This window comes from Crinia signifera, chromosome 11 (genome assembly GCF_055691185.1).
Source record: "Crinia signifera chromosome 11, ASM5569118v1, whole genome shotgun sequence".
NCBI classification, from domain to species: Eukaryota; Metazoa; Chordata; class Amphibia; order Anura; family Myobatrachidae; genus Crinia; species Crinia signifera.
The window spans coordinates 33,610,524-34,187,239 of NC_139227.1; the positions used below are offsets into that span (position 1 = coordinate 33,610,524).

The 576,716-nt window shown below is 45.6% G+C and overlaps 1 protein-coding gene and 3 long non-coding RNA genes across 4 annotated transcripts; 2 read left to right on the forward strand and 2 right to left on the reverse strand.

Moving 5' to 3' along the window:
• Positions 1-94,642: 94,642 nt before the first annotated feature.
• LOC146045649 (uncharacterized) lies at positions 94,643-375,180 on the reverse strand. The gene is made up of 6 exons (XR_014465538.1): positions 374,793-375,180; positions 371,317-371,434; positions 305,061-305,222; positions 204,822-204,971; positions 103,097-103,634; positions 94,643-94,838 (listed from the first exon to the last, which is right to left on the reverse strand). It is a non-coding gene; the product is annotated as an uncharacterized LOC146045649 (long non-coding RNA).
• On the forward strand, positions 139,222-153,504 carry LOC146045301 (uncharacterized). Its single transcript, XR_014465408.1, has 3 exons — positions 139,222-139,388; positions 140,014-140,061; positions 153,258-153,504. It is a non-coding gene; the product is annotated as an uncharacterized LOC146045301 (long non-coding RNA).
• On the forward strand, positions 374,915-414,186 carry LOC146045650 (uncharacterized). Its single transcript, XR_014465539.1, has 3 exons — positions 374,915-375,125; positions 378,024-378,193; positions 414,016-414,186. It is a non-coding gene; the product is annotated as an uncharacterized LOC146045650 (long non-coding RNA).
• A 145,658-nt stretch (positions 414,187-559,844) lies between these two features.
• On the reverse strand, positions 559,845-561,797 carry FOXL1 (forkhead box L1). The gene has a single exon (XM_083164318.1). The coding sequence runs from the start codon at positions 561,677-561,679 to the stop codon at positions 560,369-560,371; it is 1,311 nt and encodes a 436-aa protein (XP_083020444.1). The 5' UTR covers positions 561,680-561,797; the 3' UTR covers positions 559,845-560,368.
• Positions 561,798-576,716: the final 14,919 nt, after the last annotated feature.

Consider the following 576,716-nt stretch of genomic DNA (forward strand, 5'->3'; position numbering starts at 1 on the left):
TAACGGATATTTGAATAAGGGATACGCAACCTGTATATGCATGTGGGTTACACCAGGAGAGAACAGTAGTATATGCATGAGTTACACGGGGAGAGAACAGTTATAGTAATTACTATTTAATTTTCTGCCACAATAATCTACCAGTAATATACCGCTATATACACCTTATTACCACAGTAACCTACCACTAATATACTGTACCAATATAATGAATACCAATACCAATGAAGCACTAATTGTGTAGCAGTAATGCAAAACAGAAGTTCATTTGTAGCCAACACCCATTAATTTTCCATCTTTGACAACTCAAAATGTTGGGAGCGGCATTGGCAGGGATTGGAAATGTGGGGATGCAAAGTACAACAATGACAGTATAGCCTTCCAATAGGTACTTCGGGAGCCGGGAAAATCTCCTACATAGAAGTGCCAATGATTAAAACTCCTTCACTAATCTTCCAGACAGAAACCAGTAACCGGTCCTCTCTGCGTGATTCACCAACTTCCCACCACTCTCCTAATCCTCATAAACGAGCCTAGTGACAACGCTGACATGTAACCTGATTTAATTCTCCGGATTTGGGGGAATTACAGACTGATGGCTAAAACCCGTCATAGCCCCAGAATAAATCTGCTAATTATAAGGGACATTTTTTCCCCCTCTAGAAAACGACTGGGTCCAGGCATAAAACAACACGGTAAACTGAAGAGATTAACACCACTTACTCCATCTGACCCATAATCCTTCAGGACTGGCAAATGTTTGATTGGCAGATCATATTTTATCACCTGCGCAAATTATCGGTGACAGATAAGCTTCCTGCACAGCTAAAGCCATTTTATTTCTCGCCCACTACGGCCATATTTAAAGTTCACTGGTTAAAGCTCAGGTTCCACGCGGCGCACTACGTTCCAGCCAGAAAACCCTTTTATGGATGTTGCCCATATTTATTATTTTATTACCAGTTATTTATAAAGCGCACACATATTCCGCAGCACTGTATAGAGAATATTTGAACATTCACACCAGTCCCTGCCCCAGTGGAGCTTACAATCTATATTCCCTACCACATGTACACGCGCACACATTCACAGTACGGTTAATTTTGCTGGGAGCCAAATACTCTACCAGTATATTTGTAAACTGGAGTACCCGGAGGAAACCCACGCAAGCACAGGGAGAATATACAAACTCTGCACAGTTAGGGCCATGGTGGGAATTGAACCCATGACCTCAGTGCCATTACACCGACCATACTGCCCCAAGTGACCAGATTTTACTTCTTATTTATTTTGCACCTCCTACAAGATAATAGATAGAATTTGATTGGTTGCTATGGGCAACATCCTATCGTCAATAGAACTCCCATCTTAGTAAATGTACCCCTCAGAGTCAGAAAACCTAATACGTGAATATTCCATGCTGACAGCCTGCTTTTCTCTCCTAATCGACACAAATGTTTTGCATTTCGTAAAAAATGTTTTTCTTTTATTTCCATTCTCCCCATAGTCCGGTTGTTGCTAGTCCTTAACCACATTGGGTAATTGTTAATTCTGACTGGCCCCGATCTGACCTGGAATGGCCGGGAGGGTCCCGGAGGGTGGGCAAATCTCCCGCATTGTAGCAACAGCCCCTGCTCCCTCCTTCTCCGCGGTAAAAATGTCTGAATTTTGCGGGTCCACGGGGAGGGGGCGGGGCTAAAATAACGCGAATCGCAGCATTTCGCTGCCTTTTAACTGCTCCCCCCCCATCCACGGCCCTGATAATTAATGCGGCTGGACGAGGCTTCGTTTTGGGGGCAGGGCAAGGCTGACGTCACCAAGCCCTGCCCCCAAAACGAAGCCTCGTCCAGCCCTGCTTTTCACTCCTCTCAGGGCTTCTCCCGGAGAGGAGTTTAAAAAAGTCGGCATGTATGGGTTACTGTGCAGGGCGATCGTCAAATTGCTGTACGTTTCCGGCAAATGGCATGAAGGTGCAACATTTCTGCCATGTTTTCTTTGGAGGTTGCCCACTTACTAATTATTTCACTGTTAGGCAGCTGGGTGCGGGCTGGCCAAATCTCACACCTTGCCCGAAAAAAATACGAAGAGAGATATCCTCTATAAAGTTTTCCTAAATTACCATTTCACAAGCTGGCCGAAACTACTAGGAAATCAGCAGTGTGCTTTATTCCTTTGTAATGTACATTGTGTAGCTGGAGGAGTATACCAGCCAAATAAAATAGTATACTGTATGCATCAGATAAATGCCCAAAGGAAATATACATAGTTGGTTTACAATTAGAACAAGCAATTAACAAAAAGATATTAAAGAGATTAAATTAACACAAGGAAGGTAACCAACAGAGGAACTTTGGTACCTCCATGTCATACGGCTAGAGAGATGTGCTACAAAGATTATATATCCAATTCCGTATAAGCTATAAACTGCTTCCCATAACTCTGGGAGGTCTCCACACACAAAACATGTACTGAGAGACCATTTTCCATAGGGATCAATGACTCTTAACTTTGGATATGTTCATATAAGACCTTAGTTGCAGCTTGGCAAAGGCAGGGGGGATGACTGCAACGTCAGATCTTCTTTCCTTCCACTCATTTCATTGCATTGCACAGTTAACAAAAAACAATTTCTAGAGGTTAAAAGTGATCCTTATTAAAAGAACAAACACGTGTACGTGTTACACTAATATAACGAGGGAGCATACATTAGTTTACTGTATGTCCTTTGTACCATCCACTCTTGTTGTTCAGTTGGAAGAAAACTACAGATCCTAGTCTGTCCACATGGCCTTCTACAAGACATGTTGGTGAGAAGATGAATGTCTAAACCAGAAGGAACAGATAATAGATACAATGGAAATCTCATAATCATCACTATCATAATCACCATCATCTCCATCATCATCCCCATCATAACTCTGACCATCATCATCCCCATCATAACTCTGACCATCATCAACACATCATACCCATCATTATCATAACCATTTATATGATCCCCATCAACATCATAATTACCATTATCCCTATCACAACTATCAGCATCAGCAACATCATCACTTTAATGATCTCCATTAACCCCCATCAATGTAATCATCATCATTAACATCAACACTATCAATGTAACCATTATCACCTCCATCAATATCAATATCCTGACTGTCATCAATATATAACCATAATCATCATAATACTCATCAAATCATCATCATTATCAGCATCATAACCCTCATCATCTCCATCAACAGAAACTGCTCTATCACTCCCATCAAGATAATCATCATCATTAATGTCATCACCATCAACATTATCATCATAACCAGAATGATTCCCATCAATATCATCATCATCATCACCAGTTACACCATAATCATCCTAACCATCATCATTACTATCAATTTCAATCTATCAATTTCTTCTTCATGATCACTATCAAAATCATCATTAACATCATCATTTTACTATTATTTACTACGGTTTATTTATGTGTTGATCTTTACTGTTACAATCCTCATTTCCATCATCATCATCTGCTATAAGATACCGTGCAATGGGCCTAATTCAGCATGGATCATTATTTAGAGAGTTCAAGAATTGAGTGATTATCGAACGTCTGCGCATGCGTAGTATACACATTGCGCATGTGCAAGGGGAAATAGCAACAGAAAATGCATATGGATCGTATAAGATAGTGTGCCGAGCGCAGCGCGGCACCGTTCCCGAAGCATTGCGAGCGATGCGAGGAGCTGCGGTTGACTTCCAACTGTGTCCATGTCGACTGTGCTGACATTCGGGTAAAAAAACTGTGAAAAAACCCATGTCGACCTCGCGACCTAACACATGTCGACCTAACGCATTTGTCGACCTAAACCCATGTCGATATTGTCCCATGTCGACCTAGACACCTGTCGACCTTCATCCATGTCGACCTAGAACCCTGTCGACCTTGCTGCCTGTCGACCCAATGGTGTCGACCTAATGACTGTCGACCTAAGTGTGGTCAATAATACGATCCACGCCCGTTTGGGGGTGGAAACCTGCCATTTTTCGGGTGTGTTAGATAAAACACAGGTGTGCCTAGGTGTTTTAAAGTTGGGTCTCTGACATCACCGCCGGCCTTGTTTAAAGTGTCCCAGTTTCAGATTAGTGGCAGCATCAGGCCTGAACAGATTTGCACAGATGGCGAAGTCTCTTTGATGTTCTGGGATTTGCATATAGATATGTGAGTGGATCCATTCGCAATTCATTTGTAAATGTGTTTGGGACAGTTACTGTATAAGCACTTATTTTCAAGAGCAGTAATTTTCGCGATAATGAAGATAGCGGTGATTTTGCGAACTGAAAATTTCGTGAACTACCTAAATAGAACTCCTTTTGCTTAAGGCATTTTAAGATACTTCCTTTTGCCCCTCACCTGCGATCTAAAAACAACCCACGGTGTTTATCAACTTTGACCTTGACTGAATGCACGCATTCCACTCCAAACAAGTGAGAGAGAACGTGTCATCAGTGCCGTAAAAAAATGTGGAAATACCTGTACAAGTTGACGGGCAACGGAGAGAAAATTTCTATAGGAGCTCCACTGCCGGTAGGACTTCCGGATGCAGGAAACGCTAAGTCCTTAGTTGAATCAAAATAAATAATATCCTCTAATACCGAGGTTTCTACTGCGTTGAAAGAAAAACGTGGAGCGAAACGTGAGTAGTATGCAGTATACGACGAAGTGCTGAGGTCCAAAATAGGCCGATATGCTACTATGGACGGAAATTCTGCAGCAGTGAAACATTTCACCTCTGAAATGGGAAGGCCGGTGAGTAAATCAACTGTTCGCAGCATAAAGAAACAGTACACTCAAGCATCGAAACAAGCTAAAGCCGATGTAACAACTTTACCGCACGGTAATCGCGGTCGCCCCTTAAAACTTGGTGATTTCGCCGCAAGTGTTCATATATATATACGTAAATTGTGGATTGCTGGTGGAAGAGTGAACCGCACTATTGTTATTGCAGCTGCAAAAGGAATTGTGAAATCACATGATCCATCTCTTCTAAACTCTTTCGATTTGAGCCCCAGTTGGGCCAGATTCCTGCTGGTAAGAATGAACTTTGTCCGTAGAAAGGGAACCAAAGCTGCACGAAAACTGCCCCCAGACTTCTCAGTGATCGACAAAAATGTTGTTCCCCCTGAGATGTTCGTTAACTTCAATCAAACAAACGTAAAGTTTGTGCCTACATCTGAATACACATTGGAAGAACATGGTTCAAAACAAGTGTCCATAATCGGAATGGAAGATAAAAGAGAGATGACTGTTTGTTAGCATGTTCCCTTTCTGGAAACCTACTTCCACCACAATTGTTGTACGCTGGAAAAAAACACACATTGTCATCCAAAGTATACATTTCCCGCGGACTGGCATGTGTGGCACACCGATTCGCACTGGAGCAATACTGACACAATGATTCGATACATCGAGAATATTCTTGTACCTTATTACGTCAAGCAGAAACAGCTTCTCGGCAGTGACGGAACTACCGCTGGTGCAGGGGGTGCAGCTGCTATGGGGCCTGGTGTCTGGGGGGGCACCCACCGCGGTCGCTGCTGCAGCCCCAGGAGCTTGAGACACCTCACAAGTGAGTGAGGTACCGGCGCAGCGTGCGGGACCATGCGCTGCCTGGCTGGGAGACCCGGCGTGGTCACATCACTGGGATGATTAGGGAGATCCGGTGCAGTGATTGAGCAGGAGGCACCTCGCCGGAGAGCTGGACACGCGTCTCTGACAAGATGGAGACTGGAGGCAGATTGAGCATCACTCACGAGACGCTGAGCAGGAGAATCGGTGAGAAGAATCCTTACCTGCCACTACCAGAGGTACACACGGGGAGGAGAGGGTATTAGGAGCCACAAAGTGTCTGTCAAACCCTGCTCTACCATCTCCACTCACCTCTACTCCCCTGGCATCCTGTACCCCCCCTCCCCACTTTCTCCTCCTCTTATCCTCTACCCACCCCACTCTTATACTCTACCCACCCCACTCTCATCCTCTACCCACCCCACTCTCTGGTCCTCTACCCACCCACTCTTATCCTCTACCGACCCCACTCTTATCCTCTACCGACCCCACTCTCATCCTCTACCCACCCCACTCTCATCCTTTACCCACCCCACTCTCATCCTTTACCCACCCCACTCTCATCCTCTACCCACCCCACTCTCTGGTCCTCTACCCACCCCACGCTCATCCTCTACCCACCCCAGTCTCTGGTCCTCTACCCACCCCACCCTCCTGTCCTCTACCCACCCCACTGTAATCCTCTACCTACCCCACTCTCTGGTCCTCTACCCACCCCACTCTCTCATCCTCTACCCGCCCCACTCTCTTATCCTCTACCCACCCCACTCTCTTATCCTCTACCCACCCCACTCTAATCCTCTACCCACCCCACTCTATGGTCCTCTACCCACCCCACTCTCTGGTCCTCTACCCCCCCCTCTCATCCTCTACCCACCCCACTCTCTGGTCCTCTACCCACCCCGCTCTCTGGTCCTCTACCCACCCCACTCTCTGGTCCTCTACTCCCCCCACTCTCATCCTCTACACCCCCCAATCTCATCTTTTACCCCCCCCTCTCCTCCTCTACCCCCCTCGCATCCTCTACCCCCCCACTCTCTCGTCCCCTACCCCCCCACTCTCTCGTCCTCTACACCACCCCCACTCTCATCCTCTACCGACCTTTCATTCTCTACCCCCACTCTCATCCTCTACCCCCCCCTTTCATTCTCTACTGCTCTACTCACGTCCTCTCCCCTCCCATTATCATAATTCCCCCCCTAATGGGCACTGTATTGACAATGGGGCAGGGGGCCCCTTTCAAGATTTTGCTATGGGGCCCACAGAGTAGTAGTTATGCCCCTGCTTCTCGGGCTAGTTCCAGAACAACCTGGTGTAGCATTGTTCGATGTTTTTTAGGCACACCAAGATACTCTTTTTCTGGCTGAACTAGAGAAGAGGAATATTATTCCAGTTTTTGTGCCCGTTTCCTGCACAGGAGAGTTTCAGCCTTTGGAATTAACTGTAAACGGCGAGTTCAAGCGTTTGCTCAAGAATGAGTTTATTGAGTGGTATTCTAATGAGCTTATGTGGACCTGCGAATATACTAAAATCGATTCACGCTTCTTGGCTTGTGCGCACATTTAATGGTGTTGAAGCTAAACATAACATCATTTTGAATGGCTTCAAAGAAGCTGGTATAAATATTGTAAGTGACAGCACTGTGACCCAGGTCGAACCCAGGTCTGCGCCGTTTACACTGAACCTTGGTCAGCCCTGCTTTTCCCTATGGATGACATTAAAAATGTCCATTTTAGGACTGACAAACTGCCATCCAACCTTCCCTCAATGATTTAAAATAAAAATTAAAAGACATGACTAATTTAGCATTGATAAAATGTTGCTTTGTTTATTTTGTAAAATATTTTTCAAAAAGTTTTATTCAGTGCTCAAGCACACATAGCGGTATAAATGTGCAGCATCTCCCATGTGCTCTCCCTAGCCCCTTCCCCTGCAGCAGCAGACCGAATCTCCCATGTGCTCCCCCCAGCACCCCCCCCCCAAAATAATAATAATATAGATGATACTGCATCCAATTATCCAATTATGATTTCTGTGTGCACTGCCCATATCCTTCCTGGCTGCTGTCTTTTGCTACTGCTGTCCAGCACTTCTGGTATCCTTTCGGCACTACCCAGATGTCCCAACCTGGGTTGGGACCATTTACACCGCCTACGACCCAGGTCCAACCAGTGTTCAACCCTGGTCAGGACCTGGGTAGGAGACAAGTGTTTTACTGGACCTTGTTTGGCCCCTTATACACCAACGCTCACCTGGGTCAACCTGGGTTATGCCTTGGTGTAAAACCGGAATGAATGAGCTGCATTCTATTACAGTACAGTAGTTGTATTATTGTTTTTATTCAAGAAATACTGTAGTTGTATAGTATTCAAGAAATAGTTGTAAGTATTCAAGAAATGTTTGTACTTATTTCTTATTTACAGTAAGTAACTGTAATCATTAGATTTTGGATACTGTAAGTGAAAAATTTCTGATTTTTATTATTAATTGTGGCGGGGGTGAAAAATATTTTGCGAGGCTTCAATTTTCACGATTACGGGGGGCTCGCGAAATTTAAAACCACGCGAAAATAAGTGCTTATACAGTACTCCGTCTCTCTGGGCAGCAGCTGTCTACTCACAGTCAACTGCAACTTCTCAGATTAGTGATCCATGTTGAATTAGGCATATGGCATATAAAAATAAAAAAATATATTAAGTGACGACACTCCTTACAAGTAGGTCTATGGAGTAAGATTGGGCAGCACAGACACAATTGGAAGATGAAGAGGAGGCATGTGCCAAGATATTGCCCTGGGACAGCTGGGGATCCAGCCCACAAGCTGATGATGTGCGATTTGGGGAGGCAGAAAGGATAAACCTTGGAGGCTGAATTACTTGACAATTTAATAGCAATTACTGAATGTTAGCTCCCTGTCTGCAGATGGCAGAGCCTGGATTAGAAAACCTAGGGTTGGCTAAGTAGATATTGATAATCTTGGATACGCAATTAAACCCATTTTTGTGATAAAGTTATACATTGTCTGGAGTTAGCAGCATGTTCCTAAGAGTGTACCTAGAGGTGTGTAGTAGGCTAATGCCCCTTTCAGACCCGTTATTTTGTCTTTTTTTACCGTTTTAAAATTGTAATTTGTGCAGTCTGAAGGGTGCAGAGTGAATTTACCGGTTCTATTGAACTGGTATTTCTAAACGGTAATAAAGCAGGGTCCTACCTGTTTCAGACCCGTTTTTTTCATCCACTGTTATCTATGGGTTAAAACGGGTTCAGTGTTGTGAAGGAACAAAAACTGCATTGATATACCGTTTAAGGACAAAAACTGCACTGAAATACCATTTAAAGACATGCGGTGTGAAAGGGGTTTTAGCTGGCAGACCCGTTTTTAGAAACGTTTTAAAATACCGGGTCAAAGCCAGTTTTGCGTTCTGAAAGCAGCATAACAGTAGGCTGCTAGTATGGCTGAACTAAAGCAGGAATTATCTCCAGGTAACTTGAGTAAGGTGAAATAGCCAAACAGTGCCTTGGTATTCGTATCATATATTAATTTTCCTGTAAATATTGAGCACACAGTTTGGGGCTAAAATATTCAGAACATGCAATTCTGCTGTATGTGAGAGGAACGGTTTAGTTTCAAGGCTGAGCAATAGAAGAGGCTGGCCCAGGATCGCCCACTCTGGCCTGACTCATCTTCCAATCTGTGCTGTCAGACTCCACTGTACCGGTTCCTGAGATGGCATCCTGCCACCACTCTCCTGCTGTGCGGGCTGGAGGAAATGCCGCTCAGTGGATACATCGGCTTTTTCCCTGCTGGACGTGGCATTGGCAGTAACGATATACTGTAGCTCTCCGTGAAAGACCTTTCCCTGCCCGTAGAATTATTCATTCAATAACATGTTACTGGTTAGAAAAACCATTTTTCCTCACATTCCATTTGCAGTGTTGAATCCAATACACACTTTAAGTGTCTCCCCCTTGTTGCTGAAAACATCCAATTCTAACAGTCAAGTTGACATTTTCCAGCACTTCATTAGAGGAGTGGAAAAAATTTAGACTTAAAATAAATGAATTTAGTAACAGCCATGAAGGAAACTCTGCCCAGTAGTTTCAGCTTATTAAGGGGTGATCTAGTACCTGTTCCACTTCTAGTCATTGGTAAGAAAGAAAAAAAACCCTGTTCATTGGTCCCCTCGGACGAGGAATTGTTGCCAAACATTGTAAGGTTCTGTTTGTTTAGTCCCCAGTTTCCATAAGCCTGGAACTGCTGTTCCATTTCTGCCGCTCTAACAAGACAGACCTGGCTTTCCCTCAACATTTCACCTTGTAAAGCCTTGGTCATGACTCGATCCGAGCTGCACATTAAAGGCTGCTCCGGACCCCCATTAACGGAGAAAAAAAAAAATGTAAGAAAATCCACAGCTCTGTTTAATTCTAGCAAGAAATAAAATCTGCTTCACAGCGTCCCTTAATCTCCCGTGCCAGTGACCCTCTTTACGAGGTGTTTTCGAGAGCCAGTGTAAATCCATCCTTTTCAAAGAGGTCAGTGTTCCTCAATAGGTCTGAGGTGTAGAGAACATTAGATCTTGTTGGAATGAAAGCCGAGCCAGGGCGCTCGCTGTTTATGTCTTAACAATCTTTTCCAGGCCGTTTCAAGTTATTTTTTAGAATATATGTCTTTTAAAAAAAATTTTAATCCTACTTCTCTTTTCTTTTGAAACGGTCAATTAAATTCTAGAGATGGTGGGATTCCAAAAGAAAACTTTACTGTACACAGATACTGATCTGACATAAGTGGGGATTTCAATAGTTTCCAAAAGCCTCTGTACCTTACGGTGTCAGTTTTAAGATACCTGACATTAGTACTTTAGTGTTATTTGGTTGGTGGAAGTTACATCATGCCAACCACTCCTACTGTATGTACAGAAAGTATACTGAAGGTGATATTCTGCGATAATTAGGAACCTAAGTCCCTATTAAAAAATGTTTAAAAATGCCATCATGGACAGGTACGTTTAAATATAGGCATGTGACGCCCGGCAGAGAGTATCCAGTTATTAAATGGTTTCTATGCACATCAAGACTATGGAGAGCAGCAGAAGTGTGTCTTTACTCACTGCATCATGCTGAAAAATGGCTGCTGAGGTACTTCCTGAATAACAGGACAGTGAGGGGTTACACGCTCCAGGAGCAAAAAAGGGGGTTTCAACTCTTCCACTATTGAGGTGTCGGATAGGAGGGGAACCTTTATCTGACACCTTTCCCATTGCACTCTTGACGAAAATGTATTTTTAACTAACTACAAACAAACACAAAGCTGTAGTTTAGGATGAGAATGGAAATGTGAATGGAGCAGTGGTAGTTCAGTGTTAGCCCATCAGACTTCAAAGTGATGCTGCACCTGTCGAACCATTTTCAAACTTTTCACGTGGATCTGCTCAGTGGCTTTCCTACTTCTGCTGACACCAAATGTTGCGAAAATGGGGTGTAACCTCATGAGTAGCGGCATGACCTTGCAGCCTGGACCTCCATTTTTCGGCACTCGGGGAGGTCCGTGAGATGCAGGCTACCCCAGGGTACCATGAACTAGGTGCTGCACGTGGCTCCTGTCAATGACAAGCGGTGGCACCTGGATGCTGCCCGTACTCCCCTTATGAGACCACTGGATCTGCTAAGCATGGTACAGATTGACGTTAATATGTCAACAGTACAGATAATATAGTGGTTATCATTACTGTCTCACAGCACCAACATCATGAGGTCAATTATCTGCCATGGTCAATGCATGTTCTATTGGGTCTTCGGCTTAACCACACACTTCAAAAACATATGGGCCCTTATTCTGGTCGGTGCGGATATATCCGCGTGCGTTCGGCCCGCCGATGTTTTGTGTCTGCGCATGTGCAGAGGCGTCTCTGCGCATGTGCGAGCGGGGCGTATGGCCAAATCCCGCATGATATGTGAACACTCCGAACAGGGGGTGGAGAGGGGCGTGAAGGGCTATTTGGGCTCATTACCATATGCATACGCCCCGCGTTTCATGGGCGTTCCCATGCAAACGCTGGGCGTACGTATGGTAATGCGGCCGTGACGTACGTGTAGGGGGCGGACATATGACATCGCCGGATGTCAGCTGCCCGCCCAGATCCCTGCTTTTGCACAGAAAAATGTCCGTGTGGTCTAAGGTTGCGGGAGCAGGTGGACCGCTCGGTCCTCCCCCATCGAATGATGGGGGAGGTTCCCTTAGATGGAGGAGGCGTATTCCGTGAAAAATACACGTGCGGTCCGTTCGGCCAGCTTCTTACCGCGTTCGGACGGAGTTGGTGATCCGTATGGAAGGCGGGGTTTCGCACGCACGGTCCTGGCCGCATAATCGGATCCGGCCGCACCGATCAGAATAAGGGCCATTGTTAGGTAAATTAGCGGCTGATAAAAGATGAAGCATCGTGTGTGTGTATGTGTGTGTTTATGTGATACAGTATACAGGTCGTAGGTGTCACTGGGGCAGGCACTGATGTGAATGACTGTGACTGAAGTATTCTCTGTAATGTGTTGCGTAAGATATGAGTGAAATACATAAATAACTGTTAAATAAGTGTAAATGCCAAAGACTATGAAGATGAGGTGTCCCCTGAAAGATGCTGGCCGGGCAGACAGAGTCTCCTGTGTATATAAAGTAGCAGTTATGAGACTTGTATATGAACGTTGCTAAATGATTAGCTTCAGAAAATGTCAGAATCATCTAGAAATCCTGGCTCGTCATTCCAACTTCCACCCTCTGTCTGTTCTGTAGGCACTTAAGGTCCAATTTGATCAAATTACGCTCCCAGCAGTCGGCTGACACAAGCTGTTTTCCCAGTATAAGCGAGCACCCCCCTCCTACCTCCCCTCCACCCTTCCAGCTCGCTGTGTTAGAGCAGGTTTCAATTTCTCCCATTTCCAGGTTAAATTTGTACCCTCCAAACTCAGAGATAAAGGTCAAGGTCAGGCGTGCGAAATTACTTGTTTTAAACAGGCCCAAATGTTTGACTATAAAAGTTTTCGTGTCCCATGGATGAATCGCTGATTATCATCTCGCCTGGCCAGCTGCAGGTGCACGTAATCACTGAGCCCTTCGAGCGGGGGCTTCTCTGAGTTTCGCACCTTCCAGGGCACAACCTAATGAATGGGACCTTATTGGAAATGTTATTTTTATGTACTTCACTGCAATAAGCCTCAGTAGTTGTAGGTTGGGCATAGCTTATAAACCAGCGTAATTACCCCAAGCCCTGCGGATCTTCGAGAGGAGGGAAAAGTTAATGGCATTTGTTTACTTTTCAAATTAATTAATTTTGGACATTTCCGTTCAGTAACGCAGAAAACCAGGAGCAGTTTGTTCTAACAAATATTCTATTTAGATTTCAGATTAGGTGCAGGGAAGTGAAAATCCCACATAAGGCGGAATTCTGGAATAAAACTGCAGAGAGAATACACATTGGAATTATTCTGTGTGTTCCAACAAGGGCTCTCTGTGTCCTTAAACCTTTAATATGTTTCTTCAGTAAATATTTTCTGTGCAAACTTCTTAAAACATGTTTTCTAGCAGAAAGTTCTCACACATCCATGTACAGTATGTGATAAAACTAAGGAATCGTCCTGCATCATATAAGCAGTGGCTGGCTGGGTGCCATGTGCCCCCCGGCTGCTTAATCGGGTGCCAGTCGGGATCCCGACAGTCATTTACCCGACGTCGGGATCCCGACTGTCAAATCACCGACAGCCGGGTGCCCGACGGCCACCCGCTATTTTCCCTCGTGGTGGTCCACGACCCCCATAGAGGGAGAATAGAATAGGTGGCTTGCATAGCGAGCCACCGTGCCCGCAGCGTGGCGAGCGCAGCGAGCCCGCAAGGGGCTTTTTTGCGCTCGCCATGCTGTCTGACTCCAGACAGTCGGGATCCCGACGTCGGGATAATGACTGTCGGGATCACATACCACACCCGCTTAATCAATGAGCGCCACGGGCCGCCTCAAATGCTAAAAAGGTGGTCCAGTGTATTTAGGGTGGCGGTCCCGGACTATACAATGTGTCTGCCTGTCCGGGAATTCTGTACCTGGCAGCCACAGCTTCCGTCCGCCCGCTTATTCACTATGACAGTGAAAGTGACACTGTCTGTGCTCCACTGGCTGCAGCACGTGCTGGGAGGAGGAGGAGGAGAGACAGTGTGTGTCATGTGCCCTCCCCTCCGACCCTCCTGCTCCAGCGGCGCTGTGTGAAGTGACGGCCACGGGTGAGAGAGACTAGTGGCACTAGAGCAGTTAGGCACCCCCACGTGTCCCCTGGCCGGTGGCGCCCAGGCCCCAGTGACTGGCCCAGGCTGTGGCCCCCGCCACCCCAGGCCAGGACGCAGAGCAGCCAGTGAAAGTTCCACACCCTCCGCTGTGTGCCCTTGCCAGCAGAGCCCAGGCCCCAGGACTCCAATGAAAGGGGACAGATTCAAAGGAGACTGTCATTCTGAGTCCTCACTTGCACCCTGACGCCCCTAGGAGCCGGCAGCGCAGCAAGGGGGGGAGGAGACTTGGTGGCATCCCATGATGCAACCCCAGACATTATAGCATGCAACCCCTGGCCTCAATCAAGAAACCCATAGCAACGAGCATGTAGGTAAGCGGCAGTTATGTGGACTAAAGTGTAATAGGTTTCAGCGTGTGGTATTATATGTAATGGGCATTACAGTGTGGCATAATGTATAATGGACATTACTGCCTCACAGTGCCGAGGTCATGGGTTTGATTCCCACCATGGACCTAACTGTGCGGAGTTTGTATATTCTCCCCGTGCCACCCCCCAAAAAAAAATATACTGGTAGGTTAATTCGCTTCCAACAAAATTAACCCTAGAAATCTGTGTGTGCGTGTACATATGGTAGGGAATATAGATGGTAAGCTCCACTGGGGCAGGGACTGATGTGAATGTTCAAATATTCTCAGTAAAGCGATGCTATCTAAGAAACTGGTAATAAATAAATAAATGGGTATTACGGTGTGTGGCATAAAGTGTAATGGACATTATGGCGTGTTGTATAATATGTAATGGGTGTGTGACTTGTAATAGGCATTATAGTGTATATTTTTGGTGCACACTGTCTTATTTTTCATTTACCTGGCTCTTACACTTTTATCCTGTCTCCTACATTAGCAAAAAAATTTGTTGTGCCCTGGCATAAAATGTAATGGGCATCACGGTAGCTGGCTTAACATGTAATGGGCACCACGGTGTGTGGCGTAATGTTTGATGGGAATCACAGTGTGTGGCATAACATCTAATGGGCATCGCAGTGTGTGGCATAATGTGTAATGGGCATCATGAGTGTGGCATAACGTGTAATGGGCATTATGGTGTACTGCCAGATAAAAATGTGCGATAAGCCTGTGAAAATTTCACAGGCCTGTGATTATCTGCAAATCCATTTACCATCGAATGATTTACCTAGTGTGTGCAGTCTGTGCGTAGCCCAGGACTTACTTTGCTGCTGCTATCGAAACAGTGGATTTGGGGCCGGAGCTGACATCACAGTCTGTGACTGTTACTTATGGGCCAGTGCTCTGGACTTGCCCCCCAGGCTAAAAATTGCCAGCCAGCCCCTGCATATAAGTGTTAGCGGATGAGTTATAGAAATAGAATAGAAGAATAGAATCAACTTTATTGGCCATGTATGCTTGCGCACAATAGGAATTGTTTGTGGATTACAGTGCAGCATCAAGCAGGGAGGAGGGGGGGGGGGTGTGTGAGAAATTACATACATTACATTAAGACATTGCATGCGGGGGACACATGCCCGTTGAGCTGCACAGCGCCTAGGCAGCCATCAGTGGCGCCACTGGTCGTTGCAGCAGCCAGGTGGTGAACAATATAAGCAGGGACAGTACAGTTATCACACTGGAACACCTACTCGCCAAGCTGCATAGTGCCTAGGCAGCCATCGGCGGATCCTACCGGCCTCTGGGTGTCATACAGGGACCCCCGTGGCCAATGTGTCTCCTGTCCAGGGGGAGGGGGGGGGGATTTGCTGAGTGTGCTGGGTCCTCCTCACCGAGTGCTGGGTCCTGCGTGTGTGTGTGTGTGGGGGGGGGGGGTGGGTGGGTGCTGCCGGGGGATGGTGCCGGGGATGCAGCGCTGCGCTCCTCCGGCCGGATGCCAATGCACTTGCCGCTTCCCGGCAGACACAGCAGCCTCCTCCTTCCTTCAGCCGGGTCTCTTCAGCAGCCTCCGCTCTCTCCTTCTGCCTCTCCTCTGCCATGCTACATGCCCTCTCCACCGCCACTCTGCACGCAACTTCAGAGGCCAGGGATGGTGGAGCTCCGTGGATGGGGAATCGGAGCTCCACGTGCATGCGACCATCCCCGGCCTCCACCGGAAATAAATGCAGGATAGAATTTATGTGAAATGAGTCACATGCACCCAGCTCACGTAGATGTCTCTAAACCAGGGCCCTAACTAGGGGTCCAGGGATGCTTCTGGCAGGTGCCCTATAGCATCTAGTAATCAGTAAATGGGTGTCACGCACATCAGTGGAGAATGATTAGAACGGGGTGGGGGGGTTGATGTGCTCCACCCTCCACCTGACAGTGGCTTCGTCACTTTTTTTTTGCGGCAGGTTCTTGTTGCCACAAAAGGTGTGGTGGTATGCAATAATTAGCCTGTGGAGCTTCCGGAGTTGGAGTAAGGGCCTCACAAGCCTGGAGCTGAAAATATTTACGGGCCTATTATAAAAAGTGGAGGAGGTGAGGCCAGAAGACATATAGAACCCATACACTATATGCCCCAGTGTCTTCCTAAACATATAAAAGTCCAAACATTGCAAAATACAGTATGTTGAATGGGAATGCAATTTTAGTACTTATGATTTATGGCCAAGCATGTAGCTCGCTGGTTCAGGACGAACTCAGTTTACCTACGGTCAAAATACCAAACACCATACTGTCAAAATACAGACATGTTCAAAATGCTGACATTCCCTATGACGACATGGTCAATGCAGCACATTTCAAATACAGACATTTGACATGTCGACAGGTCAAAATGACGACATGAGTTCTTACTTCACGATCCAAGTGGGCATAGACTTATAGTATAATAGTGTGCCAAGTGTAGCAAGGATACCGTGCCCGAATCATGGCGCAGAGAGCCATACGAGGGGACGTGGTACAATTATACGGTGTCCATGTCTTATATTTATATGAGTACTCTCGGGGATCTGATTTGTGTATATAAATGCAAGTGAAGCCATATGGCAAATGCAAAAGGTAGTTTATTAACCGCCTCGGTGGTATGTTCGGGCTGAGCTGCGCTGCCGAATGCTACGTATCTGGGCATACCACAATACGTAGGTATGCGCCAGTGAGTGGTGCCTCCAGCGGTGCACCACTGGCACACCACCTTCCAGCACAACAACCCCCCCCCCCCATCGCTCACCAGCAGGGCCGTAACTAGGGGGGGGCTGGGGGGGCACGCGCACCGGGCGCTGGAGGCAGGGGGCGCTGGAGGCAGGGGGACGCTGGTGTGACCAGCGGCAGCAGCGGGGAGCTAGCGCCGCAGCCGCTGCCACATCAAAGATGGCCGCCCGCCGCCGCCCCCTCGTCTCCCCGCTCCCCCGCTGGCTGCCCTGCTCCCGTCCCCTCACGTCTCCCCCGCTGTGTATGCGGGAGAGACGTGCTGCTGCGGTGCTGCATATGCTGCTGGACCGCTAGCCAATGGCCGCTCGCGGTCCAGCAGCCACCAGTTGATTGGCTGCTGGACCGCGAACGGCCATTGGCTAGCGGTCCAGCAGCGGGAGTTAGAAATGTTAAAATCATACAGCACAGCAGCAGCACGTCTCTCCCGCGAATACAGCGGGGGAGACGTGAGGGGACGGGCAGGCAGGCACAGGCACACTGACAAGCCTGCCTGCCTGTCTGCCTCCCGCAGGCGGGGGAGGGGGGGGTTCTATCCCCCTTGGCAACGAGCACACTGGCATTCTATCCCCCTTGGCAACGAGCACACTGGCACAGATCAATCCCCCTCGGCAACGAGCACACTGGCACAGATCAATCCCCCTCGGCAACGAGCACAGAGGCACAGATCAATCCCCCTTGGCAACGAGCACACTGGCACAGATCAATCCCCCTCGGCAACGAGCACACTGGCACAGATCAATCCCCCTCGGCAACGAGCACAGAGGCACAGATCAATCCCCCTCGGCAACGAGCACACTGGCACATATCTATCCCCCTTGGCAACGAGCAGAGGCACAGATCTATCCCCCTCGGCAACGAGCACAGAGGCACAGATCTATCCCCCTCGGCAACAAGCAAATTCAGTCCACCTTGGCATCGGCATGAAGCCCCTGGCATTGAGCATATAGGTAAGTGGCACTTATGTGTCAAATGTGTATGGTGTGTTATACAGTATGTCATGGGCATTGCGTCGTGTTATATAGTATGACATGGGCATTGCTTAGTGTTATAAAGTATGACATGGGCATTACGGAGTATTTATTTGTAATGGGCATTGCGGTGTTATATAGTATGTCATGGGCATTGCGTAGTGTTATATAGTATGTAATGGGCATTGCAGTGTTGTATAGTATGTAATGGGCATTACGGTGTGGCTGGGGGCATGGCTAGAGGCTCACAGAGCCCCCTCCCGAAAATTTCGGCGCGCCTCCGGCGCGCAGCATCACTAGGGTGGGGGGGGGGCACCAAAAGACTGCCTTGCCCCGGGCGCCGGAAACCCTAGTTTCGGCCCTGCTCACCAGTCAACCCCCATCCTTGGCACTCCTTGCAGCCGATCACTCCCCTCCGCCGCCGAGTCATCCCCACAGCCACCGCCAAGCCCTCCCCCGGAAATTCAGGGCCGCTCAGGAGCTCTGGGGCGTTTGTGTGCTTGGGCGCCTGAACACACGAGTGCCCAAACACCCGAGTGTGCCCGACCCACCCAAACTTTCCCTAGTGGCTGAGGCTGCTGCAGATGGTGGTCTGGGTAACCATTGTTTGGAATTCAAGGAGAGCAGCTAAACCACAGCCTTGGTGATAGGGAGCGGCACTCGAGGTAGCTTTCAACCTGCTGGGGTAAAGCAGAAAATGGAGATTCCGTTTACCTACAACCAGAGGAGGAGCAGCCAGTGGCTTCCTTAGGTTGGAGTGGCAGCTGGTGAGGGGAGTGGAGCTACAATTAAAAATTCATGGGTTTCTCAGCACCACCTCAATTCCAGAGCCCTACTACATCCATGCTTTATCACAGGAAAAAGGCATGGGACCCAATTACACTAAACCCTACCCCATCCCTAATATCCTAACCCCTAATGCAAACCACTAAGTCAGTCCTAATTCCCCATCCGAAATAACATAACCCAGTTCCCTAAACTATCTCTAACCCAAACTAACCCTACTGCTCTAATCACTAACCCTAATCCCCTTACCCCAGAGCAGACTGGATGGGCCATATGGTTCTTATCTGCCACCAAATTCTAGGTTACCATGCTAAGCATTGTGTCTTGTAGTGATTGGTGTTAGCACGTGTTTAGGATTGAATAGATTTATTACTTTAATGGTATCAGAATCACAGTATCTGCTGCTGGATTATAAATAGTGGCAATAACTAGACGAGGGGTGGTTGGGAAGTAAATGGAGAGGGGGTGGTAAAGTCAGATTCTTAAACTGGGGCATCCAGAGAATACGAGTTACCATCATGCCAAAATGATGCAACAACATCACAGTAAAGTCAGCACCGATGGCTGCACATGCCGAATGGGGCAATACTTGAAATGTTCTGTTGGCTGCCATCTAGTGGCCAATGGTGTGCGTTATACTTGAATTCCCCCCATAGAGGTGAGGATCAGTGTTAACCTTATATTATATAAGATACCCTATTAGCTGGTAGAATATATTGGACCCTTAGAATTATATTTCCACTCCAATCCGTGAGAACCCTTTAAAGGCATCCAAGATATACTCGCATAAGTAGCAATATTCTTTATTTCATGCCGGTTCATCCATCAATATAACCTACTTGCGGATTGATCCACTTAGGTACAGGCAAGGATATCTATAAAACCTGCCCTGTTGTGGTTGTTAATGCTGAAAGCTACAGATCAACCTATTCCAGACGGACCCTCCAACCAAACCACTGATTGGACCATCGTGTAATATTGCCTTTATAGGTCAGATGAGAAATGGAGATTTATGGGAATGAAATGGCATTATTCTGGCACCTGACTGTTTATGTAAAGGAATCCAGAAACAGGATCGGGGGAACGCTAAATGATACAAGGCTTCACATGAGCTAAATCTGGAATATATTTAAAAATGAAATTAGGTCATCATCGCACAATCTGCTTGCAAAGAGGAACGGTGCTGGCTTATATTCAGGGGTGTGACGCAAGCAGCAAATGAGAGCCCCCTTCCCACACTATACGCACCAATATAAGGTTGCTGGCGTAGGAGCTGGGGGCACTTTACCAGACACATTATGCAATCTCTCTTCCATTGATATTAGATCTACTAGTGGCACAGACATCTCCATCAATCGTCTTCAATTCGCTGCTGCCCTGTAATATGCATGTCTTTCATTATACATATAACACATAAGACAGAATATACACGCATGACCGGCGGTTGGAATGCCAGCGTTCAGAATACAGACACCTTAACCAGAAGGGGGGGAATCTGGGATGCCAGTGTTGGTATTGTGAACCCATCCCCATAGACGCTCCTAATCTTGTCCTGGGAGGTCCCAAAATTGTCACAGGTGTCTGGTGCAAATATCAGTCCAGGGTACAGAAAATAGTAAATGTATATAATATATGCACATCATTCCTGTATGCTGGGCATCACCGCTGGTAATAAAGAATATCGACACAGTCAACATGGAAACAGTTGGAAGTGCACTGCATCCCCTTGAATCTATTTTATTCTCCCACCATGCCCTAGTGGATGGTAGGGCATGATATACTGCCTGTCGGCACATGTTGGCTCAAAAAACAGTGAAAAACCCCATGTCGACCTTTTGACTGATGACCATCCCATGTCGACATAATGCTTGTGTCAACATAATGACCTGTCGACCTAGACCCATGTCGACCTTGAGCCATGTCGACCTTGCTGCCTGTTGACCTAGTGGTGTTGACCCAATGCTTGTCGACCTAGTTGATGTAGACCTAATGACCGTATCCCCACTCAGGACTATAAACTGCCAACTGCAGTGGTGCATGCAGGGGAGGGTTTCATTCTGAGTACCCAGTAACCCCCCGCCCCCCCCCCCCCCCCAGGAGTCTAAGGGCCCCTATTTCCATGGGTACAAGGATTTTAAAAATCGTCTCTTGGGAACCAGAGATATCTGACTTCAAAACAGTGGTCCCCATCCAAGCCTGTTAATTGCTATTCCCAGTCAGATATTTCAGGTTCTGTCTGACTTAAGAGGGTATATTCTAAAAGCTGGGACTCTCCCCCTTTGCTGGACACTAGAAGCTTATCTCTACTGTTCCCAGAACCAGAGATATCAGCCTTCCAGCAGCTGGTTACTGCTCCAGCTCCACACACCTGGTATGTAGTATTATATTCTTGTTGGCAGATTGCTCTGCCTCCTGAACTCTGATTCCCTAGTCCCCAGTACCATTTGGTAGGTGGGATTCTCTAGTTTTTAATTCCATTAAAATCTAAGAAATCTATTTCCGGAAACTGGAGATATCTGCCTGCAAGCAAGCTGTCCTCTCACCAGAAAATTATGAATAATAAGCCTACTCCACTATACACCCCTCCTCTGCATATTAAACATCCTCTACCACCCTGGAAGTTATGTATCAGGACCCCTTCATTCAGCCCAATGCCCCCTTCTCCCACCCCATCTCCCACCATCTGTGCAGTAAAGGGGTAATGAGTGGAAATTACTGATCACCCCGTGACAAAGTCCCAATCAGTGACAAAACATCACCACCACACCCCCCATTTCCCCATCATCATCAGCACCAACACCACACCCCCCATTTCCCCATCATCACCACCCTTTTTGTGCAATTATCCATAGGACATTCCCCCACTGGGTAGTGACAGGGTAAGCATTCTCCGCAAACAATTATGTAATATTTCGAATGAAGGATAAATAAATACATACATACTATGTAACCTACGATTAAACACATTTATTTCTCACAACAACTGCATTGTGCACTGAATAAAGGCTGTTAGCACTCTCCTGACAATGTTTAATGGTTATCATTATTACAAAGTGCAAAACACTCTTTTCATTGGTGAAGGGGGGGGGGGGGGGTGTGTTAAATAGCTGATTCCTGAGTGCTCCCCACATCTGGAAATAATCTGGAGCCCCCGTCCCTGCCATCCAGGGTTCACTATCTGTGGCGAAGCTTCTTGGGACTCTGCCAACCTCATTAGCACAATTTACTGAATGTGTAATTAGGGAATCTCGCTAAATCTGCTCTTTAAACCGTACATTCTCATGAGAGCTCCACAGGTTGTTTAAAAATTTGGGCCCCCTTCCCGATCTTTCCCAGCCAGTTTCCTGAGCTTGCTGACAGAACTGTCTGGCTGAGCCCTGGCTCGCATTCCAAGGAGTCTTTGCTCCAAGTCAGCTTCTCTGGGCCCAATTTCAAACAAACACAGACGGACCACCACAATCCTGCTCTCGACATGGGACTGGCACCACGTGCCTCCAACATATTAAACATAAATCAGTTGTGGCTAGCCCTGCCAGATGTGGGCGTGCGGATTATTGCCAGATTCGCAGACGATGTGCAGAGGTTTCAAGCTTAGGGATGCCAAAAATTGCAGTTTAAAAAAAAAAAAAAAAAAAAAAATATATATATATACCCTTTAATGTCACCCGCAAGAGGAGGAGGAGAGGTGGAAGTCACACAGGTCATGAAATTGGGGAATTTGAAGAATAAGATGTCGGTCATCGCTGTTATATAACAAGAGAGTCGTCATTGGATCAAACAAGATCATACAACTGCAAACAAGGTGTAACATGTATCATTTGCCTGACTAGGCAAGGGCATACTAGATTCCCAGGCGCTATATATCATATTTATCCAGAATTAGTGCCAATGATGAACCACTTTATGCCAACAAAACATAAAACAAACCAGCAAAAAATCTGTTACTCAGGGTTGGAATCCTAATAGAGGAAATCCTCTATTCCCACCTACCCAAAGCCATGATGGTATCTGGATGATATTAAGTCGAAAACATCAAAGTCAACAGTCAACGGGGACAAGATCATGAGTACTCTTTACCTAGAAGGGCGCCCACGATTTTGATCGTGGGCATCGTTAGTAAAAAAAAAATCGCGTCGGTCGCATCGCATGCGACCAAGAAATCGCATGCGATGCGACCGACGCGATGCCCGCGATTTCCCATAGGGAACAATGTTGAATGTCCCAATTGACCCGATTTTCCTGTTCAATGTCTCAATTGACCCGATTTTCCATAGGAAACAATGTTAAATGGCCCACAGAGGCCAAATAGGCACCCTGAAGTGTGAAATGGCCCCCACAATTGTTAACGCCACCCCACGATCAGCGTGAACCCGAAGCGTGGCGAGCGCAGCGAGCCCACGAGGGGCGGCAGTATGCGTCCTACGACCTTTTCATACCCACACTATCCATGGCATGGAGTTGAACACAGGGAACACAGACGCTGCCGCCGTGAAACTAAACAAGTACCTAAAGTAATGAACTCCTGTAAAATAACTGACAGAAATGGATGTGGGAGGATAAAAAAATGTTGTGTACCCCAAATCCTTGCAACAACAGCACTGTAACCCATTTCATAATGTAAAAGTGATTATAGAACTGAGCAGAAAGGAAAGCTGGGGATTAGGGCTACTGGTGACCCCCCAAAAACAAAGACGACACACGGCAGCCACCTCATGGGTGGGTTCGAGGAGCTGCTAATTGTTATTCAAATGTTGTCAGTTACATCCTACTCATTGATAACTTAATAATTGGGTCCGACTTGTCCTTTAGATTTGGGTGGGGTTTGTTGAAACTGAAATCTAAATTGCAGTGTAAGAATAAAACAGTCAGTCTTTACCCTGCACAGAAACAAAATAACTCACCCAAATCTAACTCTCTCAGCACATGTTACATATTCTCCATGTTCAGAGTGAGTTATGGTTCAGAGAGGCCCATGGTTCAGAAGAATACTTAAGGGTTACTGTGTACCACATATGACCTTTTGAGAAAGACACAAAAAGCAAGAAGGGAAAGAGCTGATCACTGCTGTGCGAATTGGAATTATCATTAGAAGGCGCATACATATGGGCCGCAATGCCCGCGCACTACTCCGTCCAGTGATGAAATCCAGCAACTTTTTGTGATTGCTTGACGTTCGCAAGGTATATGACAGGAAGCCGGCATTTGGGGTTGTTAACCGGCCGTTTCATGGGATATCAGGGAAAACGCCGGGAACGAATTTGGAAATTCAGGCAGTGCACATCTATACGTGAGGCAGGATTTCAGTCTGGCGGGGAGGCGTTTACCTGATCACTGGCTGCTGCAAATTAGCAGTCGTGCAATCAGATCCGAATCAGGCCCGTGACTTACTGCCCATGATGCAGTAAGTCACTGTATCACAGATAGTTATAAGCCACTGGTTCCCTGTGGCCACATAGTGAATACTGCAGCCAAGCAGTAACCACTTTGTCACTGACACCACACAGTCATCAGCCAATGAGTCACTGTGACCACACAGTCATTAGCCAATGGCTTACTACAACTACATAATAACCACTTTGTCACTGTATCAATAGCCACTGGGTCATTGTAGCCATTGGGACACTATAGCGGAGAAGACATACTGTATAAGTCTAAGAGAAGAAACCAGCGCCACCATGAGAGGTTCCGCGCCCCATACATCAATGGGGCATGGCAATGTATGTGAGAATACCAGCCCCCCTCACAGATACATGGCTACATCAACTTGCAGTATGGTAGCGCCTTTGAACAGGCCAAGAACACTGTCTCCCACCCCCCATCTATATTGTAAATGGGTGATGCAAGCTATAGGGTTACTGTGGCCAAACAAAGTGAAGCCACTGGGTCATTACCGTTACACAAAAATTTGCCAATGAATCACTTTTTATAGCCTCAAAGCATGAACACTGGAGTGCATTTTACCCAAAATAATGATAGCATAAATGCTTTCTAGGAGACAAAACTGGGGGGTGATTTTGAGCGCTAGGGGCACGTGTGCTGTGTGATGTACAGAATGCTGCCCTCTGGTTTAGGGTTGCCGCCCTTACAGAAAGCTTTAGCGAAGAAAAGAGAGCCAGTAGGCGCCTTCTGTACACTAAAAAATGTTTTAATCAACAATCAACATACAAGTAGCACAATTCACAAACACATAACATGTACCTATGCATGCATGCAAAAGAAATAAAAGCTAAAAAATAAAAAATTAAATAAAAATAAAGTAAAAAGTCTGCATCAGATAATTACCGAGTCCTGATTGGATGGTGTGGATGCCAGTAATTATAATCCCAACAAGGGTCCAGAGCTGTGCAAGATGTTAGTGTCCAGAGATGTAATACTGAACAGTTTGTAATCCAAGGTAAGTAGACCACTTGCTTAGCACTCTCTGTTGGATGCCCGATATTAGTTGGTGGCGTCCGTACTGTGGAATACAGCACTATCACCCGCGGGGTCGACACGTCAGTATTGTTGGTATTCAATGCTGGGTAGTTGTCACTCCAGCAGTCCCGATACTCGTGGATGCGAATAGACTGAATCCCCTGGTGTTACCTTCTCACTGTCATGAGCTTGCGCCCAGTATGCTGTGTCGGCGTTACCGCACTGGTCTCAGTGTACGCGGCCGGCAGTAGTAGAACACGCCGCAGTGTCTGAAGGTGCCTATCTCGGGGATCAGATCCTTGCTGGTAAACGTAGCCGGGGACCGGTAGTTAGAGGTCGGTCATGTGTCGCTGCTGTATCCCTTTGGGTGTCTGGCTGCAATGTCCACAATTGACTCCTCGTGAGGAGTCAATTGTGGACATTGCAGCCAGACACCCAAAGGGATACAGCAGCGACACATGACCGACCTCTAACTACCGGTCCCCGGCTACGTTTACCAGCAAGGATCTGATCCCCGAGATAGGCACCTTCAGACACTGCGGCGTGTTCTACTACTGCCGGCCGCGTACACTGAGGCCAGTGCGGTAACGCCGACACAGCATACTGGGCGCAAGCTCATGACAGTGAGAAGGTAACACAAGGGGATTCAGTCTATTCGCATCCACGAGTATCGGGACTGCTGGAGTGACAACTACCCAGCATTGAATACCAACAATACTGACGTGTCGACCCCGCGGGTGATAGTGCTGTATTCCACAGTACGGACGCCACCAACTAATATCGGGCATCCAACAGAGAGTGCTAAGCAAGTGGTCTACTTACCTTGGATTACAAACTGTTCAGTATTACATCTCTGGACACTAACATCTTGCACAGCTCTGGACCCTTGTTGGGATTATAATTACTGGCATCCACACCATCCAATCAGGACTCGGTAATTATCTGATGCAGACTTTTTACTTTATTTTTATTTTTATTTAATTTTTATTTTTTAGCTTTTATCTCTTTTGCATGCATGCATAGGTACATGTTATGGACTTGTATGTTGATTGTTGATTAAAACATTTTTTAGTGTACAGAAGGCGCCTACTGGCTCTCTTTTCTTCGATAAATGCTTTCTAAGCTGATTTTAATGAGCAAATGCATTAATGTCCTCCTTCAAAAGTTGTTGCAAAACAATAAGCGTGCCGCGGCAATTCTATTTCAGTGCAGTGTCCGCCGTGTAGCTGTAGGTGGTGCTGCTGTACCCTTGCCAACTTCCAAAGGTCATTAACCTTTCATCAGACAATAGACCCAATCAATACAAACCACCCACAATGGTCTGCTTCTGTTTTCACATTGATTGTACAATTGAATTGCCTTGAACTGAATACAACAATGTTACAAAGAGTCATTATTTAATCCATTATAGGGTATTAAAATTGGGAAATAAGTAAGAGAAAGGGGCAAAATGTTGTGCTAGAAATGATATTTTTGGGACAATGCCATTATAAGGTTCCATGTTCATTTCACTGGCTCATGGATTTTATTTTCTGAGGTGAGTTATTGGTGGAGGTTGGGGGGGAGGGGGGGGTGGTAGGGGTGTTGGAGTAAGTAAATACTGAAAATAATTCATACAATTTTTCCTCTCATTTTAGGCAGTATATGTTTCCACGGCCTCTTCTAAGTGTCTTCAGCTGTAGAGCGTGAATATAATTATTCTTTACATAGCGCCGTTGTTAGCTAAGGGCCTTGCAGAGCTATATTTTTGGCATAGAGATAGTTAACGGTTGGCTAATCTCAGCTCCGGGCAAACTCCGAGCTGTAAAGTTAGCAGATCTGGTTTTTGTGGCTTTGAACAGAACAGGGATTGTCTCAGCTAAACTCCTGTGTAACTGTAATTTACTCTCAGCTCACAAATGGTTCTAATCAACTGCTCAATGTGCAGACTGCCAGCAAGTCATTTACTTTCTACATTCTTTAAGGAATTACATGCAGCGTACATTGTGCCCCCCATCACACCTACCGCACAGACCTAATGAATGGATACTGTTCATGCACCAAATTCCTCTGCGCATTGTTAGGTCTGGTGGTGTATTGATCCATTGGTAATGATTATTATTTATCATCTAGATGACAGACGGGAGCAGTTTCCACATTTCATTCTGTGTACTGTTTACAGATCCTGCCTTACTGCAGATCTAACAAATTGAAAAATGAATAATAATTTCTGTTACATGTATTCTAGATTCTAGACTAGTATGCAGGAACTCCACGCACAGGAGAAGTACACTATTACATAATTGGACCTGTTAAATATTGTAATATGTGAGAGCACCTACTTGATTTTGGAGCCTCCTTTTTATGAGATTATTTTTTAGGTTTCTAGGCACCATAAGATGCTAAAAGTTAGGAACCCCCCCACAAGTGACCCCATTTTGCAAACTACACCCCTCAGGGAATTCATCTAGGGGTATAGTGTACATTTCAAACCCCCAGGGGTTTCACCAATTGTGGTACAACTGGGCAGTGAAAATGAAAAAATATTTTTTTTACACAAAAATGCAGTTCTGGCTCCAAATTTGTCATTTTCACAAGGAATGAAGGAGACAAAGCACCCCAAAATCTGTGCCCCAATTTCTCCCGAGTACGGCAATGCCTCACATGTGACCAAAAAATACCATTTGGGTGCATGGCAGGACTCAGAAGGGAAGGAGTGATTTTTGGATTTTGCAGCTCAGATTCTGGTGGAATGTTGGTGGGTGCTATGTCGCATTAGCAAGACCCCCGAAGCACCAATACAGTGGAACCCCCCCACAAGTGACCCCATTTTGCAAACTTCACCCCTCAGGGAATTCATCTAGGGGTATAGTGTACATTTCAAACCCCCAGGGGTTTCACCAATTTTGATACAACTGGGCTGTGCAAATGAAAAATTACATTTTTTACACAAAAATGCAGTTCTGGCTCCAAATATTTCATTTTCACAAGGAATGAAGGAGACAAAGCACCCCAAAATCTGTGCCCCAATTTCTCCCGAGTACGGCAATGCCTCACATGTGACCAAAAAATGCCATTTGGGTGCATGGCAGGACTCAGAAGGGAAGGAGTGATTTTTGGATTTTGCAGCTCAGATTCTGGTGGAATGTTGGTGGGTGCTATGTCGCATTAGCAAGACCCCCGAAGCACCAATACAGTGGAACCCCCCCACAAGTGACCCCATTTTGCAAACTACACCCCTCAGGGAATTCATCTAGGGGTATAGTGTACATTTCAAACCCCCAGGGGTTTCACCAATTTTGATACAACTGGGCTGTGCAAATGAAAAATTACATTTTTTACACAAAAATGCAGTTCTGGCTCAAAATTTTTCATTTTCACAAGGAATGAAGGAGACAAAGCACCCCAAAATCTGTGCCCCAATTCCTCCCGAGTACGGCAATGCCTCACATGTGACCAAAAAATACCATTTGGGTGCATGGCAGGACTCAGAAGGGAAGGAGTGATTTTTGGATTTTGCAGCTCAGATTCTGGTGGAATGTTGGTGGGTGCTATGTCGCATTAGCAAGACCCCCGAAGCACCAATACAGTGGAACCCCCCCTCAAGTGACCCCATTTTGCAAACTACACCCCTCAGGGAATTCATCTAGGGGTATAGTGTACATTTCAAACCCCCAGGGGTTTCACCAATTTTGATACAACTGGGCTGTGCAAATGAAAAATTACATTTTTTACACAAAAATGCAGTTCTGGCTCCAAATATTTCATTTTCACAAGGAATGAAGGAGACAAAGCACCCCAAAATCTGTGCCCCAATTTCTCCCGAGTATGGCAATGCCTCATATATGACCAAAAAATACCAGTTGGGTGCATGGCAGGACTCAGAAGGGAAGGAGTGATTTTTGGATTTTGCAGCTCAGATTCTGGTGGAATGAATGGTGGGTGCTATGTGGCATTAGCAAGACCCCCGAAGCACGGTGAAATGATGAACCTAATAATCCATAGATGTGTGGTATATTTTAAAACACTCCTTTATACATAGGCCGGGTTTGTCGGGGCAAGTTTCACAGTGGAAAATAGTATCCTTTCTTATTCCCTTTTTATAGCAAACTTTGCACCTTTTTTGTGTCCTGCCCTTTCTTGCAGTGGAGGGGATTTCGTTAGGAAAATGCTGCCCTGGTACAATACGGGGGCCAGTACTAGAAGTACTGGGGCCCTCTGCCTGCTGGTTCCCAAATATTAGGCCCTTTATGACTTCCTCTTGAAAGTGCATAAATGTCCCCCTCTGGCTGGTAGAACGGAATAGCACGTAAGCGTTATACAGTGCCATCTGGATTATATACACGGCCAGCTTCTTGTACCAGATTTTTGTTTTCCGCAGGGGACTGTACGGCTTCAGTACCTGATCTGAAAGATCCACTCCGCCCATGTACTTATTGTAATCTAGGATACAATTAGGTTTTGAGGTGTGGGTACTGGTACCTCGTACAGGGATGGAGGTGGTACTATCTCCATGAATTGTTGTCAGTATAAGGACATCCCTCTTGTCCTTATATTTGACCAACAACATATTTTCGGTGCATATTCCCCTGCTTTCACCCCTTCTCAGTAATTGGGCAATGTGCGTTTTTGGGAGGCCTCTTTGGTTCTTGCGCACAGTACCGCAAGCTGCTGTACCTCTTGAACCAAGGGCCTTAAACAGGGGGATGCTAGTGTAAAAGTTATCCACATAGAGGTGATAACCTTTATCCAGGAAGGGGTGCACTAAATCCCAGACAATTTTTCCACTAACACCTACGAGGGAGGGGGGCATTCTGGCGGTTCAATTCTTGAATCCTTCCCTTCATATACCCTAAACCTGTGGGTGTACCCTGAGGTGCTTTCACACAGTTTATTCATTTTTATGCCATACCTTGCCCTCTTACTGGGAAGGTACTGGCGGAATTTAACCCTTCCTTTAAAATGTATAAGGGATTCGTCGATACAAATAAATTTTTCAGGGATGTACATCTCTGCAAATTTGGCACTGAAATGATCAATGACCGGCCTGACTTTGAATAGCCGGTCAAAGGTGGGATCATCTCTGGGTGGGCACTGTGCATTATCGGTGTAATGTAAAAATTTAAGGATTGTCTCAAAACGAGTCCGAGTCATGGCCATACGGTAAAATGGGGTGCTGTACAGAACATCTGTACTCCAATATTGCCTAATTTCTGGCTTTTTTACTATGCCCATATGTAACACCAGACCCCAAAACGTCATCATCTCTACTGCATCTACAGGGGTCCACCTAGCAAATGATGACGTGGGGTTTTGAGCAATAAACTGCTGGGCATATAAATTACTTTGGTCCACCATTAAATTTATAAAATCATCAGAGAAAAATAATTTGAAAAAGTCAATTTCTCTGAGACCTGTTGAATCAAATTGGATTCCTGGGATGGCCAAAAACTCAGGAACCTGGGGCTCAAAATTGTCTGGTGGTGGGGTCCATACGGGATCAATCATTTGGGGGGGGGTCTCAGCTGCTCTACGGGGGCGTCTTTGAGGGGGTCCCTCATCACTAGAGGAGGAAGAGGAGCTTAAGACGAATCCTTCAAATTCCCCGCTTGCATCACTGGCTGTGTCAGAGTCAGAGGCAAGCATGGCATATGCCTCCTCCGCTGAATACATTCTTCTGGATGACTGGGATGACATTTGGGATGCCATTTTTATTTTTGTGTTTCTGTAAGTGTAATGTTTCAACACGTGTATAGTGTAGGGGGGGTACAAACTTTATTTCAACACGGGGGGTATGTAGTGTGTAGTGTGTATGTAGTGCAGAAAAAAAAAATACTTTATACAGGAATTTGATCCCAATAAAAAAATAAAAAAAATGAAGGGGTTAAAAAAAAAAAAAAGGTCCTGCGCCAAAAATTGAGCACAGATGTTGGTCAGTAACGTCCGTCACTAAACAGCGCTCAAAGGCAACAGGACACCCACAAAAGCAACGTGGGTGTAAAAACAATTAAAAAAAAAAAAATACCACAGCACTCTCCAAAAAAAAAACTATTTAAAAAAACTGCAGAAAAAAAATTATATCAACCCTGTGCCAAAAATGCTGTTCAGTGATGTACGTCACTGATCAGCGGCCACAGGACACCCACAAAAGCAACGTGGGTGTAATAAACCACAGCACTCTCCAAAAAAAAAAAACAATTTAAAAAAACTGCAGAAAAAAAATTATATCAACCCTGTGCCAAAAATGCTGTTCAGTGATGTACGTCACTGATCAGCGGCCACAGGACACCCACAAAAGCAACGTGGGTGTAATAAACCACAGCACTCTCCAAAAAAAAAAAAAAAATTAAAAAAACTGCAGAAAAAAAATGATATCAACCCTGTGCCAAAAATGCTGTTCAGTGATGTACGTCACTGATCAGCGGCCACAGGACACCCACAAAAGCACCCACAAAAGCAACGTGGGTGTAAAACAAAAACCCCACTGCAATCCCAAAAAAAAAAAAAAACTGCAGATCAGTGATGCAGTGATGCGACACTGATTAGCAGTGAGGGGCAGCAGGCAGACAACTGTGGGTGCAACCTGACAGGGTATATATAAAAAAAACCCTGGACCCCCAAAAAGTTGCTGATCAGTTAATTAATTTAAACCAGGGTTGCCGACCCTCCCGGAATTTCCGGGAGTCTCCCGAAAATCGGGTCCCCCCTCCCGGCCCCCGGAAGGGTGGGCAACCCTCCCGGATTCAGGGGGCACCCCCGCTGTCCCCCGGATCACGGCATTAAAATGCCGCAATCCTCGGGTCTCAGAGGAGGGGGCGGAGCTAAAACGACACAATCGCGTCATTTTAGCCCCGCCCCCTCCACGGAGATCTGTAAATTTACTGTTTTATCATCATGGGGGCGGGGCTTAGTGATGTCACGCTTAAGCCCCGCCCCCCGAGCGGCTGCTGAAGACTCTCCTCTCCGGGCTTCTCCCGGAGAGGAGAATAACAAAGTCGGCAACCCTGATTTAAACTGATCAGCACAAAAGGGGGGGCAGCAGTCAGTTGCACAGGCAGCACAACCTTTGGTGCAACTGACAGGTATATATATATAAAAAAAAAAACCAAAAAGTTGCTGATCAGCACAGATATACTGATCAGCACAAAAGGGGTGCAGCAGACACAAAATATAGCACTCTCTATCACTATCTCTCACGATCTGTGACACTATGACACTGCAGCAGCAGGACACAGGAAGTCACAAGATCCAGGAAGCATCCAGCTGCTGGCAGCACGCTACCAGCGGTGATCAGCGGTGATCAGGTAAGTATCAGGCAAGGTTCAGGTATGTATAGCACGACAGAGTGGCCGGTGACCGCTCTGCACGCAATTCCAGACCGGAATGACGTCTGCAGCGCAGTCACCGTTAGTTTAAATGACGCGCCTTGGCTGTGATTGGTCCATCGGTCCGACGGACCAATCACAGCCTTGGGGGCAGGTGGGGTGAGGTGTGGTCATCACCGGTGACCCCCTCATGCCCCCTCACACCCGGCGGTGAATGACACCTGTGTTACCGAGCGTCTGATTCGCCGGTAACACAGGAAAACGCTGCGACTGGCTGTTCACATTGAACAGACAATCACAGCGATCGCCGACGGGGGGGAGGCATCGCCACCCCCCCTGGGCATGCAGGGACATGTCTGCTGTCAGGGACAGCAGACATGTTTAAACTGTCACCGCGTCTATAGACGCGGGGACAGTTTAAAGTCATGACGTATATATACGTCATGTGTCGGGAAGTACATCCCGGCCATGACGTATATATACGTCAAATGTCGGGAAGGGGTTAATTGATTTAGGATAATTGATTTTGGCCCGACTCAGCCACCCAACCAGCGCAGAGCAACCTGACAGATACCCAAGGGTTTCGCTATATGATAATCAGAGAAGACATATGTGAGTGTTCCCTGCTATATTATATTTTACACAGCGAGCCTTAGGAAAGATCACCTGATGCCTGGGACAGTCACCTGTTCCGTAGTTCCTCCAACAAACACCTGGAAGGGCTGGGATCAGACCACAGTCCTATAACCAAGCCCATTAGTACAGACCGTCGGGAATGTCTGCGGACAGTATAGATGATCTTCGGTGGCTCTGCGCATTCCATAATGCCGGCTGCAGACTTCTCCCAGGAAATATCAAAGCGAACATTATTTTCAGAAGTATCTTCATTTTTACACACAGGAAGGATAAGAACCCTCAGTGTAGGATGAAACAGATATTGCCGGAAATGACCTGCACCCCCACTTCCTGCAATATAAACACCTACCTACATTCCGTACTAAGAAGATATAGTACTCAGATTTATTATATATAAATAATAGTAAAAAAAACATATCACATTTCTCTGTCCTCTGATTAAATGGAACATGGGTAAAACCTACACCTTGTAAGGGGTAAATTTACAAAGATATGAGTTCTGTTGAAGATGGTATGTTGCCTATAGCAACCAAACAGATTCTATCTATTATCTTCTAGAAGGTGCTAATAAATAAGAAGAATCTGATTGGTTGCTATGGGCAACATACCAGCTGCAACAGAACTCCTATCTTAGTAACTTTACCCCTAATACCACTTTCACACTGCCTAAACGGTTTAAAAACTGGTATTTTGAAACGGTATTTAAAATGCCTTCACATTGCAGTAGATTACCGTCATAAATACCATTTAAATACCATTCACATCAGTCAACCCGTTTAATCCCCTGAACACGTTTCAAGGTAGCCAGCCTATCACAGTTCTGTAGTCTGTTGCTTTTACTAAATACAGTTTCAGAGCCATTCTCACTGCATAAAAAACGGCTTTGAAATGTGTAGGACACTGCTTTTTTTTTACGTTTTGAAATACCGGTTAACTTTAAATGAACTCTGGTGCTTTCCCACTGCAGCCTTAAACGTTTTAAAATGGGGAAAAAAAACGGAAATATACCGTTTAACAAGTGCAGTGTGAAAGCGGTATAAGTGACATTCTAATAAAGGAATTTTATTTATTTATTTACAGTTTCTCATATAGTGCAGAATATTCCATTGCACTTTACAACTGGAAACAACAGTGAGAAGAGAAATAGGGTAGAAACAAACCGACATAGAGGTAGGAGGGCCCTGCTCTAAAGCTTTCACTCTATAGGGATAATAGGACAGGGTAGCCAACTCTCCAAGAAAGCTGTCTGTTTCCCGTGAGGGGGGGGGGGGGTGGGGGGTGGGGTGGTGTGGGTCAAATGAAGCAAATTGCGTCATTTAGCCCCGCCCACCACAGTGCAATGCTCCTTCGGTGGCCCGACCCGTTTTCGTCCCATCAGTGGCCCTACCCCCCTGCTACTCTGAACTGTTTGTCCTCTCGTGGAGAATGTAGACTGAAAGTAGGCAACCCTGTACTAGGAGGGATACGTAAGGATAGGATTCCATAGCAGTCCCACCAGATTACAAGACAGCCCTGACGGGATGTAATAAATGAACTATAGAACAGGGTGCGCAGGCTCGCTGACACGTAGTCCTGAAACAGGACAAATATGCAATAAATAGAAATTAGAGTTATTATTCCATAAGTATTGCTCTTACTTCAAGGAATGTCCCAAAAATCCAATTACACAAATACATGCGAGCCACAGCTGGCGCTGCGATTGTGTTGTGATTAATATAATGCCCAACTATATATTCTCCATAAGCCAGCATAGGCAAACTGATACACTTAGGGGTCAAGGAGCTTCATATCACCCTCACTGATATATTTACGAATTTAAGGTGGTGTTCAATTTAAGTGTAAAGCACATTGTACTTTACAGTTAAAGTGATTGCCGCTTTAAATCTGCACCTAAAAGCTTATAAAAGGCACCACCTTATAAATACAGCACTTATGGTGGGGCCTACATAAGTAGCGATCCCTGGGCATTTTTTTCTAAGCGATCGCTTAGAAAATGTCACTACACACGGGACATTTGAGATCAGGGGCACATTGTTGACACATCCCCCCCCCCCTTGCGCGCGCCCCTGTGCACAGCTGCAAATACATTTGCAGCCGTGCACACTTGGGAAAGCAATCCCCAATCACTCACCATTTAATGACTTTCCCCCTGTAAGCGATCACCTTGGGGAGATGGAGGCCTGCGTTTTTAGATGGCACTCCCAGAAAACGCTGGAGTGCCACCTACAACCACCTCCGGCTGTCAATTACCTTGCGAGCAGCAAATGATGACTATCCATCGCTGACTTGGTTTGCACGGATGGCTTGCACATGCGCACCTTGTGCATGCGTGTCGTTTGATAATCGCTCGGGCTGGGAATTCGCAGCAAATCCCGTCGGAAGCCGCTCATCAATGAATGATTTTTACACTGAGCACCAGTCATCTTAGCGCTGGAATTACTTGGTGGCTATGATTAGAACTAGCATATCAGGGCTTCTATTGATGTCATGCACCGTCACCGAACGGGCTTTCTCACGCCGGCTTTGTCGCGCCTGAATGGCCGGATACCATCCCCACATCCTGTCAATCACCTTGCAAACAGAAATATTTGCAGGACTTGATTGCAGCCAGACATCGCGCATGCACATTGCAGCTCATACACATGCGCAGTTCATCGATAATCACCCACAGTGCACAGTGCTCTAATCTGTCTCTCCCCAGGCCACCACATTATGCACTACACCTCTGCCTTCACAATATTCATGGTGGGGGAAGCGATTACACTTGCTCCCTCCACCCTGTACCAGCCACTGGTTCGTGGCGCACAGTTCCTCTATGTGCTGCAAACACGGCCATGCGACTTTTTGTGTAGGGGTGTTTGACAACGCCACCACAATAAGGCCATGCATCCCTAAATACCTGGGCCTGGCCTTGCTATCTACGGCCCTGTTGGCTGCAGGGCCCACTTACCTATTTCTGCAATAGGCCATACAGTATGAGCAAATTTGCGTCATTCTGATGCGTATATTTCTGGATGGTATCTATGTGATGTCATGGTCATTGTCTGTGGATGACACCACTGCTGGGCAGACTGGATGCTTTTCTCTGCAATGATTAGACGTGTTCCGTGTGCAGAGATCCGCTGATGTCCTGCTGGGTGGCTTTGAGTGACACTTGCTCTATTCGTCATGTCAAAAAAAGGAGTGAAGGGTTTAACATCTGAAGTGACCTCTCTCAGGGCTAATGGGTCTAGAGCCAGGTAAAGGGTGTAACCGAAACTGCTTGTTTGGAGCAGTCCAGCAATGGCAGTGCCCTTGGGAACTGATCCCAAAACTATGTGGATTTAAGATGTTTGTGAGGATAGGGGGGGGAGGCGATAGCACTCACCTGGTGTGGTCCAAATATGGCGATGGCTGGAAAAGAATGTGGGAATCTCAGGGACGAGGATGCCTGAGATGTGAACTGGTCACAATGTAAGAGACATTACTGAGGTTACTTAATACTAACAGCACTCAGGGAACATTGTATATGTCACTCTCATACAAGTCCCTGCACTATAACCCACTCACACTGCTTATGTCACTCTCATACAAGTCCCTGCACTATAACCCACTCACACTGCTTATGTCACTCTCATATAAGTCCCTGCACTATAACCCACTCACACTGCTTCTGTCACTCTCATACAAGTCCCTGCACTATAACCCACTCACACTGCTTCTGTCACTCTCATACAAGTCCCTGCACTATAACCCACTCACACTGCTTCTGTCACTCTCATACAAGTCCCTGCACTATAACCCACTCACACTACTTCTGTCACTCTCATACAAGTCCCTGCACTATAACCCACTCACACTGCTTCTGTCACTCTCATACAAGTCCCTGCACTATAACCCACTCACACTGCTTCTGTCACTCTCATACAAGTCCCTGCACTATAACCCACTCACACTGCTTCTGTCACTCTCATACAAGTCCCTGTACTATAACCCACTCACACTGCTTCTGTCACTCTCATACAAGTCCCTGCACTATAACCCACTCACACTGCTTCTGTCACTCTCATACAAGTTCCTACACTATAAGCCCACTCACACTGCTGATGTCACTCTCATACAAGTCCCTGCACTATAACCCACTCACACTGCTTCTGTCACTCTCATACAAGTCCCTGCACTATAACCCACTCACACTGCTTCTGTCACTCTCATACAAGTTCCTGCACTATAACCCACTCACACTGCTTATGTCACTCTCATACAAGTTCCTGCACTATAACCCACTCACACTGCTTCTGTCACTCTCATACAAGTCCCTGCACTATGACCCACTCACACTGCTTCTGTCACTCTCATACAAGTTCCTGCACTATAACCCACTCACACTGCTTCTGTCACTCTCATACAAGTCCCTGCACTATAACCCACTCACACTGCTTCTGTCACTCTCATACAAGTCCCTGCACTATAACCCACTCACACTGCTTCTGTCACTCTCATACAAGTCCCTGCACTATAACCCACTCACACTGCTTCTGTCACTCTCATACAAGTCCCTGCACTATGACCCACTCACACTGCTTCTGTCACTCTCATACAAGTTCCTGCACTATAACCCACTCACACTGCTTCTGTCACTCTCATACAAGTCCCTGCACTATAAACCACTCACACTGCTTCTGTCACTCTCATACAAGTCCCTGCACTATAACCCACTGACACTGCTTCTGTCACTCTCATACAAGTCCCTGCACTATAACCCACTCACACTGCTTCTGTCACTCTCATACAAGTTCCTGCACTATAAGCCCACTTACACTGCTTCTGTCACTCTCATACAAGTCCCTGCAGTATAACCCACTCACACTGCTTCTGTCACTCTCATACAAGTTCCTGCACTATAAGCCCACTCACACTGCTTCTGTCACTCTCATACAAGTCCCTGCACTATGACCCACTCACACTGCTTCTGTCACTCTCATACAAGTTCCTGCACTATAACCCACTCACACTGCTTCTGTCACTCTCATACAAGTTCCTGCACTATAACCCACTCACACTGCTTCTGTCACTCTCATAAAAGTTCCTGCACTATAACCCACTCACACGGCTTCTGTCACTCTCATACAAGTTCCTGCACTATAACCCACTCACACTGCTTCTGTCACTCTCATACAAGTTCCTGCTCTATAACCCACTCACACTGCTTCTGTCACTCTCATACAAGTCCCTGCACTATGACCCACTCACACTGCTTCTGTCACTCTCATACAAGTTCCTGCACTATAACCCACTCACACTGCTTCTGTCACTCTCATACAAGTCCCTGCACTATGACCCACTCACACTGCTTCTGTCACTCTCATATAAGTCCCTGCACTATAACCCACTCACACTGCTTCTGTCACTCTCATACAAGTCCCTGCACTATAACCCACTCACACTGCTTCTGTCACTCTCATACAAGTCCCTGCACTATGACCCACTCACACTGCTTCTGTCACTCTCATACAAGTTCCTGCACTATAACCCACTCACACTGCTTCTGTCACTCTCATACAAGTCCCTGCACTATGACCCACTAACACTGCTTCTGTCACTCTCATACAAGTCCCTGCACTATAACCCACTCACACTGCTTATGTCACTCTCATACAAGTCCCTGCACTATAACCCACTCACACTGCTTCTGTCACTCTCATACAAGTTCCTGCACTATAACCCACTCACACTGCTTCTGTCACTCTCATACAAGTCCCTGCACTATAACCCACTCACACTGCTTCTGTCACTCTCATACAAGTCCCTGCACTATAACCCACTCACACTGCTTCTGTCACTCTCATACAAGTCCCTGCACTATAACCCACTCACACTACTTCTGTCACTCTCATACAAGTCCCTGCACTATAACCCACTCACACTGCTTCTGTCACTCTCATACAAGTCCCTGCACTATAACCCACTCACACTGCTTCTGTCACTCTCATACAAGTCCCTGCACTATAACCCACTCACACTGCTTCTGTCACTCTCATACAAGTCCCTGTACTATAACCCACTCACACTGCTTCTGTCACTCTCATACAAGTCCCTGCACTATAACCCACTCACACTGCTTCTGTCACTCTCATACAAGTTCCTACACTATAAGCCCACTCACACTGCTGATGTCACTCTCATACAAGTCCCTGCACTATAACCCACTCACACTGCTTCTGTCACTCTCATACAAGTCCCTGCACTATAACCCACTCACACTGCTTCTGTCACTCTCATACAAGTTCCTGCACTATAACCCACTCACACTGCTTATGTCACTCTCATACAAGTTCCTGCACTATAACCCACTCACACTGCTTCTGTCACTCTCATACAAGTCCCTGCACTATGACCCACTCACACTGCTTCTGTCACTCTCATACAAGTTCCTGCACTATAACCCACTCACACTGCTTCTGTCACTCTCATACAAGTCCCTGCACTATAACCCACTCACACTGCTTCTGTCACTCTCATACAAGTCCCTGCACTATAACCCACTCACACTGCTTCTGTCACTCTCATACAAGTCCCTGCACTATAACCCACTCACACTGCTTCTGTCACTCTCATACAAGTCCCTGCACTATGACCCACTCACACTGCTTCTGTCACTCTCATACAAGTTCCTGCACTATAACCCACTCACACTGCTTCTGTCACTCTCATACAAGTCCCTGCACTATAACCCACTCACACTGCTTATGTCACTCTCATACAAGTCCCTGCACTATAACCCACTCACACTGCTTATGTCACTCTCATACAAGTCCCTGCACTATAACCCACTCACACTGCTTATGTCACTCTCATACAAGTCCCTGCACTATAACCCACTCACACTGCTTATGTCACTCTCATACAAGTCCCTGCACTATAACCCACTCACACTGCTTCTGTCACTCTCATACAAGTTCCTGCACTATAACCCACTCACACTGCTTCTGTCACTGTCATACAAGTCCCTGCACTATAACCCACTCACACTGCTTATGTCACTCTCATACAAGTTCCTGCACTATAACCCACTCACACTGCTTCTGTCACTCTCATACAAGTCCCTGCACTATAAGCCCACTCACACTGCTTATGTCACTCTCATACAAGTCCCTGCACTATAACCCACTCACACTGTTTCTGTCACTCTCATACAAGTCCCTGCACTATAACCCACTCACACTGCTTCTGTCACTCTCATACAAGTCCCTGCACTATAACCCACTCACACTGCTTATGTCACTCTCATACAAGTCCCTGCACTATAAGCCCACTCACACTGCTTATGTCACTCTCATACAAGTCCCTGCACTATAACCCACTCACACTGTTTCTGTCACTCTCATACAAGTCCCTGCACTATAACCCACTCACACTGCTTCTGTCACTCTCATACAAGTCCCTGCACTATAACCCACTCACACTGCTTCTGTCACTCTCATACAAGTCCCTGCACTATAAGCCCACTCACACTGCTTCAGTCACTCTCATACAAGTCCCTGCACTATAACCCACTCACACTGCTTCTGTCACTCTCATACAAGTTCCTGCACTAACCCACTCACACTGCTTCTGTCACTCTCATACAAGTCCCTGCACTATAACCCACTCACACTGCTTCTGTCACTCTCATACAAGTCCCTGCACTATAACCCACTCACACTGCTTCTGTCACTCTCATATAAGTCCCTGCACTATAACCCACTCACACTGCTTCTGTCACTCTCATATAAGTCCCTGCACTATGACCCTTATTCTGTTGACTCGCAAGGCTGCAGATTTCGCAGCCTTGTGAGTCCCCCAGATACCACCCTCCCCCCATCGCATGGCTGCAAATGGATGATTTGTATACTCACACTGCGCTCATTGGGTTGGGTTGATAGATCTACAGGGGATACAGTCACTAGGTCTAAAAGCATTAGGTCGACACCACTAGGTTGACATGCATGAAGGTCAACATGGGTTAGGTCGACAGGGTCATCATGTCGACACAAGCATTATGTCGACATGGGGAAGGTAGACAAGCAAAATGCAGACACTTTTTTTCATGTCAACATTTTGTCCTTGTCGACCTTTTGACCCTGCACAGAGGAAAATGTATGTTCTATATAGATGGGTATGGGTCATTGGGGTCGACCAACTTAGGCACATGCATTGGCTGCAATCAGAATGTCAACATACATACCATACAACACCCCAATTTATAATACTGAAAACAATACCATTCATATAATAATCTTCAATCATGTGCATAATACATTCTGCCCAGTTACTGGGACCATTACTGGTTGCAAATTACCTTGGAGCTGTCACCTTTCCCAAGAGTCCAGGTTTAATATATTTATTCCTGGGATATTGTTTTGTTGCAGACCGGAGGAGAATCTCAGCATCTGTTCTTATTCTGTATCACAATAATTAAAAGGAACATTTACAAGCTCTCAGACCACAATACCACCAGTGAGCAGGACATGATGGGGACAGTAGTGCCTCAACAAGATAGCATGGTGCGTAAAATTATTCCCGTTTGATAAAATTATCACTGGGAGTGAAAAGGGGTGGGGCGGGGGTGGAGCCACATAAGTGGCTACCTGTTTGGGGGCGTGGCCAGAGCGATAGCGCTGTTTAAGCCAGGCCCCCCGACATGCAATGCCGTTTTTATGGCATTTCACTGCAGTGGGCAGGGCTCAAATGGCGCAATTTCATCATTTGAGCCGCAGAGCAAATCCTGCTACATTAACGTCTGGGAGTCTGAAGACAACAGCAAGAAGAAATGCTGATTAAACAGGATTTTAAAATGTGAAATGAGAACCAGGGAGATAATAGTGTTTAGCTCAACAACAAAGCTATTTCCCTGTCCTTTTGCCTCTGGCTGTAGCTGCTCACTGTTATTACGGGAAGATATGTATCCCGCAATAATAAATATTGCACTGGAGGCTGTTATCTGTACTGTATGGGCCTGGTAGTAATTAGAAGCACATGGACCGGCCTTGCAGATTCTCCCAGCCTCCCCCTGACCCAGCTCCGAGTGCAGCCTCCAAGCCAACCAGTCCATGCTCTGAGCGTGCTGGGGGTCAGGGAGCAGCTGCATTGGGTGGGTAGTATGAGACAATACATACTCTATGTTTTCCCTGGGAATTCATTTCAACGTGAACTTTTGATTTTATTACATATTTGCTCACAAGGAGCCGAAAGTTCCCCCCTGTCCCCCCCCCCAACTTTCCTCCCCTAGAACCAATAACATTGTGTCATGCTTCATCTCGCTTCAAAAACCTTATGGAAACTTGTCATTTTCTTTGATGTTCTTTTACTATCTTCCTTGGAAATTCCCATTATTTTCCATCCCAGCGAGCACAATATTAATCCTGTCAATGTCTTTAGTATGCAGAGACGTGATAAGGCCTCTGCTATGGGGAGTTAATGTACAGCGGTCTCAAAGTTGAATGAAATCAAAGCCAGATAAAAAACATAATTTAACCTTGTGATTTATGAATCTGATTTTGCCGAATAAAACAGCAGTACTCCCATGTTTGAGAGATTCTTTGCACTGGCCACTAGAAGCGCTATGGATTTTATTTCCCCGCATCTCAGCTTCATATATGGAGGCATTCAAAGGTGAAGTGATGAGAGATTCAGAAAGTGAGAGATCTGGTAAGAAATCTCCAGTTTTTTTCAAGCGAAAGTCTTTTAAACTTCAAAATCAAACTGGTTTTGCAGTGTACTGTAAATGATTGCCGCTTTAAAAAAAACTGGAGGTTTCTTACAAAATTTCTCCCAAATCTTCTACCATATTTTCCCTTTAATAGCCCTGAGTTCTTAAGGAATATATACAAAATGAATATATACAAAACAGGAAAAGCGCCCCACAGTTAGGGAATGATTCTTACGTTTCAAATTATGTCACAAGTCCACAAACAAATCTTAAAAATGTCCTCTCCATGAGGGACATGTAATAAATACAAAGAAACAAAAAACACAATGGGCAGTATTCAATGAGAAAAATTCTCTGTGTTTTATGGAGAATTTTTGCTTTTTTCGCCTTGGATGGAGCATTTTGCTCTCCAAAAGTGAACCACCCTATTCAATGTGAAATATTCGCCGTCTTTCCAAGTGATTTTCGCCGTCTCTCTCCATGTAGAAATTCTCCATCTTTTGATGGAGAGCTGGAATGTGAACTTTTAATCTAAAAGGGTTTTTTTTTTAATTTTGGTGTCAAAAAATCAGGTTTTTTTTTCTGTGAAGGGGCATGTTATTTTTATTCATGTGCTTATAGCACATGAATATATATTTAATTAAAAAAATTTTTTTTTTTTAAAACAACTTTTTATTAAGTCAAAGCATCATTCCATAACAAAATACATTGCTGAGCATTCAGGCATTTGATACAGGTATAAAATGTTCAAGTACATGAGGTAGGATTGAGTTACATTTTAGACATAAATTGCCATATTATTAACATATGTGTACAGGATGTCTATCCTAACGAAAGAGGGGAATCTTTTATTCTAGGATTAGCGGAGGATCGTTAAGTAACATTTGTTCTTCGTACCAACGGGTATTCTGGAAACATTGACGAAGGGTTTGTTTAGTTGACATGGGTAATGTTTCCATATAACTGTTCCATGTAGCGAAAAACTGTTTGGTACGTGAGTCTTTTTGGAGGGAGGCCTCCAACCAATCCATGTGAAAAATAAAAAATAGTTTATCTTTAAATTTTTTTTTTATTTTTACACAGTGCAGCCAGCAGTGGGCCGGAGCGCTCGAGCCGCTCATTAGATATTCATATATTCACTGCACCCGATCGTTAATATGCACGTTCGGGTGCAGCGAATACTGGGTCCCCCGCTGGCTATAGGGGGGGGGGCAGCCTGTGCTGCCTGGGTCCCGGGGGGGCCCCCTACCCTCCACATATGTTCTGGGGCATCCAGGGAGACTTTAATCTCCCTGGATGCCACCGTCCCACGGCTCCCTGTCAGCTCCCTGCCGCGGACGCTCGTCCGCTGCAGGGGTTAAGACTCGCCGCGAGTGGCGGCGAGTCTTAAATACATTGAATAGTGGGAGCAGGAGGCTCCGGAACACGGAGAGTGCATGGCGAGAGAAAAAATCTCTCGCCATGCATGGAGAATTTTCTTCATTGAATACTGCCCAATGTGTAGTCCTGTTTAAGTAAAATCAAAGTGGTATTCTGGTTGGATGAAATGTTGTTCTCTCTCTCCTCTTCCCCTGTGAGGTTAATTATTTAAGATTCACCACGTGTCACAAAAAGTTAGCGTACATGTATGCTTACATGCAAGAGGAAGGTACAAAGCACATCAAGGTATCTTTTATGTTTTCTTCCTTGTATGCTTACATTCATATATGTGGGGATCCTCACATCAAGGTTTCTTTAGTCAGAGGCATATTCTCAATGATGGTCCAAAAAGTTTTATTAGTAAAAATACTTGCAGTTTTTTTTAAAAAAATTCCAAAAAATTATATATCAGATCTTAAGAATTCACATATGACCCTTCCCTGGGAGAACTACAGATGTTACTTAGCCTGGGAATGCTCACCAGTTTCGATGGTCACAAGTAAAAACACAGTCTGAATATATAAGTACTGGCAACACCGCCCAACGTGTTTCGATCTTCTGGTCCTTTTCAAGGTCTTCAAGGAGCCACCGTGCCCGCAAGGGGCTTAGTTGCGCTCACCGTGCTGTCTGGGTCCAGCGAGTCGGGATCCCGACGTCGGGCTAATGACTGTCGGGATCCCGACTGTCGGACCCCTGTACCACACCCGTATTTATAACATGTCCCTCGTGGAGAGGAAATTTTGAAGATTTGTTTGTAGACTTGTGACATCATTTGAAACGTAAGAATCACTCCCTAACTGTGGGGCGCTTTTCCTGTTTTGTATATATTCCTTATGTCCATTTGCATCCCAGAAAGATAACCGCTGGGTAGGAAACTGCAGCCCCTTTCAGTGCCATTTTATTGTAATTTTTGTATTTTAGCCCATACTACAGGACAGCAGAATGTAACTAGACAGTCTTTGGGCAAACGTGGTTCTGTGTTGTCCACCACACAGTTTGGTTTGCATGTAATACACTTCTCGTTACCCATATATCATATTACACACTTCTCGTTAACCATACTGTATATCATATTATGCACTTCTCGTTACCCATATATCATATTACACACTTTTCGTTACCCATATATCATATTACACACTTTTCGTTACCCATATATCATATTACACACTTCTCGTTACCCATATATCATATTACACACTTACCCATATATCATATTACGCACTTCTCGTTACCCATATATCATATTACACACTTCTCATTACCCATACATCATATTACGCACTCCTCATTATCCATATATAATATTACACACTTCTCGTTACCCATATATAATATTACACACTTCCCGTTACCCATATATCATATTATGCACTTCTCGTTACCCATATATCATATTATGCACTTCCCGTTACCCATATATCATATTACACACTTCTCGTTACCCATACATCATATTACGCACTTGTCGTTACCCATATATCATATTACGCACTTCTCGTTACCCATATATCATATTACACACTTCTCGTTACCCATATATCGTATTACGCACTTCTCGTTATCCATATATCATATTACGCACTTCTCGTTACCCATATATCATATTACACGCTTCTCGTTACCCATACAGCATATTACGCACTTCTTGTTACCCACACAGCATATTATGCACTTCTTGTTACCCATATATCATATTACACATTTCTTGTTATCCATACAGTATATCATATTATGCGTTTCTCGTTACCCATATATCATATAACGCACCTCTCGTTACCCATATATCATATTATGCACTTCTCGTTACCCATATATCATATGAAGCACTTCTCGTTACCCATACTGCATATCATATGAACCACTTCTCTTTACTCATATATCAAATTACACACTTCTTGTTACCCATACTGCATATCATATGAAGCACTTCTTGTTACCCGTACTGTATATAATATTACACACTTCTTGTTACCCGTACTGTATATAATATTACACACTTCTTGTTACCTGCACTGTATATGGATTACTTCCTTATATGGCTTATCTCACACACCGTAACCTTTGCAGTGTGCCAAAAAATGGCTGTCTCGCCCAGTACGTCTGTTGGTGGGATGAGAAATGTATGGATCTTATGGTTATGTAATGGTTATGTCCCCATTTTGTGTAATTTGTTTTAGGGTCCTCTGTTTCACCCAGGCTCACAAAATGGCTTCTGGTACCTTTCAGGGGTGGCAAATGCAGCCCGTGAAAGTTATTACCGAAACTGGCTGCACCAACCCTGCATTATGTTTATTGTGCTCATTATGTTCTATCGGATTCTTGCGGGATCTGGATTCTATATAAGACGCACGCACGCCCCGTCACCTTCACTCCATTATAGGAGAGGGAAGAGGGTGGTTGGGATCTGTGTTCCATGCTATGTGCTCCGTGCCCTGTACTGTGATTTATTTGGTGACTGATTTTTTATTTTGTTGTAGACTAGTTGCTGCAGTGCTCACATGCAGATGCTGCAGTGCTGCTGACTGTACACTCAGTGTACAGGGGCTGCAGTGTCCATAATACAAGGGGCTGTGTCCAGTGTGTCAGGGGCTGTGTCCAGTGTACAGGGTCTGTGTCCACTGTCCAGGAGCTGTGTCCAGTGTCCAGGGGCTGTGTCCAGTGTCCAGGGGCTGTGTACATTGTCCAGGGACTGTGTCCAGGGTGACAGGCTGTATCCAGTGTCCAGTGTAATGGGCTGTGTCCAGTGTGAGGGCATATATATCTAGTGTCCAGTGTGACGGACTATATTCAGAGTCCAGTGTAACGGGCTGTGTCCAGTGTCCAGTGTGACGGACTATATCCATTGTCCAGTGTGACGGACTATATCCATTGTCCAGTGTGACGGCATATATCCATTGGCCAGTGTGACGGCATATATCCATTGGCCAGTGTGACGGCATATATCCATTGGCCAGTGTGACGGCATATATCTAGTGTCCAGTGTGAGGGCATATATATCTAGTGTCCAGTGTGACGGACTATATCCAGTGTCCAGTGTAACGGGCTGTGTCCAGTGTAAAGTAAGAGAAATAAATAAAAGTAATAAATAAAATAAAAACACATTATTAAACTGCCACCCTGTCTGCCCCTGCAGTGCCTCTCTGCTTCCAAGATGTGCCAGGTTGGAAGTGTAAGGTCCACATGTATGTGATGCCCACTGCTGTCGCTTAGCTCAGTCATCCAGCTACCTCTGTATAACCCTTTGGCCCAACTACAGTAAATTAAAACAATTTTGTGATCTGTGAAGTGATCAAAATTGACTAGAAATGAGTGGAAACTAATGTTATTGAGGTCATTAATACTTTAGGGGCAAAAACAGGCCTAAATTCTGTTATTTTAGCCATTTTTAGCATTTTTTCATAACAAATCCAGATCCAAAACCAAAACATGCAAGGGTGGTTTTGCCAAAACCAATCCAGATCCAAAACCAAAACCCGAAAAAGTGGCCGCCGCACATCTCTAGTATTATCTGAATGTTTTTGGCAGTTTTCCAGCATTTCAAAGCAAATGGTGAACTGTTATTTGCTCACCCATTACCTGGACTTTGTTCCAACCAGCCACATCGGACAATCGATCTGTAGATGTATGGCCAGCTTTATACTTATATACAGTACTATTTTTCTGGAAAAATAGATCCAGGAACTCCAGGTCTGGGGGCAGATAATATATATAATAGAGAGAGGGAGGGAGAGATAGATGTATATCTTGTATTTAGAAACAAAGGCACTCACAGGTGACTTTAAAATAAAACTTATCTTATGGAAAGTACATTTTTAGTTCCTGACAATGTCATATTTAATTACAGGTTCCGGAACTGAGTTCCTGCTGAAAAATAGCACTGGTTGTATAGGCCTCAGCCTGTATCCTACAACACAACGTTGCAAACATTTGGACAGAGTAACACTAAAACCACAAGTAAATGTTAAATAAAATTCTGATTGTTATCATTGCTAATTCCCGTGACGATACCACCCCCGGTAGGCATGAAAGAGAGATCTGTGCTACATACATAATGTCCACAATACAAAAACGAGGTTTTTTTAAATGACGATGTTAGATGACCTTGAAGTGGCTGCGAAGGTGCGTGTAGGGGGCTGTTCCCTGTTTTGCAGGTGGCATAGATTGAAATGATGAAGGGTGTAGTTGTAACAAGGTCAACAGATGGACTTGGAAATTACGTACTTCTTTTTCCATCTTGTACCTTTCCAGTTTGATCTGTAATCCCTCAAAAATACATTCTCAGGGCAGCTACGATTCCTGAGGCGACGGCATGAGCCGATGATTGCAGTGCGCTGGCAGGTGGATTTGTTCAAGAAGAAATATTTCCGAGGTGATACCTCAGTGCTATGAGGCGTCAATGCTGACTACTGTAGTACGCCCACCGTGCTGTTTCTCCTGGTCGCTCACTGCTACATTGAGTGAGGTGGGAAAGCTTAATACCCTGAAAGTGAAGATGGAAGTCCACCATATATGGTGGCAGGGTTGGACTGGCCCACAGGGGGACAGGGAATACCCCCACCTTGTCCTATAGGGATCTGGATACACTTTTATTACACATTATACATGTTACCCTATACTGCCCAGGACTATGGTGTATTTACTACAATGCATGTCTGTTATTGATCTGGTACATTGGGCGGGATGCACTAAGATTCGCCTCCCCTCTCTGCCGCACATCACCGGCTACCGCATAGATAATTGTGACATATGCACTAACATATGCGATAATTAATGCAAAACACAGCTCTTGCGTTAAGAACTGCCCTTTGATCTCCCCTTCTGCTATAAACCATCCCGTGAACATTTGTGTGACCGGCCACTGCAATTATGACATATGTCCAGCAGATAATACAGGTGCAGTTTGCTAGCGCAGAGCGACAAACATTACGCAGGTCACATTTTTACAGGATAACAGCTCTCCATGAATGAGGCTGGGTACACGTGAGCAGTTTACACTGTACGGATAATATCAGCCTCCAATATGAGACAGCTTATGGCCTGCAGATAATGATTACAGGGAATTCTTATCTGGACCAAGGAGACAAGAGCTTCCTGCACTTCCTATAGACACCACTTTGTTCCCACTCCAAGTGGTGCGTCTGGTCAGCTCTCTGGCTGCACTGCCTGGGACAGGTCTCCCCAGAATGGACAGCTGATACTATGAAGGCCACACGGTGTCCAGTGACTGCAGCGGTCCTCTGTCCCTCTCTCTGCAAGCCCTGCACTCTGTATCGGAGGAAGTCACAATCTCATTTCTCACCCAGCCAAAGTTTCCTCTTCCTGTTGCACTTATCACTGGGCTTCTTCTGTCTGGCGTGCGCTTCCTCTGCTGCCTAAGCCGCTCCGGCGGTTGATAGGTCCTGTAGAGCCACATCTCTCATCCTGCACAATTACTTCCTCATCCTGAGTGTTTTGGAGACTGACGTCTAGTGAGATTGTGACCCAGTTTCCTATGTCTCGAAGGAGGCCGGTTGCAGCCTGACATTTCACTGCAATTTATTGGGCCAGTCGGTGGTGCCAGGACTGTAATGAGTCACTAGGGTCACATTGTGGGATGAAATCTTGGGTTTTGTCATCTAATATGAACACAGATCAAATACTGTTTATTATTAAAGAGCATATTGTAGTGATTAATGCTGTTTTCTCTCCCACAGGCTTTGATCTTTATCACCATTCAGTTATCTATTATTGACAGTTTGTGCCGCAGTGTCCTGAAGAGTATGTGCAATAGGTTTCTCTTTCCCAGTACATGTAACATCTGTCACTGCGGCGGTATCAGAGCTGGTTTCCCGCACCTAGCTCATCTCTAACTCACCCTCTGGGGCCTACTTATCGCAGTCCACATACATAATGCAGTTGTGTTGAGACTTTATTGTGTACGCTGCATGCTTATGCTTGAATGTTCCATGTTTGTCTAGCAGAGATACGGGCGCCGATAACAGCCTACCCCGCCAAAGGACTGGCTTACACTATCATTTACTTCTGGGTTCATATCTGGCCATCCTTAGGGCCAGATGTAGCAAGTTTCATAAAGTGATAAAGTGGAGAGTGATAAACAACCAGTAAAATATGTCCTTGTGAGCAAGAGGGTACTAATTTCTGAGGCCTGGGCTTTCTGCAGGGGCCTCAGGTAATAGGCAAATTACACCCAGGGCAGGCTCCACCACTAGGCAGGACTAGGCATTTGCCTAGGGCGCCGGCCGCTGGAGGGCGGTACTGAGCCGCCGAGGTACCATAGAGAGGTACCCGAAAGCAGGGAGCGGGGAGCAGGTGAGTGTAAGATCCTCCCTCTCCCCTCCCCCATCCCGCCCGTGGCGTGAATCAACGCTGCTCCCCTCACGCCGCCCACTCCGCGCTGGGGGGATATCAGCGAGGCACCCCATGCGCTCCGGGGGGTTGTATCGCCTGCCGCAGTATCGCCCGCACACCCCCCCCCCCCCCGATGCTGCAGTATCGTCCGCACCCTGCGGGGGTTTTGCCTGGGGCGGGCAGGAGGCTTGCACCGGCCCTGATTACACCCCAATGTGCAGATACAGTATTCTTTTTAGTAGGCGTGGCCATGCCTCCAATGATTAGCCACGCCCCTTATATTAGTTGAGTCCAGTCCTACGTCCCTGCCATTAAGCCACAAGCCAGAGTAGTCTTACATATCAAAAGGGGTGTGACCATGTGTCCAGTGATTAGGCCACGCCCCCTATATTAGTTGGACCCAGCCTCCCTCCCTACGCACCTGCCTGTGAGCCACAAGTAGTCTTAAGATGTTATAGGGATCATGAGAAATCATGTCACAGATTATTTATTTTAACTTTTTATTTAAACAAAAATAGGTGAGTGAGGGGACATCGGTGCTGAATGTATTACCTGTCACTTTGTACGTTTGTTTGTTGGCTTTTTGAAAAATAGCACTATAAACCAAATAAAAGATCACCTGGAACATGTAAACCAAGACTATAACCGCTACCAAGGACATGTAAAATATCATTTTACTTTGGGATCTGACCCGCTACACAGAAATGACCCCCTAATGCCCCTTCTCCTCTCTCGTATATTGCAATTACATAAACAAACACAAAATAATGTATGCTGCACAGGACACCCCAATTTTGCACCCCACAGATGCTGCCACCTTTCCCATAATTCCCTGAGCTGACGCGTTCCGCCATAGATACTTTACATCATGGAAAATATAATCATTCGAGATAAATGAGCGTTTTCTGTGTTTGTTTTTACAAGGCCTCAGTCCCCACTTCTGCAAAAGGCAATTCCTTTTATTTACATTCCAATCCACAACCGTACCTGGGATTTACAGCCCACTCGTGTTGGTCCCCAGAGATATTAAGTCTTTAAGACCAGTTACTTGAGGTAGACTGGGAACAAATGGCTGCTGTACCAGTTATACCAGTGGTGTCAGTAATGTGCTGGAATGGAAGCACATCAGGATATTGGCTGCAGGACGGACAGGCTGATCATTTGTGGCTTTATTGTTACAGTATGTTAATGTGTGAATGTTGTTACTTCCTTCATGTTGAGCGTTCCTGCAGCAGATCACCGACATCTACAGAGATTTTATCATTTATCGCTGCAGAATATAGGGTTAGACTTGGCCTTTGCAATGGGGAGACCTATTTAACAAGAATCAAGAAATAGTGGTACTTATGTATTAGCCCGGCGCCCCTTACGTACTTTGCATAGTGGTGTATTGAGAATACCAATACACCACTATGCTGGCTATGTAAACTACGTAATTTACGTAACTGGAGCTGTGCTAATACATAATGCATCATATACCCACTATCCACGTCATACCCCCATTATCCATGTGGGCGTGGAGTTAATTTTAAGTGTGGCGAGTGCAGCGAGGGGATGCGGATATGCTTCCGCTCGCCACGCTTCAGGCTCGCTGCGCTCGCCACACTTAATAAAATTGACTCCACGCCCACGTGGATAATGGGTGCATCATACTTACCCCTCAACGATGTCCCCGGCGTCTCCGGCACTCGGCTCCACTCACTTCCAGCCACCATGACAGTCCTCCCCGGTGGGCACAATGCGCGCAATTTGCATAGTGCTGCTGGGGGAAAACATGTGATGCTCCCGCAGCGGCCGCCTCGCCTCACTGCCAGCTCTATCCCCTCTCCGCCCGCCGCTCCAGCACTGGCCACCCGCTGCCTGGACGAAGTAGCACACCCCACGGCCGCCGGGCACGAAGTAAGTGCTGGCTCCCCCCCGAGCCCGCTGCCCGCACGATGTAGCCACATATTAGCCGGGCGCCCGGCTAGGCTACACTGACAACATAGCCTACATTGTCAGCGTAGCGTAGCCGGGCGCCCGGCTAAAGTACCGAAATAGTTGTGCCGTTGGGCCTGATTCAGACTTACTTGACGCTGCGAGCAGGGGGAAATCATTTGAATGTGAATGATTTTTTCCCTGTGTGCACGGCTGTGAACTTGTTTGCAGCCGAGCACAGGGGTGCAAGGGGGGGGGGGGGGAGTGCCCAGCGAGCAGGTATGAATCAGGCCTGCTATCCCTAACTCTGGATATCGATAACAGATGCATATACATGTGGTAGGGGCAGGGACTGGTATGAATGCCCAAATATTCTCTGTAAAGTGCTGCGGAATATATGTGCGCTATATAAATAACTGCCAATAAATAACATGGACTTACATATGAGAAGTAGTAGACAGATTTAAGTCCTAATAAAGAGGTGCGCGCATTTCCTTATGCAGCAGATTTGAAGACATATGCTAATGCTGTAGTCGCTGGGATTTGTATTGAGATGTCCACTGATGGCACTTAAATTCCGCACACAAAAATGCACCATCAGTTTGATATCAACCAATAAAAGTATTGTAACTGTCTACACGGACGCAGACACAGACATGCCCACAAAAAATTGTCAGAACGCACCTGTGCTTCACTCACTCGCCCCGATACCTCCTTATCTGTGCCTGGCAATCTAAGATGGAGTGGGTGCGTTGCCACTCTAATGCATGCACGGTCCAAAACAATCATTCAGAACCACAACATCGGCATTGTGTCTGCATCAGAATCAGGCAATGATAGCTGTGTTAACCTCAGAATCAGCCACCGATAGCTGTGTTAACCTCAGAATTAGGCAGTGATAGTTGCGTCCACCTCAGAATCAGGCAATGGTACTGTAGATGCGTTCACCTCAGAATCAGGCAATGGTACTGTAGATGCGTTCACCTCAGAATCAGGCAAATATAGTTGGTCCACCTTAGCATCAGGCAATGATAGTTGCATCCACCTTTGAATCAGGCAATGGTAGTTGCACCCACCTTAGAACCAGGCAATGGTAGTTGCTTCCACCTCAGAATCAGGCAAATATAGTTGGTCCACCTTAGCATCAGGCAATGATAGTTGCATCCACCTTTGAATCAGGCAATGGTAGTTGCACCCACCTTAGAACCAGGCAATGGTAGTTGCTTCCACCTCAGAATCAGGCAATGGAAGTTGCATCCACCTTAGAATCAGGCAACGGTAGTTGCACCCACCTCAGAATCAGACAATGGTAGTTGCACCCACCTTAGAATCAGGCAATGTAGGTGTAGATGAACACAAATAAAAATAAATTCTGAAGCAGGAAGGGGATACGGTCGCTAGGTCGCCAATATGATGGTTGACATACATTAGGTTTACCACTAAAGGTCGACAGGGCTTAGTCAATCGATCAACATGGTATGAAGTTCGACACACGCATTGGGTTGACAAGGCGAAGATCGACATGAGTTTTTCATGACGTGTGTCGACAGGCCATAATTCATACCCTAACATCCACTAGGGCATGGAGGGAGAATATAATAGCGTTCCCGAAGCGTGGTGAGCACAGCGAGGCATGTGAGGGGACACGGCACACTGATACGTTGTCAATGCTGACTTGCATCGAAAGCGACACTCATGTCGACCTTTTGAGTGTCAACATATTGCTTGTGTCGACCTTCTGAACCTGTCGACCTTACCCATGTGGACCTATTACACATGTTGGCCTAAGCCATGTCGACCTTTAGTGGTATGTCGACCTTCATACAGTTGACCGTATGACCCATATCCGCTGGAAGCAGAGAAGTGCACTAATGTGAGGTTGTGCGAATGCCGCCATTATCTGCAGGATTAGCCTTATGGCTATGTACAATCTCTCTGTTATCTTCCTGTCTGTGACCTGGCATGAACAGGTCACGTATGGAGAACATGCATTTTGCATCGTATTTGAAATGTCACATTTTGTAGGACTTATAGACTAGTACTAGAGCTGGGGGAATTCATTTAGAATGAATACTCCTGAACACCTCATCTCCACGTCCTGCAAATTCTAAACAGAGGAAGGTGTTGTGTGCTGTAACAGCACCACGGACTTCAGAGAGAATACTACTAGACCCACGGGAACGTCATTGCATATGTACGCACATATATATGTGCACTGCCAGTGTGATTACTCATCTCAGGGAGGGTTTTTCTAAGCGGCGGGGTGGAATTTGCCCCACGCTGTGAGAACACGGGGTAGAACAGAAGTTCACAATGGGGGAATCAGATGGCGGGGAAGAGAAATAGACAAATCTTTGCTTCCTCTGGCGTTGGGTGTATGATTTCAGTTTGCTGCTGGGAAATTATTAGACCACCAAAAAGCAACTTGACCTCGGCCAAAAATGAAGCATCACCTCGACATAACCCCACCATGGTACTGGCACTGGATAGAGACAGATTTATAAGCGGCCAGAGAGGAACCATTGGGGACACTGAACATACAGTGTGCCATATAGCATAGGATCCCCCTTCCCCATACACACACACTCTCACACACACACAAACACGTCTGCTGACAGAAGAGAATTATATGGCCTTTGTCTGTCAGGTAAAAATCATGGCTGCAAATGGGACACGTTCAATAGGTCAACATTGGGAAGGTCGTCAGTTAAAAGGTCAACATGTACCGACAGGTGGTATTTCATGCTCTACCATCCTCTAGGGCATGGTTCTTCAAACTGCGGCCCTCCAGATGTTGTGAAACTACAAATCCCAGCATGCCTTGCCACAGTTTTGCTATAAGGGAGTGTTAAAACTGTGGCAAGGCATGCTGGGATTTGTAGTTTCATAACATCTGGAGGGCCACAGTTTGAAGACCCATGCTCTAGGACATGGAAGGAGAACACAATAGTGTCCCAAGCATAGTGGGGCACCACGCCCGAAGCATGGCGACTGCAGACAGCCCTGCGAGAGGACGCGGTACACCGACATTTGGGACAATGTCGACATTTGGGACAATTTTTCTTTTTTAAAACCTATGTTGACTTTTGACTGTCGCCCTTTCCAAAGTCGACCTAATGCTTGTGTCGACCTTTGACCCTGTTGACCTTAGGCATGTCGACCTTCAGTGGTCGACCCAACTAATGTCGACCTTAATTTGGTCGATCCAATGACCCATACCCCATGTAAATATGGCTGTGGTGGACAGGATCAGGTGCAAATATCAGATGGTGACATACAGTACTCTAGTACTAGCAAAACACTTGCGATTGGCTGTTGGCGAATGCTCCGCTTGGCGCTGACTCTGATTGGTGCTATATTCATATCAGACGTAGATTATGTCATTTATGAGCATGTTCCAGATGCTTCTTTAATTCCACATACATGAAGCGGGAACTGTGTCTACTATATTACATCATATATAATTTAATTGACACATTTAATTGATGCCTCATAGCAAAAATGTTTGCAGTATAAAATAAATGGAAAATAAATTACCATATGGTTAATTATAGAGATGATACCCCAAAGCAGCTGCTGGAAAGGAGTAGTCAGCTCCTTCAATACCAAAAGTACAAAAAAAGCAGAAATAGCAATTATGGGGGAAATTTACTAATATGAAAATCCTAGTTTTTCGTATTAGTATTTTTCCTACGACTGCATACGACTGTTTCAGTCGTATGCAAAGTCGTGTTCCGGAGGGGAATGTACAAATCAGTCAGATACGACTGCTTTGTAACCCTCTGATGGTGTAACCATTCGTATTAGCTGGCCCAAATATACGGCCGCTAATACGAATTCGTACAGGCAGTATCAGTCAGATCCGTGCAGGCTGCAGAGTGTAAAAAAAAAATAGAGAAATAAATAAATAATAAAAAAAAAAACAGCGTGGGGTCCCGCCCACAGCTGTAACCAGCACCAGGCTGAAAGAGCCGGGGCCGGCAATTAAAAATCAGGGAACCCGACAAATAGGGGTTCCCCGATTTTTAACAACCAGCCCCAGGCTCCAGGTCCGGGGCTGGTTCCCAAAATACGGGGGACAAAATGACTAGGGGTCCCCCGTATTTTAAGAACCAGCCAGCAGGTTATAATATAAGGTCCCGCGGCCAAAACATTAACCCCCTGACCGGTCAGCCTGGCCAGGGGCCCTGGGGGAGTGGGGACCCCCCCAATAAAGGCCCCCCCCTCCCTCCAGGACTTACCTAACCAGGCTGAAGCCTGGTGCTGTCACTGGGCTGTGGTCACCGGGCTGATGGTGGTGTAAAAAAAATAGATGAAAAAATTATTGTTTAAAACTGTGGAACTATGAGTCCCAGCAAGCCTCCCCCGCAAGCTGGGACTTGGAGAACCACAAGTCCCAGCCTGCAGGGCATTAAAGGGCCCGCTGGGTCTTGTCGTTCCACAGTTAAAAAAATAGTTAAATAAACACACACTGACACATGAGAAAAATAAAACTTTAATACATCCATTACACACATACTGATACTTATCTTTCTTGATCCCGTAGGTAGCCCTCTGTCCTGGTGTCCTGTGTCGTCCTCCAGGTCCATGTCGGCGGTCTGTGTCGTCCTCCAGGTCCATGGCGGTGTCCGGGTCCGAAGAAATCCATGTTGGAGCTGTGGAAGGAAATCCTACTCACCTGGTCCTGTGCTGAAGATGTCTTCTCTTGGTCCGACGTAGTCCAGGTAATCTTCAAGCTGTCGCCGGTCCCCGCACTGTCCACATCGCACTGAGGAGAGATGCAGAGATATTTCATACTCGGCGCCTATTCTTGACTTTCTTGGCTCCTGATTGGCCGCTAGGCGGCCAATGGAATCATTCTGAGGAGAGGCGCCGAGTATGAAATATCTCTGCATCTCTCCTCAGTGCGATGCGGACAGTGCGGAGACCGGCGACAGCTTGAAGATTACCTGGACTACGTCGGACCAAGAGAAGACATCTTCAGCACAGGACCAGGTGAGTAGGATTTCCTTCCACAGCTCCAACATGGATTTCTTCGGACCCGGACACCGCCGTGGACCTGTAGGACGACACGGACCACCGACATGGACCTGGAGGACGACACAGGACACCAGGACAGAGGGCTACCTACAGGATCAAAATAGGTAAGTATCAGTGTGTGTGTAATGGATGTATTAAACTTTTATTATCATTGTGTCAGTGTGTGTTTATCAGGGCCGGTGCTAGGGGGTTCGGCACCCTCCTGCAAACTATAAATTTGCGCCCACCCAAACTTTACAAAGGGAGGGTGTGGCCATACAATAATGCTCCCACTCCAAATGACACCACACAGTAGCACAATCTTATTCACCAGTGCCGTAACTAGCCATTTTGGTGCCATGTGTGTAAAAACAGGGACAGTGCGTGCCGAAGGCGCGTGCAAAATTGTAGAAGCAAGGCTTCATGGGGAATTGGCGTGGTCACATAAAAGTACCAATAACACCATAATCCCCATAACACATTATAGTAACGACACACAGTAATGCACATTATTCGTAATGCCACACATCATTATGCCCCTTGCACAATATGCAGAACACCATAATGCCCATTACACATTATGCCACACACTGTAATTCCCCTTACATAATATGCCATGCACTATGATGCCCATATGACATTGACACACATTATGCTACACATAATGCCCCGAGTACTCCTGCATATGCCCACATTTGTAGCGTTGCTTATTCATAACACCCACAGCAGTTGCGAAAAGTAGTTGCTCTGCTTACAAGTAGTGCCCACACCAGTTGCCGACATTAGTAGCGCTGCCCACAGCAGTTGCCGACATTAGTAGTGCTGCCTCTACACGTGCCTACACCAGTTGCCGATGTCAGTAGCGCTGCCTATATACGTGCCCACACCAGCTGCCGACATTAGCAGCGCTGCCTATATATACGTGCCCACACCAGTTGCCGACATTAGTAGCGCAGCCTACACATGTGCCCACACCAGTTGCAGACATTAGCAGCACTGCCTATATACGTGCCCACACCAGTTGCCGACATTAGTAGCGCTGCCTACACATGTGCCCACACCAGTTGCCGACATTAGTAGCACTGCCTACACACGTGCCCACATCAGTTGCTGACATTAGTAGTACTGCCTACACATGTGCCCACACCAGTTGCTGACATTAGTAGCGCTGCCTACACACTGTTAATGGCTATTAAATATGACCAGAGAGACAATAAGTGAAAAGCGCAGGTTACGTAATAAGTCCGCAACCTGCGTACCCTTTATACCTAACTACGTGCGAACAAAACGTAGCGCAGCGTAGCGTACCTTTGATTGTATATTGTACACCAAGAACCAATACCTTAATAAGAGATTCCTTCGCAGTAATTTGTCTCTAATCTGCGAATATACCCTTATGGACAGTGTCCGTAATATACCTTTATCGCTAAATGCGAATAACAGACACAAACCACAGTATAGCAGTAAGGAGATAAGAACTCCATAAAAAGGTTGTATTTAAGTCCCTAATGGACAAAAGGGGGTTACAGGAATAGAAAATACAGGTTTAACAAGTGATACAATATGCTAACAATGAATACTAAACAGGCTCTGCTAAGGGGAAATAATACAGATACAAGACACAACCAGCCAACTATACAATATGTATAAATACCGTTAATGCAACCGTTACCCGTTCTCATCAAATATGCGAAGCGCAGTCCGGTCAGAGCTCACTATCGTTCAGGGATGAACTATAGTCCGGTGGTAAGTCAGGGAAAAGTAGATGTGCCGAAGAGACTTTGGCTGCTCTGGGTCGCCTATCTTATAGGGTCAGAAAGGGGAGGTCAAAGGCCGTTCTCATTGGTCAGAGATCATATGTCAGGTCCACTGTGATTGGGGGTTAGACGCTGCACCTGGTCTGAATAGGTGCAGGGGAGTGAACTTTAAGAGTCCTTTGTTTGATGGTTTCGGCGTCAGCAGGGATAAGAACTGGTTTCATCTAGTTTCCTTTGTTACCTACTTTCAACAGAAACTGTCTCTGGAATATGGATTATGTCCATAACTGTCGAGCCGTGTATATTGTGAAATATTCGCAATGACCGGAATACTACGCATAAGAAACGGAACGGAACGGTACTAAACATGATACAGACAGATGTATGCAGGGCTAACTAAGCTATGTGTGGCGTTCTAAACCTTTAACTATATTTTATTTAGTGTCAGTATGTTATTATGAATTTATGTGTGATAGTATGGCTACTCTTCTGGTCCACTTTGTCACACATACTCGGGTATGGAAACTTTATTTGCGCAACTCTGGGAACCAAAATGGCGGCCATACTATCCTAAAATGGCGTGTGTGTAACTCGACTTCCATAGTCCACCCTTTAACAGTAAATATAAAACTGTTACATTAAAAAAACATTTTACACGACAATACAGAAATTCATAATCCTAACAAAGAAATTGGGATCCATGAAATAAACATATAAGGGGAGTAAACCATCTGCTCTTGGCCGATCCAGGATCACGGATAAACGATGGGCCGCATTTATCGAACAATCTACTCAGGGTCACGAAGGATAATGTACAGTTTTGGGATAAAAATAAAAACAGGGGTGGTTACAACATATACACGTTTTTCAGATATGGCATCCTTTGGTAGGTATTGTTTGTGACAACAGACCCTTGAACTCTTTGTTGTCTCTCTTTTTGGTATGCTTTTAAGTATGATGGTATTATCACTATCAAACATCCGGTCCTGGGTAATGTGTCAAGTTTATAGATTCTACCTTGACCCAAACTGGGATGGGTAACACACTCTCAGAACTCTGTATCGTCCGTCCAATGCCTGGCAGCAGTGCGGCGGCGGTATCCTTGATTTTGAAGATAACGGATAGTGGGGGGAAGACAAGAATAGGACCCACAACAATAGAGAAAACTGAGAAAGGAAAAATTTTGTTAGTGATCCTTCCAACCTGTTACCAGTGGGGTGTGTCACAGTCCCTTTTGTAGCTTGTACAGGTTGCTTGACCTTAGCTGCTCTCCAGTCCTCCCGAAATGGTGCCTCTTAGCGATTTCTTTCTTTCGCCCTCGAGTGTAAGGACCTTTTGGTTTTCTGTTCCTTTGGCAGTAGGACGAACGTACCCGAATCTCTCTCTCTGCGACTTTGTTATTGAGGTAGTGCTGGTCAACAAGATTTGGGGTGGTTCTTTCCAAAGGTCTATCAAGCAACCTGTATATGGCAAAGCAGGGGAAACAACAACATCTCCTGGTTCATGGTTATGACAGTTCACAACAGGTGTCAACAAAGTCCTTTTGCTGCAGTTTTCCAGGTGTGGATACATCACTTGCATTTGTGGTCTAGGATCTCCTTGTGGGATTACCATAACCTGTGGCTGCCCGCCAAGCAATGTTTCGATGGGGACCAATGAGGTGGAGTTCTGAGAGTGATTTTACTACTACAAAAAGAGATTATGGGGTGTACCATCAGTCCCTGAAGGTTCACATATGACTTAAACCTTTCATATATATATTTGCATACTCAAGGGTGCTTCTGGGCTGCCATATCTATACACACAAACGTCAACATATATATATATAAAAAAATAAATAAATAACTTAAATGCTTCTAGAGTGGACTGTACAAAGCCAATTTTGTATTACCTGCAGAGGATCCTGCTGGAGGAGGGATGTGGAGATGGCTCTGTGGGAACAGCCGTTGCAGCTTCTTTCCCCCAGACAAGTAAGGCATGATCCTGTCGTCTTACCTGTCTGTGGGCACACTATAATTTCGGACTAATTTTTTTTCACCTACCTTCCCTGTCAAGACAAGTCAGGCCATGGGCTATCTCTGTCCTGACAGTTTGGCATGTTCTCAGAGTCACTGGTTTTCCTTGTCCATCTTTCTATTCCTGTCCACATCCCTTCTCCTTCCAGACTGCTTCTCCTGCAGGGGACACAAATCTTGTATTTCTATGTGAATATACTGACATTTACAGGGGGAACACAAACATTATCCGCAGAGCGCATGGCTCACCCAGCTGCCTTGCCAGCATGTTCATTATCAAGTGACACTGAATCCTCATCGAAGATGTGGGCTTTACACTTGATAACAGCCACTCTGTCCGGCAGTATGTGTGACTGTCAGAAATCTTTTAAACTTACAACGCTTGCGCCACTGGAGTGCCAGCTACTGAAACAAAACATCTGAGGCGCCATAGGGCCTAAGATCTTCTGTATTACCCCAACAAACATACTTGGAGTCGGCATGAATATTGGCTGTTTTTCTCTCTCAGCTCGCAGTACTACTAATGAGACTGCTGTTGCTGAGTGAGACGTCCAATGGGTTCAGCCTCTACTATGCCTTTTCCATCTATTACGGTATAGCCAGTGTACAATTTTTCCCTCTCGGTGTTGTGGAAAGAACGAGGGAGAGAAAAAAATGAATTACCTCTTCCAATGGGTTGTTACCACCCTTTGGGGGCATGCTCTGATTCGAACATGTCATGCAATCATATTCGTCTCGGCTCCCACTAAATTCCACCATTCCAGCAACCTCAGCACCAATCCACCCTTTGTGCCTTGGCGGGCACACCTGGTAAGAGTGTTGCTGGGTTTACAATATTACCCATTTTACTGGTAACATCAATGCAAGTTCCCATTTAGTGAACTTGGCTGATGAATATTTTTCACATGTTTAGGCAGAATTTTAGGAGTGTCCAGACTATATGAGGAGCATAAACAGTTAAAACACACCCCAACACCACATTCTCAGTTTTGTATACCGGTAGTGCTATGGCAACTACACTGTGTAGACAAGTATGAAGTGCTTAAGTAATAGGGTTTAATTGTACACTGCAGTACGACATTGGTCAGGCTGGCATCGCCAGGTTTCTTACGTCACTATATCTGTCGCCCCCTCAGCAGGTCTAATATTCTAAATCACATGGTCCCTTGTGTCAGTTTTACCCATGGCAAAAGGCTGTAATCAGGCCTGTTTCTTCTTCTTTACTATCCACATTTGTCTGTGAAGACATGGGTTTTGCGATTGTACCTATTTATATGTAAATGCGTTTTACAACCCTTTTCATTCTTTGTATAAGGGGAATGCTTTGTGCATTACTTGGACTGCTTTTCACAAGATGGTGGCTGTGGTTGCCCTGGGTAACATTAGGAGCAATGCTTAAAGTTACTGGGACTTTGTTCAAGATTTACTGAAAAATATATTGTGACTACTCGCTTTATGGGGTATCGCATATTCACAATGGGTATTTTTCTCTGCTGGGAGTGCGACAGATTTTTCGAACTATTTTTCTATGATTTGTGGGTTTATGGTTACTAATGTGTCCCAGATTTCCCTCCCCCTCCCCCCCTTGTTCAGGCGCAACCGCAATCCGTCCTGAGATACCTTATGTCCTGCCTCAGGAGGTTGTCTATCGCCAACTGCTGGTGCTGTGGATGAGGAAAGGACATAACAATAGATCATTAACCCATTGTATTGGTATTTACCCATTTGTGGGCCGTAAGGACAGTGTGCGATCTTGCAAGACCCGGGGGAGGGGCTTGGTGGCTTTCTGAGGTTTCTGGAACAGAAAAGTAGGGAAAGGAGAAAAAAAAATTGGAAAAAGAGAGAGAAAAACTCAAAAAGGGTAGAAAATATTAATGACAGTAATGTGTACATTTATTTTCAACCGAAAATTTTTCTTTTATTTTGATGACACCAGGATTTAGCACTATGGGGGAATTGGCTCTCAACTATTTGGTTCTTACCCTTTTCAACTCCTGTTCTGATTTGTAAGCCCTCCCTTTCTTTCTGTTTCCCAGTGTGGTTGTGACTATGGGCTGTGTCTAGGGGTATTTAGCTAAAAGTTCTCTTTTGGGAACCTTGTTATTTCACTGGGTATTTTTCCAGCTCAACCTCAGATTTCGAATGGTGAGGCTGTACTTTGGGGCGCTATACTTTCTGTTTTTAACAGGGTTTCTATTGAAGCTATGGTTGCCATTGATCCTGTGTCCTTCCCATCTTTAGTTCAAAGGGAACTTGGTATTTGTGCTGTAGTTTTTAGCTACCTTAGATGGATTTGACTCTATAACAGTGGAATACAACATTAGCCTCTGAGGACTGTCCAGCATATCTTGCACTTCTTGTGTAAGATTTCTAGGAGTGTCCAGAAATACCCCATCAGGGGTGCAATAGATGACACATCCCATTTTACATAGTAAATCTCTACCCAGGAGGTTAGTCGGGCTGCTGCAGCCAACAGAAAAGAGTGTTTGGTATGCAGAGGCCCGCTTGTAACATCTGCTGGTTTCGTCAGTGGGTAATGCTGTATTTTTCCTGTTACCCCAATTGCTGCTACTAATTGCTTGGCACAACCTAGACCAGGAGGGAATGTTGTTAACGGGTTTGATACAAAAAGAACTTTATATTTAAACTATTCCACTTACCCATATCTGAGGCTCCTCCCTCAGATATTGTCTTATGTTACCTGGATGTGGGGTGTATGTGTGTCCTACTCCCTGTTTGCATATATGTGTCATGCTTAGGGCGGCGTTGGCTACTAGGTGGGGCTATGGCTATGTGTTCAGACCTACCTGTCTTCTCCCATTGTGTCTCTCAGTTATTTACATATGTGTTATGTTTTCTATGGTTACTTACCCTGCAATGTCTGGCTCTGTGTCCATTGTTTCCACATTTGAAACATACTATTTGGTTTTGTCTTTCTGTCATAAATCGTTTGTCCAGATCAACAGCAGATTTCTTTAAAGTGTGTATTGACATCTGTCTGCAGTTTCTATGTTGGTTCTCAGATTTTCCCTAAGACCTTGTATCAGCACAGAGACAATCCCTCCCTTAAGATGTATGTTGTCCCTGGGGCTGGGGATACCAGAGTGTTTTGGCAACACCTGTAAAGCACGGTTGAAATATCCGCTGGTGGACTCACCATCTTTCTGTGTGATGGTGAACCCTAGGGTATTTTCAACTGTCGCTGGGAAATATACACCCAATTGTATATTTATTAGGGGTATATTTTCCTGGTTGCCCTGTTCAGTTAAAATCTTATCGCCCTCCACACCACTGTCTCGAATGAACTTCTGGACATCTATGTGTGAAGGGAGGCAAGCTCTCAACATGTATCGCCAATCCTTATTGGTGGGCTCATCTGAATTTCCTCGCTCCCTTACAAATTTCTGACACTTTGCCAGATCTTTGCTGGGATCAGGGAAATTTTTGATGATTGAATGACGTTCCAATCGTGTCCATGTATTGTGCATGTCACTATCCTTTACAGGCATTACCTCATCCCCGCCTCCCCGTCCACAAGGAGGTTCCACTGTGTGCAGAGGGTGGATCTGTATCCCCCCTGCACCATTGGACAACATCCCAGGAGCAACTATCTCTGTGCTGTGTTGTGTGTACTTACCTGTGTCTCCAATCGTGTTCCTGGCATCAGCCATCTCCTCGACCAGAACGGCAGCAGCAGCTTGGGCTGTCTCAGCCTCTCTCTCCTTTCCGCTAGCTTCGCAAGGGATGGCTGATGTCAGGAATCTCCCTTGTGGATCTGTATCTTGCTTATAGGGGGTAAAAACAGGGTACAAGTTAGCAATGGATACATTATTACTCATGTCGTTCTTATGAGTCATTAACCCCTTTCGGCACATATGGGGGCGGGGGAGCTGATTCTATTGTGGCAGCGGTTGTAACGGTTGCATTTTTATTGTGGCTGATTGCGTCAAGTATTGCCAGATCTCTGGTTCCCCATTGTTCCTGTCCTTCCTTCTGCCACAATTTAAGAATATCTATATGCTTCACTCTCTCCTTACGACTGGAGAGTAGGCATATTTCATCTTTTACTGCTGATAAGATTTCTGGATCGAAGCTACCAACACTGGGAAATTCTAACTTGCTGCCTTGTGTCATTTTTCTCCATTTATTTTGGTAAACAACTGCGAGTTCACCGTGCTTACAGCACATCATAAAAGCAGCCGATCCTTTTGGCCGGCTTGCTTCCTCCCTAACATGCACGTTATCACAGCGTGACCCGTTATTACCCATAATTACAGGAATAAACGTTCACAGCTTAATAGATATCGGTGGGTTATTACTTATCTGAGAGCTCCCCAAACACTCACTTCTACAGCTTCCTAGAACATCCCACAGTCAAGCAGGTGCGAAGGATACGAGGTACGATACTCAATCACCAAGTCTTTCAACTAGCAGCGAACTTCTAGCCAACTTGCTTGGTGCGGCACAATTTTTCCAGGGTATAACAAACTTGTTTTCCTATACCCCCAAAAATTGGATTTCTAAAGTAGCTAATCGGAAACAAGTGCGTTCCGATGTATCTTCTTGTACCCTCCTAGCGGAATCAATTCCACTGAAGGGGCAGTTCCTATGGGCACGTCGTCACGTGAACCCGGTCCTAACTGGACTGTCCTACACTGGCTACACTGCGCTTGAGTCGTGTCGTCACACACCCGTTCGCCTCAGTTATTTTTCACACTGGGCGCTGGTTACACCTTGGTCTTATGCATATATTTGAAATATTTCTGTACAGAAAATCTTCCCAGGCTGGTAGCTTGTCACTAGATACTTATGCAGGTATAAATCCCTTATAATACGCTATAGGAATCTATTAAAATAATGCTTGAGTTGCTTGCTTAATGAGAAAATGAACAAAAAGAAAAAAAACTTATTTTCTCTTTATTTAATCACCACCTTATCCACAGTATATTGCTATACTGTTTAAATAAAGCTAGTGGTTCAATACTGTTCACCTTTGAGTTCCTATGTGTGCTGCATGTGCAGTACCAATGAACAGCCACGTGTGTACATGCGCTGTTCACAGGCCGCCGATGAATCGGCCACCCATGTGTTCTATAGTATATTTGCAAGGTTGCACTCGGGTTTCGCTATACGCAGTAATTGCGCCTAAATGTGGAATAAATCCCTTAACTCCGTCCGAAAATTACGTATCAAGATGCGAAATAAATCCCGCACTTAATCCGTAAATCTCGTACAAAGATGCGAAAATTTCCCGATATGGGCACGTGCGCGCGCACCTTGCGTAATACACAATAGACGCTTTACGTTACTGCAAAAAGGCCCAGGGCTTGTCGCCACGTGGCGGAGTCCCTGGTTTTGCAGTAACTAACAATAAACAATTATAGTTTTGCACAGAGGGGATCCTCTATGTACTATAATAAACACAGACTCCACGTGTGCGAACCTTATCGCACGTGGTACATATACTGTAATGAACAAGCAACTCAAGACACTATACCCCGTTAAACTACTTGTGGCAGGCAGAAGTACAGTTTACTAAACACTTAATATATGCTTTAAACACGTGGCTTTCACTTATTGTGCTCCGGGTTCAACGCTAGCACTTCCCGAACCCCGCACCGCCGCGGACCCGGCCTATCCAGCAATGGATAATACTTCCACCCTTTTGCTGGTATAGGTCGGGTCGCACGCCTGGTACTAAGTTCTGGAATGTGGAGCGGACGGACGCGCCCCCAATTGTTAATGGCTATTAAATATGACCAGAGAGACAATAAGTGAAAAGCGCAGGTTACGTAATAAGTCTGCAACCTGCGTACCCTTTATACCTAACTACGTGCGAACAAAACGTAGCGCAGCGTAGCGTACCTTTGATTGTATATTGTACACCAAGAACCAATACCTTAATAAGAGATTCCTTCGCAGTAATTTGTCTCTAATCTGCGAATATACCCTTATGGACAGTGTCCGTAATATACCTTTATCGCTAAATGCGAATAACAGACACAAACCACAGTATAGAAGTAAGGAGATAAGAACTCCATAAAAAGGTTGTATTTAAGTCCCTTATAGACAAAAGGGGGTTACAGGAATAGAAAATACAGGTTTAACAAGTGATACAATATGCTAACAATGAATACTAAACAGGCTCTGCTAAGGGGAAATAATACAGATACAAGACACAACCAGCCAACTATACAATATGTATAAATACCGTTAATGCAACCGTTACCCGTTCTCATCAAATATGCGAAGCGCAGTCCGGTCAGAGCTCACTATCGTTCAGGGATGAACTATAGTCCGGTGGTAAGTCAGGGAAAAGTAGATGTGCCGAAGAGACTTTGGCTGCTCTGGGTCGCCTATCTTATAGGGTCAGAAAGGGGAGGTCAAAGGCCGTTCTCATTGGTCAGAGATCATATGTCAGGTCCACTGTGATTGGGGGTTAGACGCTGCACCTGGTCTGAATAGGTGCAGGGGAGTGAACTTTAAGAGTCCTTTGTTTGATGGTTTCGGCGTCAGCAGGGATAAGAACTGGTTTCATCTAGTTTCCTTTGTTACCTACTTTCAACAGAAACTGTCTCTGGAATATGGATTATGTCCATAACTGTCGAGCCGTGTATATTGTGAAATATTCGCAATGACCGGAATACTACGCATAAGAAACGGAATGGAACGGTACTAAACATGATACAGACAGATGTATGCAGGGCTAACTAAGCTATGTGTGGCGTTCTAAACCTTTAACTATATTTTATTTAGTGTCAGTATGTTATTATGAATTTATGTGTGATAGTATGGCTACTCTTCTGGTCCACTTTGTCACACATACTCGGGTATGGAAACTTTATTTGCGCAACTCTGGGAACCAAAATGGCGGCCATACTATCCTAAAATGGCGTGTGTGTAACTTGACTTCCATAACACGGGCCCACATCAGTTGCTGACATTAGTAGTGCTGCCTACACATGTGCCCACACCAGTTGCTGACATTAGTAGCGCTGCCTACACACGTGCCCACATCAGTTGCCGACATTAGTACACTCACACTTTACAATGGTGGCACTGGCAGCTCATCCTGTCCTGTTTCCTGTTGTCTTCAGGCAGTCTTGCTCCCTTGTAGCTCCACCCCTTCTGGTCCATGTAGCCACGCCCCCTCCGTCCATGTAGCTCCGCCCCCTGCCGATGACCAGCGGATAATGAGCCAGGAGGGATCTCTGTGCCTCCGACGCTGCTGCCTGTGATGAAGTGTGACAGGCGCAGCAGCAGCCGGCAGGCATGGAGGACAGCAGAGGATGTACAGCAGGGAGGGCGCCTCTCCTGCCCGGCGCCTACCTGCTTTGCATTCTCTGCTGAGTGGGTAGCGCCGGCCCTGGTGTTTATTGTACTATTTTTATTACTGAGGAACTTTAATGCCCCGCAGGCTGGGACTTGTGGTTCTCCAAGTCCCAGCTTGCGGGGGAGGCTTGCTGGGACTCATAGTTCCACAGTTTTAAACAATAGATTTTCATCTATTCTTTTACACTGAAATCAGCCTGGTGGCCACAGCCCAGGGTCACCGGGGACAGCACCAGGCTTCAGCCTGGTCAGGTAAGTCCTGGAGGGGGGGGGGGACACCCCTTTATTGGGGGAGTCCCCACTCCCCCAGGGCCCCTGGCCAGGCTGACTGGTCGGTAGGGTTAATGTTTTGGCCGCGGGACCTTATATAATAAGTGTCCCCCGGCTGTGACATTACCCTGCTGGCTGGTTGTGCCTGGGGCTGGTTCTTAAAATACGGGGGACCCCTAGTCATTTTGTCCCCCGTATTTTGGGAACCAGCCCCAATATTTCTTTATTTTTCTATTTTTTTTTACACTAAAGCCTGCACAGATCTGACTGATCCGTGCAGGCTAAAGCCAAATACGACAGGAACATCAAGGTGTATTTTCCTGTCGTATTTTGGTGCCTGTTTTACACCAATTAGCAGCCGTATTATCAATACGGCTGCTCAGTAAATCAGGAACCACCATTCTTTTGAATGGTGATTCCTGTCGTATCCTATCAATGGTGCAGACATTCGTATTTGTAAATACAAATACGAATGTGCCATCTTTAGGAATACGAAGTGTTGTATTTTCGGTATAGTAAATCCCGAAAATACAAATGTTTAAAAAATAGGTGTATTTCTGCCTACGAATACACCTATTTTTTACGAATCCATATTAGTAAATTTCCCCCATATGTCTAACCGAGTGAATCAATTAAAAATTTCTATATAATAAATAAAATAAAAATAACAATAAAACAGCAGAAATCAAGATAAAGAACGACCATGTGCACAGGTGTATATAACCCGTTAGGTGCACCAAAGCAGTAGTCCCATGTGGCGGAGTCCAATTTGGGTGGTATATCCTGGGTGCCACTAGAGCAGTGGTTCCCAACCCTGGTCCTCAAGTGCACGTTTTCCAGGTCACCCATCAGGTGCACTCATTATTCAGGCACATTTGAAAAGATCCACAGGTGGAGCTAATTATAGCACTTGTGATTCTGTGTGGAGACCTGGAAAACATGCACTGTTGGGGGTACTTGAGGACCAGGGCTGGGAACCACTGCACTAGAGGTATAATCCTGTGGTGAATTACCAAGGCCAGGAACCTCACCGGAATGCGACTGTTGTATCCAGGTAAAGCAAGTTCAGGGCCCAACAAACACTGGGACGTGGTGGGAAGTGAGCAGGTAGTGGAGTCCAAGTCTAAAAGCACCGGTCTGGGTTGCATAAAATAAATGGTTTCAAACTTTTGTACAAATAGGACATAAACCCCTGTGACATACACCTGCACTACGCAGAACGCTTCTTCTGGTGTTAGCAACCGGACAGAAACATACAGTTCATGCAGAGATATGCAATCAATCAAAATAATCTGTAAATTACTGTTCACTAATATCGTAGCCAACTCTACATCATTCCCAGTATGATGCGGTATAGTGATGTTCTCACCAAATTGCTGAATTGTGATCTATATAAACAAATCTATATATACTGATTTAAATAAAGCTCTGTGTGTGGTTATCTGGAGAGTGGTCTCTGTATACCTGCTCATATGAACTGATCTCAGCTGTCTGATAGGGTTTATACTGCCCAATCACCGGAGCTGCAGTACTTATGTGCCATGGTGCTGCTCCAATCAATTTGGAGGTGGAAACAAAGTAGAGTGTTTAAAATGAAGGCATTCCCAAATTAATGTATTTATTTCGTACCATCCCCATGCCTTTCCCTAAAACCCTGTGTAACAAATTCAACCGCCTAATATCTAAGTATATTTGGGGTGGGGCTAGACCGAGAATAGCTAGGTCAACGCTGACTGCAGCCAAAAATATGGGGGGGAGTAGCATACCCGGACTTGGAGAAATATCACTCGGCATGTATGCTTAGCCAAGTCAGGGACTGGTTTTCCCAGGATGCTCCCAAACCGTGGGTATCCATAGAGCAAAATGCTGTACTTCCCTTCTCCCTATCAGACCTACCCTGGTTGCCCAATACTCTGGCTATCGGGGGAGTAAAGAGATGTAGGGCAATCCAAACGACCTTTCCGGCTTGGCATAGCCTGATTTCCTGTACGAAGGACATGGTATTGCCTGCTCCGCAGCTGTCCCTCCACGCAATAGCCCTCACTATTCAGGACCTACAGTTCAATGCATGGCAGGATTTGGGCCTTCAGAATATACAGGATGTCCTCTTAGATGGGGGTGTGGCCCCCTTCTCCTACCTCCAATCTAAACACCAAATCCCGAGACAGGACTTTTATAAGTACCTTCAGCTACAGAATTGGTTACAGAAGTACTTGCCAAAAACTGCAGCACAGATTGGTCTCCCTAAAATTTTAACTTTTCTCCTCACGTCTCAATCTACAAAATGGAACATCTCTAGGTGGTATCAGCACCTACTTAGCGTAGTGCAGAAAGTGAAGTTTCCCGCACAGGTTAAATGGGAAAAAGACCTCCCCAATACTTTCAACGAAGGGATTTGGGAAGCTATCTTCCAGACATGTTTTAAGCTCTCTAGATGTATAAATCATTCAGAAATGTATTATAAATTAATACACAGATTATATTATACCCCGGAGCAGTTACATAAAATATGGCCTGATGTTTCATCTGGCTGCTGGAGGAACTGTGGTATGGTAGAAGATATCTTACATGTTTTTTGGCTCTGCCCAGCAATTCAACCGCTATGAAGCGAGGTATTCTCACTCATCTCAAAGGTATTGGGAGTAGATATTCCAATGGACCCTCTTCTGGCTCTATTTCATTACCTCCCCAACGAAATGGCCGGAGGAGACAAATACCTCCTGGGCCATATCCTGATAGCCACAAAAGCCTCCATAGCCCAGTTGTGGAAATCAGCAGAAATCCCTAATATATTAGCGATTGAAAACAAAGTACATAAACACTTTGTCTTTGAAACATCGGATGGCAATGGATCCACACTGGCCTCCTCTATGCATACGAGGTGGCTTAAATGGCCCATATATAGGGAAAACTCAGGCCGCCCCAGTACACAATATAGTTCGGTCAATCTATCTTCCCTTAGATCTCCTAGCTCGAGCTCATGTACCTCTGCAACGTAATTGATCTTCCTACTACTATGTAGTGCATTATTAAATTTATGATGTTGCATTGTATACCTGATGTATTCCCATCCCCAAACCCTCCCCATCCAGTCTTTCTTCTTTTTGTACCCTCCAATACACCCCCCCCCCCCCCCCCCCTTCTAACAGCTTTCATATGTGGTTAATATTACCATATGTTGTTACCTTATTAAAAAAAAAACTCTCAATAAAAATTTAATAAGAAAAAAATAAAAAATGAAGGCATGCCACCAACATATTAGGGGTGTGACGAAGCCAGTGTCGCTAGTAATGGATGTAGCATCGCTAGCATTGGCAGCTGAATATTAGGGTTAGGCTGTGGGTGTGGGGGAGGTAAAGGTTGGGTGGCTGCAGGTTCAGGTGGTTATGGTTAGGCACTGGGGTGGTAGGCTGTGGAGAGGTGGTGATGGTTAAGGTTAGGCTGAAGGGTGCAGGTGGTTTGGGTTAGGCACTAGGAGCAGGGTTAGGCTATGGGGGTTGGTGGTGCAGGGGGTTAGGTTAAGACACTAGGGGGAGGGTTAAGTGGTGGGGGAGGGGTTGTGGAGGTTAAGCACTAAGGGGAGGATTAGGGTTAGGCTACGGGAAAGTGGTGGTGGTAAAGGTTAGGCTACAAGAAGGGGTGCAGGTGGTTAGGGTTAGGCACTTGGGCGAGGGTTAGGGTTAAGTGGTGGGGGAGGGGTTGTGGTGGATAAGGATAGGCACGAAGGGGACGATTAGGGTTAGGCTATGGGGAAGAAGTGGTGATGGCTAAGGTTAGGCTACAAGAGGGGGTGCAGGTGGTTATGGTTAGGCACTGGGGGAGGGGGAGGCTGTGAAGAGGTGGTGATGGTTAATGTTAGGCTGCGGGGGGGTGCAGGTGGTTATGGATAGGCACTGGGGGGGGGGGGGGGGTAGGCTGTGAAGAGGTGGTGATGGTTAATGTTAGGCTGCGGGGGGGGTGCAGGTGGTTTGGGTTAGGTACTAGGAGGAGGGTTAGGCAGGGGGTTAGGTTAAGGCACTAAGGGGAGGGTTGAGTGGTGGGGGATGGGTTGTGGAGGTTAAGGTTAGGCACTAAGGGGAGGATTAGGGTTAGGCTATGGGGAAGAAGTGGTGATGGCTAAGGTTAAGCTACAAGAGGGGGTGCAGGTGGTTATGGTTAGGCACTGGGGGAGGGGGAGGCTGTGAAGAGGTGGTGATGGTTAATGTTAGGCTGCTGAGAGGGGGGGTGCAGATGGTTTGGGTTAGGCACTAGGAGGAGGGTTAGGCAGGGGGTTAGGTTAAGGCACTAGGGGGAGGGTTAAGTGGTGGGGGAGGGGTTGTGGAGGTTAAGGTTAGGCACTAAGGGGAAGATTAGGGTTAGGCTATGGGGAAGGGGTGGTGGTGGTTAGGGTTAGAGTTCAACAGGGGTTTGGCCTTCAGTATCCTGCTGTCAGGATTTTGCACCCAACCCTTTGTTATATATTACTTAATATAATTTATTGTACAATATTTGTTGCTTTTTTTCTTTATTAAAGAAAAGAACAACAGATATTGCACAATAAATGGGGGGGTGATTCAGAACGTCTTGTTGCTGGACGCATTCACTCCGCCATATGATGTTAGGGGTTTGCACATGTGAGCCAACGCTTTTGGCGAGTTCCACACTCACCAGGGCGTCCGCTCCAGAATGGGAGGGCAGGGGGCGGCGCACCGCTCAGCATTTCATGGGTGTGCCCACAAAAACGGTGGGTGCACCCATAGAAACACTGGGTGTTCCCCTGTCTGTCGTTGCTTGGGGCTTGGCGGCTGACATCACATGATGTCAGCACCCACACCGAATTCGGCTATCTGCGGCCAGAATAAAAGTCTTGATTGACTTTTATTAGTAAAGGAGTGACTGCGCCCAGGAAGAAGAGCACCCTGATGCTCAAAACGCGTCGGCAGTGACTGGTATCCACAATATCCATCAGGACCAACCCAGTGCTAAGGTATTTGGAGCCCAGAGCAGGGTGCACATTCCGGACTGCATCCTGCCACTCTTTTCCATCCTTGCTGGCTCCATATACCCTTAGGGGTAAGAAGAAATTCACACGTACTTGTGTTTTATGTGTTCATACACTGCATTGTATTTTATATGTTTTTTAACATTTTGTACCATTAAACCCTGTTATATTTTAACTTTGGCGCCCAGTACGATTATCACACCCACTCTACTAGTATTCCATAATCTAAAGGTCTGAGGGTGACCTTAGTGATAATCATCAGGCAGCCGAAGGAGGCGCGCAGGACCGAGTACCCCCAACAAACCACAACCAATATGAAGCAGGTGTGCCTTGGTGCATTGTCAGCTTCCAATTGGTGGCAATGATCCCGAACACTTTCTGGATCATGGCTAACGTCTCCATAGCCGATTTTCCGAGTCCCACACAGACTTTAATGGCATATCGATGTTCGATAGAAAATTGCATTTTTACGCTTCAACCGAGCCTAGGGACAGGGGTCCACTAAAACCACGATACGAACCGCACGGAGGCTCGTAGGCGACTGACACTCGGTGCGTGTTGAAGCTGACCTTAGTTGAACCCGCAGGGAGCATGCACCCTGCGATGTACAGCTGCGTCCGAAAAAAATAGGTCTTTACTTTTTTATACAAACCCTACATAGTATATGCTCCTATCATATAATCTTTCGCTACGTTCCACTACATGCAGCATACATTATAGTACTGCATTCTCCGCTCGCTTATTTGTAATAAGGAATTGCTTTTATTGGTGAGATACATTGCACTGTTTATACACGGTCTGCCAAACGTCTTTAAGCATAATATCATTACATTTGGGGTCCAATTGGGACACTTAACTCAAACTTAATTAAAATCGAGCTGAGGTTTGTTTTAGGGTCTTGCGCTTATAAAGCTGATTTGTCGTTTTAGTGGGAAGCTGCCAGGCGGGAGATGGGACGCAGCCGAAACGGGATACTTTTACTGCAAAATATTCACAGTTTACAAGTATGGTTTATTTTCCACTTGATTTACTATAAATGTTTGGTAAACGATATGCACAGAGCTTGTTCTGCTCACAGACAAACTTGTTTCTTTACCTATTTTCAATTACAGTAGTAACAAGAGTATAAGGAACTGCTATCGACATTCCTGGCTATGGTAAAATGAAATAACTGCGAAAAACTAATAACTGCGGGCTTTATTCTAGTTCACTCTTTCTGACAAAATCCTTCTTAGAGAGAATTAGATTTGTGTGAGCTATTTTGTTTCTGTGCAGGGTAAATACTAACTGCTTTATTTTTACACTGCAATATAGATCTCACTTTGAAGTAAAACCCCACCCAAATTAAATTCTCTCTGCACATGTTACATCTGCCCCACCTGCAGTGCACATGGTTTTTGTCCATCTAAGAAGGATTTTGTCAGAAAGAGTGAACTAGAATAACCCCCTGTGTGACAATTATCATATAGTTATTATGAGGGATTCAGTATGAAATCCCGGCGGTCAGAATCCCAATGGTCGAAATACCGTTGTCGGAATCCCGACCGCCAAAATACCGACAAGGGGGTCCGTGGAACTCCCCCCACCCTTGCGGGCTCGCTGCCTCGCTACGCTCTGCACACTATTTTATTCTCCCTCTATGGGTGTCGTGGACACCCATAGAGGGAGAAAGAGCTGGCATTGCGGCGGTCGGGATTGCGGCGTCGGTATTTCGACCTTAAGGATTCCGGCCGCCGGGATTTTGACCGCATCCCATTATGAGTACTAATTACTTAATATCACATATGTAAATATACATGAATGAGGCTCTATAAGAAAACTCTGGTTCATGTATCATCTATATATATGTCTAGTGTCCGTGTGTCTAGGAAACACTGCCATCTGTTGGCAGGAAGTAAAACTACTTCCGAGTGAAACCACTTTGCTTTCACACAAGCACAAAACACAGAAGGCAGCAGACTAGCTTTCAAAGCTTTTGCTGTATAGAGTATATGGGGGGGGGGGGGGGGGGGGGACAGTAACCTCCACCTAAATGGAACCTCTTATTTCCTACCATCAACATGAAACATGAATCTCGCTGCGCTGCACAGACGGGAAGGTTCTGCTCTTGGGTAATGGTCAGGTCCTGGCTCTGCTCCTGAAAATGCCGACTTTTTCCAGACAGGAAATATGAATGAAAATAGCAGCAATTATTTCTGTGAGTAAGTCAGCTTTGAAAACGCATCAGTGTTCTTGTGTACGAAGCGTCAGGTACTTCCGCGTGTGCGCATACTGTATATATACAATATATATTACATAGCAGTCTTATTACATGTGTTTGAAGAATCCATGTCGTTAATGCACCGACGCACTCTTAACATTTTGGCTGTTGCAGAAGATAAGAAAGACGGAACCAAACAGGAGATATGGCAGCTAGGACACAGAACTGGATCCCAACACAGCACCTTCTCTTGACCATTCAATCAGCTTCTATAAACATGAAATGGCAGTTGTCTGTCTGCTTAGGATGTGCTGTGCCTGATGCGGGTGCAATGAATGTGGTTGCATCGATATATGCATCGTTATATCTGTGTGCAACTGAGTCTCGGAATCTGTACACAAAGTTTTACGGTGTAGAAGCCGCAGCTTTTATCCAATAAGTTCTGTTCCCCCTACACACATTCCGTCACACATAAAATATACAAGAGACGTATATTAATTTAACCATTTTTCCAAAAACTGCACTGAAATGTGAAAAGTATTTTTTTCCCCAAAAAACTTTCTTTTATTGAAGCGTAAAGATATATATATATATATATTGAATATAAGCGTTCAATACAGACATTCCTTGTACAAAATTAAAAAGTCAATGGTGAAAAGTATTTTTACTAATGTATTTAAATACAGGTCGAGTATCCCGTATCCGAGTATCCGTTATCCAAATTATTCCGAAATACGGACATTCCAGAAAGTGAAAAAAAAATTTTTTTTTGCTAAAAACTCACTGGGGACATTTGTAACAGCATCACTGGGGACATGATATGTAACTGGCACTATATATGTGCAAGACAATGATTGCTTGGCATTCAAATTCAGTGCTGAGATAGTACACACATTTTGTTTCACGTTTTGAAACCTTGTTTTTTGAACAATTAAAATATATTTGTGTGTATTTTATGTGGTAATAAAATATATTTGTGTGTATATTATGTGTTTATACAGCATACATGCAAGATACTTCAAAATACATCATTGAAATATTAAAATATTCTGAAATACGGAATAATCCGTTATCCAAAATTCTCCTGGTCCCGAGCATTTTGGATACGGGATACTCAACCTGTATTTAATTTGTTACATACATACATATATATATATATATATATATACTGTATATACAGCACGTAGTAGGTCCGGCACTCACGCTTTATAAGAGAAATGCTGCGGTGCCTTCCTGGGAAACAAGGAAGGGCTTGCTCCAATATAGGTGTGTGAAGGAGGCGGCACTCGTCAGTCTTCTTTCAAGATAGTAAAAAAGCCTTTATTATCTGACGGCGTTTCGGAACTTAATCCGTATTCATGGACATACAAGTGCACAATTATTTAAAATGGCATTAAATAACAGACAAAAATCCCGCCCCCATTAACGTGACCAGGCAACACCTGGGCTTACCGGTATCCGGACACTGTAGCTGTCAACGCCGAGAAGCAGGTTCCCCGTCTCACTGCGCACCAGGATGACGTCACACGCAATACCAGCGTGATAGCGTCTCCCGGCTTCAGCGTGTAAGGTACTTGCCTTACTTCTGATCAGCTGACCCGCTTCACGCTGCTTTGCCCTGTAACCTGGCGTCACCGCTATAGTTGCTTTTTTACTATCTTGAAAGAAGACTGACGAGTGCCGCCTCCTTCACACACCTATATACTGTATATATATATATATATATATATATACACTGTATATATATATATGTAACATGTAATATGTATGTGTATATATATATATATATATATATATATATATATGTGTGTGTGTGTGTGAACCCCGGCACTCAATCCACCATCTATGGTACCTGGCTCCGGTGCCCTCCAAGAGGTGTTTTGGCTGCTTCAATCATAATAGATGAGGAAAGGCAGCACTTGGAGACTTTAGCGTAATTTTTAGCGTAAAGGTGCAAATTTAATCGACATTTCCCCATTAAAAATAGAACACCCACCCCCCAAATGGAAAAAAGATTATCAGCATTAGCAAGCCCCCTCCCTAGTGGTAATAGATCCCAGGGCCCCCTGTCCCCACTGTTTAGTTTCACCACCCTATATTTATAATAGGATTATGTAAATCCTTAGTATATACCTGAACGCTTTTGGTGATTGTTGTATTTTTGGATGACACGTCTGACCACAGGATGCAGATGTGTGATTATTCACACAGCAACAAGTCCCTCACAGAGATTGTTTTTAAGCCAGTTAGACCCCAGTATTAGACCGGGCAACAGCCAGGTCCCTGGTTATCTGATCAGCCATTCCCATTCCATAGAGTGGAGAGGAAGTGCTGGCTCCAGATCATTGCCCAACACACCTCCCGTCTTCCGCTGTAATAAGATCTGATTACACCTGCTACATCACTTTTCCTGGGACCGAAACACAACCAACAAACACACTTTATAAAATTATGTTTTTCTACCAAATTGCTTAATTACATGGCCAAAATCATAAAACGTACATTTGCAAAAATTAGGTTTAAAAAGAAAATAGAAAAAAAGGGTCTGTTTATTAATGGTCATTTACCCTATATGGCGCTAACATATTCAGCTGTGATGTATGTTGACACTTTAATAAGTATTAAGCTGATAATAACAGCACCACAGGTATCATTTTAAAGTCGTTTTCTATTTAAGATATAACGGGGGAAATTTTCTAAAATGTGTATTCTACTTTACATGTGATGTTGCTATGGGAAACCAATCAGATCCTGTCTACTATCTTCTAAAGGGTGCTAAAAAAAAAAGAAGACGATTCTTATTGGTTGCCCATAGCAACATCACAGATGAAGTAGAATACACATCTTAGTAAATTTTCCCCAATGTCATTGTTTTATTAGACTGTGAGCAGGAATCGGCGCACCCAGCTTCTGATTCAGGTCCCGACACTCTTGCGGGAGGAATCGGACTGATTTTCGGTACTTTGCATATGTATCAGACCCATACTAAGCATGTACACTACAGGTCCTGCATCGTCAGACACAGTACGGCTGCGGACGTCAAGTGATTAAAAAACTGCACTCATTTTGGGGGTGGTGACAGCAGCACAAAACCGAGGCGTGGTCCCCCCATCTCGTGGGACTGCCATGGTCAAGATGGATCGGTCTTCTGACTGAGATTTCCTGGCCTCTTCCAAGGAGCTGGAGCTGGTCAGCCTGCTTGACCACAATGGGTCTCGTAGCTATCCGACCCTTGTACTAAACCCATTTTCATCTCAATTAGGGCCATAAAAGGTATTAGTATTAGGTATTAGTCGGTTATTAACCTGAGTCATGTGAGGCAATAATGATAACCACTGTGTCACCGTGCAGCCTTTTTCAACACAATACTTCATAATCTGGTTTCCTAAGTGCAAAAACAACTGTTCTCCATGTTGGAGATGCTGAAATTGTTTCAACATACTTTACCAAATGAACTGTAAATTTCAAAAGCTTTGTAATACGTTCTATTGTGTTTGAGCTGCATTGAGTATAGATGATTTAATTTGTTGCATTTTCCACAAGGTTACAACTTGGAAAAATAAAAAATTAAAAAAATTCTGTAAGACATTACCATTTCATCTCGAACGTGGAAACTTTTATAGTTTATTTTAATGTCTTTTATTTCAACTTATTAAAAACTTAAAATTCCCATCTGAAACAGAACTCCCATCTTAGTAAATTTCCCACAATCTCAAAATACAGGCCGTGACCTTCTGACCACAGTAGTCAAACCTGACTGAAGTCCCAAAAAATCACAATTAGACCAAGAGCAATTTTGAGTGCCTTAAATCTGCTCAATTCAACCAATTAAGGAATATGGGCCAACAAGGGAGTTATATTAACCCCAAGGTGTGTTTTTTGCAGTAGTTTAGGAGGTAATCAATAAAAGGGCAAACATTTCATGTACAGTGACAAACCATCTTCTATGCTTCACTTTGCCCACGTGCAGCGAGATTTCCCTGGTGGGACCCAATGGCGAATTTAGGTGTCAGGCCACCCATAGGCACAACATGGACCCCCCCTCCCGCGATCCCCCCCTCTCCCACGATTCGCACCCCCCACCCCTCCGTGACCCGCGAGGAGGGGGATGCCGTGCCGCCACTAGCAGGTGCCGTACGTGCCTCACATGCCTAGTGGGAAATCCGGCCCTGGTAGGACCCCAACACATTTTGCATTATTTGCGAAATGCGCTTCGTAAAATTTTCCCAATGTTTCGGAAAGCCCATATAACTATGGGACGAAAATCTGCTGCATCATACGTCTGCTGTAATTTTCCCTTTCAGCGGCCACAAAACCCCTTTCTCTCCTGACAAGCAGCGGGCACAATAGCCTTTGTTGTCCGTCTGAAATGTCAGAAAAGACCTGACATTAAACTTGGGAAGGAAAAACCTAATTACAGTAAAAGTTCCTGGTAACATTGTCGCTGCTGTGTGAGGAATGGATGCAGTTGTGTTATTACAAGATCCTGAATGGGATAAAACAATTCACATTGTCTGGAATCAGAGCCAGCTCCCTGCATCATATTATCCCACAAGTTCCCTTCCTGAGGGGAACGCGCCGGACGGCATTCCTTTCTGCCAATAAAGAGTTAATGGTAATGAGGCCAATTGGGGCATTTATTGCTTGTGAAAGTTGTAAAGCCGTCACACCGATTTATCGTAAACACTCATGTAGTATATTTACAGTTGCCAGCATTATTTTTGTAGTAAGTGAAACCAGAAGCAGATCATCCCATACAATGAATTGCATCTGTTCCCCAGTTTGCCCTTATCAGCCGTGGAGGCGAGTTTTTTAACACATAGTTTTCCTTTAAGCCCGGCTCAATCAATTGAGTTTTATAGAGCTGTGTCTGGGTTTTATTCTTTACAGCTAAGGAGAAAAATAAAATAACTAAAGTGATAACTTTTATTGGTCCACTAAGAGAATTTCAATCACAATGCAGGAAGAGAACAAGCAACATGGGAATAGCTATGTAATACTGTTTAAAAAGCAAGAAGGGCTAACTAAAAGGCAGGATCGTAATGTCTTACCCTGCCATAGCTGTTCTGCCCAATTCCTTTCCCTCTACAAAGTTCGCACAAAACTTACATGTGTTCTCCTTCTATACTCAAGCAACCTATTGACCCCCAAACCAATCAAGCGCTTTTCCAATTACTATCGGCTGGACTAATATACAATCAGAAAACTGTAACCTACAACATGTGGACGACACAATTTTAGGATAGATCTTATTAGCTGTTTTTTTTTTTTTTTTTATTAGATTGCAAGCTCTACTGGCACAGGCATGGACTGATGCACCTGACAACATGTTCTGTAAGGCATTGCTTGATATGCTGACTATGGGGTTTGTGTCGGCCTGATCGGACTGGTGCTAATTATTGGATCCCTGCGATCATGTGATCACTACCCTGCCAGAGTAAAAGCCTGTCCTGTGTAAGGCGGGATATGGTCGCTAGGTCGACAGCATGAAAGTCAACATAAATTAGGTCGACTACTTAAGATCAACAGTGCTTAGGTTGACAAATTAAATAGGTCGACAGAGACAGAAGGTCAACACAAGCATTAAGTCGGCGATGGGAAGGTCGACAGTCAAAAGGCCAATAACTGATACGATGTCCATGCCGACACAGACACAGGGAAAAAACTTGAAAAACTCATGTTGAACTTCTGATTGTCTAACTTCCTAGTGTCGACCTAATGCTTGTGTCGACCTTCCGACTCTTTCAACTTTAGGCCAGTCGACCTATTTCATGTGTCAACCTCAGCCCTGTCAACCTTTAGTGGTCGACCCAATGTATGTCGGACCTTCATACTGTCGACCCTATAACCCATACCCATGCAAGGCTGCGAAAGGCCTGCGGAAATATCGCAGCTCTGTGATTGGTTGCAAGTCCCTTTGTGGCTCACTCACCAGCGAATGATCTTCCACTGAGTTACCCGTGGCCGTGATAGAATCAGCCTGACGTCCCAGACCCTCCATGAACACACCAGGGCACACCTGCATTTTCCCTGACACTCCCAGAAACCCGCCGGTTACCACCCCACAAACGCCGGCTTCCTGTCCATCAACTTGCAAATGGGTAGCCATTAAATAAAGACGCTGGATTTACAGCAGGACGGCCTCGCGCATGTAATGCATGCGTGCTATGATCCGTGCGCATGCGCAATCCTTTGATAATCACACACGCTGCGAATTCGCAGCCCTGCGATCAGGTCCGTATAACCCCCAATTATAAATCAAGGCAGATAATCTGGATTTGTTTTTCACGAATACGTTTTTCGTTTCTGCACCGTATTATTCAGCCGGCGTCTGTAGTACAGGCTAAAATAACTCTGTAACCTAATTAGTTCTACGCAGTATATAGCAGATGTTTCTAAATTCCAATATGAGTATAAAAGTGGCCATAAAAAAGTTACTCCTGAAAGTCTCCAAACTTGTAACATAAGTCTGTGAAATCGTCACCATGCCATGTCCCAGAGTCCTGCTCTGCAGCATAATCGCTGTTTCCATTGTGCTCTGTTTCTCTGCAGAACATTTAACAAGACAGAAAGCAGCTGTTCTCCATCAAGATCCACCTGATCCAGCGCACGGTGTAACACGTCGCCGACTCTTACATCACCCTTTATATAACTTCCCAGAACGCCAGCAACATTCCAGCATGGACGTCAGGCACTTCTCATCCATTAAATGAAAAGTGGTTCCAATATGTAACAGGGCCGCTGTACTAACACAACCGCCTACCTGTTATCATTGGGTCTACTCCCTGGTAGACGCCTCTAAAAGTCCCGTAATCGGTTGGAAACCGGGAAACCATCTTTGTGGATGTATCCTTCCAGGAGGTGAAGGGAAGACATACACGCTGTGACTAAGACTTGTCCACTTCATACTCGGCGGCTTATGTGCCCTGTATCTCACACAGTTCTGCATTCCAGTCAGGGGCAGATTATCAATTGGGTAAATGGAGTTGCAGCTCCAGGCCTCCTCATACAAATAGGCCCATCACCATACCAGCATGATGATCACCAGACACACAACCACCTGGCCACATGGTTGGCCATAAATCATAAGTATTAAGATTGCATTCCTATTTCACACATTTATGCAATTTTGAACTGTTATATGTTTAGGGAGACACTGTGGCTTATAGTGTATGGGTTATACAAGGGAGGACAATCCCGGGACATTTCTTCAACCCCAGGCTCTAATAGCAGGTCCATCGCGCAACACGTGCTACATTCCAATATGGAAAAAAAATAACAAAACTAACCCTAAAAATTATAGACCGGTCAGCCTTACATCCATTGTGGGGAAAATATTAGAAGGAATATTAAGAAATAGTATCCAAAATTTCAGGAAAAGGTGACAAGTAAGGCTCAGCATGGGTTGGTCAAAAATAGATAATGTCAGACTAATGTAGCTTTTATGATGAAGTCAGTAGGAAGTGGACTTAGAGAAATCTGTTGATGTAATACTTTTTGATTTTGCTAAAGCTTTTTAAATGGTGCCTCATAAAAGGTTATTAATAAAACTAGGTAATTTAGGGTTAGGAGATAAAATTTGTAATTGGATTAGAAACTGGTTGCACAGAGAGTGGTGGTAAATGGCATACATTCCAGCTGGGGTAAGGTCCAAAGTGGAGTCCCACAAGGTTCAATATTGGGACCCACCTTGTTTAATATATTCATTGATGATATAGTTAATGACATAGTGAGTAAGAGTGCAATATTTGAGGACGACACAAAATTGAGTAAGGGAATTGACTCAGTAGAGGATGTGGACACACTACAAAGTGACTTAATTCAACTGGAAAGGTGGAAAATGGGGTTTAATGTTAAAATATGTGAAGTTATTCATTATGTGAACAAAAACAAACAAGCTTCTTATAGGCTAAATTTAGTTATTATAGGTAATTCTACAGTGAAGAGGACTTGGGGGTCATCATAGATAATAAATTGAGTAATAGTGCACACTGCTCAAGTGCAGCAGCAAAAGCAGACGGGACACTGGCATGCATTAAAAGGGGAATGGATTCAAGGGATGCCAATGTGATAGTGCCTCTTTACAAGGCATTGGTGAGACCACACTTGAAATACTGTGTTCAGTTCTGGGCACCACACCTTAAAAAGGACATAAATGAATTGGAACAGGTACAGAGAAGGGCAACTAAGCTAGTAAAAGGTCTCGAATCACTAGAATACAAAGATAGGTTAAACAGGCTGAATATGTTTTCACAGGAGAAACGAAGGATGAGAGGAGATATGATTAGTATGTTCAAATACAGTATTGGGAATCATTTGGAACTGGGAGATGATTTGTTCACTAACAGGCCTACACTTAGGACACGCGGGCATGTACTGAGGTTTGAGGAAAAGAAATTCCATACTGAATTCAGAAGAGGATTCTTCGACATTCGAGCTGTAAAATTATGGAACTCATTCCCGGTGGGGGTGATTACAGCAACTACTGTTAATGAATTTAAATCAAACTAGATACATTTTTGGCTGCTAAGGGAATCCTATAGATATGACTTACTCAAGTCAGTTGTTACAAGTCAGTAGTTACAAGTTAGATACAGTAGGTTGAACTCGAGGGACTAAGGTCTTTTTTTCAACCTTAATTACTATGTTACATATACAGATAATATGCAGGCTCCCAACGTGCTGAAGAAGCAATCCTATGAAATATTGCTGGCTAACTACTGGGCCAGCATTGTGATGGTGAAGCCCACACACTTAGTGATGCCAGCGCCAATGTTAAGTATCATTGGTCCTTACTGGTTGCTTGGTGATCCTGAATTGGCCCCAACATACATTACTGTGTTTCAGGAAATGCTTCTTACCCACACGTTGGAGTCAGTTCTGATCAGACCAGCGCCTTGAACAATTGTCTTCGTCCTGAGAGTATCCCAGAGGCTGATTCCAAGGCTCCAGGTTACCTGTCTTCAAAGAAGCTTATCCTGCTGCCTTGCCTGGTTTATTACCACCTGCTATTGTTACTGCTAATAACATCTCCAGCATCCTGAGTACATTCAGCTACCAGAGAGCAGCACAGGACCCTCAACTCCCAGGCCAACCCAGACCCTCAGCTCCCAGGCTTACTCATAACCCTCACCTCCCAGGCTGACCTTGACCTTCGGCTCCCAGGCTGACACGGTCCTTCGGCTCCCAGGCAGATCCTGACTCTCAACTCCCAGGCTGACCCTGACATTTAGCTCCCAGACTGACCCTGACCATCGGCTCTCATGTTGACCCAGACCCACAGCTTCCAGGCTGATCCTTGACCATTGGCTACCAGGCCGACCCAAACCCTCAATTCCCAGGCTGACCCTGACCCTCAGCTCCCAGGCTGACCCTGACCATCAGCTCCCAGGCCGACCCAGACCCTCAGCTCTGAGGCTGACCCATACCCTCAGCTCCCAGGCTGACTCATGACCCACATCTCCCAGGCTGCTCCCTGACCATCGGCTCCCAGGCCAACCCAGACCCTCAGCTCCCAGGCTGACTCATGACCCTCAGCTCCCTGGCTGACTCATGACCCTTGGCTCCCAGGCTGACCCGGACCTTCGGCTCCCACGCTGACCCAGACCCTCAGCTACCAGGCTGACCTTGACCCTCGGCTCCCAGGTCAACGCAGTCCATTGGCTCCCAGGCTGACACAGTCCCTTGGCTCTCGGGCCGACACAGTCCATTGGCTCCCAGGCCGACCCGGACTCTCAGCTCACAGGCTGACCCTGACATTAGCTCCCAGGCTGACCCTGACTAATGGCTCCCAGGCTGACACAGTCCATCGGCTCCCAGGCCGACACAGTCCTTAGACTCCCAGGCCGACACAGCCCATCGACTCCCAGGCTGACATAGTCCATCAGCTCCCAGGCCGACACAGACCATCATTCTCCCAGATCGATGCAGACCATCGTCTCCCAAGCCAACACAATCCATCAGTTCCCAAGCCGACTGTGATCTCTACTGACCTATCAGTACGTATCCCTCAGTAGTGGCACAGTTAGTTGTGGAACTCTGACAGAGAGCTGTGACCTGTCTACTGATCGCAGTGAAGTCCATACTCCCTTGCAGGGGTCCCTGGTGAAAACCAGTGGTGGTGTTAGACGCCACGCCTCTGATCAGAGTCATGTGAACTCCCCAACAAGCTATGTCCACAGTGCCCCAGTGTCGTATGAGCTGTAGATATCTCAAAGCCCCAGTGTTCCAGTACCCAGAAACCTCCACTGGCTCAATGCTATCACAGTCAGGGCCACCAGTTGCATACCTCCCAACTTTGGGGGTGTGGCCTAGTGGAAAGCGGTGCGACCTATACTCACAAGGTCACGCCCCGTTTTCACGGCTGTGGGGGCATGAATAGACACCGTATGCAGGCGCACAGTGTCTATTCACGGGTGACAGGGGGGGGGGGACTCCCAACTGCCCCCCCGCGGGACACTGTTGGCCCCAAATAACAGGAAGTTCCTGCAGAAAGAGGGACAGTTGGGAGGTATGCAGTTACCCGAGCCCTGACACTGAGCTCAAGCTCTGACTATTGCCATCAATATAGTGTGTGTTTAAACAATTCTGAGATAATTTCAATGACTCTGTCCAGGTTACCGCAGTTAGGAAATGAGAGCAGAAGCAGGAAAACGCCAAAACATTATTTTATTTCATTTTCTGCAGCCTCTTAGCGGCTCTGTGTAATACTGAACATGGCACTGGCTTCGCGTCATCTAGACAGCTATGGTGTTCGGGGAACGTTAATGTTGCCCTTACAAAACAACATCAATCTTTTTCAGACTGTTTATAAACCTGCAAACCCTCAACCATTCCCAAGGTGTATACAGGATCCCTAACATAACGCCTGTCCGCAGATCCCCAGTTATAGCGTCTGTCGTGAGGTCACTGGACAAACACTGGGAGCTTTTTCTCAGTTTGATTTGCCGGAGTGAAATTCTGGAGAATCTCAACAAACATTCAGAGCAGAGTGTTTCATGCGTCGTGCGTGTAATCTGAGAAATTAGCTCTGCGGAATATATATTATGGGAGCAGATTCCTATCAGGGAAATAGAGCATGTTCTCCTAAAAGCTTTTTGGGTTTATGTAAAAACACACGTCTATAGGGCTGAGCCGGTGCTTCCAGCAAAGGGGGGAATGGAAAAATGATTTCCGGACACAGATGTCCATGAACTAACTCTATTACGTGCAGACGCACATTCTGTACACAGAGTTCTGCTCCATCTGTCCTACTGCAGGTATAAGACAATAACAGGGCTATGACAGCCACCCATTATATGTACATTGGGACGTCTTCTGTTTCTTCTATTTATCATCTTTTTATTATAATAGTAGATTTTTGCCTTCAGAGTGTTTCTGTATAGATTGCACCTTCTCCACTAAAATTATTTTCTAGGATCAAATCTGCCTTTCACCACATTCTATCTGCACTACACCACACTCCATCAGCACTGTAGCACTCCATGTGTACATAGCTCTATCTCCATTAAATCTCACTCCATCTGCACTACACCTGTATTAAACCTCCCTCCATCTGCACTACACCTTTATTATTCCATCTGTATTACATCTCACTCCATCTGCACTACACCTGTATTACTCCATCTGCATTACATCTCACTCCATCTGTACTACACCTGTATTATTCCATCTGCATTACATCTCACTCCATCTGTACTACACCTGTATTACTCCATCTGCATTACACCTCACTCCATCTGCACTACACCTGTATTACTCCATCTGCATTACATCTCACTCCATCTGCACTACACCTGTATTACTCCATCTGCATTACATCTCACTCCATCTGCACTACACCTGTATTACTCCATCTGCATTACATCTCACTCCATCTGTACTACACCTGTATTACTCCATCTGCATTACATCTCACTCCATCTGCACTACACCTTTATTATTCCATCTGTATTACATCTCACTCCATCTGCACTACACCTGTATTACTCCATCTGCATTACATCTCACTCCATCTGCACTACACCTGTATTACTCCATCTGCATTACATCTCACTCCATCTGCACTACACCTGTATTACTCCATCTGCATTACATCTCACTCCATCTGTACTACACCTGTATTACTCCATCTGCATTAGATCTCACTCCATCTGCACTACACCTGTATTACTCCATCTGCATTACATCTCACTCCATCTGCACTACACCTGTATTACTCCATCTGCATTACATCTCACTCCATCTGTACTACACCTGTATTACTCCATCTGCATTACATCTCACTCCATCTGCACTACACCTGTATTACTCTATCTGCCTTACATCTCACCCCATCTGCACTACACCCGTATTACTCCATCTGAATTACATCTCACTCCATCTGTACTACACCTGTATTACTCCATCTGCATTACATCTCACTCCATCTGCACTACACCTGTATTATTCCATCTGTATCACATCTCACTCCATCTGTACTACACCTGTATTACTCCATCTGCATTACATCTCACTCCATCTGTACTACACCTGTATTAAACCTCCCTCCATCTGCACTACACCTGTATTACTCCATCTGTATTACATCTCACTCCATCTGCACTACACCTGTATTACTCCATCTGCATTCCATCTCCCTCCATCTGCACTACACCTGTATTATTCCATCTGTCATGCACCTCCCTCCATCTGTACTACACCTGTATTAATCCATCTGCATTGCACCTCCCTCCATCTGCACTACTCCTGTATTACTCCATCAGCATTACACCTCCCTCCATCTGCACTACACCTGTATTACTTCATCTGTCATGCACCTCCCTCCATCTGCACTGCACCCTTGAACTAATACATCCGAGTCAGACCTGAGAACTCTGGGGCCGCCATCTGATAATGGCATCACTCTCTGGTGCTCCTATACACCTGTCAACATTTCTCCCTCTCCCTCCGTTGATACTCCTGTTCTATCCCTCTGTTTCCTTTCCTACCCCGACTAATCCTCTCTCCCTTTCCGCTTGGTTATTTCTCCTCCTCCCAACTTCTCTCCCCCCCAACTCCTGATCACTACCCCCCTCCTGTACTAGGTTCTTTGCCTCTCTTCCCATTCACTTGTTATGATAACTTAATTCCTCCAATTCTCTCTCATTGAATGCCCTCTCCAGTTCCCTCATGCCCCATCTCCAGTTCCCTGACACACACCCTGTTCAGTTTCCTTACGCCGCCTATCCATTTCACTCTCACCCCCTGTCCAGCTCCCTCAAAGCTCTTTTCCAGTTCACTCACACCCAGTGTTCCCTCTAAGCTGTGCGCATGTGCGCGCGCACACAACTCGACAAGCGTGCGCACAGACATTACAACACAGCGCACAAAGCAGCAGTGGTCCCTTTTTGCAGTTGTGGACTCAATTAATGTGTTTTTCACCCAATAACTACATTGTCTGCTATGTTTTGAATGTTTAAATGTTTGATATCATTTTGAAGTAAAGTTAACACAAATGCTGAACATCATTTTCCAGTTATATATAATTGACGCACAAGAATTAAAATTTCCATTCAAAGTTGCACAGCCAAAATCTTTTGCCGCACACAGCCTTCGTAAAATTAAAGGGAACATTGCTCACACCCCCTCTCCCTTCCCTCACATACCCTCTTCAGTACCTTCTCACCCCCTCTCCTGTCCCCTCATACCCCATCTCATATTCCATCACACCCTCTGCCCAGCACCATGTAACCCCCTCTCCTGTTCCATCACGCTCGCTCTCCTGTTCCTTCACACACCCCTGTCCAGTTCCTTCACACCTCCTCTCACCCCTCTCCTGTTTCTTCATACCCACTCTTTTGTCCCCTCTCACCCCGACTCCCAGAACTAGATATCACCCATCCTCGCTGACCTCATGGAACACTTCAGTTCTGGGAATAAATAACAGCAGTCCCCTCACATTGCTTATAAAGTGCAAATATGCCTTGGACCCTGGGCAGTGTGCCTCTGCTAGACGGGCCTTCAGTGACTAATAAGCAACCACAATACTTTGCATATATATTGAAAAATAAAAGGGCGATGAGTAACAGACAGAAATAATTCCAATAACATTATTTCCTTCAAGTACATTAATGCTAACATACATTCAAGTCCATTTATACTGTAGCTGAGCTTCCACCAATGTTATTAGACATCTATAAAAATACAATAGGATGTCAAAACTTATTTTGTATTCTTTCTTAATTGTATATAAATATTGTGCATCATTTTGGAACAAAAATAACTGACAACCCAAAGAGTATAATTGTGACATTTTCTCGTAGCTGTCCCGAAAAGTGGGGGACGCGCTTAAAGGTACATTTACTAAAGCTACTAAATATGAAAAGAGGTGATGTTGTCTATCCATAGCAACCAAGCAGATTCTGTCTATCATTACTCAATTGCACCCTAGAAAATGATTGACAGAATCATATTGGTTACTATGGGCAACATCACCCCTTCATTTTTGGAAGCTTTAGTAAATGGACCCCTCCGTGTGCACAATGTGTTGTAGGTTGTTTGCTCCCTCTGGACAACAAATGACCTTTATTGCACAGGAGATGGTGAGGCCAAACTGACCGCACACGTGAGCTCTGGGGCAGGGGGGAGACGAGGTCACGGCAGAGTTTGATGGACAGGTCTCGGGATTCCCTTGTTACCACAAACACCAACTTCTCCGTTTTATTGTTTGTGTTTAGTCTCTGTTCCTCTTAATCCCATAGGGTCCTACATGTAGGAGGTATGCGGTCCCTGGGTCAACAATGTCTAGGTCAATCACTAATTTCAACAGTGGCTAGGTCAACGACTAAACATGGTCGACATACCCTAGGTCGACATTGACAGAAGGTCGACGTGGACATGGGCAACATGAAAAAGGTCAACATGAGTTTCGCAGAGCGTGCCATGCAAAGGGAAGCGGGCCACTTATACGGTGGCCATGTCGACATATGTCAACATAGGCACTAAAAAAGTGTCCTTATTCATGTCAACCATGTCCATGTCGTCCTAAAGCTTGTGTGGACCGTCTGTCGAGATCGACCTACTGTAGGGTATGTCAACCATTCTGAGGTGTCGATCATCTATTCCGTAACCCATGTAGGAGTCAGGAAGGCGCATGGTCAGCGCACATAACCGAAAAGTCTTATTGTTATTACCTGTACATATATGTGTACAGTATATAGTTATTTCAAAAACCCGCAGGTTACTGCCCCCAAACGCCGGCTTCCTGTGAGTAAAATTCCGGCTACATTGCATTTACGATGGATATGCAGTTTCCACGTCATGAACGTGCAATGCGAACGGTACGCATGCGCAATTGTTCAATAAGCCCTCCTTTTGTGAGTTATCAAATTAGCGATCTATGCCGAACTAGGCCCAGAGAGTGAAAATGGCTGGGATATTAGAAGGTTGGACTTGTACAGAATTAATCAGAGTTTTCCTTTCTTTGGGCTTAATCCACTTTAAATGTTCCATATTGATTTGCTCTCTTAGTCGTACATCAACACACACTCCTCATTCCAAGGCTGCTGGGAAATCAGGGGTTTTGCTTTTTAATTTGCAATGTACATAAATAGCTTTTTTAGTGCAACAAACTATTTTACACATGTTTATTCCAATTTGCCAGAATGAAAGGAATTTGGCTTGTAAGGAAGATAGCTGGAGGGACTGGAGGAATGAGAAATGCTCCGCAATAAGCAAAGCTGTGCAGTTCTGTTTGTTCTGGCGCTCTGCCTCTGTATTTATATGAACTTGCAGCCGCTTTTCACTGCGAGGGGCTGCCCCCAGAGACGGCAGATCTGGCTGCATTTCTGTGAGTGCTGTCACATAACCTCTTTGTGTAGTTTGACAGTACATCGGCCATGTGAAAGAAATGCAGTCGCCCATTAACGGTTCAAAAATGCGCCTCGTTTGTAAAGGCACGCGGACATTTTTTTTTCCTCGCGGCAGAAAGACAGATGTGTTTTTTCTTCAAAACACAGGCAATAAAGAGGAAAAAAAAACACAAAATAACATTTTTGAGTTTACCTCTATATTTATTAAACGCAGCGGCGAACTGGGCTTACATTGCACTAGTTCTTAGGTAGATTCAAGCCTTACAAATGTGTGGTCCATGATGCTCTGCTGCACCAACCCTTGCCCCCCCCCAAAAAAAAGAAAGCACAAAGATATTGCAAATTTCCTGCAAAGCTCTATGGGGCGAGGGTCAAAATGGGGTGCACGCAAGGTAACTAACTAAGTAAGTTTAATTTATATAGTGCACTTTCTCCAACAGGACTCAAGGCGCTTGGTGATGGATTTTATTTTTTAATGCATATAATTGAGGAACAAAAAAAAAATTAGATAATAAGGCTCATGAATCTACCTATCTCTCTATCTATCAATCAATCAATCAAAATAATTCAGCAAATGCCAGGCTCTCCCTGATCGCCACATCACACTGGATGCCCGCACAAGCCATAATCATAAAACTTCCAGCACTCCAGGGGACCTGAATAAAGTGTTGCATAATATAGAGCACTGAAACGTTGCTAAACATCTTTTGGGCATTGTAAATATATATATACGGTAGTATAATGCAGCATTCCAGAGGACTAATACAGCACGCCAACAAGTGACTCCATGTATATATTACACAACACCACACAGGGGTTCTGCACTTATTATATGAACGGTAATAAACATTAGAGTTTTCGTTCATATAGTGAACAATGCATTTAAGCCTGCAGACCCCAACAAGGGACCTTGCACAGGTTCTTATGCTGGCCATACATCAGAAAGATCGATCTTAAGATCGATTGCGCTCATGATTGTGTCCAATTTCTCTTCAAATCCCCGGCAGTCCTTGGTGGTTTTTGGACACACAATGTGCACACAATCTGCATACAATCCATCTAAGGGGGGGTACACACCAGAAAGATTAGGGCTCAATTCCATCAATCTGGATCCAATTCCGACCGATTGGATGCAGATTGTATGTAGATTGGGCATGTTTAGGTCCAATTCCGATCCGATTCCAATCCGATGCGCGTCCCCGCTGTCGTTTGGTCGTTTTACAGATCCTACCTGCTGCAGTGAGGATCTGTAAAAGATCCATTCAACTGGATACAGACTCAGATCGGATTGGGATCAGATTGGATGCAGATCGTTAGCAGATTGTGTGCACCCAACAGATTGTGCGAGCATCACACAATCTGCTAACAATCTACTTACAATCAGGATCGTTCTGGTGTGTACCAGGCCTTACAATCAATTGAGATTGTATGATTGAGTACAATATCTTTCTGATGTATGGCCACCTTTACTCTATTTCTCAAAAATATTACCATTAAATAGCTGTCAGATAAATGGGGTCCTTGTCGGGGGCTGCAGGCATAATCAATACATGAGCTAAAAATCCACTGCTTGTTAGCAGTTAATTAGTTAATATAGTGAGGGAAGAGCCTCTGTGATTTATTTTTAAACAATGTGGTCACATTCCATGTTGCACCCCAAATCTAATGGTGCCCATGCAAGTGCCGATGCTGCCGTTGCGATGTGTGTTTTAAGTTGCGCGCTCCCGTGGCATCTCATCGCACAGTACAAAAAGTATGTGCTGTACATACTTTTTGTACTGTCTTTTTATCGCATCGCATTGCATGCACATGGCATGCATAACGCATGAAATGCAATGCTATTTTAGCACGAAACGCATATCGGAATCGGCACGTGTATGGGCACCTTAAGAATGGTGAGTGCTGTGGATTAGTCCTCTCTCTCTCTCTCTCTCTCTCTCTCTCTCTCTATATATATATATATATATATATACACACACACACGTATTCGCATTTCACATGACTTTACAAAAAAACACCCAATTCAATATATTTGTAACCCATTTTTTATGTGAACAAAATTGTGTAACATTTTAAACCTTTAATCGCTAAGAAATGAATATAATCCACTATTTATATAAGAGTAAAGCACTCCTGCCTATACATCATACTATAACCCACATGCATGTATTTGTATAATAAGGCAGCAAATGTCTCAAGTACTTTGGAAATTGTGTTTATCTTATGCATAAATCTTTGTAATTATATCCTTAGTATTGTTCGAGAAACACGCTCAACTATTAAAGTATTCACATTTCCAACCTAATGATTATATGATATTTATTTAATCTGAGTCAATGTTGGGCGAGTCAAATAAATTCTCCCAATAAAAAAAATAAACAGGAGCCGGTGCGCACAGATGAATCAGTTGAGAGTAATTCATATTCCAATAGGCTAAATATACACAGCAGTATCAGTGTTAATCGGGAATATCTGATACATCATACAGGTCAATGTCCACCGCCAGATACAGCTTAGCTTTCCAAGCACTGCAGTGGTAGCATTGTGTGTGGGGTGAGGGTGGGGAAGAGTTTGGGGGATTTAATCGGTTAATTGGCATCTAACGCAATGGGCTCTGGTGTGTGCCAATTTATGTGCGTAGGCTGGGAAGATTTAATTGTAAGCTCACTAGGATAGTATATGAGCACCTACTGCTAATATAACCAATAAAAGTAACCTATTGTAAAACAAATGCCAGACAAATGGGCCATTTAATGTCCTTAAAGAACACATAAACCAACCTTCATTGTAGGAAACAGGATTGCAGTCCCCTGAATACTTCTAGTAAGAGAGTTATTTGAGTCTCATGTTCCAGAGGTGGATGACTGTATAAACTGCATGTGGGGGCTAGTCTCTAGAAAAAATGCATTTTGGATTGTTGATAAAATACATTTCATACCAATAATAAAAACAACAGCAATAATAATTGAATCACTTTTGTCCTGACAATGGGCAGTATTCAATGAGGATAATTCGCCCTGTTTCACGGTGAATTTGTGCTATTTTCGAGTTGGAAGGTGATTTTTTGGGTCAGAAAGCGAATCACCCTATTCAACGTGCATTTCTCGACGTCTTTATAAGTGATTTTCGCCGTCCCTCACCGTGTAGCAAATTGCCATCTTTTCATGGTGAAGTGGAAAGTGAACTTTTAAAATAAAATTGTTGTTTTTTTACATTTGGTGTAAAAAAATCAGGAATTTTATTCTGAGAAGGGGCATGCTATTTTTATTCATGTGCTTATAGCATACACAGAGCAGCCAGCAGGGGGCCGGAGCCAAGACGCTCATTAGATATTCATATATTCACTGCACCCGAACATTACATATGCACGATCGGGTGCAGTGAATACCTTGTCCCCTGTTGGCTCTCCCGGGGGGCACCCTGTGCTGCCAGGCTCCCGGGGAGCCCACCTCCCCCCCACATACGTTCTGGGGCAGGCAGGAAGACTTCCATCTCCCTGCCTGCCACCGTCCTCAGGCTCCCTGCCGCGTCCTCCGCAGGGGTTCACACTCGCCGTCAGGGGCAGCAAGCCCCTGCGACGTTGAATAGGGGGGACAGCGAGGCAGTGGCGAGTGTGCAGCGAATCCTAAACAGGATTCGCTGCATGCCTTCAATATTCTCATTGAATACGGCCCAATGTGTTGTTTTGGGAACAGTAGTACAAAAACTATGAAGAGGGATTTCGGTCTCCAGCAATAAATGGTCGGGGTGACATTGTGCATTTTAACAAGTTCTACATTGTGGTTACTCGTAGGAGGATTGTCTATCCACCCGACTCTCTCAGAAAGCAAAATGTACAGTTTTTTTGAGCATAGGAGAACATCAAGAAGGAAAATATTGTTTTACAAAATAAACAATGCCAAGCCTCAAAGATGCCAGAAGAAAATACAGATTGCATTAATTGTCAATAAAATGCAGAAATCTTATACCCCTTTCACATTGCAAACCTGGATCGGACCTGGGATCCCCGGATCCGTCGCGGTCTGTCGTTTTCAGATCAAACGTGGGTCACCCATTATACAAAGGGTGACCCAGGTTAACCCGGGTCGAAATGCCAGGTTGGTTATCCCGGGTTACTAAGTGTGACGCGTTCACACCGCACCCCGACTCGGGTCGACCAGGCAGAAACCTGATTTCGACCTGGGTTATTTGGTGTGAAAGGGGTATTAACAGCTGTAATAACTTACTGTAATAGCTCTTCTTCTAAGATTGGTCTTAATTCTAAACAGAAGGCACCATGCATAGTAGTGCAACTTGGAAGAAGCGGTCTGAGAAAGTGCCGTTCTTAACACAAGTATTGTGAGACTAAGGGGGAAATTTACTAAGAATATGAATACGATTTTTCGTATTCGTATTCTTAATACGAATGAATACGACTGCATACGGCTGTTTTAGCCATATGCAAATTCGTATTCCGGAGGGGAATTTACAAAGCAGTCAAATATGACTGCTTTGTAATCCCCAATGTCGTAACCATTCGTATTAGAGGCCGTATATACGGTCGCTAATATGAATTCGTATAGGCAGTCTGCACGGATCAGTCAGATCCATGCAGGCTGCAGTGTGTAAAAAAAAAAAGGAAAATAAATAAATCAATTTAAAAACACGGCATGGGGTCTCTCCCCCACGGGCATAACCAGCACCAGGCTGAAAGAGCCGTGGCTGGTTTTAAAAAAATCAGAAAATGGGCTTGCTGGAAATCTTAGTTCCACAACAAAACCAATAGTTAAATAAAAGCACACTGACACATAATAAAAATAAAACTTTATTACACACAGAGCCCATACATACTGATACCTATCTTGAGCCCATAGGTCAGGGGTGGGGAACCTCAGGCACGGGGGCCGTATGCGGCCCCATTAGTCGTTCTGAGTGGCCCACCCACCCGCCTGGTGGCTTTGCCAGGAGACAAGTACAGGGAAATTCTTGCGAGATGTCGGTAGTTCTCACGAGATTCCTCTTAATCAGCAGCAGCCGGAGACTGTCAGTCCTATTCAGCGGCAGCCACCGGAGCATGGGACGGCTGCAGCAGGACAATTTGTAAGAGAAATTTTTACATACAGTATGGCCCCCGAAGTATTTTTTCCCCATACAAATGGCACTTGGCACAAAAAAGGTTCCCCACCCCTGCCGTAGGGAGCCCTCGGTCCTGGTTCGGTGTCCTGGTCCGGGGTCAACTAAAGTAACAAAAGCAGTTGCATAAAGAGATCTGCAACCTACTGTATAGATTGTGAGCTTACGATCAGGGCTCTCCTATTTCTATATCGGTTTGTTACTACCCAGTTTATCACTGCTTTCTATTGTAAAGCGCAACGGAATATGCTGCGCTATGTAAGGAATAAGTAAATAAACCATAGTTGCCGACATTTTTGCTGCCCTCTCTGGGAGAGGGCAGCAAGCTAACTGAAGCAGGGGGCGGGGCCATTGCCGGGAGGGGGAAAGGGGCGGTCTGGGGGCGGAGGCACGGATGAGCTGCACTATTGGGGGTGTGTCTAGTATGATCGCGTCATTTTAGCCCCGCCCCCACAGTGCAATGCCTGTATTTCAGTCATGTACTGGGGGGGGGGGGGGGCTAAAATGATGCCATCACGTCATTTGACCCGTGGACCATCTCCCGCTTGTTCGCGATGAAGGGAATTGCGGGAGGGTTGCCCCCCTTTCCGGCGGGCCGGGAGGGGGACCCGATTTCCGGGACCCTCCCAGCCATTCCGGGTGGGGAGGCAACCCTGAAATAAACAAATATAAAGACGGACGGTTTAGGTGATACCAACTTATAAATATAGTTGCTGACATCATTCAATTTTCAGCATAAACCTCAATTATTGACTGTGTTCAATAAAAAAATAAAGCAAAAGTTTCTTGTTCACTTTTTATTCATCGTTACAGTTTTTACCTTTTATTTATATAGTCACCAACATATTACGCAGTGTTATACAGAGAGGACTTTTTCATGCTACTTTCAGTGACCAGTTTGATCATGTATGTTGATGTTACTTGGAGGCTGTAGGCCACACACTGATGACATTGGGAGATGTAGCTTGGTGGCTGTAGACCATGCGCTCTGATGACACCTGGAGATGCAGCTTGATGTCTGTAGACCATGTGCGCTGATGACACCGAGAGACGTAGCTTGGTGGCTGTAGAACATGTGCATTGATGACAACAGGAGATGCAGCTTGGTGGCTGTAGACCATGCGCTCTGATGACACCAGGAGATGCAGCTTCATGTCTGTAGACCATGTGTGCTGATGACACCAGGAGATGCAGCTTGTTGGCTTTAGACCATGTGTGCTGATGACACCGGGAGACGCAGCTTGGTGGCTGTAGACCACGTGCGCTAATGACATTGGGAGACGTAGCTTGGTGGCTGAAGGCCATATGAGCTGATGACACCGGGAGACACAGCTTGGTGGCTGTAGACCATGTGCACTGATGACACCAGGAGATGCAGCTTGGTGGCTGTAGAACATGTGCATTGATAACAATAGGAGACACAGCTTGGTGGCTGTAGAACATGTGCACTGATGACACCGGGAGATGCAGCTTGGTGGCTGTAGAACATGTGCGCTGATGACACCAGGAGATGTAGCTTGGTGGCTGTAGAACATGTGCATTGATGACAACGGGAGATGCAGCTTGGTGGCTGTAGAACATGTGCGTTGACGACACCAGGAGATGCAGCTTGGTGGCTGTAGAACATGTGTGCTGATGACACCGGGAGATGGAGCTTGGTGGCTGTAGGCCAGATGCACATCATTGAGAAAACCTTATAATATTCTGCAGAGCCTAATGAGGTTTTACGACTTGTCAGAAGACCACAAATATCATTCAGAACCTAACTTCCAGTCCCCTTCTCCCCTCATGTCAACATGACTGAGTAGCAACAATTGTAAGAAGATACTAAAGTGCCCTAGGAGAGTTCTACCTGGCTGACATGTCCAGTAAAGCCACTTAATACTGGGAGGGCGGGCAGTGAGGAATATAGAAGAAAGCAGAATTTCGAGAGACGAGGAATAAGGAAAAAATAAGTAAAGAAATGAAGACCCAACGTCACAAATATTGGTAGGACTGTGTTGCCACCTATCTGTAGCTGATACCAAGGTGGATCCTCACGTGTTGCTGTTGTCAGTGCACTGCCACCTGCTGTCTGAAGCTCGTACTGCGGCGATACTCACTTGCTACTATTGTCAGTGACGGCAGTGTACTGTCTCCTGTTGTCTATAGCTGGTACTACGGCGATCCTCATGTTTTGCTGTTGTTTGTGTACTGCCACCTGTTTTCTGTAGCTGGTACTGCAGCGATACTCACGTGTTGCTGTTGTCATTGCTGGAAGTGAACTGCCACCTGTTGTCTGTAGCTGGTACTGCAGTGATGCCATACAGTACATCTTGCTGTTGTCCATGTTGGAAGTTCACTGCATCCTGTTGTCTGCAGCTGGTACTGTGGTCAATTCTCATGTGTTGCTGTCCTATTTTGTGTTGAGAATTGCTTTTTTCACATATTTCCAATGAAGATATTTCAGAAAGAATGACCCCTATGTCAGGTAAGGAGAATGAAGACACGTACATGGCCCAGAAAACACTATGGGGTTTATTTATGTGAGTTCTATTGAAGAAATTCTATTTATTATCTTCTAGAACAGGGACGCGGAACCTTTGGTCCTCCAGCTGTTGTTGAACTACACATCCCAGCATGCCCCGCAACAATTTTATCATGGCTAAATAGAAAAACTGTAGCAGGACATGCTGGAATGTGTAGTTCAACAACAACTGGAGGGCCAAAGGTTCCATATCCCTGTTCTAGAAGGTGCTAACTAAATAAGTATATTATGATTGGTTGCCCATAGCAACATCCCATCTGCGTAAAGACACCTCTAATAGTTTGTAAATTAGTGCACCCTGGTATTAGGGGTCCTGTGAACTCCATATAAAGACATTCTGGACCTTATTCAGGTTGTGCATGTGCCGGGTGCCGCGAACTTCGCAGAACTGCGTGGCAATCAGAATAACCTCCTTTGTGCAAAGTGTGCAAAGGAAGGCAGACGATAAAAACAAGTTTCAATCTGCAAAGAAAAAAAAGGGGGACTTTTTAACCCCTATTCAAACCAGAGACCCTAATTACATAGGTACAATGCATATATAATATCAACAATGCCGAGTTCTCTTTAGAAAAATCAGGCAGGAATTTTATCCATGAAAATTGTGGCCCTGCTATATTTTTGCATTCTGCTACATCTCCGCTTCGGAATCCTACATGTTCCCCACCATAATATTGCATCACACAAGCTTGCTGATGGGTCGCTTGGCTGTAAGTAGAAATCTTGCGTTGTACACAGCTTTGTGAGATGAGCTATGTTTTTCCCCATTCCCTCAATAGCCTGGGACTTATACCAGCAAAATGAATGTACTGTGTAATCCTTAAAGCATGCATCGTGGTCTCTTTCCAACATTTACAAATACATGTATCCCCCTGTGTCCCGGGAATGGGGAAAACACTGCTGACACTGCCAGAACAGCCAAGGTGGTCCTAGCAATTTGGGGCTTGTGACACTGGTGCAAACCTGTGTTTTTCTTCCATAGTGAAGGTGTCAGATATCCTGGTAGTGATGCAGGAACTGGCCCACAGCTGCTGGAGATGTGAAAAGGCCTTTTATGGTTCAGTGGCTTGTGCTGGGCTCGGGTCAGCCTCATACAGGAAGATCTCTTTGTAATTCCTGTTTGCAGAGGAGATGAGCATTGATGGAATGACTTTAAAAAAATCCACAAGTGGGGATTATCGGCCGCCAGTGGATTTTACAGGGATGCATCACTGAAATTTCCAACAACACTGGAAATGGTTTATGCATTAACATCAGGCCAATATCATGACTAATCGAGTGGTTCCGAAATGACTAATAGCATAAAGTAAAATTAAAATCTGATCTGTGCACAAAAGTATTAAAGGATTTGCAACATGCTTAAGAGGGGAATTCCATCACTGTACAAGTACAGCATCCCTGCTGGTCCATGTGCTGTACAGGGAATGTTTAGTCGCTGAAATCAGTCCCTTCGGAGATTTCGGACTTAAGGAAATATACAACATGGCCCTTTTAGACACGATTTTGACCCATCGGGCTGATAAATCGTTTGATAAATCGTTTTTTTTATCCCCGTGGGGGACTGATGGTGTGCCTTGGCAATTTTAAAGTTTTGTCCAGCGTGCCGCGAGCTGAAAAAGGTTGAAAATCACTGCAATAGAGAAATGATCGAATCGGATTGGATGCTATGGGAAACATGACCTTTGTTTCCATTTTTAGCACCTTTAATAAATTTACCCCTAAGTTTTAAACCCCATGGAGACACACAACATCATCTACCAGCGAGTGTTTTGAGTGTGGGTGCTACACAAAAGCAGACCTTTGTCTCATCGATCAGTTTGTGGTTCCAGCTGAATAATGTCATCATCTGTATACATTGTATTATAATCGTTCTGCATTCAGAGTATGTTCCCTAGTTGATGATTCTGTCCCCTCCCCCAAATCTTTGCACATAAGCTAACTACAGTAGGTCGGTGGATTAACTGTAGGTGATGCCGGCAAGACCCCACCAGTGAGAGCCTGTACATGCTGCACTCACAGTAGCCCTGAGGTTGGGGGAGATTTGAAAATATGGAACTAAGGCCCTAATTCAGTAAGAGTCGGTAAACAAGGAAGATTCACTGTTTAGCGAGCCCCCTAATGCCGCCCGCTGGGCAAGCGAATGCCCGTCCCCCCGCCGTGCGAACATTCCCACGGCAATGTGTAATGACGTTTAGCATAAACGGCCATTCACATGGGAGCACAGGGGCCAAACAAATTGTGAATCAGGCCCTAAATGACTATTTTAGGCGCAGTTGGTGGGATATGAGGTGCCTTTGGTTTCTTCATCTCCAGCAAGTTAATCTGAGCTAATCAAATATGCCCCAGTGTTTGTTTACTCAATACTGAATTATGTCCTAAACATACAGTATAGTAAATAAAAGTGATGACATTCAGATGGTAAGGGACCTATTTCTCATACCTGTTTGATCACGGAAAAGAGGTAACGCAAGCAATCCTTGTGCTATTGACTATTTAAGGCCTAGACAACCTGTGGCCCTCCAGCTGTTGTGGAACTACAAATCTCAGCATGCCCTGCCACCGCATTGCTATAAGGGAATGCTAAACCTATTGCACGGCATGCTGGGACATGTCACAACATCTGGAGAGTCACAGTTTGGCCAGGCCTGGACGGGAAATTATTGGAGCCACTGTCTTGGAAAGTGAAGATGCATAACTAATAACTAGCCCTGAACATTCACTGGAGATTGTACATTCTCGGATCTCTGCAGCATGATAAATAGGACCTTAAATGAGGACACTGTGTAAGGGAGTTGGCCGAGTGAGACATAGCAGATGTGTATTGGAACTGCAGAGGTGAGTGAGTTTCTGACTCCTAAAGCTGCATCCATATAAACAAAACACTGGGGACTATTCTGGATCACACGTAGTCCCCATTAAAACGCTCGGCGCTTCCATGAACAGAATCGCTACCAGAAATAGTGTGATCCAACAGGGTGCTACCAGACAGGGGTGACCAATATCAGGTTTTTTCCTCCCGGTGTAAGCTATAAAGCCACACTGACCTTGATATTGGTCCCTATATTTCTATAAAGGTATCTTTACTTTAGTCTTGTTCCTTCCAATCATATAGGATGACACTGACCTTAGGGACAAGCCCTACTTTCATGTAAAGGTATCTTTATTTTCAATAATCCTCCCCTGGATACATGGACAGGTTAATGCCTGCCGGTGGCTGCTGGCTGACATCACATGACTTTGTCCCGGCGGCCGCGCATATAAGTCAGTCTGAACTGACTTGTATTTGCGAAGGCAGGAGAAATCATCCAATGGTTGGTGACCATCAAATGATTTTCCCTGCAGCAGCGGCATACTAGGGGATGTGTCTTTGTCCCCTCGCATGGTTGTGCGGGGAAACGCGGGCAGGCATTCGTGCAGGTGGGGTTATATGGCTGGCTAAGCAGCGAATTTTCACTGCATAGCGAGTCTATTAGAATCACCCCCATTGTCTGCAGTGTAGTCTCCCTTGCACTCACCAATCTATCAGTAGCTCTTTATCCTCACTTCATCCTCGCTATTCAGCGTTGAACTTTTGCTTTTCAACAGCCCCGATCAGTGTAATCATGTCCATGCCTGCTCGTATGACACTTGTATGGATTAGTTCATATACTTGTCATACGTGTCAAAATATCTTCTTAGAAGTAATCACAAAGTTTTTTATTATTGGAATCATATCTCACCATGCCAGCTATGCCTGACAAGTCCTGTGCGATCCCCACTAGTGACAGGCAGGGAGAACTCGGGCTGTTTACCCAGGATTCTGTCTTTCCAGCAACAGAATGACATCAATCAAATCAGGACTTTTCTTCTCCAGTGCACAATCAGAGGGAATTAATTGGCTTGTACGCGAAGGTGCCAAAATTCCACATCGCTGCTGCACAGTCGTTTCTCTTATTCCGTGTACAATTGGGTATTGGCCAAACCTCCAAGACACGTCTTCATGTTGTGTTCTCGGTCAGGCTGCGAACACAACCAGAATAGGTTCCTAATGCTGTTACTGCATTTTGTGGAGATCTATATGAATCAGATAAAAAGAGTTCAGGTTAAACAAGCGTTATCGTAATTTTTTTTAAACTTAATAGGCGAAAAAGATATAAAAACACAATTTAAATAAAATGATTATTATTATTAGGATCTTAAAGTACCTGAGAGTGTGTATGTTTTCCAGTATTTTAGCTATGGCAGTGGTAAGGTGCCCACACACAAATAGATTTATTGTACAATCCAATCTGTTATACAATATCCCTTAAAATTCAGAACACGCCTGACCAAACAATATCATGCATATACACACACAGAATGATTGAGTAGATGATCAGAGGGTTAGATGGGTCGTTTAACGACTGCAAATCATATAGCACATTGTTCAACGACCGGCGGGTGCACACATTGGATCGTGATCATGCCCACAAACAAAGGGTAAAATGTAACAGGGGCAGAGAATCAGAAAGTGAGAGATTTAGTAAAAAATCTCCAGTTTTTTTTAAAAGCGGCAATCATTTACACTGCAAAATCAAACTGGTTTTGTAGTGTAAATGATTGGCGCTTTAATAAAACTGGCGATTTCTTACTAAATATCTCACTTTCTGATTCTCTTCCCCTATTACATTTCACCCAAAAGGTTTTAAACTAATTGGTTGTTCCGATCAGTTGGAAAACAGCCATATCGTTTACATTTTTTTACTGTGTGTGGGCAGCTTTAAGCAGATTTATGACTAGAATCAAAGATTTGGGAAGAAGATATACCCTCTGGATTTATGTGTCATAGATGAAAGATTAAGGGGAACATTATTTTTTATTTATTACCAGTTATTTATATAGCGCACACATATTCCACAGCACTTTTTAAAGAATACTTGAATATTCACATCAGTCTCTGCCCCAGAGGAACTTACAATCTGTTCAGTGGCGTAACAATGGTACCGCAGACCCCGCAGTGGCTTGGAGGAGCTAGCACCAGCGGGGTCTGTGGGGCGCTCTGCTTAATTATCCCACTAGCTGCTTTGCGCTGCAGGATCGGAGAGGGTCCCGGGTAGGGTTACCATCTGTCCGGGAAAATTGCTCACTGATTCTCCTCTGCCTGTGTCACCCGGCCGCAGCGCTGATAGTGACGCTGCGGCTGAGAGCGAGACACACAGCGGTAAGAGATGCAGGAGGAGAACGGAGCGGGTACTGGCGCCCAGAGGAGCGTGGACGGGTTTCGGTGAGGCAGGGATGGGTGAGGAGAAGGAGCCAGGGAGTGAGGGCCAGAGCAGAGGTGTCAGTGAGGAGAGACACTGATACAGCAGCACGGGTGGGAATCTTGGCACTCAGCATTACAGGACCCATCCACCTCTATAGTCACCCTCTGTCTCCTTCTCACCCCTGCCTCTCCAGTCACCAACTGTCTCTCTGTCACCCCTGCCTCTATAGTCACCCACTCACATCCTGTCACCCTTGCCTCTACAGTCACCCACTGTCCCCTATCACCCCTGCCTCTACAGTTACCCACTGTCTCCCTGTAACCACTGCCTCTACAGTCACTCACTGTCTCCCTGTCACCCCTGCCTCTACAGTCACCCACTGTCTCCCTGTCACCCCTGCCTCTACAGTCACCCACTGTCTCCCTGTCACCTTTGCCTCTACAGTCACCCACTGTCTCCCTGTCACCCCTGCCTCTACAGTCACTCACTGCCTCCCCGTCCCCCCTGCCTCTACTGTCATCCACTGTCTCCCTGTCACCTCTGCCTCTACAGGCACCCACTATCTCCCTGTCACCACTGCCTCTATAGTCACTCATTGTCTCCCTGTCACCCCTGCCTCTACAGTCACCCACTGTCTCCCTGTCACACCTGCCTCTACAGTCACCCAGTCTCCCTGTCACCCTTGCCTCTACAGTCACCCACTGTCTCCCTGTCACCCCTGCCTCTACAGTCACTCACTGTCTCCCTGTCACCACTGCCTCTACAGTCAACCACTGTCTCCCTGTCACCCTTGCCTCTAGAGTCACCCACTGTCTCCCTGTCACCCCTGCCTCTACAGTCACTCACTGTCTCCCTGTCACCACTGCATCTACAGTCACTCACTGTCTTCCCATCACCCCTGCCTCTATAGTTACCTACTCTCGTCCTGTCACCCCTGCCTCTACAGTCACCCACTGTCTCCCTGTCACCATTGCCTCTACAGTCACCCACTGTCTCCCTGTCACCCCTGCCTCTATAGTCACCCACTGTCTCCCTGTCACCCCTGCCTCTACAGTCACTCACTGTCTCCCTGTCACCCCTGCCTCTACAGTCACTCACTGTCTCCCTGTCACCCCTGCCTCTACAGTCATCCACTGTCTCCCTGTCACACCTGCCTCTACAGTCACCCAGTCTCCCTGTCACCCTTGCCTCTACAGTCACCCACTGTCTCCCTGTCACCCCTGCCTCTATAGTCACCCACTGTCTCCCTGTCACCCCTGCCTCTACAGTCACTCACTGTCTCCCTGTCACCCCTGCCTCTACAGTCACTCACTATCTCCCTGTCACCTCTGCCTCTATAGTTACCTACTCTCATATCTGTCACCCCTGCCTTTACAGTCACTCACTGTCTCCCTGTCATCCCTGCCTCTACAGTCACCCACTGTCTCCCTGTCATCCCTGCCTCTACAGTCACTCACTGTCTCCCTGTCACCCCTGCCTCTAGTCACCCACTGTCTCCCTGTCATCCCTGCCTCTACAGTCACTCACTGTCTCCCTGTCACCCCTGCCTCTACAGTCACTCACTGTCTCCCTGTCACCACTGCTTCTACAGTCACCCACTGTCTCCCTGTCACCCTTGCCTCTACAGTCACTCACTGTCTCCCTGTCACCCCTGCCTCTACAGTCACTCACTGTCTCCCTGTCACCACTGCTTCTACAGTCACTCACTGTCTCCCTGTCACCCCTGCCTCTATAGTTACCTACTATCATCCTGTCACCCCTGCCTCTACAGTCACTCACTGTCTCCCTGTCACCCCTGCCTCTACAGTCACCAACTGTCTCCCTGTCACCCCTGCCTCTACAGTCACCCACTGTCTCCCTGTCACCCCTGCCTCTACAGTCACTCACTGTCTCCCTGTCACCCCTGTATCTACAGTCACCCACGGTCTCCCTGTCACCCCTGCCTCTACAGTTATCCACTGTCTCCCTGTCACCCCTGCCTCTACAGTCACTCACTGTCTCCCTGTCACCTCTGCCTCTATAGTCACTCACTGTCTCCCTGTCACCCCTGCCGCTAGGTCACCTACTGTTATCCTGTCACCTATTTTTTTCATGATTAATGTATGGGGGGGGGGGGGGCACCATAAACTTTTTCGCAGGGGGGCACAAAGTTTCTAGTTAAAATGTCATGGCATTAAGGAGCTGATTGGATGGAGCACCAATTACTGTATCATAGTAATACATTTAAGAACTGATTGGCTAATACTTTATTTCTTTCCACTTTCTCTCCAAGCTTTGATACATACATTATTCACATTGATCTTAATAGTGACAATTAGTGGACAAGACCACAATACAGATGTTTCCATATACATCTAGCCTCAATATGCTCCATATATTGCGAGATACCTGGCGCGAGTTAGCTGCCAGGTTTGGTGCAACTCTGCTAAAGTCCAGCATCTTTTTTGCCTAAAGTCTAAATAGGTCATTGTTCACCAAACTGGTACTTGCAAATCTCCAAAATTGGCAAGATGTGGATCAACCTCCCCTAAATATGGTATGACAGAACTTCTTTGTTCTAATGCAACAACTCTGAATGGTTTAATGGCCCATGGCGATATGCCCAGTGTGTATGCTAACCAATATTGGGGAAAATCAATCGCTGAAAGCCTTTCGCCCATTTTTGCAACTTTCCCGGGGATGGACAATTTTCCATAGCGGGACGCTATGGAAAGCCGTCCAGTCTGTCGCTTATCTGCTGGTATTACCAGTAGATGAGCAGCTAGGCCAGCGATGATGTAGGAACGCGCATCACCGTTGCCCCATACACAATTAGCTGCTGAAAGCAGCTCAAATGAGTAAAGTCGCCCAATGTGTATGGGCCTTAAGGCATATAACAGCACCAAACCGGGTTGGGCAGCTCTGTTCCCAGAATTAGAATCTACAGCAATCTGTGCCTATCTGAAAGCCTAGAATGAACGCCACTGGTTGAAATAGGGCCTTGTAGGACTATGTTCCTGGCATGTGTTCATACTCTTGGTTCCTCTTCCATAGGAAAGGACATAGAAGGCTGCTAAGTCTTGGATTCTCCAGAAGACATAGACCCCGTAGGGGGTGCAAGTAATAAGACTACAACTCATCTGACGCCGGAATCAGTGCCACAGTCTCTAACGTGTTGATCCCACCAGGCATAATAGCAGGAAATGAATAATTGCCAATCACCCAGAGTAAACATCGCTAAGTCGTTACACTTGACAGCTAAATCGATTCTCATGAAAGCTGATGCCTGTACATTAATGGCTTACTGTATCATTACCATACCTAATGTATGTAAATGACAGGTATACTGCGAGGGATCAATTAATTCTGGATTTATAATTATCGTATTGTTTGTGCAATTCTAACATAGACTCCCTATCATCAACTTAATAATTATTTTGCGCGGCCAATATCGCCTATGAAATGAGCATGGCACATCTTCCAAGCCCGTTGGTAATTGTGTGGCAGGATTAAAGATGCTCAGCAAATCACACCAACAGTCCTATTGTGTCAGGAGTTCTATCCCCCCCCCCCCCCACACACACACCCATCATCACTGGGGAAGAAGTTCCCTTAAGCGATGCCTGACTTCTACTTGGCTTCACCTTGGTAACATATCAGAAAAGTGTCAGATTTAGAAGCGGTTTGTTGCCAGCATTGGGGATAAGTGTATAAGAATAATACATGCTACATGACGGTTACAATGTGTATTATTCTCACAGCCAGGTGTATATTCCCTTCTTCTGCTTTCCAATGTGTAATGAAGCAGTCAAGTGGAAACGTCTTTTTCAGCTTTCGCTTTTATGCTACAAAAATAGTTTTTCCTGTATCCAAACCACAATGCGCTCATGTAACTCTTTGGGAAAGTTCATGCTCGGTCGTATCTGAAGCACGGTGCTATTACTAGAAGGTATGTGTAATAGGTAAAATACATTATTATTATTTTTTTTTATTTTTATTTTTTGAAATATCTGTTATGGCAGACTTTGCTGGCAGGGCTGTTTCCCATACACATTTGAAAGAACTGCTTCCCACAAATGTTCAACATTTTCTCCCAAAATATAAATAAAATAATAATAATTTTATTTATATAGCACTATTTCTCCAATCAGACTCCAGGCGCAGTACAGAAACTATGACCTCAATAACAACTTTTAGCTTTGCATGATATTCAAGACCATGGGGATACTAAAGTGTGCGGGAGCCATCTTGAGTCATCATTTGCACAGATTATTCATTCCACCCATGAAGGATCCAGGTGGAGAAGCCCTTTTAGGTGCACTCCATGGGTTTACACTAAGCAGAGTAGGCAATGCACACAAGTGGTCATATGGTGTAAGGTCTGAGATTGCCAGGAGTATGGAATGCAGTCTGATCTCTGCCTTTTTTTTAAAAGTGGCAATAATTTACAAGTTGCTTTGTAAATGATTGCTGCTTTAAAAAAACCGTCTGAGATTGACCATTCCACACTTTCAGCGAACTTGGACCCTATTAGATATGCCCCATGGAGAGATATTAAAATGCTTGGGTGCAGTGGAGACTCCAGAGAAGGGGCTGTAGCACAGTTCAAATTTAAAATAAGGGAGAAACACCAACTGTCACTTCAAACTGACTGACTGGCAGTTGGTGTAGTACCCCCAATTGAATTATGAATTGTGCTGCAGCGCCCCCCCCCCCCCCCCCATACCCCTGAAATCGCCACTGCCACACAAGGCAGCCATTGTTGGGTGCACTACATTGGTTACAATGTGCGAATATAAAGTTCATGGAACTAAAAATATAATGATACATTACAACCCTCTGTCTGGCCAGTTAGCTCGTAGTCCACAAAGGGCTACTGTGTTCTTCAGATGGGAGTTTTGAGGGTAGATGCAAATACCTGTATACTATGATGAGAAATTGGCCCCTTTGTTAGTTAAACATTATTATCATCTTTTTTTTTTTGTTCAAAATTGTTTTTATTCCATCATATGAGGTGCAGTAACAAATTTTATCAGTGAATAACATTATATAATGCATACATTTTAAATTTTTCTTTCCATAAAGTCAACAATGAGTACGTCTATGAAGATAACACTTGTAAATAATAAATAAAGGATTTAAGTATTTATGAAATGTCAACAATAATAAATGTATGCGCCCAGTAAATGAAGATGTGGCGACTTATTGCTCAATTAGTAAATAATAATAGGCCTGTGCCTTTAAGGCTCTATATAGAATAAATGCTGGTGATGGGAATATAAACGGATCTGGACCAGGGTGTAAGAATTTAATATAAAAATATATATAGAATATAGGTAAAAATATTTAAATTTATTACAGAATAATAGGATGAAATATAGTAAAAACAATACAGACGGATTTACAATAAAAATTTCTAAGATAATATTCAGAGAAAAGGAGGTGGACAAAAATTAGGATGAACAACAAGAAAGTGCTTATATTTTAGATGACGCTGGAGGGCTAGAGTCTCCAAACGCATTTCGTCCTTCTGACTTTATCAAGGGGTGCAAGTAGACTGAAGCTGGACCTGTATTTATACCCATCTAGCTAGTGCTTCAATTATGACATCACTTCCTGTTGCAGTTTTTTGACTAGCAATAAGTGGGGTTATTATATATAAATAGGCTTAAAGGATTGTGCAGTTTCATAGTTATATCTACTGGTCATGAATACAAAAAACAAACCATAATCGTATATTAAACTAAGTTTGATGTGTGCGGTACTTCCGCCACACATCCGGTGTCCGAGCGGCGCTAGTGCGCATGCGCCCGTTTTTAATCTGTCCAGCGGCGCTAGCGTTCATTCGCCTGCTTCTTGTTGTGTAGACTGATGCAGACGTCTGCTCAGTTTCTCTCTGCGTGGTGTCTTCAATCAGGGGAACATATTATAATGATGGGATCTTTCTCCATTGCGGCGGCCATTTTTTAGGAGGTGAAGGGTCCATTATAGGTTGAGCAGCAGTGGTGGCCATTTTGTGTAAGGTATTTTCGTGTTAACACATAGAAAAAACAGAGAAGTGTACACGTAAATGATCTTATGCGGCTAGTAAATCTGTAAATCAGAAGCAATATTATTAAATCCATTATATAGTATAATATTTAGCAATTCTTAGACCAAGTTAGGAAGAGTAATAGAACTTATTATGTTTTACTGAAAAGAAGAAATAGTGCTGTAGTGGCCGTTTACCGTGTTACGTGCCTATGTTCTAGGTAATGGATACATAATCAATATGATAAAGTGCTAGTGGATTTTATTAAAAATGGATACATATTGTATAAGATATAAAGTGCAAGTGCTAGTTTTTGAGAAATGAGAGCTTATACTATAATATAAATGTATAATAAAACTTAAACCATGATGTGGCCGTGTGTTTTTTTTTTTTAGTTGTTTATTGTAACATGAAGAGAAAAGATTCAGATAATCTATCCATATGTATACCATATCATTCAAAATCAATGAGACAGAAAGAAAAAGGGGAAAAATTAAAATAAACTACAGAAAATAGAGGAGGGGGAGGTCACGCGTGTCCGGAAAGACTTCCCCACATTACTGTTGAGCAATTGGTGGGTCCTGCAGAAGCAGTCTGGTCTCATACTAGAGAGTGGTGTGGAAGCATTTATGGATTTGTCTTTTAGTTTCCGCCGGTAATGTGTCTATATAACTTTCCCACACCTCGACAAAAAGTTTTGTATTGTTTTCCTTATGAAGGGTTGTTTCGGTCCATTCTAGTTTGAATATTTTAAATAATTTTTCTTTAAACATAAAGAGTGAGGGAAGTGTGGCAGATATCCACTGTTGTAATATACAAACATTATTATCTTTTATATGATAGATGAGCCAGGATCTGTGGGTAAGGGGTTAGTATATGCCTGTTGCATAAAACAACATCTCATCTGTAGACAGAACTTAGCGCAGCTTTACAAATAGAGCATAAAACAAGAACTATCCATAGCCAATGCATTTGATGTTATCAATAATGCTTTTTTAAAATCAATTGTCTTATTTAATATGGATTTGGCAATAATATACACATATACAGTAATTGTAGTTCCGTGGACAAGTACCACAATTTCAAACATCTGAGGTCCCGGCTCGAATAAAGAAAGTTTCACCCTCAGGAGAGGCTCTGGGGTCTACACTGGTGGTGAGACCATGGACTACTCAGCCAGATGAAAAATCCATGTAAGAAATTATATCTCTAAGTAGAAGTATGAGGAATGGTTGGTAAATTATCCAGAGAACCACCAGGTGCCCTGTATGTAGGGTCAGGAAGGAACTTTTACCCACCACCGTGATATATTGACAGCTGCGCCACTGGTAGATTTGTTCAGTTTCTTCTGCATCAACGCAATGAAAATACAAAGGATATGGACTCTGAACAACTGTCTGTTCTCATGCTTGGCAATTAGGAGACTTTCTTAGAGCAGCATGTACTGTAGATATATCTGTGTAAATAGGTTGCAAGTCTGTCCACATGCGCATAGAACACTTAGCCTTTATACAAACACCCAACTGCCACCCAATACCTTGCAAAGTTGTGTATACAACAGGTACTGGGCATGCTCAGCACTGTAAATAGCGAAATATGACAAAATAACCAATTTGCACTTCCGAATCATCCCTTGAGGGGTATATTTAATAAAGCTTCTCAAAAGGAAGAGAGTTGGTGTTGCCCACAGCAGCCCATCAGATTCTGTCTATCATTTTCTGAAATGAGAGCAGTGGTTTTCAACCTTTTTCAACTCGTTACACTACCCAATTTTTTTTTTTAAATTGCCACATGGAAAAACTCACTGGCCCTCACAGGAAAAAAAAAAAAAACATTGGCCCCATATGAAAAATACAATCAGACTGGTCCCCACAGGAAACAAAAATAAAATACATTTGTCCTTATTTGAAAACAAGAGACCAGTGAATAACAGTTCACTGTGTTGGTGGCTGTAACTAGTGTGGTCATCTCTAGTTCTCGTAGCACACTTGAGAACAGCTGAAGGCTTACTAATTTGACACGGCCCAGTATCTGATTGGTTGCTATTGATCAATCATCTACGAGCTTCCATGCGGTTCGTATCATGGTTTTAGTGGACCCCTGTCCCTAGGCTCCGTTTAAGCCTAAAAATGCAATGTCTTATCGAACAGCGATACGCCATTTTATTTCTGTGCGGGACTTGGAAAATCAGCTATGGAGACGTTAGCCCTGATCCAGAAAGTGTTTGGGATCATTGTGGCCAATTGGAAGCTGCATCATGACAACGCACAAAGCCACACCAGCTTTGTAGTCAATGACTATCTGGCCCAAAACGGCATAGCAACGCTTCCCCAGTCCACCTACAGTCCTGGCCCCGGCAGACGGTTTCCTGTTCCCCCGAGTAAAGACTGCCCTCAAAGGACACTGCCATGGGACCGTAGCAGAGGTCAAAGTGTCTTTGACTCGCTGCTTGAAGGATGTTCCGGAAAAGGACCATAGACAACTCATCCTATTTTGAAGAATTTTAATTGTTTATAGCAATATCTTAATAAATATTTTTCCCAAATTTGGTCATATTACTTGTTATTCAAACCGTGAACATCCTTTTCTTTGTGTTATTTGTGAATTTAAGATTATGGAATCTGCGTTAGGTAAAGGAGCGCAGGAGATACTGTAAGTGCGCTTCTGTCTTATTCATTTTAACTCCTTCATCTCCACCCCCAATCGCACTGTGTTTTGGGTGGTTATACTTTATGGCCTATTATTCAGGATTTACATACTGGACAATGACCGGGTTCTGTGCGCCGGCATCTTGCTTTTCAGGGAGGTCCTGAATGTATGTTATTGTACTGTGACCTGCGGGATTCCTGGACAGGAGAATTATTCTCCTGCACATTTCTGCGGAGCAGATGCATTGGGCTGGAGAAGTCCCTGAGCGAGCTGTAGCCAGGAAGGAGGAAGAGTAGAGATCTGGCTGGGGCTGGGCAGACAATGGCTCCTTCTTACACAGTGTTTATGGGCCTCGCACACCTGCACCTCTGTGGGCAATGCTGCGGGTACCTGATAGCAACACTCAGATAATCTCATTATAACCATCTTATTCCAATCAGGCTCACGTTGGCCAATGTTTACTTAGGAAAATGCAGGAGACTGACTTTTATTCACTACAGATGAATCCACAATGGCCAGAGCATCGAGAGACAGTGAAAAAATACACGCAGGCCTCTCTGAGATTTCTATATATTGTGTTCTGCTATAGCAGAAAGTTGTGTCCTGTGGCTTCCCAGCTGCTGTGGATAGACTAGTCCCAATATGTGCGGCAGAGTCTCTTTGCTTCACAGGAAAAACAATCTATGAGCTGGTTCAGTGTCATTGATATAGATACCTGCAATTCAATAAATCCCGTACTTTACTGTATCAGATCTGTAGATGGTGACCAGCGCAGAACGTGCTCGGCTCTCTCCAGGGAGGAGTCGCATTATTTCCTGCATCTGGTGGCAGAGTGGCACGAATGTGCAAGCAATGAGATGCCCGCTTTCTGCATCTCTGCACGCTGTAACAGCGAAGGTGATTCTTGATACGCCACCCTTTGTGTACCCTCAAAATCTGAACTACTAGCATTACGACTGGCGCAGTATCTCTGTCTGGCATGGGCGTTGCGGCAAAAGCTGAGAATACGGCTGCTTCCACTGACACATCCATGCAGCGACGGACTGGGATGCCGAATCGGCCCTGGCATTTGCACACGCACACTTGCACCGCACATGCGCGCACTCATTCTCCCGGCTCGCAGAGAGGGGAAAAGCTGCGTGTGATTCCCCCCTCTCTCCTGGACCTCAGAGACGCACAGAGAGAGACACTCAACCCGCCGCGAGTCCAGCGGCTCTCTCTGTGCACCGATCAAGAGGCTCCCTCCACCTTGCAAGAAGAGTCCCACCCTGCATCCCTGGCACTCCCATAGCATGCCCATGGAACTCCCATAACATGCCCACAGGATAGGCTTTCTTTGTCTCAGTCCAGTTCACCGCCCAGGATTCAGACTATTTTGCCATTTTATGTGATACCGCCGCAGGGTTTGCTCATGCGCATAAGCAAATAATCCCTCAACTATGTAAGCACTGGCATAAGGGATTATTGGCAGCAATAGGAATAATAGGCACTTTGTGATGTTCTTGTGGGAAACAAATGCTGCTCCACCAGTTTATAACTGACCTTTGATGTCATATATAAGTGGTGCAAATATTTGTATTTGTGTTACAGGGTTTATGAGTGTCAGGGAAACCGCAGGCGTGGCCAGGCATTTGAGGGGAATGCATGTGATGTCAGATTTGAAATAGGCCCACAGATGCAAGAAACATTGACTCTCTGAGTACCTTCGGGAGCCGCAGTGCTGGTGCCATGTTTTAGGCATAGGACATTGCAGTCGCACACCGCTACATGCCTAGAAACATGCTAAACATGCCTGCTGCTTGCAGACACTCCTCGCTACCTCCCCAAACAGCCTCTGTCTAACAATCAATCTGCGGCTTTGCCACTGATTGCTCACTGTGTACAAGCGCACTGCGGCTGCAGCACTTTCGCAGTCTACCGATAACTACTCTGCAACACCATCAGTATCGTGACCACATCAGAATCAAGCCATGGGTACCTTAATACAGCATTACCCATGCAGTACAGTAAATAAAGTATTTCTGCCCTAATCTCTTCATTGCTTCCAGCACCCTAGAGTATCAGAATATTTCCACGGCACCCCTAGGCCCCAAAATTTCTATATAAAATTAAGTAGATTGTGTTTATATGTGCTTCTTAGGTTCAGTTATGTGGTAAAGGGCAGGATTTGCATCTGATTGTACATATTTTATGATTGGCAGCCACCAGCACTGGTTTTGTCCATAAATAATTGATAATACATCATTTTTATTGGTTCTGGACCACCAACCCGTGGCACCCCTGCAAGTGTCCCGAGGCACCCCAGGGAGCCACGGCACACAGTTTGCCACTGCCCTAGACTAAAGAAGTGTATAAACCAGCATGCAACATTGTCTTAGCATTCTTTATTTCTTCCTCTGCGTATAAAAAGGCGGCTGTAAATTCTTTCCATATTATGTGGGTCTGAGTGAGACATTTGTCCTCCCAGGCTAATAACAGCAGGGGTGGGAGAAAAGGGCTATGGAGTGCCGGCCAATTTTATCTGACATAAGTGGTAACTGATTAGTGCGAGGAGCAGGGTCTGCACCAGTAGAATCAGGCTCCCTGTGATACTGGGGTAATGGTCTCGCTGACACCATAACCTGATGAGTAGTGACACGCCTCCATCCACCCAGGCTGCGGCTTTCATGGAGCTAAATTTAGTTAGCTTCCAATTAGTTAGTTTCCAATTAGATATAATTGGAAATATCATAGAGAATCGTCATGCTGCACAGCAGGTGGGGCAGATGTAACATGTGCAGAGAGACTTAAGGTGGGTACACAATACACGATTTGTACGACAATGGTATAATTACCGATATTATTGTGCCTATCGTTCAGTGTGTAACCACTAATATATCATTAACTCTGCGCATTTCCGCCAATTGTTAACGATAAATCTAAACATACAGTCCAATCTGATGATATGGTCAGTGACTGCATGTTTGGCCCAGATCCCGGTGATGTCACTGGAAGATATAGTTAACAATAACGTTCAGTGTTATACCCGCAAATTGTTCATTTTGCAACACTCCTGATATCATAAAATATATGGACGGTGCTGCATATATGGTTGATTTGCTTGAATGCAAATTTGCACCCTTGCGAGTCAACCAGAACCCTCCCTGCGAATGGTGGTATGGGGCATACCACCCTTCCCCTTTGCACTCCGGGTTCGTTTGCCGGCATGCGAAAGCAGGCCAGGGGAGACCTCCCACATCTTTCAATGGTCGCCGAACATCGAAAGATGTGGTGCGTGCACGCGCATATCAAAAGTGACTCTCAGGTCACTCACATATGTGTACACATTTGGCAGGAAATGGGCGGGCAGCTGGGCGTTCCCATGGGGGGTACCCTGGTCTGCCTCCCCACGCCCTCGCCCACAATGTTGGATGCGTGCACCCGGTGAACAGTATGTTCGCCATGACCGCATGCACCAGGCGTATGCACATGGGCAGAAATGCAGCTGTGCATGCGCATACCCCAAACATCGGTCCCCATGCGGACGAACGCCTGCTGTGAATGGACCTGAATAAGATCCATAGTATAGTCTGTACGGGGCATTAGAGTTGGGCGGGGTGTGTTCTAACTGAAATCGAAATTGCAGTGTAAAAATAAAGCAGTCAGTATTTACACTGCACAGAAAAAATATACCCCAACTACATGTAAATCTCTGCACATCTTGCATCAGACCCCCTGCAGTGCAGAATGGTTTTGCCTAGCTGTGCTGCTGACAAAGCTGAATCCGGACCTGTGCGAATGTGTGCACTGCGGAGCCAGCATTCCCCGCACCATGCTGAGGCAGCGCACCTCTCTGCTGCTACAAGTCCCAGCATGCACTGAACCATCCTGCTGGGATTTATGGTTCTGCAACATCTGGAGAGAGCCGGAGTATGTAATATACGTAGTGTATGCTGATATTTGTAGTTCAGGAAAAAAGGACAGCAAATAGTTACCTATTTTAGCACGTACACTGTATATTCTGCTCTGAGGGTTTGTGGGCATATGGAAACAGAACCGCATAATTGTGTAATCTGTGGGTAATAATTATGTAATCAAAGGGGGAAATTTACTAAAGGAAATTTGTAAAAAATAGGTGTATTTGTATTTAGAAATACACTTATTTTTGACATTTACTATCCCGAAAATACGGCAATTTGTATTCGTATTGATAGCACATCAATACGACTACGAATTGCCGTATTTTCGGGATAGTAAATGTCAAAAATAAGTGTATTTCTAAATACAAATACACCTATTTTTTTACAAATTTCCTTTAGTAAATTTCCCCATGACTTTGTATGTCAATGTCTAATCTGGTAGCCTAGTATTTACATGTTATTTCTACCAACAGGTTACGTAAATTTTATCGACATCATAAAGCTGACAAAACAGCGTGACCATGTTGACATTCATTGTGTCGACACTGATGCAACTCTGAAAATTAAATTGTTACCAAAACATTCTTGGTAGTCCAGAGTGCTGATATTTTACATATTGGACCTTATTCAGGTCCGTTCGCTGGCATGCGAATTCTCATGCAAGCTCGATGCTTTCCAAATGCGTAAGCGACCTGAGAGTTACTTTTGATATGCGTGCATGCACCACATCTTTCGATGGTTGGCGACCATCAAAAGATGTAGGAGTTTCCCCCTGGCCTGCAAATGGATGTTTAAGTAAAACCTGCAAGCCTGGCGAACAAGCACAGCGTGCGATTGGGGGGGGGGGGGCAGCCACCCCAGCATTCGCAGGGCGGCGTCAGGTGGGTTCCCGAGGCTGCATATATGCAGCCTTGCGAGTCAACCAGAATAAGGTCCATATTCCTTTCACCATTGCAGCAACATTGAGATAATGACTGCTTACCCTAAGTATGGCACTACAGGAACCACGTGGTGGCTTATTATAAATAAAAGAAAATAATACTTGTAGTATATTATTTGGCATACTTGTATAAATTTATTATTAGGACTGACAATGCGAATAGATATGGGATGCAGTCAATTTACCGACAGTCAAAATACAGTTGGTCAAAATACGGACAACCACTGGCAGATAGTCACAATACCGGCACGTTCAAAATGCTGTCATTTATTATGCCAACATGGTCAAAATGCTGACACAGCCAAAATGCCTACCTTTAAAATGTCAACATGTCAAAAAGTGAATGTCAGGAAATTATACTGAACCAATAGATACATTGGGCTATGAGGATGGTGAGCTGGAATGCGCAAATGTGTGGCTAAACCCGACCATAATAAGCGCTATATACGCAAAAAAATAATAATAATAATTGAATATCATCCTACGATCACCCATCATTTTAGACTGGAAATCAAACACGATATAACAATTGAATACCCCCATTGTATCCAGAATAAGAAAATTTGCAATGTGAAGACTGTCATTTATGCACATGTACAGCCGCTGTGTGCCAGTGGCCATGGTGAATAGATTACTCGCCGGGTGTTCACACACAACAGTGGGGGTGGGGGTTATGGTGGGGAAAGGGATGCACCCATAGGAACGCTCAGTATTCCCATGAAAACGCTGGGTGTTCTCATGGTGATTGCTCGATGACGCGGGTGTGGGCAGCTGACATCAGCGGATGTCAGCTGCCCGTCAGCTTCAAGCGCAGGGTGCGGATCTGAGATAGATCTGTGAACGCTTGCAAAATCATTCGATGGTCATCAAAACATCAATTTTCGTGCCTGCGGGGTATCGCAGCATGCAGGGGGGGGGGGGGGGGAGGCAGGCGGAGTTTGGTGGACTCACAAGCAGTGCTTAAAGTGGTCCTGGGGAGGTGGTGGAACTCACCTTTGCTGCCATTCGCGCCCCCCCCCAACAATATATGTCACAGCCAGGATGGGTGCTAGGGTGTTAGCGCCACCCTACAAGCTTTACATTTCTGGTCTATCATACACACACCCATGAATAGAATCATGTGGGGCACATAATGCCACCCCTAATTGAAATTATGGTGAAAAGTGGCAAACAAGCCCAAAAAAAGTAAGAACCATAACAATGCGCGCCGTAGGCGCGCTGAAAAATTTAGGGCATGGCTTTCTGGAACATGGGGATTATGCACACCGTAATAGCCATTACATACTGCACATCTACATTACACCGCCTACATAACACTGCACGTCCGAGTCTCCCACATCACGCTGCCCATCCCCATTCCCTACATCATGCTGCACATTCCTGTACCCTACATCACGCTGCACATCCCTGTACCCTACATCACACTGCAAGTCTATGTACTCTACATCTCACCGCCTACATAACACTGCATGTCCCTGTCACCTACAGTACATCACGCCACACATCTCCAACCCCATGCATCACGCAATACATCTCCATCCCCTAAATCACACTGCACAACCCCACACCATGCTGCAAGGTTCCGTTCCCTACATCATGCCGCATGTCACATACCCTGCATCACACCCCAACATGACATCATTTGCAGAATAAGGACATCATATACAACATTGGCACATGTGTTAAAGTGACAGAATTATAAAACCAATGATGTCATGGCCAGCACAGGGCCCCTCACCTTGATCTTTTTCCTGCTCTCTCCGCTGCTTTGGCCTGCACTGATCTGGACATACTGCTGCTCCCCCAGGCCCCACATCATTGAGATAACAGCTGTGCAGTCAGTAGTACACAGTGTACACAGCCTCAGGCTCTGTGACCATTACCATTTTGTTGGTGAGTTAGTGTACTGTACACTAACTCACCAACAAAATGGTAATGGTCACAGAGCCTGAGGCTGGAGCAGGAGGTGGAGGAGAAGCAGACTGAGTGCGCACTGCGCAGTAAAATGGTAAATGGCGCCGAGGCCAGAGAAAAGGCCCGCCAACGCCAACCCCCCCCCCTCCGCGTCCCCCACCCACCTCCCCACAGAAGCCAGAAGAACAGACTTACTTGTTGGGGGTAATATAGTTGAACTTGTCCAACTTGTCTGATGTGATTCCTGGCGGGGGCTACTACTAGCGAAGGCAGCGTGTGGTAAGCGCTGGACTCGAGGCTGCACAGCGTCCACTCCGCTCTAGCTTGCTGCCGTGACAGCCTGCGCATAAGCGCAGGTCCCTCCTCTGTCCCCCCTTGGTGGCCAATCCGAACAGCAGGAGGGGGAGGCAGTCAGGTCAGTCCCCGCCCGGCGCTGTGTACCGCTCGGCGCTCATAGTCACAGCCGCCTGTCACTCAATAGAGTCTCTATTGTGACAGGCGGCTGTGACTGTGAGCGCCAAGCGGGGCACATAGACACAGAGTCACGGCAGCCGCAGCAGTAGCACCCACATCGGCTTGTCCCCGCGCATTGAGAGATCCATATGGATTCTCGGCAGGGCGGCAGCAGCAGCAGGCTGGGTGGGCGAAGGAGGCGGAACTGAGTTCCGGCTTCAATTTGAACTGCCGGAACTCAGTTCCGGTGCGTTCCGGCCCACTTTAACCCCTGCTCACAAGGCTGCAAAATGTATAGCATTGCGAGTCAACCAGAAAAAGGGCATAGGCCAGTTTGGCTCCTAGACTTGCAGTCATTAGAGATACAAGTGTTCTAGAGGCGATATTTGCGTTAATAACATGTGCAAGGGAGCAGTCTAGGGAGTTGGTGCTGGATGACTGACAGCTGTATGAGGAGTATAGTTTTACTGAAGGAGGAGGATTAGTACGAGGGATTAAATGCAGCAACAAATCAAGTGGTTTAGTGATGAGAGATTAGTGGAGGAATGCTACCCTCACCAATACCCCCCAACAACAGAAATATACTAGGGGAAGGCTGTCAGACATCTACATGATAACTGTAGGTCACAGGGAGTCTCAATACCAGAACCACCACTACTCCCAGGAGCCTCACCCCTGGAAGATAACCTGCCCAGGAGTCAGTTTATCAAACTGCTATTGTATTTCGCCCTTTGGACGCCCTCTATAGCTGATTTGTAATCTGGGGCATATTAACTTGTAACTAAGGGGCAGATTTATTAAACGTGGAGAAGAGATAAACTGGAGATAAAGCGGAGAAAAGGTAAAAGGAGATAAAGCACAGCCAATCAACTCCCAACTGTCTTTTTCAAACACAGCTGATTGGCTGGTGCTTTATCTCCTCTTACCTTTTCTCCGCTTTATCTCCAGTTTATCTCTTCTCCAAGCTTAATAAATCTGCCCCTAAGTTTTTAAAGGTGGATGTCAAGCTATTATCTTCTTGAAGGTGCTAGATAAAAGAATTAAAGTAGAATCTGATTGGATGCTAGGTGCAAGATCTCAGGTAGCATGCAAATCCAAGTTCGGCTGCAATGGGGGACATATTTTTAAAGGGGCAATCACTTACAAGGCAAAACCATGTCTTGGAAATGATTGCTCCTTTGAAAAATAGTCTTGGCATCCCGTACGGCCGAAGGAACTCGGACTTCATTAAAGCTAACCCCATCTCTTCTAAAAACCAACACATTAGTAAATATGCCTCTAAGAACCACTTGATAAAACAAGGGTTAAGACTTGCCGAAACTCAGAACTCACTCATCAGCAATATATAGAATAGGATTCCGGTATTAGGGAATGACTGTACCCTTTCAGTCTCATTATAATAGTCTGTAGGGAACGACCAGGTACTGAAGCTCGGCATTGCAACGGCTTTACGGTTCAGTAATATTGTACTATTTCTGCATTGTTTTTAAGGTATATGCATCCAATGGGAACAATTTGAACTTTGGCTATTAACCATTTTCACACATATAATCATAAAAGGAATAAGTGCAGTTTATGAGCTCTGTTCACACTGAGCCCAATTAAACCTACTGTTTCCAGTCAGTTCCGATGCTGGGACAAAGCGTTCTCCTCTCTGATGAGATTTGAGAGCAGGATAATTTGTCAGTAATAATAAGTGAACACAAACAGGATATACCGCAGCGCATGAGGCTTAATTCAAAACAAATGCTCTCTATATTGAGGACGTGGTGCTTGGTTCAGCCTGTAGATACCGCGGCGTGGCACGTAGAGGGTCGGGGGGGGGGGGGTACTGATGGGGGGTAAACTTTCACTATCAAACCAGCTCATTTCCAGCAAATGATGCAAATTGTAAAACAAGAGTTTCCTTTATTTGGAAACTGCCAAATACTGTGGACAGGCCCTTGGTGTGATTGTCATCTCCAGACCACCCAGCAGCAAAGAGGCCGGCCCGCTGTCTTATATTTCTTTTGGGAGATGAAAGTCCCTCAAGAAATTATGAAGATGATGTTCGTATAATGGGTCAGATGTTAGACGATCCCTCTAAAAACGATCCGCGGACTAATAACATTTTCTACTGAATTCCTGTACAGAGCTGGAACACGTTTTACTGGATGTTACATACAATAAGATCATTTTATTCAGTTTAGTTTCTTTTCTCGCAGCCATCTTTCTGTTCCGCTTTTACACTGGCGACCTCTGTATGTTTTTCACTAGTATTCGGAAACATTTTCTTTGGTGTTACACATTGGTGATAGTGATATAATTGGCGGAACTGCCAGTGATCCTGTTTTTATCTCAACTGTTTCGCAGAAATAACCATTATAATGGGAATAAGCAAATATCTCCCACTTGTAACCCAAACCATTGTTTTGGCAACTTTCTGCGTATCTGGCAAACTGTGGGATTTACTAAAGGCAAAACTGCTCATCGAACTGCATCAACCAAAACTAACAGATCGAAAACAATAAACAGTCCTAGCAGTTATATGGAAATCATCCCGTTTGCTAAGCAGACGTTTGGTGACCTCTGCAGCAGACAGATGGTCATTAGTAAAAACACAGGACACGGATCAGATCGGGCCAGGTATCTCGTTAATGTATTGGACTCTATAGCAAGGGAGGTACCAGTTTTAGGGACTATATAAAAACCGGACCCGGACAAGGCCCGGACCGGAAATCAAAATCTGCAGTCTGGAGCTTGTAGTGTCCGGTCCAGGGGGTGTCCCGTCCTGGGGGTGTCTTGTCCGGGGGATGCCTGGGATAGCTTTCACCAGGAACATGGGGAAGGGGAGATTACAGGCTCCCCGTGTGGTCCGGACCGTTACGGTTTTTGCTACATGCCCAGAACATACAGGGAAGCTCCCCCTCCTCCTCTACCTGGTGACAGATGTCACGTCAAGCCCCCCCCCCCCCCCCCACCTTCCATCCCGGACAGGACACCACTGGACCGGACACTACAAGCTCCGGACTGCAGATTTTGATGTCCGGTCTGGCGGTCTGGGGTCTTGTCTGGGTCCCGTTTTTACCCATCAGCATGGGTGGATGATTGGAACTTTCCAACACTCGATCTGTACAGCTGTATAAAGTACTCCCTGATAGAGGGCCAGATGCACTAAGCTTTAAAAGTGATAAAATAGAGAGTGATAAACAAACAACCAATCAGCTCCGGTATGCCATTTTTCAAACACAGTCCATGACATGGCAGGTAGGAGCTGATTGGCTGGCTGTTTATCACTCTCCATTTGATCACTTTTGAAGCTTAGTGCATCTGGCCCAGAGACTGATAAGGGTAATGTGACATATTACACTTAAGGCCCCCATACACTATGAGATTTATCTGATCTGTAAAATTGCATCTGATTTCCCTTGAACTACCCTGGCAGCTTCCCAGGAGGCCTACATACAATTTGAGACTTGATGTGCCATTTTTTACATCCAATTTGTGTCAGATAAATCACATGTGATTTATCACATGTGATTAATCACGTGATTTGCATGCAAATTGGATGTGCCATGAGATTTATCTGATGGGATGGCCCTAGGGAGTGGCCTGAGCAGTGCTATACCTTGCAGGTAATATGCTGCCTATACATATGTGAGATATTGCATGCAATCATTCGATTCCGGCCACATCTGGCCGATAAATCGAATGATTGCATGCATTTTGAAGGGGACATTCGACGCGATGCGCAGGCACGCCGTTGAATGACGCATCGATAAATATTATGTGCAGCACATAATATCTATCAAATTGCATAAGCAATCGCCTGTGGTTTTTAACCACAGGCGATTGCTCAAATGCAATCAGCGTGGGGACTGGAGCGGGGACTGGAGCTGGTGGTGGCGGCGGACAGGAGCGCTGGTGGGGACCGGCGGTGGCGGAGGACAGGAGCGCTTGCGGGGAGCTCTTCACACCGTCGTAAGGGGCTTCGCGTCTGCCCCTTCCTGTGACGCCGGCTGCTGTTACTACACTGGGGGTTGGACTGGAGGAGGTCCACAGCGCCGGAGAGGAGGTACTCGGACTAGTTCTATAGATATATCGGATCTGAAACATCGTGGGTGCTAGAAAGCGCCCATGATGCCTCAGATTCCGATATATCTTATGTTCAGCAGGTCCGACCACCTGATCCAATCTGATGAGCACGGGAACGCGCATCAGATTGGATCAGATGTCACAAACATGCGATTTTGGCCCTATTTCACCCGATTTATCGGCCAAAAGTGCCGAAATCAGGTGAAATCGGCCCAAAATCGCATAGTGTATGGGGGCCTTTAGAACCCTAGCAGCAGTATAATGCACCCTCAGGCACATGCGTATATAGAGGGCAGTGGGGTCAACGCTGGGACCAGGAAGCTGAGCTGTTTGACCAGAGAACGAATCTCTGATGGAGCTGCACCCCGCAAGCCAAATACTATTCATGTTCCTCGCCTTGTGCCCTTCAAAGTGGCACCACTTACATACGTCTAGTTACATATATATATATCCCTACAGACACCATAATGGCACAAGATTGGGCACCTTGTAGACAGACAGATAATCAAGCACTGCCACACACTGGGCTAGCCCCCTAGCTCTCAGAGCAGGGGGCTTGGGATGAGTCCTTGGACATCTGTCCTCATCATCTTGATAGAGAATCAGTGTGGGGGAAAGGCAGAGGGTGTTATAAAGGAAATGTGTGGCCTGTAACCCTTGCAGGATGTGGTAGTGCTGATAATATATTAGATATGGGAGACTCTGGGGGACAATTACTACTCTCAGCATGGGAATCATAGGGCAGGATCAGAGTGGAGAGTTCTCCTAGATATGGATCATTAATACAGAGGTATTTGCTGGTTCTCCCAGGTACTTAGTGCCTATAAATTCTGTCTGGCTGTACTATATTACCACCACCACCACTAATAACCCTGGTAAAAGCCCACTAATGGCTGTGCACAGCGCTGCCTGTCTATCTGTGTCTATCTGTTAATGTCATTTTGGTCTTACACCTATCTGTGAAACAGTTATACATTGTTTTGCTATATCATTATTACATATCACATAGCATTATTGTTTTCTGTATACCCCATTTACTATGTGTATAATCAGTTTTAGACTCTTTAATTAAGCATTCCATATGTGATCCCCATCAGGGCCACTGTCAGCTGACACTGCATCACAATGGCTGCTTCTGGGAATAGATTCAACATTAACACCAATTTAGCGGCCTGGATGTCTAGCTATTGGCAAAAGCAAGCTTTGAAGGGGTGGAGGGTTAGTATATAGTGTAAAGCATCTGGTTTTCCTTTTCTTGCTTCTCTCCCTAATAGAAGTATATTTAATAAACAAAATATTTCTAAGTACTACATACTGTATATGTCCCTTTGCAGATGCTCACCCACCATACTGTACTTAGATGCATACACACAAACACACGCCCGCATAGATGCAGCAGCTAGAAGGTTACGGACGGGGATGGGTGCTTATTGTCATTGGTCCAAAATGTTGCAAGGGGGCGGGGCTCAAACCGTGGGACATGGCAAGTGGCTCAGAGTCAGAAAAAATGTTGTTCCTTTAGGGGAGGGGGGTTCAGGGTACTTCGACCTCCTCCCACCCCTGGGTGCGCCACTGCTATCAGCTAGCTATGTATCCATCTCAAAATATAAATAAAATATATAAAGTAAATACATATTCCTTACCTATCTGGCTATATAATATCTATCAATATATGGGGGCAATTTACTAAGATGAGAGTTCTATTACACATGGGAGTTGCTATGGGCAACCAATCAGAATCTACTTCTTATTGATTAAGCACCTTCTAGAATATAATAGATGATGCCCTAACATCTGCCGCTCCACTTTGCCTCCCTCTGCCAGCGTGCGGGTTTTCCTGCATACCAAAATGCTGCAAAAACCCAGATAACAGGGTTTTTACCGCAGTTTTCCTTTGGTACATCCTGCCCAGTATCTGATTGGTTGCCCATAGCAATATCCCATCTGGAATAGAACTGCTTTCTTTGTAAATTTCCCCCTATCTGTCTCTATGTCCTGTTACAGGATAGTAACATGACAATCGTTGGCCTCGACATATCATTTTGTAAATGTCTAGTGTAAGAAAAGCACATGTACACATGGGGAGGTGCCCACCCTCCACGCTGACGGTATTCTAACTGCTGGCATCCCCACCATTGATCACGTATGGTGCAGTGTAATGTGAGTGTGAGGATTTATGTATAATGGAATGATGCTACACAGGAAATAGAGGCCACCAGCAGTGATACAAACACCTTATCTGCTGTCACTTCTGTTTTCCTCTTTTTGCCAGGAAACTGATTGGATGTGATTAGAACACATAGGAACTTAGGAATGTAAAGGAAGAATTACTGCAGGAGATAATGGTGGGTGTCCAAACGCTACCTTACAGCTCCCATAATCATACTGGCGCTATCTGACGCTGAACGGCATCCGTACACTCAGCATAATCACTTGTGGGGAACATTGCCCTCGGCATCCAAATACATGACGCGGAAGAGACGGTTTTGGTCCGATTGCTGCTAGAGAAAACTGGCTGCAAATAATACTAAGCTGTTTAATTGAAAAAGTATTCTTGGACGTTTCTAACATAGGGGGTTATTCAGATCTGATCATATGGCCGTCAATTCACAGCAGTCAGCGTTCCGGTAGATGACAACCCACCAGAGTAAAGCCCTGTCTTGTGAATTAATGTGTTCGCTGTACGAATAGATGTGTATGGCTACAAATCTATTCTCAGCCATGCGTATACGTTCAAAACCATTAATAAGCCACCCGCTATCAAATGACTGGGAATCGGTCATCGCAGGCTCAGAGTGGCGACTTACTCGGCGGATATGATGAAAACAGGCATATCCGGCCCGGAGCTGACGTCACACACCCTCGCCTAAAACGCTTGCATTTTCCCGGTCACTCCTAGCGTGTTTTCTGGCACATCTATCGTTTTTCTTGGCACTCCCATGAAACGTCCGATTATTACACCCAGCTGCTTCGATCCTGTACATCACCTTGTGTATGGCCAGTGATCAACAAAAGTAGCGGTAGTGCGATCAGATATGAATTACCCACATACAACTGCAGAAAGTAATATAAGTCCCTATAAGCCGTATAATACTAGTAGGATTTCCTCCTAACTATAGTCAGGGTTGACTCTGCTCCCGGAATGGTCAGGAGGGTCCCGGAAATCGGGTACCCATCCTGGACCCCTGTAAAATGGGGGCAAGCCTCCCGCAATGTGGCCAATCTCCCGTGACCCCCCCCCTTGCAGGGAGGGGGGGTCCGTGGGAGCAAATGATGCAAATCGCGTCTTTGTAACCCTGCCCCACACTACGCAAAGCCTGAAATACCGGCATTGCACTGCGGGGGGAGTGGCCATGAGGATGAGATCGTGCTGACCACACTCCCACTCTGGATGATCTGCCGGCTGCCCCACCCATTTTCTGCCTCATCAGCAGCCCCGCCCCGACATCACTGAACAACCCTGACTATAGTCTATGTGTACTGTATTACAATGAGACATCTACAAACATTACCAGTAGGTGCAAACATTCTACAGAAGCACAACAGTCAATAAACAATCCGCTTCCTGTCTAGGGCATGTCAGACAACGGAAGCAAAGTCTGATGTTCTCATGGAAATTATACACCTACATACAACTGTAATAAATGATCCACATTGAGATGAGAACTTAATCAAGCTCTGCAGGCCATGTTTTATGGGTTTCCCCTGTGTACACCTGATGGAGGCTTGAGCAGTGTTACCTAAGGTTTCACCTGGATTTGCAAACAGCTGTGACGATGTCAGATTGGGTCCATGCTGCAACCACAACTGCTCTTAGGGCCTAATCAGCATGCATTGTTCATCTGGGAAGTTGCAGTTGACTGCGAGCAGCGAACCGACATCCAGACAGAAAAATAAAACACCCCATACAAATTTGCAAATGTATCGTACATCGCTATCCAATCACAAATCCATATGTAAATCCTGGAACATCGAAGAGTCTTTGCCATCTGTGAAAATGTGAGTAGGTCTGAGGCTGCCTCTAATCTGCGACTAAAATGGGATGGAACTGGTCATTGCTGACATCAGAGACCTTCCGCAAAAACGCCTGGGAACGCCATGTTCCCACCCCCACACGCCAACTTCCTGTCGCCCAAACTGTGGCTCCATTGTGTTTACGATCCGTTCGCATTTTCAGTTGCTAATTCCATTTGTGCATGGTGCGCATATGCAGTCGTTCGATAATCGCTCAATTTGAGAATTTTCTAATTAGTGATCCATGCTGAATTAGGCTCATTGGGGCAGATGTATTAAGCCTTAACAAGAGATAAATGCAAGGGTGATAAGGAGAGATAAACGTCCGGCCAATCAGCTCCTTACTGACTTTTTTCAAACACAGGCTGTAACATGGCAGTTAAGATGTGATTGGCTGGACGTTTATCTCTACTTATCACCTTTGCATTTATCTCTTGTTAAAGCTTAATACATCTGTCCCATTATGTGCAAAGTGTGATAGGAGAGGTCTAGAAGTCACCCATGTGGAAAAAGGGAAACCTGAATTTCATTCTGCACATGCATCCTTCTGAATTTTGCGGCAAAATTTGCACGCTAAACCAAACCTCACAAATTGCTGTTTATTTGCAAAATGATATTATTATATTACAATACATATATATAATTATACTACAATATATTAAAATAAGTTTATTCTGCAAATGGGCAAATCTCAGAATTCGGCAAACTGATTTGCCCATTGATGGACATCATAGTGAAAGTATTATTCGTAGTTCCAGCATGCATTCAGTACTAGGGTGAGGTATACACTGATGACCAGAGAGCTCAAACCTGAGTACAAATAAATAAAAGATATGCAAATATTGAAATAAATAGAATTATACAGAAGTGAGTGGGACAGGAGGAGTTGCTTTGTTGCTGTAATTAGTGTCTGTTGTTGTTGGAGTGCCACAGTAGTAAATTATGACATAGAGGGATGATCAGGTTACCTAAACAGAAATGCCCAATTACCAACAATTATCTTCTCCACTAAAAGCTATTGTATTATCTGCTGCGTTCGCTCTTCCCTGTGAGCTATCCAGCGATCAGAACACTGGACAATACCCAGGAAACTCTTCTGCTCACTCTTAGCCACAACACGTTCCCCAATCCCTGCCTAAACACAGGGATTACATCCATAATGTGAGTTTTACACATAATTAGGGCTTATCAACCACCATAATGATGGCTAAGGCTTGTGTTTATTTACACTGATAACTCCGCTAATTGTAGCAAGTGCCCTTGTGGCTTCTGATTGGTTGATAAATACAAATAGATAAGGCCAGAGGCTTGTGTTGTGCTGCACTTGTACAATTCTGCGGAAACCCGGCAATGTTTCTCCTGCGTGCATAACACATCAGGGTGTCAGTACTACGGTGTGCATAACGGAACGCAAGCCTTTTTCAACCCTAGGCAGCATTAATAGTGTGCATGAAGTGTAATGGTTAGCATTACTGACTAACAGCACTGAGGTCATGGGTTTGATTGCCACCATGGCCCTAACTGTGCGGAGATTGTATATTCTCAACGTGCTTGCGTGGGTTTCTTCTGGGTACTCCAGTTTCCTCCCACAATCCAAAAATGTACTGGTAGGTCAAATGGCTCCCAACAAAAATTAACCCTACAATGTCTGTGTGTGCGTGTACATGTGGTAGAGAATATAGATTGTAAGCTCCAATGGGGCAGGGACTGATGTGTACGTTCAAATATTCTCTGCAAAGCACTGCGGAATATGTATGCGCTATATAAGATTATGTTAATAAATAAATAATAATAAATGCAGGCATTCAATTTCTAATTAAACTGCTTTGGTAGTAGTGTAGAATAAGGGATCAATGATCCCGGTGGCTGCATGTCTATGCTATCCAGAAGTGCAGTAGCACAGGGTTCAGTAGGATTTCTCGACAGTCATGATGCCGGCAGTTGATATCCCGACACCGGCATCCCGAACGCTGACAACATCAACAGAGGCTCGGAAGGTAAGACCCCCCCCCTCCTCTAACCCTCCCCTCTTAGTGTCTAAACCCCCACCCAGGGTGCTCCTAATCCTAACCTCGCCTCCACGCAGTCTAACCCGAACTGCCCCCTCCAGTAGCCTAACCCCCCGAGTATGTGCCTAAACCTAACTCTAGGGCGAATGATGTCAGCATCCACCCCAAAATCGCATCTATAAGTGCAGCTGACCCAGAAGTCACTCAGCGGCTACGAGCACCTGGCACATCCGTTGACAGCCCTGAACAGGGAATCGGACGGTGAGGAGGCATGCACTGGGCTGGGAGGTGTTAACTTGCCACTGGGCTCCGCCCACACATAGCCCAGTGAGCAGTCCTGAATCGTGCCTTTAGGCACAATCCTCAATGATATATCATAATGGAATGCAAATATTCCAAACTATGAAAATCCACAAATCGAAAAACTTAAACATTCTAAATATGGCACTTTCAACCTGTAGAGTCTAGTGACCCGTTAAAAATTGTATTTCCTGTCCATTAAAGAACAGAGAAGATAATGATGTCACAGTTGCAGGACTCAGCGCACTTTACAGGCCTAGAGCACCAGGAGCAGCAATATGCAGAGCGCTGGACCTGTTAGGGAAGAGCAAACTGAAGGCACTTTATTCCCAAACCCTACTTCTTTCCCGGGTGTGTGGTGAAGAATGTTTTTGGAGGTCAGTCGCATGATAGATATAGTGTTCCTTTATTGGATTTGATAGCATTTCAATTTATACAGAGATGAATCCAGACACGATATAAAAGTCTGATATCCTGGGATCTCAGACTTTCATATCGTGCAGACCTACTGTGCATGCCGCCGGCAGCCGCAGCGAAGAGCGTTCTCCGTCTAGCATCTCCAGCAGACAACAGGTTAAAAGGCCAAAGTGTCTGCAACCATCTCGATACTCCCAAAATGTGTTTTTACTTTTGCAGGGTGTTAGGTTACACGACTTGCTCTCATTTACTGTATATGACTTTGCACACCATTCTGCCAGATACATTTTCCAACAATTTTTTCCTGCGGTTTATTAGGTTAATAAAACGTGGCGTTCCGGAGCGCCGCGCACCTTAGAGGTATCATTATTCTGCATGTCCATATACCAGGCTGCTAATAAAGAGGCTCACAGGCCTCCTCTCAGACAGTTCTCTCTTCTTCCTCTATAATGATGCATCTTGCCTTTCCTGGGACATGCGCATTCTTCATATTATCTGTCCTCGGTTATTCACACTCACCCCTTAATGTCCCAAACCACGAGCACGTTACCCCCTCCCCGCTTTCTTGCTTTATTAAATAAGGCCCTGAAATCAACACAGCAAACAGAATATTAACTGCACCTAATTACCACATTATAAAAGAGGGTGAGCTGCATTTGAGGGATTTTATTGGCCACATTAAAGTGTCACTGCAGTTATAAAGTCACTTTGTGTGAGACGATTTTATGAGCCCTTGAAGTCGCAGAGGCTCCGCTTTCCCGTGTAAATGCCCTGGTGTGTTCGCCTTCCCTATAAACTCCAGCTCTGGCAGGAAAAAGTTCTCTCGGTGTGCGAAGTAAGGGGGGGGGGGGGGATATTATATTGCTGATCATGTGAAATCAAGGCGCAGTCACGATTTATCTCCCATGTGTCTTAACAAACCACAATACTGTCATGGCTGGAGAGATAATATCGCGAATATTGTTATTGTGTTTTCTTATGTCTTCTTGTAGAAAGATTCCGCACATTAAAGTTGTTTCTAACATATCTACTTGTGAGCTTTACATTTCAGACAGCATTTATTTATTGGAAGATAAAACGGAATACAGTCGTTAGGTCAACAGCACTAAAGTCGACATGCATTGGGTTGACTGCTGTAGGTCGACATGCATCAATGTCGACGTGGGGTTAGGTTGGCAGGGTCATTATGTTGACATGGGCTAGGTCAACATGGGGTTTTTAATTTTCTTTTGAGCCGTCATGTGCCGACAGGAGGTATTTCATGACCTACCATCCACTGGGGCGTGGTACACTTTTATAGTGTCCATGTCGACTGTGTTGATATTTGAGGGGAAAAGAAGAAAAAAAACATGTCGACCTAGCCCGTTTCGACCTAATAACCCTGTCATCCTAACCCCATATCAACCTTCAGACATGTCGACCTTTGTGCTGTGGACCCTATGACCCCGACCCAGATAAAATGATAAGAACACTGGACTCTTACATCTCCCCCTGTCTGCAGTACAGGACTAATGTTACATTACTGAGATTACAACCCAGAATGTGATCATCTCATAGAAAATCATCAGTGATGTCAAGATAATACCATAGTCGGCTATAAGGTGTCCATTTACTCAAGCTTTTAAAAATGAAATGAGGTGATATCCTATTATGTCTTTTCTGTATTGCATCCTTAAAAATAATAGACAGAATCTGATTGGTTGGTAAAATTTCTGCTAAAAGTCTGACTGGGTTTTACCTACTGCAACCCAACACTAGGGTTTAGTTCTCAGTAACCTGACATTGTTGATGAGATAGAGAATTCTGATTGGCTCTGGTCCATACCGTCACATTTGGATGTTACCTTTGCACTGATGGCTTCTTTCAGTCTGTAATTCTGTGATTATGTTAATGTTGGTAATACAATCTGGACCTAAATTAAATGGAATGTGGCAATCCTTATTAGTCCAGAACCAACTCATTTTATTTATTTTTTAACAGTTTCTTATATAGCCCATACATATTACGCAGCGGTTTACAGAGTATAGTTGAACATTCACATCAGTCCCTGCCCCAGTGGAGCTTACAATCTATATTCCCTACCACATGTACACACAGACATTCTAGGGTTAATTTTTGTTGGAAGCCAATTGACCTACCAGTATATTTTTGGATTGTGGGAGGACACCAGAGTACTCGGAGGAAACCCACGCAAGCACGGGGAGAATATACAAACTCCGCACAGTTAGGGCCATGGTGGAAATTGAACCCATGACCTTAACGCTGTGAGGCAGTAATGCTAACCATTACACCATCCATGATGCCCTAAATATAATCAGGTGTGTAATAAATGTGCTTATTATTTACTTATTACCAGATTCTAATACAGCACAGCAGGTTCTGTTGCGCCTTACAATTAAAAATAGGGATAAAACAAACTGGGTGAAAATTAATAGGATGAGAGATTCAGAAAGTGAGATATTTGGTAAGAAATCTCCAGGTTTTTTTTAAAGCGGCAATCATTTACACTGCAAATTATGCAGTGTAAATGATTGCTTCTTTAAAAAACTGGAGATTTCTTACCAAATATCTCACTTTCTGAATCTCTCATTGTATTAAATTTCAGCCACTGGGTACAGAAAGAGAAATGGCAGAGGGCCCTGCTCACAATCTTACAATCTATAGGGGTATAACATATTCATAAATTACCTCTGAACTATGCAAATCATCGCACATACAACATGTTATGTAATCAAATGATAGAAGTGCACTTATTTATACAAAGTATCGGGGGAAGGGGGGTTGGAGGAGGGTCTCAATAGCCAAAATATTACCCAATCCATAGTTCAATAATAATCAGTCTCCAATCACAAAGTGTTCCCATGGCACCCTGGGGTGCTTTGGTTGATCCAGGAACAATTTATGAATAATCCTTAGGTAAAATCCTGTCCCTTACTACAAAACTGACCCTAATGATGACATATAAGCAAAATTTTCCTTATTTAATATTTCTGTCAAAATTTCTCAAATAAAACATAGGGGTGTCGTTAAATTTTTATTTTATTTTTCCGAGATATGATTCAAAAAAGTTTGGGAACTCCCGGACTACTTAGTAAAAGCTATGTTTTAATAAACATTAATTTTTCTGCCGATTAGTGCTCCTGATAACTACTTCCCTTCTTCTTGTCTCAAGAACAGCGTAACAACAAGGTAACACAGTGGCGCTGTGGTCAGCATTGAATGGTTTTGATTAAACCAGGGACCAATTTGTGTGGAGATTGGATGTCCCCCTTATGTTTGTGTAGGTTTCATAAGGAAACATCACAAAAAAACATAGAGGTGGGCAATCATGCTTCTGTCAATGAGCCTGGTGTGTCCGTGGGTCCATGCAGTAGATTGCAAGCTCAACAAGGTCAGAGATGGATGTGAATGACTGTCTTGTTATCTGTGAGGCGCCACCGTATATATGTGCACTATATAAATAACCGGTAATAAGTTTCAGAGATCTTCGTATTGAAGGCCAACTTAATGCTTACTTGAGATTCTTCGTGAACTGTGATCATATGAGACACAACTGTTGGGTTGAGAAGTCAGAAACATTTGACCTCTGCGCAGAGTATGGAAGGAAAGGTTCCTTCATCCCACAAATGCGCTTTGAGGTCTGTACGGGGGGTGCCGAGGCAGTGATGTGTTATAAGCGATGCCGACTCTGAGAGAGGTGCGACCTTTCCTGGGAGTCTACTGTCCTAATAACAAACCAAGCTTGTTATGAAACTCATGCATCGGCGTGAGGGCATGGCTTCCCAACGAGTACAGCTCTATATGAGGTTATAATAGCAGCCTTAATCTCCCATTCCCTATTTATCCAGCCAGCTCATCCATGGTGCATAGGAATCCAGCCAATTTGCAAGTGAACATTCTTTATTCGAGAATAAATGTTGAGCTATGTTGTATAAACAGTACCCTGACGTACGCTGTAATAACTTACCAGAAACACCTTCCGACCTGGGGCATGTCTGGCATTTCATTCCGAGCGTGAACTCTATACTTAAATCATTGTTAAACTGTCCGGTGAAATAATTAAAGGTGTTGTCCGTTGCAGAGATGCGGCCGCCGGCTACTGCTGGGGAACACATATACGCATGCCCTCACCGGTCCAAAGGACTTGGAGCCCCACAGCAACTGCAGAGCTATGGAAAGAAATGAGCAAAACCCGCAGTGTCCGTCCACTGTGCTCTGTGATATTGTTGGGGTACAAACATATTTAGGGGAATTCTATTTGGCACAAAAATGCGAGAAATGTGGTATAAACTTAAAATATAGCACAAATTGAATTAATTTTATTGTTCACTGATAAATGAACAGTAAAAAAATAAATACAAAAAAAACACATTTTATTACAACAGATCAGTTGCAAAATGATACCAGAGGATTCTCATTAGGTTTGTATATGATTACATCATGATCTTATATAACCACCCTGAGCAGTTATAGCACAATGTAAGGGTGGGGGGGGGGGGGGTAATCAGGAGCCTGGAATTATACCCCAGAGACCGACCATATAACAGCTGCTCAACTGCTATATATACCAGGTCACCTAGGGATACATATATATGTGTGCGGAATTCGTGTTACTTATAATCTATCTATCTACTCTGTCTATCTATATATAGAAATAGATATACTGTATGTATTTTATATTAATTCTCACTGATCTCAGTTATTTTGCTATACCATTGCATAGCATCAATGAGTTTTGTAATCCCCCCTTATTATGTGTAAAATAATTTGACACCCTACAAATAAACATTCATTATGTGTCCCCCCAAACACACTGCTACTGCATACACACTGTGTGTTTTAAGCTTCCAATTTTGACTATATAGTCAAATCGGAAGAAACAATCAAAATTGATAAAGGTTGAGTATCCCTTATCGAGATATCCGTTATATATTCTGAAAACCATAGTTTCCAAAATGTACTTTTTTTGTTGTTGTTGCTAAAAGCACTTATGGGGACATCTGTAATTGGCACTACTGGGGACATAATATATAACTGGCACTACTGGGGACATGATATGTAACTGGCACCACTGGGGACATGATCTGTAACTGGCACTACTGGGGACATAATATATTACTGGCAGTACTGGGGACATGATATGTAACTGGCACCACTGGGGACATGATCTGTAACTGGCACTACTGGGGACATGATATGTAATTGTCACTACTAGGGACATCTGTAACCAGCACTACAGGTGACAATAATAAATAATAATATGTAACCGGCACTACTGGGGACATCAGTAACTGGCACTACTGGGGACATGATATATAACTGGCACTACTGGGGACATGATATGTAACTGGCACTACTGGGGACATAATATATTACTGGCACTACTGGGGATATGATATGTAACTGGAACTAATGGGGACATGATATGTAACTGACACTATTGGGGACATGATCTGTAACTGGCACTTCTGGGGACATCTGTAACCAGCACTACTGGTGACAATAATAAATAATAATATGTAACTGGCACTACTAGGGACATGTGTAAATGGCAATACTGGGGACATGATATGTAACTAGCACTACTGGGGACATCTATAAGTGGCACTACTGGGGACATGATATGTAACTAGCACTACTGGGGACATGAAATGTAACTGGCTCTAAATATATATGTGAGAAAATGATTGCTAAGTGTTCAAATTCAGTGCCCGAGATCGTACACAAACTTTGTTTTATGTTTTGAAACCTTGATTCATGCACAAATAAAATATATTTTTATGTATTTCATGTATAATGTGTTAAGACAACATATATGCTAGCTACCTTATGATACCTCATTGAAATATTCCGAAATACAAAATAATTACCCAAAATGCTTCTGGTCCCGAGCATTTTGAATAAGGAATATAGATTGTAAGCTGCACTGGGGCAGGGACTGATGTGAATGTTCAAATATTCTCTGTAAAGTGTGGCGGAATATGGGTCGCTATATAAATAACTGGTAATAAATAAATAAATTAGGGAAACTCAACCTGTAGAAGTATTTCTGTGCAATGACCTCTGATTATGCTTTAGCAATTTAGGAAAATGGCTAGACTTCTTGTAATGAGAGGTGCTACCGTGCTGAGATTTTTAGTTACATGCAAAAAACTAAAAAAAAAAGGGAGTGGTGGTTTGGGCTGGACTGATTTGCGACTCAGACCTGAACCCCGCAGTGTTAGTGACCCTCTTGATATAAGTGACCTCAATGTTGGGGGCAGGTTCATATTTTTGGCCAAATATATGCTACAACTTCTTATATTTATTTATGTATTTATTAACAGTTTCTTATATAGCGCACACATATTCTGCTGCGCTTTACAGAGAATATTTGAACATGCACATCAGTCCCTGCGCCAGTGGAGTTTACAATCTATATTCCCTACCACATATACATGCACACACATTCACTCTTGGATTAATTTTTGTTAGAAGCCAAATAATCTACCAGTATATTTTTGGATTGTGGGAGGAAACCGGAGTACCCGGAGGAAACCCACGCAAGTACGGGGAGAATATACAAACTCTGCACAGTTAGGACCATGGTGGGTATTGAACCCATGACCTCAGCGCATTAAACCACATTAAACAATCCGTACTGCCCATATATGATAATTAAATATAAAAATGAGCAGAATATTACATTTTTGTTTGACCCATAATATTATCATAACAGTGCACGTGATCAGCAGAAACACACGGATGACGCACATGAACCTTCATGTGTAAAGCGCCGAACTACACGCCTGGGGTACGTGTCCATGAAGCAAGAGAGAGAGAGAGAGAGAGAGAGAGAGAGGCAAGTAACGCAGAGTTCTGGAAGCTGCATTAGGGAGGCATAGGCGTACTTCTGTTATTACCATTCTGGGCAATTAACCTTGGCTCAGTTAATTCAATGATTAATGTTAATTAAATGATGTAATTAGTTTGCATTAGCTCAATTAATTAGATGATCCCAGGTTCATTTAACCAGAAAGTCCATAGGCAATACAGAAGAGGGCACATTTCACCCAAATTACGTTGGTCTAGGCTGATGTTTACGTAATAACGTCCCAAAATGTCTAAAGGGGAAAGAACCGATATAAGGGATTATCATGTATGCGACATTACTACCAAACAAATGCAACTATTTATATTACTGTATTCTTGGAACCAAAATAACAACACATTTCTGGAAAAAATACACCGATTTGTTAATAAAGCTACAAAACAGAATGATTTCATGCTGATCCAGTTTCAAACCTTGTTATTGTCTTTGTCTGACATCTACTTAGTTATTGCCTCAACCCCTTTACGATGAAAAAAGATTGTGAGCTCCAATGGGGAGGGAAACAGAGAAACAATTGCTTGACTATAAAAATACAAATTATAGAGCAATACTGTGCATGTGATCGCTACAGATACCAAGCGTTTCTTGCCTGCCAGATAGAGGGGGATGGGATATATTTTCCTAGCAAAGTGTGAAAGTTTTCTTTTTATATTGCTCTAACAACCATACTGTTTACAATGTCAATAATAAATCTGAGAAATAAAAAAAAAAGCACAACCGATAATGAATCTGGAAATACAAAAACACAACATCCAGTTTTTTTTTCTCCCTTCTGTATTATTTAATATCTAGAACGAAACCTCCCTATAAAAAAGTCACATTTATAGAGGAACTGCTTTTCTCAAAGAGATTTTGCTCAGTTCTCGTCTGCTGCAGAAGGAAAATAAAGAGACTTCAAATGTGTCTGTTTGTTGTGTTTATCTAAGAGTGGTTTTGACAAATTCCTCTCTTTAATTTCTGATTCTGCAAAACACATTTCCCTACGAACCCAGAGGGCAACAGACGCGGGGAGAGGAGAGGCGAGTCCTGCAGACTGTAAGTACTGACACGCTTATTCCTTCTCCCTCACTAATTCATTTATCTCAGCATTGTTCCGATACATCTATCCAAAACATATATCCATCTGTCATATATATATATATATATATATATATATATATATATACACACACACAACACACACACACACACACTGTATATGGTCTTTATTATAATGTGTTTAATTATTATTTTAAATTATGAAAGTAATTTGTTCCCATTGTCTTTATATTTTTTTCACATATTTATTTATTTACAGTTTCTTATATAGTGCAGCAGATTCCGTTGCGCTTTACAATAGTAGACAGTGATAAAACAAACATATGCAGCTTTATTTAATTTTTCTTGCAACACATTCATTTTCTATGTATCCATGATAGATAAGACATAACGCTTTACAATGATTTTAATATTTTCCGCTAAACAAAACAAAAGATAAGAAGTTTGTGTGCGGTAAAAACTCCCTCTGCTGAAGTATAAAACTTTCTATACAGTTATACACATGCCACAAGGAGAAATGCCCACTGCGCTAGATGTACTGCGCTAGATGTACTGTGTATGTATTGTGCATGCAGCAATAATTTGTTTGTATTTCAATAGTATTTCAATTTTCTTTTGACAGTTAAAGAAGACATGGGGGATTTACAGCAACAGCATGTCAGGAATTAAGGTTTGCTGTCTTTTTTGCCTTTCCTATTCTAAGACATTATAAAAATGCCACTTTGTACTGTATTAATGCAGAAACAGGATTTGTCATAATAGAAAAAGAGAATTTAAATCAACTGAGATTAGTAAGCAGGACAAAACGTAACTAGTTATATTTAGTACACATGGGGAAGATTTATTTATCAAAGTAATAGCAAACACATCTTATCTATATAGCCACCTATAAGCGCTTCCCAATGATGTATGTAGGAGGTCCCAACATATTTCTATTAAGTAAATGAGTTTATTAAATCAACCTTAAATTCTCAATAATTGTATTGTTTGATAATATTATATATATTATAGACAGTATAGCATTATCCAATATAGATCAATATACAACATGAATAATAAAACAATATGTAATAAAACAAATGTTTCATCTTAATTTAAATTTTGGGTCAGTAATGAGTATTAAAACACACACATTTCTAAAATGAGTCTAGAACTGGTTTTGAACAAAAGGCAATAAAATGTTAAATATATTACAATTTGCAGCAATATATATATATATATATATATATATACACACACACACACACACACACACACACGTGCGCACGCGTACATATATATATATTTATATATAAATAAACGGTTTCTCACTCTTTTTAATCCACACGCACTAAATTTAACTTTAATTTGTTTTCCTGCGTGCTCAATACACTTTTCAGAAGAATAGGTACTTTTTTATGGAGTAGTAGAGCTTGTAAAAATCTGTGGTTTGTAAATGGAATAAAATACTATTTATTGGCTAACTACAATGTTAAAATAAAAGGATCAATAGGAGACACTTATACAACATTCACCTAGTCAGAAATAATGGTGTATATTCTGTTTATGCAGCCCAATTAGAGTGCAAAACCAAGATATATCTGCAAATATTATTATTATTAGTAGTAGTATTAATATATTATCATAGTCAAAAAAATCATATAAGATAGAAATGAATCTATCAATCATAATTTTACTGTTTTCAAATTGACCAGTTTATTTTATAATTGCGATATACAATTTTCTGGTGGGGGCTGCCGTACTTAACAGCTCCACAATGTAAGGCAAAGAGCCTTGACTTAACCTACCCAGCACTGTGGATGTTCTCTGCCCTTTTAGATTGGAAATTTGGCTCCTTATAAGGATAATTAACCACCAAGAGAAAGGTACCTTAGAGGGCAAATTATTACATAAATGGAAACAAACTACAGCCTTACTTTTAATACTGCTTTAAAGTAACTGTCAGAATGTGACACATATTTACTATTCTTGGATGCTGACTTGGGGAGTCAGTGAATATTAGCTACATTTCTGTGCCCTTTGTGTCCAGGAGATGGCACTCAAGTTACTGGGGTTGCGAATAAATGCCGCTCTCTGTGCAGGGTCTGCTGTCTGGGCAGAAGAGGAATTATTTTATGTATCACCGAAAACTATTTTGTAATGCTAATTGCTATTTAACGAAATAAATAAATACCTTATGTAAATAAAATAAAAAGGGTAAATTAGCTTATTCACTACATTTCAGAACTTCCATACAAACAGAATGTCATTTTAATCACTAAATATGAATTCAAATGTCGAAAAGGAAATCTGACCCAAATCAAAACATATACATCACATCCATCACTTATATTAGAGGAGCTGTCTGTATGCTTATATTAAAATGTATTTTTTTACACTTTAAAAAGGTATATGTGTATTACTGTGTGCTTTTGTGTGAAGTGTAAGGGTGAATCGTTATTTTTAGTTACTATATTGAGCATTATTAATTGCTCAACGCAGTGGAATAATCACACTGCCTACATCACACATATTATTACCCCAGTTACTTTACAAATTCCAGACACCAATACAAAATTACCAGCCACACCGTATGAATGCCATTGTCATCCACACCGGTCACAATGTGCAAACCTAGTTACACAGCAGTGACGTCAAACTAGTTCATAGTTGCCTACCCTCCTGCATTCTGCAGGAGACTCCCAGAAATAGCAGCAATCTCCCTCTCTCCCTGATTAGTCTAGCAATCTCCCTTATTTCACCTAACCCACATTATGTAGCTGTTTTTTGGGGAAAAAAGGAACAAGATACATTTACATTGAATTATCAGCGCCATTTCCCAGCGTTGGCGATAAAACACAATGATCCCTATGGCTACATGCATGTCTTGTATCCATTTATGTGGAACCGCATATCCCTTACACGTACCAGTGACTTTTCTTTACCAAGTATAGCAGCTCTTACTAACTGCTTTGGGGCTCATCTACATTTGGATATGTCATTTTAAAAGATTCCTCTCAAATGTATTAAAATATTATAACGCTTCAACGTAATGAAAAACAAAGCCCTATTAAAAGGGATAGAGAGATTGAAGAGGAAAGAAGAAAGATGCAATACCCAAAAAAATATATATATATAAAACGTCAATAAAATGATTGACAATGTTTAAGCTCTTTTGGAGACAAAGTGCAAAAGTGCTGTATCAAGCCTTGAGTAAACTTGTATGCGTTTACAAGAACTACCTTTCCCTTACTACTGTATGTAGCCGGGAACTTGCTTGTAGCGGCTCCCTCTCCGTGCCGGAGTCCAGTGCAGCGACTTCCGGTTGTGGGGATCATGTTTCCGGCTGCTGTTCTCCGATGGCTTGTGCTTCCGGGCATTGATGTCAGTCTCCTCCCACGTGCCACGTGGTCCAAGTACAGGCTATAGGGATGGGGATATTCCCACGCCATCTTTTTTTAATTATTTATTAATTTTTTTTTTTTTTTACACTGAAGCCTGCATGGATCTAACTGATCTGTGCAAGCTAAAACCAAATACGCCTGGAAAATGAGTTGTATTTTCATGGCAATTAGTGGCCGTATATTGCATGTGGCCGCTTAGTAAATTAGGAATCACCATTCGACTGAATGGTGATTCCTATTTGTATTCTTCCGATGGCGTATACATTCGTATTCGTAAATATGAATTTTTGTGCCTTGAATATGAACTGCCGTATTTTCAGCATAGTAAATGCCCAAAATATGTGTCGTATTTGCAGACGACTGCCTACAAATACGCCTGAAATAGGCTTATTTTTGTTAGTAAATTTCCCCCATAGTTTGTTATATCAAATATTGAAATATCCCAAAAAAAATCACAACATTTATACTCAATATGGCTGTGAACGACATAGTTCACAGACTGCTAAATTATCTCTGCAGCCCAGATGATGCTGATATCTGCAAGACATATTGTAGCATCTGCATGTGTGTCTGAGCGACCCACACACTGGCTGCGGGAACCGCTGACAAAGATATCACAGTAGACGGGCAAATTTAAATATCAGTTGTGATGTCTGGCCCGACATATGGAACAGCTAATTGGGTAAGTGTGTATTGCTACCTTATTGGCCGCTCTGTCAGCGGACGGCAGATGAACCTTCTCACCTTCTCATTGTGTACAACATTTCTAAAACAGAATTAATTATATTCTCACCAGCCAAGAGTAGTTACCAACCTAATATCTCTATCACTGTTGAGAACACAACAATTAATCCTACTCCACAAGCTCGCTGCCTAGGGGTCATCCCCGATTCTGAACTGTCCTTCATTTCTCATAATTAAATCTGTCTCTAAATCATGTTACATGAATCTAAAAAACATATCCAAAATTCGGCCATACCTTACACAAGACACTGCAAAAACTCTAATCCATGCCCTCATTGACTATTGCAATAGCCTCCTTACCAGTCTTCCTAAGAAAATATTCTCACCACTACAATCCATTTTGAATGCAGCTGCGAGGCTGATCTAACTGCCTAGACGTTCATTTTCTGCTGATCCGCTGTCAGTCCCTCCATTGGTTGCCTGTATATTACCGCATGCAATATAAAATACTTCTACTTACATACAAATCCATTACTCTGACTACACAGACTTATATCATTTTGCTTATCTCAAAATATATCCCCACCCGACCTCTCCACTCTGCACAAGATCTGCGTCTCTCGTCCACACTCATTACTTGCTCCCATTTACACTTGCAGGATTTTTGTCGGGCAGCTCCCACCCTATGGAATGCCCTTCCACGCACACTAAGACTCACCTCTAGACTCCAAAGTTTCAAGCATTCCCTGAAAACTCACCTCTTCAGGCAAGCCTATCATATTCCGGAACCCCCACACAACCTCCAGTAGCATTTATATCTAATTGCATCCCATCAATGTCTTGTAATTTGTTGGGACTGCCATGCTATGGAATTCTATCCTTATGTATCACTCCTATTATCCCTATAGATTGTAAACTTGCGAGCAGGGTTCTCCTACCTCCATGTCAGTTTGTATCTACCCAGTTTGTTTAATCACTGTTATTTCCAATTGTAAAGCGCAACGGAATATGCAACGGAAACTGTAAATAAATAAATAGTGTACCCAGCCTAAAACATTTACTGACAGTTGGTGGCCTACAGTTACATGAGTGGTGCGTATAACAGAAGGTAACGGAATGACAGCCAGGTGGAGTCAGTTACAGTTGTCACTTCATTTTTAACTTAAAAACACACTTCAGATCAGTACAAGCAAAGAAAACGCAGCCATATATCGGAAACAACAAAAGGAACGTATGTGTAATCTCAGCTCTTTTTAAAAAAGGAATTCCATTTTCTCTTTCCTTTGATTTAATGACTTGTACTGACAGTCTTGCAACTTGTACATTAATATATAGCTTCACTTGTATGTTGCGATCATCCTGGGCTCTATATTATTAAGGCTGCGTTGATTCTGTTATTGTTCAAATAAATTGTATTGATATTGAGGGAGTATATCTGTCACTGGCACAGGACCAACAAGGACCAAAGAAATCCTACTCATCAATCGTGTTGTATTTTTTAGAGAAGGAGCAGGTCTGCTTCAGCAATACTGCTGTATAGTGGCCCTTATTCAGATATGATCGCAGTACAAATTTGTTCTCAAAATGGGCAAAACCATGTGCACTGCAGGTGGGGCAGATGTAACATGTGCAGGGAGAGTTAGATTTGTGTGTTTTATTGTTTCTGTGCAGGGTAAATACTGGCTGCATTATTTTTACACTGCAATTTAGATTTCAGTTTCAACACACCCCACCCAAATCTAATGGTGTGTACACACGGTAGATATGCCGTGCTATCCGAGTCCCGATGCGATCAGAACGCATCGGGACTTGCATGGCACGGCATGCATGGGCACAATTTTGACTATATAGTGCAGATCTGCACTATATAGTCTTGGCTGCCCTCTCTATTTGACCGCCGACTTTCACTCACACAGGAGCGCGCATCTGCAGCGCATCGGGGTCGCAAGCCCTAAAAAAGCATGCAATCTGCATGCGATATGGCTTCCGATGTTCACTATATCGGCAACATCGGAAGCCATATCGCACCGTGTTAACTCTCTCTGCATGTGTTATATCTGCCCCACCTGCAGAGCACATGGTTTTGCCCTTTTGAGAACAAATTTGTACTGCAATCAGATCTGAATAAGGGCCGATGAGTGCAGAGCTGAGCTGTGACATACTCACGGGAAACTACTGATCCAGAAGCCAAGGCAAGATTTATACTCACACTAATACCACAAATAAATTGTGCACAATTTCCTAATGAAGGAATTTCACCTCCATGGGGAGCCCTTTCATTTCCTCACCCAAAACCAGGCTTGGACTGGTGACATATACATTCCACAATCAAACAAATCTGAATAATCTTTTTGCTTTTTCGCAAATGCTACCTGGAGGGCCAGAGATGTTTAAACTTCACATCTAGAAAAAAAAAAAGGGGGGGGGGGGGGAATGTAAACTCCAAAAAACTCCAAACACTCCACCCCCAGCCATTCTGTGGCAGGGTGTGGCGGGGTCGTCAGTAGCGGTTTTAATTTCACACATTTCCTTGACTTGAAATAATCCAGATGCATCTAGTAGGCAGTGTACAGGTCTGAGGCACCGAGCCCGTGGTGAGGAATGAGCCTCAATTACCCGTGATTAAAGTATAGTTCTTAAAGGTCATCCCTATTCATAAGGTGCAGAGTTATTTATCTCTCTCTCTCTCTATATTTATATATATATATATATATATATATATATATATATATACAGTGGTCAAAGTGGGGCGGTATGGGACGGTATGTCATACCGTCACCTTTCCTCCACAGACCCAGAAATGCCTTTTTTTAACACTAATCAGTTTTCAGGGGCTATCTGTACTGCAGGAGGCAGGGGATTGGCCATCCTGCTTAACTGACAAGCCTCTGATGAGAGTGTCCCCTCCCCTCCCGGCTCTCACGTGTGTGTGCTCTGTGCTGCCTGTCTGCGGTCTTCGTCGTCCGTGGCATGAGTCGTGTGGTGGCTCTCCAGTCCACCTCTGGGCTTGTCCCCCGCCTGGTGGATGATACCCCGGCTGCTGCTGGATTGCCAGTAAGTTCCCTGCCGCCAGCCAGCCAGCTGCTCCCCTCTCCCTGCACTCGCCATTTAGTAAGTTCCCTGCCGCCGCCCAGTCAGCCAGCCAGCCGCTCCCCTCTCCCCCTCTCTGCACTTGCCATGCAGAAAGTTCGCTACCGCTGCCCAGCAAGCCGCTCCCCCTCCCTGTACTCGCCATGCAGTAAGTTCCCTGCCACCGCCAAGCCAGCTGCTCCCCCTGCCCTGGACTTCAATTTACTTTATCCCTCCTGCCCTGGATTTACTTTATAAAGCCGCCGCCTGACCCCATAAACCAGCATAGCAGGCAGTGTGCTGGTATGCACTACACAGCATTGTGCCTGCCACCACTACCACCGTTCGCTCTGCCACACCCAGCCCCTCCTGCTGTGGTCCCTGCTCTGTTCCCGCTTCTTTATCCGCCCGCACCTGCCTGAAGCGATGCTGCCAAGTTAGTGATGGTACCGCTGCAGCCTTAACTTCCATGTCACTGACTCTGCCATCCTCTATCCATTCCATCCTACTCGCTCCTCACCTTCCCTGCTGTAGTTCACTCTCTCTGTCTGTCTCTCTCCCTCTCGGTCTCTCTCTCTCCCTCTCTGTCTCTCTCTGTGTCTCTGTCTCTCTCTGTGTTTCTGTCTCCCTCTGTCTCTCCCTCTCTGTCTCTCTCTCTCCCTGTCTCTCTCTCTCTCTGTCTCTCTCCCTCTCTGTCTCTCTCTGTGTCTCTGTCTCTCTCTGTGTCTCTGTCTCTCTCTGTGTTTCTGTCTCCCTCTGTCTCTCTCTCTCTCCGTCTCTCTCCCTCTGTCTCTCTCCCTCTCTGTCTGTCTCCGTGTCTCTCCCTCTCTCCCTCTGTCTCTCTCCCTCTGTGTATCTTTCTCTCTGTATCTGTCTGTCTCTCTCCCTCTGTCTCTCCCTCTGTCACCCCCTTCTTCCTGTCCTTTCTGTCTCCCACTATTCCTCCTCCTCCACCCCGCTCCCACTATTCCTCCTCCTCTCCCACTATAAATAATTTTTTGCAGTGATGGACTGATATCCTAATTTTTGGTAATCTGGATATGTGGTACACTGCACTTGACCGCTCCCCTTTGATGGACCGCACCCCTTTTATTGACCACGCCCCCTTTTCTGGCGCGCGCACGCCTTCGCATAAATCATACCTTTAATTTTCCATACCCCCACTTTAAAATTGCCACTTCAAGCACTGTATATATATATATATATATATATATATATATATAGACATAGAAACAAGATAGAGGTGCTCTGTTTCTTTCAATTTTCCTTTCAGTCCCTCTGTTAACAGCGAGGTACTATAGGGATGCTGCTCCACACAAAAGCCACCATGGGCTCCTGAATCCAGCAGGTTACAATGTATCTAAAATAATAGATGTGGGTGCTCCAAATAGTGCAATTACCACTTATATAAAACAAATATTTATTTAAAACATGAACAGACCAACGGATAGGATCACATACCACATGAAGCGGCTCACAATTGCCACAAGTTTAACAACATAGAACGGTGCGCAGCACCTTGCCAGTGTAAGAGCAGTTACACTCACTCTCCTCAGCTTCACGATCACAGCTAGGCCACGCACCTACGCGTTTCGTCACAAAGGACTTCGTCAGAGGGCTGGCCTAGCATTGCTCAGTTACCTCTCTAATACCCGACTGACAGGTGAATCTCCTTTCTTAATCACCGTCAATTCGCAAGCAAGTGATAGTTTCACTATAAACCTATGTGACACCGTAATCTCCCGTAGCAAAATAATCATTTACATCGGACAATCTGTAACAGCTGTACGGACCACATACTTATAAAAATACCAAACAAAACATTACTGTAAAATACAATATGATTACATAAAATACTATATTGCTACATTTATTTAAAAAAAATCATGTATACTATGTAGTTATGTATATATGTATGTGTGTGTGTATATATTTATAACTGTGTATATTTATTTTTAGATAGCAAGCAATAAATCACAACACAGCATAAAACCTAAACAAAAAACTCAGCAATGGCTTGGGGAACGTTATGATTTGTCCTGCAGGATGTAGCGCAAGCGCAGGAAGTCATGTGCGTACCTGAGACGGGAAATAAGGACCCATCTACCAATAGCACAGTAGTTCAGAAAAAGATCCATTAAGCATATCGACATTGCAATTGGGAAGAAAGCAAAGAAAAAGAGTGACCCAGCCCCTACATCCCCTTCTGCGTGCATGGAGGAGGCAAAGCCCGCAGCAGTAGCCAGCACCCGGGTAAGGGGGGGAGGGGGAGCCACTGATGTGCAGTGAAGTGGGGCCATGGATGTTGGTGCATCCTGCCCATAGACTGATAGGAATGCTGGTCACAGGTACATAAGGACACACGTCTGGTAACATAGCGCTCAGCTCTGCCGCTTGGTAGCATGTAGTGAGCTATGGCGTATATATGCAGATTAACAGCTGCTGATGTATTACAAAGATCACACACCATTACAGTGGTTCCTTGTGCATAATGGAGAGACAGCACTTTAGCACTGGATGCCTTTACCTGAGCAGCATAAAAGACAGCGACCGGCTGATCCGGCAAAGACTCAGTTTCAGGCTTTCAGTATAAGTGCCCAGTATTATTCATAGGTTTGGTATTTCAGATTTCTAGTGAACTCTAAGGAATAAATAAGTCAAATACCTTTTATAGAGATATTGTATGTGTCTTGAGGTATTGTACAACCTTGACAAACTGAGAATTAAATGTAAAAGCAGAACCATAGGTTGTCTACAGTATAAGGGATTAGAAAGCTGGCAATGGGGACCCAACATGGATAAAGTCACAAAGTCTTGCCTACTTCTTGTAGAGGCTTAAGACCGGCCTGGTTTGGCTGCCACACCTAATTACATACAGTCTATCTATCTACAGCCTATCTCTGATAGGTAAGACACTTCCTGGCCTACTCACACTCATAGCTTACTGGCCTGGCTTCTCAGCAAGGGTGCCAGATGACCTCCCGACAGTGGGAATCCTGACTGTCGACACGCAATATCCCACTCCTCAGAAATATATACGTAGTCACACAGACTGGTGGTTTCTCCTGCCTCCTGCAGGTTTAGACACTGACTCCCACTAGATTCCTGACACGCTGGGCTCTTGGACTGCCACTGGCAAGGACTGGAATGCTCAATTTGTGCTACTATAGACACTCTTATACCACTTGGTGCATATTGGTCACTCCATTGAAACTTACACCAGTCCTAGGGTAGGTGCATGTTCTTCATCCTCCAATGAATGCCTACAATGAATGCAATTGTGTCTGGAAACACTACAGATACACTCCCAAAAGGCGAAAACACCTCCATGTATCTGAATAGCCACCCCCCTTTCCCCGCCCAGCAGATTTCCAGTACACATCTGACACTGCGTGTCTTAACCCCAGGAAAACCCACCATTGAAGCTGCAGACACTACCATTTGCAGGTAGTGCTCTGCAGCTAGTAGCAGCCACTGGGGAAAGTTTGGGGCTGCTCAGGGGGGGTGTCGGGGAGTGATCTGCCACGGCAGCGAGGGATCGTGGTATGCCCAGAAATTTTCCGGGACTGCCCACTGCAGCAGAGCCCGGAAAATTTCAGGGCATATCACCAAAACGGTTAATCACAAAAGTGCCTCTGTACCTATAACACATGAGCCATAGGCCTTTTAAGGGATTTTCGTACAAATTGGTGAACTCTGTGTACATCAGCTCTACACGTGACGCAGTCCCTGTGCATCTAATCAGGTTACCTGCTGGTTACATTGAGCCTGGCTATGATTTCACAGGTTACTGATTGTTATCCTCTTCCTTATGGGGCATACACACTAGGAAATTTTAGGGCATTTTCTAAGCGACCTAATTGGATCGCTTAGAATATGCCCCTACATTGCTCCGTGTCACTGGAGAACACTGGCCCTGACAGACCGCTCAGTACACATCGCTGACACAAACCACTGCCACCCTGATGATTGCTTCAGTGTCCTGTCCCCTGGTGCAACTATCCATATTAACCATGTACTTGTCCTAAACTGTCTTGTAATGTAAGTTGTTATGTGTTTTTGATTATAACTATGCTCTGTAAAGCGCTGCGGAATCTGTGTGCGCTATATAAGAAACTGTTAATAAATAATAATAGCTGGGTGCTGAGCATTTTAACATCACTCAGAATGCTCAGCAAATCTCCCCATGTGTAGGCCACTTTAGCTACAATAGTACCAAGGAAACACTCAGGGGCGGATGTAATGACTCCAGATGCCCCTATAGCCGCCGAACTCGGGCGGAATTACATCCGCCCCCCCCTCCCCAGTGGTGTCAGGTTGTTTCCATGTGCACAAATAAAAGAGTTGCAGACAGTGTGTTTCTAGGTTTTTCTTGACATTTTCAAGTGTTAAGGCTTTTTTCCCACATAATGTTTTTGAGGAGTCACCCATTAGGTGGTTGCCTAGGACAGAATACAAGAATATGATATACAGGGAACCTGGAAGTTTGAGAGCAGTTAAGGTTGGCGCCTACTTTTCACCTGCCCTCTTATAAAGCAAGATGATGGATGCAGCGAGATAACCTCTCCGTCTCTACCACAAAGGTTAAGCGGTAATATACACACAGCCAGACTGTATACATTCTCTCATCCTAACAGCTGCACTGGGGAAAAGTCATTAGATCCCAGATGATCAGCATCCACGAAAGAGGGACACGGAGACTTAATCATGCCTGACTGCATGTGGCCCTTCCAGGCTTCCCTGTGGCCAGTATCCTATACAGTATATTATGTCTGTGCCATTATTGTTATTGTGGCCTTGCTCATCTTGCAGATTTTCTGTGTGTTGCTTTCTGTCCGTCCACCACTAAGTGATGCCAGAGACAGAGGCCAAGGGTCAATCAACTGCCTGATGTATTTCAATGAGGCATTGAATGCTGCAGTGTACCGTGATTCATACATTGCAGCATTCCTAATTATTCCCAGGTGGCCCCAGCCTCTTGGCACTACATGAGGGCCAAATTCCCGCAGGACATGAATCACATTGCGGAGCTGATCTGGGGTCTGTTTCAGTTCAATGTAGACTGAAATATGACTGTGAATTGTGAGTTTCATTGCCAATAAAATAATATAAGAGGGTTTGGGGTCTAATTACTAAAGGGCATTTAAGTCCCTATTAGTGTAATATTTGTTTTTGTTGTATATCACGGCTCCAACACTGACAACCGAATCAGCGCAACAACAACCAGTGTCACACAGTCAAACGGAATCCTTGGAGTAGTGTGAGAGCAATTGTCATATGGGCTTAACGATGCAGAGGACATATTATTATTAGTAATAGCAGTTTCTTATATAGCGCACACATATTCCGCAGCGCATTACAGAGAATAATTGAACATTTACATCAGTCCCTGCCCCAGTGGAGCTTACAATCTATGTTCCCTACCACATGTACACGCACACACAGACATTCTATGGTTAATTTGTTGGCAGTATATTTTTGGAATGTGGGAGGAAACCGGAGTACCCAGAGGAAACCCACGCAAGTACAGGGAGAATATACAAACTCCACACAGTTAGGGCCATGGTGGGAATCAAACCCACAACCTCAGCGCTGTGAGGCAGTAATGTTCACCATGCACGCTAAGATATTTTTCCATCGCCTGCTTCTCTCTCTGGTATCTATTAATCCTGCAGTAATACTGTATTTTCTAGCAGTGCTCATATAACATTTTTTTGCAATCACAAACATTGCAGAAAAGGAGGTTCTCAGCCTGGGGTACTAGAGACATCTGAGGTACTCATGGACCCCAAATTGTCCCTTTCACTTCTTAATAGGGGTCGTAAGATGATGTGGCAGCGCTTGATTGGAGCATCCGTCAATGTCGCTGCTTTTGGGAGTGGCTTAACGCAGCCCTGGGGCTAAAGAAAGGCATGCGTTCCGTTATGCACACCCTAGTACTGACACCCTGATGTGTTCTACACGCAAGAGAAATGATTTCTGCAGAATTGTACAAGTGCAGCACAACACAAGCCTCTGACCTTATCTATTTGTATTCCAGCAACCAATCAGAAGCCACAAGGGTACTTCCTACAATTAGCGGAGTTATCAGTGTAAATAAACACATGCCTTAGCTATCATTATGGTGGTTGATAAGCCCTAATTATGTGTAAAACGCACATTATGGATGTAATCCCTGTGTTTAGGCAGGGATTGGGGAACGTGTTGTGGCTGCGAGTGAGCATGAGGACATATTATTATTGACAGTTTCTTATATAGCGCACACATATTCCGCAGCCCTTTGCAGATAATAATTGAACATTCACATCAGTCCCTGCCCCAGTGGAGCTTACAATCTATATTCCCAACCACCTGTACATGCACACACAGACATTCTAGGGTTAATTTGTTCAGAGCCAATTAGCCTACCAGTATATTTCTGGATTGTGGGAGGAAACTGGAGTACCTGGAGGAAACCCACGCAAGCACAGGGAGAATATACAAACTCTGCACAGGCCATGGTGGGGATCGAACCCATGACCTCAGTGCTGTGAGGCAGTAATGCTAACCATTACACAATCCGTACTGCCCATATTCACATAATATGCCACAGCAGGTAATATGGGGACGCCGCCCCCTATTTGTTAGTGTATTTATTTAAGTGATCCTTTCCCTCCTTACTGTCTTACAAGTACACTCACATTCCCATCCTCACATCTCCTCTTTTAACCCCTTATTTCTTCTCTCTTAGAAGGTCCACAGTCGCAACCTTCAACAAGGGTGTATTCTTCATAGACAAACTTGGTGATGCGCCCCCAGATCCTGGAGCCTTAGGCAGTTGCCCAATAACAGAGCAAGCTCTATCTACTGTACGTCAAATTATTTAACCTATTTTAATATACTAACGTGGTATGTCCTGTATCGGTCATGAGCAGTAACAGTATAATGGACGCGATCCCCAGCGGCTTCCAATAACAGCGATGGATAGAGGACAGGCCACGAGGTAATGAAAGGAGATCATGGGAGTATAGCTGGGAGAGGATCGGCTGTATTATATTTCTATAATATATTATAAAACTGTTATTAAAGGCATATTCCCTTCCTATCATTGTATACATCCAGTATCCTGAAAGTTAAAAATCATAATAAAAAATAAATAAAAAGCACCATAGAAACAACAGTCTGTGCCTGGTAAGAGGACACAGATTTTTCCTTTAGCTGTGTAACCTTTGCTAACCCCAACTGCTGCCAAGGGTCGATGGCAAAAGCATACCCTAGACCCAAGTGCTTTTATATTTTTTGTACTGTTGTACTGATATTTTAGTTGAGGGTAACTTGATTTTTTGATAGACCAGATACAATTTTATATTGTTTTTTTTATTTTTTGGCACAGATATATTTTTTTTATGATGTGCTTTTACTTTTATAAATTTATTATTGATGTAAAATCCAGGAAAATGTCTAAAGATGGTGAGAGTCAAATTAATAAATGGTGTCTACATTGTCTTATTAGTACCGAGGTGTTATTATTTGGCTGAGACCCCCCACAAGATAGTCATCAACATGCTGCAAAACGCAAATGACCAATATTCTACAACACAGCAGCGATCACTGGACTGTTAGTAACAGAATACTAACATTCTGCCGATACCACAGTCTACAATGTTTGTGTCCAGAAGACAATTTTTATTTTGTTTTCAGGGTTTCTATTTTAGCTGTTTATCGATTTACATATATTTTTATTATTATCATCATTATTTGCATCAAAATTATTTGCATTCATTATTATAATTATTTTCCACTATATAAAAAAATAATCTTTTAGCTATATTATTGTTATTTTCACATTGTAAAACCAAATTATTTACATATATTATTATTTTTTATTACTCATTATATAAAAAATAATTTTTTACCTATATATTATTTATTCACAATGTAAAACAGAATTATTTAGCATTTGTTTTAAATAAAAACAATGAAAATTTAATGTCTAAAAAATAGATATAAAAATACACCCAAATGATCTATATCAGTTTAGCTACTACACAGTTGTTGAAAAATTGATTATTTTGCATTTTATTTTAATTCCAAAATCAACTGTTGTGGCATTCAGCGCCAACGTTATATATTACAGCATTAGCGTAGTGGTTTATAAATATTTAACTAATTTTATGGGAATTTTTGTAAATATTTCAGGAGAGAAAACCAGCTTTTCCCCTCACCCTAAATGGAATATTATAGGAAGCCGGCTGTCTCCCTGTTGTGGTAATGTCTGCAAAAGAAAAATAAAAAAAGCCATGAATTTTCTACATCTGCTTCTACTGGGCAACATAAGTGACACAGACACAAATCAATGGACGTAGCTTATGCTACTAAGCAGGTAATATTTCACGTGAAGTGAGAGGCCTGAACCCCACACAGTGCTTTCCTGAAAGACAGTGACCCAGACGAATACAGTTCACGCATATATATTGTACAGGTGGATTCAGACATTAGGAGGTTACACCCAAGGACTCGTTAAATTGCTTGTGTTAAAGGGAAAAGCATCTGGTGACCATTTGGTAACTTAAATTGTAATTGCACCATTTGGCCCAGGAATTAGAGAAACTCACTGACTTGAACCGTGACATAGACATGGCTCTGAGAAGGAGGAGGTGTCTTCAAAAAAATAGATGGGACTCAACTTTTCCAGGGGCAAGAGGATGCATAGAGTCAGTTCTGGGTAACGTACAGTATAACACTCTGGGAACATGTGGATAGAAATTATGTAGGGAGAGCGCACTGGAGGCAAAAGCTAGACAGTGACTTCATCCTGGTGACAAATGCAAAGTCAGAAAATGTTTGACATATAGAGGGAGTGGGGGGTCTCGAACAAGAGACCTATTTTAGATTAGAGACTACTTTATAATGATTATATCTTTACACTGTGGTTTAAAGCTGAGCTAGAACCTCTAATGTGCTCAACCCAACCCGAATCTAGCTGCATACTGCAAATGTGCCCCTACCTGCAGTACAGCATGTAACATTGCAATTTCCAGCTGGATTACTCTGAATTATTTTGGGGAAAATGCTTTAAAAAAGGTTTCATTTGGCCACCTTCACCCCTCACTAATGCTGTCCAATAAATGTCCCTCCTGTACCCTTCTAGGCAAAGTGGTCTATACAGATCAAAAAGCAATAAAGGAAGATGAAAGTAACAAAAACAAAATTATTGGTCAACAAAATCCATAAAAGTAATAAAGTATTATTTCTTATAGACATTTAAATGAACTGGCCGGGTAGAGCGTTTCCTAGGGGTTATAATGATACCTATTAATATGAATCCCTTCATATTACCAATTAATCAGCAATATGTACTAATTTAACATAACAACATATTAGTATTATAAGTTTTTCCATAATTTGCTATATATTTCTTTATATACTGTACCTACTTCTTTTTCATTGCAAATTTTATAATATTAACGCTCTTGCTATGTTGGATGTTATAAATTAATCATGATTTGATGATTGACAGGCATACAGACAGGCATACATTTCATTAAATAGAAAAAATATATTTATAGTAAAAAGAAAAGGAAATGGTTTTTTTTTTTAATATATTAATGGAAATTTGACTATTTCTACATTTTAGTTACTATATAAATGTTGTTAATTTTCCAGATCTGTCAGGCAATTGGATCTTAGACCAAGACAAATCTAAATGAGCCGTATCCAATTCCGACACATTGTGGACTGCGAGGAGATTTCCGACGGCACTATATTTCCAGGACTGTGAACCCGGCATTCATGGTTACTATTTTCACGTCCCTAGGTGATGAGCCTAACTCCTCAGGGGCCTCCCTGTCCCCGACCCTCAGAGGTTGGCTCTCATTATTTACAGCTTCACAATCAAAATATATTATTTACCATTATATGTGGGGAGGGGTTAAAGCGGAAATTATGTACAGGGCTTGATTTTGTCTTGCATATTATTGCTGCTTTAAAAAAACATGCAAGTTTGGGTGACATCCCACACCGCCAGCGAGCTCGGACTGTATAGCATCCTGACGTTTTTTAGTAAACTACAATCATTCATTAGCATTCATGGCCTAACTGGTAGCATAAAAGCGTACAATGTCCAGTTCTGCACATCAAACCTATGCTACCCATACACTTGTGAGATATTGCATGCAATCAATCGATTTTGACCTGATCTGTACAATGAATCGAATGAATGCATGCATATTTTAGGGACCATTCAAAAAATTCTGCTGCCGCTCTGACCCCCCTAGCGCTACGCTACTCCGCCACCCTCTGCCTGACCTCTTCCAGCACACGATGTGTCATTGCAAGATGGCATGCGATATCAGGTGCTGAAAGGGGGCACTTTTTGCAGCATAAGATACAATCAGTTGCGATGGACATCGCACTTCGAATCCGATCGTGTAAGTGGGTAGCATTAGTGACACCATGCATGTTAATGAAGAGCGGAACAGTGATAGTTGTCTTCATTAACATGACTGCCAGTGTGTTCAGGTGATCTGGGCTGACGGGGATGCCACTCTATGTATTCGATATAAGATGTACTGTATAATGTATCCCATCAGAAGTCACTCCGGGACGAAACGCGTAGGGTTTTCAGGAAAACACTAGTTGAAAGTGGCATCAAACACCGGACTAATTGTGATGTGAATATTTGTGTGAACACCAATTGTTTTTACATTGTTGTACAAAATAAATGTTTATATATTGTTTTACCATCGTGCATATACTTTGGGTAAAACCTCTACCTAGCGCACCTCTATACCTTTTCTTTTATATATACTAGTAAGCCTGCTCGAAACAAAAGCTTCGAAAGCTAGTCTGCTACCTTCTGTGTTTGTGCATGTGTGAGAAAGAGATGTAGTTTCACAAGCTGCCAAAATATGGCAGTGTTAAGGAGGGGATACGGTCACTAGGTCGACACCGCTAGGTCGAAATGCATGAAGGTCAACATGACGGAAGGTCGACATGACTAAAGGTTGACATGGGTTAGGTTGACAGGGTCATTAGGTCGACCTGAGCATTAGGTTGACATGGAATTTTTCACTTTTTTTGTAAACCGACATGTGCCCACAGTCGGTATTTCATGCCCTACCATCCACTAGGGCGTGGTGGGACAATAGAATAGTGTGCCGAGCGCAGCGAGGCGCCGTGCCCGAAGCATGGTGAGCGCAGTGGTGGTGCTACGTTTCAGTGTCCATGTCCACTGTGCCAACATTCGGGTAAAAAAAGTGAAAATCTCCATTTAGTCCATTTGACGGTTGACCTTCTCCATGTCGACCTAATGATTGTGTCAACCTACGGTCATGTCGACCTTCAGTCATATCGACCTTGCTGTATGTCGACCTAGTTGGTGTTTATCCAATGATCCATACCCGATTTGGAGACTCATGGACACTAGACATACATATAGTTGAGATATATATATATATATATATATATATATACACAGTTGTGTTCTCCTTAAATAAATCAGCTACAGAATTACTGTATAAATAGATCGACTCGTGAAGCTGTCATCACATGTATACATTTATGTTCATGTCTAAGCCGTGTTGCTGACATGTCACCGCTGCGATGATGATGAGTGTGTGTTTGAACAAACATTTCACCTATACGTCTGTTATCTCTGGTAGATAGAGGACAGTTCATATGTGCCAATGATGTTTCCGGGTCAGACCCTTCCATGGCAATAAAACAAGGTTTTTCCTCTGTCATCACGCTCCAGCTTGCCGTGGGCCGGGACAGTAACACTTTGGGAAAGGCATGATCATGGAACCCCAGCCAGATGCAGAGCCAGCGGTCAGTCTGCAGGCTTCCCTAAAACACCACATTCAGGGGACTGATTGGCCATTTACATTCCATTTGCTGCAGAATGACGGCTTTGACTGTGGGAATTTCGCAAAAAAACCAAATCGTGCCAAAAGTGTAAATAAATAAGTGCTAAGAATTTTGGGGATGCAGCCATCCGATGTCACAGCCTGGAGATGTGCCCAAAATATTTTTTCCCCCCTCAACGTTAATGAATTCTTCAAATATGATTTATTTATTTAATTTAGTAACAGTAAAGTAATGTGTTTGTTAACATGATCTGCAAGGCTTCGTTCTCATCGGTATTGTCAAACTACTGTATGGGATGCACCAAGGAGCATTTTATATACAAGTAAAGGCCCCCATACATCGAGTCGATTTGGTCTGATTGTGACCAATTGGCCCGTTAAATGGGACCAAATCGCCTCTTCCTGACATGCCGTCGGGTCCGATGCGCGGTCCTGTGCGCATCGGACCCGACCAGGTGGTCGGACCACCCGTTCCTCCAGGCGGCGAGGCAGGTGGGAAGCAGGGACGCATGCGATCCATCACAACGGATCGCATGTGTCCCTGCCGCCGGGAAGGTCCCGGCGGATCGCACTCTGTCGGGTGTCCGTATACTGCTGCGAGACGTTGCAGGCAGCATATGGGCACCTTTACAGTGCGGCTCTTATTTCCCATTGTAATGCGCTCCCCTGGTCATGGCAGCGACTAGTATAAAGTAGTAACTTCACCCCCTGCTCCCACAATCAAATCACCAGCGAGTGTTCCGTACATAAGCAAATTACTGGTGAACGTGTGTAAGAGTATGGACGTCAGGCTTAATTCAGCATGGATCACTGATTAGTGAATGCGCAAATCAAGTGATTATTGAATGATGATGTATACGTACCATGTGCGAGGGGATTTAGCTACAGTAAATGCATATGAATATTAATCGCAACCCAAGTGTAGCAATTCTCAGCAGCCACATCAATAATTATTTAACTTTTAGAGAGATCATTGCCATAACTCAATCAGCCTCCAGAGAAACCCAATGGGATATTATTTTGCTGACAAATTATAAATGAAATATACAGTAGCAATTCAATACTGGGCTAAACCCGGACCACTGACAGTAAAGCAGGCAGAACTGGCAACTTGAGAGTACAGGTGTCTGCAGCCTGGCTAGAACACAAATGGAAAACTCTACTTGGAGATAAGTATCAGTGATATCGCATTAATGGCCACTCCAAGATTAGACACGGAACGTCTTTACAGAAACCAAAAAAGCACGTGTCACGTGGAATAATGATGGGTGTAGTTCCAGTTGATAGATCTACTGTGTCTAGATAGAACAAAAAGGTCAACATGCAGTAGATTGACATGAAAAAGGTAGACACATGACAAGGTGGACGTGAGTGTTTTTTTTATGGGTTGTTTTTTTAAACTGGCTTGTTCTTACTTCACCATCCATGTCGAAATAGATGGAGAATATACTTGGGAGTCCATGTTGACAATATTGACACCCTCCAAAAAATGTGAAACACTCATACCTATCTTTTTAATGCCGACCTTTTGAACCTGTTGACCTCTTGCATTAACAGACTCATAGCCGCAGACATAGGAGGCCATAGTCCTATAGATTGTAAGCTTGCGTGCTTCTTCCTCTATGTCGGTTTGTTTCTACTCAGTTTTTTTAATCACTGTTGTTTCCAATTGTAACGCGGAAAACGGAATATGCTGCGCTATATATGAAACTGTAAAATAAATAAAAATAATAGCCAGACATGGGAACTGCATCTGCTATATTCAAATTTCAATGGCGCTCGTGAAAATTTCAATAGTGCTTGTGCAAATTTCAATGGTGCTTGTGCAAATTGAAGTGGAACTTGCCCATCTCGGAGTCAGGTCTTTGGCAGTGCAGCTCTGCTGTGATTAAGCACAAAGATTACATAGATTGTTCAAGAATTAAATTGTGCTTTGCTTTCACTTCCCAACGCGCCGGCTCATTCAGCCGATGTTATGTGTAGTTGGAGCCAATTGCATTTCTAACAGGCTTCAGTCTTAAAATATTTGGATAAAAACACACATATTTATTAAAGGATCTCACATTCTAAAATTACAGCTACTTAGTAGCCAATATTTGCAGGAATGCAACTGGTGGGTGGGTATAGATTGCAGTGGAGACAAGCTTCGGGTGTCTGATGAGGGGAGACGGGGCAGGATCAGCTCTTAGTTGCTGCAGTATAGAAGGAGAAAATATTTAACCCATCTCATGCATTGTGCCTTCTCAGCAGCAGGACTTTACTACATTAGTACTGCAGGGATTAAATCATGAGGATAGTGAATATTTCTGGTCGACATTTACATGTGGACAGAAGGTAAAAGGCAGATGTCACCACTAAAGTGACCCAGTCACCTCTTACAATAATGTCCTGGGCTGGCATGTAGGGAAGCCAATCCCAGAGCATTTTTTAAATCTTGGAATTTGGCATTGAAAAATGCTCAATCCCGGGATTGGCTTCCCTAATTAAAAAAAAGGGACCCGGCTGCACCGCATATTTACATGCAGATAGGAGTGGCTGGCAGCTGTGCTGGCGGGTGGCTGTGGGGCTGGCGGAGTGTCTGGGAGCAGGGCCGGGGAGACTTGCTGAGGCATGTCCGGTGGGTGGGTGACTGAAGCAGGTCCGGGGAGCAACGCAGTGAGGCTGTGGGCAAGTGGAGTGTCTGTTCGGCCTGAGCAGCGTGACCTCTTATTGTCATGCTGTGCAGAGCAGCAGAACGGGCATCGGGAACAGCCGGGCAGCAAATTAGACTGCGCATGCGCAGTCTAATCCTGAAATCCCAGGATTGGAAACTCCAATCTTGGGGTTGAAATCCTTGCATTTTTGGGGCCAAATCACAAAATTCAATAATCCAATCCTGGGAATGATATCCCGGCGTTTTTGGAGCCAAATCCCGATACCGGGATTGGCAACCCTACTGGCATGCAAACAAACGCTTTATAGTTCTAGCTCTTAGTAAACTAATCACCTGCAGGAATATCGGCTAGGTCCATAAAATGTCATCCCTCATTGTGAGATAGGGTGATAGGTGCATTGGATGGCCAATTTTATTGACAACACAAAAAAGTAGCAGCGTAGAAACAAGAAAAACAGTGACAGCACAAGATAAAGTAGGACAGGTATAGTCAAGAAGAGGTACCAGAGAGACAGTTGTAGACACAGGAGAGAAGGAGAGGTCAGAGAAGGGCAAAATAGATCTGAGTATCATGGGCATACAGATTATAATTGAAGCTAAAAGAGCGAATGAGCTTGCCTAAAGAGGATGTACAGAAAGAGACCAGTAAAGTTCCAAGAACAGAACCTTGTGGGACACCTACTGTTAGTGGAAGTAGGGGGGAGGTGAAGTCATTGGAGTAGACACAGAAGGAACGGTCGGAGAGGTAGGAAGTCATGATAGCAAAAATTACCTAGGCAGGGCATCGCCTTGATTCTGGGGGAACGCACCATTAATCTGGATTACTAGGCAATTATGTGTCAACTTTTTTGTGTCTACCATCTGCATGTTGAACTTTTGATCCTATCAACCCAAGTCCATGTTAACCATTTAATTGCAGACTTTTTTTGTCCCTGTAAACTATCCAGTCCTAGGACCTAGGGACTATTTTCTGTGTATTGGCAATCTGTGTACCATCTCACAGGCCACAAAACCTTCTTGCATTAACGTGATGCTTCCCCGCTTGCTCTTGCAAAAAATAGAAATCACAATATTTATTCTGATTGGCCAATTAGCTTGACAGACTGGAGGAAGACCTGGATTGGATGTGAGCTGATCGTGTGACACTTACCTCCATATCCAGGTACATCAGACCATCTTCCTAATTTTGCCACCATTGATAAATACTGGTGGTTTCCATCCACTTTAAGGTGGTTTAAGCTAAAACGATTAACCTGAGCAAGATTCTTCTGCGGGAAATTGTGATCTTGGCCCTAACAGGAGTTCATAACTTTGTGGTTGGCCTGAATTTTTCTACTCGGAAAAAAAAAAAATGAGACTGAATAACATGATTTAATAAGAGGCCAGATGAATGTAAGTTATATTCTCCTTCTCCATGTTAAAAGGCCACCAAATTGTGACTGGCTCACATCTCACTCAGATATTACAATGCAGCACATATTAAAATACAGGTCAGGTGGGTAAAGGCGCATATTACTTACTGTTTATAATTCAGGCTGTACGGGAACACACAGAGCTGCCTCTACTCGGTGCTCAGCCAAGTTTAACAGCGTTCTGGCTCATGGACCGACTTTGTTATAGTAGGAGAAAAATAACATTTTTGAAAAATTCATGACACAAATTAGGGGCCATTAACCCCTTGCAACGCCGCCAGATTGAATAATGGCAAAGAAAAGATTATATAGAACTAATGCACCGATAATACCATGGACCTCATTTTCCAAGTGCACTGGATGTGCAACCACAAAGCTCATGAGAACTAATGCACCGATAATACCATGGACCTCATTTTCCAAGTGCACTGGATGTGCAACCACAAAGCTCATGAGAAAAGTGTAACACCTACCGCCTACTCTGTGGAGGTAGGTTCCTATATACATATAATGAAATGCTCAAGAACCCAATGCCTGGAAATGCCTTAGTGTAACTTCATATGACTGCTGCACCTCGAGGCAGCGAAGGGGTTAATAAAAGCTAAACGCCTACTGCAGGCTGCAGCTCCAATTTTTTAATTTAAGAAGCGATCTCTCAAACATGGCACATTTGGCAAGCCGGAGGTTCTTGCCAAGCCTTTCGCTTCACCTCGGCTTCTCCCCTGCACTGAGTCAGCTCTCCCTCTCTCCAGAACGTCTTTGGGAACCCTATATTTTTTTCATATCCAGAGATTGCTGAAGCCTACGAATGTTAATTTTGGTCAGCTCTAAATGAGGCTGCATTTGCCGCGGCAGGTGCTGGCAATTTGCAAGTAAAGAGTTTTGTACACGCTCCTGTTATTCAATCCGTTTTGTTGTACCCTGTACAAAAACCCCAGTCAGTAAATCCTGATTTATGATATTTCACAGATTTCCTGTTACTTTACACGGCTAAAATCCCGAAACCCACCCTTTCCATTCAGTCAGCAGCTGTTCCACCCAAACCTAGCTGCTTTCCAATCCAATTTGCTGGCCCACCTCTCCTGCATGCAGACACTCGACTAACACCTCTGTCAATCCAAATATATTTGTCCCTGTGCGGCCTTGTAAAATCCGTTATTTGAAGGAAAATGTAAATCTTATTTTAAGAATTAATTGATTTTCCCACTAGATACACCTAATCCACATAGGAATAACAGCAATTCTTAATACATACAACACTCACAGATACCTAGACCTGTGAGTGTGATCATTCAGCCTAATGATGTTTGTCTGCTACATGGGAGTCAAGTCGTCTAATCCAGGCTGATAACAGTAACTCAACAGGGGTCATTAAGGTCCGTATACAAACGTGTATAAGGGTGCTACATGTCAACATATGCACGGATGTACCTGGCTTCTATGGATAAGATGAGTGGTTTGAGGCATAGGATGACAGTCCACAAGGCTGCGGCTCTGACCTATGTAAGGAAATGGGGGGGGGGGGGGGGGGGGTGTCATTCTGATCTACCCGCATTAATGCGAGTTCGGCCTTGACCCAATGTTAATCGGAATGCGCATGGCATATTATGCGCATGTGCAGCTCCCCATTGCAAATGGCTTCAGAGACTTGCGTTTCCATGACTACATCAGCCGCCCGCCCAGTCTTCATTCCAGCGGCCACAGATAAAAGTCAGTTTCAACTGGCTTTTATTTGCGACGCCAGTTGATGGCCGGCGACCATCAAATGATTTCTCCTGCTGCGGAGACATGTGAGGGGATGTGTTTTTCGGGAAATGGCTGTGGCGCGCGGGGGGGGAAGGGGGGGGGGGGGGGTTCGAAAGGTCGCTTGACCAGGGGGCGTCTCTGGTGCTCGGTAAGCGGCTATGCTCGCTGCTTACCGAGCCCACCAGAATGACCCCCGGAAAGTGTTTATTGGTGACCTGCAGATTAGTCACGTCAATACGCCTACTTCTCATACCCATATTCCTAAAAATAATATTGGGCCTCATTCAGAGAGCAGCTATAATTTTAATGGGCATAACCATAATGGGTGCATGATTTGGGGGCCCCATACCACATACCCTGCACCCAAAGACTATAACTTTTACAGCGCCATGTACCAAATGATTTATGAATGCGCAGAAGACTCTAGCACAGTCACGGGGCCTGCATGGAGACTGCTGATGAGCCCCCTACTGTTTTTGGAGGTTTTTTTTTTTTTTTAAATGATGCAACTTGCCCCTGAGCAAACAAACTACAGGCTATATATGCGGGAAACACAAAAAACACAACAAAGCGACTTTTTGAAAGGAATCAGATGATCATCTGATTACTTTGAAAAAGCCACTGATAGCGCAGAGCAGGCGGGGAAACGCGTCAGGGAGGGTGGATCTGTGCAATATTAATGTCCCACCCCTGAACAACCAAATTTCATGTTAAGATATAGGAATGGGAGCGCTAAATGTGTGGGAAAAGGATGCTTGTGCTTTGCTTGTTAGAAAGTTGTTAAAACAAAAATGTCATTTGATAATGTTTACACTATTTTGAGTGATGGTGGTTGGTGGGGGAGCGGAGTTACGGTAGCAGTTGTTGAGGAACACGCTAGGATAGCGGCCTACTCTTTCCTAGTGTGTTCCTCAACAATTGCTACCGTAACTCCGCTCCGCCACCAACCACCATTACTCAAAAGATTGTAAACATTACCAAATGAAATTTTTGTTTTAACAACTTTCTTTTAACAGGCAAAGCACAAGCATCCTTTTCCCACACATTAACGCTCCCATTCCTATATCTTAACTATCCCACTATACGGAGCAGCTTAGAACAGGGCAACTGCACATAACCTACCCCAAACCAAATTTCATGGACAGAATCCGGCCAAGATGTCCAAATCAGAATGGGGCGGACATACACAAAGATGCAGAGACACACGTCTGTGTGTGCGCTGTATGTAGAATCTCACCATTTGCGTCCGTGCAGAGATCTGTCCCAGTCAGAATCAGCCTCTTTAGTAGGATCTGCATTGATAGCAAAGTCACTGTTTGTAGGCGGAAGTGTAACAAAGTAGGCAGAAGTGGTAGCCAGGTCCAGGGGGTGCTGGCACAGCATTTGCCTGTGTATGCATCTTCTCTTCCCACCAGCTCGGCCTGTTCAGCAGTTACAGGAAACGTCTCAGATCTGCCTGATGCCACACGGGGCTGTACGCAGTTTCCAAGAACAAATCAACAACAAAATATTTTTAAAAAACTTAAATGTGCGCAAGCCAGCTCCAACACTGATGTCTTTTGTTCATTTTTTTTTTAGTTCAAGAAACGATTTATCACACCAGACCAGGGGCTAGTTTTACTAAAGCTTCTAAAGATGAAAAAGAATGGCATAAGGCTTGATACATATTTGTGTACAAATATAATTTATAGGGGTCTGCATAGGCACAAGACCCGTTCTGCACATGTACAAAACTGGTCATGCTCTCAGCCTTTCGGACAGAGTGCGAATGACATGCTGCATCATGGAGATGGGAGGAAGGGGGGAGCAGGGATCCCATTCTGCAAGCCGATTCCGGGGTCCAGGGTGTGCGTTGCCCTACACAGACTTCCTGGAGCCCAGCATCCATTTCTAATGGCCAGCCTTATACCATCCTGGTGATCCGAGGCTGATTCCTCAGGCGCAGCACTTGATTCCTGGCTAATGCTAACATGAAGGGGTAGATGGGAGTTCTACTGAAGATTTGATGTTGCCTATAGCAACCAATCAGATTCTACTTCTTTTTTATTTAGCACCTTTTATAATATAATAGAAACATCCCATCTTCAATAAAACTCCCAGTTTAGTCAATTTACTCCAAGGCATCTACCTCCTACAGACGCCTCTTGCTGCATTTGAATTTTAATTAGACAGAATTGCAAGCTGCTTCCTTATGGTGGTCCAATTACATACAAACATAGATCGGGCCCATCGCCTAATAGCAACCAGATTCTGCCTTTCATTTCTCTAGTGCATCTTAAAAATGAATAGAATGGGATCGTATGGCCAACAACACGAATTTTCATTTTGAGAAGCTTCAGTATATCTACACTCAAATATCCAAAGATGGCCGCTTCCCGTATCTTCAGTCTCTGTCAACCAATTTTGCTGATATACTGTAAGTACCAGATATTTACACTGGGCCTAATTCGGCTTAGCGAGCAGATAATAATAATAATTTTATTTATATAGCGCTCTTTTTCCAATAGGAATCAAGGCGCTTAACAGATAGAATGAATGTAATACAGTACAGACAAGAGCAAATGTGTAATCTCAAAGCAAAATGGAGCAGTATTTATGCGGCTCTAGTAATTGGAAATAATGCACACATGTGAATGTACAAAAGCAATCTGCTAAACCATCTTGCAAAACTCATAAAATAATAATAATTTGAAAAGAAGGCAGCCAAACATACATGATTTTAATAAAAAGAATAAATAATGACAAATATATATAGAATAAAAAAAAAAACACACACCTGTGTGTCAGTGGTTTATTAAGTTTTAGAGACAAGGGGTGAGATTTAATAGGACAAGAGATTCAGAAAGTGAGAGATTTGGTGAGAAATCTCCAGTTTTTTTAAAGCGGCAATCATTTACACTGCAAAACCAGGTTTGATTTTGCAGTGTAAATGATTGCCGCTTTAAAAAAAACTGGAGATTTCTCACCAAGGGCCTTATTCTGGTTGGAGCGGCCGGGCCGTACGCGCACGTCCCGGGGTTTTTAATGATCTGCGCATGCGTACATTCGCTAATGCGCAGGCGCGACCACTCCACAACGCTTACGGACGGGTCTCTACGTGCCAAAAAACCTGTACGCGAGTGTACGGGCATTGGGGGCGGCATAGGGGCGTGATGAGGGGAGCGGCCGAAATAATGAGGGAAAATGGGCGTAAATATGGGCGTACACGGGGGTGTGCACCAAAAATGAGCGGTGCTACTACCGCACGATCGACTAAAGCACCGTTCATTTCGGACACAAAACAGGCGGCCGCCAACCGCCATCTCAAACCACCCCTACAGATACCGCATGCCAGCGTGCGCCTGGGTTAGCTAATTTACGCGGATTACTACCAAACACATACACCTGAATGTAATAAGCAATGCTGCAGTCTATTAAGTCAAAACCATGATTTCACTACCTGCAAGCCACACACATCACTCTAACACATTGGAAGCTTATCTTTCTATACTTCTCTACATTTAAAGGTTTGTTTAATTTAAGGTAAGAATCTTTGTAAGACCTGCTTATATATATGCTAAGGTAGGTATTTGTTAAACAGTTATACACATTCACTACGTGCTTTCATAGACTTTACACAGTAGCACACTCAATCGACACAAGTCGACATGTGTCGACGTGTTCACTCTAATACAAACATAGGTTTTGTATTTATGATACAATAACATAAACCACATCTAACACCTACAAAGGATGTTTCAGCAATGTTTTAATCCCATGGCCACTATTTTGCACATTAATTAATTCAATCAATTAATTAATTTTCATAATTATAGTTGAAAGGCAAGATTTGCAGGTCCATATATGTGAAGGGTATGTCAGCGTACACGGACGTACGCTCACTCTCACGAGCGGTGACATAAGCTGACTTTTCGATTGAAAACTATAGGGACCCGTCCGTGCAAGCTGGCGTACGCTCAGATAGCCGCAAGAAGTCGGTGGGAAGACGGACGAGAGACGTCCGTAAACGGTGGTGTACGCTCAATTGTACGCCAGTTGTCGGAGTGTAAGGGCTGGCCCGTCCGTGTACGTTGGCGTACGCACATTTGTACGCCACTCCCCTTCGGCGTTGTTTCTGGCCGTACGTATGCGGCTGAGTTGTGGGTGGACTTAACCCCAACGGCCGCGTGCGGATAGCGTACGTTATTAGCGAACGTACGCACGTTTGGCCGCTCCGATCAGAATAAGGCCCAATATCTCTCACTTTCTGAATCTCTCATCCTATTAAATCTCACCCAGAATGTCCGATCACGTGACTAGGAAGTAAAGAAGGCTAAATAAAATAAATATTTTCAATGTGTTCTATAGGCCTACTTATAAAGTGCTCTCAGGGTGCCCCGATCTCAATCCGCGGCACAAAACATTAAATGCAGTGCCGAAGGCGTTCCACGTTTCCCGGCAATTAGCAGACAACGAATTCTTATGTCATCATCTGGTGCCGGAGACAGAGCCGAGGGCGTTCTCTGTCTCCCGGCAACGGGTAAACATTAGGCCTCATGTCATAATGTAGTGCCGGAGACAATCCCCGGCATTAGTCTGAAGTCTCTTCTCAGGAGACGCTTATCATATTGCAAAGATACGAATCAATTGGTCACGTGGTCGGACTTCTATAGATAGCATATACAGAGAATCATACTCATATTGAAATATATTTTCAATAATTCGGAGTGTGAAGTAAATCCTTAGCAAATCTTTAGTCATTCAATATATATATACATGTGCTGTTTTCAGCATAGGCTAAGCTACGCTGTCAGCGTAGCCCAACGGCTGCCTAGTGTACTTAGTATAGTGACTCCACAGCAGCCCAACGGCTGCCTAGCGTAGTGACTACGTGGCAGCCCGGCTCTGTCCCCGGCGTCCATGGCAAGCCTAGTGAGCGCCTCTCACACAGTGCCGGTAACCGCCAGATCCCCTGCGCTGGAGAGTGGATCATGTGGGTGCCGGTGGAGAGCTGTCAGGTCTCAGACGCTCCTGCGTCTCAGTAGTTATTTCGTCAGGGTACAGCAACGCTGCCTGTGCCCGAAGCATGGTGAGCGCATACCCCCACTATCCGCGTCAGCGTGTAGTTGATTTTATAAAGTGTGGTGAGCCACTGAGCCCGAAGCGTGGCGAGCGCAGCCTACGTCACGGCTGTAAACAGCATGGTGGCTGGGGGGGGGGGGGGTGCGGCTCTAGAGTGGTGCGCCAGTGGTGCACACCTGGACACCACTGGCGTGCACCTATTCCACTTTAGTGGTATGCCAAGAAATTTTCCGGGACAGCCCGCTGCGGCTTTTTCCGGGCATACCACCCAAGGGGTCTGCAACATACATCTCAAAAGTGGATTGGTAATATTTTTCCAGTTGGATTATTGTACTCTCATATTCATTTATAGCTATCTGCATTTTAATTTAGATGTTGTAGTACCTACAATCAAATTGAGATGCACACTGTGGCATATTTTTTTAGAATAAATGTTTAATATGTTTTTGATTAAAAATAATTTGTTTTTATTAACCGTCTTGCAAGTTCTTCAGCCAGCGCTGACACATATTCTTTTTGTTTTGCACCTATCATAAGAACTCTGTTTTACCAGGATTCAGTCTCAGTCAACTGGCACTTATACATTCCTGGAGCTCAGCTAGACAGCCATTTTGGGTTGTTATTGGGTTTTCAGCGCCCAGAGCAAAGGACAGGTACAGTTGTGTATCATATGCATAGCAGTGGTAGACAAGGTCATGGCGCCTAATTATTTCACCCAGTGGCAGCATGTACACTGCAAAAAGCATGGGGGATAATATAGAACCTTGTGGGACACCGTATGGCAGTGGCACGGATGAAGATGAGTATACTTCAAATTACACTCTCTGTGACCTGCCAGCGAATGTGAAACTCCCCGAAGCTGTTCACTCCCGTGGTATCACCACCCGCAGGGGCGGATTGGGGACTAAAAGTGGCCCTGGAATATTTCTGGAAGTGGCCTTATGTGGGCGGCAACAATTCAATAATGGGCGGAGCCAACATAATAGTAGGCGGGATTACCACTTCACTACACTTTGATACATTGTTGACATGCAATCAATAGTGTCTAAAGCATCAATAGTGTCTGAATATCAGATTCATCAATATTAACTTGTGTTTGTTGGTGAGACTGTAAAATGTGAATGGACCCATAGTTGTCTGGCCCTAACCCCTGACTTTACACACTCTCAACTTCAGGCTGTTGATTCTGTATGCTGATACTGGACATTGCCTCTCTCTGAAAAGAGCCATAAAATACTACATACAGTACACAAACCAGGTTCACATCACTGTTATGCCCAGTACACGTTACAGCACATGCCGTTATGCCCAGTACACGTTACAGCACACGCCGTTATGCCCAGTACACGTTACAGCACACGCCATTATGCCCAGTACAAGTTACAGCACACGCCGTTATGCCCAGTACACATTACAGAAGACACCGTTATGCCCAGTACACATTACAGCACACACCGTTATGCCCAGTACACATTACAGCACACACCGTTATGCCCAGTACACATTACAGCACACACCGTTATGCCCAGTACACAATACAGCACACGCCGTTATGCCCAGTACACGTTACAGCACACACCGTTATGCCCAGTACACGTTACAGCACACGCCATTATGCCCAGTACAAGTTACAGCACACGCCGTTATGCCCAGTACAAGTTACAGCACACACCGTTATGCCCAGTACACATTACAGCACACGCCGTTATGCCCAGTACACATTACAGCACACAATGTTATGCCCAGTACACATTACAGCACACAATGTTATGCCCAGTACACATTACAGCACACAATGTTATGCCCAGTACACATTATAGCACACGCTGTTATGCCCAGTACACGTTACAGCAGACGCCGTTATGCCCAGTACACATTACAGCACACGCCGTTATGCCCAGTACACATTATAGCACACACCGTTATGCCCAGTACACATTACAGCAGACACCGTTATGCCCAGTACACGTTACAACACACTCTGTAATGCCCAGTATATGTTATAGCACACACCATTATGCCCAGAACACATTACAGCACACGCCGTTATGCCCAGTACACATTACAGAAGACACCGTTATGCCCAGTACACAATACAGCACATGCCGTTATGCCGTTACAGAACACGCCGTTATGCCCAGTACACGTTACAGCACATGCCGTTATGCCCAGTACACAATACAACAGACGCTGTTATGCCCAGTACACATTACAGCACACGCCATTATGCCCAGTACATGTTACAGCACACGCCATTATGCCCAGTACACATTACAGCACACGCCATTATGCCTAGTACACATGAGAGCACACGCCGTTATGCCCAGTACACATTACAGCAGACACCGTTATGCCCAGTACACATTACAGCACATGCCGTTACAGCACACGCCGTTATGCCCAGTACACATTACAGCACACGCCGTTATGCCCAGTACACAATACAACAGACGCTGTTATGCCCAGTACACATTACAGCACACACCGTTATGCCCAGTACACATTAAAGCAGGTTACAGGGTAATGCCCATGGTGTGTGCCTACTATATATAAGTATACCAGGAAATTACGCATCCTGCCTGTGTGCAATAATAATAACCTGAAAGGCAACACCCCAGAGGCATAACTAGAACTTTATGGCCCAGTCTTTGTCACTACAATGCCACTTAGCGGGACAGAGAGAAAAGGGAGATCGAGATAGATACAGTAGATGAAGAGGGTTTTCATTGAAAAATAGGGAATGTCCATTGCACAGTTTTGGAAACAACCTATGCCTCCCCCGGTAGACCTTATTAAATCTAAGATTACCTATAATTACACTATGGAAACCATATTCTGCCAGTATTCCCAATCCCACTCCTCATTGCTTAAGAAATGGTCTGATTGGCAGGAGTTCCTCTCTGGAGGCTCCTGACACACCCCACAGGTGCAGTTGTGATTCCCCATGTTTTCCACAGGTTTTTGGCCTGATCATTCTACTGTTTATTGTTTACTGCCTATTCTATTGTACAATTTTGAACAATTTTGCAAGTCCCTCCTATTATTGAAGATATGCTTGGACCGTTATTCTATTCATATCTGTATTTATATATTATTATATGTACCCTGTGCCCCCCTCCCCTTTCTTTTATTTCTGTACCCCCCTTCCTTTTCCTTTGAAAACCTAATAAAAACTATTCTGTAAAAAAAAAAAAAAGAAAAATAGGGAATGAGGGAGAGAAAGTGAAATAGACGAGCAAGAGAGAGGGAGAAGCATTAATGGGGCTTAAGGACAGACAGATATGTGAGAGGTCACAGAGAGAAAGCCAGATGTGATGGGGCACAGAAAGAGGGACGGACGCGATGGGCCGCAAAGAGATGGATGGGAGGAGAGAGAGGATGGGAGGGGCCAGAGAGAGAGTGATGGGAGGGGCCAGAGAGAGAGAGAGATGGATGGGATGGGGCATAGATGGATGCACAGGCAGGACCCTCTCACCTGATTAATTTTTCAGTGACCTCTTCCTCAGCAGCAGAGAGAAGATGCGCACCAGCAGTAGCCCTCCTGAGTTTCTCCCACACAGCCTAGCCACTGGCTCCAGCTACGGCCTCCAAGCCCCCATGAGCAGGTTGCAGCTCTATTTGGCGCCATATTTATACCTCTTGAAGGGCATATATTGCAGGGCTACAGACAGAGATGCTGGGCTGGCTGATGAGGAGGCGGTGCTTATATCGTTCTGGGGCGGGGCTTACTTTGACCAGGGGGTGGAGCTTCAGGCGACCCCAGACGGAGGGGGAAGACTGTGACCGTGCCGAAGGAGTGTTGTAAGGGGCGGAGTCTAACTTGGTCCGGACTGTCTCAGTGTCGCACAAAGCGGCGCAGCGCTGCCCCCTCCTCTTCAGGGGCTGCATACAGTAGCAGCCATCAGGGCACGTTGCTGCTGATTGGGGAATCACTCATTTTTTTTATTTTACATATAATGCGATCACCATGGCACTATTCATTATTCTTGCCATGGTCCCTGGTGAGGAGGCTGGAGGAGAAGAGGCAGGCAGTGCAGTGGACAGCGGGCGGGAGGAGGCGGGGCCACTCTCTCTGACGGCGGCCACCCACCAATGACATGCAGAGGAGGCAGGGACTGGGCAAGCCTCCTGCCGCTGAGCAGCCCCGGCCTCAGCTCAGCCCCAGCCCAGCCTGTCACCGTCTGTGTGGCTATGCGCATGTGCAACGTTCGGCGGCGGCAGCGGCCACTGTAGTGTTGGCCACCCGGGAAAGTTCCCGGTAGATATAATGGCCAATCCGCCCCTGACCACCCGCATGTGCAAGCGCATCAGAACGGGGGGGAATTCGACCCCTTCCCAGTGCGTCTGTATTAGGCCCATAGTTTGTATAATTATGCATCTACACTTAAATAAAACATTGACAATGTAATGAGGTTTTTGGTTCTTTCTCCGGACTCGTAAAAGTGATCCACAATCCGGAGGGCATGTTTTACAGTTAAGAAATCCCATTTGAATACGGTGCAATAAGCAAATGCTTAAACAATCTGCTCTTCCATCAGACTATAAAAAAGTCAAATGATTGCATAATATTTCTCCAACACTCTGCACTTAACCTCTGGCGCGGCAGAGATAAAGCAGGTTGTCCGCGTTACCTGCCACATCTCAGAAAGACAAATGCTGATATTATAAATCCTTTGTTAGTGCTGTAACATCAGCAAGAGATAAAAGTGATGAGTTTGGCGAGATGCTTCCATTGTGTACATAAAGGGAAGATTGGAGGCTTCAGAGTCTTCAGTTTTATAAACAGTCTTTAAACACCCAGTACTAGAGCGGCGCAATATGATCTTTTATTACATGTACTTAGCAATTGTATTTACAGCCAAGCCTTTCATTAAACATCATTGTGATACATACTAAAAGCACGTCTGTGTTGTTACTTAACGGAAGATCTGTCATCTTTATGGCAAGGTAAATTATACAGGATAAAATGTGTCTGACATCAGATCCAAATGAACATTCTAGCTTGCAGGAACGATAATGGTCATGTTACAGCAATCTGTTTATCTGTGACTTCAGTAAGCTGAAAAAGTAGAGTGAATGTGTCGTTATGCGAATGATTCAGCCAATGGCCTTCCTATAGAGACCCCCACAGCTCTAATTTACCGATGTGCGCAAAAAGACGCCTCATCGGATGCACGTAGAGCAGCCCAGGTGTTGGTGACAGCGCAAATGTGTCTTTGGAAACCGTGTCTTTGGAAACAGTCAACGGGAATGACATGCCTGCAACTGGCCAGCCGTCCTTGGTACCTTGCTCATTCTTGATACGCCGATATTGTAAGGCATGAAGCCAATTCAAGGCATATGTAGTGCAACTACTGTATATAGCTAAATGAATGATAAATTATTATTATCCACCATCTACCCCATATTACCATAATACACCATGTATGTGAAAGGGTCATATTGTATCTTACAACATATTGACCATTACAAGTACAAATGGTACAGACCATGATGCATACCCAATTGGGGAGGACTTAGGAGATCCTTACTGAGTGACTTACTGTAGGGGCAATAGTGTGTACCTGTGTCATAAAAAAAATACATTTCCATTCACAGGAAGAAATTACTTAAATGAGTCAAAGGGTGAAGATGCCAAAATGACCTTGGGGTGTGTGTATGTTTGGTGTGCGGCCGTATCGCTACACGGGGGGGGGGGGGGGTGCTCCTGTACCTGCTCCAGGTCCAGGAGCATGCACACCAGGCTCCACTCAAGAGTCCGGCGCCCCCAGGCAAATGCCTAAAGCTGCCAAGTGGTGGCGCCGGCCCTGGGTGAGGATCAGCACTCATCCTACAAATTATTCCAGCTGCACAATTCACACAGTGACTCACAGAAAACACACAGCTCGGAAAGGGCCTGATTCATGTTTATATATAAAGCAAAAAAAAAAGTTACTTAGTGCCCAGAACAATCCATGTTGCCAAGGGGAGAAAATATATTTATATTAGTTCTGTGCAGGGTAAATACTGGTGGCTTTTGCATGTAGCCCACAAAGATTAGACAGCTTTATTTTTAGACTGCAGTTTAGATTTCAGTGAGATCAGGCCCTCGTACACTGCAGTGATCTCTCCCCTCAGAAAAGTCACCGGCAATCTCCCCTTGAAGGTCCCGGGTGGCAGGATCGCATGGTCCTATTGCATGTGATATATTGCATGCGATCCCAGCCAAGCCTGCCTGGCTCAGAAGCAATTCCAGGGATTTATTTTACAGCCGAGCAACTTGCAAGCTCTGGTCCAATGCATTTCCAATGCGCATCACACCGAACCTGCTGTCATTCACCTGCAAATTGGGCTCTTTACTTGCGACTGATAGCCACAATCGCTGGAAAAGAGCCCAAATTGCAGGTGAATTACCTAGTGTATGTCTGCACATGTTACATCTGCCCCATCTGCAGTGCAGCATGGTTTTGCCCAGTTTTGACAAACATGAATTAGGCCCAATGTCAGCTCATTTAAGACAAATAAACAAGGATGAATCTAACTGCAGAAGACGCAGAGTGTAAATGAAGTGCGGGATGGTCCTAGGGTGCTAGTCGGTTGGACTTTGAAGTGAGTTCTCACTTCTGACACGGAGCCCATTACTATCGCCCGGGGATTAATATCCAGCATCCTGGATATTAATCTCTTAATCGCCAGGCAGGGCCAGTGTTCTCTCACCGGAGAACACTGGCCCTGACATATCGCTCAGCACACATGCTGGAACATCGCTGACATATCACTGTATGCTGAGCGCTCTTACTGAGCGTTCTGAGCAATCAAGCATCGCTCAGAACACTCAGCAACTCGCTATGTGTGTAAGCCCCAGAACAGTAATAATTGTAATTGATATTGAAATAATAAAGTTGAGCTTCTAAGCTTATTCTTTAATTGGTCCTGTGAAGGGTTACAGGCTGTAACCAGTTTACCAGTAACGTAAACCATAGGTCCTCACTACTTATATTTAAGCTGTAATGTGTATTGAACTGTGGCGCTCTTTATTTGTACTCTATTTTTGTTATTTATTCAATGTAATACTGTTTTGTCTCCCTGTACTGTTCCTTTGTACGGCGCAGCGAAACACTTGCGGCGCCTTATAAATAAAATTATAATAATAATAATAATAATAGGAGACACTAGGAAGGTCATTCTCTGGTAAGTATATGGATATTGCATTAACAATTTTCAATGGTACTTCATTATAAAAATATTTAAAGATTCATAGAACATTGAACTACCAGGACAATTGGATTATACATTCAGGACAACAGCAACTTGACAAACAGCAAAAAACTGTTTATCCATAAGTGCTGAGCCCCTGAGATGTCCTAATACCCTGGTTCTCAGGGCGAGGGCCTGTCTGCTCCAGTATAATAATAATGCTCCTATATTTAGCATTAGCTGTGGATGTAGACTGCACTGGTCTTGTCATCTATCTCTCTATGCAATTAGGGCCTGCCACACACTGGAGTCAATGCCTATCAATTGTGAGGATTAATTATGCCTAATATGAAATCCAGATGTGAAGCGTTACATACAAAACCACAGGGACGGCCATCTTGCTATTTTTTTTTCTTCTTGCTGTTGACTCGTTTCAAATCTCATCGCCCACCCAGAAAAGAAAAATGGACAGAGGAAGAAGGAAAATATCTGCTGTAAATCATTTCCCATGAAAATGAATAGACAGAGGGCCAAATGCAGGAACGTGTACAAAAACCTCAGGTCTATGAGGCCTACCATTGGTTGTCATGGTAACAAGGCCTAATAGAGCCCACTCACCATCCGTCACAGAACCAGCCCAGCTCGTAATGTCAAATATTACAGCAAACCGCGCCTGGGTTTATTGCACAAAGGGAAAAAAGTACGTCTCCATGGAAAAACGAGCCCGTGGCAAGAGATTTTTCACCTACAACTCTAACGTGAAAGGAATCTTTTAAAATAAACAAGACCAGAGGGACCTGCAGACATAACACTGGTTTGTTAGTTGTCTAATTGTTTCCTGGGGTCTGGCAATCCTCACACCTCTACACAACAAGTGCACAGAGCCATTATCTTCCTCAATAACATCAAAAGATCAGAACAGCAATTTCAGCGGACAAAGAGGTGGCAACTCAGTGACCCGGGGTTCAGGCCTAGATATAGTTGCCAGGTTTTTTTTTTTCTCTCTTTTCTCCTAAACCGTTGCCATTTGGTACGCAGGGGAAGTGTTAAAAAGCAATTTATCATTAAACCTGGTATAATGCATTTATTCAAAACTTTCCAAGTATATCTTGGCACGCCCGCCATCCAGTTACAGCAGTATCGGTTTCTCCAAGTACGTCACGTAAAGTGTAGTGCGCCCTGTGCCAGCAGCCATTTTAATTAATTTTACAGCCGGTTGGGTCAGCTGACAGCTCTCCAGCTGGATGCGCATAACAACAAAATGCTTGTTCAACTCGCACCCCAAACCCCCATGAGCTTTACTTCATTTATTTGGTATTTATTTTATTAAGATTTTATACGTTTGAGAGTTTAATTTAAGGCTGCAATAAGAACATGTAGATTAGCGTTGATCAGCCAGCAACACTACAGAAAATGTCCATGATATAAACAACAAGGGGTAAATTTACTTAGTAATAATAATAATGACTCTGAACTGTCCTTTCTTCCCCACATTCAATCTTTCTCCAAATCATGTTACATGCATCTAAAAAACATATCCAAAATACGACCCTCTCTCACACAAGACACTACTAAATCTCTTATCCATGCATTCATTATATCCCGCATTGATTATTGCAATAGTCTCCTAACTGGTCTTCCCAAGACCTGACTCTCCCCACTGCAATCCATTTTAAATGCTGCTGCTTGGCTGATCTTCCTTGCAAGACACTCATCGCCTGCTGATCCGCTCTGCCAGTCCCTCCATTGATTGCCTGTATATTACCGTATTCAATATAAAACACTTCTACTCACATATAAAGTTATTAACCATACTGCACCAGCGTATATCTCTTTACTTATCACAAAATATCTCCCATCTCGACCACTCTTCTCTGCACATGATCTGCGTCTCTCTTCTGCAGAATCACTATTACAGGACTTTCATCTGGCTGCTCCCACCCTATGGAATGCCCTTCCACGCACAATAAGACTTTCCGCTAGCCTCCAAACTTTCAAGCGTTCCCTGAAAATTCACCTCTTCAGGCAAGCCTATCATATTTAAGTTCTACACGCATAACCCTCTGAGGCACTTATGTATTATATAGCTTCCCTTCTGGACTTGTAACTTGGTGGGACTGCTATGCTATTACTGATGCCTGTCCTTGTGTTTCCCTCCTATGTCCCTATAGATTGTAAGCTTGCAGCAGGGCTCTCCTACCTCCAAGTCTGTCTGTCATTACCCAGTTTGTTTTTTCACTGTCTACTATTGTAAAGCGCAACGGAGTCTGCTGCGCTATATAAGAAACTGTAAATAAATAAATAAATAAATTTATATAGCACTTTTCTCCTAATAGGACTCAAAGTGCTTGCATTAGCCTTTTACAGCACAAAATACAAAACAAACTTAACAACTTAACAAGGGACATTAGTGAAATGCTTGGGTGAACAGGAAAGTCTTGAGTCTATTTTTGAATGTTTCCAGAGTGGAAGCTTCTCGCAGTGAGCAGGGAAGTGAGTTCCATAGAGTTGGAGCCACAGCGATGAAAGCTCGACCCCCAGATGAATTCAGGGAAATTCTGGGTACTGTTAGTAGTCCTTCATCAACCGATCGCAGTAATTGAGTGGGACTATAAGGGATCAGAAGCTGCTGCAGGTACCTTGGGCCCTGGTCATGTAGAGCTTTAAAAGTCAGTAAGCCAATCTTGAAAATTATTCGCCACCTTATAGGCAGCCAGTGAAGGGAGTACAGAATGTTGCTGGAGCGGGGCTGATTGGTTAATAGCCTGGCAGCTGTATTTTGTACCATCTGCAAGCAGTGCAATTCTTTTGCTGGAAGACCAAGGTAGAGCGCATTGCAGTAGTCAAGGCGTGATGATACAAATGCATGTTTAGGCAGATTTTCTGAGGCAATTAAGTGCTTGATTCTGGCTATATTCCTTAGAATCTTAGATGATAGAATGAGGATTTAATTGTGGCTGATACCTGATGTTTAAGTGTCAAGCCACTATCCAGGACAACACCAAGATTCCGCACATGTTCCGTATGTTGAAGTTCTGCACCCCCAAGCATAAGTGCTGTTCTGCAGTCTTGTCCTGTGACCTATAATAAGCACCTCTGTTTTATCAGGGTTCAGTCGCAGCCAACTGGCACTCATCCATTCCTGTAGCTCAGCTAGACAGCTATTTAGGGTTGGTATTGGGTTCTCAGTATCTGGAGCAAAGGACAGGTATAGTTGTGTATCATCTGCACAGCAGAGTTAAACTAGGCCATGACGTATGATTATTTCACCCTGTCGTAGCATGTAAACAGCAAAAAGCTTGGAAGATAATATGGAACCCTGCAGGACACCACATGGAAGTGGCACTGGTGATCATGAATACACTCCAGATGAAACTCTCTGTGACCTACCAGTGACAAATGATTTGAACCAGCTAAGAACTGTGCCATCCTTAAGCTTCTAAAAATGAAAAGTGGTGATGTGGCCTATAGCAACCATTAAGATTATGGGCGGTATTCAATCTGTGCCGCTATTTCCGTCGCCTATTCAATGCTGCCATTTCCGAAAGCATGCTGCCATTTCCGAAAGCATCGAAGGCTTACAGATTCTTTTTTTTTTTTTTTTTAAAGTCGAATCTGAATTGCCGGAAATGGCCTCTAATTGCCGAAATTGCGGCCGATTCTGTCAATTTAGCATCCGTTTCCAACAAAACGCAGTCATTGCAACACTCGACAGTCGGAGCATTGAATACCGACTGTTGAGTTACAGTCGGAACGGGTCGAAAACGGATGTGAACGTTCCGACAGCCAGATTCGGGTCTCAATACCCCCCATGTCTATCATTACTCTATTGCATCCTAGAAAATGGGAGACAGAATCTGATTGGTTGGTAAGGGCACCACTTCTTTTCATTTTTAGAAGCTTTAGTAAATTTATCCAAAGACGTTATGGGCCAAACACATGCGCAAGGCCGCCCTGCGATAAAATCCTGCCATTCGCTATGTGTTTGACAAATGTTTGGCATTTGTAGGTGATAACCGGACGTTTTCTGGGAGTGTCAAGGAAAACGCAGTAGAGCCCAGGTGTCTGAGGGGAAGTCATGTGATGTCAGTTCCGGCCCCCATCAGCCTGATTCTATCGCAGCGAATGAGTAAGTCCTGGGCTACGCAAAGACTGTCACACACCGGTAAGCGGCTTGCGAATGGATTTGCAACTAATCGCAGACCTGTGATATTTTTGCCGGCTGTGCTAAGCAATTTGCAGGCTTTTACAAGGCGGGGATAGCGCAGGGCTCCGAAAATTAGCAGCCGAGCAATCAGTTTTTATGCAGGCCCTCTGCAGGGTAACAAACTTGCCCAAGTATAATTTGCCGTTGCAATGCCACACTTCAGTAGACGGACAAGGTGGTCACATTTAATGGGGTTATTCCTTATTTTGTGGCACATGTTGTTAATGAAATAAACTCTAAGGAGAGTTCAAGGGAGCAACGCGAGGTCACCAAGTGTCATCATGTGTTTCAGATTTAGAATGACCGCTGTCCCTCACAACTGCCGCTGCTCCCCAGCCCAAGCCTCTCCTTTCCCTGAGTCAATTAGGATTCTCCATGTGTCACACACATTCCTGGGATTATTCATGTCACCTCCTCCGCTGCTGCCCGGGGGCAGCTCAGCTAGAGGTGATGTGCAAAATGCGGCTCATTATCCAGCCGACAACAGATTATACATGTAACAAACAGCACAGCGTGAATCCGCGCGTGTTCAAAATCCAATTTTACATTTGCCGGAATAAAAGCGATCAGCTGATGCTGATTTGGGGGCATATGCATAATAAAAAAAGTAAAACCAGAAAATAGCATATTTACACCCAAATGCCGAGCTGCACGGGGCATTCAGACACTCACTGTTGAGTCAGGGTAACGTCACTTATACCGAACCTGGTTCTGAGCACACAGAAAGATTCAGATGTGTTCTGATATGGAACATATTGTATTCACTATTCGGAATGATTTAAAGCAAAATCCCCCTGTAATACAATAATACAACAGGTATAATGGGAGTTTTCCAGACATGATTGCACGACTGCTTGTTGTACGCATGCGAGAGGCCATCCTGCGATAAAATCCCAATACTTTTTTATCGGCCCAAGTTGATTTACAGGAAGCCGGCGATTGAGAGGGTGGGGTTGGCCATTTTCTGGGAGTGTCAGTGAAAATGCAGATGCACCCAGGCGTTTGACGGAAAGATGTGTGATGTCACCTCCGGCTCCGATCAGCCTGTTTCTATAGCAACCGCGGAGAAGTTCCTGAGCTACATACAAACTGCACACAGTGGCATAAACATTCGATGGGGAGCGGCTTGCTTGTGGATTTGCAGCTAATCGCAGGACGGCGATACAGTATTTTCGCAAGCTTTGCACAGGGCGGGATTTCACTCTGGCTGAGTGGCAATTAACTGATCGCTGGGCTCTGCAAATCAGAAGCCCAGAGATCAGGTCTGAATAACCACTAATCAATAGACAGATTAGAATGACCCCCCCCCCCTCCCCCCCTCAGCACCAGTATTTTCAGCAGCTGCCTAGTGTTTTTGTTCCAGTCTTTGAATATTATACGTAGTGCACCTAGAAGGATATTAACACCTCTGTGCATATTTTTATTATATTTATAACTATGCTACAAGGATTTCGTAGTGTCATACAAAGGGAAATACTGAATACAGAAATACTGTATAATACAGTATATATTATCTATGTGACAGATGCATATCTCAAAAGCTAGGGCCAATTAAAAAATTAGCACGTGATATTTATGAGCAGGAGCACAAAATGATTTGAAATCGAATCTCTTAAATGCTTGGTAACTGACTCAAGTGTAATATATTAATCTATAATTCCCCACCATGAGCATCCATTCAGGCATTTTTACAGGAGATGGATTATGCACGTCCATGGATGCTCTCTGACCAGAACGACAAGGAGAGGGGGAACTAGCCAATGAAAGCGGAGCAACAGCAGAACTGGACGAAGTAATGACATCCTTCTGCAAGGATTCTTTTACTAACCATCCTTCATAACATTATGGCAGCTTCAAATAAACTTTGTGGAACAATTTATTTTATTAACATTTATATAGTGCACACATAATACGTTAGAGCAGAACTCATTTTGGGTACAATTAATTACTTTAATATCGAACAACCGTGCTCCTGATGGGATGCAGGGTGTGTGGTGCACATGGACCAGGATTTCCATATCACACACACGTACTCATAGGTAATGCTTAGTAATATGTCCATCAATGATGCCTGAATCAATGGGAAAATGGAGCAGGTGCCATTTTCTCGGAGACGCGAATGCACTGACAGCCAATAACAGGGAAAATGGGGCAGGGGTCATGTTTCAGCTCATGTGCATTAGAATTAGGGGAAGCCCCCTCCTCTGTTACTCCACCATTACCATTCATGCCTCTTTACCGAGACATATTGTACAGTACATCTTTGTGCTAATTAGTCATGGAACAATAAAACCATATTTGGCAGTACAGACGGTGTTATGGTTAGCATAACTGCCTCACAGCACTGAGGTCATGGGTCCGGTCCCCACCATGGCCCTAACTGTGCAGAGTTTGTATATGCTCCTTGTGCTTACGTGGGTTTCCTCCCACAATCCAAAAATATCCAGGTAGGTTAATTGGCTTCCAACCAAAAAAATAAATATAACCCTAGACTGTCTCTGTGTGTGTGTACATGTGGTAGGGAATATACATTGTAAGCTTCACTGGGGCAGGGACTGATGTGAATGTTCAAATATTCTCTGTAAAGCGCTGCGGAATATGTGTGCGCTATATAAGAAACTGTTAATAAATAAATAATAAATAAATATTTCCGAAAGGGACTAAAAGAAGGATTTCACAACTTAATGCAGCGGAATCCTCTGTATTCAATTCTTTTATCGTACAGGTGAAAGTTCAGCAGTAGATCTTTTCTCAAATCGCATCTGTCACTTTTAAAAGATTTATTTTAAAATATGGATAAAAAATGCTACAAAACACTACAAAGATGTCCATGCCAATAACCGTTAGTATGGCTGGTGGTCCAAAGATATTAGGTAAATGCCAGTGACACCATGGGGGAAATTTACTAAGATGTGTATTCTACTTCACATGTGATGTTGCTCTCGGCAACCAATCAGATCCTGTCTACTATCTTCTAGAGCAGGCATGTCCAAACTATGGCCCTCCAGCTGTTGTAAAACTACACATCCCAGCGTGCCTTGCCATAGCATTTATTTAGCATTCCCCAAAAGGAAAACTGTGGCAATGCATGATGGGACTTGTAGCTGGAGGACCAAACTTTGGACATGCCTGTTCTAGAGGGTGCTTAATAAATAAGAAGTAGATTCTGATTGGTTGCCAATAGCAACATCACATGTGAAGTAGAATACACATCTTAGTAAATTTCCCCCCATATGATCACTTTTCCCATTGGATGATTAAACCTATTTACATGATTTTACTAGAAAGTAAAAGATTTTTTTGAAGGAAGTATATATATGAAGAATAATGAATTATATACTCATGGAACGGAGGGCTGTAAGATTTGATCTATATTGTAAAAATGAACAATCCGGGTGGAATCTTCCCATAATTCACCTTGTGGTTAAAACAGATGGTACTGTACAGTTGTGTAACTTATCATTTTTACATTTATGCTTGTTGCCAGGGGTTTCTTGCTCGTTGTCAGGGGCTTCTTGTTCGTTGTCAGGGGTTTCATGCTCACAGGCCCCACCAGTGTTCCCGGAATCCCAGAATTTATGGGTAAAGCACTGTGTTGACAGATGCTAGAGGTCCAGTCTGGGCCGGTGCTAGGGTGTCCGGTGCCCTCCTGCAAACCATAAATTTTGCGCCATTTCACATTGCCATTGCAACAAGCTGCTGCCCGATTGTGGGAGTGTATGCAACATGCGATCCTATGGAGGATCTCGGGTGCATGTACGTGTATGCATACACCATCTCAGTGCTGTGTCCGCAAATGCTGCAGGCACTAAAGGTGCCCATACACGCTGCGAGAATCGCATACGTTATGGGCTAGATCGCTTCGCACGGCATGCACGCAATGTGTGTGTGATGCGAACCGAAAGCAGTAAAAAAAAGTATGTGCAGCACTTGTGACTGAGGGGGAAAGGAGGGGAGAGAAGGAGGAGATGGAAGAAGAGGGGATGAGATAGAGGGGGCAGAGTGTTGAGGACTGGCAGCGGCACTGGCACAGCACACTGAGAAGAGGGAAGGAAGGGGAGGCGGCGCTACTGCCTGTTTGTCATTTAATTGACAGCTGACAGGCGCAGGGAGCAATGGGTAGGGGGCGGATCAGGACATGACATGTCATCCAGGCATTCACAGACAGCGCTACATGCCTCAGCGCAAGTGTCCGTGAGGAAGAGGGGGCAGGTCGCAGGAGGAGGACAGTGTGTGCGCGGTGCAGGGAGCTGCTCAGCCTCTCCATACTGCCACCCGCTGTCAGATAGGCGCTGCGGGCGGCGTGCAGGAGGCAGTGACAGTGACAGTGAGGGCTGAGGCAGCTTTAGCAGAGCATGGAGGGAGACGGCGCCTTTTCAGCATGGCGCCTTCCTACTTTGCAGGAGCTGCTGAGTGGGTAGCGCCGGCCCTGGGTCCAGTCGACCTTTATCATCTGTTTCCTCCTAATTGACGGCCATTTTAGAAGGGACATTTTCATGCAAGACCTTATGGAATCTGCATAAGACAGGAACCGGCAACCCACAGGCCACAAGGAGGGTATTGCTCCGCCACAGGCGCTGTACAGATTGTAAGCTTTTGAGCAAAGCCCTTCCACCGCTCTGTCTGTTAATACCAAACAGTGAAGTGGTAGGAGTGAGGCACTTTGGCCCTTATTCTAATCTGTTCGGATCAATGTTTAGCTTATGCGCATACGCAGGGGCCTTTCTGTGCATGTGTGTTCGCCGGGTGCACGCACCCAAGACTGCGGCAAGGCGCGTGGGCGGATAGTCTCACCCATGAAACACTGGGCATTCCCATAGTGATTGGCCCCTGATGTGGGTGCCGAGGGTGGACAGGTGACATCACCAGATGTCAGCTGCCTGCCAACTTCCTGCGGAATGTCCATGCATATCTAAGGTTACCTGAGAGTAACCTTAGATATGTGTGGACCTTACACATCATTCGATGGTCATCAATGATGTGGGTGTTCCCCCCACAGCCTGCAAATCAATGTCTATGTTAAACATCCATTGGCAGCCTGTGCGAGGGGGGCAGGCTTACCGGCATTCGGCAGGCAGCCTTGCGAATCAACCAGAATAACCCCCTTTGTCCGGAGCATGACAAAGCTATCCATACAACCCCGGTCATCATTACAAGCAAAGCAACCCAATTGGTAGATGTTGCTAGTGATGTCTGTGGCAGAATGAAGCTTGGCCCTGCCCCCCCTATCGCTGTCGGCATTGGCTAGCATATGTGTACTTGCCGATGCCAGGTTCTGTTGCCCTTGATGTTGTGCTTAACACATATCATCTAGTGCAGTGGTAGCCAACCCTAGCCCTCGAGAGCTACCAACAGTTCACATTTTCCAGACAACCTAGCTGCTGCACAGCTGCACTCATTAATCACTGACACATTTCAAAAGATCCACAGGGGGAGCTAATTAGCTCACTTGTGATTCTGTGAGGAGACCTGCAAAACATGCACTGTTGGTAGCTCTCGAGGACTAGGGTTGGCTACCCCAGATCTAGTGTGTACCCGACATTAAGGGAAAAGCATTATAATTTATAGGTATGCAACGTCAGACTCTAACAACTTGTTTGTCAGTCCATTGTTTGTCAGTACACTTGAAATGTAATGTAGACAGCATCCCGGTGGTCAGGATGCAAGTGGGGCTGTGGTGTTCCGAGCCGACAGTTCCGACATCGGAATCCAAACCACTGGTACTCTGACAGGAGGACGAGTGCAAAGAATTTCCTTGCAGGCTCCGTGGTTTGCCATAGGTTCTATTCTCCCATGGACCCCCACAAGGGAGAATAGCCCCTGTCAGTCAGGAACCAGACTGTCAGGCATTTGAACAGTAGGGATTCCGGTGTCTGTATATTGACAGTTGGGATCCCAACTCTCGGGCCTTCATCCAGCATCTTCGGGCGGTCTGTCTAAAGAGAGCTGTCATTCCAGCCAATGAGTATGCGGATGGGATAGGTTCAGGCAAGGGATGGGAGAAGAGGGGGTACTTTTAAGTACTAGTGGGGTTAGGGTCAGGCTGAGGGACAGAGGGGTTAGGCTTAGGCATCGGGGTGCAGGGGTTAGGTTTAGGTACTAGAAAGGAGGGTTAGGGTCAGTTTGTGGGGGGATGGGAGGGGGGAGTGTTAGGTTCTAAGAAGGTGTGGGGTAAATATACTTACCTAATCCCTTTTGGGATGCTGCTGTTGGCATATTGACGACTGGTTATCGGTATGTATCCCATGCTTGCCTACCCTCCCAGAATGGCCGGGAGGGTCCTGCAAATCGGGTCCCCCTGCCGGCCCCCCAGGAAGGTGGGCAAGTCTCCTGCATTTTCGCCATAGCCCCTGCTCCCCCTCTCCCTGCGGTCTAAAACTACGAATTCTGCGGGTCCGCGGAGAGGGGGCGGGGCTAAAATGACGCGATTTGCGTCATTTTAGCCCCTCCCCATCCAGGGACCCGCAAATTGATGCGGCAGCCTGTCATGGGGGTGGGGCTTGTGACATCAGCCACGCCCGCCCCCAAACGAAGCCTCTTCCCACCCATCTCTCCGGGCTTGTCGGCAGGTATGATGTATCCCCTTGAATCAACCCCAAAAACATGGCGGAGGCTTATTTCATTGAGAATTGCATGTGATACAGCCAATTCAGACTAGAAAGCAAGTACAGTAAATCAGGGCCAGTACTTTGGCCACATATGGTAAAGTCCTGCAGGTGTGTACACAAATAGCGCACAATGTCCGTGGGTACACTGCCTTCCTGAGCACGGATCATTACATACAGAACATCTCGTCCAAGCAGGAAACAGCTAATAGCAATGCATGAAAAAGTAATTCCTTGTGCTGAAGATAGTTCTGGCTGCTAGGGTTCTGTGCACCCAAAATCTATTCCCTGAAATGTCTACAATAAAGTCTGAGATTTCAATGTTCCTATTTCACTTTTCATCTAAGCTAGTAGATCCTTAGACTGCTGCCAGCGGGGCAACCAAACACACAGAGCGCTAAAAAAAGCACATTTTCCTTACAAACCAGCCCATCTCCTCTGAGGCAAATGACCTTGACATACTTGTTTCCGCAAAAGGTGCACAGTCATAAATATGTGTAATAAAATAAACACAATATTGAATTAGTTACAGTGCGGAGAATATGTTCCATGCTCTTGGCTGATGAAAATATGCCTTAGGAGAGTGCTGCCAAATACTAAATTTGGAAGAACTTTCATATATACAAGATGTGTTACAATGTGTCAGCTGTATGCCCCAGTGGGCATCGCTTTACCGTCTCCCAGAGCAACAACCCCCGCACAGTGAGCGCCGATGTAAAGCCAATCCGTAGAGCTACAGGCGCCAAGCAGGCATGTACAGTGCAGATCAAAGAGGGGGAACGTCTCTATCTTAAAACATAAAAAGTAAAGAAGGGAAATGTAAACCCACTTTTGGCACGCTTGTAGTCTCCTATGTAACGGAGATGCTCTGTACATAGTAGTGTATGAACCAAGAAATCAGGCAGTTGTATGAAGTGTGTAACACACTATACTTTGGTTTGTCAGCATCTGGACCCACATAAGCAGACATTTTCACACTGTCGAAAATGGATTTCATTTGTCCTTGTGTGTGTGTTTAATTACGGCTGTCCTCCAAGTGAAATTGAAAAGAATAACAAAGCAGAACATGTATTTTTTTTATATTGTACTAAAGTAATTAAGGCTGGAGAGCTAGAAGCAATACACGTGTATGATGACACCGCAGACATGGAAGAAAAAGCAATTCCTTAGCCAAAGAGAAAATGACCATACTTTTGCATTCCCCAGGGATTATTTACTAAATGGGAGTTCTACTGAAATGGGATGTTGCTATAGGCATCCAATCAGATACTGTCTAACATCTTCTAGAAAGTGCAAAATAAATAAGAAGCTGATTGGTTGCTATGGGCAACAGCCCATCTCCAATAGAACTCCCATCTTAGTAAATTAACCTCCCCATGTCTAGTTCTTCTATGCACACTGGGAAGTCATAGTATAATGCGTGAGTAAACAGGAAAGTCTTGAGTTTGGTTCATAACCATGGAGGCCTCTCGCACTGTGCAGGGGAGAGAGTTCCATAGATGGAAAATATAACAAACTATGCCAGCTACCTTTGTACAGCACTCATGTATACAGATCTGTCCCCATACTTACCATCAAAGGATTTCTCCTCCTTCCTGCGCTCGCAACCGCCGTATGACACAGGAGTCACTCAGCAGCTGCATGTATTTTCGAGAAATCAGGATGGTCAGGGGAATGCCTACAGTTTTGGTGGGCACACCCATGAAGCACCGGGGGAAACACCCCAGAACGTCAGCTGCCTGTCAGTCAGGCTACGAGAGCCTTGGCAAAGAAAAAGATGCTGAAGGTGCCCGCAGCTGAAACTTGCACATACGCATTAGAGACAATGCACATTTGTAGACCCGCATCATTGAAAGAGGGGCTAAATCTGCACAAAATATCATGCCACTTTGGCTACACACGATAATATCCCCCCCCCCCCCAAAAAAACAGATCCCTGTTGTATGTCCATGTCACATGCCCATGTCACACAGAGAACCCGCCACCATGTAGCTTCCATCAATGGGCCAGATGTATGAAACCTGCCAAAGAGATACAGTAAACTGGAGATAAAGTGGAAGGAGATAATGCACCAGCCAATCAGCTGTGTTTGAAATATGACATTTGGGAGTTGATTGGCTAGTGTGATATCTCCTTCACCTTTATCTCTTCACCAGGCTTAATACATCTGCCCCAATGTGTGTCTGCAGGAGTATTTATGTTTCCTGGTGCTGTTCAAGCCCAGTGTTGGGAGGTATGCCCAGGTTAAATATATAAACACTCACTGCCATTATTTTCATCCTACGTCTATTCTCCCAGCACCTGCACAGAGCCGTCTCACTATGGTGTCTACAGGGGATGTAGACCAAGGTCTGGCAGATAGTATGTATAAAGCAGCACAGAACCCATCGATGTATTCACCCCAGGTTTCCTCTCTGCCCTCCAGCCCCCTCCTTGCCTTACCCTCCCCTATGTCTGGCCTCAGAAATGCTGCCTGTGCTGAAATAGTCAACTTTTCCCAGGAGCAGAGTAATAACGTTAATGGAAGGGAGGACGGGGAAAAGGAAATGTTTCACTAACATGGAGAATTTCTGGCCTGCGTTCTCTCTGAGGCCCGTTTGTGAGGGGGTTGGGGGGTGCGGGAGGAAACTGGTGGATTGGTGAAATGTGAGCCTCTTGCAGCTGCAAAACTTGTAAGAAATACTATATTGAAGAATCCAGTAATGTGCTGGGATGTGGATTATTTTTATATATCTGAAAGAGTTAATGCAGCACAATGATGAACATCAAAGGTATATTAGTGGATCCTCTTTTCTTGGTCACTTCCTGTCTATTCGCACTTGTGCCGTCAATACAAAGGCCCCACCTACCGTTGTCACATTGCTCATTTGAAAAAACGGACAAAGAATGGGGTTGACTGTATGTTAGATACAGGTGTTGATGCGATTTGTAGAGCTACAATCGCTGGAGAAACCAGATCAGAATCAGCTTTATTGGCCAGGTATACTGAACTAGCGTATATTAGGAATTTGATTTTAATTCAGCCGTTTAGGTAACAGCCGTTTAGGTAAACAGTAACAGTGACAGTACAGATATACATAACACATACAGGTATATGCTCGATGTGCCCTGGGGATTGTAGACGCAGGGAACACCTCCCCGCTGAGCTGCACAGTGCCTAGGCAGTCAACAGCGGCACCACTGGTCATTGCAACAGCCAGGTAGGTAACAGTTAAGCAGAGAAAGTACAGTTGCGAGACAGGGGAGACACATATGGCTGAGTGGCACAGTTCCTAGGCAGCCATTTGCGGCGCCATCTTGATTATGCTGCTCAAAGGCAGCAGTAAAAATAATAATTTTATTTATATAGCACTTTTCTTCCATAGCTGGCACACCTTGCCAGCTTGTTACAGGCAGGGTGTGCAACCAGCGATGGTACAGCATACAGGCTTTGCATACAGTAACGGTGGAGGCACAAATCATGGTAAAGAAACAGTAAACAAAAAGTAATACATAGCTTTCATCAGCTTAGAGGCTGAGAGAGATGGTAATTGGTGAAAAATAAAATGATGCAATGAATGGGTGTAAGTCCAACTCAACTCAAACTCATGCTTCAGATGACATGCTTATTTTGATGCAGGCTAAGATGGCAGGCAAGCCTTTGAGCAGGCTTCCAAATATTTCCAATTTTAAAGGAAAGTTTGGGTCAGCTGGGACAAGTGTGTGTGTGTGTGTGTGTGTGTGTGTGTGTGTGAGGGGGGGGGGGGTGTTTAAACAAATTGCTCAACAAGCTAATTAATGGTGGGGTAGGTTGCAAGCTCCCAGTAACAAAACAATTTACAATGCAGACTTTAAATGAAAAGCATCAGATGTTCAAATTGGAATTCATGTACCTGTAAAATAGCAGGTGAGATGGTTTTAATACTTTTCTCCAATCAAACTCATGCATCAGATGGCATGCTTATGATGCAGGCTTAAATGGCAGGCAAGCCAGTTCTAGGGCCGTATCCTAGTCCAGCAGCAGACGGAGGTGGGGATGGGCTGTGTTAGTGCAACCTTGTTCTATCAATTCTTGATGTGTAAACAAACTCTGTGGCCCCATACGTTTGATGGTAGCGACCACCGAATGAATTTTCCTCTGTGCGGCGACGGCATGCAAGCGGATGTGTAAGCTTATACATCCACTCGCATGCTAGTGGTGGTGGTGGGGGGGGCAAGTGCTTTTGGCGAGGCGGTGTTTACCTGCAAATATATACAGCCTAACAAGCAGGTCTGAATCAGGACCCCAAGACAACTGTATCTGTGCTCCCTAGCCCACCGCACACAAGAGCAGCTGCATCACCTCTTTCAGCCCTTACACCAGCTTCATCATTGGAGCAGGAGATGTGACACTAAATGGATTTCTACATGCGCACAGCTCAGCATAGGACACAGAGCACGCCCACTGCAAGTTTGTTCTGCACTGTCACTTATAATATAATATGTAACATATATTGTGATTGGCAGCGATACTCAGTATTAGTGACATCCAAAGAGTGATTATTGCAAATTGCTTAATAGTTAAATAAAGTATTACTTTTTTTCTCCCCATAGTTCAGGCACATGCAGGGAGAAGTGTTGTGAAAATGTAGCTGGCAGTTCTGGGCGATTCCATGGAGGTTTCTGTGCGCTGACATGGAGGTGTCTTGCAATCAGTTTGTCCATCTTTCCGGTGCATTATCGGAATGGTGGTGAAATTGGTGGTATACACTGTGGCTCAGCCACTAAGATACAGGGCCATACACTGAAGGAGAAACTGCACATGCCACAGAGCCTCCAACTGTACTGGTTTAGCCAATACAGTACCATTTTTTAATGGTCTGCACCTGCTAAAAACCCGTTTGTACTGGATTTAAGCCGCAGCACTTGACAGGCGGCTTCTCCCCCTTCTCCAAGTGTGATCAGCAGACGATGAACATCTTGCTACATGTACACAACTCCAGCAGAGGCCACCCTGCGCTCCATGTCAATATTACTGCTGTACAGTCATCTGGAAGCCCTCAGTCCCTTTGAAGTTATGGTTTGTGTCATCTACTGTGTAATAACCATCATCATCATCATCATCAATGGGTGCTACCTTCACTGTAGGAGCCACTGTTGGATCTGGGCAAATTTGGCCACACCCCCTGTACCTGTGGACATGCAACATTCCTCACTTTGTACCAATTTTTATGTATGAGATGTTGCAGGTTATAATGCCATACTTGCAGGTTTTGTTGGTGCAACCAATGATGGCATTCAAAAATATAAAAATCAGTATTACAGATTGTATGGACACGGACAGTGGTCGTCTCAGTCCTTAAACATTAGGACGCACAGAGAAATAGTTCATAGTGGCGTTTGCTTTAAGCCGCAGATGAGTAACCGCCAAGGGTATGTTACAGACCAGAAATCCATCACATCATCTACACCAGCATCACATCATCTACACCAGTGGTTCCCAAACTTTTGTGAATCAGCCGAGTATCAGATTTTTTTCACGGCACCCCTAGGGCAAATGTTTCTCATTGATAAAATCAGTAAATATTAAATTAAGTAAATTGTGTTTATATCTCCTCCTCAGTGCCAGTTACAGTATGTGGTAATGAACATTGCTTATTACATTGGTCATAAATAATTTTTCCATGGACCACCAATCCAGGGCACCCCTGCAAGTCCCCCAAGGCACCCCAGGGTGCCGCGGCACACAGTTTGGGAACCACTGATCTGCACCCTTTTTAAGACCAATGATGACTCCTATTGTCCTTATCATTAACAGTTGGGGAGCTTTATCCTATATATGATTCTCCTGGCATTGATAACTTAGAGGTGCTAAAATCAACTTATTCCTTCATTTTAGTCTGACCGGGGAGTAGCTGAGAACAGGAGAACATAAAAATAAAAATCCCTGAGAAATCAGCACTGAAGAGCAGAATGTATCATTGTGCTCATTTATGTTACCTTCTCCGTGCCTTTCCCAGAGGACACACATGTAAGTCCTGTCCCGGTAATACAATTCTTCCCGTATCTCATTCATATTCACAGCGCATACCCTAGATCTCAGTCACCAAGACGCTTGCATGAAAGGATATTTCTATCACAGAATAATTATCAGCAGCAGACGCCGTGTTCCTTTGAACGGAGGTGTGTGGAGGCGCTGTCCGTGTAATTTAGACATTTCTCCTCTTGGCTCCATTTCAAACCAAGTCTCTGCCCCCCTACAGATCTTGGGACTTTTAATTTTCATTTATTCGTTCGTTTGATACTTTCCCTTGTTGGTCTGCATCCATTACTAACAGCCAAAGTGCACACATCAGCAGGGACCTTGGTTCCCTCGTACTTGCTGAATAAAGCTCTATTATTGTCTCAGTTCTTTACTCCTTCTATAAGTTGCAGGTTTATGCTGGGAAGATGAAGATATGTGTGATTTGTGTATTTCCATTACTTCTTTGCTGATGAGGAAAATGATAGCAGAGAGATGATTATATGCACCGAATGGGAAGGTTCCATGCCATACACATGGATGCATAGTGCTCCACCATCATTGGAGCCACTGATCACCAATGGCTGGACCAAGAACCAGACTATTGGTTCTTAGCCTAGTACAAAATACTGCAGTCACCATGTTCTTACAATACTAGGTAGTCCAGTGATGTCACATAGTACAACACTAGCTCAGGGGTCCTCAAACTATTTTGATCTGGGACCCCATCAGACAATAAAAATAATGACAGGACCCCAGTAAGTCATAGTTGCCGATTTTTTGGATGCCCTCTGCAGCAGGGGGGTGGGGCCATCGCCGGGAGGAAAAAAGGGTTGGTTCAGGGGCAGAGCCACAGACAGACTGACATATTGGGGGCGTGTCTAGAGTGATCATGTCTTTTTAGCCCCATCTCCGCCATGCAATGCCGGTATTTCAGCGATCACATTATTTGACCCGCGGACCCCCCGCCAAAGAGGCGGTTTGCGGGAGATGGAGGGCAATGTGGGAGGGTCTAAAATTCAACAGATTGTTCAGACTCCTTGAATCACTGAGTGAGATTAGAAAAGTCATCAGCCTGATGGTCAACAACATGGAGTCGCGACCCCAAGCTAAGAAGGTCGGGACCCATTTTGGGGTCAGGACCCACAGTTTGAGAACCTCTGCACTAGCTCAATGAAGAATTAGTTCTAAAAATGATCTGTTTTCACATTACAGGTATGCCCCGATTCCATCAGATTACGTTGAGGTCACTGGTTCCTAGTGAGTGCATAGACTGCATTCTCAGTGATGTCACTGGCTCCTAGTGACTGAATAGGCTGCATTCTCACTGATGTCACTGGCTCCTAGTGACTGAATAGGCTGCATTCTCACTGATGTCACTGGCTCCTAGTATGTGGCAGGGCTGCATTTTCAGTGAAATCACTGGCTCCTAGTGACTGAATAGGCTGCATTCTCACTGATGTCACTGGCTCCTAGTGACTGAATAGGCTGCATTCTCACTGATGTCACTGGCTCCTAGTGACTGAATAGGCTGCATTCTCACTGATGTCACTGGCTCCTAATGAATACCTACTGTAGGTTACATTCTCAGTGATGTCATTGTCTCCAAGGGAATGCATAGGCAGTATTTACAGTGATCTCACTGGCTTCTAGTGAATGGATAGGCTAAATCTCAGTGATGTCACTGCCTCCTAGTTAATGGATAGGTTGCATTCTCAGTGATGTCACTGGCTCCTAGTGAATAGATAGGCTGCATTCTCCATGATATCACTGGCTCTTAGTGAATGGGTAGGGAGAAACACAATTTAAAAAAGATAATGAAGCTGAGGCAGCTGAACAAAACCATTCCTGAACTCTAAAGGTCCATACACACTGGGCGACTATGCCCAGTGTGTATGGACAACGATGATAGCGTTCATCGCTGGGGGAAAGCCGCTCAGTGCATACACACTGAGTAGCTTTCCCCCTGCCTGGCGCTGACGGAGGGGGTGAGGATGGCATTCCATAGCAAAGCGCTATGCAAAGCCATCCTGAAAGCCGCTCATCTGCTGGTATAACCAGAAGATGATAGGCTTTCCCGGCGATGTTGAGGGAGCGCGCAGCAGCGCTCATTGCCGGGCCATACACACTGGGCAGCTTTGAGCTGAAAGCCGCTCAAACCTGCTGTTTTGAGCGACTTTCAGCTCAACGTCGCCCAGTCTGTATATGGGCCTTAAGGATCAGTCAATATAGATGTGTGCCTATTTTACCCAGATAACCTGCTTATGCAGTCGCTGTGGCAAATTAATGCCCAGGTTTGGTCAAATAACAATAGTACAAAAATTGATGTCTGTAAACCATTCAGCATTTTCTCAATTACTTTCATCTTACCGCCATCTAGAGAGATGGTAATCACAGCACAAGCAATGCGGAGATAGATGTACGTAAATGTGACTCCTGACCAGCATGGAAGTGGACATTAAAGTGACAATAATGAGGCTATTTGGGAGTAAATACAAACTTGTCTCCGGATGGTTTTTATGTCCCCGCTGAATGATTACTGCTGGACCGACTTCTCCCTGTAATTCGCTTAATCTCTCAGCACATTCTATTTTTAAACAATTATTTCCCCCCTGAGGGTCTCTTTTATTGCCAGAAAATGTTTGCTCTGTGGCACAATGACAGCTTACAGAATGGAGTATTTTCCGGCTTAATAAAAATACAACTGGCCGAGACATTACTCCCTTTTTTTTTTTCTAAGTTCCTGGTTTGCGTTGTGGGATCTTTGCATTTTGCACAAAGACTGGTGACAGTTTTATCTTACTGTATTGGGTCAGAAAAGATGAGAATGGTAATGGAAAGATTGCTAGAGATGTCTTATATTGATTTAATCACCCCTGAAATCTGTTCCGGTTGCCCATTACTCTTACAATGACAATAGATATACAGCAGCGGCTAATCGAGAAAGAAACCTTCGTCCGTGTCTCCTTCTCTCTAGTCCTCAGAGTAATAGACTCCTGGCACTAGAGTCCGTAGAAGGACCCTAACGCTGTTCCAGAGTGTAGTGTTTAGGTCTCTGGGAAAATGGCCACTGCAGCCTTTTCCCAGTGATTTACATACACCAGGAAAATGGCCACAGTGCTACTTTCCCAGGTATTGAAAAAATGGTCGCAGGGTGTGTGGGGCACACACTGCACCCATTATATATATATGCAAGTTATACCCAGGATGTCACTGATAAGCAAGACCACATACCAAAATGCAGATAAATCAATTGGCATTTATCTAACAACAAAAGTACTGTTCACTTTTTAAGGGCTCTTGTACTGGAAGCGGTACATCTGTCAGAACAGACTTAGGTCTACAGTCATTAGGTCGACAGGGTTAAAGGTCAACATGGGTCAAGGTCGACACGACTTAAGGTCGACATGGGTTCAGGTCGACAGTCATTAGGTCGACATGCGGTTTCACTTTTTTTGCCGAATGTCGACACAGTCGACATGGACATAGTTGGAGTTGCACCGCAGCCACTCGCTTCACTCGCGATGCATCGGGCACGGTGCCTCGCTACGCTCAGCACACTATTTTATTCTCCCACCAGGCCCTAGTGGATGGTAGGGCATGAAATACCGCCTGTCGGCACATGTCGGCTCAAAAAACAGTGAAAAACTCATGTCGACCTAATGACTGTTGACCTAAACCCATGTCGACCTTGGCCCATGTTGACCTTAAGTCATGTCGACCTTGACCCATGTCGACCTTTAACCCTGTCGACCATGGGGCCAGTCGACCTAAGTCTGATCTGACAGATGAACGCTTCCCCTTGTACTGTACCCCTGAGAGCAAAGGAGGATTCATGTTGTTTGTACATCTAACCCAGTGTTATCTATTGTCCTCTGACCACATACACGCTAACTTTTTACCTTTAAAAAAAACGGGTACAAACATCTGAGGGAGATGTAGCTTATCCTGACTCTGCGAGATTTCATTCGGCATGTATAATGACACAGGCCTGGGGCTGGTTTTCGCAGGACAAAGTTAAACCATGGGAAGCTGCTGTGGGTCCTGTTAGCTCTCCCTGATCTGATTTGGTTGCCTCCACCTGCTATTCCCCCTAAAATTATTAGTTGTAGAGCAATTCAGACGACATTATCGACTTGGCTTAGATTGATTTTGAGTGACAGTTAAATAACGATTCCCTCGGGGACCATCAAAAGATTTTGCTTCTGTGCGAATGGATGGTTATGCTAAACATGCATTTGCAATGTGGCGGGGATGTTCGCACAGTGGCGGTGGGCGGGCATTCGCTCACCTGGAAGGCGGCGTTAGATGGCTCGCTAAGCAGCGAAATAACGCTGCTTAGCAAGTCAACGTGAATCAGGCCCTTTATTTCATGCCTCTCAGCTATCACCCGTCCGTTTGCCAGGGTCTGCGCATGCGCAAATATGCGCTTGCGCAGACCAATCAACATCGGAACGGGGCTTTAGGGTATGATCTCCTGGATGAGGATGTGAACTCTTGGATAAGGGTGTATGCTCCTGGATTACACCATGACCTCCTGGACTGGGGTGTGATCTTCAGGATTAGGTTGTGAAACCCTCAATAAGGACCCCTGGACCTCCTAGGTAAGGATGCAAACTCCTGGATTAGGGGATAACCTATATTAGGATGTGATCTCCAGAATTAGTGTGTGATCTGATGGATTGGGGGGTGACCCTCTTGATTTTGGTGTGAAGTCCTAGATTAGGGGTGCATTAGGGTGTGACCTCATGGACGACCTCTAGGATTAAGCTGTGACCTCTTGATTAGGGGGTGTCTCCTCCTGTATCCGTCATGATTGGGGCACAACCTCCTGGATGACCAATAGGATTAGGCTGTGATCTCTCAGTGCAGGGTTGGTTGAGAGCGTTTATTGACCGATTTACATCTTATTCTGAGATGCCAAATACATGTCACTGCTTCTTTGAGGCTAGTGACCCGAGATAGAAAGCCGGCATCTTCTTGTTACCGTCATTGTTGCACATCATAAATAATCACAAAAGGAGAAAGATCACTGTGACCAATACTATGAGTAGGTAGTGGGGAAGGTAGGGGTTCTCACCATTAATGCCCCTGCAATTAAAACACACAACCGTCTTTGGTTGTCAGTCAGGGCTGAACATATTGCATTGGTCACTGTCTGACAGGTTCTCCCTTGCTAGAGATTAACTTCCCTGGCTCCTAATACGATAACAAGACATTTTCTGGTGGTCTTAACAGTAGACCCATAAAACAGAACCACCCGAGGGGGCAATTATCCTGCACAACCCAGCCACTGTTCACAATGAGAAAGCTAAATCATTGACAGGAATGCGTACAAACCTTCCTGCAATACCTGTGGTGCAGATGCTCACGAACAGTAAATATCCCTGTCCCCAAATCGATTGCAAATGACTGTGTGAACTCTGGGTGCTCTATCATGCCAGGGAGGGGTGACGGCAGCAGTGCGGCTGATTGCAGAATGGAATTTGGGAAGTCAGCTCTGGTTAATCTACAACTGATTGGGATAATTTTATCCTTGCTGAGCACAAAATTGGTGCAAGCAAGTTACAGTTATGAATAGAATCTACTGTAACAAGTTCCCTCTAAGTGACTGCAGCCATCGCCCGCGGTGGTCAAATTACAGTTCGGTTTCATTAGCGCAGCTATTTCCCCCGCCGAATGTGTTCTAGAAAGCGATATCTCCCAATTATAAATTATTACACTCAGCGTCGCCCACACCTAGTCTGGCCGGTGCTGTCTGATTCATTAGGAACGGAGAGACAGGTAAAGACCATCCAACATTGCTTTAAAAGGAGGACTAAAGTGTTTGGGGTTAGCAGCACGTGCATGAAATGCTAAGTTACTAAGCCACAGAACACGAGGTTAATAGCATCCACATGCTTCCACTGCTTAATACGTCCCTTATGGGATGCTTATCAAAGACGCTATAGAGAGAAAGCCACATACCAGAAACTCAAGTTTAAAGAGAATTCTTACCTTAAAAAACATACACTCAGAGACTTACCATTCACTCTCGTAGATAAGTAGTTCCTTCCACAGTACAATATTACGTTTCACAGTCCCCCAGCACAGGGGAACCTACAGAATGAGACCTCTATATGAGGAAGGCATTGCATGCAGTTATTAAGCTACCAAAGCAAAACTAGTCTTTGCTCCAGAACTTGTGGTTGTATAATAAATTGCAGGGTGGGAGACTATGATCATTTCAAGTGGGCAGAATGGCGCAGTCAGATGTTTTTGTAGGGTGTCCAGACTTGGAGGGGGGGGGGGGGGGGGGTCAGGTGATGGTGGTTTGCTAGTGCAGAAATCTTCAGGTTATTAATCAGACGTTGCAGGTGTAACTATCAGCAAGACAAGAACATTCAGGGTCCTGATTTGTAGCGCACAGTGGTTCCGATGTGATTGGAGTTTGCTATCCCTGATCACGCTGTGTAGCGATGCAGCAGAAGGTTTGTTTTACAAGCAGGTGACTCCTGCTTTGGTACTGGTCCCACCTGTGTCCTAGGACCCAGCATCGGATCACTCACTCACCATCGGGCGGCTTCCAGCAGCCATCGGGACGTGTAACCCTCCCATTGCAGAACCAGATGGTTTCCCACCATCGATGTCAGTTTTGTTTTTCATTTTCCCCCAAGGTGCCGGGACATGGAGCATAGCTCCCCCCCCCCCCCCCCCCATATTTTGATTAGGCCACAGTCCAATTAATCAGAGAAAATGGATGACCATCGATATGTAAAAACATTGATGGTCATCCATTAAATAGTAATACACTATTGATGGACAGTTGCACTTTTGTCATCGATGGCAAAGGCAACGATGGTCATCCCTACGATGCAGTGGTCAGGAAATCTGCATGCAACCACGGAGGTCCCTGGCTGTTTCCCAGCCCATAACTGGCGTCTTGGTTTGAAAAAACAGAGACTGCAGCTGCTTTCTCCCCACAAATTGTATCAGACGGTCAATCATTGACAGTCTGATGCGGGACTGTTGCTATAAAAATCGATACTTTGTTGTATGAAAAGAATCTCTGCGATTGAAACAGCAGATTGTATAAGCAATAGGGCAAAAAAAGTGCCGTGCGTTGTCTCGGAGGTGGCTAGGAATGTACGCAACGATGTGCCATTCAGTGGCAATGTCATTTGAGGGCTGCAGATATATCGACGCAAGCAAATGCGTTCTCTGCGACTAGAGGCATGAGCCAGAAGGTGAAACTGCCATAGGGTAACGAGCAATGGTGCGCCGATAATGGTCTCTTGGCACAATATATCATTTGATGTTAGAGGGTATGTGGCACCAACAAGGATTTGAATGAACCAGTCTTGCTGGTGTTTGACCTGAATAACTGCTAGTGGGTGCCCACGGAATGCAGTATTTGTCCTGCATTTCCCCCAAAAAAGTACTAATATTGCTTCGCGGTAATTCTCAGGGCTATACGCGACTACTTGTCTGAGCCGGCATAAATTCTTACTTCTGGATTCGCTTATTCTCTATCTTATCCAAGGGGCGTGGGAAAAAATATAAAAGCAAAATTTTCCTCTCTGTAATAGATCTAGTTAACCGATGACACCTCACTGCTACCTGAATCTAACCTATAGTAATTAAGGTGAGAACCACAAAACACAATCCATATAACCCCTGCACAGAGCCCAATGTGCTATTTAAATCCCTCCATGTGGCTTAATGTGGACGAGTTTCACCTCTCCTGGCTGAACTTTTGTTTCCCCCTTGGGGACGTCTTTCTAAGCTCAGGGGTTAGATTTCCTCACACGGATTAAGTGTTAGATTCTTGTCAACAAGGTGGTCGGTGTCACCGGGGTTTAGGTGCCCGATGGAGGGAAAATCCGCCCATCTGCAGCCAGATTTCCATCCAAGATAATCCCAGCCATGGACGTTCCTGGGACTGGTGGTTACGAGTCCCTACAGAGACCACTCTTTGACCTTTTGTCTTTGGTAATAATAAAAATTAAATCATAATTTCTAAAGCTATCTTGACACTGAAGCCTGAATTAAATTAAATAGGGTTATGGGGGCTCTATTTTATCTGCATGTCCTTAAAGTTCACACGGTCGCATGGGAATCTTTGGGCGGTCCCAGGCATACTACGAGACGGGTAATATGGATCTCATTGCCAGGAGACATGGTACTGATTAGCCTGACCTTTAACTGGTCCCTTATAGGAACCAGACGTCCCTTTCTAAATCTGTGAAAGGTGAGTCAGAGGCTTCTGTATTGCGGCTGGCTAATGTTATTTGGATATTAAACTTGCAGGTAGGGCTGATTAAAACATGGGACCCTTGGAGAAAATGAAGGTGTCCCCCTCCCCTATCCACAGGGTGTTTGTATTGTGCCCCTGTGTGCTTTACTGCACAAACTTTGGATGCCAGATAGTCACAATGGGGACAATCGAATTAGGTGTGAGTTGGGTCTTGCACGCCGTTTTGACAGTGAATTTGCGCTGTTTATATTTTATATCCAGTTCCAAACTCATACTGAATTTTTAGATGACATTTGCATTTTTATGCACACCCAAATGACTAGGTGAACAGGTAGGTCCTGTGTGGATGTTTGTGACTGATCTAATGTGACCACGTCAGACAGGTACTAGTAACCCTCTATATGCTCCTGGTTTATCTGTTATTATGATTGACCTGCCCACAGCCGTCGTCTTGCTGCCTCCACTTTGTATCAGCCACCGGGAATCAGCGCGGTTCACCACCCTTCTGCCCGCTAGCTTCCCAGGACCACTGTGACTGCTCAATTTCTAGCAGTCCCTTTCGGATGCCAGGTGAGTACAGCAGCAGCATCCCGGGGCCTAAACCCACATACGACTGCCCCAGACAACTGCCCTCTGCCGCAATTTTACCTTTGACCCAGTGAATTCTCACAAGCATTAGGAGTTACTATGGGACTGCACTTGGGGCCTGATTCAGAGTTATTCGCTGCTGTGTGAATTTGCGAACCCATTAATTATTGAATGACTGCGCATACATTAAAATCTTAGCATGCATGCGCAAGGCCAAACAGCAACAGAAATAGATATGCTATGGATCAAAAACCCGATGCGGACGAATCTTAGCTCACAGGAAGCCAGCGTTTGGCGGTGGTAACCGGATGTTTTCTGGGAGTGGCAGGAAAAGCGCAGGCGTGTCCAAGTGAGGTTCTGTTACGTCAGCGGCGGCATGCTGGATATTAATCGCTGGGCGATAGCGACGTGCAGAGCCGCGCATTGCTATCGCTATGGCCCTACACACGGAGCGATTTCAGGGCATATTCTAAGAGATCTAGTGAGATCACTTAGAAAATGCCCTGAAATCGCCCTGTGTGTCGGCCCCATAAGTGTCACCTAAAAATGGAATGGGTACTTGTTTCCTAGCATGGCGCCCGTCGGGTCCCATCGCATACCATAACTTAAGGTATGCGATGGGACCCGATCAGACCAGACGGACCCGATTTTCGGGGTTTAAAGACGTTCCCATACAATTTTAAAATCGGTCGCATCGCATGCCATTACAATGGCATGCGATGCGACATGACCGACCCAATTTTACATTGTACAGCCACCCTGATGGCAGATTACAATGTAAAATGCCCCCCCCCCCCCGACCTGATTTTTAATTGTATACCCACCATGATGGTTAATTAGTATGTCAAATGCCCCCCCATTATTAGCGCCATGCCACGATCAACGCCAACCCGAAGTGTGCCAGCCCGCAAGGGGCGGTGGTACGCGTCCTCCGACCTTTTCATACCCCCACTACCCACGTCGGCGTGGAGTTGATTTTATAGTGTGGCGAGTGCAGCGAGCCCCGCGAGGGGACGCGGAATACATGTTAAGTAATGCTTGCTGTGCTCGCCACTCTTCGGGCTCGGTGGCTCGATGCGCTCGCCACACTATATAAAATCAACTCCACGCCGACGTGGATAGTGGGGGTATGAAAAGGTCAGAGGACGCGTACCGCCGGCGCTCGCCACGCTTCGGGTTGGCGTTGATCGTGGGTGGCTATACAATTAAAAATCTGGTCAAATCGATCGCATACGATCTGGTCGCATGCGATGTGACCGATTCTACACACCCGATGCCATACAATTTACATCGGTGGCGCCGTGCTAGGAAACAAGTACCATGAATAACATTTGCCCTTCACCCAAACCCTGACCTTGTTTGCTAATGACTGTAAACAAACTAAGTGCAACGAAGCAATCATACAGTCTCCTATAGAAACCAACTATTGATTTTGTAAAGATAAAATAAAATATTCTATATGTCAAAACTGGGGATAAAAAGAGAAACAAATGTTAGGGATGTAATAACGTGTACTGTACAGGTACACAGCCTGGGAGTAGTCCTAGTAGGTGGCAGTCTCTGTGGGAGCAGGGGAGGAAGCAAACATTCACTGGCAATCAGGCTTAGAATAATTAAGCTTTGTTTATCTTCCAGCAGAGCCCTGACATCAGCATACCTTATCACACCTAATTGAAATGCTTATTTTGGCCCTTTGAGTTGTTATCAGGAGGTGAAGTTTTAAGGATTAACATGTGGACATGGTGACACAAGGCGGCCATGATCAAGCACCTTTTAATTACAAGATGTGACTACAGCCAGAGGGGGCAGTTTCTTAATGACAATCTGTTCCGCTGATTGGGAATCCAATTCTCCGTCAGCAAACTCAGATGATTTCTCAGGCGTTCAGCAAAATACTATAAGTTAACAATACCTGTGTGACCGATTATCATGGGTTGCAATAGAAAAATCGAGATTGTCCAAAGAGTGTCTTACCTCATAATTCTTTATGACTATTGCAGTATATTCAAGTTGAACACTTATAGGGCATACAGACGCTTCAATGCGGCGACTGATTCGATATAGACAGCCGCTGGGACACGGCAGGTGCCGGCATTGATGAGGAGGGAGGGACGGACAGCACAAGGACGGTGCACGGGGATAGGATATACATAGAGCAGCATGGAACTGCCTGTGATCTTCCAGATCGAAGCAGAAATAGACTTGTCTGCTTTCGATCCCGGTGCTGCGGGGACGTGCATCGCGATCGGATCTGGATTGAAGGCAGTTAACACTGTTCGATTTAGATTAGATATCGATTAGATTTTGCTTCTAGAAGCAAAATTAAATCTAAAATGCGTCCAAATCGTATCTTGTATATGCTCCATTATATTTAATTGTTTCTACTGTATACATTTATTACGTTATTTATATAGCGCACACATATTCCGCAGCGCTTTACTGAGAATATTTGAACATTCACATCAGTCCCTGCCCCAGTGGAGCTTACAATCTATATTCCCTACCACATGTACACGCACACACAGACAATCTAGGGTTAATTTTTTTAGGAGACAATTAACCTACCTGTATATTTTTGTGGGATTGTGGGAGGAAACCGGAGTACCCGGAGGAAACCCAAGCAAACATCCAGGAGAACATGCAAACTCTGCACAGTTATTGCCATGGTGGTAAAGGAACACCGACCTTGGTGCTGTAAGGCAGTAATGCTAACCAATACACCGTTCATGCTGCCCTATATATTATCCATTATGCAAGATACTATTAAAAGACAAAGAAACTGACCTGCTTTTACCACAGCTGAGATGCGACGAACGATGCAAGAGAGCTTGTGATAGTACGATAGTGTGTATACACTGTATGATGCAGAGGATTTATCATTGCGATTCGTCTCCAAACTCCAAATCGTCCAAAATATCTTTAGACCCTATCGACCTAAAGATAGACAACCGTGAAGAGTCCAATTAGGGTTTGATCCTGTTCCTAATGCTACATGTGCAAAGGTCTAGGGAACATTCCAGACAATGTCTTATGGTGTGTACACACGGTGAGATTCCTTTTGCTATTTGACTAATGGTGTGTACACACAGTACAATCCAGCATGAGATTTTGACTATATAGTCAAAATTGCATGCAGATCACACAGGTTTTGCGCTCCAGGGACAGCACTAATCGAAACCCAGGTAGACAGGGCAGAAATGACTATATAGTGGAAATCTAATGCAGATTGCATGAGTTGTATGTAAATAGCACATAAATTGATTGCATAGCAAGTCGAATAGCAAAGGAATCTCACCGTGTGTACACACCATAAGATTCGATTGCTGTGCCATCTTTGCTAACTCATATGCTATTTACATACAATTCATACTATCTACATTCAGTCTGCACTTTATAGTCATTGCTGCACTGTCTATTTGTCTTCTCGATTTCAGCTGAACGAGAGTGCGCAATGGCATTGAATCGGGATAGAAAGCTTAAAAATATATCCTATCTCCATTTGATGTATACGCGATCCCGATTCGATTTTGACTACATAGTCAAAATCGAATGTCAAATTGTACCATGAATACACACCATTAGACCACAAGTTCTCAAACTCGGTCCTCAGGACCCCACTCAGGTCATGTTTTCCAGGTCACGTGTGGATTTTAAAATGTGGCAATTGGTTATACACAGTGCTACTCCCGGTGATCTGGAAAATGTGGCCTGCATGGGGTCTTGAAGACTGTAGTTTGAGTACCACTGCTATAAACACTTTAGTAAATGAATAACCATACAAACCATTATTTAATGTAACCCATACTTTGTTTCCATGTGGCAGTAATTTGTCAGTTAGGTATTCAAAACCTAACTGACAAATAGTAACATTGATGCATGTTTGAGTTTTCAACAGGCACTTTCAGGCAGAAGTACTACGGTACTTTGTGAATCAGCGGTTGCCATGCAGTTATCCCAACACTGCAGAGACACCAGATGGAATGTTAGGGTGAACATTGTTCCAGCCCCTAAAAAATGGCTGCCTCCACTGTGTATAAGTGACAGGTACACTATAAACCCAATAGGGAACATGCTTTTTAACTAAAACCAAATGCATATAAAAGTAATACAATATGTTTTAGGCAGGAGGGATGATGAGGCCAGTGATCCTTAACACCTAGAGACATTCTGAACATCTTGGCGCTAGAACAAAGGCAGCTGAGCTGAGGGACCTCCGTATGTGCTGGACAGTTGCTGGCAGATAAGACGCTTCCCTCTCGCATGCGTGTAAATCACCTCTAGCAGCCGGCTGCACTCTCAGTTTCCCATTTGGCAAGAGCAGAATCCACCCATCCAGCAGCTAAATCGCTTTCCCAGAGCCCAGGGCTGATTTACTTTTCATATGTGCACTGTGATTTATTATTACCAATATTATAACAAACATTTATTTTTTCTGCCCATAATAACTGGACCAATAAACTCGCACTTTGCTTCCATTAGTGCCGATACTTTCACACAGCCGATGTGAATGAAACAAGATCTGTTTGAACAGGGAGATTACTAGAATATTACAAGTTGGCGCTCTCGTGTCAGCTCTCACCTCCCTCTGTATCGTTTCATTCCTACTTACTTACATTAATCTAACAGGTTGCATTATGTTCTACAGTTTCCATGGTGTCCGTAAAAAAAGAGGAGGAAGCGCAACGTGGCAGTAATTCGTCATTAAAGGATCATTTCCCTTCATTAAATGCTTTAGATGACAATGTCCTGTGAGGGAGGAGGACGCAGAAGTGTGTTTGCGAGCAAACACGAATATTATAAAGTGTGACTTTGTGCCTGATTCAGACCTGCTCACTGGGCTGCGAGTGTTCAGAGCCCAGCGAGCAGGTAGGCGCTGCCACAACTAACACATGCCCCCCCCATGCACTTCCCCGCCCCTGTGTACAGCTGCAAATGCGTACTCTGACATGCACACTGTGGGAAATTCATTCACTATCAAATTATTTTGATCAGCGGCCCTCCCTACTGATGGTCAGGGAACACCTGCGGTTTCTGGGGAATGCCCAGATAACTCTGGCGGCTCACCACTGAACGCCCACAGGGTGTCAATCACACTGGTGAACAGCTCCCGCAAAACGTAAGGTGCACATGCACAGTAGTTTTCGGGAATTTGCAGCCCATTCAAACAGGTCTGAATGGCCCCTTAGTACAGTCGGACCAGCAAGTAGCCAAGGAGAACAATGCAGTAATGGAGTAGGGAAGGGTTCAGGAGCACACAGAGTATCCAGACAATAAGTCGACACTAAATGGTCGTCATCGACAAAAGGTTGACACAAGCAAAAGGTCAATTTTGGTGATGGTCTTCACATGAAAAGGTTGTCATGAGGCTTTTTCACACTTTACCATCCATGTGGACTGTGATTAGGAACAGTAAAGAGTCCGCAGCATGGTGAGGGAACGCGGCACACTAATGAGGAGTCCACTTGATGAATTCTACAAACTGGCACCAAAAACAAATCACGAAAACCTCATGTCAACCTTTTCATGTGTTGACTATTTCCACATCAACTTTTTGCTTGCGTTGATTTTTGCCTATGTTGACTTTGGGCATTTTACCTGTTCGTGTTGACCTATTGACTGTCGATCCTTTACCATAACCGACTAATAAACCATAACAGATCAAACTGTTGTCAATAGAGTGTTGGGAATGAAGAGATCACTCATGCAGGAGTGTTACATTATGTGGTGCGGAATTGGGATGGGGGATACAGTACGTGGTGTGGAATTGGGATGGGGTTACAATACGTGATGTAGAATTAAGATGGAGATACATTACGTGGTATGGAATTAGGATGGGGGCTACATTACCTGGTATGGAATTGGGATGGAGAATACAATATTTGGCATGGAATTGGGATGGGTGATACAATATTTGGGGAGGAATTGGGATGGGGAATACAATATTTGGTATGGAATTGGGATGGGGGATACAATATGTGGTGTGGAATTGGGATGGGCTCTACATTATGTGGCATGAACTTGGGATGTGTGATACAATACGTGGTGTGGAATTGGGATGGGGGCTACATTATGTGGCATGGACTTGGGATGCGTGATGCAATATTTGGTGTGGAATTAGGATGGCTGATACAATATTTGGTGTGGAAAAGGGCCGGAGGATACAATATTTGGAGTAGAATTGAGATGGGTAAATAATATTTATTGTGAAATCATTAGACCACCATTGTGTACTCTTATACCTGTATGTCACCCACTGCTCAATGATTACATCAATCCTATATAATTTGTGGTGTTTTCATATAACAGACTAGAGTATCCTTTACCCTGGTATTTACCGGAGTGTGAAAACAGCGTTATGTCTACCCAGTGCTAGAGGCGAGCGATAGGCTGGAGATATCTCAGTAAGCACTGTTTTGGCACATACAGTAAGTCTTTGTCAGATAATATTGGATAAGCTCTACACACCCTCCCTCTGTACTGCTTTAGCCGGAACGGTACCATCTTATATGGTCTGTACTGGCAAACATTGCTTTGTACCAGGTGCAGTATCCCCAGATAACTATAGAAGCGCTGCTGGGACACGCCCCCTTTCCCCATGTCCACACCCCCTTTCCCTCACCCGTACCAGTTTTTGGTTCTCAAAGGTTGAGGGTATGTGCTCTGCAGCAACTGACCAGTGCAAACAGCCTGCTGGTATCCAGATAATCAAATCTAGGGAAATTTGTACAAACAGGTGCATAGTATTGTGGTAACCAAGTAATTTTTGCACTTTGTAAATGACCACCACAGTTTTCTACAAGAGTAATAAAACAGCTGGAAGTATTACAATGCCTGCGTGATATCCTAGCTTTCAATCCATTTCCCCTGCGATCTCCAGGAGCAGACTCAGCACCTGAGATGCTGCAGAACGTGAGACACTGAGAAGCTGCTTTTAACTGGTGGGAAAGTGCAAATTCTACCTGAACGAGCCTTAAAAACGCTCTGGCTTGTTTGGAAAATGGGGTTAGCAAAACACTGCAGGAGCTTTACCGGCAAATCGCCTGCAAGCCAGAGGATCTGACTTTCAGATCTATTTCCACGTTTTTCAGAAAGAACGGCCCTCACTCTCTCCATCAAGCCAAGGAGGCAGAGCTGCAGCTGCGGGCTGGCTGCCCAGACACAGAGAAAATCAAATAAATATGAGCTGGGTTAAGAATTCTCTTTATTGAGAGCACCTGCTTCCATTTTATATGAAAGTTTCCTTAGTTACACCAAGCACTACTAGAAACACAAGAGAGAGCCACGCTTCGGATACAGGCGATGGATAGGAGCATGCAGCTTGCGAGCCAAAGTCACATGTCAGAGGCCGAGGAGAGATCTGGAGAACCAATTCTGTAACTCTATAAACATGCTGTAAAGTGTATGAATAAAGGTTGAGTCTCAGGGCGTCTGGGTTTTACCTCTAACAGATTACAGACTATGACATCACAGCAGAGAATCCTGGAGCGTTTCCAGTAGATGACAGAGCAGTGACAGCGCGCTTCCTGGGGGTATACCTGTCGGTTTATAGCATTGGAGATTTTGCCCAGATCAACCAATCAGATTCTACTTATTCATGCAGCAGAAACAAGCTATTTTTTATCTGGCTCAGAGATAGATTATTATATTTTAGATAATAATGTCCTGTAGTATTCCCCTTTAATGTGTAGTATATGCACATGGGTGGTTACAGAACATACTTATCTACTTTTGAAAGTTCCATGCCTGGAGAAGTTCAGAGAGGAGAAGAATATGTGCCCTTTGGGGGCGTGAACCAGGCTGTGATATCATTAAGCCCCACCCCATCACAGCAAAATTCTGCAATTTGCAGGTCCATAGTGAAGGGGCGGGGCTAACTGATGCAAATTTGCATCTTTTAAATATGCTCCCTTCGTTTGTACTACGTTTTAAGATATTATCTCCCCATTCTGCCTGCTTTAATAGGGAGGAAAATCGAATCTTCTGGTGGTGTGGTGGACAACACAAAAATTTGGGAGTCCTTGCAACTTCCGGAACAATAAGCAAGTACTGTATGTTACAGAGTTGCTGTCATATGTTGTCCTGCCTGGAATTAAAGGATCTGCACTGATAGCATTTATGTTGGCTGCTTTGAGGATCCAACACAAGCCACAAGCTACTACCCCAACTATGGGGCTAGTTAAAATACTGTGCATATGCAGGAACTGTTCTGCATATGTGTAGGACTGATCCTGTGCTTGCATTGTATTTTTTCGTGTTGCAACAGCTTTCTGGAAGTGGCCAGGCCAGGGACTGTGCCGCAAGGCCAAGCTTCCTTGGCCTTGCAAATCAACCTGCAACAAGCAGTCTGAGTAGAGTTAGATTTACTCAGGCTGGCTGTTGAATAGGGGCATCACGACCATTGTTTCTCTTCCCTAGCAATAGTAAATTCAGGCAAGGGGTGTTATGCAGACAACGGGAGGTATGCAGGCAGAGGGTGGTATGCAGACAGCAGGTGGTATGAACATAGGGAGTCGTATGCAGACAGCAGGTGGTATTTAGCCTGGAGGTGGTATTCAGGCAGGGGATGGAATTCAGACAGGGGATTGTGCAGGAAGGAGGCAATATGCAGGCAGGAGGTGGTATGCAGGCAGGAGGTTGTATGCAGGCAGGAGGTGGTATGCAGGCAGGAGGTTGTATGCTTGCAGGAGGTGGTACGTAGGCAGGAGGTGGTATACTCCGGAAGCCCGCAGCAGGGACGGAAGGGCTGAATTGTTTAGCGTTGCTAAAACAGCCTAGCGTGAAGACGCATGTATGGCGTTAATAGTGTGACCGTGAATGGGATACATGCAGGACCCACATACCGCAATGGGTTGCCATTATATATTATTGGTCTTCCCCAATACAGACTCTCGCCACTACAGTCCATCATGAATGCAGCTGCGAAGCTAATCTTCCTAGCCAGACATTCATCGTCTGCAAAGCTACTCTGTCAGTCACTTCATTGGTTACCTGTATTCTACCGTATTCAATACAAAATCCTTTTACTTACACACAAAGCCATAAACCAAACTACGCCAACATACATCGCTTCTCTTATCTTAACCCCTTCCCGACATTTGACGTACATTTACGTCATGGCCGGGAGGTACTTCCCGACACATGGCATAAATGTACGTCATGAGTTTAAACTGTCACTGCGTCTCGAGACGCAGTGACAGAGGGACGATGTCTGCTGTCCCTGACAGCAGACATGTCCCTGCATGCCCAGGGGGGGCTGCGATGCCGCCCCCCCGTCGGCGATCGCTGTGATTGGCTGTTCAGTGTGAACAGCCATTCACAGCGTTTTCCTGTGTTACCAGCGAATCGGACGCTCGGTAACACAGGTGTCAATCACCGCCGGGCGTCAGGGGGCATGAGGGGGTCATCGGTGACGATGACACCTCACCCCACCCTCACCCCACCTGCCCCCAAGGCTGTGATTGGTCCGTGGGACCCACGGACCAATTACAGCCAAGGCGCGACATTTAAACTGACGGTGACTGCGCTGCAGACGCCATTCCGGTCTGGAATAGCGTGCAGAACGGTCACCGTGCCTGCCTGCCGTGAATACCGACCTGATCCTTGCTAATACTTACCTGATCCTTGCAAATACCTTACCTGATCACCTTATCACTGCTTGTAGCGTGCTGGACGCTTCCTGGATCTGACTTCCTGAGACTTCCTGCTGCTGCTGCAGTGTGATAGAGAGATAGAGAGATAGAGAGAGAGATAGAGAGAGATAGAGAGAGATAGAGAGATAGTGACAGAGAGAGCTATATTTTGTGTCTGCTACCCCCCCTTTTTGGGGGTGCAGGGGTTTTCTATATATAAATAACTGTCAGTGCTGCTGCTGCAGTGTCATACAGTGATAGATAGTGATAGATAGTGATAGATAGTGAGAGGTAGAGAGATAGAGAGATTTGTGTCTGCTACCCCCCCTTTTTGGGGGTGCAGGGGTTTTATTTTATATATATAACTGTCAGTGCTGCTGCTGCAGTGTCATAGAGTGATAGATAGTGATAGATAGTGAGAGATAGAGAGATAGAGAGAGATAGTGACAGAGAGTGATAGAGAGTGTATATTTTGTGTCTGCTACCCCCCCTTTTTGGGGGTGCAGTTTTTTTTATACATATAACTGTCAGTGCTGCTGCTGCAGTGTCCTAGAGTGATAGATAGTGAGAGATAGTGAGAGATAGAGAGATAGAGAGAGATAGTGACAGAGAGTGATAGAGAGTGTATATTTTGTGTCTGCTACCCCCCCTTTTGTGCTGATCAGTATATCTGTGCTGATCAGCAACTTTTTGGGGGCGCAGAGTTTTTTTTTTTATATATATACCTGTCAGTTGCTGCCAGTTGCACTGTCAGTTGCACCAAAGGTTGTGCACCTGCTGTCCCTCACTGGTAATCAGTGTCGCATCACTGATCACCTTTTTTTTTTTTTGTGAGTGCTGTGGGGTCTTTTTTTAATTTTTTTTTTACACACACTGATTTTGTGGGTGTCCTGTGGCCACTGTGCGCCGATCAGTGACGTACATCACTGATCAGCTTTTTCGGCACAGGGTTGATCTATTTTTTATTTTTTTTTGATCAGATTCCTGTTGCCTTTGAGCGCTGTTCAGTGACAGACGTTACTGACCAACATCTGTGCTCAATTTTTGGCGCAGGACCTTTTTTTTTTTTTTTAACCCCTTCAATTTTTTATTTTTAACCCCTTCATTTTTTTTTTTTTTTATTGGTATAAAGTATTTTTTTTTTCTGCACCACATACACACTACACACTACATACCCCCCGGATTGAAATAAAGTTTGTACCCCCCCTACACTATACACGTGTTGAAACATTTCACTACCAGTAACACAAAAATAAAAATGGCATCCCAAATGTCCTCCCAAATGTCCTCCCAAATGTCCTCCCAGTCATCCAGGAGAATGTATTCAGTGGAGGAGGCATATGCCATGCTTGCCTCTGACTCTGACACAGGCAGTGATGCAAGCGGGGAATTTGAAGGATTTGTCTTAAGCTCCTCTTCCTCCTCTGGTGATGAGGGACCCCCTCAAAGACGCCCCCGTAGATCAGCTGAGATTCCCCCCCCAATAATTGATCTAGTATGGACCCCACCACCAGACAATTTTGAGCCCCAGGTTCCTGAGTTTTTGGCCATGCCAGGAATCCAATTTGATTCCACAGGTCTCAGAGAAATTGACTTTTTCAAATTATTTTTCTCTGATGATTTTATAAATTTAATGGTGGACCAAACTAATTTATATGCCCAGCAGTTTATTGCTCAAAACCCCACGTCATCATTTGCTAGGTGGACCCCTGTAGATGCAGTAGAGATGATGACGTTTTGGGGTCTGGTGTTTCATATGGGCATAGTAAAAAAGCCAGAAATTAGGCAATATTGGAGTACAGATGTTCTGTACAGTACTCCATTTTACCGTATGGCCATGCCCCGGACTCGATTTGAGACAATTCTTAAATTTATACATTACACCGATAATGCACAGTGCCCACCCAGAGATGATCCCACCTTTGACCGGCTATTCAAAGTCAGGCCGGTCATTGATCATTTCAGTGCCAAATTTGAAGAGGTGTACATCCCTGAAAAATTTATTTGTATCGACGAGTCCCTTATACATTTTAAAGGAAGGGTTAAATTCCGCCAGTACCTTCCCAGTAAGAGGGCAAGGTATGGCATAAAAATGTATAAACTGTGTGAAAGCACCTCAGGGTACACCCACAGGTTTAGGGTTTATGAAGGGAAGGATTCAAGAATTCAACCGCCAGAATGCCCCCCCTCCCTCGTAGGTGTTAGTGGGAAAATTGTCTGGGATTTAGTGCACCCCTTCCTGGATAAAGGTTATCACCTCTATGTGGATAACTTTTACACTAGCATCCCCCTGTTTAAGGCCCTTGGTTCAAGAGGTACAGCAGCTTGCGGTACTGTGCGCAAGAACCAAAGAGGCCTCCCAAAAACGCACATTGCCCAAGTAATGAGAAGGGGTGAAAGCAGGGGAATATGCAACGAAAATATGTTGTTGGTCAAATATAAGGACAAGAGGGATGTCCTTATACTGACAACAATTCACGGAGACAGTACCACCTCCGTCCCTGTACGAGGTACCAGTACCCACACCTCAAAACCTAATTGTATCCTGGATTACAATAGGTACATGGGCGGAGTGGATCTTTCAGATCAGGTACTGAAGCCGTACAGTGCCCTGCGGAAAACAAAAATCTGGTACAAGAAGGTGGCCGTGTATATCATCCAGATGGCACTGTATAACGCTTACGTGCTATTCCGTTCTACCGGCCAGAGGGGGACATTTATGCACTTTCAAGAGGAAGTCATAAAGGGCCTAATATTTGGGAACCAGCAGGCAGAGGGCCCCAGTACTTCTAGTACTGGCCCCCGTATTGTACCAGGGCAGCATTTTCCTGATGAAATCCCCTCCACTGGAAAAAAGGGCAGGACACAAAAAAGGTGCAAAGTTTGCTATAAAAAGGGAATAAGAAAGCAAACTATTTTCCAGTGTGACACTTGCCCCGACAAACCCGGCCTATGTATAAAGGAGTGTTTTAAAATATACCACACATCTATGGAATATTAGGTTCATAATTTCACCGTGCTTCGGGGGTCTTGCTAATGCCACATAGCACCCACCATTCATTCCACCAGAATCTGAGCCGCAAAATCCAAAAATCACTCCTTCCCTTCTGAGTCCTGCCATGCACCCAACTGGTATTTTTTGGTCACATGTGAGGCATTGCCATACTCGGGAGAAATTGGGGCACAGATTTTGGGGTGCTTTGTCTCCTTCATTCCTTGTGAAAATGAAAAATTTTGAGCCAGAACTGCATTTTTGTGTAAAAAAATGTAATTTTTCATGTTCACTGCCCAGTTTTATCAAAATTGGTGAAACCCCTGGGGGTTTGAAATGTACACTATACCCCTAGATGAATTCCCTGAGGGGTGTAGTTTGCAAAATGGGGTCACTTGTGGGGGGGTTCCACTGTATTGGTGCTTTGGGGGTCTTGCTAATGCGACATAGCACCCACCATCATTCCACCAGAATTTGTGCTGCAAAATCCAAATATCACTCCTTCCCTTCTGAGTCCTGCCACTTTTTGGTCACACATGAGGCATTGCCGTACTCGGGAGAAATTGGGGCACAGATTTTGGGGTGCTTTGTCTCCTTCATTCCTTCTGAAAATGAAAAATTTTGAGCCAGAACTGCATTTTTGTGTAAAAAAATGTAATTTTTCATTTTCACTGCCCACTTGTATCAAAATTGGTGAAACCCCTGGGGGTTTGAAATGTACACTATACCCCTAGATGAATTCCCTGAGGGGTGTAGTTTGCAAAATGGGGTGACTTGTGGGGGGGTTCCACTGTATTGGTGCAACATAGCACCCACCATTCATTCCACCAGAATCTGAGCTGCAAAATCCAAAAATCACTCCTTCCCTTCTGAGTACTGCCATGCACCCAACTGGTATTTTTTGGTCACATGTGAGGCATTGCCGTACTCGGGAGAAATTGGGGCACAGATTTTGGGGTGCTTTTTCTCCTTCATACCTTCTGAAAATGAAAAATTTTGAGCCAGAACTGCATTTTTGTGTAAAAAATGTAATTTTTCATTTTCACTGCCCACTTGTATCAAAATTGGTGAAACCCCTGGGGGTTTTAAATGTACACTATACCCCTAGATGAATTCCCTGAGGGGTGTAGTTTGCAAAATGGGGTCACTTGTGGGGGGGTTCCACTGTATTGGTGCTTGGGGGGTCTTGCTAATGCGACATAGCACCCACCAAAATTCCACCAGAATCTGAGCTGCAAAATCCAAAAATCACTCCTTCCCTTTTGAGTCCTGCCATGCACCCAACTGGTATTTTTTGGTCACATGTGAGGCATTGCCGTACTCGGGAGAAATTGGGGCACAGATTTTGGGGTGCTTTTTCTCCTTCATACCTTCTGAAAATGAAAAATTTTGAGCCAGAACTGCATTTTTGTGTAAAAAATGTAATTTTTCATGTTCACTGCCCACTTGTATCAAAATTGGTGAAACCCCTGGGGGTTTGAAATGTACACTATACCCCTAGATGAATTCCCTGAGGGGTGTAGTTTTCAAAATGGGGTGACTTGTGGGGGGGTTCCACTGTATTGGTGCTTGGGGGGTCTTGCTAATGCGACATAGCACCCACCAAAATTCCACCAGAATCTGAGCTGCAAAATCCAAAAATCACTCCTTCCGTTCTGAGTCCTGCCATGCACCCAACTGGTATTTTTTGGTCACATGTGAGGCATTGCCGTACTCGGGAGAAATTGGGGCACAGATTTTGGGGTGCTTTTTCTCCTTCATACCTTCTGAAAATGAAAAATTTTGAGCCAGAACTGCATTTTTGTGTAAAAAAATGTAATTTTTCATTTTCACTGCCCACTTGTATCAAAATTGGTGAAACCCCTGGGGGTTTGAAATGTACACTATACCCCTAGATGAATTCCCTGAGGGGTGTACTTTGCAAAATGGGGTGACTTGTGGGGGGGTTCCACTGTATTGGTGCAACATAGCACCCACCATTCATTCCACCAAAATCTGTGCTGCAAAATCCAAAAATCACTCCTTCCGTTCTGAGTCCTGCCATGCACCCAACTGGTATTTTTTGGTCACATGTGAGGCATTTCCGTACTCGGGAGAAATTGGGGCACAGATTTTGGGGTGCTTTTTCTCCTTCATACCTTCTGAAAATGAAAAATTTTGAGCCAGAACTGCATTTTTGTGTAAAAAAATGTAATTTTTCATTTTCACTGCCCACTTGTATCAAAATTGGTGAAACCCCTGGGGGTTTGAAATGTACACTATACCCCTAGATGAATTCCCTGAGGGGTGTAGTTTTCAAAATGGGGTGACTTGTGGGGGGGTTCCACTGTATTGGTGCTTGGGGGGTCTTGCTAATGCGACATAGCACCCACCAAAATTCCACCAGAATCTGAGCTGCAAAATCCAAAAATCACTCCTTCCGTTCTGAGTCCTGCCATGCACCCAACTGGTATTTTTTGGTCACATGTGAGGCATTGCCGTACTCGGGAGAAATTGGGGCACAGATTTTGGGGTGCTTTTTCTCCTTCATACCTTCTGAAAATGAAAAATTTCGAGCCAGAACTGCATTTTTGTGTAAAAAATGTAATTTTTCATTTTCACTGCCCACTTGTATCAAAATTGGTGAAACCCCTGGGGGTTTGAAATGTACACTATACCCCTAGATGAATTCCCTGAGGGGTGTAGTTTTCAAAATGGGGTGACTTGTGGGGGGGTTCCACTGTATTGGTGCTTGGGGGGTCTTGCTAATGCGACATAGCACCCACCAAAATTCCACCAGAATCTGAGCCGCAAAATCCAAAAATCACTCCTTCCGTTCTGAGTCCTGCCATGCACCCAACTGGTATTTTTTGGTCACATGTGAGGCATTTCCGTACTCGGGAGAAATTGGGGCACATATTTTGGGGTGCTTTTTCTCCTTCATACCTTCTGAAAATGAAATATTTTGAGCCAGAACTGCATTTTTGTGTAAAAAAATGTAATTTTTCATTTTCACTGCCCACTTGTATCAAAATTGGTGAAACCCCTGGGGGTTTGAAATGTACACTATACCCCTAGATGAATTCCCTGAGGGGTGTACTTTGCAAAATGGGGTGACTTGTGGGGGCTTCCACTGTATTGGTGCAACATAGCACCCACCATTCATTCCACCAGAATCTGTGCTGCAAAATCCAAAAATCACTCCTTCCCTTCTGAGTCCTGCCATGCACCCAACTGGTATTTTTTGGTCACATGTGAGGCATTGCCGTACTCGGGAGAAATTGGGGCACAGATTTTGGGGTGCTTTTTCTCCTTCATACCTTCTGAAAATGAAAAATTTTGAGCCAGAACTGCATTTTTGTGTAAAAAAATGTAATTTTTCATTTTCACTGCCCACTTGTATCAAAATTGGTGAAACCCCTGGGGGTTTGAAATGTACACTATACCCCTAGATGAATTCCCTGAGGGGTGTACTTTGCAAAATGGGGTCACTTGTGGGGGGGTTCCACTGTATTGGTGCTTTGGGGGTCTTGCTAATGCGACATAGCACCCACCAAAATTCCACCAGAATCTGAGCTGCAAAATCCAAAAATCACTCCTTCCCTTCTGAGTCCTGCCATGCACCCAACTGGTATTTTTTGGTCACATGTGAGGCATTGCCGTACTCGGGAGAAATTGGGGCACAGATTTTGGGGTGCTTTGTCTCCTTCATACCTTCTGAAAATGACAAATTAGGAGCCAGAACTGTATTTTTGTGTAAAAAAAATAATTTTTCATTTTCACTGCCCAGTTGTACCACAATTGGTGAAACCCCTGGGGGTTTGAAATGTACACTATACCCCTAGATGAATTCCCTGAGGGGTGTAGTTTGCAAAATGGGGTCACTTGTGGGGGGGTTCCTAACTTTTAGCATCTTATGGTGCCTAGAAACCTACATGGTGCCTAAAAAATAATCTCATAAAAAGGAGGCTCCAAAATCAAGTAGGTGCTCCTTCTATTATGAAGCCTGTGGTTTGGTCACCGTGCACACTAGGGCCACATATAGGATATTTATGAAAACAAAAGAATTGGGGGAATCAATTTTCAGTCACATTTCTCTAGTAAAATGTACTGTGTTCCTTAGAAAAATGTATTAAAATTGCAAATCTGCAAAAAAAAAGAAATTTTGAAATTTCACCTACACTTTGTTTTAATTCCTGTGAAACACCTAAAGGGTTAACAAACTTCCAAAATGCTGTTTTGAATACTGTGAGGGGTGCAGTTTTTGAAATGGCATCATTTATGGGGGTGTCTCACATACAAGTCCCTCAAAGTCACATCAGAACTGAACTGGTCCCTAAAAAAATCAGTGTTTGAAATTTTCTTGAAAATTTGAGAATTTGCTATTCATATTGTAAGCCTCCTAGTGTCCCAAAAAATTAAAAGGAAGTTGAAATAATGATGTCAACATAAAGTAGACATATGGTCTATGTTAGTTATTCACTATTTTGAGTGGTAAGATTATTTGTCTCACAAGCAGAAAATTTAACATTTTGCAAATCGCTAAATTTTCCATTTTTTCACGATATTTTGGTATTTTTCACAAAAAAACACAGACTGTATCGACCCAAATTTACCACTAATTTGAAGTACAATGTGTCACGAAAAAACAATCTCAAAATCACTGGGATAAGTAAAAGCAAAAAAAAGTTATCCCCACTTAAGTGAGACATGTCAGATTTGAAAAAAAGGGCTCTGTCAGGAACGCAAAAACTGGCTCTGTCAGGAAGGGGTTAAAATATCTTCCAACCCGACCTCCACGCTCTTCACAAGATCTACGTCTCATCCACACTCATTACTCGCTCCCTTTCCCGATTGCAGGACTTTCTTCGGGTTGCAACCACTCTGTGGAATGCTCAATAACGGAGATGAGAGATTCAGAAAGCGAGAGATTTTGTAAGAAATCTCCAGGTTGTTTTTTTTAAAGCGGCAATCATTTATACTTCAAAACAAATTTATTTTGCAGTGTAAATGATTGTCGCTTTTAAAAAAAGCCCTGGAGATTGCTTACCAAATCTGACACTTTCTGAATCTCTCATCCTATTACATTTCACCCCAGGAACCTTTACATTCTGGTGGACTTTATGCAATAAAGAATACCTATCCTTGTGTATCAATGCCTCTTTCCCTATAGATTGTAAGCTTCCCTTTGACTGTAAATACCCATGTTTGTTGTATCACTGTCTCCTATTGTAAAGCGCAACGGAATATGCTGCACTATATAAGAAACTGTTAATAAATAAAAAAAAAAAATATTAGGCCCCCATATTTCACATTTTTTACAGTGAATGTATATCTAGTGTTAAAACTAGAAAGAGGATGTAAAAGTACTTTGTCACTTATAAGACACCTGGTGGGTTTGGCGCATCCAGTGTGTAATTGTTTCTAGATGACATTTACTTATGTTACGGACATGCCCTGTGATGGGTAAGTGATCTGTGCACACACTAATCTAGGCTAAGCCGTGTGGCTAGACAGACGTCCCATGCAGCGTATCACTAACAGCGTAACCCTGCACCATGATCAGATCCCTATGTGGCACGATGCAGGTGATCGGCCTCCAATCAGATAATATGATGGTTCTACCAGATGAGTCAGCTTTCTGCAATGAGACTGTCCACACAGCCTCATAAAGCTTCACTGAGAGCCTGCGTATTATAATGCTGCTGCATCCCAACAGGGACATATCACGGGTATCGTGATCTGCGCATACTTGCCTACTTTTGAAAACTAGTTTCAGGGAGATTGTTGTAGTAGAATTTTGCACAGTGCTCCATTGAGGGGGAGGCGTGTCATGCTTGTCCCAAAGGGGCGTGTCTAGTTCCATATATGGAGAAATTGTGACAAGAGATTGTGAACGTGGCACCTAGAAGCGTGGGTGCGTACTGCTACATCTGAGAGGAATCTTTTAAAATTACTTAGATCCAAATGTAGATGAGCCCCAAAGCAGTTAGTAAGAGCTACTGTACTTGGTAAAGTGCTGGGAAATGGTGCTGATGATTCAATGTACTGTAAATGTATTTATCTCTCATTCCTTTTTCCCCCAAAAATGTAACATTGTAATGTGGGCTAGGTGACATGAGGGAGAATGCTAGACTAATGAGGGAGAGAGGGAGATTGCTGCTATTTCAGGGAGTCTCCTGCAGAATGCAGGAGGGTAGGCAGCTATGGATCTGCGCCATCCAACGAAACTACCAAACTCACAATCTGCTGTTCTTATCGACCATAAGAATCAGCATTTACCATTGACATTTCACCCCAGAGAACCACTAAACCTAAAAATGGTTTTTAATACAAAAGCTGCTGTCAAAATACAGTGGGCCAGATGCACTAAGCTTCGAAAGTGCTTGGGCTTGAAACAGCCCTTGATGAAGCAACCCATTACACCCCATGTAGGCCTAGATGCCAACTGTTGCACTCCAAAACAACAAGACAACTACGAAATCAGTCATGTAAAGTAGAACGCCAATGGCGTAAATCTTGTAGTATGACTGATTTCCTCACATATAAGACTAGCTACCACTCCTACTGCAATGCTTTGGACTCTGCCAAACAAACATACTACCGGTCTCTCATCTCTTCTCATGCCACCAACCCTAAGTGACTTTTTAACACATTTAAGTCTCTTCTGTACTCTCCCCCACCGGCTACCATCAGTGCACAAGAACTTGCCTCCTACTTTAAGGACAAGATTGATAACATCCGAGATGAAATGGTATGCTCCATAACCTCTAACCCTCTTTCTTCCCAACCTGAACCCTCTGGCACTTTCTCTTCATTTGAGCCCACAAATGAAAAGGAAGTATCCACACTCTTCTTATCCTCCTACTCTACTACCTTGCCTCTTGATCCTATACCTGCACAAGTCATTAAAAATCTATCTCCTGTGCTATTTCAACCTTAACTAAAATCTGCAATCTCTCTCTAGCTACTGGTACTTTTCCTTCTCTGCTCAAACATGCAGTGATTACACCCATTCTGAAAAAAAAACACAATTCTGACCCTAACTCTCTCTCTAACTATCGTCCTATCTCTCAGCTCCCATGCCTCTCCAAGCTGCTGGAGAGACTTTTCTACTCTCCCTCACAAACTTTCGTAACTCTCACACCCTATTAGACCGGCTTCAGTCAGGCTTTCGCTCTCAACATTCCGCTGAGACAGCACTGACTAAAGTGGTGAATGATCTGGTAACTGCTAAGTCTAAAGGCCATTACTCACTACTTATTCTTCTAGATCTTTCTGCTGCATTTGACACTGTGGATCACACTCTTCTCTTACAAACACTACACTCCCTAGGTCTTAATGATACAGCCCTTTCATGGTTCACATCTTACCTATCTGAACGCTCTTTCAGTGTTTGCTTCTCTGACTCTACTTCCTCTTCATTACCTCTGTCAGTCGGAGTTCCGCAAGGCTCCGTCTTAGGTCCTCTGCTTTTTCTCAATCTATACTTCCTCTCTTGGCAAACTAATCAGCTCTTTCGGATTTCAGTATCACTTTTATGCGGATGATACTCAAATCTATCTATCAACCCCAGAGTTGTCACCAGTGGTTTTGGGCCGAGTCTCGGAATGTCTCTCTGTCATCTCAACTCGGATGTCTTCTCGCCAACTCAAACTCAATATTTCCAAAACAGAATTACTTATATTCCTGCCAACTAAGAACAGTGACCATCCTGACATCTCCATCGCTGTTGACAACTCGACAATCTACCCTACCCCACAAAGCTTGTTGCTTAGGGGTCATCCTGGACTCTGAACTGTCCTTTCTTCCCCACATTCAATCTGTCTCCAAATCATGTTACATGCATCTAAATAACATATCCAAAATACGACCCTATCTCACACAAGACACTACCAAATCTCTTATCCATGCACTCATTATATCCCGCATTGATTATTGCAATAGTCTCCTAACTGGTCTTCCCAAGAACAGACTCTCACCACTGCAATCCATTTTAAATGCTTGAAATGCTGCTGCTAGGCTGATCTTCCTTGCAAGACGCTCAGGGTGACATTCTATGGTATGCGATTTGCGTTTTTTGGCGTTAATTAGTCCAAAAAACGGAGATATCGCATTTTACCTTCAAAACGCATATTTAATAGGATGCGCTAAGGGACTGAAATCGCATATTATGTGCGTTAAGGTATGCTGACTAAAAGTGCGAGATTAATTCGCATTTTTATCGCATCCAGATGTTTTCGTACAGAGAAGTATACAAGTCGCTTATTTAATGCAATGCGCATTTGCACATCGCACTTTTTAGGTGTCTAATTAGCGCAGCTATTTCAGACCAGGTTCTGTTTGGCGAAATAGCCAGAATCCTGCACAGATCGCTATGTTCTATGCAGGGTTCTGCTGTAAAAATTAAAACAAAGGGTTAAAATAAAAAAAAAACGAGCGCGGGGTCCCCCGCCAGAGCATAACCAGCCCCGGGCTCACTGAGCCGGTGCTGGTGACATAAAATCAGGGTCCCCGACAAATAGGGGTCCCCTTGATTTCATGAAACCAGCACCAGGCTCAAGGTCCGGCGCTGGTTCCCAAAATACGGGGGACAAAATGACTAGGGGTCCCCCGTATTTTAAGAACCAGCACCGGACACAACCAGCCAGCAGGGTAATGCCACAGCCGGGGGAAACTTATTATATAAGCTCCCGCGGCCAAAGCATTAACCCCCTGGCTGGTCAGCATGGGCAGGGGTCCTGGGGAAGTGGGGACCCCCCCAAATGAAGGGGTCCCCCCCCTCCAGGACTTACCAGCCCATGCTGATAGTCCGGGGCTGTCCCCGATGCCCCTGGGCGGTGGGCATCGGGCTGATGGCTTGTGTAAAAAAAAAGAATAAAAACTATTGTTTTTTACTGGCGAACTATGAGTCCCAGCAAGCCTACCCCGCATGCTGGGACTTGGAGAACCACAAGTCCCAGCATGCGGGGCATTAAAGGGCCCGCTGGCACTTGTAGTTCTGCAGTACAAAAATAGTTAACAAAAACACACTGACACACTGTAAAATAAAAGTTTAATACACACAAAACACACACACACTGATACTTACCTACCTTGAGCCCGTAGGTCGGTCCCTGGATCCTGGGTCCGGGCTCCGGGGCTCCAGGGCAGAAGAGTCCGGTTTCGGGGCCTTGGTCCTGGTTCCGGGGCTGGTCCTGGGGTTCCGGGGCTCCAGAATCCGGGATCCGAGGTAGTCCCCAGGGGTACCTAAGGAAGGAAATCCAACTCACCTGGTCCCCGGCGACGACCTCGGCATCCTCTCCGGTGACAGCGCTGCTCCCATGTGGTACCCGGCTCGCAGGACTTTGACAGGCGCAGAGATGTTTCCTCCTCGCCGTCTCAAGACAGAATGATTTCTGGCCATTCAGGAGCCGAGAAAGTCGGCTCCTGATTGGCCAAAAATCATTCTGAATACAGACGCCGAGGAAGTAACATCTCTGCGCATCTAGAGCAGAGATGTTACTTCCTAGGCGTCTGTATTCAGAATGATTTTTGGCCAATCAGGAGCCGACTTCCTCGGCTCCTGATTGGCCAGAAATCATTCTGTCTTGAGACGCCGAGGAGGAAACATCTCTGCGCCTGTCAAAGTCCTGCGAGCCGGGTACCACATGGGAGCAGCGCTGTCACCGGAGAGGATGCCGAGGTCGTCGCCGGGGACCAGGTGAGTTGGATTTCCTTCCTTAGGTACCCCTGGGGACTACCTCGGATCCCGGACCCCGGATTCTGCAGCCCAGGAGCCCCGGAACCCCAGGACCAGCCCCGGAACCAGGACCAAGGCCCCGGAACCGGACTCTTCTGCCCTGGAGCCCGGACCCAGGATCCAGGGACCGACCTACGGGCTCAAGGTAGGTAAGTATCAGTGTGTGTGTGTTTTGTGTGTATTAAACTTTTATTTTACAGTGTGTCAGTGTGTTTTTGTTAACTATTTTTTGCACTGCAGAACTACAAGTGCCAGCGGGCCCTTTAATGCCCCGCATGCTGGGACTTGTGGTTCTCCAAGTCCCAGCATGCGGGGTAGGCTTGCTGGGACTCATAGTTCGCCAGTAAAAAACAATAGTTTTTATTCTTTTTTTTACACAAGCCATCAGCCCGATGCCCACCGCCCAGGGGCATCGGGGACAGCCCCGGACTATCAGCATGGGCTGGTAAGTCCTGGAGGGGGGGGACCCCTTCATTTGGGGGGGTCCCCACTTCCCCAGGACCCCTGCCCATGCTGACCAGCCAGGGGGTTAATGCTTTGGCCGCGGGAGCTTATATAATAAGTTTCCCCCGGCTGTGGCATTACCCTGCTGGCTGGTTGTGTCCGGTGCTGGTTCTTAAAATACGGGGGACCCCTAGTCATTTTGTCCCCCATATTTTGGGAACCAGCGCCGGACCTTGAGCCTGGTGCTGGTTTCATGAAATCAAGGGGACCCCTATTTGTCGGGGACCCTGATTTTATGTCACCAGCACCGGCTCAGTGAGCCCGGGGCTGGTTATGCTCTGGCGGGGGACCCCGCGCTCGTTTTTTTATTTTTTATTTGCGCTTTCCTGAAAACGTGCGATTTTCAGACATGAAAATCGCACATTTTCAGGACTAAAGACAGCGCACCAATTCGCCGCAAATCGCACCACTTCGCACTTTTCAGCCTCAAAAACGCATCACATTAAATATGCGAATTTTGACAGAAAAGTGCGATTTTCAAAAGTGCGATTTGCGGCGATGTGGTGCGCAAATAAAACATGCGCATTTATGTCAACGCATAGAATGTCACCCTCATTGTCTGCCGATCTGCTCTGCCAGTCCCTTCATTGGTTGCCTGTATCTTACCGTATTCAATATAAAACACTTCTACTTGCATATAAACCAATTAACCATACTGCACCAGCATATATCTCTTTACTTATCACAAAATATCTCCCATCTCGACCACTCCGCTCTGCACAAGATCTGCGTCTCTCTTCTGCACGGATCACTAGCTCCTATTCACTATTACAGGACTTTCATCGGGCTGCTCCCATCCTATGGAATGCCTTTCCACGCACAATAAAACTCTCCACTAGTTTTCAAACTTTCAAGTGTTCCCTGAAAACTCACCTCTTCAGGCAAGCCTATCATATTTAAGTTCTACACGCATAACCCTCTGAGGCACTTATGTATTATATAGCTTCCCTTCTGGAATTGTAACTTGGTGGGACTGCTATGCTATTACTGGTGCCTGTCCTTGTGTTTCCCTCCTATATCCCTATAGATTGTAAGCCTGCAGCAGGGCCCTCCAACCTCCAAGTCTGTCTGTTGTTACCCAGTTTGTTTTATCACTGTCTTCTATTGTAAAGAACAACGGAATCTGCTACGCTATATAAGAAACTGTAAAATGAATAAATAAATAAAAGTGATAAAATGGATAGTGATAAACAAACAACCAATCAGCTCCTGCCTGACATTTTCCAAACACAGTCTGTGACATGGCAGTTAAGTGCTGATTGGTTGGTTGTTTATCACTTTTGAAGTTTAGTGCATCTGACCCAGTATTTGTAAAATAGTCAGGAGCTCAGAACAACAATGATCGATGGGAAAAGTGCCACAGATTTTCATTTGAAAAAAGAAAAAGTTCTCATTAATATAAATATGGTTTATACCATTCATGGCCAAACTGTGGCCTTCCAACTGTTGTGCAACTACACATCCCAGCATGCCTTGCCATAGTTTTAGCCTTTTCTGACAGCAAAACTGTGGCAAAGCATGATGGGACTTGTAGTTTCACAATAGCTGGAGGGCTATAGTTTGGCCATGTCAGGTTTATATGTTTGGCCATGTCAGGTTTATACATTTAGATACATTTAGGGCAGTATTCAATGACAATACTCGGCATGTGCAGCGAATCCTGTTTAGGAGGGCTGGAGCGAATTCATGTTCCGGAGGGCTGGAGCCTTCGGTGCCAGCCCTCGATGTCACCGTATTCAATGCCGCAGGGGCTCGCTGCCCCTGAGGGCGATTCTTAACAGCCGGGGGATGGCGGCAGACAGGGAAGTCTCCCTGCCTGACCCAGAATGTATGTGGGGGGGAGGAGGGCTCCCCGGGACCCAGGCAGCACAAGCTGCCCCCCAGGAGAGCTAGCAGGGGATGCAGGTAGGGAGCCACTTGCACTGCTCCCGATCGTGCATATGTAATGATCGGGAGCAGTGAATATTGGGGCAGTACGGATGGTGTAATGGTTAGCATTATTGCCTCACAGCACTTAGGTCATGGGTTCAATTGCGACCATGGCTCTAACTGTGCGGAGTTTGTATATTCTCCCCGTACTTGTGTGGGTTTACTCCGGTTTCCTCCCACAATCCAAAAATATACTGGTAGGCTAATTGGCTCCCAACAAAATAAACCCTAGAATGTCTGTGTGTGCATGTACATGTGGTAGGGAATATATAGATTGTAAGCTCCCCTGGGGCAGGGACTGATGTGAATGTTCAAATATTCTCTGTAAAGCGCTGCGGAATATGTGTGCTCTATATAAGAAACTGTTAATAAATAAATATATGAATATCTAATGAGCGACTCTCGGACCCCTGCTGGCTGTTATGTGTAAAAAAATAAAATAATTATTTTAATTAAATATATATTCATGTGCTGTAAGCACATGAATAAAAATAGCATATGCCCCTTCACATAATAACATTCCTTAATTTTTGACACCAAATAAAAAAAAAAAAAAAATGTATTTTAAAGTTCACATTCCAGTTCACCAAAAAAGATGGCGATTGCTACACGGTGACACACAGCGAAAATCACTTAGAAAGCAATTCGCCATCTGATCATTGAATACACTCACAACAAATCACATTGAAAAATCCATTGAAAAACCACAGAGAATTGTGGAGACTATCAGACGGTGAATTGTCCGTCATTCACTTTTCGCCGTCGGCGAATATTGCACATTGAATAGGGTGATTCACTTTTTCAGTAAAAAGATTCACCTTAGAGCATGAAAATAGCACACATTCGCTGTAGAACATGGCGAATCAGCCTCATTGAATACTGCCCTTAGAGAATTTCTCAACCACAATCCTCAAGGAACACCAAGAGTATTAGGGGGCGATTTTTCCGCATGTCAAAATTGCATATTTTTGCCGCACATTTGCATGTTTAATGAGATGCAAATTCGCGGCAAAAAAGTGCAATATGGTGCGATTTTTTGTCATGAAAATGTGTGAAATTGAGAACGTGTGCGATTTTTTTTTTTTTTATGAAAAATGGAGACGCTTTCAACCGATCAGGGACAGCGCTATAGAAGCTGTTAGCAGCACCAGAGGAAGCCGGCTCACCCCACTGTCAGTGCGGGGTGAGCTGGCTGTGGAGGAGGGAGGCAGCGCTGGACCCTGGTTGGGTAAGTATGTTGGTGTAAAAGTGAGGTGTGTGTGTAATAAAGTTGTACTTTTCTGTGTGTGTGTTTTATTTTAACATTCTTTTTACATGTGGACTACAAGTCCCAGCCCATTAATGCCCCGCATGCTGGCACTTGTGGTTCGCCAAGTCCCAGCATGCGGGGGAGGCATGCTGGCACTTGTAGTTCACCTGTATAAAGCAATGTTATGTATGAATGATTTAACCCTATCAGGCCGGCGTCCAAAGCCCACAGACGTCGGTGACAACCCCAGGCTTCAGCCCTGGATGTGTGAAGCCTGGGGGGGACACACCCCTTTATTGGGGGAGTCCCCACTCCCCCAGGTACCCCGTCCAAGGCTGACCAGCCGGGGGACCTTATGTAAAAAGTGTCCCCTGGTTGTGGCATGTCACCGCGGGCTGTTGGAGCCCAGTGCTGGTTTCAAAATACGGGGGACCCCCAGATATTTTGTCCCCTGTATTTTTGGAACCAGGATCGGTCCAAGAGTCTGGGGCTGGTTTCAGAAATACGGGGGACCCCTACGCTTTTTGTCCCCTGTATTTTTGGAACCAGGTCCGGCTCAATGAGCTCGGGGCTGGTTATGCTCAGGAGGGGGACCCCACGGCATTTGTTATTTTTACTTTTACACATTTTTAAAGCATCTCAGTGATCTGTGAATGGTTCTGGTTCTGCCTGTTAGAACCTGGTCTAATTTTTTGGCGATTTTTGGTAACGTTTACTAAAAATCGCACCCTATTACATGTGCGATTTGTATACTTTATAATGGGAAAACATCTGGATGCGAATTGAAGTGTGACTAAAAATCGCCACTTCAAAATGTGCGATTTCGCGACATAAAGTTTGCTTTTTTACTGCGGATCACACGCTATTACATGTGCGATTTTCGGAAAACATGCGATATTGGCACATGTCTACAAATTCGCTCCCTAATACATTTCGCCCCAGGTTGTATGGTTATCCAGGCTTAGGCACTGGTGACTTATTTTGAACCTCAGTCAGCTTTATTATACCATCTGTGCATAAGCCATAAAACCTGGACTATTGGTGTCCCTGGAGGACCGCAGTTGATGAGGACTGGTCTATTGGATGTTTGAGAAATGTTGCTACAGAGAAGCAATATCTCATTGCTGTGGTGTCCATTGCTTCCAAATTAATGCAGCTGAATGCACAATACAGATAGGGGAAGTGGTCTCCAACCAGTAGCTCACGAGTTAACGGTAGGTTGTGGTCATAATTTGGGTAGCTCTTCTAGCTGCAGAATAGCTGAGTCAACTAATACCCCTTTCACACTTGCAAGCCGGGTCGCAAGCTGCGTTCACACTGGCCACCCAACCCGGAATGAAGTGGGTGGCGTAATCTGGAGGCTTGGCCGGGGCGGCGCTGGGAGATGTCAGCACCTCCCAGCGGCAAATTTTCACTGCAGTGAACGGGATCTGGGTCACGCTGACCCGGAATACCCGTTCACACTCACCGCATCCCATGTCGATTCCGGAATCTATTATTATTTATTTAGCACCTTCTAGAAGATAATAGAATTTATTTATTTATTTTATTTATTAACAGTTTCTTATATAGCGCACACATATTCCACAGCGCTGTACAGAGTATAGTTGAACATTCACATCAGTCCCTGCCCCAGTGGAGCTTACAATCTATGTTCCCTACCACATGTACACACACACAGACATTCTAGGGTTAATTTTGTTGGGAGCCAATTAACCTACCAGTATATTTTTGGATTGTGGGAGGAAACCGGAGTACTCGGGAGGAAACCCACGCAAGTACGGGGAGAATATACAAACTCCGCACAGTTAGAGCCATGGTAGGAATCGAACCCATGACCTCAGCGCTGTGAGGCAGCAATGCTAACCACTACACCATCCGTACTGCCCTGATGGATGATAGATAATCAGATAATAGAATCTGATTGGTTGTCCATAGCAACATGCCATCATTAATAGAACTCCTGCCTTAGTAAGTAAACCCCAGAGGGAGCTAAATGTGTTCTGTTCCTTATGTATGAAGCATGATTGGAGCTGCAGGATGAAGTTGTGTAATTCCACAATTATGTTACTCTCAATTGCGGAGATCCCTGGCTGGTGCCCTAAAATATCACAGTAAATCTCCCCGGAGCAGGGAAATGTTTTACAACTGCGGGATAATTAATAACTTGAGTTTTCAGCCATTCTGAGAGCAGTATCACATGGTTGCATCTTGTATTCATGCAAGTGAAGCAATTTCTTTAGTAATCCTGTTTGTCTAACATAACAAATGACTTTGCTTTAATGAATATTATTACTATGATGTGTATAATAATTCCCCAGGATAGTACAACATTGTATGAATAGCAAAAACCTCATTGTCCCAAGTTTCCTAGTTTAGATTAATTGCCAAAAATGACGATTAAGGTTTCATTTCTCTGCATTAAGACAATCTATAAATCTTCCACCACATTACAGACTTTACAGAGCTGAGCCAAGAGTTCAGATTCCTTAATACATGGAAAGAGATATATTATCTGGAATTGGGCCCTGGCTATATAGTGCATGTCCATCTTGCCCCCAGAGCATACATCAATGTCTTGTACAACTTTCCTACAGCAATGGGAAGATATGTGCTCTATAATACATTGGGCAGTTGGTCCTGGAAAATGTCATGCATGCATCTAGCAAATCAACCCCACAAACGAACCAAACTGACATGAGAGGTCATTTGGGAAGTGGAGAAGCACCTGCAGTCCCAGCGTGCCTATCGAATGGCGCAAATGTGCCCCGGATTTGGGACAGGTCTGGTACTAAAGTAATTTGGTGGCTTGGAATTTGGCTTTCTATGTAACATTAAAACATTTGCCCAAAGCTTCTCTATAGGGTTTTAGCACCGATTCTGCTGCAGCAAGAACTGATCTGACCTGTGGGTCATTAAGTGTTGTTATTCGTTCTGTTACTGGCCCGAAATTACTCTCTAATGTTCCGGCCTAGGGAGAAATATACGAGGAAAGCCAACAAGAAACAAAAGCTGATATACAATGACGAATACACTTTGCACCGTTTTATTGGATTGCAAATGCTGAAGATTTAATCAATTCCTTTTTTGTGCATGGATTAAGCTACAAAAATAGAGGTATAGGGGACCCAGTGGAGACAGAGGCCAATGCAATGGTGATAGCTCCTATATTGGGGTATGGGTAAAAACCGGACCCGGACAAACGTCATTCCGGGTCCGGTCCGGTTTTTACCCATACCCCAGGGGGTGTCCTGTTCGGGGGAAGGCTGCCTATGACAGCTGTCACCAGGGAGAGGAGGAGGGGGAGAACAAAGCCTCCCTGGTCCGGGCATGTAGCAAAAACCAAAACGGTCCGGACCACACGGGGAGGCTGGAATCTCTATTTCCCCATGTCCCTGGTGAAAGCTATCACAGGCATTCCCCCGGACAAGACATTCCCTGGACGGGACATTCTCGCTCCAGAATGTAGAGTTTGATGTCCGGTCTGGTGTTCCGGAGTCATGTCCTTGTCTGGCTTTTACTTTGTCATGTCCGCAGGATAACATGCAACTCTGCAGAAGACTCCCCCTACACATAGTCTAGGTCTCCCAGCATTCATCACTGTCAGTGCCCAAGTCCACCACCTCTTACCCTGGTGCAAAATTCCAGAAACCAGGCACAATCACAAAATCATCTCCCCCAGCGCGCCGTCTCTGAACATCCCTTTATGAGAACATCAATTTTATAGACAGCTGGCGGTGAGGCTCTAGAACAAGCACAGTGCTAGCACACGCAGGGTACAGTCCCAAACTACATTAATACAATAATTAATACACTGCATCATAGGTCACATAGGAAACTGCATTGACGTCTCTATGTCCCTCTTTCTGTGGCCTGCTGTGCAGATGAGACCAATCTCTGCAAGTATATATTTGCCGCTTATAAAATGCGTATAATGTTTATGCATTGTGATGGTAAGTAAGTGCACTGTGCTTTTTATAGGTCCATATAATAAAGTGCATTGGAAAATGTATATAAAACCTGTTTATAGATGTGCACAAGAAAGAGAGTCATTTTACAGCACATCCTAATGGTACACGTGGCGCGGTCAGACAGAACACATCTGTATATGTGAGCACAGGTGTTACATGTATGTTCTGGGCAATACCTTATCCGCAGACGCTAGCTGATTGTTCTCATATGCTTAACCTCAGATATTTATCTAAATGGTTGACAGTAGCCATGACGATGTTCATAAGGTTGACACCAGAATGTCAACATGGTTTAAAATGTTGATGATTACAGTCAGGTGCCGCTGGTAAGGTTTTGGCTAGGCTGGGGTGCGAGGGGGTTAGTGTAGGGTTAGACACTAGGGGGAGGGGAGATATTCGTACTCTCCAAAAAATGCAGGAGCACAGCTGTTCTCATATGGATGCGTCACATCATTGCTATGGTTACCCATAGCAACATCTGGGGTGACATTTAATGAGATGTGAAAAATTAGATTTGTTCAATTTTTTCGTCAAAAAACCCCCCGAAATCGCACGTTTCTCCAAAATACGGGGGACAAAAAGCGTAGGGGTCCCCCGGATTTCTGAAACCAGCCCCGGACTCTTGGACCGGTCCTGGTTCCATAAATACCGGTCCTGGTTCCAAGGCTGACCAGCCACGGTGCTCATGGCACGGCCAGGGGACTTTATGTAAAAAGTGTCCCCCGGCTGTGCGGGATGTTGAAACCCGGTGCTGGTTGTCCCCCGTATTTTTGGAACCAGGACAGGTCCAAGAGTCCGGGGTTGGTTTCAGAAATACGGGGGACCCCTGCGCTTTTTGTCTCCCGTATTTTTGGAACCAGGTCCAGCTCAATGAGCCCGGGGCTGGTTATGCTCATGTGGGTGGACCTCACGACATTTTGTTTTTCATTTTTTTTTAACACAAAATTGCACATTTCCTCAAATTCGCACATTATCGCACTTTTTTGCCCTAAACACGCAGCTCATTAAATATGCAAATAAGCAGAAAAAAAAGTGCGATAATGGGATTTAGAAAAGTGACTAAAAATCTCATTCCATTAAATGTCCCCCCGATGTGAAGTAGAACTCCTGTCTTATTAAAGTTCCCCCTTTATCCTCTATATATCTCACTATTGTAGAAGATGGATCTCATAGAACACAACTGCAGAGGTTGCATAGTGGGGGCTATTCTGGTTGATTCGCAAGGCTGCAAATTCACAAGTCCAGCAGACCCTGCCCGGTGAATGGCGCCCCCCCACCACCACGGGTTCGCCCTCAATGGAGAAGGTTCCCGCATAACTAAACTGACTCTCAGGTTACTTAGATATGCATGCACCCTCGGGAGGAAGTCGGTGGGCAGCTGACATCCGGTGATGTCAATTGCACACCCCTCCCCCCCCCCGGGCAATTTGCATGGGAACGCCCAGCGTTCTCGGGGAACACCCATGAAACTCTCTTCCCCCAGCCACCCCCCCCCCCCACTGGCTCTCCACGCTGGTTACCCTACAGGAAGATGGCTTGTTGAGGCCTTCAAGATGGCGCCTCAAATGGCTGCCAAGGAACTGTGCACTCAGCTATGTAACCCCGTGTCTTTGCTCTACTGTTACCTACCTGGCTGCTGCAGCGTCCACTGGCACCGCTGATGGCTGCCTAGGCGCTGTGCAGCTTGGCGGGTATGTGTTCCTGCTGTGATAACTGTACTGTCCCTGCATATATTGTTACCTATCTGGCTCCTGCAATGACCAGTGCCACCGCTGATGGCTGCCTAGGCGCTGTGCAGCTCGGCGGGCATGTGTTCCCTGCTTGTAATGTCTTAATGTAATGTATGCAATGTCCCCCCCCCCCCCCTCATCCCTGCTTGATGCTGCACTGTAATCCACAAAAAATTCCTAGTGTGCGCAAGCACATATGGCCAATAAAGTTGATTCTGAAACGTTGGGGGCATTCCCATGGGGAAATCACCAGGCCTGCCACCACACGTCCCCCATCCGCATGCACCCTGCGTCTGCATATGTGCAGAAATGCATCTGCGCACACACCAATTTTCCCATTTTCCGAACGAACCTGAATAAGGTCCAGTGCCCGTACTGTGTTGCTGCAGTACTTATTACCCATAAGCAGCAGCAGCATGTTGAAATTTGTATGGGCACCAGGTTTGCTGCTAATCAGATCCAGCCTCACACAAGATTCACTTGTTCCCAGAATGACAGGCAGATGTGATCAGATCTCCTGACACCTGGTGACGCCTGCGGATAGGGGATTCCTAAGTATCTCATTGTGGAAGGCTGAGATGAAAGTTTCCCAGCGGGTGCCGAGCTGGGGATTAATAAAGCCCAGTAATCCGAAGGCCAGATGTAGGAGGCATTACCCTGTTAATTGACTCTTCATTGCTCTTGTCAGTGCAGCACTTATCAGGCAGCCCGGCTGATTCATGACAGCAGCAGCAGCCAGACCTCCCATGGAATGCAGACCCCTGATGCAGACACAGAGCTGCACAAATGCTCCTCCTGCTCTGAACAACATGAAAGAAAGGAAAATGTTACTTTTAGGGTTTGAAGAAAGAATCCCCGACATCTATAGCCGATCGCTCATCCCCAGGGAGATAGCGCTATAGAGGGTGAAGTAAGAATAAATGTGACCCTTCAATCCAGCTTGTATGCATACCTCCCCAACAGTCCTGATTCCCGCGGGAACATCCAGGTTTTCGGGGACGTTCCCACGTCCCTCACGCCGCCGGCAGTGTCCCGCAGTTGTTGGGAGTCCCCCCTGTCAGTTACTCAGCAGCGCTATGTAGATGCTCTGCGCATGTGCACAGCGCGTATTACCACAGCCAGGGGAGCTGGGGCCATGACTAGAGGCTCACAGAGCCTCTGTGCCATGCCACCGCAGCGGCAAAAGGGGTGTGGCCTCACCTGAAAGATGCAATCATAGGCCTTGCCCCCTTTCTGGCAAGCCACGCCCCCTAATTTTGGGCGTGCACCTTTGGCGCGCGTCTGTGTCCCTCTTTCCGACTTCTACAAGTTGGGAGGTATGTTGTATGTACAGTAAGGTTTATATTTACTATACTTGTATATACTGTACACACCATATTGTATCATACATGTTCCAGCCGCTATCCCTCCTGTTATGTCTTTCTAGGGGTATATTTCATAAAGATTGATTTTAAAAGCAATTTAGATAATACAACATTGACGCCTTATTTCAGGGTCTAAGTTGCATATTTACTAACCATTGATTTTAGAATTATCCTCAAAGTCAGCTGATTTGTAGCTGTTGTCGGTTGTTAGGTTTGTAGGTTTCATTCAAAACTGGTTGCACATAGACCTCAAACTAAATATAATTCAAACAAAAACTGACGACCACTTCCTACTTGTTTCCTATTGGACAAAATATACCAAAAATCATCTTAAAACACAAAACCAAACTTATGTAATAATTCCCCACACAGATCAGCCACGACCAGGAAATTAATAAAAAGAATATGGTCTGACTGCGCTTAACCCCTTCCCGACATTTGACGTACATTTACGTCATGGTCGGGAAGCACTTCCCGACACATGGCGTAAATGTACGTCATGGATTTAAACTGTCACCGCGTCTATAGACGCGGTGACAGTTTCAACATGTCTGCTGTCCCTGACAGCAGACATGTCCGTGCATGCCCAGGGGGGGCTGCGATGCCGCCCCCCAGTCGGCGATCGCTGTGATTGGCTGTTCAGTGTGAACAGCCATTCACAGCGTTTTCCTGTGTCACCGGCGAATAACGTTCGCCGGTGACACGGGATCAGAGGTGATTGGTGCTGTAAAGTACAGCACCAATCACCGCGGGGTGTAAGGGTGACACTGGTGTCACCCCACCTCACCCCGCCCGCCCCCAAAGGCCGTGATTGGTCCGTCGGACCGACGGACCAATCACAGCCAAGGAGGGGGATTTAAACTAACGGTGACTGCACTGCAGACGCCATTCCGGTCTGGAATAGCGTGCAGTGCGGTCACCGTACCCCCCTGCCGCCATACTGACCAGAACCTTGCTCCATACTTGCTCCATACTTACCTGATCGCTGCTTCATCACTGCTTCCTGGATCCTGTTGCTACTTGTGCCTTCCTGTGAAATTGTGCTGCTGCAGTGTACTAGCTAGATAGAGAGATAGATAGAGAGATAGAGAGAGATAGAGAGAGATAGAGAGATAGAGAGAGATAGAGAGAGATAGAGAGAGATAGAGAGAGATAGAGAGAGAGATAGTGTCAGAGAGTGCTATATTTTGTGCTGCTGCAGTGTGATATAGTTATAGATAGAGAGAGAGAGATAGAGAGAGAGAGATAGATAGAGAGGCCTAGTGACAGAGTGCTATATTTTGTGCTGCTGCAGTGTGATAGTTATAGAGAGATAGAGAGAGATAGAGAGAGAGAGATAGAGAGAGATAGTGACAGATTGTGCTATATATTTTTTATATAACTGACTGCTGCCCCCTCCTTTTGTGCTGATCAGTATAAATTAACTGATCAGCAACTTTTTGGGGGCGCAGGTTTTTTTTTATATATAGATATACCTGTCAGTGCTGCTGCTGCAGTGTCATAGAGTGATAGATAGTGAGAGATAGAGAGAGATAGTGACAGAGAGTGATAGAGAGTGCTAAATTTTGTGTCTGCTGCCCCCGCCTTTTGTGCTGATCACTATATCTGAGGTGATCAGCAACTTTTTTGGGGGTACAGAGGTTTTTTTTTTTTTATATATATACCTGTCAGTTGCACCAAAGGTTGTGCACCTGCTGCACCTCACTGGTAATCAGTGTCGCATCACTGATCACCTTTTTTTTTTGTGTGTGTGCTGTGGGGTCTTTTTTTAATTTTTTTTTTACACACACTGTGATTTTGTGGGTGTCCTGTGGCCGCTGTGCGCTGATCAGTGACGTACATCACTGATCATCTTTTTCGGCACAGGGTTGATCTATTTTTTTTTTTTTTTGATCAAATTCCTGTTGCCTTTGAGCGCTGTTCAGTGACAGACGTTACTGACCAACATCTGTGCTCAATTTTTGGCGCAGGACCTTTTTTTTTTTTTTTAACCCCTTAAATTTTTTATTTTTAACCCCTTCATTTTTTTTTTTTTTATTGGTATAAAGTATTTTTTTTTTTTCTGCACTACATACACACTACACACTACATACCCCCCGGATTGAAATAAAGTTTGTACCCCCCCCTACACTATACACGTGTTGAAACATTTCACTACCAGTAACACAAAAATAAAAATGGCATCCCAAATGTCCTCCCAAATGTCCTCCCAAATGTCCTCCCAGTCATCCAGGAGAATGTATTCAGTGGAGGAGGCATATGCCATGCTTGCTTCTGACTCTGACACAGCCAGTGATGCAAGCGGGGAATTTGAAGGATTTGCCTTAAGCTCCTCTTCCTCCTCTGGTGATGAGGGACCCCCTCAAAGACGCCCCCGTAGAGCAGCTGAGACCCCCCCCCCAATAATTGATCTCGTATGGACCCCACCACCAGACAATTTTGAGCCCCAGGTTCCTGAGTTTTTGGCCATGCCAGGAATCCAATTTGATTCCACAGGTCTCAGAGAAATTGACTTTTTCAAATTATTTTTCTCTGATGATTTTATAAATTTAATGGTGGACCAAACTAATTTATATGCCCAGCAGTTTATTGCTCAAAACCCCACGTCATCATTTGCTAGGTGGACCCCTGTAGATGCAGTAGAGATGATGACGTTTTGGGGTCTGGTGTTTCATATGGGCATAGTAAAAAAGCCAGAAATTAGGCAATATTGGAGTACAGATGTTCTGTACAGTACTCCATTTTACCGTATGGCCATGACCCGGACTCGATTTGAGACAATTCTTAAATTTATACATTACACCGATAATGCACAGTGCCCACCCAGAGATGATCCCACCTTTGACCGGCTATTCAAAGTCAGGCCGGTCATTGATCATTTCAGTGCCAAATTTAAAGAGGTGTACATCCCTGAAAAATTTATTTGTATCGACGAGTCCCTTATACATTTTAAAGGAAGGGTTAAATTCCGCCAGTACCTTCCCAGTAAGAGGGCAAGGTATGGCATAAAAATGTATAAACTGTGTGAAAGCACCTCAGGGTACACCCACAGGTTTAGGGTTTATGAAGGGAAGGATTCAAGAATTGAACCGCCAGAATGCCCCCCCTCCCTCGTAGGTGTTAGTGGGAAAATTGTCTGGGATTTAGTGCACCCCTTCCTGGATAAAGGTTATCACCTCTATGTGGATAACTTTTACACCAGCATCCCCCTGTTTAAGGCCCTTGGTTCAAGAGGTACAGCAGCTTGCGGTACTGTGCGCAAGAACCAAAGAGGCCTCCCAAAAACGCACATTGCCCAAGTAATGAGAAGGGGTGAAAGCAGGGGAATATGCAACGAAAATATGTTGTTGGTCAAATATAAGGACAAGAGGGATGTCCTTATACTGACAACAATTCACGGAGACAGTACCACCTCCATCCCTGTACGAGGTACCAGTACCCACACCTCCAAACCTAATTGTATCCTGGATTACAATAGGTACATGGGCGGAGTTGATCTTTCAGATCAGGTACTGAAGCCGTACAGTGCCCTGCGGAAAACAAAAATCTGGTACAAGAAGGTGGCCGTGTATATCATCCAGATGGCACTGTATAACGCTTACGTGCTATTCCGTTCTACCGGCCAGAGGGGGACATTTATGCACTTTCAAGAGGAAGTCATAAAGGGCCTAATATTTGGGAACCAGCAGGCAGAGGGCCCCAGTACTTCTAGTACTGGTCCCCGTATTGTACCAGGGCAGCATTTTCCTGATGAAATCCCCTCCACTGGAAAAAAGGGCAGGACACAAAAAAGGTGCAAAGTTTGCTATAAAAAGGGAATAAGAAAGCAAACTATTTTCCAGTGTGACACTTGCCCCGACAAACCCGGCCTATGTATAAAGGAGTGTTTTAAAATATACCACACATCTATGGAATATTAGGTTCATAATTTCACCGTGCTTCGGGGGTCTTGCTAATGCCACATAGCACCCACCATTCATTCCACCAGAATCTGAGCCGCAAAATCCAAAAATCACTCCTTCCCTTCTGAGTCCTGCCATGCACCCAACTGGTATTTTTTGGTCACATGTGAGGCATTGCCGTACTTGGGAGAAATTGGGGCACAGATTTTGGGGTGCTTTTTCTCCTTCATTCCTTGTGAAAATGAAAAATTTTGAGCCAGAACTGCATTTTTGTGTAAAAAAATGTAATTTTTCATGTTCACTGCCCACTTGTATCAAAATTGGTGAAACCCCTGGGGGTTTGAAATGTACACTATACCCCTAGATGAATTCCCTGAGGGGTGTAGTTTGCAAAATGGGGTGACTTGTGGGGGGGTTCCACTGTATTGGTGCAACATAGCACCCACCATTCATTCCACCAAAATCTGTGCTGCAAAATCCAAAAATCACTCCTTCCCTTCTGAGTCCTGCCATGCACCCAACTGGTACTTTTTGGTCACATGTGAGGCATTGCCGTACTTGGGAGAAATTGGGGCACATATTTTGGGGTGCTTTGTCTCCTTCATACCTTGTGAAAATTAAAAATTTTGAGCCAGAACTGCATTTTTGTGTAAAAAAATGTAATTTTTCATGTTCACTGCCCACTTGTATCAAAATTGGTGAAACCCCTGGGGGTTTGAAATGTACACTATACCCCTAGATGAATTCCCTGAGGGGTGTAGTTTGCAAAATGGGGTCACTTGTGGGGGGGTTCCACTGTATTGGTGCTTTGGGGGTCTTGCTAATGCGACATAGCACCCACCATCATTCCACCAGAATTTGTGCTGCAAAATCCAAATATCACTCCTTCCCTTCTGAGTCCTGCCACTTTTTGGTCACACATGAGGCATTGCCGTACTCGGGAGAAATTGGGGCACAGATTTTGGGGTGCTTTGTCTCCTTCATACCTTCTGAAAATGAAAAATTTTGAGCCAGAACTGCATTTTTGTGTAAAAAAATGTAATTTTTCATTTTCACTGCCCACTTGTATCAAAATTGGTGAAACCCCTGGGGGTTTGAAATGTACACTATACCCCTAGATGAATTCCCTGAGGGGTGTACTTTGCAAAATGGGGTGACTTGTGGGGGGGTTCCACTGTATTGGTGCAACATAGCACCCACCATTCATTCCACCAAAATCTGTGCTGCAAAATCCAAAAATCACTCCTTCCCTTCTGAGTCCTGCCATGCACCCAACTGGTACTTTTTGGTCACATGTGAGGCATTGCCGTACTTGGGAGAAATTGGGGCACATATTTTGGGGTGCTTTGTCTCCTTCATACCTTGTGAAAATTAAAAATTTTGAGCCAGAACTGCATTTTTGTGTAAAAAAATGTAATTTTTCATGTTCACTGCCCACTTGTATCAAAATTGGTGAAACCCCTGGGGGTTTGAAATGTACACTATACCCCTAGATGAATTCCCTGAGGGGTGTAGTTTGCAAAATGGGGTCACTTGTGGGGGGGTTCCACTGTCTTGGTGCTTGGGGGGTCTTGCTAATGCGACATAGCACCCACCAAAATTCCACCAGAATCTGAGCTGTAAAATCCAAAAATCACTCCTTCCCTTCTGAGTCCTGCCATGCACCCAACTGGTATTTTTTGGTCACATGTGAGGCATTGCCGTACTCGGGAGAAATTGGGGCACAGATTTTGGGGTGCTTTTTCTCCTTCATTCCTTGTGAAAATGAAAAATTTTGAGCCAGAACTGCATTTTTGTGTAAAAAAATGTAATTTTTCATGTTCACTGCCCACTTGTATCAAAATTGGTGAAACCCCTGGGGGTTTGAAATGTACACTATACCCCTAGATGAATTCCCTGAGGGGTGTCGTTTGCAAAATGGGGTCACTTGTGGGGGGGTTCCACTGTATTGGTGCTTGGGGGGTCTTGCTAATGCGACATAGCACCCACCAAAATACCACCAGAATCTGAGCTGCAAAATCCAAAAATCACTCCTTCCCTTCTGAGTCCTGCCATGCACCCAACTGGTATTTTTTGGTCACATGTGAGGCATTGCCGTACTCGGGAGAAATTGGGGCACAGATTTTGGGGTGCTTTTTCTCCTTCATTCCTTGTGAAAATGAAAAATATTGAGCCAGAACTGCATTTTTGTGTAAAAAAATGTAATTTTTTCATGTTCACTGCCCACTTGTATCAAAATTGGTGAAACCCCTGGGGGTTTGAAATGTACACTATACCCCTAGATGAATTCCCTGAGGGGTGTAGTTTGCAAAATGGGGTCACTTGTGGGGGGGTTCCACTGTATTGGTGCAACATAGCACCCACCATTCATTCCACCAAAATCTGTGCTGCAAAATCCAAAAATCACTCCTTCCCTTCTGAGTCCTGCCATGCACCCAACTGGTACTTTTTGGTCACATGTGAGGCATTGCCGTACTCGGGAGAAATTGGGGCACAGATTTTGGGGTGCTTTTTCTCCTTCATACCTTCTGAAAATGAAAAATTTTGAGCCAGAACTGCATTTTTGTGTAAAAAAATGTAATTTTTCATTTTCACTGCCCACTTGTATCAAAATTGGTGAAACCCCTGGGGGTTTGAAATGTACACTATACCCCTAGATGAATTCCCTGAGGGGTGTAGTTTGCAAAATGGGGTCACTTGTGGGGGGGTTCCACTGTCTTGGTGCTTGGGGGGTCTTGCTAATGCGACAAAGCACCCACCAAAATTCCACCAGAATCTGAGCTGCAAAATCCAAAAATCACTCCTTCCCTTCTGAGTCCTGCCATGCACCCAACTGGTATTTTTTGGTCACATGTGAGGCATTGCCGTACTCGGGAGAAATTGGGGCACAGATTTTGGGGTGCTTTTTCTCCTTCATTCCTTGTGAAAATGAAAAATTTTGAGCCAGAACTGCATTTTTGTGTAAAAAAAATGTAATTTTTCATGTTCACTGCCCACTTGTATCAAAATTGGTGAAACCCCTGGGGGTTTGAAATGTACACTATACCCCTAGATGAATTCCCTGAGGGGTGTAGTTTGCAAAATGGGGTCACTTGTGGGGGGGTTCCACTGTATTGGTGCTTGGGGGGTCTTGCTAATGCGACATAGCACCCACCAAAATTCCACCAGAATCTGAGCTGCAAAATCCAAAAATCACTCCTTCCCTTCTGAGTCCTGTCATGCACCCAACTGGTATTTTTTGGTCACATGTGAGGCATTGCCGTACTCGGGAGAAATTGGGGCACAGATTTTGGGGTGCTTTTTCTCCTTCATTCCTTGTGAAAATGAAAAATATTGAGCCAGAACTGCATTTTTGTGTAAAAAAATGTAATTTTTCATGTTCACTGCCCACTTGTATCAAAATTGGTGAAACCCCTGGGGGTTTGAAATGTACACTATACCCCTAGATGAATTCCCTGAGGGGTGTAGTTTGCAAAATGGGGTGACTTGTGGGGGGGTTCCACTGTATTGGTGCAACATAGCACCCACCATTCATTCCACCAAAATCTGTGCTGCAAAATCCAAAAATCACTCCTTCCCTTCTGAGTCCTGCCATGCACCCAACTGGTACTTTTTGGTCACATGTGAGGCATTGCCGTACTCGGGAGAAATTGGGGCACAGATTTTGGGGTGCTTTTTCTCCTTCATACCTTCTGAAAATGAAAAATTTTGAGCCAGAACTGCATTTTTGTGTAAAAAAATTTAATTTTTCATTTTCACTGCCCACTTGTATCAAAATTGGTGAAACCCCTGGGGGCTTAAAATGTACACTATACCCCTAGATGAATTCCCTGAGGGGTGTAGTTTGCAAAATGGGGTCACTTGTGGGGGGGTTCCACTGTATTGGTGCTTGGGGGGTCTTGCTAATGCGACATAGCACCCACCAAAATTCCACCAGAATCTGAGCTGCAAAATCCAAAAATCACTCCTTCCCTTCTGAGTCCTGCCATGCACCCAACTGGTATTTTTTGGTCACATGTGAGGCATTGCCGTACTCGGTAGAAATTGGGGCACAGATTTTGGGGGGCTTTGTCTCCTTCATTCCTTGTGAAAATGAAAAATTTTGAGCCAGAACTGCATTTTTGTGTAAAAAATTTAATTTTTCATTTTCACTGCCCAGTTGGACCACAATTGGTGAAACCCCTGGGGGTTTGAAATGTACACTATACCCCTAGATGAATTCCCTGAGGGGTGTAGTTTGCAAAATGGGGTCACTTGTGGGGGGGTTCCTAAATTTTAGCATCTTATGGTGCCTAGAAACCTACATGGTGCCTAAAAAATAATCTCATAAAAAGGAGGCTCCAAAATCAAGTAGGTGCTCCTTCTATTATGAAGCCTGTGGTTTGGTCAACGTGCACACTAGGGCCACATATAGGATATTTATGAAAACAAAAGATTTGGGGGAATCAATTTTTAGTCACATTTCTCTAGTAAAATGTACTGTGTTCCTTAGAAAAATGTATTAAAATTGCAAATCTGCAAAAAAAATGAAATTTTGAAATTTCACCTACACTTTGTTTTAATTCCTGTGAAACACCTAAAGGGTTAACAAACTTCCAAAATGCTGTTTTGAATACTGTGAGGGGTGCAGTTTTTGAAATGGCATCATTTATGGGGGTGTCTCACATACAAGTCCCTCAAAGTCACATCAGAACTGAACTGGTCCCTAAAAAAATCAGTGTTTGAAATTTTCTTGAAAATTTGAGAATTTGCTATTCATATTGTAAGCCTCCTAGTGTCCAAAAAAATTAAAAGGAAGTTGAAATAATGATGGAAACATAAAGTAGACATATGGTCTATGTTAGTTATTAACTATTTTGAGTGGTAAGATTATTTGTCTCACAAGCAGAAAATTTAACATTTTGCAAATCGCTAAATTTTCCATTTTTTCACGATATTTTGGTATTTTTCACAAAAAAACACAGACTGTATCGACCCAAATTTACCACTAATTTGAAGTACAATGTGTCACGAAAAAACAATCTCAAAATCACTGGGATAAGTAAAAGCAAAAAAAAGTTATCCCCACTTAAGTGAGACATGTCAGATTTGAAAAAAATGGCTCTGTCAGGAACGCAAAAACTAGCTCTGTCAGGAAGGGGTTAAATAATTGCTATAATTTATTTCTACATAAATTACAAAAAACTGTGATAGTAACCTTCATATAATTCAGTAAGATTTATTCAAACATAATATATATATATATATATATATATATATATATGATAAAAAAAAAAGATGTATTTGTAGCATTGATAAAAATATCATGAAAAAACATAAAAATATAAAAAATGTTCAGAAAAAAATGTGACTGAAAAAGTCCATACGGTGCCGTATTGAAATGCCCAGCTGGGTTTGTGAAGAAATTATAGCCTGATGAGTCAGTTCCTATTGTGCCTCATAGATAGGGGACCTGGATAGAAGAAAGGTTTTGCAGCTTCATGGCTTTATGGAGGATGCTAACCTCCTGCTGACATTTGGAGCCAATTGAGGTAGTAATAAGTGGTATGGTTTCCCAGGTGGGAGTGCAACTAACAGGTCTGGAGGCTGGTCCGGTCTCTCAGGGTAATCAAACAGCTGTAGGTAGGGTTTGGCATGATCAGTCAGAGTGCAGGGTCCACCAACGCGTTTCGCTCTGTGTAGAGCTTTTTCAAAGGTGTACATATTTTTGCTACTAGGGGGTTTTTATATACCCCTATCCATAGATTAGGGGGGCAGTTACTTAGCCCATTAGTTAATCAATTGACGTAAAAAAATTTTTTTAAAGTAGTTCAAAATAATACCTATCATGAGCAGGAGACAGGGAGACATTCATAATATACTTATTTTTATAAAACCATTTGCACAAGGATAGTTTTATTAGTAAGAATCCCCAATTATCTGAAATGTTGTTTCTGGATATCCGGAAGAGACGCGTTTCCGGTATTTGGAACACACAGCACTTCCGGTATCCATAGCACTGGGCAACAATCTTTCTACCCAGTGCTAATATTGAAAGTATTCCGGCGGCCATTTTAGCTGCATTGTTGGAGGACCTGATTAAAGTCCTGAGATCGGTTTATATAGTCAGTGCGGCTGCCATCTTTTTGGTGGGGATACAGGCACTAATAGTGCTATTGTTTAACGACAAATAAAGACATGAAAGCAATATGAATATAGATAGTTTAACAATCCATTATGAAATTAGTACTATTGCTAATGTTTCTATGGTTGTGCAGATACAGAAATATATAACAATAGTAATTTTAATTGGTAATAGTTTTATTATTTTATTGAAAAGATAGAATCTTTATTATCTAGAGTTCCGCTTTCATTTTTGCGAACACCCTTTGACACCTATTTACTATCACCTCCCCAAAATACACAAAACCCTCACATCGCCCCCTGGGTGACCGATAATTTAAGGCATTAATTCACTTTCATCCAATCTTTCATGTTATGTAGACACCTATCTACAACCACGTGTTACCACCCCCAGGTCCCACATCAAAGACACTATACACTTTTTACAGTTGATCAAAAAAATCGAATGGAAAGATACTTATTCATTTTTAACTTTGGATGTCAAAAGCCTTTATTCAAATATCCCTCATGATAAGGGTACGGAAGTTATAGCCAAAAGACTATTAGCTGACGGGGACCTGGGGGAGAGACACCAAAAATTCCTTACTTACACTTTTTTTCTTCAGACAATGGGAACGGCCATGGGGACCAGATTTGCGACAAGGTATGCAAACCTATGTGGCACACACACCAATTATTAAAAAATATAGAAAACAATAATTTATAATATATATATATATATGTAACTAATATAAATATAATCAATCAATATGCAAGCATAGAACCCCCCCGGGGGTTGACTAATTAAATTGCAAGCCCAGGCACATTAAATTAAGTCCATGGACAGTGCTGTATATTATAAAAAATTGTTCTCCAGGGGGATAAACAAAAAGTTCCTCTTCATAGGTTCCCAGTTGACTATACAATTTATTTATTTATTTACAGTGTCTTATATAGCGCAGCAGATTCCGTTGCGCTTTACAATAGTAGACAGTGATAAAACAAACTGGGTAACAGACAGACTTGGAGGTTACTTTAACGATTGCCATATTTTATTTAAGCAGTCTATATGAGTAGGCAGGATAGGCGTATCAATTTAGAATACACAGGGATTTTTTTGATCGCATCCATGCATGAGGTGCAACTGCGCTGTAATAGAATGTTCCCACATGAGCAAAGTTCAGTAAAATTAACAACCAGCCAAAATACAACAGCTTTTTTTAAATGGACGTTAGAAATGCCCCATTATCTGGCACCTGTAGGAACACTATCAAGGCCATAGAAGAAGTCTGCTCCTTGATGTGTGTGGTATGGGACTGGGAATTCTGGGCATAACAAGCGTGACACGGAGATCACTGTATGTTACACTCACGCTCAAATTCCATCTGAGAAATGTGCAAAATTCTGCAGAATGGCACAAATATTCTGTGGTACCGCTATAAAAAACAAAACGTTAAATATGTGTAAGAAATATCTCCAAACGGCAAATGCAGAATTACATTTATATACTTTTCCAAGTGTCACGCACTGCAGAGTAAGGTAGTATTTCATTCAATTAAAATATATAAATGATGAATCCCATGCGGATCAAATCACATGGCCATATAGGGTTCTGTGTAAGCTATTACAAAAGGTAACAGACAAAATTGGAAACAGGACAATGACTTCTTAAACCCTACGTCTTGCTTGTGCTGTAAATATGTCCTGTCATCAATCACCTGAAATGCCATCAATCTTCCACTTTCCTGGTCCTATTCCAGCCAGAGCTCCCGGCTCCCTTACAGCCCTGACCCGCGCTAATCTTCCCGTGTTGACACTCATTGTTGCTCACTCAGATAGCGATGACAGCGCAGAGCTGCAGACGTAATGCAGCAGGCAGATGCCGCTATGGGCTCCAGCACAGAGTTTCATAGGACACAGGATTATTTTCCCACTCAAAGACCATGAGACGCATTTCTTCAATGCTCTGCCAAAAAGCTGTTACCACAAACTTCTGTCAACCCCATTCGCTCTTCTCTGTCCATCTAATACAAGGACATTGTCGCGTACCATTTCCCCGGCCAGCAACACCTTGTTATGATTTTACGGTTCATCACATTTGCCCATCTGGGGCCAGGCAGTTAGGAACCTACTAATGCCAACAGACTAGGGCCCTCATTCAGCTTCCCTCGCTCCCCTGCATGTTCGCACAGGGGAGTGATGTTCCGCAACTGGGCATGTGCATAAACATTTATTCACCAAACGATCGCACACAGCAGTGCACGCTGGGCGTTCCCATGAAAATTCGCCTGTGACGCGGGTGCGGGCGGACGGACAGCTGACGTCAGTGGTTGTTAGCTGCCCGCCCTTCTCCGGTACAGGGAGCCCGCAGATCTAAGACACCAGAGAGGTGTCTTAGATCTGCGAGCGCTGTGGAAATAATTTGATGGTCAGCGACCATTGAATGATTTTGCCCGCAGGCAGCGGGCGGACCTTCGTTGGGGGCAGCTGGGCAGTTGCGGGTCAACCAGAATAACCCCCTAGAAGTATAATGACTGAAAAGTGAAGAAAAATGTATATTCACACAAGTCCTGGACCCAACACATCACTCATTGGTAACATATGCACCTGAGTTACTTCAAGCTAACATCATTATTATGTACTTACATCCGCCCTATATTACGTCAAAATTAAACACCTCCAACAGGAGCTTACGTGCTGCTCTGCATGGCCACATTGCCCTACTGAGTCGGCCCCTCAGGTCTTAAGTTCTGATAACTGTACAATGTGTGTGGGACCTGTACAGCTTCGTTAACCCACACGATACATGAGGTAGTGTGCATTGTTAATTATATTGAATATTCACACTGGACGATATTTCGGTAACAACACAGTATATATAGTCTAGTGTGGGGCTGAAAGGCCCGTACACACTGGGCGACTTTGAGCTGAAAGTCGCTCAAAACAACAGGTTTTAGTGGTTTTCAGTTCAAAGCCACCCAGTGTGTATGCCCGGGACGATGAGCAGTGAGTGCTGCTGCGCGCTCCCGCAACATCGCCGGGAAAGCCGCTCATCTGCTGGTTATACCAGCAGATGAACGGCTTTCAGGACGGCTTTGCATAGCGCTGCGCTATGCAACGCCGTCCTCCCCCCCTCTGTTGGTGCCGGGCAGGGGGAAAGCCGCTCAGTGTGTATGCACTGAGCTGCTTTCCCCGCACATCATCGCTGTCCATACACACTGGGCATAGTCGCCCAGTGTGTATGGACCTTAAGTCTTTAATGTACCATCTAAAGCAGCGGTTCTCAAACTGTGGGTCCTGACCCCAAAGTGGGTCCTGACCTTCTCAGTCAGTGATTCAAGGAGTCTGAACAATCTGTTGAGTTGTCTTTTATTTTAGACTCCTCCCATCATTTTGTGTCTCAACAATACTGCCATGTATGTGCTGTCTGCTGACTACACATGTGATGTGATGATCTTCTGTAGTAACTTGCTGGGGTCCTGTAATTATTTTTGTTGTCTGATGGGGTCCCAGAGCAAATAGTTTGAGGACCCCTGTTCTAAAGGATTCCTAAGATACATTGTCCTTTTATCTGACATCCACTTGTATCTGGTTAATAAATGATGCCCTGCAGAAGGTATTATATACTGTACATGCTGCACAGACAGTCAGTCTGTTCTCAGCAAGAGGCCAGAGCACAGCCCGACTGATGACAGCTGTTCACCTGCACTGTCTGCATTCCTCAATGTGCAACTGTCAGCTGCAGTCCAGCTTCTCTTTCTGACCTTAGGGGTCTCATGGATGAATTCCCACCCAATACCCATATTTCACACTTTACTGTGACATGTTATACAGGGGAGATCCCTGTGACAGGCAGGGAAACTCCTTTCAGCATTGTCTCACAGCCCTGTACTGCTCTGGGTGCGAATTGATGCTCCATGTGGGAGACGCTGGGGATTGTGGTACTTCCCCTTGCCCTCCCCAATATTGTTCCCATATGTCAATGTCATGGGCAGCAGTAATGAGACACAACTGTGCACAAAATGAATCATTCTTCGAGTAAATTTTGCCATTGACATATTCTATGGCCATTATGCTACAGGAAGTCCATCACCCTAAACACTATACTATTATTCAGATTCTCCTGTAATAACCCCATAAACTTGTCAGAGATCAGCCCGCCTACTCCACATAGTTATATATATATATATATATACACACACACATTATTACACGTGCAGAGTTGCATACAGTAGTTTAGGGGCCTACACATGGGGCGACAATGCTGAGGGAGTTGATCGCATAGCAAGATCGCTCAGTACACAGCGCGGCACAGCAATGTGTTAGCACTGAGCGATCTGTCAGGGCCAGTGTTTTCCGATGAGACGCCGCTCCATCTGTAGGTCTTTGTTCATAAATTCTATTTCTGTTCATACAGAGCAAGTTATCCCCCTGGGAGTCCTATTTAAGATGGGATGTTGCCCATAGCAACCAATCAGAATCTACTTCTTATTTTAGTAGTTTATTAGTGACTTCTACAAGATAATAGATAGTTCCACCATCAGCTCTAGATGTGCGCCATGCAGCGCAAGTTCCACCCTCAGCTCCAGATGTGCAAAATACACTACAAGCTCCACCCCTATCTCCAGATGTGTCATACACAGCAAGCTCCACCCCCAGTTGTGTGTCATACACAGCAAGCTCCACCCTTAGTTCAGATGTGTCATACACAGCAAGCTCCACCCATAGTTCAGATGTGTATCATGCACAGCAAGCACCACCCTCAGCTCCAGATGGCCACCATACAGAGCAAGCACCACCCTCAGCTCCAGATGGCCACCATACAGAGCAAGTACCACCCTCAGATGTGCACCATACACATCAATACAATAAAAAGTTTTATTTCCATAAAATCCGTTGTATGTGTTGTATTGTTTTGCTTGACAGGCCTCACACATGGACAGGGTTTTACTACTGTATGTACTGTAATGTTCTTCCATTTGATTAGTGAGGTCTGGTGGGATATAATGGATTATATGGTATTAGATATAATTTGTTCCTGTCTTGACAATCCCCTAGTATCATAGGATAATCTCTTAAACGGTAGTGGGAAGAGGTTTCTGCCCCTCAACATCCTCTCAGTGACATAACTTGAGTTATACACATTACCACACACAAAAAGGGAGCTGTGACACTTCACCCCATATACACATATTCTCTCAGAAACACACACACACAATATAATGTGATAGGGGACAGTTGTCAGCAGCCGACGTCACAGTTTTTCGGCAGTGCACGTCCTGGGTGATGTACATGACGGACAGCACGCAAGTCTGACGCAAAGTGTTCAAGACTGAGGGTGTGCTGGCGGACGCACCTGCTGGCTATTGGCTGCGGATGGCGCGATCTCCGACACGTCTTACGAGCTGCCGGCACCGGCCTCAGCTGAAATTCATGCTGGGATGCTGGCTGGGAATTGGAAGCAGCTGCAGTACATTGGAGCTGCTATTTAGGCCAGTCAGGTTGGACGCACAGATGCTGGTGATAGTTCTCTGTTAGCCTTGTCTCTCTGTCCCTCAGTTTCTCAGGCATTCTTTGGTGTACCTGTCCTGTTCCAGTCTCTGTGGCCTGGTGGCATCCAGTACTCCATTCTCTACCTGCAAAGCTAAGTTCCAGTGGTAATCCCTTGATTGCTCCTTCTGGGTAATTTAGCTCATAATCTTTAGTTGCTTACTCCATCAGTATTACATTGTTGCATTTGTATTATCTATTGCTTTTACCATCAGTATTGCATTGTTGCATTTGTTTTATCCGTTGCTTATTCCATCAGTATTGCATTGTTGCATTTGTTTTATCCGTTGCTTATTATTATTATTGCTTATCCGTTGCGTAACCCTGCCTGTTTCTGTGCACTACTACTCCAATTACTCTCTAGTGGCCTCCTGTCTATTGTTACGTGAATCTCTACTGTCCGGAGAGTAAGTCCAGGCGGCATCTTAAGTACCAGTGTGCCATCTGCACTATGGAAGAAGGGGCGGCAGTTTTTGGTGAAGACCATCTACTAGAGTGGCTCTAAAGGTTCACTAAATAGTCAAGTTCACTAAATAGTACAGGAGTTCCCTAACAGCTGTGACACCTCCCCACATTATCTTCGGGACTTAACACAGGGACACCACATGTACCACAAACTATAATGCAATAGGGGTTGTAACACTATTGCACATACATCCTCTCAGGGACGTATTACGGGGACACCACAAGTACCACACACACACTATAATATGATAGGGGCTATGACACTTCCCCTCATACACACATCCACCCAGCGACTTAACACAGAGGGGTATATTCAATGCCTTTAGGTGAGCTATGATGGCGAGCAGTACCGATAGCTCGCAGTCATAGCTCGCGGGTCAGTATTCAACTGACCCCCATTCACTCGCCATTTCCACCTCGCTGGTTCTTGTCAGCGAGGTGGAAACGACGAGTGCGAACGTCACAAAAGCGAGGCTCGCTGCATTTGTGACAAACAACACCGTTCTGAGGAATCCTCGCCATCCTCTGACAAGGAGAATTTTCCCGGAACATTGCATACGGCGAGCGGCCGGCGAGGGGGGTTGGACGGTGCGGATGGCTTTCCCTCGCCAAAAAAGCCATCCTAGACATACAAACCCCCTCTCCGCCGCTTGCTGGGACCATTGAATACCGCCCAGAGACAGCATATGTAACACAAACATTATAAAGAAGATGCACATAAAATAAGAAAACCTGTATTTACCCCCGTATGAAGAGGATTACACATTGCAAGGTACATGCAGGTGGGTGACAGTATCCCGACATTAGATGCGGATACTGATGCCGGGATCCCTACTGCTGGCATCCCAGTTTGTGGGCGGGTTAGCATTAGACTGGGCTAGGGGGGGGGGGAGTAAGGCTTAGGCACTAGCAGGGGACTTAGGGTTAGGCAGTGGTGTATGAAGGTGGTACTAGCAGGAAGGGTAAGGGAGCGGAGGAGAGTGGATTAGGGTAGGGCAGAAGTATACTTAACAGCCCCCTGTCCGGATTCCCTGCATTCCCCACCACAGTCATCCATATATAATACAGTGGCACAGTTCTCACTCTGCATCAGCTCATTAGATATTTGCATTATTACTTTAAAAAATGTGATGAAAACAAAAGATACAGAATCAAAGTGCGGCATTCCTATAAAGTATTATAACAATATTGTTTTATTACCTGGTAGCAGCTGAATCAATTTGTGTAAAGTCAGCAAATCAGGGGAATATGTGAAAATAATCATCAAGGGAACATCAATATGACCAATGTCTGGACCGACATCAGACGTGAAGAATAACAGAGAGTCTGGGTAACGAGTGTTCTCAGGAAATTTAGGACCTGTGTCAGTAAGGAAAGCATTGAGCAGCATCTCACTATCATCTATTTACTTTCACTGCTTTTCCACCTTATCAGCTTCCTCCAACTTTGTTTGAATCGGGGGTCTGGCCCCCTACCTGGCGGTCAGTACAGACGGGAATCAGGGCTGCACAGGATGCTCACAGCCGTTTCAAACACTTCCTATCCAGTCCCTTTTAATTTGAATGTCTGGCTGATTCCGTCCTGGGGAAAAATGTCCTGCGTTCCCAGGAGACACGTGCGGCCATAAAATAATAATAACAAGGCAATAAATTCTGAGCTTTGATACAGAGTGAGTCGAATAACACGTTTCCAGCTGTGTCGCTTACTGCATAAAGATTCCACTTGAATCTTACACCTCTGAAGGGCCTTCAAGTGCTTCGCACACTCCACCCGGGCCTGGCCAGATAGAGGCCATCCCATCGGTCAGGATGCCGGTGTTCGGTATGCCGCCATCACGAATGCCCACACAACACTGGTGCAGGAACAACGAATATATCAGTATTCCAAAGCTAGAATGCCGACACCTGGGATTCCGGGATGCAGGGATATATAAGCGCCAGGATATTGAGGGGTTAGGTTTATTTTATTTATTTATTAACAGTTTCTTATATAGCGCAGCATATTCCGTTGCGCTTTACAATAGCAGACAGTGAAACAACAAAACAGGGTATTTACAGACAGTCAAAATGTAGGAGGGCCCTGCTCGCAAGCTTACAATCTATAGGGAAATAGGCATTGATACATAAGTATAGATACTGTATTCTTTATTGCATCTATTCCACCAGAACGCAAGGTTCTATGACTGGTTCTGGAATTTGATAAGCTTCTGGAATTTGATAAGTTTAGGCACTAGTTGGGGGACTCAGGGTACCCCCATTAGTGCCTAGTGGGGAGGGTTAGGGTTAGGCTGTGGGGTAGGGGGGATTACGTTTAGGCACCAACGGGGGGGGGGCAGTAAATTTACGCAACTACAATGGGGGTTAGGTTTAGGCTGCGGGCAGGGGTTACGTTTAGGCGGTGTGGTGGTTAGGTACTAGTGGGGAGGGTTAGGTGCAGGCTGCAGAGGGGGGGGGGGGGGTAGGGTTAGGCTGAAGAAGGGAGTGTTAGGGTTGTAGGGAGAGGGTTAGGGTGCCATCTGAAGACCTGTCTGCATTTTCTTTATCAGGATGCTGGGGCTGGTAATGTATCATGACCACCTGCATTCTAAACGCCAGGATAGCGTATGTATCCCTGAGGTGGTAAGAACCTTGGCCTGCACACCCTAATTCCAAAAATAATTGCAGGTGTTATCATGCTAAACTTGTAGGTCCAATAAACACTGCTCATCAGAATAACTGTAACAACTCAGTGGCCTCATCTGTAAGGTGCAAGTCCAGGGGACAGGATCCCCAACTCAGAACGGGCCACCCGCTCCAGGGAACCACATTAGCGAGCGGTTAAAGGGGTAATAAGTATAAGCATTAGCTGTGTTTTATTTATTTATTAACAGTTTCTTGTTTAGACACAAATTCCGCAGCGCTTTACAGAGAATATTAAAACATTCACATCAGTCCCTGCCGCAGTGGAGCTTACAATCTATATTCCCTACCACATATACACACACACACATTCATCCTAGGGTTAATTTTTGTTAGGAGCCAATAAACCTACCAGTATATTTTTGGAATGTGGGAGGAAACCGAAGTACCCGGAGGAAACCCACGCAAGTACGGGGAGAATATACAAACTCCGCACACTCGAACCCATGACCTCAGTGCTGTGGGGCAGTAATGCTAACCATTACACCAGCCATACTGTCCTAGTTAAAATTGTTACATGGGTGAGAGGTTAAAACGTGTACGTTAATAAGTGTTAATATCGGTAGAAAAATAATCAAATGCTAAAAAAGGACTGCGATAAGTATTACAGTGTGATGCAGAATAGATGTAGAATCATCACTCAATGGGCCTTATTCAGATCTGAGCTCCGTACAAATTTGTTTGGAAAATGGGCAAAACCATGTGCACTGCAGGTGGGGCAGATGTAACATGTATAGAGAGTTAGATTTGGGTGTGGTGTGTTGACACTGAAATCTAAATTGCAGTGTAAAAATAATGCAGCCAGTATTTACCCTGCACAGATACAAAATAACTCACTCCAAATCTAACTCTCTCTCTATACATGTTACATCTGCCCCACCTGCAGTGCACATGGTTTTGCCCATTTTCCAAACAAATTTGTACTGAGCTCAGATCTAAATAAGGTCCAAAGCGCCTTGAGTCGTGTTGGAGAAAGTGCGCTATATAAATTGAACTTACTTACTCTAGTACTACTAAAGCTGCACTTTAAGAAAACATCACCCAAATACAAGACTGGAGGACAGAGACTAAGAAATTGCTCTGCATATCTCCCATAAAGTAAACTACTCATCCAGAGACCACTGCTAACAGCTTTGCCAAGTATTCAACCTGCCCAATCTATTTCCAGCTTATTAGATATCATCAACACAAGATATGAAATAATAACTCCAACGATGTAGGAAGTAACCAGAGGCATATGGAGAAAGGGCGTTATATAAATTAAACTTACTTACTCAATTTCCAGCGAGGGATTCAGCAACCCACGATCAATAGATAGATAGATTAGATAGATATTTGAATATAAATATATTTATTTTTTATATTAATGGTTTTGTATTAAGGGCATGAATCTTGTGTGTAAGCATGCAACTGGGTAAATTCATGCTGCACTGAAGGTGAGCAGATGTAACGTGCAGAGACAGTAAAGGCTGGGTGATTTTAAGCTGAAAGCAGCTAACTTTTGGTGTTTAGAGATGCTTTCAGCTCAATACCGCCCAGTATGGACGGCCCAGCGGTGTGCTGGTATTACCAGCAAATGAGCAATAGGATGAATGGCTTTCCATAGCGTCCTGTTATGGAAAGTCACCCCCCCCCTGGGAAAATCGCTGGCCGGGGGAAAATCATATACGTACACACTGAGCAGTTTTGGATGAACTTGGCTGCCTGGGAGAAGGTATGGCTCCAGAGATTGGGCCAGAGAGGGCCTAGCTTTGACCACAGGCCTCCCTATCTATCCCAGCCTCATGGACTCCCCCCCCCCTGCATGTACTGTCCACGCTGCCTCTCCCTACAGGAGGATGGCCTGGTGAGGCCTTCAAGATGGCTCCGCAAATAGCTGCCTAGGAGCTGGGCACTCAGCAAAATATATCCTATCCTAATAGATTCTATTCTATTAAACAGTGGCAGTACAGATATACATAACACATACAGGTATATGCTAGATGTACCCTGGGGGTTATAGATGCAGGGAGCATGTTTTCGCTGAGATGCACAGCCCCTAGGCAGCCATCAGCGGCGCCTCTGGCCATTGCAACAGCCAGGTAGGTGACAATAAGCAGAGACAGTACGATTATCACACAGGGAACAAATATTCGCTGAGCTGTAAAGCGCCTAGGCGGCCATCAGCGGCGCCACTGGTCATTGCAGCATCCAGGTAGGTAACAATATAAAAAGACTGTCATAAATATGGCGCACCTGAAGAAAATAAGGACCAGTAATAAAATGTAACTTTTGTTCTTTATATTTCTAAAAACTGTGACATATAAAACACATGTAAGGGTAAGACAAGGTAAGTATATTAAAAAGGATAATAATCCTAATGTAGTGGACCCCAAATGTCCGTGTGTCCCTTTATTAATTATCAGATTGGGTCAATGGTCTTATCATATGTTCTACAGTGTGTATCCACTCATATGTATCTGGGCAGATCGACAGATTGATCAGATAGTTTTTTCGGTACTTGTGTATTATCAGGGCGCCCACGATTTCCATCGTAGGGCATTGTACGAGCAAAAAAACGGTCATATCGCATCGCATGCGACGTGATTGGACCCGATTTTTAATTGTACAGCCACTCTGATGGCTGATCCCTATGTTAAATGCCCCCCCAGACCCGATTTTTAATTGTACACCCACCCTGATGGGTGATTACTATGTTAACTGCCCCCCCCCCCACCCAATTGTTAATGCCACCCCACTATCAACACCAACCCGAAGCGTTGCAAGCGCAGTGAGCCCGTGAGGGGCGGCGGTACGTGTCCTCCGACCTTTTCATACCCCCACTATCCACGTCGGCGTGGAGTTGATCTTATATAGTGTGGCAAGCGCAGCAAGCCACCGTGCCCGAAGCGTGGCGAGCGGCCGCGGAATACATGTGAAGTAATGCGTGTCCGCTCGCCACGCTTCGGGCTCGTATTCCACGTCCCCTCGCCACGCTTCGGGCTCGGTGGCTCGCTGCGCTTGCCACACTATATAACATCAACTCCACGCCGATGTGGATAGTGGGGGTATGAAAAGGTCGGAGGAGGCGTACCGCCACCGCTCGCCACACTTCGGGTTGGCGTTGATACTGGGGTGGCGATAACATTGGGGGGCATTTCACATAGTAATTACCCATCAGGGTGGGTGTACAATGAAAAATCAGGTCTGGGGAGGCATTTAACATAGGACTCTATGGGAAAGCGCGTCGCCTCGCATCGTATGCCATTGTAATGGCATACGATGCGACGAGATGAAAAAATTGTATAGCCGGGTCTGAAAAGCCTGAAATCGTGCCCATCGTGTCAAATCGGGTCCCATCGTATACCTTAATTAGTGGTATACGATGCGAGGCGATGGGCGCCGTGATAATACACAAGTACCGTTTTTTCTTAATGTATCACTCGTAAATTGATTACTATCTGCTGTTATATTCACCTCTGAGCAGAATCGTTGCTAATGTGGAATGTACCCCTAACGTGATCGGCCGTATTAACGTGCCGGGGGTGCCACACTTAGCTTCCTGCTGCCGTATAGAGGGAGAGTTGGTGTGTCACCGCACTGACAGGCGCCGGGGTCTGTGGGGAGATCGCGGTCAGTCACCCCACGATTTCCACACCAACAGACCTGCATCATGTGTCACAGAGAAGAGAGAGCAGGCTGCCCGTTACACGTGCACCACTGCGATATCAGCACGGTGTGTGTGTGTGTACCGCGCTACCTCTATATGGCAGCAGAAAGCTAAGTGTGGCACCCCAGGCACGTTAATACGGCCGATCACATTAGGGGTACAATCAATATACGAGTGATATATAAAGAAAAACTATCTGATCAATCTGTCGATCTGCCCAGATACATATGAGTGGATACACATTGTAGAACATATAATAAGACGCATTGACCGAATCGGATAATTAATAAAGGGACACACTGACATTTGGGGTCGACTACGTTAGGATTATTATCCTTTTTAATACACTTACCTTGTCTTACCCTTACATGTGTTTTATACTGTTGCAGTTTTTAGAAATATAAAGAATAAAAGTTAAATTTTATTACTGATCCTTATTTTCTTCAGGTGCGCCATATTTAAGACAATCTCTTCTCTATTCAATAAATACGGTTTATTCATTGTCTAATGGCAGCACACCCCACAATTAATATTATTTGACTGTTCATAATAAAGGGGTTCTCAGATCACATTATTATAAAACTTTTCCAGTGCGACTGGCAAAAGAACAGATTCCTACCTGTTAATATGCTTTCCTCTACTCCACCATGGCAGCTACCAATGGGTTAAGTCCTGCAGGGTAGTATTCTGGAAAGGAAACAAAGAGAACACCTGGCCCTACATAAGCCCCTCCCTTCTAGGCCTCAGTGTCTTGTTAAACAGCTTATAATACAAATACATATGGGAAGGGAACTATGCTGCCATGGTGGAGTAGAGGAAAGCATATTAACAGGTAGGAATCTGTTCTTTCCTCTACCTCCCCATGGCAGCTACCAATGGGTTATACCCAAGCAGTAATATAATGGGAGGGATATAATATAATGATAATAATAATAGGTTACTTCACCTTGTTCTCTTATGAATAATAATTCATACATACATACATACATACAACTGCGCTCAGAACCTGTCTGCCAAACTTCGCATCAGCTGAAGAAGTTACGTCCACTCTGTAGTGCTTCGCAAATGTATGCACTGATGACCAGCATGCAGCTTTGCAGAGTTCTTCGATAGATGCCCTCTCTTTTTCTGCCCAGGAGGCTGGCACTGCTCTTGTAGAGTGGGCTTTGATACCTACTGGAGGTTGTTGACCTAATTTATACGCTTCCACTATACATGTTTTTATCCATCTGGAGATGGTCCTTTTGCCAGCTCCTTGACCTTTATTCTTTCCCTCAGTTATAACAAAGAGTCTATCAGAATTCCTAGAGGACAAAGTTCTGTCAAGGTAAATTTTCAGTGCTCTACCACGTCCAATTTATGCAATCTTTCTTCTTTACTGTTGGTCGGATTTGCGCATAAAGATGGCAACGCAATCTCTTGATTTATGTGGAAGGTTGATACTACCTTAGGTAGAAATTGGGGATTAGTTCTTAATACCACCTTATCTTTAAAGAAATTAATGAACGGTTGCTTTGCCCACAGCGCCTGTAATTCAAACACCCTCCTGGTCGATGTGATGGCCACTAAGAAGACAACTTTAATAATCAACCATTTCATTGATGTTTCTTCCAATGGTTTGAATGGGCTTTCTACTAATGTATTCAACACTAAATTGAGGTCCCATGGGGAGACCGGGGAATGAAAGGCCGGCCTGATCCTCCTGGCTGCTTGCACGAATCTCTGAATATATTTATCTTCTACCAATTTAGTATCTAGCATGGCGGAAAGTGCTGATATCTGTACTTTGATAGAACTCGTAGAAAGGTTTCTATCTAGCCCTGTCTAAAGAAAGTCTAGCATCGTAGCAGTCTCAGATACCATTCTTTTTGCCCGTTTACAGAAAATCACATATTTCCTCCAGACTTGATGGTATGTTCTTGAAGTAGATCTCTTTCTGGCTTTAAGCAATGTTTCAATCACCTTACTTGAAAAAACCTCTGTCTTTTAAGTGTCCGGACCTTAGTAGCCACGCCGTCAGCTTCCAATCTTCCGGCTGTGCTCGCCACAGATTGTTCTGACCTATTAGTCTGTCGTAATTGGATATCGTCCAAGGCTCGTCTATTGCCATCATTCACGAGCTTCATAAACCATGGCCTTCTTGGCCAGCATGGAATAACTGCAATCACTGTAGCCTTCTCTTCCTTTATCTTCCCGAGAAGCCTGGCTATTATCGGAAACGGCGGGAATACGTACACAAGCTCCGCGTTCCACTCTGCTGTTAGAGCAACCAGTTGCTCTGCGCCTTGATCCCAATGTCTGGAGAAGAATATTTGACCTTTGCATTCTTTGCCGTGGCCATTAGGTCTATCTGTGGCATGCCCCACATGCTCACCAGGGTATGGACTGCCTCTGTTGACATCTCCCATTCTCCTGGTAATATCTCATGCCTGCTTAGGCTGTCTGCTTGCAGATTCTGGCTTCCGGCCACAAATACTGCCGATAGACTGTCTACTCTGTGTTCTGCCCACTCGATTACTTTCGCCACTTCTGTCATAAGGGTAGGCTTCTTGTGCCCCCCTGTTTGTTCACGTATGCCACCACTGTCTGGTTGTCGGACCTCCCTACGACATCTTTTCCTAGCAGGTGATCCTGAAGGTGGGTACACGACATCAGAACTGCTCTTATCTCTCTGAGGTTTGAATGACTTCTGCTCATTTTCCGGGTCCAGACCCCCTGAACCATGTGGTGTCCGCATACTGCTCCCCATCCAGTCTGGCTGGCGTTGGTTGTTACTACTACTTGACTGGATACTAGGAATTTTTCTTCCTTGATTCAGTCTTTCCTCTTGAGCCCACCAGTCGAGATCTTGAGGTGCACCTTTTGATAAATTTGATTGTCTGACTCTTGTTTCTCCCATCTCCGTTCCATTGGGTCAGGAAACAATTTTGTAACATCCTCATGTGGAATCGCCCCCATGTTACTGCCTCTAGTGCTGCTGACAGCAGCCCTATCACCATCATGCAGCCCTATCACCATCATGCACGTTCCTGAAGACATTACCTTCTTGTTTTTTTAGGCTTAGGACCCCTTTTCTTCATTTCTTTTGTCTTTCCTCCGTCAGTTTTATTTTTTGTTAACTGAGTATCTATGACCACTCCTAAGCGACCAACACGATCAGTACTTTCGTGAATGTCCAAGGAGAGGTGGACAGGCCAAAGGGCAGGGTGACAAACTCATATGTAACATTTTTTTTTTTTTTTTTTTTTAAATTCTGAACCTTAAAAATTTATGGTGACCTGGAAATATGGGTATGTGCCGATACGCACCCTGTAGGTCTATTGTAGTCAGAAAAAACCCAGGTATGATGTCGGGAAGGATCGTCCTCAGTGACTCCATTTTGAATTTCTTTATCTGGACTTATGAATTTAATCTTCTCAGATCCAGAATTGTCCGGAATCCGCCGGATGCCCCTTCTACTACACAGAACCTTGAGAGCCACCCTTCCTCTTCTTGATCCTTCTGTACCCCACTACTACTTTTTGTGCAATCATTTTCTCCAAGCTGGCGAATAATGCTGCCTTCTCTGTCTGGTTTTGAGGGACAGTAGAATCGATCTGCCACGTTCCTGGGTATCTTGCAAACTCTATTTTGTACCCTGATGTCAGAATTTCCCGACTTGTCTTTGACAGAACGGGACCAGACCTGACTGTACTGTATAGTCTGCCCCCGACTGCCTGTTCGGCATCATTGGTAGTTCTGTTTAGAGGAGAACCTCCCTTTCTGGCCCCTTTGGCCACGAAAAAAGCTTCTGTTGGCAGACCAGGACCTCCTGAAGCTTCTCCCCGGCCTGTAAGCCCTTGCTTCTTTAAAGTCCGGCGCTGAATAACGGAACGATCTGTTGAACGTGCCTCTTCCTGCCATGTCCTGTGGTAGCTAGACCGATTTTCCTCCAGAAATCTTTGTAATTATATCGTCTAGTTTGCTACCAACAGTACTTCCCCTGGAATGGCAGGGAGATCAGCTTCTGTTAGATTGCGTGTCAGCTGCCCACGGCTTGAGCCATAAGGCTCTCCTAGTCACCGCTGTAGTCGCCATGGATCTGGCTGCTAATTTGATGACATCTAGGGAGGCATCACACAGAAACTCAACTGCGATCTGTATATTTGCATACTTTGACAAGTTCTGATCTCTTGATACCGTCTAATGTGTCAGACTCTAGGTCTCGACACCAAGACCTTAGCACCCTGGCGATCACCGCTATGGCTGCTGATGTCTTCATAAAGTCCCCCGAGGTAACATGTTTTTTTTTTTTTTTTTAATTTTTATTATTATTTATTTTATTTTATTTAATTTTTTTTTTTTTTTTTTTTATTAGGCCAACCTCTATTTTTCTCTCCATCGCATCCTTAAAGAGGTTAGCATCCTCCAATGGAAGGGTGTTTTTTTTTTTTTTTTTAAATTTGATTTTAATTTTTTTTTTTTAAGTTATTTTTTTTTTTATTATTTAATTTATTTAATTTAATAAAAAAAAAATTTTCAATTTTTTTTTTTTTTTTTTGGAGATTCTGGCTATGGCCGCATCTACCTTAGGGCATCCTACCACTCATGGACCTGATCCGCTGCAAAGGGATACATCTTTGAAACCTTAAGTGGAATTCCCACCTTTTTATCCGGGTGTTTCCACTCTTCCTCTACTATCTCTTTAAGGATTTTAGATAGGGGAAACACCTTAGCCCTTTTTTCTTATCCCTGAAGAGAAGATCCTGTAATTTTCCTTCCTCCTTGGAATACTCTATATTCAGGGACTTACGTATGAGTTCCAGCAAGTTTTCCACCAAGACTGGATTAAAATCTGATTCATCCTTATCTTGGTTAATTTCACCTTCTTCTAAGTCTGCCTCCTTTACTGAAGGTTCCTCAGAGTCTGCAGAATGTCTTATAATATTGCTCTGCTCCTCCTTTTAGATGATATTTTAGTTATATCCTCTTTAGTAACAAACGTGTCAGCTATTGCTGCTTCAAGCATAGTTACTAGTTCTGACATATTCTGGGTTCCACCCTGCTGAATGTCACAGGTGGTTCCAATGCATTTGTCTGGGAGCAGTTAATCACACATAGTGCATTTAGCAGCATGGTGTTTCTAAACAATAAAAACAGTCACCACTGTTATCCATTTGCAATCCTTTAAAATCACTCTAATATTTCTATTCCTTATTCCTGGCTTACCCTGATTTCCTTTGCTGCTTTTTATCTTCCTCCATTATGGCTGCTATCTGCTTTAACAGCTTTCAGCTATAAGCATTAATAATCACAATTAGTATTGCAAGCCATAAGACTTTGCTCCAGCATTCACTGCAAGGAGTCTTACCCGGTCTGCTGAGTCTGTTAGTCTTAGAATCCACCAGTCTCTTGTGCATTTGTCTGGGCCCTTTTACTGGTGCTGCCTTCCGGACTCTGGAAACCCAGATAGTTCTGCCTTCCAGTGCCCCATTCAAAGCACGCGCCGCCGGCATCCTGGCTACCTTGTGCCTGGAGATCCCAGCGTCTAGTTCCACGCTGCTTGGATGCCTCCAGGCTACTCAGCAGACCCCAGGTACCCCTTACTGCTCTGGGCAGCGGAGACCCGTTCGTTTTTCTCTCCGGCCTCAACCCCATCTACTCCAGGTAGTGGAGAGGGCAGCAGCTCAGGGTAAGCCATGCTCCTACTACCCTGGAAAGGAAAAAAAGACACTGAGGCCTAGAAGGGAGGGGCTTATGTAGGGCCAGGTGTTCTCTTTGTTTCCTTTCCAGAATACTACCCTGCAGGACTTAACCCATTGGTAGCTGCCATGGGGAGGTAGAGGAAACCCTGTTTTGAGGTAACAATATAAGCAGAGACAGTACAGTTATAGATTGCTGTGCAATGTACGAGACAGGGGAGACATGGGTTACATATGGCTGAGTGCACAGTTCCTAGGCAGCCCTTTGCGGCGCCATCTTGATCATACTGACAGCAGCAGAGGGGCTCAAAATGGCCATCTTCCCTACAGCACACAACAAGATGGATCCTAGGCTGTAGGGGGGGCAGTGTGTCTGGGGGGTGGTGGTGGTAGTCAGAAAGAGTAAGTGAGGCTGTGAGCCCGGGGGCCAGGAGTTGGAGCTTGGGCCCTCCCTGAGCTGGAGTCCACCGTTTCTGGCCCGATGCAGGAGCCATACCTCCTCTACCGGGGGCTTCCTCCGCTGCCTCGCAAAGCACGCTGGGTGTTTGCGGCCTAGGGGGTCCTGCTGTCCTGGAAGCAGGAGAAGAGGTGGAAGGAGGGGGGAGCTGTACCATGCTGCTGGGGGCTTGGCTGCGGCCTGCGCCGGGGGGCCCATCCTCTTCCCTCCACCATCTTACCCCTCCTCTGCCTGCAATCCTCCGGGCTGATAGGGCGCAGCCACGTCCTGCGCCAGGAGCCTCCTCCGTCCTCCTGAATTCACTGCCTGCCGCCTGCCGTGCGATCATCCTCAGCCCCCACCGGGAGTATAGAACTAGGAAATATTTAGCAGAATATTCTGTACTGCAGGGTACACAGAAATAAAACCTTAAACATATAAACTGGTAATAAATAAATAATAAACATTGCTCCAAAACAAGATAACTGGATATTTTTAATTTCTTTATCATAGCTACAGTATATAAATTGTATAACAACCAAAGCTTGGATTTTAGAGAATACCAGGATCTTCAGGGAAGAGCCTGGCGAGAAGCCCCCAGCCCCACATTCCCTGCTAAATAGCTATTAAAAGGTGGCATTTCTGTTATGTAACCAAGTGCAATTCTCCACATCAACAGCTGGTCACTGACCCTGTCAGATTGCAATAACCTGGGCCTTGCCGCTGACCTTTGGCTTTGGTTTAATTCTTTAACCCGAGGAGGAATGGCAGGACACTGAGACTAGGAAAACAGAGAATATATATGACTTGCTGTAACAATTACCGAGTGCCAGAATCTGGATAGAAATTCAGAAGCTGGTGCTATGAACTTGTGGTACGGAATAGACATAAAAAATTCTTATTGCAGATATGAAGATTTAACGATCATATTTTAGGGGGAGAACGTGTGATAGGTTGCCAGCCCATCCCTTTATTAAGGGACACATTGGGGTTTATTTACGAAGATGGGAATTCTATTGAAAATGGGATGTTGCTATGGGCAACCAATCAGATTCTTTCTATTATCTTCTAGGTGTCAGGCCCCGGGGAAGTGTCCGGTCAGCAGAAAGGTCTGCTGTGGCCTTTCACTCCCCGGGCGCCTGTCATCCTGCCCCGATGTCAGACTCACCGGCGCTGCTGCTGCAGGAGCCGGCGACGTCGGGACGCACTCCGGCGGCGAAGGGGTGCCGCCGTCGCTCCAAGGCAGCATCACGCCCGGTTGCCTAGCAACCGAGGACGCTGTGCTCGCTCCCCGACGGAAGTGCTGGGGTTGCCCAGCAGCAGGAGACGCCGGGGAGAAGCATTGTGCGTCTCCTGCTTCTCGCAGCGGCGGGCGGCGCTGTCACGCTGTCCCAGCTGCTGTTATCAACAGCAGCATGCTGATTGGTCCAGGCTCCTTTTTAAGGGAGCTGGGCCAGTCCATTATCGCCGGTTATAGCTTTTGCTACAGGCTGGTCACCGGTTCCGTGCCTTATTCTGTTTGGCCCGCTGCCAGTGCTTTCCTTTGTTCTGCTGCTGGTTCCAGGACATTCCCATCTGCTCCCTTGTAAGTGCCCCTGTTGGGGTCTTTATTTTGTATCGTTATTTGCCGCCCAGTTGGGCCTTTTTCCCTTGGTTCTTTATCTGCTTATTACCTTGCCCATCTTTTCATTGTATGCTGGATTTGTGCGACGGAGTCGCGATTGTTGGCGACTAGGTCGCTGGCGCTTACTGGCGTTAGGCAGGCTTGGCTAGTTGCCATTTATTGTTTTTCTTTAGTTAGGACGTTAGCTAGTTTTCACCTCTTGACTGTACCTTGGGGGGGTCCCGACTCTTTGTCCCACATAACACCTGGCTGTACCGGAGTCTGAGCGGGCCTAACCAGCTCACCCAAACGTTGCGGCTACAGGCGAAGCCTAGTTCACCGCAAGAGTCGGTTACCCAACCCAGGGGGTCAATAGAGAGAGTGTAGGACCGCCGTGGCTGTCCTAAACAGCAGTCACGGCTGCGGGTTAACACCCAAAACCTAACATTATAACCGGCCATACACAAAAAAAAAAAAAAAAAAAAAAAAAAAAACATTTCTTCGTGCTTTGGTGGTCAGTCAGTGTGGGTGTTACCTTAGGATTTGTGCTGGTGTTCATTGGCTTCCGTTAATATGAATCCCACTTTGCCAACTTCTCCACAGGCCTTTGCTAATCAGATTCAGGGGATAACCCAGATGGTGCAGGAGTTATCCTTACGTGTTAAATCACAGGAAGATGCTTCTCGAGGGGCATCTGCTCCCTTCCCTGAACCTAAGATGAACCTTCCCGACCGTTTTAGCGGGAATCGTAAAGATTTTTTTAATTTTCGCGAAAGCTGCAAGCTTTATTTCCAGCTGAGGCCACACTCCTCAGGGTCTGAAAGACAGCAGGTGGGACTTATCATTTCCCTACTTCAAGGAGATCCTCAGACGTGGGCCTTTGGTCTAAAACCTGAGGACCCAGCTCTCCGCTCTGTTGACGCCTTTTTTAAATCCCTAGGACTGTTATATGATGATCCAGACAGGGAGGCATCCGCAGAGAGTCATTTACGTGCTCTAAAGCAGGGGAGAAATCCCGCAGAGACGTATTGTACTGAATTTCGTCGCTGGTCAAACGACTGCGGATGGAATGACCCCGCTCTTCGGAGCCAGTTCCGTCAAGGGCTTTCCGAGGCAATTAAGGATAGCCTTATCCAGTATCCGGTTCCGGAGACCCTGGATAAATTAATGGAACTTTCCATTAGAATTGATAGGCGTCTCAGAGAGCGGCGATCTGAAAGAGGATCAATCCTCCGGCCAACAACGGTCGGGTATGTTCCGTCTGAAGATGACGATGAGCCCATGCAAATGGGAGCCTTCCGTATCTCTCCTGACGAGAGGGTCCGGAGACTTAGTTCTGGACTTTGTCTCTATTGCGGCACCAAGGGTCATGTATTGCGCAATTGCCCCAATAAGTCGGGAAATGCGCGGACCAAGTGAAGTTAGAGGGGGTTCATCTTGGTCTGCAGCTTATCTCCCCTCATAATGCGCTATTAGTACCCACTGATATTCATTTTCATGAGAGTTCTATTTCCGTCTCGGCCTTCATCGATAGCGGGGCCGCCGGGAATTTTCTCGATTTCTCCTTTGCTAAGAAGTTGGGGATACCTCACGTCAACTTAGACCAGATTCTCATCACGCGGGGTTTAGACGGGAGTCCTCTTACTAATGGTACCATTATGTATCAGACTCCTCCTCTGCGTTTAACTGTTGGGATCTTCCATGAGGAAACTATCTCCTTTTATCTCACTTCTTGTGCCACGGTGCCTCTAGTTTTAGGCCATCCATGGTTAAAGGCACATAATCCTCATATTGATTGGCGATTAGGGGAGATCGTTCGTTGGGGAACTCAGTGTCCAGGTCGCTGTATGACTAATCCCGTACTGCTGGCTACAGCTGTAATTGATGGGATCCCGGCTTGGTGCTCGGATTTTTCTGATGTGTTTTCCAAGGGGAAGGCGGAGGCATTACCGCCACATCGCCCTTATGACTGCGTCATTGAACTTCTCCCTGGGGCACAGCTTCCCAAGGCTCGCATGTATTCTCTCTCGGGTCCCGAGACTCACGCCATGGATGAATACATTAGAGAAAACCTAGCTAAGGGTTTTATTAGGCCCTCTAAGTCCCCGTTAAGCGCGGGGTTCTTTTTTGTTTCGAAAAAGGACGGGTCGCTCCGACCCTGCATTGATTACAGGGCACTGAATAAGATTTCAGTTAAAAACACCTATCCTTTGCCCTTGATCTCGGTTTTGTTTGACCAACTTCGCACAGCTAAGATTTTCACCAAGATAGATTTGCGCGGAGCATACAATCTTGTGCGCATTCGGGCTGGGGATGAATGGAAGACTGCCTTTAGTACCCTCACAGGGCATTATGAATATCTAGTCATGCCCTTTGGCCTATCGAATGCGCCCGCAGTCTTCCAGGACCTAATAAATGACGTGCTTCGAGACTTCTTGGGAAAATTTGTTGTCGTCTATCTAGACGACATTTTGATTTATTCCGGTTCCGTAGACGAGCACAGAACTCAAGTACGTCAAGTACTCCAGAAACTTCGCGAAAATTCTCTTTTCGCTAAAATTGAGAAGTGCGAATTTGAAGTGCCTGAAGTATCCTTTTTAGGGTACATTATTTCTGCAAATGGATTTCGCATGGATCCTAAAAAACTGCAGGCAGTCATGGATTGGGTCCGGCCAACCAACTTAAAGGCCATCCAAAGGTTTCTGGGGTTCGCTAACTACTATAGACGTTTCATTAATTCTTTTTCCGTGCTGGTTGCGCCTATTGTCGCTCTCACGAGGAAAGGGGAGGATCCGTCTAAGTGGACGGAGGCTGCTGAGCATGCGTTCACCACTCTTAAACATGCGTTTGCCTCAGCCCCAATCCTGAGACATCCAGACCCAGAACGGCCTTTTGTTGTTGAAGTTGACGCCTCAGAGGTGGGGGCAGGAGCGGTATTGTCTCAGCAAGATCCAGGTTCCTCGTCCTTATGTCCCTGTGCCTTCATGTCACGAAAATTCTCGTCGGCTGAGGCCAATTACGACGTTGGCAATCGAGAACTTTTAGCCATAAAATGGGCCTTGGAAGAATGGAGGCATTGGCTGGAGGGGGCCCGCCATCAGATTCTGATAATCACGGATCACAAAAACTTGCAGTACCTAGAATCTGCTAAGCGCCTTAATGCTCGACAGGCCCGATGGGCCTTGTTTTTCACACGTTTTAATTTTATCATTTCCTTCAGACCCGGCTCAAAAAATATCTGTGCGGACGCCCTCTCCCGCAATTTTCTCCCTACTCAGGAGGCTAAGGAACTCCCCTTACCCATCCTGTCGGAGACACAAATCCATGCCGGATTAACACAAACCATATTGGAACAGCTCCGGCACTCCCAGGAGCAGGCTCCCAGTGCCACTCCTACTGGGCGTTTGTACGTTCCGGCGAGGTTCCGCAAAGAGATCTTAGCCGAGTTCCATGACAGTAGTATTGCAGGACATCCAGGTGTCAAAAAGACGTTTAAACTCCTCAATCGGAGTGTGTGGTGGCCGGACATGGCTACCGATACCAGAGAATTTGTCCTCTCTTGCCCGGACTGTGCTCGGTACAAGACCGCTAGAGATAGGCCTATAGGACCACTCTTGCCGCTGGCTATCCCTTCCAAACCCTGGACGCATATTGCCATGGATTTTGTGGTAGATTTACCCGAGTCCTCTGGTTTCCGAGCTATCTGGGTTGTAATCGACAGGTTCAGTAAAATGGCCCATTTTGTTCCTGTGCCCCAGTTACCATCAGCGGAGGGGTTGGCGGAATTGTTCTTACGCCATATTTTTAGATTGCATGGTTTACCTCAGGACATCGTGTCAGATCGCGGTCCGCAATTTGTGGCCCGATTCTGGAGGAAGTTCTGTGCTGCTTTAAGGATCAAATGCAGTCTAACATCCGCTTATCACCCGGAGTCAAATGGGCAAACAGAAAGACTAAACCAGTCCCTTAAACAATACTTACGCTGTTTTGTGTCCAAGGCGCATCATGATTGGTCTGAATTTTTGCCCATAGCAGAGTTTGCGTATAATAACGCACATCACTCCTCCACCAAAGTATCCCCGTTTTTTGCGGTGTATGGTTTCCATCCCAGAGCTAATGCCTTGGGTCCAGAGGAGCCAATAATTCATTCAGGAATTACCTCTCGTCTAAGAAATATCTGGAGAGGAGTACGCTCGGCGCTTCAGTCAGTGGCTCAACAGGAGAAGAGATTTGCTGACCGTTCAAGACGGCCTTGTAATTTCAGGGTGGGTGAGAAAGTCTGGCTTTCCACTCGCAATATTAGGATTCGCCAACCTTCACACAAATTTGGTCCTAGATTTATTGGGCCATTTCTTATCACCAAAAGGGTCAACCCAGTGGCCTTCCGCTTGCAGATTCCTAAGTCTCTTAAAATCTCCAATACCTTCCATGCCTCTCTTTTAAAACCCGTTTTTTTGTCAAAGAAGTTTCCTAGGAGGTTAACACAAAAGAAAGCGGCAGTGAAGGTTCGTGATCAGCAAGAATTTGTGGTGGAAAAAATCCTTGATTCCAAGGTAGCACGGGGATCTCTTCAATTCCTCGTGCACTGGAAAGGGTACGGACCTGAGGAAAGATCCTGGGTCTGGGAGAAGGATTTACATGCTCCCAGACTGAAAAAAGATTTTTTCCGGAAATTTCCTCATAAGCCCGGTAGTAAGGGGTTGTTAACCTCTCCTCAAGGGGGGGGTAATGTCAGGCCCCGGGGAAGTGTCCGGTCAGCAGAAAGGTCTGCTGTGGCCTTTCACTCCCCGGGCGCCTGTCATCCTGCCCCGATGTCAGACTCACCGGCGCTGCTGCTGCAGGAGCCGGCGACGTCGGGACGCACTCCGGCGGCGAAGGGGTGCCGCCGTCGCTCCAAGGCAGCATCACGCCCGGTTGCCTAGCAACCGAGGACGCTGTGCTCGCTCCCCGACGGAAGTGCTGGGGTTGCCCAGCAGCAGGAGACGCCGGGGAGAAGCATTGTGCGTCTCCTGCTTCTCGCAGCGGCGGGCGGCGCTGTCACGCTGTCCCAGCTGCTGTTATCAACAGCAGCATGCTGATTGGTCCAGGCTCCTTTTTAAGGGAGCTGGGCCAGTCCATTATCGCCGGTTATAGCTTTTGCTACAGGCTGGTCACCGGTTCCGTGCCTTATTCTGTTTGGCCCGCTGCCAGTGCTTTCCTTTGTTCTGCTGCTGGTTCCAGGACATTCCCATCTGCTCCCTTGTAAGTGCCCCTGTTGGGGTCTTTATTTTGTATCGTTATTTGCCGCCCAGTTGGGCCTTTTTCCCTTGGTTCTTTATCTGCTTATTACCTTGCCCATCTTTTCATTGTATGCTGGATTTGTGCGACGGAGTCGCGATTGTTGGCGACTAGGTCGCTGGCGCTTACTGGCGTTAGGCAGGCTTGGCTAGTTGCCATTTATTGTTTTTCTTTAGTTAGGACGTTAGCTAGTTTTCACCTCTTGACTGTACCTTGGGGGGGTCCCGACTCTTTGTCCCACATAACACCTGGCTGTACCGGAGTCTGAGCGGGCCTAACCAGCTCACCCAAACGTTGCGGCTACAGGCGAAGCCTAGTTCACCGCAAGAGTCGGTTACCCAACCCAGGGGGTCAATAGAGAGAGTGTAGGACCGCCGTGGCTGTCCTAAACAGCAGTCACGGCTGCGGGTTAACACCCAAAACCTAACACTAGGAAGTGCTAAATAAATAATTAGTAAATTTGCTGCATATCACTTAAGCTGGCTGAGAAAACAATTAGGTGATTTTTCCAAATGATATGCGCGATATCAATAGTTAATGAACATCCCTGGGTGTCACTCTTGACTCCTCCGTCTCCTTTGCACCTCACATCCAAGCTCTGGTGCAATCCTGTCGGTTCCAGATACGCAACATTGCTCACAGCAGGCCATTTCTCTCCCAGAGTGCAACTAAGCTGATCATCCACTCACTGGTCATCTCACAGCTCGACTAATGCAATGTTCTCCTCACTCGCTCCCATCTCACTTCCCTCCAATCTGTCCTCAACTCTGCAACCAGGCTTATCTTCCTCTCCACTTCTGCCTCTCCCCGTCAACAAAATCTGCACTGGCTCCCATTCATTGCAGTATCCTCTTCATACTCCTCACCCTGAAATACAGGGCCATCTCTAATTCCACTGCTCCATATATCTCCAACCTCCTCTCCATTCGTACTCCCTCTCGCCCTCTCCCTCTAGAGACGACAGCCGATGACTGTCGCCTCTACTCTTCCCTGGTCACTGCTTCCTATGCTCGAATTCAAGATTTTTTCTGTAATGCTCCCTCGCTCCATTAGACTCTCCCCTACCTTGAAAAGCTTCAAGGTGCACTGTAAACCCACCTATTCATCAAAGCGTACCTTCTACTGCATTACCTAGTCCTGAGGCTGGTCCTTCAACCCCTGACTCATGCCTTGACCATCGCTGCTTTGCTTACATCCTGCCATCAGGCCACCTCATGTCATCTGTCTGTCGCCCTTCCCCACTACATTATTAGCTCCTCAGAGCAGGGCTCTCTTCCCTCTTGTTATAATAGCCCTTTTCTCCACACATTTCACTTACAGCTCTCTCCTACTCAGGGACCATCTTTGCCCACATACTTTCCTGCTGGTAAAGGCTTATCTCTATCTATGGCCAGCAGCCCCGAGTAGTACAGATTACTCCCTCGCATCTAAGCTGTAATGTGTCTTGAATTGTAACTTGACTTGTTATTTATCTACTGTATTGTTAAGTTCTGTCTCCCTGTACTGTCCTATTGTATGCCCTTTGTACGGCGCTGTGAAACACTTGTGGCTCCTTATAAATAAAAAGTAACAATAATGTTTCCATGCATATTGGTACTGTGTATGCACTATATTATTAATAATGCGCTCTCCCGCAGGTCGTCGAAGACACCCCCTCTGTTGTCTGTACATACAGTCAAATCCTCACTATCAGGTCAAAGACAGCTATACTCCTGAATGTGGACACTGTACAATATCTTTAATGATATCGGTCAGTGTGTAAGCACTATATAGTCTGTCCAGCAGTCACAGGCGATTCAAGGGGAACTCAAATCATCATCATATCGTTCATGGACCATATCGTCTACTGTTTACCCAGCTTTACACAGATTCTGTGGCTGCCTGACTTCAAGCCTCCATATACCCTGGTTTTAATCAGTCACATAACCTGTGAAATTCATATATGTACTCCTTATTAACAGGATGATCAGGCCACCCTACATAGGTCACACAAAGAGCAGCTAGAGGCAACAATGCAAAATAGGTTTCTTTCAAGGGAACGCAGCGTCAGCCATTTTACAAACCTCCTTCTTGCACGCACTCAGCCTGCCAGAGGCCTCTGACTTATCTTTCTCAGGATCAAGATTTATTTATTTCTGCATAGAGCTGACCTTCCAAAAACTCTCGTAGTATTGTGGTTGTGAGATCCAGGGAATTTCTGGCAGGGGAACGTGCCTCCCTCACAGTTCCTGTGCATTGTCAATTCAGGAAATTCCTCGGGTCGTGTTGGCAGCGCAGGACCAGCCAATAGAAGCCATTGTTTTGTGTCTCCATCTCACCACAACGTGCCGTCAGTGCAGGGCTAACGGGCCAGAAATCAAAATGTTTTGCATTTGGCATGGGGATTGGCTCAGCGGTTTGTAAATGAGATCCAATGACTTCTCTGCCCGAGGGTGGAACTTAGAAATGCCACTGACTGGTACTGTTTAGCAAACATTATTCCTTGCATTGGAAAGCAAGCCAGGGACTGGCGGATGACCCCATGACACAGGGCATTGTATGGCAGTTACAAGGAAGGATAAAAATAAATTAGTGGCTCATTTGGGGGTCTGCGGAGTAAAATGCCAATAGGGGCTAATAGTGGATCTGTTTCCATAATTAAAGATTTGCGGAACGCTGAACAAAAAACTTTTTGAGTGAAGAAAATTCTACAGGGATCTATTACCCACTCCTGTCTTAGGAACCATTGTGTTTTACTGCAAAGACCAATGATATACTGTATACGGGGCGAGATCTTGCTGCCCCAGATCACTTTGCAATATGTGATCCTAACGGCTAGACGTATCTCTATGCAGAACAGGAGCTCTGAAAGGGGCCCGTTTCTGTGATCTGTTCTGTCGGGGGGCCTGTGCATGCGCGATCAGCCCTGATCCACGGCTGACCTAGAGAATATCCCATAGGATACAGTGTGCTACTGACATTTTGAGAAGGTGGTAGCCTCGGGGCCAGTATCTGGAATTTTGGATATTGGTAAATCTGGCAGCCGATGGGGGGGGGGGGGGGGGGGGGGATGTATCTAGAAGCCTATGGGGGGATGCGGCTGCATACGGGACTGGTGAGATCGCAGCAGTTATCGGAGATGCAAGAAGTGGTCTCTTCTACGTACTTTAGGGAAATACTTAATATTTGCTGCTAACCCCTAACAGTCCTGTTGACGGATCAGGGAAATTAAACATGGAAAAATCCAGATCCTGGTAGGTGTCGGAACTTTTTATATGGTTAACCTTCCTAGGATGTTCGGGTCTTTTATGACCCATATCAAATGGCCAAGTCTAATCCTAGGAAGGTTAAAATCCTCCATCGGATCCCCAAACATTGCTCACTGCTGATTGGTGCATCTGGGTCAGAGTATTAAGTCCGCAGGTGTATGGGCCAATACCCCTTGGCTCTAATCACAAAAATCAGAGGGCATCACTAGCAGTTGGTGAGGAACCTTTTGCAACCACAAATGGTACATCCAAAATGACTTTTATGGAGCTAGCGGTAGCAGTGCATGGTGGGTAATTTAATGCCCCCAGTACCTCTTTATATAAGACAGCAGACAACTGTCTGCAGACAATTCCAGCCCTTCCACTGTGGTGGAAGGATCACATCTGAGAAGACTGTTTAACTGCATTGTGAGGTTTAAATTCCCATGTTTTACAGCCTGGATATTAGATCCCTGATAGGGGAACACACCTCAGGATTTATGGGTCCCACAAGATGGGAGACTTGGTCCACAGCAAAGTTCAGCAAGACAGGCAGTGTCAAAGGTTATCTGTTGTTAGTCATTATAGGATTGCCAGTCAGACCCTTCCCCATCCTACACCCACCTCATGGTTTATCTGCAGAAATCATTAGGGTCTTCTCTTTCCCTCTCAGAGGAGCCCAGGATCTTCTTAGCAGGAGGATCAAGTTACTGACCTCTCGGAGAACTGAGGTGTCCATGGGATATTTGGCCCAATAAGGGGCACTCTGAGGAAACCTGGAGGAGTTGTAGAAAGATTGATAAAATATAGCTGTGTGTGTGTCTTGTTAGGGAGTTGCTGTGTGATTACTGAGCACCCTGTCATCTCTGGAGGGCAGCCTGTCTGCAGGAGGTAAATCTGAGTAGTGCTGAGAGATGGATCTAGGTATATGTCCCTGCTAGAAGTTCTCCCTCTCTCCTCAATATCATCCTATACCAGTCACTAGTGTGGAGATGTTCCCAGATCAGTGTGACCACTGGGGGCTTGCAGTCATGTATAAAAAGAGAATGTGCACCACCTGTGCATTTTCCAGTGTACATGCTGCAGAACCAAGTGTACTGTAGGCAAGTCAGGGCTGATTCTGAATTGGGAATAAAGCAAAAAAAAAGCATGTAACTTTGCATCTGGCAAAACATGTTGCACAAGTATTTACCCTGCATGCACAATAATACATATATTCAGGAACAGGATCACTCCACATATCAAGCGCTCAAACTGTAACATTGGTTACATAGGTTGTATATATTCAGGCTTGCCTACCATCCCGGAATGGCCGGGAGGCTCCCGAAAATCTGGTCCCCCTCCCAGACTCCCGGGAAGGTGGGCAAGACGTTTGCATCTACAAAAACAAAAATGATTCCCGCACCAGTCTCTTATGTTCGTGGGACAATCCGATCTCCTCTAATGTAAATATTTTGTGGGGAAATTTCCCTTATTTTTTTCTATGAGGAGGTGCTACCTACTACTTAAGCAAAGACACACATTTGTAACAAGAAAAGTAAGTATAATGTAGGTGCACTGACAGTCACAATATCTATTTTTAAGATTTAACTTTTATTTTTATTGATTAAAAAAGGTGAAATATTAAAATATATGAAAGAAATAAAGAAATAAATATTTCTTTCATATATTTTAATATTTCACCTTTTTTAATGAATACAAATAAAAGTTAAATCTTAAAATAGATATTTTGACTGTCAGTGCACCTACATTATACTTACTTTTCTTGTCACAAATGTAAAGGCCCATACACACTTGACGATTTTCAGCTGAAAATCGGTCAAAACAGCCGTTTTGAGCGATTTTCGTGCCGAAAATCGCCCAGTGTGTATGCCCCGGAGATTGCTGACTAGCGATGATGCGCGCTCCCGCATCATCGCTAGGAAAGTGGTTCATCTGCTGGTTTTACCAGCAGATGTGGCGATGATGGATGGTTTTTCATCCATCATCGCCATGTGTGTACGCCTGCCGGGCTGAAAGATTAACCACTTTCAGCCCGGCGGACCGCCCCCCGCCCCCTCACCCCCTCGCCTGTCTGTACTCACCCTGTGCTCCTTCTGGTCCGCCGGCTGGATGCTGCTGCTGCTGCAGAGCCCTGCTCCCCAGCCAGGCTAGCCCCGCCCCCAGCCTTGCTAACTACGGAGCAGACAGCACTGCTCCCTGCAAACACCCTGCTGGCCACCAATGTTTATATTATTCTGCCCACTGCCACCAATGAATTCATTAAATGCACCAATATAATATATATATAATATATATATTTATATATATATATATATATATATATTTTTATATATATATATATATATTTATTTATATATATATATTATATATATATAAATATAATATACATATATATATATAAATATAATAAATATATATATATATTATATAATATATTATAATATATTGTTGGTGCATTTAAATGAATACATTGGTGGCAGTGGGCATATAAAAATATAAACATTGGTGGCCAGCTGTGTGCGTCATTATCTGCTGGGGATGGTGTAGGGCACGGGGCGCCCCAGGAGGGGGGGAGGCGGTTGGTTGGCGCTTACCCACTCCACTGGGGGGGGTTATGCGGCCAGCGCGGTGCTCCACGGGGGAATTATGCGGCCGAGTCGCTCCAGGGGCACAAGGGGGGGGGGGGGGGGGGGGGGGAGATGCGCACCCCGTCTAGTACATGCATGCCATTTAAATAAATACATACTTGGGCAGTTTTCATGTAAGTAAATATACATTTGTGGCAGTGGGCATATAAATATATAAACATTGGTGGGCAGTGTTGGCGCTAACGTATACATTGCTGGTCTGTGCCAGCAATGCATAAATTAGTGCCAACACTGCCCACCAATGTTTATATATTTATATGCCCACTGCCACCAATGCACTGTATATATGGAACCCTTGGAATTCAAACCCAGCCCATTTATAATGAAAGATTTTCAGCAAAGTCTTTCACCTCCTGAAAATCTCTTGCTCTTTAGGGAAAATAGCTCAGTGTGTACGCATTACTTTGGGGAAAGATATATCTATCAAAGATTTTGGCAAAGTCTTTTGAAATGAAAATCTTTAAGTGTGTATGGGCCTTAAGTCCTTTGCATCGGTCACGCTGCCCCCACTTCCCCTCTGCACTAAATACTGATTTATTTATTGTTGCGGGTCGCGGCGTGGGGCGGGACTAAAACGTTGTGAATCGCGTCATTTTAGCTCCTCACCCAATCTGCGGACCCACAAATTGCCTCATCTGCCTGCCATGGGGGCGGGGCTTGGTGATATCAGCCTCGTCCCACCCCCCCCAGAATCTGGTCTCCTCTCCAGGCTTTTCCCAGAGAGGAGAAATAAAAAGTAAATAGGTATGCATATATCTGCCCCCACACAGTGCAACGTGGTCTGGCCAGGTGTAAAGTTACTTTGGTACTTGTGTAATATCTGGGCGCCCGATTTTTTCATTGTATTGCATCGCATCGCATGCAATATAGTGGCATACAATTCATGCGATGTGATTTTTCATTGTAAAGACCCGATTTTTAATTGTATAGTCCCCCATGGGTGATTTCATACCCCCACTATCCAACTACGCATGGAGTTGATTTTCTATAGTGTGGCGAGCGCAGCGAGCCACCGAGCCCAAAGCGTGGCGAGCGCAGTGATCTCCGCGAGGGGACGCAGAATACATGTAAAGTAATCCGCGTCCGCTCGCCACGCTTCGGGCTCGGTGGCTCGTTGCGCTCGCCACACTATATAAAATCAACTCCATGCGTAGTTGGATAGTGGGAGTATGAAATCACCCATGGGTGACTATACAATTAAAAATCGGGTCTTTACAATGAAAAATCGCATCGCATGCCTTAAGTAGTGGAATGCGATGAAAAAATCGGGCGCCCAGATAATAGACAAGTACCGTTACTTTTTTTTCTTTCTTTTTGCTTCGCTTTCACCTCAGACCCATTTCAGCGCATCTGAGGGGGCTGTAACTGGACCACAAAATGGGTATCATTTGCAGAATATATGCCCTGATAGTGCCTTAAGTCCTATTGGAGAAAGAGCACTATACAGATAAAATTATTAGTATTATTAATATTATAATGATGATCATATTAAACCAACCATATGGAGGGAGGTTCGTTTATTTTCTGATATATAACTCATATCAGAAAATAAATGTGCGTACACGCTATGCGATACGCTCCTTGGCCTACACCATTAATGATATGATAGTCAGACTCTAAATTGGTTGCTATGGGCAAAATCACCTCATTTTTAGAAGCTTTAGTAAATTTGCCCCCTGTACTGTGTTCCACTAGCTGAAGCCAACTCCCAACATGTAGGCTTATTTAAAATGAGTACAGGGTACACCGTGCACAAAGGCCTCTGGTGCCACCCTCTAGACCCAGAGCTTGCTGCCAGCAATTATGTCCCCATTCCTACATGGCGTCAGCTTCAGTGAAATTTTCGGATAGATGGTGATACCCACTGTGCCAGATCCTGGTGTGCCCATCTTCCCATTGATGGCGCTGCGTACCTGCCAGCACCAGGTAGGCTGTGGGGAAAGGGGCCCCCTTAAAAATGAATAAGCCCTTGCCTCATCGTCTCATTTATTCCACAAGCCTTTTGCATTGTTTTGCTTATCTCTACAAGTGGGAATACAATCAACTCTCCTTTAATATTTATTACCTAATTGAATTGCGCTCATAAAAAGACTGAGAACATCTTGTGTAAATACTGGATGTACTTAGTCAAGACCCCTTGTATAGAGATTTATCACTTCAGCCTCATATTGTTTATAGCAGGATTTAAACCTTTTAAATGTGTTAGTTCCCAGTGGGATTAGTCCTCGGAACAATCCCTTATCATTGTAACCCAAGCTTAGGCAATACTAATAATAATAACCTTAAAGAGTTTACGCCTTCACATTACTTTCATTTTTGTTGGCTCCTACACGTCATTCTGCAACTTTTACAAAGACATTGCCTTTCCTTTCTGGATTTTCCAATAGTGTTTATATCATCAGACAGAGTTGTTTATTTCCGTTATCTGGAATACCAAACAAATCTGACCTGCAATGTACACTGGGGGTCATCCAGGTGAGAACATTGGTGTAAAGTACAAAATTGCATGCAGGCGAAGGACCTGTTCTCCGTGTGTACGAATGGGTCCAGCGGCATAGTACACAGGACGGCATTAAACCATACTTGCCTACCCTCCCAGAATGGCCCGGGAGGCTGCCGAAAAGGTGGGCAAGTCTCCCGCATGTCCCCCAGAGCACCGCTCCCTCCCCCGTAGCGGCTGAAATAAATGATGAAATTTGCGGGTCCGTGGGAGGGACTGAAATGCAGCAAATTCCGTCATTTCGCCTCATTTTAGAACTGCTCCCCTGCCCGTAGAAACCCACGAATCGTGGTGTTTGCGTGGATTGGGAGTGGGGCTTTGAGTAGTCAGCCTTGTCCTCACCCCCTGACCAGGAGATTTGGCTGTCCTCTCCAGGCTTCTCCCAGAGAGGCATATTCAAAAGTCGGCAAGTATGCAATAAACTGATGCAGTTTCAGGTGGTGGGGAGGGGCGATGATGGGTCTCTGTTTGGAAAAATGGTGAAGAGTTGCCCTGCTGTTTAGGGCGTGGGAAGAAGCAAGGGAATATCTGTTATAGTAGATGTTATGTGCAGCTTGCTCGGTATGTCATAAACAAGCAAGGGAAATTCTCATTATCAATTCTTCTTAGTAGGGGTTGAGTACCCCTAAATAAACAGCAGCATATTAGACGTGACTGTGAATCAGCGCTCAATCAATTGTTGTTTGGTCTATTACTAATGTCATAAACAATGCCATGTTTAATGAGCAGAGCCATACATGGTACCATATCTAATTAGCAGAGCCATTATATATGACCAAATCTCTTGACTAATATTCAGTGCATAGATTATTCTAGAACCCTCTAGTCTACACAATAGAAAACTACCTTAGAAAAAAACAATATACTATACAGAGAGTATTGTCATGACACTGTACCAAAGAACAATGCGGACTAGTGACTACTTATATATGAGAGGTGGGGTTACATTGCAGTTCTCCCAAATCTCTGGTGGTGTTACATTGCAGCTCTCCCAAATATCTGGTGGTGTTACATTGCAGTCTTCCCAAATCTCTGGTGGTGTTACATTGCAGTCCTCCCAAATCTCTGGTGGTGTTACATTGCAGTCCTCCCAAATCTCTGGTGGTGTTACATTGCAGTCCTCCAAAATCTCTGGTGGTGTTACATTGCAGTCTTCCCAAAAAGATGGTGCTTTTACTTTACAGTCCTCCCAAATATATGGTGGTGTTACATTGCAGTCCTCCCAAATCTCTGGTGGTATTATATTGCAGTCTTCCCAAAAATATGGTGGTGTTACATTACAGTCCTCCCAAATCTCTGGTGGTGTTACATTGCAGTCCTCCCAAATCTCTGGTGGTGTTACATTGCAGTCCTCCCAAATCTCTGGTGGTGTTACATTGCAGTGCTCCCAAATCTCTGGTGGTGTTACATTGCACCATCAGTCCTCCCAAATCTCTGGTGCTGTTACATTGCAGTCCTCCCAAATCTCTGGTGGTGTTATAGTGCGGTCTTCCCAAATATATGTGGTGTTGCATTACAGTGCTCCCAAATCTCTGGTGGTGTTACAATGCAGTCCTCCCATCTGGTGCTGTAACAGTGCAGTCTTCCCAAATCTCTGGTTGTGTTACAGTACAGTCCTCCCAAATCTGTGGTGGTGCATGAACTAATTACTCCTTCTGCAGTTTGTTCTGAGGTTAACAAAAAGTTACAGTAGATACAGGCTGATCATATAAAGGAATATATAGGGAACACAGGCGATTTGTAGATATTTCAAGAACGCTATCAGGCATACACACACAGTGATTTTTGCTTTATTCTAAGCAATCTGACTAGATTGCTTAAATTGTCCCATGTGTGTATTAGTTGGATAATTGCAGAAAAATAACAGCACCGCAGGTCTGCAAATAAGTCTTTGTAAGCTTGTCTCACTGTAGAATAATTTTAAATGTAACTTTATTAGTTTGTTTTTATCGACCATTTTAATATATTTTATATATTATTATTTTATATTCTCTTTTGCATCATTTAGTTTTGCTTTACATTTTTTTGTATAGCACTCACATCTGGATCTGTATGTAATCATGCCCGAGAAGGTCCGCGGTGTGGGGTCCTGTCCAAAATTCTATTTTTTTTTTAAAGCAGCAATCATTTGCAAGGCAAAAAAATCCATGTTCAGTCCGGAACCCGCACCTTTGACCAAGGCGGGCATCTATTATGTAATGCCTACTAAATATGTTCAGAAACTTAACAATATTACTGGAAATCATAGATTGTATTTATTCTATACCCATAAAATATTGTATTTAGTATCAAACCAAGGGACAACACATATCTGTTGCAAGCCAACCATTTGCCACAGCAGCTGCAGCCCCATAGATTTCTATGGGGATGTGATGATGCCAGATCGGCCAAGCTTCAGAATAAGAAGCATTCCCGAGCTTGGACCCTGCAGCTAATGCCATGTGAAGATGTCGTTCCCAAATTTTTTTGGTACTTGTTTAGTTTCACAGAGGCAGCTCGCCACGCTTCGGGCTCGGTGGCTCACTGCGCTCGCCACACTATATATTCTCAACTCCACGCCGACGTGGATAGTAGGGGAATGAAAAGGTCGGAGGACGCGCACCGCCGCCGCTCGCCACGCTTCGGGTTCACGTCAATTGTGGGGTGACGACGGGGCCATATATAATGTGAAATGGGTCATATTGGCCCATTTCACATTTTTTACTATGTGAGATGGACTTAATCAAGTCAATCTCATCTTGTGCCATTATAATGGCACAAGACCGACGCGATGCTCCCGATTTCAATGTTAAAAAATATTTTAACATTGAAGCCTATGGCAAAATCGGGGGGCATCGCGTCGGTCGCGTCGGGTCCAATGTTAATGGTCCCGACCAACGCGATGCCCGCGATTTTCCCTTTAACGGCAAAATGGACCTGATTTCAAAGGAAATCGGGTCCATCGCGGCCATCGTGTACCTTAACTTAAAGGTACACGATGGCCGCGATTGTGGCCGTTCTAGGAAACAAGTACCCATTTTCTTTCCACATCACATAATTAGCTGGCAGAGGGTTCCTTTTGTACCTTTCACAGCAATAGGTGTAGTGCATGCACTGTCAGCAGACAGTACAAGTCCCGCTACTACTCTGAACACATTGCAGGGACGGGAGCCTCATTCCCTGCAATTATTGCTAAATTGACCCCAGTATGGACTAATGCTTCCTATTCCTGCCTCTCAGCACTGAGGTCATGGCTTTATTCCCACCATGGCCCTAACTGTGCAGAGTTTGTATATTCTCCCCGTACTTGCGTGGGTTTCCTCTGCTCCAGTTTCCTCCCACAGCCCCAAAAATATACTGGTAGGTTAATTGGCTCCACACAAAGTTAACCCTAGAATGTCTGAGTGTGCATGTACATGTGGTAGGGAATATAGATTGTAAGCTCCACTGGGGCAGGGACTGATGTGAATGTTCAAATATTCTCTGTACAGCGCTGCAGAATATGTGTGCGCTTTATAAATAACTGGTAATATTTGCTTTAAGGTAAGTCATATTACATTATGTAATAAGTGACATAACTACAACTACAACAGTGAGGCTACATTGAGATTGACCATTGATTTCTTTGTATTTGAATACAGATCTAAAATATTTTTAGCTGCCGTATATAAAATGTGAATATTGATATACTGTAACCACAATAGTATAATACAGTAATATAAGAGTCCTAGTGAAGGCTCAATGCCGCCTCACCTCAGAGTTTGCTACTAATCCAAGCCTGATCTCTTGCTCACTGGTGTATGACCCCCCCCCCCCCTTTGCAACCCCATACTTACAGTCTTCATTGATTATAACTGATTGGTCACCGTGTTGGGATAGTAAGTGGTGGAGTATCTTTAGAACAGGATCCTGCACATGCTGCTTCTGGTGGGTAATTAGCACTGATGCAACAGCTACTGTATCGCGGAGCAAACGTATTTTATAAGCAGTGGCCCTCCAATGATAGAGCATCACAGAGACGTTTAAAGTCACCCTGTTAACCTGCAGTGTTATTGGTTGTTCTTTCAGCGAGGGAAAGGTTAATTGGCGTCAAAGGACAACCTATAGAGGTCACTGGGAATGTATTCAGGCAGACACAGAATACCCAGCACTAGGGTTCTCACCTGTGTAATCCAAGCTGGGCAGAGCTGTGGGTTATCCTGTTACAAAATTAAGATTTATATGGACCCATCGAGTCAGGCAGCATTTTACGGTGTACATGGCGCCAGGCTTTTCTCTTCACCTATCTGTAACATTCACTTGCAGCCCTTTTATCATCGCTGACACCAGTCCATCTGTTCCCAGTCATTCAGGGCGAGGGGCATCCAATTTCACTGCACAGGAGCTCTGGCCGCAGACAGGAGCCATTACTGCAGCTCTCTTTAAAGTGATATAAGTCCATGTAATCGCTCATTTACCAGCTTGGAGCGATCGTCTATTCCCATTTGTCCGTTTCCCACCATTCTGTTTCCTCCGCGAGTCGTTATTAGTGTAACTTGGACATGATCTGTTTCAACATTAAAATATTCAAGAGCTACAAAGCATCATGCAACATGGGGTCTCCTGTAACATTGGCGCTTCTGAGATGCTCTGAGATCTGTAACATGGTTAGCATTACTGCCTCACAGCGCTGAAGTCATGGGTTCGATTCCCACCATGGCCCTAACTGTGCGGAGTTTGTATATTCCCCCCGTACTTGCGTGGGTTTCCTCCGGATACTCCGGTTTCCTCCCATAATCCAAAAATATACTGGTAGGTTATTTGGCTCCTAACAAAATTAACCCTAGAAGGAATATGTGTGCGCTATGTAAGAAACTGTTAATAAATAAAATAATAATAGTGTATTTCTATTTCACAGATACAAAGAAAAGTCATTCACGGTGTACAAGAGGTTTGGAGCAGCCAGTCTGACCGCACAGGAATGGGTTTTATAAATGGACAAAATCGCAGATGAAGGGCAAAGGAACCTGTCGCCAGGAAAGCCGGTGGCCACTGTATTGGTGCCATTTCCACCCAGAGTCACACACAGATATACATAAAGGCCATTGGGTTGCGCTGCTCAGACAGGGTGGTTCTGACTCATACTAAGAGACAGGGAAAAGAGAAACGGGCTCCCAGAGCATTCATTTACATTTATAGAGAAATAAAGTTCATATAAACTGTACTCTCTATATTCCGCTCTCATACGATTAGGCTATAAGCTGTAATTTCCTGTAAGGGAAAACTGAATTGACCTTGGTTTGGCGCCAATGAAATGCGGATGGGATCTTAACTCCGATGGGCGGCAATCTACCTAGAGTAAAATAACCTCTCTTCACAGACCTGGTCATCCGTCATCTTCCTCTACCAATATTTTGGGCGTCAGGGCCAAATGAAGACGGATAGGAGCTTGTGAAGCAATGACGAAAATAGCTACACATAGCAAGGCCAGACGCAATGCATCATGGCCCACGGCCCTCCTTCATTAATAACCGCTGACATCCATCACTTTAGTCCTTGAGAATTAATGGGCCAAAGAAAAAAAACTGAAGCATCTGCAAGCTGGAGATTGGATCCTGGGACACAATATATTCTGTAATATCAAAATAATAATAATAACAATAATAATTATTTCATTTATAGAGCGCTCTTTCTCCAAGGCACTTTGCAGCCACCAACATCAACGCACACAATATAGTAAATTTAAGTAATCCATCAAAAGACATGCCACACACAGACATAAAAAGGAAACCTTGAGCATACAATAAGCATAATGCAGGATTGATGGAAGGATTTTGGGTAATAAACTCCACAGCAGGTTGTGTATATCACCCTCACAAGGCACCAGGTGGCTCACTGCATAGGATAACCCTAAGGGCCCCATTTATCAATGATCACATTTACAATGCGATCAGGGCGGAATATTACCACCCAGGATCACATTGTAAAATGCGATCCTATCACCTGCATGTACCATCCTGCCTGCGATGTGCTAAGCTGGAAGCCGGGGGACTGCACATGCAAGGTTAGTGCTGACCCCGCTGATCGCACTGCCCCGGCAGCAGTGTGATCATAGCACATAGACTACAATGGGCTACCGCCATCTCTGAATGGTGGTAGCCCAGGGGTGAAAAACTCTGTGTTGATACATCGGGCAGCTTTGCATCCCCCATAGAAATCTATGGGGGATGCGGCCGGCGGCGATGCAGGAGGGATTGCAGCAGGGATCGGAGATTCCTGATGCGATCCCTCCTGATACATTAAGGGGTGATACTTAATATTTGCGGCCAACCCCCGAAAACTGATGTTTTGGGGGATTTAGCTGCAAATATTGATTGATAAATGGGCCCCGATGTGTCCTAAAGCTCAGAGTAGGGTGCCACCAAAACTGTCAGGTCCATGTACTTTTATCCCACACGCAAGGGTACCAGATAAGGCAGTCATGGTGGGCGCACTACAAAGGTAATACAAGGGCCTAATACATACAGTATATGGGAAAACTTACACTCTAGCATGGGAAGCAGTGATCAGGGTGGAGGAGGGCCGACTGTTGTCTCTCCTCCACCCTGATCACTGCTTCCCATGCTAGAGTACAGGACTTTGCCTGTGCTGCACCCCTTCAGTGGAACGCACTCCCATGATGATTCTATTGGCCGCCTAGCGGCCAATTAGGAGCCGAGTTTGGCGGCCAATAGAATCATTCAGAGGAGAGACGCTGAAGATAGAGCATCAGCCTCTCTCCGACTAGTTCGTCAGACGGGTACCAGCGGGAGTAGTCGGAGAAGACCTGACGTGGTGCAGAAGACCTGGACTACGTCGGATCAAGAGGACAGAGCTTTGCCTGAGGATCTTGATGAGTAGGATTTTCTTCCATAGGTCCCCCTATGGATTTCTTCGAATCCTGGACCCCAGACTCTTCAGCCCTAGAGCCCCAGACCCCGGACTCTACAGCCCTGTGACCAACCTACGGGCTCAAGATAGGTAAGTATCAGTACGTGTGGTCTTTGGATGTATTAAAGTTTTATTTTTAATGGGTGTCAGTGTGTTCATTTAACTCAATTTATTTTACTGTGGGACTACAAGTGCCAGCGGGCCCTTTAATGCCCCGCTTGCTGGGGCTCATAGTTCCACGGTATAAGAGAATAGTTTTTCATCTATTTTTTACACAAAATCAGCTCGATGCCCACAGCCCAGGGGCATCGAGGACAGCCCCGGGCTTCAGCATGGGCAGGTAAGTTCTGGAGGGGGCCTTCTTTGGGGGGGGGGGGTCGCCACTCCCCCAGGACCCCTGCCCATGCTGACCGGTCAGGGGGATGAATGCTTTGGCCGGGGGGACTTGTATAAAAAGTCTCCCCCCGGCTGTGGCATTACCCTGCTGTCTGGTTGGGCCCCATGCTGGTTCTAGAAATACGGGGGACCCCTAGTCATTTTGTCCCCCGTATTTTGGGAACCAGGACCGGCCCTTGAGCCTGATGTTGGTTCTATAAAATCCAGGGGACCCCTATTTGGTTTGCCCCGTGATTTTATGAAACCAGGACCGGCTCTTTGAGCCCAGGGCTGGTTATGCTCAGGAGGGGGGATCCCACGACGGTTTTTTTTTTTTCAAATTTTTTCTTTAACTCTATTTTAACAACAGAAACATGCAGAGATCACAATGATCTGTGCATGTCTCTGACCAATTCGCACATCAGAAACTGGTCTGAAAAAAGTGCGATTTATAGACACCTCAAAAGTTCGATTTCTGTTTGCGCATCCCATTAAATATGCGTTTTGTACACTTTTCTGGGCGAAAACATCTGGATGCGATAAAAGTGCAAATTTTTCCCGCACATTGAGAAAGTGCGAGTTTTTGGAAAAAATGCGATAACACCATTTTGTTTCCTAATTATCGCAAAAAAACAAAAAAAATCGGACTCTCTATTAAATGTCAGCCCAAATCTCTCACTTTCTGAATCTCTCGTCCTATTAAATTTCACCTTAAATGTAGTAGTAGAAGGGGAAAATTGGGACATTATTTTGATGAAATTAAAAATGTCCTTCTCATGGGAGCAGTACGGGTGGGTATGAGAATGTGGGGAGCATACTGATGTCTGATAGCAATGTCCCTGCTGAGCCAGGTCCTGGTGTTCTTCCCCCACAGCCCAGGAGAAGTTCTGATGGTGTCAGCCAGAGTGGTAGTAGGCCTGGTCCTGGTGTTCTCATGGTGGGGGAGGAGAGGCGGACAAAAGAGCAGTGAAAGGATGTTCCACGCCAATGCAATACAATTTTCTATGTTGACAATAGCAGTATTTTAGCCGCGGCAATAAAAAAAGTGCATGCCGGAACACAGAAATCGTCCCGAGGTGTGCCGTGCAAGTGTAAATGTCTATCGTCACACTACTGTAAAACAGGTACTTGACACATTTGGTGCCTTTCTTCTACAACATTAATAGGTCTACCCTCACATATACCTTACTTTAATACTGATAATTATCAGACATATGAACATGTTACATGTGTCATATTTGTCTGTTAATCTTATATAACATGTCAGTGCAAAACATGTTCCACTAAAAGTACAAGATTAAGCCAACTCTGAGCTGGTGCAAAGCCGATGTTCATTAGTGCATTGGCAATGGCTGCGTTCCATCCGAATACTCGGAAACATCTTGCGCCTTCGCCACCATATTACATGATTATATGAAAAATATTTTGCTTTGCTAAATGATATCTTACTTCTGCATTGCTACGCAGTATAAAAACTGCCTGTTGCATGATGCAAGGAACATCTTCGCTCTGACCAAAGTTTCAACATTTCTCACCCTTACAGATGCTGCCATCTTGGCCCGCAAACAAAATTTTGCTGTAAAAATGGGCGCACTGGTACAAAACACGCTGTGTGACATCACAATATGCTGTTTGCACTGCGCTTTTTCTCCCTTTAAAACAACAAGCATTTCTTGAAATGGAAAAGCGGTGAGAATTTCTGTAGGGAGGTCATGTGCGTTCCCGGACTACAGGGAATATCTGCAGTTACATTACAAGTTCGGATCTGTATGGAGAGGGTTAATGTGCTGCTCTGTAAAAGATACGTGGAATGGATGTCACGTGGACCCTTTTATTTTTATCGGAGAGGAATTTATTAAACATTCGCTCTCTGCAGTCCTCATAAAACTTCTGATCTCTCTATCACGCCCCTGGGTTGGGCGGTAGAAATAATTTATGGGACCCACCATGCTAGGGCTTAGTGCCCTCCTTTATTTTTCTATACAATTGCAATTTTCCCTTATAAAGCATCAGGAGGAGACAGTAAAAATGTGACAAATGAAATTCTTTTAAACGCCAAGTCGAGGAGGAGACATCAAGAGTCTCTTAAGTCGCTCTTTAAAAGATTCCATAATCGTGACACATTGTAGCCCAAGATGAGAAACTTTATGTTTCATGTGAAGCAATTTACACTGAGTTATTGCTCCACAAACCGCAAGGCTTATATTAAATCACATCAATGCCCTCTCTGTGACTCTGATCAGATTACATGGCAGCTCCCCCTTTCTTCCGAGCCGTGGAACTGCAGGGCCCGATCAACAGGACGCAACATCAAATGACTAAACTGGCCGTGACCTGGACCAAAGCAAATAGAATTTGTGTTTTTGATAGCTGCTTGAGAAACATCTGGGTTACATTTAGAAATGAGGGCTCTTCAAATAGCTCGCTGCTTTCCTAAGTCTCACAAAATAAGATAAATTCACAATTCAGAGCTGGCGGAGGTCCCAAAGAAGATGAAGGCGTTGGATTGGTTGAAATCGAATAAGCAACCCCCCCACCTATTTCCCATGATAATTTGTAATGTGAGACCTTAGGTCCCTTCTTAATAAGCTCTGATACAATGGAGAATTCTGTGTATAACTGTGGAAAACAGACACATATCGTGTACTGACACTACCTGGGTTACAGTGGGCCTGATACAGAACTCATCGCTGATGGGCAAAGTGTGTGTGACTCTGATCCTTCCACGACTTACAAGTGAGGCTGTCCGTGGGCGGAGCTGATGTCACAGACTTTCCCTGAAAATGCCTGGACACGCCTGCGTTATTTCCGGAAACTCCCAGGAAACGTCCGGTAACCACACAGAAACGCTGGCTTCCTGTCAATCAAATTGTGAGGGGGATTGCTGGAAAACGAATCATTTATTTTTATCGCTTTTTTGGGCCCGCACATGTGCTCAACAATTTGTACGCCTGCGCAGTCATTTCGATAATCGATTGGCTTGCAGCGTCACACAACAGCGATCAGGACAGAATCAGGTGATGTTTATGTAGGTTCTGCAAGGAGAAAGACGCATAAAGATCATCAGTCCCTTTTTAGGCGGCTTGTCTGTCCTTTTCTTGTAATGTGGATTTCGCATGGGGAAGTTTGCATACAATAAAAATGTTATATCTCTAGTGTTCTGGATGTCACAGGCTTAAAGGAAAACTGTGCCGAGTTTTTTTTTTTTATTAACAGTTATTTTTTAAATGTTATTTATTTCCATGAAATAATTATGAACCACCTGTGCCCCGTGTTAGGTAATTCCGCCAAAGTGATGATCAAAGAGTCGGTTTTGTTTAGTCTTTTCAGATTTGAGTCGTTTGGAGGAAGGTAAATTGACAATGAAATCCACACATGCGCACTGCACTGGCTCTTTAGCGATGAACGAATCATAAAGCAACAAATCTGGAGCAATAAAAAGATGCAACATATTAAATTACATCTTTCTTTTTTTTTTTTATAAGAATCAAAGTCTCGGAAGTAACAGGAAAATTTGACCGATTCAGACCCGATTGCACACTCGGTCAATAATTGATGCATTGTGCATGCATATGGGCCGCAATGCTCAAATACTGCTACTTCTCTCCTTCACTTGCCCTCACAAAGTTATTGACAGGAAGCTGGCGCCTGGGGGTGGTAAGGGGCTAAAAAAAACTGCAGGCGTGACAGAAAAAAACGATAGGCATGTCTAGGAAGATGCAGGCGTGCCCAAGTGTTTTAGGGGAGGGTTTGTGATGTCAGCTCCAGGCCGGATACAGCTGTTTTCATTGCAGTCGCTGAGTAAGTCCCTGGCTACTTCTAGCTTGGGATGACTGGTGTCCAGCGGAAAAAATCTTTCGATAGTGAGCCACTATCGATGGAATTTGGTCATTTTTAGCTCGGCTGCGAATTCATCGCTAGGCGTACACATTTATTCGCACAGTGTACATATCAACTTGCAATGCAGGATTTCACTATAGCGGGGGGGCCTCTTCCTGCGCTGAGCCTCTTCACATTTGCTCAGCAGTGATCAGGTCTGAATCAGGCATAATATTTCCTAGTGGTTTAGAGGGATGCGATTGCTTTAGGAGAGATAGACAGAGATTACCTGGAACATGCAGTAACTTGGGAGGTCGGCCAGGCAGGATACATCTGGATTTATTGGATAAATCTAAACTCAATAATGTTATTAGTAGGAAGAACAGGATAAATTATACATCAAAAACTATTGTACATGACCAGGGCCGTAACTAGGGGGGGGGGGCTTGGGGGTCTCGCGCACCGGGCGCTGGAGGGTGGTGGCGCTAGTGTGGTGTCCCAGCAGCGTGGTCCCTGGGATGAGCAGCGGGGGTCCGGGGACTGGTGGGTTAATGCCAGGTCCTAGCGGGGTCCCGGGGACTGGTGGGTTAACTCCGGCTCCTAGCGCTGCTGGACGGTGGGCGGGAAGCAGGTTTTGAAAAGACTTGCCGGATGCTGATTGGCTGAATTCAGCCAATCAGCGTCCGGCAAGTCTTTTTAAAGTCATCAGCGCTTCCCTCCGCTAGGAGACGGAGTGAGTGAAGGCTGCCGCTACACCAGTCCCTGGACCCATGGACGCTACACACAGGTATGTTGGCAGCGGGGGTCCAGGGACTGGTGTAGCGGCAGCTTTCACATACACAGCCGCTCACTATTTGCCTGGCGGCTTTCACATACACAGTCGCTATTTGCCTGGCGGTGGGAAGCGCTGATGATTTTGAAAAGACTAGCCAATCAGCGTCCGGCAAGTCTTTTCAAAATCTGCTTCCCGCCCACCGCCCGGCAGCGCTAGGAGCCGGAGTTAACCTTTTCCAGTCCCCGGACCCCCGCTGCCTGACCCCAAGGCAGTGATTTTTTTTTTTTGGGGGGGGGGGGGACCAAATGACTGCCGACCCGGGCGCCGAAACACCTAGTTTCGGCCCTGACATGACAGAGAAACATATTTGATGCTTTTTGGTTTCTAGTTGATAGGATCATCCATCCTCCCTAGAACTGAGTTTATATATAATATATAGCTATGATATAATGCACTAAACCATGATATAATGCGAAGAGACTTCTACATAATCATGCTGTTCTTCACATGCCCATTAGGTTTCTAGCAGTGTCAGGATCATGATTCATTTCGGCTGAGGAAAATTTCCTGAAGACATAATTCCAGAGGTGACTTTTTAGGGGCTTTTGAGAGAACAGCTCCAATTTCACAGTGGCCAACTTGCAGCGTCTCAGGGCGCCATAACGTTAGGGATCAGATAAGCACTTTATTGACAGCCTCATCTGTTCTGTAGCCAAGTCTTAAAGGTGCCCACACACGGTGCGATATGTGCGGTGTGCCTTTTGTACTAGATCGCGTCTCATCTACAGATGCATCTCAGCCACCACCGGTGCTCACCAGATTGCCCCCGCTGGCGAGATGGCGCTCTATCTGACTGGGACACGCAAGTGTTCCACATGCACAGGCGTCCCAGTTACCGGGCGGCGGGGAGGTGGGGCGAGCATCGGGGACTGGCGGCGAGGAGCTCCATTTAAAGGGGACGCGCATGCGTCTCGTGCACGCGCGTCCCCTTCCGGCGGCTGGCAATCCGACCGACAGCCCCTGTATAGAAGAGAGCACCTCCGTCTGTAGTTCAAATTATAATGCATACCCCAAAATAGCGTGAGATTGGCACTAGACATGATGCGATCCAGTACAAAAAGAACTCCCTGCACATGGTTTTTGGGAGCAAGCATCACAACCCATATAGAAAAACGGTGCAATTTGAGCTACATACGATGCGGTTTCAACCTTTTAGTGGGACCATTGCATCGTGTACGGCCACCATTATAACAGTAGCCCAGCAAAGTCAAGGGAATTAGTTCAACTAACAAATATAAATATTAGATAATAGACAAATTGATTTAGCTAATTCTTAACACAATATAAGCTCACTTTTACTGTCTCAGTCATCTGGGAATCACAGACAACCAAAGAAGAACCAGAACCGACTGGACGAGGATGAATATAGAAATACGGCATTTTTTTAGATGACATTCCGTTTAGATGACATTCATTGTTACACAAATATTAGCAATAAAGAAATCTCTCAATTATTGAAAGGTCTACGACAAAGGTATATACAATGGGTGGGTATACGAGCAGTAGGTCTAAAATGTCTAGGTCAACAGCCAATAGGTTGACACCATATGGCAGGCATTCCCAACCACGGTCCTCAAGGATATCCCAGGCTTCAGCACAGATGGATTAATCAGAATCACACAGGTACTAATTAAGTCACCTGTGCTCAAGCCTGGATATCACTAAAACCTGTACTGTTGGTGTGCCTTGAGGACCGTGGTTGGGAATGCCTGCCATATGCTGACACAAGAAAAAACGGTCGACATGAAAATGGTCGACACATGAAAAGGTTGACATGGGTTTTTTCTCTTCTGAATTTTTTAATACTTTACTATACACGTGGATAACGGCTAAAAACAGTAAAGGGGGCCCACCGTTAGTGGTGCACTAATTGGGGGTCCACATGCGCAGGAGTTCACATAGAGAAACTGAAAAATAAATGTCGACCTTTTTATGTGTCATCCTATTCCATGCCAACCTTTTGCTTGGGTCAAGCTTTTGTCACCATCGACAGTGCGCATGTCAATCCTTTGGTGTTAATCTAGACATTGTCGACCTACTGTAACATACCACAACCCAATAGGAGCTAACAGAATATAAATAACAGAAAACTTAACCACAAAAGTGTAAGTTTACTAAGATGGGAGTTGTATTGAAGATGGGATGTTGCCCATAGCAACCAATCAGAATCCATCTATTATCTTGTAGGAGGGGTTTAAAAAAGTAGAATCTGATTGGTTGCTATAGGCAACATCCGATCTCTAGAAATTGTCCTGTAATCCTCAGTAAAGAATGCTTGGAATAAAATGAGTGACAACGTTGTCCATCTGGTATATGTACTCCGCCACGGTGTAGGGAAGGAACTTGGTACTAAAAATGAATTTTTCAGCCCAAATAGACCCAAACCAAATTGTGGCTATATTAGCGGGATCCAGAGGATGGGTCGGCAATGACTAGGTCAACAGTCAAGGGATTGACACCATGGCCCTTATTCTGGTTGGTGCGGTAATATCCGCGTGCGTTCGGTCCGCCGATGTTTTGTGTCTGCGCATGTGCGAGCGGGGCGTACGGCCAAATCACGCATGAAATGTGAACACTCCGAATAGGGGGTGGAGAGGGGCGTGAAGGGCTATTTGGGCTCATTACCATATGCATTTGCCCCGCGTTTCATGGGCGTTCCCATGCAAACGCTGGGCGTACGCATGGTAATGCGGCCGTGACGCACGTGTAGGGGGCGGACATATGACATCGCCGGATGTCAGCTGCCCGCGCAGATCCCTGCTTTTGCACGGAAAAATGTCCGTGTGGTCTGAGGTTGCGGGAGCTGGTGGAGCACTCGGTCCTGCATTCGATGGTCTGCGACCATCGAATGATGGGGGAGGTTCCCTGAGATGGAGGAGGCGTATTCCATGAAAAATACACGTGCGGTCCGTTCGGCCAGCTTCTTACCGCGTACGGACGGAGTGAGCGATCCGTACGGAAGGCGGGGTTTCGCACGCACGGTCCTGGCCGCATATTCGGATCCGGCCGCACCGATCAGAATAAGGGCCCATATGGTGAAAAAGCATATGGTCGACATCGTCAAAAGGTCGACGACGGAAGACAGCTCAGAATCTATCTCCCTGCAGAACTGAACTAGTTATTCACACTGGCTTCTGCTCTGACCCCCACGGTATAGATCCAAAATGAAACTGCAATTTTTGAAGGCTGGCAATCTTTAGAGAACATATTAAGGGGTTATTCTGGTTGACTCGCAAGGCTGCCCGATTAATGCCAGACTGCCCGCCCGCCCACCTCGCAGTGCGGGTTCGCCAGCATTGGCAGCGAATGGACGTTTAACATAAACATCCATTCTCAGGCTTTGGGGACCCACCCCCATCATTCGATGGTCGACGACCATCGAATGATGGCAAAGGGCCGAAGCATGGTGAGTGCAGCGAGCCATGCGAGGGGACGTAGTACACTTAAACTGTGTCCATGTCGACTGTCTGGCGCTGATGTCTCAAAGCTTGATAAGAAAATCTCTGCTATTTACAGGCATTGCTGAAAGCTATAGAGTTAAATCTGGATGTCACATAACCCTGTAATACTACGCCCCCCCCCCTCCATGGCCACATTCAGTGAAATAATGTTGATTAACGGTGTGCTGGAGCGCATAAGTCACACTGTACCCTGACCTCCCACTAATTACACAGCAGGCAGTTTTCATGGATTATTAATTAATCAGGAATTAATTGAGCCCCTCTCAGACGGTGCTAGCACTAATATTTTTGATATAAGAAAGGACCTTTAATTAAAACAAATAAGAAACCATTTAGCAGACACATAAATCACATAAATTCTTTGTTATTGTTACTAAATTAGATGAGTGTTGACTTTGATGCAGGGCGGGGGGGAAAGTGACAGGAACGGGGTCACAGGGGGATCAGTACTGAAAGGCGTTCTCAGCTGTGAAATGAGCGACCACCTTAAAAAGTTGGCTCATAAAATTGCACAATTATACATGAAAGTTGGAATTCTTCTGCTTGTTTTAGCAGCGGGACACTGAGGATAATAGCTGGTGGCCAGAACGGAGCAGAACATGAACTAAGCTCTCTCTGTCCATACATATTATTAATAAACTATCAAAGAGTGATATGTTTTCCTTTATATATATATATATATATATATATATATATATATATATATATATACATACACACACACACACACTTTACATAGGTCTAAGACTAGACCAGGCCGGCACTCTGGAGACTCACACCATAAGAAAAGAGACTACGCCGTGTTGACCGCAGCCGACATGTTTTAGTCTCTTTTCTTATGGTGAGTCTCCAGAGTGCCGGCCTGGTCTAGTCTTAGACCTATGTGAAGTATATTATATGGATGGCAAGGTCACCTGGAGCTGCTGTTATTAATCCAGAGTGTCGGACCCCACGGTATCTATATATATCTTTCCACTGCGCTATACAATTGGACACAAAGATAAAACTGGGTAATAACAAACAGTAATAGAGGTAGGAGGGCGTGCCCTCATCTGCTCGGGATGGACGGATGAAGTCACATGATGTCAGTGCCCACACTCAATTCGCCCATCTCCGTTCAAATAAAAAAAGTAAGTCCTAAACTCCTGGCTTATCTTTTACAGCGAACAGAGGAAACCATCGATTTATTTTTCCTCTATGCGGGTGCAATGGAGCAGATGTATAAGTGTAAACATCTGATTGCAGCATAGCGATGGGATTCAGGCTATGGTGGGCGGGCGATCGAGGGGGCTCACTATGGAGCGAATATACGCAGCCTAATAAGGTGTAAATTGGGGCATATATTCCCTACCACATGTACACGCACACACAGACAATCTAGGCTGCTAGAAAACCCTAACATTCTAGGAAACTAACACAAGCATGGGAGAATATACAAACTCCACACAGTTAAGGCCATTAGATCAATGGCACTCTGGGGTGCCTCAGGACATTTGTAGGGGTGCCCTGGGTTGGTGGTCAAGGACTTATTCAAATTATTTATGGTCAATGTAACTGCTATCTGTAATCAAAGCTGGTGGCCACCAATCATAACATTTGTGGACAAGAGAGCGAATCTGGTCCCTCACCACATTTCTGACCCTAAGGAAATCTAAACACAATTTAATTATTTTATTAAATTTTTTCTGAATTTCTCAAAAAGAAAATTTTTTTTTCCTAGGGGTGTCTTAAAAAAAACTTCATTCTGTAGGGTGCTGTGATTCCAAAAAGTTTGGGAACCACTTTATTAAACATAGCTATACACTGCACTTGCATGTATAAAGCAAGACATTAATATCAAGGTCTTTGTTATAAAAGTAGAAATGTCAATAGTATATCTATCTCTTTATCAAATAAAAGTCTGCTCACATCTATGGGGTGAATTCAGGTGGTGTGCATGAAATTTGCACACCCGTTTCATTAGTGCAATACTGAAAACTATAGTATTCTTAGCGATACAAACTCAGCTTCTTGTGTACATTATTTACAATTTAAAATAAATGCTTACAACTAGATGTTTGGGTCCTGAGTGAGCCACCTCTGCATTGTATACACATATACACAGTCAGTCGCTATACTGTAGGACGCCATTCTTACCTTACAGAATTACAGACTGTTGTTTCATTAGTGGATATCTTGTTGTACAGTATGTGACTATATGGAATTTGCTGCACTATACAAGAAACTGTTAATTAATTAATAAAATAAATTATACATTTTATATTACGCAAGTAAACACTATTGTGGTACTCAAAATGTTATTTATTTATTAGCAGTTTCTTATATAGCGCACACATATTCCGCAGCGCTTTACAGAGAATATTTGAACATTCACATCAGTCCCTGCCCCAGTGGAGCTTACAATCTATATTCCCTACCACATGTACACGCACACAGACATTCTAGGGTTAATTTTGTTGGAAGCCAATTAGCCTACCAGTATATTTTGGATTGTGGGAGGAAACCGGAGTACCCGGAGGAAACCCATGCAAGCACAGGGAGAATATACAAACTCCGCACAGTTAGAGCCATGGTGGGGATCGAACCTGTGACCTCAGCAACCTATGACCTCAGCGCTGTGAGGCAGTAATGATAACCATTACACCATCCATGCTGCCCACTACTGTCCATCACACCAGATGAGTTTTTATTTCATGACTTTGTTTTTTGGTGGGGATTTTGCCAATCCCTACTGGTGGCTGCTGAGGAAACACATCAGATCCACGATCTTCACGGGAAGGGGACGCTCATTACGCTACATGCCTTCTTTCCAGCACTAGCGGTGCAGTACAATGGACTGTATGCACCTCGCACGGGTAGTACAAGGGAATTATGCACCTTGCACCGATAGTACGAAGGAATTACACTATGTATATACTGAGCTACAGATTCACGGCTCAGTTTATGGTCATGTAATATGGCACAGATTTACACCAGGACATGTAAATTTCCAGAAAACACTCCTAATAAAGGACCAAAAACCCTATTGCAATGCCCTCTGAATAATGAACACATGTGCGTATAATAATAATAATTATTATTTTATTTACACAGTGCGTTTCTTTAAAAGGGCTCAAAGTGCTTTACAGATTCCATATACACAATACAGAGGATTATATTTGCAGAATATATACAAACAATGCACATAATATTGAGGCGAGGCAGCTGTTTTTGGGTCAGAAATTCCAAAACTTAATTATCCTTCCCAGGAAGGGCAGCCATCTTGGGCACACTGCATGGGCTACCCTGGGCAGAGTAAGCTATTATTGGACGAGATGACATGTAAAACTTGAGCCACAGAATGTTAAAGCAAGATACAGGTTCCTGACAGTATAATCAGAACCATGCAAGGCTCATCCAACTCACAAGAACACCAGCTGAAGCAGCCGCCTCTGGGGCGCACTAAGTATGTTATTGTGCGAGATTAGCAATACACGGATAGACACAAAAAGGTAACATGGGAAATTATTAACAATGAATGCATTGGGAAGCACCTATATATGTACAGACCTACCATACATGCACCCCGAACTGTGCTGCAGTTACACACAGTACTTGGGGCCTTATTCTAGTTCACTCTTTCTGACAAAATCCTTCTTAGATGGACAAAACCATGTGCACTGCAGGTGGGGCAGATGTAACTTGTGCAGAAAGAATTAGATTTGGGTGGGGTTTTACTTCAAAGTGAGATCTATTTTGCAGTGTAAAAATAAAGCAGTCAGTATTTACCCTGCAGAGAAACAAAATAACTCACCCAAATCTAATTATCTCTGCACATGTTACATCTGCCCCACCTGCAGTGCACATGGTTTTGTCCATCTACCGTGTTTCCCCGATAATAAGACACTGTCTTATTTTTTTTTTTCACTCAAAAAAGACCATAGGTCTTATTTTCGGGGGAGGGCTTATTTAAAACATGCCCCACTGCTCCATTAAAACAGTTAGTGACTGGGACCAGGTATCTCCCTTTTATGAACTTCTCAGTAAGAAAGACCCAGACAAGTCCTGCCTTCCCATGAGCCATGTATAAACCCCCCCCCCCTGAAGCCATGTATAAACCTTATTGTGCAGGGACTCCTCTCCGACTCCGTCTGTATGCGTTGAGCTGAGCGGCTCCCGTTCCCATGGATGCATTGCGGTTGGCGCGGCGTGACGTCACGCCGCGCCAACCGCAATGCATCCCTGGGAACGGGAGCCGCGGTGTTGCAGGCGAGGTGAGAGGAGGTGAGCGGAGGGCAGCGGAGGGCAGCGGAGGTCAGCGGGGCTGAGCGGGGGCTACAGTTAAAAAAAAAAAAAAAAAACATGGGAAATTTGATAGGGCTTAATTTCGGGGGAGGGCTTATTTTGGACCAGCGTCCAAAATCTGGGGTAGGGCTTATTATCGGGGTAGGGCTAATTATCGGGGAAACACGGTAAGAAGAATTTTGTCAGAAAGAGTGAACTAAAATAAGGCCCTAGATGTGTGAGCTCAGCATGTAATAAGCACTGAATTGCTCATTAGGAACCTCTTTGGAGGAGTAAACAGGACATGACACGAAAAGCACTTACAGTACCACCTCGGCTCAAGCAAAACAGTGAAATCCCCATTAAAATCTACACCCTCCGGAACAGCCGAAGCTTCTGGAATTTGCTTATACTGCATTTGCATTAATGCATTCTATAGTTTATTGTTAAAGTGAAGAAAGAAGCCGGCGTAACCGGCCAAATCATCGCCCTGAAACATAAGGGCACGCCCCCTGGAACCGTTTCCTAGTATTTTTGAAGTGTCCACTTAGAAGAAAAAAAAAGGGATTGTTCCTTATTCCAATCAGCGCTTGGCCTGTCTTGCTAGGCGTCTGTAGCTAGTCATATGGAATGGATTAAGCTTCTCTCTCTCTCACACTGCGTCTACTTGGGTGTTCCGCATCCAGCATTTCTATGCTAGGGTCTTGGTTTTGCTTTTCTTAACGGCAGGAAATGCCCCCTCTTAGACCACATGTGAAACTGTATGGGAACACGGGGAGGGACCTGAGGGAGACGCGCTGGATAAAAAAAAAGCCCCTATCAAGCCTGGAAGACTGTGGGTGGACAGGGAGTGAGAGATAGTGGTACTGTTGCAGCCGTATAACTTTATGGGCTTTAGATCTTAGATGGCAGGCGGAATTGTCGTGGGAGATTGGCTGGGAAATTAGCCTGTCCTTCATTCTACTGCTTCACATATTTCACAGACCCGCATCCCTTCCAGTGTGTGAGGCGTTACAGCTGCTGCTGCTCCGGTTCTCCCAATTTCCTGCTGCCCTCAATAGGAAATAGCCAGTAAATATTTAATGATGAATACAGCACAATTAACAAGGACAGGCACTCCTTAACCACACAAACAAGCATCGCCGATGCCAAGACTGACCATGACGCAAACATTAATAAAGGTCATGGCTTGGAATGGGTTCCTTGGTAATAAAAAAAATAAAAAACAGAATGAGAATATTCATTGCTGTAGTGAGTCAAATGGGGATTGTGGTGGAGGGGTCTGGATTATACACAAGCCAATATAAGGCTTTGTCTAGGGTCTGGAATTGAGAGGGGATTAGAAATACAGACACAAGTCATCTTAGGTCTGTATCCGGGGCCTGGCATGGAGATCCTCTGGACATTTAGGTATGGGCACAATAGTCGCTCCAGCTATGCCGCAATGCAAAGCTGAGTGTGGCTACATCTGTGGATCTATGTCCAGAGTGCTGGATATAATACACAAGGCAGCCTAGGTCTGTATCTGGGGTCTGACACTTATAAGAATATAGAGGTGCTCTATATAATGCACAAAGCAACCTAGTTCCTTATCTGAGGTCTGGTACTGATAGAGAATATACAGGCTCTGGGCATAATACACAAGGCAGCCTAGGTCTGTGTCCGGGGCCTGGTACTGACACGCAATATAGAGGTACTGGGCATAATACACAAGGCAGCCTAGGTCTGTGTCCGGGGCCTGGCACTGACACAGAATATAGAGGTACTGGGCATAATACACAAGGCAGACTAGGTCTGTGTCCGGGGCCTGGCACTGACACACAATATAGAGGTACTGGGTATAATACACAAGGCAGACTAGGTCTGTGTCCGGGGCCTGGCACTGACACAGAATACAGAGGTACTGGGCATAATACACAAGGCAGCCTAGGTCTGTGTCCGGGGCCTGGCACTGACACAGAATATAGAGGTACTGGGTATAATACACAAGGCAGCCTAGGTCTGTGTCCGGGGCCTGGCACTGACACACAATATAGAGGTACTGGGCATAATACTCAAGGCAGCCTAGGTCTGTGTCCGGGGCCTGGCACTGACACACAATATAGAGGTAATGGGCATAATACACAAGGCAGCCTAGGTCTGTGTCCAGTGCCTGGCAATGACACAGAATACAGAGGTACTGGGTATAATACACAAGGCAGCCTAGGTCTGTATCCGGGGTCTGGCACTGACACGGAATATAGAGGTGCTGGGTATAATACACAAGGCAGCCTAGGTCTGTATCCGGGGCCTGGCACTGACACAGAATATAGAGGTGCTGGGTATAATACACAAGGCAGCCTAGGTCTGTGTCCGGGGCCTGGCACTGACACAGAATATAGAGGTGCTGGGTATAATACACAAGGCAGCCTAGGTCTGTCTCCGGGGCCTGGCACTGACACAGAAAACAGAGGTACTGGGTATAATACACAAGGCAGCCTAGGTCTGTGTCCGAGGCCTGGCACTGACACAGAATATAGAGGTACTGGGTATAATACACAAGGCAGCCTAGGTCTGTGTCCGGGGCCTGGCACTGACACAGAATATAGAGGTACTGGGTATAATACACAAGGCAGCCTAGGTCTGTGTCCGGGGCCAGGCACTGACACACAATATAGAGGTACTGGGCATAATACTCAAGGCAGCCTAGGTCTGTGTCCGGGGCCTGGCACTGACACACAATATAGAGGTAATGGGCATAATACACAAGGCAGCCTAGGTCTGTGTCCAGTGCCTGGCAATGACACAGAATACAGAGGTACTGGGTATAATACACAAGGCAGCCTAGGTCTGTATCCGGGGTCTGGCACTGACACGGAATATAGAGGTGCTGGGTATAATACACAAGGCAGCCTAGGTCTGTATCCGGGGCCTGGCACTGACACAGAATATAGAGGTGCTGGGTATAATACACAAGGCAGCCTAGGTCTGTGTCCGGGGCCTGGCACTGACACAGAATATAGAGGTGCTGGGTATAATACACAAGGCAGCCTAGGTCTGTCTCCGGGGCCTGGCACTGACACAGAAAACAGAGGTACTGGGTATAATACACAAGGCAGCCTAGGTCTGTGTCCGAGGCCTGGCACTGACACAGAATACAGAGGTACTGGGTATAATACACAAGGCAGCCTAGGTCTGTGTCCGAGGCCTGGCACTGACACAGAATATAGAGGTACTGGGTATAATACACAAGGCAGCCTAGGTCTGTGTCCGAGGCCTGGCACTGACACAGAATATAGAGGTACTGGGTATAATACACAAGGCAGCCTAGGTCTGTGTCCGGGGCCTGGCACTGACACAGAATATAGAGGTACTGGGTATAATACACAAGGCAGCCTAGGTCTGTGTCCGGGGCCTGGCACTGACACAGAATATAGAGGTACTACTGGGTATAATACACAAGGCAGCCTAGGTCTGTGTCCGGGGCCTGGCACTGACATAGAATACAGAGGTACTGGGTATAATACACAAGGCAGCCTAGGTCTGTGCCCAGGCCTGGCACTAACACAGAATACAGAGGTACTGTGTACATTACACAAGGCAGACTAGGTCTGTGTCTGAGGCCGGGCACTGACACAGAATATAGAGGTACTGGCTATAATACACAAGGCAGCCTAGGTCTGTGTCCGAGGCCTGGCACTGACACAGAATATAGAGGTACTACTGGGTATAATACACAAGGCAGCCTAGGTCTGTGTCCGGGGCCTGGCACTGACATAGAATACAGAGGTACTGGGTATAATACACAAGGCAGCCTAGGTCTGTGCCCAGGCCTGGCACTAACACAGAATACAGAGGTACTGTGTACATTACACAAGGCAGCCTAGGTCTGTGTCCGGGGCCTGGCACTGACACAGAATATAGAGGTACTGGGTATAATACACAAGGCAGCCTAGGTCTGTGTCCGAGGCCTGGCACTGACACAGAATATAGAGGTACTGGGTATAATACACAAGGCAGCCTAGGTCTGTGTCCGGGGCCTGGCACTGACACAGAATATAGAGGTACTTGGTATAATACACAAGGCAGCCTAGGTCTGTGCCCAGGCCTGGCACTAACACAGAATACAGAGGTACTGTGTACATTACACAAGGCAGACTAGGTCTGTGTCTGAGGCCGGGCACTGACACAGAATATAGAGGTACTACTGGGTATAATACACAAGGCAGCCTAGGTCTGTGTCCGAGGCCTGGCACTGACACAGAATATAGAGGTACTACTGGGTATAATACACAAGGCAGCCTAGGTCTGTGTCCGGGGCCTGGCACTGACACAGAATATAGAGGTACTGGGTATAATACACAAGGCAGCCTAGGTCTGTGTCCGAGGCCTGGCACTGACACAGAATATAGAGGTACTGGGTATAATACACAAGGCAGCCTAGGTCTGTGTCCGGGGCCTGGCACTGACACAGAATATAGAGGTACTGGGTATAATACACAAGGCAGCCTAGGTCTGTCTCCGGGGCCTGGCACTGACACAGAATATAGAGGTACTACTGGGTATAATACACAAGGCAGCCTAGGTCTGTGTCCGGGGCCTGGCACTGACGTAGAATACAGAGGTACTGGGTATAATACACAAGGCAGCCTAGGTCTGTGCCCAGGCCTGGCACTAACACAGAATACAGAGGTACTGTGTACATTACACAAGGCAGACTAGGTCTGTGTCTGAGGCCGGGCACTGACACAGAATACAGAGATACGGGGTATATAACACACGGCACCCTAGGTCTGTGTCCGGGGCCTGGCACTGACACAGAATACAGAGGTACTGGGTATAACACACAAGGCAGCCTAGGTCTGTGTCCGGGGCCAGGCACTGACACAGAATATAGAGGTACTGAGTATAATACACAAGGCAGCCTAGGTCTGTGTCCGGGGCCTGGCACTGACACAGAATACAGAGGTACTGGGTATAACACACAAGGCAGACTAGGTCTGTGTCCGGGGCCAGGCACTGACACAGAATACAGAGGTACTGGGTATAATACACAAGGCAGCCTAGGTCTGTGTTTCATTCATTATATGATGTAAAGTTGCCTTCCTGTGCAGAGGTTCCAAAGCTGTGCATGTTGTTACCATGGGATGTCAAACGGCACATGGGTGCCTCAGGTTAGTGGTCCAGGACACAATCAAATTATTTATGGTCAGTATGATGTGCTGGCAACTGGCAATCAGAAAATATTTTATCCCACATTGATTATTGTAATAGTCTCCTAACTGGTCTTCCCAAGACTCTCGCCACTGCAATCCATTCTAATTGCTGCTGCTAGGCTGATCTTCCTTGCAAGACATTCATCATCTGCTGATCCGCTCTGCTAGTCCCTCCATTGGTTGCCTGTATCTTACTGTATTCAATATAAAACACTTGCATATAAAGCTATTAACCATACGCACACGCATATATCTCTTAACTTATCACAAAATATCTCCCATCTCAACCACTCCGCTCTGCACAAGATCTGCGTCTCTCTACTGCAAGGATCACCAGCTCCTATTCACTATTACAAGACTCTCCGCTAGCCTCCAAACTTTCAAGTGTTCCCTGAAAACTCACCTCTTCAGGCAAGCCTATCATATTTAGGTTCTACACGCATAACCCTCTGAGTTATTATATAGCTTCCCTTCTGGACCTACAAGCTATGCTATTACTGGTGCCTGTCCTTGTGTTTCCCTCCTTTGTCCCTATAGATTGTAAGCTTGCAGCAGGGCCCTCTTACCTCCAAGTCTGTCCATTGTTACCCAGTTTGTTTTATCACTGTCTACATTGTAAAGTGCAACGGAATCTGCTGCACTATATAAGAAACCAAATAAATAAATAAATAAATATGTGTACAAACAAAAGCACCACCCTGGCTATCATCACATAACTGACCCTAAAGCTAGGTATATACTGTATGATTATTTTGACAGCAATCAGGACGATTTTTCAACCAGAATGTGGCCTCGATATCTATACCACACACTTTTTAAAAATTTTCTTGCTAGCAAGACAATTTCTTAAGGAAAATCAGGTTTGCCCACACACTACCAGATTTTCCCACCCGGACACTTATTTCTCAGCTAAGTAAATAACGCCTTGTGTTTCCATCTTGCTCCTACTGTAGCTTAGACACCTATTAGAATCATATCCGAAAAATATAAAAAGTAAAAATAATGATGGGGGCTTGTACACCTTCCAAAAATCACTGTCATCTTATGATTCAATATGCCCAGTTTGCGCATAAACATGTACACGTATGCACAATTTCATGTCCAGGTGTCACCTTGTAGGACTCATTCCACTAAAATAGAAATGGTTATTCTGAATCCAGAGGACAACAAAGTCCCTGAAAGTGTTTGGCTTAATCCAGACACACACACACACACACACGGAAATGCAATTTTGTTGTGTGTCCTTCTAGTCTCAAATTCAGTTACACACTCTTTGTAAATTCTGCAGATTAGACCAGAGGAAGATCAGATAACATTTTAGATCATATGAATGCAGGCATATAAATAATTGTCATCACTGTATATTATTCTACCTACCGTATAACTTATTGTGCCAACACGTCAAAGTGATTATTCTAAAACAATCTTTGTTGAGGTCGCCAGGGAAGCTGGGAACGCCGGCCCTGATCCAACATATGGTATGCCGTCATTGCCTCCGCTGGGGGAAACACATGGAGGCCTGACGAATCAAGGCAGGAGCTACAAACATGAAAGGAAACACGTTAATTGCTTTTTCCCAACACATCCTTACCTGCTTCATACACAAAGAGACACCCACAAATTTGAACATTTACACGTCACACCCTAGTTTCACTCTGCCTATCCCACAGAGACTGTACAGTAGATGGGATGATAGGAAATGGGATGGGTACATTGGAGACTTCTAACTTTTGAAGTTTGGGTATGGGGCAGCAGAGTTGGCATAGTGGTTAGCTCTGAGGGGTTGAGTTTAATTCCTGGTCATCTGTGTAGAGTATTTGCATGGGTTCCCCCCACATTAACCCCTATATTTTGCAGCTCACACCATTGGGAGTAGTGCACAGCACACATTTACAGATGTGTCCACATATATCTAGCCTGCTAATGTGTGAAACAGCCCTTTTTATTCACGCCATGCTATGACTCGGTAGTCACGGGCATCTTTTGTGTGTTTTTTTCCCCATTAAAATGCACCTTATTCGCAAATTGATGCAAATAAGACACACAAGCTGCTTACACTGATTAAAATGATATGTGGCTATATAAATAAATATATTCAGTGTGTGACCGTGGCTGTATCTGCCTGAGAAATGCTACGCTACAGTATTTTCCAAGAAACATAATGTACCATTTTGTATTCAGATATAGCCACGGTCGCACGCAGTATATATTCATGTCACATATTTTTATCAGCAGAAGCTGCTAGTGTGTCTAATTCATATCTCTTTGCAAATAAGATTAATTTTAATGGACAAAAGATGCATAAAAAGATGCTGAGCGCTGCTGAATCATACAGAAAATGCTGCATGTATCATACAGGCAAGCAGGGCAGATGCCTGGGGTAGGACATGAAGCGGTACAGAAAGGGCTTTGTGTTATAGTCTTATTTATTTCTATCCATCATCAGGTGCCTATACTACCCAGAAAGAATAATACATAAATGGTTTAGGACAGTGACACTCCAGCTGTTGTTGAACTACACATCAAAGCATGCCCTGCATCAGTTTTAGCATAGCCAAATAGTAAACCTGTAGCAGGGCAAGCTGGGATGTGTAGTTCAACAACAGCTCGAGTGTCAGGGATAGCTATCACTGGGTTAGGACAACGGTTCCCAACCCATTTTCTCAACCTTTTGACTGTTGACCTAATGCTTGTGTCACCTTTCCAACCCTATCAACCTATTTCACGTGTCGGCCTTCGGTGGTCGACCCAATGCATGTCGACCGTCTATTTGTCAACCTAACGACTGCATACGATTTTCTCCTGTACATCTTAATTAGGCTTTTGATTTATGAGTGCCCCTCCTCCCAATTTTAAATATCCACAGTACTTACGATTGGAGTAGAAGTGAGCTGTATTCATGTCCTTATCATATATATGTCTAGTGTCTGATTGTGTCATCAAAACACTGCCATCTGTTGGCAGCGAGTAAAACTACATCTCTTTCTATCTCACACATGCACAAACACAGTGGCAATCACAAGGTAGTAAACTAGCTTTTGAAGCATATGCTTCGAGCGGGCTTACTAGTATTAATAGCAGAGTAGTGTGTGGTCAGGAATCGGACCCCTCTGTGTGTGGCCGCTGGCTGTGTACTGTCTCCGGGGTTCCCACTAACGCCTGTAGGATTAATGCCGCTGCTTCCTCCACCAGTGTCAGCATAGGGCAGATGTAGGGTGACCAACTCATCCCTTTAATTCGGGACACATATTAATTACACAGGTTCTGTGGCAGTTTAAAACCAGGTGAAATGGAGTTTTGAGGTGTGGCAGTTAAAAACCAGGTGAAAGCCAGCCACAGAACCTGTGTAATTAATATGTGTCCCGGATTAAAGGGATGAGTTGGTCACCCTAGGCAGATGATCCCTGATGTCTGAGGGCAGCACAGGCAGCTCCCCGTGGGTTGCTGGTTGGACAAAAAGCACAAGGAGGCGCAGATGAAGCTGCAGAAAGAAATGGAAGTGATGCAACGTGGTTCATATCCACGGCAACGGGAGACGTCTCACTCTTCTACCTCCTTTACCAATAATATTTTCAAGTTCACCCAAAACGGTCTACATGTCCCCAAGTTGGGAACCACTGGTTTAGGATATAAGGGTGCATATTATATAATAATTTGGAGTGTAATTACAGAGTATACCTACATAATAAAGACCTGAAAGGAGACTAGCCTGACCAGCGAGCACCCGGCCCAGCTCCCCGCATGTGAATGATGGTATGTGGTCCTGTATTAGTACCGGGGAGCAGGTTGCATGGCCCTGGTATGTGCAGGTTGCAGTTCCAACATCTGGCTATTGGTATTGTACGAGTGCAGGAGTGCAGTGTCTGCTCAGCATTGTATCCCAGCTCCACCTAATGCTTCCCAGATGTTCAGGACACTGGCTGATTTCTCTCATTACTAAATGTATCACACAGGAGAAAGATTCAGGTTTACTTTAGCATGTAATATTATGAGCTGGAGACAAGACCCTTCCAGAGAGAGCGGCTTAACAAACAAATGAAAGTTCTTCCGCGCTGCCATAAGGAATGTCCTGCTGTGTGTGTTTGGAGCAGATGTATTTTCTCATCGTCCCTCGCCCTGGGGTAACTGGGGAGCTGCCACAATCTTGTCATCTCTCTGATTGACAGCCAGAGGACCTCTTCCCTGAAGACGCATCTGCAGCTGCGCAGAGTTCCCGAAACACAACCCAGGATCAAAGCAGCCTGGAAACCCGCGTGCGTGATCTTTAACATGCGCAAAGTACACATGTTTCGCTGCAAGACATAAAAGTATCGGTGCGCAATAATGCCCAGGGCTACCCAATTCCTGCTTCGCCATCAGTACCCCCCACCGGGTAGTGTGCACATACCGCTTGTTTATTTAAATAATCATTTGAGCTTTTACTTATAATTGACTTTCCCACGTACCGCCAAGTAATTCTTCCATGATACAGTAAATGGTGTAGGGCAGAGGCTGGCAGGGCTTACTATTCCTTTACCAGCAGTTATTTATATATAGCGCACACATATTCTGCAATGCTACCTATGTCAGACAGTCTCATCAGTCCCGGCCCCAGTGGACTGATGAGACAGCCATGCTATACACATAGAAAAAAGAAGAAATAGGAACCCTGCGCTTCCTATTGGGGTATGATAAACAGTTCTTGTTCCCCGAGTAGGGTTCTTCAATTTATTTCACCTCAAAAAGAAGATAGAGAAAATCTTATGGTGCAGATTTTCCTTAGATGTTCAATACACATATGTCATAAAAAAGGGGGTGAGGGTACTCGTACTGTATACAGGCCTCTCCTTTAGGCCAAGAATTTAGGCGTAGACCGGGGGTCACTTAATAAATCAGAAATTTTTCCAATGATCCAGTCCTTTCCCAGTTTCCTCAGAGATACATAAGGGAAACACTCATAGCGTAATTAACCACACACTTTATTTATATAAAAACACACAGTATATATAAAAAACAAACAAAGCCTGGTACCGTATCTGGCCGTTCACCAAAGGTCGGTTATGGAGCGTATGGGGGGGGGGTCAGATGTAACAACCCGGGTGGACCCCTGCATAGATTCTCCAGAAGCAGATCCCAGTGTTAGGTTTCCAGACAGGTTCCCAGGTGCCTCAAAAACACCAACGCGTTTCGACTGCAAAGTCTTCCTTTTTCTGATGCTATACACCAGTGTTTTTCAACCACTGTGCCGTGGCACATTAGTGTGCCTTGAGGTGTTCTCAAACGTGCCCCCAGATCTAGAGATGCCCAAACCAGTTTACAGCCACCACCAGTTTAACTGTTATTTACTGGTCTCTTCTTTTCATGTAAAGGGCCAATGTATTTTATTTTGTTACCTGTGGGGACCAGTGTGATTGTTTTTTATATGGTTATATGGGTTGTTGTTTTTCCTGTGGGGGCCAATGTGTTTTGCCCTGTGGGATCTCATGGTGTGCCTTGACAATTAAAAAATCTTATTTAGTGTGCCGCAAGCTAAAAAGGTTGAAAATTACTGCTACACACACACACTGGGTGTATCTTGATTGTCAGAAGCCAAGGGCCTAAACCAGACTTGTATATAAACCCGATTGTTCACTTACAAATCGGATATTCAGTGGTCTGCATAGAATCGATCTTGCAATACCACTCGCAGCCCCTGTCAGGGTCGGAGCTGGCAAGGCAACCAAAATAGGGGTGCGTCACTCCCGTTATATAGCTGTGCCTTCCTGGACCCTGGCTTCTGGATCTGTCAGCCAGCCTCATTAAGCATCAGCTTGTGAAATGAAACCATCGCAAATAGTGACTGATGGTTATGATTATTATTATGATTATCGGATTTCTATATGGCACCAATAGGGGCAGCAGCACCCACGAGAATACATAAATGAGCTAAAACAACAACTTACAGTCCAAGGCGATAAGTATATGGAAAATAAACACAGTTGCAACAGGGGACAGGACACTGCAATAAATATTAGGGTGGCAGAGACCAAAGGGTTTGGGGGCCAATAAAAGGAATATATATATTCTAAGAGAAAAAGCACACTGGACTAAAGGAAACCACCAATGAGTTTTTGCAGTATGAAAGGAACCAGAACCCAGACAAGCACAGGGAGAACATAGAACCTACAGACACCTACGACCCTGATTGGAATCCAACCCATTGGTGCTTGCATATGGCAGTGCTAATCACTGTGCTGCTCCTATAGGAATTTAATTATTGTATTTATTTATAGTTACTTATATAGCACAGCATATTCCCAATTGGAAACAACAGTGATTAAATAAACTGGGTAGATACAAACTGACATGGAGGTAGGAGGGCCCTGCTCGCAAGCTTAAAATCTATCGAATTTGCTGTTTGTCAACAACGGCAGTGCTTCAGGCTTAAAGTATAAAGAGGGTTGTTGCACATTTACTTGCAGTATGAGGCACATTTTGTAAGACAGTTTAAACTAGATACATAGGGCCGGAATTACACCTGATTGCATGGGTGCTAATTTTCGGAGCCCAGTGATCAGGTATTCGCTGTCCCACCAGAGAGAAATCGCGCCTCGTGCAAGCCTGCAAATTGCTGAGCACGGCTTGCAAAAATATCACCATATCATATCACCATTGCATAATTTTCCTACTGTGTGCAGTCTGGGCGGAACCCAGGACTTACTCGGTGGCTGCCATAGAAACAGGTTAATTGGGTCTGGAGCTGACATCACACGACTTCCCCTAAAATGCATGGGCACACCTGTGTTTTTCCTGGCACTCCCAGATAACGTCCAGTTACCGCCCCAAACACCGGCTTCCTGTCGGTTACGTTGCTAACTGCCAGCAATTAAAGAAAAAAGTAGTAGACTTTTATTACAGAACCGGAAGGGGGGGGGGGGCGCACTGGTGTGGGGGTCCAAAATATCATTTCGGACCCGTTCACACTACATAAATAACGGGTCTGAACCATGTAGGATCCTTCATTTTAACTGTTTTGAATTACCAGTTCTCTTGAACCGGTATTTTAAAACTGGCGCTTTCACAATAACCGTTTTTAAATGGTTTAAAATCTGCAAAATACCGGGTTATGGCTGCGATGTGAAAGGGGTATAGAATGGGAGTTCAATACCACAATCAGATTCTATTATCTTCTAGAACAGGGGTGGGGAACCTTTTTTGTGCAAAGGGCCGTTTGTATGGGTAAAAAATCCTTCGGGGGCCATTTGTAAAAATTTCTCTGACAAATTGTCCTACTGCAGCCGCCCCACGCTCCAGGGGCTGCCGCTAAATAGGATTGACAGTCTCCGACTGCTGTTGATAAAGAGGAATCTCACGAGAACTACTGACCTCTTGCGAGAATTCCCCTGTACTGTCCAGGCAAAGACACCGGACGGGCCACTCAGATCGGCTACGGGGGCCGCATACGGCCCCCGGGCCTGAGGTTCCCCACCCCTGTTCTAGAAGGTGCCAACCACATAAGTAGATTCCAATTGGTTGCCTATAGCAATATCCCATATGAAATCGAACTCCTGATTTTCGGTAGAAGTGGGAATGTCACACTTACCCCCGGCCTTGTCAGGCAGCCAATAGTACATTCTCAATTTGTAGAAACAACTTTGCTATAGGGCGGAACAATCAATAAATGATTGTAATGATTCTACCGAAGGCTATATAGGAGCTAAGCTCAATCATCGTCATATTGGAAGATACATTGATTTTTTTCCAAATGTAAAACGATTTGGCGTTCCGTAACCGGACAGATGATAGAAAAATGGACACATGGGCTCCCCTGGGCCTTATTCATCACAACCCAGGCTGTGAGCATGGTATAATTCTGAGCTTAGGTTTCAGACACACAAACCTGTGTGGCCACTGACCCCCCTGCCTCTCACGGGATTGCAGGACCACCAACCCATTCATCCACCTGGCAATGACGGCAGCTCTGACAGGAGAATGAGATCCACTTAACGCAAACTGTCTGCCCCATGAACAGTGCGGCTCTCTGGTTCTGACTCAGAGCAATGGGGAATTATTCAGAAAACACAAATGAGCTATATACAGAATATGTAGATGAAGACTGCCCCGGACATATATTATATGCATACAGTATATCACAATCCACCCCAGCCATATTACACCCTCCACCCATCGCCATTGAGTTTAAAAGCACCATCTACTAGTCCACTAATCGATTAGCAAATCTGTCAGTTTGAAGGTGAAAACTGCAAACGAAACCGGGTTAAAAAAATTCCACAAACGCGCACAAAGATGCGATTAGAAATCAGAACATTTTTCAAAACATTCTGCATAACAGGCACTTGATTCCACACTTGGGTACATAATTCTCCCAGCAGAATGTGACCTCACCACAGAGAAGTAGTAATGGACACAGGCGCCGCGGCCGCAGCTTCATATATAGATAATAGATTGCGCAGAGATTGTGTAATTACAATTGTGCAACTCTTGGCGCTGGAGTCCCTGCTCTGCTGTAAAGTTGAACTAATATTCCATCAGACAGTTTCTATTTAATATATGCAGATTGAATGATAAGAAATGACATTGAATGACACAAGAAAAACAAAGTGGAAAACAGCGCAAAGTTATGTATGATGGATATATAAGTTGTTCCCTTTTATTTTCTGTACACATCATATAGCGTAAAAAAGGGGTTTATTTTAACCAAAACAACACATATAATTATTTATTAACAGTTTCTTATATAGCGCATACATATTCCGCAGCGTTTATAGTTGATCATTCACATCAGTATATAAAAACACTAAAATGATACTAAATAAATTCCTGCTTCTCCCTAGATATTACTTAAATCCTTTCTGAATCTGTTCTGAGATTATTAATTGGAACAGAGGTTAAGCTACCAAATGACTCTGTATTTAAAAAATATATTTCTTTTTTATATCCATAATGTGCAATATCAGTTATTGTTTAAAAAACAAACCAAAAAAAAAATCAAAACCTAAACCGTGTACCTGAATATCTATTCTAGAACCCACCCATAGGAAAAATCGTCAACATTCATTGGAATTATTTTAAGTTTGGTACAGAAAAGGCCAGGAGCTACAGAACCCAAGAGGTACAATACCTCCTAAATGTAGGAACCTAACCTATAAAATATCTAAAACAAAACAGTTCTAACAACATTTTTTTTCGTGTGGAAGACGCTTATAGGGGGTTAGCGGGTTGTGAATTGATTAATGTCCTTCACATGCCAAGCCGCAGGCTACCAGCTGGTAATAGATGTCTGGTCAAAGATGTGTCAATAGGAGAGGACACCCAATAGACGCCATTGAATTTTACGTCCCCAAGTTACCAGAGATATAATGTTCCCTATACATTACCTTCCAACCTTGACTGTAAACAGATCTGACTCGATTAGTCACGCATTTCAAAGAACTTTAGCATTCAAAAATATCGTGATTATTTTCAGGCCGTATTCCGTCTCATTAACAGCTGACTTTTCGTGCTACAAATGACTTGAATTCTTTGTGAAAAACCACCCCGGCCATAATAACTGCATGTATGCACCTAAATCGATGTGGCCTTTGTACTAGCTAACCTGGGCTCAAGTGCAGCCGACTAGGAAATATTTGTTGGGTTTTCAGTTCAGCTATAAATAGAAGAGAAAGTTTATGGATGCTGGTTAATAACAGCAAGTCCGAACTGTCCATCGCTGGCCACCCCCCAGCTACTTTCTCTTTTATTCAATTATCCTCAAGCTCAGGAAGATGATAGCGACTACTGAATGGAACTGTATATATAGATGCTGCTGCCGGGCACTTTCCTGAAAACGGGTCATTGTAAACAATGCACTTGGTCAATACTAGAAATAAGCATTTTAGTTATCATTTCTTTATGGAAAAAAGGTGAGCATAAGAGTGTAAGGCAGGCATGTCAAACGCAAAAGTGGCATAAAGTGCAGTGTAATACTGTAGGTCTGTGCTTGTTAATAAATAAATAAGTGCCAAATTATTTTTCTTATATACATCAGTAGGGTTTCTCACATATGACTCCTTGCTTACCTCTTCAAGGGAAGATTATGTAACAAGTGTTGCTGTACAGCTTAATAAGATTTATTGTGGTGATAAAAGTCTGGGATACATATGATATCCTGGCGGTCAGGATGCTTAGTCAAAAGACCGAACAGGGCATCCCAATACAGAGAATCCAGACAGGGGCTCTGATAGTAACCTAACCCTCATTCCCTACCACCCTCTAACCTGTCCTTTCAGCAGCCTAACCCAAAACCCCCCCTCTTCGCAACCTGATCCTATCCCTCCCTACTAGAGCCTAAACCTAACCCCAGTGCCTAAACTTAACCCCCGCCCGCAGCCTAACCCCCCAAAAAACCCTTACACACATGCACAGTCTAAAGCTGGCCATACACAGCTGCGATGCCACTGGGAGGGGGTCAGAGGTTGCATGGGACCGCTCATATGACCAGAAACCATGTCATACAAATTGCTGTAGTGTAACCTGAACACCCCCCCCCCCCCCCCCCGGGCCTAAAACAGAGGTTCCCAAACTGTGTGCAGTGGCACCCTGGGGTGCCTTGGGACACTTGCAGGGGTGCCTTAGATTGGTGATCCAGGATCAATTCAAGTTATTTATAGTCAATTTATTATGCAAATCGAGAGATTGTGGCTGCCAATTTTGTCACTCACCACATAACTGAATCCTGGGATGACATATAAACATAATTTAGCTAAGTGAATATTTTTCTAAATTTCTCAATTAGAAACGTTTGGCCTAGCAGCACCGTGGGGAAAAAAAAGCTGATACTATAGGGCTCAATGATTCCAAAAAGTTTCGGAACCATTCCCTGACGCACACTACCTCGCCAATATACTTGCCTAATGGGATGCTGGTTGCTGGTATTCTGGCTTTTTGAAGTTCCGTTGCCGTTGTTCTGTGGGCAATCTCGATGCCAGAGTCGGTATATTGACCACTGACATCCTGACCGCCGGAAAGCTGATCGCATGCAAAGTCTGATCACAGGACATATTGATAAATGTACCATGCAAGTCTTTTTATAATAAAACAGTTTTGGGTGCTTATTTCTAATAAAATAAGGGTGTTTATTTTTTTTGTACAATCCTATATAATAAAATGCTATCAGCTTAATGGGGAAAATTAAGTGTTTTTATCGCCGACAGCCACTGGATGGTGCCCAGCGGATCAAGTCAAGAGTTGTTCTATCAGGCGCACACAGATGCAGCTGACATTACTGTTATGTTGTACTGTCGTTATGGCAGGCTGGTAACTATTATACAGTTTGTATAATAGATAAGTGTAAAATACATGATTTCCCCCAGCACACTGAATGAGATCAGTAACCAGACATAAATACTACATAAATATAGAATTCAGAGATCTTGGTTAGATAGATTTTTGCAAATATATGAATAAGCCCCCAAGCCATCGTCCATAATAGGAAGGTGTCCTAGGGGAGTGTGGATTATTAGGTCGACAATCAATAGGTCGACCACTATATTGTTGACAGGCAATTAATCGACACATGAAAAGGGTCAACACTGTCTAGTTCAAGAATGACCAAAGGTCAACATGTAAATGGTAGACAAGATTTGGTACTTATGTAGTATCTGGGCTGCCGATTTTTTGATTGTATGCCTTAAGTTAAGGCATACAATCAGATGCGATGCGATGACCCGATTTTTCCATAGGAATCAATGTTAAAATTGACTGAGTCCATTTTAACATGGAATTCAATGGGAAAAAGGGGTCCTTTTCATACCCCTACTATCCAAGTGGGCATGGAGTTGGATATAAACCTGTGGCGAGCGTAGCGAGCCACCGAGCCCGAAGCGTGGCGAGCGAAGCGAGCCCCGCGAGGGGACGGTATTCTGTGGGGCAGATGCGATGCGATGTACCCGATTTAGAAATCGGCAGCCCAGATACTACATAAGTACCCAAGATTTTTATTGCATTTTTGTGAGTTGACATATGCACTGAATTCGTGAACCAAATCCCCTTGCATGGCTCACTGCTTTGGGCACACTATTATAATCTCCCTCTATGCCCACTTCAAACGTGAAGTAAGAACAAGTAAAAAAAAAAATCATGAAAAACTTTTCCTGCGTCAACCATTGACACGTTGACCTTTTGGCTGTGCCGACCTTGTGTCAAAGTCGACCTTTTTCATGTTTCGATCTATTACCTATTAGCCAATAATGGTCTACCTATTGACTGTCGACCTATTGGACGGATACCATCCTAGGGGCCACTATAAAGAACCCGATCAGTTCCTTGACCCAGAGGCTGTACATCCAGGGATGCCCCTCCTGGAGGTGGGGTGTGTTTGTGTGTGTGGGGGGTGAGGGGGGGGGGTGTGGAATACTCTGTGCAATGACTATTCTTATTATAACAGTAATTATTATTATATTATTATTATTATTATTATTAAATTACAAAATATATAAATAACAACAAAATGTAAATTTGAGGTTGATCCCCGCAGTGTGGCCAGTATTCAATTGCTCAGGATTCACCATTTTTTTTTACAGCGAATCGGGCTGTTTTCACTCTCTGTGGTGAATCTTCTTTACTGAAAATCTTATTCACCCTATTCAATGTTCTCTGTTCGCCGAAAGCGTTTCATGGTCGCTGTGAGTGTATTCAATGCTCAGATGGCGAATTGCTTTAAACGTGATTTTCGCTGTGTGTCACCATTTAGCAATCGCCATCTTTTTAACTGGAATGTAATCTTTTAAAATAAAGATGTTTTTTTTTTTAATTTGGTGTAAAAAAAATCAGTATTTTTTTTCTGTGAAGGGGCATGCTATTTTTATTCATGTGCTTGCTGCACATTAATATATATTAAATTTTTTTTTTTTACACATATGCCAGCAGGGGGCGGGGAGCCGCTCATTAAAATTCAGTGCACACTGCATATTTAATGAGCGGGGTGCTCATTACATATGAATGAGCGGGACCAGCACAGCAGCTCCCTCCACTGCATCCTCTGCCAGCTCTCCCAGGGGGCAGCTTCTGCTGTCCGTGTCCCCGGGAGCCCTCCTTCTCCCACAAGAGTGTCAGGCGCAGGCAGGGAGGCTTCCATCTCCCTGCCTGCCTGCCGTCCCCCAGCTCCCTGCTTCGTTCGCCGCAGGCATTAAAAATCGCCGTCAGGGGCAGCGGCGTTGAATAGGGTGAGAGGGAGGGCTGGCAGCGAATGCTCCAGCCCTCCGGAACGCGGCGAATGTGCAGCGAATCCTAACCAGGATTCGCTGCACATGCCGAAAAAAGTCATTGAATACTGCCCAATGAATGAATTATCCTGTACTGTTATATTTTACGTATGAAAATGTTGAATATAAATTGAAATCTTATTTTGTATTCACAGTATTTGCCTGTATTTGAAACATTTTATTATGTTATGTCTACTATACTGTTTGCTGCATTACACATGTAAATGTTGTAATATGTTAATCAACATATGGGTTAAATTTACTAAAGCTTCTAAAAATGAAAAGTGATGTTGCCCATAGCAACCAATTAAATTCTATAATTTCTCTATTGCATCCTAAAAAATTATAGATAGAGGTTTGGTTGCTATGGGCAACATCAACTCTTTTCATTTTTAGAAGCTTTAGTAAATTTACCTCATAGAACAGATCTTATTGGTAACTCTGTCCCAGGTGCCAGCAAGGTGATGAAACTACTGGAGTAGGGAGGGGTATGAGGCTGAGGAAGGGCACTCACAGACCACGGGTGGAGGGGTATGTAGAATTTATCAGGCTTGGAAAAGGAATGCTGACACTTATAGTTGTATCTATAAAGCCGCACGTTGCCTGCCTCTGTTGTAACTTTATATTGCGGATTGCAGGGAACTCAGAACTTGTTTTATATTTGTTCTTATTTCTTTATATTGTCAAGCTGTTATGATTAATATTATGCATAAGAACACAAGTGCCCCAGTTAGGTTATGTGCCGAAGGTAAACAAAGAGGTCAGTTACTCCACTGCACACACGCACATAAAAGGCTTCTCATCAGTGTGACGGGCGTGCTATACCCTATCCAGGCCCTGCTAATTAGGCCCAGTGTGCTTTATGTCCGGGCGGAGGGACCGACATAAAACGCCAGCGCTGTGCATTCCGTCTCATGAAACATGCTGAGCTGGGGAAATCTTGGCTGGAGAGATGAATTTGCGGGCAGAGAGGAAGGCGGAAACGCACAGAAGAAAGACAGGAGCACAAAAAGGACCTTTCACCGGGATCATTTCTCCAGACAACCGCAGCTGAGGAGGAAGGAACAACGCACCAATCACTGGTAACCCTTTCCCTGCCGGAGGGAAATCAGTGTACAGTGGCTGTTTCTGTACAGAGCAAATCAATGCTGTATATACACTATATGGGAACATGGGCGCAACCCAATTCTGACGTGGAATGCATAATGCCACACAAATATAACAGCTCCAAGATGAACAAATAATCGATTGAATTGGACATCCACATAGGACATCACTCATTCAGTGCTTCCAGGAACCTCTTCAGTTCTTACATCCGAGGTGGCCGGCTGCTGCTCCGCCATGTTGGTTTTAGGCTGGGAACGGCAGTGCTGCTGAGTGGCAAAGAGTCATAGAGACTGCAAGCAACTATGGGGGACTGGTGCCAATGTGTGGGTGCACCAACCCACCCATAACACACACATACAGCACATGTGCTGCTCTATGTACCCAGCACCGACCTCAGCACTTATGCAGCTGACACTACCTCGCTGCTGGCTGTCATGACTGCACGCCACTCATAGTGAGTGTCACTGTGTCCGCCCGTGTCAGAGGCTTTTGTCATCCCTGAAATTCTGCTGCCTGAGATGGGGTTGGTTATGTTATAAATGATAGAGTGACTCTAGGACGACAGTCATTAGGTGGACCACTAATGGTCGACAGTGGGTAGGTCGACACCTTTAAATGGTCGACATTGACCTACTGTCGACACAAGCAAAAGGACAACATAGACATGGTCGACACACGGATTTCATGTTTTTGCCATCTAAGTCGCCATGGACACCGTATAAGTGTACTGTGTCTCCTGGCATGGCTCGCTCCGCTTGCCTTGCTTCGGGCACGGTGCCTCCCTGCGCTTGGCATAGTTGTCTATTCTCCCTCTATGTCCACTTGGATGGTAAAGAATGAACCAAGTCGGTCTAAACAAAAAAAAAAAGAAAAACATGAAAACCGTGTGTCGACCATTTCTGTGTCGAACATGCATATGTCGACCTTTAGTAGGTCAACCATTTAAAGGCATTGACATACCCACTGTCGACCATTAGTGGTTGACCTAATGACTGTTGACCTAGAGTCAATCTGTCTTGAGTGAGGATACCGATGAGGTTCCCACTTGGGAATGACCCTGGGCCACAAGTGAGAGCAGAGAAGTTTGATGTTTCAGTCACATAAGAAAGAAATACCAAACTGGGTACTTATGTAGTATCTGGGCTGCCGATTTTTTGATTGTATGCCTTAAGTTAAGGCATACAATCAGATGCGATGCGATGCGATATCGCATCGCATCGCATACGATGCGATGCGATGACCCGATTTTTCCATAGGATTCAATGTTAAAATGGACTGAGTCCATTTTAACATGGAATTCAATGGGAAAAAGGGGTCCTTTTCATACCCCTACTATCCAAGTGGGCATGGAGTTGGATATAAACCTGTGGCGAGCGTAGCGAGCCACCGAGCCCGAAGCGTGGCGAGCGAAGCGAGCCCCGCGAGGGGACGGTATTCTGTGTCCCCTCGCGGGGCTCGCTACGCTCGCCACGCTTCGGGCTCGGTGGCTCGCTACGCTCGCCACAGGTTTATATCCAACTCCATGCCCACTTGGATAGTAGGGGTATGAAAAGGACCCCTTTTTCCCATTGAATTCCATGTTAAAATGGACTCAGTCCATTTTAACATTGAATCCTATGGAAAAATCGGGTCCATCGCATCGCATCGCATCGCATGCGATTTGGTCGGGTGCGATGCGATGCGATGGACCCGATTTCAAAATCGGCAGCCCAGTTACTACATAAGTACCCCAAACTGTAAGCAAGTCTACAGCAGCCCCTTACTTACCCAAAAACTCATAGAATCACACGAAGTCACTTTGTAAGAGGTGCAGCATGACAGACTACAAGCCTGAAGATCATGCTCTAATTATGTGAACCCTACTACACTGTATGGGAAATATTTGATATGTGTTTCTGATGGTATGCCTCTTGCATACCTCCCAACTTTTGCAGTTGGGAGGTCGGGACGTTCGCGTGGCCTCGCGGATGACGCGAACTCCGGCCACGCCCCGTTTTCGCCGCTGAATAGATGCTGTGCGCATGCGCACAGCGTCTATTCTTGCCAGGCTGGGGGGCTCCCAACTGTCCCCCCCACCGCGCGACAATGGCGGCCCCGGGCGGGACATATCTTGATGATCTTAGATCTGTGACCCCTATCTTGGAACTGTTGGGAGCATTCAGAAAGTTGGATCTCCCTTGTAGATGGATCAGAATTATTGCGCATTACTCGTAGGAACTGCGAAATGGGTAAATTTGACTTCAATGCTCCCAACGGTTCCATGATAGAGGGTACAGCTCTAAGATCATCAAGAGATGTCTCACCAGAGCCAGATAGAAATTCACACACCAATCGATGGTCCCTAAAAATCTGTTGACCTGGCCACGGATGATCATGAACATCCAGAGTGATACAAATTTTAAAAACTCACAGCGGATAATCAAAGAACAATGGCCGCTTATCACTTCTGATCAAGCCTTCAAGAAGATGGGAACTACACCACCTCTATTGAGTATCTCTAGAGGGCGGAATCTGCAGGACCATTTACTTTGACCTAACATGAAACCTGCCAAAGAAAATAAAGATATGTGGCTATCCAAGAAAAAATGGCTGTTATAAATTCTTGGGGTGTGCCACATGTCGAGCACTCATTACTGGCTCCTACTTCTGCCACCCTCACAATGGAACTAAGATCTATCTCAAACATCGGCTCTACGGTCAACTCGACCATGTGATTTACTACCTCATATGCCCCTGCGGTCTAATGTATGTGGGGAAGACTGAAAGGACGCTGAGAGAGAGGATAAATCAACATTGGTCTTTGATCCGACTGGCATACTCAACTGGAGATACGGCGAAGCCTGTAGCAGCACACTTTGTCAAAGAGAGACATCAGCTTGCTACTCTACGCTACATGGCATTTGATTGGATCACACCTCCCAAAAAAGTGGTGATAGGGGGATTATGTTCCCTCAAAAGAAAAGCCCTATGGATCCATCGATTGGATACTGTATGTCCAAGGGGCTTGAATGAAAAAACACATATGAATAGCTTTCTATGATAAGCTTTTATCTTTTAGAGTAATATTTGATATAACAACATAGAAGCTGTAGAGGTGCTACCCAGGACTTGATTTTGGGACCGTGTGGTCCATTGGGTCCTCCAGACCAGTAGCTTTCCTGGGTGGGGTAATCTTGTGGACCGACGGTCTGTTTTTAATAGTGTTATATGTTGTTCGTCTTAGGTTTAATATATTAAGTACTTAATGTGAGCCTTGGATAGTATAGTGTCCAGTAAGTGTCCTGTAAATTTTCTATCAAATTGACTCATGCCTAATTAATTGTAATTTTTGTAAAAAACAGCTCAAATTGACTCATGCCTAATTAATTGTAATTTTTGTAAAAAACAGCATAATGTAGGACTTCCTCTACTATGATGTCCATTAGGGTAGAGTGGATTAATAATTATACTGAGGCTAACTACTACCATCAATGTTCTAGTCATATTGCCCATATTATGGATATATGGCCAAGGGTATCTTCTATAAATGGCTGTGCGTTCCAAGCTACGGCGATGGAACGCATACAGTCTGAATAGCCAAACTTCCGGTTTCGGCGTCTCTACCAACGAACTAGGCGCTTCATGCGCTAGCTGAGACGGCAGCTATAGCCGGATATCCGATCCTGAGTTCCGCTGTTGCGTTCCAGGAATGTGGAACGCACGCCGCTTCACATTGGTATAGTACCACTAGCAGAGCAGTGCAGCTGTTATAAAAGGTGGGTACAGGTTAGACTCTATACTTACATGCTGAGGTGGTGTTTAAATTTTAAGTATGACTTGTAGAAAATACATTTATGGATACTTACGGTATTAATTAGGACCCTGGATGGACACTTCCTGGTACTATGGTATTTAAGGTGTACAGCTGATTGATGTGATAGATGTGATACCTCCGCCTCCCCCCTCTGTCTATCTCTTCACTGGCTCCCCATTCCTTTCCGAGTTCTCTTTAAACTCCTCACCACCACCTACAAGGCTCTCTCCTCCTCCACAGCTCCCTACCTCTCTTCACTGATCTCTATCCACACTCCCTCCCGTCCTCTTCGCTCCATCGCTGACCTCTCACCTAATCACCTCCTCCCACTCCCGTGTCCAAGATTTCTCTCGCACTGCCCCCCTGCACTGGAACAACCTCCTGCCACCCATCAGGCTATCTGATTCCCTTACCTCCTTCAAGCGCTCCCTCAAAACCCACTTTTTTCGACTAGCCTATCCCTCCTCCTAACCTCTTTTGATCCTCCTATCCTGCCTCCGTTCCCCTCCGTTCCTACTTATCCTATTGTATTTCGTTCGTCCACCCACCTATTTTTAGTATGTTAACTCTTATGAGCAGGGTCCTCCTTCCTCACGTACTCACCCTACCTCATTACCTCACCTGTGCTCCTGTCCTGCTCTTCCCTTCCTCTACTTCATCTTCAGTCTCCTTGACAATGTTGACACCTACTTCTGAACTGATGCTGATTTTAGTTCTACCAGCTATACCCCTATTCATACTGTATTTTTCAATACACCCTGTACGTTACCTTGTAATTTGTTTTTTTTGTTTGCTATGTACGGCGCAGCGGACACTTTGCGGCGCCTTATAAATAAACGTACTACTACTACTAGATCTTCTGATGCTGTGAACCATCTAAAGCTTGGTCCTGACAAAGGGCCCGGCATGGCTTGAGACGTTGACAATGTGCTGTAAACACAATCTCTCTATCTATCTATCTATCTATCTATATGTATATACACACACATACATACATATTCACACTCACAGTTTTATTCAAAGCATGAACAAAAATATTACACACACGGCCCGACAGCCGTTTTAACTGCACATTGAAGTTTTCCTCATATATAGAGTGGGACAAAAAAGTATTTGGACAGCCACCGATTGTGCAAGTTGACCCACTTAAAAAGATAAGAGAGGTCTGTAATTTCCATCATAGGTACACTTCTACTGTGAGACAGAATGTGGGAAAATACAGGAAATCACATTGTATGATTTTTAAACAATTTATTTGTATATTCTTGCAGAAAATAAATATTTGAACACCTACCAACCAGCAAGATTTCTGTCTCTCACAGACCTATTACTACTTCTTTAAGAAGCTCCACTATCCTCCACGTGTTATCTGTATTAATGCACCTGTTTGAACTGGTTATCTGTATAAAAGACACCACACCCTCAAACAGTCAAACTGCAACCTCTTCACTATGGCCAAGACCAGAGAGCTGTCTAAGAACACCAGGGACAAAAGAACAACAGGGATGAAATTGTAGAGCTGCACAAGGCTGGGATGAGCAACTCGACAATATGCAAGCAGCTTGGTGAGAAGAGATCACCTGTTGGCGCAATTATAAAAAAATGGAAGAAATACAAGATCACTGACAATGTCCCTTGACCTGGGGCTCCATGCAACATCTCACCTTGTAGGGTATCAATGATCATGAGAATGGTGAGGAATCAGCCCAGAACTACACGGGGTAACCTTGTTAATGACCTCAAGAGAGCTGGGGCCACATTCACAAAGGTTACCATTAATAACACACTATGTTGTCATGGATTCAAATCCTGCAGCGCCGAAAAGGTCCCCCTGCCTAAGCCAGCACATGTCCAGGCCCATCTAAAGTTTGCCAGTGACCATCTGGATGATCCAGAGGAGGATTGGGAGAATGTCATGTGGTCAGATGAGAGCAAAATAGAACTTTTTGGTATAAACTCCAATCGCCGTGTTTGGAGGGAGAAGAATGATGAGTGGCATCCCAAAAACACCATACCCACTGTGAAGTATGGGGGTGGAAACATACTTTGGGGCTGCTTTTCTGCAAAAGGGGACAGGACGACTGATCCGTATTAAGGAGAGGATGATTGGGGCCATGTATTGTGAGATTTTGTCCCAAAACCTCCTTCCCTCAGTAAGAGCATTGAAGATGGAACGTGGCTGGGTCTTCCAGCATGACAATGACCCCAAACACAATGCTTGAGCAACAAAGGGGTGGCTCCGTAAGAAGCATTTCAAGGGTTGGAGTTGCCTAGCCAGTCTCCAGACCTCAACCCAATCGAAAATCTGTGGAGGGAGTTGAAAGTCTGTGTTGCCCGGCGACAGCCTCAAAACATGACAGACCTAGAGGAGAGCTGCATGGAACAGTGGGCCAAAATACCTGCTAAAGTGTGTGCAAACCCGGTCAAGAACTACAGGAAACATTTGACCTCTGTAATTGTCAACCCAGGTTATATTTACAAAGTATTGAGTTTAACTTTTTGATTGTCCAAATATTTATTTTCCACAAGAATATACAAAGAAATTGTTTTTCCCCCCACATTCTGTCTCTCACATTAGAAGTGCACCTATGATGGAAATGACAGACCTCTCTCATCTTTTTAAGTGGGTCAACTTGCACAATTGGTGGCTGTCCAAATACTTTTTTGCCCCACTGTACATATGTTTTTTGGGTACTCTTTACCTAGAACGGCGCCCATCGGGGTGATCGCGGGATCGCGGGCAGTACATAAACGGCCGCGACGCGATGCCCGCGATCACCGCGATTTTCCCATAGGGAACAATGTTAAAAAGTCAGATTGACCGCGATTTTGCATTCAATGCCTCAATGCCCGCGATTTTACCATAGGAATCAATGTTAAATGGGCTACAGAGCCCAAATAGGCTCAATTAACCCTTAAATGTCACCCCAATTTTTTGACGCCACCCCACGATCCACGCCAACCCGAAGCGTGGCGAGCGCAGCGAGCCCGCGAGGGGCGGCGGTACGCGTCCTCCGACCTTTTCATGCCCTACTATCCACGTCGGCGTGGAGTTGAGAATAGAATAGTGTGGCTAGCGCAGCGAGCCACCGAGCCCGAAGCGTGGCGAGCGCAGCGAGCCCCGCGAGGGGACGCGGATACCTTCACAGTTATACGCGTCCCCTCGCGGACTTCACAGGTGTCCGTGGCGACGCCGACACCTGTGAAGCCCGCGAAGGGACGCGTTTACCTGTGAAGGTATCCGCGTCCCCTCGCGGGGCTCGCTGCGCTCGCCACGCTTCGGGCTCGGTGGCTCGCTGCGCTCGCCACACTATTCTATTCTCAACTCCACGCCGACGTGGATAGTAGGGCATGAAAAGGTCGGAGGATGCGTACCGCCGCCCCTCGCGGGCTCGCTGCGCTCGCCACGCTTCGGGTTGGCGTGGATCGTGGGGTGGCGTAAAAAATTTGGGGTGACATTTAAGGGTTAATTGGGTCTATTTGGGCTCTGTAGCCCATTTAACATTGATTCCTATGGGAAAATCGCGGGCATTGAGGCATTTTACATTAAAATCGCGATCAATTAGGCTTTTTAACATTGTTCCCTATGGGAAAATCGCGGTCATCGCGGGTACACGATTTTGATGTACCCGCGATTTACCCGCGATGCCCGCGATGACCGCGATTTTTTACCCCCGACGCCCGCGATTCTGATCGCGGGCGCCGTTCTAGGTAAAGAGTACCGTTTTTTGTCTTTTATATACATACATATCTATCTTTACAAAAATATACATTTATTATTATATGTATTAATGTAATACTAGCAGCCGTGTTTGTTTAATTGATTACAAGCTAACCATAACTAATACAGTTACAATGTATCATTTGTAAAAACAGGTTTGGCTCACGGTCACATTTTTTAATTTTCAATTTCTTAAAGAGGTTCCTTAGCACAACAAGCTTCTTTAGCCCCCTTCTGTCAGACGTGTGTTATTAGTCATAGAGCGTATCAAGGTAAATATTTGAGTTCTCTTGTGAATTTCTGTCCCTTCAAAGCCGGTTTATTTTCCTTGTCAGCAGACAGGGATTTCAGTGTTTGGAGAAGGTTTTGGTGCTGAGAGCGATGGCAGAGCAATGATTTATCCTATGTCTTCTTACAGGATCTCCCAACATCACCGGTCCCTGGGACATGACGATAACATTTTATAAGCTCAGCTGTGGGATGTTCCCTGACATATTTGGATGGCGCCAGGAGTTGATCTTCCCTCCCACCAAATAGTCTGCGAAGGTCGTCATGAAAATAAAAATATCGTCATGAAAATAAAAATATAGTATGTCCTTATTCTAGTTCACTCTTTCTGACAAACTCCTTCTTAGATGGACAAAACCATGTGCACTGTAGGGGGGACAGATGTAAAATGTGCAGAGAGAATTAGATTTGGGTGGGGTTCTACTTCAAAGTGAGATCTATATTGCAGTGTAAAAATAAAGCAGCCAGTATTTACCCTGCACAGAAACAAAATAACTCACCCAAATCTAATTCTCTCTGCACATTTTACATCTGCCCCCCTGCAGTGCACATGGTTTTGTCCATCTAAGAAGGATTTTGTCAGAAAGAGTGAACTAGAATAAGGCCCATAGAGTGCAAACAAAACAAGATATATGCTGCCATTGAAGAATGTGGTGGGGATTGTATCTAAAGTGGCCCACACATGGAGCGATGTGGGGAGATGAGCTTCCTCGGCGATGCTAGTACGCTCAAAATGCTCAGCACACCAATATGCTGCTGCTGAGCGATCTGTCAGGGCCAGTGTTCTCCATGAGAACAACGGCCCTGACCCCGGCAATTAACTAGATTTATCCAGCATGCTGAATATTATTCCCTGTGCGATGGTGACGAGCAGGGAATAATATATTGCTATGGCCCCTACACACGGAGCAATTTAGGGGTGTTTTCAAAGTGATCTAGTAAAATCGCTTAGAAAATGCCCAGGGTACGCTACGTGTGTAAGCCCCCATAACAAACAGTGATACGAAGGGTGAATTCAATTACCTGCAGTACATTACTGTGGGTGAAATAGGATGGTGACCTCAGGCACTATTCAATTCCAGATGCTTTTTTACTTGAGTCCCTTGTTAACACCAATTAACTTAGGGAGTTATTACGGTTGATTCGCAAGGCTGTGAATTCGCAGACTGGCAAGTCTACCAAACCCCACCCAGCGGATGCCGGAAAGCCTGCGGCCCCCTCGCAGTGTGTGTTCACACGCAGGGGCTGCAAATGGATGTTTAACATACACATCCATTCGCAGCCTGCGGATGAACACCCACATCATTCGATGGACGCCAACCATCGAATGATGTGGAACGTGCACGCATATCTAAGTGACTCTCAGGTCAGATTTGCATGCACCCTCAGGAGGAAGTGGGTGGGCAGCTGACATCTGGTGAGGAGTCTATTTGTCTTCTGTCTGTCTCGTACCACTACAAACCTATACAGAGCCTATTTAGATTTCCATTACAGCTATACATGAAGATTCCCTGTTTGACAGAGCTGTCTGTTCCTGAGCACCGCATATTCGGCCTTATTCAGCCCTGATCACTATGTTTCTACTTTCCGAAGCCCGGCGTTCAGTCAGCCGCTGCGCCACCAGAGTGAAATCCCACCCCTGTGCATGGCTGCGAATGCCATCGCAGCGTCTGAAAAATTGCAAATCCATTAGCAATCACACCACCATCGAAGGTGCGATGATCCATGGCGGATAGGGGCCTGCACTGAGTCCCATCTGCATTATTCCCGAACACTCCAAGGAAATTGCGGGGTGCATCCTCCAAATGCCGTCCGCCTGTCATTCAGCCTGCAGTCGGTGGCTTTCATCACATGACGGCCATTATGATCCATGCACATGCGCAGTGTATAGGATAATGGCTTGGGCTGCGAATTCGGAGCCAAACGATCGGGTCTGAATCAGGCCCATTGCCATGACTAAGGATTTGCAAGACACAGGAAAGTAATATCTGCAGCAGGCGTGAGTTGCAACTAATTCTATATGCATGCCATTCGCAAGGTGATTGGCAGGAATGAGGTGTCTGGGGGTGGAAACCGGCGATTTAGTGGGAGTGCTAATAAAAAGCATAGGCATGCCTAGGAAAACGCTGGGAGTGTCCAGGAAAACGCTAGGCGTTCCTGAGTATTTTATGGGAGGGTTTGTGATGTCAGCTCCAGCCTGGATATGCCTTTTTCTATGGCACTACTGAGTAAGTCCTGGGCTACGCGGCGCCTGCGATGAGTTGTGGCCAGTGTAAACAATTATTGGATGATGAGCCTGTTACGATGGGTTTTGGACATATTCGCACGGCTGTGAATGGATGTGTAGCCGTGCACATTGATTTGCAAGGCAAATCATTTATTGGGCAACATAAGCTCCCATCTAGGACCCAGTGGGCACTGTGGGGTATGGATTGCCCTAATGTGTTCCTTGTACCCATTACACATTTTAAAGGAAAATCAATTCCTTCCTGGTGCTACTTTTATATAGCAAAATGGTAACCTCACCTCAGCTTGCTGCGTGTTGGGTAACATCACCGGAAGTAGCCGCGATCCGAGGTGCTCAAGGGGCGGCGGCTATCTGATCGCAGGGCTCTGCAAATCAACAGAGAAGCGATCAGATCTGAATAACCCCCATAAGCTGAGTATGTTGGTGAATTGTGCCAAATAATATCAGACTGAAAGGAAGCTAAATTCTAATGTAGTGTTAGAAAACGTAAACAAACTAACACGTGAATAGCTACCAAACAAATCTGTTGTTTGGATTGAACAAAATCGGTTTCCTGCAGTGTGCAAAGGCTGTCAGTATAATGAGCTGTCGTCACTGCGGCCCTTCATCAATGATTTCGCAGTGTGTCTTCCAGAGATGGCACTCCAACATGGGAGGGGAACAAGAGCTGAGATAACCTCCAGGGAGCACAGTATGAGATTTGTGTTTTCTGGACCATGCACAAATGACATGAGTATGACTGAAGCTCAGGAGAGCGCTGCCTCAGTGTACGCTAGTGTGAGAAAGGGACACGCTTGTACTGTGCAGTATCCTGTATATTTAGCACAGACATATCTAACTGCATTGCCTTAGATCTCACCCTGTTTTTTTAAAAATTACGGGATTTTCCCAAGGAACCAATCTATCTTTTCCCAGATCATCTCAGTGTGTCTACTTGCCAGCTAGACTTGGGCTCTCATGCTTTTCTGTGTTTGAAGAAAGTGACGTAATCTTTGACACTGTGTGGAAGGGAAAGAGGCACAGGAGAGGCCTGGAAACTTTAAATCTTTATAGAAGGGGGGGGGGGCACTAGTCTTACAGCAAGCTGTGCTAGCTGCACAACAGAATTAATTGACCCATCGCCTCTAATCTCCCTGCCTATGTCCAAATGTACAAATACAGGGCCTGATGAAGTTGCAGATGCGCCCATGGAAATAATGGTTTACATTCACCTGTATCGAGAGCTGCACACATCTGCGCAGCGGCACCACCGCCCGCCATCCGCTTGGGAAGGCAGCCGTTGTCATTATCAGTGTGCATTCAGCCAACATTCCGCAGTATGGCTCTTCCTATAGATATACTCCGTCCTCAGGAAATGTACAGATGGCAGAGGGCATTGATAACAGACTACTGGAGAGTGCGTTGTTAACAATATAGTGCATACAAACTAGACAATATACACATCGTTACTGATGTCGTCTAGCGTGAGCGCCATCCAAAATCGCAAAAAACGCACCTCAATGCAACACATTTGCATAATGTGCGTGGCAAATATCATAGGAGTTTCGCTGTAAATAAAACAGGGATGAGAGGAGATCTTTGGGTTTTTTGTTTATTTCTCCCCTCTGATTATTTTTCTATAAGCTTGGTAAGGGTATTTAAGGGGATCCAAGTCACAGTCTATACACCCCAACCTGTAAATCTGGTCTGCTAGAGAGTTGACGGCTCTACAGAAGTGCAAATCCCCCACCAGTCTTGTTGCCACTTTCTAGCCGAGCCAGTACAGCAGGAAGGCACCGGGCCGGAGAGGCGTTCTCCCCACTCTGCTATGCTACCTGGGCATAACCCTTCGAAAGTCGGTATTCTGACAGTCGATTCTATGACATGGGAATCCCGACTGTCAGGAGCCTGGGAGGGGGGCGGATGCATTTAAGCCCCTAGTGTCCTCGCTGCACTCGCCACCTATTCCATTCTCCCTCTATGAAGGTCATGGACTCCCACGAGGGAAAACAGCCCATGTCAAGATTCTGACAGTCGGGATTTGAGGTTGGAAAAATGACTGTCGGAATCTCGACTTTCGGTGAGTCATCCAGCACTCTGCCGCTGGGCCTGTCAAGTTTTATAAATGCCAGCGGAGCCGGCATTGTGAAATTTGTAGCGAAGATCTTCATTCTACATTCCTCCCTCTATCTCTGCGCCTCCCCGCTGCACCCCCTACACACTAGTCAGATTATCTTGATAGCTGAGGACCAAGGGCCCAGAAGAACTAGAAGCAGGAGACGAGCGGCTGCTATACAATCCCTGGTAAGGTCTGGCGCAGGGGTTCCAAACGTTTTCCAGGTCACCTGTAGATTTTTAAAATGCAACAGTTGGTGAAACACCGTGAAGCCTTCGCTCAGACGGCTTACGCATTCGCACCGTGTGAAAATGGCTGTGATTCCTTCTGCAATGTGGGGAGTGGCACTAAATCACGCACGCTCTACCCCTTAATGTCATTATCATAGCCCCATCCCTCCCCACCCTGTCATCTAAGTGCTAATTGTTTGATACACAATCACAAAGAGGTAAGAGCAGCAGACCTGGGAACACAAAAGTACAGTAAAGGACATGTAGTAATAATGTTACTGTGGACCTGTGTTTTCCATGTTACATCAGCTTGTCAAGTTTTCAATGGCTTAGGGGGTCTTAAACTAATATGATCATCAGTAATCACGTTATGTAGTACTGACACTGCTATATCTGTTGATCATCACTGTTAATGCAGCTTCTTTTACAACTACCCAACAAAGAGGTGTGACATTACGACAGTACTGCTGTAGTTGCTGGTAACCTAAAATCCTACAGCATTTCACCACTCCAGTCACTGTGGATTTACACATGGACACTCAGAGGAACCGAAACCTCAGATTTGAGCTGTCAACTCCAATAATAAAAAATAAAGGGGTCTATCTACTAAGCCTTGGGTAACAATAAAGTGACTGATAAAGAACCAACCAGAACATAGCTGTCAGTTTACAGCCTGTGGGAAGATTTAACAAGGACTGATATGCCTGTTATCACTCATTACGAATGATAAATGGTGCTGCAGCCAATCATCTCAACTGTCATGCGTTTGAATAATGACAGAAGCTGATTGGCTAGAGCACCATTACAACAAGAATATCACTGGTTGTTAAATCTGCCTCTCCGCCCACTTTGTCTCTCTCCAAGGCTAAAGTAGATAGATCCCAAAATATCAAGCTGTAAATACATTTTATACAAATAAAATAAAAATCATTGGGTGTGGTATATGTCATATCGACAGCCAAAATGTCAACATTCACTGACTAGGTCGACACAACAAGACAACCCAGTTAAAAAATTAAATTGGCCATGTTGACTTTAATGCAAAGTGTCTTTTCGCTGTCACCCTATCACTAATGGTAACCATAACACAAATGTTGACATGACAATGTTGACATTCTGTCAATCTCACAGCACTGAGGTCATGGGATCGATTCCCACCACGGCCCTAACTGTGTGGAGTTTGCATATTCTCCCCGTACTTGCGTGGGTTTCCTCCGGGTAACTAACCCTACAGCAGCTAAAAGCAAAGCATAAACTACAAGCCCTACGTCACATTTTTGCTAGCAATAGGACAGATCGCTAAATATTTCCATAGCATTAGAACAACGATTTGTATCTGTCATTATTACAGGATTCAGCAATGCCACGGAGCAAGTCACCAGAGTTATGAGAGATTATGACCTGCGCTAACTGATAAATATAAATTGTCCACATGTTTTATCAGTAGATAATTCTAGCTGGAGCCTATTCCTTCAGATGCCATGAGCTCATAGGCAAAAAATGACATTTAGATTAATTCTAAACGTTGTGCTTAAAAGGTCTCCGCCATAATATTTCACCCTGACATGGCTTCATTACTGTGCAAAGCCGAGCCAGTTTCACTAGATGATTAGGTGGCTGAACATAAAGACGGCATCATATCGGCTGCATCTTATACGCTATAAGTAGCTCAATGATTTTTTTGAGTCAAAATAAAAAACATTCCAACACCCTGATAAATTAATTTATAGGGAAATGTAATGGACGATTTGTTAAAATACTATTTTATAAAAAAAAAAAAAAAAAGGTAAACCCAGCCTGGCTTCAGGTTAACAAGTCTTGCTGGCTTTTCCCTAAAGCTCCGTATATACGGATATCTCTCAGTGACCAAATTGATCAGTGTCCCGTTTTCATCAGGTACTGCCTTCTTTAAAAGAATGCAAAAGTGGAAGTATCTATGCCTCCAGTGGCCATCTTGGCTATGGGCAAATTGCCCTTTTTACCATGTCATTCTATGTATGGCAAGTTCATATACTATAATGTCACTACATTTATGCTGGCTAGTCGTAAAGAAGGCAGTACCTGACAGTACAGACAGTCTCCCTGAAGAAGACTCATTGGGGTTGATATGTGTCTCTCTTCTGCACGGATCACTAGCTCCCATTCACTATTACAGGACTTTCATCGGGCTGCTCCCATCCTATGGAATGCCCTTCCACGCACATTAAGACTCTCCACCAGTCTCCAAACTTTCAAGCGTTCCCTGAAAACTCACCTCTTCAGGCAAGCCTATCATATTTAAGTTCTACATGCATAACCCTCCGAGGCACTTATGTATTATATAGCTTCCCTTCTGGACTTGTAACTGCTATGCTATTACTGGTGCCTGTCCTTATGTTTCTCCCCTATATCCCTATAGATTGTAAGCTTGCAGCAGGGCCCTCCTACCTCCAAGTCTGTCTGTTGTTACCCAGTTTGTCTTATCACTGTCTACTATTGTAAAGCGCAACGGAATCTGCTGCGCTATATAAGAAACTGTAAATAAATAAAATAAATAAATGTGTTGGAGCAGCATACAGCATCCCTATCATCTACAATCTGACATAGTCTCCTCCCGGCCAGGAGTTGAGCGCAGAGAGCCAGCGGGGACTGAAACGCCGGGGACCAGGATCTTGCAAGAGCGCAACCCTGAAGGCTCGCTGCCTGCCAGCTCTGTGGAGCAGGGCTGGTTGTGCTGTCACTGCGCCAACCACAGCCGCAGCGGAGAGGAACATTACAGTATGGGACACAAGGAAGCCTAGAGAACTGACAACTTCACACAGGTTAGAGGTGCACTGTGGTGGGGACAGGACGCCAGCCCCCGCTTCACCCCTTGTGTATTCTTTCTGTCATTACCAGACTTCATTGCACTGCCCCTGACTGTGATACATCCCCTACCTCAACTGCTGCTACTACATCCCTGCATTATCTGCCCGATACCAGTATTTGGACAGTATTGCAGCAGCACTTATCACGTTTTTTTTTTTTTTTTCATTTCTTGTCATTTGCAATTTGAGCAATTTCTTAGAAATTTGGCATTGGGACCATATTTGAGCTCATTACACAAATCGTATGTTGGCATTTCAACTACTGTATATTGTTGCGTCAGATTATATTGAACAATATGCAATTCATTTTTCAGGTATAAACCGTCTGCACATCATTTATTTTGTGTATATTACATTAGAGAAAAAAGAATTTATCCAACCCAAAGCGCTATCTCCTGTTTCATACACTTAAAAAAAGTCATAAATGAATACATAACTCAATCAGTATGAAGTCACTGCATCATTGATCCAACAGTCCAAATTATCTGTGGAGAAAATCTCCAATCTCAACCCACACCAGGATAGTTCCAGGGTGGGGTGATCGGGTGAAAATAAAAGAGATACAATTGGTGCAATACTTCCAACACAATTCCAGATATTTATTTTCTAAAAATGCACTCACAAACAAGTGAAGATAGTATAGCAAAATTGTTTCCCAATAGGCAAATGCTGCTGGGCATTCCACTTTGTTTGGCAGAAAGAGGACACCAAATCTGCAATTAAAAAGCCTCCAAACCAAACTCCCAAGCAGAGTATTTAATGATGGGGTTGGTTGGAGAAGAAACAAAAACAATTTGTGCAGTATTTCTCAATCCAACAAAGTATTTAATTAATTAAAAACACTCACAAACACGTGGAAAAATATAAAGCATAATATAAGTCCAAAGTGGCAAGTGCTGCTGGGCTCACACAAACGGAATCCTCTCACCCACGATGTTTCAGGGGAGGTCCAGGGCGTCCAAGTGCCGGCTCAAGGTTCCCGGTTCTCCGTTCAGGAGGCAGCAGTCACGTCCACAGCACACTTAACGCATTTCGGACCACAAAAAAGGGATTTTTGTGAGAACTTACCGTTCGAATCCCTTTCTCTGATATGGTCCTGGTGACACAGCTCAACACTGGGATGTAGGAGGGTCCAAAGGAGCCAGGCACCTATCCTAAAGCTTTTAGAGGGTAGGCTCCTCCCCTACTGCATCCCGGACTCTTCAGTTCAATCTTTCAAAGCCACTGGAATACATTAACTCAGTACAAACACCTGCACATATTATATGCACATTTTTCAACAATAACTTTTAACCAAATAACATGAACATCATGAACCTGGCATACTTACTGAGCGTAAGGGAGGGATCGCTGTGTCACCAGGACCATATCAGAGAAAGGGATTTGAACGGTAAGTTCTTACAAAAATCCCTTTTTCTCTTTCAATGGTCCTGGTGACACAGCTCAACACTGGGACGTTCCAGAGCCGGTCCTTTGGGTGGGTACGCTCAGGTCTGCAGCTCTCATCACTGCTCGCCCGAATGATGCGTCCTCCGACGCAAACTCATGGAACCTATAGAATTTGGCAAATGTATGAACAGATGACCAAGTGGCAGCCCTGCAAACCTGCTCAGCTGTTGCCCCATGTCGAACCGCCCAAGAGGTGGCAACCGACCTGGTGGTATGCGCATTAATCCTGGCCGGAACAGGCCTACCAACTTTAGTGTATGCAAACGCTATAACAGAGCGCAACCACCTAGCAATGGTCTGCTTCGATGCAGGCCAACCAATTTTGTGTATGTCATACAACACTAACAAGGTGTCAGTTTTTCTGACACTCTTTACTCTGTCCACATAGATGCGTAATGCACGCACAACATCCAAATTCCTCAATTTGTCCCTTTTTCTCGAACCCTCTGGGGGTTGAAACACAGGCAGAACTATCTCCTGATTTAAATGGAAAACAGAGACTACTTTTGGTAAATACTGGGGTACCGTCCGAAGAACCGCCCTATCATCATGAAATATTAGGAAGGGAGACTTGCATGACAAAGCTCCCAATTCTGACACCTTCTTTGCTGATGCCACTGCCAACAAAAATACCAATTTCCATGTAAGGAACTTAAGGTCAGCCGTCCTTAATGGTTCAAATGGTGCCTTCCAAAACCAGCGACAAGTCCCAAGGTGCCACTGGTTGCTTGTAGGGGGGTTTCAACCGAGACACCCCCTGTAGGAAGGTCTGTACTTCCGGCAATAACGCAATCCTTTTCTGGAAGTAAATGGACAAGGCCGAGATCTGCACTTTTAGGGATTGAAGGCTTAACCCAGAGGAAAACCCATCCTGTAAAAATTCCATCATTTTTGTCAACTTAAAACGTGATGTATGTGACTTCCGTCGCTCACACCATCGAATATAAGTCTTCCAGACTCTATAATAATTTGCAGAAGACACTGACTTTCTGGCTTTTATCATGGTATTAACCACTGCCTCTGAGAATCCTTTATTCCTTAGAATGGCGGTCTCAACAGCCAGGCCGTCAAAATTAATCGAGCTGAATCCAGGTGATTGAATGGTCCTTGTCTTAGAAGGTCTGACCTCAGAGGTAGATGCCACGAGTCCACAGACAATCTCTGAAGCCTCGAGTACCAGGACCTCCTTGGCCAATCCGGGGCCACTAAAATCACTGGGATTTCTTGGGCCAGTATCCTCTTCAACACTCTCGCCAGCATTGGAACTGGCAGAAAAACATAAAGAAGATTCCCCTCCCAGGGGATAGTCATGGCATCCACTGCTTCTGCCAGTGGATCCCTTGTTCTGGCATAAAACCTGGGCACCTGGTGGTTGAACCTGGATGCCATCAGGTCCACATCCGGAGTTCCCCACTTCAAAGTAATCTGATGGAATATCTGAGGATTTAGGCCCCATTCCCCTTCCTTCAGCTCCTCCCTGCTCAGGAAGTCGGCCTCTATATTCTCCACACCTGGTATGAATATAGCTGATACTGCTGGCACATTCTGCTCCGCCCATAGGAAGATTCTGGACACCTCCCACATGGCTAGTTTGCAGCGTGTGCCTCCCTGGTGCTTCAGATACGCCACAGCTGTGGCGTTGTCGGTCTGAATCCTTAAAGGGAGTCTCTGTAACCTGTCTCCCACCAGAGAAATCACTTTCCAGACTGCTCTTAGTTCCAAGATGTTGATCGGTAGAGCCGACTCCTCTGGAGTCCACAAGCCCTGCAGACGCAGGTCCAAGACTACTGCCCCCCAGCCCTTGAGACTGGCGTCGGTAGTGACTACCAGCCAGCTCCAGGACTGCAGTGACCGACCCCACTGAAGGGAATCCACGTCTGTCCACCATTTCAGAGAGGCTCGAGTTTCCGAAGATAGCACTATCTGTTCTGATTTCATGGTCTGTGTGTTTCCCGACCAAGCCGTCAAAATGTTCCACTGCAACACCCGAGAGTGGAACCTGGCAAACTGCAGCGTCTCGAAAGACGCCACCATCTTCCCCAGCAGCTTGAGGCACCTCCACACTGATGTGCTCCGAGAGCTGAGAATCTCCTGCACTAAGGCAACCAGATCCCTGGCCTTTACCTCCGGTAAAAATACCCGGTGCAGATGGGTGTCCAGAATGACTCCAAAGAATTGGAGTCTCTGCGACGGCACCAACTGAGACTTTTGTAAGTTTAAAAGCCAGCCGTGAGCCTGCAAAAAACTGATGGCCTCTGCCAAGTGACTCTGCAACCTGTCTGCTGACTCTGCTTTGAACAGCAGGTCGTCCAAATAAGGTATCACTGTGATTCCCCTCAGCCTGAGCACAGCCGCCATTACAGACATTACTTTGGTGAAAACCCTTGGTGCTGTGGCCAGACCAAAGGGCAACGCCTGGAACTGTAGGTGCAGGTCTCCTATTGCAAACCTCAACAGGGCCTGATGTTCTGGGTGTATGGGGACATGAAGATACGCGGCCCGGACATCCATGGACGCCAAAAATTCTCCCTGGTCCAGGCTTAGCAGCACTGACCGTAGAGATTCCATTTTGAAATGGTCTACCCATAAATGGACATTCAGAGACTTTAAATTTAGTATTGGTCTGAAAGACCCGTCTGGTTTGGGTACCAGAAACAGAGTGGAATAAAAGCCTTTCTTCCACTCTGCCCTGGGAACCGGAATTACCACTCCCTTCTCTAACAGAGAATGAGCTGCTCTTAAGAGAGCTGTACGGAGCCGAGCTTCCTTTGGTAAAACTGTGGGAATAAATCTTCTCGGAGGAAGACCTTTGAAGGGAATTCTGTATCCCTGGGCTATAATGTCTAACACCCAGGAATCCTGGTCTAGTGACGCCCAGGCATCCTTGAACAGTGATAGACGACCCCCCACCTTTACCACTGCCGGGCAAATCCCCTGACAGTCATGCAGACGTTTGTCCTCTCCTTTGGTGACAGGTTTCTTGTGGAAAGAACCAAATTTTGACTTTGGGGCCTTACCCCTGGAGGACTGAAAACTTTCCCCTAAATGACTGTCCTCGAAAGGATGCACCACCTCTAGGGGAGGGCCGAAAGGACGGCCTAAAAGCAGAAAATCTTGATGTCTGCTTGGCTGCGGGGGCAGGCAGGAAGGTACTCTTGCCACCCGTGGCCTGCTTAATAATCTCTTCTAATTCAGATCCAAATAATAACTTTCCTTTGAAAGCTAATGTTTCTAAGGCCTTCTTAGACTCATTATCTGCCTCCCAGGCCTTAAGCCAGAGTACTCTCCTGGCATTGATAGACACTGTGGAAACTCTGGTTGCCATTTTGAGAGCTTCCTCTTCGGCTTCCAACACATATTCTGCAGCTGCCTTAAGCTTCTCTGCTAGCAACAACACACCAGGATCAGCATGTAAAATGGTGCATAAATCATTGGCCCACTCAATCATGGCCTTAGAGGCCCAGGCTGAAGCAATGAGGGGACGTAGGGCGAATCCCACCCCTTCAAATATAGCTTTGAGGTTACCCTCCAGCTTTTTGTCCACCGGGTCCTTAAAAGCTGTGCCCCCTTGCTCTGGTAATACAGTAGCTTTTGACAGGCGTGCCACAGAAGCATCAACTACTGGCACTTTTTCCCAGAGCTCCGCATGAGCCTCCGGCATGGGGTACAAACTTAAGAATCTCTTTGGCATCTGCAGCCTTTTATCAGGAGTTTTCCAAGCTCCTTCCAACAATTCTTGTAAACCTTCGTCTGAAGGAAATGTAACAGCTTCCTTACGCTGCCGTTTAAATACACCTTTAGCAGGAGTTTTATCCTCCACTGAAAGTTTTAAAGCCTGTTTAACAGCTATAATCAAATCCTCCACCCCTGCGGCTGAGGAATCTTCAGAATCATCACCCTGCTCCCAGGGAATGTCTGTATATGCTCCCTCCTCTTCATCTACCAATAAAGGCACTGAGTAAGACCTTTTAAGGCTCCCTACAGCATCAACATCAATTTTGTCTAGTAAATCACTAAACCTGTTGATCCCCTTTGCAGTATCCTGCATCACTTGTATGAAGGCAGGATCTGCCTGGGTAAGAGGCAAGGAGCCAAAAGACTGCTGAGATGATGACATAGGTCTCTGAGATTCTACCAAGGCATCACTCTGTCTGTCCAGCAATTGCACTAAAGCGTTAACAGACCTGCCCAGGGCACTAGCCCACTCGGGTTCAATTTGCTCTGCCCTCTGGGGTTCACTCCCCATGGGTCTCACAGCAGCGCAAGCAATACACAAACCCCCCTTGGCCATCTGCTCAGGTACAAATTTTTGTGTACACACATTACAAGCGCTCACAGTATTAAGGGCTCCCCCCCCCAAAACCACAGCTTGTTGCTCAGACATGATGTAAAGTAACCACACAGTGCATACAATGTACAACAGCGCTCATACAGAGTCAATGCACCCAGACACTTATCTGTCTGTCGGTTTCAGATGCGGGGAAACGATGCCCAGGAAATCCAAACACTCTGTCAGGATCTGTAAGCCAGCTCAGCTCCGCTGCCAGCGTTCTGAAAGGCGCCAAAACAGAGTGAGGGAAGAGACCAAGTCCCTGCTGCTGCGGGGTCCGTGACTTTTTGGCGCCAACTACCCCCAGACAGCCGCTCCCTTAGTAGGATCTCCTAGTTCCAGTATCTCCCCCTCGACTGGGGACCACTTGGAACATGCCTGTAACACACTGCTGTCCTCTCATAACAGGAGCTCAGTGTGTAAGCTCCGCAGAAAATGGCCGCTGCCATCACGGAGCGCCTGTCCCCCATGATCCCCACCTGCGTGAAGCCGGTTTTAGAGCGCTCCGGAGCCCAGGCAGCTTCTTAAAAGAAGCTGTAAGCGCTGCACAGGGAGGCCAGACAGCGTCTCCCCTGTGCACAGTGGCTGACAGGACGCGCTTCTGTCAGCTCCTGCTGCGCTAGCAGAGTGAGGATTCACTAATGAGAATCCTCACACTGTGCCTACCTAGCTAGGGTGAAAGTTAATAAAATAATAAAAATTCCCTTAACTACTCTAATTCTTCAGCTGCTCCTGCAGCCCTTTAGAATAGCACCCACTCCAGTGGGCACCTAACACGAACTGAAGAGTCCGGGATGCAGTAGGGGAGGAGCCTACCCTCTAAAAGCTTTAGGATAGGTGCCTGGCTCCTTCGGACCCTCCTACATCCCAGTGTTGAGCTGTGTCACCAGGACCATTGAAAGAGAAATGTCCTTTATCACTTCTGAGCATAATCGCCCAGTGTGTATGAACCTTTACCCCATCAGCCCTGGATTTACTGCCTGACTGTTAAGGCCCATACATTAGGAGATTTTCATTTCAAAAGACAAAAGCTCTGAAAGATATATCATTTCATCAAAGTAGTGTTTACACACTAAAGGCCCATACACACTTGTAGATTTTCATTTCAAAAGACTTTGCCAAAATCTTTCATAGATTTATCTTTCACCAAATAAGTGCGTACACACTGAACTATTTTCCCAAAGAGCAAGAGATTTTCAGGAGTTGAAAGACTTTGCTGAAAATCTTTAACATAAAAGGCTATTTACATAATGGGCTGGGTTTGAACCCGCTGCACGGTGGAGGGGAGTGCTGCTGCACCTCACCTGGATCCACGGTGGTGCCGTGTCGCTCCACGGTGGGGTGGGGGCTGGAGTGTGGCCGCCACAGGGGGGAAACTGCACGGGAGGAGTGAAGTGGGTGGATGCAGCCGACGAACTGCTCCACGGGGGGTTGCATGTGGCCACCACTCACCTGGTCACCTGGCTCAACTGCGGGGGGGGGGGGGGGGGGGGGCACCTGGCTAATAATAATAGTCATTGCTGCCCAGTGGTGCCAGTAATATACACATTGCTGGCACAGGTCAGCAATGTGTATATTACTGGCTAATTAATAATAATAATAATAATAGTCATTGGTGCCCAGTGGTGCCAGTAATATACACATTGCTGGCACAGGCCAGCAATGTGTATATTACTGGCTAATTAATAATAATGTCATTGGTGCCAGTAATATACACATTGCTGGCACAGGCCAGCAATGTGTATATTACTGGCTAATTAATAAGTCATTGGTGCCCAGTGGTACCAGTAATATACACATTGCTGGCACAGGCCAGCAATGTGTATATTACTGGCTAATTAATAATAATAATAGTCATTGGTGCCCAGTGGTGCCAGTAATATACACATTGCTGGCACAGGCCAGCAATGTGTATATTACTGGCTAATTAATAATAATAATAAGTCATTGGTGCCCAGTGGTGCCAGTAATATACACATTGCTGGCACAGGCCAGCAATGTGTATATTACTGGCTAATTAATAATAGTCATTGGTGCCCAGTGGGGCCAGTAATATATACATTGCTGGACTGCGCCAGCAATGCATATATTACTGGCTTTAAACAGAAACCATTGGTGGCCAGCAGTGCTCCGTTTTGGGCAGGGGGGAGGGGGGGACCAGCAGGGTGTGTAGCTGGGCGGAGGTGTGATAAGAGGGGCGGGGCGAGTATGGTATGTAGCCGGGCGTGCTAACAGGACCCCGTGTAAAGCCAGCCGCCCGCAGCACAGCACAGCATAGCATCCAGCCAGATGGAGGCGGAGATGAGCGGGGCGGCGCGGCGCAGTTTGCGGACCAGGAGGGTGAGTGACAGGCGAGGGGGGGGGAGCAGCGGGGCGGTCCGCTGGGCTGAAAGTGGTTAATCTTTCAGCCCAGCAGCGTACACACCCGGCAATGATGGATGAAAAACCATCCATCATCGCCACATCTGCTGGTAAAACCAGCAGATGAGCCACCTTGCTAGCGATGATGCGGGAGCGCGCATCATCGCTAGTCTCCAATCTCTGGGGCATACACACTAGGCGATTTTCATATGAAGATCTCTCAAAACGGCTGTTTTGAGCGATTTTCAGCTGAAAATCGGTAAGTGTGTATGGGCCTTTAGCTATTTTAGAGATTTTCAGGAGGCAAAAGACATTGCTGAAAATCTTTCATGTAAAAGGCTGTTACATAATGGGCTGGGTTTGAATTCCAAGGGTAGGAGCAGGGGCCATTTTATTTCAATGCATTTCTGTTCCTGGGGCCCGATTCAGAACTGATCTCTGGGCTGAATATATTCAAAACACAGCGATTAGATAAATGCCGCCCCTCCCGGGGAAAATCCCACCCATGTGCACTGCTGTGATTTTATTTGCAGCCGTGAACTTAGGGAGAAATCCATTCACCTGCGCCATGTATAAGGTTACCGCCATAAAAAAATGCATTTGTGGCCAGTGGGGGCGGTAACCTATACATTGCTGGCCTGTACCAGCAATGTATACGTTACCACCATAACAAAATATACATTGGTGGGCAGTGGCGCCAGTAATGTAAACATTACCAGCCAGAGAAGTAACTACAGTAGTTGACAAAGTGCCCGGAGCAACGGTATGTTTTGACACCCCCCCTCTCCCTAGTAATTTTTCCTTCTTATAGTAATGCGCCTTACACATTATGCCACACATACTGTAATGCCCATTACAGAATATTATTTATTATCAGTTTCTTATATAGCGCAGCATATTCAGTTGCGCTTTACCAAAGGAGACAGTGATACAACAAACAGGGTAGTTACAGACAGTGAAAAGGTAGGAGGGCCCTGCTCACAAGCTTACAATCTATAGGGAAAGAGGCATTGATACATAAGGATAGATGCTGTATTCTTTATTGTATCGATTCCACCAGAATGCAAGGTTCCGTAACTGGTTATGGAATTTGATAAGCTTGCCTGAAGAGGTGAGTTTTCAGGGAACTTTATAGGTTTGGAGACTGGAGGAGAGTCTTATTGTGCTTGGGAGGGCATTCCACAGAGTGGGTGCAGCCCGAAGAAAGTCTTGCAAATCGGGAATGGAAGCAAGTAATGAGTGTGGCTGAGAGACGCAGATCATGGGAGGAGCGTAGAAGTCGGGTTGGAAGCTACTTTGAGATAAGAGAAGATATGTATGTTGGTGAAGTTTGGTTTTATGGCTTTGTGTGTAAGTAAAATAATTTTGTATTGAATACGGTAGATACAGGTAACCAATGAAGTGCCTGACAGAGTAGCTTTGCAGACGATGAACGTCTTGCTAAGATTAGCCCTGCAGCTGCATTCATGATGGACTGTAGTGGTGAGAGTCTGTATTGGGGAAGCCCAATAAGGAGACTATTGCAATAATCAATGTGTGAGATGATGAGAGCATGGATTAGAGTTTTTGCAGTGTCTTGTGTAAGGTAAGGGCAAATTTTGAATATGTTTTTTAGGTGCATGTGTCATGATTTTGAGAAAGATTGAATGTGGGGTACAAAGGAAAGTTCAGAGTCAAGGACAACACCTAGGCAGCGAGCTTGAGAGGTAGGAGTGATTGTCATATTCTCAACAGCAATAGAGGATATCAATGGCGGAAATATAATTAATTCTGTTTTTGAAATATTAAGTTTGAGGTGGCGAGATGACATACAGGATGAAACAGCAGAAAGGCATTCAGAGACACGGTTCAATTTAGATGGGGACAGGTCAGGGACGGATAGGTAGAGCTGATTACCTTCCGCATACAGATGATACTGAAATCCAAAGGAGCTGATTAGATTGCCAAGAGATGAGGTATAGATTGAGAAAAGCAGAGGACCTGAAAACTGAACCCAATCTGTAATGCCCATTACACATTATGCCACACACCGTAATGCCTAGTAGACATTATGCCACACATCGTAATGCTTAATTAACTTTATGCCACACCTTATAATGCTACATTCAAATATATTGCAGCACCATTAGTGCCGCTTAATACATGCCCCCTGAACTGCCGCTTACCTACATGCTGGTTGATGCAGGAGCATCAAAATGCATAAAACTGCTTAGAGCGCTAACCAAGGTTGTTCTCTCAAGGCAAGCAGCTGCAATGAGGGACTAGTCAGGTCCCAGAATATTCGAAATAGGAAGAAAAAAAGGAGGTATTGCAGCGCTCATAAATTTTAATGAGTCAACCAATTTATACAATAAAAATAAATATTAAATTCTATAACACAGAAAATACAATAAAAATGCAGTTAAAAAATGCAATAAAAATACTTGAAACCAATGTGTGGACCTGTTATTATATAACCTGCTCTCGTGGGTCTCAACCTGGGGGGGGGGGGGGGGGGGGGGGAGTGTGAGGTAGCTGGAGTCCAATTGTAACCCCAATGGATCGCTGGAGGTGTACAGTCCGCAATGGACTTAATGGCTTGTGGGGATCCTCTCTAAGGTGCGTACTTTGTGATGATGGGATGGATACTCCAATTTGATAAGCCCCTGGATTAGTCCCAATCCAAGATTTTGTATGGGGCTCCCTGTTGATAAAGTGCACTGTGCCAGATGTAAAGTGCTCCAGGTATTTGAGAAGGCTGTAAAGCAGGGTTGGGCAACACCGGCCCTCCAGATGTTAGTGAACTACACATCCCAGGATGCTTTGCATTAGTTTTGCTATGTGGCCATGCTGAAACTGATGCAAGGCATGCTGGGATGTGTAGTTCACTAACATCTGGAGGGCCGGTGTTGCCCAGCCCTGCTGTAAAGGGTCCCAGAGAAATAAGCAGGTAGTGGGCAAAGTGTCCATAGCAGGTCCAACTTGAGTACCAACGCGTTTTGCTGTCACTTGAGGGGCAGCTTTTTCAAGCTCTTTTAAAAAGCTGCCCCCCAAGTGACAGCGAAACTAGTACGAACCAGAGGCAGCAGTGCACCAAGGAAGGGTCATATCCTATATTCCTTCACAAATCAGTCCCATTACCTCAAAGAACGATTAAACAATACAAAATGGAAATAAAACTCATCAATACAAAAATCCTTTGGCCCAATTCATGACATTTCCAGAAGATTCAGAACCCTCGCTTTCTCAAACGAATCCATCCTAACCTGTCTCTGATAGTTCACAAGATGATCCTTCCTTTTTCCATCAACTAGACAAAAAAAATTGGACTTCATTCAGTCATCACTAGATAAAAAAACTAGACACTATTCAACGATCTATTAATAACATGCTCTCATGAATGGAAAATAATACAAAAATAATCACTAAACTTGAACAGCGCACCAGTGATGTAGAAGACGCAGTGGTCATATTACCGAACAATAAAGATCCTATCTATAAAGTGATAGAAGAAATGGCGTCCAAAATAGACTACCTAGAAAACCGTAATTGGAGGAGTAACCTTAGATTTGTGGGAATACCCAAGGACCCAATGCATATATTGGAAAGCAAATACTTGTGTAGTAGTATGATAAACCCTGCACAGAAACATCCACGTGACCCACATCCTGCCCGCAGAGATACCATCTGAGGCAATAAGCGTGGTGCACTGCATAGGTCAGAGCTAGCAGGGTGTGTAATCTGCGGAGGTATACATTACAGGAATAGCACATGGTGGGGTAGATGTATGCTGCAGGAGGGGGGGGGAATAAAATACATGTACACACCTTTGCAGGGGACTGACACTTTTACAAGGGACTGATGGGGGAAGTGTTGCTAAATAGGCTGGCCCTGATGCTTCCCCTCACAGCTCCATGTTCACCATGAGGGGTAGGGCTGGGGGTAGTCCTGGTGTTCTCAGCCGTGGGGGTGGTGGTATAATAATACCCACATACTGTAGCACTCTATAACCAAGCAGCCATTTGTACATATATAAAAGGTGGATTTCATCCACTAGAATATTTGCGAATTCAGAGTTGGAACAACAATTTTTTCCCCAACATTCATTTAATATCATTTTTACACATGCCTAAAAAAAGACATTCCCCTTCACTTCTAGATAACCCACTTTTGATTTCAACAAGAACAATATGGTTTAGAATACGTAAATCTTGGCACTTAAGCCAGACATAATCTTTGTTCCTGCCTCTTCGGCTCGATCCACAATCTACAATTACAATCTAGTTTTCCTTTGTGGTCCGAACAGGGTATTACCTCTATCAGATGTTTGATGAATTTGTCTTTATCTCAAGTTATAGATACCCACTTGCAATGTATCAAGCACAACAATATGCCAATCACGTTGCTAAAAGTTTATCAACAAAAGACTTTACTAATCCTTTTGACTCAGCCTTAATTCTCCATAATCATCCTCTAAAATAATATCTGTGTTCTACTCAATTTTACACTCCTCTATTTTTTCTCATAAGTTTCAGATAGGAATTACAGTTTGGCAACCACATTTCCCTCACTTACGACATGAAATTAGTTAAGTCATAATCATTTTTTCTAAAAAAAAAAAAAAAAAAAACACATGCCTGCCGCATCATTGAGAGAATTGACCTACAAGATATTTTATAGATGGTACATTTCCACTTCACGTGCACATATTATTGGGATAAAAGATTCAGCCACATGCTATGAATGTAAATCCAACCAAGCTTCGATATTTCACGGCCTATGGGATTGCCCTGTGATTAAAAATGTTGTTCTCAAATAGACAACTATATAAACATCTCTTTCCTGATGACTTCCGAGCGGACTACTTTAGGAATTGTCGAACATCTTAAATATTTAAAAACAGATGATAAGAAAATCTTTTGGCTGGAATAGCACGCAAATGCATATTACAATATTATTTGTAACAAGATGAAAGAAAAACTTTTCCATTTAAAAAAATATGGAATGGATCGAGCCCTCCTCGCTATGGGACTTCCACAACAAATGGAATAATTACATGCAATCACCAGACATTACACATCAGAAAAATACAGTTCTATCTACAACACAAAAGAAGACTTAAACATGGATGGCATTGATACTGCCCACTTGTAAATTATACCTCAGTCAATTAAGGGACTAAGGGCCTTATTCTAGTTCACTCTTAGAGGCAAATTCCTTCTTAGCTGGACAAAACCATGTGCACTGCAGGGGGGGGGGGGTAGATGTAACAGGTGCAGAAAGAATTAGATTTGGTGAGTTATTTTGTTTCTGTGCAAGGAAAATACTGACTGCTTTATTTTTACACTGCAATATAGATCTCACTTTGAAGAAAAACCCCACCCAAATCTAATTCTCTCTGCACATGTTACATCTGCCCCCCTGCAGTGCACTTGGTTTTGTCCAGCTAAGAAGGAATTTGTCTCTAAAAGTGAACTAGAATAAGGGCCTAAGTTACAATTTAAAACAAATCAAATATCATTCCATGCCTCAGGTTTGGAACCTCCCCCCTCCCCCCCCCCCCCCCCCGCCCCCCTTTCCTCTAACCTTCTTTTTTCTTTATTATCTTGTTTGATGAACATACTATGATAATACTCACCACACGTTCAATTGTTGCTTTATAACATCTCTTTATTTGGGTTTATGATATACATTTTAATTTTATTTAATTTCATAGACAATTATACTTTGTCTCAATATAAAATAAAAAAATTGGACCAAACTGGTTGGTTGCTTGAACTACACATGTAACAAACGGTAACATTGTACATCACTCATCTTTATTGATCCGTAGCTGTTTTATCAATGCTTCATGCAACTCTTGATTCATACTTATTACTTGACTTTGTCCAACTAAATGTACAATTGCTACGATATTCATTGTATCATTGACATCATGCTGATAACTCTACAATGTTATTTGTATTAACTATTGCCTGTCCTAATAAAAAAATAGTCATAACTGCACAGTATTCAGCCCCCCCCCCCATGTTTAATCAGTATCACATAGAAAAATAGACACTGCAGGCAAGTCTATCTTGACTATCTCACCTGCAGAATGTATTTGGCCTAGGGCCAAATTGCAAGATACTGTAGTCGAAATCTAAAGTACATCTAAAGTGCAGTCAGCCAAAATCGAATATTCTAAATAGAATTGAACTGTGTGTCCACACCTTAAGACACTGTTCCAGGATGCCATTGAGGAGTATTAAGTATTGATTTTCTATATTATATTGCTCAGATGCTGCCTGGCATTAGACTGCACATGCACAGTCTAATTCCGGTATTGAAATCCGGGCAATTTTGGGGTCAAAACCCGTGATGCCAATGATCCTGATATTGGCTACAGTAAACCACAACTTAATGATAAATACAACAGACATTGCATTGTAGAATTACATTTGTACGACTATCAGTATCGTCATTTGTAATGTGAGTTTGATACAGCTCCAATTTGTCAGTCAGTAAGATCTTCGAAAGTAAGAGGTGTAGAATACCATATGGGTATTGTTTCTCTCAGAAGATGGATAAATGTGAAATAAACAGTCTAGTCTAACATTTACTAAAGCTTGTAAAAATGAAAAGACGTGATGTTGCCCATAGCAACCAATTATATTCCGGCTAATCATTTTCTATGATGCACTAGACAGAATCTAATTGGTTGCTACAAACATTGCCTCTTTTCATTTTTACAAGCTTTAGTAAATGTACACCTAGGTGCGCAAGTCCTGACAAAAGTATGAGCAGTACGGGATACAATTTAGTTTGGAGTACGACTTGGGTTGATAGATAAAGTAAAACACATGGGCCTGTGAATCGCGAATCTCTACAGTGAACACACTGCTGACTGTGTTACTCCTGGCTCCCATTGGCCGATGTCTAATAAAAAGCAGCTGGGAGCAGAGTGAGGAGTTCACGGGAAGCCTCTCTATGTTGAAAGCTTAAAGTTGGTGTCAATAGTGAAAACACATGAGCACAAAGAAAACAGATGTAATTGGCTTGTGAGGTCAGGTTATGTAAAGACCTGGAAAGCAGAGGTGAGGCTGGGGCTGCGCTCAGTCCTTCAACAAAACAGCCACTATTCTCGGGCTCAGCTTACAGAGAAAATGAACAAGGGTAGGATGTATTTGTTTCAGTTACTGCTGATAACACTCACCATCCACCTTACAGTATGCATACCTCCCAACATGACCCATTCCAGAGGGTGCTCCGTTGCTGGACTTCCCTCTGCAGTTATGATTGCATTCACCTGTGCTGGAAAACCTTTATTACCAATGAAACAGTTCAACACAGGTGACACCAATCAAATATTGAGTAAAATCGAGAGAGAAAGAGAGAGAGAGAGAGAGAGAGAGAGAGAGAGAGAGAGAGAGAGAGAGAGAGAGAGAGAGAGAGTAGAAAGGATCTGAGGTCACTTGTAATGACCTACGCGTTTCGCTGCCCTCAGCAGCTTTTTCAAGGTTAGAAATGTGTAGGTGCATTACAAGTGACCTCAGATCCTTTCTGCACCTGTTGCCAGCTGCATTTACCACTCTCCAACAAAGTGGAAAAAAACAGAGACCCACAGAGGAATTTCTATCCACCCTGTATTTGGGACCTTCAAGCTCTCAGGATTCACCAACTGGTCCACCCACCATACTCCGCGGCACAAGATTTATTTGGGTGTACGCCACCTCCTAAAGGCCCGGCTACAAATTTGGGGTTGAAGATCCAGTACTACCTGAGTACCAGCTTTCCTAAAAACACCTGGATTAAAATTATCCTTTTAAATCGTGGTTCCACACAACTTACTCTGGAAAACTGCACTTACTGGCTTCCTGGAAAATATATGGGTGACTATTGATCTGAACGTTACTTTTTATATATTATATTTTATATTCACAATTCTATTTTTTATTATATGTTTTTCATGTAATTCAGAATGTTGTATGATTAAAACCTTTTTTCTGTACACATCTGACCCCCCCCCCCCCCCCCATTTTTTATTTATTTATTCTAACTAAATCCTACCAAACCTCAGCGCAATCAACCACTTTTCTTTTTTGCTGGGACTGTACAGCCATTACTAATTCACAGATATCATACACTGTAGCAAGGCTATGGCTTTAAATGATTCCAATTTATGCAGATGCTGGCAAACACCTACGCATCCTAAATTCTTGAAAAAGGCTATGACCACAATATGCATACATTCTCAACAGAGCATTGAATATACCCCATAATACACTGACAGTGAGCTATGACAGTGAGCAGTTGACCACAATATGCATACATTCTCAACAGAGCATTGAATATACCCCATAATACACTGACAGTGAGCTATGACAGTGAGCAGTGCTGATATCCAGTATTCAACTGCCACCCTTCACTTGCTGTTTCCACCTCACTGGTTCTTTTCAGCGAGGTGGAAACGGCAAGTGTGCCCATTAAAACAGAGAGGCTCCCCACAAGATGCGACAAGGACAGCTTGTTTTTGGCGATCCTCGCCGAAAACAAGCCACTCTCGCATTTTATTCCGGCAGCACATGTGAATCCAAAAGGTCCACATGGAAAAAAAGATGGTCATAAAGAAAAGGTTGATATGAGGATTTTTTTAGGTTTATGGGGTGTCACATTTTATCTTGTAGCACATGGACCCCCAATTAGTTCACCACTTCACTCTCCATACTCGCCATCTACCATTCCCAATTGCAGTCCCTGTGGACAGTCAAGTTTGAGAAAAATGCTGTGTCAACCATTATCATGGTATGTATCAGATACCAATCTTAAGGTGCATACACACTCGGCGATTTTTCCCAGTGCGTATGCAGAACGATGATGGGGAAAATCATTGGGCCAAAAATCGCTCAGTGCATACCTAGCGATTTCCCCCAGTGGTGAAGGTAGGAAAAACGACTTAGTGGTACTGTGCTGCGAAAAATGGGCGTGGTCATATGACATGAAATATTGCACGCCGAAGGCACACGGACAAAATTTAAACAGTAATGCCTGTTACGCGTCACACACCCAATAAATATGACCATGCCATAATGCCCGTTACACATTATGCCCCACACCATAATGCTCATTGCACCGCACAACTGATGCCCATTACTAATATGCCCCCACAGTGCCAGATATCAAATGCCTCCACAGCGCCACACATATGCCCCCAGTGCCAGATATCATATGCCCCCACAGTGCCACACATATGCCCCCAGTGCCAGATATCATATGCCCCCACAGTGCCACACATGCCCCCAGTGCCAGATATCATATGCCCCCACAGTGCTACACATATGCCCCAAATGCCAGATAGCCACATGTCCCCAGTGCCAGATATGCCCCCACAGTGCCACACATATGCCCCCAGTGCCAGATATCATATGCCCCCACAGTGCCACACATATGCCCCCAGTGCCAGATATGCCCCCAGTTTCACACATATGCCCCCAGTGCCGGATATCATATGTCCCCACAGTGCCACACATATGCCCCCAGTGCCAGATATGCCCCCAGTTTCACACATATGCCCCCTGAGCCAGATATCATATGCCCCCACAGTGCCACACATACGCCCCCAGTGCCAGATATCATATGCCTACACAGTGCCTCACATATGCCCCCAGTGCTACACATATGCCCCCAGTGCCAGATATGACCCACAGTGCCACATATATGCCCCCAGTGCCAGATATGACCCACAGTGTCACACATTTGCCCCCACAGTGCCACACATATGCCCCCAGTGCCAGATATCATATGCCCCCACAGTGCTACGCATATGCCCCCAGTGCCAGATATGCCCCCACAGTGCCACACATATGCCCCCAGTGCCAGATATAATCCACAGTGCCAGATATAACCCAAAGTGCTACACATTTGCCCCCCAGTGCCATATATCATATGCCCCCACAGTGCAACACATATGCCCCCCAGTGCCATATATCATATGCCCCCACAGTGCAACACATATGCCCCCAGTGCCAGATATGCCCCCACAGTGCCACACATATGCCCCCAGTGCCAGATATGACCCACAGTGCCACACATATGCCCCCAGTGCCAGATATGACCCACAGTGCCACACATATGCCCCCATTGCCAGATTTCATATGCCCCCACAGTGCCACACATATGCCCCCAGTGCCAGATATGCCCCCCACGGTGCCACACATATGCCCCCAATGCAAGATATGCCACTACAGTGCCACACATATGCCCCCAGTGCCAGATATGCCCCCACAGTGCCACACATATACCCCAGTGCCACACATTTATGCCCCCACAGTTCTAGAATTACAGTAAGCAGCAACTCACTTTGTCGATTCCAGGTCCTCCCCCCCCCCCCCCCCCTCTAGTTCCCCTCCTCCGCTGCCTGCTTCTTCCCTGGGGAGGGGAGCGCATCTTCTGTCTCTCCTGTCCCGTGTCTATCTCGCAGGCTGGCTCCTGATTGGCTGATGCGCTCCCCTCCGAAGGCTATCAGCTGTGGCAGGGGCGGCGGAGGCCACACCCCTGCCACTTACATATGCGCGCATGTGCATTGAACACTTATGGGGGTATTTGTTATGGCGGTACGGGGTACCAGCTATATCTTTTACCGGTATGCCGTACCGCCATACTTGCACCTCTGATTTTTCCAGAGGTTGGATGGTTTTCCATAGCAGGGAACTATGGAAAGCCGCCCAGCCCATTGCTCATCTGCTGGTAGTTCCAGCAGGTGAGCTGCAGTGGCCGGTGATGATGCGGTAGCCCACATCAATGCTCACCGCTCATTGCTGGCCCGTACACACTGGGCGGCTGTTGAGCTGAAAGCTGCTCAAAAGACAAAACTGAGCAGATTTCAGCTCAAAGTCGCCCAGTGTGTATGGGCATTTACTGACAGCCTGTTTTTACACAATGAGTTTGAAAAAACTCAGGAGCCCGAGGTGTGCTCCCCACCACCAGTGCTGTGCCTAAACACGTGCAAAGGAGGCCGTGCGATCGAATGGGTCCGTCTCCGAAGAGACAGGGCCCCGTTTTTCCCCTTACCCCTCTCAACCATAAGGCCGAAGAGGGGAAAATAGGGAACGGTGGGTCCTCTTCGCCGAAGCTTAGAGAGACCCTCATTCCTCAACCCCCGAAAGGGTTAGGACGGTGGGTCCTCCGCACCCCGTGGTTTGGAGAGACCCGCTGTGGACTTCCCTCCGCCTTGCGGCTCGGGGTCGTCCTCGGGGGGGCACGAAGCTCTCCCCAAAAGGCGAGAGCTTCGGCACATTGGGGAAATGGAAGGCCCGAAAGGGTCGACCACACTGCCCAAAAAAACGTGACAAACTACAAAAAAACAAGGAACGTGAAAAGTGACAAACGTGAGAGGGGGAAGAGAAATAAATAATAAAGGACCCTATAATAAAGGACAATGACAGCTCATTATTAAAGCTCCTTATTATTAAATTAAAATAATATATTCTAAACCATTATAGCAGAAATGAACTGATTACTTGATTTTACTAAATTTTAGTGATATTGGCCCTTATTCTGGTTGGTGCGGTAATATCCGCGTGCGTTCGTGCCGCCGATGTTTTGTGTCTGCGCATGTGCAGAGGCGTCTCTGCGCATGTGCGAGCGTGGCGTACGGCAAAATCCCGCATGAAATGTGAACACTCCGAACAGGGGGTGGAGAGGGGCGTGAAGGGCTATTTGGGCTCATTACCATATGCATACGCCCCGCGTTTCATGGGCGTTCCCATGCAAACGCTGGGCGTACGTATGGTAATGCGGCCGTGACGCACGTGTAGGGGGCGGACATATGACATCGCCGGATGTCAGCTGCCCGCCCAGATCCCTGCTTTTGCACGGAAAAATGTCCGTGTGGTCTGAGGTTGCGGGAGCTGGTGGACCACTCGGTCCTGCATTCGATGTTCTGCGACCATCGAATGATGGGGGAGGTTCCCTGAGATGGAGGAGGCGTATTCCATGAAAAATACACGTGCGGTCCGTTCGGACAGCTTCTTACCGCGTACGGACGGAGTTGGCGATCTGTATGGAAGGCGGGGTTTCGCACGCACGGTCCTGGCCGCATATTCGGATCCGGCCGCACCGATCAGAATAAGGCCCATTGTTATTTTCCATCTTCAATAGAACTCCCATCTTAGTAAATTTACCACACAGTGTCTATTCATTTGGAAAGAGGGACAGGGGCCATGCCAAAAGCTCATAGACCACTGGCGATCCCTCAGGGGCGAAAACATCAGCGTAACCTCCCGGTAAGTGCTGCGATCATAGGCCACACCCCCAAACATGAGGCCACACAGATATGTCCCATGATTTAAAGTTGGGCGTTACGGTACAATATCAACACAAAGCAAAAACCTATATATTGCACTAAACATTCTATATAGTACAAACTCTTCCAGAGTGCCAGGAAGCATTTAGGCACAGATTGTAAGTTAGGATGTGGGTGGGGGATATAGGTGCAGGCTGTAGGGAGGGAAGACTGGGCTAAAGGTGTCCATTTACTTATACGATTTGGGCACTTTTCACCCAATTTCAATGGATGGGATTGAAAAATCAGCTGAAAAGTGTCTAATTGTATGTGTTTCACCTCCAATTCCAATCCAATGCGCGGTCCTTTGTGGAGATCAGATCGGAGATTATTTGTTCTGCATTTTTCAGATCCCGCAGCAGAGAATGGGATCACATGCGATATATCGTACATGCAAACGGAAACTGGTGTATCGCACGCAACCCTGTTACTTGGGAAGCTGCCCTATTGCATGTGGTAGCTGGCTTATTGTATGGAGGGGTTGAGACACCAAGGTCAAGAGTATCCCTGACCCATAACACCCCCATCACTACATCACACTAATTACCCCATTACCCATCTGATGCAGGCACCTGAGCTATATACACATCCTGTTATCGTGTATCCCCGTCCCATAACACCTCCATCACTACAGATGTAGCGGGACTTATCTATCCAGGGGATGGCGACGCCAGCCGCCATCCCCTGCCCCGCACCATCTGTATGCCGCGTCTCAGTATCCGGGCGGCGAGGCGGACGCAATCCTGTCCGCCTCCCACTTCGGGGGGGGGGGGGTGTGCGGGGACCCGCGGGGACCCCGTGTAGACACCGGGCGACTGCCGGCAGCAGTCCCCGCACCCCCCCGAAGTGGGAGGCGGACAGAATTGCGTCCGCCTCGCCGCCCGGATACTGAGACGCGCGTGCGTGGAGGACGCACGCGCGTCTCAGTCAGATGGAGCGCCGTGTTGCTGGCGGATTGCCAGCAACATGCTGCTGGCGATTCGCCAGCAACAATAAGACCGGCTCCATCTGTACATCACACTAATTACACCATTACCCATCTGACGCAGGTACCTGAGCTATATACACATCCTGTTATCCTCAGTATCCCCCACCTATAACACCCCCATCGCTACATCACACTAATTACACCATTACCCATCTGACGCCGGTACCTGAGCTATATACACATCCGGTTATCCTCAGTATCCCCCACCTATAACACCCCCATCGCTACATCACACTAATTACACCATTACCCATCTGACGCAGGTACCTGAGCTATATACACATCCTGTTATCCTCAGTATCCCCCACCTATAACACCCCCATCGCTACATCACACTAATTACACCATTACCCATCTGACGCCGGTACCTGAGCTATATACACATCCTGTTATCCTCAGTATCCCCCACCTATAACACCCCCATCGCTACATCACACTAATTACACCATTACCCATCTGACGCAGGTACCTGAGCTATATACACATCCTGTTACCATCAGTATCCCCGTCCCATAACACCCCATCACTACATCACACTAATTACACCATTACCCATCTGACGCATGTACCTGAGCTATATACACATCCTGTTACCCTCAGTATCCCCCACCTATAACACCCCCATCGCTACATCACACTAATTACACCATTACCCATCTGACGCCGGTACCTGAGCTATATACACATCCTGTTATCCTCAGTATCCCCCACCTATAACACCCCCATCGCTACATCACACTAATTACACCATTACCCATCTGACGCAGGTACCTGAGCTATATACACATCCTGTTACCATCAGTATCCCCGTCCCATAACACCTCCATCGCTACATCACACTAATTACACCATTACCCATCTGATGCAGGTACCTGAGCTATATACACATCCTGTTATCCTCAGTGTCCCTGTCCCATTACACCCCCATCACTACATCACACTAATTAAACCATTACCCATCTGACGCAGGTACCTGAGCTATATACACATCCTGTTATCCTCAGTATCCCCGTCCCATAACACCCCCATCTCTACATCACACTAATTACACCATTACCCATCTGACGCAGGTACCTGAGCTATATACACATCCTGTTATCCTCAGTATCCCCGTCCCATAACACCCCATCACACTAATTACACCACTACCCATCTGAAGCAGGTACCTGAGCTATATACACACCCTGTTATCCTCAGTATCCCTGTCCCATAACACCCCATCTCTACATCACACTAATTACACCATTACCCATCTGACGCAGGTACCTGAGCTATATACACATCCTGTTACCATCAGTATCCCCGTCCCATAACACCCCATCGCTACATCACACTAATTACACCATTACCCATCTGACGCAGGTATCTGAGCTATATACACATCCTGTTATCCTCAGTATCCCCGTCCCATAACACCCCATCACTACATCCCACTAATTACACCATTACCCATCTGATACAGGTACCTGAGCTATATACACATCCTGTTATCCTCAGTATCCCCGTCCCATAATACCCCCATCACTACATCACACTAATTACACCATTACCCATCTGACACAGGTACCTGAGCTATATACACATCCTGTTATCCTCAGTATCCCCGTCCCATAACACCCCATCACTACATCACACTAATTACACCATTACCCATCTGACGCAGGTACCTGAGCTATATACACATCCAGTTATCCTCAGTATCCCCGTCCCATAACACCCCCATCACTACATCACACTAATTACACCATTACCCATCTGACGCAGGTACTGAGCTATATACACCCCGTTACTCCCAGTATCCCCGTCCCATAACACCCCCATCACTACATCACACTAATTACACCATTACCCATCTGACGCAGGTACCTGAGCTATATACACATCCTGTTATCCTCAGTATCCCTGTCCCATAACACCCCCATCACTACATCACACTAATTACACCATTACCCATCTGACGCAGGTACTGAGCTATATACACCCCGTTACTCCCAGTATCCCCGTCCCATAACACCCCCATCACTACATCACACTAATTACACCATTACCCATCTGACGCAGGTACCTGAGCTATATACACATCCTGTTATCCTCAGTATCCCCGTCCCATAACACCCCCATCACTACATCACACTAATTACACCATTACCCATCTGATGCAGGTACCTGAGCTATGTACACATCCGATACTGCTTTCCTAGCACGGCGCCCGTCTCATTGATTGTATGCCTTAAGTTTAAGGTACTTAAGGCATACAATCAACGCGATGGACCCGATTTTTTAATCTCATGGATCTTAGGCATCCATAAGATGCATGAGATCCATCAGATAAAAAATCGTGAGCCCCCAATAACCATTGTTAACGCCACCAGCACTATCAACGCCAACCCGAAGCGTGGCGAGCGCAGCGAGCCGGCGAGGGGCGGCGGTACGCGTCCTCCGAACTTTTCATACCCCCACTATCCACGTCGGCGTGGAGTTGATTTTATATAGTGTGGCGAGCGCAGCAAGCCACCGTGCCCGAAGCGTGGCGAGCGCAGCGAGCCCCGTGAGGGGACGCGGACTACTTTACATGTATTCCGCGTCCGCTCGCCACGCTTCGGGCTCGGTGGCTCACTGCGCTCACCACACTATATAAAATCAACTCCACGCCGACATATGAAAAGGTCGGAGGACGCGTACCGCCGCCCCTCGCGGGCACGCTTCGGGTTGGCATCAATAGTGGGGTGGCGTTAACAATGGGGGGACCATTTAATCCATGAGGGGGGTTAGCAATTAAAATTGGAGTTTTGGGGGCTTTTTACATTGATTCCAATGTAAAAATCTCGTTGATCGCGTCAATTGCATCATCTCATGCATCTTATGCCGCACAAACACATAAGATGCTTGAGATATCAGCCCCACATATACAATCGAGATACTGGGCGCCGTGCTAGGAAAGCAGTACCACACATCCTGTTATCCTCCGTATCCCTGTCCCATAACACCCCCATCACTACATCCCACTAATTACACCATTACCCATCTGAGGCAGGTACCTGAGCTATATACACATCCTGTTATCCTCAGTATCCCCGTCCCATAACACCCCATCACTACATCACACTAATTACACCATTACCCATGTGACGCCGGTACCTGAGCTATATACACATCCTGTTATCCTCAGTATCCCCGTCCCATAACACCCCCATCACTGCATCACACTAATTACACCATTACCCATCTGACGCCGGTACCTGAGCTATATACACATCCTGTTATCCTCAGTATCCCCGTCCCATAACACCCCATCACTGCATCACACTAATTACACCATTACCCATCTGACGCCGGTACCTGAGCTATATACACATCCTGTTATCCTCAGTATCCCTGTCCCATAACACCCCCATCACAACATCACATTAATTACCCCATTACCCATCTGACGCAGGTACCTGAGCTATATACACATCCTGTTATCCTCAGTATTCCCGTCCCATAACACCCCCATCACACTAATTACACCATTACCCATGTGACGCCGGTACCTGAGCTATATACACATCCTGTTATCCTCAGTATCCCCGTCCCATAACACCCCATCACTACATCACACTAATTACACCATTACCCATCTGATGCAGGTACCTGAGCTATATACACATCCTGTTATCCTCAGTATTCCCGTCCCATAACACCCCCATCACTACATCACACTAATTACACCATTACCCATCTGATGCAGGTACCTGAGCTATATACACATCCTGTTATCCTCAGTATTCCCGTCCCATAACACCCCATCACTACATCATACTAATTACACCATTACCCATCTGACGCCGGTACCTGAGCTATATACACATCCTGTTATCCTCAGTATTCCCGTCCCATAACACCCCATCACTACATCACACTAATTACACCATTACCCATCTGACGCCGGTACCTGAGCTATATACACATCCTGTTATCCTCAGTACCCCCTGTCCCATAACACCCCCATCACTACATCACACTAATTACACCATTACCCATCTGATGCAGGTACCTGAGCTATATACTCATCCTGTTATCCTCAGTATCCCCATCCCATAAAGGAAGCGGTACATCTGTCAGAACAGACTTAGGTCTACAGTCATTAGGTCGACCCCGGAAGGTCGACTGTCCCCAAGGTCAACAGGGTTAAAGGTCGACATGGCTCAAGGTCGACATGACTTAAGGTCGACATGGACCAAGGTCGACATGGTTTTAGGTCGACAGTCATTAGGTCGACATGAGTTTTTCACTGTTTTTTTTACACGAATGTCGACACAGTCGACATGGACACAGTTGGAGTCGGACCGCAGCCGCTCGCAATGCTTCGGGCACACTATTTTATTCTCCCACCACGCCCTAGTGGATGGTAGGGCATGAAATACCGCCTGTCGGCACATGTTGGCTCAAAAAAACAGTGAAAAACTCATGTCGACTGTAGACCTAAAAGCATGTCGACATTGGCCCATGTCGACCTTTAACCCTGTCGACCTTGGGGACAGTCGACCTTCCGGGGTCGACCTAATGACTGTCAACCTAAGTCTGGTCTGACAGATGACCGTTTCCCCCCATAAATAACACCCCCCTCACTACATCACACTAATACCCATCGGACGCTGGTACCAGAGCTATATACACATCCTGCTCCATCCCATACATGCCCATCACGATATCACACTAATTACATCATTACTCTTATAATATATATATATATATATATATATATATATTACACACACACACACACACACACACAGTGAGTAAGTTAGAGAGAATATGTTGTTTGTGTCCTCACTAGCTGAGATTTGCCATCACTATGTGGCTTAATCAATATACTGTACGGTGAGGCATGCGTTTCTGTAGGGGGTCACAGCCCTTTTACTGGGTACAACGGTGTGTTCAGATTGCCCAGTAAGGGGAACAAGAACACAGCCAATCTGTAGATCACCCTGCATTTCCCTGACCTAGTAATAAGAGGCAGCCTGGTGAGTAATGGTCAGCACTGCTGCTGAGAGTGCACGTCAGACACAATGAGCCTTTCTTCTGGTGTTGTTGCTGAGTCTGTGCCCAGAGGGTTTATATATCCTGCAGGAACTCGCACACTTTTACTTGACGCTGTGAAACCTGATGATTTGCTTGTACCGCTCTACTTGCAAAAACTGCTTTTCGGAGAGAAGTAATCTGCCATGAAATGCAGCATGACGTGGGAGGAATGGGGTCTCTGTAACCCATCTATCTGTGCGCTCTGGTGTCAGCCTGAAGAATCACACTTGTGTATTGTTTCAAGTTGACCTCATGGTGAAAATGGAAGATCCAAAAGATAATTAGAATTCATATTTAGTTTCTTCACATGTCAAATGGATTAAGAGAGCGGAGAAGACAGGATTTGAGACTGATATTTTTACAGCCCTGTCCGAGCACAGAACAGTCCTTGGCTACCTCTGCCCCCCACATTTATATTAATATGACATTTAGAAAATATTTTGTGGTTAATTTAAAGGACTTCTCTTTAATTTCTGTTCTTGTTGCTCAAAGCTGTCTAGCCCAAGTTCCTCTGGGGCAGGCACTGATGAGCGGGGAATGGGTCAGTGGGTCAACCAACCCAAAATGGACATGCATTGTGCCGACCACTGATGGTCGACATGGGTTTTTCCCTTATTTTTTGTCCCAAATGTGGACAGACATCGTATCGGTGCACCGTGTCTGTTCGCCATGCTTCGGGCACGGTGCCTATCTACGCTCAGCGCACTGTTCTCTTCTCCCTCCAGGCCCTAGTGGATGGTAGTGCATGAAATACCGCCTGTCGGCACATGTCGGCTAAATAAAATAAAAGGGATAAACCCCATGTCGACCTTTTGACTGTTGACCTAATGCGTGTGTCGACCTTCCATCCATGTCAACCTCAAGAATGTCGACCTAATGACCATATAACGGTGTGAGACCCTGCACAGCGCTGCAGAATATGTGTGCGCTGTATAAATAACTTAATAAAAAAATTTGCATATGTCTTAACTTTTAAACGAGCAAGTGGCTCATCCATTGTCTATGGGTCGGATTCTGAGGGGAACCGAGACAAGCGATCTACAGCAAAAAGATAGAACACCATTAGGTCGACAAGCAAAAAGGTAAACAGTCAAAAAGGTCGACATGGGGTTTTTCACAGGGTTTTTTTACCCGATTGCCGACACAGTCGACATGGACACAGTTTGCAGTGCACCGCATCCCTTCGCATCGCTCGCAATGCTTCGGGCACGGTACCACACTACGCTTGGCACACTATTTTATTCTCCCTCCACGCCTTAGTGGATGGTAGGGCGTGAAATACCGCCTGTGGGCACGTCGGCACAAAAAACAGTGAAAACCCTGTTTCAACCTTTTGACTGTCGACGTTTTTTCATGCCGACTTTTTTTCAAGTCGACCTTTTTGTCAATAGCTAGAAAGTCAATAGGTCGACACCAAATGGTCAAAATGCACAAGGTCGACATAACCAAAAGGTAATTTCAAGCTAAAAGTCAACATCGCATTGATTGCCACATTAAAAGGTTGACATGATTTTTTTATTTCATTGTTCACACTTTACCAATCATGTGGACTCCGATTGGGAATGGGCTGGAGCATGGTGAGCGAATTTGGGGTTCAAGTGATGAGATTGATTCCAAAAAAAAAAACAAGAACATGAAAAACTAATGTTGACCTTTTCATGCGAGGAGACCATGTTTATGTTGATCTTTGTCAATATCGACCTTGTGTCTATCCACCTTTTAGTGTTGACCTACTGACAGTCTACCATTTAGTCAATAACCATTGTAGTGTTCCCACTAAGCTTGTTTTGCAGGACGCTAATCCCCGACCCTTTTTAAAACTACTAAATGCACTCTGCACTTTTACCATTGCCCTTCCGCTCTGCACCACTACCCTCCGCCACACTGACACACCACTGAGCTCTCTGTTTAACAGAGACCTCAGAAACATGTCAGCACTGCAGGGGGCACCTGGAAGAGCTGACAGCCACTGTCACAAGTATCTGCCAGCTCTTCCAGGTGCCATCTGTTGTGCTGAAGAGCTGGGAACTGCGCAGCAGGTTCACAGCATCACCAACAAGTTGCAGGTAAGGTCCTGGGTGGGCCCAGGGGTACATGCCGATATTAAACACAGGCCCGGCGACAGGGGGAGGGGGTCAAAGGGGTCATCTGACCCGGGCCCCAAGGCTCGGAGGGGCCCCATGATCACCGGGCACACAAAAAATGCACTCTGGTTTTTTTATTATGCTGTCTGCTCCGCCGCTGGTGATCACCCTCTCTCCTCTCCCCCCGGCCCCGGTTACCTGTCATCTGGTATTTGCCAACTAGCTGCGGAAGCAAGGGTAGGCAGAGGATGGCTCTGCTCCTGTATGCTGCTGAGCATGCAGCAGGAGCTAAAAGAAGATGGCTGCCCCCACACAGACTACACAAAGATGGGCGCCGCCCACCAATGAGAAGCCAGGGTTTCCTTCTCCAGGAAATATAGAGAGTACAAAAAATAGGGGCGGGGCTTAACAGAGGAGTGTGAGGAGAAGATTTGTAGGAAAAAGGTCCAGAGAAACTGCTTAATGCCTACTCAACCTTTTTAATTAACCAGGTAAGCGCCTTGGGGGAGGGGAGAGAGTTTCTATCTATCTATAGGTGCATACACACGGGGCAATATGATCGCTGGCAATATATTGCTCAGTGTCCCGTTTTCATCTGCGACCAGAGATGGTCGCAGATGAAAATGTCACACTGCCAGGAGAAGAGGCAGTGGAAGTCACTGGTCGGAGGAGCGTGCTCCTCCGACCAGCAACCATTCAGGGGCTGAAACCGGGAGCATGCACCCGGCGATTTATCGCTGGTGCACACTCCAATCACTGGCAGATTTGCAGTGTAAAAGATGGTTATTACCCCTCTCCTCTGCTATTTCCCAGCTGCCCCCCCCCCCCCCCCCCACTGCACTGACATGCCGCTACTTGGTGGCCAGGAACTCTGGGTGGGGGGGGGGGGACCTGCCGGGTGGCTCATGGGCGATCGGCTGCAACTTTTTTAGAGGAGAAGTCGGCAGTAGTATATGGGGAGCTTAAGCCTTGGAGAGGTCAATCAGCTCTTAACCACTGTATAAAAAAATGACAGCTCTACACCTTACCTCTCTCTCCACTTTATCTCTCTCCAATGCTTAGTACATGTGCCCCTTAGGCCCAATCAGCACTTCCCATTTTCATTAGTATTTTGATTTTGACACTGCATAAGAGAAACCTTGGAAAAGTAGCTTGCCCCCAATGTGAAGTCTTTTTTCCCCAACATGCTGCTCATTTTTGTTATCATTTGATAGGGAACAACAAAAATTTCGAGCGGTGGTGCAAGGCTAAACATAACAGATGAAAAATTGCCTACAAAGGGTAAAAACAAAAACACAGTAACATAAAACAGCAGGCCTGACCTACATGATAAAAGGTACAACAAAGGTAACAGCACCAGTACTTACAATGATAGAATAGGAATGGAGGTAGCGTAGTGTGAGACATAAAAACACATAATACCACAAAATCATATATAATGGTAAAAATAACAAAAAGATATAATAAAGGACCTCACGCAGGAGTACGGTGCTGGCTGTGAGTGACCTATCACCATAGCCTCAGACCTGTGCAGCTCGGTCATTTAGGCTTCAACTTGGAGAAAAAGCAGAGCGGTATAATCACGTGCGCCTCTCACTCGCACTCTCAGAGGTGTGAGCGATGTGACCCCAGAGTTTTTAGAGAAGCTTCTAATCTCAACTAAAATTGCAGTTAATTCGACCTGTAGAGGAGTGGGTTTGGGATTTCCGAGATAATACATTCCAGACAGGGCTGTTGATTAATGTGCTGCTCTCAGTGCCGATCACAAGTGGTAACGCTCTTCATCAGCCAGCGCTGATCCAACTAAACTGTTCCCACTGCACCAGTAAATTCTGCCAAACCACATGGTCCCAGCATGGGAGAATTATCAGCTGTGTAGAGCTGCTTATGTGCAGATTTATCAACATGAAGTAAAGTTTTGGCCACCGAAAATCCCCCGACTCTCAGTCCACGTTCATGATAAACTCTGCCTTCCTGCCATGTTCTTTTATTATCATCAGAACATCCAGGGAAAATCCAGGGAGACACAAAAACTAAACAGGTGCCCCTGACATACAATGCACCCCATCCTACCTCAGTGTCCTCCCAGGTGTCGATTGGAATGATAAAAAACACAGGGGGTTCCAGCATTTTCTGTGCAGCGCATGTTTGTGACCATTATTGGGGCACTTGGAGAATGGTGGCCGTAGTTTATGAAGGACAAGAGACTAAATTAGGCTGAGGTGCCCATTGAAACAATTGGAGCACAGCAGCTGTCTTACACAAGTAATTTCTTGTGAATACACAACTATTTACAGAAGCTTACCTTGCTCCCATAACTTCACTCTTATGTGGGCACAGAACTGGGTACTTATGTATTTGCATACGTACGGCACCGTAGAAAAATTGCATTGCATCGCATGCGATTTTCCTATGTAATTTATTCACTGCACTCTATTGCCGCGGGTGCGAAGCGCACACATCGCATCGCATGCAATCGCACCGCAAAATCGCATGCGATTTTATAGGGTGCGATGCCATTGACTTTGCTATAGATTTGTATGAGATGCAATGAGATGTAGGCACCCCCCACTATCCACGCCACCCCGAAGCGTGGCGAGCGCAGCGAGCCCCGTGAGGGGTAGCGGAATGCGTCCTCCCAACCTTTTCATGTGCCCACTATCCACGTCGGCGTGCAGCTGATTTAATATAGTGTGGCGAGCCACCGAGTCCGAAGCGTGCCGAGCCCCGCGAGGGGATGCGGATTACCTTACATGTATTCCGCGTCCGCTCGCCACGCTTCGGGCTCGGTGGTTCGCTGCGCTCGCCACACGATATAAAATACACTCCACACCGACATGGATAGTGGGGGTATGAAAAGGTCGGGAGGACGCTTTCCGCTGCGCTTGCCACACTTCGGGGTGGCGTGGATAGTGGGGGGTGCTTACATCTCATACAAATGTATAGCAAAGACAATGGCTTCACACCCTATAAAATCGCATGCAATCGCATGCGATTTTGCGGTGATGTGTGTTTGCATGCGATGCGATGGCATCGCACCCGCGGTCAGAGTGCACTGAATAAATTACATAGGAAAATAGCATCGCACGCAAAATCGCATGCTATGTTATTACGCAGAATCGCCCGCTAAGCAATTTGCTTAGTGGGCGCCCTGCTACTACATAAGTACCTAGCACTGCCCCTTCAGGGGGAGTTTAAAAGTCTCAAAGTAGTATGACCACTATCTCACCCCTCAAAAAAACACCCTTCCAAACCTCTCATGCCATTGGTACAGGCAACATTATTTTTCAGACCCACATTTATTTTGTCTGTTGATAGATCTTATTGGCAGCGTGTGCCCGCAGATAAGCCGCTTGCTTCTGATGGATCTTTTGCACTCAGCGAAGATTGGGCACAAGTCCTAACTGCAGACATAAGAACAGTGTGCGGGACAGGGCCTGTCCTAAGCGCTCTGTGTTGTATCCAGGGCTGTGGAGTCGGTAGATAAATGTTACGACTCCAACCCCGACTACTCGTACTTCTGACGCCGACTCCTCGACTCCGACTCCTCTGTATTAATATGCGAATGTATTTGATACATTCCTTGAAGTAAAGAAAGGCAACATACGTATTATTACTACAGAAACTAGAGGCTGGGAAGCCAACAGTCTACTGTATTGAACAGTTTAAGCAAAGGCCAAACACAATGAAAACAGTTTTATTAATTTTTTTATTAATTAATTAAATGGCTGGATAGTAGCAGTAGGCATAAAACATCAGGAACAGGAACTTTACCAGTTCAAAGATAAAAACCACATTATTTGGTTGTTTTGGGAACAAAAACAAATAGGAAAGGTTCAGAAGTGTGGAGCATGAGTTCTGCATGCTTTGTGACAACAAAAATCAACGAGCCACAATCTCCGCTGGTTTGCTTGCTCGTCACCGTTCAATTCATGGACACAAGGAACTATTTCTTTACCGAATCCTTACTGGCGACGAAAAATGGTGCCTGTACATCAATATGAACCAGCGTAAGGAATGGCTTAGCCAAGGTAAACAAACGACCCGCGCATGAAACAAGATCTTCATCCGCGTAAAAAGATGTTGTGCGTATGGTGGGAGAGCTTGGTTGAATGAATTTTTCGAGTCTACACCAGGTGATTTCTACCAACGAGGTATTGAAAACTTTATTGAACGTTGGAAATAAGTTGTAAACTACAAGGGAGAATACATTTAGAAGTATTGGTGCTCCGAATTGTGCGTTGCGAGCCATATAGTGAAGCACATGAAGAGTATGCTTTTTCACAGTCACTTAACGTGTTCGTTTTGCGGTTACGTGAGGCACTGCATGCATTGGTCTTTATTCTTAACAGTAGAGAAGTCATTAATTATCATTTTCGGAGTCGGAGCATTGTTTGCCGACTCCAAGTACTCGAAATTTCCTCCGACTCCTCGACTCCACAGCCCTGGTTGTATCCCAGAGAGGTTGCTTCCAAATTTCTGGTTCTTAAACTATATGTACAGTATATAGTTATACACGAGGGTGGTTCAGAATTTAAGGTTACCATGTTTCTGCCAACCTCACCCCCTTACAACTGATGTTAAGACCATATGACTGATATGAGGAACAGTCTATTGGCCATGAGGAGAGACAGTGGCCTACCTTTGGGATATTGTATAAGCAAAGCTTTAGCCCTCTATGAAGGTGGACAGTACTAGAGTGTATCCAGACTGAAATTTGCATTTTACATTCATACAAAAAGTTTATTATCCTTCCGTTCATAATAATGAATTACTAATTGAACTTTGAAATTCACACCGTCAGGACATATCTATTAAAGGTGAAATGAGAGAGATCGCTGGATTCACCAGTGCAGCAAAACTTCAGCGATACCATTAAGCTGGTTTGTATGGGTGTGAATGAGGGTCACAAATGGATCAGTCTGCAAAACTGGATAAATATTTCAAACAAAAAAATCATTAACCTTTTGTCATTAGTGTTAGCAGTTCCTTGAGGTTCTCGGGAACTTGAATGAGCGCACCTGCCAAAATAAGCAGTCAGAACTGTTACCCACTCAGGGACACCTCCGTTCTATAAATCACCGCACTGCTGTGACAGCTAAATGTGTTTTATATCATAAAGGGAGCCTGTGTTTATGCATGTGAGATAAAAAGGGTTTAACCAGTGCAAACACTGGGACTACTGTATGGAGTCTGGCACTTTCCTGCAGTGTTTTTTCCCTTCGCTCTCTGGGCCCTTGAGAGCTGCTCAGCCCTAATTACTAACCACACTTTGACTCTTGCTTCTACACGAGTCGAGTCGTCTGTGACAGGAGGGCATAAGTGTAAGGTTGCGGGATCATGCAATCATGTCACAAGGAGCTCACCCGGGAATTTGATAGGGTGGACAGGGGAACAGCATTGAAGGAGAGAGGGCACCCATAGGTAGTATAATAACAGCGGGTCACTAGCAAAGCACCAAGGGCCTTATTCTAGTTCACTCTTTCTGACAAAATCCATTCTTAGATGGACAAAACCATGTGCACTGCAGGGGGGCAGCTGTAAAATGTGCAGAGAGAATTAGATTTGGGTGAGTTATTTTGTTTCTGTGCAGGGTAAATACTGGCTGCTTTATTTTTACACTGCAATATAAATCTCACTTTGAAGAAAAACCCCACCCAAATCTAATTCTCTCTGCACAAGTTAAATCTGCCCCACCTGCAGTGTACATGATTTTGTCCATCTAATAAGGATTTTGTCAGAAAGAGTGAACCAGAATAAGGCCCCAAGTGTGTACTTAATAGGGAAGACATTCCTAATTTCCCAGCATAGCACTGATGGGTGCCTTATCTCCTAGAACACTGCACACCCCACTTATCTTCTTACTTTAGTATGCAGGAGGGTATAGGGAGTAGGTATGGGAGTACAGTACCTGTTTTATGCCACAATTGGAGCACTGCAAACAAAGCAATGCTGCAATATATGGGGGAAATTTAATAGGATGAGAGATTCAGAAAGTTAGAGATTTGGGGCCAGATGCACTAAACTTCAAAAGTGATAAAATGGAGAGTGATAGACAACCAACCAACCAACCAATCAGCTCCCGCCTGACTTTTTCAAACACAGCCTGTAACATGGCAGGTAGGAGCTGATTGGCTGTCTGTTTATCACTCTCCATGTTATCATTTTTGAAGCTTAGTTAGTGCATCTGGCCCTTGGTAAGAAATCTCCAGTTTTTTTAAAGTGGCAATCATTTACACTGCAAAACCAGTTTGTGTAAATGATTGGCGCTTTAAATAAGCTGGAGATTTCTTACCAAATCTCTCACTTTCTGAATCTCTCATCATATTAAATTGCACCCTATATGTCCCTCTAGCCATAGCACTGTGCTCACAGGGGTTTTATTCATTGTGAATTCACAGAGCGTAGGCTTCTTTATAAAACCCACTTTTTACTTTATGCTTCTGTGACAATATAAAGATTAAAAGGAAGGAGTTAACCCTTTAAGCGCCAACACTGCTGTGAGAGATGGGAAAAATATCTGCTAAAAATGCCAGATCCGTAGGCGAGGAATATGAATCACTTCAGTTATTGCCGGTAAATGATTTGAAGTTAATTAATTGAAGTTTAGTTAAATATAATCCAACCCAAAAAAAAAAAAAACCAGTCGCTCTGAGCAAGGCTGCCATTTTTTAGTGGCTAATTCTCACACTAACGTTGGCACTCAAAGGGTTAAAATAATAAATCTAAGCTAAACTGCAAACTCCCCACTGTTCTCCGCTACAGACACCTTTCACTGTGACTGATCCTAACAATATGCTGGGCATAACATCTAACATAACCAGAGACTGTCCGGGTAGATGCTGACGTTATCCAGGTTCCTACATAGAAATATGTTTTCTGTCTGTCTGCTTAGCAATTGTAACAATGCTTGCTTTAAGGAAAATTCTACCTGCAACTAAAAATATAGTTCTGGTCGGAATTATTTTAAATAAATGAAAGAAAAAAAAAAAGGATGCTTCTACCAATGCCCTATCAGCTTCCACCCCTGCCTCATTATCTGACATGTTGTCTCTCCTGCCTATCAGCTACCACACCACCTCTCATGTCCTATCAGCTGCCATGTTGCTCCCTGCCTATCAGCTGCCACTCTGCCTTCCCTGCCCTATCAGCTGCCACTCTGCCTTCACTGCCCTATCAGCTGCCACACTGCCTCTCTTGCCCTATCTGCTATCATGCTGCCTTTCCTGCAATGGTGACCATCATAGGCGCCAAAACCGAGGGTGCTCCAGGGCCCGAGCACCCACGGAAAGTGAGGAGCACCCATGGCACGGGCCACGGCGTCCCAGCAGCAGATATTCCATCAACAGCGGAGGTCCCTGTGGCGGATGGGAACTAGTAGCGGTATTACATCTTCCGAAGGGACCTCCGCTGCTGACGGCATATCCGCTGCTGGGACCCTGCTGTGGCGCTGCAGTTGCATTACCAATACAGTAGAAGACTTAATAAGTGAAATAATGTCTCTTCATTTATGGACAGTGGCACATGACAGAAATCCATAGCAATGCCTTATGCAGCAGTACTGAGCACATTATAAAACAACACTAAGCAGACCAAAAATAACCATGATCGAAACCAAATCAAATACATGACTATCAATCATACTTGCCTACTTTTGAAAACTAGTTTCAGCGAGATTATAGTTGGTAGCAGAATTTTGCAAAGCGCCCCATTGATGGGGGGTGTCGTGCTCCACCGAAATGGCGTGTCTAGTTCCATATATGGAGAGATTGTCAAAAGAGATTGTGAACGTGGCACCTTGAAGCGTGGGTGTGAAATTTAAAATGACTTATAGCCAAATGTAAATGAGCCCCAAAGCAGTTAGTAAGAGCTACTATACTTGCTAAAGTGCTGGGAAATGGTGCTGATGATTCAGTGTAAATGTATCTGTCTCTCATTCCTTTTTTCCCCAAAAATGTAAGTGTAATGTGGGCTAGGTGACATGAGGGAGATTGCTAGACTAATGAGGGAGAGAGGGAGATTGCTGTTATTTCAGGGAGTCTCCTGCAGAATATCTCCCATCTCGACCACTCTGCTCTGCACAAGATCTGCGTCTCTCTTCTACATGAATCACTAGCTCCCATTTACTATTACAGGACTTTATCGGGCTGCTCCCACCCTATGGAATGCCCTTCCACGCACAATAAGACTCTCCACTAGCCTCCAAACTTTCAAGCGTTCCCTGAAAACTCACCTCTTCAGGCAAGCCTATCATATTTAAGTTCTACACACATAACCCTCTGAGGCACTGAGGCATGTATTATATAGCTTCCCTTCTGGACTTGTAACTTGGTGGGACTGCTATGCTATTACTGGTGCCTGTCCTTGTGTTTCCCTCCTATATCCCTATAGATTGTAAGCTTGCAGCAGGGCCCTCTATCCTCCAAGTCTGTCCGTTGTTACCCAGTTTGTTTTATCACTGTCTACCATTGTAAAGCGTAATGGAATCTGCTGCGCTATATAAGAAACTATTAATAAATAAAATAAATAAATATTTCAAGGAGTCTCCTGCAGAATGCAGGAGGGTAGGCAACTATGCTATCAATATAGTTTTTAAAAACAGTGACAAGACTACTAAAGCTACAATTCCAACATAAAACACTATGAAGAAATGTAATAGACTGCAAGATGCAGGAACTGCAAGAGTTTGTGCGAGTTCTCCTGTTTTTTTTGATCAAAATTAACATGGTTTTGTCGAGTAAATGTTACTTAAACAAAAAAACAGGAGCACTCACATGCAGTCTCACAGGCTAATACATTGCCCACTACAATGGAGTCCAATAATGTTGAAAAAAACAAAATAGAAATATCGCACAGAATACAAGGAGCTCAGTACAAATACTGTATGTCACCTTCTAACACAAAAAGGGCCTGATGTATCAAGCTCCAAAAAGTGATACAGTAGAGAGTGATAAACAACCAGCTCCTACCTGTCATTTTTCAAACTCAGACTGTAACATGACAGTTAGGAGCTCATTGGCTGGCTGATTATCACTTTTTGAAGCTTGATACATCTGGCCCAAAGTATCCTGATGAACAAAAGTATCTTTATTTTAAAGCTTCATGTTGTTCTTCGAGTTTCCATGCTTAAATCAAACCCAAGTTCTCAGTGCTGTGGGGGAGGGAGGCTAACCACTACGTGAACCGTGCTGCCCAACACATTATAATCACTCACATGCGTAGTATGGGGCTCTCAAAAATGTTTGAGATTACAAGATCTGCACCATAGATTACAAGATCTGCACCCTCTCCTTCAGGGAGAAAATGCTCTGTACCTGGACTTCCCTGGTAATGTAGGATTGCCATCACCTGTGGGGAGCTAGGTAATTGATAAGAAAGGTGTTTCACCACAGGTGATGGCAATCATACATTACCAGGGAAGTCCAGGAACAGAGCATTTTCACCCTCATGGAGAGGGTCAGGTAGACAACCCTGGATTATTGTTGACTTTGCCATATACTGTATGTACCTGATATCTGTATGGACTACAAATGTGTCCTCATACACCATGGATTCAGTTGTGTCAAACAGCTCCTGTCGGTGCATCAGGTCCCAGGTGATTTGGGTGCTTCTTTCAGATTGGCCATCTTGTTCACATAAATAAAACAATTAGAATTGTCAAAACGACTTTGCAAAATTACATCTGTACATCTGTGTGCGAATGATAACTGCAAAAGAAAAACTACAGCGCAGAGGCTGTAGCTTTTCCTCACACCAGATTCTAATGTGCTTCTTTTGCGGCTTTGGGCCTAACTTAGACCTGAACGCTGGGCTGCTAATTTTTGGAGCCCCAAGATCAGGTATACGGGGGACTTGCAAAAATTTGCAAGCCTCTCACCATCTAATGATTTTTTCACTGTGTGCATAGCCCAGGACTTAATGTGGCAGCTGCAATACAAACAGGCTGACTGGGGCTGGACTCGGAGCTGACGTCACATGACTTCCCCTAAAATGCCTGTGCACGCCTGCATTTTCCCTGACACTCCCAGAAAATGGCTGGTCACAACCCTCAAACTCTGGCCTCCTGTCAATCGACTTGCGAACAGCCAGTAAACATAGGTGTGCGCAGAACATTTGGTACTTATGTAATATCTGGGCGCACGAGTTTTACATCGCATCGCATGCAATATAGTGGCATACAATTCATGCGATGCGATTTTTCATTGTAAAGACCCGATTTTTAATTGTATAGTCACCCATGGGTGATTTCATACCCCCACTATCTAATTACGCATGGAGTTGATTTTATATAGTGTGGCGAGCGCAGCGAGCCACCGAGCCCGAAGCGTGACGAGCGCAGCAAACTCCCCCCGCGAGGTGACGCATAATACATGTAAAGTAATCCGCGTGCGCTCGCCACACTATATAAAATCAACTCCATGCGTAGTTGGATAGTGGGGGTATGAAATCATCCATGGTTGACTATACAATTAAAAATCGGGTCTTTACAATGAAAAATCGCATCGCATCGCAAACCTTCAGTAGTGGCATGCAATGAAAAATTTGGGCGCCCAGATAATACATAAGTACCGAACATTTTATATGGGGGTGCACTGTCAAAGGTGTGAGCCTAGCACCACCTATTGGAAGTGTCTAACATCACTCATTGGGTGTGTCTAACACCGCCAATCAGGCAGGTCTACCATCATCTATTGGCACTTACTGCAATATAAAACGTCTCTCAGTATACTGCCTATTTCAGTTTTGATCTTCTAATTAATCTGTAACAGTACATGAAAATAAAGTTAAAACATAAATGGATGATGCAGGTATGTAGTGATATGACAATGGTCTAGTACAAGTAACAATGCAAAACACACATAATTGATTGATGGGCGCTTCTTTTAACGGAATACAGTTCTAAAAAGTAAAAGTCTTTGGTAAAAGGTATTGCTGGTATTGCTAGAGGAAGGGAGGTTTTCTTAAGGGTGGACACAGCATTAGGGGGTGCCTGTTCACCCCTAACATTCAATGTGCGCACACCTATGCCAGTGATCAATAATAGCAGGATTCTATCACAGGATGGCCTCATGCATGAGTACTATGGGTCATAAGCATGCGCAGACTAGAAATGTGGCATTTCATTGTATCTATAATGTAAACAATATGCATAAAATGTGAAGAAAACTATAATAAGCTCCATTACTCTGAGCTGCTTTGTCTCACAGGGTGTGTCCCATTGTATGTTGTATAGACGTTAGGTTATGACGACACATGTGTACAGGTTGTACTTATGTACTGATCAGCATGATTCATACAGCGAGATTCAATTGTTTTCTCACCGGCAGCCAGTAGATGGCACCCAATGGAGCCATTCAATTGTTGCTCAGTTTGAGCGCACTAATGGGCCCTACACACATTGCGATGTGTGCAGGGCTACCTAGCTATGCTAGGTCGGGCTGTGCTGCGCCGCTATCGCCTAGCACACAGAGCTGACAGCCCACACACAGAGCGAGCTGTCAGCTCTGTTTGCTAAGCGAGCAGACAGCGCCAGTGTTCTCCGGTGGGAGAACACTGCCGATGCCGAGATTGATGGACACTGTCCATCAATCTCGGCCAGCAATAAAGACGCGCGGGGACGCGCACGGATGCCGATATAGCCCCCACACATACACCGATTTGAGGGCATTTGCTAAGCGACTTTGCCAAACTAAGCAAAATCGCTTAGAAAATGCCTTAATATCGGCATGTGTGTAGGCCGTATTAGTTGCCGATGCCTGCACTTCAGCTTGCACACCCCTGGGTTCCCCACCTCAGTAATGAGTGAAAAATTACCCGTTTGACTGCTCAAATTGTGCTTTTCATGTCACACCTACTGCTTTGTTCAGGTCAACCTCTCTTGCCACAATCAGCATAATAAAAAAAAGGTACTTATGTAATATCTGGGCTCCCGTTTTTCTTATGAGACCGCGTCCCCTTGCGGGGCTCGCTGCGCTCGCCACGCTTCGGGCACGGTGGCTCGCTGCGCTAGCCACACTATATAAAATCAACTCCATGCGTAGTTGGATAGTAGGGGTATGAAAAAATGGGGTGCATTTAACATGGGAGCCCAGATAATACATAAGTACCAAAAAAACAATTGAATATTGCCCATATGCCATACTTTCTCATCCTTGTCTATTGTTATGGTGATACTTTACGCAGGTTTATTCCTTTATACAGGTTGAGTATCCCTTATCCGAAATGCTGGAGATCACAAGCATAAGGGAGGTTTCAGTTTTTGGAATATTTTTTTTTCCATACTTCCCTGATTTCCTGGTGGTGCCCCAATGGTCCCCTGACGTCCACGGTGTCCCCCGGCATCCACAGTGACCTTCAGGATCCTCTTCAGCAGCATCTCCGGACCCAGGGGTGCATTGCGCGAGTGTGCACAATGCACCCCTGGGACCGGAGATGCTACTGAAGAAGATCACGGATGCTGCCATGGACATCGGGGACGAAAATATTCTGAAAAATCACATTTTTTGGAATATTTTTGTTTTTAGAATACACGAATAAGGGAGACCCGACCTGTAATATGACTGGCAGTTGCTAGGCAGCATGATTGTGTGTCCCCGGGACCGCCAGTGCCCTCTATTAGTGTCTAGGGCTCATAGGTGAATTTAATGCATGCTGTCTTTGTAACACATTTGTCCCTGACGTTAAGTCTGAATTTTCAATAAACACTTCGTTATTGCAAAAGCTTCTGCAACTAAAAAAGCTCATATGTCTACTGCAATCTCCTCAGCGAGCCAATTCAATTGCACGCCCGTAGGTAATGGACCCTCGATGGAGCTATGCAATTGTTCTGGGCGGCCATTATGTTTATTGCACAATTCGCACCTACTTTTTATGAAAGTACCAGGCTCCCTGCCAAGCATGCAATGTTCGCGCCCAAAAGTATTACAGTTTATACATACAGTGTCATACATAACAAGCTGCATCCACAACTCCCACACAAACTACCTGAGAAGAACAGTGGTCATTGAATTAATTCGAGTCCTCAGTCAAAAGAATCCCATGACGCAGTGCGGCCGGTCAGGGGATCATGTGATCAGCTCCTCCAATCAGGGCTCCCGCCTCCCGTCTCAGCAGCAGACGGTCATCCATCACTCAGGCTCATGGCGGCGGCGGGATCTACGCTCTTTCAGTGTAGCTCCTCCCTCTGCAGCTCTGCCAGCGCAGCTCCTTCCGTTAGACCGGAGGTGTATGTACTAGCTTCTCACTAGTTGACTCACTCCGTGTAGCTCCTCCTCCTGCGGTTCTTGACTTCCAGTGCAGCTCCTTCCTTGCAACTGAGTAAGTGTATGTAGCTTCTCACTCGACAGCTGAGTCCGTGTAGCTCCTCCCCCTGCGGCTCTTCCAGCGCAGCAGCTTCTTCTCTTGCACCTGAGTGTATGTAACTAGCTTCTCACTCTGCAGCTCAGTCCGTGTAGCTCCTCCCCCTGCGGCTCTTCTAGTGTAGCTTCTTCCCCCTGTGGCACTGTCAGTGTAGCTGGGCTCCTCCCACTGTGGCTATCAGTGTAGCCCTCCCCCTGTGGCTTTTTCAGTGTTGCTCCTTCCTCTAAGCTTGGAAAGTGATAAAATGGAGAGAGATAGACAACCAGCCAATCAGCTCTTACCTGCCATGTCACAGGCTAGTCAAAAAATGGCAGGTAGGAGCTGATTGGCTAGTCATTTATCACTCTCCATTTGATCACTTTTCCAGGCTTAGTACATCACAACCTAAATGGTATGTCTAAGTCAACAATCACTAGGTCCACCACTAAAGGTTGACAGTGATTAGGTTGACACCTTGAAATGGTTGACATACCCGAGGTCGACATTGACCAAAGATGGACACAAGCTTATGGTCGACATCAATGAGGTCGACATGAGTTTTTCACATTTTTTGTTATCTATGTAGACATGGACACCATATATGTGTACCGCAGTGCTCGCCCTGCACTCGGCACTTTATCAAATGACCAATTTATGCCCACTTGGATAGTAAAGTATGAAAAACACCTTTTTTTTAAAAAAAAAATGTGAAAAACTCATGTCTACCTTATTCAGGTCGACCATGTCTATGTCGACCACAAGCTTGTGTCGACCGGTTGTCAATGTCAACCTTGGGTATGTCAACCATTTCAAGGTGTCGACGTAGTAACTGTCAACAGAGATTGATTAATAAAATGGAGAACCTAGGATTGGGTGAAAATATCTGCAGATGGGTAGGGAATTGGCTATGTAATAGAGAACAAAGGGGGTAATTTTGGTTCACTTTTTCTGACAAATTCCTTCTTAGATGGACAAAACCATGTGCACTGCAGGTGGGGCAGATGTTACTTGTGCAGAGATAATTCGATTTGGGTGGGGTTGTACTTCAAAATGAGATCTATATTGCAGTGTAAAAATAAAGCAGCCAGTATTTACCCTGCACAGAAACAAAGTAACCCACCCAAATCTAATTATCTCTGCACATTTTACATCTACCCCCCTGCAGTGCACATGGTTTTGTCCATCTAAGAAGGATTTTGTCAGAAAGAGTGAACTAGAATAAAGCCCAAAGAGTGGTTGTCGTATCAGATACGATACCGGTACTAAGTGGAGTGCCCCAGGGTTCGGTTTTGGGCCCCATTCTGTTTAACATTTTTATTAACGATATTGGGATAGGGTTACTCAGCAATGTACATAGGGGGAGGGGCCCTAAACTGCACACCCTGGACATATGAGGTGCTACCTGCTGAGACCTGTAGTGCAGCAAGCAGGAGGAGGAGTTTGCAGGTGCACACTAAATATAAATGCTAGACCTTTTAATATCTTTGCTATATTGCATTGGAGGTTATTAGCATAATGATGGCCATTATTATGGGCTTGTCCACTGCGTCCAGGTTACCTCAATAGGACAAGTCCCTAACACTACTCTGAGACAGGTCCAGGGCACAGGACCCCCCAGGCTCAGCAATGTATCCATCTTTGCGGACGATACAAAACTTAGCAAAGTCATCAAATCATCAGAAGATGTCACTATGCTTCAAAATGATCTTGCAATTCTAGATGAGTGGGCAAAAAAATGGAAGATGAGGTTCAATGTAGATAAATGTAAGGTTATGCACCTTGGGAGACACAACCAGTGTGCAAGTTACAACCTTAGCGGAAAGGAACTGGGTAATTCCATACTTAAAAAGGATCTAGGAGTCCAAATAGACAGCAAACTGGGATGTAGTGCCCATTGTAATGTAGCTACAAAAAAGGCCAACAAAATTCTGGCATGTATTAAGAGGGGAATGGAAACTAGGGACTCAAGGGTAATTATGCCACTATATAAAGCATTGGTGAGACCTCACCTAGAGTACGGAGTACAGTTCTGGGCCCCACACTATAAAAATGACATCATAGAATTAGAAAAAATCCAAAGGCGAGCAACCAAGCTTATTAGGGGAATGGAGAATTTAAGCTACGGGGAGAGATTAAGCAATTTGGGACTATTTACATTGGAAAAGAGACGTTTAAGGGGGGACATGCTCAACATGTACAAGTATATCAAGGGCCAATATAAGGAACTGTCACACACCATCTTTTCTACTAGAAAGGAATCTAGGACACGAGGGCATGAGTATAGATTAGAAGAAAAAAGATTTCATTCAGCTAGTAGAAAGAATTTCTTTACGGTCTGAACAGGCAAACTCTGGAACTCTCTTCCCAGAGAGGTGGTAACGGCTGGCTCATTAAATGCGTTCAAGGCAAAGTTGGACAAACATTTACTGGATAAAAACATCCATGGGTACAAATAAGAAATATAATCTGTCTGTAAAATATCAGAACCTACCAAATCAGCAATGGATATCTATACCAGGTTGAACTAGATGGACGCAAGTCTTTTTTCAGCCTTACCTACTATGTAACTATGTAACTGCATTTCTGGCCTTGGTAGGGTTTGTCATACAGGCCTCTACATTGTGAAATCACAAAATTAGCAAACACTTCCAACTAACCCTCCCAAAATAGTAATGTTGGTTATGTACCATAAGCAACACACAAGAGATAGCACATTTATCAGCGTACCCCCCCTACCTGCAGTTCCCACCCGTTGCCTTATTACTGCTAAATCTCAGTGCAGCAGAGGAACCAATGAGGTCCAGGAGCTAAGATTTTGTATCAGATATCCTGTATTCAATCAATAGCCCTCTATTAAATCAGATCTCTCCATCCTAGGAACATTGGCAATCCCCTGACAGTGCCAATGTCTGATCTGGCGTGCGTTCAGCAGGCCGGGTGGTTGAAATCTTGATGCCAGAATCCCACTGGTGGGCACAACACCAGAGCTGGAATCCTTACATCACTAGAAATGCCGACACAGAATTCCGACAGCCGAAATCCCAATCGTAAGTATGCCGGGGACTGTAAGCGCTAGGGGGTGTTTAGATTTAGGCACTATAGGGTGTTAGGGTTGAGGGGGGGGGGGGGTAGGTTAAGGGTTAAGCAATAAGGGGCCCATTTATTACGGATTGTTACTGCCCAAGATCACACTGTAAAATGTGATCCTATCTGCTGGATGTATCATCCCTGACATGTAGGGACAGGGCTCCGAAAGGAACCCATCCCTGCGATGTGCTGATCCGGGACCCTTGGGGGTCTGCGCATGTGCGGTTAGAGCTGACCCTGCTGACTGCACTGCCCCGGTGGCAGTGCGATCCGTAGTCCATAGCTACAATGGGCTACCGCTATCTCAGAATGGCAGTAGCACAGGGATGTGATGCGATGTTGATACATCCAGCAGCTTTGCATCCCCCATAGAAACCGATGGGGGGTGCGGCTGACGGTGATGCAGGGGGGATCGCAGCAGGGAACAGATATGTCTGCTGCGGTCCCTCCTACATACATTCGGGTGATACTTAATTTTTGGCCGCAATTATTGAGTCCTTAGTACAGGTGACTAGATCACATTGTATCAGCAGATGATGCCAGTGTGAGACCTACAGTCTGAAAGCATATGCCTCGCAATCATACTTGTTTACCATCCAGAGAGAATTTGAAAAGGAGATAATGATATGTAGAACTACAGCTATATAAATGACGATTAACATGTGTTCATATTCAACAAAAAAGAGCTACATGAGATTTCTGCTTCACTTTAATATAATTACATTTAACTGGAACTGTAACGCTTCGACATCAGATAGAGATCTGTGACATTTATATATTCCTAAACGCACTTCAGAAATAGAAAGTAAACTAAATCAGACAGTTTAATGCACAAAGAAATATGTAATGCTAAAGACAGGTTGTAAATGCACCTGCTCGCCAATTGTTACTCTGACATTTGCAGCAGTCTGTATCATGTTCTGTGCCTCAGTCCAGCACAAAGTGGGTTAATAAGCGTTGCCGATTAGGCTGCCATATGCAATAGATGCATAATGTGACTTTGACAAATTATGTTGTCTGGAGAATTGTTTCCATGCTCGTTTTCCCCTGGAAACTGAAAAAAAAGAGTGAAAAAAAGATTTTTGTTGCCAATCTACTTTGTAATCAACAAGTTCTGTCTGTAATGTTTGAGTTAAACCAGGGAGTCTTGGATATGGTACGGTGGGAGAGTAGTATGTAGGAAATGCAGCGTGCTCCCCTGCCCCACCTACAGACTGGTTACAAGAGGGACAAAAACAGCCACAGTGCAAAAATAATCTAACGTTTTACTGAGTAACTGGTTCCAAGAGGCCAGACACACACCAGAGAGGCTGAAATGGGATATTGGACATAAAAAAGCCATAAATTGTAACTATAGCTTACATACAGATGAGGTTACAAACATTAGATATTCCTGATAATACAGCTGTCCATTCACTAAGAACCAGTCAGCGCCAGAGCAGTGCGATTTTCCACCCTGTCCCGCCCCTGAATAGGTGACATCATGCTAAGGGGCGGGCTGACTGCATCAGGATGAAGAGCACTGGGCGGATCATCCTTAGGATGCTTCGACTCGCACAACCCTTGTTATGGCATTGGAGCCAGTGACATCACATAAGCTGGGCCCAATTCAAACCTACTCGCTGGGCTGTAAGTGTTCAGAGACCAACGAGCAGGTAAAGCCGCTCCACCGAGCTCCCCCACCTGCCACCTTTGCACGGCTGAGCATGCATTCTCAGCCCACCATCGAATGATTTTTCCCCTGTTCACAAGCGCCGATTAAATCTAGACTTACTCAGTGCTGCGAAGGCTGTGGGAAGAAGGATGCCGCTGCTGATCTCAGCACCCCTCTCTCCCAACAGCCGGGAACCACCTGTGTTTTCTGGGGCACTCGAAGATTGCAGCCTATCCACTCACTAGGAACCAGGGACATCACTGAGGTCGCAGCCTATATATATTGATTATTGACCTCTTGGTTGTTTTCCTCTGAATAGGTTTTATTATTGCACTCCAGTGTCTTGAAGCACTAATGTTTAAAAAGTATTTATAAAATGTATTTATACTAGACAATAAAAACATTTATTTAAACTTTAGAATCATGATAAAAAGAATTTACAATGTAAACATATTGTCACAATAAGGCCTTGGTAATTCTACTGTGAAAAAAATTGGATAAAATTAAATGCAGATTATCAATAAAAACCTACTGGTTCCCCAACAACATGCATAATTAGTAACGCTTTGATGTATTAGCAGTATCAATGTTATTCATTAATATAAGCAAGCATAGGATTAGCTAGATGTGACTGTATTAGTAGCAATTGTAGCAAAGTCCTTTAGTGGCAGATATTATACTGCAGACAGCGAATTCATATAGATATTAATGAGATTATTTGTTCCAATGAAGAAGCATTCATGAGATTGTTAGTTCCGATAAAAGAGCATGTAGTTGAACCCGTTAATTTGTTACTATGTCTGGCCAGACAATGGGACCCATTTATCAAGTAAGATTTGCGGCTAAATCCCTGAAAACACCCGTTTTCGGGGGTTTACTGCAAATATTATGTTTCCCTGAATCTCCGATCCCTGCTGCGATCCCACCCTGCAGCGCCGCCGGCCGCATCCCCCATAGGTTTCTATGGGGGATGCGAAGCTGCCCGATGTATCAACATCGGGCAGCCTGGCTTCGCACCCCTGGGCTATCGCCATTATGATATGGCGATAGCCCATTGTAGCCTATGGCTACACTTTGCACTGCCCGAGCAGGGCAGTGCAGTCAGAGGGGTCGGCGGGGGTCAGCACATAACCGCGCATGCGCTGACCTCCCAGGTTCCGGGTTAAGGCTTCGCAGGGAATGTCCCCCCAGTATGATAAATTCCTGCGGTATCATCTGATACCGCAATGCGATGCCCGGCGTTGTAATCACGCCGGGATCGCGATAGATTGATAAATGCGCCCCAATATGTGAACAGTACCTTACAGATTGACACGGGGCGATGTATCATAAGTCTCCCAGTTGCTGGTGCTTATTAACCCAAGAAAAGGCAACTTTATCCAGAGTAGAAATTTGTTGGATACTGAATCCAAAAGGTGTTTAAATACCCTGATGCATTTTGCCGCCTGCTTTTGGGCTATCAGCGGCTTTCTCAAAGAGATATGGTAAGAAGAGCAAGCTGTCATGATTCAGATATTTATAGTACCTGAGAATGGTTGGTGTGTATGGCGTTATGCGGTTATGCCGATGGCGCACTTCCGGTTCCGGCTTATCCCGGCATTCGCATGTACTGCCGGTATCTCTGTGAATGTCGCACTTCCGGTTCCGGCTTGTGTCTCACGGGCATCAGTGTGGGCGGTATTTTGCACTCCAAGTGTATATTGCTGTCATCCTATGGATGTTTCTCATATGTATCTGGACGGCCGTGGCCTCTCTGTTAGCAGTTTGTATAGCCACTTTATATCTCAATATCTGAGGCTATGGCGGCCATGTTGTTTACTAGTTACCTGTGCGCGTCCAAAAGGAGCAGCACTTGAATTACCCCATTGGGCGCCATCTAGTGGCCGCCGGCGCAAACAAAGTAGAATTCCTCCCACAGAGGAGCAGCTAGCTTCAGGGGTTCATTTATCAATATTACCACGGTGGGATGTATCATCCCCTGCTCGTTGGGACAGGGCTCCAAAAGGAGCCCATCCCAGTGCTACTCTCAGCCGGAGGTTGAGTGTTGAACACCCCGCCGACCCCGCTGACTACACAATCTCAGAATGGCAATAGCCCAGGGATTGCGAAGCCGGACTACCCGATCTTGACACATCGTGCAGCTTCACAATCCCCCAGAGAAACCTATGGGGGAGGCGGTGGTACAGGAGGGATCGCAGCAGGGATCGGAGATTCCTGCTGTGATCCCTCCTACATACATTCGGGGGATACTTAATATTTGCGGATAAACTTTTGGGGATTTTGCTGCAAATATATCATGATGAACGGGCCCCTATAGCCTTTTATTACATATGATAGCCTATAGTGTTTATGAGGGAATTAACGCCATAAGCATCATTAAAAGTAATCAGCCAATCCCGTAACAGGGACCTCCTAATAACTAAGGCGTTTGCACAGCAGGTCTGTACATGCGTATTTTCACTGATACGCATGCGCAGACCCGCACCATCGGTCCCCAGACCGAATTTGCTCAATAACAAGCGATCTTGAATCAGGCCCATGGAACAAACACATCATGAAACTATCCTATAATAAACTTCCTACTGCTGAAATTTGAGCATTTAAAGCAAGCAGGTTAATTTTGGGCGCCCGTCGTGCTACAGGGCGTTTACTGTAACAGTCTCCGGAGAAAGGGCCCAGTGTGTGTTGCCACGAGCGCCTCTATCAGCTGTGCTTCAGAAACACGTCCCAACTTTTCATGTGGCCGGGGAGTCAGCTGCGTTACACTATAAAATGCATTTTCCTCTGGATCACTAATCTGCGTAAATACAGCTCGCTGCTGACCTTTAGCCCTCGCTCCAAACATTCAGCTAATACCTTCAGAAAACACATCTTCCCGTTCAGCTGCATCCAGTCCCTTAATGTGTTGGCTTAGTTCTGCCAGGGTCTTACAGATCTGAGAGATTCCTCCAGCTACTGGGATGTGCTGTTCACATGGACAGAGGCTGTTTCATTGCTACATGAAGGCTATTTTTATTGTACCATACTTATGGCGGTATAAGAAGTTCTATAGCCAGAATTGTCAGATACAGCTCATCCCTGCATTTCAGTCTGACATTACAACGTACACCTTTATGTATGTATGATTGTTTTTTCTATAGCGCACTCATATTCTGCATCGCTTTTTTAGAGAATATTTGATCTTTCGGTACTTGTTTCCTAGCACGGCCACAAATCTTGGCCATCGGGGGTAATTTTAGTGGCCTGCGACGCGACCGACGCGATGCCCCCGATTTTTCCATTGAAATGCATTGAAAACAGTGAAAAATCGGGTCGGTCGCGTCGTGTGCGCCTAAAAATGCTTAAATGGTCCACCCGCGATGGCCGCGATTTCCCCATAGGGAACAATGTTAAATGCCTCAATTTAGCCGCGATGCCCCCGATTTCCCATAGGAAACAATGTTAAATGGGTAAATTTACCCAAATCATCATAGGGAAGCATGGTAAATGGGCCAGAAAGCCCAAAAAACACCCCTGACCAGTGAAATGTCCCCCCAAAAGTAGTTCACGCCACCCCGCGATGAACGTGAACCCGAAGCGTGGCGAGCGCAGCGAGTCCGCGAGGGGCGGCGGTACGCGTCCTCCGACCTTTTCATACCCCTACTATCCACTAGGGCGTGGAGTGATAATAGAATAGTGTGGCGAGCGCAGCGAGCCACCGAGCCCGAAGCGTGGCGAGCGGACGCGGATACCTTCACAGGTAAACGCGTCCCTTCGCGGGCTTCACAGGTATCCGCGTCCCCTCGCAGGGCTCGCTGCGCTCGCCACGCTTCGGGCTCGGTGGCTCGCTGCGCTCGCCAAACTACTCTATTCTCACTCCACGCCCTAGTGGATAGTAGGGGTATGAAAAGGTCGGAGGACGCGTACCGCCGCCCCTCGCGGGCTCGCTGCGCTCGCCACGCTTCGGGTTCACGTTGATCACGTGGTGGCGTAAACTACTTTTGGGGGGACATTTCAATGTTCAGGGGTGTTTTTGGCCCATTTACCATTGTTCCTATGATAATTTGGGTAAATTGAGCCATTTAACATTGTTTCCTATGGGAAATCGTGGTCATCGCGGGTAAATTGAGGCATTTAACATTGTTCTCTATGGGGAAATCGCGGGCATCGCGTCTGGCCCATCGCACCCGATTTTTTTGCGCATGCGATGCCCGCGATGGCTCCGATTTTACCCCCGATGACCGCGATTATGATCGTTGTGGCCGTGCTAGGAAACAAGTACCGATCTTTCAACTCAGTCTCTGCCTCAGTGGAGCTTACAATTTATATTCATTACCACACACTATGTACACATACACACACTAGGACAAAACAGTGTACTTCCCCATCTTTGCGGCACCGCTTACGCTACGGAACTTACGTAGCACCATTGTCCACTCTTCGGGCTCGGTGGCTCACCACAACTTTACAACTTTACCAAAGGTAATAGATGGTGGCATGGACATAGGAGGGTGGCGTGGATCCAGGAGGGTAGGGTACTTCCTCAATGAAAATCCTTATGTATCAGTTAAGTAGCAGCTTTCTTTTTTGCTGGGAGCCAATTAACCTACCGTGATATTTTTTGGAATGAGGGGGGAAACCGTAGAACTCTAAGGAAACCCACACAAACATGGGGAGAATATACAAACTCCACACAGTGAGGGCCATGGTGGGAATTGATCTCATTAAACCATCAGGACTGTCCATATGTTTAGTAGCTCACCTTGTCAGTACAGCCCATTCTATACTACTCCCTCTGCATGTTCTGCCACATCCAGACACATCTTTACTTGTACATGTGTCATACAAGATGAAGCACCTCATATATCTACTGCTAGCCAACCAGTGTCATCACCTTATCCATGGCAGTACTAGCCAACCAGTCATCACCTTATCCATGCCACTGCTAGCCAACCAGTGCCATCATAAGTACTGCCAGAGAGTCCCATCACCTCCTGGCCTAAGTACTACCAAAGAGACCCATCACCTCCTGGCCTAAGTACTGCCAGAGAGTCCCATCACCTCCTGACCTAAGTACTGCTAGAGAGTCCCATCATCTCCTGACCTAAGCACTGCCAGAGAGTCCCATCACCTACTGGCCTAAGTACTGCCAGAGAGTCCCATCACCTCCTGACCTAAGTACTGCCAGAAAGTCCCATCACCACCTGACCTAAGTGCTGCTAGAGAGTCCCATCACCTCCTGCCCTATGTACTGCCAGGGACTCCCATCACCTCCTGACCTAAGTACTGCTAGAGAGTCCCATCACCTCTTGACCTAAGTACTGCCATAGAGTCCTATCACCTCCTGGCCTAAGTACTGCCAGAGAGTCCCATCACCTCCTGACCTAAGTACTGCTAGAGAGTCCCATCATCTCCTGACCTAAGCACTGCCAGAGAGTCCCATCACCTCCTGGCCTAAGTACTGCCAGAGAGTCCCATCACCTCCTGACCTAAGTACTGCCAGAAAGTCCCATCACCACCTGACCTAAGTGCTGCTAGAGAGTCCCATCACCTCCTGCCCTATGTACTGCCAGGGACTCCCATCACCTCCTGACCTAAGTACTGCTAGAGAGTCCCATCACCTCTTGACCTAAGTACTGCCATAGAGTCCTATCACCTCCTGGCCTAAGTACTGCCAGAGAGTCTCATCACCTCCTGGCCTAAGTACTGCCAGAGAGTCCCATCACCTCCTGGCCTAAGTACTGCCAGAGAGTCCCATCACCTTCTGTCCTAAGTACTGCCAGAGAGTCCCATCACCTCCTCACCTAAGTACTGCCAGAGTCCCATCACCTCCTGGCCTAAGTACTGCAAGAGAATCCCATCACCTCCTGACCTAAGTACTGCCAGAGAGTCCCATCACTTCCTGACCTAAGTACTGCCAGAGAGTCCCATCACCTCCTGACCTAAGTACTGCCAGAGTCCCATTACCTCCTGACCTAAGTACTGCCAGAGTCCCATTACCTCCTGACCTAAGTACTGCCAGAGAGTCCCATCACCTCCTGACCTAAGTACTGCCAGAGTCCCATTACCTCCTGACCTAAGTACTGCCAGAGTCCCATCACTTCCTGACCTAAGTACTGCCAGATAGTCCCATCACTTCCTGACCTAAGTACTGCCAGATAGTCCCATCACCTCCTGGCCTAAGTACTGCCAGAGAGTCCCATCACCTCCTGACCTAAGTACTGCCAGAGAGTCCCATCACTTCCTGACCTAAGTACTGCCAGATAGTCCCATCACTTCCTGACCTAAGTACTGCCAGATAGTCCCATCACCTCCTGACCTAAGTACTGCCAGAGAGTCCCATCACCTCCTGACCTAAGTACTGCCAGAGTCCCATTACCTCCTGACCTAAGTACTGCCAGAGAGTCCCATCACCTCCTCACCTAAGTACAGCCAGAGAGTCTGTCAACTGTCAACCAATAGTGGTCAACCTTTTGACTGTCGACCTAAACACTGTCGACTGACGACCTAATGGCCGCATTCCGTGAAATCACCTATGAAAGACTGAGCTCTAACTGAAAACACATCTAGTAAATGATCACATAGTTTAGCAGTACTCTGCGATCAGTGTGACGGTCAGGGGGATTATAGGAGCTGGCAGGGCCCGTTGGCTCCACCACAGCTGAAGAGGCACCGATTACCTACCTCCGCTATACAGTTACCCCCCAAACCACACATTGCTGCACATTCATAAAACAGACGTGGGTTTAAATTTGTCAAGTATTCAAGGAAATGGCTCCTGACGAGCTGGGGGCACATTACACAAACCTGTACTGAGTGAGAGCAAAAACAGGGACCTGTTGTTCGCTTTTGTGAGTAAATATTTCTCGGTCAAACCGTTTGGGGTTTTGTTACATGGAAAGTCGCCTCTATCCCCATAAGCGTTGCTAGCGAAACATTTCAGTCTGAGTTCTCTCTCCGTGCTTCGCTGGGAACAGGGCTGGTTCCTTGGCCTGGGCCCAGGGCTCAATCCACTCACATTAGCAATAAGATCCGTACGCAGACCTGTTTCTGTGAAACTATATCGCTTCTTGGAACTGTGAGGTCCCACAGACATATTTCTAAATCAGCCAGGCTCAAGTGTGGTTGGAGGACACATTAAGGTAATTGCAGGCTATTGCAGAAACTCACTGTCATTGAAATGCTTGGGAAATTATGCTTTTTTCCAGCAACCCTGTTCTGGGAGAACGCTGAGATTTTGACTGATTTTGGAGGGAGCAGAGTGGGAGTTAATGTGGTCGGCGATAGATTACGTGCCCACCCTGGAGCTGGTAAGGAAATTGTGGGAGGAATGAGATTGGGTATCTGATTGGAACTGGCCATTTCACCTCTATCAGCAGCAGTGACTTTGTGAGTGTAGGGCTTGTTACGTAGCTAGCCCCAGATGAACTGAGGTTGGGGTGCTGGGCGGCTGCTAACCTTGACCGTAACCATGAATAGATTGCAGATTTATAGGGTAACTTGCTGGGAGTGCCATTTATTATAATATTGTTTTTTTGGAGGAATGGTGTCATATAAAATAGTTATAGAGATAAAATGTAACTATACTGTATATAAAAGGCTAAATCCTCCTCGCCTTTTTTGAGGTGAAGCACCGCCAGTGAACACTAGAGGCCACTCGATAGACCACATTACTCCTTAACAGAATGTGAAACCAAATTATATGTTTCAAACTTGTTGGAAATGGGCCCTTATTCTGGTTCACTTGCAAAGGCAAATTCCTTCTCAAATGGACAAAACCATGTGCACTGCAGGGGGGCAGATGTAACATGTGCAGAGATATTTAGATTTGGGTGAGTTACTTTGTTTCTGTGCAGGGAAAACACTGACTGCTTTATTTTTACACTGCAATATAGATCTCACTTTGATGTAAAACTCCACCCAAATCTAATTCTCTCTGCACATGTTATGTCTGCCCCACCTGCAGTGCACATGGTTTTGTCCATTTGAGAAGGAATTTGCCTTTGCGAGTGAACCAGAATAAGGGCCATGGAGAGAAGGAACTGTGAAGACAGAGATTGGAGGTAGGAGCAGATAAGGACAAAGCCATCATTTTAACTAGTTAATGCTATAATAGGCTTTCAGAAGCCTTTTATCCTGTGTGGGTACAGGTGTTTTGTCCCAGGCACCCACTTCTGACCCTAGGTTCCCTACAGTTAGCTTTAGGGCTTTATTCTGATTATGAATTAAGGCTAGGTACACATCAGGATGAAGGGCAGTCGTGCCGGTGGTCAGGACAAATACCCTTCACCCAAGACCATCTCAGATTGCCCGTATACACTAAACAATTTAATGAACACTGGAAACATATCTTATTCATCCTTCATCAAACGGCGCACACAATATATCTTCTGATTGGCCGTACAGCATAGCCAAACAGTAGGTGGACAGGTTGGAAACAGTAGGTGAACAGTAGAGAAACGGTAGGCAGATAGGATGGAAACAGCAGGTGGACAATAGGTGGACAGGATGGAAACAGTAGATGGACAGTAGGGGGACAGGATGGAAACAATAGGAGGACAATAGGGAAACCGTAGGTGGACAATAGGGAAACCGTAGGTGGACAGTAGGGAAACAGTAGTTAAACAGTAGGTAACAGTAGATGGACAGTAGGGAAACAGTAGATGGACAGGGTGGAAACAGTAGGTGGACAGTAGGGAAACAGTAGGCGGACAGTAGGTAACAGTTGGTGGACAGTAGGTAACAGTAGGTGAAAAAAAGGTGGACAGTAGGTGACAGTAGGTGGAAAATAGGTGGACAGTAGGTAACCGTAGGCGGAAAGTAGGTGGACAGCAGGGAAACAGTAGGCGGACAGTAGGCAACAGTAGGTAACAGTAGGTGGACAGTAGGGAAGCAGTAGGCGGAAAGTAGGTGGATAGTAGGGAATCAGTAGGCGGACAGTAGGGAAACAGTAGGCGGAAAGTAGGTAACAGTAGGTAGACAGTAGGTAACAGTAGGCGGACAGTAGGTAGACAGTAGGTAACAGTAGGCGGACAGTAGGTAACAGTAGGTAGACAGTAGGTAACAGTAGGCGGACAGTAGGGAAACAGTAGGCGGAAAGTAGGTGGATAGTAGGGAATCAGTAGGCGGACAGCAGGGAAACAGTAGGCGGAAAGTAGGTAGACAGTAGGTAACAGTAGGTGGATAGTAGGGAATCAGTAGGCGGACAGCAGGGAAACAGTAGGCGGACAGTAGGTAACAGTAGGTAGACAGTAGGTAACAGTAGGTGGATAGTAGGGAATCAGTAGGCGGACAGTAGGGAAACAGTAGATGGACAAAAGGGAAACAATAGGCAGACACCTTTTCATGTGTCTACCTTTTTTCATGTCGACCTTTTGTCCCTGCCGACATTTTGACCCTGTGTAACTTCCCCATGTCGACCTTTTCCCATGTCAACAATTTGACCCTGCTGACCTTTTGACTCTATTGGCCTATTGCACGTCGATTGATTGTCTATCTAGACACTGTCTATCTAACAATCCACACCCGTCTGTCTATGTATGCTTGGAGGGAGGGGTAAAGCGGTTTGGAAGAGTTATTATTCATAGTATTGTAACTCCATCCCCCAGTAACGTTATTATCTGCCAATCTCTGGCCGCATTATTGATGTTGGCTCGGTAGTGAGAGCAGTCAGATCAGAACAGGTACATCAAACGCTGGCAGAAATATGATGTGCGCTGATAATCCGTCCTATCTGCCACTAAGCTAACACTTTGCTGGCAGGTTCCCCTCCAAATTGCTGTATTTACACGTAGCACAAACATATCACCTGTTTATGCAGAGCAACAGAACAGCGGCCCCCACTTCTCATGTTATCAAAAAGGAAACACTAGGTGGGTGTGGGGCTGTGTCCAAACTGCTACAACAATAGAATAACAATGGTCAGGGATTCATCTCCACGCCAACAACATAACCCAGCTCACCCCTTCACACAGCCTGTCCCACTCTCCTCCGGCAGCTAATGGGTGAAGATCCCCAGCCTCCAACAACTCTATCTTATACTCTGGGAGAGGTTCTCCGCAGTCATGGACATTGGGCCAAGGGATCAGGCTGAGGACACGGCCACCGGTCACTGACTACAGGCTGTGTCTGTAACTTGTCCCAATTGGACGGAGAAGTGGTTGATTTTGGCCCGTCTCTGCGGCATGCGTTACTGTGATTTGCCCGGGAACGTTGCTGGATAGAGTTACAGCCAAGAGGGCAGGAATATTTAAGTGCATAGTGATTAAGAAGTTCTGAGCCTGCATTTTTATGAAACCCTGCTGTGTGTACCCTACCTAGGAGAGTCACAGGAGGGGCAGAGGTTCTGTGCCTCATTACCAAGTCAATGTGACAGCGCCCAGCTTCTGAGGACAGGCTTCTATACGCAATGAAACCATGACAACAAATGGTGATCAGGGCAGAGCAGTATACAGAGATGTATCAAAACTCGCTGGCTTGCCCACATCTTTGATGGTGGTCATCCGGTGCATGTGTAGGAGCAGATTTGTATCCATGACAACAGCCGCAGTGCCCCTTAATCCACAGCATGATTAACATATTCCGTAGTCGTTTGAGGGAGTGGAAAGGGTGGCAATGGTCAGCGTTTCAGAAAACGGGGGATATAGATCCACATCTCTGCGTACTTGGCGTTACAGGCTTCAGCAATGTGAATTCGCCGGTCATCCTGAGTAACCTGAGGGTCAGGGAAATGATCTGATGCTTCATCCTTGGATGCAGCAGGGGATAAGGGAAGCCGGCAGGAGGTATCTGTGTACATAAGACGCCTCATGCGACATAAGCATAGTTTAGCACAGCTTCTGTAGCTACTGCGTCCATCTTTGTATCCGGCCTTTGCTGAGGTATTCACTTATACTAGAGTACCTTGTCCTTAAATATTGCGCCAACAATTCCCTATATAGCTCTCAACGGTCCAAATCAAGGTGGGGCAGTCCTAATTTCAGAACTCTGACTGCCTTACAAATGGTATGCAGGAGTCTAGGTCGACAGTCAAAAGGTTGACCACTATTGGTCGACAGTCTGTAGGTTGACACAGTAAACAGGTGGACAAGGATAAGGTCAACGTGGTCTAAAGGTGAATATTGTCAAAGAAAGGTCCCTATGGGAAAAGGTTGTTGTGATTTTTTTTTCATGATATAAAAAAAAAAAACTAAAAAACTACTTTACCATCCCAGTGGGCATAGAGGAATATAATAGTACAGTGCCCAAAGCATGGCAAGCGCAGCGAGCTATGTAAGGGGACACGGTACACTTATACAGTGTCCATGTAGACCTGTGTTGACCTAGACAACAAAAAAACACGTGAAAAACTCATGTTGACCTTTTCCCAAATCGACCCATTTCATTCTGACCTTTTTAACCATGCCAACTTTTTGACCTAAATGTCAACCAATAGTGGTCAATCTTTTGACTGTTGACACTGTTGACCTTATGAAACCATAAAGGTGGCCATACATCAGAAAGATATTGCACCCAATCATACAATCTCAATTGATTGTAAGATGGATTGTGTGCACATCGTGTGCACACAATCATACAATCACACAATCTCCCGGCCCTGGGAGATTAGAGGATTGGTCCTCTGATCTGACGTGCTTCACGTCAGATCAATTGGGATTGGGAGCAGATTGCATGTGCTTTTATGCACATGCAATTTGTCTTTAGATGGCTCATACAACCAGAGTCATGCGACACTCCCTCCCAGACTAGCAGAGAAGAGAGGTGCAGCTTCTGGCGGCCCGTGGCAATGAAGATGCTGGGAGTCGCAGAAGTATCCAAGCGGCAGACAGGTGGGAGGCTGAAGAGAGCGGTGGACATCCTTTTGCACAATTCTGGCACTACTCTGAAAACGTTTTTCAGAGGATTGCTGCATTCGGGCTATTTAATAACGGCATAACACAGCAGATGTGAGCAGATTGGTAGTTGCTGGCAACCTGTTAATTAAAAAAATAAATACAAAAATTGATTTTTGGTACTCGCATCCTTTTGATCTTAGTAGGTCAGCCCCCTATTTAAATGAAGCTTCAATCAAGCAGCAGAAGGATTGTGTGATGGATTGTATGATTGATTGTATTTGATTGTGAGTAGATTGTGTGTCCAAGGACTGCCGGTCAAAGGAAAATTGGACACAATCATGAGCGCAATCGATCTTAAGATCGATCTTTCAGATGTATGGCCACCATTACCCTTCTAAATTAGGAGTGCCTTGTCGTGACTGGTCAGGCAGTTGAGGTATCTACTGTGTTGTGGGTAGCAGCCATAGGGAATGAGACAGAAGAGGACCCTTGGACACCCCACTGTGCAGGAGCCATCTAACAGCCTACAATAGCTCCACCTTATGGTTTCCAGACAATACTCGGGAACCAGCAGGTTACAAATGCGTTTTCTAACTTATCTTCAAAATGACCATATTTGTCCATACTAGAATGTCTGCTCAATCTCTGACACCCTCGCAGCGGGTTGGCTGATACTGGTATTAGCGTAGTCACAAATAACGTTAGACTGGTCACAGCAGCGTGCGCTACAGAATGAGCCCCATAGCGGGTAAAGCTACAGTAAACAGTGTTTTTGACACACAAATGGAAGCCAATCCCATCCGGGGCATGATTTAGGGTCTAATTCAGTACCGCTCGCTAAGCAGCAGCTGTTTGCTGAACCCCCTCGCCACCAAATCCCCCCGGTACGATGCAAGGGTATGTACGAGAACACATTCCCTCGCATGCGGCCGAAAGGGAGAGAAATCATTCGATGGACGGCAAACATTGAATGATTTCTCTCTCCATCGGAAATAATAGTAAGTCTAGAATTACTTTTATTTCCGTCGGCGTCCACCGAAGAGGGGGCAGACGCTGACGTCATGTGACGTCAGCCGCCTGCCCCCGGCAGGCATCATCCCGCCTGCGTTCCCAGCGTTTTCATTAGAACACCCTTAAAATGGTTGGTGCTTCCCTGCTCCGGCCCTGTCTCCGCCCCCGGCCCTCCCTCCCCGCAACTCGCATAAGCCGTTCAGTACTGGGGTTTGCACATGCGCATGTGCAAATCTGACCTTCAGAGCTGGGGCCGAATTCAGATCGATATGAGCGATCCTGAATCGCCCCATTAGTATCTTATTAAGCTGGTGATGCATCAACTAGGGCAGCGGTAGAACCACCGTTTGAGTTACAGACTTGCATGAGAACTATATATATAACTGTGGGAAGTAGATACTTCGGGAGGAAGAACTGCATTTGTACCGGGCCACATTGTACTGTTGCCTGGTACAAACGTAGCTGGCCGTGGCCACCAGGGCTGAGTCACAGTTGCCATTATTACTGTGCTGTCATACTTCATACATAAAACGATATAAACATACTTGGTAATGTTCTGCAAAACCTTTGTGGTGCCCCCTGAATAAAGGATTATAATAATAATATAAATGTACTGATGGCATGGCATCGTTGTCTATGGTAAATAGACAGCCCAACGCTCCATCTCATTGTTCCTGTGATCCTGTATCTTTCCAAGGAAGCACTAAGTGGAATAGAAGCCAGAAAACAGATGTCCGTAAAACATGGGTAAATCCATAGGTATTTATCTAAGGGCCTTATCCATTACCCGGCAGGAGGGACCTGGGCCGGAGCAGCTGGCTGCCTCAGCTCTCAGCAGGATTCCGCACAGTGTCACAGGGTATTAGCTACTTATAATGAAGATAACCTGGATGGAGGCTGGCATCCTCAGATACCATGCAGCTGTTGCAGTTCGGGGTGTCCGGGCTGTAAATCATAGGCCTGACGTGGCGCACAGTTGTGGTCCTGCTATAGTCTTACTATGTGCATCTGCTCAGCCGGGCAACAGGCACCCTATCATGGACACTGAGAGTTATGGAACACCGAGATGTCACATTACTGGCCTGTATTTGTAGATAGACTACTGTATATGGGGTTTATTTACTAAGATGGAAGTTCTATTGAAGATGAGATGTTTCAATGCAACATTCACATTCTATCTATCTTCTAGAAGCTGCTGAATAAATAAGTCGTAGATTCTGATGCTACGGGTAACATCCCATCTTCAATAGAACTTATACAGTATATTCGTAAATAAATCCCTATGGGTCAGCATAGGTAAAGCTGGGCATACAGCACTGCAATTCCTCGCAGCAGTGTGCGCCCAGCCGATCCATCACAAGTTGTCCTTTAACTTGTAATGGGTCACATGCGAGCCCTGACCCCGGCCCGGCCCGCTGCCAAGGGGGAGGTCCGAGGTCGGACCTGCATGCCGGTCTGACCTCCAACTCAGGTCCGATGCACACAAGACCGTGCATCGGGCCTGTGGGGACATCACATTGACCCGATTTAGGCAGATTCCTCAGCCCAACCAGAATACGTTCACAGCCCGGCCTGTGCGCATGCGCATTTATGCACATGTGCACCCATTGCGAATAGTGGGATCACTGGGTGCAAGCACACAGGACTATGGGCAGGGGATGGAGAGGGACCTGGGGTGGCAGACAGCCCCATTACCATATGGGAACGCCCAGCGTTTCATGGGCATTCCCATGAGAACACTGGGCATTCTCATGGTAATGAGGCCGTGGGGGAGGAGGCAACATCACCGGATGTTAGCTGCCCACCCATTTCCTCCCGAGGGTGCCCGCATATTTAAAGATGCTCAGAGCAACCTTACATATGTGTGCACGTTCCACATCATTGGATGGTCGCATGATGTGGGTGTTCCCCCGCAGCATGCGAATAGGTGTTTATGTTAAACATCCATTCACAGCCTGTGCGTGAGGGGGGAATGGGCGGCCCGGCATTTGGGTGGGGTTTGGTGGACCAGAATAACCCCCTTTTGGGCCTTTTGGGCAACAGAGGTTACTTGGGGAAAGATAAGTTTTGAAGTCCTCATTTGTACAGCATTATGTTTATTTTGCACATTATAATTGAATTACACACATTAAGCACATCTGGTTCTATATTATTTCCACTTTTCTTGGTTTGGGGGCTTAGCGATACACCAATAGGAAGTGTGTATGTGGGGTGCCTTCACTTTTGTAAAAACTATTCTATGCATGTGGTCCCCAAATGTTCAGATCAGGAAGCAGAGACCTCCTATGTATGACGTGTTTCGCCCCCACTTTTACTCTATATTCCTCCACACACTTGAAAAATAAAGCCCCATACACGCTACATGATAACCATATGGATAATAATGATATCGTAATTGAAATTCATATCATCCAGTGTGTATGCGCAATATTGTTGAAGATGCGTGCTACCGCAGGCTGGTAACAATGTCCTCTGAACATATCGTCAATGACTGGGGAGGGGAGGGGGCAGGTGACCTCACTAAACAATTTTGTTAATGATATCATTCAGTGTATATATCATTTTGATATCGGCGGTGGGGAAAACGCGGCAGAGCGACATTGTTCTCCCTTCATTTGTGAAATGCGCCAACGTTGTATATATAAGTGAAACGCAAGCTCCTCAGCAAATAGGGCCTTATTTTGGTTCATTCTTTCTGACAAAATCCTTCTTAGATGGACAAAACCATGTGCACTGCAGGGGGGGCAGATGTAACATGTGCAGAGAGAATTAGATTTGGGTGAGTAATTTTGTGTCTGTGCAGGGAAAATACTGACTGCTTTATTTTTACACTGCAATATAGATCTCACTTTGAAGTAAAACCCCACCCAAATCTAATTCTCTCTGCACAAGTAACACCTGCCCCACCTGCAGTGCACATGGTTTTGCCCATCTAAGAAGGATTTTGTCAGAAAGAATGAACCAAAATAAGGCCCATAGTGATCTGAATTCCACAGTGGGTCTGTATAATTTGATTTACCCATCTCCAGTAGGCTTCTGTTCAGTATTTCTATAGGTCTAATGTGTAATTTGTCAATTGTCACTAAAGTGTTGAGTATTATTATTATTATTATTATTATTATTTATTAACAGTTTCTTATATAGCGCATACATATTCCGCAGCGCTGTACAGAGAGTATTTGAACATTCACATCAGTCCCTGCCCCAGTGGAGCTTACAATCTATATTCCCTACCACATGTACACGCACACACATACATTCTAGGTTTATTTTGTTGGGAGCCAATTAACGTACCAGGAAACCGGAGTATTCAGAGGAAACCCACGCAAGTACGGGGAGAATATATAAACTCCACACAGTTAGGGTCATGGTGGGAATCGAACTCATGACCTCAGTGCTGTGAGGCAGTAATGCTAACCATAAGAGTAATAGTAATTATCACCCTCTGGGATATTTCAAAGTAATAGCTTCTCTGTAATTAAAACATGAAAAATGTCTTTGCATCCCATTTACTATCCGGCGGCTCTCTAGTGAACCACAAGTCCCAGTCTAGCACCAACTGACAGAACATACTGGAAGACTGTCCATGGATAATCTGAGATCCTAAATATTGGTCTGTGGCTTATTCTGTAGGATGGTTATGATACTCCGTAACTGTTCTTAGTTTCTATGAATGGACAATAGTACAGTACCACTTCCTGTGTCCTGTATGCTGTATATAATTCTCAATATCTGTTCATAGTATATAATGGGTGCAGGGTGTGCTGGGCACAGGGGCCCTGGGCCCACACTGCACACTCTGTACCCATACTCTATGCATAACTGTCCATAGGGCTGGGACAATTTTCATTGGTGGCACTGGCCCTAAAAGTGGGTGTCTCAGTCCTTGCACATTGGGCCACAGGAATGTACACAAGGGAAGGACTATATCAGAATTTGGATAAACTTACAGACGGATGACCTCCAATGTATGCTCCAGCTTCCGTTCATGTGTGCAACTCAGAATTATTTCCATTATGTCTGCAAATCTGGAGTTAGACAATTCCTGAAGCAGTCACTGGAAATGTGTTGGAATCCACAACCGATGTGGTCTGGTATGGTCTCAAGACCTGACCTCCCCTCCCCCGCAATGAGCATTGCACAATGCTTTATCTCCGATCGCAAAAAAAATGGAGGTTTTTTTCTTGAGAGGGAGGGGATAACCCACTCTCTCAAGGGCCCCGGCGCTAATGGGTATATATAACAAATGTAAATAGAGATGGTTTTTGTGTGTAATATAAATCTTAAATGGCTGCTGCAGGTATAAGGAGTCTGCTAAACTCCAAACAGAAGAAAGAATTTTCTTCTGACAAATGTTTTGTTTGGTGGATACACACTGCGCTGTCAATAAGGAAAATAAATGGATATGTAAGGAGTGGTAAAATCACGCTGAGCACAATGATGGAGGACACGCTGTATTTAAATTAAAAAGTTTATATAGACAAATAATGTTATAATAGTATTGGTGGGTAGGAAACAGAAATTGGAATATAATCAACAAACAAACATACAATATATAGTACTCTCATATATGAGGCGATAATTAAAAACGTTGCATGTTAAAAGCAGACTTGGCATGATTCCTGACTGAATGTCTGCTGGCGTCCCAGCAGAAGCATAAGAGTAATGATCTATATCAGTACAACGCACTCAGAATGGCCGCTGGGTATGACAAACAGTTAATAGCCCTTTGGTGGGGCGAAACGCATTAGTGAAGTACACCCAGCCTGTGACACCTTGGATTGCCAGTAGAGAAACTTCCAGCACCCACCGTTACAGCAGGTGAAGAGCTGATTGCACCTGCAGCCAACCATCCTGACTCCTACCGCCAGACTGTATCCGGCAGCACCTAGAGAACTCCAGTGAGAAAGCTGACAAGTGGCAGCGTCAGTGAGAGAGACGCCAGCCACACAAATTCAACAGCGGCTCAGGCAAGGAGGGTGAGAGCAAGGACCAGCCAAAAACATCTATAGGTCTGCTCCCCACCTGCCTCTACACCGGAGGGACACTCTAGCATTTACCATCCCGGATAAACCGCGCACGAAGGCGCAGGTGAGAGACTCGGTGACCGCGCGTCTATAAACAACCTTGCACTGTATAATTTACCAAACAGTGAAACGGCACAATTTTCATGGTGGAGATTGGCATTCAAACACAAGACTGTGATAATCAAATTGCTGACGGCTAAAAGTGAACTTTATATAAAATATAAGTTTCTGAATACTGGACCAGGTGCACTTTAAATTTTAAAGGGGAATTCCTAATTCTTTAAATTTTAAATAATTATTTGTGGTTATACTATATTTATTTTATTTTATTATTGTTATTTGTTTTTTAAGTGGCCGCCTAGAATGTTTTTATAAAAATGTATTTGATACTGTATAATAAATGTGACAATATATTATTGATTATTATTAAAAATATTTGTGTAAGCTTGTTTATCCGTGGTGCCTTGAATTGTTTAAAATACAATTAGCGCAGCTACTCATATATTTTTGGGTTTTTAAATCAATCCGTTAAAAATGAATAGGAACCGACTGTTATTAAATTGTATTTAAAAGGTCATTGACAGCGCCGCACACACTAGAAGGATATAGAAATCACGGGGGAAATTAAATAGGATGAGAGATTCCGAAAGTGTGAGATTTGGTAAAAAATCTCCAGTTTTTTTTAAAGCGGCAATCATTTACACTGCAAAACCAGTTTGATTTTGCAGTGTAAATGATTGCCGCTTGAAAAAAAACCTGGGGATTTCTTACCAAATCTCTCACTTTCGGAATCTCTCATCCTATTTAATTTCACCCCATGTTATAGTAACCAAAACTAAAACAGAGCATAAGCGACAATTAGCATGAAAAATCTCAATGCACAATACAGCTGGGGGGGGATTGGTCAAGGTAAGCAACTAAGTAATCAGTGCCCTACATTCTAGAGTGCAACCATAGGGTGAGATGAACAGCTACGTGCGAAAGGGCAGCCGGGTTAGATGGCCAATAAGTAGGCAGGGGCTGTAGTTGAAGTGCGAGGGAAGAGGGCTGTAAGAACAGGAGTGAAGAGGGCCCTGCTATCAGGGGCTAACAATCCAAAAAGAAAGGGCAGACAGGTGGGGGGCGGATGACATGGAGACTAGGTTATGTGGTGGAAGGGTACACTTTCATGAACTGGTGGGTTTTCCGTTCCTGTTTGAAGCAATGCAGGGTTAGGAAGAGCCTGATAGAGAGAGGTGCTCATTCCAGAGAAGGGGGGTAGCATGGGCAATATCTTGGATACGAGTGTGAGTTTCAGTTACCAGGGTAGAGGAGAAGCTACGCTCAATGACCAATCGGTGGGGTCACAAGGGGGTATGTAGGGAAATAAGGTTTGAGATGTTCTCCACGATGATGGGACCCAGTGGCTAGAGCTTTTATCGTGATGTGCAGGCCGATGAGTTACACGTCTCAGTGGGCCTCACAGACACTGACTGACTTGCACATACAATAACTGCTCACCGCTGTTCGCACTGGGAGAGCTTCTGGCCTGAAATATTTTATTTGAAGCAAAATTGCTATTATTTTTGGGAGCGTTTCCCTCGCACAGACTTACCTCCGCCTAAACAGACAGCCCCAACAGTGTGCCAGCGCAGACATTACACCGCCTGAGCCAGCATGGAATTTTTGACGGTCTCTTCAGGGTTGTTGTTTTTTTATTTTTTAGTGTTTTTTTCGGTGAGCAGCTGGCCCTTAACAAGGAGTCTGACTCTCCTGACTGTCTGCTGTGATGTGAGAGAACAAAATAATCACCTGCCAAGGGTTTCATCCTCATAAATGGCAAGGTGTAAGATCAGGTTTCCAAATGTGTAGGCGTTCTGTGCGTGCAATGACATCAGACTGAACTCTGGGTAATCGACTCCTGTTAACTCTAAAAGTAGAGCATTCATTTCCCTCTCTCCGAGCTGGGGTGACCCACCATTGGCAGCTGTAAATTAATTTTTTTGGAATTTGCGCTAGCAAAAGATAACTTTCAAGAAGAAGCAGAAGAGGCGGGTGGGTTGGGGGGGGGGGGGATAAGAGGCTTTTGGCACTGCCTGTAGGTTCCCAGCCAGATTCAGTGGGTTGGGAGGAGAGCTTGTATTTGTTTTTTCGTTCACTGAAAAGTGTTATGTTAACATGCAAAAGTCTTTCACTCCACTGCCTCCGACTGAACTAGGAATGTTTTCACACTTGGGCGCCTTGAGAAAAATCGCTGCCTTTCTGCGGATGACGGGGAACCGAGCAGGCGTGGTGGGGTGTATGCAACTCAGAACATTGCGAACTATGTTTAAATTACTTAGGATACTATCTGGATACACTCCAGGTCTAAAGCAAACCACACACAGGTGCTACATATTGGGTGTATCCTTGTATTTACCATGTATATAAACGGCACTTCGGTGACGGTATAGCCTGATAAGGCGGGTGGCAAACGCAGGGTGTGCCCAACATAGAAAGGCTGGGGCCAGTGTCGAAACAGGTGCAAAATAAATAATTTGGGCCCTCTCCTCCACTCCAACCCAAGTTCACAATGTGCCACACAGAAGTGCAATGCACCTGCTGCACCAATGGTTGTTCCGCCTCTGGTGGGGGCAGTGTTAATGTAGGCTAGCCACTCCCATTCAGGAGTGCATCTCATTAAATACACTCATTTTGAAACTTATTTGATACATACATTGTTTTATTTATTTTAAAGAGTAATTGAACAGTGATAAAACTAATACAGGTTAAGTATCCTTTATCTGAAAAGCTTGGGACCACTAGCATTTTGAATAAGGGATTTTTCAAGATTTTTGAATATTTTTTTTTCTCCATACTTACCTGGTCCCCTGGTGGTGCTCCGATGGTCCCCCGACGTCCACGGTGTCCCACAGAAGCCTTCAGGATCCTCTTCAGTGTCATCTACGGTCCCAGGGGTGCATTGTGCAAGTGCTGGTGATGTGGCGATATGCGTTTAAAAAAAAAAAGGTACTTGTGTAGTTTCACAGCGGCAGGCTACGCTACGTTTTCAGCGTAGGCTAAGCTACGTTGTCAGCGTAGACCTACGGCTGCCTAGTGTAGTCAGCGTAGTGACTCCGCGGCAGCCCTGCATAGTTAGCGTAGTGTCCCCGTCAGGCAGCTAGTCACCGTATTGTCCCCGGGAGCTGCAGCTCTGTCCCCGGTGTTCCTGGCAAGCCTAGTGAGCGCCTCTCACACAGCGCCGGTAACGCCAGATCCCCTGCGCTGACGGACGCCGGTGGATATGGGATCATGCGGGCGCCGGCGGAGAGGCGATCCATCTATGTAAGACGCAGGAGCGTCTCAGACGGATGGCAACCCTGCCTGTGTCCGCTTCAGGAAGACAGACAGGGTTAGGGGTTCGGTAGCGCGTGCGTCTCGTGCACAAAGGGGGGTGCAGTGTGCAAGTGCATCTCATGCACAATAAAGGACGCATTTGAAAGTGCTCCATGTTACATACTGGCAAATGCCTCCATTTCAAACCCCCACTATCCATGTCAGCCAGAAGCATGGGCTTGGATTACTTGACGTGTATTCCGCGTCCCCTCGCCACGCTTCGGGTGCGGTGGCTCACTGCGCTTGCCACACTTTATAAAATCAACTCCACGCTGACGTGGATAGTGGGGGTATGAATAGGTTGGGAGGACGCGTACTGCGTCCCCTCGCGTGGCTCGCCATGCTTCTGGCTGCCGTGGATAATGGGGGTGTTTCAGGAACATAGAGACAACTGTCATGTAAGGCAGGTTAAAATGGTCAATGGTTCCCACACAATGTAATAAGTGCTGACTGACTACGCTAACTGCTTAACGCTGACTACGCTAACTACGTAAGCTCCGGCTAACCTCGAACACGACGCTGATACTGACAGGAACGCCTGACTGACTACGCTAACTACGTAAGCTCTGGCTAGCCGCAAACGGACGGGAACACTGCGCTGATACTGACAGGGATGCTGCCTACGCTGGCCGTGGGAACACTGCGCTGATTCTGACAGGGACACTACGCTTACTACATAACTGCCCCCGTGAAACTACACAAGTACCAAAAAAAGATCTAGGAGCCTGTTGGTTGGTACTTTATCTCAGTGGTGTAGCTAGGTGCCACAGTGCCCGGAGCAAGGGCATGTTTGGCACCCCCGTCCCCCTCCCCCGATTTGTAGTACCTAATGCGCCTTTATATGAAATAAACCCATTTCTACTATTTTACATTAGACTAGGTGGCTCGTGCGAAATTTACCTACAGTTTTGCCGTCGAGATTATAGATATAACTGCAGATTGTCCTTGCAGGCTGGGGATTGCTCCGTCACTGCTGCTGTGATAGTGGTTTGCAGCGTGGGAGCGGCCAGGCTGGATGGTGATCTGATCATGCCTGTTGCTCCTCATTTGCACATATCCACAATATAATCTGAATTTTGGCCTGAAGCCCCATACACACTACACGACTGTGGCCGATATAGTGAACCATATCAGCCAAACATACTGTTCAGTGACACCACCGGACTGCTGAACATGCAGATCATTTGGCTATATTGCCAAATTGACGTGTATGTTGAGTAGATATCCCGATGGTCAGGGACGCATACCATACCCACCTGTGCCATAATTGTGCTACTGTGTAGCATAATTTAAATTGGGGGTACAATTGTGTGATAACACCCCTCTTGTGAGACCACTGTCGCTTTATAAAGGGGTATTTATAAAGAACATCATTCAATGGTGAAACGAAAAGGTATTTGGAAGATTCCACCTCCGCAAAATGGAGGTCTGTTCGCTGCCGCCCTGGTTCGCACGGGGACCAATGGCATACCCTCCAACATGACCCATCCCATTAGGTACAAAATGCTCTGTTCCTGGACTTCCCTGCCAGTGACAGTTACAGATGTGAGCCTGCAGCACAGTCCAATATTCAAAGAGGGGTGGTCACATCAACTCTCAGTGATGTTTGGGATGGCAGCTGGTGTGGCTCCCCTTTTTGAATATTGGACTGTGCTGCAGGCTCACATCTGTAACTGCCACTGGCAGGGAAGTCCAGGAACAGAGCATTTTGTACCTAATGGAATGGGTCATGTTGGAGGGTATGCAATGGATGCGATGCGCACTTATGCGCATGTGCATATGTAGGGTGCGTGTACCCACGGCAAACAGACTGTTCGCCTGGTGCACGCACTCAGGACAGGGGGCGGAGAGGGGCGCCGGACAGCCCCATTAGCATATGGGAACGCCCAGCTTTTCATGGGCGTTCCCATTCTCATGCTAATGCGGGCATAACGGACAGGCGAGGGGCGGGCAGCTGACATCACAGTATGTTAGCTGCCCGCCCACTTCCCCCTGAACGTCGGAGACCATTGAAAGATGTGGGCGTTCTCCCCTGGGCTGTGAATGGATGTTACCGTGTACCATCCATTCATATGCCCTGCGAGCAAGTCGCGCTTGCGAATGGGTGGTGGCAGCCAACCATTCGCAAGGCGGGGTTTGGTGGACTCGCAAGGCAACCTGACTAATGGCCTATACGTCACCACAGCCTTGCTTCCTATGTTGTCTGCTCTGGCCATAAACCCTCCTGTATCCTGTGCAATCTGCTCCATACTTGGACTGTCTCCATAGATTTGTGCAATCATTTTGCCATTATAGGATCCCTATAGCCGAAACACTGGATGTAATATTATTGTAAAGATAAATTAGATTTCGCACTCAGTGATCTCATCCTGTTATCAATATTCAGCTGTCATTATAGACAGGAACGCAGCATATCAGGGCCCAGCTTAGTCTTGAACAGCCCACCCAAAAAGATTCAAGTACCCCACTGTACTGTATATTTTCCTTGCATTTGTCTTATTGCTAAATCTGTATCCTGTTACCGCAATGTAAGATAATAGCTACACGGTCTCTAACACGCCGACCGACCCTGCGCTCATTATAGCGCAATATAGTGAGTCGCTGGACTTCATCAAAGACCACCCTGAACTTTCATTATATTAAATTAAATAGACATTATCATTATATATATTACTAGTACGCTGGGTATTTGTCATGTAAAACAAGGATCACATTGTGGTCTAACACAAACTCTGCACCCAATTAGAGCGTTACAGTATATCAGGGCTATTGGGGGAAATTTACTAAGATGTGTATTCTACTTCACATGTGATGTTGCTATATGCAACCAATCAGATGCGGTCTACTATCTTTTACATAAATAAGAAGTAGATTCTGATTGGTTGCCCATAGGAACATCACATGTGAAGTAGAATACACATCTTGGTAAATTTCCCCCATTATGTCACCAAACTATTGCAGAGTGGGAAGGATATTGGTCAGTTGCAACCAGGCCTTGGGAAACCCAGGATATTCCAATATTGGATTAGAAGGATAACCAGATGCACAGTAATGGGAATTTCACATTCCATAAGAGAACACCGTCATCTTCCCCATGGTGGTTAACTTGGGCAGAAATGTGCTCCTCCTGCCATATTCCCAATGCTTGAATTGTGCTGCATCCTGTATAAGGAATCAGGGCAGCACAGATTGTGTAACGATTAGCATTGCTGCTTCACAGCACTGAGGTCATGGGTTTGATTCCCACCATGGCCCTAACTGTGTGGAGTTTGTATATTCTCCCCATGCTTGCTTGGGTTTCCTCCGGGTACTCCGGTTTCCTCCCATAATCCAAATATATACTGGTAGGATAATTGGCTCCCAAAAAAATTAGCCCTAGAATGTCTGTGTGTGCGTGTACATGTGGTAGGGAATATAGATTGTAAGCTCCACTGGGGCAGGGACTGATGTGAATGTTCAACTATACTCTGTAAAGCGCTGCGGAATATGTGTGCGCTATATAAGAAACTGTTAATTAATAAATAAATAATAAAATAAGGAAATGCATTTACATACTTGCGCTCAGTCTGATGTGCTTATTCTATGTTACAAAATATATATATACGCCAAAGTCACATTTTTTATATATAAAATTTAAATGACTACTTACAGTATAATAATTAAATTAATTACAATCTGTTTTTTTTTTTTTTTAGCCTTTAAAAAAATTAATGAGAACTTCTGCAGTAGTTAAAATAAAAATATCATTTGGATTTAAGTACTAAGGGGGTAATTCAGACCTTAACGCATGGCTCTGAATTTGTACAGCGGGCGATTATGGATACACTGCGTATCCGTACGGTTTTCAGTGTGCATGCCCAAGGCAATCTGCGAGGAAGTCCTGCTACTTTTTCTAAAGGCGTGGCATCCGCTAGGTGATTAACAGGAAGTAGGCGTTTGGGGGTGGAAACCTCGCTTTTCGTGGGAGTGTTAAGAAAAATGCAGGCGTGTCTTGAAAAACACTGGGCGTGTTGGGGAAAGGCTAGGCGTGCCTGAGCATATTAGGGGAGTGTTTGTGACGTCAGCTCCAGGCCAGATATACCTTTAACCATGGCTCCACCGAGCAAGCCTTGGGGTATGCAGCGCCAGTGGTGAGTTGTTCACTCTAACGGTGACGGAACCCATGTCAAACGATAAACATCACCCCCTCCCCCGGGACCCAATCCACCCCTGCATACATACACACATACACACATTCTTCTGTACACACATATTTTATGCATACACTCTGCAAATACTGTAGCATACACACAGCATGCACACACACACACTCACACATACATGCACATCATACATACACATGCCATATCCTCAAAAACACACACAACATACATACTGCCTCCCCCGGCCAGGACTAGGGATGGGCATCGACCATCGATGGTTTATCGCCGATGTTGCATACTTTTGCCATCGGTGTGGGAATACCAGATTATTTCCCTACATTGATGGCAAAGGAGAACCGATGTTTCCTGTTTTTTTTTTTCAAGGTGCCATGACACGGATCATGGCTCCGCCCCCTGACACCAGAAGTCCCACCCCTGAGTTCTGATTGGTCCACTGGCCATTCAGTCAAATATAATGTATGACCATCGATAGCTAAACCTATCGATGGTTACCCATCAAATAGTTTACCACTATCGATGACTGGGTGCAGAATTGCCATCGATGGCAACCATTGATGGCTTCTGAACTGGACATCCCTAGCCAGCACTCACACAGCCACACGGAGCACTGACCGACTGGGAGGAGTTGCACGCTGCCACTGCAGCTAGCTCCCCCTGCTGTCAGCCCACAGGCAGCCTGCCCTGTCTCCAGGAGACACAGTTGCCGTAGGCTGTGTTAAAAAGGATGGAGCTGGGTGGGCAGAGGGGTTTCTGCGTACTGAGAAACCCCTGCTGCATGCGCGCCTGCATCAATCAGAATCACCCCCTTAAGCTGGATATACACTATGCGATAAAGGTAGACAATATGCACGATAACCATACCATAAATTGCTATTGTAAAGCGCAACGGAATATGCTGCGCTATATAAGAAACTGTTAATAAATAAATAAATAAATAATAAATAATAAATTATATCATGCATATCGTTTAGAGTTTACCCACTATATTGTTAACGATAATCCCTGTCGCCTGAACATGCAGTCAAAGCTGACAATATCGTCTGTGACTGCACGCTCTGCTGGGGTCCCGGTGATGTCACTCAACATTGTTGTTAAGGGTATATATTTAAGGATAGAATTGTGAGAGATAAAGTACTAACCAATCACCTCCTGTCATTTTTCATTGACTAATACTTTTTATCACTGTTTTATCTCCGAGCTTGAATAAATATCCCCAATACCCCCAATGACTTACTATCCTCTGTAATAGAGCTGCAGAATATATGTGGCCTTTATACTGTACATAACAAATCATAAAAAGGCAATATAAGCAAGAGACATGGTGAATGTTGTGCCTTTGCTGCCCTTGATTAAGGTATGGGTACATTTACGGGTAAATTTAGTAAAGCTTCTAAAAGTGAAAAGTGGGGATGTAACCCATAGCAACCTAACAGATTGTGGTGGGAATTCTTACCAAATCTCTCACTTTCTGAATCTCTCATCCTATTAAATCTCACCCATAGTCTATCATTCATTTTCTAGGATGTTATAGAGAAATCATAGGTAGAATCTGATTGGTTGCTGCGTTTCATTTTTAGAAGATGTACTAAGCTTGAAAAGTAATAAAATGGAGAGTGATAAAGTAGTAGCCGATCAGCTTCTAACTGCCATGTTTATTGCTGTATTTGAAAAATGACAGTTATGGGCTGTATGGTTGGTGGTTTATCACTCTCCACTATCACTTTTCAAGTTTTAGCACATCTCGCCCTTTGAACCTTTAGTGAAAGTGTCTCTTACCCGGGATTTTCAACCTGGGCAAGAGAGGCTGGCCACTGTGCAGCCGCCTCCTGCTGATTTCCACTGCCCGCCAATGTCTGCTGCCCACCCGCTGGTTCCCGCTTGCCACCACTGCCCACATGCTGGTCCCTGCCGCCTGCTGGCCACCACTGCTCGCTTTCCACCCCCTGGTTCCTGCTGATGCCTGCCTCTCTCCACCCACTGCTCTGCTTTCCCGGCTTTTCCCCTCAGTAGAAACGGTGTCTACCTGGACAAAACCCAGGAACACACTGCAGTGGAAACAGGGACCCCAGTGTGGAGACCCGACAAAATCCGAATCGGAGCTAAGCAATGCTAAATGAATTGTTATTTCTCAAAGTACTACCATGAGATATAGTAGTTCGGCCCCTAAATATGAGGCACCTGAGACAAATGCCTCGCTGACAGCCTCCCAGCTCATTCCAAACATCTGCCTGCCACTTCTCCCCAGCTCTCAGTAGCTGTTTGTTGCTTAGTTCTAGAGATCAAGTTCTGCTAGGTAAACTACAGATGACAAGTGATAAATAAACACAAACCCCTTGGTGTGTTTATCCTGTTTTATTTTAATGTGACCCGTGCACTGAGGGGTTAGGGGGTTAAATTGCTCTTCACTCAGAACCCATACGCCAGTTTGGGATTTTCGGCGCGGGCGACGGTGAAGCTGGAGACGCATTGTGTTTTGTCAAGGTTTTTTTTGTGAATGACATGTTGGGTTGGGTTTCAGATATGTCACGGCTATCAGCTCCTAATACTTACGGGGGGATTAAAGTCAAGGTTGTGAACTCCGGCTCGCTTATTCCACCAGGTTAGCAGTGTTTACTCATGTGGATTGTATCACTCCTATATACACATCGAGAAGCTATTAAATCGCCCTGGAAGACTCTGATGCAACCGCCGCTGGCAAAACGTAGCCGCTCTACCGTCCTCCCTTGATATTTTTGATAATATCCAGAACATCGGCGCGATCACGAATCTGTGTGCACAATATGGCCTTATTTCCTGTTGCTCTCTGTGCTAGCAGAGCGCTCCGCACACGTGAAACGTTCATGACAGACGTTTTCCGAGGGTTATGTTAGTAATTATGGATGCGGTGATGTTTCTATCACACACACACACACAAGGAAAGCCGTTCGTAAACACTTCCATAACAGCGCCCGGAGATTGTTCTAAACAGTAAGAAAGAAAAAAAATCCTCAATCGAAAGTATATTCCCTTAATGTAAGAGGTTTCTCTTCAGGGCGGGCGAAAGTTTCCGAGCCCGTCATCGTGACAGCATTTGCATTACTAAAAATTCAGATTCACTTTTACATTCTGCTGGCATCAATTATAGACTCAAAAAAATGTCTAAACAAGTTATTTAAAATAAGGGTAATTTGCCGACTGGACCCAAAAACCGTCACGAGACTGTTGGCGGCTCACAGATGTGCAATATGGCGCAATGTGCGGAGAGATGATAAGCAGGCTGTAGCGTTTGTAATGTGTAATCGAGCAATTATTGGGGTCTGTTTATCAATGCGGGGGCGTTTTAAGAGAGGAGACAACTGCGGGCAACCTCCTCTCTGATCTGATGGTGCATTATACCAGAGTCTACTGCACATTCGAAACTCTCCGGGAACATGGCGCCCGTGCCTGGTTCACAAGGACATATCCCGTGCACATGTGCAAATCACTCAGAAATCACCGCGGCTGCCATTTTCAGAGTGATTTGCATCTTAGTTGCTGAGATGCTGCCGCGGGACTCAGGGTGAGGTGCGGTGTGGGCACTCCCTAACCCCAGGAGCCCATGTGCACCCATTGTAGAAACGCCTATGTATCAATGGTAATACCACATGTAACGGCAGATAAGGAATGGCGCTGTTTGGGGGTCCCTCTGCAACAAATGTTAAATAGGCTCCGAATATATGTCACGCTTACTAATCCCGCTAAAACACTATTTCATCAGGCACTTGAAAGGTTAAAAAATATGATTTGGGGATACAGAGGCATTCCCTGATGTATTATATTGCTTAATCCTTATACTAGCTACACACTTATTTAGATCACAAGTAATCTGATGCTGTTGCTATAATTGTCAGAACTTTGAGCCCCATTGTCCCCTTACTTTACAGGAACTTTAACAAATAAAAAAGTGAAACGCGTCTACGATGTCACTGTACTTTGCCAAGTCTGATGCCCAGAGCAGATTCTAGCTTTTATTTTTCTCTATTGCATCCTAGAAAATGATAGACAGAATCTATGGTTGCTATGGGCAACATCACCTCTTTTCATTCTTAGAAGCTTTAGTAAATTTACCCCTACATTTATTTGGGATGCAGTCAAAATCCCGACTGGGTCAAAATGCCGACAAGGACAAAATCCCGACAAGGTCAAAATCCCGACATTTAAAATCCCGACAAGGACAAAATCACGGCATTTAAAATCCTGACAAGGTCAAAATATCGACATATAGAATATACAGGTGAAACAGTCAACATGACTTTCGGTCGCGAAAGTCATGTTGACTGTTTCACTTGTATATTCTATATGTCGATATTTTGACCTTGTCAGGATTTTAAATGTCGGGATTTGGTCCTTGTCGGGATTTTAAATGTCGGGATTTTGACCTTGTCGGGATTTTGACCTTGTTTTTTGACCCGACATGTGCCGACAGGCGGTATTTCATGCCCTAACATCCACTAGGACGTGGTGGGAGAATAAAATAGTGTGCCGAGCGCAGCGAGGCACCGTGCCCGAAGTATCGCGAGCGATGCGAGGGGCTGCGGTTCACTTCCAACGGTGTCCATGTCGACTGTGTCGACATTCAGGTAAAAAAACAGTGAAAAAATCCATGTCGACCTCACGACCTGTCGACGGAAAGTCATGTTGACTGTTTCACCTGTACATACTATATGTCGGTATTTTGACCTTGTCGGGATTTTAAATGTCTGGGTTTTGTCCTTGTCAGGATTTTAAATGTCGGGATTTAAACCTTGTTGGGATTTTGTCCTTGTCGGGACTCGGCCACAATGGCACAATTTTACAAACACAGCCCCACTCTGCCCCTTTGTATCATCACGCCATGTGGCACCCGCCCCCCAAAAGATGCTAAAGTTTCTGAACATGCAGAAATCTTCACTTTCACAGATGCTTGGAGTTTTCCTCTGCTTCCTCTGTTTATGGGAAGTACAGTGAGTCAGTGCAGGTGGCGCACGTCACCTATAGAATAGCTCCAAGGTCAGACTCCGCTACCCCAGCCTGACACTGTATTTCCAAGCTTGTGTCAGGTGACTACCTCGCTGGCAATTCTGACCAGTCGGCTGCTGGAACCACTACGCTTACATCTGACCTCAATTAGTATATTCAGCAATGCATCAATAAATTACATGGCATTAGAGAATTAGCAACATGTTTTTAATGGGACCACCTATAAGTCTCCTGAAACCCCCCCCCCCCCCCCCCCCCCCTACCTGCGCCAGTTCTATTTTTAATCCTGTAATTACTATGGAAATAAAACCCATATGAGCCGAAAACGCCTGGATCTAGCTTCACTTCCACTGACTCAGAGCAACTGGAAACCAGGCAGCGCCGCAAAAGGGTTAACCGGCTCCACAGCTGAACAAATTAGTGTTGACTTTGCTGCCAGATTTGTAGTTGATGTTACATATAAGAAACATGGAAAATATGGTTTTGGTTTATTGTTTACAGCGTGCAGTTTGCAAACCAAATGCCGTCCGTATGTGACTTGAAACGCTTCCACGCTGCGCTGTTTACAGCTGTTACAGAGAACAGACAGGGCTGGGAGCGCACCTTGTCCTGCGGGACGTATTAGGACCTCATGAAATATAAGGAAGCACAATGCGGGCAGACAGCTATGGGCCACTATGGGAAACAATGTTTCCGCGTCTGGGAAGATCTGATGCTATGTTCTATACATGTTTTACAGACCTGGCCCTTGGACAGGGATCGCACCGGCGCTTCATCATACTTAGCGCACAGTAGAGAATACTGAGAGATTGTCAGGACATAAATTCACAGACAAAGGGCCTGATTCAGGTTTTCTCTGTAAGCTGCAAACATCGCAGCTTTCCTGAGCACCTGAGACGCCGCCCCGGCAAATACCCACCACCGATTCCCCTCGGTACCATAGTAATGCAAACACATCCCCTCACATGCCTCCGCAGCAGGAGAAATCAATCGATGGTCGTGGACCGACCAGTCAGCTCCTAACTGTCATTTTCATAAACTTGATCTCTCGCCAAGGATTAATACGTAGACCCCTATGTCTACAATTATTTTCGCCCCCTTTTCCATACTTATCAACAGACGATTCTTCTTACATGTCCCCACTTGCCTCTGAAGCGGTATAGCGTGGTCGTACATGATAAAATTAGTGATCGGGTGTAGGCATTACTGTGGGCTAAGTGGAGTTGTACATAGATAGGTATCCGTCTGATATTAGATGCACCTCTTGCATCAAGTATAGTTTATTATTTTATTTATTAACAGTTTCTTATATAGCGCAGCATATTCCATTGTGCTTTACAAAGGAGACAGTGATACAACAAACAGGGTATTTACAGACAGCCAAAAGGTAGGAGGGCCCTGCTCGCAAGCTTACAATCTAGTTCTGGTGCAAGTGACCACCGATTGTGTGTGGTGCAGAGCATTTCCCATATGATAGAAACCTGCAACCCCTTTATGTCAGATAGGCCCTGATGAAAGCTCACCCGCCGTTTCATCATAACCAGTAATAACTGAGTCTGTGGTTGGATGTTGTTGGAACTTATTTAATCTTTGCGTGTGTTTTATGAGACCATTGCACATCCGCATCCTATACATTGTTCCCACTGTATATACCCTGGATTTCCCATAATTCTACATTCCCATCACTTATACATCTGAGAGCAGCACAGAGTACTTATAGTGACACGCTCCAGTTAGGCTTCCGGGGGATATACAGTATTAGGATTCTATATCATTTGAAGTTCTGCTCTACACAGATGTTTTGTCTCTGTTCCTTCTGTGACTTTACCAGGAGTGAAATACTTTCTGTGTGGGAAATGATACATGTCCCGATGCTGTGTACAGTGTTAGGTAGTGCGCTCCAGCCTGACCTAGCCGCCATTCCTCACATGGCTCAGCATTCAGCATGATGCTTATTGGCTCTGCATCCACAATGTGCACTCTGACCTCTGACCCAGGGAGCAGGAGATAACGAGTAGAGTTATGTCCCACAGGGACTGTGCTAAGGTCTGCTGTGGCTTAAGGACTGCAAGGCCTGATTATTCTCATGGAACCCAAATAGTTGAAAATCTAATGCCAGGGGCACAAAATGTAAAATAACTTGGCTCCTGGAAAGGACGTAAGCATTTTTCTGTCCATTTCAGTATCTATCTATCTATCTATCTATCTATCTATCTATCTATCTATCTATCTATCTTTTATGTGTAAATGTAAAGGCCCATACACACTGGGCGACTTCAAGCTAAAAGCCGCTCAGTTTACTCGTTTTGGCTGCTTTTAACTCGAAAGCAGCCCGGTGTGTACTTGGCAGCGATGAGCAGTGATCGCTGATGCTCATCGTATTACCAGCAGATGAGCGCAAGCAGTGGACGGCTTTCCATAGCATCCTGCTATGGAAAGTCATCCACCCTGGGGAAAATCGCTAAAATGGGCAAATATAGCTCAGTGTGTATGCACTGATAGTTTTTCAGCCCAGCGGTTTTCCCCATCATCGTTATCCATACACGCTGGGCAAAAACAACCAGTGTGTATGGACCTTAAATGTGGACGTACGCTGCTGTGAGTTCTTGCAGCAGTGTATGGCTATTCGATACCTCTTGAGCGGTCCTGGACCTTCTTGGGCGTCAGGATTGCATGCGCTCATTTGACATGCGTTCCCCGCTGCTGGGATCCGAGTCAGAGGTTGGATGTTCAGCAGTTCTGACCTCTGACTCAGGTCCGATGCGCACTGGACTGGGCCCAACGCACCTGATGGGATATTAACCACATAGAATTTTGGATGATTTCCCCTGACTTCTCTGCCCGATCCTTCGGAAAAGGGTGAAATCATCCCAAGTTGGATCAGTGAAGGAATCCTGCACATCAGCATATGACACATGAGTAACTCAGGGGTAGATGTATGAAGCAGTGATAAGGGAGAAGTGGCCCATGGCTGCACAGCCTGTGGCCTGCAGCATCGACCAAGCAGTGGAAGGTGGTATCGCCGTAATGGTTTAGGGGGGGGGGTCAAATCCAGCATATATATTGTGTACATGATAACATGTAAGTATATATGTGCCTACAGATGCCCCTCTCCACAGGTTGATCAGCGCTGCAGCTCCCTGCTCATGTCAACCTAGATATTGTGAGCTGTACCACACCCAAGTATCTTAATTTTACGGCAATGTCCTGTCTGCAGAACATTTCCATCTTCTCGTTATTCTGCGCAATTCCATGCACCAGATTGCCGACTGCAGACAAGCGTTACATGCTGACACCCCACAATCATACCTCTTATCTACATATTTGCTGGAAGGAAGAGCCATTCCTTTACTCATTGTGTGTCTCCTTTAGTGTGTCTGTGATCTGTATCGGCCATTGTAAACCAGTAGGGAGAAATAAACATTTTTTTTTAAATATATATTTTATTTAGCTGAAATAACCCCATCCGATTGCACGACATTTGGGTAAAGCATTTGTGGCGCGGATATAAGACTTTCCTCTGTTCTAACAACGCCTGTGGAAACTTCCATCTGTTATCTCTCAATGTGTAGAACCGGGTGGACTCCTGGTAAATGCATATAAAACACATTCATTTGTGATGCAGTTCCTGGCAGCGTCCCACGGGGTGCCCCGAATTTGCTGGGTGAATTATCAACATTGTTTACTAAATAAAAGTGTATGTTTCTTCTCTCTCTTCACCATGAACACATGACAAAACAAATCACCTCCAGAAGGCATTAATTCAGATTATTCTCATTCCAGCTGCTGCAGGTGGACAGGGATCATCCAGGTTAGACCACACCAGGAGCAGACCTGAGAAGCCACGGAGCACCCAGCTTACCTTGGTCACACAGGTGTGCTCACTGTGGCACTGTCCTAATCCTCTTACCTGTCACAGATCACGGGTCACTGGGGCAGCAGAAGAGCTGCAGGTGAGTGAAACTGCGCTATTTGGGGATTTAAAAAAAAAAAACAAAAAAAAAACAGTTTTCTTTTATGAACCTGAGGTTTAAAGAATACAACAAATCTAACACAAGATTGCAACCTATGATAATAAAGCGCTGCACAACCAGTTGGTACTCCTTAAACCTTTGAGTGCCAATGTTTCTGTGAGTGATCCTTAAAATATCTGCTAAAAAATGCCAGTGCCGCTCACAGCAACTGTTCTTTATTAACTGAAGTCTAGTTAAATATTGCACCCGCTATGAGCGGCTCTGGCATTTTATTGTATATTTTGTGGATCTATCACAGCAACATGGGCACTCAAAGGGTTCATTTAAAAAAAAAAAAACGTTTGCTTGCCAATTTTCGCACCTATTTTCTAATAAACATTCTGCACCAGTTTTGGGAGACGTGTACAACATGGGCTGCGCACGTCGTTATGCACAAGTTGGAGTAAATTTACTGAGATGAGAGTTCTATTGAATGTGGAATGTTTCCCATAGCAACCAATCAGATTCTATCGATTATCTTCTAGACAGTGATAAATAAATAAGAAGTTAAATCTGCTTGGTTACTATGGGCAACATCCCGTACGCAAATTGACCCTGTTGTTGTAAATATGTTACTGGTTTGCTGCTACAAGGCATTGTACATGTTTGCAGTGGAGTATTTCACATGGAAATGTTGGGTCAGTAGCTATATACAATTTGAGCAATGAAACGCGTCATGATAAAATGCTGCACTTGCAGATAGGAAATCCCCATAACCAGCCTGTTGATTTTTTTTTTTTAACATATATGGATAAGATGTGTATGGGTCATAGGGTCGACACAAGTAAGGTTGACATGCATTGTGTAGACCACTGAAGGTCGACATGGGCTTAGGTCAACACAAGCATTAGGTTGACATGGGCAACGTCGACAGTGAAAAAATCAACATGGGTTTTGCACTGTTTTTTGTCCCAAATGTCGACACAGTCAACATGGACACCGTCTTGGTGTACCGTGTCCCCTCACATGGCTCGCTACGCTTGCCACACTATTTTATTCTCCTTCCGAGCCCTAGTGGGTGGTAGGGCATAAAATACCGCCTGCCGGCTAAAAAATCTCAGCGAAAACCCCATGTCAACCTTTTGACTGTCGACCTTGCCCATTTCAACCTAATGCTTGTGTCAACCGAATTACCCTTTTGACCTAAGCGCATGTTAACCATCTGAGGTGTCGACCTAAGCCCATGTCGACCTTCAGTTGTCGACCCAATGCATGTCGACCTTAGTTGTGTTGACCTAACAACCGTATACGGGGAAGATATATCAAGCCTTGTAGATAAAGGTGCCATGAGCAACCTGCTGTCACTTATCTTACACTTAAATCTTTACAATGACAGAAGCTGATTGGTTGTTATGATCACCATCTCCACTCTCTCTCTCTACAAGGGTTGATACATCTACCCCATAGAGCAGTGGTTCCCAAACTGTGTACCATGTCACCCTGGGGTGCCTCAGGACACTTGCAGGGGTGCCCTGAGTTGGTGGCCTAGGACCAATTAAATATATTTATGATCAATATCACAGGCGAAACCAGTGCTTTTAATTATAACATGTGGACATACAGTATCAATGCCTGTCCCTACCATGTAACTGACCCTACGGGTGACATATAAACACAATTTACCTAATTTAATATTTTCTTCTGAATTTATCAATAAATAAGATTCGGCCTCGGGGTGCTGTGAAATTGTTCTGATGCTCAAGGGCGCCGTGACTCAAAAAAGTTTGGGAACCACTGCCCTAGAGTATATATTGAATATTATTTTTACATAATAACGGGTTAGGAGAATTAATGCTATAGATGGAAGTGAACATACGGCACAAACACTGTTGTCTAAAAATTGCGGGTGCCGGCGTGAATTAGCCAACATAGGTTTGGTCACTTTAAAGCTACTATAAAGCCCAAAAAACTGCTTGTTTTTGCCTAAAACTAATTGGTGCTCCGAATCAATTGGCTATCCACCACTGGTGCTCCAAGACTATAGGGTCTGGATATGGGTCAAATGGTCAGTAGTATCTACAGATGGGGCCGGGCTCTTCATTGCTGGCGAATCGCCAGAACGTCACCGCTGGTGATCCGCCAGCAGCCCGGCTCGCCATCTGACTGAGACGCACGTGCATCTCACGCGCACGCACGTCTCAATCTCCGTCGGCGGGGCGACGGGAACTCTGTCCGTCTCCGCTTCAGGAAGACGGACAGGGTTAGGGGGGGTGCGGGCAGGCGGCAGGGACCCCGGGTGAAGCGCTGGATTTTTGCTGTGTCGACCTTTTGCCTGTCATTCAATAGTGGTCGACCTAATAAGTGTCGACTTACAGATGGGGCATGGCTCATCCTTGCAGGGGATGGCAATGGCGACGCCAGCCGCCATCCCCCGCCAGCCGCCATCTGTATAGCGAGAAGGGGACAGATGGCGGGTGGTGGGGGATGGCAGCTGGCGTTGCCATCGCCATCCCCTGCAAGGATGAGCCATGCCCCATCTGTAAGTCGACACTTATTAGGTCGAACACTATTTGATGACAGGCAAAAGGTCGACACAGCAAAAATCCACGTGTTCAAAAGGTCAACACAAGCAAAAAGTCGTCATGAACAAGGTCGACATGGAAAAAAGGTTCACATTTTTCTCTTTTTTTATGTCTTTGTCGACATAGGTCGGCATGGACACCATATAAGTGTATTGTGCCCCCTCACATGGCTCACCATGCTTCGGGCATGGTGCCTCACTGCATTGATATAAAAAATCATGAAAAACTCATGTCGACCATTTGATTGCGTCGACTTATTGAACATGTTGACTCAATGCATGGCGATTTTTTTGCTGCGTCGACCGTGTGCCTGTCAACAATAGTGGTCAACCTAATGACTGTCGACCTTTTCACCTTCGACCATTCGACCACATGCCTTTGGGCCTCTGTGTTGCATCGTGGGGTGGGGGAATAACAATAATAATGTATACAAACATCTAAAAAAGAAAAGCACATTTTTGTATATAAAACGTTTATTTACATTGTTTAACTTAATAACATAATTACACTGGAAATCTTTAAAAAGAAAAAAGGTTCTACATGTCCCTTACATACTGTAGTCAGGTTGCAGTATGATAGAAACACAGTATTTCGCACTGCATTCTCTTTTTAAAGCAGTGACATTCTATGCACCGTCCAGCACATTCCCCTGTACCACCTGGGTGTCATTGTGCGCTTACTGCTAAGGATCCGTACTTAGCGGAGTACCGGATCACAGCTCGTGTTTCTGATTACCCCAAAGATGCAGCTGTGAGACTAATGACATCACCCGCAGAACGCGTGCAATCAAAGAGCGCTGATTTCAGGCTTGGAAGGGTAATCCTCGTTTTATCTTTTAACTATGCTGCCTAGAAAATGGACTTCTGGTTAACATCACAACAAAAAGTCAACTCTCCGATGGAATGTGTTCTCACTGCCAGCCCAAGAGTCATAATTATATGAGCTTTCCAAAAAAATTAGATACATGTGGACCTGTAGCGAGAGCTGTAGATTACATTTACGCATCGGCTTTGTGTACCAGGCGTTAATTTGACGCATAGCCCCTTAAAATGACTCTATCCTTGAGAAGAAGGTGATAATATTACACATGTGCCGGGGCCCATAAGCTCAGAGGCTGGTGGGGATTTCTTCAGTGTCAGTCAGATGCAAACTCTGGGAAAGTTTAGAGAACTCCTGGCCGTCGCTACTCCTGCACTAGCGTGTTGCCGACATTTCTTCTGTGTTGACTGGAGGAATCACAGATTGTTCCCTGTCGTCATAGTAGCCATGTCAGCATTCTTTTGTTGATACTAGTTCAAAGCCTTGCATTGGATCGATCACATGGCTTAGATCAGGCATGTCCAACAGTGGCCCTCCAGATGTTTTGAAACTACACATCCCACCATGCTTTGCAATAGTTTTAGCATTCTCTAATAGCAAAACTGTGGCAAAGCATGCTGGGATGTGTAGTTTCACAACATCTGGAGGGCCAACGTTGGACATGCCTGGCTTAGATCAACACTTGAAATAGGTTGACATGGCCAATGTCGACATGGTTGGAAGGTCGACACAATCATTCGGTCGACAAGGGCAATGTCAACAGTCAAAAATGTCGACATGTGCAGATAGGCGGTATTTCATACCCTATTATCCACTGGGGCGTTGAGGAAGAATAGAATAGTGTGCCGAGTGTAGTGAGCCATGATAGGGGAAGCAGTATACATGGTATACATATATATGGTGTCCATGGCAACTGTCAACCTAGTCAATGTCAACCTAATGCTTGTGTCGACCTTCCAACCATGTCAACCTTAGCCATGTTGACCTGTTTCATTAACAAACAATGGAGATAGATAATGTACCAGCCAACTAGCCCTTAACTGTCATTTTTCAAACACAGGGGCAGATATATGAAGCAGTGATAAGGGAGGAGAAGTGAGCCCATGGCAACCAATCAGCTGCTCTGTATAATTTTATATTATGCAAATGATAGATGTTACTTCAGTGCTGATTGGTTGCCGTGGGTCACTTCTCCTCTGGCTCACTTCTCCTCCCTTATCACTTCATACATCTGCCCCATAGCCTATAACTATAACATGGCATTTAGCAATGGATTGGTTGGCACTTTATCACTCTCCACTTTATCTTTGTACAAGCTGTAAACCTCCCCTTTAGAGAGAAACATGTACTTAGGAGCTGTGTACTCTAGATCATTATTTATACTGCATATACAGTATATATGGAGCAGGCCACCTGTAATCACCATCCTGGGTGTGGGGGGAACAAATGTGCTAATTGCAATCACTCAGACCACCCTGGAAGGGTTTAACACAGTGACACTGGGCCATCGGTCACGGCAACGCTTCATTACCTCTCCGTTGGGCGTCATTACACTATGGTAACGGACGCCTCCTCTATCACAAATGTTCCGGAAGCTTTATAAGTTCCTGACTCAGAAATGCTGGCTCAGATGCCACCTACAGAGATTCGGGCTCATCCATGTACAGGCTTTAGGGTCCCCTCCGCATTCTCCCAGCACTGTACATTCTCCCACAGTGTGTACACACCGTACATCTTTACTCCTTCAAGTCAGATTTCCACTTTTCACAATTATTTTTATTTCATGTTCTCACGAAGGATATTACTTTTTCGATAGATGGTTGTGTTGTAGAATTTGAGAGGCGACATTGGTGGTTTTATTATGTTTACAGCTAGGGGGGAGTGAGACGGATTTTGGTTGTTACCCCATGTACTGTATATCTATAACTAAAACTGGTCATACACTATACAATTATCTGACAGATCATCTGCTGGGACTGGCTGTTTGGAATGAAAATCTGGTAATGGATGACAATTGGGCATTTTGCTCCCAAACCCTTAAAAGTAGATCAATCCTGTCATTTAGACAAATAGGTTAAATTCTGGATTTAGGCAGAACAATCTATGGCCTTCTCACAGGCCTTGAATAAGGGTTAGGCAGTGCTGGTGCGCGGCAGCTCAATTGCTCCACGGGGGTGCGGCAGTACCACCGTGCGCTGGGTTCATGTGCTTCATGGGGGGGTGGGGGGTGCGACAGACCCGCCGCTCACCTGCACTAGTTCCACTATGTTGGTGAGTCAGGGCAGGCTGGTGAGGATGACCTCACTTCATGCCGTCCTCTAGTGGCCGGCGCCCTAGGCAATTGCCTAAAGCTGCCTAGTGGTGGTGCCGACCCTGGGGTTAGGCTGCAGGGGCGGGGGTTGGCCTGTGGGGAGGGAGGGTTAGGCTGTACGGGGGGGGGGGGGGGTGGAGGTTTGGGCTATGGGTGGGGTTAGGGTTAGGCTGGGGCTGTTAAGGTGCGTACACATTGTGCAATTGCCTTGAGATTCAATCCCGTTTCGATCGGGAACAAATCGCACGGCAAGCAAAACACATTTGATTTTGACTATATAGCACAGATCTGTACTATATAGACTTAAAAGACAAAGATTTTAAATGATAGAGAGGGTGAATCAATTCAGATAAAAAATAGAATTTTAATAAAACATATTTTTGTGCCTGCGCAGTCTATTTTCCGGTTCAATCTCAACCAAACAGGAGCGCGCATCGCGTTCGATTTGGCATGGAATGCGGTTCAAAACCGTTCGATTTCAATTCGACTATATACTCAAAATGGAATAGAAAGTTACTCAGAATTGCACCGTATGTACACTACATTAGGCTGGGTGGGTGGCCAGGGTTACGCCGAGGGGGGAAGGTTCGGGATAGCCATACTTAGTAGGTATACTTATCTGACTCCTGTCAGTATTCTGACTGCCGACATCCGTATGTATCCCTGTCAGAGAGGCAGCAAGTGTAGTACAGAAGGTAAGATACTAGGCCCACGTTTACCTGAAAGGATAACAAAACATTCTAAAAGCAGGAAAAACATATTGGGGAAGTACAATGGAGAATGATTTAACCAAGGTGCATTATAAGCCAATTCCTACTATAGTAGCGATAAGCATAGTATTTCACTATCTGACTGTATATATGACCCTGTGATGATTTCATACATTAAGTCCCTGACTGTACATATATATTAAGTCCCTGACTGTACATCTCTCTGGCATGTGGCCTTGCTATATGAATTACAGATACTAATAATGGAAGACAACAGTGTCTGCTCTGGCATCACAGAGGAATTCTCACAGGAAATGTCTCATATCATCAGGAATACCTCTGGATTTCCATGTATCTAATTAAGGCCTCTCCACTTCCTGTGGCTACCTCTAAACGTGATCTCTCTGCAAAGGGAAACGTCAGACAATAAATGTGTGCTCGCTCCGAGCGTGGAGCAAAGCCCAGGAATTGTTATCATCCGCCTATCAGAAGTGTGACCTGAGTGTATGTGAACCAACCCCGGCCTTTCAACACTTCACATGAACACTGGGCGTGACCTCCCTGGCTGCGTGTATGGGGCGTTGAGGAAAATATTGCACTCTCTAAGACACTATCGCTCCCACCGTGCGGAAGTGGAGTGACACTTTTTTTTGTAAATAAATGGGTAGATACGGACCATGTCCAACAGGGTGCGACACTGAGTTCCAATTTCTGGACCCTAGGGTGGAAAAAAAAAGCACACAAGGCACTTAGTGAATGTAACATGTTTACTTAGAGAAGAATGGAATATTATTATTATTATTATTATTATTATTATATTATTATTATTATTCTGCTTTGCCCTCCTCACAAAATGGCACCGCCCCTAATAAAAATTCAGCTCTATCCTCACTGTCACATCCTGATATTCTCTGTGCTGCTGGGATACTATTCTTCCCACTATATAACTCTCAGTCTGTAGTGTTCTGTAGCCTTAATTACCTTTTTCAAATTATGCCGCTGCCCCTGTCACATGCACTGTCCTCACAAATCAATCACTCCTGTCCTTATATGCTCTGTGCTGCAGGGGACCCTGCTCCTTCCACTATATAACTCTCAGTCTGTGGCTTCCTGCTGCCTCCATTCCCCTACTCACATCATGTCACTGCCCCTGTCACATGCAGCCCTGTCCTCACTAATACATTACTTATCTCCTGATTTACTCTGTGCTGCTGGGGACCCTGCTCCCCCCACTATATAACTCAGTCTGTGGCTTCCTGTTGCCGCCATTATCACATTATCACATCATTATCACTGCCCCTGTCACATGCAGCCCTGTCCTCACTAACACATCACCCTTCTCCTGATATACTCTGTGCTGCTGGGGGGATCCTGCTCTTCCCATTATAAAGCTCTTAGTCTTTGGATTCCTGCCGCCTCCATTCTTCTCCTCACATTATGTCACTGCCCCTGTCACATGCAGTCCTGTCCTCACTGACACGTCCCTCATCTCCTGATATACTCTGTGCTGCTGGGGCACCCTGCTCCTCCCACTATATAACTCAGTTTGTTGCTTCCTGCTGCTTTCATTCCCCTCCTCACATCATGTCACTGCCCCGTCACATGCAGCCCTGTCCTCACTGACACATCACTCATCTCCTGATATACTCTGTACTGCTGTGGACCTTGCTCTTCCCACTATATAACTCTCAGTCTGTGGCTTCCTGCTGTCTCCATTCCCCTCCTCACCTCATGTCACTTCCCCCTGTCACATGCAGCCCCGTCCTCACTGACACATCATTCATCTCCTGATATACTCTGTGCTGCTGGGGGACCCTGCTCCTCCCACTATATAACTGTCAGTCTCTGGCTTCCTGCTGCCTCCATTCCCCTCCTCACATTATGTCACTGCCCCTGTCACATGCAGACCTGTCCTCACTGACACATCACTCATCTCCTGATATACTCTGTACTGCTGGGGACCTTGCTCTTCCCACTATATAACTCTCAGTCTCTGGCTTACTGCTGCCTCCATTCCCCTCCTCACATCATGTCACTGCCCCAGTCACATGCAGCCCTACCCCCACTATCACAATACTATTACTAGACAGCTCCCAGCCTCCTTAGTAGCTGAGACCCCGGCGGGTGCGGCTGTTTGACTGATAATTATATGGCGAGACAGGTTGCGTTATTTCATCTTCAGAACTGAGGACACACATGGTAACGGGAGGGGTCTATGCTCCTAGTTAACAAACTTAAAGCTGCATTACGAAACCCAACTTGGTGAAGAAATCCCTGCTTGATGTGTGCTGTAAAGGCGTCAGTGCGTGTTTATGTGGGGGTTACAGGGTCTCTATACTATATATAAATAAGTAGACTCACCTTGCCACCTAAAGGAGGGCTCTAGTCAGATCGCTGCGGCTGAGACTTTCCAGAACAAGAAAATCATCATATATTTTCCATGACAAATTAAATTCACCTCGAATGCAGGTTATTTCCATCAGCCAACATCAGCCAGAAACATTATATGTCTGAGTGCAGCGGGTGTTTGACAATATAAACCAGCAATGACCGCGCAGTGAGTGGGCGTAAAAAGCCGCTGACTGGCTTAACGTAACAAGCTTTGGGCCAGCTCCAGAAACTCACAGGAGTTAAATATGCCAAACGCGATAACATGAGGTCATCAGCATCGGGTGACCTTGCTTCGGTTTTATGAACATCAGACGTGCGCTCTGTAATGAAAGTGCTCTCTCATCTACGCTGCTGTCATTCGTCGTTGGGGTGCATGCCGATCATCCTCTCAGGGTGGTTTAAGGACGGATAGGGGCCAGGCATCTGTAATCAATAACCTATAAACCTAACCTATAAACCCCTGGCGATATCTAGGGGGTACATTTACTAAATCTTCTAATAATGGAAAGAGGTGATGCAATAGAGAAGGAATCTGCTTGGTTGCTATGGGAAATATCACCTCTCCATATTTAGAAGCTATAGTAAATGTAACTTTAATTGGCCCATTTATCATTTAATATTTGCAACTAATTCCTTAAAAACACCCGGGGGTTACTTTTTTTTTTGCCGACATGTGCCGACAGATGGTATTTCATACCCTACCATCAAACTAATGCGTGGTGGGAGAATAAAATACTGTGCCGAGCTCAGTGAGGCACCGTGCCCGAAGCATGGCGAGCGATGCGGTGCACTTAGACGGTGACTATGTTGACATTCGGGGCGGAAAACATGAAAAACTCATGTCGATATTTTGTCTGTAGATGTTCCCATTGTGGACTTGCGTCGACCTCCCAACCCTGTCAACCTTACCCATGTCGATCTATTTCATGGGTTGACCTAAGCCATGTAGGCCTTCATTGGTCAACCCAATGCATGTCGACTTAATATGGGTTGACACAATGAACCATACCTAACCCTTCCGGAGCAGGGAGATACCTCCGTACGTTGGGATTGCATATTACAATGCAATCCTGTGTGGTAAGATCCCACCCAGATCGCATTGTATATAGGATCCTTTCTCAATGGGCCCCGCGAGTCATTCTGCTGTGTGGGAAGTTGTCCATGGAGAAATATGCAAATGTACAAGTAAGCATGGAACACAGGGAACAGATTTGTTCCTCTCTATTCTAGGGTATTGTAAATTAAATGCAGTTATTTATCCCCAGAAAATGTAGAAATGAATTAACAGAGACCCTAAATGATCCCCTCCTCCCGCGCACTATATTAACTAAAGCAATGAGTGCTCTACACAGAGGAATTTTCAGCGCCGTGGTAGGAGCCACATTACATGATGTACTGTACGACCAAGAAATACAGTGGTATATAGACAGGAACAAGCATCCCTAACATAGTAATCTGCAGTAAATATAATTGTTTCTCTATAATTGTTCAGCCAAACCTTCCTGAACTGTGTTTGCATGAGAACATAGAAGTTTTATTTACAATGCGCAAAACTGCAAAGACGCTGTGCTAAATCCTCTATGGTGACAGGCCGCAATGTGCACGTGGGTGGATTTTGTGGGTCTGTACAAAAGCGATGACTGCTAAACTCAGACAGCGGCGGATATTATGCATTTTTAGGCTCGTTCCATACACAAACACAATTCCCTGGTCCTCCTAGCAGCCCAATTGGAGCAAATCACCAACTTACCAGCAGAAAGAGCAATGTCAGAGCTGTGCAGAGATTTGCATGAGAATTGAGCCAAATCACTACAAATACAATTTCTGGGATATTTGCAGGGAACAGCGTTCCTCATTTTGAGTCAATCTTCTGTATTTATTGCTGACAGCAGCGGCTGACCCTCTATCTCTTGAGACTTTCTGCAGACCTCCCGGGCAGCTTTTCTGGCCCCAGCTTATGGAGTTCCAGGAATTTTATGGAACAAGTCCTGGTGGACGCAGAGGCCCAAAAGTAATATTATTATTGTTTATTTATATGGCGCCACTAGAGTTCCACAGCGCCTACCATACATTAATGAGCAAAAACAAGAAAACAACCACTTATAATACAAGGCAATCTAGGATAAGTACATGGTAAATAAAGGCAGTGCCATCAGGGGACAAGACACTAAGGGCCTTCGCAACCAGAATACTTTTGCATGGGGATCAATGGTGGCGCTGTGCGCATGTGCATTTCTGTGCATATGCAGGGTGCCTGCACCGACGGCGAACTGACTGCACGCACTGAGGACAGCTGGCGGGGGGGCGGAGATGTGCAGCAGGCGGCCTCATTAGCATATGGGATCTCATGGGCGTTCCCATGAGAACGCTGGGCGGCCATGAGGCCATAACGCAGGAGGAGGGTAGATGATATCACCGGATGTCAGCTGCCCGCCCATTTCCTTCCTAGCCTGCACACATATGCAAGTGACTTGAAAGTCAGTTTTATATGCGTGCAACTTCCACATCTTTCGATGGTCGGCGACCATCGAAAGATGTGGGAGGTTCCCCCCTGCCCTGCGAATGGATGTTACCAGATGCGACTCGCTCGCAAAACCCTGCAAGTGAAACGCCCTTTCGAATGGGTGGCCGCAGCCAAACATTCGCAAGGTGGGGTTTGGTGGACTCGCAAGGCTGCAAATCCACCAGAATAACCCCCAAAATTCATTATTAGGTTGGGAGAGACCAATAGCCTGCAATTTGGGAACACTGGTAACATGTGGTACAGACGCTACTAAAGTCTAAGTAGTACAACCTAGCTGGTTTTACCTTAAAGCAAATCACTGCTTTATCCCAGCAGCTATGTAACAGGTTAATCGCAGGATCTTAACCCTTTGAGTGCCAAGTGAACTTGTCAAAATAGGTGTGAAAATTGCTAAGCAAACATTTTTATTCATCATAATGGGCCAGATTATCTAAGCTTCAAAAGTGATAAAGTAGAGAGTGATAAACAGCCAGCCAATCAGCACCTGCCTGACATTTTTCAAACACAGTCTGTGACATGGCAGGTAGGAGCTGATTGGCTGGCTGTTTATCACTCTCCATTTTATCACTTTTGAAGCTTAGAGAATCTGGCTCACAGTCTGTAATGTTTACCTTTTATAGGAAATATAATCTTTTTTTAGACAACATATTTCATTTGAATTTATATAACAAATGTGAGCAACGCTGTAATTTTCAATGGAAATTTTGCACATCTCTCACACAGATATTGGCACTCAAAGGCTTAAACTGTTTTTTTTTTTTTTTTTTGCCAAAGTCCGTAAATTTGGCAGTACGGATGGTGTAATGGTTAGCATTACTGCCTCTATACCCATTAATGCCCATTAATGCCACAGCTCTCCTATACCCAAACACTCAGTGACCATCTTCGTCCACATACTCATCTCCATCATCGGCCTCAAGCCTCTTATAGTATGTTGATTGAGTCCTCACTACTTACATTTAAGCTGTAATGTGTATTGAACTGTGGCGCTCTTTATTTGTACTCTTTTTGTTATTTATTCAATGTTATTCCAAGTTTTGTCTCCCTGTACTGTTCCTTTGTCTGGCGCTGCGAAACACTTGTGGCGCCTTATAAATAAAATAATAATAATAAATTACAATAATGCCTCACAGCGCTGAGGTCATGGGTTCGATTCCCACCATGGCCCTAACTGTGCGGAGTTTGTATATTCTCTCCGTACTTGCGTTGGTTTTCTTCCGGGTACTCCGGTTTCCTCCCACAATCCAAAAATATACTGGTAGGTTATTTGGTTCCTAGCAAAAATTAACCCTAGAATGAATGTGTGTACATGTGGTAGGGAATATAGATTGTAATCTCCACTGGGGCAGGGACTAATATGAGTGTTCAAATATTATCTGTACAGCTCTGCGTAATATGTGTGCGCTATATAAGAAACTGTTAATAAATAAATAAATAGGCAGCTGAGCTTCTTTTTGGTGCAGTATTCCACCTGTCATAAATAATCTCTAATTTTTGTGTTGGAATAAGTGGGACAGCTCAAAATATTCTCATTTACGCATTTTGCTTAAACACAAAACCTTTGGGCGGAAGCATGGTTGAACGCCAGACGGCCACAATTGCTTGCGCATTACGTGGATGGAGCAAAATTTCACTGACTTGGTCCCAAGTAGAATTGCAGCTGAATTACTTATAACTATCATCTGTAGTGCCTGGATCATCAGCTATATACAGTATGTTTGGGGGGTACAGCTCAGGGAAACTGCTTCTTCACCTTAATAATTGTCTCTTTCCTCTTTCAATTGAAAAACTTTTATAAGGTGATTACAGGCTTTGTGCCTGATTCATCAAGGATTGTATATGCTAAGCTGCTCACAGCAGCTAATCATATGTGACCCATAGCAGTGCAAATGTAGGAGGGGGTGCAGTGGCGTAGCTTTGTTTGGAGCGCCCCCCCCCCCCCGCGCGGTTAATGGGGGGGGGGGGGCGCTCCCCGCCCGTCCGTGCCCCCTCCCCCCATTGCCGCATGCTTACCTGTCCGCGCGTCCTGGCTCCCCTCCTGACTTCAATTAATTCTATGCAGACGGACCACGATAAAATGGCCGCCCCCATACCGCAGACAGTTTCAGAAAACAGTCTGCTTTATGGGGCGGCCATTTTATCGTGGTCCGTCTCCATAGCATTGATTGAAGCCAGGAGGGGAGCCGGGACGCGCAGACAGGTAAGCCTGCGGGGGATGGGGAGCGGGGGGATTACTAAAGCACCGCAGCCCCCCCCCGGCACCCCCATATGCACAGCGCCCCCCCCACCCGACCGCAGGGGCTGCGGTGCTATAGTTACGCCACTGAGGGGGTGGATACCATCCCCTGCCTGCATACCGTCTCCTGCCTGCATGCCACCCCCTGCCTGCATGCCACCCCCTGCCTGTATACCGTCTCCTGCCTGCATGCCACCGCCTGTCTGCATACCATCCCCTGCCTGCATACCGTCTCCTGCCTGCATGCCACTGCCTGTCTGCATACCATCCCCTGCCTGCACACCACCTCCTGCCTGCACACCATGGTATGCCGCGGTATGCCTCTTGCCTGCACACCACCCCCTGCCGCATACCTCCTGACTGCACACCACCCCCTGTCTGCATATCCCCCCCCCCCCCGCCTGCATACCACCACCTCCTGTCTGCATACCACCTCCTGCCTGCACACCACCCCCTGCCTGCATACCACCCCCTGCCTGCACACCACCCCCTGCCTGCATACCACCTCCTGTCTGCACTCCACCCCTTACCTGCATACCACCCCCTGCCTGCATACCACCTCCTGCCTGCACACCACCCCCTGCCGCATACCTCCTGACTGCACACCACCCCCTGTCTGCATATCCCCCCCCCCCCCCCGCCTGCATACCACCACCTCCTGTCTGCATACCACCTCCTGCCTGCACACCACCCCCTGCCTGCATACCACCCCCTGCCTGCACACCACCCCCTGCCTGCATACCACCTCCTGTCTGCACTCCACCCCTGCCTGCATACCACCCCCCGCCTGCATACCTCCTCCTGACTGCACACCACCCCGTCTGCCTACCCCCCCCCCACCTGCATACCACCTCCTGTCTGCATACCACCTCCTGTCGGCATACCATCTCCTGCCTGCATACCTCCCCTGCCTGCATACCTCCTCCTGCCTGCACACCACCCCCTGTCTGCATACCACCTCCTGCCTGCATACCTTCTCCTGCCTGCATGCCACCTCCTGCCTGCATACCACCCCATGCTGTGATGCAGTCTTTACGTGGGCAGGCTGAGGCGGGCAGCTGTGGGAAGGTGCGTGACTGCGCAACCTGACTTCAAGCATCACGTTGAGCAGCCACACAACCTGGTTGCCAGGCAGTGCCTGAGCTGAGTACTGTTGGTGCTCATAACTGCCCGGCAGAAAAGGTTCAATTAGATCCTGTGATTGAATCCTGCCAATTTTTGCCCTTAATCCTGGGATCCTGACAATCCGGGTATGCGATATATCCGACCATCGGGGAACTGCGCTGCATTTGCGATCGGTAGTGATCGGTAATTGCATTTGCGATCGGTAGTGAATAAGGCCCTGAATCTCTTCTCATGTGTCCCTGTAGCCGACATACACAGAGACAGGTCCGCTACTGACACTGTGGGGATAGTGTATGGTATCCCCACAGTGTCATAACATCTATACCTCTGGCCTTTACATGGCACCACTGCTCAGGTCAAGCAATTTGCAGAGTTAACATTGAATTTTCCACTTGGAAACATCACAGAGCGGCTGCCTCCGGTTTCTTGGCTCTCGCTCCTATTTTGCTCATCATGGAACAACACAGATTTTTTTTTTTTCCCAAGAACCCACTTTTTGCTGCCTGCAATTCCCAGAAACGATGACAGTCTCCGGCATTGTATTTGATCTGCCATGTTTCTCAGCCCCGTACGTCACTGCTGTGGCAAAGTCAATATTTTCTCTTCCTTTCGCTTGTGGCCCCGCAGAGCAGGTGTCCTTTCCTAGAACCTACCTGGCGGGGTCTAGAATCTGCTGGCTGAGTTCTGGATCATCATTCTAGATGTGTGATCCACCCCACCAGGCACTCGTTATGTAACAGGCCGGACGGAGAATGAGACTTTTAACTTCTGTTACTCTGGCTCCTGTTGGAGTTGGCTTTAAATAATTACACCGAGGTAACAGCAGAGAGCAGTGTTTATTGTCATTTTATCCTGTCGTTCTGCATCCAGGCATCAGTCACCAAGAATAACCCGCCGTGCAAATACGGTTATAGGGATTTCAGTGTTGATGTGTGAAACGTTTATTTGTACAAAGTGCTGCCATTTATGAAGACAATCTATGACTGTAATATGTGAACGCTTCGCAAATTACATTGAAACAAAGGCTCGTAGTCAGATCCCCAGGTTGCCGGGAAGGGTATGGGGAATAGGGTGGACACGAAGGTCGACATAAAGGTCGAAAAGGCTTAGGTCGACAAATGAAATAGGTCAACATGGCTAAGGTTGACAGGGTCGGAAGGTCGACAGATGCATTAGGTCCGCTATGGGAAGGTCGAAAGTCAAAATGTTGACATGAGTTTTTCTGGGGGGTTTTTTATCCCGAATTTCGACGCAAGTCGACATGGATACCTTACCAGTGTACTGCGTCCCTTCACATGGCTTTCTGCGTTTCCTTGCTTCGGGCATGGTGCCACGCTGTTGTATTCTCCCTCCATGCCCTGCCTAGTGGATGTAAGCTATGAAATATCGCCGGTCTGCTCAATGGTTTTTGAAAAACTCATGTCGACATTTTGTCTGTCGACCTTCCCATTGTCGAGCTAATGCTTGTGTCGACCTTACAACCCTGTCGACCGTAGCCATGTTGACCTAATTCAGGTGTCGACCTAAGCCCTGTCAACTTTTAGTGGTCGAACGAATGCATGTCAACCTTCATTGTGTCACCCTAGCAACCATATCCCCATACAGGGGTCACAGAGCCCTATTCCCCACAGCTTACCTGTCATATTGTTTTAGTGATAAGGGAGGAGAAGTGATAAAGTGCCGTGAGCCTCTCCGATAGGGAACGAGAGATCTGCTGCTGCGTACTAGGGTGCGGGTTGGATCGCTACTGCAGCAGGAGGCGTCTGTTTGTAATAGCCGCCTCCTGCTGCATTACCATATAGAGCCAGTGCCATCACAAGCCGACAGGGTCATTATGTCTGCACAAGCATCAGGTTGACATGGGGCAGGTCAACAGTCAAAAGGTCGACATGGATTTTTCACTCTTTTTTTTCTTTGCCAACATGTGCTGGCAGGCGGTAGTTCATACCCTACCATCCAATAGGGAGGGAGAATAGAATAGTGTGCCGAGCATAGCAAGGGGATGCGGTGCACCAATACGGTATCCATGTCGACTGTGAAAAACCCATGTCGACCATTTGGCAGTCAACCTTCCCCATGTTGACATAATGCTTGTGTCGGCCTAATGACCCTGCCGACATAGACCATGTTGACCTTTTGAGGGAAGTAAATCCCGACCTCCTGCTCTGTTCCTCCATCACTGACACCCCCATACCAACTGTTTTAGATGTATGAAGCAGTGATAAGGGACTGTTAAGTTACAGGCTGGGTTTAAAAAGGGACAGTTAGAAGATGATTGGCCGGTGATAAAAGTTCCAATCACTTTATCACTTCTCCTCCCTTATCACTGCTTTATACATCTACCCCTAAATTACTTACCAAACCCTTGTATCGCCCCTGTGGGCCTCGTGCTCTCTTTTTTTTTTTTATAGTTTTTATTTTACCCAGACCTGTCCTATACATCCCTTCATGGACCAGTATGTAAAACTCATCCCTTATGCCCCTACCCAGAGATCTGCCAGTTCTCCCTGACGCTGCGGAGTTCATGTGAAACTGCAGACTTGGAGCATTTACAGCAATTAGCAATAAATTATCTCTGAACTCTTATTTAATGATGCTTGTTATTGTCTGTCACTGACTGTGATTCTGAGGCATCTGTTACCTAACACTACATCACCTCTCACTCCCCTCATCCCACATGACATAGCGCCCTTATTATGGACAGGTAATAAGCTATAAAACACAGACAGGAATGTGAACCACAGAATTCATCTAGTGTTTTATTGCCCATTAATGAAACTTTATCTGCCCAGCGATGGCATTGCTCCAGATGGTATGCTAAGGTCAACGTCAACTAATTTGTCTGACCTCAGCTACCACACGGATCAGTAAATCTGCATAAATGGCGAATACAAGAGGACCCTCATTGCTCTATAAAGATATTAAAAGTCTTTTACAAGAAAATGTCTAGGGCAGTGGTTCCCAAACTGGGAGCTGTGGCACCCTAGAGTGGCACACTGTGGCATCACTTGGTGAATGAGGGTGGTGCAGGCCACATACGGGTGAAACCCGCCGAGTGGTGACACCAAAATGCCGGCTCCTTCTCAGTGACAGGAGCCGTGTGCTGCACAGTAACATTATGTGCAGCACCAGGCTTCTGTCAAAGGGCCTTATTTTGGTTCATTCTTTCTGACAAAATCCTTCTTAGATGGGCAAAACCATGTGCACTGCAGGTGGGGCAGGTGTTACTTGTGCAGAGAGAATTAGATTTGGGTGGGGTTTTACTTCAAAGTGAGATCTATATTGCAGTGTAAAAATAAAGCAGTCAGTATTTTCCCTGCACAGAAACAAAATTACTCACCCAAATCTAATTCTCTCTGCACATGTTACATCTGCCCCCCCTGCAGTGCACATGGTTTTGTCCATCTAAGAAGGATTTTGTCAGAAAGAATGAACCAAAATAAGGCCCAAAGTGTAACAGTCGGCACTGCAGCCACAGAAGTCTCTGGGGGCAGCCCACATCACCCAGACCCCAGTAGCAACTAAAATAGGAGTCCAGGCCTCAAGGGCACATCCTGTACCTGTGAGATCATGCCCATTTTCACCAGCGGGTGCCCAAGTCCCCCTGCACCGAGGGTCACCCCAGGTAAGCATCGGTCACGTCGGCTAGTGTGCATGGGGCTTTTCTATACATTGATGAAGCGGGGCATGGCATTTAATGTGTACTTTAGGGATAAGGGAAGGGTGGGGGGGGGGGGGATAACTTGATGCCCAAATCCTAAAACCAGGTGCAGTTTAGAGGGATGAGCATCAAGTTTATATTTTATAGGTGTGATATGGCGAGCTAACAGTCGCTATTCCAAAGGTCAGTATACCGACATTGCAATCCCGACTGCCGGTACTCCAACAGTGGGGTGAGCACAATGAAGCCCCTTGAGGGCTCGATGCACACGTAATTTTGGTGTGTCAAGTGGCCTCTAATGGTCAATGGCGGTACTTCACCTCATAGAGGTGAGGAGTAATTTGCCTTTTATATATAGAAGTAATCAGTGTGTATATGTATTAGGCAGCAACTTTGCTTACTCCATAATTATAGCCCTAAAGTGGCTGAAGAATGTACCGGCTTTGTGGGTGTTGACGATGAAACTAATTAGACCTGGCGAGAATTTATTAAAAGATATAAATATTCCTTTTTTCTGTGGAATGGCTGCAATTCTCTGGCTGGCTGAACTGTTCATAAAATGAGGCAATATATTATCTATGTGAGGTTACAGTCAGGAATAATATGTCCGCAGCCAGCCGTGACCCCCATCCACTCACATTCCTTTATCATCATTACTGCATGGAGCAGGCAAGTGAGACCAGCGTCTGTTTATGAGGCTCGAGGTGTCGTGTTCCTCCAATGGATTAAGCAAAGGTTTAATTATCAACATAGATGAGTAATTCACTAACGGTTGTCTATACAATATACATCTTACTGGGCATTATTGCCGGCCATAGGGGGGTATTCTGGTTAAATTCACAGCCTTGCGAGTCCACCAAACCCCACCTTGCGAATGATGTTACGACAGCCCACCATTCGCAGGGTGCGTACGTTTGCACATAAACATCCATTCGTATGTCAGTGGGAACCTCCCACATCTATCGATGGTCGCTGACCATCGATAGATGTGGAAGGTGCATGCGCGTTCAGGTGGATGTGAGCGTGCAAAACGCCCCCCCCCCACCCCCACATGTCCTTCACGACAGAATTAGCGTGATTGCCCATGAAACACTGGGCGTTCACATATGCCGATGGCAGAAATGTGCAAAGTAAAAACATAGTCCCCTTGCGAACGCACGCGGCCGTGCGAACGGGTCAAAAAAAGGTCCATAGTGCACCCTGGTGGGCCTGAGAATGGATCAGAATAAGGTCCATAGTGCACCCTGGTGGGCATGCGAACGGATCAGAATAAGGTCCATAGTGCACCCTGGTGGGCCTGAGAACGGATCAGAATAAGGTCCATAGTGCACCCTGGTGGGCATGTGAACGGATCAGAATAAGGTCCATAGTGCACCCTGGTGGGCCTGAGAACGGATCAGAATAAGGACCATAGTGCACCCTGGTGGGCCTGAGAACGGATCAGAATAAGGTCCATAGTGCACCCTGGTGGGCCTGAGAACGGATCAGAATAAGGTCCATAGTGCACCCTGGTGGGCCTGAGAACGGATCAGAATAAGGTCCATAGTGCACCCTGGTGGGCCTGAGAACGGATCAGAATAAGGTCCATAGTGCACCCTGGTGGGCCTGAGAACGGATCAGAATAAGGTCCATAGTGCACCCTGGTGGGCCTGAGAACGGATCAGAATAAGGTCCATAGTGCACCCTGGTGGGCATGCGAACGGATCAGAATAAGGTCCATAGTGCAGCCTGGTGGGCCTGAGAACGGATCAGAATAAGGTCCATCGTGCACCCTGGTGGGCCTGAGAACGGATCAGAATAAGGTCCATCGTGCACCCTGGTGGGCATGCGAACGGATCAGAATAAGGTCCATAGTGCACCCCGGTGGGCATTATTAATGGACACATCCAGAGGTGGATTTTGACCCCATGGGGCCCTAGACATGATACCGTTTTGGGGCCCTCCTCCAACAATCCATAGCACTATATATTTGCTGCTGATTGCAGGTGGCATCGATAGAGTATGTTGGCGCGTGTACAGCCTACTGATAAATGCTCAGCTGCCTAAACATCGGCATTGTGTACAAATCTGAATTATGCCCTAGACCTTTGGAAGTAGGCGTAAAACCTGCGTCACATGTAAAGTAATCTGACTGCCCACATACAGAAACCATTTTGTGTGTCCAAACATTTTTTATCCTATCAACGTACATCAGAGGGACTTTGAGAGCGTGCGCAGGTCTATGTGATGTCATGACGTCATGCGGTAGTCACGCAATGCTCCTCTATGAATGTTTGGGAGGGCCAGGATATTTTTATGGGGCCCCTTGTGACCTGCTGGGCCCTAGGCAGGCGCCTAGGTTGCCTTGTTCATATCATTCCCTGCTGGGAAGTATTACTGGCTAAATAACATCTTGCATGCGCCAGAGTGATGCCAGCAGCTTTGGGGCATGCTAGGAGGTATCTATGATGAGTTTGAAGAAACTCAGGAGCCCGAGGTGTGCTCCCTACCACCAGTGCTGTGCCTAAACACGTGCAAAGGGGGCCGTGCGATCGAAGTGGGCCATCTCCCGAAGGAGAAGGGCCCCGTTTTTCCCCTAACCCCTCTCAACCATAAGGCCGAAGAGGGGAAAATAGGGAATGGTGGGTCCTCTTCGCCGAAGCTTAGAGAGACCCTCATTCCTCAACCCCCAGAAGGGTTAGGACGGCTGGGAGGTATCTATGATGGAACACTCAACCACCACTGTGGAGTGAAGTCTATAGGCTGCCACAGGGCCGTTTCTAGACAATTTAGCTCCCAGGGCAAAGAAATAAAAAATGCGCCCCCCCCCCCCCCCCCCTCAAAAAATATACAGAAGAAATTGTGTGCGCCGAAATAGGGGCATGGTTTATTTTTAAAGGGGTGTGGCTTAATATCAGCGCGTGGTCTAGCAGGAAAACAAGTACCTTACATCTCACTTTTGCAACCTGCATGTTCAGTCATTGGTTACCGCAGGAATTGTCATTGTCCTCCCACATTTAAGTTGGCGGGCTGAAGGCCACACAGTGACATAAAAATATAAAGGCCCACACAGTGACCTAGTACGCCTCACAGATCAGGGCCAAACAATGACAGGCTACTTAAAACATTATACACTTTTTATCCGTGATGCCAATTACACATTACGCCGCACACTGTGATGACAATTAAATATTACGCCACACACCATGATGACTATTACACATTATGTCGCACCACGTGATGACAATTACACATTATGTCGCACACCATAATGCCCATTAGACCCCACATTGTGATGCCCATTACACCCACACTGTGATGGCAATTACACAATACTCCCCACACGAATGCCTATTACACATTATGCCCCACGCGCCGCTGCCGTACAACTGATACCATTTACTAATATGCCCCCACAGTGCCAGACATACCCCCACAGTGCCATACATATATGCCCCCACAGTGCCACACATATGCCCCCACAGTGCCACACAAATGCCCCAACAGTGCCACAAGCAGCACAACTCACTGTCTCTGGCCCTGGGTCTCCCCCTCCAGTCCCACGCCGCTGCCATATGCCCCTACAGTGCCAGATATGCCCCAACAGTGCCACATATATGCCCCCACAGTGCAAAATATGCCCCCACAGTGCCAAATATGCCCCCACAGTGCCACAGATATGCCTTCAAAGTGCCACACATATGCCCCTACAGTTCCATATATGCCCCACACACTGCCAAATATGCCCCCAGTGCCACAGATATGCCCCCACAGTGCCACAGATATGTCCCTACAGTGCCACAAATAAGCCCCTACAGTGCCACAGATATGCCCCTACAGTGCCACACATATGTCCCTACAGTGCCACACATATGCCCCCAAAGTGCTACACATATGCCCCAAAGTGCCAGAAGCAGCACAACTCACCCTCAAGTCCCCCACCGCTGCCATCGCTGGTGGTGGTGCTGCTGCTGCTTCTTCTTCTTTCCTGGGGAGGGGAGCGGAGCATCTCTCCTTCCCTTCCCCTTCACTGTGTGTACCACTACCTGAGCCGTCAGCCATTCATACCTCGCGGGCTGGCTCCTGATTGGCTGCTGGCCCGCGAGGCGAGCTCTGATTGGCTGACAGCCCAGTGACCGAGGGGAAGGAGAGACGGGCGATGCGCTCCGCTCTCCTCCCCTCCCCAGGGAAAGCAGCCTGGGGCTGTGCTGTGGCGGCCGGGGAGAGGGGGAAGGAAGCGCAGCAGGCGGCAGCGTGTGCGTCGGCGTTGGGGGGAGCTGCCGGGCGCCCTGGCTGTTTACAGAGGCGGACAAGCCATGCGGCCCCCCGGGCTGCTGCACGGCTTGTCCGCCTCTAGAAACGGCACTGGGCTGAGGCAAGTGGCTTCATAGCAGAGGCATTTCCCTCTGCTATGAAGCCACTTGCAGTGAAAAAGGGGCAGACTAGATGGGCCAAATGGTTCTTATCTGCCGTCAAATTCTATGTTTCTATGATTCTCAACATTCTCGCACTGAGAGACTAGCTGTGCCAGCTGACATTGGGCCTGCAAAGTTTAATGAGAAGAGGGTCAGGCGGCACACTTAGTGGTATTGACTAAATTGCCCATAGCAACCAATAGGATTCTGTCTATTATTTCTCTGTTGCATTCTAGAAAAAGAAAGACAGACTGATTGGTTGCTTGGGGCAACATTAACTCAGTGACCCTGAGGTGAGTGACCCTCCAGGAGCTTAGCGGGGAGGGGAGCTGGCACCCGGTTATTTCACCAACTGCTTGTTTTCCATATAGGCTGTCTAGTGGGTTTATGTTTATAAAAAAACATTTCCAATATATACAAAAACACCTGTTTTTGGGGTGTACAAAAATGAAGGTTCTCCTAGATGCAACAAAGAGGAGCCGCAGAACATATCCCCAATATCTGCTATGGCCCCTTCATTTTCGATTGCTAAAGCCTTTAGTAGTCGATCTAACATATGTCGATTATTGTGTCGACCTAGCGACCTTATCCCCTATGGGTCTATGGTGCATATCACTGGGCCTGCCCATATCAGCCACTTGGGTGGCACGTCCGTGCTTGGTGGGAGCCACAGTGATAATAATGCTCAGTCAGAACTATTATCAGGAAGTGCTGTGGTGCAGCCTTGCTCCGAGCGACCGCTCGCTGGCGTTTGTAGAATAACTATTATTTATAAGTTTGTCAGTAACCATCAGGTTGGAATTTCTAATATGATATTCTATGCGCCGAGGACTCTGTAATTACACATTTTATTACGTAACCTCCTCCTGGAGTCAGATCTATCTGTGTTCAGATCATTATGTTTCTCTGCACTAAACATTTTCTGCTTGGCGAAACCTTCACAGTCCTCTGCGTCTGGAGCCAGTAACCCCAGAGAGGTTGGGATGGGACCCAGCAGTGATACAATCAGACAGGTCCCATTCTGAGCTGGCAGTAATGTAGGGCGGTGAGATACAATCTGCTGCTCATTGTCTGCTAATAGCCTGATTATCACAGGAGTGATTGGGCCTGGTGAACCATGAAATTGCCAGTACTCAGGAGCAATTTGTTAGCAGCACTTTGGCTGGGGAGGGGGCTGGAGGTGAGCGGGGAGGGGACAGGTATGCATGCATAGACTGTGCTGCGGAATGCCATCAGTGGGAGCAGAGACCTCATCTGTAACTCCTTACGTCACATTTACTGTCTGGCTTCCAAGGATCCCACTTATCTGCATGACACACGATAACACCCAGTACAGACTGGGACCGCACACGCCGCACAGTATTTAGTAACGTCACCTGGTATACAATATTTTCAGGTCTATTTTATATAATTGGTAAAGGGTAAAATGAGACCACATTGTTAATCTCTATAGAAGTTTCCTTCACTCTTTTTAACCTGTCATTAGAAATTCACAACCATGGTATGCAGGCTAAGAATACGATTAGACTGGTTGCTAAGGGCAACTTCTTCACTGGTCCACTACTCCATTTTTTACATTGCGTGATAAAACCACCTCACCAGGGGCGTAACTATAGCACCGCAGCCCCCGCCACCGCGGGGGGGCGCTGTGCATGTGGGGGCGGCGGGGGCTGCGGTGCTATAGTTAAACCCCCCTCAATCCCCCGCAGACTTACCTATCGCGCTGGTCCCGGCGGCTCCGTTCTTCTGCTGACGACCACCACAAAATGGCCGCACCCATATACGGTCTGCTGTATGGGGGCGGCCATTTTCTGGTGGTCCTCAGCAGAAGAACGAAGCCGCCGGGACCAGCGCGACAGGTAAGGCTGTGGGGGATTGAGAGGGGGTTTGCATGGCTTGAGACCCATGTCAAATACTTTTTCCATCGATGGGGTAGAACCAGATGGCTTTCCTCCATCGATGGCACAGCAGAACCAATGATTTTTCTTCTTCAAGGTGCTGGGACACAGAGCATAGATCCACCCCCAACAACCCTGAAGCCAAGCCCCCATGTTCTTATTGGTCCACAGGCTAGTCAGTCAAAGAAAATGGATGACCATCTTTGGTAGGCGGGGCCAAATGGTCTATTTTTTAGGCCCCACACCACACACAGGGAAACACCCACAGGTCCGTTGTGAGGGGGCGGTTTTAAACTACAGGACTCCAGACATTCAGCCCCGTCCCCTTCCCTGCAGACCCGCCACTGCTGATAATTATAACACCATCCTACCACCTTCAATAGGAAGTGGGCAGGGTGCAGGAGAGCTGCCTACTCTTCATCATGCCTTATTAATGTTTTATTCCCAATTGTAAAGTCAATTGAAGTATGCTGGTCCTATGTATAAGTAAATGTTAAGAAATAATATACATACCTCACAACTCAGCTGATACCTTCAGGACAGTCCCAGTTGGAGGGGACAGGGCTGGATTAAGGGGGGGGGGTGTGTGCTCAGTACCCCTGGGGCCCCCTGTGGTCAGCATGTATTTTTATTTATTTTATTAGCTAAAGATTTTGTGCATGGGAGTGGGGTAGTGCTGCTGCTTCACCTACAGTATCTGCCAATGTGACAATGATTAATGGTGCTGAGCATTGGGAGCCGAGGCACACTGACTGCACAAGTGTGCAGTGCATTACTGGGAGTTAACTAAGGGCCTTATTCTAGTTCACTCTTTCTGACAAAATCCTTCTTAGATGGACAAAACCATGGGCCTTATTTTGGTTCACTCTTAGAGGCAAAATCCTTCTTAGATGGGTAAAACCATGTGCACTGCAGGTGGGGCAGATATAACATGTGCAGATAGAATTAGATTTGGGTGGGGTTTTTCTTCAAAGCGAGATATATATTGCAGTGTAGAAATAAAGCAGCCAGTATTTTCCCTGCACAGAAACAAAATACTCACCCAAATCTAATTCTCACTGCACATGTTACATTTGCCCCCCTGCAGCGCACATGGTTTTACCCATCTAAGAAGGAATTTGCCTCTAAGAGTGAACCAAAATAAGGCCCCATGTGCACTGCAGGGCAGTAGATGTAAAATGTGCAGAGATAATTAGATTTGGGTGAGATATTTTGTTTCTGTGCAGGGTAAATACTGGCTGCTTTATTTTTACACTGCAATATAGATCTCACTTTGAAGTAAAACCCCACCCAAATCTAATTCTCTCTGCACAAGTAACATCTGCAGTGCACATGGTTTTGTCTATCTAAGAAGGATTTTGTCAGAAAGAGTGAACTAGAATAAGGCCCTAAGTCAGGGGTTCCCAATCTTTTTCGAATCGCGGCTCCCCAGAGTATCAGAATCTTTCCGCGGCACCCCTAGGCCCCCCAAAAAATATATAAAATGAAGTAGATTTTGTTTATATGTGATTCTTAGGTGCAGTTATGTGTTAAAGGGCAGGATTTGCTTCTGATTGTACACATATTGTATGATTGGCAGCCACCAGCACTGATTTTGTCCATATATAATTGATCATAAATAATTTGAATTGGTCCTGGAGCACCAACCCGTGGCACCCCTGCAAGTGTCCCGAGGCACCCCAGGGAGCCACGGCACACAGTTTGGGAACCACTGCCCTAAGTCCCATGAGACTTTGCAACTGAGGTCAAAGGCTGAGAGGCTTGTGCTGAGCTCTGATTGGTGGAGCTCATCACATGCTTCTCAGGCCCATGGAGGACAGCAGTGGCCTCATCATGGGAGGGTCTCCTATAGGGTAAGGCACAGCCACAGATGGACAAACACAGGTTTTTCATGTGGTAGATAGAGATATATATTTATATTTATTAACACACACCCACACCCCCCACAGTTACCATAGACCAAGCTTACACTGCCTTCACTCAGTGTTTTGACAGTGTAATATTCTCCCGTGCAGTTTGCGGTCAGTGATGACAAGTTGGAGGGGGCCCCCCTGTATAAAGTGACCCGGCCCCCCAAAGACATAATCCGGCCCTGGGAGGGGACTGATCTTGTGTTGCGGCTGTCGGGGTTTTGTCAGGACTGCACTTGCCACTTGGATTTATCTTTGGCATCACCTTGAAGTGAGATCAGAAAAAGTTGGCAGATACGGTCTCACTGGGTGATGCTCCTTCAATGCTGCTTGTACCAGTGTCACAGCATTGACGGGGTGTTTTGGGGGGTAGAGCTCTGGGGCAAATTGTCATTATTTTACCTTGGCACATAAAACATGTCGTTTACTGATTAGTAGGGTGAGTATGTGAGGGGAAATCCAGGACTGAGACTCAGACGTTCTTAGTTTGTATAACGTAATGTCCAGCTCAAGGGGAGGCTGATACATCAGCGCGGTCGAAGGTCCCCTCCCAGCTGCCTGACCCACTGTGGTGTCCCCTGATGAGCTGTCTCAGCAGACATCCTCTTCCACTGCCCGGCAGCCGTCTTCATAGAGAAACCAGCACAGGGGGGAAACTTCGGCCCCCCTGTCTCACGGCGCCTTCTGGGAAGCAGTCTTGTGGTTCCCCTCATACTTGGGAAAAATCATGGGCAGGAAAACAGCGACTGTCACATTACCGTCTACCTCTGCATTAATCCCAGCAGCACCGGAAATGGTTCCAGTATCCTGCTCCAGCCTGCGGTCATTTCACTTCTGTGTAGCGGGGCCATTATTCAGGGGTCGTGTGTAGTACAATCGCGTCTTGATGTGTACAAGGTGTTTTGGGCAGCTCATTTATATTTCCATACAGGGGCCCTTATTCTGGTTGGTGCGGTAATATATGCGTGCGTTCGTGCCTCCGATGTTTTGTGTCTGCGCATGTGCAGAGGCGTCTCTGCGCATGTGCGAATGGGACGCACGGCCACATTCCGCATTAAATGTGTACACTACGAACAGGGGGTGGAGAGGGGTGTGAAGGGCTGTTTGGGCTCATTACCATATGTTTACACCCCGCGTTTCATGGGCGTTCCCATGCAAACGCTGGGCATACGTATGGTAAGGCGGCCGTGACGCACGTGTAGGGGGCGGACATATGACATCGCCGGATGTCAGCTGCCCGCCCAGATCCCTGCTTTTGCACGGAGAAATGCCTGTGTGGTCTGAGGTTGCGGGAGCTGCCTGGCCACTCGGTCCTGCATTCATCGAATGATGGGGGAGGTTCCCTGAGATGGAGGAGGTGTATTCATGAGAAATACACGTGCAGTCCTTTCGGACAACTTCTTACCGCGTACGGACGGAGTTGGCGATCCGTATGGAAGGCGGGGTTTAGGACGCATATTCGGATCCGGCCGCACCAATCAGAATAAGGGCCAGGGTTATTGGACTAAATTTACTAAGATGTGAGATCTATTGAAGATGGGATGTTGCCCATAGCAACCAGCCAGATTATACTTCTTATTTATTTAGCACCTTCTTGAAGATAATAGACAGAATATGATTGGTTGCTATGGACAACAGCCCATCTTCAATAGAACTCCTATCTTAGTCAATTTACCCCTTTGGTGGCCTTTTATAATAATGATGCAGGTATAAGAAAATGAATGAAATATAATTTAATAATGTTCAACATTTACATGTGTCGTACAGCTTACAGGTTGACAGTCAATACAGATGGGGCTGGCTTAATCTTTGCAGGGCTGTTTCTAACGCCAGCCCCGACATCACGCCAGCCCCCTGGGCAACGGAGCCTGCCTCTGGTCCCCGCCACCTCCCCAGCCATCGCCGCCCATCGCCCTCGCCACCCCGAGCGCCCCCCTAACCCTGCCCGTTTTCCTGAGGCGGAGACGGGCAGGGACACGCAGCATCTGTGACGCACGTGCCTGTAAGACGCACGCGCGGCCCAGTTCAGTGAAGCCCCTGCCGCCGGCGCTCGCCAGCGGGGATGGTCTGGAGAGCCCTGGCCAAGGATGGCAGGGGCTACATCTGTATGTCGATATGCACAATGTCGTCAAATGGACATGCTTCCGTATACTTTAACATTCCCAGAGTTCACGTGGATGGTAAGTATGAAAAAGTAAAAAAAAAATAGAAAGAAATAACATTGTGAAAAACTCATGTCAACCTTTTTATGTTGACCCATTTTTTGTCGACCCTTTGACCATGTCGACCAAATGGTGTCGATGTATTGACTATTGACCAAGACATTGTCTGTCAGCCATCCAGTTACCAGCATTTACATATCCTGTTTCATAGAGTCAGATACATAGGAAGATTAATAGTTAATAATTGGTAATTAGTGGATATCTACAAAACTTGACCTTTGCTCTTGAGGTTTTTTTTTTTTTATACCAGTATCTGCGACCTAGGGGCCGATTTATGAACATTATTTTTACTAAAATAATTTGAAAAAGGATGTTTTCACACCCTTTTTCACATTACTTTAGTATCACCTGAATTCATTAAAGGGCTTTTGGAGCAGTTTTTGTGAATTTGCAACATTTTTTTTTTTTTTTTTAGTAACAGATCACATTTTCCATACTTATAATGAGAAATGTGATCTGGTCAAATAAAAAAAAAAAAAAAAAAATCCAGTGACCGCTGTCATAATAACGCCATTTACAGGGCTCACTGCGAATTCCCTACCCAGGCACAGATTTCTCTGCCCCATGGTATCTGAGTATGCGGATGGTGATATTTCGGTCCCCTAGGCGATTGATGAGTCTGGTTCCATCTATGTAATTAGTAATCAGACCAGGAATCTGCCTTTGCTCCATACCTGGGGCCTAAATTAGCTTTGATCACTAATTAGCGTATTCGCAAATCGAACACTTAATCGAATGACTGCTCATATGTTCCATATGCACCATGCATACGCGAGCCTGACCAGCGAAAGAAAATGAGTATGAATTGTAAATGCAATCCTCTCGCAATATGACTGACAAGAGCGTTTGGTGGGTGGTAAAGGATGTTTTCTGGGAGTGTCAGAAAAAAAATGGGGCGTTTTAAGGAAGGGTTTGTGACGTCAGTGCCGGCCTCGATCAGCCTGTCTCAGTCTCAAATTAGTGGAAGGGTAAAACTTTCTCACATTTGCAGAGACTGCTGAAACCTTTCAATGGTTTGAGAATTGTGTATGGATCTGCGAATGGATAGTGAATAGCGATCCAATCGTAATTTACTCACACATTTAAGCAGGGCGGGTTTTCTTTCTGTCTGGGCGGCGGCTATCTACTTGCAGTCACCTGCAACTTTGCAGATTAGCGACCCAAGATGAATTAGGCCCATTGTCCCATATTAGGTCTCAGATTACACTTTATTCTACAGAAATTGCTCCAAGATACAGTCTGAGCAGACTGCAGACATCCATTTACTAAGCAGCGTGCTCCGCCAATGTCCAGAGACTGGATTAGCCACCGGCTCAGACATATTCCCACAGTCTCCCGTGGCGCAGTGGCCTCTTCCTGCTCCTCCATGATCACATGAAGCAGAACTGAGTCTCATTTTCCCTCCACCTCCCATTGAGCAGCAGCCTCCTCATCCAGCTGTTCTGCAGCCACAGACTGGGGATGAGACAGTGCGTGGAATTTCTTATCAGCTGCATTGAAAATAAAGAAATTCATAGCTGCTGCCAACTGTCCCTGTTTTCAGGGGCAGTCATATATTTTCATATGCAGAGAAGAGAAGGGCATAGCTGTATAAGGTGCGCACACACTATACAAGATTTGCATGATAACGATATCACATATCCATATTTCCCAACATTTGGGCCGCTGAACCGGGAACCCCTGAGTGACGAAGCTTTGTCTGCGGTGGCGCCCCAAAAAAGAGGTGTGGTCTCACCAAAAGGGGCATGGAATTGTGGTAATGATGCTCCTGTGAGCCACGCCTCCCACTGTCATCACTATAGGGTATGACCAGTGTTCTGTGAGCCAATGTACACGCCCCCTATACTAGGGATGGCCATCGGCACATCCCCCCATCGATGGTTGCCATAGATGGCTTCTAGAGCAGGAACCATCCATGGCTATAAACCATTCTATCTCACACCATTGATGGTTCCTGCCATCACTTAGCCACGCATGCGCAGAGCAATGGCAAGGGTCGCTGCGGGCAGCCTGCTCGGCCAGGATCCACGCACATGCGCAGAAGAAACTTTAGCCATCAATCCAGTTTAAGTTTCTTTTGCACATGCGCGCACCTTCCGGTGGGGCAGTCCGCCCGCAGCGATGCTGCTGGACGCAATGACGCTACGCACGCAGTGCGCATGCTCCCACAACATTTACCATCGGAAGCCATCCATCGATGGCATAAAACTATTCGACCATCCACTATCAATGCCCAAAACATCGAGCACTAGGTCCCAACCATCGATGTTTTGGGAACATCGATAGTCGATGGCCATCCCTACCCTATACCTCTTTGTCCATGCTAAGCCTATCAGTAAGTGACAGGGCAACTGCCAACTACCCCCCCCCCCCCACTGTGGGATACTGCTACCCGCAGGTGGGACAGCGTAACACAAAGAAGTGACTGTCCCATGAAAATCAGGACAGTAGGGAGGTATGGATAGCATCTAGTGCGTACACACTATATCGTTAATCAGTTTCACACCAGGAACTATTCAATAATCAAACACAGAGGCAGTGGCAGAGAGAAATACATCTCCCAGGAGCCATGTTCCCTCCTAATAGCCCCCTCACCTCCCAGCACTCACTTCCTCTTCCCTAGCACTTCAGTGACAGCCGTCACCTACTCAGTGGCCATTTACCCTGGAATTCCTCTCGCTCATCGCTGTTCCTCTTGTGCAGTGGCCCTACTCCTGCTAGTCATGTCAGCGCTATTGGAGACAGGTTCTGGTCTTCGCAGATTACTCCCTCGCTTAGCTTCCTTACTGCCTGCATTGTGCACTGAGAATTGTGCTGCTTATTGTTGCTTGTGCTCTGATCATGTTCTGCCTCCTGCAATGTAATGTTCTGCGTTCCCTGTACTGTCCTGCTGCTGCCGGATGTACGGTGCCGCAGACCACTTGTGGCGCCTTAGAAATAAAATGTAATAATAATAACAATAACCAGAATACTCTGCGTGTATTTTAAAAAAAATTGATATAACGGGTTTGGGGAGCACACATACCCATAATAATCCAAAATTGGGCACGAGGTCCACAAGGTTATTTTGTTGTTGTGGGAAATACCTTAAGCCCAATGAAATACCCCCATGAAGTTGAATGGTTCCTGCATTGTTTATTGGTGGCTGCAGTGGTCCCTGGATTGTGTATTGGTCACTAGAGTAGTCCTAGGGGGTTATTGAGACCTGATCACCGCAGTGCAAATTCAACCGATTATCAAAAAAACTGCGAATGCGTAGGGAATCATAGCGCGCATGCTCTAAGCCAAACAGCTACAAAATTCAGCAATGATACTATTCGCAATCTCCTCCCAATCTAACTGACAGGAAGGGGCCGTTTTCAGGGAGGGTCTGTGACATCATCTCCGGCCTCAATCAGCCTGTTTCTATCACAGAGTTGTGGAAGGGTCAGGGTTACGCACAGACTGCACACACACTGGGAATATCATCCGATGGTAAGTGAGTTGTGTATGGATCTGCAGTTACCCGCCGAACGGCGAGATTTTTGCAGGCCATTTGCAGATATTTCACTCTGCATGGTAGGCAACTATTTGACCGCAGGCCTCTGCAAAATCAGCCATCAGGTCTGAATGAGGCCCTCAGATGGTGCTGGTAGGGCATGTATGTTATATGTAAGCCACACCCACACTAAGCAAGCCACACCCACAACACATTTTTTCTTTGCCCATTTTTCCATTGAATAAGCTGGCAGAAAACCCAGACCACTTACTTGAGTCTCAAAGTAGCCAGACATACCACGTGGGGGTAATAAAGACATTGGAGCGGGGACATTCTGTCTTAATAAATATCCTCATATCAAAATGTAGCCAACTCCAGAGAGATATCACAGATATTGTAGATGCAGCAATACATAACAGGATTTATGGCTTTACACTGTTTAATAAATGGGCCCCAGTGAGGCTATTGCCGTGACCCATGCATGTAAGAAAGCGTCTAGGATTTATATGGATTAAAATAGCCTCATTCAATCTTTCACTACGCTGCGGCCCTGAAGCTTTGGCACCAGCAGACCTGTATTTAACCTATTTTGCTCATATCCTGCATGGTGAGATTATAAGATGATTCTATTTGGAACATATGTCAGACTGGCTGGAATGTTTCATCCACCCAGGCCTGCACTCCGCTCCGAGACTCAGCCAGGATAACTACTGTGCGCCGCTCTCCGCAGGGGAACCGTGGGACCGGGGGGAGGTAATTATAGGGTCAGCCGTCACTGTCTCTCACCCAGAAGTTTACATTTCGAAATATGTTATTGCAAGATGCTAATTTGGCAATTTTGGGACGGCCAGAGTCACAGATTTAATTGCAGCATGCGCAGCATTTGTGGGACCTTTCTGTCTGGGTTCTTGCTCAGAGCGGGAACTCACTATCAGTTGACCAAGATTTCCCATGATTGCTGACTCATTACATCTGTGGTTCTGCTACTATGTATTCATTGGTTACACTGTCAGTGGCAGAAAATGTGATATGTCAGCCACAGAGCCGTGTCTTCACTTATAACTTATTTATCCTGATTCTGGTTCCAAAAACATACCCAGTGAAAGTCATGAGTTGGAGAGAGACCAGCACAATAGGGATAGGGATTGCCATCGACCATCGATGATTCAAAATAATCAATGGTTTATGGTTGATGTCGAATACTTTTGCCATCGGTGGGGGAGAACCACAGCAGAACCTCTGTGAGGGGGGGTTTGTTCAAGGTGCTGGGACACGGAGCATAGCTCCACCCCCTGCCTGACAACCCTGAAGCCCCGCCACATGTTCTGATTGGCCGATGTCTACGAAAATGGATGACCATTGATCACATCGTTTGTTGCCATTGATGGCTGGTTGCAGTATCACCATCGATGGCAACCATTGATGGCAACTTCACTGATGGCCATCCCTAAATAGGGATCATTGTTCCCGATGTGACAAAGCACAGGATTGGGACACAGGAAACACAGGACAGGGATTCAAAAAAGGGGGCATCAAATTCTTTGTGGCATTCACATCTGTCCTTTTGATCATCTTTAGTGCAGCGACTTCTCCCACCAGAATTTGCTACGTTTCCCGGAAAATAAATTCAGAACTCCAGAGCTTGGCCAGTAGCCCTATATCATGTCATTGATGCATTACAGTGTAGTGGTATCATGACAATCTTTTACTGGCTAAAAAATTACTTTAAAATCAGTGTCAGCCCCAGCAAGCAGATGAGCTCCCTCCGGGCTTCCCATAGGGCATCTACGGCCATACGATCATGACAGCCTACTTACTAGTCTATGCAAATATAAGATTCTGCTTTTATATAGCTATAATCCATGCGGCTGCATGTGCAAGCCTATCCCGCCCACTGTTCCAATGACCGCAGCCGTTGCCAATGGAAATAGGGTGTACACCAGCCCCATGCTGGGTATATAAAATCTGTCTTCCCGCTACAGACTAGCAACACTCCCAGAAGGCTTCTGTGATGTGCTCACCGCACCAGTTACCGCCCAGAAAAGCCGATCTCACAGATAGGGCCTAATTCATTACCGCTCGCTTAGCAGTGGCCGTTTCTGCTTAGCAAGTGGCTTCACGCCCCTTCCGAGTCATCGTGAATCACCCCCATAATGTGGTCTGTCAGTAGATGGATCTCTACGCACTAGTGATCCCTGTATGCTTGCAGATAACTCATCCAGTGCATGTCCTGAAGCCGATATCTTTTGTGCACGTGAAAGAGCCGTGCACATTAATACATGCGTGCTACTCAGAACCTGCTCTGGAAAATGTATACCGCCCCCTGATATAAAGCATCTTTACACCCTTTCTGATATCTACTACACAAAAAGTCTACATTTCGGTGAGCTAGTATAGGACTTGTTGGGCCAGGAAGACTTTGGCACAGTTGGTCAGCTTAACATATATATTGCAATATGTGGCACATGCTGTCGGGGAGGTGTATTATACATAACATGCGGGTAAAGCGCTTCCTGCTTTTCCCTTTTTTCCCTAACAGGTGAAGTAGGAAGCCATAGCGAAGAGATTTAGAAGCATACCGGATGGTCAAGTCAGTTAGAGAACTCCTCCTTTTGCGATCCCTGTCTAGGACGCAGCAGATCACTGGACTCATCAACAGGTGGCTTGCATCACCCATGGTTCCACACAAATCACCCATCAGAGAAGTCTGGAAATCCTTCCTCTAATGGTGGAAAACCTTGTCCTCTTCCCTCCCCCCTAAACAGAGGCGACACGCCTTGGTTTTCCCAAACCCTCCCCCCTCCATGCCCCACTGAAGACAGCAAACTTGTCAATCATTGAGAATCTGATGCCATCCTGCTTCCACCATCGCAGAACCGGTTAACACATGCGCAGAACAGGACCTGCATATGCGCAAATTGACGATAATCCGTGCTCTGCACACCCCATCATCTGAATCAGCCCCACAGTAGTGTAAAGTGCTGTAGTTCAATGCATTTATTTATATACAATATATATCTTAGAGGCTGTACCACTATACACTAAGGTCCATTGCACAAGCCATGAAGCTAGTCTTAGCTCCCTGGCCTTGGTTGTCCAGCTGGGTACTGGAATAAGGTTGCACCATCCCTGACCAGTCACAACAAGGTCAAAAAAAGAAAACAGAAAGTATTTACTCGGCATCCCCATTCCCAGCCATAATCATTAAACATGGCGGAGAACGAACCTTATACATATTTCATGTAGCCTTCTGGATGACTCTCTGTTCCTCACATCTCATTAAACCACAGGGCTCAGTTTAGTCTCTCAAGCGCCACTTTCAAGAAACGTCTGATTATAAATGATATTCCCTCGTAACCTGTACAGACACGGGCATTGTAGATTACCATCTGGAGCGGCCGTCTCAGGCTGCATTCCCCACATAAGATCCATTATGTAGGACTTTATCAAGTTCTCATTTGCAAGGCAGTTTGTTGCTGTTGGAAGATCTTCGATCAAACATCTGCCAGTCAGAGTCCCTCAGCCCAACAGAAGCGTCTTGTACATGAAAGAGACAGACAACCTCTTCCCCCGAGTTCATGTTGAGAATTCGCAAAGAAAACCATACTGTTGCAGTAGCCAGTTACAGGGGGAGGTTATGAATTTAATAAGATACTGTGTTATACCCGCTTATGAGAACTGTGCATGTAATCCAGTCAGAGACACCCTATGTAATGGTGGCCACCTAAGGTCCAACCTGTCCTTCAACACACAGGTCAAGTAGGAACAATGGTATCTCCACCCCATTGGGTCTCTCACATAAGAAGCCAAAAGAGACATGTACGGACACTCAGCGCTCAGGTTGAGCAACTGAATCGATTGGGGGTGCTGGCCTAATCATGTCGGCATGCAGAAGCTGCCATAGCCGCCATTTTGGCTGACATCACCATTGGTGCTGCCACCACGTTTTTTTCCAGCTTCATACATGGCATGCACTGTGTTTAAGCCAAATGCAGTGATTATAATCCAACCGCGTTGACTAATGATATCTCTGGCATTCTGCAATCTGTTCCAGCTGTTTTCCACCCTTGTTGCAGGTTCCCGCCTTGCACAATACGCTGTGATTCAGTAGAGGCCGGGCGTTGGCGCCTTAGTATTTATATGAGCAGGGGAAGTCGGGTGCTGCCGGCAGGTGTAACCCTGCGATGACAGAACAGATTCCATGTACAGAGACCTCAGCGCAGTAGAGCCCTCGGTGGCCACTCTGTCTCGTGAGTTGCCTTTGATGCCGCTGGTGAATGAGGCCTTTTGTGGATGTACATGTATCGCCCCCATTGTGAGAAGCATTTCAGCTCCTTGGAATAACAAACAGGGCCCGTAGTGAGGTAGCAGCAGGTCTGCCCGGTACCTGTCCTGGCGTCCCTCACAGTAGCTGGCTCTATTTCACTTCACCACAGCAGTGGAACCACTTCAGACTAATTAGAGCTTGTTTAGGTTCACATTTCAAGCAAGCAAATGAAGCCGCAACATGAATAGCGCTGATGAAGTCAGCCTGTGTCTGTCCAACCTGGACCTCTGTTATGTGTCAGGATCTATGCTTTCTGTCACATCTGACCCCAGAGAGTAAGGGGAACGCTAGAGCAGGCCCAACAGCCTCGCACTGCCCGGGGGTCCCACACAGGCCCAGGAGTTATATAGCGTTTCTATGCAATATCTCTGTATCCTCCAAGTCTCTCTATTGCACTGTCATCAAGCAGAGAGATCGGTACGTAGAGCAGCCATTTTTGCAGCATTGTTGCACCTTATGGGGAACTAGTTAAAAGCCCTTGAAACTGACGGCTTCTGCAATGTACTTTTACTTTGAGCTGTGACCGTTTTTACTTTTACTTTGAGCTGTGACCGTTTTTAGCCCACAATCTCTCCACCCCACACCCAGTCCTGGAGGTAAGTGCTGCTACCTCCAATCTCTGTCTTCACAGCTCCCTCTCTCTATATCCAGCAAGTTTGAAACATAAGTTTAACTGCAAAAATTGCTTTCACTTTCTGTTATAACATCTTTTAGCACACAAAGGAGTAATTTGGTCCGTCGAGTGTCCTCTAGTTATCAGTGGCTGTACTGCACTTTGTAGAGGTGAGGAGTAGTTAGCCTTTTATGTATACAGATATTTATAATCAGAAATTGAGGTTATTAAATTGAAGTAATTAGCTAAAAGGGTTAGCAGCCTATTGATTTAGGGGTTAGCAGCATAGTGTACAGCGCCTCATTGGAGACCTGGCATTCCACTGTCACTTCACTATGGCTCTTATTCTGGTTGGTGCGGTAATATCCGCGTGCGTTCGTGCCGCTGATGTTTAGTGTCTGCGCATGTGCAGAGGCGTCTCTGCGCATGTGCGAGCGGGGCGTACGGCCAAATCCCGCATGAAATGTGATCACTCCAAACAGGGGGTGGAGAGGGGCGTGAAGGGCTATTTGGGCTCATTACCATATGCATACGCCCCGCGTTTCATGGGCGTTCCCATGCAAACGCTGGGCGTACGTATGGTAATGCGGTCGTGACGCACGTGTAGGGGGCAGACATATGACATCGCCGGATGTCAGCTGCCCGCCCAGATCCCTGCTTTTGCATGGAAAAATGTCCGTGTGGTCTGAGGTTGCGGGAGCTGGTGGACCACTCGGTCCTGCATTCGATGGTCTGCGACCATCGAATGATGGGGGAGGTTCCCTGAGATGGAGGAGGCGTATTCCGTGAAAAATACCTGTGCGGTCCGTTCGGCCAGCTTCTTACCGCGTACGGACGGAGTTGGCGATCCGTATGGAAGGCGGGGTTTCGCACGCACGGTCCTGGCCGCATATTCGGATCTGGCCGCACCGATCAGAATAAGGGCCCATATGACTTAGTCTGTGGCAGGGGCAGATTGTAAATAAAAGGCACAGGGCAGTTCCCCGTGGGTTGGGACATTGTAGTGGAATTAGCATAAAGTTGCATACACAACTGCATAAAAAGCCACAAGGACAGCTGTAACTGTGTCCAACTCTGGGATCACAACCCCCTCAACAGACCTCACTTACCCAACAGACCCAGCCTCCATGAGGGCTGCTTCCATAAATTTAGGCTTGCCTACCCTCCCGGAGTGGGTGGGAGGCTCCCGAAAATTGGAAGGTGGACAAGTCTCCTGCTTGCTGGCCAGAGCCCCCGCACCCCCCATCCCCGCTGGTTCACTTACTGCAAATCACGGGGTCCACGGAGGGGGCGGAGCTAAAATGACGCGGTAGCTGCATTTTGCATCATTTAAGCCCCTCTCCGTGGCCAGCGAATCACAGAGTTTTATGGCATGGGAGCGGGGCCAAGTGATGTCAGCTTTGTCCACCCCCCCCCCCTCCTCATATCCATACTCTGTGCTGTTGGGGGTCCTGCACCTTCTACTATATAACTCTCAGTCTGTAGCTTCCTGTATCAGTGTAACAGGAGCCTGATATCAATGTGGTGATGGGGACCCTGCTCCTTCCACTATAAAATGTTCAGTATTTGGCTTCCTGTATGACAGGAGCCTCCCTTCATTACACTGTGCTGCTGGGCATCCTGCTCCTTACATTAAATAATGTTCAGTATGTGTCTTCCTATGTCAGTGTGACAGCAACCTGCTTTCCTTTCTGATTTCCCAGACACTCCAGGAAAACGTCCGGTAACCTCACTCAAACCCCAACTTCCTTTCAGTCAAGTTACGAGAGGATTGTAATTAGATTTATCACAGATTTTCAATGTTTGTCCTCACGCATGTGCGATATGATCCGTACGCATGAGCAGTCATTTGATAATCGATAGGCTTGCGCATTTGCACAACAGCAATCAACAGGGCCGTTTTTAGAGGCGGACAAGCCGTGCAGCAGCCCGGGGCGCCGCACGGCTTGTCAGCCTCTGTTAAACAGCCGGGGCGCCTGGCAGCTCCCCCCAGCGCCGCCTTTGCCCCCTATCCCCGTCCGCGGTGCCACAGCTCAGCAATTTCCCAGGGGAGGGGAGGGGAGCGCATCGCGTCTCTCCTTCCCCTCGCTCACTTGGCTGTCAGCCAATCAGAGCTCGCGGGCGGCAGCCAATCAGGAGCCAGCCCGCGAGCTATGAATGGCTGACGGCTCAGGCACACACTGTGAAGGCGAGGCGCGTGATGTGCGCTCCGCTCCCCTCCCCTCCAAGTCCCCAAGAAATCATCATCATCAGCAGCGCAGCAGCAGCAGGCCAGCAGCTGAGACACAGTGAGTTGTGCGGGCATATGTGTGGCACTGTAGGGGCGTATCTGTGGCACTGTGGGGGCATATCTGCCACTGTGGGGGTATATATTTATGGCACTGTGGAGGCATATATGTGTGGCACTGTGGGGGCATATATGTATGGCACTGTGGGGGCATATTTGGCACTGTGGGTGCATATATGTATGGCACTGTGGGGGCATATCTGTGGCACTGTGGGGGCATATTTGGCACTGTGGGTGCATAGCTGTCACTGTGGGGGCATATGTGTGGCACTGAGGGCAAATCTGCCACTGTGGGGGCATATCTGTGGCACTGGGGGAATATTTGTCACTGTGGGGGCATATATGTGTGGTACTGTGGGGGCATATCTGCCACTGTGGGGGCATATATGTATGGCACTGTGGGGGCAAATCTGTGGCACTGTGGGGGCATATTTGGCACTGTGGGGGCATATGTGTGGCACTGTGGGTGCATAGCTGTCACTGTGGGGGCATATGTGTGGCAATGTGGGTGCGTATCTGCCACTGTGGGGGCATATATATATATATATATATATACGAAGGTGCTTAAAGCCGGCACTCCCAATAAACAATGTCAAAGTGCCCCGGGTGCCTTCCAAATGATGTGTAGAATAGGAAAAACAGGCGTCACTCCTGGGGTCTTTCAAATAGTTAAATTTTATGGGTGAAACAAAAAATCAATGCATGCTCATCGCTGCCGAAGCAGTCGACGTTTCAATGTCACACAGACACTTTTCTCAAGACACGATGTGCATGTGAATGATTCACATGCACATCGTGTCTTGAGAAAAGTGTCTGTGTGACATTGAAACGTCGACTGCTTCGGCAGCGATGAGCATGCATTGATTTTTTGTTTCACCCATAAAATTTAACTATTTGAAAGACCCCAGGAGTGACGCCTGTTTTTCCTATTCTACAGTATATATATATATATATATATATATATATATATATATATATATATATATATATATATATATATATATATATATATATATATATATAAAGCACAATTGTGGTATGGCGCCTTTAGAAATAATAAATAAAGTCCATATACTGTATATGGTGGTCACAAATCAGTGAAGCAGACCAGAAGAATTCATCCAATTTCTTTGTTTATTAACTTCAATTTTTTCATCGGCAAAACCGTGAGAAGTATCCCTATATATATATATAGCACTGTGGGGGCATATCTGGCACTGTGGGGGCATATTAGTAAACGGCAGCAGCGGTGCGTGGGGCAGAATGTGTGGTACTTGTGTATTATCTGGGCGCCCAATTTTTTTCATCGCATGCCACTACTTAAGGCATGCGATGTGATGCGATTTTTCATTGTAAAGACACGATTTTTCATTGGATAGTCACACATGGGTGATTTCATACCCCCACTATCCAACTAAGCATGGAGTTGATTTTATATACTGTAGTGTGGCGAGCGGACGCAGATTACTTTACATGTATTCTGCGTCCCCTCGTGGGGCTCGCTGCACTCGCCACGCTTCCGGCTCGGTGGCTCGCTGCACTCGCCACACTATATAAGATCAACTCCATGCGTAGTTGGATAGTGGGGGTATGAAATCACCCATGGGTAACTATACAATTAAAAATCGTGTCTTTACAATTAAAAATCGCATCGCATGAATTGTATGCCACTATATTGCATGCGATGCGATGCAATACAATGAAAAAATCGGGCGCCCAGATATTACACAAGTACCGAATGTGTAATAGGCGTTACGGTGTGGGGAGTATTGCGTAATTGCCATTACAGTGTGGAGTGTAACGGGCATCACAGTGTGGGGGTCTAATGGGCATCATGATGTGCGACATAATGTGTAATTGTCATCAAGGTGTGCGACATAATGTGTAATTGTCATCATGGTGTGCGACATAAGGTGTAATTGTCATCACAGTGTGCTGCGTAATGTGTTATTGGAATCACGGATAAATAGTGTATAATGATTTAAGTAGGCTGTCATTGGCCTTGATCTGTGAGGTGTACTAGGTCACTGTGTGGCCTTCAGCTGGCCAACTTAAGTGCGGGAGGACAATGACAATTCCTGCGGTAACCAATGTCTGGTCATGCAGGTCGCAAAAGTGAGATGTAAGGTAATTGTTGTCCTGCTAGACCAAACCCCTTATATTAAGCCATGCCCCTTTCGACAAATAAACCACACCCCCTAATTTCTTCTGTACCATGTTATATATTGGGGGGGGGGCGCATTTTTATTTCTTTGCCCTGGGAGCTAAATTGTCTAGAAGCGGCCCTGGCAATCAACTCTGAATAACCCCCAGTGAGCTGTGTTCTCTGAGAGCTACCACCCTCGTCACACACACACACCCATGTCTGTGTAGTTCTGTATTTATCATAAATGAATAAGATTAACAGGAAGGTGCTGGGAGGAGATAACACCATTGACATCATTAGGGTAGATGTCAACAAGTGTGGTAACTCATGATGATACAGAATCCTTAGCAATAAAACATATTTGCCCCCCACAGGGAAAAAAAGAAAACACACATTTATTTATTTAAACGGAATTACTTATATTCCCACCAACTAAGAACAGTTACTATCCTGACATCTCCATCACTGTTGACAACTCGACAATCTACCCTACCCCACAAGCTTGTTGCTTAGGGGTCATCCTGGACTCTGAACTGCCCTTTCTTCCCCACATTCAATCTGTCTCCAAATCATGTTACATGCATCTAAAAAACATATCCAAAATACGACCCTATCTCACACAAGACACTACTAAATCTCTTATCCATGCACTCATTATATCCCACATTGATTATTGCAATAGTCTCCTAACTGGTCTTCCCAAGAACAGACTCTCTGCAATCCATTTTAAATGCTGCTGCTAGGCTGATCTTCCTTGCAAGACGCTCATCGTCTGCTGATCCGCTCTGCCAGTCCCTTCATTGGTTACCTGTATCTTACCGTATTCAATATGAAACACTTCTACTCGCATATATTATTATGCTATTAACCATACTGCTCCAGCATATATCTCCTTACTTATCACAAAATATCTCCCATCTCGACCACTCCTCTCTGCACAAGATCTGCGTCTCTCTTCTGCACGGATCACTAGCTCCCATTCACTATTACAGGACTTTCATCGGGCTGCTCCCATCCTATGTAATGCCCTTCCACGCACAATAAGACTCTCCACTAGCCTCCAAACTTTCAAGCGTTCCCTGAAAACTCACCTCTTCAGGCAAGCCTATCATATTTAAGTTCTAATCGCATAACCCTCTGAGGCACTTATGTATTATATAGCTTCCCTTCTGGACTTGTAACTTGGTAGGACTGCTATGCTACTACTGGTGCCTGTCCTTGTGTTTCCCTCCTTTGTCCCTATAGATTGTAAGCTTGCAGCAGGACCCTCCTACCTCCAAGTCTGTATGTTGTTTGTTTTATCACTGTCTACAATTGTAAAGCGCAACAGAATCTGCTGCGCTATATAAGAAACAATAAATAAATAAATACATATTTATTTACAGTGTCTTATATAGCACAGCACATTCCATTGCACTTTACATTGCACGGCATTTGGCGGGCGAGATCTGTGGGAACGAATTTGCAGCCTTACGAATCAACCAGAATATCCCCCTAAGTCACCTGCATTGTCATAGGTCATGCGATAGTGTCAGTAGGACAAAACAAGTGGTCTTATATTTGCAGAGTTTAACTTGCCTACAGTTAGTTACACCTTAGTAGTATCTTAATCCCACAGTGTTAACATTATGCCTCGTTCGCTGCTTGATACTCACATGAGACGTAGATATTAGCATCAGGGGTTACAGCGCTGCAATTTCGATAGGAAAAAAGAAGGGCAGGCAAATGAGGCTGCTCTTATCAGCTGTCAGGGAACTCTGCACTGTGTAATATCACTATCACCTACTGATGTTGATCCCTGAGAAGTAAAGATGCCAAAACGTAGTTACTTGCTGATCCCTTACATCCTCCTAAACGCTGCTATCTGACGCTGCCAATTGGCTCTGCGAGCACATGTCAAGGCTTGTGAGGCTTCTCCTGAGGAGTCCCTGCACAGACTGCCGGAGACAGAGGGCCTGATTCAGACAATGCATTCGTAGCTGTGAATGGGGACTAAGTAAAAAACGGACCCGGACAAGACCCCGGAGCGCCAGACCGGACATCACACTGCACTCCAGAGCTTGTGTCCGGTCAGGGAGGTGTCCCATCCGAGGGGATGCCTGTGATAGCTTTCACCGGGGACATGGGGAAGGGGAGATTACAGCCTCCCAATGTGATTCGGACTGTTCTGGTTTGTATTACACCCCCGGACCATGTAGGGAGGATGTATTCTTCCCCTTCTCTCTCTGGTGACAGGTGTCACAGCAGCCCCACCGGACGGGACACCCCCTGCAATGCTCCGCGCCCCCGGACTGGACACTACAAGCTCCAGAATTACATATATTGACGAATCCCAAAACACCCACCATACTCCTTTCACGGGGCTTTTCCGTACGGGGGGCGGGGTTTGATGACGTCTACACCAGGCCCCCGCCCCCCGAAGTGCTGCTGACAGCCCCCTCTCCGGGCTTCTCCCAGAGAGGGGACTTTAAAAGTAAGCAACCCAGTTTAAATACTGGCTACTTTATTCTTACACCGCAATTTAGATATCAGCTTGAACACACCCCACCCAAATCTAACTCTTTCTGCACATGTTACATCCGCCCCACCTGCAGTGCAGCAATGTTTTTAAACAGTAATTTTTAAGATTTTTATTTGAATATATACTGTATATACATGGTATACAGTGTGCAGGTCGACACAAAACGTTGCCATGCAGTTTTAGTTCTAGATTGAGTTGGGCTGAATACTCCCAAGAAGCCTATAAAGGTGGAATCTGTGCTCTGATCGTCTGGCTGGATACACACTTTCTGAACGGGCGGCTGAAATGTTTTGACAAGATATAAATAATTACCTTTCTGATTTGCAAATACGCAGGAGGCAGTCACGGAACTCCGTTGCCGTCATAAAATATATGGGCAGAAATATGCTACCCATTACCACCACAGCCCCTCTGCCAGCAACGCCTGAGGTTCATCCACCAGGCAGGCCTGCGAGCCAAAGGCGATTCGTCATACGTTCAACATATGTTCTTCCCCTAGACGCGGGTGACCTAAAACATAAAACATGTGTAAATTGTAACGAATTGGAGCACACTTAAAAACAAAACAAAAAAAAAAACGGTGTTTCACACTAACACATCGTCTATCACAGTCAGGACTGAGTACCCTCCGCCAATGTGATGTGAAAAAGATGCTTTCTCTCCAGCAGTGATAAAAGAAAGAGGTCCGGGTTATGTATACATCTGGGCGCTTCCCTCTGACGCACCGCGGAATTCTCCCACCCCGACAACACATTTGTGGAGCGAGGAGCAGAATCTGGCACTTCTGTTACCCCTGCTGCCACATGTGCGTCAGCTCTGCTCGTTTATATTCATAACACACACATAAAAGAAAATACAATGTCACAATTACAGGTCATGTGAATAAACAGATCACTTTCTGGCAAACTGACCTCTTTAAAGGGATTTCGAAGGAGACTTTCATTTGCGAATATGCACTACAAAAGAATCCAAGGTGTTACTCTCACCTCCAGGTAGCGATGACTATCTATGATTTATAATCATCAATGGTTTATGGTTGATGTAGAACACTTTTGCCATCAAGGGGGAAAACCAAATGATTTACCTACATCGATGGCACAGCATACCTGAATACGTTTTTTTTTTTTCCTGCCAAGGTGCCGGGGAAACAGAGCGCATCTCTGCCTCTGACACCCGTGAAGCCCTGCCCCCAAGTTATGATTGGTTCATGGGCCAGTTAGTCAAAGAAAAGGGTGAAGCCATCTATGGTCATCCATTGCATAGAATGCTGCCATCGATGGCCACTTGCAATATCGCCATCGATATCAACCATCAATGGCATCCACACAGATGGCCATCGCTACTCCAGTGTAATAACATTATGGGTTGTGCATCAGGGTGGAAAGGACTCAGTATGAAATACCGACGCCGGAATCTCTTGGACACCCATAGAGGGAGAAAGTGCCGGTATTGAGGCGGTCGGGATTCCGGCGTCGGTATTTCGACGTCGGGATTCCGACCGCCGGGATTTTGACCGCATCCCGATGGAAATATACAGACAAGCTAATGCAAGACACCTCATCGATTTTTGATTCAAATACATCATGAAATTAGAGGGCTGTTTCTATACATGAATGAGTTCTTACATTGGTCAGGGCCGGCGCCACCACTAGGCAGCTTTAGGCATTTGCCTAGGGCGCCGGCCACTGGAGGGCGGAAGTTCGGAGCAGCTAGTTCCACCCCCCCCCCTGATGGAGGTGAGCGGAGTTGAACTCCTCCCCCCCCCCCCCCCGCTACTGTATATGCAGCAGGGGGTCTGTCAGTGGGGTCCCAGCCGTGCTATCCGGTGGGGTGGGTTATATGCAGCAGGGGGGGTCCGCACGATCTGAGGGGTACCTGCGGTGCCCCCAGCAACTTACAGAGCCCCGTCGGGTGCCATCGTCCAGGACCAGGACAGAGAGAGCCAGGAGAGAGGGAGCCGCCCATTGTACGGCCCAGCCGGAGTGAAGTGCTGCCCGCTGCTGTCCATCATCATCCGCCGGGCGGCGACGCGGGAAGCGCTTCTGGGTTTGAAAACACTGGCCGCATGCTGATTGGCTGAGATTCAGCCAATCAGCGTGTGGCCAGTGTTTTCAAAATCAAAAGTGCTTCCCATGCTGTCACCCGGCAGATGATGATGGACGGAAGCAGGCAGTACTTCACTCCGGTTGGGTGGTACAACGGGCGGATCCCTCTCTCCTGGCTGGACGACGGCACCCGACGGGGTTCTGTAAGTTGCTGGCGAGGTACCCCTCAGACCGTGTGGACCTCCCCGTGTAGCGGGTGGGCGCCGGGGCGCCCCCATCCCCCCTCGCCTGGGGCGCATCCGGTGCCTTGCACCGGCCCTGACATTGGTAGATGCCAATTTAAATTTCTGCATTCGATGCATTATACCCATGTGATGCACAAATTCCAGGTTCAAAGTTTAGCGTGCCAACCAATCCACATCATCTTTGATTGAGCGGATCAACAATTAAGTGGTTTGGAAGGTAAAGTGTTCCTTAGCCGGCAGCTAAGCTGGGAGCAGCCCTGGTCTGACCACTTCCAAAGTCACCTAAATATTTTCCCCACAAGGGAAAGCCTTGTGCTCCTTGTGATGACACACAATGATGTGATGTCTTGTGTACCATTCTTAAATGACAAAGATTTACTGTATGTTCTGCTTATTTACAGACAAATTTCTAGTGCCCATGATGTTCAGTGGTTAAAAAATACGAAAAGGAAAAAATATGCCGGTTCAAGGGGGCTTGCGTGCGACATCTATCCTTGGAGAAGTCACACAAGTGTATGGGGCCTTTAGTTGCTCCATTCCGTATCTGTGCAGGTGTTTGTACTTTTAGATTTTGCTTACAATTCTGTGAATTATCTTTTTGCCTTTGTGGTGGGGAATGGAGGAGGGATCATTTATTACACACATTACATACAAATAATAACGTAGTGTAAGGTGACAATGAGACTGGTACCGCCATGTCACAGCTGTGAAAGTTTGACAGTTTCAGCTTTTTGCCCTTTGTACTTCCTGTCTCCGACCCTGCGGCCCACCAGAATGAAAAGGCTCTTTATTGAGAGACCCCTCTTTTTGCACATGTAGAGTTTTATGCGAGGCGAGGAAGAGGCTCTTTTCCATCTCACATGTGCCAGAGGGAAATGGCATAGCAATGCACAAGGTCACGCTTTACTAAAAATATATGTCTGACATATGGTGTTAATAGAACACACAGCATCAGGCCAAGCCGTCCACCGAGAGGGAACATTAGGAATGTTTATATCACATATCTTGTCCTTGTGTGTTGCAACATGAGACACAAGTTAACATGCAAATATAGCATTCACCGGCTCGGCTGGCTGTTCCGCTGATCCGTTCTCCGCTGCGGTCAGGCGCCATGTCAAGGTGCATTAAGAGTAACACAGTCCTATTATTTTATAAGACATCCCTTTCTGAAATAAGGGCCAGAAAGGAAGACTCTCAAAGTAATAACAGTATGCAGAGTTATTATTAGACCAAAATATGTGCACCGCCTGGGGGTCTTGGCTGCTGCGGACCCCCACGCCATCCGCCTCTCCCCTTTAACCCTTACGGACAGTATAAATCTAAATAAACTGTGATACATTTATTTATTATTTATTACCAGTTATTTATATAGCCCACACACGGGACCTTATTCTGGTCCGTTCGCAGCCGGCGTTCGTTCGCACGAGGGTGCGGCGGCGGATAGTCGCGTTTCATGGGTGTTCCCATGTAACGCTGGACGTTCCCATGGTAATCGGACCATGAAGTCAGTGCCGGGGGCGGGCAGCAGACATGCCCGGATGTCAGCTGCCTGACCAATTCCTCCCAAGGGTACACGCAAATGTTCATTTAGATATGCGTGCACTTTCCACATCATTCGATGGTCGTCGACCATCGAAAGATGTAGGAGGTTCCCCCTGGCATGCGAATGGATGTTTATAAACATCCATTCACAACCTGTGCGAATGTAAGTGGCGTGCGAGGGGGTCGGGCGTACCACCATTCACAGGGCGGGTTCTGGTTGACTCGCAAGGGTTCGAATTCGCATCCGAGCGAATCAACCAGAATAAACCACATATTCCGCAGCACTTTAACAGAAGATATTTGCCCATTCACATCACAAGAGCTTACAATCTATGTTCCGTACCATATGTCCACACACACATTCATTCTAGGGTTCATTTTTTGGTGGGAACCAATTAGCCTACCAGTATATTTTCAGATTGTGGGAGGGAAACCGGAGCACCTGGAGGAAACCCACGCAAGTACGGGGAGAATATACAAACTCCACACAGTTAGGACCATGCTAACCATTGCACTGTCCATTCCACTGTCACATCATTAGTAAATATATATATATTTTTTTATAAAGAATACCTGGTTTTAAGCCAGAGACTACAGGAAGGAATTGAGGATGCCAAATAGGGGTCATAGAGAGGCGTAGCGTGACCATTGGTGCTGATGCAACTGCAAACGTGTATTGTGGACAGTGGCCCTTATTCAGATCTGATCGCAGTTCAAATTTGTTCTAAAAATGGGCAAAACCATGTGCACTGCAGGTGGGGCAGATGTAACATGTGCAGAGAGAGTTAAATTTGAAAAACTGAATTTTTCTGAAAAACTGAACTAAATTGCAGTGCAAAAAATAATGCAACCAGTATTAACCCTGCACAGAATCAAAATAACTCACACAAATATAACTCTCTCTGCACATGTTACATCTGCCCCACCTGCAGCGCACATGGTTTTGCCTATTTTAAGAACAAATTTGTACTGCGATCAGATCTGAATAAGGGCCATTGAGCATGGATTTAGGTAGATTGTAAGCTTGGGAGCAGGTCCCTCCTACCTCTTTGGGGTCGATCCTATTAATCCTGAAGGGTGTGAGTTGCCCAAGTTGCCTTTCACGCTGAAAACAGCACCCAAATTCACCCTAACTCACACCCTTCGCTGGGCTGAATTGGCTGAAATTTGCTTGCACCGATATGGATGTGCGAGCAGTTTTCAGTGAATTCGGCCCGCCGTAAAGTGCGCCCGGTGTCGTGAAAGTTCGCACTCTGCGAATCATCCGCCCACATCCGGGTTCATAGGATCAACCCCCATGTCGGTTTGTTTCTACCCAGTTTGTTTAATCACTGTTGTTTCCAATTGTAAAGCGCAAAGTGATATGCTGCGATATATGAGAAACTGCAAATAAATAATAAATAATAGTAAAATGTTAGATCGAGCATATTTTGTACAAGATCAGGCTAAAAACAATGAATTGCAAGAGCTGCAGTGATTTGTAGGACTGTCTGACAATGCTTCGGAGCCCAGTAGAGCAAATATGGGTGATTTAGGCTAAGTGTTTGACACCATGGGCCTGATTCAGACCTGTTTGCTAGGCATTTTGGTGCCCAAGGGAATTTTGTTTTACCTGGAATTTACAGATGCAAATTCCAAAACCTTAATTTGTACAATATCACAATGATATGAACTGTCTCGCTGGAATCAGTGCCAGATTAAGCCTTCGGGGGGCCCGGGGTACTTTAGACAGGGGGGCCCCCTTGCACTTGTCATTACTGGCCGCAAACTGCATGGGAGAATATTACACTGTCAAAACACAGAGTAAAGGCAGAATAAACTTGGTCAATGGGTAACTTCAGGGGATATACAGTATATCTATATATATATATATATATATATATATATATATATATACACACACACACACACACACACACACATACTTACCACATGAAAAGCCTGCGTTTGTCCCTCTGCACCTTACTCTGTAGGAGACCTCACAGTCCTAGTGCTGCCTCTGATTAAAAACCCTCCCATGACTAAGCTGCTGCTGCTGCTGTTCTCCATGGGCCTGAGAAGCATGTAATGAGCTCCACCAATCAGAGCTCAGTACAAACCTCTCAGCCTCTGCCCTCTGGTGCAAAGTGTCATGACTCTTAGTCAACTCCCAGTAATGCACAGCACACTCATGCAGTCAGTGTGCCTTGGCTCCCGATGCTCAGCACCATTAATCATTGTCACATTGACAGATAGGTGAAGCTGCAGCACTACCCCACTCCCATGCACAAAACCTTTAGCTAAAAAAAAATATATATATATATATTTTTTTTTGAAAAATACATGCCAACCACAGGGGGCCCCTAGCTAGAGGGGGGCCCAGGGGCACTGACCCCTTGTGCCTCCATTATAAACCGGCCCTGGCTGGAATAACCCGTAAAAGCTGTGAGATCAGATTGAGGATATAGGGGCCCATTTATTATTCAACATTTGCGGCGAAATCCCAGAAAACACCCATTTTCGGGAGTTAGCCACAAATATTAAGGGCCTTATTCTGATCGGAGCGGCCAAACGTGCGTACGTTCACAATTACCGCACGCTAGCCGTACGCGGCCGTTAGGGTTAAGTCCACCCACAAATCAGCCGCTTACGTACGGGCAGAAATACCGTAGAAGGGGAGTGGTGTACAAATGAGCGTACGGCAACGTACGCGGACGGGCCAGCCCTTGCACTCCGACAACAGGCGTACAACTGAGCGTACGGCGCCGTCTACGGCCGTCTCTCCTCCGTCTCCCCACCGACTTCTTGCGGAGATCTGAGCGTACGCCAGTTTGCACGGACGGGTCCCTATTGTTTTCAATGGAAAACTCAGCTTATGTCACCGCTCGTGAGAGTGAGCGTACGTCCGTGCACGCTGGCATACCCTTCACATATATGGACCTGCAAATCTTGCCTCTCAACTACTAATCTGACAATTGATTAATTAATCTATTTGTTATTCACTTATTGTTTTCTATTAACTCAATTGTCTACCTTAATAAAGACCTAATAAAACTACATTTTAACCCACATTACATGTATATTTGTTATGTTCTAATGTGGCATTTTAATCACTATCTATGTGTCCCCATATTGCTGTTACTTTTAAATCAAGTTATGTTGGTGTTTCTGTATATGTATTAAATTATGTACGTAATTACTTTTTCAAAAATGTGTAACATGTATACCTACCCTGATGTTATGTGTGATGTTTTAATCGAACAACATTAAACATTCATGCATTTTCACTATGTGTTTTTGTACTCAAAAACACACACATTCACACATCAATCATTACCCCTCACCTCAAATTACAAGTATAACTTACAGTACACATCTGTATGTACCTACCCTTACAAGCCCTCTAACATATTTCTGATTAAAAACACAGGCAATTTCGAACTGTACATAAACTTTTATTTATAACACAAATAATAAGGGGGGGGGGATAAAAAAAAATTAAATGCGGGCCTCCAGAAGGGCAAACAGGATCTGGAGGTACACGAGGGTGAGAAGAATCTCCCGCATTAGGGCTGCCACCTCCTCCTGCTGCTGTTCAGTGTCTGTAATGAAGGGATAAAACAAAAAATTAATATATAACATACACAAATGTTTGTTGTATTTGTACATAATAAAAAGTTCAGAGTTGAGTGTGAAGGCCACATACATTTACAAACTACATTGAAGATGGGTCTGCTGTAAACACAGTACTAAAAAAAAATATGTTAACACACACATACTGTACATAGTAAATAACATTAATTCAATTACTCCTTCATCAATGAATGTATGCTGTATCCCAATTGGTACTTTGGTTTTGGGGGACTCTCCTCTAACCTCACAATTAGCCTGTGCTATTTAAGGGTTATGACATTGTTGTGGCTTAAGCACTCCTTACTATTTTAAATTTAGGACATTGCTGTACAAATTATAGGCCTACAGCTATGTTTGTAAAGCATGCATCCGCATGGCCTCACACACTATTACCAAAACAATCTCGACATTTAAGTTGCACCAGTGGCAGATTAAGCCTTTGGGGGGCCCGGGGTACTTTAGAGCGGGGGGCCCCCTTGCACTTGTCATTACTGGCCGCACACTGCATGGGCGAATATTATACTGTCAAAACATAGAGTAAAGGCAGAATAAACTTGGTCAATGGTTACCTGCAGGGGATATATATATATATATATATATATATATATATATATATATATATATATAGACAGGGGGTTGGCGGCACTCGGAATAATAATAGACACCATATATATATATATATACACACACACCACATGAAAAGCCTGTGTTTGTCCCTCTGCCCCTTACTCTGGAGGAGACCTCACAGTCCTAGTGCTGCCTCTGATTAAAAACCCTCCTATGACTAAGCTGCTGCTGCTGTTCTCCATGGACCTGAGAAGCATGTAATGAGCTCCACCAATCAGAGCTCAGCACAAACTTCTCAGCCTCTGTCCTCTGGTGCAAAGTGTCATGGGACTTAGTCAACTCCCAGAAATGCACTGCACACTTGTGCAATCAGTGTGCCTTGCCTCCCGATGCTCAGCACCATAAATCATTGTCACATTGGCAGATAGGTGAAGCTGCAGCACTACCCCACCCATGCACAATACATTTAGCAAAAAAAAAAAAAAAAAAACTTAAACATTTTATTTTGAAAAAAAAAAAAATGACAACCACAGGGGGCCCCTAGCTAGAGGGGGTCCCAGGGGCACTGACCCCTTGCGCCTCCATTATAATCTGGCCCTGTGTTGCACATCATGCTGGGAACTGGAGTTACCCAACACCTGGAGCCACATAACTACCACACCACTAATGTCGGATATCTCATTGGATGTACTGTTATGTCAATTATTCAAGGGGTGAGGCATGGCCACACTCAAAAAAACCACCAAGGGGAGCCTTGTTCCTGGAGAAGGACAGGACACACCTCATGGTCGGCCTGCAGTGATATGTTGCAACTAATGTTGATGTTGGATACACATATGTGGTTGTTGTGATTGTTGATGTGTAGAAATGTGTAGGTCAACATTAGACACATTATTTACTTACGGCTACTTGAGCCATCCTGGGCGCCGCTGGTTGGCTGTGCAGTGGTTGGGGGGGGCAGGAGCAAGGAGGATGGTCCTGGTGTTTGGCCCGAGGTAGTGGGTGTGACTGGGGAGTGGAGAGGTTTGGGGGTGGGTGGTGGAGAGGTGTAGGGGGGTAGGAAATGGGGTGGGGAGGGGGTGGGGGTTGTGGAGGGGGTGGGGGTTGTGGAGGGGGTGGGGGTTGGGGAGGGGGGGGGGTAGGGGTGTGGGTGGGGGTGGGGCAAGGGGATGTGGAAATTGTGTGGGACCAAGTTTGAGGCATTTCCTCCTCCTCTTCTTCCTCCTCCTCTTCCTCCTCCTCTTCTTCCTCCTCCTCTTCCTCCTTCTCCTCTTCCTCCTCCTCTTCTTCCTCCTCCTCCTCTTCCTCCTCCTCTTCTTCCTCCTCCTCTTCCTCCTTCTCCTCTTCCTCCTCCTCTTCTTCCTCCTCCTCCTCTTCCTCCTCCAGGGCTGCCTGGTCCCGGGCTGCCTGGTCCCGGGCTGCCTGCTCCCGGGCTTCCATCCGTGCCCTTGCCCGTGCTGAAATGTTCATGTTGATGACATTGAAATCGAAGATTGGGGTGCATAAAAAAGGGGGAAAGAAAAATTCACATTAGTCATGCTCATAACCTTCAAAATTATCATTGCTGTTATATTTCAGACATTTATCATGCAAATTAATTGATATGCTACACCCAAAAACTTAGCAACTACTTAAACCACCCCCTATACACCCCCTATACACCCCCTATACACCCCATATACACCCCCTATACACCCCATATACACCCCCTATACACCCCCTATACACCCCATATACACCCCATATACACCCCATATACCCCCCATATACACCCCATATACCCCCCATATACACCCCATATACCCCCCATATACACCCCATATACACCCATATACACCCCATATACCCCCCATATACACCCCATATACACCCCATATACCCCCCATATACACCCCATATACACCCATATACCCCCCATATACCCCCCATATACACCCCATATACCCCCCATATACACCCCATATACCCCCCATATACACCCCATATACACCCATATACACCCCATATACCCCCCATATACCCCCCATATACACCCCATATACCCCCCATATACACCCCATATACACCCATATACACCCCATATACACCCCATATACACCCCATATACCCCCCATATACACCCCATATACACCCCATATACCCCCCATATACCCCCCATATACACCCCATATACCCCCCATATACACCCATATACACCCCATATACACCCATATACACCCCATATACCCCCCATATACACCCCATATACCCCCCATATACCCCCCATATACACCCATATACACCCCATATACACCCCATATACACCCCATATACACCCATATACACCCCATATACCCCCCATATACACCCCATATACCCCCCCATATACACCCCATATACCCCCCATATACACCCCATATACCCCCCATATACACCCCATATACCCCCCATATACACCCCATATACCCCCCATATACACCCCCATATACACCCCCATATACACCCCCATATACACCCCCATACTCAGGAACATATTTATAAAAAAGTACACAAAACATTGCTAAAAAACGCTGACATACTAGTAATCAAAACTTACATCGGGCAATATGGCGTCGAAGGCTGCTGAGCAGCACTGGCTGTCGCCGGCGCAGGTCCGACCAGCGCCGCTCCACTTGTCCCAGGCTCCTGTCCACGCCGGTCCTGGCGAAAATTAGCCGGCGGGCAGCATTATATGCCCGCCGCTTGTCACGATTGGACACATAAGGGCCCCAGGCGGCGGTCCATGACCTCAACCAAGGCCAATAGCTCCTGGGTAGAAAACGCCCTAGCCCTGGTTGAAGTCATGGTGGCAATGGCGCAGTTATTAATTGCAGGTACATATATCACTTTTGGTGCTTGGTGATTGGTCGAAAAAATTGTTTGTTTGGTATTAACTTTATTAATCCCTCTTACATTAACAAATTGGATGCGAATAGAAACTTACGCGGACCGTTCCGATATACACACACCACAACCAACAGCATGCATTCAATGAAGAGAGAAGTACTGTATTTACAGTGTGCGGAAAATAATACACGCACCCCGTCTACTCCTAACTACGCTGCTTAAAGGGGGCTCAATACACCGATTGCCATGAAGAGAAGTACTGTATATATAGTATGCGGAAATTAATACACGCAACCGTCTACTTATAACTACGCTGCTTAAAGGGGGCACGATACAGCGATATGCATGGGGAGGAGTACTGTATATATACAGTAGGCGGAAAATAATACACGCAACCCTCTACTTATAACTACGCTGCCTAAAGGGCCACAATGCAACATGTTGCTGTATGACAATTTCATACACATTACATATGTAAGGAAAGCATTATAACGTGATGTTTTGAAATGTGACTCACAAAGCATACACGAACTCCAACAGATACCAGCTGACAACACTCATCATTGGAATGACAGGTGCACACATTTCACGATGTAGCCCACAATGCTCCACAACCTGTGTATATACATATACGGGTGATTGATCAGGTGCATTGAGACCTGCGTAATTTAAGCGGCAATTATCGGCGGGAAATATCGGCGTAAATTTGCATCTACCTTGCGGGAAAAAATATACGCCCCCTTGTTCGTGGCGGGAGATTAACATATAAATATTCAGTCAGATGCAGCCCACAATTGCTGCAAACATGTCTGACTCTGACGATTCAGCAGCAGAGGACGCTCTGCAGAGAGCACAAGCCGAATCCCTGCTTCAAGCATTACAGAAGAGGGAAGAGGAGCGGAGAAGGAGGGCCCAAGAGAGGAGTCGCCTGCAAGATCAAGCGGGCCCCTCAGTAACAGGCCCTGGTGAACCTCCACCAGCTCCACAAGGGCCAAGCAACCAGCCAGAACAAGAGGTTGCATCTCTCCAAACAGGTGTGACCCAGCAGGTGCATGGTGAGAGAGCTGGGGCCACCAGAAAACGTGCTGCAACATCTAGGGTGATGACTGAGCAGGATACCACCACCAGAAGGAGAAACCCTGCATTTGTAGAGGCCGAAATGCGAATTCTCGTGCCCAGGGCACGCGAATGGATTGAATTGGCAACCAGGAAGCCAGGTGCCAGTGCAAGGAGAAACCTTTGGGACAAGATCACAGAGGAAGTGAACCAGGTGTCACCAGTGGTCAGAACTTGGGACGCGGTGAAGAAAAGGTTAGTGTGTTTGGCAGGGCAATTTTTCAGCAGTCTCCAGCAGGAACTGAGGCCCTTATTGTAGTTCACTCTTTCTGGCCAAATATTTCTTAGATGGACAAAACCATGTGCACTGCAGGTGAGGCAGGTGTTACTTGTGCAGAGATAATCAGATTTGGGTGGGGTTTTACACCTGCCTCACCTGCAGTGCACATGGTTTTGTCCATCAAAGAATTATTTGGCCACACATGGCAAAAAAACATAAGATCACCCACACTAGGAAATGTCACGTAGCTAGGGGTACCACCTAGTCCCTTTAATTCCGGACACATATTAATTACACAGGTTCTGTGGCTGGCTGACTTCAAGACTCCACTTCACCTAATTTTAAACTGCCACAGAACCTGTGTAAGTAACATGTGTCCGGAATTAAAGGGACTAGGTGGTAACCCTACACGTAGCACAGTGGTGCACATATCTCATGGTGATATTTGTATTTTTAAACTTGTAGGTGGACTGACTTCAAAAGTGCCCTGAAGAGGAAGATGACTGACCGGTACAACCACAGCATGTCCACCGGGAGCGGTCCTATGCCTGACCATTTGGAGTTTACCCCCCTGGAGCTGGACTCCTGTGACGTGATCGATGTGGGGGAGATCAGGGGGATCTCCAATATGGACAGTGAGCTCCCGGTGGAGGTCTTTGCTGCTGCTTTTGATGGTAAGTCACAGTAATGCATTGTATTTAGAAAGATATTTTTTATTGCGTATGTGATGGTGACATTGTTTTCAATTCTTATCCTAGCAGAAGCAGAAAGTCAGGATGTACCGGCAGCATCGGCCTCTGCAGAGCCACAGGTGGAGCAGGTGGTCCAGCCTCCACCAAGACGTCGCCCCCAGCCCCAGCCTCAGGAGACATTGAGTGAGAGCCTGTTGGTGACGCTGGAGAGGATCGAGCAGCAAGGGGTGGATGCTGCGATCCGTCAGCAGCAGGTGGGGGATTTTCTGGCGGAGTGGAAGGCCACAAACCAGCTGCAGGTTGAGGCGTTGAACCGCATTAATGAAACTCTGGCGGCTGGCATGCTAAGCATTGGCCAACACCTCAGCCGCCAGAATGAACTTATTGCGGAGCAGCTGTCCACCGCCAGGTCCCTAAGGGACAATCCCCCATCTGCTGCCCCACCCCAAGCTGCTCCCCAACCTTCCACCTCGGCTGACCCTCCTGTGGCGACTAGGGGAAGACGCCGAAAGCCAGCTGACCCAAAGGCCCCTGTCCCCAAGGCCCCATCTAAAAGGGGCAAAAAAGGGCCCAAATGAGACCTGGTTCACTTCCTCTGTGGTTGGAGGCCAAAGGTTTAAATTGCACTGGACATATGCTTCCTGAGTTGCCCATCGATCCATTTGCGTGCCATGGGCATGAAAGTTCGTATTTTGACCTCTACAAATGCAGGATATTTTTTTTTGGTGGTGTGTATCTTGCTTAGTATTCACCCTGGTTGTTGCAGTACGTATTCTGGTGTCCCCATTTCTTTCACCATTGCATTTGCAGGGTAACACATGTTTGGAGATATGCAACCTCTTGTTCTGGCTGTTTTATTATTTGTGTGTCTATTTTATTTGTTTTTTTGATTTCTCACATTAAAGTGTCAAGCTGTGATGCTGAACAGCAAATAAATTTATTTTACTAATTAAATCAAAATTGTGGTATGTGTCATTTCTTGTGTGAAACAAATACTAGATTTATGTGTACTTACTGACCAGGGTATTTTTGAACATTTGTTGAAGTGTGGTGGAAGTTTCCCATGTGTAACCCTCTCCATGGCCATTCCCATGTTCCTATCCAACTTTTCCCTGCTAATTAGTTTGTGTCAGCACATGTGCAGAGCAACTTAATAGGTGAGAAAGCAGTTTGTGTGCAGGTGAGGTAGCTCCTACAGTAGTAGGTAAAAGCAGGTCCAGAACAATGCTTTCCTCATGGAGTGGGTGAGGCAGACAAACAAGGGTGAAAAGGTACATTTGTGTAGGAATGCATATGTGTCCTCCCTAAAAAAAGATGTGTGAATGGGCCAAACATGATAAATTAGCTTGTGAACAAACATGCATAACTTTTAAAATATATATGATTTGACAGTGTCATAAGCAGATGTAGGAATCCTTTGTTAGAGAGATGAGAGTGCAATAATGTGATTGGTGGCATCTTACATCCAGAGTGTAGTGAAATCCAAATCATAGCAGATGAGATAGTGGTACAGGTCATAATTTGGGGTACTATACAAAGATTGTGTGGAAAATAGTGGTCATGGGCTTCAAACATTGCAGAAACATCGTTTGTAGGTGTTAGATGTGGTTTATGTTATTGTATCCTAAATACAAAACCTATGTTAGTATTAGAGTGAAGCCGTTGACACATGTCGACTTGTGTAGATTGAGTGTGCTACTGCGTAAAGTCTATGAAAGCAGGTAGTGAATGTGTCTGTTTATCAAATACCTACCTTAGCGTATAAAAAGATTCTTACCTTAAATTAAACAAACCTTTAAATGTGGAGAAGTATAGAAACATAAGCTTCCAATGTGTTTGCGTGCTGCATGTGTGGCTTGCAGGCAGTGAAATCATGGTTTGGAGTTAATAGACTGCAGCATTGCTTATTACATTCAGGTGTATGTGTTTGAGTACTAATCAGCGTTAATTAGCCAACTCAGGCGCACGCTGGCAAGCGGTATCTGTAGGAGTGGTTTTAGCTGGCGGTTGGCGGCCGCCTGTTTGGTGTCCGAAACGAACGGTGCCTTAGTCGATCGTGCGGTAGTAGCACCGCTCATTTCTGGTGCACACCCCCGTGTACGCCCATATTTACGCCCATTTTCCCTCATTATTTCGGCCGCTCCCATCAACACGCCCCTATGCCGCCCCATTACCCGTACGCTCGCGTACAGGTTTTTTCGCACGTTGGGACACCGGCCGTAAGCGTTGTGGAGTGCTCGCGCCGGCGCATTAGCGTATTTGCACATGCGCAGATCGTGAAAAACCCCGGGACGTACGCGTACGGCCCGGACGCTCCAACCAGAATAAGGCCCTAGTATCATCCGAATGTATCACGGAGGGAACGCAGCAGATAATCGTCCGCATCCCCCCATAGCTTACTATGGGGGATGCGAAGCTGCCCGATGTTTCAACATCGGGCAGCATCGCTTCCGGTTCCTGGGTTACTGCCATTCTGAGATGCCGGAAGCCCATTTTAGCCTATGAGCTACACGCCGCCGGAGCAGTGCGGTCAGTGAGGGGGCAGCGCTTACGCCGACCCCCTGGTGCCAGGCACAGCACATCGCAGGGGTGGGCTTATTTAGGAGCCCTGTCCCTGCGCTTGTGAGATGATACATCCCGCCCATAATAATCTGCCCATTGTAAATGCGGTCCTTGATAAATGGGGCCCCTACGTATTTACCGCAGTTTTGTAAAGATTTGGTGCAAACAAACAAAGTACCAACCAATCAGCTTGTAACTGTGCGGAGTTTGTATATTCTCCCCGTGTTTGCGTGGGTTTACTCCGGGTACTCCGGTTTCCTCCCACAATCCAAAAATATACTGGTAGGTCAATTGGCTTCCAACAACATTAACCCTAGAATGTCTGTGTGCGCGTGTACATGTGGTAGGGAATATAGATTGCAAGCTCCACTGGGGCAGGGACTGATTTGAATGTTCAACTATACTCTGTACAGCGCTGCGGAATATGCCTGCGCTATTTAAGAAACCGTTAATGAATAAATAACTGCCATGTTACAGGCTGTGTTTGAAAAATGACAGGAGATGATTGGCTGGTACTTTTATGCCCATTTATCTTTCAAAATTTGCGTCAAATGCAGCTGCAAATATGAAGTACCGCCGGTATGTATGTAGAAGGGACCGCAGCAGGAATCTCCCATTCTATGGGGTATGCCGGTACTCCGGTTTCTATGGGAAATGCGATGCTGTTTGATGTCCCTTCCCAGCAGCTACTGCCATCTCAGAAGCCCATTGTAACCTATGGGCTACTCACCGCACTAACGGATGGAGTGGCTGCTATACGGTGCGGTCAGTGGGTAGCCGGAGATCAGCACTGACTGCGCATGCGCAGACCCCCGGGCACTGTGCTGAGAAGGTCGCAGAGACTGGAGCTCCGTAATACATGCTCCTGTCCCTGCGTGTTTTCTGTGAAGCATGCCGCCGCTGGGATCGCATATTGCAGTGCATTCCTGGGAGATAAGATCCGTAGTAAATGGGCCCCTTTATTTTTCTTCAAGCTTAGCTGAATCTCAGCCATAGGGCCACATTTATCATTACATATTTGTGTGTTTTTGGGGGTTAACCACAAGTGCTATGTATCCCCGGGATGTATGACAGAGGAACCACAACAGGTATCTCAGATACCTGCTGCTATCAATCCATTCCTGCACACAGGGGCATCCCCCATTGGTGTTCTTGTTAGAAAGCAGCGCTCCGCTGTATTCCTCGTTACCAGCGCGTCACTTACACAGGGAGATCCATCCTGTGTAGCAACAGCGTTACTGGGAGAGATACCGCCAGCGTAAACCGGTCATTGCCATTAACCCTGCACAAGCTGAACGGATCAGATAAGTAACACCTGTGACTGTGATTCCTGCATCAGTTATATTGCATGTGAAGTTAACCACTGAAGTACCGTTGTACACTGCAAGCTTATCACTTGAATAAATCTAAAGCTGGTTATATCTTCTAAGTGTGTCGTCTAACAACCACACAGCACGATCATACAAATACTCTGCCAATAGTTCTGACAGATTAAATACTGACCACATCCCCTTAGAAGATAATTTCTTAATTTTGATGGCTGTGTTTACCAAATCATTGACACTGTGATGTCATCAATTTTCCGTTATTGATGGATATTGTGTTTGCCTGAGAACCTAGTCCTTTGTATTGGCAGATAGGCTTCATTTCAGCAGCTGGACGATGGCCTCATTTAGACGGAAGGATCAGGCACCATTGTTCGCAGTAATGTATCGGAAGTGGCAATGTACTCAGTGGCGGAACAGCTACATTCTTCACCACGACATTGTGAGCAGAAGGGAAATTGTCTCCGCTTGAATTGACAACAAGAGGGCTGGATAGATGGCACACGATACAGAGTGAAGATGGGCTTGAGAGAGTGTCCTGGACAGTGGCTGGACAGGGACAAGAACTGATTAGAGCAGTACAAAGGGGCATGTCTGAGTAAGGGGTACCCAGCTACACTGCAGAGGGATAAGGTTGTCACCTGCAGACAGGTGAATGCTTTCCCAGAGAAACCCGAGCAGGACGAGGACAGATCAGATCTCTTCTATGACAATCAATAGAAGACTTCGCACCAACAGCTCGGACACTTGTAGTGAACACAGTTCCGCCTGTATGTCCTGTAATGACAAAGAGATGCTATCATTAAACACAATCTTGTAAGTGTAACACCCTCTCACTCCGTACCTTGGCAGGTGAGCTCAGGCTTAACATGACATATACTGTACCTTACCACCGATGACTCAGGTGGGGTGTCACCTTTCAGCCAGCTACTAGAAGAACCTGCTCCGTGCACTCCCCCAGTACCTGAGTACCTCTTGGGCCTTATTCAGGTTGCCACGCTCGTATGCACATACACACGCGGCCATGCGAGCGGCAACCGCACGCACACAACCTACGAATCACCGTCCATACCACATGCAAACCTGTTAGGTCGCAACGACAGCCAAAAGCTAGTACTCAAACTGCACGCACGCGCAACTGTTTGTACGCACATCGACACATTCGCAAGCTCACGCACTGTGTGTACAGGCTCAGTGAGTGATTTCATCTGCAACTGTATCAATACGCTCGCACCTCACATTTCCCAACCATTACTTCATGCCATGATCCGCCTCATTTCATTGTGTTTATTGGAACTAATTGAACAATTGTCTCCCCATTAACAATGAGCAATTTAGCTTTATTACATGGTTGCTGTATGTGTTTTTTATGTACTTCTAGAAGCAAATGTAAATATATGTGGTTTTTGAGAGTGTATAGGTTGAAGATGTGTGTCGCAATGATTTTCGGCCATTAGAGTTACTTAGTTGTGATGTTTCCAAATAGAAGTGTCCACATGCAGAGAGTTTTCAAATACACTGTTATTCAATATGTGCACACATATATATAGATATCAAACATGAAAGGTTGAAATGTTTAAACTGTAAGAGTGTGCTTCCCCTGTGTCTGCATTGAGTAAATTTGGTTAGATAATTGGTCAGTGAGAGAAACTTGTATGGTGCTTGGGTGAGTACAGGGGTGTAGGGAGCTCCGGGCCCCCCGAAATATCACAGGGCGCCGGAGCCTTGCAACTCAAGCTCTGCCGCAATTGCGTGAATCGCAGGAAGGGGGGGGTCCGCAAATTGCGGGAGGGGGGTTGTGGGGTCCGTGAATCGTGGGAGGGGGGGTCGCGGGGTCCGTGAATTGCGGAAGGGGGGGTTTTGGGGGTCCGTGAATCGCAGGAGTGGGGGGGGGCGCGAATCGCGGGGGGGTCGTGAATCGCGGGAGGGGGGCACCGCGAATCACGGGAGGGGGCGTGAATCACGGGAAGGGGGGGTCGCGGGGGTCCGCGAATTGCGGGAGGGGGGTTGTTGGGTCCGTGAATCGCGGGAGGGGGGTCCGTGAATTGCGGGAGTGGGGGGCGCGAATTGCAGGAGGGGGGTCGCGAATCGCGGGAGGGGGGCACGGGGGGGTGCCGCGAATCGCAGGAGGGGGGTGTGAATTGCGGGAAGAGAGGGTCGCGGGGGTCCGCGAATTGTGGGAGGGGGGTTGTGGGGGTACGTGAATCGCGGGGGCTGCGAAAGCGCGGGAGGGTGGGCACGGGGGGTGCCGCGAATCGTGGGAGGGGGCCCCGTGAATTGCGGGAGGGGGGCGCGAATTACGGGGGGGGCGCGAATCGCAGGAGGGGGGACGTGAATCGCGAGAAGGGGGGGTCACGGGGGTCCGCGAATTGTGGAAGGGGGGGGGTTGTGGGGGTCCGTGAATCGCGGGAGGGGGGTCCGTGAATCGCGGGAGTGGGGGCGCGAATTGCGGGAGGGGTGGGTCGCAAATCGCGGGAGGGGGGCACGGGGGTGCCGCAAATCGCAGGAGGGGGGGTTGTGGGGGTACGTGAATTGCGGTGGGCTGCAAATCGCGGGAGGGGGGGCACCGTGAATCACGGGAGGGGGGGGTCCGTGAATCGGGCCGGGGAGACAGAAGGACATTAACTGGAGAGACACTGCGGAGTAACAGGGGGAATGAGGCTGGAGAGATCTGGGTGGGAACTAGTGTCAGGATTACCGACACATTACTTCCTCCTTTGTCCCCTTGGCTGTGCTACTGCGCCAACAAGTGGGCACCAATGTCTGTTACACTTCCGGGTGCCCTGTTATAAACACACCTGTAGCTCCTACATCACTACTGATACAGTTATAACAATATAACATGCACTTGATTTTCACACTAATAATGTGACATGTGCAGAGTTAGATATTTCAGTAGTGCCAGACTGGCTTAGTCCACGTGGGAATCGTCATTGGTCTCTTTCTGAAATAAATGATCTGCAGACTTTCTAGTCCAGAACATTAACACGCTCAGATCATGCTAAGCGCATTAAATGCAACGACTTACTTTATTGCTGCTCCCGGGGGCCTCATTTAATTGTTACAGACAATCGCTCACAGCTGGGCTCCTTAATTGTTGGACACTATTCAAATCTGGCACAGTGTCCTGTCAACATGATGGATCTCTCCCATCAGCTGGCGTGCTTGTTTCACGTGTAATTACCAATATTATGTGCATTGTATAAAACAGATGTTTGTTATCATCCCTTTAGATTGCGCTCAATATTTCTAACGTGATTATCCAGTTTCCCATTTCCTAAGCTGTCTTTGAGCTGCAATCAGTAACAGGAGATTGATTGCAAACATGCGCCAGGCTGTGAATCCACGCTGGGCCGGAACTCGTACCAGACTGGGTGGGTACCTGCAGCTTCGCACATGGGACATATAAATACAGATTATTATATCTACTGTAGGTGTTATACACTCCAATGAAGATGTGATGTTGCTATGGGCAACCAATCAGACCGTATATATATTATCTTCTAGAAGGTGCTAAATTAATAAATATATTCTGATTGGTTGCCCATAGCAACATCCCATCTTTAATATATCTTAATAAATTAACCCCATAGAGATAAGAGAATATTCTGCTGTTTGGACCATTGAGGAAGTGAAGACACTAAGGGGGGAATTTACTAAGATGGGAGTTCTATTTCAGATGGGATGTTGCTATGGGCAACCAATCAGATACTGGCCATTATTCAGATCTGATTGCAGTACATATTTGTTCTCAAAATGGGCAAAACAATGTGCACTGCTGGTGGGGCAGATGTAACAGGTGCAGAGAGAGTTAGATTTGGGTGTTGAAACTGAAATCTAAATTGCAGTGTAAAAAATAATGCAGCCAGTATTTACCCTGCACAGAAACAAAATAACTCACACAAATCTAACTCTCTCTATACATGTTACATCTGCCCCACCTGCAGTGCACATGGTTTTGCCCATTTTGAGAACAAATTTGTACTGCGATCAGATCTGAATAAGGACCACTATATATTATCTTCTAAAAAGTGCTAAATAAATAAGTAGATTCTGATTGGTTGCCCATGTGAAACAGTACTCCCATCTTAGTAAATTTCCCCCTAAGCCAATATTTCTTACATTTGTAGAGAAACGATTGACAAATCTTTTAGAAATGGATCATTCGGGAAAATTGTAAAATTTAATTTATAAGGTGTGATTTTATATCATTGTATATCATAATATGTTTGCTGCCCATACAGGATATTATAAAACGTATATTCCTTCCATACTTGTTTTCATCGCAACCTCCCAGATCCGCATATGTCATCTTTGAATCACATTATCGGCATGATTCAAAAGTGCGCACAGGTGGTACCAGGCCCAGGCTTAATATTCTGAGAGCCAACGTTGCTGTGATGTGCAAAATATCCGCTAAGAATGCCAGGGCCGTAGTCGAGGATTAGTTATTGCCGGCAAATGATCTGAAGTCAATTAATTGAAGCTTATTTAAATATTCCGTCCCCCCCCCCCCCCCACGGGATACGGCCACTATTGTTTATTAGATTCATTTTTTAATTAGTCTTATTGTGGTCACATTCTCTCATGCACCCTGCATTAACCTAGAGTGCATAGCTTATGTTAACCATTCCCTAGATGATTAGTGACAGGTGTGTTGGTAACTGCTCACCTATAAAAGCACAGTCTGCTGTGAGCTTTAGACTAGATAGCATGCCTGGAATCAAACATTAATGTGATAGTTATGTGTATTGTCATCATTTTGAGCAATAGCGTTAGGACCTGCAGAAAAGTGGGGTCCCGTGAAGGGGGCTGCAGGCTTAAATGCATTGAATTTTACCAGACCCTGATTTAGTGGGTGCAGAGCCCCTACAATTTCTCTCTCTCTCTCCCTCTCTCTCTCTCTCTCTATATATATATATATATATACTATTAAATTAAATAATACAATGCCAAATATTTTTGTGTATTTGATTGATGTTTGTATATTATTTTGTATCCTATTTCCCTCACATCTGGTTAATGTCAGCACCCCCATGACACAGAGATTCTCTTACAAGATATAATTCATCCTGCTGAAAAGCCCCTGTAGGAGACAGGCACCATAAGGGCCCATTTCGCCCCTTCTCCCGGTGTGATGGGAAGCTGCGCTATTTTGAATACGTTCTTTTAAACAGTTGGTTCCATTCATGGCCTAAAGCAGTTGGAGCCTGCAGAAAGCAGATCATCACCTCTAATGTACTATTGCTTTAATGTGTAAATCAGGTTAGTGGTTTGTCCATTTTAGCACCTATAGAGTAAGATATAGCACTTATGGCCCAATGTGTCAGAATTCAGCCTTGTACTTAGTGATGCTAATATCCCAATCCAGGCTCAGACGAGTTGGATAATCTGCAGCTACAGTTTGACAAACAGCAGAGCTGGGTGGGATTAGCACATCTCTGTACATATCACTCAGAGTGATTGCCCCATCCCCACACAGTCTGGGCTTTGATGTCCCATCTCAGCTTCTGGCCTCCAGGAGATGGTGACACCTCCCTGAATTCTTCTCTCCACCAGCAGCCTTTGAATTGTTGACACGTTGGAGGCTGCCTGTTGGTCCCTTTGCTCAAGACAATGTCCCAGGGGTGACCCCTTGGACTTGTCAAGGTGATACCTGAAACCTCAAATGGATGGGATGAGACTGGGCCCATTTCTCTTCTTCATCAGCAGCAGCTGCCAAGGAGCAGTTGTGTCCTTCAGGAAATAGCATCTGCCTTATCTCTGATGTTGTCTGGTTCAGGCTCATGTGTCCTTCCTGAGCGCTTTAAACGATGCCCTCCTTCTATGAATTAGGTCATTATCAATCATTTCTCACATTCGCTGGTTCTTTTCCGGGAAGGCCGAGATTCTAGACCACTGAAATACCCCTCACCCCCTCGCACCACTTTCCAAACTTAAAAGAATTTTCTTAACTCTGAAATGCTCTCAGCCAACTTTTCATTTTTGTTATTAGCCAATTAACCTACAAGTATATTTTTGCATTGGGAGAGGACTCTGTAGTACCAGAAAAGACCAATGCAGGCACAGAATATACAAAACAGTTATTTTAGAGAAAATGTTAATGCTACTACTAATAATAACAGCAATAATAATAATTATAATAATAAAAAATTATAATTTTTCTTATTATTTAAACAACTGGATTGCTTCAATTAGCTCCACCCTGCAGTCCTGCGAAACGTAGGTGTTTTCCTGTGTTGGGGGCAACCCCCTTAAGAACAAGACAGTGAAGTGGCCTACAGGGGAGCCGCATGCAGAAGACTTGCCCACTTTCTTGGTGGGGGGGGGGGGGGGGGGGGGGGAGGTTTGTAGCTTCCCAGGCCATTTTAGGAGAATAGGCAAGAATGGTGTGTGGGTGTGTGTAGAGACAACGAATCACGGACAGAGCGAAGCTGGTTTGACACCCCCCCCCCCACACACACACACACACATTTCCTAGTGGCAACCATCTGTGATGTAATTGTTGCCCCATTTAGGTGCTAGTGCAGCTTTAAGTCCTCTATCCCTGTTTCCGTGATATCTGCCGGACACTGCGAAATGTGGGATTTCCATTGTGTATGTGTGACATCATTCCCAGCACTGGGAACACGGCGACTTGTTTCTGAAATAAGATGATTAAATCTGAAACTTTGAAGATGAAAGATAAACTGATTTCTGGAAAAGCTTCTCCCGCTGAGAAACAAGCTGACCAGGCCTAACTTTGATTCTCATCACAGTGGGACCCTTTAGGCTGCCCCTATAATGCAAATTCTTCCTTTTGATCCTTTTCCATATTTATTTAAAAAAAAAATCTTCTTTTTAACGATAACTTTGCTGAGCAGACCAGAAAATAGCTGTCTACTCCGGCCGTGGGACGTATCATGCACACGCCTCTCCACCCCTCCACTTTTGCAAAACTGAAAACCTCTGCAGATTTTTTTTTTATATATTTTTTATTTTGGATGTGTTGTTCCTGCAATTTACTGTAAGTTTATTTAATGACACTGCAAGTATTGCATAAAAACCTTTAACTCATCAAAATGGTACCTGGCAGTGTACACAGGAAGGTTACTGTAATTTATACCAACTGTGTAGAAGTGAGGGCAGGGCGCGCTGCCAACAAATAAAAGGAGTTGTCAGAAAGTTCTAGGGAACAGGCTGGTTGGGTTTTAATCCTGACCACCGGATATGAAGGAAAAAGCTCTAATAAGAGATCTCCAGAAGTTACATTAAAAACACCATAAACTGCATCATCATTTTTGTGTGCCAGTATAGTGCTGGGTAACATAGACTGAGGGTCTAAGGTTGTCATTGCTATAATAGTAAGTCTGTGCTAATGTCATTACTGGGAACTTGCTGGGAAGAACTTCCCAAACTATATTTAAAACCCAAAGTAGAATGAATGCCAGGGTGTGCTATGGAACATCTACACTATGGCCCTCATTCTAGTTTGGTCGTTCTTCTGTGCGTTCGCACAAGGTAGCGATGTTTTTCTACTGCGCATAAGCATTTATGCGCATGTGCAGGCTCCGTTTGCAAACGGACGCGGCGACTTGCATAGTCGCTGGCCAGTTCGCATGGAACAGTGCAGGTGGGGCAGCGTGCATGGGTTGCACCCATGGGAACACCCAGTGTTTCATGGACATTCCAATGGTAATTCGCCCGTGACGCGGGTGCAAAGGTCGGGCAGCTGACGTCACTGCCCACCCTCTTAAGTCAGACGGAGACTGGTCAGCAACCATCTAATGATTTCGTTGTGCGGGGAAAATCTGTGTATGTACGGTGGGCAGCCCTTCGTGCAGGCGGTGGGCATTGTTTAGTTGACTCGCAAAGCTACGATATTCGCAACTTTGCGAGTCAACCAGAATGACCCCCTATACATATTGAAAGTCAATAGATGGCACAAATTGGTCGACGTGCATTAGGTGGTCAACAGGTACAAAAGGTCGACGGTAGGTAAGGTCAACAGGTTCAAAATGTTGACGTGACAGTGGTTGACACACACATGTTGGTCACAAGTTTTCTGTTTTGGGGTAAAAAATGTTTAGTAATAAGCAGTGGCGGCTCCAGAGGAGCGGCTGCAGCACAGTTCAAAATTCAAACAGGTGATCCACAGCAACTGCCAGTGAGTCAGTCTGGAATGGCAGTTGGTGGCAGTGGGTGTGGCTCCACTATTATATTTTGAACTGTGCTGCAGCTCCTCCTCCGGAGCCGCCACTGGTAATTAATCACCACCATCAGTAAAAGCATACACCCTTGCGGGCTCGCCACCAATGTTCCCTCTAATTTTACGAAGGCTGTGTGCGGCAAAAGATTTTGGCTGTGCAACTTTGGAAGGACATTTTCATTTTTATGCGTCAATTATATATAACTGGAAAATGACGTTCAGCATTTGTGTTAACTTTACTTCAAAATGATATTAAACATTTAAACATTCAAAACACAGCATACAATGTAGTTATTGGTTGAAACACACATTGAGTCCACAACTGCAAAAACGGACCACTGCTGCTTTGTGCGCTCTGTTGTAATGTCTGTGCGCACACTTGTCAAGTTGTGTGTGCGTGCACGTGCGCACAGCTTAGAGGGAACACTGCTCGCCACGCACGGTTTCGACCCCGATCATAGTCTACGTGTATAGTAAATAAAGAAGATGTTGGAAAAGCATGTAACCCCGCAAAAAAAATGTGTCGACCATGTGTGTGTCGATCATTGTCATGTTGACCTTTTGAACCTGACGACCTTAAGAACTGTCAACTGTTCATCTGTGGACCATATGGTGTAGACCAGTTGACAATCTTCTAGAATAAGAAAGACAGGGAAAAGTGGCTTATGCTGGGCGAAGGAAAGACGTTACTGACCATACACGATATCGCTCAGTGATATCACCTCCCCCCCCCCCCGCCCACACACACACAGACACACACTCCATACTTGCAGTTGATGATGATGATGATATTGACAGATTGAGCTGAATGTACAGATGGTGGGAGGGTCGTTAACATCCTGCTGCTATGCGCATTGTTAACAATATTGACATAACATTATTGATATCGCCCATATTGTTAACAATATATCGCCCAGTATGTACCCAACTTTACAGATAAAAACAATAAAGGACAAGAGCAGGATGCATACCGATAGCTGCACCATCAGACGGCACTGAAATAAGTATCAGCTTGACTGAAAACCGTAGGATTTGGTGCCATCAAAGATGGTTGAAGTAAGATAAGGAAAAGCACATGTGGTAAGAGGGCCCTGCTCCTGAGAGCTTACAGTATATTCTAAAGGGATCTATCATCTAGAACAGGGGTGGGGAACCTTTTGGGGTCCAAGGGCCATTTGCATTGAGGCATAATGCCTCGGGGCCATTTAAAAAAAAACAACAACTTTCAAATCGTCCTGCGGCAGCCGTCCCACGCTCCGGTGGCTGCCGCAGGTTACAAGTCGCCGGTCTACTCTGTGTGGTCCGGCGGCTGTGCAGGGAGTCACATACAGGTTGAAATCTCGCGAGAGGTCGGTAGCTCTCGCGAGATTTCCCCTGTACTTGACACGCTCTACAGCCGTCGGGCGGGCCACAAACACCGGCTTCGGGGGCCGCATGCGGCCCGCGGGCCGGAGGTTCCCCGCCGCTGATCTAGAAACTGTTCTTGATTACAATGTATGCAGAAGGAGGCTCCTGTAGTAAATACAAAAAGATTACATTTTGCTAAACAAACAGTTATTTTTAATCTCCAACTGTTTATGCTCTAAATTAAATATTGGGGATGAGTATTGCAAGTGAATATACACTTTTGTTTCAGGGTATTTTACCGTTGTAAGATTGGTAACCGGCTTTTTTAAAATTTAATTTGTAACTTTTATTTTTCGTTATTAGTTTTGTAATCAGGGAAGTTTTTGTGAGGACATCAGCCTGAAATAACTGGGACCACTATATATTATTGATGATTGCAAAGGAAAGCAGAATGGAATATGCTGCGCTATATAAGAAACTGTAAATAAATAAATAATATATACATAATCTCTGTGACTGTTCCTCTGTTCCATGCGTGGTACCCGGGATACTACCGTCCCATGGTGATGTCACTGGAAATACCAGAGATAATCTGTCCACATTGTACAAACAGCATTCCAGTGTGAGTGTACGGATTCCAGTCCCCATATCCCCGCTGCCTGTCATCTGCCATCCTTCCCCATCATTTACTATGTGGCCAGATATTACGCTTCTAAATATTGCTTTGCATGAATAGGTGAAGGAAGATTATCTAACTGTAGATAGAATTTGAATTTATATGTTGATTTGTAATAAATGATACAATATGATTTACAGTAGTTGATAATTTCACTAATACTATCAATTGCCTTAGTTTACTTGTAAGATAGCTTTGGTTATTATCACTAGCTGATCATATAGAAACAAAAATTTGTCCTTCTGTCTTTCTATACAAATCCACAGTTTACAATCGTGAAATTTTACATACGAGCATATTAAAACACGGCCGAGGCAACTAAAAAAATTCCAAATTTAAATGAATTACTGTTAATTTGTATTAAATAAAAACCACAATTGAATATATACTGTATATATAATAAAAGGTTGTATGTGTCTTAGTTCCAGCATAACTATGAAACTTGGTACGCACATGACTTACACTCTGGAAAAAAATACTTCAGTTCCCACCGCCGCACCCACAGAACCCGGGCGCTGGCACTTCACGCTGCCCAGGTACGGGGTGCCACCTCGCCTCCTACTGCCTGTATCTGTCCCAGCCACAGAGGGGGGAGGGGTGGGGGTCTTAAATGGGAATGGGGGGGTGGGGGGGTGCCGAAACTTCTCTCCGAGGGGAGAAGTCGCATCCAATTCCCCCTTGAGCTTCCCGGGATGCTCACATGTGATTTGGCATTGATGTGCCATTTTTTACATGCAATAAATCCCATTGATTTATTGCATTTAAAGACTCCTGGGGAGTTGCAGTAACAGCGGGGGGCAGGACAATTCAAAAACTCCTAAATGAATGTGCGGGCACTGATTGGCTGAGAGCTCTCTCACAGCCAATCAGCAGCCACCCATTCTTTTGAATTTTTTTTTTCTTTATATCTTCTGCCCGCAGTCGGTCACTCAAACCTGCAGATAGGTGTGTGCCAGCGGAGCGGCACTGTTGGCACACACCTATGGATGGAGCACCCACGAAGTCCCGCTGATGGGTCCATTTCCGATTTATCTTATGTCCTGCAGGTCCAACCTCTGAATCCAGTCCGATGTGCACGGGACCACGTATCGGATGTCATACACGAACTAGGTGAAGCTTCCAACAAAACTACCTGAAGCTCATGATTGGCTGAACATCTGGGCATAGCCTCACCTCACAGTACAGGTGAGGACAGCAGTGGCCTCTGATGTACTAAACACCTGAGAACAGCCTTCCCTAATTGGCAGACAGGGACTGATCTGTACTTATGTATTATCAGGGCACCCGCGAAATTGGCCGCAAATCGCATGCAAAAAAAACGTATGCGATTTTTCGGCCGATTTTTGGAAGATTTTCGGCCGATTTTTCGCATTTTCCGGCCGATTTGCATGCTGTTCCATCCTTGCACACCCCCGATTTCCATCGTAGTGCATCGCATCGCATGCATGTGATGCGATTCGATTTTTAATTGTACAAGCACCCTGATGGGTGCTTACAATGTTAAATGCACACCCATTGTCAATGCCACCCCCACTATCAATGCCACCCCCACTATCAATGCCAACCCGAAGCGTGGTCAGCGCAGCGAGGCCGCGAGGGGCGGCGGTACGCTTCCTCTGACCTTTTCATACCCCCACTATCCACGTCGGCGTGGAGTTGATTTTAGATAGTGTGACGAGCGCAGCGAGCCACCGAGCCCAAAGCGTGGTGAGCGGACACAGAATACATGTAAAGTAAACTGCGGCCGCTCGCCACGCTTTGGGCTCGGTGGCTCTCTGCGCTCGCCACACTATCTAAAATCAACTCCACGCCGACGTGGATAGGGGGGGTATGAAAAGGTCGGAGGACGCGTACCGCCGCCCCTTGCGGCCTCGCTGCGCTTGCCACGCTTCGGGTTGGCGTTGATAGTGGGGGTGGCGTTGACAATGGGGGTGCATTTAACATTGCGAATCGCATCACATGCCACTTGCTGGCATGAAATGCTATGCGATATTTAATTGTACAATCAGGAGCATTTTCACGAAAATCGCATCGCATCGCATACCATTGCATAGTACCTGGGGCTGTGCAAGGATGGAATAGCATGCAAATCGGCAGGAAATGGCAGCAAATCGGCCGCTAAATCGCATCGCAGATCGAATCGGACGCAAATTGGCCGATAAATCGTATGCGATATCGTATATGATTTACATTAAATCGGGCACCCAGATAATACACAAGTACCGACTGATCTATTATGTGGCAGGGTTTTTTTTTCTTGCTTTACCACCCAAGTAGACTCTGTTTGAAACACTTATTGGGGGTCCACTCAGGTGTCGACATTGAATCCAACCCCCCCCCCCCCCCGAAACACTCATGTCGACCTTTCCATGTGTCAAACTTTTCCATGTCAACATTTTTCATGTGTGGCATTGTGACCCTTTGTCAATGTCGACTAGTGCATGTCCACCTTTTGTCATTGTTGACTTGAAAGAACCCAGGACATGAAGGTGTCTAATATTGTAATTTTGCTGGTACTGAGCGGTGTGAGCTGTCAGGTGTTTATTGAAGGGTGGGGGTGGTGTGGGTGGGGGTTAGAGTGCTATGATGTGATTAATGAAGTGAGGATTCTGTGAGGTGAATCATAAAAAGGGGGTGACTGTGAGGTAATTACTGTAGGATGTGTGTGTTGGAGGGGGTGTTCAGGGGGGTGGGGTGGGGTGGGGTTGGGTGGGGTTGCTAGGAGAGGTAGACATTTGGGACTATTGTTGCTGTTTGAGAAAAGGCCTCCTTAATAGTTCAAGTTTCAGGATCCCAAACATGTCCGCCACTGTAAGGAAAGTCGCAGCTATTATGTGGCCAACAATCTCAGTAGTATCTCACATGTTTGGCCATACACCTCTGTCTTTCCATTGAATAATCAAATAGGTACAATCTTACCTTTTTGGGCATGTTAGTCCATCTCCCACTTCCTATTGGATAATAAGATAGGCACAACCTCACCTGATTGGGCATGTTAATCCACCTCCCACTTCCCATTGGAGAAGAAGATAGGCACAGCCTCACCTGATTGGGTGTGTGAATTCACCTCTCACTTCCAACTGGATAAGATAGGTACAGCCTAACCTAAGTGGGCATGTTAATCCACCTCCCACTTCCAACTGGATAATAAGATAGGTAAAACCTCACCAGTTTGGGCATGTTAATCCACCTCCCACTTCCAATTGGATAATAAATTATGTACATCCTCACATGATTGGGTATGTGAATTCACCTCCCACTTCCAATTGGAGAATAAGATAGGTACAACCTCACCTGATTGGGTATGTGAATTCACCTCCCACTACCAATTGGAGAATAAGATAGGTACAACCTCACCTGATTGGGTATGTGAATTCAACTCTCACTTCCAAATGGATAATTTTGTAGATTAAAATATTTAGTAAATCCCTTAGACATAAAATGTAGTTTGTCCAGATATTGTTAAAAAGGGCCTAAATGATTCTTGTTTTCAGACTATCCCTGTTGTAGACATGACAGGCATGACCAGCTGGGAAATAAATGGTATTTTTGTTAAATCGTGGTATCTGTTATATAAACTTCCCATCCACTATCTGCCCTCCTGGAACTGTCACTTCGAGAACATTTCCCATCTGTGTCTGTGACACTATACTGGGCCTTGTTCTCCCTGCACTGGGCAAATTGCTTGGTGTTAATTAACAGCATTTTGCACTGAGGTGTGAAGCACTTACTCTGACAGTGATAAATGGCTTCCTCTGCCTTCTACCTATTGCTGCTGTCAGGGGCCGGTGAGAGGTGGGCTGCTATAGAGATGTCACACAACCCTTCTGTTACACATACCAAGAGAACGATAGGATATGTGTATCAGAATAATAATGATAGTTTTAATTATATTGCGATTTTATCCATTAGGACTCAAATGGTGTGCTGTATGGTGAATCTTGTAACGCGTTTCGCCAAAACTGCATTTCAAATTCTCATGTAGATTATCATTAATATTATTATTATTATTATTTATTCTATATGTGAATTTAGATTGCAGTTGCTGAGGTGGACCCCTGCCAGAGATATGTATCCCATAGGCTACAATGCCTAATGCCATCTGACAATGTCGTTAGCTACTGGTGGGGAAGGAGGGGTTTCAAAAAATGTTGTGCCTATGTCGACAACTGTTGACAAGGACACCCAATTCGTGTAACTCAAATTCTGTTGACAACTGTCGACGTGGACCCTTATATCTCCCTCTATGCATAAATGGTGACGTAAGAACAAGCCGGTTAAAAAAAAATCCCGAAAAATTCATGTCTACCTTGTCATGTTTCTACTTTTTTCATGTCAACATTTTGACCCGGTCTTCATATTGACCCTGTTGACCTATTGCATGTCGACTTTTGTCATAGCGAACTTTTGACCATGTTGCGTGCCCACCTTTTTGGGTAGACCTATTGACTGTCTATCTAGACACTGTAGATTTATCAAGTGGAAGTGAATTCATTAATGGTCATCCTTTAAATAGATGGGAACCATCAATGGCCACTTGCCATATCGCCATTGATGGTAACCATCGATGTTGACCACACCAAGCCATCCCTACTGGAAATTTTCGAGAATTGGCCAGAGGGTGCCGGTCAAGGTCCCCTGCTACTAACTAGCCAGGTCCTGGACAACTCACACATTTGCAAACCACTTCCTACGGCCATGTCTTTTATCCGTGGCATTGCAGTCATTGCTATGACCTCTCATACATAAGGAACCACCCCCTATATTATTAGCATAGAAATGTAAAATTTTGTGGCAGATAAGAACCACGGCTCATCGACTGTAGTATTCCCCATATGCATACACACACTTACACACTTTTGTTGGGAGCCAATTAAACTATCAGTATATTTTGAATTGTTGGAGGAAACTGGAGGAAACGAAGGAAACCCACCCAAGCACTTGGAGAACATACAAACTCCCCCCCCCCCCCCTGGATCATGGAACGGATGACATCAATGTTGTAAGGCAGCAATGCTAACCATTGCACCACCCATACTGCCCACATTAAATTATGAACACAAGGAAACTAATTATTTATTAATTTAATGAAAACTTGCAGAAATGAACTGTATCCTGGAAGACAAAGGGAGCACCAATCAGTATGAGTGTAATGTTATTAAGCGGCCAATAACATGCAACTTGCTAGTATTGACAGCTATTATCATTGTCTTTGGTCATTGAGCAGTACGGACGGGGTAATGGTTAGCATTCCTGCCTCACAGCACTGAGGTCATGGGTTCCATTCCCACCATGGCCCTAACTGTGTGGAGTTTGTATATGGGTTTCCCCCGGGTACTCCGGTTTCAGCCCACAATCCAAAAAATACGGGTAGGTTAATTGTCTCCCAACAAAATTAGCCCTAGAATGTCTGTGTGTGTGCCTGTACATGTGGTAGGGAATATAGATGGTAAACTCCACTGGGACAGGGACTGATGTGAATGTACAAATATTCTCTGTAAAGTATATAAGTATATAAGAAACTGTTAATAAATAAATACAAATAAATTGTGGCCCTAAATGATCCGTCTGCTGCGGGCATAACTCCATCTTTTCTCAGCTCTCCTTGAGATGTACATTGCCTATGACAGACCCCCCCACCGCCTATCATGCCCAGTCCGCCATTGATGGTTGTGACTACTAAGAACAGTGCATTTAAGTACACAGGGGACCTGATTCTGGTGGACTCGGTAAGCTGCGAAGATCGCAGCTTACTAAGTGCCAGAGAGCCTGCCCCATCGAAAATCCCCCCCCCCCATGCTGATCCCCCTTGCTACCATGCCAGGGGATGTGTACCGAAGACACACCCCCTCGCATGTCTCCACTGCAGGTGAAATCAACCGATGGTTGCCTATCAAATGATTTCTCCTGGCTTCGCAAATAAAAGTCAGTGGAATCTTGTGACGTCAGCCACCCACCCCCGGCACACATCGGGCCACCCGCGTAGCCATGGGAACACCCAGCATTTTTATAGGGACGCCCAAGAAATGCTGGGCATTCCCATGGCCGACCACCGTCCCCGCCACCGTCTGCCCCCATCCCGCACCTTGCAAACTGCTCGGCGACTATGCAAGTAGCCAAAGCCATTCACAAAGGGGAGACCCCCAAACATCAGAACGGGGCCGACATTGGCCCAGTCCGAATGTTTGCCCTACAATTATATATATATATATATATATATATATGAGAGTGAAAGAGTTCAGGGTGCGCTAACAGTAATTTGATACAATTAAAGATATAAAATACATTTAATAAAAAGATGCCGCTTAGGCAACAAATGAATTACAATACATTGATTATGACAACAGTGATTGGTTATTTCAGAATAAAAATTTGGCCCAACGCGTTTCGTCAAAACGTTGACTTCCTCAGGGGCTGAGAAGGTATTGAGTATGACAGATTTGGCGCTTCATATATGGAAAAAAACACTAAAACTCCTACCCCATGCTCTATACCCCGGTGTTAAAGTTTTTTCTGGTAGCGACCCGTTTTTTATAAAAAGCCCCAATTTGATGGCAGTCAATTCTCCTTCATATGTTTTAAGAACAGAAATCTCACAAGTGGAGTTTTAGTGTTTTTTTCCATATATGAAGCGCCAAATCTGTCATACTCAATACCTTCTCAGCCCCTGAGGAAGTCAACGTTTTGACGAAACGCGTTGGGACAAATTTTTATTCTGAAATAACCAATCACTGTTGTCATAATCAATGTATTGTAATTCATTTGTTGCCTAAGCGGCATCTTTTTATTAAATGTATTTTATATCTTTAATTGTATCAAATTACTGTTAGCGCACCCTGAACTCTTACACTCTCATTCCTAAACACATTTGGGTCCCGTCTAACAGGGGATCCTCAGAGGTGCTGCTTGACCAATTTGTGTGCGCGGTTTGGGTCTCTTTGTATTTTATATATATATATATATATATATATCCATCTGACAGTCATTTCCTCGGGCTACAGAATACTCAGCTAAGACAAGAGATACGATTTTAGATTCATGGAAGTAAATTTCCCAGATCATTTACCAGTTGAAGGAAATAATTCCAACAATGCAATGGTTTCCTGTTGGAGAACGACAATACAATGACATAATTGTTTGCATAAAGTCAATTAACCGTCCACCCTGAGCTCTGACATGTCAGACATATTGCTTTGAGTTGAGCACCGGAGCTGGGACTATGCGGGACCTGTGGCCAGATAACTATTTCAAAAGAAGAAGGATTAACAGAATGTGTTTCTGAGTCAGGGTAACAGGAACAAAAAGACTATTAAGACATTGTCTGGCGTGTGCCCAACCATATACCGCTGGGAGTCCAGGATAAAACTGGTTTTCATTTGACGTTTGGCTGAAGCCACGGGGTTGCCGGACACGCAGAGGTATGAAAGTCACAGTACAGTTATCTTTTACATGTACGGTTTATAAAATCAGGGCTCTGTTCTAAAAACAGTTTGAGGAGCAGCAAATGAGAAAATGGGTTTCTTGTTTGCCTTAAATGTACCTCACTTTGAAGGGGCCTTAAAGTCAAAGAGAGGGCCCCTGCATTTCAGTAATGCGATGTACGTGTACAGCCATGTTTGTAGCGCATTTGCCACACTTCCTCCATGCTGGTCAATAGAGGCCATGCAGAAATGGTCTATTACCGTCTAAACAGTACTGTCCACTGTTCCACCCGACCTTAGTGTTATAGAAAAGACAGCGTGAAAAACTGAACTTACAAGCAAAGATCTAGGGTAACCTGTAGTACTGAAAAACGGCAATCGGGATGCCGTCACCTGTATACTGAATGTTGGCATGCTGACCGCATTGCTCCTACAGTAGCAGCTTATCTGATAAAAAAAAACTGGTTCAGTAATAAAACAAAAAGTTTTTTTTTTTTTTACCATTATAAAATTCAAATCTCACCTGAGCCATGAATGCAATAAAGAAATTAATAATAATGCTACAAACTTAACATAATTATGTTATGCTGCATATTTCTATAGAGCTTTACTTATCAAAAGATATCCCAAGTATCATCAACCTGAAATCTTTTTCAGGAATTTTTTGTCAGAAAAAGCCTCACTAGGCTCACTAGGCTAACATTGCAATATAACTTTTTTTCCCAGTCAAAAATGTAAACAAAGCCAATAGGTTACCCCAATAAATATTCAATCCACGCATATTATAAATGCTGAATGTATGACATCAGTTTAGGATATAATGGGGCAGATGTATTAAGCCTGGCGTAGAGATAAACTGGAAATAAACTGGAGATGAAGTGGAAGGTGATAAAGCACCAGCCAATCAGCTGTGTTTGAAATATGACAGTTGGGAGTTGATTGGCTGATGCGTTATCTCCTTCCACTTTATCTCCAGTTTATCTCTTCGCCAGGCTAAATACATCTGCCCCAATGGATCGTTCCAGTAACCTTTTGAGTGGCAAGTGAATTTTTTCAAAATAGGTGTGAAAATTGCCACGCAAACACTTTTATTCATCATGATGACCTGTAATGTTGGAATACGGTCACTAGGGCCCTTATTCTGATCGGTGCGGATATTCCCGCATGCGGACGGACCGCCGATGTTGATCGTCTGCGCATGTGCAGAGGTCACTCTGCGCATGTGCAGGCGATTTCGCCGCACGGATTCTTTATACGCCGCACAGGGGGCGTAGAGGGGCGTGAGGGGCTACTTAGCCTCATTACCCTATGCATACGCCCCGCGTTTCATGGGCGTTCCCATGCAAACGCGGGGCGTATGCATGGTAATGAGGCCGTGACGCGTGGGTACGGGGTGGGCATCTGACATCGCCGGATGTCAGCTGCCCGCCCCCATACATGATTTCACACGGACAAGTGTCCGTGTGGTCTTGTGTTGCGTGACCTGGTGGAGCGTGCGGCCCTGCATTCGATGTTCGGCGACCATCGAATGCAGGGGCTGCTCCCAAGACGGAGGAGGCGTATCCCCGTCCAATTTCATGCGGATCGCCACATATCCGCGTACGGACGGCAGGTGGCGATCCGTATGGAAAGCGGGGATTCGCCTGCACGGTTGCGGCCGCATATTCTGATCGGGCCGCACCGATCAGAATAAGGCCCTAGGTCTACAGAATGATGGTTGACAAGCATTAGGTCGACATGCATTCAAGTCAACGTGCAGGGAGGTCGACATGGGTTAGGTCGACAGGATCATTAGGTCGACACAAGCATTAAGTCAACATGGGGAAGGTCGACACTCAAAAGTTCGATATGGGGTTTTTCACATTTTTTTAGCCAACATGCATTATTTCATGCCTTACCATCCATGGGTTGGGATCATTGGGTCTACAGCAAGTTCGTCCACAATCGTTAGGTCGACACGGGGTAAGGTTGACGTGGTTCTATATCGACATGGGACAAGGTCGACATGGGTACTGGTCGACATGGGGTTAGGTTGACACAAGCATTAGGTCAACAGTGTCTAGGTCAACAGTCAAAATGGTGACATGCGGTTTTTCACCGCGTTTTGACCCGAATGTCGACATGGACACAGTTTCCAGTGCACGTCTCCTACCATTCCCTAGTGGATGGTAGGGCATGAAATACTGCCTGTCGGCACATGTCGGCTCAAAAAAACAGTGGAAAACCCCATGTCAACCGTTAGACTGTCGATCTAGACACTGTCGACCTAATGCTTGTGTCGACCTAATGACCTGTGGACCTAAACCCATGTCGACCTAGACCCATGTTGACCTTGACCCATGTCGACCTATCCCCATGTTGACCTAACGGTTTAGACCTAACGATTGTTGACCAACTTGCTGTAGACCCAATGACTGTATCCCTCCTTCCACTAGGGCGTGATGAGAGAATAAATTTGTGCCCGAAGCATGACGAGCGCAGGGAGCCATGCGAGGGGTCGCGGTGCTACGTATCTGTGTCCATGTCGAATGTGTAGAAATTCGGGTAAAAAAAAAAAAATGGGAAAAACCCCATGTCAACCTTTTGACTGTCGACCTAATGCCTAATGCTTGTGTCAACCTAATGACCCTGTCGACCTAACCCATGTCAGCCTACAGTCATGTCGACCTTAATGCATGTTGACCAAAATGCATTTTGACCTAAATGCATGTCGACCAACTTGCTGTCTACCAATGATCCCAACCCGTAATGATTACCTTAGATAGAAAATATCATCTTTTTTTACACAACATTTTTATTTTGAATTCATACAACAAATGTGAGCGACGCTATCAGTTTTTTAGCAGATATTTTGAACATCTCTCGCAGAGATGTTGGCACTCAAAGGGTTAAAGGCTGAAGCTCTATATAGCTATTTGTGGCAGTGCTGTGCCTGCTATTGGTCAGTATTCTTGCAGTTGACCCATCACATTGGTCCACCATCATTAGCAATCTGCAAATTGATTTAATATATCCAAGCCAGGCCAGTTAGAGTGCATTGGGAGTGGGCGGGGGGAGATGGTGCCAGCTGATTGGTTGGCATGTTTATAACTGTCCACCTATACATTGTGTGCAACAATCCAGGTAGCTGTGCTTGGTGAAATAGACAGGACCTATCTCAGGCTCAGCAGGTTGTCTAAAGCAGGCATGTCCACCTGTTGTGAAACTACACATCCCAGCATGCATTGCCATAGATTTAGCATTTCCTAATAGCAAAACTGTGGCATGGCATGATGGGTAGTTTCACAACATCTGGAGGGCCATAGTTTGAACATGCTTGGTCTAAAGGCTCCATAATAAGTAACCCAGCTCTGGACTATTCAAGGTCACACTATAAAGGTTGATATGTACAATGTGAGCAAGTAGCCCCACTTCACACCCCTAAAATCCAAACCTGGTGCTAATAAGCAGAAATACACCGGAATGTGATTTATGATTATACATGTGAGACTTTATTGCATGAAGTATCTCCATGTCAGCTTGTTTCAAACATTTCCAGCAATGAATAAAGACATTTAGCACACGCGGGCGGTATACAATGTACAGTATATACATGCACGTATGGGTAAAGAATGAGGGCTGGGGAGGAGGGATGCAGCGATGAAAGAAATAGACCAGCATTTCCTTGGAAAATATCTGAATTAAACACTTTCTCCCCTCTGAGTCTCCATCTCTCCCCACCTCCCAGTCATGACCCCTCTGCTACAACTCCACACGTCTGGGCCTGCCAGGGATCCAGGAGGCAGAATCCTCACGTTTTACCCCTCATCCCTGACAGCCCGTGTTGACTTTGACAGAGGAGTCTATGGAGTATGAAACAAATCCCATTCAACAATTTCTTGGCACCTTGCCCCGGTAATAAAGCGCTTAATATCCGCGCTGCTTCACATCCAGACTGTTAATCTCTGATTTGTTTTGTTTTCTTAGCCAATTGCACTGTGGGGATTGATTTAGAAATCGTCTCAAAGTGACTTGTCCATTATCAAGAGTTCTCTTTCCCATTAAAATGACATACCCTAATAATAATATAAAATAATATAATATTGACTTTTTTTTTGACAAGTTGATTAGACTTTTTTTTTTATATAATGATGCAAAAGATTAGGGCCAGATGCACTAAGCTTCAAACGTGATAAAATGGAGAGTGATAAACAGCCAGCCAATCAGCTCCTACCTGCCATGTCACAGACTGTGTTTGAAAAATGTCAAACAGGAGCTGATTGGTTGGTTGTTTATTGCTCTCCATTTTATTGCTTTTAAAGCTTAGTGCATTTGGTCCATAAAGAGGCACTGGTCCTGATTGGTAGGAGGATGCTGCTGCGTTCACTCAGGTGAAAACCCCCCAAAAACATATTTGTGTTGACCATTGTCAACATCGATCTTTTGTACCTGTTGTTGGCCGTGCACCTGGGAATGAAGGGGCTATTACTGATGCGTACCTCCCATAACCAGTGGCGTAGCTACATATGTGGCAGACCTTGCGACGGCTTGGGGAAGCAGGGTCTGTGGTTGGCGCCGCTGGCTGAACTGACAGGCGGCCCAGGCAGCAGTGAGCTCTGAGCTGGTCCCGCCCTGTACTCATCTAATGAGTGGGGACCCAGTGCAGTGCATATTGAATGAGTGTGTCCCCGCCCATGTGGCGGTCGCGGTCATTACAAATGCACAGGGTGTGGACCCGCTCATTAAATATGCACTGCGCTGGGTCCCCGCTCATCAGATTTACATGGAACGGGACTAGCTGAGCGCTCACTGCATTTCAGTAATGCGATGTACGTGTAATTAAAAAATTAAAAGTGATGTTACCATAGCAACCAACCAGATTCCATAATGATAGAGAAAATCTAACTGGTTGATATGGGCAACATCACCTCTTTTAACTTTTAGAAACTCTAAAATTTGCTTGGACACTATAAAAAGGCCATTATTGTTACTGAAATCATCATTTTTTTAATTAAATCATTTAAAATACACCAAAAGGCTTTTTATATCCAGCTTGTGGTGTTGTCGTGGCCCCTCCCAGTGAACTCCTGACACCCATATGCATAGTCAGAGCAGTTATTCCCCGCATGCTATTAGCAGTGCGCCCTGCTGAGCACATTCCACCTGGCAGCAGTTGTTAGTGGTTTGTGAGCGGGTTCTGTGCTGACACATGGCATTATTTTAGCTATCAGTATTACGGGCTAGATGTATGGGGGCATTCATATACCAAAATCTGGGCCAGCAAAAGGCATCGTCTGTCATTCAGCTGAAAAGCCATCAGCCCGTAGGTAGCTGGAAATAAACATGTATTCTCTTATTCATGTGATTCTCTTTGATGTGTCCTGTAACTCAGCCGATGCGTGCCAGTCTTATAGGCAGCAATTAGAGGTGACTATGGTTTCCATATTCCTCGCCCATCGCAGATTCAGGATGTTTGTAAGAAGCTCAGTCCAAAAACAAGCTGCACCTGAGAGAGATGCCATGAAAAGCCTCTTTTACTTGGTGTTTTCCTACCAGCAGCTCCTGGCCGTTACTGGGATGTGTCCTGTTTTCCTGTGCTAGGCGCAGGTCATGGAATCACCCGGTATAGAACAGTACTAGCCGGTGATCTGTATTGGCTGCATAGTAATCTCTCATACTGTACGTATATGCTAAGCCTTGGGGAGAGATAAAAATAGACAGAGATAGAGTAGCAACCAATCAGTCCATAATTGTCATGTTTCTAACACATGGGTAAATGTAATAGGGTGCCAGAGATGGGGGAGGTTTTTTTTTTTAGAATGGCTGTATTTTTAAAGCGTCAATCATTTACAACAGGCATGTCCAAACTATGGCCATCCAGCTGTTGTGGAACTACAAGTCTCATCATGCATTGCCACAGTTTTTCTATTAGGGAATTCTAGAACTGTGGCAAGGTATGCTGGGATGTGTAGTTTCACAACAGCTGGAGGACCACAGTTTGGACATGCCTGATTTAAAAGGCAGGATAAGGTTATTTTCCCACTATTGATGCTAAAAAAAAGTGGGCATCTCCGTCCCTGCACTCTCAGACCCACGCCTGTACCATGGGGAAGGGCCGACACTGGCATTAGCATATAGTTGCAGGTCGACTACACCAAAGGCCTGATTCTGGTTTGGGTGTTATTTTGTTTCTATGCAGAGTAAATTATGTCTGCTTTATTTTTACACTGCAATTTAGATATCCGTTTGAAGTACAAACCCCACCCAAATCTAACTCTCTCTGCACATGTTACAGCTGCCCCCCCTGCAGTGCAGCATGGTTTTCTCCATTAGAGAGAGAATTTGCATTTGCAAATGAACCAGAATCAGATCCTAAAAGTTGCTAAAGTGTGCAGCAACGTGTGACTCAGTATCATTGTTGTGCGTAACAAATACCCCTTCCCATTCATTAGGTTATTGGCAGAACGTGGAATTCTGGAGACTCCCAAACCTTCCAAAAGTGCTGGAAAATATGGACCCCACAAGAATTGGACTATTCAGTTGCACTAATTAAATAAATCAATCAATAAACATTTTTAAATATACTAGTTCAAAACTATAGACCTTTGGAGAAATGCAAAGAATAAAAACTGCTTCTTCTATGTTCTACCCATTTTCCTCTGCGATGACAGAACAAGTATTTCTGATAGTACATACAATGCTCCGCACGGCTCATAAATAGTGACATCCAGCTGTTATTACACTGCAATATGCTATTTCTCATTATTATCATCATCATCATCATTATTACTACTACTACTAATAATAATAATATTTGTATTATACTATATTTATTTGTATGGTATTATGTGCTATTTGTCTTTGAGAACAATTTTCAAAAGCTGGCCTGGGAATATACTGTATGGCAGGGGTCTTCAACCTTTCCGACAGTGTGGGCCACATTAAAAAATTCAACGAAGCCCGAGGGCCACTAATCTCTACTGTGGTATTTAGCACAGCCTTTCATAGATAGACATCACAGCCCCGGCATACATAGTTGGCACAGCTGCCCATACACATAAACCCTGCCCCCAATATATAATCAGCAGCAGGGCTATTTCTAGACAATTAGACATAATATTATATTGAAGAAATTGTGCGCGCCATAGAGTGGCCTAATTCTAAGGGGCGTGGTCTAATTATAAGCGTGTGAACTAGCAGGAAAACCATTACCTGACATTTCACTTTTGCAACCTGCATGACCAGATATTGGTTACAGCAGGAATGGTTGTTGTCCTTCCACGCTTAAGTTGGCTTAAAAGGCCGCACAGTGACATATAAACATGAAGGCCCACACAGTGACCTAGAACTCCTCACAAATCAAGCCCAAGCAATGACAGGCTACTTAAATCAATATACACTGTTTATCTGTAATGCCCATTACGCATTGTGCCACACACCGTAATGCCCATTACACATTATGCCACACACCATGATGCCCATTGCACTATAATGCCCCCAATACTCCTGCTTATATATATGATGCCCGCAGCAGTGCCTCTCATAAAATGCCACCAGTAGTGTCCCTCATAAAATGCCACCAGTAGTGTCACTGGTCAGAAAGGGGTAATTCTAGATAACCAGCACAGCCCCCATAAAGCACAGCACTTCATAGATAGACAGAACAGCTCCCTCCCCCCCAAACATAGGCATCTCCGCACAGCCCCCCCCACCATTGATAATCAGCACAGCACTGCAAGCCCACCCTACCCCATAGTCAGCACTGCACAGCCAGATGCTCCCCCCCCCAATATTCAGCACAACATTGCAGCCAGCTTACCCCCCCCCCAAAAGTCAGCACAGCATTGCAGCCAGCTCACCCCCCCCCCCCCCCCAGTCAGCACCGCATTGCAGCCATCTCACCCCCCCAGTCAGCACCGCATTGCAGGCAGGCAGCTCACCTCCCCCTCCCCTTAAGAAACCTGCCTTAATCTCCGGGCGGGACGTGTGCGCAGCTTCAGGAAATCCACAATGTGCATGTCCCGTCCACCCCAGCCACTGCACGTCCTCCTCCGCCGCGTCCCCCATGTAAAGGGATGAGCGTGGAAGGTTTGGGCTTTTTTAAACGGCACTTACAGGGTTGGTTTTTTTTTTAAATGGCATTTACAGGCGGGCCAGTCAAAACAACTCAGCGGGCCACTTGTGGCCCGCGGGCCATGGGTTGAAGACCCCTGCTGTATGGCATAGCCTATTCCTTTAAACAATGCAGTTACAAAGAGGAGCTAACGACCAAATGAGCCTAGAATTGAGTCTGTTTGACACTGGTTCCAGGACACGGCAGAAAGGGAAATAGTTCAGCAATTACCTTGGGAGACCTTATCCTGATTTATATATGAGGAGCAATCTCTTCCTTCACTGCAACATCCTGTGAGAATAAAGGAAAGCAATGATAGACCGGCTTTCCTGAGCAAATGGAAACTCCAGCGATGACTGACCGGATCGGATGGACAACCAAGCAAGTCATGGGCTGCGTGCCAACTGGAGAAGCCCAAAGAAATGTCATGGAGTGTCCAGCTCTGGTCTTTCCGGAGTGTTTGTGAACAGGAGGTTTCTCCAATTCAGCTCTCAGAATAGAAAATCACAACAGACTTCATCTGGCACCAGGCACCGAGCCGAGAGTCACCGCGTTTCACCAGGTCGCGAAGATGATGATCTCCAGGGACTAATATAGAGGGAATACAACAAGACTGAGGAAATGTTTAGGATCTCTCTTCCTTGCCAAATTTCAGGTGGCCAAAGAGGGCCATAGACATGTTAACACATCTCATAAGACTTCCTATAAAGGTCCAAGTTAGGTGACACAGCAGGAAACACCAGCAATCCCTAAACTCACAATAACACACGGTATTTAATGTGACTGCATGGGATTTATGGGCTAGACAAATGCTCTTTGGGTTATATTTATAGACATCTATACAGTATGCTCAGGCAGGAACATAGCAGGAAAGGGGGGCTGTGGCCAAACAAGGCACACTTGAAGGGGATGTCCTCTCAGTTCCAAACCTCAGTACAGCCCAATTCAATTTAGTGAATACATCTTGTCTATTAGGTGGATAGGAAGACCTCTATAATGCTATTGAAGTAGTTTGGATGGACCGTTGAGTGTTATGAAACCCCCCCCCCATAGAGGTGAGGAGCAACTTTAGACTATTATTATATAGGATATCCAATGCTGTGTATAAATCGGCTATCAGATGTAAAGGACACATAGAGGCAGATCCAAATGTTTTATTGCTTCCAATCTCCCATCTAAAGTGACAGGAGATCGTGGAGCGATATTCAAATGCCTGTTGTTATAATGCTATTCGCGCCCATTAAGGTCAGGTTTAGGTGCAAATGCATATCAGCAAACCCCAACCAAACTGTTAGGACTCTGGGGAACACCACCAATCCTTACCCCTGACTCTGTTGCCTCTCCTTGTGGTCGACGGACACGTGCGGTACTAGATTTCACCTATAACAGCCGCGTTCGAAGAAGCTGGTTATGCCGGGTCGAACACCGATGCCACCAGGCCTTAAGGGTAACAATGTGTCCATCGAGTGCAAGAGGAGAGCTAGCTAATGACCCACACAGGACGGGGTACCCCCAGAGTCTCCGGGGGAGCAACAATGCTCAAAAGATGACACACTAAAACAAATGACCAGATACAATACACAAGCTGATACTGGAATAAATGGGATAATAATTGCTGAGGTGCAACAATGCACAAGGTGATACCAGAGGGAAAACAACTGCAAACAACCCCAGACTTATCTGGAAGTCCAGAGGTTGGCAGATAACAGGCTGATGCTGGAACCAGGAGCAGGCTAGAAAGCAGGAACTGCTGACAGGCACACTGGTACAGGTCTTGTCCAGGAACTGGGAACACTCTGGCAAACTGGCGCTGACAGAACTATAACCGGCATCTGTTCCCAGCAGACGCCGGCTTTAAATACACAAGAATGCCGCCTAGCGGCTTGTGACGTCAGTCGCTGCCCCTGTCCATGCAGGGTGGAAGTTGGCAACACCCAACGCTTCCGTCCTGGCTGCCCAGCTGAAGCCGGAAGAAGATGGCCGCCTCCCGCAGTCCCCGAACCTACAGCACCGTGAGTGACACCGGGGCTGCCGGAGGTAGTACACGGGCGGCGGTGCCCATGGCGCCTAACAGTACTCCCCCCTTGAGGAAAGGACAAGGGACTTCCAGAACCAGGACTCCCTCGGAACAATTTGAAAAACTTCTTCTTTAGAACAGGTGCATGGAGATCCTTATCGGGTACCCAGGACCTTTCTTCCGGATCATACCCCTTCCAATGAACAAGAAAAAACAATTGTTTACGAACAAACTTGGAATCGAGAATGCTGTCTACCACAAACTCCTTGCGCCCCTGCCAAATGACTTTAGCTGTTCTACAGACAACTGGCTGAACGGCAGGCTTGAGTAAGGAACAATGATCACTTTTGATTCTAAGTGAGTTGGGAAGACGAAGTCTAAATGCAACAGAATTAATTCTGCTAATGATTTTGTAGGGTCCAATGAACCGAGGACCCAATTTCTGTGAAAACTGACGCAATTTGATATTTTTGGGGGAATGCCATACCCAGTCCCCCCGCCTTAAAAGCACATGGTCTCCTATGGCAGTCCGGGAAACATATTGCGGCCATGGTCGCAGAGAGGAGAGCCCTGCGGACCCTGTCCCAGACCACTCTCTTACCAGCCACCCACTTAGAATGACCTGTTCTGGCAGGAACAGGATCAAAAGAATTAGCCCTAGGATGCAAACCATAATTACAAAAGAAGGGAGACATCCTGGTGGCCGCATGCCAACCATTATTGTATGCGAATTCGGGAAATGGCAAATTATCCACCCAATCCCGTTGAGACTTCGAGACATAGCACCGGAGAAATTGCTTCAGAGTCTAAATTAACTCGTTCCGTCTGCCCGTTCGACTGGGGATGGTAACCCGACGAAGGACTGAGCTTAATCTGGAGTGAAGAACAGGCTGACTTCCAGAAGCGGTCAACGAACTTGACCCCTCTGCCTGAGACCACATCCACCGGCAATCTATGCAGGCAAAAAATATGGAAAAGAAATAACGAAGCCAGCTCTTGAGCCGAAGGAAGCCCTGTTAAGGCAATGTGCGCCATATTGCTAAACCTGCCCACATCGTATTATGACCCGAAGACTGTAGCAAGTCAGTAATAAAATAAATGGAGATGTGTGACCAAGGCCCCCACGAAACTGACAAGGGTACCAACTACCCTATCAGGGCAATGTGAAGAGTCTTACTTCGGGCACAAACTTCACAGGAAAGGACACATTTTTCAACATCCTTCTTCATAGAATGCCACCAGACGGCCCGGGAGAGCAAGGAAAAGGTCTTTTCAGCCCCTGGATGACCTGCTGCTTTGCAAGAATGGAAATCTACAAGAATCTTTTTCCGGAGGTTTAAAGGTACAAATAATCTTCCATCTGGAATGGAGCGAGGCGCTGAAGATTGACCGAGGAGAACCTGATCTAAAAGACCCTGCGTGAATCCCACCAAGATACGTGATGAAGGAATGATGGGCTCCTGACCTGAACAAGGATCCTGAAGCGCAGACGGTAGGAGCTGATATGACGGCGCCGTCAGCCATATCCGCCCGAACAGAGATACATTTGAATAGCTCCGTTGAGCACCCTGTAGTGACTGCCGGTGCAAATAGAAAACTAAAACTAACATTTTAATCTGCCCCATACTGTATAGAGTATATCCAGATTGGGCTAAAGGGTTCTTATTTTCTTTAAACGTTTGTATTGTCTTTATACATATATTCGTCATTTAGGAAGATCCTCATTTAAATCAGTATGTCCCAAATGATCACCCCTCCATCCAATCCATATCTGGAGCCCACCCAGTTGAGGCAATATCAAGATGCATTGCATGGTTGGACTGGCCAACAGGCAAACCAGGGAGATCCCCAGTTGTCCCCAACCCTTCCGATTTCCAGACTGTGCACTTAAATGATACATTTTTAGCAAGCCTCTAAAGGGTCTGGCCATACCCCCAAGCATGGGGCTCTACCACTGCATTGCGCCGCTGGGCTCTTCGTGCCCCAGTCCGACACTGTGCCAATGCACCATTGTTCTGGGACCACAAGAAAGTGTATTGCACTTTTGCAATGAGGGGATACTAAACATAACACCCAGGACCCCAGACACTCAGGTCACAGTTGTACAGAAATCAAACAGTTGCCTGTAACAATGAGCCTGATTAAGAACTTTTTAGTGACGTAATTGTGAGACAACCCAAGTGAAGCAGCCGCGCACATGTGAACAAAGATGCCCGGCAAAGCTCAGTAATGGCATAATCCATCACAACCACAATGCAGATGTGAGGAACATCCAAGTGCATACATGTCTGGGCAGAATGGCCAAGAGAGCTGTGATAATGGCCCCATGTATTATGTGTAGGAGATCGAGTCACATGTGGAGAAGCCCCCCAAAAATAGGACACATCTGCGTTTTTCGACACTCCCAGTTACCTTCCAAAATGGCCTCTTCCTGTCAATCCCTCTGTGACTGATTCGTAGCATTGCAGAGGTATCCAAGCATGTGTGCAGTGCAGCCGTGACGCATATGCAGTCTGACGATAATCGCTCAGTTGTGACATCATCGAACTTGCAAAAAACGGTTAAAAGAACATGTCGCTGTCTAGGCAGGTGAGGGCTCAACAGTTTGTCCATAGGGAAGGAGAAGTAAATCACTTTCATACATAAATACTGAACATAAGCGATCTGACTGAATAAAGCAAATACATCTACTCTTCACCTGCACGTCAGATGCCCGCTCAGAGCCAGTAGCCCGGGTGTGGCAGCGCTGATTACTGGAATGAGGGTGTGCACTGCCAGCCATTACTCACTTTCCATCATGTTTGATTATTTACCCTTTTTATTACATGTGATCACTTAATCTGGTGCTTAGCGTAACTATAACACTGCGCGCCCAAGTGAGGCTATCCTCTCCATCTGAGCACATGTTACCCACAGGTTGTTTTTTAGACATGGAAAATGCTCTAAAGCAATTTCAACAGGGTTATTCTGCATGCAACCCACCGGCTGCTGCAGGACTACACATCCCATCATGCCCTGCATGGGATCTACTAGTAGGCCGTGCTTAAAATGTCACAGAGCATGCTGAAATGTGTAGTTCCATAACAGACAGAGGGACACATGTTCCAGTGGTCTGCAGATTGGGTTTTCATTATGGGAGTGGATTTTTGATGTGATCTAGTTGGTCACCGTTTCTCTCATTGGTGTTCTGTTTGATTGTGTATACTGCCATCATAAAATAAATATCTAGAATGGGTACTGGGTGGTGCTCGCTGTGCCTCTGGTAGGCAGGCAGAGAATGCTGTTCTCCAATTGGTGGATAGCTCCAGCCATTCACCAGTCACCATGCCGGCAGCCATTCTGTTGTAAAAGGTGTGACCTTGAAAAAGCGGCTAAGGCAGCGAAACGCGTTGGTAACTGGCATTTGGACTACTCTGTTGCTGGGACACCCATTACCCATCTTCATCTACAACAAGTGCCCCGACCATTGCACACAACCCCCCCCCCCCACAGAAATCTGAAGGAAGCAATCTCTGGGGTTAGGATACTGGGGGGACTCCCCCCTCGCCGGCTACCCCATCTTTTGCTGAGGTTAGTATAATGTAATTTATTTTTCCAGGGGAAAGGGGGCGGTGGTGGTGGCCTGGGGGGTGGAGGTTCAGACGGCAGCTAGACGGAGGTAGGCTGGGGTGGAGGTGCGGTGGTGGCTGTGACAGTGACTCTCACAGCCACCTCTGCATGTCACTGCAGAGGTGGCTGTAACACGGAGCCCAGACTCACAGAGATAGCAGCCCTCCCCAACCCCATCCACACATGGGCCCACCTCCCTGTCACCAGTGCTCACTCTTCTGTACTCAGCCGTACCTCTCAGCCTCCTTCCCAGTCAGCACTGGCTAGGGGCTGGCGTGATTGCCACGGCTCCCCTCCATCAGTCCCCCGATAAATACCCTAATGCTGGGCTCAGGCTCAGTGTCGTAACTATGGGGCCGCAGCCCCCGCGGTGGCGGGGAGGCGCCGGGGTCTGCGGCTGCTATTGTATCTCTGCCAGCTCCCCACTGCTTGTGGGTGCAGCGGGGAGCTGGCAGGGGGGTCCGTGTGGCGTGGGGGTACCTGTGGTCAGGGAGAGCCTGGGTCCCTGTGGCGCTGAGTATGACGATGCCCGGGTCCCTGCAGTGAAGTGGAAACAACGCGCTATCTCCGCCGTGCGGCGGCGCAGGAAGCGCTTGTGACTTTGAAAACACTGGGCGCATGCTGATTGGCTGAATCTGGCAGACACTGCAGGGACCCGGGCATCGTCATACTCAGTGCCGCAGGGACCCAGGCTCTCCCTGACCACAGGTACCCCCACGCCGCACGGACCCCCCTGCCAGCTCCCGGGGGGGGGGGCTTTTCTTTTAACGGGGGGCGGCGGCGAAATTGTCCCTGGGGGGCGGCGAAATTGTCCCGGCGGTGGGGAGCAAAAGTTTTGGTACTTGTGTATTATAGCGGCGCCCATCGCATCGCATACCGAAAGGCATGCCATGGTATGCGATGCGATATTGCGCAATGTTGTACAATATCAAACAATTTTAAAATTGTATGACATTGTATATGGCATACAATGCCATACAATGCGATGCGATTAAAAATTGTATAAGCACCCTAATGGGTGCTTACAATGTTAAATGCACCCCCACGCCACCCCCCACTATAAACGTGAACCCGAAGCGTGGCAAGCGCAGCGAGCCCGCGAGGGGCGGCGGTACACGTCCTACGACCTTTTCTTACCCCCACTATCCACGTCGGCGTGGAGTTGAGAATAGAAAGTGGGTGCTTTTTCATCGGATAGGGGGCAAAAATCGCGTTGCATCGCATGCCATCGGGTGTATGGCAAATCGCATCGCATGCCATCGGGTGTATGGCATGCGATGCGATAAAAACATTGCACGACCAACATCGGGGGCGCCGCTATAATACACAAGTACCAAAGTTTTTGTTACGCCAGGCTGTTCACACAGGGACAGCTGAGGCTACTTCATTCTTGCATCTCAACTCAATTGGCAGCATGCGGTGCCGCCCTCCAATGGCCGGCTCCCATAGGCAAATGCCTAAAGCTGCCTAGTGGTGGCACCAGCCCTGATCACCCCCTTTATTCCATCTTAATATGGCCTTACTAACTTGTGGAGAAACTCCACCTCTCTAAAGGAGTTGGAAATTCACAGAACAGTTTACAATGCACCAGTGGGCAGAGAACTATCTACCATCCAGCTACAGTCTACAACGGTAGCACAGGTTTTTGTTCATTCCTTTCTCATTGGGCGAAATAAGGAAGGGACACTACACCCACATCAATCCCTATTTTATTATTATTATTTATATTTTATATTGTGATATTGCTACTATTTATTTATTATTAGTTTAATAAATTAATTTATTATATGCACACCTGAAATTATTTAGTGCAACCAACCCTTGTTTGTTCTTAATGCCATTGTAGGGGTGTAACATCCCCGCCGACAGCCGTGATCCTGGCCCGTTTGCGGTCAGATCGACCACATAACGACAGACAGGATTCAATGTCCCGCCTGCCGATGGGGGCATGGCCGCAAAAATGACCGTGGATTGTCGATCTGCAGCCTGGATCATGACAATCCACGGCCGATATCGGCAGAACGGGCCGACAGCTTCTGAAGTCAGGTCCTTTGTGTCGTGCTCCCGCATCAATGCTGTCGTTAATGACAGCATTGAATAGGGAGCCGCCGCTATTTCCCCCGTCGGAAATAGCGGTGGCAGATTACATACCCCCTTTATCTTTCTCTCTCTCTCCAGAATCTGTCACTATCCATTGGTCCAGTAGCACCTCTATGGTATGGCGGACATTTTTGGAGTGACATTTTCAGAAGATTTCATACGGGTGGCTAGACCCATTGGAATCTGCAGAGATCATGCACCGCCATATCGTCTGCTCCCCAAAGCCACCGTGTGGGCTGCAGTGCCATTATTAAGCCACTGTATGGTATGCCATAAAACAATTGTCTGTGCTTCAACATTGGTGGTTTCCATAATGGGAATTTGTAGATAATTTTTATTTTCCCTTTAAGGCTCATTTCTAGCCGGTACAAATATCGGCGTCCATAAACCTACATCCACATCAAAGTAAGGTTACCAATGGAAATGTAGGGTTTAATAATCGCCTTGCACTCTCCCACTACTATAAGACTGACATTTTTCTGTGCACTGTAGAGGAAGTGGAGTTTAAGGTAAAATTAGAACAAAATTGGGTCTTACTGGAAGGTAAATTTGGACTACGGCATAAAAATGACATGTTCCCCTCCTGCAAAGTAAAGGCTGCTGAAATATGTAAGGCTATATGGATATTGAAGCTGACATATGAGCAGAAAGGGTATAATTATGAAGCATACAAAGTATTTAGTGGTATGTAAAATAATCTCGCTGATTATATGTGTATGGGATGTGGACTTAGCTTTTAAGACAATCTATTCATTACTTTTTAAGAACGCTTGACAAATCATCATGTGTTTTTCTCATTTCGTTTAAGGGTCAGGACGCCTCTTTCTAAGCCAAAATATTTTTATTTAATTTAGGATTGCGAAAATTTGCTAAAAATGGTGGTTCCGCCTTGCATGATAAAACTCTAACAACCCAATGTACCGTACGCTTACTTTACAGGAGTAGTTCAGAAAACTGGTTCACAGGTTCAAAGACAAAAAACAAGAGCTTTCAGCGCAATATTTATACAGACAGCCTGTTCTGCTTTAGTAAAGGGACTGTCAGACATACTGCCCATTGGTACTTTTCTACATGGGTAAACCAGATGTGACTGAAAGCAGTAACCCCATAAAAAATAAGGTAGTGATTTTATTAATCGCTATTGCATGCTATAAGAGCCAGAATAGTAATTACCATTTTCCCTTGGTTTGTTTCTTCAGGCTGCTATTAATGATTTATAATTGTATGATTTATAATTGTACATAAAGCCATTTGATTACCATGACTATTAGATGTCGTGAGCAGAGGGGCTTTGGAACACCTATCTGAGCTCAGTTTGCATTGTAAAGTCCTCTTTATCCTGCACCCTTCTGCCACCATGTGGTTCATTTATTAATCAGATCCATTGTAATTAAGAATAATGAACATACATCCTGTCAAACTACAAAACAGAGACGTTACCCAGGGTGTAGAGAGATCAGTCAAACAGTTACAGACAGTGTTATACTGGGACTTGAAGGGCCCACTGGGAAATGCAGTGGTAGGGGTACATGGTGTAGAGTTGTGGCCAGTTACCGTAAGGTGAGACCAGTCTGCAGAGTAGCTTGGACAACCAAAATGGACCATGTAATTGAGTAACAGCATATATTAATTTGAGTGGACTGCATGAAACCTGAAATTAAAGGAAGGAGTGGAGTCCTCAGGCAGTGGGGCCCCCTGGGGATTTTCCCTGTACCCCTGTGGGCAAGTCCAACCTTGAGTACAGATTACCCAGGACTGGTCCCTCTAAGGGGCCTGATGGGGGCCCAGATGAACATGGGAGGAGTAGCAATGATGCCAATTGTCACATTAGGCACTATACATATTATTCCAAACAAGGTATGGCTATGTCCCCAAAATTTGGCAAGGTTTGGAGTCTCCCAAAATACTGCGTTCCCCAAATGAAATGCAGAGACAGCTTATAAGGGCTTGTGTTTTCCATCTCCCACACGGTGTCACTGTAAGTACGGTTCTGATAGAAACATCCACTGGGCGGCAGCCACAGGTACTCAGCTGACAAATAGCACATCACTCAGTGGGAATCATTTGCTGGCGGAAAGTTTGGGAACTGGGGGAGAACCACAGCCCGGCACTTATGGTCATTTGCCCCAAACCAGAATCTGTATTGGGCAATTCTCTTGCTGAGTGTACAGTGCCAGAGAGGAGCATTCTCACGCCTCTTTATTTATATCTTGTAATACCAGCGTTGATACTGGTTTGAAATTCCTGACAAGGGAGCTTTTTTTAATCCTGTGATCCGCTGTACATAAAACTGCAAATGATAACTGACCCACAATTTGTGGGCACACCGCAGTCCGCAGAAACCTGTATAAATAGCCCTGAACCTGACCCAACCTTTGGGGGGTTTTTTTTGTGCTTTTGGGAAAAGAAAAATCCTGACTCAGCTGCTAAGCTGAACCATACAGTAGGTGCTATTTATTTACAGCTAGTTCACAGAGGCTCTACACAGCCGCCTGTATTATCAAAGGTGTTAGCAAGAAAGAAGGTTCTGTTTTAGGATCTTAATTTTATTTACCCCTATTAAATCATTTCAAAGCGATATTAAATGGGTTTTCTACACTTTCAGATATTGCCTCGGGTGCACCCTCTGTAAATATCACTTAATGTTCCTGGATTTCCCCTTCTGTGTTTTTCAGCCACGTGTTTATAACTTCAGGCAGTGTTGCTCTGTTTGGTGTCTCCTCATTCTGACACTGAAAAGCAGCTATTCCAAATGTATAATTCATTACACCACCAGAGAGCTTGTTGACTCCTTTCTGTTTGGCTGCTATAGTAGCGGAGGTGAGAACTGCAGGGGAGGGGAGGTGGGTGTGGCATTGAAGATTGGGTAGAGAGAAGGAGGTGTTCAATAACGGTGAGGGGAGGAGGAAGTAATAGAGGGGGAAGTAATATACAGAAGAGGTTCAATAGGGAAATGCAATACTGGAGAGAATGGGGGCGGGTAATGCATAAATTATACATGTTAGGGAAATTAAGACCGGGGGGATGTCGGAGAAATTATTTAAAGAGTGTGTGGGAAAACTAAATGGCCTCTAAAGGTCCATTATCCATGGGGTAGCAAAAGTTTCTTCATGTTTAAAGTGACTGGCCTGTTTACTATTGTTTCAAGAAGAGACATACGGTTGACTAGGTCAGAATGTTAACAGGGTCAGTAGGTAAACACATAAAAGGTAGACACTACAAACTGTCTAGAGATGCAAAATGTCGACATGTAAAAAAAAAAATGTTATTTTGATGAAAAAGTTACACAAAAACACACAAACCCAAAAACGTGCGTCCACCATTATCGTTGACTATTCGAACCTGGACATTATCATGTCAACTATTTGAACCTGTCAACCTCAAGCACTGTTGACCAGTGTTCCCTCTAAGCTGTGCGCACGTGCGCGCGCACACAACTCGATGAGCGTGCGCACAGACATTACAACAGAGCGCACAAAGCAGCAGTGGTCCCTTTTTGCAGTTGTGGACTCAATTAATGTGTGTTTCACCCATTAACTACATTGTGTGCTGTGTATTGAATGTTTAAATGTTTATTATCATTTTGAAGTAAAGTTAACACAAATGCTGAACGTCATTTTCCAGTTATAAATAAGTGACGTGCAAAATTTTTTATTTCCTTCCAAAGTTGCACAGCCAAAATCTTTTGCCGCACACAGCATTCGTAAAATTAGAGGGAACATTGCTGTTGACCATTTAACATTTTGATCTATTGACCATTTCGACACTCAACACAATGCATGTCGACCAAATGGGGTCATCCTAATGATTGTATCACCCAAATCCCTTTACCATGTATGCCCCTCTATTCAGCAGCCTCTGAGAACTGATCGTTTTGGTGTCTACATACAGTAATTAAATTGTAACGAATAGGCCCCATAATGCCTTATAGCTCATGACCTCTAATATACTTGAGATTTATAATTGTAACATATATATAATCATTGTAAATCACAGTCATGAAATTAATTAGAATTTTCATATTAGGCCTGTTATATTTTAGATTTACTGGTCTTCTTCCTATAAGTGAGACCCATAACCCCTTGTCCTGACAGAATTCATTTACAAGCAATGACACAACTTTCCCTAATGTTTTACTGATTATATTCTGTGCAATCTACAGATGACGAGGACCCAGAATGTCCTTTCATCCCCTCTGTCTAGTAGAAGAGAAGGAATCGTTATGTGCCGATTGGCATAGTGAAGGTCTTCGCCATTCCTCAGAAGATAAGTTCAGATGGATTTATATTCTCCAGGACGCACACAAGGCGGCTTTGCAGAGTGAATCAGGCCTTAAGCGTTGCAAGGGAATTTTGTTGGAAGGTAAGAATTTGCATTAACATACGGAACTATTCATCTACATAGCTGCACGCAATGTTCACTATCCACATAGGTGAGAGATTACTTGCAACTGGGCATTCACTACAAAATCAGATAACCCCTATGGCACATGCATTGCATTACCCGGAGTGCTGTGGTAATCGGGATATATGGTAGTCATGGGGTGGAAAAGTCACCTCCACAGCTGTCTACAGTTCCTCAACCTCCCACAGCTCCAACCTGGGCAGAAATTACTCTGCTCTTAATTATACTAATGACCTTCATCCCTCCCCTTGGACCACTCCAGCATGCAGTAGGTCACTTGCTCTTCACCTTAGTAACTTTCTTCCTACTAACCTTTTAAGTGCATTCTAAATTCTCCAAAGTTTGCCATCCATGGCTTCCTCCATCTCCTGTACTCCTGGAAAGACATTCTGTCTTGTGCTGTTGCTTGCATGCATACAATGCACAATGTAAACGGCTTCATGCTAATTTCTTGTCTTTTGGACCTTGTAGACTGAGCAGTGCTCTTGAATCTCATTAATAAACATTGGTTATGTTAATGATGATGCTGTACATTTCTACTACATTGTAATTGTCCCAATTTATCTTCTAATTTGCCCTATTTGTCTCCTTGGATTTAATCCTTATCTGTTCATGTTCCTTATCCTTCTCCATAAAATAACTGTTCCTAATTCCATCATCATTTCTCTAAATTCCATACAGAGTCCCCCATATTTCGCTCAAGCTCACCTTTCTGTATTCCACACTTACATGCCAAACCCTACTTCATCCTTACCTTCTGTCATATCTTCTGGACCTCTCAAGGTTCCAAACTTGCCATGATATCTCCTTGTCTCCTAAGAAAAGACAGATGTACAGTGTTGCTGTTACTATGCATGGCCTCGTTCTATTTCTTTGTAATAAACAAAAGTTCCCCAGAGCACGGCATTATGCCTGCAAACGAGATTTACATCCTACATGGTAATAATGATGTAGAGACCTCAGTTACATACATTTGCCCATGGTGAGCCAACAGCAACGACGAGGCCTCTCTGCTGTGGTGCCCATGCACTACATCAGGGGTGGCCAACTGGTCAGAGGTAAAGAGCCAAAAAATATCAGTCGTCAAGCCAAATAGCCAACATCATGCGCGCGTCGAAGGCGCTCACGCCAAAAAGGGGCGTGATCGGGGAGTGGTCAGGGGCGTGGTCATATGACACAAGGAGAGTGGCCACATGACAAAACTTTATGCCCCCAGTGCCAGATATGCCCACCACAGTGCCAAACATCATATACCCCCCACAGTGCCAAACATCACATGCCCCCCACAGTGCCAAACATCACATGCCCCCCACAGTGCCAAACATCATATGCCCCCCACAGTGCCAAACATCACATGCCCCTCAAAGTGCCAAACATCATATGCCCCCCACAGTGCCAAACATCACATGCCCCTCAAAGTGCCAAACATATGCCCCCCACAGTGCCAAACGTCATATGACCCCACAGTTAGGAAGCTGGGCCCTCCAGCACAGGTGTTGCCCACAGTGCAACACCTATGCTGGAGGGCCCAGCTTCCTAACTAAAGGGCCCACCTAGAGGGCCAGGGGGGCCCAACAAACAAATGAGCCACGGGCCAAGAGGGCCTGACTAATGCGCACACAGGCCAGAAGGGCCTGAATTTGCCCACGGGCCTAGTGCCCGACACCCGGTGGTCTAGGGTGGATGGAGGGTAGGAGGCCAAAGGCCCCTACCTGGTGTTGGGAGAGGCCGCTGGGGGGAGCTTCGTCAGCTCTTTTGCTTCCCACCCCCGCTGGCCTCTCCGGGAGCCATCTTCTTTTTTCTTGCAGAAGGCGCCGGAGATCTTCTGTCTTGATCCCGGCGTCTTCTGCGGCGCCGGAACTCTTCTCCCCACCGCCGTCTTCTGCGCCATCCTCCGGCGGCTTCTCGCGTCTTCAGGAGCGCTCCTGCACTCCGCCGGCGTGGAGAAGACTTTTCGCCCTCCCGCTGGCGTCTGATGTCAGACGCCGGGGGCAGGGCGGAAACGGCACGGCGAGCGCTGATTGGCTCGCCGCGGTCGTTTCCTAATGGCCGCCGATGCGGCGTTTTGAATTTGGCAGCCGAATTGGCGCCAAATTCAAAACCCCGCTTTGCAGACGGGAGGCTGGAGCCGCAATTTACAGCGCGGCGAGCCGCATGCGGCTCGCGAGCCGCGGGTTGGCCACCGCTGCACTACATGATAATAGCAGCTACCTTGGGTCATACATCCAGGGCAGTAGAGAGCCTGAACGGGCCCAGGTACTTTTCAGCGGTAGTGGCCTAATCATAGGAGGTGTAGCCTTGTACCCTTAGAATAAAAATACATTAATAAAATAGCAATTTATGGACCTACCTGTCCATACTGCAGCCCAGCACACAGCAGCACATGCTGGGTTGAAAAGAGCTGCTGTAATTGCCAGGTAACAGGGTCCCCACTGGGCCCCTCCATTAGACCTGGACCCGGGTAATTTGTACCCTTTCCACACTCTCTCTGGGCACTTGCATGTGCCCAAACCTCTGTTCTTGGTCCTCCTCTTTTCTCTCTCTATACATCCTCTCTAGGTGAGCTCATCCAACTTCCAATATCAACTCTATGCTGATGATACTTAAATCTACCTCTCCTCTCCTGATCTTTCCCCCTCTCTCTTCACTTTCCCTCTGCTTTCTCTTGGATGCTCCAGCGCTTTCTTAAATTGGACTAAGACTGAGCTGATCATCTTCCCACCCTCCCACCAGGGCCGGATTAACAATGGGCCTGATGGAGCTGTAGCTCCAGGCCAACTCTCCAAATAGGCCCATTTTGTAGCTGAGGGACAGGGCTTTCCAATGAGCCGGCCCCACCTTGCTAGCCCCCGGGAACTGGAGATACTGCCGGGCAAAGCTAGGACGATTTCCACCATAGGATAACATGGTACTGCTAATTCCGACCCTCACCCGGTTCCAATGATTGCCAGTTCCCCCTCCAGCATCACAGAAGCTCGATGTTGATCTCAGTCAAACCCAAATAGCTGGGCCTTCAATCTGATACCAGGCTGGCTGGTCCATATGGGTGAATTGGTTCTGGAGATATTGCGGTTAAACCTTTTCTTTAAATGTAATTTCATGGCTGTTTCATGGGACCAACATCATTCGAATCCGACTCAAAAGTTCTTCAATATGATACTGGTCTCATGTAAATGGGTCAGTTGGTTTCGACGATGTACCTGGTTAGTTAAAGGGGGGGAGAAGGGGGTGGTTTTCTCTCCCCCTCACACCAAAAAATGCAGGGACTAAGTTGGTGTAAAAGGGGCCAGCCCGGGAATGTCCCTGCATGATCCAGGGATCATATTTCTGGGTAAATCCCTGCATTTTGTGGTGTGAAAGGGATATTATTTCAAATAGCCGGGACCTGCAGCGCTCTGAATACAGCCGGGCAGCCTCCCGTTTTCTGCCTGGCTGTCAATGGCTTTCACTTTTGTCCAGCGGCAGCTGTCCCCCAGTTACGTGAGCATGTATTCCCCCTTGGCAATGAGCATGTAATCCCATATAGCAATGAGCATGGAACCCCTTGCAATGAGCATGGAGCACCTAGCAATGAGCATGTAGGGAAGCAGCACTTATGTAGGATCATTTTTAAGATGCATTATGGTGTTTGGCATAATACGTAATGGACATTATGGTGTGTGGCTTAACATGTAATGGGCATTATGGTGCAAATTTTTAATGAGCACCTTTGGCACGCAATACCCCTGCTTATGAAGCATATTGTGAATTTTTGCTCAATCTGTTTGGTATAGTGTGTATTTTGGCTGAATCCATGTGGCAAAATGTGAATTTTGACTTAATCTGTGTGGCATAACATGAATTTTGACTCAATCCTTGTGCCATAGTGTGAATTTTGGCTCAGTCAGTGTGAATTTTGGCTTATTCAATGTAGCATAATGTGTAAGAGGCAAGTACAGTATAAGTGGGTTACTATTGTGTTGCATGATTTGTATAAAGGGTATCTGGTGTGGTAAACTTAGGTGACCACATAAAAGGTGCAGAAATGTTGTCTACCAAGTTTTGGCTTACTTATGGGGTGCCGCCTCACCCCACAAGTATCTTAGGACATTGGCGTCCTGTGTGTGCACCTTTGGAGGGCAAATTTTAAATGTCGGATTTTGTCCTTGTCGGGATTTTAAATGCCGGGATTTTGACCTTGTCAGGATTTTGTCCTTGTTGGTATTATGACCCATTCGGGATTTTGACCCTGTCGGGATTTTGACTGCATCCCGCGCTGATACCACCATTTATATTTTATATATATATAACCCACTCCCGCGATTCGCCCCCCCCCCCCCAACTCCCCTCCTGCGATTCGCGGCACCCATCCCCCCATCCCCCGCGACCCCCCCTTCTGCAATTAGCTGCACCACCGCCCACCCTCCTGCGATTCACGGACCCCCCCCCAAATCCCCCCCACACTGGCATGGCCATGGTCGACAATGAAAAAGGTTGACATGAGTTTTTGAAGATTTATTTTTCAATTTTTGAATGTTTTCATATTCATTCTCATGTGTCGACATGGACACCATTAAAGTGCCACCCCCCCTCCAGTGATTTGCGGCACACACCCCCCTGCGACCTCCCGCAATTCGCGACCCCCCTCCTGCGATTCGCGGCACCCCCCGCGACCCCCCCTCCCACGATTCACGGCACCCCCCCGCGACCCCCCCTCCCATGATTCGTGGCAACCCCCGGCCCCCTGACCCCCCCCCCCTCCCGCAACTTGCTGCATACACACAAACACCCACCCGCGATTCACGGCAACCCCAGGATTGCACAAGAAAAACACTGACATGGCTATGGTCAACAATATAAAAGGTTGACATGAGTTTTTGAAGATTTCTTTTCCATTTTTTGAATGTTTTCATATTCATTCTCATGTGTCGACATGGACACCAATGAAGTGCCACACTTATGTCAACATTTACATGTGTTGACCTTTCTGTGTTGATTTTTTCTTGTGGCGATTCGCGATACCCCCCGCGACTCCCCCCTCCAGCGATTCGCGGCACATTCCCTGCGACCCCCGCGATTCGTGACCCCCCCTCCCGTGATTCGCAGCAACCTCCGCGACCCCCCCTCCCACGATTTGCGACACCCCCGTGACCCCCCCTCCAACGATTCGCAGCAAACACCCCCCCCGACCCCCCCTCCCGCGATTCGCTGCAAACCCCCGCGCCCCCCCCCCTCCCGTGATTCGCAGCACCCACCCCCTGCGACCCACCCTCCCGCAATTCGCTGCACACCCTCCCCCCCCGACCCACCCGCCCGCGATTCACTGACCCTTCCCCCCCCCCGTGCGCGCGATTCCCGGCAACCCCAGGATTAAATGGCACAAGCAAAACACTGACATGGCTATGGTCGACAATAAAAAAGGTTGACATGAGTTTTTGAAGATTTCTTTTTCATTTTTTGAATGTTTTCATATTCATTCTCATGTGTCGACATAGACACCAATGAAGTGCCACACTTATGTCAACATTTACATGTGTTGACCTTTCTGTGTTTATTTATTCTTGTGGCGATTCGGGGCACCCACCCCCCCTGCGACCCCCCCCCCACCCCGTGACCCCCCCTCCCGCAATTCGCGCCACACATCCCCCCCGCGTCCACCCACGATTCGCAGCGACCCCCCCCTCCTGCGATTCGCGGCAACCCACCGCGCCCCCCCCCCTCCGCTTTTTAATTAAACAAAACAATACACACTCCCTTCCAAATCATATGCTCTCTATTTAACACATTTCACCTATAACTCAAGTTGCAATACAGGCCATCTTTCATACACATTTCATACATCTAACCATATTTCTCATATACGAATATGGGCTCTCTTCACACCGACGTAAGGGGCTGCGCCCCTTAATTTGTGAACGTTTGTATATGAGAAATATGGTTAGAATTGTATGAAATACATTGGAAGTGTGGAGGGTACAGTGACATTTGTGAGTGTGGGGGGGGGTGTGTGTGCGTGCGTGTTGTTTAGGTGTGTGTGTGTGTGTGCAATAGTATAGTAGGGTGTTTTTGAATCAGCGGCTCCCCACTGGCGGAGGTCACGACACAGGAAAACAGGAGGCTGGGTAGTGATAGGGGTGTGTGGGCATAAGGGGGACTAAAGAGGAGGGTGGGAGACACTGTGCAGCTTCTGCCAGTGGGTGAGGGTCCAGCGTGGCAGTACAGGAGTACAGGACGGTGGCCCTGAGTCAGTGTCTCCTCCTACTGGGTGGCAGTTAGGGTGCATGACAGCAGGAGTCTGGGCTATGAGGCATGATAGGGGTATGTGGGCAACACAGCGTCAGCGACTCCCCAGTGGTGGAAGTTACGGTTCAGGAGAGCAGGAAGCTGGATAGTGATAGGGGTGTGTGGGCATACGGGGGCAGGGGCGGGGGGGTTGCCGTGAATCGCGGGAGGGGGGGTAGCGGGGACGGGATTTGCTGCGAATCGTGGGGGGGTCGCGAATCGTGGGGGGGGTCGCGAATCGCGGGAGGGGGGGTCACGGGGTGGGTGCCGCGAATCGCGGGAGGGGGGGGGCACGGGAGGGGGGCGCGGGGGGGTGCAAGAAAAAATAAACACAGAAAGGTCAACACATGTAAATGTTGACATAAGTGTGGCACTTCATTGGTGTCCATTTCGACACATGAGAATGCATATTGAAAACATTAAAAAAATGAAAAATAAATCTTCAAAAACTCATGTCAACCTTTTTCATTGTCGACCATAGCCATGTCAGTGTTTTGCATGTGCCATTTAATCCTGGGGTTGCCGTGAATTTGGGGGGGGGGGGGGGCGGGGGTTGCTCACCTGGTGGCTGTGGAGTAGCAGTGTCTTTCCTGGGCAACATGGGGAGGCAGAGGGTGTCTGGCACTGTGGGCTCACTGGGCTGGTTCTCTGTCATGTGAGTCAGTCATGTGAGTCAGAGGCTCCACCCAGCGTTATAGACACACTCACACACTTTGAGTGACAGATGTAGCCAAAAATATAAGAGATTCTTTGGCGCCATATAAATAAACAATGTGTGGCGCCATATAAATAAACAATAATCATATATATATATACTAGGTGATTCATCGCACCCTACGGGCGCTCTTCACACCGTCGTAAGGGGCTGCGCCCCCTTAATTTGTGAACGTTTGTATATGAGAATCGCGGGAGGGGGGTCGCAGGGGGGGTACCGCCAATCGTGCAAGGGGGGTCGCGGGGGGGTTCTTTTTGCCGCGAATCGCGGGAGGGAGGTCGCGGGGGGGTGTTTTTCCGCGAATCGGGGGGGGTCCCGGGGGAGGGTTTGCCGCGATTCGCGGGAGGGGGGGTCGCGGGGTGGTGGTTATGACGCGAATTGCGGGAGGGGTCGTGGGGGGGTTCTTTTTGCAGCGAATCGCGGGAGGGGGGGTCGCGGGGGTGTTTTTGCTGCGAATCGCGGTAGGGGGGGTCGCGGGGGAGCGGGTGTTTTTGCTGCGAATCGCGGGAGGGGGGGGCGCGCGGGGGGAGGTTTTGCCGCAAATCGCGGGAGGGGGGCGCTCACCTGGTGGCTGTGGAGTAGCAGTGCTGGGCAACATGGGAAGGCAGTGGGTGTCTGGCACTGTCTGTGGGCTCACTGGGCTGGTTCTCTGTCACATACCTCCCAACATGACCCTCTCCAGGAGGGACACAATGCTCTGTTTCTAGACTTCCCCTTAATGTATGATTGCCATCACCTGTTTTAAACAGGTTAATTTCTCAGAAAGGTGTTCAGCACAGATGAAGGCAATCACACATTAAGAGGAAAGTCCAGGAACAGAGCGTTATAGACACAGACACCCACTTTGAGTGACAGATGTAGCCAAATATATAGGAGATATATATGTCTAGTGTCTGTGTGTCACCCAAACACTACCATCTGTTGGCAGCAAGTGAAACTACATGTCTTTCACTCTCTCACATTAGCTACCTTACTAGATTTCGAAGCATTTGCTTACTAGTAATAATAATCTGTTTGCAGATGTATGTAACTGAGATCTCTGTATTCCTATTATTATGTAGGATGTGAATCTCATATGCTCATATGCTAGCCCATTGCAGTGTGCACCTGTGATAGGCCAATAAACCCATTGAGTAACTACCACGCTGTGTATCACAATAGAAGGGTTTGTCAGACAATGCGTCACTATTTATTCTGTAAATCTTCGCAACCTTCTTTATTCTGTTTCACCGACAGCCCCGGGAAACACATAACTATCATTCCGCTGCCCCCGCCAGGCCGCGACTTATATCTGGACGCATAGATCCTGGAATGATTTAACTCCAAGCTCAGGTGGCGATGGGAATCGCCGCGATGCTCTCCGAGTCTCTGTGCTCCCTGCCCTAGAAGGAAATAGTCTAAGGCTACTCCCTGACCCCACGGCAAGACAAGAGTTCTCTGTATATTAAGGCCGCAGTTCACAAGACATTCTGTACTAACTTAAACAAAAAAACATGGTCCCAGGGAATTAAAACCACAGGCCCCTTCCTGTAGCTCCCTGCATCTCAGCAGCGTGTGAGAGAGCCCCACCGAGGATAAGACACCTGGTATCTGAGTCAAATGCGTCAGGAAGCTGAGGGAGTGGAACAATAGTGGAAGTGTCCTCGGTAACATCAGCAGCACCTGGGGGCATCCTACTGTCTCCGGCATGTGTAGGTGGTACAGACACAGCAAGTGTGGCGAGCACAGCAACTCGGGCCTGACACTGCTTCTGTGTGGTCCAGGGATGGACGTGGAGATATCCGCCTGCTTCCTGCATGTGTAATAGGACATTGTGATGCTGATCCAAACACATCATCACATCTGACTTATTCATTCTCTCTCACTCACCCCAACTGTCAATATACTCCCTTATATCAATTCTACTCCTGTAATACCTATTCATCCATTGGGCCCTCTGACATCATGTCCTGAACAATACAACATGGAGCCATTCTGTAATAGATAGATAGATAGATAGATAGATAGATAGATAGATAGATAGATAGATAGATAGATAGATAGATAGATAGATACAGTGGCGTAAGTTCATCCCAGTTGCCCGGAGGCAAGATAAATATTGGTGTCCCCCCCACACACACAAACACACACGCACACACACACACACATACACCGCTTTATATAAGGATTCGGTATGAAATCCCGACGGTCAAAATCCCGAATGGGTCATAATACCGACAAGGACAAAATCCAGACAAGGTCAAAATCCCGACATTTAAAATCCCGACAAGGTCAAAATACCGACATATAGAATGTACAGGTGAAACAGTCAACATGACTTTCGGTCAACAGGTCATGAGGTCAACATGGGTTTTTTTCACAGTTTTTTTACCCAAATGTCGACACAGTCGACATGGACACAGTTGGAAGTGAACCGCAGCCCCTCGCATCGCTCGCAATGCTTCGGGAATACTATTTTATTCTCCCACCACGCCCTAGTGGATGGTAGGGCATGAAATACCGCCTGTCGGGTCAAAAAACAGTGAAAAAACCCATGTCGACCTCGCAACCTGTCGACCCAAAGTCATGTTGACTGTTTCACCTGTACATTCTATATGTCGGTATTTTGACCCTGTCGGGATTTTAAATGTCGGGATTTTGTCCTTGTCGGTATTTTAAATGTCGGGCTTTTGACCTTGTCGGGCTTTTGACCTTGTCGGGATTTTGTCCTTGTCCGGATTATGACCCATTCGGGATTTTGACCCTGTCGGGATTTCGACCGTCGGGATTTTGACTGCATCCCTTATATAAATATATGTATACATGTGTGTATGTATGTATGTATGTATGTATGTATGTATGTATGTATGTATGAATGTTATGTATATTATTTTTAAAATAAAGAGAGTGTGACATCTATGGTCCTGCCAGCAGGAGGAGTCAGCCACAGAAGTGATATTGATGGCTTTCAATAAACTGATTCAAACTTGCAAGGGAGAAGAGGTGCCCCCTTGGAAGCAGGAGCCCGGCGGCAGATGATTCCATTGCCTCCCAGAGTTACGCCTCTAGATAGATAGATAGATAGATAGATAGATAGATAGATAGTGTATGTGTGTATTAGCCTATGGCACCTTGAACCTTTATTAAGGCCCTGATTGCAATTTGAGTCATTCAATTGCACCGTCTTTACAATGGCAGTAATGTGAGCATTGTATAGCTGGGGACGGAGCAGAGATGCTGTGATCACACCTCCACGCCCCTGCACTACCTGCCTATACCTTGCCCTCCATTGTGCCGACAGAGGGTGCAGCTGGAAAGTCGGCAAGTATGAGATGCTAGAGATAGATAGATAGATAGATAGATAGATAGATAGATGCAAGGCTCGGTATACTTGGCTGTTCTCCCATGAAGACCCTGTGTCCTCTCAGTAATACCACTCTGCTCACCCCCATCCTTTGCCCATCTCATACAGTATTGATGTTGGCTGCCAGGAATCTTTTAAAACATCCAGACAATTTTTATCCATTTTTTTCCTGAGAGGCGCGAACCCAGCAGGAACACTGAGCCCCAAACCAGCAGTTCCAGGGGAAGAAGCATTGCAGGATGAAAGGAGATGTGTTCTATTCCAGTGTTCTCTATTAGAGACCTTTATGAATAGGGGAGTGTGGGCTCCCAGCTTATGCATATTAAATGTGATTGTAATCAAAGGTATAAAGCCACTAAATGGCTCCATTTACAGCATTTCCACCAGGCTTCTGTTCTCTAGTAACATTCCCTCCTCCCGGCTCCATGGCACAGGGCGAGAACCTCGGAAAGGTTCAAATATTGACTGTTGTGTTCTAGAGTGGAAATAATGGGTGTGGATTAGCTCACAGACAATGCACTAAGTCAGTGGTCGCCAACCCGTCGCTCGCGAGCTACCGGTAGCTCGCCTGAGCGAAACGGGTGGCTCGACCACTGCTGCCTGCCCGGTCCGCCCGCCCGCTGTTGCCGCTGGCTTGCGGCGCTATAGCCGCCGCTATAGCCGCCGTCTTGCCCCGCTACAGCCGCCGTCACCTTCCCCCGCTGTAGTCCTTGTTACGGGGACCAGAGGAGACAGCAGGCGCTAGAAGTCATATTTGACCTCTAGCGTCTGACAGGGAGCACCACGCTAAGCGCTCCCGGCACTTCCGGGTAACGCTGCAGCAGCGCAGCTCTGTGTTCCCAGTCATAGGCTAGAAGTCAAATATGACTTCTAGCATGGTGGTGGGGGAAGAACGGACGGACTCCATAAGCCAGCAGGGTGATGATGGAGCCGAGCTCCGAACGCACCAGCAGCCAGCAGCAATGACTAATTTATTATGCCCATGTGAAGACGGGCATAGTGGAGGGGGCAAGCAGTGACCCCCTTGTTAATGAGCATTAACCCCTGGCAACAAAAATTAACCCCTGACAGCAAGCAGGTAATTTACATTTTTTTTATTAGAACCCTTACTGTGGGACATTGTGTGCAATATGTGTAATGGGCATCATTTGTGTGGCACATGTTTAATGAGCATCAAGGTGTGGGGCATATGTATAAAGGAGCTTCACGTTGTGGGTCATAGGCATAATCGGCATCACGGTGTGTGGCATATGTATAATGGAGTATCACGGTGTGTGGCATATGTATAATGGTGCATCACGGTGTGTGGCATATGTATAATGGAGTATCACGGTGTGGCATATGTATAATGGTGCATCACGGTGTGTGGCATATGTATAATGGAGTATCACGGTGTGGCATATGTATAATGGTGCATCACGGTGTGGGGCATTTGTATAACAGAGTATCACGTTGTTGGGCATATGTATAATGGGCATCGTGTGTGTGTGTGGAAAAAATGGGGGATGTAGCCTCGCAGGAGTTCCACGGTAGTAGATGACTCTTCTCCTCTACCCCCAGTGTTAGGAGGTATGTTTTGGGGCATTGCAGCGTGTGGCATAATGTGTCAGGGGCATTACAGTTTGTGGCATTATGCGTAAAGGGCATTTTTTGGGATATTATGCAGATTTTTTAAATTTTTTTTACTTTAGTAGCTCTTCGGGCGGTTTATTTTGTCGCGAGTAGCTCCCGACCCAAAAAAGGTTGGAGACCACTGCACTAGGTCAATGACAAATGTCAACACATCAAAAGACAATATGAGGTTTATGGGGGGGTTTGTGTCAGTGACCGTATCCCGCTGTGCAAACGTAAAACTACCACAGGAACCCAATGTTTAGTGAGTTCTTATACCAGGGAGATGCTCTATGGGTCCACTGACCTCTAAGTTCCCTAGTAGCTGCACCTATGCTAGCTACACTTCTGCATATAACACATGTAACTGTGACAAGGAAGGTGGCCCCTCTCCGCTCTTGGCCCCATAGCAGCTGCACTCCCTGCACCTATGGTAGTTACACCCTTGTGTATAACACATGTAACTGTGACAGGGAATGTGGCCCCTCTCAGTTCTGGGCCCCATAGCAACTGCACCCCCCTGCACCTATGGTAGCTACACCCTGTGTATAACACATGTAACTGTAACAGGAAAAGTGGCCCCTCTCAGCTCTGGGCCCCATAGCAGCTGCACCCCTGCACCTATGGTAGCTACACCTCTGTATATAACACGTGTTATATACAGAGTGACAGGGAAGATGGCCCCTTTCAGCTCTGGGCCCCATAGCAACTGCACCCCCTGCACCTATGGTAGCTACACCCTGTGTATAAAACATGTGACTGTGACAGGGAAGGTGGCCTCTCTCAGCTCAGCTCTGTATTTTGTTGCAAGTTTAATAAATGGGAGAATTCCCTCTCAGCTCTGGGCCCCATAGCAGCTGCACTCCTTGAATCTATGATAGTTAAGCCCTTGATACAGTATTTACTATTCCTTTTGCAATGAGGTTTAAAGCCCCTTTGTATGGTGGTTTCAGTTGCTTTGGCTGTTTTCAGTTGCTCCTGACAGTGGTGAGGGACCGAGGGCACAATGCTCCTGGAAGTGGTGAGGGACGGTGGGGCAGGGGGTCACAATGCTCCTGGCAGTGGTGAGGGACGGGGGCACAATGCTCCTGACAGTGGTGAAGGACAGGGGGCACAATGCTCCTGACAGTGGTGAGGGACAGGGGGCATAATGCTCCTGGCAGTGGTGAGGGATGGGGGAGGGGGGGTCACAATGCTCCTGGCAGTGGTGAGGGACGGGGGCACAATGCTCCTGGCAGTGGTGAGGGATAGGGGGCACAATGCTCCTGGCAGTGGTGAGGGACAGGGGGCACAATGCTCCTGGCAGTGGTGAGGGATGGGGGAGGGGGGTCACAATGCTCCTGGCAGTGGTGAGGGACGGGGTGCACAATGCTCCTGGCAGTGGTGAGGGATGGGGGGCACAATGCTCCTGGCAGTGGTGAGGGACGGGGGAGGGGGGTCACAATGCTCCTGGCAGTGGTGAGGGACGGGGGGCACAATGCTCCTGGCAGTGGTGAGGGACGGGGGGGCACAATGCTCCTGGCAGTGGTGATTGACAGGGGGGAGGGGGGGTCACAATGCTCCTGGCAGTGGTGAGGGATGGGGGGGGGGCACAATGCTCCTGGAAGTGGTGAGGGACGGGGGAGGGGGGGTCACAATGCTCCTGGCAGTGGTGAGGGATATGTTTGCTACAGGCTGCATTAATTACCACCGAGCACATGTGACAGATATACAGAGGCGACACCTCGCTCTGGGTAGATTACTGAGTAGTTGGCAGCTGCCTGAGTTTTCCTAATTAGCCCTGCTGCACCCCCTGCACCTATGGTAGCTACACCCTGTGTATAAGACATGTGACTGTGACAGGGAAGGTGGCCTCTCTCAGCTCAGCTCTGTATTTTGTTGCAAGTTTAATAAATGGGAGAATTCCCTCTCAGCTCTGGGCCCCATAGCAGCTGCACCCCCTGCACCTATGGTAGCTACACCCTGTGTATAAGACATGTGACTGTGACATGGAAAGTGGCCCCTCTCAGCTCTGGGCCCCATAGCAGCTGCACCCCTGCACCTATGGTAGCTACACCTCTGTATATAACACGTGTTATATACAGAGTGACAGGGAAGATGGCCCCTTTCAGCTCTGGGCCCCATAGCAGCTGCACCCCCTGCACCTATGGTAGCTACACCCTGTGTATAAAACATGTGACTGTGACAGGGAAGGTGGCCTCTCTCAGCTCAGCTCTGTATTTTGTTGCAAGTTTAATAAATGGGAGAATTCCCTCTTAGCTCTGGGCCCCATAGCAGCTGCACTCCTTGAATCTATGATAGTTAAGCCCTTGATACAGTATTTACTATTCCTTTTGCAATGAGGTTTAAAGCCCCTTTGTATGGTGGTTTCAGTTGCTTTGGCTGTTTTCAGTTGCTCCTGACAGTGGTGAGGGACCGAGGGCACAATGCTCCTGGAAGTGGTGAGGGACGGTGGGGCAGGGGGTCACAATGCTCCTGGCAGTGGTGAGGGATGGGGGGGCACAATGCTCCTGGCAGTGGTGAGGGACGGGGGCACAATGCTCCTGACAGTGGTGAGGGACAGGGGGCACAATGCTCCTGACAGTGGTGAGGGACAGGGGGCACAATGTTCCTGGCAGTGGTGACGGACGGGGGGGCACAATGCTCCTGGCAGTGGTGAGGGACGGGGGTCACAATGCTCCTGACAGTGGTGAGGGACAGGGGGCACAATGCTCCTGACAGTGGTGAGGGACAGGGGGCACAATGCTCCTGACAGTGGTGAGGGATGGGGGGCACAATGCTCCTGGCAGTGGTGAGGGACGGGGGCACAATGCTCCTGAGAGTGGTGAGGGACAGGGGGCACAATGTTCCTGGCAGTGGTGACGGACGGGGGGGCACAATGCTCCTGGCAGTGGTGAGGGACGGGGGTCACAATGCTCCTGGCAGTGGTGAGGGACAGGAGGGGGGGGGACGGGACATAATGCTCCTGACAATGGTGAGGAACAGGGGGCATAATGCTCCTGGCAGTGGTGAGGGACAGGAGGGGGGGGGGGGATAATGCTCCTGACAGTGGTGAGGGACAGGGGGCATAATGCTCCTGGCAGTGGTGAGGGATGGGGGAGGGGGTCACAATGCTCCTGGCAGTGGTGATGGATGGAGGGCACAATGCTCCTGGCAGTGGTGAGGGATGGGGGGCACAATGCTCCTGGCAGTGGTGAGGGTCAAGGGGCACAATGATCCTGGCAGTGGTGAGGGACGGGGGAAGGGGGTCACAATGCTCCTGGCAGTGGTGAGGGACGGGGGGCACAATGCTCCTGGCAGTGGTGAGGGACAGAGGGGAGGGGGGGGGTCACAATGCTCCTGGCAGTGGTGAGGGACGGAGGAGGGGGGGTCACAATGCTCCTGGCAGTGGTGAGGGACGGGGGAGGGGGGGTCACAATGCTCCTGACAGTGGTGAGGGACAGGGGGCACAATGCTCCTTACAGTGGTGAGGGACGGGAAGGGGGGGGGGGGCACAATGCTCCTGGCAGTGGTGAGGGACGGGGGAGGGGGGGCACAATGCTCCTGGCAGTGGTGAGGGACGGGGGAGGGGGGGGGGCACAATGCTCCTGGCAGTGGTGAGGGACGGGGGAGGGGGGGTCACAATGCTCCTGGCAGTGGTGAGGGACGGGGGGGCACAATGCTCCTGGCAGTGGTGAGGGACGGGGGAGGGGGGTCACAATGCTCCTGGCAGTGGTGAGGGATATGGTTGCTACAGGCTGCATTAATTACCACCTCTCTACAGAGCACATGTGACAGATATACAGAGGCGACACCTCGCTCTGGGTAGATTACTGAGTAGTTGGCAACTGCCTGAGTTTTCCTAATTAGCCCTGCACACTGTAACATGAACACGCTGACATTTCGCTGATTATGTCATATTACATTTTCACTCAGTATGTAGCTGTTTCATTAACTCTGTAGTCGCACTGGGTGTATTCTACACATAATGCCCCATCACACCGGCTGTAACACAAATTGCAAGTCTGTATTTATGTTTGTGCAAATTTTAATTCATTTCAACTTCGATGAAAAGCAAATATCTGTTTCTGTTCTGTATTGTGCATTTCAGCGTCAGCTGTGTAATCTTCTGTTACATATACCAGGATCTCTGCAGAACCATAGACACCGGGCAGTGCGGAACACTCAGAGCTGCCTTCTGTCCTGAGGATCTGGATGATAGGTCAACAGTAAATACAGTTAGGTCGGCAGTGAATAGGTTGACACCATGGGGTCAGCATGGGCAAAAGGTCAACAGGTTCAAATGGTTGAAATGATGATGTCGATACAGGATACCTCCGAACTTTGGAACAAGTGGAAGAGGGACATTTGCGCGTGGTGAAGGAGCGCCCCTGAAAATAGGGGGTGTGGCCTCTCAGTTAGGGGACATGGCTGACATTACCCCATTTGATAAAACATCGGCAGTGCCCTATCAGCTACAGATGGTCACTCACCTGATGTCTGTAGCTGCACAACGTCCAATGATGCAGGACCCGATCTGCATATACGCCGTCTGGGTCCTGTGCATGCGCAGTTTTGCAAACATTGGAGATGAACTTAAACCAAATTAGTGTGTGGGGCCCCTTTTTGTGGGGGGCCTAGACAACAGTATTAGCTGCCATGTTGGTTATCTGACCCTGAGGGCATCTCTCCCTCACTCAGGGGCTGCTCCAGAGGAGGGACTGCAGCCCAGTTCTAAATTCAAATATAGGAGGGGCCACACCAACTGGCACCAACTGCCATTCCAAACTGACTCACTGGCAATTGGTCTTTCTCCCCAATTTGAAATTTTAACTGAGCTGCAGCCCATCCTCTGGAGGATTATGGGTCATTGAGTCAACCCAATGTAGGGTAGACACCTATAAAATGTCGACACCTATAAAAGGTTGACATTGCTTAGGTCGACATGACAAAGATCGACATGAAAAAGGTTGATTTTTATTTTTTTGTGTGTCTAAGTCGACCCCTCGCATGGCTCCCACCGTTCACCATGCTTCGGGCACACTATTTTATTCTCCCTCCACACCCTAGTGGATGGTAGGGTATAAAAAAAACACCTTTTAAAAAAAATCCTTTTAAAAACCATGTCAACCTTTTAATGTCGACCTAAAGTCCCTGTTGACCTATAACCCGTGTCAACCTAACCATGTTGACCTTTTATAGGTGTTGACATATGGCCTGTCGACCTAAGGGTGTTGACCCATTGTATGTCGACCGAATATAGGTCGACCCAACAAGCATATCCCCTGTGGAGCCGCCACTGCTCACATCCGTTTGAAGTGTTTCCTGGCAGCGAGGGCTCAGTGTGAGACCCACGGAGGACATTCTGTCCTGTCTGTTTGTGTGCCCCAGTTATAAAATAGTGGCCGTAATATGTTTCAAATGATCGTGCGAGAAAACTTGTAAATTGGTACCACATCTCAATTAGGCCCAGAGACCACCCACTAGAGGACAAACATAATTATTGCTGCTGTTTATTTACCTGTCAATTAAGAGCAAGGACATTGACGTATGCTGTAATCTCTAGCAGTTACAGGAATGCATTGATGAAGCTGTTTTCCTGCATGTGAGTGCGTAGCGAGAGGCGTGTGCTGTGCAGGAGGATGACACGTACAGGCCCAGCCTCTTCCAATGAGAAATCGCTGCTCTGTGTGTGAGGGAGTTCTTTGTGCTTTCACAGAATTGTGGTTCCTGCAATGTTCCTGCATGTAAGCTGATGTTACACAAAGGGTCAAATTCAGACCCATTCCTTCGGGTTCCAATTCGGCCCTTTCCCAGATGTTCAGGGTCTGCGCATGCGCAAATCCTGGGAGCAAATGGATCGGCAAGTTTTATAGGGAGGGAAGGGGGTGTGCAGGTGGCGGTAGCAGGGGAACACCCCACATTTTATGGGCGGCCCCATAAAAATGCTGGGAATCCCCTGCTAATGCAGGCGTCGCAATGTCTGCTCGTGGGGGGGAGTGATTTCTTGTGGCCCCATGGTGAAAGACCCATGGTGTCTCTACAAGAGCCCTGTGCAGCAGTCAGTCTCCACCCAACGGAACCTCATGTTCCATTCAATGAGTCAGTCAGCCCCGAAGCAGAAATCGTTAGAACATCTTGAAATAAGCTGAAAGTAAATTTGAAATAATTTTTTTACGATTTGTAGCTGTAAAAGCTTCATGAAATGAAGAAAATATTCTAAGGTTCCTTCTGTTACACAGCAGGAACACACAACAGGTCACTTTTCTCCTTGCACAAATACGAATATGAATTTTCTTCCAAATAACACATTCCCAGGCCCAGAAAATCCATCAGCACACCCTCTTGGTTGCCGGTTCTGACTGGAAATTCACTGGAGGAAAGAGAGTAAACTTCTAAATCCTCCCAACCAAGTTCCTTCATTCATTGCAACCACCCCCTTCTCTTCCCCAAATGTGGCTCATTTAGCCGCAGCTTAGCAATTGCGGGTATATAAAAAAAACTACAGATGGAGTGCCTCTTGTTCAGCGCCGGGGCTCGCCAGAATGCCCTCGCTGGCGAAATGCCACTCCATCGGACTGGGATGCGCGAGCGTCCCACACACACGTGCGTCCCAGTTTTCCGGGCGGCATGGGACACGAACTTTGCCCGTCTCCGCTTCAGGAAGAGGTTTGGGTGAGCAATGGGGAGGTTTGGGTGAGCAGCAGGGACCGGCAGCGAGGCGGCTGGTGGTTGGCGATCTGACCACCAGACCCCCGCTAGATGGAGGGTGCTCCATCTGTATAACAAGATACATTATGGTGGGCATCTGGTTTATGCCAGACATCTATTACGTATACCTACGTCCACATTCATAGCCATTTTTTTTCTGCAAAATACACATACAAAAGGCATTAATAAATACTTTATTAATTCAATTTTTGTGCCTCTTCCACACTCAGCAAATGAGTCCGGCCATAGACTATACAATAATGCAACCTTCCAGCAAACCCAGGCGAGGGGAGGTACTGTACCAGAGGTGGATTTAGACCTCACGGAGCCCTAGGCAAGATACTAAATCGGGGCCCTCCTCCCTTCAGCAATCCATAGCACTGTATTACTTCTGCTGATTGCAGACGGCATCGATAGAGTACCACAGTTTAGCGATAAATGCTCAACTGCGTGAACATCAGTATTGCGTGAATATCTGACTAAGACTCCTCAGACTTTAAGGGGGGAATTTACTAAGATAGCCTAATCACGGCCAATCCCTGTACGATCGCGTACGATCGGTATTGGCCCGAAAATACGGATTTATTTACTAAGCCTCTGTATGCTCAGGATTCGTATTTTCTGATGGTGAAGTCATTCCTATTTGGCTGCCGATTTTGCCATAAAAGATTAAAGAAATAAATACATTTTAAAAAATTGCATGAGGGTTCTCCCTCCTGGCTAAAACCAGCCTCAGGCCCTTAGAGCTGTTCCTGGTTACAGAAATACAGGGAAACAAAAGATGTCCCCTGTATTTCTTAAACCAGCACCGGGCTCTTGGCCCGGCCATGGTTCCCAAAAATGGCAGACAAAATGACTAGGGGTCCCCCTTATTTTGGCAACCAGCACCGGGCTCAAACAGCCAGCCGGCTAATGCCACAGCGGGGGACACTTTTTATACCAAGTCCCTCAGCCAAAGCATCAAGCTGTGGCTGGTCAGCATAAAGTCATCAATAAATTAGCATATAGTCGCATTCACAACTGCAGGAGAGGATGGCTGCAACTGTGTCCAACTCACCTAAGTGCCCCCTTCCACCAGCCCACGGCTGCTTCAGTGGCGCATGCACAGAACATTACAATGGGCCTGGCCACACCTCCCCCATTGCCACACCCCTCTGTGCTGTGAGGATATAGTTTAACTGCAGTGGATTGGGACCACATCCCAGGAAACATCAGAAAATAGAGTGAGTTAGATACTGTTAGAGAATGTAGTATCTAACCAAGTGTACATCTCTTCTCTACTCATCTCAAGATATCTTGACCACTCCGCTATGCACAAGATTTGCGTCTCTCTTTTGCATGGATCACCATCTCCCTTTCACTATTACAGGACTTTCATCGGCTTCTCCCACCCTATGGAATGCCCTTCCACGCACAATAGACTCTACTAGTCTCCAAACTTTCAAGCTTTCCCTGAAAATTCACCTCTTCAGGCAAGCCTATCATATTTAACTACCACACGCATAACCCTCTGAGGCACTTATGTATTATATAGCGTCCCTTCTGGACTTACAAGCTATGCTTTTACTGGTGCATGTCCTTGTGTTTCCCTCCTCTGTCCCTATAGATTGTGAGCTTGCAGCAGGGCTCTCCTACCTCCTGTCACATTCCGTGAACCTGGTGAAGCACCAGCCAGAGTGTAGCGGAGGTTGGGTGCTTTGATGTAGGGCTGTTGCATGGACAACAGAGCGGAAGGAGGCCAATGAGTAAAATTTTACCTTTTAATGAAAGAGTTTGATATACAGTAGCAATGGTGATGATACAATAATTATGACTAAAAAAAGAACTGAAGACAATGATAATATGAGTAACGATAATGATGAAGACAATGATGATATGACTGAAGATATTGATGAAGGAATTTGAAGACGATGATAATATGACTGAAAGTATTGATGAAGGAATTGAAGACGATGATAATGACTGAAGATATTGATGAAGGAATTTGAAGACGATGATAATATGACTGAAGATATTGGTGAAGGACTTGAAGATGGTGAAGTCAATGAGACTGGGGTTTTGCTGAATGAGGTCGTGGCTGCAGAAGGACCAGGGGTACTGGACCACAGATGGTTACCGTCGGGATGAGAGGAGAAAGGATCACACCTTTGGGATGTTAGCCTTAATGTCCATTAATCCCTATAGGCGGCAATGGAGAATCCGTGGTAGTACTTGGTAATAGCAGTGGACAACCAGCAGGAGAGAGAAGGTGGGAAGGCTTCACACGAAGGACTGGGAGTCAGGCTATAGCTGTGAGAAGCTGCAGGAATTGCCAGAGATGCACAGCGAGATGCTATCTATTGGACAACATTGTACTGACTGCCGGTCTGGCCCGGCTTGTCAGTATTTATGTGCTGAGCTGCGGGGTGATTGGCCGGGAGGATGACCTCACGACTAGTGCTGCGAGGCATAGGCTCCAGGAACCAACAAGATGGCCGCCACCTGTAGGGCGACACAATTTAGCTGGCGAAGAATACTACGCGGAGGCGATGCAGCCGGCGCTTCCTAACCTGAGGCCTAGGAGGACGCGGATGCCATCATGGTGGATCTCGCCTCACGCCGCCCACAGCCAGAATGCACGCACACTGCACACCAGAACTGACACCCGGAGAAGGAACATGCGCCACGGTGGGTGACAGAGCGGCAGAGCACTGCAGGTCATGACCGGAACCAGGAGCGGAGGTGAGCGCCAAGGAGGAGGGCATAGCGCCAGGGCACTGTAGGTCAGAGACAGCACTGGGAGCAAAGGTAACTGCCATGGTGGTCGTGACTCCTCCAAGTCAGTCTGTTGTTACCCAGTTTGTTTTATCACTGTCTACAATTGCAAAGCGCAACAGAATCTGCTGCGCTATATAAAAAAAACTGTAAGTAAAAAAAAAAAATAATGATAGATATGTTGTAATTTGCTAGAAATGGATCAAAGTGTAATCATTACAAAAAAAAAAAAATGGGATGCAGTTCAAATCCTGGCGTTCAAAATTCCGATGCCGGAATCCTGACCGCCGGAATCCCAACACTTTCTCCCTCCGTGGGTGTCCACGACACCCATAGAGGGAGAATAAATTAGCGTAGCGAGGCACCGAGCCCGCAATGGGGGGGGGTCCACGTCCCCCCCCTTGTCGGGATTTTGGCGGTCAGGATTCCGGCATCAAGATTTTGAACACCGGGATTCTGACCACAGGGATTTCATATGTATCCCCCCAAAAATTATCTGGCATTGCAATCATTTCCGACATTGTATTCATCAGCTTCTTGCAGCCACATCACCTCCAATACCTTACGGCAGATTAAATATCACCTTCCCTAAGGCCTGATAGAGATGGACAGATGTAATATCCCAGTTGTACATTGTATATTGATATCTTTTAATTGAACAAAATGTTCCCCAAATTGTTTCCTACAGGAGACTTTCAGCCTGGGCAGATGTTATCACACAAAGGAACCTTTTCAGTCCCTGAGGTTTATATATGAGAACGCCTTGTAAATCTTACAGCCAGCCACAAGTCACAAGAGTGTTTTGGTTTGCAGAGAATTAATATAACTTTACCCAACACACTGTGCAAAGAATGTCTTTATATTTTATTGTTGCCAATAATCTGTAGCTGCAGGTCAGGCCTAGAATGAGTCTCAGTGTTTTAATTTGTGTCCCGGTTTGGGAAACACTGTGTATCGGTTTTCTGGTTTTACGCACATCAGTCAGAAGTGAAACCTGCGAGACGTGGGTTCCCCCAGCCGACACACAAGCTCTTTCATGTGCAGGGCCTTGAGTCCACATGACCACAGTAGGTCCCATCCTTTGGATCTGGATAGTCTAGGTGGTCCTAGTTTCTGTATGATTTATGACACATCCAGAGTTTCATCTCAGCATGGAGGGATTGCAGTAAAGGGTGGTCCCCCAACGTTGGCCACATACCAAGTGGAGGCTGAAGAAGTGGCACTTTGAGTTCAAACATAGTTAGATATTTGGTTCTTGCTGGGAATCCTTAATCTTTACGGTGAACGGCCCCCACCTCACTACCCTGTTCTCAGTCAGAGCTGTTAAAATAATTCTAGCAGTGTTTTCACATCTGCAAACAAAGTAGTCTGGGACGACGCGCATCCCGCTGAACCATCTTCGTATCTTTACTGGCAATAAATTCTTCTGTCCAGTCGCATCTATTTTTTCTGCTCAATATGAGTTATTTATAGGACTAGGTTCATCAATTACGACTTCAAACGCGACTCGTTAGCTTTCCGTTTGCGCGCCAAAGCAAACGAACCTTAAGACAACTCCAGAGGCCGCCGGGGCGTTTCGTTTTTGGGAATCCAGAGTTTTAACAGATTCCAGGTAGCCGACATCACTAGTCGTGTAATCCGCTAAGCTCCGACCCCCCACTGCAGCACTGAGACAGATGATTAAGATTTATTTATTTGTAGTTCGGCGTGCCATAACCTGATGAAAACTGCAAACTTCATTCGCGTAAGCGGCAGCTTTCTATATAGGGGCGAATCCACTGGAAATGCAGCGTGAATGGATTGGGACTTTTAAGGGATGCGAAGACACTGAGTTCTGTTTAATGGAAATTGGCAGATTGTACTGCTCGTCGCGGGCTACGGATGGCCATCAGACGTCCACTCCTTTCACTGCTTCATACATCTACCACTAGTTTCATTACCACTTAGAACGTCAGTGAGTCAGGAGCCCAGATTGGTATAAGCACAAAATAATGTGGGTTCCTTAGTTAAAAATTTGGCAGAGACTGACTGCAGCAAAAGTGTTAATCTATCAGTATTCAGCTTGGGCTGTGAGGGGAGACAGATGCCACAGGTAGGAAGGGAAATGTCATGAAATGTTTAAATATGGCCCGTTAATCCGTCATGTAAACGTGGATTTGGTTAACATCCCGGCGGACAGAACACTGGCATTCAGAATACTGGCCCCGGCATCCCAACTTGTGGCCCAAGACTGGTACAGGAATCCCAACATCGATGAGGATGCTGACGCTTGGATGCTGACTGCTGGCCTCCCTAATGTAAGTATGCTGGGTGGGTTAGCGTTAGTAGGAAGGATTAAGTATAGGCACTAGGGGGACTTAGGCTAGGCGATGTGGGGTGGTGGTGGTTGAGGTTAGGGCTAGGCTATGGGGAGAGAGGGTTAGGCTTACACATTTTGCAGGGGAGGGGGTAGAGTTAGGCTGTGGGCAGCGAAGGAAGGTTATGGTTAGGCACCAGCAGGGAGAGTTAGGCTACGGGGAGGGAGAGTTAGACCAGTGATGGCTAATGTTGACACTACAGCTGTTGTTGAACTACACATCCCAGCATGCCCTGCTACAGTTTTTCTATTTGGCCATGCTAAAACTGATGCAGGGCATGCTGGGATGTGTAGTTCAACAACAGCTGAAGTGTCAAGGTTAGCCATCACTGTGTTAGACACTTATAAAGGAGGTCAGGGTTAGGCTGTGGGCTGGAAAGGTTATGGTTTTGCACCAGCAGGAAGGGTTAGGCTGCAGGTGGAGAGGGTTAGGCACTTAGAAAGGGAAGGAGGTTAGGACTAGGTTGCAGGCCAGGAAGGTTAGGGCTAGGCTGCAGGGTAGGAAGGCTAGGGTTAGGCACTAGCAGGGAGGGTTAGGGTTATTCTGCTGGGTAGGACGGCTAGGATTAGGCTGCGGTGGGGTAGGAAGGCTAGGATTAGGCAGTGGGGTAGAAAGGCTAGGGTTAGACACTAGAAGGGAGGGTTAGGGTCAGGTTGCGGGATAGGATGCTTAGGATTAGGCTGCGGCAGGGTAGGGAGGCTAGGGTTAGGCACTAGCAGGGAGGGGTAGGGTTAGGCTATGCGGTAGGAAGGCTAGGATTAGGCTACGGGGTAGGAAGGCTAGGATTAGGCTGTGGTGGGGTAGGAAGGCTAGGGTTAGGCACTAGCAGGGAGGGTTAGGCTGTGGAGTAGGAAGGCTAGGGTTAGGCTGCGGGGTAGGAAGGCTATGATTAGGCTGTGGCGGGGAAGGAAGGCGAGGGTTAGGCAGTGGGGTAGGAAGGCTAGGTTTAGGCACTAGCAGAGAGGTTTAGGGTTAGGCTGCGGGGTAGGAAGGCTAGGGTTTGGCTGCGGGGTAGGAAGACTAGGGTTAGGCAGTGTGGTAGGAAGGCTATGGTAAGGCACTAGCAGGGAAGGTTAGGGTTAGGCTGCGGGGTAGGAAGGCTAGGATTAGGCTGTGGCAGGGGTAGGAAGGCTAGGGTTAGGCAGTGGGGTAGGAAGGCTAGGGTTAGGCACTAGCAGGGAGGGTTAGGGTGAGGCTGCAGGGTAAGAAGGCTAGGGTTAGGCAGTGGGGTAGGAAGGCTAGTGGTAGGAAGGCTAGGGTTAGGCACTAGCAGGGTTTGTTAGGCTAGGGTTAGGGTGCGGGGCAGCAAGGTAAGGGTTGAGCACTAGCAGGGGGGGTTAGACTGTGTGGTAGGAAGGCTAGGATTAGGCTGCGGCGGGGTAGGAAGACTAGGATTAGGCTGTGGCAGGGTAGGAAGGCAAGGGTTAGGCAGTGGGGTAGGAAGGCTAGGTTTAGGCACTAGCAGGGAGGTTTAGGGTTAGGCTGCGGGGTAGGAAGGCTAGGGTTTGGCTGCGGGGTAGGAAGGCTATGGTAAGGCACTAGCAGGGAGGGTTAGGGTTAGGCTGCGGGGTAGGAAGGCTAGGATTAGGCTGTGGCAGGGGTAGGAAGGCTAGGGTTAGGCAGTGGGGTAGAAAGGCTAGGGTTAGGCACTAGCAGGGAGGGTTAGGGTTAGGCTGCAGGGTAAGAAGGCAAGGGTTAGGCAGTGGGGTAGGAAGGCTAGTGGTAGGAAGGCTAGGGTTAGGCACTAGCAGGGTTTGTTCGGCTAGGGTTAGGGTGCGGGGCAGGAAGGTTAGGGTTGAGCACTAGCAGGGAGGGTTAGGCTGTGGGGTAGGAGGGCTAGGATTAGGCTGCGGCGGGGTAGGAAGGCTAGGATTAGGCTGCGGCGGGGTAGGAAGGCTAAGGTTAGGCAGTGGGTTAGGAAGGCTAGTGGTAGGAAGGCTAGGGTTAGGCACTAGCAGGGAGGGTTAGGGTTAGGCAGTGGGGTAGGAAGGCTAGGTTTAGGCTGCGGTGGGGTAGGAAGGCTAGGGTTAGGCAGTGGGGTAGGAAGGCTATGGTTAGACACTAGCAGGGAGGGTTAGGGTTAGGCTGCAGGGTAGGAAGGTTAGGGTTGGGCACTAGCAGGGAGGGTTAGGCTGTGGGGTAGGAAGGTTAGGGTTAGGCACTAGAGGGAGGGTTAGGCTGTGGGGAGGGAGGGTTTCGATGGGGGGCAGAGGAAGGTAAATATACTTACTGGACCCCTGTTGAGATTCCCGCTATTGGGATGCTAGCATTGGGAGTCTGCATGTCGGCATCCCATCCACCGGTCATCCATATCTATACTATACACACATTGGTGCCAAACCTCTGTTGAACCTATGCCTGCTTGTGTTTTTTGTGCAGCGATTGCTCCGTAGCTGAGCGCATGCAAGTGAGAGCGCTTTACCCATCATGATAGTATCCACACCTACCACTGGAGGATTTGTTATGTATGTAACATTCAGAGAGGGTGCGTCGACCCAAATGCAGACTCTGCAGACCCGGATGTAAGTACCAATGTGCTTGAATCCAGGCTTAGCATTTGCATTTAATATAGGGTACATGTAAGTGCGCACTGAAGCCTATCAGCAAATCAAGCAACTACATAGGGGGGGGGGGGGGGGGCAGACACACCCCAAGTTGTGCACCACGCTGCATACAACATATATACACATTTTTTTCCATACATAAAAAGTTCCCATTATGACCATTTCATGCACACGCCAGCAGATGTGCGTATTTATGTTCAGCAGCGGCAGTTGTGGATAAGAATGGCGCTACTGAGGACCCCTTCTCTGTGTGTGCAAGGAGCACCTCATTATTCCCTGTGTGTGCCAAATCAAGAAGTAGTTTTAGGATCCCGTTCCCAGTTCTACTGTTAATTCTGGCACTTGCGAAATGTGAAGCCCGTGAAAATAAATATTGCTGGTTATAGATTTCCATGAGAAAACACTGAGAAGATTCCGGTAAAAAAAAAACACATTAAGTTTTTTGGGAGTGAGTCGTCCTCCCAGCACTTCTTATGGGGTAACTTTATGGAGGCGGCAGTCTCTGAGCTTCTGCAGGCACCCCAATAATTAATTTTAATTGCGGCAATAAACAATCATTGGTAGCTGGAAGGAATTATTAAAACACACGCAGGAGTAGTGACTCCAATGGGCTATGCAATTGCTTCACTTCTCTTTCAGAACCCTTGTGGGCTACTTCCTATAAGCTACAGGGGTTTAATATGACATTAGTCACTGAAGCCAAGATTGCCAAAGTCCCCAGTTAATTGAACACCCGCTGAGCATACATGCTGGGCACTAGGACCCAGGGAGGTTCGTCCTCCAATATGATGCATTACTGCAAATGTGCTCTAGCCATCTAGTAGATCCTTACTTAGGGCCTTATTCAGATCTGAGCACAGTACAAATTTGTTTGGAAAATGGGCAAAGCCATGTGCACTGCAGTTGGGGCAGATGTAACATGTATAGAGAGAGTTAGATTTGTGTGAGTTATTTTGTTTCTGTGCAGGGTAAATACTGGCTGCATTATTTTTACACTGCAATTTAGATTTTAGTTTCAGCACACCCCACCCAAATTTAACTCTTAAGTGCACATGGTTTTACCCATTTTCCAAACAAATTTGTACTGAGCTCAGATCTGAATAAGACCCTTGGTACGATATGTGAGAAGAGACACTTTGGTCCCCAATAGAAATATGCAGGTGATAATTAACATTTGAGGGTACCCGCTGAAAACAGATTCTGCAAATATTCCTTAATAAATAAGCCCCATAATGAGATTCAGGAATTTATTTACAAACTGCTTTAGAAGTTCTAAAATCTGGCACTTAAAGCTGTGTTTATGCTGGATATTTAAAAGGGCAATCTATTCATTACCTGTGTGTTGCTAGTAAAAGAATTCCCCTTCTAAATATTGGGCATAAACACAATCCGAAACCGGGTCTTACAAACGCTTTGCAAATAATCCACAGAGGCGCTACTGAGGAGCGGAACCTTCTCTGGTACCAGGAGGCCTGCTGTAAATGGGAGTGATGTTGCACTGGTGTACTGAATGTTCCAGGATAGTTTATACACCATGCGGCTATATTATAAGAAGTCACACGGTGTAACCGGACTTACCATTTGTCTTTTCCATTTGGACTTCTGGGCGGGGGGAGGTTCCTGTTGGAATTATAATAAAGCAGTAAATAATAGCTGTGCAGTGTTTGTATTCATTGCTATTTTATTCGGAAATTGAAATGCCTGCATATTAACCCTTTGAGGGCCAACATCTCAGAAAGAATTGTGCAGTGTAACCGCTAAAAATGCCAGCGTCGCTCACATTTGTTATATAAATTCAAATAAAAAAAATGTTATGTTAAAAAAGATTATATTTCCTATATAAGGTCAACATTACAGTCATTTTGATGAATAAAAATGTTTTCTTGGCAATTGTCACATCTATTTTGACAAATTCACTTGGCACTCAAAGGGTTAATACTGTGCCGGGTCATTACTGTGCCGGGATACTTCATTATGTTATATTGTGCACAAATACAGGTATGACTTCTTACTGCCAGTCAGCACCTCAAGATCAACCTACAGGTGTACATGTGCTTGTGGGGACAAAGGACTTTATTCTAGTCCACGCGCAGTGTTGTGAATTTCGCACCGCTGCGTTTGGTTTTAACACCGCTCGCACAGCAACCCCCCCCCGCATGGCTGTGAATGGATGTTTTGCATAAACATCCATTCCCAGCCTTGGGTACGGGGGACCAAATCATTTGATGGTCGCCAAACATCGATTGATTTGGAACGAGCACGCAAAACGAAGACACTCTCTGGTGTCTTAGCTTTGCATGTTCCCTGTACGGCAGCTGCGTCACTTCCGAATTTACATGGGAACGCCCAGCGTTTCCATGGGAACACCCATAAAATGCTGGGCGTTTTCCATGGGCGCAGCCCATTGCCGACACCCCACGCCCACTTCCCGCACTCGTAGATGCGAATGGGATGGCGAACTAGCAGTTCGCCGTGCACCGCTCGCACCAAGCATATGCACATGCGCAGTAGTAAAGCAACAGTTCGCGCGGGGGACAGAGTAAACCAGAATAAGGCCCAGAATGTGGACGCCTACTCTGACTAAGGCCCTTCATGTGCTGCATAATAGTCGAACAATGACTCCCCCCACTTCTATGCAAATCTCCCAGTTACCCAACAAAGTCACGTTATTGAACGGGCCCAGGCCTCACATCATTAAGACCTCAAACACACGTGTGATACATTTACCTGAACAGTGTGATTCCTTAAAGACTATTAATTGCATTTTAATGCTAATAGGCTAAAAATAATAATCACAGACATATGTGAGTGCTTTCTCACAAGCATTTGTTGTTCATCAAATCTGCCCTAAGCTGCAGTATTAATGTTATGATTCGGCATAATATGCATAGGACCTCATTCAGTCTTGCTCATTGTTTCGGAGCATGCTACAAAGTACCGAGGGTCGGTACTTTGCGCATGCGCCGGTCCTGCGCCATGCAGTCCGGCATTAGACTTTAACTGTTTAATAGTTTCATGCCGTTTATCAGGTGAGGAGGGACCAGTGTTCCTGTTGCCATTGAGGGGAGGGAAATGAGATTTCCTATCTTCTGCGACCGGCCAACTCTCATCCTAACCCTCTGTTCCAAGATCACTTTTTACCCCATCGGTGTCACCCCTTTAGAATGTCAGCTTTCACAAGCAGGGCCCTCTTCCCTCATGTGCTTTTCTTACGCTTATTTAAACCATCTTCTACTAGATACTCCCTTCGACTACATCTAATCCTGCCACCCTTCAGCTATGTTTGTAGACCATGTACTTGCCCTATACTGTTTTGAACTGTGTTTTTGTTTTGCATTTTATCTATGTACTCTGTAATTGGGCACTGTGGATCACTTGTGACGCCACATAAATAAAGTATGATAATAATAATAATAATACTGCAGGGAGAGTTTCAGGACACAATTTTGTGAAAGAGAGAATACAATAAAATAAAATAAAAACATTTCCATGCTTCATCAAATAAAATATATTTTTGGCTTTACATTGGTCTCCCGTGTACCAGATTTTGTAGTACAGTACATAAAGTACCTCACATGTAAAAGCAAATAATAATAATAGTAATATTGTTCCTGTTTATTGTATTTTCCATCATATTCCAAGTTACAGAATAATATGCTAAATATTTACACTTGAATTAAAGTCATGCTTTATTCTTGAGCTAATAGAGAAAACAATGTAATTTAAATCTAATTTATTTAAGTCAGGAAATAACTTGAAGTTTCTTCTTGGTTCACACAAATGTTGGACGTGTTATTTATTTCTTCGTACATTCCTGTCTCCACAACGTGCCGCGGGTTTTGCTGACCTAACTCTTCTATATTTAGAAAAAGAAAAAAAATCATTCTTTTTAAAACTTTTTTTTGTGCTTTCAAATAATGAAACGATATAAAATGTGTTACAGAAACATCCGGGTAACAATAACCTCTTTGTTTTATTGATTTGGTAAAGCAGTGCGCACAGCCCCATCGTGTCTCCAGCTAAGCCTTGACCATCAGTCACGTCTCATACGAGGATACTTCTTGCTCCCTTCACTCAATGGGGAGAATTCAATTAAGTGATAGGGCATTCACCCCTTCACATGTAATTGAATCCCCACCCCACCCCCATTGGGTTTACTACGGATTTTCAGATCTATGGGCAACACTATTTCAACATTAATAATAACAAAGCCACCAACTTCATCAGGACAGAGAAAAGCTACTGATACTGGGGAAGAAAGTGTTCATTTTTTTTTTTAAAGAATTCAATTATAAAATGTTTTTTAATAAATTAATTAGATTATGACCTACCTAAAACATACTTCTAACCTCCCGCATCTATAAGGAATTACGGCAAAAATAAGAAACATAATAAATAAAAGATATATTGCCAGGGGTTAATATAATAACAGGAACTAAGGAAAGAGTCAGTAAAATATAGAATTTGTTTCTAATAAACACTTCTAAATATTTTTGTTAATAACATTTTTTATATATATTTTCAGGGAGTTTAGGATTGTGCCATAGTCAAAGTATCTATCTAATCTATCTATCTATCTATCTATCTATCTATCTATCTATCTATCTATCTGTCTGTCTGTCTGTCTATTAATTAATAATAATAATAATAATAATATAATAATAATAATAATGATATTTATATAGCGCTTTTCTCCCAATAGGACTCCAAGTGCTTCACCATTGTCTTTACAGCTCGAAATACAAAACAAGCTTAACAATATATGTCAGTGAAATGCTTGAGTAAATAAGTACGTCTTTAGTCTATTTTTAAAGGATTCTACAGTGGGGGCATCTTGCACTGTGTGCGAGGAAGAGAGTTCCATAGAGTTGGAGCAACAAAGTTGAAAGCTCGACCCCCAGATGAATTCACGGAAATTCTGGGTTCTATTAGTAGTCCTTCTTCAATGGATCGTAGTGATCGAGTAGGACAGTAAGGAATCTATCTATATATGACTTTGTTACTTTATTTGATGATCTAAAATTGCTAAAACCGGCACCTCCGGGGCAGGTTTGCATGAGAATTCTGGCAGTGCATGGGTTAACTATAAATGGCGTAATTTGTATAATATATTCCACGGTTCACCGTGTTTTCTCAATTATAATTATTTTTAAAATAATTGCTGTTATCCCCGACTCCCCACATTCAGCGTCCCCTCTGTCGTGTGTGTATTCCTTTGTAAATCAATGCTCAAAAAAAGCCCTGCGAAATTCACTTGGGTGGATGGGGAACTACATAAACATAAACCTGGACGACTATGAAACAGAAATCTGTCAGGTAATCGTGTTTCATCTTCAGATAATTCATTAGACAGTTTTTGAAAGCGAAAATTTGCAAAATGTGTGTCTGTAATAAGGATTAAATGTCATAATACAGTATATCTGTGTACACTGCTCTATACTAGGAAATATAACACTAAATATTGCACTCATTTTACAAAATTCTATAGAAGATAATAATATATTTTATTGTTTTGGAAAAAAATTTTTTATAATTCTCAAATAAATCCGCCCTCTATATTTCATTCCTAAATACAGAAACAGACATCTGTGAGGGGACAAAGCAGAACATGGGGGGACATTTATTTAATCTTCTAAAAATGAAAGTAGTGATGTTGCCAATCCAATCAAATTCCAGCAATCATTTCTCTATTGCACTTTAGAAAATGATAGACAGAATCTGATAGCTGTGGGCAAGGCAACATAACCTTTTTAAAAGCTTCAGTAAATATATCACATAGAATTAATGTTATCATGTGAAACTGAAGGAGATCTTACATTTGTAATCTATATGTGGGCTTCATGCAAATGCAGCCAGTATTTACATTTAACTGCCCTTGCAGTGCAACCTGGTTTGTCCTGGTGCAAAGCTACTTGCTTTTTTTTATTTGCTCCCAACTAAGGGGTACATTTACTAACCAATCAGATTCTATCATGTTCTAGAAGGTGCTAAAATAATAAGTAGAATCTAATTGGTTGCTATAGGCAACATCCCATCTTCAATAGGACTCCCATCTTATTAATATACCCTAAAGAATCAAGACCCTAAAGTCCATCTTCCCCTTGACTGATTGAGTAAGTTCCACCTACTTGTGTCACATGACTAATTTAGACTTTAGTGATTGGCTGGTTTTTACAACCTGGTAGTAGTTTCCTAGTGCTTTCTGGCTGAAGAAGGGCTACTGATAGTAATAAAGGAGCCAATCCACTCTGTCCCTAGATGAGTCTTGCACATTAGTAATATCCCCACTGGTGATACATTTTGCTCTGAAACTGCTGTCTATAAAAACTTTAAAAACCCAAATTAAGTTTACAATCAATGGTGGGGAATTCAAATGTTCCATCGCGTTTGATCTCCAGTCTAGAGTGATGGGAGACCACTGGGCGATATTCAAATTATACAGTTTTTTTAAAATGTTCTCATCTTGCCCACTAGTTTGGACGGGTTTAGGCAAAGAGCCTAAACGGACCAAACTAGTGGGCACGATGACAAAAGTCCCGTTTGGGCACCCAAACACCTACCCCAGGGGTAGTAATTAAAAAAAATGTGTGCGTGCCTGATGCCAGAAACATTTAAATATCGGAGGCGGGTGCGCACGGTGCTAGGAAGGGCGCGCAACATTTCAATTCCCCCCTCTATGTTATACATACTTGCCTACATTTGAAAACAAATTTCAGGGAGATTATAGTTGGTAGTAGAATTTTGCACAGAGGATGTGTGTCATGCTCCACCCAAAGGGCGTGTCTAGTTCCGTATATAGAGAGATTGTGAAAAGAGATTGTGAATGTGGCACCTAGAAGCATGGGTGTGTATTGCTACATCTGAGAGGATTCTAGTAAAATTACTTATATCCAATTATAGATGAGCCCCAAAGCAGTTAATAAGAGTTACTATTCTTGGTAAAGTGCTGGGAAATGGTGCTAAGGATTCAATGTAAATATATCTGTCTCTCATTCCTTTTTTCCCAAATATGTAACAGTGTAATGTGGGCTAGGTGACATGAGGGAGATTGCTGCTATTTCAGGGAGTCTCCTGCAGAATGCAGGAGGGTAGGCAACTATTATTTTATATAACATTACAAAACACCCACTAAAATCCTATTTTACAAATAAACGTATAAGTAAATATTTTATACATACACTCCCTATTGTGAATACTTTTATATAAAAAAAAAGGTACTTGTGTATTATCACGGCACTCTATTTGCATACGTACGGCACCGTAGGGGAAATCGCATCGCATCACATGGGCCATTTAAGGGTCATGCGATGCGATGCAATGCGATTTTTAAGTGTAATTGCATCGCATGTCCCGCAAAATCGCATGCAATCGCATGCGATTTTATCGGGTGTGCGATGACATGACATTAGCTATACAATCATATGATTGTATGTTCCAAAAATAGGTTTAAAGCACCTCCCCACTATCCACGCCACCCCGAAGCATGGCGAGCGGCAGTGGAACGCGTCCTCCGACCTTTTCATTCCCCCACTATCCACGTCGGCGTGGAGTCGATTTTATATAGTGTGGCGAGCGCAGCGAGCCACTGAGCCCAAAGCATTGTGAGCGCAGCGAGCCCCACGAGGGGACGCGGATTACTTTACATGTATTCCGCGTCCGCTCGCCACACTATATAAGATCAAATCCACGCCGACGTGGATAAAGGGGTAATGAAAATGTCGGAGGACGCGTTCCACCACCCCTCGCGGGGGTCGCTGCGCTCACCACGCTTTGGGGTGGCGTGGATAGTGGGGGGGGGTGCGTTAAACCTATTTTTGGGACATATAATCATGATTGTATACCTCATGTCATGGCATCGCACACCCTATATAATCGCATGCGATCACATGCGATTTTGCGGGAGATGCGATGCGATGGCCCGGGGCTGAGAGAGCAGTGAATAAATTACATAGGAAAATCGCATCGCACATCGCATGGCACTAAACTGGCCCATGCGATGCGATGCGATTTTCCTACGCAGAATAGCCCACTAAGCAATTTGCTTAGTGGGCGCCGTGCTAATACACAAGTATCAAAAAAAATTCTCTAATGAGATAGAATCCATCAGATACCAATAATAAATCTTGTATATTTTCTCAGAATAATTGGTGTCTTTGTATCTGGGTCACAAACTTTTCTGTAAATCCTAAATCAGACCCAGATGTAACTAAAAATAAAAATATTTATTGGCTCAATATCACTGATTGTAGACCCTGTAAATGAGAAGTAACCATGAATTACATACAGTAGTAATTGCTCTCCGGTTACTGTGACCTCCCTTTCGCCCTGTCCCTGGCAAGATACGGTTTTAATTTCGGTATTGATATTCTAAGAATGTCTCTTACATTTGAAGTAACACTTGCCAGCTAAACACTGGACACAAACCCATAAAATCTCTTTATTTTTGCAAACCTTGTATGAACCACAGCACCTCCGGTGGGACCGGCACAAACAGTGCGCTTCTATCATGAAATCACTGGCTGTGTTTGGAAATGGGGAAAGAATTCTGAATATGCACATTAGCATTATATTAGCACACTAGGCAAATGGCGAGACTCTATCTGTGCTTTAATCTGCCCTAAAATACGAATACTCAGGAATAAGTCACCCAAGAAGTACAATATTGTACAAGGACATTAGAACGAAAATGACTAAACAATAACAGTGATTGTTTTATCTGTTACTGAGTCAATCTGCAGAACCTCCGTGTCTGGGAGATAAGAGCTGGCCCGCCGTCCAGCCATGCAACACATTCTACGGGAGAGCGAAGTCACAATCGTGGCCAAACCCTTGTATGTATACCATCGGGAAAGTGGGCAGAATAACTAGGCAGGGACGAAAAACAACAACTACCACACTTGCGTGGGCCAAATTAATCAAGGCGTGCCGCACATATTTGATGTTGTTCATGGCAACCAATAAGATTATGTATATTCATTTCTCTATTGCATCCTAGAAAATGATCGACAGAATCTGATTGGTTGGCATGGGCAACATCACCTCTTTTTATTTTTAGAACCTTTTTGGTAAATGTACGCCTTACTTTGCTATACATCCAATAGGAGTCTTTGTTCATGCAGTAGTACAGATGGAAAGAATGCCTCTAGGTTGGGCCATAAGTCTAAAGGGGCATACACACGTAGAGATGTGTGCTAAGCTATTTAGGGTAGGCCATTTCCCTGCGTCCAGATCGCCCATGCGGAGCACATACACATGCAGCGATTTTGCTAAGCAATTTTGCTTAAGCAAAAAAAAAAGGCCGGGTAGTGGTTCAGAATGAGAGATCTCGATCACTGTCGCTCATTCTGTACACACAGAGAGATTTGCAGTCAATTGCTGAGAAATTTGACTAGATTTTGACTGCATGCACTGACTTAGCAGGAGATAGCGACATGAGGGACCGCGCATCGTAATTGCTCGGGGCATACACACGGAGAGATCTGTGCTTACTTTCTAAGCAATCTAGTCCGATTTCTCAGAAAAGAGCATGAAATTGCTGCATGTGTATGCCCCATATGCCCGCCTATCAAATGCATACTTTTATGCCTCTACAGATTTGTACCACTGTAAATTACGTCCTTAATGGAAAATGCAGCAAAATTTGAAAGAAAACAGTAAATAATACCCATACCTAAACTTTCTGTTTAGTAAATACAGTTTTGTCGGAAACTATGTCTCATCCCTTGTTCACTGTCCTTAAGACACACAGGGCACAGCAGTAATCATTACATCCTGTGTCATACCTTCTGCTCTTTTACCTTTCACTTTCTCCAACCTTCTGCTTTTAAACCAGTGTAGTTTTCTATGTTGCTTTAATACCATTTTCACATTCTTCACTCCTCATACGGGCTGGGCAAAATGCCAAGTGTGTATGAGGCTTTAGTAAGTTTTCCTCTGGTTCTCCCCTATGCAATTCTATGCATTTTTTAATCATGGGAGCACCACAAGAAACTCTACTGAAAGCATTGTGCTCTCTATACTTTGTAATTCTTGTTCAAAAGCTCAAAAGCTATTTTCCCCTTCATCGCTGTGCATGAAGGTATGCTCCTTTACTTCTCTTGCTTAAACCGTCTGTGATGGCACCAAGTATTGTCTGCTGATACAGCTTGTGTATGTACACTGTACTTGTCCTATATTGTATTCAACTATATGTACTCTGTAATTCACAGGTTCTCAGGACCGGACACAGGGGGTTATTTTGGTTCACTCTTTCTGACAAATTCCTTCTTAGATGGACAAAACCATGTGCACTGCAGGTGGGGCAGATGTTACTTGTGCAGATAGAATTAGATTTGGTGGGGTTTTACTTCAAAGTGAGATCTATATTGCAGTGTGAAAAAAACAGTCCATATTTTCCCTGCACAGAAACAAAATAACTCACCCAAATCTAATTCTCTCTGCACATTTTGCATCTGCCCCCCCTGCAGTGCACATGGTTTTGTCCATCTAAGAAGGAATTTTTCAGAAAGCGTGAACCAAAATAACCCCCACAGAGCATGTTTTGCGGGTCTCCTCACAGAATTAAGTGAAATAAGTAGCTCCACCTGTGGATCTGTTAAAATGTGTCAATGAGTAATGAGTGCACCTGTGCACCTGCCGGGTGACCTGAAAAAACATGGACTGTGTGGGGTCCTGAGGACTGAGTTTGGGAACCCCTGCTGTAATTGATTGGGCACTGCAGATCTCTTGTGGCGCCATATAAATAAAGGATAGTGACAGTAATAATAATAATAATAATAATAATAATAATAATAATATAATACTGTCAATGTTTCCATACCCTAACAGAACTCAAGATGATGCACATTCTGTTTAAACACACTATGCCGCAGAATATAAGCTATTGCTCTCTGTTATGTTTAGGAATTATAACAACATTCCCGACGGCTTTATCACAAATATCTTCATCCTGGATAAGTTCTTTAAATAACGATCAGCAAAAAATACAAAAAAAATGTATATGACATCTTATAAAATGAAAGTAAACTTCTGATTGGGCGTTATTCTTTGCCGTGTCTTGTTTATGCCAAATTGCCAAAATATCGACTTTTCTTTAGCCGAAACCTTACATTTTTTGTGGCTCAGGCTTTTTATAACATACAATAGCCATACAAACAACACACGTGTCCTGACTACGAACACACGGAATACACAGCTGCCTCCAAGGACGTGATCCCGTTGTATTTCTGCTGCGTTGGCGGAAAATCCTAGCATGTGTTGCTTATTGTGCTTTTATAGCGTTTTAAATGTGGTGTTTACACGTTTAAGCGCCCATACAACTTGAATTAATGGAGAAAAAAGGCTGTATGTTAACTCTAGGAAGGCACTCAGATAAGGGCCTTTGTATTACATGAAGGGGGGCTTCTGGCTCTGTTTTGTACCCTTGCCATCTATTTACTAAGCATTGAAGACCAAGGAGATGCAGAGGGGGTAATTAAATTAATACAATTCCACCCTCTTTACAATGCCTCCTGCAACAGCTAATCAGGCTGCACTTTTTCCCCAGTGGTGATATGAAGGATTAAGCAGCTGTACTCACTGTTACATGTACACTGGTGATAGAGCAAAGCTCCAGCAGAGTGGGGGTTCCTATAGCTTAAACAGACTGGAACAGCTGAGCAAAGGACACTACTGGCCGTGAGTTAGACGCAGGGCAGTCCCCCCCCCCCCTCCGCCCCCCCCCCCAAAAATAATTAAACTGTCCTGCGCAAATTGGGACAGATGGGAGGTAAGCTAATCACAACCACTCTAGTACCTTCAGTCTGACCCTGCCTGTGACCCTGCCTCTGGTAAACAATATCGTTCAGTGATGTCAATGGGACCGGCTAAACATACAGGCTGTTGGCTAAATAGCGAAATTAACCTGCAGGTTCAGCCGATGGCAGGGATCATTAATGATATTGAGAGTATACACTAGATGATATTTGAAAAGATATCGCTCAGAAGCCACTTTCTGAGCGATATTGTTAGTCCACCATACACTTGTGTGACGTCTGCAAGGGGAGAAGTCCCATTTGATTGCCCCTGAACTGCCCCATAGCTTAGGATCACATACAATACATTGTATTCGGTCTTTTAGCATACAGATACACCAGTCGGATAATAGCAGGAAACCCGGATACACCAGTCGGATAACAGCAGGTAACACGGATACACCAGCGGGGTAACAGCAGGTAACACGGATACACCAGCGGGGTAACAGCAGGTAACATGGATACACCAGCGGGGTAACAGCATGTAACATGGATACACCAGTCCAATAACAGCAGGAAACCAGGATACACCAGTCGGATAACTGCAGGTAACACGGATACAGCAGCGGGTTAACAGCAGGTAACACGGATACACCAGTCGGATAACTGCAGGTAACACGGATACAGCAGCGGGGTAACAGCAGGTAACACGGATACACCAGTCGGATAACAGCAGGAAACCCGGATACACCAGTCGGATAACAGCAGGTAACACGAATACACCAGCGGGGTAACAGCAGGTAACATGGATACACCAGCGGGGTAACAGCAGGTAACACGGATACACCAGTCGGATAACAGCAGGAAACCCGGATACACCAGTCGGATAACAGCAGGTAACACGAATACACCAGCGGGGTAACAGCAGGTAACATGGATACACCAGCGAGGTAACAGCAGGTAACACGGATACACCAGTCCAATAACAGCAGGAAACCAAGATACACCAGTCGGATAACTGCAGGTAACACGGATACAGCAGCGGGGTAACAGCAGGTAACACGGATACACCAGTCGGATAACAGCAGGTAACACGGATACACCAGTCTGATAACAGCAGGAAACCCGGATACACCAGTCGGATAACAGCAGGTAACATGGATACACCAGCGGGGTAACAGCAGGTAACACGGATACACCAGCGGGGTAACAGCAGGTAACACGGATACACCAGCGGGGTAACAGCAGGTAACACGGATACACCAGTCGGGTAACATCAGGTAACATTAATACATCAGTCAGGTACCAGCAGGTAACAAGGATACACCAGTCAGATAACAGCAGGTAACACGGATACACCAGTCAGATAACAGCAGGTAACACAGATACACCAGTCGGATAACAGCAGGTAACACGGATACACCAGTCAGATAACAGCAGGTAACATGGATACACCAGCGGGGTAACAGCAGGTAACGCTGATACACCAGTTGGGTACCAGGAGGAAACATGGATACACCAGCGTGGTAACACGGATACACCAGCGGGGTAACAGCAGGTAACACGGATACATCAGTCGGATAACAGCAGGTAACACGGATACACCAGTCGGATAACAGCAGGTAACACGGATACACCAGTCGGATAAAAGCAGGAAACAGGGATACACCAGTAGTATAACAGCAGGTAACAGGGATACACCAGTCGGGTAACAGCAGGTAACAGGGATACACCAGCGGGGTAACAGCAGGTAACACGGATACGCCAGTCGGATAACAGCAGGTAACTTGGATACACCAGTCGGTTAACAGCAGGTAACTTGTATACACCAGTCGGTTAACAGCAGGTAACACTGATACACCAGTGTGGTAACAGTGTGGTAACAGCAGGTAACATGGATACACCAGTTGGATAACAGGAGTTAATACAGATACATCAGCTTGAAAATAACAGCTACCTGGGATTCTCCTGCGCAACATAGACACACATTCCAGACACACACACAGCGACGGACTGGGCTGCCAATTCGGCCTTGGCATTTGTGCATGCGAGCAACCTTTGTCGGGTGCAAGGACTCGCTGGGCAGGCGCACACATGCACTGCGCATACACGTGCTGCCTCCCCCTCTCTCCAGGACCTCAGTGGCGCACAGAGAGAACCGCTGGACCCACCGCGAGTCCAGCGGCTCACTCTGGGCCTTATTCTAGTTCACTCTTTCTGACAAAATCCTTCTTAGATGGACAAAACCATGTTCACTGCAGGGGGGCAGATGTAAAATGTGCAGATAGAATTAGATTTGGGTGAATTATTTTATTTCTGTGCAGGGTAAATACTGGCTGCTTTATTTTTACACTGCAATATAGATCTCACTTTGAAGTAAAACCCCACCCAAATCTAATTCTCTCTGCACAAGTTACATCTGCCCCACCTGCAGTGCACATGGTTTTGTCCATCTAAGGATTTTGTCAGAAAGAGTGAACTAGAATAAGGCTCGCTGTGCGCCAATCAGGAGGCGGAGGCTCCACCTTACACATTACAGACAGGCACACACACATGCACCGTAGAAATACACACAAGGCACACACACATACACATTACAGATATACATAAACACACACATGGATGCATCACACACACACCACAGACACAAACGTAAACACACCCCACATACAGATTACAAATACACACATGAACCACAGACACACACATACCATACTTACACAAAATACACGCACACACACACTGCATCACCAGCTGTGTTTTAATCAGAAATGATAGAAATGGATGTTTATATAAAGCGACCTTTAGATTTTTTTTATATATGACTTAAGAATGAGACATAGAAATGTCATTTATCAGCTGTGATACTGCCACCCATGTAACTGCTGACAGATACGGCTTGTAATAAACCATGTTACTATCACCATGACTAGTGATGTATAATATGATGCCACGTATCACCATGGCTAGTGATGTATAATATGATGCCACATATCACCATGGCTAGTGATCCATAAAATGTTGCCACGTATCACCATGGCTAGTGATGTATAATATGATGCCACGTATCACCATGGCTAGTGATGTATAATATGATGCCACGTATCACCATGGCTAGTGATGTATAATATGATGCCACGTATCACCATGGCTAGTGATCCATAAAATGTTGCCACGTATCACCATGGCTAGTGATGTATAATATGATGCCACATATCACCATGGCTAGTGATCCATAAAATGTTGCCATGTATCACCATGGCTAGTGATGTATAATATGATGCCACGTATCACCATGGCTAGTGATGTATAATATGATGCCACGTATCACCATGGCTAGTGATGTATAATATGATGCCACGTATCACCATGGCTAGTGATCCATAAAATGTTGCCACGTATCACCATGGCTAGTGATGTATAATATGATGCCACATATCACCATGGCTAGTGATGTATAATATGATGCCACGTATCAGCATGGCTAGTGATGTATAATATGATGCCACATATAACCACGCCTAGTGATGTATAATATGATGCCACATATCACCATGGCTAGTGATGTATAATATTATGCCACGTATCACCATGGCTAGTGATGTATAATATGATGCCACGTATCACCATGGCTAGTGATGTATAATATGATGCCACGTATCACCATGGCTAGTGATGTATAATATGATGCCACGTATCACCATGGCTAGTGATGTATAATATGATGCCACAAATCACCATGGCTAGTGATGTATAATATGATGCCACGTATCACCATGACTAGTGATGTATAATATGATGCCACAAATCACCATGGCTAGTGATGTATAATATGATGCCGCATATAACCATGACTAGTGATGCATAATATGATGCCACATATAACTATAACTAGTGATGCATAGTGTGACGCCACGTATCAGCATGGCTAGTGATGTATAATATGATGCCACATATCACCATGGCTAGTGATGTATAATATGATGCCACAAATCACCATGGCTAGTGATGTATAATATGATGCCACATATAACCATGACTAGTGATGTATAGTGTGACGCCACGTATCAGCATGGCTAGTGATGTATAATATGATGCCACATATCACCATGGCTAGTGATGTATAATATGATGCCACAAATCACCATGGCTAGTGATGTATAATATGATGCCACATATAACCATGACTAGTGATGTATAATATGATGCCACATATCACCATGGCTGGTGATGCAAAATATGATGCCACGTATCACCATGACTAGTGATGCATAATATGATGCCACGTATCACCATGACTAGTGATGCATAATATGATGCCACATATCACCATGACTAGTGATACATAGTGTGACACCACGTATCACCATGGCTAGTGATGTATAATATGTTACCATGTATCACCATGGCTAGTGATGTATAGTGTGACGCCACGTATTACCATGGCTAGTGATGTAAAAAATGTTACCACGTATCACCATGGCTAGTGATGCATCATGTGATGCCACGTATCACCATGACTAGTGATGCATCATGAGATGCCACATAGCACCATGACTAGTGATGCATCATGAGATGCCACGTAGCACCATGACTAGTGATGTATAATATGATGCCACGTATCACCATGGCTAGTGATCCATAAAATGTTGCCACGTATCACCATGGCTAGTGATGTATAATATGATGCCACATATCACCATGGCTAGTGATGTATAATATGATGCCACGTATCAGCATGGCTAGTGATGTATAATATGATGCCACATATAACCACGCCTAGTGATGTATAATATGATGCCACATATCACCATGGCTAGTGATGTATAATATTATGCCACGTATCACCATGGCTAGTGATGTATAATATGATGCCACGTATCACCATGGCTAGTGATGTATAATATGATGCCACGTATCACCATGGCTAGTGATGTATAATATGATGCCACGTATCACCATGGCTAGTGATGTATAATATGATGCCACAAATCACCATGGCTAGTGATGTATAATATGATGCCACGTATCACCATGACTAGTGATGTATAATATGATGCCACAAATCACCATGGCTAGTGATGTATAATATGATGCCGCATATAACCATGACTAGTGATGCATAATATGATGCCACATATCACTATAACTAGTGATGCATAGTGTGACGCCACGTATCAGCATGGCTAGTGATGTATAATATGATGCCACATATCACCATGGCTAGTGATGTATAATATGATGCCACAAATCACCATGGCTAGTGATGTATAATATGATGCCACATATAACCATGACTAGTGATGTATAATATGATGCCACATATCACCATGGCTAGTGATGTATAATATGATGCCACAAATCACCATGGCTAGTGATGCATAATATGATGCCACGTATCACCATGACTAGTGATGCATAATATGATGCCACATATCACCATGGCTGGTGATGCAAAATATGATGCCACGTATCACCATGACTAGTGATGCATAATATGATGCCACGTATCACCATGACTAGTGATGCATAATATGATGCCACATATCACCATGACTAGTGATACATAGTGTGACACCACGTATCACCATGGCTAGTGATGTATAATATGTTACCATGTATCACCATGGCTAGTGATGTATAGTGTGACGCCACGTATTACCATGGCTAGTGATGTATAATATGTTACCACGTATCACCATGGCTAGTGATGCATCATGTGATGCCACGTATCACCATGACTAGTGATGCATCATGAGATGCCACATAGCACCATGACTAGTGATGCATCATGAGATGCCACGTAGCACCATGACTAGTGATGCATAGTGTGATGCCACGTAGCACCATGGTTAGGAATGCATAATATGATGCCACGTATCACCATGGCTAGTGATGCATAGTGTGACGCCACTTATCACCATGGCTAGTGGTGCATAATATGATGCCACGTATCACCATGGCTAGTGATGCATCATATGATGCCACAAATCACCATGGCTAGTGATGTATAATATGATGCCGCATATAACCATGACTAGTGATGCATAATATGATGCCACGTATCACCATGGCTAGTGATCCATAAAATGTTGCCACGTATCATACGTGATGCATAGTGTGACGCCACGTATCAGCATGGCTAGTGATGTATAATATGATGCCACATATCACCATGGCTAGTGATGTATAATATGATGCCACAAATCACCATGACTAGTGATGCATAGTGTGACGCCACGTATCACCATGGCTAGTGGTGAATAATATGATGCCACATATCACCATGGCTGGTGATGCAAAATATGATGCCACGTATCACCATGACTAGTGATGCATCATGTGATGCCACGTAGCACCATGACTAGTGATGCATTATGTGACGCCACGTATCACCATGACTAGTGATGCATTATATGTTACCACGTATCACCATGACAAGTGATGCATCATGTGATGCCACGTATCACCATGAAAAGTGATGCATCATGTGATGCCACGTATCACCATGACAAGTGATGCCACGTATCACCATGACAAGTGATGCATCATGTGATGCCACGTATCACCATGACTTGTGATTTATAATATGATGCCATGTATCACCATGACTAGTGATGCATAATATGTTACCACGTATCACCATGACTAGTGATGCATCATGTGATGCCACGTATCACCATGACAAGTGATGCATCATGTGACGCCACGTATCACCCTGACAAGTGATGCATCATGTGATGCCACGTATCACCTTGACAAGTGATGCATCATGTGATACCACGTATCACCATGACAAGTGATGCATCATGTGATGCCACGTATCACCTTGACAAGTGATGCATCATGTGATGCCACGTATCACCATGACAAGTGATGCATCATGTGATGCCACGTAGCACCATGACTAGTGATGCATTATGTGACGCCACGTATCACCATGACAAGTGATGCATCATGTGATGCCACGTATCACCATGACAAGTGATGCATCATGTGATGCCACGTATCACCATGACAAGTGATGCCACGTATCACCATGACAAGTGATGCATCATGTGATGCCACGTATCACCATGACTATTGATTTATAATATGATGCCACGTATCACCATGACTAGTGATGCATAATATGTTACCACGTATCACCATGACTAGTGATGCATCATGTGATGCCACGTATCACCATGACAAGTGATGCATCATGTGACGCCACGTATCACCATGACAAGTGATGCATCATGTGATGCCACGTAGCACCATGACTAGTGATGCATCATGTGATGCCACGTAACACTATGACTAGTAATGCATTATGTGACGCCATCTATCTCCACGACCAGTGATGTATAATGTTATAGACAATCAGCCTGCAGGTAAGAAATAATGTTGTCTATTTACAAAGCTTTCTATGGAGATTAACTGCTTGGAGATAAAGTACCGCCATGTTACAGACTTGCGGCCCCTAAGACCTGATACTGTGTTTCCCCGATAGTAAGCCCTACCCCGAAAAAAAGCCCGACCCTTGCTTTTGGAAACTAGTCCAAAATAAGCCCTACCCCAAAAATAAGCCCTAGCGGAAAGCCTGAAAAACTGGAAATGTATGTAGGTGAGGAGCAGGACTGGGGGCATGGTGTCTGTAAAAGCAGGACTGGGGCCATGGTGTCAATGTTAATTAAAATAAGCCCTACCCCGAAATGAGCCCTATGGTGTTTTTTCTTGAAAAATGATCGGGGAAACGCGGTATATGGTTTGTATTTAATCTCTCTCCACTTTATCTCCATCAAAGGCTTTGTAAATAGACCCCTTGAATTTCTTATGAAATATAAAACAAATAGTATTTTACATGGATTAGAGGTATAAACGTTATATAACAAGGAGAATGCAGATTAATGAGGACAGGAGATCACAGGGGTCGTCAGTAATATAATAACAGTACTACTACTATTTATACTACTATTTATATTACTAAAAAGGGATGATGGTCATAACAATAGTACTAGTGCTGTCAGTACTACTAATAATACTAATACTTATTGTAATTATATAAAACATAGCTCTATATACAGTTTACAGTATACTGTATGTAATAAAGGAATAGGAAGCAGCACTCTCTCTCTATATATATATATACACACACACAGGGACATTGCACAATCAGACCACAGAGGCGGGTGAAATCGTACAATCAGACCACCGACTGTACAATTTTTTTGACCAATTTAGTTGAAAGACATTTCCATTGAACCCAGTGTCCTGGATGAAAGATGTTGACAAAAGATATTGACGACAAACAAACAACGAATGATGATGCGCATACCCGCCAGTTGTTTATCAAGATTGTTCGTCAACTGTGCATGCAGCTCAATTTGAATATCTTTCAAAAAGAGCCTATAAACTGTAGCTAGATCTTTCGTCTGTCGTCAATATCTTTCGTCAACATCTTTCGTCCATCTTTCGACACTGGGTTCAATGGAAATGTCTTTCAACCAAATTGGTCAAAAAATTGTAGTGTGTATGCACCCTAAGGGACATCGTACAATCAGAACACAGAGGCGGGTGCAATCGTAAAATCAGACCACAGAATAGGGGGACATCGTACAATCAGAATACAGATAGGGGGACATCGTACAATCAGACCACTGAATAGGGAGACATCGTACAATCAGACCACAGAGGCGGGGGGATATAGAACCGGAACCTTTATTCTGGGGGTGTAGACAGAACACATTGCGTTATTCTAATATATTCCAATCATTATAATCACAGCTTTGGTGATGTCGGTAAATTAAATAAAAACTATTTCACAATGTGACAACAACGACAAAAAAAGTCAAATCTTTAAATAATAAAATAAAACAATGGAAAAAAAGCAAAGAGAGGGGAACACAGCATAATGGGGGATAGCTATGTGTGGTGGGGGATAGCTATGTGTGGTGGGGGCTATGTGACGGGGGCTAGCTATGTGTGGTGGGGGCTACCTGGCTGCAAAGCGAGCGTGAGGCTAATGAGGCAGCTGCGAATATCTGCGAAGTGTAATGGCTCCGGTATCAGTAATGAGAGAACTACTGTACTGCTGCCACTCTCCTGCCCCTGCCAGCTGTGATGGGCATCTGGGCACCTTTCTCTGGATTATATGGAAATATACTTAGGTAGAAATACAGTTATGGAATTACTAGGCAGCTGGCTGCTGCTCTCCGGGTGCTGTGGAACTAGCAATCCCAGCAAACCACGACTAGAAGTCCAAGCAACGCCAGAATAAACGGAAGCAATGCTGGTGCTTGTGGTTCCATCATACCTGGAAGCAATGCTGACACTAGTAGTTCCACAGCTCCAAGCAATAATATGTGCAGCCTCTATTTGGGCAGTGCTGATCCTGAGACAGCCAGGGGCAGGTAGGAGAGGATGGGGAGACCGATCTGGTAGAACCTGCCCTGAACTTGGGAGTCGATCATCAGAGAGGCATTGAACACAGGGCAGATGCTGGGGTTATACCTGTAGCCACCTGCCAGGCAGTCCATGGTCACCTTGCCCGCAGCAGGCACCACAGCACCCCCTCTCCCTTTCACTGTCTGGGTGCTCAGGATGCTCTCTATGCTGAAGTTCTTGTGGAGCTTTGGGCTGGGGTTCTCTGTGGCCTTTGGGTCCTGGCCTGGGGCCCCATGCCCCTTGGTGCTGGATGAGCGGTCATCTTCCAAGCCTTTATCTGACCCCAACTCTTGTACATCCTTCAGTGGCCTTTCCTCATGCAGGACCTCTCTACTATCGTGTCCCTGGTCATGCAGCAGTGGCACAGGTGAGGGCCCCTGATCAGACATCAGTGGCACAGATAAGGGTCCTTGGCCAGACAGCAGTGAGGCAGACAAGGTCCCTTGATCAGGCAGCAGTGGGACAGATGAAGGCCCCTGGTCAGGCAGCTGTGGCACTGATGAAGGCCCCTGGGCAGGCAGCAGTGGCACAGATGAGGGCCCCTGGGCAGGCAGCAGAGGCACCGATAAGTATAAGGAAGCTGCACACCTTGGTGGATTGTCCATTAGACTGGCAGAGGTCACCTGTGTCCTCAGTTCTTCCTCCTCATCTGAGGAGTACATATCCCCAGCAAAGTCCTTCCTGTAGCCAGGACCCTTAGCTCCCACCAAGAGCCCACCAATGACCGACCTCTTGTAGGCAGCACCTTTGGCTAGCTCTGACTTGTACCTGGAACCCTCCTGGGGCAGCAGAGGTTTGGGCTTCCTTTTCCTGCGCCTAAAGTTACCATTTTCAAACATATCCAGACTTTTGGGGTCCAGGGTCCAGTAGCTTCCCTTGCCAGGTCTGCCCTTCTCCCTTGGCACCTTGATGAAGCAGTCATTGAGAGAGAGGTTGTGCCTGATAGAGTTCTGCCAGCCCTGCTTGTTGTCGTGGTAGAAAGGAAAGCGGTCCATAATGAACTGATAGATGCCACTGAGGGTCACCTTGTGGTCTGGCGAGTCCTTGATGGCCATGGCAATCAGGGCTATGTAGCTGTAAGGTGGCTTCTGAGGAGGGTCCTGCCTGGAGAGGACACTGGAAGTGCCAAAGCCCAAGCTGGGCATCAGTGCCCTCTCTGCCCCATACAGGTAGAGTAGAGGGGGCCTGGGTAAGTCACTGGCCAGCTGAGGAAGGTGGCTGCTGTAGATGCGGCTCATCCTGGAAGCTTTGGCAGCAAAGGAGAAGAGGGGATCTGCAGCCTGAGTCCCACCACCCAGCCTTCCACAGCCTGCTCTCCCTCTGTCCCTTCTTCATAGTTTAAAAAATGTTAAATAATTGTTGTAAGTTTGCTATTTTATGTTGACTTAGCGCTGGAAAATAAATTGTCTATGATAAACAGTCCTCCTATTCCCAGCCCACCCACATTAATTACAAATTCATTGCAAAAGCACAAAAATCTGCAAGTTCTCCCCACGTGCCTCTCTGGTACCAGCCAATGGGGTCTTGCTGCTCCCCCCATTTGTTTGGGGAATTAGCCTGTTGATAAGCCTGCCCACCCAAGTTGAATCAAGCTGTGTTTATTTGGAATATTTTCCGGGCACCCAATACATAAACTCACTGATCTGCTGTTTGAAATATCACGTCCACCATTCACACAGACAGCAGCAGCACATTGCAGAACCCCAGGCAGCCCCTGACGGTGCAACTGCTGCAGAGCTTTGCTGCTAAAAATAGACTCATCTCATGTGGTTCTATCCCCCCGGTATCAGAAGTTTGCTACAAGAGAAAGCAGTGCTCCTGCCATTGACACTACAGGAAGTAAGGGTTACTGGGTTTAGCCACAAAGTATCTCTTATGGATGAGCTGGAATGGCAAGATTTGAGGACGTTGCAACATTGTATCGGTACGATACTGTGTTGCAACATTGAATCGGTGAGATACTGTCGGCAGGATCATGTAAAATATCTGGGGTCTACCCCAAGGTCAATCAGGGCATAGCACCCATCATATACAGGGTGTAAGTCACAGTAACGTGGGGCATGGAATTGGAGCAGGAACAGAGATCCTGATTTAAATGAATGTTCTGCAGTTTAAAAAAAGAGAGACGGGTAAATTTACCAAGATGGGAGTTCTATTGGAGATGGGCTGTTGCCCATAGCAACCTATTATATTCCATCTATTATCTCCTAAAATGTACTAAATAAATAATAAGTAGAATCTGATTGGTTGCTATGGGCAACATCGCATCTTCAATAGAACCCCCATTTTAGTAAATAAAACCCATAAACTGATGGTTATTTGTAGAGAAAGGGGCATATTTATTAAAGCTTCTAAAAAAAAAAAAAAAAAAAGAGGTGATATCGCCCATAGCAACCGATCAGATCTGTCTATTTTCTAGGATGCAATAGAAAAATGACATAATTCAACAATAATTCAACATAGCAACACATGGTTGCTATTATAAATATCATATATTTTCATTTTTAGATGCTTTAGTAAAATTACCAATATTTAGATGTGGTAAAATGAACAAACCCAGTTTTAGACGATTGTCAACATTTATTGTGAAATTCATTTATTAATCAACAGTGAATAATTGGTGCTGCCTCCTATATCACCAATCACATAAATGTGAAACCAAATATAGAAATAAAACCTTAATCTGTACTGATATAATGTATGCCCCTCAGCATCTGCTGTCTGGGTGCTGTGATGCTGGTAATTCTCACAGTGGAGTAGAGGGGTCGGGAGCTGTATATATTGTGAGCCTGGTGTGGAATCTCACTAAAATATGGCAGCATGCAGTGAGTAATTTGTGAATGATTTTCTGAATAAACAATGAACGTGACACCGTACATTGTAACCTCATGTATAACATGAACTATTATTACATCAGTAACTGATACAGTGAGTGTTACAAGGCAGAGCTGCTGGTCACAGTGTAACAATGAGAATGGGCGACCCCCTAACCGGGCCTGTAGCAGCTGTGTTTACCCCTCAATCACTGTGTCATATTTTCCACCAGCCTGTAATATGCCAATTCATAATAAATCAACCCACTTCAGATGAACTGCCATGGCTAATTATATAGTAATCTGGTTGGATTCAGTACTAAATCCCGGCTGTCTAAATACCGACACCGGAATCCCGTCCGCCGAAATCCCGACCGCCGAAATCCCGACCGCCGAAATCCCGAAATGGGAGCCGTGGATCGCCCCTCCCCCCTCCCCTCTTGCGGCGTCGGTATTTCGACTGCTGGGATTCCGACCGCCGGGATTTTGACACCATCTGATCTGGTTTGAGGCTTTGATCTACACCAGGAGCTGAGATTGGGAGGAATGAGGGTTAGTATCATTGCGGGGACCCTTCAGGTGGGAACCCGAACATCCCCATCCAGCTTTTGGGGAACAGATGAGTTTGCATTTCTGTGTGATTGCAGCAGGGTTATAGGAAGGGGATTTGGCGGCCACAGTGGAGTTTTATTATTTGTGAATGCAGGCTGTAGCCCATAATATGTACTTTCCTGTTTATAACACAGAGGGGGATTATAACAACTTTACAAGTGCGCACAGCTGGGCAGTGATTACATTATCCATGTGTGATGATTTTCTTATAAACCTCCGACGTTCCAAACTCATTTAACTTTGTAATCAAGGTATTGCCCCCCTCTCACAGATGTGACCATGGGTGGTGGGCCTATGCCCATTGTATACTTCTCATATGTACGTATACACTCCGCCACCGAGGGCCCACTAGTAGTATTCTCCAGTTGGTCTAGTTAATCTCAGGAAGAACTACGGCCAAAACTATTTTAATATACAGGGGCGCACTAAGAGTTGGACATAGAGTATGGCTGTTATATTGGCCTAGAATAAGCATCTACACACTGCGCATGTGCACCAAAAATGCCTGCTCTCCTTATGTGTACTCTCCCAATACATATTCTCCATATGTATACTCCCCCTATGATATTCTCCTTATGCGTACTCTCCTTATGCGTACTCTCCCAATACATATTCTCTTTATGTATACTCTCCCTACTACGATATGCTCCTTATGCGTACTCTCCCTATGCATCCTCTTCCTGTGCGTCCTCTTCTTATATGTACTCTCCCTATGCATACTCTGCTTATATGTACTCTTCTTATACACACTCTTCCTATCCGTACTCTAATTATGCGTACTCTCCTTATATGTACTCTCCCTATGCATACTCTCCCTATGCATACTCTCCCTATGCATACTCTCCTTATGCATACTCTCCTTATGTGTACTCTCCCTATATGTACTCTCCTTGGGGATGCGGTCATTTAGTCTAAAGCATGATGGTCGACAGTCATTAGGTCGACATGTGAAAAGGTTGACATGGGTCCAGGTCGACATGGGAAAAGGTCGACATGGTTTTAGATCGAAAGGTCATTAGTTCAACAGGTTGTTAGTTCATTAGTTCGACAGTGTCTAGGTCGACAGTCAAAAGGTCGACATGGGGTTTTTCACTGTTTTTTGAGCCGACATGTGCCGACAGGCGGTATTTCATGCCCTACCATCCACTAGGGCGTGGTGGGAGAATAAAATAGACGCTCGCACCGCGCCTGACGCATTGCAAGCGCAGCGAGCGATGCGAGGGGATGCAGTGCACTTTAAACTGTGTCCATGTTGACTGTGTTGAAATTCAGGTAAAAAAACTGTGAAAAACCCCATGTCGACCTTTTGACTGTCGACCTAGACATTGTCGAACTAATGACCTGCGAGTTAACGAACTGTCCAAATAATGACCTTTCGACCTATAACCATGTCGACCTTTTCCTATGGTGTCGACCTAATGACTGTCGACCATCATGCTGTAGACCAAATGATCCCAACCCCTAACCTTGTGCATACTCTTCCTTTCCGTACTCTCCTTATGTGTACCCTCCTTACGTGTACGCTCCCTATGCATACTCTCCTTATGCGCACTCCCTATATGCATACTCTTATGTGTATTTTCCCTATGTGTGCTCTCCCTATGCATACTCTCCTTATGTCTACTCTCCCCATGCAAAATCTTGGGCGGGATTTAGTGAAGTGCGATTTTTTTTTGAAATGTGCGATTTAGGTTAAAATCGCACTATATCACATTTTTTTTAAATTGCATTTTTGCTGTGAATTTGCATATTTAATGTGATGCTAATTGACGGACAAAAAATGCGATATTGTGCGATATGGGGCGATATGAGATGATTTAAAACGCGAAAAAAGTGCGATTTCCAGCTCTGGTCATGTGCGATTTTGTGACCAACAGGAATGTGATTTACTACACTACCTTGCCACTCCTTACAATCTCCTAAGTTATTGGGCCATCAAAGTCCACTAAATAATGCATCACAGACCCTATATAAAGGGGCACAGGGGCCATTTGGAGCTTTGATAGGAAGTAAGGAGCAGACAATGGAGAGAGCAGTGATGAGAGGTGCAGAGGTGAGAGGCAAATGCAGAAGTGGCAGAGGTGCCAGAGTTAGATGCAGCAGAGGTCCACTATCAGGTAGTGGAGGGGGAGGCACCAGTGTCCCTCTCACATCTAGCTGTCAGTGCGGGGTGAGCTGGCTATGGAGGAGGGAGGCAGCGCTGGAACCTGGTTCTGTAAGTATATTGATGTAAAAGTGAGCTGTGTGTAGGGTGACCAACTTTCCAAAGGGCCAACCCGGGACAGGTGGTCGCGGGCTCGACAAACACCCCCCCCCGCCCGGAAAGTCGGGGGTTAGGGGGCAGCAGCCCTCCGAACAGAGTTGACTCACAGCCTCGCAGGCTCCAGCAGCCATCGGGTCACCGCCGCCGCGCCTTCAGTATGTCGCCTCAGGCCAGGGGTTTACCAGCAGGCAGCAGCAGGTCATTAACGCCGCGCTCCCAGTAATGCTGCCTGACCGCACCCACCCTGGCTGCACAGCATTACTGGGAGTGTGGGAGGGGACGCGGTCACGCGGTGGCCGAACTAACCAATGATGGGGAGGCGGCGGTGCACACCGCGTAACAGCTTCCCCTCCCATACCTCCCAACTGTCCCGCTTATCACGGGAACGTCCCGATATTTTGGGACATTCCCGCGTCCCTCCTGCCGCCGGAAGTGTCCCGTGGCGGGGGGGAGGGGGCAGTTGGGAGTCCCCCCCTGTAGTCCGTGAACAGCGTCTATTCTTGCAGGCAGGGGGGCTGGGGGCATGCCCCACAGCGGCGGAAAACGGGGGCATGGCCTTGCGGCAGTGCCGCGATTATAGACCACGCCCCCTTCCAGATAGGCCATGCCCCCCGAAAAATCGCTGCGCGCCTGAGGCGCGCACCCTGTCACGACCCGGCACCTCCAAAAGTTGGGAGGTATGTCCTCCCAGTCTAATGCTGTGCAGGAGAGCTGACCTTCACAACCAACATTTATTTAGTTAAAACGGGACTTTACGTGTCTCCGGCTGGGTTTGGCAGGGACTTGGGATTTAGGAGGTCAAAATCAGGACAGTCCCGGGCAAACCGGGACGGTTGGTCACCCTAGCTGTGTGTGTGTGTGTGTGTGTAATAAAGTAGTACTTTTTAAAGGTGGACAACAAGTCCCAGCAGGCCCATTAATGCCCCGCATGCTGGGACATGTGGTTCACCAAGTCCCAGCATGCGGGGGAGGTCTGCTGGCACTTGTCGTTCCTGTATAAAGCAATGTTATGTATGAATGAGTTAACCCTATCAGGCTGGCATCCAAAGCCCACGGACGCCGGTGACAGGCCCGGGCTTTATCCCTGGATGAGCGAAGCCTTGTGGGGGTGGGACACCCACTCCCCTAGGTACCCCGTCCAAGGCTGAGCAGCCACGGTGCTCATGGTACGGCCAGGGGACCTTATGTAAAAAGTGTTCCCCGGATGTGGCATGCTGGTTTCAAAATACGGGGGTCCCCTACGCTTTTTGTCCCCCGTATTTTTGGAACCAGGTCCGGCTCAATGAGCCGGGGGCTGGTTATGCTCAGAAGGGTGGACCCCATGCCATTTTTTTATTTTATTTTTACACATATTTTAACTAGAGATGTGCAGACTCGGATTCCAGAGATCCGAGCCCCCACGGACATCATCATTCCGAGCCCGGTTCCAAGCAGCGCTTGGAGATTCCCGCCTGACTCGGGTCCGTCCGCATGGTCAGAACGTCATCTCCCGGCGCTGGATTTCGCGAGGCTTTAAAAGTGGCTGCTGCGCCCGCCATCTTCACTCCAGTCTAGTAGTGGGTTGGGAGAGGGTGCGTTGGTGCTGCTGCTGGGGCTTAAACTTGAGCTTGACCTTGACCTTAAACGCAATATTTTTTAATCGCTGGGGCTGTCTCTCAGTGCTGCTGTGTAGTCTGTGTACTTGTAGTACTACTGTCTCCTCTGTGCGGTCTACCTCTGGTGTGCTGTGCTGTAATTAATTATTTTATTCGCTGGGGCTGTCTCCCTCAGTGCTGCTGTGTACTCTGTTCTCCTCTCTGCTTAGGAGAACAGTCTAACTGTGTACCTGTAGTACTACTGTATCCTCTGTGCTGGGGCCTACCTCTGGTGCTGTGCTGTGCCTGTCATATTATATTATATATTAATAATGGTACTTATGTAGTATCTGGGCGTCCGATTTTGTGATTGTATGCCTTACCTTAAGGCATACAATCAGATGCGATGCGATTCGATGCGATTTTGCATAGGATTCAATGTTAAGAAGGTCCTGTTCATTTCCCCACTATCCAAGTGGGCATAGAGTTGATTTTAAATAGCGTGGCGAGCGCAGCGAGCCACCGAGCCCGAAGCGTGGCGAGCGAAGCGTGGCGAGCGAAGCGAGCCCCGCGAGGGGACGCATATTTCTTAAAAAGTATTCTGTGTCCCCTCGCGGGGCTCGCTACGCTCGCCACGCTTCGGGCTCGGTGGCTCGCTACGCTCGCCACAGGTTTATATCCAACTCCATGCCCACTTGGATAGTGGGGAAAGGAAAAGGACCCCTTTTTCCTATTGAATTCTATGTTAAAATGGACTCAGACCATTTTAACATTGATGCGATCCGATCCGATTTCTAAATCGGACGCCCAGATACTACATAAGTACCTTAATAATTAATTATATTATATATATAGTCCACTGGTGCTGCCTGCACTGAATCTGCCAGTATTATTTAGTTACTCAGTCCACTGTTGCTACTGCCTACCTAGTGTACCTACCTAGTACATACTAGGCTGCTATATCTAATTTAATTAAAAAATAATACTTGTGCTGTGTGGGACTGTAAAAAATAATTCCATGCTGCTGGTGCACTGACATGTGCCACTGAGTGCCACTGCCAAGCAGTACCTAATAATAAAATTAATTATTATAAATTCTGCTGGTGCACAATACTAGTATTGCTGACGTATCTACCTGTCTTGTGCCTAGTACTGTCTTATCTACCTGTCTGGTGCCTAGTACTGCCATATCTACCGTCTGGTCTGGGGCTCACTGCCTAATACTGGCGTATCTGCCGCTGCAGTGCCACTCTTACATGAGCCACGTGTTTGTGCCGCACACTTGTGTGGCTTAGCATAGTTATCCAGCTACCTCGGTGCAATTGTTTTTTTGCCCTAAAAACAATATTGTGAGGTGTTCAGAATAGACTGGAAATGAGTGGAAATTAATGTTATTGAGGTTAATATAGCGTAGGAGCAAAAAAACAACAACAAATTCTGCGATTTTAGCAGTTTTTATGCATTTTTAACAAAAAAATCAGAACCCAAAACCCAAAAAATCAACACACTTAGGATGTGTTTTGCCGAAACCCATTAGAACCCAAAACCTTAAGGTAATCAGAACCCAAAACCCGAAAAGTGGCAGGTGCACATCCCTAATTTTAACACAGAACCATACACAGATCTCAATGATCTATGCATGGTTCTGTCAAATTTGCCAGTCAGAACCTGTTCTATTTTTTTGGTGACTTTTAGACTTTTTTTGGCAATTTCCAAATTCGCACACCATTAAATTGGCGATTTCTATATTTTTCAATGGGAAAACATCTGAATGCGAATTGAGAAATCGCCACTTCTGAATGTGCGAATTCACTGCAATTTTTGCCGCAATTCGCAACCCATTAAGTTGTCGAGTTATGGAAAAAGTGCGAATTCTGACGTTTTTTCGAAAAAAATTGACCAAAAAATGTTTGCACCCTACTAAATGTCCCCCCTTATGTCTACTCTCCCTGTGTGTCCTCTCCCATACTCTCCCTATGTATACTCACCCTATGCATACTCTTCATACGTATACTCTCCTTATGTGTCCTTTTCCTATGCATACGCTCCTTATATGTACTCTCCCTATGCATACTCTCCTATTGCATATTCTCCCTATGCAAACTCTCCTTATGTATAGTCTCCCTATGCATACTCTCCTTATGCACTCTCTTTCTATGCATACCCTCCTTTTATGTACTCTCCTTGTGTCCTCTACCTATGCATACGCTCCTTATATGTACTCTCCCTATGCATACTCTCCTATTGTGTATTCTCCCTATGCATACTCTTCCTTATGTATAGTCTCCCTATGCATACTCTCCTTATGTATAGTCTCCCTATGCATATTCTCCTTATGCACTCTCTTTCTATGCATACCCTCCTTTTATGTACTCTCCTTGTGTCCTCTTCCTATGCATACGCTCCTTATATGTACTCTCCCTATGCATACTCTCCTATTGTGTATTCTCCCTATGCATACTCTTCCTTATGTATAGTCTCCCTATGCGTACTTTCCTCTTTATATGCGCACTCTCCTTTTATGTACTCTCCTTGTGTCCTCTCCCTATGCATACTCTCCTTATGCGTACTCTCCCTATGCATACTCTCCCTATGCAACCTCTTTCTATGCATCTATTTCTTGTTTTATGTACTCTCGCTCTGCATACTCTCCTTATGTGTACTCTCCTTACATGTACTCTCCCTATGCTTACTCTCCTTATCCGCACTCTCCCTATGCATACTCTTCTTATGTGTACTCTCCCTATGCATACTTCCCCTATGCATACTCTCCTTATGTGTACTCTCCCTATGCATACTCTCCTTACTTGTACTCTCCCTATGCATACTCTCTTTATGTGTACTCTCCCTATGCATACTCTCCCTATACATACTCTCATTATGCATACTCTCCCTATGCATACTCACCCTATGTGTACTCACCCTATGCGTACTCACCCTATGCGTACTCACCCTATGCGTACTCACCCTATCCGTACTTATGACTGGATAGTTGGAACAGAGGAAGGGTGGGATGACCACAGACGGAAGTATCGTTAGTAAAGTCATGTTGCTTTAACTTAGCTAGGCCTGGATGCAGATAGAAAGATTTCCCATTCCACAGATTTTTTTATCCCCCCCACCACTCTCATGGCGCATTTACCCCCAAATATATACATTCAGTGGGGGTTTGGCACTCCCTGTGACTTACTGGTGCCTTCACAGTGGAGAGCTACAGCAACGCGGTGGTGCGGCACTCGTAGCGTTGCTATATATATATTTAGTTAAAAAACTACCTTCCACTAGACAGGACTCTGACACAGTTGTGGGGATAAGCAGTCCATTTACTTCCACAGCACATGAAACATGTCTTTTTCACAGAAAAATTTATCTGGTACCTTAAACAAGCACTGATCCACAAACAGCATAGACTATTACAGGCTCCCTGTCACTAGCCCACTGGCCCACCACCCTCTATCGCCTGGCCACTTGCTTGCATCAGGAGCCCTGAGCCCTTGCACTAACTAAGAAAGTGTGACACATGTGTGCCTGATTACTGGAAGTGCTTGCTCCAACACCTGAACTGGATCTGCATGGATGGGATCTCAGGTATGAAATTGCAGGCTATTTCTCTTCCTAAAACCAGGTAGTTTTGGCCTGGGGAAAGTGAACAACTGTGCCCTGTTCTGCAAACACCCGGGGTGGCCTCTGGACTGGACTGCCACATATCTTCCCCCTAAGCTTCGAGCCTGCGGGTGAAGCTGAGTCCTTCTTTGGCGCACATACCTGCTCGTCAATCTCAGCAGGGGCATTCCTTTTTGGGTCGGTCTCCCTCCAAGCCCTTCTTCCCCCCTAGCTTCACTCTACAGGGCTTTGCAGCTTCTGAGGAGAGGAACTTCCTCGAAAGGGCATCTACATTGCCCTGTAATCCCCCTGCTCTGTGCTGAACCCTGAAGCGGTATGGCTGGAGGGCAAGGAACCACCGCATTTCCCGGGCATTGATCTCCTTATTTAGCCACATCCAATGGAGCAGAGCGTGATCAGTTATTAAGGTGAATTCTCGTCCCAGTAGATAGTACCTCAGAATCTCCACTGCCCACTTGATAGCCAGGCATTCTTGCTCTACCGTGGCATATCGCTGTTCCCTAGGCAGTAGTTTCCTGCTGAGGTAGAGGACTGGTCTCTCTTCCCCCAATACTTCCTGAGACAACACTGCTCCAAGACCTTTTCATGATGCATTCGTCTGCAGGATGAACCTTTTATGGAAGTTTGGGCCTATCAACACTGGTGCTTTACACAGGGCACTTTTTAAGTCCTTCCAGGCTTCATGTGCCTGGAACGTACAGACAAGTTTGTCCGGACTTTGCTTTTTCAAGCAATTGGTGAGCAGAGCTGCTCTGGTGGCAAAGTTTGGAACAAACTTGCGGTAATACTCCACCAGGCCTAAGAAGGCCCTAAATTAAGTCTTCCTCTCAGGCCTTGGCCAGACAGCAACAGCCTCCACCTTATTGAACTAAGGTTTGATTTAACCCGGCCTACCACGTACCCCAAGTACTTAGCCTCCGACATACCTATCGCACACTACTCTGGGTTTGCCGTGAAGCTGTGGAAGCGCAGATTCTTTAACACGGCTTGGCCAAATGAGACTCCCAGTCATCAATGAAGACAGCAATGTCATCTAGGTATGCGGCTGCATACTTGCGGTGGAGCTGGAGGAGCTAATTCATAGCCCGCTGGAATGTGGCTGGGGCCCCATGAACACCAAATGGCAAGACTCTATACTGAAAGAGGCCACCTGCAGTGGAAAAAGCCATTTTTGCCTTGGCATCCTCAGTGAGGGGGATCTGCCAATAGCCTTTGGTAAGGTCAAGAGTTGTCAAGTATTGGATTTGGCCCAAATGCTTGATCATCTCATCAACGCATGGTATGGGATAGTCATCAAAATTATATACCTAGTTAACCTGTGGAAATCGTTGCAGAAGCTCAATGCTCCGGATGGCTTAGGAACCAGCACTATGGGGTTATTCCACCCACTGGTGGATTCTTCTATAACCTCCTGGCGTAACATATCTTCCACTTCCGGGGCTGAAGCCTGCAGAGGACCGGGGAACCTCTTGGATGGCGAACATCAGAAAAGGTAGGAGCTGGTCCCAATCCCTTTTGTCCTGGTGACTACCCTCCTGAGCATCTGATTGAGTGTGTGGTTAAAACGCTTCACCAAGTCACCGGTCTGGGGATGATACACTGAGATGTGAATCTTTTTAACCCCCAGCATCCGGTACAAGTTGCTTATCAGCCGGGACAACAAGGGAGTCCCCTGGTCAGTGAGGACCTCCTTGGGTGAGAAGATCAGCAATAATTATTTTGCAATGGTTGCTGGACTCTATATTACGTAGAGGAATGGCTTCAGGGTAACGGGTGGCATAATCAAGTAGGACTAATATAAGTGGAGATCTGCAGCCTGACTCTCACCACCCAGTCTTCCACAGTCTTTGAAAAGCCATTATGAATGATGCACAGCTATTGATGAGAAGCACAGTAGGAAGGCAGAACAACACAAATGTGTGGCTACTGTAGGTACAGCTCATCCTAGAAGCTTTGGCAGCAGAGGAGAAGAGGGGAGTCCGCAGCCTGACTCCCACCTTCAAGCCTTCCACAGCCTTTGAGAAGCCATTATGAATGATGCACAGCCATTGTTGAGAAGCACAGTAGGAAGGCAGAATAATACAATCGTGTATGCCAAAACCTTTAAACAATGTTATCTGAGATTGAGTAATCCTTTGGTTCCCAGCTCATTGTGCCACATGACGGTAGGTATTCTGAGTCTGACCCCGGTGTAGGCGTCACTGTAGTATTTATTTCTTGCTTGTACAGGCCCTTATCTGCCAGAGAATTGCTATGAGTAGAAATCAGAAACAAGACACAATTAGATATTTCAAGGTAATTGGTTAAAAAAAAAAAAAAACAGCAAAAATTAAGAAGGATCCCAGTGTAGGAGAGACAATCGGAGCTGGCAGAAGAAACACTGGGGTGACTGGAAAGTCATAAGCAGCCTGGTTGGAGAGACACTTGCGATGGAGAGACAGAAGGGAACTGGATGGAGAGACACTGCTGAGTCTGCTGTCTACACAGCACATGCTGTAGGTGTGTGCTGCTGTTGCTGAAGGGGTGGGGGGATAATAACACTCCCCCTTGACTTTAGAGGGATTTCTCACTGTCCCCGTAATAATTTGGGGGGCGTGACCTAATCACAGTAGGTGGCCACGCATCCCGCTATTAGGCCATGCTCCCAATTTTACGGGGCCCGGCATACCTCTCGACGGCCCTGTTTGAGAGACAGTGGGTCGACAGACACTGGGGCTGGAGTGAGAAAAAGAGGCTGTCTGGAGCTGGAGAGACAGAAGGAAGGTGGCTGAACAGACAATGGTGACTGGAGAGACAAGAGGCGTGTCTGGAGCTGGTGACACACTAGGGATTGTAGCTTTAGAAACAATTCGCGGCACCCCCCCCCCCCCCCCCCGCGCGATTCGCGGCAGCCCCAGGATTAAATGGCACATGGAAAACACTGACATGGCTATGGTCGACAATGAAAAAGGTTGACATGAGTTTTTGAAGATTTATTTTTTTAATGTTTTCATATTCATTCTCATGTGTCGACATAGACACCAATGAAGTGCCACACTTATGTCAACATTTACATGTGTTGACCTTTCTGTGTTGATTTTTTCTTGTGGCGATTCGCGTCACACCCCCCCCCCCCCCGCAACCCCCACTGGCGCGATTCACGGCACACACACACCCCCCGCAAACCCCCCTCCCGCGATTCTCGGCACCCCACCCCGTGACACCCCCCTCCCGCGATTCGCGGCACACCCCCCGCGACCCCCCTCCCACGATTCGCCGCAACCGCCACCACCGCAACCCCCCTCCCGCGATCTGCGGCAACCCACCCCCCCTCCCGCGATTCTCTGCAACCCCTCCCCTCCTGCGATTCGCAGCAACCAACCCCCGCAACCCCCCCTCCCACAATTCGCGGCACCCCCCGCGACCCCCCTCCCACGATTCGCCCCCCCCCCCCCGCAATTCACAGCAGCCCCAGGATTAAATGGTGTCGACCATGGTGGACCTAATGGTGTCGACCATCATGCTGTAGACCAGTGGTTCTCAAACTGTGGGTCCTGACCCCAAAGTGGGTCCCTACCTAGCATGGGGTCGGAACTCCATGTTGCTGACCATCAAGCTGATGACTTTTCTAATCTCAGTCAGTGTTTCAAGGAGTCTGAACAATCTGTTGAGTTGTCTGTTATTTTAGACTCCTCCCATTTTGTGCCTCCACAATGCTGTGTAGTTGCTGACTATACATGTGATGTGATGACTTTCTGCAGTAACTTGCTGGGGTCCTGTCATTTATTTTAAGTGTCTGATTCCCAGAGCAAAATAGTTTGAGGACCCCTGCTGTAGACCACATGATCCCAACCCCCCTTGTGCCTGGCTCTATTTGTAAAATGACAGGAGCTGATTGGCTGGTAGTTTATCGCTCTCCACTTTATCACTTTTTAAGGCTTACTACATTTGCCACTAAGAGGCCTAGTTATCATTTGCAGCTAATTCCCCCAAAACACCCATTTTGGGAGTTAGCCGCAAGTATTAAGTACCGCCTGCATGTAAGAGGAGGGATTGCAGCAGGAATATCCTATACCTGCTGCGATCCCTCCTGCCCCACTCACAGCCACATCCCCCATAGATTTCTATAGAGGATGAGGTGCTGCCCAATGTACCATTATCGGGCAGCATTACACTGGGTCCTGCAGCTACCTACCTATCTACTACTTACTGCACTGCCGGTGAGGTAATGCGCTCAGCGCGGGTGAGCTGGAGGACAGTGCTAACCACGCATGCCCCTTGGCACCTGCCTGAGCAGTTCACAGGCATGGGTTCCTTTTGTGGGGCCACTGTCCCTGCCTCTGCCCGCACATAAATTCCCCCATTAGGACTGCATATTGCAACGAGGTCCCACCCAGAGCTGAGCCAGATTAAGGTCTAAATGGGCCTGGAGCTGAATAATCAAGGGCCTATTATGTGCAATAATAGGGGTTGTGGCCAGCACCTAATAATGTGGGTGGTGTGACCAGTGTTCTGTTTGGGTGGTCTGCTCATGGGTGTATCTGTATTTGTGTAAATACTTTCAACTAATTATACAGTATATGCGTGGAAAAGGCAGGGGGCTGGCATAACAAAAATGCAGGGAGATATATTGGAGGGTGCCCTCCAAAGGTGCACCCGCAGGACGTCAATAAGTCCTAAGATACTTGCGGGGTGAGGCGGCACTGCAGTCATAAAAAAAATACTGAAAGCCAAAACTTGGTAGACAACATTTCAGCACCTTTTATGTGGTCACCTAAGTTTACCACACCATATACCCCTTATACAAATCATGCAACACAATAGTAACCCCCTTATACTGTACTTGCCTCTATTACATTATGCCACATGGAATGAGCCAAAATTCACACCAAGTGAGCCAAAATTCACACTATGACACACAGATTGAGTCACAATTCACATTATGCCACACAGATTAAGGCAAAATTCACATTGTGCCACATGGATACACACTACACCAGGCATATCCAAACAGTGGCCCTCCATTCCTTTAGACTTTGTTACCCTCACCTATTTCTGGAGAGACACTTGCCACAATGCAATCCGAATGGAATAATATCTCCTGGTGACCTCTATTGCGGTAACTATAAAATCTACCCACCTACGCTGGTGACCAATACGTGGGGACTGTGCATTCCATCTATCCAGAGTTTATTATTGGAAATATTGGAGTTTATGTGGATTAGACTGGCGGCATTTATAGGATATATGGTTTTATATACTTTTTTATGTGTTATTAAACTTATTACTGTGAATGTTCATTGGTGTACTAGCGCTACTTTTTTCTTCTTTCACATGTTAAGACACACACCATAATCTCCATTACGTATTATGCCAAACACCATAATGTCTATTAAAATGTATGCTACAT

Excerpts from the sequence above, each read along its gene's own strand:
- FOXL1 (XM_083164318.1), bottom strand. The coding sequence starts at position 561,679 with ATGAGCCGCATCTACAGCAGCCACCTTCCTCAGCTGGCCAGTGACTTA.